Here is a 526205-nt window from a genome sequence, read left to right as displayed (position 1 = left end):
TAGAATATATGCAAAAAACAGGTGTGCATGCCCCTTTAAAGAAATATAAGTATATCCAATTCACCAGTGTCGCTAAATTCATGTGTCTCAAATAAATATGCCAAAAAAATGAACAATAATGGAAAAAATACGCAAATCAATAAATATATGTCCTGGAGGATATTGTGCTGTGTAATGGTGAGACATTGGCTGGCTTCTTCTGTGTTTTATTCTAATGGTAACACTATATGCGGCTGAGAGTGCCCATTCTGGATATTCCCTGTGATGGGCTAAAACACTTTCAGACCTCTTTGTCTTGAGATCTTGTGGATTGGTAAGTGGCCTTGCATGTGGGCTAGCACTGAGCACTTTTTATGCCTATTTGAGTGGCACTGAGAGCATTTTTCACAAGGCGGAATATTGCTGAAGAGGTGGGACTTTTAAGCAAGAAATAAATGAATTGTGGGCTGTTTTTTATACTTATTTATTTATATTTATTGATTTGTGTATTTGTTCCGTTATTGATGTATGTTTTGGCATATTTGAGACACATGAATTTTGTGACGCTGATGAAATTGATTCAGTTATGTATTTATTTAAAGTGGTATGTCCACCTGTTTTTTCATACATTCCTCATTGTACAACCATATTTAACCTTATTTGATATTTGTGTAGCCCCTGGCACACAGCTGCCCAATCTGCAGCACTGCCCTGCTTGTCAGTGCAGACCAGGGGCGGACTGACCATTTGGAAACTCAGGCACTGCCCGAGGGCCCGGGGTCAGTAGGGGGCCCCATGAGATGCCCCTGGTACCTTTTTCATAGGCTTTTTTGAGTTTGGGCAAGGACACAGGGGCCCCATGATCCCCTATTGCCCGGGGGCCCCATGAGTTGTGCAGACCATACTACTGCCATTACTGCTGCTCCCTTCCCCACATCTGCTCTCCCCCTGTCAAGAAGCTGGAGTGACTATGTGAAAGGAGAGGACAGAGAGAATACTACTTCTGCTGCATGCCTGCCGTTAGCCCAAAGAAGCTCACCCACCACCCAGGGAAAGCAGAGGAAGAAGAAACTGAACTGCTGTACATCCTGGGAACTACAGACCCTGCTAAGAAGGGCTATGACTTGTGGGGGATGTAGTCCCCAGAGAGACTGCATTAGATTGGCTGTGGAACTACAGATTTCAGATCCAACAGTTCCTGACTTGGGGGCAGTCACTGGGAGGACATTGTAGAGCACACATTACAGCAGGCTGTTGACAGGATGTTTTGCCACGTGGAACATAAACAGGCCACGTCGTCTACATCTCCTGGTCTATGGGAATGTCACTGTCAGATCTGGTGTCACCACCTGGTCATGGGGGGAATGTCACTGCAGCTGGCATTGCTGAGCCCCGGATGGAGAGTGGGAGGAGACACATTGTAACCCTAGGAGTCGGTAGGATGCCGCTGGCCATACTCTACTACACTCTATTTAAAGGAACAGTATTGCCCACTTGGGACACCATTTAGTCGTGTAAACCAGGATTCATACCGACTTACATTAGAGCACTTCAAAGTTAGATTTGGGTCCCAATGCACTGGCCAGTGGGAGAGGGATTTCAGGAGATTGTCAGGCCACTGACTAGCAGTGCCCCTTAGTCATAACCTCCCAAATGGAGGGGGGTCATGATATTAGTCCGTTGGTTATTTACTAAGTCACATTTTATTTGCAATTGTCTGTTTACTGTTGATGTGTTGTTTACTGCATTTCCATCTCTTCTAGGCCCTCTTCACATTTTGTGATTCTGCCCCCAATCCCACATTATGTGGCGATCGCTGGGGATAATGGCACCCCAAGCTCGATGTGATTCTGTTGCAGATTTCCCACGACAGGGTCATGTGGCAATTGCATCTGTCAAAATCGCGTGAAGCTTGTCGCCTGAAAAAGAGCAGGAGCTTCATTTCAGGCAACAAAGGTTTGTAGGGCCCTCTATTCAAAACAATGGGCTGGCCATATGTGGCATGCAAAATTGTGCTTCACTCCACAAAATGGCACAGCAGGAACACTTGTTCCTGCTACAAGAATGTGTGAATGCAGCCTTAGGGTGGTATGTTATCCTGTGTTATTACAATAAATATTCACTCTTCAGCCCAGGTGCGTCCGTGAATGTTGTGCTGCTCAGAGAGTTGTCGGCACTGGAAACAAGGGACCGAAGAAACAGGTGGTAAGCGCTACATTGTTCTAACACAAAAGTTCATTTTGTGAAAGTAGGTATACTTCAAGTGTAGTGAAGTCTTTTGATGAGCCTCTTTAATACTGTTGGTTATGCATTAAATATTGATTTACTTGGATTGACAGAGAGTTGTTTTATGGAATAAAGGGCAAAATGAAACCGTTCCCTATAACAAACAATTGCATTTCTTGTTTTAAAAAGATGAATTTAATTGGCTGATGTGCTTTGACATAGTGCTACCCCAGAGGAGCTGCTGAATTGTTTTGTGATTTCTCTGCACACCTGAAGATGACACGCCTCACTCACCCAGCACTTACTGACACTTAAGGTATTTCAAAGAGTTTATTAGGCCAAACAGCCGAAAACAAGAGAGGATTTGCAATGCACTTATACAATGGATAAGACAATAACATTTCTCTGAGAGATATGGTTAAACACCTGCAGTACAGTATTTTGAATAACAGTATTTGACAGAATAGGATTGCACTTACCTAAAGCTAACTTGTTATGATGGTCCCAGTGTTATCCCACTGGCCAGTGACTGATTAAATAAATTGTCTGGCACAGATGGGGCCCTTGAAAAAAGCACAACAGTTCCCACCAGAAAACAGATGAACTTGTACAAGGGTAATCTCTTCCCTCCAAGGTGTCTCTGGTTCAGTTCAAAGCATCAGAAAGGAAAGAGTTGCAGTGATTTCCCTCATTCATTCCTGCTGAGACAGTTCCTCATTTCCTTCCTTACAAGTGGTGATCACACACCCTCCCAAGGAGAAGGTTCCCAGCCTCTGAGGTAAGGTCCTGCATGACAAGCAGTCTCCTTGCTTGTCTCAGGTCCCACCTGATTGTGGTAAGCTATTGCAGGCTTCCATTCAGTTAGCATCTCAGTCTTTTTCTAACACCCTGCTAGCCTTTTTACTGCCCCCCCTTTCCTCTCAACAGCCTCCAGACCCACTATCCTTGCTTTATTGCACCAGCCAATTACCATCCTCTGGCATGTATACAGATCCAGATAAGATGGCTACCCCCTGCACTGGAGACACTCAAAGATGAGCATTGCAACATGGTATCTTTAAAAATGGCTGCTGCACTTCTGCTTTAATGAATATTTGGTTTAACCCTGTCCACACTGCAGAGGGATAATGCAGCAGTTCAACAAATCTATAGGCCCTTTATCTGCTTCCCACAGACCATCTTCATACACAACTCTGTGCAGATAATTTGCAGTCCCTTGCTGCTTTGTTCTCAAGTGGAGCCCTCCTGACTCCTGGCAGCAACCTCCTATGTCCGCTGGGGTGGAGTCCAGAACCATGGTGAGGTCACTACTAAAAGCCCAGCACAAAACTGACCAATTAGTATACTGGTGGTTTCAAAAACCTGGACCCAGGATAGAAAATTTCTTCCCCCAAGGTCACTTTGAAATATCCAGGTCCAAAAACGGACTTTACAAAAAAATTAGGAAACTGAAAAGCCAGTTTCCTCTACATCAAGCAAACCCCCTGGAGCCCCTCAACCTGCCAGGCTGAGAATCCTGGGTTATAATCTCTGTTTAGACCCTGGCAGGGTACCGCATTGCCATAAGATGAACAGTTTGAGATTTGACTAGTGATGGTCCAATTTCTGTCTTGGTAAGTTGGGAAATTCAGCTTGTGCTCCACTTTTTGAGGATCAATTGTTGTATAGTAACAACTGAGTTAAAACAGTATGACATCCAGAGAATAAATTCTGAACAAAATGTATTATAGTGCAGCTCACCAAATTTTAGATGCAGTGGCTGCATGCATTTTGTTTTATTAGCCTTTTTTGTTTATCCAGTCAGAAAATCGGTCAACTGCTTTTAAACAGGACAAGCTGTACAGTTAAAGCATTGAGACAGACTTTTTTTAAAACTGACAGGGGTGCTTACAATGGTCAGCTTTTATTCATTTGTATGTAAAACCCTTATCCCTAAAGAAAAAAAACTGTTGCTGGATCTTCTTAACCACTTCGCATCTGGCCCATGTATATAAACGGCCGGATGGGGGCAGCAAAGGGCATTTTGGACTGTGTGCGCTCCCTGGGAGTGCACAGCACTGCGATCTGGTGCCCGCTGTGTCCTCCAGACGCAGCGGAACACCGAACGCTGTGTGAGGTCCCAATCATGTGATCACTGATTGGCCAATCAGTGATCACATGAATAGTAGTAAGCAAGATGTCACTTCTGACATCATTGCTTACTACGTGTGAAATCTGTGAATGATCACAGAGGTCACATGGTACAGGGATATTCACAACAGCCTTGTACCATGTGACAAGCTGTGACCAATCACAGCTCACACAGTATTTCTCAATGGCTGCAAGAATGCAGCCAGGGAGAAGGAGAAATGATTGCTTTTACAGCCTTTATGGGTGTAAAAGCAATCAGTGTAAAAAAAAAAAAAAAATCTTCATCGCCCCCCACAAGTAGTACAGTGTCACTATGGTGAAACTGTACTGCTAGGGAGACAGTATGTTAAAAACAAACCATGAATAATAATATTAAAAAATAAAATAAAAATGTTAAACAAATTAGAAAAATTATAATTTTTGTTATAAACTAATGTGGGTTTTTTTTATTTTACTAAAAATATAACTGAATAAATTTTGGCCAAGATTTATGATGAAATATTATTTATTTGCAATTTCTCCAGACTGACAGTGCTACTATATTGTTGCTTTTCCATCCACAATGGAGACACCCTAAGACTGGCAGTGTTACTGAAAGTACCGTCAGGTGACAATAAAGGGAAAAAAAACTAAAATGAAAACAACGGAAGGCTGCAATATATAAAAATATTTGTTTTGGGATTTATTACCACTTTAGGATGTTCACTTTAATGCCAGCTGTGCTCATCTGAAATAATTCTGTGTACCCTATTTATATCTTAACAGCTAAAAAAAAAAAAGTTTGCCATAAATGTTTTATTATGAATTTAATAATGAACAGGAATTAAAGGGTGTTGCAAGTTTGTATATCTACAGCTGCAGCGAAGAGCATTGTGGCAGATGGTAGAGTTGCTTAGCAACCAGGAATGCTGGTACCCCGGCACTAGAACTAGAGCTTTAAGGTATAATGTTAACTCCTTTAAAGGCTTAACTTGTGATTTCATTGACATGGCATTTTCGTTGATCCTGCTTCTGTGTCCTGAGCAATATAATCTTTCAATACATTTCCTCCAAATTAAGCTGCAATTTCAGTTTTAATGTGGGTTGCAGAGAAATGCAAACTGAAAACACTATGCTGAAAACAAGGCATATTAGTTGAAATGGTAAAATAAATATAAAGAAAGTGAAAGCTATAGAATTAGGGGTATTTTTTGGGACCACTTTTTTTCTGAGATTATAATAGAGGCTGGCATTCTTCTTATTCTGCAAATGCTAGTTACCTGGCCATCATGCCGAGCTTCAGGCTTCAGTACGTTGGTTCACTAACCCAGAACCAGAAGGAAAATAATGAGTTTTAGGCCTCCTTCACAGGGACAAATTTCAGAGGCAAGAATCGGAGGATTAATGTGGCTGAAATGACAGGTTCATGCAAATAGTGGCGGCAGTTCAGGCTGTTCAAAGTAATGACAGGCTGACAGCTGGCATCACAGTTCACATGTAGTCGGTCTCTACCTGCATTCAGGGACAGATGTCTGAGCTTAAACATATCTGACTGCTTGAGGCTCAGACACCTGAAGGTAATCGCTTGGTGTGTGGCCACATGAAAATCCGCTGATTTCTGCCACTGGAATCCAGTGTGTGCAGCCATAATCCTACTCTCAGGCCTCGTTCACACACCATACGTGCAGAAAAACTGATGTGTAGATTTCACTTGCAGAGATGTCAGTTTCCATCAGTTTCCATGTGCACATGATACTAGTGTTGTGGTGTGAACAGGGCACATAGAGAACAATTGATTTTGTTGTGCCTTTGCAGAACAACTGACATCTCTGCACCATGGTGTGAATGAGTCCTTAGTTGGATGATCTGGATACTCATTCTTGCTAAGAGACTCTAAATATATAGAAGCCAGAGACTCAATATAACAGCTAGACAAAGAATGCCCCAAGGGGCCTCCTTGTTACATTCATTTTACACCTGGGAAGAAGGGGCTGCGAGGACATATACTGGACCCGATCTCCTCCATTTTCATCCTGTAGCCGCTAAAGGCCTGCTTGTCCTCCTCTCCTTCCCACTGACCTTCAGCAGCTGCAGGAAAATGAAGTGGGTCAGGCCCTACATATGCCGCCCCCAGAGCCTCTCATATCCAGGATTACTGCCTAATCCCCCTGTGTGCTTCCCTTTCTCCCCCACAGCACTGCTGGCTTTCCCATTTCCTCTCCCACTGGCTACTACCAGGGAGGTTTCAGGATTGAGAGGGGGAAGGGGCCAGTAAAAATTTAATTTATCAGCCTCTGACTTTTCCGAATGAACACAGTGAGTGATTGGTACTGATCACTCTGTGTCCATTGATAACTGAAGCATAGTAAACTGTGTTTACTGTGCTTTGGTTTGTGAATGAATGGGAAGCTCTGTACAGAGCTATTCCTGTCCATTCATACAGTGCGGCTGAGGCTGCAGAGATGGACATTGAGGGCTGTGTCCTCAATCTCTTTTCTTTGTCTCAGAAATGCAACATCAGGGGTCTGTTTGATATTTCAGCAAAGCCCCCTAAAAGGCTGCTAAAAAAACTGTAAACAATAATAAAAATAAAATTGTAAAAAATAAATTAAAAAAATAATAAAAAAATGAAATAACAAAAATATAAAAAAACTACTGACAACATCCACTGCTCTACTGACCCAGTCCTCTGCCCTACCGACAAAGTCCACTGCCCTTTTGATACCATCCACTGCTCTACTGACTGACACCATCCACTACCCTACTGGCACCAACCTCTGCCCTACTGACAAGTCCATTGCTTTATTGACACATCCACTGCCCTACTGATACCATCCACTATCATACAGACACTGTCCACTGCCCTACTGACACCATCCACTGCCCTACTGACATTGTCCACACACTCTGCACTGCCTCACTGACACTGTCCACTGCCTCACTGACACCGTCCACTGCCCTACTGACACTGTCCACTTTTAAGATAGTCTAAGTTTATATTTTTACATTTGTTTTATTATATTTTTCTAAGTTTTCCTTACTTTTAGTTAGGTCTTGCTAATCAATCTCTTTTTTAAAAAAAAGGGGGCCAAATTCCGGCCATACATGATCTCTTTCATGTTTTTCAGGTAGATCTCCACCTCTCAAAGGCTGCCTACCCCTGTTCCAGGGTATTCAAAAGAATTGGAAAGGCATATCAAAATGTGGACAGTTTCTCAAAAATCTTTTGAATTACCCTCTCAATATGTAAATAAAGATCTGAAATCTTTAGCCATTAGGAGTATCTTGGCATGCAGTGGAAGCGGTGGGTGTCAGTGGGGGGACCCCAGGTCAGCTTTTGCACTGGAGCCCACAAACCTCAAGCTATGCCTCTGTTGTCAGCTTTTTGGTTTCAGTAACCTATTGCTGCCTGAAATTGCCCATAATGAAGCATAAAAAGCACTGATGATATGTAAAGTGCCATCTTTTCCTCCCTCTCTTTGTGATGGCATTTCTCACACACACACGTACTGTAGACACCCCCACATCAGTCAATGAAAATCAATTCGGCTGGCTCTAAAAATGAAAGGGTATTTACAATTTTTTAAACCTTTCACTCTATGATACAGTCCATCATGACTATGATACAGTCCAAGGAAATGTTCTTTAAAAGGGATCCTCAGATTAATATTCATACCATCCAATTGCCTAAAGTATGGATCGTAATGATCGTTTAGCAGTTATTGATTTGTTTTTCTTTGTAATAAGCATAGCACAGTGATTTTTTTTAAAGGAGGTTGACAAAAAGGGTGAGACAAAATAGAAACATGGAATGTGCTTTTATTGCACATTTTGATATACAGCATAGACAAATAAAACAGTTTTTTTCAGTAACATTGGAATGTATAAAGGAGATACCCTGCTTTAAAGAAGAATATACCTGATTTCACAGTGTTAAAGTCCCCTATGTGAGAGATCTTATTGCTTCAGGGGTTACAGGCCGCATACTTGCAGCTGGGGGATATCATTATAACACCATGAAAGACAGCAGGGCAGCCCTGTAAGATAAAAGCCTGCCTTCTTTGTCCAGGAGCTGCAGCGACTTATGGGGGCTTAATCCCCAGGTAGAAGAGTGCCATGTATGCAGGGACTGTAGACTGTAAAGGACTAGAAGTCCCAGACAGAGAGTGCCCTGCTGATTGAGGAATAAAAGAACTGTGAAGGCATACATTGAGAGGAGTCTCACTTGGAGAGAGTAGCAGTGCTGTTGAGTCTTCTGCCACTGGTGTGAGAGGAGACAGGTAAAGCACCCTGAACTTCCAGGTGTTCTTGGGACTGAAGTCCTGCACCTGTCCAGGAACTGCTGATGTCTGAAGGTCTGCTGGGTGTGTACAGAGGATCATGCCTTGGAGCAGAGGGACCTAGTAGATATGTTAATATTCTATATTAAGGGCTCCACTAAAAGTCGGGGCCTAGGAGATATATACGTTGCACCTTGAGCTAGGTTTCGGGTACCTTGTGTCATTGGTTTTAATAATATCTTGTTTGCAAAGTTTGTTATTAGTGCAACAGTTATTTGCCTTTGTTTGCCATTGCTTGTATTATTCTTGATCTTATGTGCTCTGCTGGACATGTTATGCAAATAAGCAGCCTTTCCATAGCCTTGTGTGTCAGAGGGTGCAGTGCTACCTCAAGGGTAACTGTCACCCGGAACAAGAGAACCCATACATTAGTGGGCTCCTTCGAGGGTAAACACTACAAGTGGGGGCTTGTTCATGATCTTTCTGTTGCATGAATGAAGAATGACAGCTGCCAAATGCCCAAGAGCTATCATGGATTCCACTCAAGTGGTGATGGCCTTGTGTTGGACATCAAAGTGGATTGGGCCATCTCTCTCAGCTACACATTGCTAGTGTAGTGGAGGGCAATCCCAGCCTCTTTTCAAAGGGTTCGCCTATAATTGACCAACAACATTGAGGTTCAACTTGTTTATTCAAGAATGAAGGACACCAACCTAGAGAGCACAAGCCAGGAAGCCCAGACTGAGGGGCTTCTGTAACAGCACCTATGGCCATTATAGGACCTAAATCCTTTGCCTGGGAGAACCTGTGGCAAGGTGCTAGAATAGTAGTCCAATGCTCGAGTTGCTAAACACTGAGGACCTTTTTTAGAAATTAGCTGGGTATCTGCCTGCAAGGAAGGCTTTGAAGAGAAAAACAAGCTACCGTATTTAGTCCTTTTGCCTCCCCCTTAAAGCTGGTGTGGAAAAGAACAGATCCCTGAGGATGTGTCAATGGTGCTTACTGGAATCCAACAGCAGTCAGGAGAGAAGTGTTCCAGGTCATTGCAGTAGTCGACATTCAAGGTCCCTAAAGCAGGCCCCAGACAGTAAGTGGATCAGATCTGGTCGTGGGTGGACAGGTGCAGGTTATAGTCAGAACAGCATGGTAGTGCAGAAACCCTGACAGTCTCAATCCAGTGACCTGCAGTGAGAACTAGTGGCTCTTCAGATAGTACAGACTGCCCGTTACTTTCAGCATTAAAGTGATTCTAAACCCATGACCTTGCATTCACTATATCTGGTCTCGCACAGTACACACTACATGAAAATGCAATTATTGTAGTAAATATAAACTGCTAAATACCTTTTCTCATCAGCATTATAGAGCAACCTTGTGGCTTCTATCAGTGTCCAGTTGAGCACTGGTTAAAGCTTGTAAAAGGAGTTTTCATTCTGCTCTAACCGTCCTATGAGGCTGCATAACCCCTGACCCTCTGTCTGTACTGTGCTGATCACATGCACCCTCACAAAGAAAAAAAAAACTCTATCAATAGACACAAAACTGAGCATGTGCAGAGTGACTCCTAGAGGTCTGTATCATTTGCAATGGATTGGGGACAGTAAAAGAAGGGAAGGACCAGAGAAGACAGGATCAAAACAGCCTTTGTACACAGGGTGGAGAATTAACCCCTTAGGTTCCACAGTGAGTATAAAAAGCATGCTTTACTGCATAAACAGACTGATTTTACTGTTGTGGGTTTAGTGGCACTTTAAGACCACTAGCAGCTCTACTCACTCTCAGTAACAGCTCCTTTCTGGTTGGGATCTCCCAACTCCTCCCACTCTTTCCCAGGCTTTTTAATTTATATTCCCCCCGCCTTCCTCCAGGTACCCTGAGTATGGTAGTTCTCTTTCCAGCAATAGTAATAACACCACTTATGGCTCAAACTACATCACCCAGCATCCAGTGTTCTAAGTTTAGAGCTTAGTAATAGAACATATCCCCCATTGCCCTGTTGTGGAAGAAAAGAAGATCTACACTCAGGAATTTTAACCATAGTAAATTTAGGCTCTGAATAATTTGATAACAGTGGTTCTGGTTACATGATGTATAAGGCAGCTCTCACATCATGCAGATTTGGGACATGTATGTGACAATCTATGCAGCAGTACACAGTGTGCCCATGGTGTACGATGACAAGTCCTGGGGGTTTGCACTTCCTTGGCTTACAAGAAATGGATGATGCTGGGCAGCAATTAACCTTCAACTGGCTCAGTAAAGAGGACTAAAGGATACAGCATGGAGAATGTTGGTACTGTATTTACAACATATTTTTGTTTTAAAGGCAAAATTATTTAGTATATTGAAATAAAACAATAACTTTAACAAAGAGGTGGTTTCTAAACATGAAAGCAAACATTAGTGTGAGTCAGATATCTTAAATTTATGAAATGAGCCTTTTTCTTAACAACACAAGCTAAAGATCATTGATGTTCAGCAAGCCAAAGAACCAATAAGAAATAATTTTTCAGTAAGCAAACCAATAAAATATTATTTTTAACTGGCAGCTACAGATCCCTGGCATACTGTACTTTGCACTGTTCCAAGCACAGATGTCAAGAAAAGAGAGATCAGAGCAGGACATGCTGTATTTTTTTTCTTTCCCAAACATCTGCCCTTGTCCTCAGGCAATGAAGACTGATAATCCACTCTTTGAAGGAAATAGAAAATTACTCTGTTCAAAAGAATCAGTTGGCACTAATCAAGATACCTAAGATTAGGCTGGCCTTGGTTACGTGGTGCCCTTAGGCCTCAAGCACACTGGCCATCAAAACCACAGCTTTTAAGGGAGTTTGGTGTTATTTTCTGCCTCTAAAACACCCTTTATGTTAATAGAAATTGGGTGGGAGACCATTTCATTCGTGTTATAGTATATAGTTATAGTAGCACCAGCCCCATGAAAAAGTAAATGAAAAACAGTAATATCCGCAAATAACCTCACCTCCCCCATAAGGGAGGGAGGAAATCATGGGAAGATGGGGATTTGGAGGGTGCTCTCAAACACAAAATTAATACAATTTTATTTTATTCATACAAATTTTAAAAAGTTTATATAAAACAAACCCATTAATAAGAACATATGATACGGGCTACAATATAATGGACAAATACATATGCTTGAATCAGTTGGCGCTAGGCAAGATACCTAAGATTAGGCTGGCCTTGGTTTTGTGGTGCCCTTTAGATCTCATGCACACTGGACATTAAAAAACAACTGTTTTTAAGGGAGTTTTGGTTGGAGTATTGCTTCCCAAACTGAAAATGCAAGTAAATTTGTTGATTTTTTTCTTATGCCACATGTTACGTGACTTCCCTCGTATGTCAATGATACTTTAGATCTACTTAAACATATTGATGGTCTGTGCCCCCTGATGCCCTCTTTGTGACTATTGATGTGGAAGCCCTTTATTCTAGCATACCACATGATCAGGGAGTAGCAGTGGTGAGCTCCTTTTTGATGGAGCAAGATTGCACACAGTGGACGTTGTGTAACTTTGTTTTTGATTTATTGCACTATATTCTGATCCATAACTGGTTTACTTTTATGGGCTCCCATTACCTCCAGGTACAGGGAGTCGCCATGGGCACTTGTTGTGTCCCGGCGTATCCAGTCTCTATCTGGGGGGATGGGAGCATGCCCCTTGCTGGTTCAGGTATATTGACAATGTGTTTGTCATCTGGACCAGTACCTCAGACGTTTTGGAGGAATTTATGCAACTATTGAATAGGAATTCTTTTAATCTGATTTTTACTATGAACTGGCATGGGAACACCATTGCTTTCCTTGATTTACAAATCTTCAAAGACACTACCAACTGTCTGGCCACTAAACTGTTTGGCAAAGAAACAGCTGGAAATAGTATACTTCATGCAGATAGCTCCTATCCTCCCGCCTTGGTTAAAAGTATACTCTTTGCACAATGCATTCGCCTACAGCATAATTGTACGTACCTAGAGGACTTTATACATCAAGCTGGGCTTTTAAACAAGCAAAAGTACTGACCGCAAGAATAAGTGTTGGCCACCAGCGGTGGCTTAGATGTCCATGTGCTGTAGCCCCCCTTCCAGGGCTTACAGCATGGACATCCTCTCCCTCCTATTTATGTCTAAGAATGGCAATCACGCTGTTTAGCGCCCGCTGGTGGCCAACACTTATTCTTGCGGTCAGTACTTTTGCTTGTTTACTATATACATACTTGGAAATAAAGCTTTTTATGCAGTATCACGCTATGGGATGTCCCTTATTGCTCTCTATGAGCATTACCCTTCTAGTACCAAGCTTAAGGAAAGACTCCGGGAGGTATCAAGCTTAAGGAGGAACCCCAGATAAACCAAACCTTAGGAGGGACCCCAGAAGTGAACCAGGGAATCCGACCAGGAGGGATCTCTAGTGAGAGTGCAGCCTAACCTGAGACCAAAGGACCCCGACGCACCTGATGAAAAAAGGAATTTTCTTTTCATGTGTTTATTGAACGCACTTCTGGTAAGTGCGTATTTCACTCATTTCCTGTTCACCTGTGGATTGATTATCCTGAAAAAAGGAGATACGACAGAATTCGCATATCACACTCTTTGTGTGACTTTGGGACGTTTAATATATCCATAATATCTTTTGTATATTTTAGATATTGATTTGATATTAATATAGTAGTATTAGCATTATTAGCGCTGCACCTTTTTCTCTTTATACTATTTTGGAAGGTTATGTTGGTTACCTTTTTAGGTGTTCTAGCAGCTTAATCTTTTCATTGCAGTGGGTGCTCGCTATATAACCTATATCCACTTCATAAATTTAGGCCAAGATGTATTCTGCTACATGTCTTTGGTAAAAAATTTGGTAATAATAATAAATAAATTAGGATGTATTTTTTAGTCTGTAGGAAAGTTATAGAGTTCACAAACTATGGGATATATCTGAATATTGATCAATCCTGAAGTAATGACAGCCAATCTAATTTCTTGAGGTCCAAGAATGTCAGAACAGTACAGATATCCCCAAATTACCCCTTTTTTGCAAAGTAGACAGTCCGACGTACTTCATAAGAGGCATGGCAAGTTTTTTTGAGTATTTTTTTTGTCATACTTTTTTGGAAAATGAAAAAATTACAAAAATTATTTTCACTAATTTTTTTTTTACATACTGACACCAGTGCAGTACAGCATCATCATATAACTGGCATGGCCGTGATCAGGGACACTGACTGGTGACAGTATGAAAAATAAATATATATACTGTATATATATATATATTTTTTTATTATTTTTAATTTTTTATTACATTTTTTTTTCTTTTTTTAAGATTTTTTTTTCATATTTCACTATGACCAAAATAGTACAATGTTACCATAGTAAAATTGTACTACTTTGGGGAAGTGATCAGTATTTTTTTTTTTTTACACGATTTGCTTATAGCAAAGAATTACTTACTTTGCTATAAGCAAGCATTTACCTGAATGACATTGATTCATTCAGGGTTTTTTTTTTTTTTGTGCTTAGCTGTGATTTGGCCACAGCTAATCACATGACATGTGCATGTGACCTGCTGTGACCATTCACAGCTAGACACTAGTATACAATGGATGGCATGAATGAAGCCATCCATTGTATACAACTGTCATGTGACCTGCTGTGATTGGTCGCAGCAGGTCACATGGTACCAGCAACAGGGGCCGGTACTCAGATCTGTCATCGGCCGTGTCCATATGGCGTCCACCCGGAAATCTTATGCATTTTTCCGGCCGCCAAACGGCTATTGGCCAGGCGGCTTATGGTTAAAATCTAGTAATACACTGGGGGGGGATTTACTAGAAATGGATTGCTCAGAATCTGGTGCAGATGTGCATGGTAGCTAATCGGCTTGTAACTTGTTCAATTAACCTCCCTAGCGGTATTCCCGAGTGTAGCTCGGGGTAAAATTTCAGTACCAAAAGCGGTAACCCCCAGCTACACTCGGGCTTACCATGCGGTGCTGCATAGGGATTCCCTGCAGAGCTTACCTTGTCCTGCGCTCCCATGATGTGTCCCCTGCAGCGTCCCCGGCCATCTCCTCCGGCCGATGTTGGCATCCGGCTTCTGTGTTCCGGTCCCTGTGACGTCAGGACGTACAGGCGCTGCCGGCGGCGGGAAATTTGAAAATTTAAAAAAATTTCATTTTTTTCCAAACAAATTTTACATAGTAAAACATTGCTGTTTCAACCCATTTCACATACATTTTGTCCCTAGTGCTTTGTCCTGTGCCCTGCCTGCATTTTGATCTTCTGCCTGCAAAATAAGAAAAGTCCATGGCGTCCAAAAAGTGTCCCTTTAGGTCAAAAGCGGTTTTACACCAGCTAGAGAACAGCGATAGTAAATCAGAACCACTTGCAGAATTGAGTGATAATGATTTGTGGGGAAATTTGTCATCTGACACTAAAAACGATTTTGCGACTTTGCTCAGTGATGTGCGAACTTGGCGATCTATTTCAAATTTCAGTGTTTTTGGTTTGATTATATTATTGAATTAAATGTATTATTATTATATTATTATTTTTTATGATTATTTATTAAATTATAATTTATGATTTCGTGTTTCAAATTTTAGCATACCCGGGATGTTTAATAGACTCTTGTTCGGACAGATTTCAGTGAGTTATTCCTAAAAATTACAGGCCTACAATAAAAAAACTACATATTTCCATGCAAAACAATGGTACCGCTTTCAGCACCAAAAATCTGAAATAATCATACCGCCAGGGAGGTTAAGCTTTTGCAATCAAACCTGGAAGCTGATTGGTTTCTGTGCAGAACTGTACCAGATTTTACACTCTCCAGTTTTATTAAATAACCCCCACTGTCTCACCCTGCTCTACACATCCAATGTGCAGGCCATTCTGCTGACAGCCTAAAGGCTTACTGCTGCTCAGGGGTTCCGAGCTTCAGCACAATGGCAGCCTCCAGCAAGAAGAAACAGGAATAATGCTGGAAGCAACTTAGAGCACATACTAATTTTAGTAGCATAGTTATGGATGTACAATTTATGTTCCTTGCCAAAGAGCATGACTTTGTTGTTACAGGTAAAATTCCACTTTAAGATTTCAATGAGAGACAGCAAGCATGGAATCACTTTTGCTGTTTAGATAATCCAAATGAATCCCTTTTTCACATATTAAATGTGTATTAGAAATAAAGTGATTTTGTGAGTGTTTAAAGCTTATAAATATTAACATGAAACTAAAATAAAATTGAACTAAAACCATTACCGCTTTCCTTTAGGGTCCAATTACACGAACACACTATAGTTTGTGCCCCATACTACAACATGTTGCAATGTATGTAATTTTCTTTACTGCATTGTGCCATTATGAATGGCACTCAAACATGCTAAGGCAACACAGCTGCTTTGTAGAGCACCACACTGCGTGTCAACACATGGTGCCGTGTTGCGTAAAAAAAGACACATCCAACTTTTGGCATGATTTGGTACATTGGCAGCCCATTCACCCCAATTGGCAGCCCATTCACCCCAATAGCTCAACACACAATAACATGCAACATGTTTAAATAATCCTTCTCATCTTTTTAAAATACGAAAAGGTAGAGAACAAAAAAGTGTTCAGTGTTCTAAAGCTCCCTCTGTGACAAATAAAAAACCTAATATTTTTAGCCACTAAAAGGTGTTACTCTAACTGTATATTTATTCTGGCTATATCATACAAACTGCCACAAAAAACTCTACCTCCGTTAGAAAATAGTCTCCAAGGATGGCACAAATTAGTTTGATGATCTGAATCATTTAAGATTGACAAATATGCAAAAAAAAAAAAAAAATCAGGAAGGGGGCAAATACTTTTTTACAGCACTGTATACTAAAGGTACCTTTCTTAAAATGCTGCAGCCCTTGGCCCTAGCCTACAGCATGTAGAAATCATGACCCACAGAAGAATGAGATGGTTGCAATTCTACACAATAATAATTGAATCCTTAGTACAGAAACAATGGCCTCTTTCCATTGTCATGTGACAATCAATCTCAGACACTTCTAGATCTTCCAGGAGATGGTGATCGACCTACATACACATCAGTATACATTTTCTAAAATGTCATGTTAATCAAGAGGGCACCATTGACCAGTTTTTCATGTGCCACTAACCTTTTATCATTTGGGAAGAAAGAAAAGATTATTGAAGCAAGAATAGTATAAAACATTACATTTCAAATACTGCACATGATTATGTCTAACAAAGGAAATATCTTGTGTAAACAATAGTGGGCGGATACTTTGGACCAGCTTCCTGACATGATATTTCCCCTATTCTTGTATCTCCCTTGTGTTACCCAATCCTAATACTATGGGGTTGATTTACTAACGGCTCATAGACTGTTCACTTTGCAAGGGAAGTTGTATTTTGTGCCCCAGAGCTTACTGGATGAGGTGAAGCCCTGCTGAACTCCCTCATCCAATCATGTGTAAGTAAAAATGTGATTGGATGTTCTTTGCAAAGTAAAAATTCACAGTATTCACTAAGCTTTGGGACAACTTCCCTTGCAACTTGAAGAGTCTATTTGCCTTTAGTAAATCAACTAATTTGTCTCTATCGTTCACTCATGACTTCACCTGCAGGTCAGCTTTTGAATAACCGCTTATTTGTTCAAGTATAATAAGGCCTCAGTCTTTATTCTCTTCTACCCCCATTGTGGTCTCATAGACACTCTTTTGAATTCTGTTGGGCAGTGCATCGAAAAGTTTTTGTTCTTATATTTACATGTATTGATTTATGCTAGCAGCACAACACTTTCATTTGCTTTAATACATCCAAAGAGTCTGTGCTTGTGCTCATTTTGCATACCTGTCAGAGATTGGTGCCAGGCTCCTACTGATTCATGTACCTAAGTTGGAGTATCCATACTGGACACTCTTTCCTCAAATGGCTAACAGAGTTTTGTGAAGGGGGAAGCCTGAAGGAGATCTGAGAGGCCAGCTTCCCTTCAGGTCCGCCTTACTTTTGATTGACAGCACATAGCAGTGGGTGGATCCATGTCTGATATTGGGTTAGCACAGTTAGCACATCTGTCTGGCGGAACTAGAGTTGCCGGTTCAAATCCCACCCATGGCACTACCTGCCTGGAATTTGCATGTTCTCCCTGTGCCTGCATGGGTTTCCTCCGGGTACTCCGTTTTTCCCCCACACTCCAAAAACATGCTGGTAGGTTAATTGGATCCTGTCTAAATTGGTCCTAGTACGTGTATGTAGGAATGTGAGTTAGAGACCTTAGATTGTACGCTCCTTGAGGGTTAGGGACTGATGTGAATGTACAATATATATGTAAATTAATGACACAATATAAGTAACTGTAATAAATAATAAGTGAATATTAAGTCCAGCAGTGGCTTTCGAATCCACCCACTGCCATGAGCTGTCAATCAGAGGTAAGGAGGACCTGATGGGGAACTAGTCTCTCAGTTCCCCTTCAGGCTCTACCAACCCAGTGACATCACCACTATCCTGGCACCTTTGCTTATGTTTAGCTTTTGACTGGGGTATCTCCTGGCCGACAGCTGAATGGGGTCAGAGATACAGCACTGTGCTGGAAGCTGTCACATACACGACAGCTTCCTAGCACAGCCATGACCCACTCTGAGTACTCCTCCGTATTCTAGCTCAAAGCTGGCCTTAATTACTGCCAGTTTCCTCATCTGCAAACTGGCAATAATTCTGCAAGATTCAGTTGCTGTCATAGCCACAGGTTCTTTACGGGGCCGTAGTTAGGACTACCTGACTTTGCTGCCGATAGTGCTACTAAAACTAGAACAATTGCTTGCCAGAGTTAGGTACAGGTAGTTATAAAGAGAGAAAAAAAAACACAAAAATGTGTTTTAAGCACTTTGTTGAATTTCTTTGAAGGTGTTTTTGATAGGCTTCTGCCAACAACTAGATTTCTCTAGAAGCTTTAGAGAAATATTGGCATTAATGGTTCAGTGCTCGCTATTATACAGCATTTGGCATTTGTAGAGTGCTTGGAAGAGGAACCTCAGCTGGGAAGTCCTATAGAGTAAGGGAGCCCCAACACTTCATAACTGCTGCCATTAAAAGTAGCAGATACAACAGTACAATGGGCAGTTACAATGTAAATCAGTCAACAATTACAGTAGGCATATATAGTACAAGAAAAAGAACCTGCTAAACAGCAGTGGTGTAGGAGAAACAGCCTACTCCTAACTTACAACATATACAGTAAAAATCACACTAGTAAAATATTTCAACACCCTGCCTACACTCCTGCTAACCCAATGGATCCTTTTGGCTGGATGCTGCAACTCAATCGCTCATGCATGGGAAATCAAAAAGTGGTCTATTGTTAAACAGGAAATATGCTAACAAAAGAAGCTTTATGTAAGATGGCACCAGTGGCTGTGGATCAATGAGAGGAGCAAAATGCTTAATTGAGGAAAATGAACAAACCCAGAAGGTAAGTCTGTTATAATGTTGCATGTATTGCAAATTATTTCAGGTGCTTTCCCCCTCTCCACCATCTAGTTCTGCTTCTAATCACCCAACAACTGTTTGTACACAGAAAATGATCAAATATTAAAATGTTTAAGAATGAAACGCCAGGCATTTTTACAAAAATATATAATTTGTTTAGAGTGATGGTTTTGAAACTTATTTATTGCAGGAGATAGATTATAATGTAATCTTCATATATGCCGTATATTATTTTGCTACTTTAACACAAAATGGGCTTAATTCAAAAAGCTTTACACAAGAATAATCATTCTTTTAGTTACATGATTTTATATTTTAAATCTCATTGGACTTGAATGACAATTGCTTTTTTTTTTTTTTTAGAAAATGTATCCTTATCCTGGTGTGCTACAGTGCTAGCATTGTGAATTGAGACATATATCTGAGATGAGAGAATTTGTGTTGATGATGAATATAAATCTATTTAGATTACTTTACACAATACTTTACAAAGTACATTCAAAACTATTACATCAGTCCATTCCATCCAGCATGCTTACATGTCCTTATCATGGTCATGGAGTAGGTCAAGTTTTCATGGAAACCACTACCAATATAGCCGTCAGTATGTTTTATGGTCATGGAAGGAGAGGTGAACACCTGCTGAATTGTGGCATAAACACCTGGAGAAATACCAACTTAAAAGAAAAGTATGGCCAAATCTTTTTTGGCCATACTTCTCTTCTGGGTCGCATAAATGCACTTACTATTGCTCTCCTGTGATCCAGAATAAGCCAATAGCTGACTAAAGCCTGCTGTCAACTAACATCCAGAGCCACTCCAGGCTCTGAAAGGATCCCAACCAGGGGCAGACTGACAACTCATGGGGCCCCCGGGCAATAGGGGATCATGGGGCCCCTGTGTTCTTGCTCAAACTCAAAAAAGCCTATGAAAAAGGTACCAGGGGCATCTCATGGGGCCCCCTACTGACCCCGGGCCCTCGGGCAGTGCCCGAGTTTCCAAATGGTCAGTCCGCCCCTGACCTTAACCATATTGTCTGGATCCTCACAGATGCTTGTTCAACATCAGTGTGCCAATAGGAGTCGGAGCCAGCTGTGCCCACCCCCTTCCCAACCCAGAACTCCAGTGGGTGCTGAAAGGGCAGAGCAGAGAGTGGCGACTGACAGTCATCACTCTTAGCTCTGAGCAGACAGAGAACTGAGTGATCAGTGGTCATGTGATTGATCAGTTCCCTGGCTTAGAGCTGATAAAGGACAGCTGCAGCACAGAGTTGAATATGGATGTTTGTCGTTTTCTATTTCCATACTCCTATTTTAATGCAATTATTGTCCTTGGTTAAAATTGAACTCAGGGTGACGAGGCCACAGTGTTGTCCTAAGCTACAATAAATTCCTTTTGCTTGGATTTTTTTTTATAGAGATTATCTTTGTGTTAAATAACTTTTTGTTACATGTGTAACCTATATGCTAATAAGATTTGAGGTTACAATTCATTCTAGTGCTATCCAAAAAAAAAACAAACAAACTATGGAGTTGGGCTGTAAACTGCCATTTTACACACCTTCCTATTGGTATCTTGTATTTTTCACCTACATAAGATGTTTATTGAACGTGTAGCTTCATGCTGTCATTTGGTTGCCTCTCTGGACAGTCCATAGTAGAGTAAATCTTCACATTCCTTTGTCACCAATTTTTGTTTGTGTTGAAACACGAGGCATGTGGCATGGCACTACACACATTAATGCATGACCTCTGTCTTTAGTCTAAGACCTGACAGTTTCTGTAAAGAAACTACATATCCCACAACCCCTGGGTCTCTCCATCTAACCTTGGTGCAGGTGCAGTAATTACACTCACCGGCCACTTTATTAGGTACACCTTGCTAGTACCAGGTTCAAACTCTTTTTGCATTCAGAACTGCATTAATTCTTCAAGGAATAGATTCAACAAGTTGTTGGAAACATTCCTCAGAGATTTTGGTCCATACTGACATGAGTTGCTGTTGTCTTTCTATCATCTCGAACCAGTCTGCCCATTCTCCTTGGACCTCTGACATTAACAAGGCATTTTCGTCCACAAAACGGCTGCTCACTGGATATTTTCTATTTTTTGGAACATTCTCTGTAAACCCTAGAGATAGCTGAGCATGAGAATCCCAGTAGATCAGCAGTGTTTGAAATACTCAGACCAGCCCTTCTGGTACCAACAACCATGCCATGTTCAAAGTCACTTAAATCTCCTTTCTTCCCCATTCTGATGAGCAGTTTGAACATCAGCAAGTCATCTTCACCATGTCTAGACTTCTAAATGCATTGAGTTGCTACCATGTGACTGGCTGATTAGCAATTTGTGTTACCAAGCAATTGAACAGGTGTACCTAATAAAGTGGGTGAGTGTATATATGACACAGGCAAGTATGCTGAGCAATAAAGGGAAGAGATGTGTTTTCATCACTTTAGCACTCCCACATTTGAAAATGTTGAGAAATGGCGAGGCATTAATTGGATGCTGTGTAATCTAGAACAAGAAGTTGACTCCCTTTGTCAAATAGGGACAAGCTAGGTAAATGAATACATGGACATTGGGGAATCGATCAGGTATAACACTACAAACTGCAACCACAACATGTGAGCCCATCATTACAAGATAAGGAAAACAACATAGGGAATATAACTACATTAATGTATAGTTAAAACAAAAAATTTGAAAGTGTACAATGGATTTAAAATGGTTAAAAAGTATAACCACAATGGTGAGGGCAGGTGTGGTGCATGTGCGAGTCTTGGCTATGCAGCCTAACAAAAGTTCACGTGTATTGTAAACCCCTATGACAATTCATATTGCACAGTTGTATAAATTTAGTTGCCTCATAATACTTATAATATTTTTAGAAAGACTAGGTGTGATTTTCACTTCTGCCGAGACACACCAGACTCAAAACTGTACAAAATGTCTTTTTTCAGACACTTCACTGATTTGTATCCCAAGCCAGTTTTGGGTTGGAATAAGTATAGCTCTGCCCCAAATAATGCAGGAAACTGCACCAGTGCCTATTTGCATTGCTCACTGCTAGATTCCTCCCATCAATCCCGGATTGGGCGAGACTTTCCCGCATTGTCAGCTTTGTCCCATGGTCCCGGAGTACAGGGGCTTTGTTCCACACTACTCTTATCTATTCTTTATATGCTAACTTCCAGCCAAGCACAACCTGCAGCAGTGTGGACAGTGTGTACATCTAGCACAGCCAGGGATTGGCAGGCAAGCCAGCAGAGCTTACAGCCGCAAGGAGAGAGAGCATGCAGCTGTCAACTCCAACCTGTGATGTCGGGGATGGGCGGGGCTGATATGCGTTTCAGGGGCTCTGCCCCCTTTGTCAAGCAAGCACTGTATAGTCAAGCTGCCAGCATTTGTACATTGCCGGCCAGGGAAGATGGTGACAAGCAGCAGGACCAATTGGAACTATTGCATGTACACCTGCAGTGGTGTATAACAATCCTGATTTATACGCCGCTGCAGATGCAGTAGTTCCAATTGGTCCTGCCTCTTGTCACCTTTTTCCCGGTTGGCAATGTATAAATGCTAGCTGTTTCCCTATGGATGGATTGATTTTAAAAGGGGGCGGAGCCCCTGAAACTCATATTAGCCCTGCCCATCCCTGACATCACAGGTTGGACAACTGCACACTCACTCATTGCAGCCATACCCCTGCCAGCTTGTTTGCCAATCCCTGGCTGTGCTGGATGTTCACACTGCTCAGCTGCACTCATTTGTTATCCATCTGATGCCTGAATTCTTGGCTTGGCTTATGTATGCAGTTAATCAAGATTTTAGAATGTAAGTGTATATCTAATTGGTGTCTTTGTGGTTTAAGTAACTTCTGAACCTTCCACTCTGTACATATCGCATTCCTGAATCCTGAACTCTGTACGAAATGCACTTCTGAATCCTGCACTCTGTATATATCGCATTCCTGAATCCTAAACTCTGTACGAAACGCACTCCTGAATCCTGCACTCTGTACGAAACGCACTCCTGAATCCTGCACTCTGTACGAAATGCACTTCTGAATCCTGCACTCTGTACATATCGCATTCCTGAATCCTGCACTCTGTACGAAACACACTCCTGAATCCTGCACTCTGTACGAAACACACTCCTGAATCCTGCACTCTGTACTAAACGCACTCCTGAATCCTGCACTCTGTACGAAACGCACTCCTGAATCCTGCACTCTGTACGAAATGCACTCCTGAATCCTGCACTCTGTACGAAACGCACTCCTGAATCCTGCACTCTGTACGAAACGCACTCCTGAATCCTGCACTCTGCACGAAACACACTCCTGAATCCTGCACTCTGTACGAAACGCACTCCTGAATCCTGCACTCTGTACGAAACGCACTCCTGAATCCTGCACTCTGCACGAAACACACTCCTGAATCCTGCACTCTGTACGAAACGCACTCCTGAATTCTGCACTCTGTATAAAATGCACTCCTGAATCCTGCACTCTGTGCATAATGCATTCCTGAATCCTTCCACACTTTGTGTAATGCACTCTTTCACAGTTTGTGCAAAACCGTTTGTAATCAAAGCTTTTTTTAAAATGATTGTGCTGGGTAGTATGTCTGTGAGACTCTTGCTTCTGACACTGCAATCAAAACATATTTTATTCGTACAAGGTTTTGTTTAACCACACCCCCTAGCCCCCCCACCCCCACTGTTAAGCATTTGACCACACCCATTTTTATCATGGTGTGCTGTGCACCCCACAGGTCACTTCCTCCCTCAAGTATCCCTCATTCTGAAGTTCAAAAGTTGGGAGGTATGCTGTCAATATGGCATGATGGTTGAGGCTTTGTTTCAAATATTTATTGAGTTAATCTGTGTCAACTTCTGCTGTACATCTATTGAAATGCCAACTTTGTTAAGGTATGGCAAGTTTTACATGTATATCCCTGAAGGCTGATAATAGCTCTTTTATATACAAGGTGGCCCCAGGATACAACAATGTCTGAAGCAAAGAGCAATGGCATCCAACAGAGATACTAAGGAATTTGTGTAGGATTTGCTTGTGCTCACAAGCTAAACCAATTAGTGAAACCAAAATGAGAGCAGCACTAAGCTCATGATTACCAGCAGAGCTTACTACATGTGACCAAATTCCTTCATTTATGTTCATTGATAAACTATATGATCAAATCACTGTCTGAATCATGGAGGAAATTCATTACAGCCATCAGCTGTTGCCCAGGTAGAGGTAGGTACAGCATACACATTGTTAATAGCAGCGTATTGTATGTTTTTTGTGTGATAATCTGATCAGTTTGTGTACAGTTTAAGGGAAATCCATACTGGAATAATACCAAGATAAATGGAACTCTAGAAAACTTTTTCTAACTTTAAAATTAAACTTTTTAATTTTAGGTAGAGGAAGTGTTAGAAGTTTTGTTCCATACCCACACTGCCTTCCTTGCTTGGTCACCCAGGCTGCATGCCTGGTAGGGGTCTGAGTAGAATTTTAAGGGGAACACCATGCTATTTTCATCTCCCCCTCCCTTTTTTGGGGGGGGGTTACATTGAAACAGCAGTAGGTTAGATTGGGGTGCTACTGTATGTAATCGAAGCTCATTTTAAAAGAAGAAAATAAATTCCACAACCATTTTTGGACAAGAGTACGCTGTCACTGAGATTGCCCATGAAAATCTTACTGAACTGTAACACCATGTACAACTTTAAAGCTGTCCCCAACCATGTGTTTGAAAAGATTTGTGTGTTTTCAGTGTTACCCTCTAAGTGGCATGAAAAGACTTTCTCCCCACTGTATAGTAGTACAGTATTTTTAAAACCATTAAAGTATATGTAAACACTCACAGTTGTGTTCAAAATAATAGCAGTCAGACATCACTAACCTGATCAATCACTGTTTTTGGTAGAAATGATATTTCTACATGGCAAATAATTTACTAGCAGGTGTAGTGGAGTAATAGAAATCCAACAGACCCAACAGTCATGACATGCATGCTGCTGATTCTGTGTAATTAAATCACTAATTGAAAGGGGCATGTTCAAAATAATAGCAGTGTGGAGTTCTATTAGTGAGGTCATTCATTCTTTGAAAAACAGGTGGCAATTATTGCCCCTATTTAAGGAAGGAAGGCAGCAAATGTTGTACATGCTGGTTACAGTGCATTTCTCTCTGAAATTCTGAGGAAAATGGGTCGTTCCAGACATTGTTCAGAAGAACAGCGTACCTTGATTAAAAAGTTGATTGGAGAGGGGGAAACATATAAAGAAGTGCAGAAAATGATAGGCTGCTCAGCTAAAATGATCGCAAATGCTTTAAAATGGCAACCAAAACCTGAAAGATGTGGAAGAAACCAAAAAACTACCATTCGGGATGGATAGAAGAATAGCCAACATGGCAAGGACTCAGCCAACAATGAGCTCCAGGAAGATCAAAGAAGGTCTAAAGTTACCTGTGAGTACTGTTACAATTAGAAGACGCCTATGTGAAGCCAAGCTATCTGCAAGAAGCCCCCGCAAAGTCCCACTGTTGAAAAAAAGACATGCTGAAGAGGTTACAATTTGCCAAAGAGCACATTGACTGGCCTAAAGAGAAATGGCGTAACATTTTGTGGACTGATGAAAGTAAGATTGTTCTTTTTGGGTCTAGTGGCCGGAGACAGTTTGGCAGACGACCCCCAAACACTGAATTCAAGCCACAGTACACTGTGAAGACAGGGAAGCATGGTTGCGCAAGCATCATGATATGGGGATGTTTCTCATACTACGGTGTTGGGCCTATTTATCGCATACCAGGGATCATGGATCAGTTTGAATACATCAGAATACTTGAAGAGGTCATGCTGCCTTATGCTGAAGAGGAAATGGGTGTTCCAACAAGACAACGACCCCAAACACACCAGTAAATGTGCAACATCTTGGTTCCAGACCAACAAGATTGACATTATGGAGTGGCCAGCCCAATCCCCGGATATTAATCCAATAGAAACCTTGTGGGGTGACATCAAAAATGCAGTTTCTGAGGCAAAACCAAGAAATAGAGAAGAACTGTGGAATGTAGTCCAATCATCCTGGGCTGGAATACCTGTTCACAGGTGCCAGAAGTTGGTTGACTCCATGCAACACAGATGTACAGCAGTTCTCAGAAACAGTGCTTATACAACTAAATATTCATTAGGTGATTCAAAGGAAAGCAAAATCTTCAAACATTTTTCAGTTTATATAGTGAATGTTTGAGTTTGTAAAGAATACAAACACTGCTATTTTTTTGAACAGTCTAATATTCACTTTTCTTCCATTTTTTTAGAGGAACAACACAAATTTGATATATTTTTCTTCATGTTTTGATTTGGAAATAAAAGCTATTAGAAGGATTTTGAGCTTTATTCACTTTTTTGAACACACTGCTATTATTTTGAACACAACTGTATGTAAGACAATCCATTCAGTTTAAAGTAGAAATGACAGGGAAAACCTTTGTGTATAGATGTAAAAAAAACACTTTTTTCCCTATGTTTTATAGGTAAGCACATCCCTATGTAAGGCTCCATTCACATCTGAGCGTAGTGGTTTTTGTGTTATTTTTAACGCATATCTTACCACGATTTTTGTGCATTTTTTTCATACAGCATTTTTTAGCCATTTTTGAGTTTTAGCGTTTTTTATTAGCCAATAGAGAAAAATATAATTTGATGCATCAGTTGTAGCTGTTTTTCTGCTTTTTTAGCTTTTCCGTCAGCTTTTATTTCTTTTATTATTATTCTTTATTTATTTTTTTTGTTAGGGTAAGGAGTTAGAGCTAAGGTTAGGTTAGTGTTTATCGTTCGGGTTGGGATTAATATTTTATTATCTTATAATTTACTTATAATCATATTATTATTATTATATTTTTTTGTTCTGGTTTGGGTGTTTATTATTTTATAATTACTTTTATTATTATTAATTATTATTTATTAAATTTGTTTAGGGTTAGGGGGTGTGGTTATTTATTTATCATGATATTTTCTTTGTATATTTATTTTACATTTATTTATTTATTCGTATATTATTACATTTTTTTTAGATTTTTAATTTTAGCAAAGAATCACACGTGCAGAAAGACATGCAAGAGCGTGGAAAAATGCACCAATCACGCGTTTCTATTCATTTCTATGGGAATAAAAAGCCCAAAATGTGCAAATCTGCCCAATTTGAGCTACAAAAAAAAGCTCCAGAACTTGTTTCAGCTCCAGGCAACTTGGAGTGGAGATGTTAATCAACTTCATTGAGAATAATTGATATTTTCTCTTCAAGTGTTTTGTAGCTACAAGCATTGAACTATAAAACACTCACATTTGAATGGGACCTAAGACCTGGGGGGGGGGGGGGAGAGAAGCAGCAGTACACTGATCTTCCCTGTGAAAGGCTGCTGTGTGAGGGGGGGGGGGGTCAGGACAAGTCTGATCATTGTGGAAGAGCACTCTAAGTGTTCCCAGTATATCTAGAGAACTGACCATGGTGTGTTCTCCTGCTTAGTGTGGTCAGTTTTTTTTAAAAATAAGAAAGCAGGGGGACTGGCAGGAACACCAGGGATTTCACATTAAAGAAGAAATACAAAGAAAAAATTATACTTTCTCATACAAGTACTTGGTACAACAAGCACATACCAGGAATATGAAATGTTGGGTTTACATATTCTTTAACCTTGAAAATGGATTTGTCTCCCATAGACTTCAGTGGGGTTTGGGGTTCATGGACCTCTCATGAACTGGACCTGAGCAGATTCACTTATTTATGACATTATGAAAATGCCCTAGGACAGGACATGTGTTATAGGCAGGATCAATAAATGAAATTAAGTGGAAACAAGCTTAAAAAAAGAAAACTAATACAACCAAGAAATCTAAGTACTAACAAAGCTTCAAAATATTACACTTACATTACATTTTATTGTTTGATTGTTTAGCTATGCTTTACAATTTATGGAAAGTCCAAACATTTTTGTTGATATATTAGTAGGGAAGGGTTAAAACCCCTATTGAATTTTTTTTTTTTGCTTCATGTATGTTGCTAGGAAGAGTTCTCTGCACTCCAAAGTGAACAAAATTCCCTTCCAGGTGTCCCAGTTGGAGGATTTTCCCTCACCTCTTGCTCTAGTGACAAAAATGTTGGATTTTGCATCATTTCCTATCCTTGCAAAAGTGATCATCAAGACAAATAGAGGGCAAAATGGCAACACAGGCAGCAATAAAAGCCAGCCAGAGGCTCCAACTAATGACGGGCAAATGTGCTTGGGCTTCATTCACAGTTTTTTAAATTGGGAACTTCAATTTGAACCTCAAGCCAATGAGGAGCAAATCTTGAAAATGGATTCTAGCCATTTTCAAGGCTAAACACAGGGCACTAGGAGCTGGGAATGGCCTTAGGGAACATGTAGCAATGCAAAAATATCATTAATCGGTGGGAGCATTCTCCTTTTTATGGGACTTCAAGGGTGACATTAGTAAAACACCAATCCGTTCAATTACATACTAAGGAGATGCCTTTAAGATGTACAGTATGTGGTGATGCAGGACAGTACGATTCTCATTGACGTGTGACCAGGGGCAGACTGACAACTCATGGGGCCCCCGGGCAATAGAAAATCATGGGGCCCCTGTGTCCTTGCCCAGACTCAAAAAAGCCTATGAAAAAGGTACCAGGGGCATCTCATGGGGCCCCCTACTGACCCCGGGCCCTCGGGCAGTGCCCGAGTTTCAAAATGGTCAGTCCGCCCCTGCATGTGACACTGCATGTTGTCATTACATAATAATTCCACATGTAATACATGTACAATACACAATAATCTTGAAACTATTGCTTGGCTTTAATATACAGCAGCATTAGCAGAACCTCAATCTGATTTATTTTCATAAGTAGGAAAAAAAGCTTTTTCAGGTAGTTGTGAATGTGACACCTGATTTCTCTAACCAACTGTAATCCACCAGGGATTAACAGGCAACCACAACAGATATAAAAGCTATAGGAAATTGTACTCTTCAAAAAAATAATGCTTAAGCCCTCATTTTTGTACAAACTGGCCGTGACACAATGGTTTGATAACATAGTTGATATGCTTCTTTTTTTATCAGCATACCACACTGCATTCTCTTAAACATTTAATAAAAATGTCAAAAGTGATTGTACCAAAACACTTTAAAATCACAACCCTATATCCCCCCCCCCCCCCAACCCTCATATTCCAAAAGCATTCAAACTATGTACTTCAGGTTTGTGTTTGGTAGAATTTTACTAGCTTCAGTACTTGAATATTCAAAAAACTGAACTATTTCTGCAGTGTGGGTCTTTTTTAAAGTGGAACTTTAGATAGTACATAGAAAATGGACAAACTGTCAGGATTTATAATGCAGAAGAGACATGCTTTATCTCTTCTGCCTGTCCATTCCTGTACAATGAGCTGCGCACCTGTAGCTCACTGTACAAATTTGCCAATACTAAAGGCGACGGAACTCCCACCGACTCACGAGAGTGACGACATCCCGCCCAGCCAATGAGAGCATCTGGTGTTCAATACTTGGAAGCTGGCTGCTCAAAAATGTCATTGGCCGGTGGGGAGCTTCAGGACGTTGCATCAATAGAGCGGAGGCGAGTATAGTACCATTTTAGAGTATCGGCTTCCAGCATGCTACCATGCAACCATGCAGCATCTCAGCCGTGGTAAAAATGCCACATGCTTAAGCAACCACAGAACTATGCACCAAATAGTTGGGTGGGGGAAAAACACAAGATCTTGAATCAAAATAAGGACTCCAAAACTATGCCAAATAATGTCATAAAAGAAAAATCCTGTTAGCCCCTAGAAGACACCTTTTTGATGATGAAACGCATCGAGAGGAGCCTCCCTCTGACGTTATCACACTGTCGGCCATCTTGAAAATGGTTCTTTTGAATGCTTTACAGCACTCTATAGTTTGTAAGTAGGATTTTATTTTGTGCAAATAAAGGATTGTCAAACTTACTGCACTATGAGAGGCATGTTTTTTCTTTTATGACTGTCAGGGTCCTGTCAACGGCAAGAGTTCTGGAAGATCTAGCGTTTCTGCCAATACTCTACATGGCTGCAGAAGGACACATCAGCCTCAGTCTGGTGCCAGACGGTCTTTATAAGGAGGCTCATCACTTCCTCTGGTTGCTGGATGATCTCTAGCTCCCCGTGGTTTGTTCCTGTGACTTCCTGTTTCCGACCCGGCTTGTACTTGGACCTGCCTGCTCTACTGAACCCCTGATCTGACCTCGGCTTGGCTAAAGGATACTCTCTCTCGCTCCTCCGTGTATGACCTCGGCTATCTGTTCTGTTCCCCACCCGGTACCTGACCTTGGCTCGAACTAACTAACCAACAAACATCCAAATCCCGGAAGGCTTGCATACCACGCACAGGCGTCTCCGTGCACCAACTGTGCTTTTGAGTGGACCACCAACCAGCACTCCTACAGGCGACCTGTGCAACTTTGGGCCTGACTCCCGCTGTCCCACTCTCAGGGGAGTCTGTAACTTAGCCGCAAGGGAAGCCCTCTCTCCATTGGCCTCCAGCACCAGGTACGTGATAATGACATTATTTGGCATCGTTTTGTAGTCCTTATATTGATTCAAGAGGCTTAGGATATTCCTGATTTGGGCATGGCATGGAGAACTGGATGATGTCCTATATTGCAATGCTGGCTGAGACCCCCTATAGTTATGGGGTCTAGGTTTCTTGTAAGCCTCCATTCCTTTATTTGGTGCTGGTGCACATTTTGGTGAATATTTTGAGTATTAGAATCTACAACATCAATATTATATTCCCAGTGCTGAAATACGGCTTCACTATTGGTCATGAAACTTTATATCCATACGGACTGTATTGCACGTTCGTGTGGACTATAAGTCACTGTTTTGTTTTCTGCTGATTTGATCACATGTATGAGGGACTTCATAGAGTATATGTTTGACAAGTGAAGTTTATAATATTATAATGCATAGCACAATATTTCATTTAATAAGGTTTTTGAAGAGAGGATATCCTCTTTAATATTTTCAGCTTTGTATGATAGAGGTACTGGGAATTTGCGCAGATTGATCTGTCTACTTTATTATTTGTAGTTGTTCCTCATAACTGAGGTCCTCCAATTATGAATGAATGTATTGAGTGCTGCTCAACCTAACTGAGGAAACCAGGAGAAGTTGGGACTGGTCTGAGGCTGAGCAAAAATGTGAGAACTGCATACAGTCTGGAACTGTGGGAAACAGACAGGGTCACAAACCTTAACCACTTTAAGTCCGGACCGGACTGACAGCTCATGGGGTCCCCGGGCAATAGGGGATCATGGGGCCTCTGTGTCCTCGCCCATACTCAAACCACACCCAAAAAAAGCCTATGAAAGGCACCAGGGGCATCTCATTGGGCCCCCTATTGACCCCGGGCACTCGGGCTATGCCCGAGTTCCCAAATGGTCAGTCCGCCCCTCGTCTGGACACTTTCACCCCCTTCCTGTCCAGGCCGATTTTCAGCTTTGAGTGCTATCACACTTTGAATGACATGTGCGCAGTAATGCAACACTTTACCCATATGAATTTTTTTTCCTCCATATCTTTACTTAAAATTTAATAAATATCACTGACTTAGAAAAAGTAATTTAACCCCTTAGTGACTAAGGGTAATACAAATCTTATTGCTTGAACGTAATTTTGCAACTTTGACAAGTGTAAAATCGTACATATCATTGCAACTACTTTGTGCATCTAGGTGGATTATACCTTGTTATTTTGGTGGTAAATGGTAACAGATATCTCCTGATTTTTTTTTTTTTTATCAAAGGAAAACTGGCCCAAAATAGTAAAAAAATATATATATATTTTTTAAATTTAGCTGTTTATTTATTGCTACTACCATAACCTACCACCAAAGAACAACTCAAAATATATTTTCCTGCCCCTGATGATTGCAGCGATGCCACATATGTGTGTGTAATTTGCTGTTTGTACCCATAGTAAGGCCCAAAAACTATTCTGTTATCCTACCTAAGACATACTGACACTAATACTAATTTTAAAAATGATTTAAAAAAAAAAATCCTGCCCAAAATTTTCTGATCCTGACCTTTTGACCCTTATTTGATCCTAACACTAACCCTAGCACTGATCTAGCTCTAACCTTGATCCTATGTATTTTTTCTTTATTTTTTATTATTACTATCCTTTTTTTTTTTCTTTTTTTTTCTCTACACATTTGTGAAAAAAACCACAGAGGCAGGCTGTACAGTGACTGATCACTGTTATAGCCGATCAGAGGCTATCACAGCGATAAGTGACCTGTAACTCGGAGTCCTGGGTCCCGATCATTAGCATGGGATCCGGGGCTCCCGGGAACAGCCTGGCCTTTGTGCTGTGTGAAGCGCTCCCAGCATAAAGAAAGATATGCATATATGCAGCCCCACTTAAAAAGCCCAGTTCTATGGGGCCACATATATGTGTAAGGTCGTCATGAAGCGGTCAAAGTGTTTACCACTGTTACATGCAAACTTACTTAAAGGGCAACTCCACTTTCATGGAAAAAATATAGCTTATATACAACTAAGTCATTGTGTAATTATAGGCTTTTAAAATGGCATTTTCATTTCAATATGCAGTGTTGTAATTTTCTGTAAAATTCAATGCAATGTGGCAAACTGGAGGTGGTCTGAAGACTGTTACAGAATTTATCCAAAAATAACATTTCCTGCTTGTGTGTGAAGAGCTCTGTACTAAGATACAAATCAGGTTTTAGGCATCTGCTGCAACATAAATGTCATATTTAGTGAGATACACTCTAAGGGTTAACTACTTCTCCAGGGATGTAAAAACTGCAACTGTTCATCAGAACACTGAAAGTGCATCAGCTGATAATAATGAACCAGTCACTCCCATTCGGAATCACTCTACACCTGACATTGTCAAACTAAAAGCATTTCCTTCCGAGCAGAAATCGTTAGGAATCTGCAATAAAGTTTGTTAAACTGTACATTGATCACCCGGACGTTAGTAACTCTTTAACCCCTTGACGCCGGCGTCACACAAATATTTGGCCTCACAGAACTGTGCCTTTTTCTGTGGGGCTGCATATTTGCATATCTGTCTTTCTGCCGGGAGCATGCCTCACTGCGGACTTGCAGCGCAAAGACCGCGGTGTCACTGAGAGCCCTGTGTCCCGCTCTAACGATCGGGACCTGGGACTCCCGATTCCGGGTCATATGATCTCTGTGATAGCCTCTGATTGGCTATCACAGTGATCAGTCACTGTTCAGCCCGGCCCCCTTGTTTTTTTTCTCTCTCTATGAATGGAGAAGAGAGATACATTGTATCTCTCTAACTCCTGGCATAGAGAGAAAAAAAAATGCTTGTACAAAAAAAAAAAGATAAATAAATATTAAAAAATAAAAGAAAAAAATACCTAGATTAAGGTTTGATCTAGTTCAGTGCCAGGGTTATTGTTTGAGTCAAGGTCAGGGTCAAAGATCAAGGTAAAAAGTTCAGGGTCAAAGGTCAGGATTTTTTTTTAAAAAATTAGTGTTCGTGTCAGTGTCTTTTAGGTAAAAAAAAAAGACAAAAACAAAATGCGCACTATTGTTTCTGGGCTGTACTATGGGTGAAAACAACAAATAACATACACATATATGGTATCACTGGATCGTCAAGAGCTGGAGAATTTATTTTGGGTTGTTCTTTGCTGGTAGGTTATGGTGGTAACAAGAAACAAACAGCTAAATAAAAATATTTTTTTTTTACTATTTTGGGCCAGTTTTCCTTTGATAATAAAAAAAAATCAGGAGATGTCCATTACCATTTACCACCAAATGGAAGCCCAATTTGTCCTAAAAAAAATGCGGTATAAGTCACCTGGATGTACAAAATAGTTGTGATGATATGTACGGTTTTACTAACACATGTCAATGTTGTAAAATTGTGCTTAGGCATTTAGATATGTTTTGAAGGGGTTAAACTGCAATAGATCTGTGGGGTTTCTTGCCTGAACGTTCTTGTTTCAGATCTCTTCACCTTTTAATCAGCAAAGCAACCCCAAATCATAAGATTTCTACCACCATGCTTCACAGTTGGTATAATGTTTCTCTCTTGGAATGCTGTCTTCAGTGTGTGCCAAACATGTCTACTGTTACTGTGGACAAACAACTCTATCCTTGATTTTTCATGCCACAACGCAGTTTTAGAAGGCCTGGCCTTTGCCTATATGTCCAAATACAAACTGTAGTCTTGCTCCAATATTGCCAGTCAGGATAAATTGGTGCAACCTCTTTCAGATCACAGGTGCATGTATTTTGAAAACAACTGTTGCAAAAGTTACCTAAAAACCCCACAGTGATATTTTGGGGTTCTTGGAGACTTCTTTTTAAGATCAAACAATTAGCTCATGGGCTGAGTGTAGGCCTGCCAATCCTGGACACATTTTCCGATGTCTGAAATCTATTCCACGTATAGATTATTTTTCATACAGTGAAATGCTTGCTTTCAAGTTGTAGACTGTTTTCCTAATTTTGCAATTTTTTAAAATTCTTAGCCAGGCTTATAGACATCCACAACCTTCTTTCTGAGAACCTTAGAGAGTTTTTTGGCATGATGATGCTAGTGTGTCTAGTTGTGAATGGTCACAGCGATCACATGCACAGGCTGGACTATGCACAGCCCATCTGTGTCATGTGATTAGCCATGGCCAATCACAGCTCATCACAACAAAAAACCTGAATGAATCAATTTCATTCAGTTAAATGCTTGCTTATAGCAAAGAAATTATTTGCTAGAAACAAATTGTGTAAAAAAAAAAAAAATGCTGATCACTTCCCCAAAGTAGTACAGTGTTACTATGGTAACATTATACTACTTTGGTCATAGTGTAATATGAAAAAAATCATAAAAAAGAGAAACATTTAATAAAAAATAAAAATAATACAATTAAAAAAAATAATAATTATCCATTGTTTTTTTTTTTCATACTGTCACCAGTCAGTGTCCCTGATCACCACCACACCAGTTATATGATGACGCTGTACTGCACTGGTAACAGTATGTAAAAAAAAAATTGTGAAAATTGTTTTAATTTCTTCATTTTCCAAACAATTATGACAAAAAAATGACAACTTCAAAAAACTCGCCATGCCTCTTATGAAACGTACTGTCTACTTTGCAAAAAGTAGTCATTTAGGGGATATCTGTACTGTTCTGACATTTTTGGGCCTCAAGAAATTAGATTGGTTGTCAGTACTTCAGGATTGATCAATATTCAGATCTATACCATAGTTTGTGAACTCTATAACTTTCCTACAAACTAAATAATAAATACTGATTTGGGTTATTTTCACCAAAGACATGTAGCAGAATATATATTGGCCTAAATTTATTAAGAACAATTATTTATTTGCAAACTTTTATAACAGAAAAAAAGAAAAATGTGGGGGTTTTTTCCAAAAATTTCAGTCTTTTTTTTGTTTATTTAGCAAAAAATAAAAACCCCAGTGGTGATTAAATACCACCAAAAGAAAGCTCTATTTGTGTGAACAAAATGATAAAAATTTTAGTTTGGGTACAGTGTTGCATGACCGCGCAATTGTTATTCAAAGTGTGAGAGCGCTGAAACCTGAAAATTGGCCTGGGCAGGAAGGGGTAAAAGTGCCTAGTATGGAAGTGGTTAAACCAGGGGTAGGCAACCTGCTGCTCTCCAGCTGTTGCAGGACTACAAGTTCCATAATGCCTCTGCAAGTCATAGCTGTAACTGTCAGTTTTGTAATGTTGCAATGCCTCATGGGAAATGTAGTTCCACAACAGCTAGAGAGCCGCAGGTTGCCTACCCCTGGGTTAAACTGACACTAAGGGCTCGTTCACATTTGACTTTATATCTAACTCTTGCCAAATGCCCCTATAGCGTTAGACAGGCGTTAGACAGGAGTTCGGGAAGTGTTTTTAACGCTCCTCAAATGCTCTCCAAATGCCCTATGTGCGGTTTTGAGGCGATTGATAGGCATTTGCCAAGTGTTAAAACCGCACCACAAACGCTTATAATGAAATTAAATGGTATTAACACTCCGCAAACGCCTCGCAACTGGCTCAGAACTGCGTCGCAAACGCCTGTCAGACGTTTAAGGAGCGACACCATAGACTTGAATGGAAGGCTTCAACTCCTCCTGACTGGACAAAAGGCGCCAGTTTTGCTGCGACACGACGCTAATGCTTCAGTGTGAACAGCACTGTGTTCTGCCATGTGCAGAATTAAAAACACTTCCCAAACGCCTGTCTGATGCCTGCTGTCAAAGCTAGTATGAACTGAGCCTAACATAGTAGTGCTGAAGTGACACTGTAAAGGGAGGACGAATGAACTCAACAGGAAGAGCAATTAATGAGTTAGGTAAAATATTTTGTAAAAACCTGTAATACATCATCACCATCATCATAATATTGAACAACTGAGAAAGAAAAGCCAATTAACACAAATCAACCAACACTGAGCAAAGACAGAAAAACAAATCTGGTACTTTGTTTTTTTTTTGTTTTTTTTTTAATAGAGCCAATATAATATAATATTTTCTATGCAGAAACACTGCAGAACCCATTGTGAAAGCTCACCTGATTTCAGATGTTATTTGTAAACATAGAAGCCAGCAAAGTAAGTCTTCCATTATCCACATCCTGTGTTGTGATTTGCATTGCATGATCTCATCAATCAAAGCCTCAGAGGAATAGAGTAATGGAAGAATTCCTCTGCAGGCGTCTATGTTTTTAAGCAATGTCAGCAATTTGGTGAGCTGTCACAGCGGGTCCTTCCTGATTGAGTTATGGATGGAACCCGTGGTCTAAATTAGGTGTACGTTTAAGCTGAGAATTTTTTTTTCTCCATTCAGATCTCTCAGAGAAAAAACTTCTCTGCAGCCTGTTTATGAAGTGGAGAACTTCTGTTCTCAGAGGGAGAATAGAAGTCTTTCCTCTGAAAATGGCTGAGATCTGTGTAGAAAGGGGAGGACTGCCTGTGATCTCGAAAGATATAGTGAGATTACAGAGCAGCCTAGTTCAAAAAGTGAAACCAAAGTTAAAAAGACCATGTAATTACATAAAAATACTAATCATTAGGCACTAGGGCTTTTTGCTAACATGTATTTTGGCCAGGGGCGGACTGACCATTTGGAAACTCGGGCACTGCCTGAGGGCCCGGGGTCAGTAGGGGGCCCCATGAGATGCCCCTGGTACCTTTTTTCATAGGCTTTTTTGAGTTTGGGCAAGGACACAGGGGCCCCATGATCCCCTATTGCCCGGGGGCCCCATGAGTTGTCAGTCCGCCCCTGATTTTGGCTTTTTTTTTAATCACACATTGTGGTGCATTCTTTAAATACATATTTTGGTCCTTTTTAACCACTTGCCCTCCAAGGGATTTACCCCCTTTCCTGACCAGGCTATTTTTTGAAATACAGTGCTGCATTACTTTAAGTGACAATTGCATGGTCATGCAACGTTGCAATGAAATTTATGTCCTTTTTTCCCACAAATAGAACTTTCTTTTGGTGGTATTCGATCACTTCTGCGGATTTAATTTTTTTGCGCTATAAACAAAAAGACCAACAATTTTGAAAATAAGAACCAATATTTTTAACTTTTTGCTATAAAACATATCCAATAAAAAAATGTAAAAAATTAAATTGCATCATAAATATAGGCCAAAATGTATTCTGCTACATGTCTTTGTTAAAAAAAAATCCCAATATGTGTAAATTAATTGGTTTACGTGAAAGATATAGCTTCTACAAATGGTGGTATATATACCAGAATTATTTTTTTTTACACTAGTAATGGCGGCGATCCGCAACATATAGCAGGACTTTGGGACTGCGGTGGGCATTCTGACACTGGGTGGGAACTGACTGACTGCCACTGACATCCCCAGTGACACTAATATAGTGATTAGTGCTAATAAAAAGCACTGACACTGTACTAATGACGCTGGGGAGGAAGGGGTTAACATCTGGGGCGATCAAAAGGTTAACTGTGTGCTGTCTTACCTGATGTGCTGTGTGTTTTTACTAGCAAGACATGCTGCTTTGTATTTCTCTGCTGTGCAGAGAAATACAAAGCACCATGTCCTTGCTGACAGGAGAAAGACATTTGTTGTTTACACACAGGCCTCTCCCCTGTCAGCATTCCTTGACGATCGCTGAGTGCCACCCGAGAATAGTCGGCCAGCACGCGCCCCCTACCCGGAAATGCAAATCACGTGTGTGTGTATGTATATGTGTGTATATGTATATGTGTGTGTGTGTGTATATATGTGTGATTTTGTGCAGCCCTGCTGCCCTGTAGTACTTCTACTATAGGGCAGCGAGCAAGTGGTTAATGCACATTTTAGTGTGTTTTTTTGTTTGTTTTTTTTTGCACGCAATTTGGTGCAGGTTTTTTTATTCTGCGTTTTGTCACTCTGCAAGTGTGTGCTTCGGTGCTTAATATAACATATGTTTACGCACAGGTTTTTTCTCACGTATTTTGGTGTTTCTTTTAACACATTTTGGAGCTTTTTAATGCACATTTTGGCATTTTTTTAATGTGCATTTTGGCAAAACTTGCATCTGCTAGCCACGTTTGGTGTGTCATTAACAAATTGCACCGCACGTGTGACATGCATTTTGCATGTGTTTCTGAAATGCACACAAAAACACATGTTTCTGCAGATTCCTGGAATGCACAGGTGTGATTGGGGTGTTAACAAGATGAGCCAAAATGCATGTAAAAAACCCCAAGCCAAAATGCATAATTAATAAAAAAGCGCCAAAATGTACATTTTAAAAAATGCACCAAAGTATTCATTAAAAAAGCAACAAAATGCCAAAATGTACCTTTTCAGGCAGAGTTTTTTTAACGTGTTTTGGCACTTTATATAGCGCATTTTCACATGAAGTAACATTAACAATGAATGGCACCCAGAAGCGCGTTGCGCTTTTTGCCACAACGTCAGTACGGTCGGGAATCGCAGACAATCATGTAATAAGTATATATATAAAATTTATATTAATAATAAATATATATATATATATATATAAAATTTATATCAATTTTTAACCCTCTATTGCTGATATATAGGAAGAAAAGAGTCTTCTTCTTCCTCACATAGCACCAGCTTCTCTCCCAGACTCTCCACTTCTTAGTTGGAGAATCTGGGATTGCCTGAATTGGGGTTACATGAACCGATACACATGAGAGCTCAGCCACAATCCTCAGAATCACAGCTCTTCTCTCTTTCATAAACAGACACCTTAAATGCTTAGGGATGAATGCTGTGAGGGAAGTTGAACCCCCTCATAACCCTCTCGTATCTACATCGGAGCAGGACCCCCGACCCGTAATGTTAAAACATTGCACCTAGGGCAGCTGCCCCCCTCCTTGCAGCCCTGACCAAACCTGAGAGATCTGAAGTTTAAATAAAACCAGTTCCACCTACATACTCCCTAAGGAAATTGTCATCATTGGCACCTAACTTGGAACACCTTATTTTAATTTAAAGGATTTGACATGCTGGGAAATATGGGGGTATAGATACTTTTTTTGTGAAAAACTTTCACTTAGATTATTAGAATGAATACAATATGTTGATTTTTTTTGTCATTTATTTAGGTATATCACTTTTTTATCTGCAGGCATAGGTTGAATGAAGAGCGAATGTTTGCCTGTTCACATACGATGAAATAGCCAACAATTTCCATTGGGTAAACACATAGCAAGTGCAGCGCTAAAGCAAATTCTTAAATAGATTTTTCCATATAACGAAAAGTCCAATCCAGAGCTATATATATATATATATATATTTAATCAGCCAAGACCCAACAGATGTCCAATAGGTGCCCAGGAAACCACCGAAAGAAGAAATCCTTTACCAACACCAGATGAAGATTACATTTATTTTCCATACCATCTGGTAAGGGACAGGGGGGTTGGTGAAGGATTTCTCCTTTTGGTGGTTTCCTGGTCACCTGTTGGATATCTGTTGGGTCTTGGTTGATTAACTTTTTATCTTTTATATAAAAAAAGCTCTGGATTGGACTTTTCATTATATGAAAAAATCGATTTAATAATTTGTTTTAGTGCTGCACTTCCTATGTATTCATGTTTATGAATTGTAACCTGCAACATCCGTATTTAACAATTCTCCGTCCAGCCCATGTACATAAACAGCTGGAAGGGAGCAGTGCAGGAGCAGGTGGCTGTTTATAAACGGCCTCCGCATTCACTGCCTGTGCGCGCTCCCTGGGAGTGCCTGCTGTGGAACATCGATCGCTGTACGGGAACTCTGAGGTCCCAATCATGTGATCACTGATTGGCCAATCAGTGATCACATGAATAGCAGTAAACAAGATGTCACTTCTGACATTGCTTACTACGTGTGAAATCTGCAAATGATCATAGAGGTCACATGATACAAGGCTATTCACAACAGCCTTGTACGATGTGACAAGCTGTGACCAATCACAGCTCTCACAGTATTTTTCAATGGCTGCAAGAATGCAGCCAGAGAGGAGGAGAAATTATTGCTTTTACAGCCTTTATGGGTGTAAAAGCAATCTGTGTAAAAAAAAAATAAAAAAATCTTCATGGTGACAGTATATTAAAAAACATAAATAATAATATAAAAAAAAAAAGTAAGAACATTTTTTGAAAAATCAAAAAAAGTAATTTGGGTTATTTATTTATTTTTTTTTACTAAAAAGATAGCTGAATACATTTTTGGCCAAGATTTATGAAGAAAGATTATTTATTTGCAAAATTTTATAAGAAAAACACTTTTTTTCAAAATGTTTGGACTTTTTCATTTATATAGCAAAACAATTTAAAACCCAATGCTGAATAAATACCACCAAAATAAAGTTTTATCTGTCTCAAAAAATGCTAAACAATTCATATGGGTACAGTGTTGCATTACCGTGCAATTGTCATTCAAAGTGTGACAGCACTGAAAGCTGAAAATTGGCCTGGACAGGAAGGGGGTGAAAGTGCCGAGACTTGAAGTGGTTAAAGGTGTGCTGTTATAATTGCTTGAACACAGTTTTGCAATCTCGACTTGATTGCGCACCATGGAAAAGATGAGGATGCTTCTTCGGCTTGTGTGAATTTGCTATGAATGGCAAAGACAAAGTATTGTAATGAGAAAGGTCAGGATGCAGTTTGTGTTTTTCTTTATTGATAACAAGGGTTAATATTCAATCACAGTCGCATACACAATAAATTGCTTTGTGTATCACATTATGCCGCATTGCAAAAACTGCAGACATAATCAGATAGAGGATAGTACAAGTGGTGCAAGCTTGTTTCCAATGATACCTTGTGTTTCTACCAGCAGATATGAGTTGTTTGTGAGTGCACATCATTCAAGTGACATTGCTGGCAGCCAATCAGCAGGGCTAATTCAATGACAGAGACAGAACGATGTATCTGTATGCGGCTCCTGGTCACTATGGAGACTGAGACATTTGGAGTTTATGCAGCTACCATAGAACTGTATTTTGACCATTTAGTTACCATATAAACACAGACCTATGCGGCATGCTGGCACGGAGCTCTTCTCACCATTACCCACAGCCGTTTTTATGTTAACCTTGATGGAAGACTCAGCCGAAGACAAATTATCTTTTCATTTTATTCCACTATCAAGAGAGTATAATACATTTGCTAAGTTGCCATAGCTCTGTATTTGAATTTGTAGGGATTCACTAAATGTTTTTTTTTTTGTATAAAGTACAAAGACATGCTTGTATAGTAGATTGTGTTTACTGTGGTTGTTTGAATTTCTAATTCACTCATGGAGAGTGAGGGAATTTAAGTGACATGGACAACATTGTTATTGAACAAAGGAAAAAAAAAGAAACCTTGTGCTTGTGTTCTTTTTTCATATCAATTTAAAGCAGTTCTAAAAGAACGATATTAAAGGTTTTGGTTTAGAAAACAAAAAAAGAAAATAATAACATGTTATACTTACCTGCTCTGTGGTTTTTCACAGAGCAGCCCTGATCTTTCTCTTCTCGGGTCCTCCGCCAACACTCCTGGCCCCCTTCCCTCTGCTGAGTGCCCCCAGAGCAAACTGCTTGCTCTGGGGGCACTCATGTATGCTTGCTCCTGAGCCCCGCTCTGTGTGTTTATAGGAAACTCACTCCTCATTGGCTTGGATTGACAGCAGTGGAAGCCAATGGCTCCCTCTGCTGTGTCTCAGCCAATGAGGAGAGAGAGTCGTGCACAGCACTGGATTGATATCAGGCTCAGGTAAGTATTAGGGGGGCAGCACACTGAAGGTTTTTACCTCCATGCTTAGAATGCATGAAGGTAAAAAAACCTTCAGCCTTTACAACCACTTTAATGCATTCTATGCATTAAGGTAAAAAACCTTCTGCATTCAGCTCCCCTCCCCCAGCCCCCACTTATACTTACCTGAGCCCAATCTCGATCCAGCGATGTGCACGAGAGCAGTGGCTTTCTTGGCGCGCTCTCTCCTCATTGGAGAGGCAGCAGCAAGAGTCATAGGCTCCTGCTGCTGTCAAACACACCCAGTGAGGAGAGAAAGGGGGATGGGGCCAAACTGCACTTTTCCTGTCAATGGACACACAGAGCTGGCTCAGGAGTGAGCACACACGAATGCCCCCATACCAAGTGGCTATAACTTAAAATAGTTACTCCCTTTGACATTTTAACCTAACTCGAAAGTCTTAAAGTGACCTATTGACTCTCAAGCTCAACCTTAAAAATTAACTTTCCTTCTTTTCTCACACTAAACTTAACCCCCGATTAGAATCTTAATCTAACCCCTAACCTTCCATTCCCTTACATAATCCCCTTATTGATGTCAAATATACCATCCAACCCCCATGTTTGGCTGATATAGCACCCTAAAAAAGCAGTACTTCCAGGTATGGATCACATATGTACACCCCTCTTCCTCTTTGCAATGCAGCATTCAATGCCTGAACAGCCAGTGGTGCATGTGGGGGAGGCCTAGTGACATGCAAATTCTGGATTGGGGTAGCAGGTGACTGCTGAAAAGGCAGAAGTTTAAAGCATTATTAAACCCCAAACCAAAAATGTTAAATAATGCAGCTTGCCAGTCCTTAAATGTGATGGCTGCATTCGTTTTCTTTCTTAGTCTTTTTTCCCATTTTTCTTTTACCTGGTGTTTCAGTTATTGATGCACTTTCTCTCTGAGGGTGGCTCCTCCTATCTATGGAGGAGCAATGGAATCACGCTTGGACAGCAGCATTGTCTGGAGAAGGTAGATTTAAACTGACTAGTAGATTTAGATGGATTACAGTGATTCTAAAGGTTCTTTTTCTCATAACAAACCTACTATACTTACCTGCTGTGTGTAGTGGTTTTCCACACAGCAGCCTAGATCCTCTTCTTCTTGGGTCCTCCGCAGGCTCTCCTGGCTCCTCCTGTCTGTCAGTGCCCCCACAGCAAGCAGCATGCTATGGGGGCACCCACTGCTCTGTGTTCACACTCAGAGCTGTGGCTTAGCCCCGCCCCCCTCTCTCCTTATTGGCTGACTGACTGTGATTGACAGCAGCAGGAGCCAGTGGCTCCTGCTTGCTGTTTCAGCCAATGAGAAGGCAGAGACCTGAGACAGCCGAGGCTGTCATTCAGATCGCTGGATCACTGAAAGCTCAGGTAAGTATTGAGGGGGGGGGGTGATGCTGCACAAAGAAGGTTTTTTTACCTTCATGCATAGAATGCATGAAGGTAAAAAACCTTCAGCCTGTACAACCACTTTAAAAGACAAGTTCACATTTGGAACATGTTACATGTTCCAGCCATCTTTAAAGTGGAACATGTACCATGTTCCAGCTCCCGCAGCTCTCCCCCCTCACCGCTTCTGACCTCCTGACACCCACTATCACAATTCAAGAAATAACTTGTTCATGTTGGACTCTGCACACATGGCCACATCATTCATTCACAGTTTCCTGTCAATGAACACCTACAAGTACCGTCATTTGTTGCATCTGATGGCTTGTTGTTCTCAATGGACTGCGAGGGTGCTGGTGAGCTGCTGATTGCGGGTGCAATTCCTTACAGACTGTAATGTAAAAAAATATTAAATGCACAAAGATGCAAAAATGATTTGCATGTGCATAGAAGATGTGCATTTATTATTTTTTGTAAAACGTGAACTTACCCTTTAAGTCACAATGTAAAGCTGAACTCCAGCTAAAAATGTTTAAGCAGTTAGTTTTTTAAATTTTGGCATCTAGTTTTTACTTAAAAGAATATAAGCTGATCATTGTGAGCACCCTTGTCAGTGTTAAATGGTTTGTCTCAACCCTCTAAGGGCCCAGGTACACTGCAGTTAGTAAACTCGCGTTTAGGAGCTGTTCAGCGTTTTTTTGCAGTAGCCCCTGAACGCATCCTAATGTTTTCCTATGTGACCATGTACACATCTTCGTTTACAGTAGTTTACAAGCAGTTAAGTTTACAGTCGTTTTTTGAATGCAACAAACTTGCGTTCAGACGTCGATTCTATCAGCGTTTCAAATGCAAAATGCGTCTAAACGCGTCTAATTGCGTTTTATAAGTGTTTGAATTTTTTTTTATCTCTTCCAGTTCCTGATGCTGTCCAGAACCTTTTTACATCATGAAAAATGCATGCAAAGCGTTTTCAAGGTGCTCAGATGGACAAAACACTGAAAACAGGATGTTCCAAGCTTGTCACACATTGTAATGACCAATTCACACCTCAGACCTCTCCCACCCTTGGAAACAAAAGATATGTTAATGCCCATTCACACCTCAAATTCCTCATGAAGACCCCCTGCCAGGTGACCTTAATGACTACATGAGACACCTTCCCACCCTTGGAAACAAAAGAAATGTTAATGAGCAACTCACACCTAATTATGTCAATACATACTGCTGTCTCTGCTTCTTCTGTGTGTATTTATTTGAAACAGTCTGAAATAGTTAATCATTTACCACTTTTCGGTGCATTCTGGGCATTTGGGAGGTTCTCCTGTGCTTATCTTTAAAAAATGATTCTGAACGCAAACACGGCTAAAAGCGGTATGCAAAAGCGGCAAAATTAATGTTTTTTTAACCTGCGTTTTTCTGCTGTCAATTTCCAGCATTCAGACGTGTTTTCCAAATGTCCCGTGTATGTGAGCCCTAACTGCTCTTTTTGCTTGACAGAATGTTGTCTCAACCCTCTAACTGCCCTTTTTGCTTGACAGAATGTTGTCTCAAGCCTCTAACTGCCCTTTTGCTTGACAGAATGTTGTCTCAACCCTTCACTTTTGCTGATTAAAAACTAAAAGTAGCAGCAGGATCAACAGGTAGTTACAGACTACTTTTTAATGCTAGTGACAGACTGCATCATATGTCAGTTTGATTTTGTCTTTATTACCACTTAAATGTTACCTTCTCTTTGGTTACTTCCTCCTAAATACAGAGTCACTTTAACCTTTGCTAAAATAGTGAAAGGTGGATTCTGCTGGTTAGAAGTAACACGTTCATTCCTTCATCTTTTACATTGGAAGTCACAGATCTCTTCCGGAAAAATCAGGCCAAATTGCCAAGTATGCTATTTTTGGCATGCTAACTACATATAAAAATGTAATAATTATAATACATGCAATAGATTCCAAACTCAGAAATGACCAGGATTCCTGTCATTCAAAAACAGATGGCACACTTGTGTTTCTGTACTACGCAACACAATTAGGGGGAAACAGATTAAAGCAAAATTGTCAATTAAGTGAATTCTTCTGTATCGCTTTGCATTTAACTATTACATAACCTTCCATTCCTATTCATCATCTATTCCTTTAAGGGAAAACTCCTCCTGTTCTGCTTTAATAGACACAGAAAAGTCCCTCCTTTTGAAGGATATGTTCAAGAACTGCCCTCTTTCTATTTCTCTGGCTCCTTAAGATTGCAGTCTCCAGTGTCTGTCTCCACATACACACATTATTCTAGTGTGTGCTGCCTGCCCTACAGTTACCGCAAGTAGCATCTGAGAGGGAGTCACAGCTAACTGCAGCCCTCTCCTCTGTCATTGCTCACTTTCACATTCATCTAAAGAGCTGCCTCTGGCTTTCTCTCTGCCAGGTGTTCACGTTCTAGGCTCGCTGTCTCCATTTGTTGAATCTGGAAATCTCACGCAGGGTCGTAGCACCAAGGAACTGGACAAGATGGCTCAGGTGTGCACTGGCACCGATGTGGAGCAACCTTTTGTCAAGCCTCTCTTCTGTCGCAAAGGAGCCCTAAGGCAAAAACTAGTGCATGAGGTCAAGAGTCACAAGTTTACGGCCAGATTCTTCAAGCAGCCGACCTTCTGCAGCCACTGCACAGATTTCATTTGGTAAGTCCCCCCCTTTTTGTCAACTTTTAAAGCTGGCCATAGGCTGTGCGATTTTTTTCTAGTGGTGTATTGTGATGCTTTGTGAGAATGCGTAAATTGACGGCACTATATAAGTACCTGTGATAAATAAATAAATGTTCTAGCTTTCAGTCGAAAGGGTTGATGGATGAAAAGTCTGCCATAAGAAAAATTTCTTGTCGCCCGTGGCAACCAGTCAGCTTCCAACTCTTTTTGATGCAGTCCAGGTCTCCGTATGAAACAAGGATTCTGGTTGGAATGAGCAGCATAGAATGTTCCCCTCAGCACAGTTTTCATACATCAGACCCCGAGTAAAGGAATCAAAAGAGCATTAATGATCAATAAGACCCTGAGTAAAGGAATGAAAAGAGCATTAATGATCAATCAGACCCTGAGTAAAGGAATGAAAAGAGCATTAATGATCAATAAGACCCTGAGTAAAGGAATAAAAAGAGCATTCATGATCAATAAGACCCTGAGTAAAGGAACAAAAAGAGCATTAATGATCAATAAGACCCTGAGTAAAGGAACGAAAAAAGCAACAATGATCAATCAGACCCTGAGTAAAGGAACAAAAAAAGCAACAATGATCAATCAGACCCTGAGTAAAGGAATGAAAAGAGCAATAATGATCAATCAGACCCTGAGTAAAGGAATGAAAAGAGCAATAATGATCAATCAGACCCTGAGTAAAGGAATGAAAAGAGCAATAATGATCAATCGGACTCTGAGTAAATGAACGAAAAGAGCTATAATGATCAATCGGACCCTGAGTAAAGGAACGAAAAGAGCAATAATGATCAATCAGACCCTGAGTAAAGGAACCAAAAGAGCAATAATGATCAATCAGACCCTGAGTAAAGGAACCAAAAGATCAATAATGATCAATCGGACCCTGAGTAAAGGAACCAAAAGATCAATAATGATCAATCGGACCCTGAGTAAAGGAACAAAAAGATCAATAATGATCAATACGTTTCTGTTTACCGAAGTTCCTTTAAATATGAATTCTTGTTGGCTGCCATAGGTTAGCACACTTTGTTGCTCAAGACCAGTGGTGGCACCGCATTGCATGGATCAGTGCTGTATAATTCAGTTACTAATCTGAATTCCAGATGCCTTCATGCTGTGTTTAAATCAATTTATATAGACATCTAAAAGCTGAAGTGAACCACCCTGAGCAGGAAGAATTGAAATGTACAGTTAAGGATCTGCACAGGAACACAATCTATGGAGAGTTGTCTCTCATCTGTACATTTGGAGAATTTAGAATCAGTTCAAGAGACTATGTCATGAAGTTAAATTCCTGTCTAAGAAGCATTTGATGGAAGCTGCCATCTTCTCCCAGGTTGCTTACTAGTCACCTCAGTTGTAATGATGCCCTACAGGTGTTGCACTGCCCCATATCTATCATGCAGTTTCTGAGCTGGAGACTGCTAGCTTCTTCTAAAGGCTTCTCGGACAGGTGCTTACTTTGATGGCAAGCCCTCTTGAAAGTAGTACGATAGTTAAGTTCCATATAAGCAACATGTTATGTCCCTTGCATGATCTGCACCAGCTTATCTGACGGATAAATGATCCCCTCTTTTATTTGAATTAATGATCCTTTCCTGCGTAGATATCAATATTTCTCTTTCACCTATATACACAGATTATTAGGATTAACATAAGTAGTCCAATCTCAGATCACCTTACATTGTTTTCACAGCACTGAACGAATAAAAGGCGATATCCTGCTATAGTTTATTGTAATTGAATGATCATCATTGCTCCTTGCATTGCATTGTACAGCATGTAAGCTCAATAGACATGTTTCTCAGGATTTAAAAGATAAATTTTACAGCACAGTTGTACAATAATCCCACTGCTGGCATTCTCTGACAGTGCAGTATAGCTGCCGCAAAGTAAAATAAACACGAAGCGTATGCATTATAAATGAGAACTATATGCAAAGCTGAATTGGTATTTACACAGTAGTGATCACTGTGTTTCCGCTTGTATAGCTTTCTTTTATATTAAAGCATTCTGTTTTTTATACAGCTCAAACAGGTTTCCATTTACAAAAGTGGAATTATTCATGCTATGTCAATAGCTTTATTCTGGGTGATGATCCGATCATATATCCAAATGATAACAAAGCACACTAGGTCTGGTCATGCACAGCTTGATATTTGAAAGCAATGCAATTTGTGTATCACCTGCATATAATGGACAGTGCATTAAAGAGATGTTGAACTCAAAATGTAGCTCCATTTAATATAGAATGGGAGCTTGTGCACGTTTATACACTTTCTCATTAGAGATAGTTGACACACGAGGGAGGTGTATTGTAGATCCACACTAATATTTTTATTTATATTCCTGAAATAGGGGATATAAAATCAGTGTGTCAGCAGCTACATTAAGAGCACCCATTTTTCATAGTGCAGTAATATCATAAAATAATGGGAGCATGGTTACAGGTAATGCAGCTTACCTGTTCACCATAACATGCAGATCCTGTGGTTTGAAAGCCATAGCATTTAAAGTTTAATTAAAGTGATTCTGCAGTCATTTTTTTTTTAATAACAGACATGTCATACTTACCTGTTCTGTGCAATGGTATTGCATAGAGCAGCCTTGATCCTCCTCTATTTGGGTCCCCCTACGGTGCTCCTGGCTCCTCCCCCCCACTTAGTGCCCTCATAGCATTCCTCTTGCTATGGGGGCACACGTGCGTGGTCGCTTCCAAACTGGCTCTAGGTGTCCATTGACATACGTTTGGCCCCACCCCCTGCTCCCTCATCACTGGTTGTGATTGACAGCAGCAGGAGCCAATGGCTTCTGCTGCTTTCTGAGTCAATGAGGAGGGTAAGAGCTGAGAAAGGCGCTGCTCTTGTGCACATTGCTGGATTGAGATCAGGCTAAGGTAAACTAGGGGGGAACTGTACGCGGAAGGTTTTTTACCTTAATGCATAGAATGCATTAAGGGAACACAAAATTCTGCCTTTAGAAACAACTTTAATTCACATGACCCTGAATTGGAGTGTCATGGGATCTTCTTTTTGTTTTTAACTTGTAGATTTCAGGCTAATTCCATTATCTCCCCCCCACCCCCACTCTGCTCTAATTTCTTCCTAATTGTTTAAACAAATACTAAACTTTAAGTTTAGCACTGATTTAATTACAAAGTTAAAAAAGCACACCTACAGTAACAGGACAGGTTTGACCAGCAGCCATGGCAAGGATGATGAACTACCTCCTCCCAGCTGTTAGTAGGTGCAGAATGGTAAACCTATTCTACATTATGCATTATCTGCTCCCTATCTGTGGCTGTCCAGGGTTGCCATGGAGTATGCACTGCATGTGCATAGCCAATCAGTTGCTTTTCTAGCAGCTAGAAGGTCGTTGTGCATACACAGTATGTTTTTCGTGTGCTGTGGGCGGATGGGAGAGTGGGCATGTTGGAACATGGTATGACAGCAGTAGCTATCAGAGCAGACATGAAGCCACAAGCTGCTGGTTGCCAGCCATTGATCTATAGTGTGTATTGAGTGGGCACCACCACCCACCACTGCACCCAGGGCAGCTGCCCTCCTGCATACCCCTTGTCAGTCCTCCACCTCAGTTAAGCTGCCCATACACTGGACACAAATTTTGGATGGGTCCTGATGAACTGGCTGAAATTTGCTCAGTAAGTGGCCCGGCTGGCCACCACCCACCCAATATCTTTTGTTTGAAAAATTGAGTGGGGTAGAAATTTTTTGGTCGAACAACAGCTGCATTCGATCAGATAAAAGTACTGTTCAATAATTTTGACAGCTGGCAAACTGGCTGGCAAAATACAATAGCGGCAGCAGGGGATTTGTCCAATTGCTTTGTAGAAAGTGGATGGAGGAATCTGTTGGTTTTTAATGTGTATGGACAACTTTACTAATTATTATCTTCCTTCAAAAAATGTCACACTTGTAAAATATCTATGAAATCCTTTTCCTTTGTACTGTAGAAAATGGAACCATCTCATCCTAGCCCATGTTCCATACAAACTTCAGCTAAAGTAAATTCCAAAGTCACAAAGGGTCCCAGCATTGGTGTTATCCTAGCAGTGACACCATTGAGTTTCTTGAGCCTATAGAACTTGACTCCATTTAATCTACTGAAAGCATCTCTACCAGTAATGATATAATTTAGAGGTTAGGAGAGGAATGCTTAGATAAGAAGAAAAACTGCTGAAATGTCACATAAAATTTCCTATGCAATATCTTCCATGTTTCTTATTCCCCATAGAGATTGATCATCAAGTATGTTTGAAACACAGTTAAGGAGGAAGACTGAAAGCAGGATCTAGTACTTGCATTCATTATAGTGTGAGACATATTTCACGTTTCTTGAAATACCCAAAAGAATTACTGAAAGGTAATTGCCTAGCAGGGGGCAGTGTAAAAGGATTTGATGCACAGGTGATTCTTCATTTCATCACCAATAACTGCCCTTGGTCTCCTGCAACTAATCATGGGTTTTGTAATTAACAGTTATTTCGATCACTATGTGGGTTGCAGAAGTGCAGGTCAGTTGTAGCCGAGTGGTCATTAACATCCATTATGGGTCACTACACTACAGTAGTTGGATTAAATTAATTAGTTTGGAAACTTGTGGTTAATTACAGGGGTCATGGATAACTCTTGATGCAATAGCACAATAAGGAACCAAGTGCATATCAAAGACCAGGTGATGAGTATGCTAATGTACAGATGTTATGAGCAAAATAGAATGCCTTTAGTTTTCAAACACACACTTCTGCATACCACCAGTGCCCCAGATGTGAGGTGATGCTGAAAAAATACAAATCATCTAGCAGTGAAAAAATGCCAATGAATGTAATCATTGTTTGTTAGAATTAGGTTTAACATTCCCAGCTCTGATTCACAATAAACCCAGCAAGGTAGGCTTTCTGCCCATGCAACGTCTGCTTGACATAACCAGGCAATGTTATAAATCTAGGCATTTTCCATTATTGATTTTCCAAGGCTGGAACTCCCCACCAGAGCATTAGATGTATGAATGCCAAGGCATATCGCTCCACAGTCTTCTATTGTGAATAAACAATACAAGTCTATGTGCCTCATAGTTTCAAGGCAGGTATTCAGGGCATGACATTTACGATATAATGAAAGGGTCGGAAATATTAATTAAGTGATGGCCAAGTGTATACTGGAATTTGCTAGAATTAAGTAAAGTTTGCATGTTTTAATGGCATTTTGGGTGTTTTTTTTAATATGTTCTATGAAAGAACATGCTTTGTACTATAAGTTTCAGTTTTTTAAAGTTTCCTTAAACAATTCCACAGTAAAAAGCAATGTGTTGATTGTTGTTAACATGGCAGGATTTAGTAGGGTGCTGGAGTGGGCCATGCCCCCCAAATTTTAGTTGTTTACCCCCAAAGTCAACTGCCCCCCCTCTACCCGTCCGCAGAACCACACTGCAGACAGCTGCACTTTCCCTGTCCTTGCAGCCATATAAATTTACTGCCCAGCTAAATCGGGTCAGCAGCGGACCCAATGAGGCGGGGGAGACTCTCTATAATACTCCACTGTTGTCTAATTAGCTTAAATGCGGATCTTCAATATCTCCCGAGGCAGCCAGAGGTGGTGGGTGGGGCTGAGGCTGCCTTCTCTATTCCTCCCCCAGGCTCCTTCACTCTGGCTGAAGAAGAGGAAAGGGGATGAGTAGACAAAGCAGCCTGGGGAGTTTTCTATCACCATTCATGGGGTAACACCTTGACACTACATAGTGCCCTAAATTTACACTATACCTACCTAATTTGATACTGTACCATCCTAATCCTGATACTATACTGCCCTAATCTGTCACTATACTATCCTAATATGACACTGTACTGCCTTAATTACTATACTGCCCTAATATGAAACTATATTGCCATAATATGTCACTATACTGTTTTAGGATTACACTATACTGCCCTAGAATGACACTATGCTGTACTTCTCTAGCCTGACACTATACTGCTCTAATCTGAGACTATACTGCCCTAATATGACACAATACTGCCCTAGCCTGACACTATACTGTCTTTGCCACAATACTGATCTCAGCTATGCATTGCATTGTGTGGAGAGGTGGAGCTCTTCTGCCTGTTCCCTGTCTGTGTGCAGTGTAGGAAAGGGAGAAGGAGCTCTGCTGAGCGCCTTTCCACCAGTGACCCCTGTCCTCTGCTAAATGCCCAGCCAGAAGTAACCCCTGTCCTCTGTCATGCCAGAAGTGACCCCTGTCCTCTGCCCTGCCAGATTTGCCCCGTCTTTTGCCCTGCTAGAAGTGACCCCTGTCCTCTGCCATGCCAGAAGTTACCCCTGTCCTCTGCCATGCCAGACGTGACCCCTGTCCTTTGCCATGCCAGACGTGACCCCTGTCCTTTGCCATGCCAGACGTGACCCCTGTCCTCTGCCATGCCAGACGTGACCCCTGTCCTCTGCCATGCCAGACGTGACCCCTGTCCTCTGCCATGCCAGACGTGACCCCTGTCCTCTGCCATGCCAGACGTGACCCCTGTCCTCTGCCATGCCAGACGTGACCCCTGTCCTCTGCCATGCCAGACGTGACCCCTGTCCTCTGCCATGCCAGACGTGACCCCTGTCCTCTGCCATGCCAGACGTGACCCCTGTCATCAGCTCTGCCATCCCCTATCCTCAGCTCGGCTGACCCCTGTACACTGCCCCACTTACCCCTGTACTCTGCATTGTTGATTCCTGTACACTGCCCTACAAACTACTGATCCTAACCTCTGCCCTGCTGCCCCATTGTACACTGCCCTGCTGATCTCCCATTGTCTGCTCCCCTGAAACTTTGTACTGAACCCCCACATCAGACAGGCTAGATTCTGCCATGGTTGTTAATAGAGATAAGCTAAAATAGAAAAAATCTGGTTTAATGTAAGCTAAAATATTAGCAGTCTGTGTCCAAGTTAATGTGGTATTGAACCCGAAAAAAAAATATAATATATTTCAGCTTATCAATCCTTAAATGCAGTGGTTGAATTAATTCTCTTGTTTTAGTCTTTTCCACCTTTATTTTCACCTGGTGATCCAGCCAGTAACACACTTCCTGCCATGGTGTGTCCACTCTGGATGGAGGAGTACTGTAGATACCTTTTGGACAGAAGCATTGTCAGTGTGGGGGAGGGTAGTGTTAGATGCAGTAGCAGTTTTAGGTGTATTTTGACTTAAAGTTAAATAAAAGTTAGACTCTAACTCCAGCTATTTTTTTTTATGGGGGGGGGGGGTTAAGATTTCACATAAATGATGCAAAGCTGACCATTGTTAGTTTCTGATTTGTCTCAACCTGCTAAATGCTACTGCTTGGTCTGGTAAAGGAAGTTGAAAATTACCAGACTTACTGGCTTGTTTACCAAGTGAAAATAAAGGAAAAAATGCCTAGCCTCAGATACAAATCTGCTTCATCAAAATATACATAGGAGGCATATCTATAATATTTATCTGAACATACAACATTAATATCGTAATGCAGTACATACTTCAATTAAAAATGCAATTTATGTCACATCATGTAAAGAAATTTGGCATTGTTCACTCCCTTTCCCCAGGTTTTCATAAATATAAAAGATAAACATCAGATTAGTAGAACAATCTACTGACCGATCATATAGATGCATTGCACCTGGTACTGCTCAAACATATCAGACAATTCTTTTTTTCATTAACATTGTAGAACAAAGAAGCATACCTAAATGCTCACAAAGGCAAAATGATGTACACTCTATTGCTGAAAGTATTGGGTCACCCCTACAAATTATTGGATTCAGGTGTACCAATCACCTCCATGGCCATAGGTGTATAAAATCAAGCACCTAGGCATGCAGACTGCTTCTACAAATATTTGTGAAAGAATGGTTTGCTCTCAAAAGTTCAGTGAATTCAAGCATGGTACCATGATAGTTTGTTACCTGTGCAATACGTCCATAGCGAAATTTCCTTGTTACTGAATATTCCACAGTCAACTGTTAGTGGTATTATAACAAAGTGGAAACAACTAGGAACAACAGCAACTCAGCCACAAAGTGGTAGGCCACGTAAAATGACAGAGCGGGATCAGTGCATGCTGAAGCACACAGTGCACAGAAATTGCCAACTGTCTGCAAAGTCAATAGCTAAAGACCTCTAAACTTCATATGGACTTCAGATTAGTACAACAGTGCATAGAGAGCTTCATGGAATGGGTTTCCATGGCCAAGCAACTGCATCCAAGCCTTACATCACCAGGTGCAATTCAAAGCGTCGGATGCAGTGGTGTAAAGCACGCCGCCTATGGACTCTAGAGCACTGGAGACGTGTTCTCTGGAGTGACAAATCACGCTTCTCTGCCTGGTAATCCAATGGATGTGTCTGGGTTTGGTGGTTGCCAGGTGAACGGTACTTGCCTGACTACTTTGTGCCAAGTGTAAAGTTCGTTGGAGGGGGGATTATGGAGTTGTTTTTTAGGGGTTTGGCTGGGCCCCTTAGTTTCAGTGAAAGGAACTCTTAAGGTGTCAGCATACCAACATATTTTGGACAATTTCATGCTCCCAACTTTGTGGGAACAGTTTGGGGATGGCCCCTTTCTGTTCCAACATGACTGCGCACCAGTGCACAAAGAAAGGTCCATAAAGACATGGATGACCTGGTTTGGGGTGGAGGATCTTGAATGGCCTGCACAGAGTCCTGAACTCAACCTGATAGAACACCTTTGGGATGAATTAGATCGGAGACGGTGAGCCATGCCTTCTCATCTGATATCATTGCGTGACCTCACAAATGCGCTTCTGGAAGAATGGTCAAACATTCCCATAGACACACTCCTAAACCTTGTGGACAGCCTGCACAGAAGAGTTGAAGCTGTTATAGCTGCAAAGGGTGGGCCAACTCAATATTGAACCCTGCGGACTAAGAATAGGATTCCATTAAAGTGCATGTGTGTGTGTAAAGACATGCGTCCCAATACTTTTGGCAATATAGTGTATATTAAGTTCAAGGTAAGTATTTGAGCAATGGATCAAAAATGCATCCAGTAGAAGCCCTCATGAACAAATAGTTCATAAATATAATTTTGAGCTGGAAACAATGTTTGAGATGCTCATATACAAAATATAGAGTTATATTTAACCATGTCAATATTGGGCACTTTTTCTCCCTTCCTGCCCTGGCCAATTTGCAGCTTTCAGAGCGCTTGCACTTTGAATGACTATTGCGCAGTCATAGAACACTGTACCCAAACAAAATTTTTATCATTGTGTTCACACAAATAGCTCTTTCTTTTGGTGGTATTTTTTTTAATCCAAACAACCTTTAGTGTCATAAAAGTGCAAGCATTACATGTAGAATAAACAATACGCTGTGCAATACAATGGCAATATGTGGGTACGCAGAGCCATGGATAAAAGAGAACATCATCCAATGGATACAGTTTTATACATGGCATGTAAAACATCCACTGCCTAGCAATTAATTTTCTAGCTAGATACAACAATCTGTAAGCCATAATATAAACTCCAGTTTGAAACAATTCCTGGTCTAGAGCACCCAGTAAGCAGATTAAGGGGTCCTGATGTGTAGACTATTGTGTTGCCAAATAAATAGTTGTAAGACCTCAGTTCAATATCTATTTAATTTTGGGCAGCACCAGATCATATGGATAAAGTGCACAACACACCTTGGGCAGTTAGGGGAGTCTCTTCTTCCCTATTGATGTAGTTTTTCAGGGGTCCTACTGACGTGATGGAGAATGAACTGGAAAATTGGGGGAGTTTGTGAGAGGCTGAGAGAGAGATCACTGGTACAGACTCCAAAGCAGTGTCCCAGATATCATCAGTAATTTCAACAATATCCTGTGCACAAAGGGTTCTACTGCACAAATTAGCATGGTTTTGTACTGTAGCTAATAATTGCAAATAGATGCGGGAGATCATCACCTTTTTATGCGTAGCCTGGGTGATAACTTTAAGAAGTATGGAATCTGTTAGTGTAAGATTAGACTGATAAAATTGCCTATAAGCAAATGCATTGTATTGCGAGTACAATTGAGCAATAAATTTCATGCCTTTCCTTTTCCAATCTTGGAATCCCTCTAGCTTAGCCAGCTCAATGTAATTGCCTAGTTCCCCACTAAGGTACAGCACCAAATACCCTGACACATGAAGAAATGTTTTTAAGGTATGCAATAATCGCTTTAGGAGATCCGCAGTGAGAGATTGGGAAGGAAGGGCCAGTAAGGCCATTTCCAAATGGGAGAGAGCAGAAAGATCATGGTCTGGAAGAGATATTAAACCAGCGACAGGGCTCCTATTGTTCAGTATATCCCACTCTGCTAGCTTCTGAAATTGGGTCGCTAAGAAGTGCATCCTAGGGTCAGGAACTGCTAAGCTCCCAGAGTCCTTGCCATGCTGTAAAGTGGATAGGCCAATCCTGGCTGATCATTTTATCCAGATTAGGGCTCTAAATTGAGTTTCTATACGTTGGAACCATTTTTTAGGGATCCATATGGGGGAGTTGTGAAAAATGTAGAGGAGTTGTGGGGCTCACACCATTTTAATTAAATTCACTCTCCCCACAACCGAGAGGGGGAACTTGTACCAGCTGTTGCATTTCAATTTATGCTTTAGAAGCAGAGGTAAAAGATTTAGTTGTAGTTATTGTCCCTGGTCAGTTGTAACCACCCCCCCCCCCCAAGTATTTAAAAGAGGTAACCATTTGTATCTGCTGAGCACAAGCAGTCAAGGGGTGTTCTACTGGGTCCAAAAGCATCAGGACTGATTTATTCCAGTTAATATTGGAACCCAAGAAAACACCAAATTGGTCAATAGGGGACATAACAGCACTCCGTGGCCTGGAGGTGTCACCTAGGTGCAGGAGGATGTCGTCTGCATATAAGGATATTTTTTCAACTAGGGTTACACTAATGAATCCCACAATCTCAGGGGATCTGCAGACGAGTATTACAAGGGGCTCCACTGCCAGGGTGAATAGAAGGGGTGACAAAGGACACCCCTGCTGTGTCCTTCTTTGCAATTGAAATGGGAACAAAAGATCACCTCCATTGATACACAGTTTGGTTCTGGGGGCAGCATATAAGGTACGCACCCAGTTGATAAATGAGGTCCCAGCCCAAATCTAGACAGCACCTCCCAGAGGTATGCCCACTCCAAGCTGTCAAATACTTTAGAAATGTTTTGTGAAACAATAGCCCTACCCCCAGGATTGTCCATTGGGATTTGTAGACTCAAAAAAGTCTACAGCTATTATTAGCTGATTTTGAGGGGATAAATCCCGATTGGTCTTTATGTATAAGTCTGACAATTACCTTGGCCAATCTAGAGGCAAAAACACAAGCTAGCAGCTTAGTGTATGTGTTTAGAAGAGAGATTGGACAATAAGAGTCTGGGAGTTGCTTATCTTTCCCTGGCTTCAGTAACACTGTGATTATAGCCTCATTCATTGTAGGAGGCAATCTAGCTATGTCTGCTGCATCATCTAATGTTTTAAGTAAGGCTGGGAGGATAATTTCTCCATACGTATTATAGATGGGCAGGCCATCAGAACCCAGGGATTTATTATTGGGAGCCACAGCCAATGCCTCTGATATCTCCTCTATGGCAATGGGGGATCTAGCATTGTTCGGTTCACCTCCAAGATCCTGGCAAAGGGGCATGTATCTATAAATTGCATTAGTTCGGAGGGGGTGGCATTTGTTTTAGGAAAATGGAGGTCCTCATAGAATTGGTGGATAGTATGTATAATATCAGCATGTACCGTGTGAACCACACCATTAGCGCCGCTAATACTGTCTATAGTAGACACCTCTTGCTGCGCTTTCGCCACTAGGGTTAAAAGATGCCCCGTATTCTCCCCCTCTTCAAAATATTTCTGTTGCAGGAAATACCTTTTATTTTCAGCAGTTTGCATAACCACAAAGTTATACAGTGCTTGAGCTTTCAGCCAACATTTATGGTAGGTGGGGCTCGGAACCGCAACCAATCTAATTTCTGTTGGACATCTAATCGTACTAAGTCCTCCCATTCCTTAGGTCTATGCTTAACAGCTGATATTTCCCTAATAATCAGACCTCTTTAAAGTACCCCAGATTACCGCAGTTGGGACAATGCCCTGGTTCTGGTGCAGAAAGTCTGACAATGCCTCTGGAATCAAATCTTTTTCCGTTAAAAAATGCCAGCCCAGGGGCGGACTGACAACTCACGGGGCCCCTGGGGCAATAGGGGATGGGGCCTCTGTGTCCTTGCTCAAACTCAAAAAAGCCTATGAAAAAGGTACCAGGGGCATCTCATGGGGCCCCCTACTGACCCTGGGCCCTCGGGCAGCGCCCGAGTTTCCAAATCGTCAGTCTGCCCCTGTTCCCACCAAAAGGGATTGACCACAAGGCTTTGTGTTTTCAGTGTAACCCGAAAAGGGGCATGACCAGACAAAGTTCTAGGTTCATAGGCAAAGTCTAACACAAACGGCATAATGGCAGAGTTACAGAGTTCCATATCTATACACGATAGCCCATCATGGATGGCAGAGTAGCAGGAGTAACATTTAGTAGTCGGATATTTTTCCCTCCACACATCATGGAGACCTAGTTCAATTTAGCAAGTTAGCAAAGATGGTGGGCAGGGAGGGCAGTGGTCTACCCCTGTTACCTAGAGGTAATGAATCCATTGAGGGGAGTAAATAATTGTTGTAATCCCCCAACGCTAAAAGAGGAGTGTCGGGATATAATGGCATAAATTGTGGGCGTTTGAGGACATCCTCCATCAGAAGGGTGGAGGGATGTATATCGCAGCCACAATGCAATGGAACCCATTCAATTTACACAAAGGAAAACACATATCTGCCCTCCTTGTCTATCTGCTCCTGAATGCAAATAAATTGTATGGTTTTGGAGATAAGGATACTCTTGTTTCAGCTTTTGAAGCAGCCCACAGAACCGGTTTCTGTGTTATTTGATGTGCTGTATGGTTGGGATTGGCCGCTTTTATAAGTAAGTGCAATTACTTTGTTTTAAGCAATAAAGTGCTTTTATGTGGTTTTAAACTGTGGGTCGACATTGTGTTACTTTTTGAGAGCCATTGAGGAGTTCTATTGGATATAAGGATTGCAGCACAGATGATCTTTTGGCAGGAGGGTGGCCAGAACAATCCTAAAGGTGCATGCAGACCATTTGCTTTTTAGCATAGGTCTATATCATCTGGTAAGAGGCTGACCTTTTTTGCACACAGTTGGTGGCACTGGGTGTTTTCGTGAAAAGTTCCATAGCACTGCACGTCTTTTGGAGGACTTTCTGGAGAATGTTTGATTCATTTGGACTCACTTTGACTTCTATTTTTCTAAAGAATGCACAGTAATAAGTTATCTTTATTGTGTATATTAGATGCTAGTCATTATTCACTTACATTATAGCTTGTATTTTTATTAACGCCACACTATTACTTTTTTATACTGTTTGTTTGGGCTTAGTATCACAAGTCTTTTCAGTGTTGGCAGCTGTATTTTGGGTTAGGGATTTTATCCTTGAGCACAGAAATTTCTTTTTACATTATTATTATTTAGGGTTTATATAGTGCCAACAATTAGCACAATGCTATTCAATATAAAGGGGGACAGTATAATTACAATACAGTTCAATACAGAATGGATAGAAGGGTCCTGCTCAATGAACGTACAATCTAAAGGAAGGGGGAGGTGATACAAATGGGTAATATCTGTAGGGGATGATCTGACTGGTTACCCAAATACAGATTGAGGTGGAGGTGGGGTAGGTTTTCCTGAATAAATTCGTTTTCAAGGATTGCCTAAAGGCTGACTGGGTAGGAGCTAACCAGACATACCGAGGTAGGGAGTTCCAGAGGATGGGAGAAGTTCTGAAGGTGAGCATGGGAGGAGGTAACAAGGGAACCAGAGTGCAAGATGTCTTGGGAGGAGCGGAGTTGACAACTTGGGAGATATCTTGAGATGAGGTTGGTGATATAGCTGGGGGCAGTGTTGTGGTTGGCTTTGTATGTTGAGGTTAATATTTGGAATTTTATACTATGGGCTAGTGGGAGCCAGTGAAGGGATTGGCAGGAGAGACAGCAGTCACAGTTTGGTTAATAAGTTGTTCAAGTCTGGTAGCAGCATTCATAATAGACTGAAGGGGGGATAGCCTGTGTAAAGGTAGGTCAGTGAGGATGTAATTGCAGTAGTCAAGGCAGGGTATAACCAAGGAGTGAGTAAGTTGTTTGAGGTATCATTAGTTAGGAAGGGGTGAATTCTGGAAATGTTGCGGAGGTTAAGGTGATAAGATTCAGCCAGGAATTTGGATCTGGGGACCAAAGGAGAAGTCGGGGTCTAAGATTACATCTAGCACCCTTGCATGTAAAGAGGGAACAATAATTGTGCTATTTATCTTAATGGAAAAGTCGTGGGGGGGGGGGGGGTTCAAGGAGGAGGAAATATTACAAGTTTAGCTTTAGAATGATTGACCTTGAAGTGCTGTGACATCCGTACTGATATGTCACTCAGTAAATTTGAGACACGTGAGGAGATCAAGGGGGTGAGCTAAGGAGTAGAGACAGATATGGGTGTAGAGGTGTAGAGGTTGCATTGGAAGCTGTGGCAGGTTGTCAACTCACCAGGGAAGAGATGCAGAGAGAGAATAGGAGGGGCCCAAGGTTGGAGCCTTATAGTACCTTTAATAGAAAGAGGAAGAGGAGTTGAGGAGAGAGTGTTGTAGGTGACACTGAAGGTGCACTGAGATAGATAAGTGGAGAAACAGGAAAGAGCAGAGTCGGGGAGGCCAAGAGAGTGGAATGTATTGAGGAGGAGCTGGTGGTCAACTTTTGTCAAAGGCAGTGGAAAAGTCTAAGAGTATGAGTATTGAGTAATGGCCATTGGTTTTAGTTACCAAGGGTACAGGCTGTGTGTAGAGAGGGTACAATACCAGCAGCACATCATAGAATTTCCTGATCCGCTTAAATGATCTTGCTGCACAATGGTGTCCATTGACAAACAGGTGGTGTGAAAGATGCCCTCCCATAGACCATGCCCACCTGATGGGTTGGAATATCGCCCACATCACTGGCCAGAGGAGAGAAACACCACACACAATTGAGAGGGAAGAGTGTTCCCACACAGCCACGGGGGACAGGAATAAAACATTGTGCCAAAGCAGGAAGAACATGAAGCACACATCTAGATGAAACGAGGCCAGAGGGACCCTAGACGACACACACTCATAAGCCACAAAGACAGCGTGACCAGCAGCAGAAGTGAATGGCCACAATCTAACTGAGCTGTGTGATAGAGGGTTCCCTGTAGTGGCACTAAGTAACTCACAGCAGTACTGAGAACACAGAGTATTCGGAAGAGCAGGGGAAGCGGAGGAGACCATGGTGAAGAGGAAAAACAGAGAGGGACCCCACAAACTGAGCGAGTTTGACAGCCCAGCAGAATTGCCGATAAAGCAAGATGGTGACCGGTCCTCCTCACAAGTGCCACACAGCAGGCTGCATACTCTGAAGAGGGGGAGAAACACAATGATGAGCTGCACACATATAACTGTATGGCTTCACAGTCCAAAATTAACAGCCCTCTTAAACAGAAAGGGAGGATAACAACGGCCAATGAAGCCCAAGTAAGTGACACAGTACATGTGTTTCATGGGTTGATGGAAAGCAATGCATATGAAGATAAACATAATGCATTGCTCACATCAGGTCACCCTATAAGGGATTCAACATTAAAAGAGATGTTGCTGTCACTGGGAGGAGCGCTGCAAAAGGATATGTTTATGTTTATACAGCAATCTAAAATGGAAATAGATGCCTTGGGAGAAAGGGTGGAATATATTGAAAACAAAATGAGTGATTTTTACAGAGACCCATTATGACCTAGTGGACACCCACTTTGATTTGGAAGATGAAATCAAAAACCTCAAGCTTAAAGTGGCAGACCTTGAGGACAGGTCGAGGCACAACAATGTGAAATTCAGGGGAATTCCTGAAAATGTTAAAGTGGCTGACCTGAAACAATTTCTCAGACACATGGTATCAGAAATCCTCTCTATGATTCCGCAACATGAATTAGTGATTGATAGGGCACATAGACAGCCTAAATCCACACATATTCCTGAGAAATTGCCCAGAGATGTGATTGCAAGAATACATTTCTTCCATGTAAAAGATCCATTGATGCAATATGCACGCCATCACTCACAGCTCCCAGATCCTTATGCGGGCATAATTTTCTACTCTGATCTTCCACAGGCAAACATACTGGCCTGGAAGAACTCCACAACTAAAATCCTCCGAAATCACAATATCATTTACAAATGGGGCTTTCCTATCCAGCTATTAGTGGAAAGAAATGACACCACCTATACAATTACCAACTTGGAAGCTGGCCTAAAAATCCTGAGATCTTGGGGTTTGATACCTAATAACGATGACAACCTCTTGGGAAAAAATGCGCCTGGGAAAATCCCCCAACAGTGGCAATCAAGCCATGGATGATCCCTCCACCCCTTCAAGAATGACCTTACTTTACAGGAAAGGACTTTCCTTATGTTTCTTGAATTGTTCTGACAGTAAATTGAGCATTTTTTTAATATATATTTGTGCTATCTCAGGAACTATAATAATCTCAGGGAATCCCAAGTGGGAATATTTGTTTACTACTTAGTTTCCCAGGTTTACAAGTACATAGTTAAATGTACACGAGAATTGCCTTGCTACTCTATTTTTTTTTTTTTTACTTTTTCTTGCTTTTATATTATACTAGTGTGATGGTTACACTTCTTTTTGGCAATCCTTACAAGGATTACTATGCTCCACTACTTCATATAATCTATTTGTATATCAATAATCTCATTAGTTTTTCATGGCTGACAAATTGGAAGGCGATTTCTGAGCATCTGGCTTCTACACTTTTATGGGACTTAAATTTGTCTTTGAATGTTAACACCTTCCCGCCTGGCCTATAGCAGATTGACTGCTGGGCGGGACACTCCTCGCTGTGACTGGCGGTCAATATGACATCCTGTCAAAAGGAGCGGCTCACATGCCCGCGCGCCGCACAGCGGTGCAATCTGTCACCGTCTGTGTCCACGGGACACAGTTGATGACACATCACTACACTGACCCACTGCCAGTTGTCATGTGACCACTGTGACCAATCACAGCAGATCACATGTCAATTGTATACAATGGATGGCTTCCTGTCATGCCATCCATTGTATACAATTGTGTTAGCTGTGATTGGTTAAAGCAGTCACATGGTACAGACAGGGCCAATCACAGCCCATATGTATCATGTGATGAACTTTGCCCAATCACAGCTAATCACAACAAAAGACTGATTGAATCAGTTTCATTCAGTAGCAATGATTGCAAATATCAATGAAATACATTGGTATTAATAATCATAATGTGTAAAATGGTAACACTGTATTGCTTTGGTCACAGTGTGTTGAAAAAAAAGAAAAAACAATATAATAAAAAGTAGAAAAATTTGAAAAAATTAAATTATTATTTTTTTTTTTTACATACTGTCACCAGTCAGTGTCCCGATCACCACCACACCAGTTATATAATAACGCTGTACTAGAATGGAGACAATATGTACAAAAAAAATAAAAAATTGTGATTTTTTTTTTCTACATTTTTCAAAAAATTACAACCTCCAAAAAACTTTGGACTGTCTATTTTCCAAAAATGGGTAACTTGGGGGGTATTTGTACTATCCTAGCATTTTCGGGCCTCAAGAAATGAGATGGGCCGTCAGTGCATCAGGATTGATCGATTGTCAGATACACATACCATGGTTTGTGGACTCTATAACTTTCCTTCAGACTAAATAATATACTCTAATTTGGGGTATTTTCACCAAAGAGATGTAGCAGAATACATTTTGACCTAAATTTATGAAGAAATGTTATTTATTTGCAAAATTTTATAACAGAAACAAAGAAAAATTTTTTATTTTTCCAAAGTCTCAGTTTTTTTTTGTTTATTTAGCAAAAAATAAAAAACTCACTGGTGATTAAGTACCACAAAAAGAAAGCTCTATTTGTGTGAAAAAAATGCCTGGGCAGGAAGGGTGAAAAGTGCCCAGGATTGAAGTGGTTACAAAAGAAAGGCTTTATGGTCAGATGTTTTGAAGTTCGGTAGTGAGATAGTTTGTATCCAAGAATTCCACTTTGCAGAAAATAAGATGCCCAAATTTACTCACACAAAATTTCCCTTCATTTACTTATCTAACAACATAAAGAAGAGAGAAGTAATCGTAGCTACAAAAGACTCTGTTCCCTTTCAGCTTCTAAATCTGCTGACAGATACGTGGAGAAGATACATAATATTGGTGGCAACTATTGATAACACAACCTATACAATAGTAAATGTACATGCTCCCAATAAGAACCCTCACCAATTTGTGCAGAAGGTAATTAGGAAAATGAAGAATTTACAAATAGGACACCTTGTCATCTGCAGAAACTTCAATGCCCCTATGGACCCTATCATGGACACCACCAAAAAATCTAGTACTAATAGAGTTGGTTAAAAAAAATGTCTTTGCTCAGGAAGATTTACACGACCCATGGAGATATATTAATTCTACAGAAAGAGACTACACATTATTCTCTAATGTTCATAAAACCTATTCAATGATTGATTATTTTATCACAGATAAATTTCTTTTACAAAAAGTAGCAGTTGCCAAAATTCATAATATATCGTGGTCCGACCATGCACCCATTACGATTGAAATAGAAACAGGACAAAAGCGTACTAATACATTGTGGAGGAATAATACATACATATTTTCTAAGGACAAATATTTGTCTGTGATAAAAACAATCTAAAAGATTTTTTTAAGTTTAATGCAGTTAATTGTACCAATTTATGGTGTGCACATAAAGCCTATATTAGGGGTATACTCATCCAATTATCCTCTAGGGAGAAAAAAAAAGAAATATCACCTTGAATAACCTAATGAAAGATATATCCAATATGGAAGAAAAACATTAAAAGGCACCACATGCTTAGTTCTACTGCAGCAACTTAGTAGAAATGAACTACGGGCACTACTGATAGAGATTCATGATAGATATCTTAACAAAATTCAAATTCAATTATTATTCACAAAATAACAAGGCGGGTAAATTGCTGGCCTTTCAGTTATGCACTCATAAACATAGAATTCAAAAGTTAACTCATCATAGATCTGGAAAGATTCTTTATAATGCCAAGAAAATAGCGGATACATGTTTGGAATACTATGAATCTTTATACAACCTTAAAGATGATACAGATACCATTCAACCTTCACTAAATAATACTACTGAATTTTTAAATAAAATGAATCTCCCAAAAATTGACCCTGCCACTCTGGAAAGACTTAATAGGCCAATATTGCCAGAAGAGTTAACTAAAGTAATTAAATCCTTACCAAACAATAAAGCTCCTGGGATCAATGGACTCTCAGGAGAGCAGTATAAAGCTTATGGAGATAATAGTAACATATCTAACTAATTTATTCAACTATGTTGCTAATAATAATGATTTCCCCAAAGAAATGCTAGAAGCCATTATAATTACCATACCCAAACAAGGTAAGGATCCTACATCCCCACATGGAAGAAAAATATATTTGAAATATATTTTCAAAATATTCTTCCCAAATATATTGACATATATTTGAAATGCTACAATTTTGGCCATATTAAATATATATGTGTGTGTATATGCATATATATATGTGTGTATATATATATATATATATATGTGTATATATATATATATATATATATATATATGTATATATATGTGTGTGTGTGTATATATATATATATATATATATATATATATATATATATATACTGCATGTTGCAATGTGTTTTTTTTTATTACAAAATATATGAAACGTATTTTTAAAAATACATTTCAAATATACTCTGTCTTTAAAATTACAAATCTACATTTGTAATGCATTTACAAATGTATGTAAAATTATGACGACATTTTTTTTATATGTTAAAAAAAAAATCTGAATAATATATTTAAAAATATATATATTATTAAAATATATATTTTTAAAAAATTTTCTTCAGATTTGACAAAAAAATTACAACTTCAAAAAACTCGCCATGCCTCTTATGAAATACGTCAGCCTGTCTACTTTGCAAAAAGGGGTCATTTGGGGGATATCTGTACTGTTCTGACATTCTTGGGCCTCAAGAAATTAGATTGGCTGTCAGTACTTCAGGACTGATCAATTTTCAGATCTATCCCATAGTTTGTGAACTCTATAACTTTCCTACAGACTAAATAATAAATACTAATTTGGGTTATTTTCACCAAAGACATGTAGCAGAATACATCTTGGCCTAAATTTATGAAGAACAATTATTTATTTGCAAACTTTTATAACAGAAACAAAGCAAAACTTGTTTTTTTTTCCCCAAAATTTTCAGTATTTTTTTGTTAATTTAGAAAAAAATAAAAACCCCAGCGGTGATTAAATACCACCAAAAGAAAGCTCTAGCTGTGTGAACAAAATTATAAAATTTTAGTTTCGGTACAGTGTTGCATGACCATGCAATTGTCATTCAAATTACGAGAGCGCTGAAACCTGAAAATTGGCCTGGGCAGGAAGGGGGTAAAAGTGCCCGATATTGAATTGGTTAACATCAAAAAATACCCTTCCCAAAATAATCTTACCTAACTTATTAACTATCAGATCCACCCTAATAGCCTGGAAACATATTATATCCAAGACTAAAGAAGCAATTAAGGTATCCAAAATTCCTATTCCTTTAAGAACTGTGGAATATTGTAAAACCCACATTTCAGTAACTGAACGGATCTCTCACAGTTATCAATACTGTAACTGCCTACCTAAGAAACATAAGAACAAAATATCTTAAAATAAACAAAACTACACGCAGAAAAGGGTTTAATCCTGATAATAATATATAAATTCCTGAAGAATAGTGGAAATATATCACTTCCTATACTAAGCATAAGAAAAAAAGGTATTTCTTTTTTTTTTTTAATAAATGACTTTCCTCCTACCCCATAGATCAAAAAAGCCCCAATATGTGTAAATGGGCATCAGATCTGTCACAGACCTTCTTCTGGATTCAATGGCAAAAAGCTATGTCTGCCACGGAGAATGCATACATGCAGATGCAAATGTGATATACTTTGTGTAAAACATCTGTTTTTGGGACTGATCATGCTGCAATTGATGGGAGTGTCTTTCCTCTTCTGAGATCATGAGTGCCCTAATTTAAGTGCATTATGCACAGTCAACACTCCTATTGTAGGTGGAGCGCGTCCAGAGTTGCAACTATTCTGCCCCTCTAGAATTGTGCTACTGTCTGGAGTCCCTCCAATCCTGCTCCATCTAGGTGTGCAAGCCTGATTGTTCAATGTTCTATCAGTGTATTTAATCCTCCCCTGACTCCGTGGCCAAGTGGGAACAGCTTTTCGTCTCCGTTGGTGGCTTATTTCTCCACACAGGTGGGCAGTGCTGTAGGTTGTTTCTTCTCCTGTGAACTAGGTGGGTATGATCAAAGTCAGCACTCAATGTGCATTCGTTTTTGGGCATCCATGCTGTTCATGAAATCACACACCACCTTTTTGGCAATAATGCCATTGCTCAGAGAGGGCCATTTAAGGGGATCAGCAGATCCCATGATGTGTTGGAGGATAGTACTGTCCCCTCTACAGCGACCTTGACACAGCCTGATACACTTGGTAATTATATGGCTTTTAAGTATAGCTCTATATATTTGTGTATATATACAGGGTGGGCTAAACATAGATATACCTTACTTCTACAGTATTCATTATTACTCATTATTGTACATTATAATGTATATTTTACCAAGCCTCATTTAGCTTTGTCAGTATGGTGTGGGTAACTTCCCACTGTGCAAGACCAGGTGACCTGACACCTATGGACTTCTTTTTGGGGCATAGTAAAGGACAGGGTCTTTGAGAGGAAGCCTCACACAGTGGATGCATTGAAGGAGTTCATCTTACAAGCATTTATGGACATTGATGCTAACCTGAATTTGTGTGCTACTGTGTGTCAGTGTTGGGTACCAGATCCAGGAATGTTGCAACGTTGACGGGGGACATTCAAGCGCCTTATGTCTAAGAAAAAGTCACACTGTCAGGAACAGGTTCTAGGGATGTTGCACCAAAGATACTAACCTTGCTATGGCCATTGTTTTTCTATACTTGTAAGGTAGAATAAATAATTGAAAAACTAACCCTCCCCCCCCCCACCCTAATGTTCCTTTAAAATGTTCTGAATGCCCAGAGAGTGGAAAGCTTCAGTGGTCATGTGAAATTTTGATTGGAAGTCACAGTGGTCAGATTGGGAGTCGTTCCTGCTGGCTACTGATCTTTGGTCAAGACCAAGAGCTGTCTTTGACAGCTCAGTCTCTGTGATGGGAGCATACAGGGACACACATGTGCTGTGTGTGGGTGTTAAAGCCCATCCTTTTTTCACATCACATATTTGTTATGCAGGCATTAACAGATTAAAATAAAATGCCATGATATGATCATTAATGTATACCTACTTTGTCCCACTCTGTGTGTTTGTCTATATATAATATATTTATATGGTACATCTTGTTTCCAGCTCACAATCATATTAATGCACCATTTGTTTATGCAGGCCCATGCATGCTGGCTTAAAACAATGCCAGTGTTCTTGGCAGAAAAAAAATGCTTATTTTGTATGTTTTATGTACTAGCCTTTATGAATGTATAGCTTTTTTTCTGCTAGAAAATCGCTCTCAAAAATCCAAAACAGAAGGGTTTTTTTCTGCCTCTAAACACTGAGCTTAAAATATGCCTCTAAATGACCAAATGTGCATGGACACATATGATAACATTAGTTGCTTCTACAGGCAAAATGCTAAACTCCTCTGGGAGCAGCGTTTTTTTTTAAGTCAGTGCTTGGAGCCTTTAAGTAGCAATTCCATTCCTTACTGTGGCTAGTTCATATCTAAAAAAGTAGGACATGTAGCCCTTTTGTATGGTTATATGCATATAACAGGCTCATTGATTGAAGAATAAATGTACAAGCACACATATTAATTTTCAACACATCTGCATCATGAACAACCTCTGTTTTGAACACAATTTTGTATTTTAAAAGACACAAATAACTTTTAACCATGTGAACTTAAACTGCACAAAACCAGACATACACCCAAGTTCTAACACATTTTCATTAGGCGGCAAAAACTTTAACAGCGTTTCTCTATTGCAGGTAAAAATTTAAGGGTACATCCCAACCCACACTGATTACAATAAGTGGCTCATTCATTGCATGGTGACTGCAACTTGACCTCAGCCTTGGAAATGTATTTGCGGGGAAGCATTATATCTCCTTCTCCATGCAGGCGACAACAGTATTGGGTCATTGTGCTTTTTTTTTTTAAGGGGGGGGGGGCTGTTTTCTTTATTTTTAACAATATATGTGTACACACATCTTGTGGTCCATATTATAAAAAAAAAAAGTTATTGTTGAGGCTGAATGGCTGAATCTAGTGATAAAGTAAAATGGAAAAAATGCCATCAACTTTTCAAAACTGTGTCTCTTTACTGACCAACATTACATTACTCCAAATCAGAACTATTCACATTGAGAACACCTAGCTGATCTCTTAGTTAAACACTTATGGAGTCTTTACTGACATTAGATAGCAGACTTCCCTTTGTGACCTATAGCAGGAGGCAGTTTAGGAGTGAGCAAAGTCCCTTTAGCAGTAATAGTAGTTACAGGGCCGAGCTCCTCAGATATAAGTCTGTTACGACAGATTGTGACAGCCCAAAGGTAATGTATCTAAGCAAAGTCCTTTGCAGTATTAGCACTTGAACAATCTTTTCGGAACACTGGCCAGTGCTCCCTTTTTCCAGACCTATGCTGACTATCAAAACCCAGGGGAGGTAGCAAGCACACATCGTCCCCAAGTTCTTCAATGTCAGTATTCACAAGGCTCAAGGATAGAGTGAATGCTTCCTTCCAATCTTCCAAGTGAAACCCTCCAGTGATACCAGAGTCTTAGCAGACCACTTCCCTTTAGTCAGCTTCCTGCAAAAGCAGGGTCTCTCTATTTAGCTGTAGACCCTCAGGTTGACCCATATGAGGCCACATGGCAGCATGTGCCAGGTGAGGCAGCCTGCCTCCAGCCTGGCTGGTGCAATCCACTCCCGGCAAAGACACTGAACCCATGTGCTCCTAGAACAAAAATACCACTCCCAGCATGCAATGGGACTGCTTTCCCCTGCAATTGGCCAGGGCTGCATCCATATTCATGCTGTTCATTTGCCCAGCCCCTTCTCATGTTCTGGAAGGCTCTCATAGCTTCCTGAAGGTGGGCAGAACTCAGACAGACTCCAATAGTACTAGAGCAGCATGAGCAGACCTAACCAATCAATCACAGCACTCTGTTAAGCAACATACCACACTGAATTTACCTGACAGCCTCTCTGGTAAGCAGAGAAACACAGTTAAGCCTAAGAGAAGTCTCACAGCGTCATATTCCCAAATCAATATGTATTCATGCTCCTAAAATTAATCCACCGTCATAGAGACATTCTTTAAATCTGTGTGAACCTCAAAAAGGAAATTCAATATAGTGCATTATCCCAAAAAACATTGGGAGATCTAATCACCCAGTGCTAATAAAGTGTCACAACACTTAGTGTTCACTTTTAAATGGCTGTATTAAACACCCTTACCCTATCAAAACTTATAAAATGACTTCCAATCTCGTACTAATCCACAAAAACTGGTGCTCCAATCTGTCCTTTCCTCTCTTCAATATTACCTCCGAAAAAACATATGATAGTGCAATATCCTTTGGGATACCAAAAAGTGCTCCCCTTATGTATATTCACGGTATAAGTGTAATGTGAATCCACTCCCCGTCACCTTACACTCCATGCACCTTACCGGACTAAACACTTCCACAAGCATAAATGGCTCTCCTCATCCGATCATCCCAGCTCTGTTCAATCTCCATATGGCAGCATGATATGGGTCAAAACAAAGTAATTAAACAAATGTTAAAATGCATTTATCCTTCATTATGGGGAACATGAATTCTCAGAAAATGTCTATCGGTGAATAAAACCTCAATCAAGATGGCCACTCCGCAACTTCCGGTTTTATGTCTACATCCGACGTCACGTCCTTGACGCGTTTCGTCACTTCCGACTTCTTCACAAAGGGTCTCTATGAAGGTGGATTAATTTTAGGAACAACAATACCTATTGATTTGGGGATATCACAGACTCCGAGAAATTGTTATCTTGACTTTGGACTTTCGGGGGAGAAAGTGGAACTTTTTGCATCTAGGGAGACAAAGTATTATTTTTGATTGTTATTTAGGCTGGGTTAACCGCATTTTTGTGACAGCTAAGCTTAACCTTACTATACACATCCTAGCACCAAACTAGGAGGGTGCTACAAATACTTTGTTGCATCTGTTCTTTTAAACTTCTGAATTTGCTGTATATCAGCTTCTTACAGTCCCTATACAGCAGAGTTTAGAATGGAGAAAGAAGAAGTAACAGAGTCATTCAGTTGCACTGTGGTGCAACATACAGTACATGCTACTAGGAAGTGAGAGCACAATAACAAAAAGATAAACTCATCAGTGTGCTGCTTCTCCTTTCACTATCCAGTTATAGAATGTGGCAGAGCTGTGTAAATCTCAAGACTGGATGGATAAAAATACAAATTCTTTGGCAGGTAAAAGAGCTTCCTTATATGTATTCTGTTTATGCAGCAGTTCAGCTTTCATGTTTTTATGGGCCACATCTCTATTTTAACTGTAGCTTTCATAAATCGGTCACCTTTTCCTCCTTTTTTGTACTTCTGGCCTTGTTCACTATCTTTTCTTTAGGTTTTCCTTGTCATGTGTTGTCCTGTTCTGTTCCTACAATGATATCCATATTAAGTGCTAGTAGTAAATGCCATAATACACATGAAAATGTGCTCATAGATTTCATCTCTTGCCTTCTGCAGGTTTATCAGAGATTACAATTACTGGAAAGCCATTCTTTTATTTCTCTGTTGAAGTTCAAAAATGTACTATGACTAATCCCAGACAGAGGTGATTAGATCTAGTCCAGGGTTTTGGTGAGGAGAGTTAGCAATTTATTTTGTATCATTTCTATAAGGCTGAGCATAACGCTTAACATTAGGATTGGGTGGCAGATAATGGCTGTACAGCCTGGATAGATCTTACAGTAGATGACACCATATAAGTTTCTGCTACACTTTCTAAATGGAAGTTAGAGCCACTGTTAATTTTTATGCCAAGTTTCGATTTATAGTCCTTTGACTAAAATTCCATATTAGTTTTAGTCATATTTAAGTCATCTGAATTGTTTTAATATTTTAGTCCACTAAAATCTCCAGTACATTTTAGTTGACTAAAATCTCCAGTACCCACCTGTCTGTTAAAGACCCAGCCCACTGACTCTATCGGCAAGCTGTATTGGCTGAGAAATGCAGCTCCCTCTGAATGTTTCCCCTCTCAGCAAGGTAGCAATGGTTAGCACTATGTAAAATAACAGCCTCCCCAGACCATCCAGTTCTCTGCCCTGTGCATTCCCTCACTCCCATTTACTTCCCCATCCCCACGTACAGCATGGCATTACAGGCAATAGGGTTTACAGTTTTTTTTTTTTTTTTAATGTTTTAGTTGCACTTCTGTTTGTCAAAAAGCAATATTTATGTTCATTTATTAACCGCTTGCCCTCCTGAGGATTTAACCCCCTTTCTGACCAGGCCATTTTTTGCTGTTTGGCACTAAGCTATTTCAACTGGCAATTGTGCGGTCTTGCAATGCTTTACCCAAACAAAATGTATGTCCTTTTTTTCACACAAATAGAGCTTTCTTTAGGTGGTATTTGATCACCTCTGTGGTTTTTATTTTTTACGCTATAAACAAAAAAAGGCTGGAAATTTTGAAAAAAAAACTATATTTTTCACTTTTGGTTATAAAATATATCAAATAAACTCAGTTAGTCATAAATTTAGGCTAAATGTATTCTGATACATGTCTTTGGTAAAAAAAAAAAAAAAAAATCTCAATACGTGTATGTAATTGGTTTGTGTGAAAGTTATAGCGTCTACAAACTATGGTATGTATGTATGTATGTGTGTGTGTGTATGTGTATGTGTATATATATATATATATATATATATATATATATATATATATATATATAGTGAAAGAAATAATTACTTGATCCCCTGCTCATTTTGAATGTTTGCCCACTCAGAAAGAAATGATCAGTCCAAAAATCGAATGGTAGGTGTATTGTAACACGGAGAGACAGAATAGCAACAAAACATTCAAAAGAAACGCATGGCTAACAAATTATGCACTGATTTGCATGTTCATGAGGGAAATACTTATTTGATCCCCTATCATTCAGCAGGATTTCTGGCTACCATGTGTCTTTCATACAGGTAACAAGCTGAGATTCGAAGCAGTCTCTTAAAGTTAGTGCTGCTAATCTCATTTTCTTACCTGTATAAAAGACACCTGTCCACAGGAGCAATCAAACAATCAGATTCCAAACTCTCCACCATGGCAAAGACCGAAGAGCTGTCCAAGGATGTCAGGGACAAGATTGTAGACCTACACAAGGCTGGACTGGGCTACCAAACTATCACCAAGCAGCTTGGTGACAAGGTGACAACAGTTGGTGCAATCATTCGCACAAGGAAGAAACACAAAACAACTGTCAGTCTCCCTAGGACTGGTGCACCATGCAAGACCTCGTGGAGTGTCAATGATCATGAGAACAGTGAGGAATTATCCCAGAACTACACGTGAGGATCTTGTCAATGATCTCCAGGCAGCTGGGACCACAGTCACCAAGAAATCAATTGGTAACACACTACGCTGACAAGGATTGAAATCCTGCAGTGCCCACAAGGTCCCTCTGCTCAAGAAAGCACATGTCCAGGCCCGTCTGAAGTTTGCCACTGAACATCTGAATGATGCTGAGGACGACTGGTGAAAGTGTTATGGTCAGATGAGACCAAAATCAAGCTCTTTGGCATCAACTCAACTCTCCATGTTTGGAGGAGGAGGAATGCTGCATATGATCCCAAGAACACCATCCCAACTGTCAAACATGGTGGTGGAAACACTCTGCTTTGGGGGTGTTTTTCTGCTAAGGGGACAGGACAACTGCATCACATCAAAGGGACAATAGACAGTAATGTACCATCAAATCTTGGGTGAGAACCTTTTTCCCTCAGCGAGGGCATTGAAAATGGGTTGTGGATGGGTGTTCTAGCATGACAATGACCCAAAACACACGGCCAAGACAACAAAGGGGTAGCTCAAGAAGAAGCACAGTAAGGTCCTGGAGTGGCCTAGCCAGATTCCAGACCTTAATCCGATTGAAAATCTGTGGAGGGAGCTGAAAGTTCGAGTTGTCAAACATCAGCCACCAAACCTTAAGGACTTGGAGAAAATCTGCCAAGAGGAGTGGGCCAAAATCCCTCCTGAGATGTGTGCAAACCTGGTGGCCAACTACCGGAAAAGTCTGACCTCTGTGATTGCCAACAAGGGATTTGCCACCAAGTACTAAGTCATGTTTTGTGAAGGGGATCAAAAACTTATTTCCCTCATGAACATGCAAATCAGTGCATAATTTGTTAGACATGCATTTATTTTGAATTTTTTGTTGCTATTCTGTCCCTCAGTGTTACAATACACATACCATTCGATTTTTAGACTGATCAAACATTCAAAATCAGCAGGGGATCAAATACTTATTTCCTTCACTGTGTGTGTGTGTGTGTGTATATATATAATGTGTATATATAATGTGTATATATAATGTGTATATATATGTATGTGTGTGTATGTATGTATGTATGTGTGTGTGTATATATATATATTAGAATTTACGTAGCTTTTACATTCTCACTGCCTATCACATTTCTTGAGGTGCTAAAATGCCAGGGCAGTACAATCCCCCCCCCCCAAATGACCCCTTTTTGGAAAGTAGATACCCCAAGGATTTTGCAGAGAGGCATGTTGAGTCCATTTTATTTTTAGCCACACATTTTTTGAATATGACAAGTTTTTTTTTTTTTTTTTACACAGAGTTATCAATTTAATTATATATTGCTCATGCATGCCATGGGTATATGTGGAATAACACCCCAAAACACATTCTTCTACTTCTCCCGAGTATGGGGATACCACATGTGAGAGACTTTTTGGCAGCCTAGCTACAATCTGGGGTCTATCAGACTCTAGATATCTCCTCTGCCCTTACATTATCTAATCTCACCAAGATCGCTGTGATCAGATGCTGTCCCAATTTACAAATGGTGCTTTTTATATCATACAAAACTGATGTGATGAAATGCTCGTAGCTTCCGATTTCTTAGTCTATAGAGATGATTGGAGCCATTCTGGTCTATGACCATCTCTATGGTCAGCCAGCGGAACTGCCGGCTGCATTCTCAGATTCCCCTGTGGGACAGGAGAGCCCAAGAAAACTGTGGAAGGCAGCAGGAGGGGGGATGTCCCTTCCCGCTGCTCACAAAAACAATTCAGCAGCTAATTGGCCACTAGGATTGTTTTTACATGAAAGCCGACCACCAGCTGAAAAAAATTATACCTGTACCTGCAGGCATCATCCCGGTATAACCACTCAAAGTCCAGCGACGTACCAGTACATTGCTGGTCCATGTTGGGCATATATGTAACAGGCATACGATGAATTGGCTCTGTGGATCAATATGACCACAATTTATTCTTTTCTGTAATGCCCATGTTGAGGGTTAGGCCCAAAAGAGTTTTAAATTCAGAAACCGGGATAGGTTTCCATGTGAATTGTCTGGCATGAGCTGAATTTGGGTGGATGGCCATGTATTGTTGTGCATATAAATTGCCTTGGACCACAATCAATTGATACAAATTTTCCATGAAAAACAGCAGAGGGGCTGGCAGCGAACGGGGCCGATGCTGCTAACTCTGCATTTTGTGGACACTATACAAAGGAGGCACTAGTTTAGTTCTGTTCATGATCAATATATTGATCCATACAAACACTAAACTAGTAATGGCAGCGATCAGCCTATAGAGTGAGTGAGATAGTGTGCAGGCAATCTAACGCTAGCTGACCATGGCTGGGAGGGGATCTTACAGACCCTGACACTATCTGATGTAGCTAGTGGCAGGAATACAGTGATAAGTGAAAAATTCTATATACTGACACTGTACTAATGGCACTGACTGAGTGACAGGGTGATCAAAGGGTCAATAGTGGCAATCAAAGGGTTAAATGTGCTAATCTAACGCATGTAAAGTGTAGTGGTGCTTTTTCTCGGTGCCGTGTTCTCTCTTCTCTCCCTGGAGCGACAGGTGGGGGGGGAGGGGGGTGCAGGTGCATTCACACACTCCAAAATAGGAAGTGACGCATGATTACGTCACTTTGCCAAAAGCTGCTGCTCGCCTGCAGAATGCAGGTAAGCGGTTGGCAAGTAGTTAAAAAAAAAAAAAAAACCTAAATTATTTTTTTAAAATTCTCAATGTTATTTTTTTACAATTTTTTATTATTTGTTTTTTAATACTTTTAACAGAATAGTACAATGTTGCCATAGTAACATTGTACTACTGTGTGTGTGTGTGTGTGGGGGGGTGATCAGGGATTTTCTTTTGTTTTTTTACACTCTGCTTTGCAGGAGAAATAAAGATCATTTCTCCTGCAATGCAAAGCTTGCTGTCAGAACCAAGCTCATTGAACTGTCATGAATGAGTTAAGTTTTGACAGCTCAGGATAGTGCTTTGTGGGGCAGCAGTCACAGGGGGGTGGAGTTTGGGCCCAGCCAGAGTGACGAACGGGTACGTCCCTTTGCCTGTAGCTGCCGCTCGGCCGCAGTACATTGCGGGCAGGCGAGAAGTGGTTAAACTTGGTTTTATTTATAAAGATGTTCTATATCACAACGGCTAAATCTGTGTCTGTAGTGCATATTCAAAACTTAATACCATAAATAGTAACATGTTATTAGATTTTTACTCCAGCATTATATGAGCTTGGAAATTCTAGAGAAATGCTGAATTAATGCATTACAATTTAACTAAACCCATTAGATTTTAGACAACTAAAATGTACTGGATATTTTAGACGACTAAATGAAAATTGGAATTGATTTTCCTCATAGTTTTCGTCAATTGACTTAATTCTAATTTTATTTTCATTTAGTTTTTGTTACTGAAAACAGGCAGCCGACAAAAACTATGATGAAAATATTTTTGGCGACGTCATTTACACTGGTAAGAGCTTGGGAAATGTGATTATGCAGATCGAATTCAAAAGTAGGTTGTTTAAAATGAATAAATGTTGAAATACAAACACTTATGACTTTTTTTTTGTTATTTTCTCCCATGAGAGAACAGCTAATATGCAGCAGAGGTCTACATCAGCCTTTCTCAACCAGGGTGCCTAGGGGTGCCTTGAGGTTTCTTCAGGGGTGTCTTGGCAAAATGTCTAAAAATTGCCCAAAACTTGTATACAAGCCAGCGGATAAAACAAGCCTGCCTTTTAGTTACAAAAAAGTCACAGGTTTTCATTGTACACCATTAGGACCTTCTAGTAACTGGCGTCCTGACAACCAATGACATCATCAGTTAAGGAGGATGTCAGCTGTCTGTATCAGTGCTGGGGTCACATTAGCTCAGTGATGGAGAAAAACTGAGGGAGAAGAGAAACATTGGAATACTAGTCAGTACCAGTGTGAAAGCGTGTATTTACTTTGGAAGAATAAATCTCCTCTAATGTTGGGTGTCCTACATATATGGATGTTGCTGCGTTATATAAAACTATTAGAATAGTTATTCACATTTTAAAATGGGGTGCCTCAACACTGTCCATAATTTTAAAGGGTGCCTAGGGACTGTCCATACTTTTAAAGGGTGCCTTGACTGGAAAAAGGTTGAGAAACACTGGTCTAGACAAACATCTTCACATGATTTGTGTTCTCCACCTCCAACAAATGTGCTGATTGATGGATAATCTTGCACATAAGTGTATAGATGTTTTTGTTGCAGGGGTTGACTGACCATTTGGAAACACGGGCACTGCCCGAGGGCCTGGGGTCAGTAGGGGGCCCCATGAGATGCCCCTGGTACCTTTTCATAGGCTTTTTTGAGTTTGGGCAAGGACACAGGGGCCCCATGATCCCCTATTGCCCGGGGGCCCCATGAGTTGTCAGTCTGCCCCTGTTCTGTTGCATCATGTTGTCTGGGCATTTCTTTCTTGGGTCAAATATATTCAATGTTGATATGCTGAGGAGGTGGAGTAGCCACAAACAGGGGCTATAATTTAAAGTCCTTCATCTTCAGTTAGCAGCCAGAGGCTTGTTAAAAAAAATAAAAATAGGCTTGTTCTAGTAGAGTTTCAAATTTCAAGAAATAGTAATGTTATGTTGTGCGCACATTTAGATATAAATTGTTTGTAGCATCCTCCTAGTTAGTTACTATAGGAGTAGGGACATTTTGTGTATTTTTGGGCTTCATTGCATTCAGTGGAGTTGAGAGTTTGATTGCTACAGGCTGTTCTGGGTTCTGCAGCTGCAGGCTCATCTGCTTCACCCTGTTTTTCCAGAATGTGCTGGAACATAGTGGGTGGAGGGGGTAAAGCCTGAGCTGATTATTCATACAGCCTCAGCCAATCCCTGGCTGGGAGAGTGACCAGCAAGGGGTTGGGGGTATAAATGGTCTGGAGTCTAGAACAGCAGGGTCTTTTGCCTGCTGGAGAGTGGCCCAGCCTGGAAGTGCTGTTAAACCTTCCAAGGTCTTTGAAAAGCTGCAGGAAAATTCTGGGGAGTTCTGGCTCAGAGAGGAGCTGAAGAACTCACTATAAGCTGCAGGAACAGTTGGAGCAAAGTCTAAGAAGGATTTGGCCAGGAGGCTCACAGTACAGTGTTGGCTGATCCTGGAAGGAAGTGTCCATATAAGCAGTGGCACAGTGAGTAGATACCTGAGAGAAATCCTTTGCAGAGACTGTTGCTATTGTGCTGTTTCCAGTGTGGGATCCCCCTATTATGAATTGTTCACATTTTCTACATTTAAAGCCTTTTCTGCAGAAATTTACTGTTTGAAAGGAAATGCCCTCAACCGGGTTTGCATTAATTCTGGGTATCCCAGGGCTCACCCTAATCGCTATTGCAGTTCTACAAACAATAAAAACCCACAAAAGAGACACTATCTGCTCACTCACTGTGTCAAAGACTGAAGGAAACACCGTGTGTCTGACTAGAAAATACCTTGTGCCTGGCTTTCTTGCACCTACTAGGGAATTGAGCCTGGGACAAACAGCGGGACCAGTCTGAGGTCTGCTCTACATGTCCTTTGTACCATTCTAAGAACTTCAGAAGAAGCATGTTTGTTTAGACTTGGTGCTCATGAATGGTGCGGCCTTAAACATATGGTGTATCAATCTTTTGGCCATTCTCTGCACAATTTTCAGTAAAATATGAATACATATTCATTGGAAACATATATAAAAGGGATTGCGAAGCAGCTCATTTTCTGGAGGTCATTGTGAAGCACTGTGTGTCCATTGGTTGCTCATGTCCACTTGTGCACACTGCTACTTATTCGGTGATTTTCAAGAGCTTACAAAGTGACTTACCATTGATTACTAGCTATTGTCTAAGGATTTTTACAGAATCTGGGATACTTTCTAATCACTTACTACTAGCTTACCAAACACCTGAAAATGCCAAAGGCATTTGGTAAGTGGCTATACAACCATCTATGAGTGCCTAGCTCTGCTTTATGGGCAATATTACAATTTATACTCTTTAGCCCTTGCACACCAGCTGAATTCTAATATTTGGATTACTCTTACGGTAGTGAGATCTTCCTTAGTGGCAGCTAAAGCAACACCGTTTTACAACTGCTGGTATTGGGTGATAAACATGTTTCAGGAGGCTAATTGTTTTTTCAGACAAGACTAAATTCACTGAAAAATTAAACGTTTTGCAAGTAAGCAGTCTATTATTGTTTTTTGAGATCTTTTTAAGACAAAGGACAATTAATTAAAAAAAAGAAATACCAAATTAAAAATCAAACTCATTAATTTTTGTAAAAAGCTGTACTGCCTTTTTATAAACTGTATTTTTTATTCTGTGTGCACAGAGGTTTTCTCACACAGAAATAAATACATTGATGGCTGGTTTTGGAGAGGTTTGTGTACTGCAGACTCCCGGTTGTTTAGATACTAACACTTTAGCCATTATGGGAAAAGTGATAGCACCATCCAAAAGCCTATACCAGGGGTCTCCAAACTTTCTAAATAAAAAGCCAGTTTATTGTCCTTTAGACTATAGGGGGGAAAGACTGTGGCCAGTGGTAGTAGAAAATGCTCTGGCATCAGTGGAAGCAACAATGCCACAGGCTTGGAAGTAAGAAAATTACATAGCAGTAGTCACTAGGAGGAGAAATAGCATCCCATCATTGATATTAGCTGAAGGAATAGCGCCCTATTGATGGTGTCTGTTGTAGGAATAGTGTCCCATAATTGGTGATAAATTGGAGGAGTAGTGCCCCATTGTTGGTGTCAATGGGAGGAATATTGCTTCATCATTGGTATCAGTGAGGGGAATTGTACCCCATCATTGGTGTCAATGGGAGAAATGTTGGTGTCAGTGGAAGTGGGAGGAATTATGTGCCACTGCTTGTGTCAGTGGAAGGAATGGTGCCTCATTGTTGGTGTCAGTAGGAGAAATAGTGCCATGTATCATTGAGAGGAATTGTTCCCCAAGGACTGGATAAAGGCAAGCAAAGGCCTGCATCTGGCTCATGGGCCACAGCTTGGAGACCACTGGCCTACACCTGCAGAAAGATACACTTCCCAATCTGTGCTCCATGGCTACCTCTCTGCTACTTCAGAGCTGTGATGAAACAGGGCTTCCAGATGTGGGGGAGCCTGTAACCTCTCACATGTGACAATGTCGGGGCCTGACTTGCCTGAACACAGTCATGTACAATGCTCAGCATAAATTAGTACACCCATTTTGAAAAGTAAGATTTTAATCAATATCGCAATGAATACAAGAATAATTTCCAAAATTTTGACTAAACTGCGTTTTATAGAAAATGTGTTTAGCTCATTACATGAAAGTAAGTTAAATAATATAACTTAGATTACAAAGTCTTCAGTTTTACTCAAATTAGCTGATGCAAAAATGAATACACCCCACAACAAAAACTACTACATCTAGTATTTTGTATGACCTCTATAATTTGTAAGGACATCACCAAGTCTTCTAGGCATGGAATGAACAAGTTAGCGACATATTGCAACATCTATCTTTTCCATTCTTCAAGAATGACCTCTTTCAGAACTTGGATGCTGGATGGAGAGTGATGCTCAACTTGTCTCTTCAGAATTCCCTAGCTCATATCAGGGGACATACTTGGCCACTGAATCACTGTTCTTCTTCAGAAATGCAACAGTGGCCTTAAATGTCTGTTTTGGATCATTGTCTGTTGGAAAAGTGCACCACTAGCAAGGGCATGGAGTGATGGTAGCATCTTCTCTTTCAATATAGAGCAGTACATCTGTGAATTCATAATACCATCAATGAAATGCAGCTCCGCGACATCAGCAGCACTAATGTAGCCCCACAAAAGGACACTGTCACCACCATGTTTTACTAAAAGCACCATGCATTAATCCTCACCTTTGCAAAGCCATACAGTTTTGAAGCCATCAGTTCTAAAAACATTTATCTTGGTCTCATCACTCCAGAGTACAGAGTCCCAGTAGTCTTCTTCTTTTTCAGTATGGGCCCTTTTTTGTGCATGGGCTTTAGGAGAGGCTTCCTTCGTTAAAGACATGCCATTCCTCTGCAGTGTATGCTGTATTATGATATGGTAACAAAATCACCCCAGTGTGGCTTTCTACCTCTTTAGCTAACTGCAATGACCGTTCATGGTGATTTTCTTCGACCCTTCTCATCAGAAGACGCTCGTGTCGAGGTGTTAACTTCCATAAACAGCCTGGACGTCTCTGTGAGATGGTTGCAGTTCCAACTTTGTTACATTTTTGTATCACTTTTGCTACAGTATTCTGATTGATAAGTAAAGCTTTGCTGATCTTCTTGTAGCCTTCACCTTTCTTGTGTAAAGAAATTATTTTCTTTCTCAGGCCATATCTCTTCCATGTAATGCCATTGCTGACAGCATGAACTGGGAAGGGGTTTTCTTTGTTACGTAACACCCTTTTATAATGAACTGTCTGCTGGACACCTGTTTAATGAACAATTAAGCTGGCCATACACGTACAGATTTTTCTTCAGGAATTTTAATTTCAAGAATATTTGTTTGATTTTCTAATTGTTAGTGAGGTCAAATCAATGTTTGTTTTCGACCGCAGTGACAGGGAAATTCGAAGGGGAAGGAAGGAAAACTATCCACGATCAAATAATTTTCGGCCGGTGTATGTGGTGATCATTCAGAAATTACATTCATTTTAAAGTCGAATGTTAAAAGCAAAAGACAATTTTCAGACATTCGCCCATTCACAAAATGTCCAAAGAATTTACGTACGACTTTCCATACGAATATTCTCGTCAGAAAATCTACACGTGTATGGCCAGTTTTAGACTCACCTGTAGTTGAAATCTTGTTACTTAGAAGTTTGTTGTCTAAAATTTAGCTTTGCTCCTAAGACTTTCATTGGGGCGTATTCATTTTTGCAACTTGGTCTTGAATGAATTTGTTAGGAAAAATACTTTTTTGTCTTAGCAAATTAATAAATCTTGTTTGCAATCAATGGCCTGCATTTGTGGGAGTATTTTGCAGTATAGTGTCCCATAGAAAATGTTAACTCTGAAAGAAAAGTAAAGGTTTTCTGACAAATGTGTTTGGGTGTTTGCTGAGCACTGTATGTGGGGAAGGGAGCAGTGGCATCATCCACCATTCTATGATCTGACACCATCCAATATCAGAGCTAACTCATGGTGGAATGTAGCAGGGAGGCAGTGGAGGGTTTTTAGTCTGAGTATACCTTGATGGTAGGGATGGTGGTAATGTATTTAAAAAAACTGTCACTTGTCCATTTAGGGCAGAGTGACAGTTTCTCCTTAAAGACTAACACTTTGCAAATAGAAAATTCTCCTTTAGCAAATCAACCACTTTGGATCTTAGCCACTCCCATCTGCAACCAGCATATCACCTGGTTCTGTTCCCAATCACCTTGCACTTCACAGCACAGTGGGGTGTTTCCACTTTTGCTTAGCATTTTCTCAAATATAAATCCACAACCTAATCCATTCATAATTAATGAACTGACTCAATTATTGAAACTGAAGAAAGAAATACCTATCAAATCAAGATGTTCCAGCTATATTTGCTCAAAAATAAAGGACAGAGCAGAGTTTTAAGAGCTTTTAAAGCCAACACAAAAATGTGATGTATTGCAAAAGTAAATATATATTTCAGGCTTTTTTACATTTATTTTCATCTGGTGTTCCAGCTAGTAACGCGCTTCCTGTGTCAGGGCCAGTTCACACCAGGAATGGGCTGTACGTTCCTGCGATTCACACTGCATGCAAAACACACTTCATTTGCGATCTGCAGCAGGTGTCAATAATAAGTTAATGACACCCCAAAGGCAGGTTGCAAACTCAGTGCGTTTGCTGCCCTGGACTGCATCGGATCACATGGCATAAAAGCACCATGCAATTCAGTTGCAGTGTGTTTCTAAAAGTAATGCATACACTACTTTTGGTGCAGTGCGGTCAGATTTTAGCCATTCAAAATTAATGGGCTGAAATTGCACTACAAAGAACCACCTGTGAATCACACAGGAATGCACAGCATGTTCCTGTGCGATTCCTGTGCTGGCATGGTGTGAACCAGCCCTTAGAGTATCTCCGCTCTGGATGGTGGAGCTACAGAGACAAGTCTGAGGAGAACATAACTTTAGGTGAGCTAGTAGATTTAGATGGGCTTGAAAAATTATAGCGGAGCGCTAACACTCTTTAAGCATTTACAAGTTTTCTTTTCTTTTGGATTAAAGATTTTATATATATATTAAAGATTTTTATATAAAAGTTGATCATTTTAAGCACCCCTGTCAGTGTTAAATGGTTTTATCTTAGCCCTCTAACTGCCACTTTTGCTGGACAGTTTGTTCTGTTAAAGAAAGTTGAAAAATAACAGACTTGCTGGCCAGATCTCCAGTTGAAAATAAAAGAACAAAGCCCCCCAAAAAGTAAACTAATACAGCTACCACATCTAAGACCTAGTAAGCTGCAATATATGACATCTTTGGTTTTGGTTTTAAAGTGGTAGTAAACTCTTGTTTTAAAAGAAAAAAAAAAGTTTATTTCTGCAAGGCAATATGATAATGTGATAGTATGCATTACATACTAGCAGATTATGAAAGACTTGCCTGAAAATGAAGCACTCCAGCGGCGAGCTGTCACCGCTGAAGAGGCTTCCATCTTCGCTGGGCCCTTCTTCCGGGTTTGCGGGCCGCTTGCCGCTTGAATGGCCAAGCCAGGATGATGTCACTCCCACACATGTGCGCAGGAATCTTGGCTGTGGCACACAGCTCTGTAGGAACGGCACAGGTATGCTGTTCCTTCAGAGTGCATGTGCTGGTTACGTCACCTGGCTGCCACCAGCTAGAGTATCTCCTAAAGAGCACATTTAGGAGATATTCATTTTACCTATATTATTATTATTATTATTATACAGGATTTATATAGCACCAACAGTTTGCTCAGTGCTTTACAATATAATGGGAGACAATACAGCAACAATACAGTTCAATACAAGAGAGTTAGGAGGGCATTGCTCCTTGGAGCTTACAATCTAAGAGGGAGGGGCTAGTGGTACAAAAGTTAATAACTGTGGGGGATGGACTGGTAGGAGGAATAGGGCAGGATAGGCTTCCCTGAAGAGATAGGTTTTCAGCGATCGCCTAAAATTGAGCAGAGTAGGCGATAGTCTGATAAATTGGGGTAGAGAGTTCCAGAGGATGGGGAAGCTCTGGAGAAGTCCTGGAGACAAGCATGGGAGGAGGAGTCAAGGGAGCTAGAGAGCAGGAGGTCGTGTGAGGAGCGGAGAGTACGGTTTGGGTGATATTTGGAGACAAGATTTGGTGATATAATTTGGGGCAGTTATAAATGGCTTTATATGTTATTGTTAATGTTTTGAATTTTATTTGTTGGGCAAAGGGAAGCTTTATTATAAGCTTACCTGTAGATAAAAATAAAAAAAGAGTTTACTACCATTTTAACTAACACATTTAAAGCTGTTCGCTATCTAGACATGGAAAGATCCTGAAACATGCTTGAATTAATATTGTGTAATCCAGAAATGTATCGGCTGTATGGAAAGCCTTTTCCTGAAATTCAGTCCAAACTGTAAATAATATTGTACAGTTTTGTTAGAAAGCTGACAAGTCTCTTGTTCACAATTATATCAACATGACAGAACAGTTCTTGTGATCATATCAATAAGGAAATAAGATAAAACAAGAGTACAAACCCAGTTAATAATGTGTATTTTATTTATAAAATTCCTGACAGCATGTAGAGAAGTTGAGGAAGGATCTCTCTAGGGGGGAGGCTTGACAGCAGAGCAGAGAGCGGAAAAGAAACCATGACAGTTGTTCTGCATTTCCAATCTGCTGCTATTCTGCACTTCTCCCATGGAAATTCAGAGGACTTCAGTTTGCTCTGCAGAATGCCGTATATCAAAGACTACTGATGCTGTCTTTATGTTAAAAGTAAAAGCTTTGTTCCTAGATACAAAAAAATTCAACAAATAATCAGAGCAGATGGTGCCAGACACTGACCAGAGTGGAGTCGGATATCTCTAAAGGGTGGGAGTCCTTACTATTGGAGAAATAATAGGAAATGCTATAAGAAGGATGTAGTGGAAAGGTGGGGGCTCTAATTCATTTTAGTGAGAAAAGACAGGATTTAGAATTGATTTTGAAAAGGCATTGCCTTCTATTGCCTCCCTATGACATAGGCTCTGTAAATCATGCCAATCAGTATTGTAATTCAGAAATATTGAATTTTTATAAATGAATAAAAAAAAACATTTGCTGTACCTCATAGAACAACATATTTCAAAGACACAGGTACAGTTGTTTTCAGAAAATCACAACATGTAGGAAACCCAGCAATTGTGAATTATAGGGGTTGATTTACTAAAGGCAAATAGACTGTGCACTTTGCAAGTACAGTTGTACTCTGCAAGTGAAGTTGCTCCAGATCTAAATAAATGAGGGGAAGCTCTGTTGACTTCCATCTTCCAATCATATGCAAGTAAAAATGCTGCTTTTTTAATTTTCTTTGCACAGTGAAGCTTGACCTCATAAGTGTATAGCTCCAGCAATAGACAATAAGAGCCCAGAAGCAGAATGGAAAAGTGAATGCATACCCCCCGGGCTGGGGGGTAGACTATTTTGCACCCTAGGCAAGACCAGCTACTTGAGCCCCCTTTCCCCCACACACATACAAAAAAAAAATTAAACAAAAAATTTTAAAAACAGTGGAGAATATTAAATCAACAAAACATGAAACTGCTAAATTTATTTTTATTTGCAAAAATAAGTACCATAAGATGCCACCAGCACCAATATTAAAGACAAAATCAGTGTCACGGGTGGACTGTATCTGTGGCTGGCAGTGGCAGGGTGACAGTTGCAGTGAGTGGAGGATGATGGATCACCACTCTGACACATCCAAGGCTGGAATTCCCCAGGCAATGGGGGAAAGATAAAATGCTGTGAAATCAGGCAGCTTAGCTCATACACACAGAGAACACCTGAACTGAGCGATCCCACACAGTAACAGATCTGACACAATGCACCACCACAAACACTGACACAGATCAGAAGGCCTAGCAGTCACTATAAGAGCAGGCTGTGGGATTGTGATGATGTCAGCACTCACTGACACATTGCAAGTGTGATGGATGGCCGGGTCACACTCACACAGACACTAGACATCAGAGTCAGACATTACCTTCCTCTGCTGATGAATAGAAGGGCTGGAACTCCACAGTGATCAGCATCTGCCAGCTGGCTTGCAGTAAGGGACTGAGTCTGAGAGGAACACTAGGAGGAGCTAAAGCTCAGCTGCTACACTGGCCCCAGACATCCAGCATCTTCCTCTGTCTTTTCTTCCTCTCCTCTGCCACCCCTCCTCTCAGTTGGAGGATCATTCACGATGTCGCAGCATCCTACACAGAGAGAGTTCTTTCCTGTGTTGCACCCAGGCACCCCCAGGTGGCAATGCGTCCTAGGCAGTCGCCTAGTTTGCCTAGTGGAGGCACCAGCTCTTCATACCCCGAGCTGCGCCATTGCAGCACTGTAGGGGATAGGAAGAGGACAGGCAATTCCAGTAGTCAAGATTTCTTGATTCAGGATTCGGATGCCTGCACAATGTAGGACATACTTCATTAGAGGTAAAATGATGTGACTAAAGCTGTAGGATGTTTTTAAACGGAAATTTCAGCTTTAGAAAAGTTACAGTTCAGTCCAGGTTTACTTAAGCCTCTGGATGCATAGCAATGGAGCACCAACACACTAAGGATGCCAGCTGTGGGTTTTGCTGTTCTTTCAGCAGGCTGTCTGTGTACTGTGTGGTGTAATAAGAGGCTAATCGTAGAATGGACTGAAGCATTATTCACATGTAAAAGTAATTGAGAGCGCACATAGACCAAGCAGCTAGCATAAAATGTAGACCTCTAAACCTCAAATGAGTAAGATCCCTGTGGTGGTCTCTATATATTTTTTGATATTTGTGTAATATGTTTGTAATTTTTGCTCTGTAATATATGTATTCAGTTACCAGTATGCTATTTATTCATTCATTTCACAAGATTAACTGGGACTTGTAGTTCATATCAGACACCTCAGTGTGCTGTAAGTTGTCTACGGTCACATGTAAGCTTCATATATCAGTGCAGCCTCATCAACGCACATCAGTGAAGGAGAAAAATTACCTGTTTGCAAAATTTTATAATAGAAACAAAACCTTTTTTTCAGATTTTTTGCACTTTTTTTCATTTACAGTGCAAAAAACCACCCAGTGGCAATTAAATACCACCAAAAAAAAGCTCTATTTTTGTGAAAAAAATTATAAAAATTTAATATGGGTACAGTGTTGCATGACCGCGCAATTGTCATTCAAAAGCTGAAAATTGGCCTAGGCAGGAAGGGGGTAAAAGTGCCTGGTAGGCAAGTGGTTAAAGAACAAATTCCGTTTTAAAAAAAAACTTGTAACCCCCACCTACCTAGCTCCCTAACCTGATCTAATCCAGAAACTTTCCGTGGGGTTTAGATACTGGCACTGTCTGCACAGAAACGCCCCATAGACTAGTGACTGCAGAGATATGGCCTCGACACAAATGGAAAAGATTTCAGGCCCGCCCAATGATGAACACAAGAGGAGGCTGGTGCTGTCAGAGAGAAGTAAGCACCTGGGTGGGGGTTCTAAGTTGGAATAGGTTGGGAGACCAAGAAGGTTTTTAATTAAAACAGAAATTGTCCTTGAATAATTTTAAAGAATATTTAACTGGATTCAGTTGTGTTGCTTTTTAGATACCTGTGGAAAGTGGACCTACGCTGCACCTGAGCTCCACAAACCAAAAACTCTATTTAAGTCATTTTTAATATTCAAAGCAAATTCCCTTTCCATCCATGACTCCATGCTTTATTTTGCTGAGAAGTCACTTTGAAAAACACCCCCTAGCATTTCTGGCCATGGTCATCTTGAGTAAGGGCAGATGATTCATGTAGCATTTACTTCCTGGAAATCATCTGCCCTTATCTCAGGTATGAGTCAGGAGGGTGTAATTAGCTGAGAAAACCCCTCCTTCCTTCCTGAAGACTCCTGGGATGCATGACATCATTGGCTTAGGCCTGGAAACCAGGAAGTAACTAAAGAAATTTAGAAAAAAAAAAAGTTTAAAACAAATAAATGATTATACTTTCCTATCTATTTACTAATATTTGCAGCATAGGATTAAAAAGTCAATTTTGATTGAGAGACTGCTTTAATCTGTTACTTTGGCTAATTAGGACAATGTGACAGATTATTTCACTAGTCGAACCCCCTTGCACTGTTACTTACCTTCACAATGCTCCTGCGCTACCCTATTCACTTGCTGCAGCCCTGAGTTTACCCTGATATAATCTCCAGATCTGTCACTATAGTTTACATAGGTTAAACAGTTTTTTTTTCAGATGACAGTTTTGTTGTTTGCAAAATATCTACAACCAACAATATTAGGGCTGATTTACTAAAGAAGTAGAGAATATTCACAGAAAAATATGATGAATATTCACTTCAGTTATCCAATCATGTCAAAAGTATTTGCTCATAAGGTGGATGTTCAAAGTGCATAAGAATTTGCTTTTCACATGACTGAATTATTGCAATGAATAGTCACACTTTTCTTTAGTAAAGACTGTCAAATTCTTTAGTAAATAAGCCCAACAGTGTCTACTCTAAATCTGCAACAAAAATGTACTGACCTTTCATAACAGCTCTGCAACAAAACAGGTTTGCTCCTATTATGCAGTAGATGATTCCCCTATCATATGCGGCAGTGGTCTTCAAACTGCTGCCTGGGGGCCAGATGCAGCCATTTGCTTGTGCCTTTAACAGTGGCGCATAGTTACTGCCACTGACACCAAAGATGGGGCACTTTTCCTCCTACTGACACCCAACGATGGGGCACTATTCCTCCCACTGACACCAACAATGGGGCGTTATTCCTCCCACTGACACCCAACGATGGGACACTATTCCTCTCATTCACATCTATGATGGGGTACTATTCCTTCCACTGACACAAATGAGGGAGCACTATTCCTCCCATTGACACCAACAAAGGGGCACCACTACTCCTCCCTAATAACAGTGATGGGGCATTGTTTACTCCCACTGATGCCAGGACATTTTCTTCTCCCACTGGCCATAGTCCAGCCCCCCTATAGTTTAAAGGATAGTAAACTGGCCCTTTGTTTGGAAAGTTTGGAGACCCCTGCTATAGGGTGATAGAAAAGGGGAAGCAGTAGAGTGACTTAGTGGTTAGCCCCTCTAGCTTGCAGCACTGAGGTCAGTGGTTTGATTCCCCACCACAACACTACCTGCATAGAGTTTGCATGTACTTCCTGTGCTTATGTAGGTTTCCTTCCACACTCCAAAGAAATTCTCATTAGTAAATTAGCTCTTATCTAAATTGGACCTAGTATGTGTATTCATGTGTGTGAGGTAGGGACTGTAATTTGTAAGTTCCTTGAGGGGAGCAACTGATTATTAGGTACACCTGTTTAACTGCTTGGTAACACAAAATTGCTAATCAGCCAATCACATGGCAGCAACTTAATGCATTGTAGGCATCTAGACATGGGGAAGATGACTTGCTGTTCAAATCGAGCATCAGAATGGAGAAAAAAAGGGGATTTAAGTGACTTTGAACATGGCATGGTGCCAGACGGACTGGTCTGAGTTTTTCAAAAACTGCTGATCTATTGGCATTTTCACCTTAACCATCTCTAGGGTTTACAGAGAATGGTCCAAAAAAGAGAAGATATACAGTGAGCTGCAGTTGTGTGGACGAAAATGCCTGGTTGATGTCAGAGGAGAAAGGGCAGACTAGTTTGAAATGATAGAAAGGCAACAGTAACTCAAATGACCATTCGTTACAACCAAGGTAGGCAGAATACCATCTTTAAACACAATACGTCGACCCTTGAAGCAGATGGGCTACAGCAGTAGAAGACCACACCAGGTGCCACTCCTGTCAGCTAAGAACAGGAAACGGAGGCTACAGTTCACACAGGCTCACCAAAATTAGACAATAGAATATTGTCTGGTGTGATGAGTCTGGATTTCAGCTACGACATTCAGATGGTAGGGTCAGAATTTGGCGTAAACAACATGAAATCGTGGATCCATCCTGCTATGTATCAATGAATCAGGCTGGTGGTGTAATGGTGTGTGGGATATTTTCTTGGCACACTTTGGGCCTCTTAGTTCCAATTGAGCATCGTTTAAACGCCACAGCTTACCTGAGTATTGTTGCTGACCATCTTCTGATGGCTACTTCCAACAGGATAATGCACCATATCACAAAGCTCAAATCATCTCAAACAGGTTTCTTGAACATGACAATAAGTTCACTGTACTCCAATGACCTCCACAGTCACCAGATCTCAACCCAATAGAGCACCTTTGGGATGTGGTGGAATGGGAGATTCGCAGCATGGATGTGCAGCTGACAAATCTGCAGCAACTGCTTGATACTCTCATGTCAATATAGACCAATATCTCTGTGGAATGTTTCCAATACCTTATTGAATCTATGTCATGAAGAATTAAGGCTGTTCTGAAGGCAAAAAGGGGTCCAACCCGGTACCAGCAAGGTATACCTAATAAAGTGGCTTGTGAGTGTATGTAAAGAACTGCGTAAAATGTCAGCACCATATTAAAGTATATTGGCAACTGTGTTTGTTGTACACTCTGACATAGTGAGAGAGGTAGGCAAATACAAAAAAGGGAGCCAGATCTCAAACTGCATATTATTGCTTTTCCAGTTTAACATATTAAAGTAAAAGTGATAATTGCCTGTATTAAACAATTTCAGCAGCTCCCTTTAAAAAAAAAAAAAGTATTTCTCATTGTGGAGTTATTTGCTAAGGCATTTAAAGGTCCACCGATATCACTCAGAAATATAATTCCAAGAATATTATAGTTAATAGGAGTTCATTAATTGAGACTGAGCAAATAATTAACCTATTTTGTAAGAAAAATGAATTCCGTAAAAAAAAAATCAGTGGGGACTTATTCATGATACAGTGCAGATGAGAGAGATGAACTAAATATAGAACAAATTCATGTGTCAGGGTAATTGTACAAAATACTTTACTATAATGTCACCAAAGCACTTCTTATAACAAGAACCACTGATTATACTAGAATAAGTCATAATAATGTTTAATTATAAATATTACTAATAATAAATTTAGTTGTAGTACTGATTTTAAGTCACATACTTTACAGCTCTTAGCAAACCCTGATATTGCTCCTTGCAGGTGGTTTTGTACTGTCTACTACGTACATTTCCAACATGTATGGACCCTAGCAGACATTGCTTGATTTATTTGCGTATTATCTGACCAAAAGTAAAAAGGAACACCTCCAAATTATTGAGCTAAGGTGTTTTCGGTAAAGGGAAATGTTAATTCAGCAGCATACAAAGACCTATAGATAATAATGTCCTTCCAAGTTTGTGGCTGCAGTTTGGGGAGGGCCCTCTTTGTTCCAGTATAACTTTGTACAAGCCCAGGTCCATAAAGGCTTTGTTTGACGAGGTTGTTGTAAAGGAACCAGAGTGGCCTGTATACAGTCTAAGCCACAACCTTACTGAACACGTTTGGGATGAATTGAGCCACAATCCACTCCAAAATCTTGTGGAAAACTTTCCTGAAGAGTCAAGGCCAGGGCTTCTTCTCTCAGAGGATAGGTACAAAACACAACCATATCCCCAACCAAAACAACCTCTCTCCCCCCACATGCACACACCTGCCAAGCTGCATCAAATAGTAGGTGTGACCAAATTTCACTAACAGTAGGACAGCCTTAACAGGGCATTAAATACCAGGAGCGCAAAGTTCAGGGGTGCATTACACAGGGTGCAAAGTTCAGGGCTGCATTACACACAGAGTGCAGAGTTTAGGGGTGCACTGAACCTCCTCCACAGCTGCTTACCACTGCATCCCCCATTTAAATGTGACATTCACCCCTCTTCAGCTCTGACCTCTGCACAGAACCAACCTCCACTGCCCTCATCTTTTCCACCACTCCTAAAAAGCTCTGCCATCTTTCATTTATCTTACTTTTGTTGCTGTATTAAGCTGAAGCACCCAGTCAGCTCTAGCACCTCCCTGCACTCTGTAGATGGCTCCTCCTCTCTTATTAACAGAGAGATCATCCAGTGGGGGCATCGGCATCTGTCACCAGGAGAAAAAAGGAGATCACAGAGGGTGCCGACTATCACACGACCAGTCTCGCCCATGACTGCACTGCACCCTGGGCACCTGCATCTCCCTTGTCCCTGTCCTGCACTTAGCGGGATCTGCTCAGGAGATCTGATCTTTGGGAGCTGCTGGGAGACAAGCTATCACTGGTAAACACAGAAGCTGGACTTTGTTTACAAGTGATAGTGGTGAGTGCCACCAAGTTCTAGCTGAAAAATTCCCTGGTCAATGCTATAAAAAGCTAATAATAGGGCAGGGTCAACTCTACATTAATACTCATTATTTATTTATTTTTTAATAAAAATAGATTCTATTGAAAACAGTCAAAGACAGGTACAGCAGACAAATGGTACAATAGTACGTCATGCAAGAAAGAAAAAAAAAAACAGTTGCAGGTGCCTAGGCCTCTTCATAGCCCCAGAGTCAAAGACAGTAATAATACCAGTACAAAGGGGGCACTAGACAAGGGATTCACTATAAAATAGCAATCAGTGGTCAAATATACATCAACCCAAAGGGCCTTAGCAGCAAATGCATCTGGACTAGATCCTGTGGTCCAGGGGTATCCAGCCATGGGGCACAAAGCTTGTTAAATTTACTTGGGCATCCTCTGTTGGTAAATTAATTTCTCCAATCTTAGAGTCTCCTATGGCCTGTATCCACGCCTGTACAGAAGGGGGTGTGGCCGACTTCCATTGGGTTAGAATTAACTTACGAGTCACAAACAGAGCTCTGGAAATAGCTTCTCGGGTGAAATCACATGAAATAACGTCACCCAATATTTTAAGCAGGCAGCATTTGGGATCCAAAGGCACAGAAGACTGAAAGACTAAGTTATTAATTTAAGTCACCCTCTTCCAATACAGGTGAAGCTTGGGACATCTACAAAGTAAGTGGAGATCACCATGATCACACAGGCATTTACCACAACAATCATTACGGCATGTAATGTACCTGATGCAGAATATATAATTGAGAAACTATTTGTGCCGCATTTAGCGAACAAGTAGTAACTGCTTCAAATGCTTCCTCCCATTGGTCGCCTTACAAAGGACCTAGAAACTTCTCCCAATGTGAAAGGACTTTCATAGGATATTGCATAAGGTATCTAGTAAGGGGCATAGAGTATCCCTGCGATATAAAACCTTTAGAAGTTTCAACAGAAGCAATTAAGTTAAAGAACAATGATGGGGATAAGCGCCGGTCACAAGAGTTCCTCTGGGCTTTGATAGCATGTTGTAATTGTAAACAATAATAATACATACAGTATCTCACAGAAGTAAGTACACCCCTCACATTTTTGTAAATATTTCATAAGACAACAGTGAAGAAATGACACTTTGCTACAATGTAAAGTAGTGAGTGTACAGCTTGTATAACAGTGTAAATTTGCTGTGCCCTCAAAATAACTCAACACACAGCCATTAATGTCTAAACCGCTGACAACAAAAGTGAGTACACTCCTAAATAAAAATGTCCAAATTGGGCCCAAAGTGTCAATATTTTGTGTGGCCACCATTGTTTTCCAGCACTACCTTAACCCTCTTGGGCATGGAGTTCACCATAGCTTCATAGGTTGCCGCTGGAGTCCTTTTACACTCCTCTATGACGACATCACGGAGCTGGTGGATGTTAAAGACCTTACACTCCTCTACCCTCCATTTGAGGATGCCCCACAGATGCTCAATAGGGTTTAGGTCTGGAGACATGCTTGGCCAGTCCATCACCTTTACCCTCAACTTCTTTAGCAAGGCAGTGGTCATCTTGGAGGTGTATTTGGGGTCGTTATCATGTTGGAATACTGAACTGCGGCCCAGTCTCCAAAGTGAGGGGATCATGCTCTGCTTCAGTATGTCACAGTACATGTTGTCATTCATGGTTCCCTCAATGAACTGTAGCTCCCCAGTGCCGGCAGCACTCATTAGGCCCCAGACCATGACACTCCCACCTCCATGCTTGGCTGTAGGCAAGACACACTTGTCTTTGTACTCCTCACCTGGTTGCTGCAACACATGCTTTATACCATCTGAACCAAATAAGTTATCTTGGTCTCGTCAAACCACAGGGCATGGTTCCAGTAATCCTTGTTCTTAGTCTGTTTGTCTTCAGCAAGCTGTTTACCTGCTTTCTTGTGCATCATCTTTAGAAGAGGCTTCCTTCTGGGACTAAAGCCATGCAGACCAATTTGATGCAGTGTGCAGCATATGGTCTGAGGACTGACAGGCTGACCCCCCACCCCTTCAACCTCTGCAGCAATCCTGGCAATACTCATATGTCTATTTCCCAAAGACAACCTCTGAATATGACGCTCAACTTCTTTGGTCGACCATGGCGATTCCTGTTCTGAGTGGAACCTGTCCTGTTAAACCGCTGTATGGTCTTGGTCACCATGCTGCATCTCAGTTTCAGGATCTTGGCAATCTTCTTATAGCCTAGGCCAGGGGTGTCCAAACTTTTTTCAAAGGGGGCCAGATTGGATGAAGTGAACATGGTGGAGGGCCGAACATTTTTCCGAACATTCTTTGAACCATTACAATTAAATGCAAATAAATTATTTTATGCCAAGTTAATTGCAAACCTCATACTTTTCATTTCATAACATTAAGATCAACTGACAGCTGAGTTTTCACAATGTATTGAAAATAAATTTTAAAAAAACTTACCTGCACTAATGTGAAGGGTGAAAAAGGTAGCTGGAGCTGAAGTCTCTGCTCGGCAGCCGGGAGGGGAAGAGAAACACACTTCACGCTGGAAGCCCGGCCCTGACGTCACCGCCCTCTGTCACTCCCAGCGCGGCGCAGTCACACATGCGCACTGCTCTCAAGCAGAAGACTGTCTGCCACAGAAGGGAGGGCCGTGCGACAGCCGCATTTACACAGACCAGGGAGAACGTGCCGCAGTCAGGCATGCGCACTGCCCTCAAGCAGAAGACTGTCTGCCATAGAAGGGAGGGCCACATTACACAGAGCAGGGAGGGCTGTTGGAGGGCCGTATTAAACCGACCCCCGGGCCGTAAATGGCCCGCGGGCCGGACTTTGGACATGCCTGGCCTAGGCCATCTTTATGTAGAGCAACAATTCTTTTTTTTCAGATCCTCAGAGAGTTCTTTGCCATGAGGTGCCATGTTGAACTTCCAGTGACCAGTATGTGAGAGTGATAACACCAAATTTAACCGGGGGAGGGAAAATGACTAATTGGACCAAATTTGGACATTTTCACTTAGGGGTGTACTCACTTTTGTCAGTGGTTTAGAAATTAATGGCTGTGTGTTGAGTTATTTTGAGGGGACAGCAAATTTACACTGTTATACAAGCTGTACACTCACTACTTTACATTTTGGCAAGGTGTCATTTCTTCAGTGTTGTCACATGAAAACATACAATAAAATATTTAAAAAATGTGAGGGGTGTACTCACTTCTGTGAGGTACTGTACAAGCAGGCAGAGCAAATAAAAAAAATTAAATCAGAGAAGAGTAGCAAAGAACCATCAAAGATTTGGAAGAGATGAGTAATTCCATAGTTCTTCCAGCGTGGGCCCTGTTGCAATTTATCCAGCTCAGCATATGAGGCATTGTGCCAAATCACACTATATGCAGTGAAAACATGAATGCCCTGTAGATACCGAGTTTTATTCCAAATATTTTGCAAGTTATATGTAGGGAAACATTCATTGGATTTACTAAATGCTTGAGATTCAAGCGCCTCAGGGATGGTTGCATTCTGCATGTATATTAGGGTAATTTGAGCAGAGGATTTTATTGCCACCAGGGTCATGTCTGTAATGGGTGGCAGGCAGTCTACTAGGTGTTGGGACTGTGCTGCAAAGTAGTAAAGCCAGGGATTGGGAAGAGCAAGACCTCCGTCATCCTTAGGATGCTGGAGCTGCTGCAAATGGATGCTAGGAGGGTGATCAGGGAGAGGAATAGAGCGTTTACGGGATGAAAAACTGAAAGAGGGAATATGACCGGGGAGTTATGGAGGAAATACAAAAGTTGGGGATAAGAACCATCTTTATTAAATTTACTGTACTAACAACAGACAGTTTTAGTTTTGTTCAGATCCTGATTTTATCCCAGAATCTAGTGAGGAGGGGGTGTATATTAAGAGAGCAGAAGTCAGGAATGACTGAGGAGATAGAAACCCCTAAATATTTAAACTGGGCAGTCAGAGGTATAGGGCAGGATAGGACCACTGGCTGACTCTCATGCCTGTCCAATAACATCAAAGCTGATTTCGTCCAAATGAGTATTAACCCTAAAAAAGTCCCAAAGTGGGTTATGGTATCCATAGCCACTTTCAAAGATAAGGACGTGTCACCTAGTAATAACAGCATGTCATCAGCATACAGAATAATCTTTTCATGAAGATATATACAGTATATAGTGGAAACCAGTAATTTCAGGGTTAGAGCGTATGATAGCAGCTAGTGGTTCTATGGCTAAGGTGAAGAGGAGAGGTGACAACCCTGCCTAGTCCCCCTGCTCCACTTGAAAGGAGTAGATATTCTGCCCGCTACTCGTATGGTGGCCTGAGGGTGACTGTACAGAAAACGAACCCAGGAGGTAAACACTTCCCCAAACCTAAACCTGTTCATCACTGCCCAAAGGTACTGTCAAATCGATGCTATCGAAGGCTTTGTTGGTATATAATAATAGCAGAGCTCTCTGTCCCTCATTATCTGCTGGGGTTTACATATTTATATATAACTGATGGAGATTAATGGCTGTAGATTTATGTGGCATGAAACCCTGCCTTATCTGAATTAATTATAGAGGATATAACCTTATTTAACCGAATGGCTAAGACTTTTGCTAACATTTTTATATCAGACTGTAAAAGAAAATGGGTCTATAGAAACTCGGATCCAGGGGATCTTTACCAGGTTTTAGCAGTAAAATAATTTTAGCCCTGGACATAGATGGAAGAAGGCATTTGGCAGTGCAGGCATTTTTAAATACTTCCAGCAGTTGGGGTAAAAGTTGTTCCTGATAGTGAGCATACACCTACATGGCTATACCATAATCCCCAAGTGCCTTGGAGGAGGGGAAGGAGATGCCCTGTAAAGCTCTTCTATAGTGAGGGGTGCCTCCAGTTTTCCCCTTGTTGTGTGGCAGAGAGGGAGGGCAGGGGTACATGCTGTAAATACCTAGTAAGGTCTGCAATTGAGTGTTCGGAGTGTGAACCGTACAGACCTTCAAAGAATCATATCAATTCACCAAGGACCAAGTCAGGAGTATTTACAAATGGCCTTGTTTAGTTCTGATGGCACCTATACTGGGAAAAGTCTAGTGGGAGTGTACCAGTTTACCTAAGAGTTGTCAAGTTTTCTCCCCCTCTTCAAAGAACACCAGTTTAGTTAAAAAAAAGGTTTGCATTCAGCCGTCGATGTCGTCAAGCGATCAAGGGCTGCTTGAGCCGACTCCAGGGTAGCATCAGATGAATTAGTAACATATTCCAATTCAAATTGTTGTACCTGATTTTCCCTCCGCTCATGTAATTCAGAGGTGGATTTCTTGATCCCATTGATTTGATATAAAATACTTTGTAGGTAAGTTTTGAATGCCTCCCACACCAGAAGGCTGTCCGAGTGATAAGCATGGTTACAGAAATAAGATATTAGTTGAGCAATATGGTCATGAAAGGGGAATAACTGAAGCATTCAATTTCCAGGGGGCTTTAGGCAGATCTGCCAGAGGCCTGGCTATGATCTAGACCACTTGCGGCAAATGATCAGATACTCCCCGGGGGCAATACTCAACTTTATATAGTAAGGGATCCATGGACAGAGTACCAACACAAAGATCGATCTGGGAAAGAGGATTGAGTTTTGGAGAAGCAGGAAAACTGCTTAGTTAAAGCAGAGGTCTAGTGGGAATTAAAAAATATAAAATTCAGCAGCTAAGAAAACTGTAGCTGCTGACTTTTAAAAAACACACTCACCTGTCCCTCGATCCCACGGTGTCCTCACACTAGCCATATTGACCGACCGAGCTGTGTCCTGGGCTTTGGCATTATCTGTGTGGGCACCCAGCTGTGACAGCTTACGGCTTCATAGCCAGGTGCCCCCTGTGCATGCACGAGTAGTGCTGTGCTTTAATGGTTCCGTGGTCCTCTGAGACCTGTCACATGTGTCAGAAGACTATGGGGGGGGGGCAACTTCCACTTCCGATCGCCTAGGTGATCGCAGCGGAAGTGGGAACGGGTACCTGTCAAACTTGGGTACCCCCCCCGCTCCCCAAAGGTGCCAATCCTTAACAGGTAGCAAGAGACAAAGCCTTAAAGTGGAACTTTCCCTTTTGGGCGGAGCTCCACTTTAAGGGGTGTCTATGTCTCCACAGATCTTGCCATCCCACTTCCCCTAGGAATCGTGGCAAAGTTGTGCTCCATTGGTGTATATTAGGTACTATTTGGGGGTGTCTGTCTAAGGTCGGATCAAGCCATTAAAATTCCCTACACTCAGAAGTGGGACAGCAGGTTTTCAATCAGGTACGACATAGGGAGTGCAGTACCGCCCCAGAAAAGGGAGATGGGATATATGCAGGCTAGTACTAGAGTTACAGCAACTAATCTACAATAAAAAAAATATATATACCGACCTTCCTGGTCAACCATGTGGTGGTACAACTGAAAATCGAATGCCCTGTGTACCAGGACACTCACCCCGTGAGAAAAGGAGGTGTGAGTCAAATGAAACTCACTGCCTACCCAAGAGAATCTAAGACTGCTACAGTACGAGTAGAGCTCGTGAGGTGAGGCTCCTGAAGACTAACAATTGCAGGGTGAAATTTGCAGATAAAAGCAGAAATCATAGTACGTTTCAGCTGATTGTGGACCCCCAGTTGCCAGTCGGAGCCAACCAGCAATATCAGTTACATACAAGAGGGAGGCCTAGAGTGAGTAAATCTGCCCAGAGTGTATGGGCATAAGGGCTACAGAGCCCATTTAGGCAGTGACCTTAAGTACATTACATAAAACAGTAAGGAGCTGTCCCAATCATGTCCGCTGGTACCTGCAAGGAAAAACAACAGAAGAAAAAGACACAACAGCATCTCTGCATTGAAACTGTGGGGGGAAAGCAAATCTATCATGGTGGATGCGAGGCAGACGCCCATCCACAGACACAGGGGGGTTTATTTACTAAAGCTGGAGAGTGCAAAATCAGACTCACTTCTGCATAGAAACCAATCAGCTTCCAGGTTTCATTGCCAAAGCTTCATTGAACAAGCTGAGGTTAGAAGCTGATTGGTTTCTATGCAGAAGGGAGTCTGATTTTGGACTCTCCAGCTTTAGTAAATAAACCCCAGACTGTCTGCCATACCCCAGGTCAAAACAACAGTGTTTGCCATGCTGGCGATAAAAGTGTTCCTATACTTCCAAAGAGGAAGTAAACAACACAAAGGAAGTTATGTCCAGGTGAAGAAATACCCAGAGGTACTGTTGCTAGGTGTGCAAAAAGTCAGCACAATAAGAGTAGGGAGAGTAGCTTGTATAACTAGCAATGAAGCATCCTCACGCTGGATCTTTCAAAGGTATCGGCCCTCCAGAACAGAATAGCATATGAAGGGCACATCAGGATGGCCTGGTAACATCTCAGGACTTTATGTGGAGAGTGGCACAATTAAAAAGAGTGGCACAAGTAAAAAGAGGGAGGAATCATGCAAAAGAACAAGCAATTTAATCATCCTCACCAGCCGCTGCCCTGCGTCACAGGTTATGTTCACTGGAGTCCAGCCACACAGAGGCATCCAAGGCAAAGTATTGAAGAAGTGGGCCTGCTCATTAGCAGTCACCCGCAGGTGAGCTGGGTATAGCATAGGTCAGTTGAAGGCATTGTAAGTGCCTCTTCACCTCTGAAAATTTTGTACGCTTCTTTAGAATTTGTGCAGAGAAGTTTGGATAGAAGGAGACTTTCACACCGTTGTAAAGAATATTGGGTTTAGTGGGGGCCAGGCAGTCCCTATAATTCCGAAGTTGGGCTAGGACAGGCTGAGTTGGTGAGCTAGGTGGTAGAGGCAGTGGTGGAGCTCGGTGGACCCTTTCTACCACAAATAAGGAAGTGAAGGAATCTTTGCCGAATAATTCCAGCAGCCATCACTCCACAAAGTTGGTGGGGTCCCTGTCCTCAGTGTGTTCCAGGAGGCCCACTATGTGAATATTATTGCGGTGGAGCCAGTTCTTTATATCATCCGCTTTAGTGGTATTAGCCATCACCATCTGGGAGATGGAGCGGAGGTCTCTGGTGAGAGCAGGGAGGTTATCCTCGATGTCACTGATGCCATAGTGCACTCCCTGATCTTTTGTGTATCTTGAAAGAGACCTCCTCCCGCAGGCTGCTAAAATACTCCCGCAACATATCAACTGAGGCGACACATTTATTAACCACTTCTAGAATTTCACTGAGTGTAGGTTGTTCCGTGTCCCCGTCATCCTGTTCCTCATCCCCCGATTCTGACACAATGGTGGCCGTCAGCTGTCCTGAATCAGACACGGCGCCCGGCTCAGCCACCGGTAGAGGCTCCAATGTGGAAGTGTACCTGTCTACGGATGCCGAGTCTAGTTGTCCCGCTAGTTTTTGGGCATAGTAAATCATATCCCGGGGTGCCTCTTTCTGTTGTACTTTAGAAGGTTTAGGCATTTTATTCACAACATCTGTACATTTATCAAAGCCGCATGGTGCACACTGAGGCAGCGGCGGGCAGGTGCCACTTTTTCCCAGCCCTTTGTGGTCATCAGTGAGGCGGCAATGTTGATGGTGAGAGGAACCGGAGGAATCTTGAGACTGAGAGAATTCTAATGGTGCCCTTATAGTTAACGAAGATCGTGAAGGGAAGGATTGCTGAAAGATAAGTAGAGGGTGAGTGAGACACGTCTGCTTACATGCTGATCCTGACCACGCTCCAATACTCATTATTTTTAAATGGGACATCCAACAAGCTTAAATATGTGTGATGGTCAGGTGCCCACAAACATTCAAACATGTAGAGGTTGAGGCAAATAAGTAAAAGGCAAATAAGTTCACTTCGCAAAGTGAATTTTTACTTTTTAAGGAAATTTTCAGTTAGCTTAGTGAATAAGCTGAAGTTCTGCTGACTTACATCATCCAGTCATGTGCAAGCTACATATATATATTTTTTTATTTTCCTTGCGCGTGATTGGGAATTCTTTGAATGAATTTACGCCACTTTTGTTAAGCAAAGTGAAAATAAACTTGCAAATGAAAACTGATTTTGCAAAGTGAACATGCTCTATAACTTTAATAAATCAACCCCTTATTGTCTGTTATATTTGAATGAGGAGTGCAAGCTGTAGACCTGTGGCCCTCTTTCATCTATCTGGACCAGGGGTGTCAAGCTGACGGCCCTCCAGCTGTTGCGAAACTACAAGTCCCAACATGCCTCTGCTGTGGGAGTCATGTTTGTGACTGTTAGTCTTGCAGTGCCTCATGGGACTTGTAGTTTCGCAACAGCTGGAGGACCACCAGTTTGACACCTGTGATCTAGACTCATCCATCTCTATGGACCAGTTAATAGACATGTGTGATTCATTTAGTTTTGATTAATTTTTGGACAAAAATGTTGTCTTCAGAGATTCAGATGTATCTGATTTTCCAAATGGACATAGAAAGGAATAGCAATGAATCCAGAAAAAAAAAGTTATAAAGAAAATAACAAATGTATTTGTTTCATTTGGATGAAATCAATTTTCAAATTTGTATGATACGCACAACCGCAGATCTGAATTAATTGTGAAAAATATTTGGTTGTAAAGGAAAGGCTGAATCCTTAACAGCCATGACTCATCTGCTGTCAGTGGGATTTCTAACTGCCAGCAGAATGTAAACAAACAAGTGCCAGGCTTAAGAAAAAAAAAACAGTGTAGGGCCCCCCCCACAATCCCTACCAAGTCCTTCGGGTCTGATATCGATTTTGAGGGGAACCCCATGCCATAATTAAAAATAAAAAGGCTGTAGGGTTTCCCCCCCATAAACCTTATCCAAGCATGCAACCTGGCAGGCTAGGAAAGGGGGGAAATGCGAGCGCTCCCCCCTCGAACCAAACCAGGCTACGTGCCGTTAACTTGGGGGGGTGCTTTGAGGGTGGGGGGCTCCTCCCCACAACCATAGGCAGTGGTTGTGTGGGTATGGGGGGGTGACCTCTCAGAATCTGGAAGCCCCCTTTAACAAGCCAGCCCTCCAGATCCTGCCCTACCATGTGAATGAGTAAGGGTACATATTACCCCTACTCATTCACCCCAAAACATATCAAAAGTAGATAAAAACAAAAACACAGATTTTGACAAGTGCTTTATTAAAAAATTAAACAAAAAATAAATGTCCCCTAAAGTATATCTAACATTAATCATTAAAACCCCCCAAAAACCTGCCACCTGCCAAATAAGATATGTCCCATAGAGTGAGACACTTAACAAAAAATGACATCATCGGGTGACCCTACCCCATGTTTTCCTGTCATTCAGCAAGTGTCTCTTGACGGAACACACTACTCGATGAATTACAGGTAAAAGTGGGGATGGGGTCATCTGGCTCCTTAACAACCAGCTATTCTTCACAATAAATTTGGATCAGATTTTAGGATATCAAATCTTTCTGATACCAACGAATACACAAAACAAATGCTGAAGATACAAAACAAATTCAAAAAAACAAATACAGTTGTGTTCAAAGTAATAGCAGTGTGTTGAAAAAAGTGAATAAAGCTCAAAATCCTTCTAAAAGCTTTTATTTCCATACACACAAATGCATTGGGAACACTACACATTCTATTCCAAATCAAAACATGAAGAAAAATATATCACATTTGGGTTGTTCCTCTAAATAATTTGAAGAAAAGTGAATATTAGACTGTTCAAAAATAGCAGTGTTTGTATTCTTCTATACAAACTCAAACATTCACTATATAAACTGAAAAATATTTGAAGATTTTGCTTTCCTTTGAATCACTTAATTAATATTTAGTTGTATAAGCACTGTTTCTGAGAACTACTGCACATCTGTCTTGCATGGAGTCAATCAACTTCTGGCACCTGTGAACATGTATTCCAGCCCAGGATGATTGGACTACATTCCACAGTTCTTCTCTATTTCTTGGTTTTGCCTCAGAAACTGCATTTTTGATGTCACCCCACAAGTTTTCTATTGGATTAAGATCCGGGGATTGGGCTGGCCACTCCATAACGTCAATCTTGTTGGTCTGGAACCAAGATGTTGCACATTTACTGGTGTGTTTGGGGTTGTTGTCTTGTTGGAACATCCATTTCAAGGGCATTTCCTCTTCAGCATAAGGCAGCATGACCTCTTCAAGTATTCTGATGTATTCAAACTGATCCATGATCCCTGATATGCGATAAATAGGCCCAACACCGTAGTATGAGACACATCCCCATATCATGATGCTTGCGCAACCATGCTTCCCTGTCTTCACAGTGTACTGTGGCTTGAATTCAGTGTTTGGGGGTCGTCTGACAAACTGTCTCCGGCCACTAGACCCAAAAAGAACAATCTTACTTTCATCAGTCCACAAAATGTTGCGCCATTTCTCTTTAGGCCAGTCAATGTGCTCTTTGGCAAATTGTAACCTCTGCAGCACATGTCTTTTTTTCAACAGTGGGACTTTGCGGGGGCTTCTTGCAGATAGCTTGGCTTCACATAGGCGTCTTCTAATTGTAACAGTACTCACAGGTAACTTTAGACCTGCTTTGATCTTCCTGGAGCTGATTGTTGGCTGAGTCCTTGCCATTTTGACTATTCTATCAATTTGAATGGTAGTTTTTTCGATTTATTCCACATCTTTCAGGTTTCGGTTGCCATTTTAAAGCATTTGCGATCATTTTAGCTGAGCAACCTGTCATTTTCTGCACTTCTTTATATGTTTTCCCCTCTCCAATCAACTTTTTAATCAAGGTAAGCTGTTTTTCTGAACAATGTCTGGAACGACCCATTTTCCTCAGAATTTCAGAGAGAAATGCACTGTAACCAGCATGTACAACATTTTCGGCCTTCCTTCCCTAAATAAGGGCAATAATTGCCACCTGTTTTTCAAAGAATTAATGACCTCACTAATAGAACTCCACACTGCTATTATTTTGAACATGCCCCTTTCAATTAGTGATTCAATTACACAGAATCAGCAGCATGCATGTCATGACTGTTGGGTCTGTTGGATTTCTATTACTCTACTACACCTGCTAGTAAATTATTTGCCATGTAGAAATATCATTTCTACCAAAAACAGTGATTGATCAGGTTAGTGATGTTTGACTGCTATTATTTTGAACACAACAGTATGTTCAACATAGTGAATATGACAAAACAAAATTCTTCATTTAACGAATGCATCCCAAACTAAATTAAGCAAAAATTTCTGGTGTGCATATGTCTACCAGTTAATGAGGTAATATGGCCAGTCCAGGGCCCACTAAGGCCCATTTAATACCACGGTCTGTCCAGGCCTTCACCAAGTGCCTAAAACCCTCAAAGCCCAGCTCCAGCCAATTTAACAATTCTTAAGTTTTGAACATAAATCAAACTATCAGCACCCTTCTTGGGTTTTTATTTTTCTCTCTCCGGTGTTAAACTTTTTTTTAACAAGTACATAACTAAACTAAACTAAACTTTTTTAGTTATGTGGGAAAGGATTAGAGCCCATGGTAATGGCTTCCATCATATCTCATCCTGCCACCACTGGATCAGGAAGTGAAGTGATGTCAACCCGAAAGGGTTGACAGCAGTAATCATATTGTTTACATTTCTCTACTCTCCAAAACTATCCAAAATTCTAAAGCTGGCCATAGATGGATGGAAATTTTTATGGTTCAGCAGGGAGTAGTCAAATTTTGATCAGTATGTGGCTGTCCCTGTTAGACAGAAGTTGATCATTTGATCAACGTATGCTGAAGGAGAATGTTGGAAAACTTTTCTCCATCAGCACCTGCAGACACTGAGTGGGAGTCGCTGTCAGAACACAAAGTCCCAATGTGTGAGTTTCCCCTATGCACCTCGTTTGTGAGCCAGATGAGAGATACAGTAAGATAATATAACGAAAAACTATATTCACACTCGTTCAGTATCAGCAGTGAGGTACGAAGGTACAAACCATTTTTGGCAGGTGAGAAAATAAAAGGAAAATTTGGACTGTTGTTATGATCAAAAGTGAATGTTCTCCCTTTTCTAGTTTTTGTATTTGTGTAATTTTCTTACATTACTGCATACCTAATTGTTTTTTTTTAATTATCCCTAATTATATATACATTCAGAAACATATCAGTTAAAGATGATAAAATCAACTTCATACCATGGCAGCTCTTTACCTAAATAGCATTTATTACAGCAGGAAGAAACTGTGACATGTGGAGCAGAAACTAGAATTGGGTTCTTGTGATTAATTAATTGCAGAAGAGAAGATCCCTAAGGAATTGTAGGTTCATAAGGAAATAGGTCACAATAAATTGTGGCTAACCAAGGGATGGCTAACCACTGTAACATATGCTTTTCAAATAAATATATATCACCATCTCACGTTGAACGTCTTAAAGTGATTCTAAAGGCTTATATTTATTATAGAAAAAAATAACAAAACATCTATACCTACCTGCTGTGTGCAGTGGTTTTGCACAGAGCAGTCCTATCCTCCTCTTCTCGGGTCCCCCACAGGCTCTCTTGGCCCCTCCTTCCTGTCGGGTGCCCCCAAAGCAAGCAGCTTGCTATGGGGGCACCCACTGCTCCGTGTGTCCATTCACACTTGGATCCGTGGCTTGGCCCCCCCCTCTTCTCATTGGCTCACTGGCTGTGATCGAAAGCTGTGGGAGCCCATGGCTTCTACTTCTGTCTCAGCCAGAAGTGGGTAGCTGAGACTCCAGTGAAAATTGCTGGATTGAGATGGGGATTAGGTGAGTATTAGGGAGGGCGGGGGGGCTGCAGGCACAGAGAAGGTTTTTTACCTTCATGCATAGAATTCATGAAGGTAAAAAACCTTGATCCTTTAGAAGCACTTTACGCTGACCTTATTGAAAGCTATAAAGCTGAGCTATCTGGTTAAAGTACTTCTGGGAGGTGGCTGCAAATACCCTTATGCAACTTCCTCTGCATCCCTTTATGAGTTGGCAAACCCACCCTCCTGAAAAGGGAACCACTCTCTTGGTTATAAAGGCTAGAGGATTGAACTGAGGGATGCATTAATAGAACAGGTAAAAGGGGAAGCTGTCCCGGGCCTACCAGTACAGGGGGGATCACCAGAGGCCCTACCTAAGAGCAAACACAAGACACAACACAACACACAATCCCTGCTATCTCCTTTTTTGGCAAATTATTTCTCTGTGGCCCTCGCTGGTTTAATTTTGCATTTTTACTGGGTCCCTATTTCATGCTTGAGATTCACTAACTGCCACCACTGTGTCCACTGGCCATTAGGGCAATCACATGGACTGTTAAATGGCAGATGACTGCTGATTAGTTTCTGTAGGTTAGATAACTTTGCTACTCTTTACCACTTGACCTCTATTGCTAAAGTAACACTGTGCTACTTTAACTAGCTAGTGCTCAGTCATGCAACACTGTACCCCAATGACATTTTTATAATTTTTCAACACAAATAGAGCTTTCTTTGGTAGTATTTAACCACTTGCAACCGTGCTATAGCCAAATGACGGCTACAATGCGGTTGTCGAGTCCTGGGAGGGTGTCCTATGACGTCCTCCCGGAACGTACCCTCTCGCGCACCCAGCAATCTCCATGATCGCTGTGTCCTACAGACACAGCTGATCACATGATGTGGTAAAAGACCAATCACAGTGGCCTTTCACCACATGACCAGCTGTGTCCAATGACACAGCAGATCACCGGGTAAATACAGCTGCCGATTATCAGCTGCACTTTCCTCACGCTGTCACAGTGTGAGGAAAGTACTGCCGATAACCAGCAATTGTCAGAGAACAGATTGGCACTGATCATCAGGGCACTGATGATCACTGTCCTGGTGATCAGTGCCACCCACCAGTGCCTAGCAGTGCCACCCATCACTGCTGCCCAGCAGTGCCGCCAATCAGTACCCAGCAGTGCCACCAGTCAGTGCCCATCAGTGATGCCTATCATTGCCGCCTATCAGTGCCCATCAGTGCTGCCTATCCATGCCACCTCATCAGTGCCTATTAGTGCCGCCTATCAGTGCAGCCTCATCAATGCACATCAGTGAAGGAGAAAAATTACCTGTTTGAAAGAAAAAACATTTTCTGCTTTTATTATAAAATTTTGCAAATTTTTTTTCTCGTTTTGTTTATAGCACAAAAAATAAAACACCCAGTGGCGATTAAATACCAGCAAAAGAAAGCTCTATTTTGTGTGAAAAAAAATGATAAAAATTTCATATGGGTACAGTGTTGCATGACCGCGCAATTGGTATTCAAAGTGTGACAGCGCTGAAAGCTGAAAATTGGCCTGGGCATGAAGGGGGTATAAGTGCCCGGTAGGCAAGTGGTTAATTACAACTGGGTTTTTTGTTTTATAAATGAAAAAATACCAAAAAAGTTTTAACCACCCCCACACACTTTCTTCGGTTTTTGTTATAAAAGTTTGCAAATAAATAATTTTTCTTCATAAATTTAGGCCAAAATGTATCCTGCTACATTTATTTGGTGAAAATAACTCAAATTAGTGTATATTATTTAGTCTGTGTTAAAGTACAGTCTACAAACTATGGTTTATACAGTATATTTGAAAATTGATCAGTTCTGATGTAATGATGGCCGATCTTATTGCACGAGGCCCTAAAATGCCAGGATAGTACATATACATCCTAAATAAATTCTTTTTCAATGCTCTGTGTGCCCCAGGGAGAGTGTCAGTGTGCATGTGATCAGCAACATATATACTGTATATTCATGTTGCTGAGTCTGGCCGTGCCTTTTATTGTAGACGGGTGACAAGTGGTTAAAGTGGCAACATTTAAAGTCTCTGTTCACCTACATAGTTGATCAGCCTTTCTCAACATTTTCAACACAGAGGAACCTTTTTACTTTCCAGTCACAAGGAACCCCTACTAATAATTACTATAGGTTGTAAGCTGTCAAATTCAGGGCACTTCTCACCCTCTGATTTCGTAGCTGTACTGTCCCCCTTTATTTTGTAGAACACTTTGCTGGTGCTATATAAATCCTGTATAATAATATTAATATAATAATAATAAAATAACAATACACATTTTGGGCTGATGACTGATGACATGACCTTTTTTGCAGGGATTAATTGCTGCTACAAATCACTAATGTCTGGAGATATACTACAGCATTGGGGTGTGCTCTGCTACAAATCACTGTCTTCCAGCAATTGGCATCTAAGCATAGAGATTGCTGCAACATTTTACAGGAAAGCATTCTGAACGATTCTCGCTAATTATTTATTACAGGTGCTTACTGTATATTATGCCATCAATTTACGGAGCGCTTTACATATACAGAATGTTGTACATTCACATCAGTCTCCAACCCTCAAGGGGTGTACAATCTAAGGTCTCTAACTTACATTCATACATACACATACTAGGGACAATTTAGACAGGATCCAATTCACCTACCAGCATGTCTTTGGAGCGTGGGAGGAAACCGGAGTATCTGGAGGAAACCCACACAGGCACAGGGAGAACATGCAAACTCCAGGCAGGTGGTGCCGTGGTTGGGATTCGAACCAACGACACTAGTACTGCCAGGCGGAAGTGCTAATCATTTAGTCACTGTGCTGCCCTACTAATGGTTTTGCCACCAGGCTGAAACGCTGACAAATCTCAACTGCTGAGCGACAGAGCGACTAATTGCTTAAAAAAATGTACTGTTAACGATTCCATAGAGTATCATCATGATTTTCTTTGGAACAAATAACTATAACAAAATGTTGGGGGGGGGGGAGTTAATCGCTACAAAAAATGACAGATCAACAAGCTGGAATTCCATGGCTAGCTATATGCGCTATATATTTACATAGTATCAAAACTAATAAAAAAGTTAAGAGTGCAGATGGGAAGAAAAAAACTTTGGAAGTAATAAATATTCTTCAGAGAATTTAGCTCCTGGCTGGAAGGGTGAGGGAGGGAAGGAATGTAAGTATTAGCTTTTGGGGAGTATGGATGATTTCAGACTTGTTCAGATCCTAGTCTGAACCCACCCTGAGCAGTCAGTTTTTTACAGTCAGTAAGCTCCCCAGCATGTTATCCTATGTGTCCATGCACACATAGACTGTAAGCAACATTTTTTGGCAGAGATGTTTTTTTGGCTGGAAAAAAAACCCAGGACTAGTGGGTTTCTAGAGGAGTTTTTTAGCTGTAAAAACGCTGAAAAACTTGGCAAAAAGCGGTAAAATGTGGTAAATATGGCAAACCAGTGTTTTTGGACTTTTTCTGACAGAAAAAAAAATTGGGGGGGGTAAAAAAAACCACCAAAAAATGCAAACGTGAAAAAACGTGGCAAAACGCTAATTTAAAAATGCTAAATAAAATGCTGAAATGGCCTGCAGAGCAGGGAATACCTCGGCCACTCAGGATTTGTTTTGTGCAGTGACAGCTTCCTGGTGGGATAAATCATCAGACCCTGCTTGGGAAGGGATTACAGCAAAATTGCTTGGTTACCCAGATTAAAATGTTTATTAAAATTATTTTCTCCTTTCTTTCAATTAACTTAATCTTTAAAAAAAAATTTGCATCCAACATTGCATTTACATTATATATAAGCATAAATGTTTAATGCCATTTATATTTTATACACTATTTTATATGCCTCGGTTTATTTCACACTCAGTGATGTAAGTACAAATATGCCACTTCTAGTGGACAGCTGGGACTCTTAGCTCTGACAGCTGCATATTGTATAATGTTCATAGCATTCCATATTCAACTAATGAATCCTGCTTGTTTTTTCCTCTCCACAGGGGGATTGGAAAACAAGGATTCCAGTGCCAGGGTAAGATATTTATTTTATGCTTTGCTTTGTTTGTGCTTTATCTCATCCTCACATTCTCTCCAGAGGATGCCCTCTGCTATTTTTTGCAGCTGTGCAGTAGAGAAGAAGTATTATTAATTTATTTAAATTTCCTTTTATATTGATGTAGGTAAAATTGGCCTGCTAATTCTCAGATGTCCAAAATTAAATGTAATTTCTCATTTTTTAAAAATTAAGATCAACTTCAGTGTAATTTAAACCATGTTGGATAATCTGGTATAATCCTTTTGTTATATTTTTTTAAATGCCATTGTGTGTATGCAGCTAACATGCACAGGAAACATATACACTACCATAATATAATAAATCAATGTGCAAAAAAGCTATAGTAACTGTCCAACAATCATTTTGGTGTAACCTGAACCACTTGAGATCACAAACATGTGAAGTCCTTATAGATAAAAGCAGTTTTACATTTTATCCATGGGTTTATTGTCAAAATAATACAGTTACCATTTTTGGACCTACAAGGCTTGGCAAGATTGTATTTTAAGGATTATTTTTGTGCAGTATATATTCTAAAGACTAACATCAGTAAGTGAAAAATTATTTTTGTCCATTTTGACCAGTGATATAACAGCTACTGTTATGGATAAAAAGTGCACATTTTATTCTGTGATTTGTCCCATTAGTTTAATGACACTAATCATGTTTATATTACAAAGGATGGCAAAGTTACAGAGAGCTGTACATTTACATGAATGACTAAAGCTGGGTAAAAATGTTTACACCAAATTCAGAGCTGATATTTCAGGCATACATCTTGTTTCCAAGGTTTGACTGCCCACCAGTATAGTTACAAACAAAAGCTTTGTGACCCATAAAGTATGACGTGGGTCAAGTCTTCCTTTAACAGGCAGTTCTCTCATCCCATATGGTTCTTAGTGAGAGACCTGAATGTCTACAGTCACGCTAACCCATTGAAAGGTGATGCCTGTGTGGTTGTTGTAAGTAGCTGCTTATCATTTATCTTTTGACTGTTTTACTGATTAAGAAACTAAGTGCGAATTATGCATGTCTAGAATGCCTGTATAATATAACCCTGTTATAATGTTGGAAAACACATTTTTTTATGGTTTTCCAACTCCTTTTACAACTACTCTAGGAAAACGTAGTCATATCTGAATGTCTGCTTGTCTATGATCACTCCTCAGTTTGTCGTGGTCACATAGTTTGATCCAGAAAAAAACTACACTCCTACATGTAATAGGACCATGCCTTGCTTTTCCGCCCATATAAGTTCTTCTCTTAGTCAACATTATCATGTGCTTTCATCTTTCCTTGATACCTTTGCCCCATTAAAAACTTGAACCATCTAATTCCCTGTCCAGCTTTGTGGTATAATTTCCACCTGCGATCAACGAAGGCTGAGATTTGAGCGTAGATAGCGCCGTTCTGGCCTGACTGTTCATTAGCAGGTTTGGAACTACTATTTGTGTGACTATAAGGGTTAAATTAAAACTGTTAGATCCAGCTATTTCTCACATTCCATTAAAAAAAAATCTTAGCAACTCTAGATAACTCTTCAGCACCATTAATAGATTATTAAAACCTAATTGTCCCTCCACATTACCAGCCTCAACACAACTCTGTAACACATTCTGGTTCTTCTCTCTCCCACTTCTGTTTACTTGACTCTGCATCTCTGATTAAATTAGTCTCTATTATGATATCCTCCATCTGCAAACTTGATCCAATTCCCACCTATTTATTTATTCTCAATATAAAAAATGACTCCCTTAGCACCTGTTTTCTACTAACAGTCCTCATAACTGCCGCTATCACCCCAATACCAAAAAACCCAACATGGCTCTAGACAATTTAAACAACTTTTGCCTCTAGACAATTTAAACAACTTTTGCCCCATTTCTAATTTACCCTTCCTTGCCAAGATCCTCGAGTGGGCTGTGATATCTCAGTTACATAACCACCTGACTTTAAATAACCTATTTGAATCCTTTTAATCTGCCTTGGTCAAAGCCACTAATGGCCTTCTGTTAGCTTATGATTCCAGCTCACTAACTATTCTTATTCTGCTACTTTTACTCTCTTGCCTTGAAACCATATTTGGAGTCTCAGAATTGGCTCTGAAATGGTTTGTCATATTTTATTGATCACTGTCACTGTTTGGTCAACTGCTCAGATCAATTTATCACTTCTATGCTTCTAGATTCTACTTTGGCTGCTTCTCTCCTATCTAACTGTATTTGTGATATAAGTAGGGATGGCCCACAATTTCCTTCAATTAAGCTGTAACTCAGTGGTTCTCAACCTTTCTAACGCCGCGACCTCTTAATACAGTTCCTCATGTTGTGGTGACCCCCAACCATAAAATTATTTTCGTTGCTACTTCAGAACTGTAATTTTGCAGTGGGAGGAATAGTGCCCCATCATTGGTATCAGTGGGAGGACTAGCGCCCCATCATTGGTATCAGTGGGAGGAATAGTGCCCCATCATTGGTATCAGTGGGAGGAATAGTGCCCCATCGTTGGTATCAGTGGGAGGAATAGTGTCCCATCGTTGGTATCAGAGGAAGGAATAGTGCCCCATCATTGGTATCAGTGGGAGGACTAGCGCCCCATCATTGGTATCAGTGGGAGGAATAATGCCCCATCATTGGTGTCAGTGGGAGGAATAGTGCCCCATCACTGATGTCAGTGGGAGGAATAGTGTCCCATCGTTGGTATCAGTGGGAGGAATAGTGCCCCATCATTGGTGTCAGTGGGAGGAATAGTGCCTATCATTGGTGTCAGTGGGAGGAATAGTGCCTATCATTGGTGTCAGTGGGAGGAATAGTGCCCCATCGTTGGTGTCAGTGGGGGGAGGAATAGTGCCTATCATTGGTGTCAGTGGGGGGAGGAATAGTGCCCCATCGTTGGTATCAGTGGGGGGAGGAATAGTGCCCCATCGTTGGTGTCAGTGGGGGGAGGAATAGTGCCCCATCGTTGGTGTCAGTGGGGGGAGGAATAGTGCCCCATCGTTGGTGTCAGTGGGGGGAGGAATAGTGCCCCATCGTTGGTGTCAGTGGGGGGAGGAATAGTGCCCCATCGTTGGTGTCAGTGGGGGGAGGAATAGTGCCCCATCGTTGGTGTCAGTGGGGGGAGGAATAGTGCCTATCATTGGTGTCAGTAGGGAGAGGAATAGTGCCTATCATTGGTGCCAGTGGGAGGAATAGTGCCCCATCGTTGGTGTCAGTGGGGGGAGGAATAGTGCCTATCATTGGTGTCAGTGGGGGGAGGAATAGTGCTCCATCGTTGGTGTCAGTGGGGGGAGGAATAGTGCCCCATCGTTGGTGTCAGTGGGGGGAGGAATAGTGCCCCATCGTTGGTGTCAGTGGGGGGAGGAATAGTGCCCCATCGTTGGTGTCAGCGGGGGGAGGAATAGTGCCCCATCGTTGGTGTCAGCGGGGGGAGGAATAGTGCCCCATCGTTGGTGTCAGCGGGGGGAGGAATAGTGCCCCATCGTTGGTGTCAGCGGGGGGAGGAATAGTGCCCCATCGTTGGTGTCAGCGGGGGGAGGAATAGTGCCCCATCGTTGGTGTCAGCGGGGGGAGGAATAGTGCCCCATCGTTGGTGTCGGGGGGAGGAATAGTGCCCCATCGTTGGTGTCAGTGGGAGGAATAGTGCCCCATCGTTGGTGTCAGTGGGAGGAATAGTGCCCCATCGTTGGTGTCAGTGGGGGGAGGAATAGTGCCTATCATTGGTGTCAGTGGGGGGAGGAATAGTGCCCCATCGTTGGTGTCAGTGGGGGGAGGAATAGTGCCCCATTGTTGGTATTAGTGACACAAATGATGGGGCACTATTCCTCCCACTGACACCAATGCTACTTACCTTGCTGACCCCTGCTCCAGCCTGGGCTCGCTCTCTCCCTCTCCCATCTACAGCCTGCAGAAGCAAAATTTGCACTTACCTGTCAGCTGTCTTCCTTCTCTGGCCTCTCTCCTCTTCACTCGGTCCTGCAGCTCCCTCGATCTTCTTCGATCTGCGCGCTCTGCCGCTCGGCTCCTCCTCTCCAAGCTCCACCTCCTCGCCGGTGATTGGCCGCCTGTGTGCCTCTCCTGAGCTACAGTTCCGTTGGCCAATCAGCCGCGAGGAGGCGGAGCTGTTGAGTGATCCCGGAGGTGTGGCCAGGTTACAGGGGCAGCATATCATCCCGCCCACAGATCGCGAGACAGAGCAGCGGTGTCTCGGTTCCTAAGACCATCGGAAATATGTTTTCCGATGGTCTTAGGCGACCCCTGGGAAATGGTCGTTCGACCCCCAAAGGGGTCGCGACCCCCAGGTTGAGAACCGCTGCTGTAACTAGACTGAAGTCATACTTATCCCCCCCCCCCGATCAATTATGTAAGGCCAGTCCTGGTAGCCTATCTATAAATGGCATTGTACTTGAGCTTCAGTCTAAATCCTAGATTGTAAGCTCTAACGAGCAGGGCCCTCTGTTTTCTCTTGTACCAAATTGTATTGTGGCTGTAATGTCTACCTTCATTTTGTAAAGCGCTGTGCAAACTGTTGACGCTATATAAATCCTGTATAATAATAATAAATCAGTGGTGTGTCATCCATGTGTGCAGTGAACATGGATCCTCAGGGAAAGAGGACCCACTGTGCCCTGACACACACAGGGCACACATGGAGTAAGTAAAATGAGTCCATAACATTTCCTTGGGCCCCATGATTTCACTCAGAGGGACCCAAGAGGTGAGAGCATTGATGTTGATGGACTTTTTTTATTTTTGGCTCACAGGCGGAGACAGCCAGGGCTGCATTTTCTGATGCTAGGACTATAGTCCTGACAGCTCAAAGACTACTGGGGGTGAAGCTTGGTAGCTGGCATGTGCTGTATACTCACATCTAGTCAGTGGTGTCACTGTTCATTGCTCCCAGGTGTCCCGGGAACATGTGTGATGACTAGACGCAGGAGAAGACGTCTTCCATCACAGGCTTTAACTGAGGTTTGGTTCTTTGTGACCTGTATCTGTCAGCTGCAAACTAGGTCTATGAAGGAAAACTTTCCCTGCTGTGCCCAGGCAGCTGCTGAATGGGGTTTGTGGAGATAAGGAGAGAATGTCTGTGTACAGTCTGCCAAGAACTTTACACAGACAGCAGGATAGGAGCCAATGAATGGAGGTGGAGAGTGAATATAACTGATCCATAGCTCCCTATTGGCTCCTCTGTGACTCAAACATCTTCTACCATCCATGTAGCAGGCTGTAAGGGGGAGTGGTAGGCTGATAAAAAAAAACAGACACTCAGAACAGAGGCTTTGTAACAGATAGGGATAGAGAGCCAGGAATGGAGTCTGCATTGGGGGTAATTAAGGGGGAGAGTGTACTGGGAATAGAGTGGGGGGGCATTATTTGTTGTATACTGGCCAGTGTGTTACTTACCTCTGAGCCTTCTATAGTGCACACTCCTGAGCACAGTGTGAAATGCACTCTTGAATCTTCTACTGCACGTACTATGTACTCCTGAGCCCTGTACAAAAATCAAACCTGAGCCCAACACCCTGTATGATATGCAGTCATTTGCTCTATGCAGTACCCACTCCTGAATCCTGTACTTTGTACGATACGTTCTTCTGTGCGTTGTGCAATACGCACTCCTGAGCCCTGTAGCTTGCGCAATGTACACTCTTAAGCCCTCCAAGGCAATCCAACGCTGATCCTCCTGACCCACTCTCCCTCTGGTCTCTGCCCAATAGTGGTGAGCATACTTCCATAACAGAGAGAAAGGTGAGCCCTGGTGATGGAGATCTAACAGCATGGGCAGCTCTTCTAATGGGCAAGTAAGTATTTTGCTACCCCTGAACAGTCAGCAGGCAGCATAGAGGAGTCAATACACTCTAATTGGACCCCAACTTAACAACCCCACTGCACACAAGCCCCCCCCCCCCAAAAAAAAAGTCCACTACATGGGGTCTCCCACCTCCTGAGGAGTATTCTACAAGCCCTGCTACAGGGGAATGGATTGGAGAACAACATTATTTTATTTCAAAGCCACAAATATGTGTGTATGTCAAATGGACTGTGGACAAGATATAATATAACTCAATTTATGAACAGTTTTAGAAGTAAATATCAGTGATTTCATAAAACTTTGTAGTGTCTCCAACAACTGCCCCTTTCCTCAGTTTTTATCACAGATCTTTCTTCTACAGCTATTCACAGTCTAATAGGCCCATTTTAGACCTCTGCTGTCTTATTAAAGAGAACCTGCCACCAAATATTCATCACGTTGGGGGCTTCTCATCCCTTATGTGATTTAGTTAAAAAAAAGTGTAACAATTTTAAGTTGCACACAAACACCTAAAATTTCCCCCAAAACATTTATGAGCCCACCTCCCCCACAAATACATGCACATATGTATTAAGGACAGACTGACCAGGTTGACCTGGGGCAGGAGCAGTCTGACCATTTGGAAACTCAGGCACTGCCCAAGGGCCCGGGGTCAGTAGGGGGCCCCATGAGATGCCCCTGGTACCTTTTTCATAGGCTTTTTTGAGTTTTGGCAAGGACACAGAGGCCCAATGATACCCTATTGCCTGGGGGCCCCATGAGTTGTCAGTCCGCCCCTGACCTGGGGTGAAAGGATTGTACTGAGGGACAGATTGACCTGGGGTTAAGGAATTGTACTGGGGGACAGACTGACCTGGGAGGATTGTATTGGGGGACAGACTGCCTTGGGAGGATTGTACTGGGGACAGACTGCTCTGGGAGGACTGTACTGGGGGAGAAACTGACCTTAGAGGTTTTTGCAGGGGGACAGACTGAGCTGTGGTGAAGGGATTGTACTGGGGACAGACTGACCTCGGTGGATTGCACTGGGGACAGAGTGACCTAGTCAGAATTGTACTGGGGACAGAGTGACCTGGTCAGGATTGTACTGGGGACAGAGTGACCTGGTCAGGATTGTACTGGGGACAGAGTGACCTGGCCAGAATTGTACTGGGGACAGAGTGACCCGGCCAGAATTGTACTGGGGACAGAGTGACCCGGCCAGAATTGTTCTGGGGACAGAGTGACCCGGCCAGGATTGTTCTAGGGACAGAGTGACCCGGCCAGGATTGAACTGTGGGAGGGGCTGACTTGGTTGACATTGTACTGGGGAGAGACTGACTTAGTCAGAATTGTACTGGGGAGAGACTGACCTGGGGGGAGGGATAGTAGTGAAGGAGAGACTGACCTGGGGGGGATTGCACTGGGTGAGAGATTCTTCGCTCCCTCTTGGAGGGAGGGAAAAACATTACTCTGTTGTGTCCAGGGGCAGACTGGTAACTCATGGGGCCTCCAGGCAATAGGGGATCATGGGGCCCCCGTGTCTTTGCCAACACTCAAACCTCACCCAAAAAGCCTATGAAAGGTACCAGGGGCATCTCATGGGGCCCCCTACTGATCCCAGGCCCTCGGGCAGTGCCCGAGTGCTGGAATGGTCAGTCCGCCCCTGGTTTTGTCCTATGCTATCATACACTGTAGCTGAAAAGCTGATCCATACATTTGTGTTCTCTCAATTTGACTACTGCAATGCTCTACTCACTGGTGTACCTAAAACCACAATTAATTGACTACAATATGTACAAAATCCTGCAGCCAAAATCCTGACTAGGTCTTTTACAAGTGACCATATTACCCCTATACTGGAGTCCTTGCACTGGCTACCTGTTAGGCTTTGTGTAGACTTTAAGATCCTCTTGCTCACATATAACGCTCTTCATGGCTTGACACCCCATTATCTGTCTGCAGTTTTATCAACTTACTCCCCCCTTGTAACCTCTGCTCCTCAGATTATGGCATTCTGTATGTCCTCCCTACTTACCTACATTGGATGGGAGACAGAGCTTTCTCCTGCTATACCCCAAAACTCTGGAATTTGCTTCCAAAGAACATCAGAGAGTCATCTTCTCTAAACTCATTTAAATCAAATCTAAAACCTTTTTCTTAAGATAAGCTTTCACATAATTGTCCCTTTTTCCTTTATATTACCTTGTGTCTTTCTTGTGTTTTTATAAAGCGCTTTGAGAAGCTACCAACGCTATATAAAATTTTTTTTTTTATTATTAATATTGTTATTTTTTATTCCTTTGCTGCATTCAATAACACTAGCTGAATCTGCTCTTCTGAAACTTCTAAATAGTAAATCATAGCTTATTTTGGTAGATCGGGTGGATGATGTCACGATCTCCACCTTAACCAAAGGAAGCCTTAAATTAATTTCTTAAAATTACTAAGCAGCATTCAGCCCAGCTCGATTTTGTTTCAGTAACAGGATGTTAAGTTTCCATATTGCTGCCAGAACCCAGCATTGTATACTGTATGTAGCTGATGCTAAATACAGTTTATACTTTAAAGAAAATAGATAATTTGGGCCAGCTTGCTCCAAACAAACTATTTAAAGTCATAGTATTCCTGGATTAACTCTTTAACAAAGCAAAAACAATTATTTTAATAAATACTGTACAGCAGACAAAGGATCCTTCTTTTCTTGTGTCTTTAAGATTGACATGGGAAAAATACCAATCTTTCATATTCCATGCTTGGGTGATGCTTTGTATGAGGTGTTACAGAACAGTACGATTTTCACAGATAACATCAGTGACAAGATATTTTGGTATGACATGTTTTAGATGTGTAACTGATTTTTTTTACTTTTACATTGAGCTTGGCTAAAATACAGCAGAACCCCAGTCTGATTGAACAGCAAATAGAAAGAGACAAGGCAGGTTTTATCTTGCTTCAAAAATTGGAGTGTATTAAAGACATAAATATTGAGCAATAGGCTCAATATTTGTCAGGGGCATGTAGCGCTCCTGCTCCATTAGCTGCTGGTCTCATTCCAGCCTCCTGGTTTCATTTGTGATACATTCTCCCTGTCTGTATGTCCACCTGCAAGGTGATTGATGTGGCAAGTCTCTGGGTGCAGACCAAACCTGATTTAAGCCAGCCAAGTCGGCAGTCTCATGCTTGTGATAGCACTGGTAACATGTGTTTAAGCTGCCTGTGTGTCTGTTCTGCTGTGCTGTCTGGATTCCCTTGTTGACGACCTCAGATCGAATGTTGACTATTCTTTAAACTCTGCCTGCCTTTTGACTATGAATTTGACCCTGACTACTTGCCTGCCTTGTGCCTGGACCGTCATTGAACTACTCTGCTTGTTTGCCAACCGCAAATACCTGTTTGCTGTGCTCAGTTTGCAACTGAGTACAGGTAAGCCTGCTTGCCTTATAGAAAATGGGGCTGCTTTTGGTGAAGAACACAGAAGCCAGCTATCGTGCCTAATCACTTGTGTTAGGGGTAAGCATGACAATATTGTTCAGTGGCTGGACAATACATAAGAAGTTTTATTAGGTCACGAGATAAGGGGGAGCTATGTGGCAGATTCTATTTTGAAAGAAACATTAGAATGTGTTATTTAAATCCCAAAACTGTCAGTCTCATCCCCACTTCATTCAAACTCTTTGTGTTGCAACTTCTTCCATTTAATCCAGTGAAATGTACTGGCCTGGGTTCCCCAAAGGGCAATTTCCAGCCACAATTTCTATTTTTTCTTGCTTTAACTTATGCAATTTTTAAATAATTATTGTTATATGTATTTATATTTTTTGTATTTTTTTTTTTTTTTTTTGCTTATGATGCAGTATTTGGGCTGCACATTGGCAAAAGGCACATCTGCAATTACTTTACCAACACAATCTTTCTGTTCCCAGGCACTCAGCAGCCATTTCTAAAATATATATTCATCACACTATAGTCAGGACAGTGGAAGCATAGTTACTGAGGTAAATAGGCTGCCCTCCCTTCAACAATGTAGAATGAACTGCAAGCAGTAGCAAATAGAGATGGGAAATTCTATGTTCAGGAGGAAGGGCAGGCAGCAGCACAAAATGAAAGGCAGGTGTAAAATGAATATCAGTCCACACATCAAAAAGGGTACACCAAGAGCCTCTATAGCCCATGCAGGGAAGGTTAATACATATAAATAATTCTGCATATATACAGTTGTGTTCAAAATAATAGCAGTGTGTTGAAAAAGGTGAATAAAGCTCAAAATCCTTCTAATAGCTTTTATTTCCATACACGCAAATGCATTGGGAACACTACACATTCTATTCAAAATCAAAACATGAAAAATATATCAAATTTGTGTTGTTCCTCTAACAAAAATTTAAGAAAAGTGAATATTAGACTGTTCAAAAAAAAATAGCAGTGTTTGTATTCTTCTTTACAAACTCAAACATTCACTATAAAAACTGAAAAATGTTTAAAGATTTTGCTTTCCTTTGAATCACTTAATTAATATTTAGTTGTATAAGCACTGTTTCTGAGAACTGCTGTATATCTGTGTTGCATGGAGTCAACCAACTTCTGGCACCTGTGAACAGGTATTCCAGCCCAGGATGATTGGAATACATTCCACAGTTCTTCTCTATTTCTTGGTTTTGCCTCAGAAACTGCATTTTTGATGTCACCCCACAAGTTTTCTATTGGATTAAGATCCGGGGATTAGGCTGGCCACTCCATAACGTCAATCTTGTTGGTCTGGAACCAAGATGTTGCACGTTTACTGGTGTGTTTGGGGTCGTTGTCTTGTTGGAACACCCATTTCAAGGGCATTTCCTCTTCAGAATAAGGCAGCATGACCTCTTCAAGTATTCTGATGTATTCAAACTGATCCATGATCCCTGGTATGCGATAAATAGGCTCAACACCGTAGTATGAGAAACATCCCCATATCATGATGCTTGCGCAACCATGCTTTACTGTCTTCACAGTGTACTGTGGCTTGAATTCAGTGTTTGGGGGTCGTCTGACAAACTGTCTGCAGCCACTAGACCCAAAAAGAACAATCTTACTTTCATCAGTCCACAAAATGTTGCGCCATTTCTCTTTAGGCCAGTCAATGTGCTCTTTGGCAAATTGTAACCTCTTCAGCACGTATTTTTTTCAACAGTGGGACTTTGTGGGGGTTTCTTGCAGATAGCTTGGCTTCACATAGGCGTCTTCTAATTGTAACAGTACTCACAGGTAACTTTAGACCTTCTTTGATCTTCCTGGAGCTGATTGTTGGCTGAGTCCTTGCCATTTTGGCTATTCTTCTATCTATTCGAATGGTAGTTTTTCGCTTTCTTCAACGTCTTTCAGGTCTTCCACCATCTTCTCTACCTCCTAGTTTTCTCTTTCCTCAAACCCCACAGTACCTCTGCCAGGATTTCCCATCTGCTACCATTGCTAGGCATAAGGATTATGCATCAGATGACATTTGGCTACCAGATCAACATAACCAGTAGCAGAAGTGGGCAGTAAAAAAGTTTTATCTACCAAGTGCTGGAGCTATACTGCCACAGTGCATTTATGGCTGCGATACCAGTCATAGACCGACTTGGTATACACTGTCCAAAAGAAAAGCAGGATGATAGTGGAGAGGACAGGGGAACAAAAGAGGGATTGCAGAATAATTGTTACAGGAGCGGCAGTCCTTTGAGATGTTCTTCTGCTGGTTATCGTATACAGTATAGGTGCAGTATAGGTATAGTATAGTTTTGGCACAGGGGCAAGGTAGATGTCATTCAGATGTGGTAAAGGTTTAGTATAATGCTGTATAACATTGGTATAGGTGCAGTCTAGGTTTGGAATAAGTGTGGTATAGGGTGCAGTATGGGTGCAGTATGAATGGGGTACACTTGGTGTCCTGCACTGAGTGGCTCAGTCCCTGCTAGCAGTATCAGCAATGGGCAAATAATCCTCTCACCAGTCCCCAAGATGCTGTAGTGACCTCTAACTGTAGAAGGGGCGGCGCCTTCAGTTTCTCCCTGAAATAATCTTGTGATCAGCAGTAGAAAGCAGAGGGTGAGTGGATGCTCCAGTCTCCCTGCAGCAGCAGTACAGGTGCTGTGATGTGGGCAGAACTGGGCTCCTCCCAGTCTCAGGCTTGGATCTCCACTGGTATGGTCTGTAGCTGGCAGGTGAATATTCAGACAGAGGTGCTCTAACTCTCTCAGTGCTAAGAGGAAGAACTTTCCTAGGCAGTTTAATAAAAATCCTCTCCTCCTACTGCACAATATATATTGGGAAATGTAGTGTAGCCAATAGGCTCCATGCACACTAGCATTTTTTATCAGCTCAAAAAATGCTAGAAAAAAATGCTGGATGAAAAACACTGATAATATCGTTACTGTGCCAGCTTGTGGTAGCATATTAACATTTTATTAGTGTTTTTATAGTACATGAAGAAAAAAAATGTTTGAAAAAGGCTCTTAGGAACATTATAGTATGGTTTAGGAGTGCTTAGAAGCGTTTAGAAGTGTTTAGGTGCGTCCAGCATTTTTTCTGCTTGGAAAACGCTCCCAGAAACTATACAAAAACAATTTTTTTTCTGCTTCTCAATGCTGAAGCTTGAAAAATGCTTCTAGCATAAAGTGTGCATGGGCACATAGGATAGCACTATTAGCTTCTAAGAGCAGGGAAAAATGCTCATAATAGCTTCAATGAGCTTAAAAAATTGCTAGTGTGCATGGAGCCCTATAGTGTAGACATTGTATGGCTGCCACTCAAAACTATAACTCCCAGGGTTCTTAGCACTCTGCATAGAAGTCTATGGGCTTGCTTGGCTTTAGCTCTCCTTCTGCTGGCCAGAGGGGGATGGTGCAGCATAACATCAGTATCTTTGTAGAGGGAAAAAAGAATAAAGGGCAATGTCTCCATCTCCCTATTGCTGCAGTCCATCACCTAGCTACAGTACAAGGGTAAAAACTCGTCTCTCCCCCAGCCACAAATTCTACAGAATACACAACATTTTGCTCCATAAAAAGGATGTTCATAAGGGTTTACATCTACTTTAAGAAACCAGTGCCTGCAAGTCCTACAACCATTTGTCCCTATGTACTTTATCAGCACTTTATCAGCACCATTTCCTATGCTTCCCCACCATACTGTAGCAAAGTACATATGACTGCTAGGAACCCAACCTTTTAAAGTGACGAGGCTTGCTTATCCAATATGCCCCCTTATTTGCCCTTCTAAGGCATCTGATCTACATTCAGATGCTAGGAAATACATTATAGTTAGTTGGTTGCTAAGGCAGTGAAATTGTTCATTAGTTCATGGATACAAACATACTGGGGACCTTAAACTCATGTTGGTCCCAAACATGAATCTCATCTTTAATGTTCAACCAAAGACAAAACTTTTTTTTTTCATTTTGGATAGAGTAAGGGAGAGTCATAACCCCTGTCAGTTTTTTGCCATCTGTGCCCATTGGGGAGATTTCTCTTCACTTCTTGTCTCATAGCCAAAACAGATAGTGAGAGGAAAGCCCTACAAAGTAAAAGAATCCTGGGGTGTCCCCAAGGTCACCAGAACTAATGTTCCCATTGGAAGGTTTCCCTCTATTAGCTTTGTGATATCAACTAAAATCTGGAGTTTTCTTTTACATTCACTTTTGAGGATAACAGTAAACAGGACAAATAGAGAGAGTGAATCTCCAAAATGGGGGCAGCAGTAAAAACCTGACAGTGTTCTACTCCCTCTCCACTCTATCCAAACCTAAAATATGGTTTGCCTTTAATTATACTGTAATCAAGAACATGCCAGCCTCTTGTTGGACAATGTAGAAGTAGCTGTATGCTGAAAGGGTCATTCTGGCACTTTCTTCTCTTGTAACCAAACTGATAGGGTTCTACAGTTGGTCCTCCCTCTTGCAGTCTGAGTGCTGCTGTACAGAGGATTACAGTCAGCTACTCACGCAACAGATTAATGCACTTTCATGAGCTGCACTTAAAATAAATGTATAGTTTTTTGTATTTGATACATAACTACATTAACTGTATTAGTTCAATCTGCCATGTGTTCAGTTATAAATTACAAAAAATGCTTGTGCACTAATCATACCGTACATGCTGTATCACTATTTTAAGGAAAGAATAGGTTTACTTGAATTGTATAGAATGAGAAAGCTGCTTATTAAAGTATGAGAAAACATACAGCAGTACCATATAATAAAACACAGGGGTGTCTAATATCACATATCAGCATTGGGTATCACAGACCAGTACAGTTTCTGATATTGCCATGTATTAATGTTTATCATTTGTAACCATTCCAGAAACAGCCAAGACCCAATTATGCCTCCTGCACCCCAGACAGTTATGTGTGTCTCATTCTAATGAACTGCAGAGTTCAGGAGGGCTAGTAAGAGAGGCTCGAGGAATAATAATGAGCATCTTTACATACCCACTAAATTGCAAATTTTGCTAGCAATTTTATGAAATATGTAAAGGCAACATTAGTATTAACATGCTTGTGCATCCGGCAAATTATAAGTAAATTATTTACTATGAGTTACTGTACTATGCACATTGAACTTTGTATTTCAATTAAAACTAGCAAAATTGTGCCCGTTTTAGAACAGAAAAGGTCAGGGATATAACTAAGAATGCTAAAATGACTTAGAAGGCAGGATAGGTAGGAGAGCAGTGCGGCGGGTATGACAGTGGGCAGTATGTGCAGGAGAGGAGTGCAGAGGGTATGATGGGAGGCAGTATGTGCAGGAGAAGAGGTAGGCGGGTATGACAGTGGGCAGAATATGCAGGAGAAGAGGGAGGCGAGTATGACAGCGGGCAGTATATGCAGGAGAAGAGGGAGGCGAGTATGACAGCGGGCAGTATATGCAGGAGAAGAGGGAGGCGGGTATGACAGAGGGCAGTATTTACAGGAAAAGAGGGAGGCGGGTATGACAGCGGGCAGTATATGCAGGAGAAGAGGGAGGTGGGTATGACAGAGGGCAGTATTTACAGGAAAAGAGGGAGGCGGGTATGACAGCGGGCAGTAGTTGCAGGAAAAGAGGGAGGCGAGTATGACAGAGGGCAGTATATGCAGGAGAAGAGGGAGGCGGGTATGACAGCGGGCAGAATATGCAGGAGAAGAGGGAGGCGGGTATGACAGCGGGCAGTATTTGCAGGAAAAGAGGGAGGCGGGTATGACAGCGGGCAGAATATGCAGGAGAAGAGGGAGGCGAGTATGACAGAGGGCAGTATATGCAGGAGAAGAGGGAGGCGGGTATGACAGCGGGCAGTATATGCAGGAGAAGAGGGAGGCGGGTATGACAGCGGGCAGTATATGCAGGAGAAGAGGGAGGCGGGTATGACAGCGGGCAGTATATGCAGGAGAAGAGGGAGGCGGGTATGACAGCGGGCAGAATATGCAGGAAAAGAGGGAGGCGGGTATGACAGCGGGCAGAATATGCAGGAGAAGAGGGAGGCGGGTATGACAGCGGGCAGAATATGCAGGAGAAGAGGGAGGCGGGTATGACAGCGGGCAGAATATGCAGGAGAAGAGGGAGGCGGGTATGACAGCGGGCAGTATATGCAGGAGAAGAGGGAGGCGGGTATGACAGCGGGCAGAATATGCAGGAAAAGAGGGAGGCGGGTATGACAGCGGGCAGAATATGCAGGAAACGAGGGAGGCGGGTATGACAGCGGGCAGAATATGCAGGAAAAGAGGGAGGCGGGTATGACAGCGGGCAGTATAGGCAGGAGAAGAAGGAGGCGGGTATGACAGCGGGCAGAATAGGCAGGAGAAGAGGGAGGCGGGTATGACAGCGGGCAGAATATGCAGGAGAAGAGGGAGGCGGGTATGACAGCGGGCAGTATATGCAGGAGAAGAGGGAGGCGGGTATGACAGCGGGCAGAATATGCAGGAAAAGAGGGAGGCGGGTATGACAGCGGGCAGAATATGCAGGAAAAGAGGGAGGCGGGTATGACAGCGGGCAGAATATGCAGGAAAAGAGGGAGGCGGGTATGACAGCAGGCAGTATAGGCAGGAGAAGAGGGAGGCGGGTATGACAGCGGGCAGAATAGGCAGGAGAAGAGGGAGATGGGTATGGCAGCGGGCAGAATAGGCAGGAGAAGAGGGAGGCGGGTATGACAGCGGGCAGTATATGCAGGAGAAGAGGGAGGCGGGTATGACAGCGGGCAGAATATGCAGGAAAAGAGGGAGGCGGGTATGACAGCGGGCAGAATATGCAGGAAAAGAGGGAGGCGGGTATGACAGCGGGCAGAATATGCAGGAAAAGAGGGAGGCGGGTATGACAGCGGGCAGTATAGGCAGGAGAAGAGGGAGGCGGGTATGACAGCGGGCAGAATAGGCAGGAGAAGAGGGAGACGGGTATGGCAGCGGGCAGAATAGGCAGGAGAAGAGGGAGACGGGGATGACAGTGGACAGTATATGCAGGAGAAGAGGGAGACGGGTATGACAGTGGACAGTATATGCAGGAGAAGAGGGAGGCGGGTAAGACAGTGGGCAGTATATGCAGGAGAAGAGGGAGGCTGGTAAGACAGTGGGCAGTATATGCAGGAGAAGAGGGAGGCGGGTAGGAACAGTAGGCAGAATATGCAGGAGAAGAGGGAGACGGGTATGACAGTGGGCAGAATATGCAGGAGAAGAGGAAGACGGGTATGACAGTGGGCAGTATATGCAGGAGAAGAGGGAGGCGGGTAGGAACAGTGGGCAGAATATGCAGGAGAAGAGGGAGGCGGGTAGGAACAGTGGGCAGAATATGCAGGAGAAGAGGGAGGCGGGTATGACAGTGGGCAGAATATGCAAAAGAAGAGGGGGGCGGGTATGACAGTGGGCAGTATATGCAAGAGTGGAGTGAGGAGGATATGGCAGCAGATAACACAGGTGAGGAGTGAGTAGGATATGACAGCAGGCAGTATGTGTAGAATAGTTGTGCAGAGTGTATGGCAGTGGGTAGTATGTACAAGAGAGGAATGTTGAAGCTACAAAAGAGGTTAGTATATGCAGGAGATAATTGTACAGTGTATGACAGGGGGCAGTATGTGCAGGAGAGGAGTATGGAGGGTACGACAGCGGTATGTGCAGGAGAGATTTATATAACCTATGACAGCAAGCAGTATGTATAGAATAGGACTGTAAAATGTATGATGAAAGACAATATGTGTAGGAGAGGAGTGCAGAGGGTATGCCAGGGGGCAATCTATGCAGAAGGGAATTATGCAGGATATGACTGGATTGTATGATGGGAACCAACATGTGCAGGAAGGGAGTACAGAGGGTATAACAGTAGGCAGTATGTGCAGTAGTGAGTTTAGAGGTATAATGGGGGCAATATGTGCGGGAAAGAACTGTGGAAAGACAGATTTATATGCAGGAGGAAAGTGTGGAGGATATTACAGTGGGAAGAACAGTTAATCTTATGACTCACAAATGGTTACCGATCTTTCCATTATTAGCAACAAAATCACTTAAGGGTATGGCCATAGTCATACAGGTGAATGACAGTGGAGGAGAAAAGTGCTCCATATTGCATTTGGCATCCATTTACAAAACATATTTATTTTTAAATATCAAGCAGAACCATTGAAGCTGAACTCTTTACACCAGCGGTTCTCAACCTGGGGGTCGCGACCCCTTTGGGGGTCGAACGACCATTTCCCAGGGGTCGCCTAAGACCATCGGAAAACACATATTTCCGATGGTCTTAGGAACCGAGACACCGCTCCTCTCTCCGGCGATGTGTGGGCGGGATGATACGCTGCTCCTGTCACCTGGCCACACCTCCGGGATCGCTCAGCAGCTCCGCCTCCTCGCCGCTGATTGGCCACCGGAACTGTAGCTCAGGAGAGGCACACAGGCGGCCAATCACCGGCGAGGAGGTGGAGCTTGGAGAGGAGGAGCCGAGCGGCAGCGCGCGTACATCAAAGAAGATCGAGGGAGCTGCCGGAGCGAGTGAAGAGGAGAGCGGCCAGAGAAGGAAGACAGCTGACAGGTAAGTGAGAGAGCGAGCCCAGGCTGTCACTAATACCAACGATGGGGCACTATTCCTCCCCCCACTGACACCAACGATGGGGCACTATTCCTCCCCCCACTGACACCAACGATGGGGCACTATTCCTCCCCCCACTGACACCAACGATGGGGCACTATTCCTCCCCCCACTGACACCAACGATGGGACACTATTCCTCCCCCCACTGACACCAACGATGGGACACTATTCCTCCCCCCACTGACACCAACGATGGGGCACTATTCCTCCCCCCACTGACACCAACGATGGGGCACTATTCCTCCCCCCACTGACACCAACGATGGGGCACTATTCCTCCCCCCACTGACACCAACGATGGGGCACTATTCCTCCCCCCACTGACACCAACGATGGGGCACTATTCCTCCCCCCACTGACACCAACGATGGGGCACTATTCCTCCCCCCACTGACACCAACGATGGGACACTATTTCCCCCCCCACTGACACCAACGATGGGACACTATTTCCCCCCCCCCTGACCCCAATGATGGGGCACTATTCTCCCCTCCACCACACTGACATCAATGATGGGGCACTATTCCTCCCACTGACACCAATGATGGGGCACTATTCCTCCCCCCACTGACACAAACGATGGGACACTATTTCCCCCCCCCCGACCCCAATGATGGGGCACTATTCTCCCCTCCACCACACTGACATCAATGATGGGGCACTATTCCTCCCACTGACACCAATGATGGGGCACTATTCCTCCCCCCACTGACACCAATGATGGGGCACTATTCCTCCCACTGACACCAATGATGGGGCACTATTCCTCCCACTGACACCAATGATGTGGCACTATTCCTCCCACTGACACCAGTGATGGGGCACTACTCCCACTGACACCAGTGATGGGGCACTACTCCCCCCACTGACACCAGTGATGGGGCACTACTCCCCCCACTGAAACCAGTGATGGAGCACTACTCCCCCCACTGACACCAATGATGGGGCACTACTCCCCCCACTGACACCAATGATGGGGCACTACTCCCCCCACTGACACCAATGATGGGGCACTACTCCCCCCACTGACACCAATGATGGGGCACTACTCCCCCCACTGACACCAATGATGGGGCACTACTCCCCCCACTGACACCAATGATGGGGCACTACTCCCCCCACTGACACCAATGATGGGGCACTACTCCCCCCACTGACACCAATGATGGGGCACTACTCCCCCCACTGACACCAATGATGGGGCACTACTCCCCCCACTGACACCAATGATGGGGCACTACTCCTCCCACCGACACCAATGATGGGGCACTACTCCCCCCACTGACACCAATGATGGGGCACTACTCCCCCCACTGACACCAATGATGGGGCACTATTCCTCCCACTGACACCAATGATGGGGCACTATTCCTCCCACTGACACCAATGATGGGGCACTATTCCTCCCACTGACACCAAGGATGGGGCACTATTCCTCCCACTGATACCAACGATGGGGCACTATTCCTCCCACTGATACCAACGATGGGGCACTATTCCTCCCACTGATACCAACGATGGGGCACTATTCCTCCCACTGATACCAACGATGGGGCACTATTCCTCCCACTGATACCAACGATGGGGCACTATTCCTCCCACTGACACCAGTGATGGGGCACTATTCCTCCCACTGACACCAGTGATGGGGCACTATTCCTCCCACTGACACCAGTGATGGGGCACTATTCCTCCCACTGACACCAGTGATGGGGCACTATTCCTCCCACTGACACCAGTGATGGGGCACTATTCCTCCCACTGACACCAGTGATGGGGCACTATTCCTCCCACTGATACCAACGATGGGGCACTATTCATCCCACTGACATCAGTGATGGGGCACTACTCCTTCCACTGACACCAATGATGTGGCACTACTCCTCCCACTGCAAAATTACAGTTATGAAGTAGCAACGAAAATAATTTTATGGTTGGGGGTCACCACAACATGAGGAACTGTATTAAGGGGTCGCGGCATTAGAAAGGTTGAGAACCACTGCTTTACACAAATGGTTTTGACAAAGGAATAATAGATGTTAAAATCAGCGTCTGGGAATCGGGGCTGCTAAAATTAAAGCAAGTTATACTGGGACAGTGGTTATTCAGAAACAGGTTATTAGCAGGGCCTGTTCCAGGGAGTCCAGGAATGGTGGAACTATTGCTGGGGACATGAAGGCTGAGGCAGGGCTTTCTTGCTGGGATTGTTTGAACAGTAAATGGGGTAGCAGAGTGACAATTCCCCTCGGATCAGAGTTATTGGAGATGAGACTAATATTTGACACGGTGCACTGATTAAATGTGAGGGATTATTGCAACATATGTTGAAGACTGGGTGCTGAGGGGTTTTACGCAGCTAAGGACTGGCTTCTCAGGGGTAAATGCACGTGTTAGGTATTATCAGCCAAGAGATTAATGCACAAAAGCAGAAACTGTACATAAGCAGAAGAACAGGCGCTAAGAGATTAAAGCACATATATTGGGTATATTACCTTCATGGGCTGGGTATGTGTTGATGAGAAGCTAGCATGCATGCCTGGGAACTGAGCACTGAGGAGATTATGCAAATAGGCTGAGGACTTTGCATGGAGGGGTTATCACATGTACTATATTGCCAAAAGTATTGGGACACCCCTCCAAATCATTGGATTCAGGTGTTCCAATGAGCTCCATGGCCACAGGTGTATAACCCCTTCACGCCTAAGGGTAAAACAAATCTAAATGCCTAAGCACAATTCTGCAACGTTGATGTGTTAGTAAAACCGTACATATCGTCACAACTACTTTGTACATCCAGGTGGATTATACCTTGTTTTTTTCAGGACAAATTGGGCTTTCATTTGGTGGTAAATGGTCATGGATAGCTCCTAATTTTTTTTATTATTAAAGGAAAACTGGGCCAAAATAGTAAAAAAAATCATTTTTTTTAAATTTAACTGTGTGTTTCTTGTTACGACCATAACCTACCACCAAAGAACAACCCAAAATACATTCTCCAGTTCTTGACGATCGCAGCGATACCATATATGTGTATGTTATTTGTTGTTTGTACCCGTAGTACAGTCCAGAAACAACAGTGCGCATTTTGTTTTTGTCTTTTTTTTTAATATAAAACACACTGTCACTGACATTGACATTAACACTAACTGACACTGATACCAATTTTTTTTTTTAAATCCTGACCTTTGACCCTGACCTTTGCCCTTGACCCTGACCTTTGACCCTGACCTTGACCCAAACACTAACCCTGGTACTGAACTAGATCAAACCTTGATCTAGGTATTTTTCTTTATTTTTTCTTTTATTTTTTAATATTTATTTATCTTTTTTTTTTTTTTTACAAACTTTTTTTTTATCTCTCTATGTCAGGAGTTCGAGAGATACAATGTATCTCTCTTCTCCATTCATAGAGAGAGAGAAAACAAGGGGGCCGGGCTGCACAGTGAGTGATCACTGTGATAGCCAATCAGAGGCTATCACAGCGATCACGTGACCCGGAATCGGGAGTCCCGGGTCCCGATCATTAGAACGGGACCCGGGGCTCTCAGTGACACCGCGGTCTTGGTGCTGGGAGCGCGCCGAGCGGCGCGCTCCCAGCACAAAGACAGGTACGCAAATATGCGGCCCCACGGAAAAAAGCCCAGGTCCGTGAGGCCGCATATTTGTGTTACGTCGGCGTCAAGGGGATAACATCAAACACCTAGGCATGCAGACTGCTTCTACAAACATTTGAGAGAGAATGAGTCGCTCTCAGGAGCTCAGTGAATTCAAACGTGGTACCGTGATAGGTTGCCACCTATGCAATAACTCCATCCATGAAATTTCCTTGCCACTAAATATTCCACAGTCAACTGTTACTGGTATTATAACAAAGGTAGAAGCAACTGGGAACAACAGCAACTCAGCCATGAAGTGGTAGGCCACGTAAAATAACAGAGTGGGGTAAGTGCATGCTGAAGCACACAGTGCGCAGAAGTAGCCAACTGTCTGCAGTTCTCTGGAGTGATGAATCACTCTTCTCTGTCTGGCAATCCGATGGACGTATCTGAGTTTGGTGGTTACCAGGAGAACGGTACTTGCCTGACTGCATTGTGCCAAGTATAAAGCTTGGTGGAGGGGGGATTATGGTGTGGGGTTGTTTTTCAAGGATTGGGCTTAGCCCCTTAGTTCCAGTGAAGGGAACTCTTAAGGTGTCAGCATACTAAGACATTTTGGACAATTTCATGCTCCCAACTTTGTGGGAACAGTATGGGGATGGCCCCTTCCTGTTCCAACATGACTGTGCACCAATGCACAAAGCAAGGTCCATAAAGACATGGATGAGCGAGTTTGGGGTGGAGGAACGTGACTGGCCTGTCAGTCAGTCAGCCATTTCTCTCAGCAACTTGTTCTGAAGAAGTCTGCAATGATCGGCAGACAAAACGCATCAACGTAATGATTTCATCACACCTGGAAGTAGCGCTCCACGAGGTCTGCACATCGGACATGTGAGGATAACTTCATGACACAAGGGCTGCAAAACTACAATAATACATCGGTTTACAAATTTAATTTGTTCTGCAGGACTTTTCGTATAGCGAAAAATTTGTAATAAAATACAGCATGAGTTATTTTATCAAGTCATGCGGTATATTATTAGTGACAACCATGTGTTAATGTTTCAGCTGTCGGTGGGGTTCCCCACTGACAGCTGAATGTAAAAGAATTGCTGGCAATTAAAAAAATAATTAAAACAATTTAAAAAATGGTGTGGGGTCCCCCCACCCATCCATACCAAGCCCTTCGGATCTGGTATGGATTTTTAGGGGAACTCTCACACCAACAATTTTAAAAAAATGGTGGTGGGGGTCCCCCCCAAAATCCATACCAGACCCTTATCTGAGCATGCAGCCCGGCAGGTCAGGAAAGGGGGGGGCAAGCGAGCATGAGCGCCCCCCCTCCTGAACCATACCAGGCCACATGCCCTCAACATGGGGGGGTGCTTTGGGGCAGGGGGTGCTCCCCCCCAAAGCACCTTGTCCCCATGTTGATTGGGACAAGGGCCTCTTCCCCACAACCCTGGCCGGTGGTTGTGGGTGTCTGCAGGCAGGGGGCTTATTGGAATCTGGAAACCCCCCCTTAGCAAGGGGGACCCCAGATCTCGGCCCCCCCCCATGCGAATTAGTATGGGGTACATGGTACCCCTACTCATTCACAAAAAATAAAAAGTGAAAAAAGACCGGACACGGTCTTTGAGAAGTCCTTTATTAAAAGAAGAAACTAAAATAATGTCCCCCGCAGTAGATCCAGCATCAATGACGATGCCCGCCATCACCGCCGACCTGAAAAAAAGAAGGGGACGAGGCTTTCCAGCTGTCTGCCTCTGAGGTGGCAATTCCTCTCTTAACATATGTGTGGTCTTCCTACTTGCTAAAATTGGCTCCAATCGCTATATCCATTACACACAGGACTGTATGGATTTCAATAGCTCTTATCATCACATAGATGCTCGCTTGGATATATATCTGACTTAGTCTGCATCACTCTGTCCTTATACCCTAACTTTGATGGACATGTACTTTGCTTCTCAATCACCTAGGATGTTCACTTCATAGTGGCCACATCATTAACCCACTCTCTACTTGTTTACCATGACTTACAGTCTAAAAATGTGCACCAACGAATAGAGACTTCATACTGTTTATCACCTGCCTAAGGAATTACCAGTATTGCCTAACTTTTGCTCCTAATCAGGAACACTGGTGTCCATTATTATACTGTATATCACCACTGTCCATATGGACACTGTATAATTCTTTGCGCTTTGCAATCCTGATAGCTTTTTGGTTTTAATAGTGTTTATGTGGTTGTGTATGATATTCACTGTCTGCAGATATCATTCCCCCTTTTTAATTGGGAAGTTAATAAAAATGTGTTTTTACATGTGAGCTAGCCTGAGTGTATTACTACCTACTTAGGTAGCTTGCTTCTTTCCCCAAGTTGTGACAGCCAGGTGCACAGCAACAGTCACTCTTTCTGGCTCAATAAACAGTCTAGGGGTGTCTATTGATTCTTTATTGTAAACTTGAACTTGGTTGGGGTGCAGGGGAATTGTGGGATACTCCAGCAACACCGGAAAGCAATAAGAGGACACTCTTCTCTTTACCAAAACCTCTCAATTCAGTCCCTGTAGTAGCCACCAAGGGAATGAGTAACATTGAGACCCCATAAGAACTGTTCCAATGTAAGCACACTCTGGCACTGATGCACAAGGCATAGAAGCAGCAAAAATTCACTAGGATCCTATACACAGGTCTGTACTTACAATGCCCTTGGATACTTTGATGCCTCCTTCAAATATCAGTCAGCCATTTCTCTCATGAACTCTCCAGATCCGATACTCGGTGAAATCCCTCAGTTAGCTCCATACATTCTCAGAAAAACGGACCCCCCCAGCTCTAGCATAGCTGGGATCTTGATGAGCACATGTAGACCCTCAGCTGGGCTAACTAGAAGCCCTTCAGGCTGGGAATGTTTCCTCCTAGACAAGAACAGGTCTGCCTCAGACCTGGCTATTTATGCACTCCCCAGCCACCTACTGGACACCCACTCCCAGGGATTGGCTGAGATGACAAATACCCAGGCTGCTGATCCGCCTCTACGAACCCACTACATTCTAGAACCCTCCAGAAAGCAGGAGGAAGGAGTCAAATCTGCGGTCAGCAAAGCCCAGAACATCCCAAAGCAATCACAAACTGTTCCACTGATCACAGGGGAGCCAAAGTTTGCCTAGCCTTTCTATCACCTTATCTAGGAGAGTGCTACACCCTTATTCATTAAGTAAGGTGCTCCCACTCGCTGAAAACATTATTGTATTGTTCATTGGGAATATATTGCTGCAGCTTACAATGACAAAACAGTCCCCACATCCAAGTCTGAATTTACTGCTAAATTTAGCCCGGCTAAAGCCTTCCTTCTGGGGTTTTCCTTCTAATTTGAACAAAAGACTTTGATTTAAGTTTTACGTGAGCTCATAAATTAAAACTTTATTGATTTGTTAAAGAGCGGAGATAAAGCAATGTGCATAATTAATCCTGTGTAATGATCAGCAGTGTTCACAGAATTAGAAGATATCCTTGTACCAAGCCTGCCATTTTAGTGACCTTTACCAAGTTAAAATTTAAACATTTAGACCTATAAATAAAGACTTGCATAGTTGCTATAGCAACCCAAAAACTCTGGCATAGTGTCCTGTTTCCTGGGACTGAGAAAATATTCCTTTAAATTATACAATATTTTAAACGGAAATAGCTACAAGGATCTGTTTGCAAATTCTCCACTACAAACATAGGGAAAATATTGTGCTGGCCAAAAGAGGTACATCTAGGATGGCAGGTATGTATCCCCCTCTTTCTTTTTGTGCAGCAGGTTCTGGGCTCTAAGGGCTTGTTCACACCTTTGACAGCCCTTGCTGCCTCTATGAAAAGTGTTTAGTAACACTGTAATGTCAAAGTGAAAACACATCTCTGCAAAGTGATTTAAATACACCTCTTTATTATGGTACACATAAATCTTTACTGGTACAGCCAGTTCTTTTCCCAGATCATGTAATAGTCACAGTAAATGGAGATCTCCTGTGTGTAGCCAAGAGGATTCAAGTGATTGCAGTATATATACATATGTATCTAGGAGGTCCAGCTTCTGATGGGTCAGTACTGAAGTGTGGCATAACCTACAACATGGAGACAAAAGAACCCACCAAACAACCCTTAGAAATGTGATTTGAAAAACACGAATTGAGATGGATAAAATAAATTGCCCAAGTAATTGAATATCTCTTAGAGTACAGTTAAATCAACCAATAAGAATTGGAAAAGTATGATGCAGCTGGGAAAATATTGGCTTGCACAAAGTAAAATATTTGGTTCAGTCTGCAAGAATCCTGAGCTCAGACTGAAGATTTGTCTACAGCTGGACATTTGGGTTGATTTACTAAAGGCAAATAGGCTGCTAATTGTTCAAGGGAAGTTGCACCTTGCAAGGGAATTTTCTCCAGAGCTTAGTGAATAAGGTGAAGCTCTGCTGGCTTCCATCATCAATTCATGTGCAAGCAAAAATGTTTTTTTGGGGTTTTTTTTAGCCTTTAGTAAATCAACCTCAATGACTCTAAACACAAAGCCAAGCCTACACAGGAATGGTTTGAAAACCAGGATGTTTCAATGAATATCCTAGAATGGCCAAGCTAAAGTCCAGATGCCAGTCCATTAGAGAAAATGCAACTGTACATGAAAAAATTTGTTTACTCACAATCTCTTCACAATTTGACAAAGCTGAAGCAGTTTTGCAAAGCCTTTGCAAAGCGTAATAGGTAAATATTACAATGTTCAATGTGAAAAGCTATAAAAGATTTTTCCACACCTAATAAAGGATTGAATTACTGCATAAGTGCACATACAATTGTATTTTGTTGTGTTTGACATTATAGACTATTTCTGTTCATCAGTGTAACATACATACATACATACATACATAAATAACAAAATTAAATTCACTGTGATTTAAAGCTCCATGGAAATAAAACCTTCAAACTTCCAAGGCAGGGAAGGTATTATATAATGGCACAGAGTATGTGAAGTAACACTAACTAGTCACTAGGTGAAGTATATATTGTATAGAAATGTAAATGGTTGTAAAGGCTCTCTCTTCTGTCACTCCTCTATGGCTTAGATGCAGGAGCCATTGGCTCCTATTGCTTTCAATCACAGTCAGTAAGGAGGGAGAGGGGTGGGGCCACGCCAGGGTCTATGTGTCTTATGGACGCACATGGATGGCCCAGGAGTGAGCATGTATTGGTGCCCCCATAGCAAGCTGCTTCCTGTGGGGGCACTCAGCGGGGAGAGGAGCCAGGAGTGTTAGTGGGGGACTCGAATAGGAGGATCAGGGCTGCTCTGTGCAAAACCACTGCACTGTTTGCTGTTTGTTATTTAAAAAAAAAAACAAACAAACATTTAGTATCACTTGAAAGTAGAACTATAGGCAAACCTTTGTTTCATTTTGGATAGATTTCACCTATATTGCATTTTTGGGGTCAACCCAAAATTTGGGATTTTCTTTTATTTTCACTTTCAATGATAATGGTAAACAGAACAAATAGAAAGGAGAATCTGCTTAGCGAGGGCACAGACAGCAATAAAAACCTGACAGGTGTTGTAATCCATCTTCACTCTATCCAAAACTAGAAAAATAAGTTTTGCCTTTAGTTAAACTTTAACACACCAGAGAAATTCAGAAATAAAAAGGGCTCTGAAGTCCCAACGTTAGGGTTAAACAGACCCTGTCACCATCTTCTACCCTGACCAATAAACACAAAATGGTAATCTATTACCTGCATTATGTGTGCTCACTTACAGAAGCATTGCCTGCTGCAGCAATTTCCTAAGCTCTAAGCAAAGATATAAACAAAGATAACATGACAACACTTCCTGGAGTGTCAGATTGAGAGGCTTCTGGATAACCGTGCATTGGTGAAAACAGGAAAAATATCATAAGGCTGGTATTTTTTTATTACAAATTGACAACCGGTTTTCTGGCAGCCAGCAGTACCCTGCTTTCGAACTCCTATGTCATCAGTGATTTTGCCAGAAGTACGAAAAACTCATAAAACTGGCACTGAAAGTAGACAGTGCACTTATTTTGCAGTGGCGTTTGGTAACAATCTTACTGGATTATTGTATTCCAACATGTTCTGATGTAGGGGTCTAGGGTAAAGGCCTGGAAGTCTGAAGATACAAAATTCTTACAAGTGTTGATTTACTGGCTGAATTATGGGGCTGCTCTCTTCGCTTAGAATTCTCAAAATGCTGCAGCAGGCAGCATTTGTACACCTAACATAGATTATTATCTTGCATTTAGTTGTAAGGTCAGAAGGTGGGGACAGAGTCTCTTTAAAGAATTAATTTATTTATTTCAGGTACTTGTATAGCATCAATTTACACAGTGCTTTACATATATATTGTACATTCACATCAGTCCCTAACACTCAGGGGGGTGTACAATCTAAGGTCCCTAACTTACATTCATACATACACATACTAGGGCCAATTTAGACAGGAACCAATTAACCTATCAGCATGTCTTTGAAGTGTGGGAGGAAACCATAGAGAACCTACACAGGCACAGGGAGAACATGCAAACTCCAGGCAGGTGGTGCCATGGCTGGGATTTGAACCAACAACCCTAGTACTTCCAGGCGGAAGTGCTAACCATTTAGCCACTGTGCTGCCATGCATTTTTATGTAAATAAGTAACATTTCTTCACCACTGGCCTCTGTACAAATGTCTATTTCCACTGACAGGGCTCCTCGGGGCTAGTCCAATGTTCACTAGATCTGATGTTCATAGTTCCTCTTAAAATACCACACTTGTCGCCACTGCCATCTGCAGTATTTTGCAGTACTTGTGTTCAGTAGAAAGGCCTATTCCCACTGGCAGGGCTACCCAGGGCCAGTCCAGTGTTTACTAGATTTGAGGTTTCCCATTAAAATGGAACTATAGGCAAAACATTTTTTCATTTTGAATAGAGTAAGGGAGGGTTATAACCCTTGTCAGTTTACTTTTTGACTTCTGTGTCCCATTGTGGAGACTTATAAATAATAAAAATTGTGAGCGTGTGCCTAATAATATCGTGCCTCCATCCCCTATTTTGCATAGACAAAAAACAAGAACAAGTTTGATGGGATTTTAAATGAGGTACAACATTTGCATAAAAAGATTTAGATGAAAATCTTTTTTACATAAAGCAATTTATAAAAAGGCGAACTGATTTGTAAACACTACTATATATCAGTGTTCAATCTGTTTGATATTCACATAATACATGTATAAATTCCATTTTTACAAGTATTTGACAAAACATAATAATGGATACATCCTTTTCCTCGACGCGTTTCCTTACAATACTCTCACTTGTTCAGGAGCAGATGCCCAATATAAAGTCTGTAATCCTAGAAAACCGTATCATAGAGTGTTCACAAAATCCCATAAAAACAGGGGGAGGGTAGAGATGGTGTAGTATTTATACATATAAATGCCCATGTCCAATGAACTAGTATCACAAATAAGCACACCATTGTTGGTACCCTCCCTCACCCTTTTCATGTTGTTTGCACTCTGCACACAGGCTATTCTGTTTCTGCATTTTAGGTCTTTTCTTTTGGTTCTGGTGAAAGATAGGTCTTTTAATCCCATGCATGTATTTCTTGGTGCTGCTCCTCGGTTTCCCCTTGGGGTGCCATGTTTTTCTTCCCACAACTCCCGGGCCAGACACCTGGTAGCAATTTCCATTTGGAGGTGTTATTAGACTGCTTATATAGCTAATTTGTAAGTATTGTTCCATCAATAGACATTTATATGTATAAATACTACACCATCTCTACCCAGCCCCTATTTTTATGGGATTTTGTGAACACATTCTATGATATTGTTTTCTGGGCTTACAGACTTTATATTGGGCATCTGAAGAAGTGAGATTATTGTCACGAAACGCATTGAGCTAAAGGATGTACCCATTATTATGTTTTGTGAAATATGTGGAAGAATTTAATTTATACATATATTATTATGTAAATATCACACAGATTGTATACTGATATATCGTAGTGTTTACAAATCATCTTGCAATTTTATAAATTGCTATAGTCATGTAAAAAGGTTTTCATCCATTTTGCAATAAATCTTTTTATGGAAATGTTGTACCTCATTTAAAGTCCCATCAAATATGTTCTTGTTCTTTGCCATTGGGGAGATTTACCTTCACTTCTTGTCCAAAAGCCAAAACAGGAAGTGGGAGATAATCCCTAATAAAGAGGTAGTTTCCGTAATAAAATTAAGAGAATTCCTTGATCAGGTCGCCAGAACTAGTGGCCCCACTGGCAAATTTCCAATCTATTTCTTTTCTGGGGACAACCCAAAATGTGGGGTCGTCTTTACTTTCACTTTCGGAGATAATGGAAAACAAGAGAGGGTGAACCTCCCGAAAGGAGGGTACAGACAGCAATAAAACCTAATAACTTAACAGATGTTGAAATCCTTCTCCACTCTGTACAAAAAAAAAACATTTTTGCCTTTAGTTAAACTTTAAGATCCCAAATGTGTGCAGATCTAATGATGGGAAAGATGGCATTAAGCTTATAAAGAGAAAAAGGCCAGATTTTGGGCATGGGTCCAATTCTAGGGAGCACTAAAAGTACCAGAGCAAATAAACATTGCTGTCATACCTGGCAACAGAATTGGACATTTCTTCAGATTGTAGGTACTGTGTTCTAATGTATTTAATGATACAAGGAAGAAGGGAGTAATATCCATAGGTCCATATATAATATACAATATATATCCACTTATCCTTAGAGTGTCATAACCCTTGAAAGTGTCCAGGCTATCCTGTTGTCTTTTTAAACACGAACGCCTTTTAAGAAGCTCAGTAAGATTTTTCATTTATTAATAAAAAATAGAAATCTTCTTGAAAACTAAAGAATTTGGTCAAATTTCAGTTCCAGCTTTTATTTTTGTAATATGCAGTTTTAACTTTTTCAGGCCATCGTACAAAAAAGAAATATGAGGCATGCTTAGTAGAATGCAGCAGTACATCAAATCGATTGGGAGTCAGCGCAGAAAGTTTAGTTAATGACCCAGCAGTGCTTGATTTATTGCTACATTTTCTTTCCTGATACATAAAGTGGCAAAAGCAATTTCTAACCTTTTTGGTCTAATGAAGGTTGTGTGGGCTTCTGCAGTATTCTTCTATATAGGACCAAGTTACTTTTTGGAGTTAAGGTTTCATTTAGGTAATATTATATATAAATATAAATATATAAATAAATATATATATATATATATATATAATATATATTACACAGTATATTTCCTTTTCTTTTTCTCCCTCTGACACCATTTTACACAATTTTATCAGCCAAGGCAAGAGTGCCCACTGAGCATAAGGATGAACAGCTACTTTACGTACAACATAGGCTTTGCATGAACCTCTTGCTTTGCCCTCATACCTGACTTTTGCCAAAAAGACCCCAAGCTCTCTGCCATGTAAAATGCTGGAGGGGGTTTCCTTGTCCCATGCAGATTCTGACTTTTCAGAAAGTTGGTGTTTGTCTAGGATTTTTGGGGGCTCCAAGATGCAGACAGTGTTGTAAAGGTAACAGCGGGCACATCATTCTGCAGGGCAGCAGTTACATTTTTTTATGGTGTAGTGTTTACAGTAAGGTGATTAGACTTTCATAATCATGTCTGAAGACATCCTATGGATCATGCCCACTTTTGTTGGGGGTGGATCAGGGGCGGAACAGTAGGCAGGGATAATAGTGGCATGTGAAGCACACTACACCAAATGCTGGGTGTGGCCAAACTGTGTTAACTGTGCACTAGGGGTTTTTAAAGAGGTATAGATTAATAACACCACAGTCTACTTTCCTCTGGGTCAAGAGTGCATAGCTTCCAGAGTGTAGAGGCCAAAAAGTAAGTAAAGCACAGCATGGCTCCAAAAAAATTCCTCCCTCTTCCCAATACAATCTTCCAGGGGTCTGTGTTATCAGATGGAGCAGGTCACTTCTCCAGCACCATGCCTCTCTGCATAGGTAATAACCAACACACTCACGTGACAGGTCTAGTTCCAGGTTGCATTTAGAGGTGGCTGACAGCCGAGGGCTCTCCAGTCACAATCTAGTTCTGTATAGTAATGTCACAAAGTGCCATTGATATATATTGCTACTGATATACTTAGAGTTGGAGTACAATGTTCATGTATTTGTACAACTACATGAGTATCAATATTCAGTAGAGATATATTCTTCAACCAGTAGATGGAAGTGTTTATAAGTCTGTAGCTACATCTATGATAAACTCTATGTCTTTTCTCTATAATAAAGTTTCCTGTTTGCAGTAAAGCAGCAGATAAACACGTGGACTGTGCACTGTCTGTTCTGTAGGTCTGTATACAGAATCTCTAACACTTAGCCACATACCCCCTCCCCTCCTACTTTAAAACACTGCGCACAGGGCTGCTACTCCTTCTGGATGCCCAACCAAGCCCTTGTCCTGGTCCTGTACCTTAGTGTAGTGTTGCCTTACTGTCTCCAGGCCCAGGTTGTGCTGCAGTTCACCATCACAAAGAGCAAGGCAGCAAATGATCCATAGTCTTATCGCCCGCAAAAGGTTCTACACAAGCCGAGAGGGGAGGGACCGAGTAAATCATGTGATATCAGCATGGGACATAATCTATAACCCTGGATACAGCTGGGAGCAGACATACTCCTTTCCTCCTGCTCCAAGCCAATTACAGAAATGCTGCTAAGATGGATTATGCAACAGTTGCCCAGGTCAGGGGCACATTATTAAAGCTGGACAGAAATCGGGGACACATTCTTTTAACCGGGAACAAAATCAGGGACACTTTTACCCAGGAATTGATCTCTGAAACAAGTGGCATCTGGTCACCCTAGTTGACAAGCCATTCTGAAGGTTATAAAATACAAAGATGGATACAGTATGTCAAAGTGTCAGAGCCAAATTAAAAAAAAAAAATATGCAGTACATTTCCGCAATATATACGCAATTCCTCATGCTGTGGAATGAAAGCACATGTCTTTTTGTTGACTGAAATTGCATGACTTGGTCTTAGCCCAGCAAAGATTTCTGTTAAACTACTGAATCTTGCATATTCTCAAAATCTTATCTTGCACTACAGAAAAATGAGTCTTTGTGCTGTGGAGAACAGGAAGACTCTATAGGATAACACAAGAAGTATGCACAGGACACATGAAATCTCTGGATTCTCCAATTTTATATTTAACAGACTAAATGGTAGCAAATAAGTTCATGGGTTTTCATACAAATCGACAATATAGGAGGTTAGTAAAGTGATTAGAGTTGAGTGGATTGACCTGGCTTAATAAAGTATACATATGCTATTGCACACATTTTTTTCATCAGCAGAAGCATTGTTTAAAAAGAGAAAGTCAAAGGGTAACTCTGCTCTTGTGGGGAAAAAAATATATATAAAAAGACAGCATATACAATTACTATACAAGCCATATTGCAATTTAGTGTTCCAAAAATGACCCTTCCTTTTCAATTTGCAGTGCTGTAATTTTCAGTCAAATTCAATGCAATTTGGCCACTTGGAGGCTTTCTGTATACTTTTGGTGTACGAAAATGTTTCCTGCTTGGCTCATTAATTTTGTCAAAAATATGCACGGAGATACAAATCAAATTTCAGGCACCCCCTGTAACATATACTTTAAGTTTTGGTGAGATACTCCCCAAGGGCTATTTACTTCTAAAGCAGTGGTTCTCAACCTTTCTAATGCCGCGACCCCTTAATACAGTTCCTCATGTTGTGGTGACCCCCAACCATAAAATTATTTTCATTGCTACTTCATAACTGTAATTTTGCAGTGGGAGGAGTAGTGCCATGTCATTGGTGTCAGTGGAAGGAGTAGTGCCCCATCACTGATGTCAGTGGGAGGAATAGTGCCCCATCGTTGGTATCAGTGGGAGGAATAGTGCCCCATCACTGATGTCAGTGGGATGAATAGTGCCCCATCATTGGTATCAGTGGGAGGAATAGTGCCCCATCACTGATGTCAGTGGGATGAATAGTGCCCCATCACTGGTGTCAGTGGGAGGAATAGTGCCCCATCACTGGTGTCAGTGGGAGGAATAGTGCCCCATCACTGATGTCAGTGGGATGCATAGTGCCCCATCGTTGGTATCTGTGGAAGGAATAGTGCCCCATCACTGATGTCAGTGGGATGAATAGTGCCCCATCACTGGTGTCAGTGGGAGGAATAGTGCCCCATCACTGGTGTCAGTGGGAGGAATAGTGCCCCATCGTTGGTGTCAGTGGGAGGAATAGTGCCCCATCGTTGGTGTCAGTGGGAGGAATAGTGCCCCATCGTTGGTGTCAGTGGGAGGAATAGTGCCCCATCGTTGGTGTCAGTGGGAGGAATAGTGTCCCATCGTTGGTGTCAGTGGGAGGAATAGTGCCCCATCGTTGGTATCAGTGGGAGGAATAGTGCCCCATCGTTGGTATCAGTGGGAGGAATAGTGCCCCATCGTTGGTGTCAGTGGGAGGAATAGTGCCCCATCGTTGGAGTCAGTGGGAGGAATAGTGCCCCATCATTGGTGTCAGTGGGAGGAGTAGTGCCCCATCATTGGTGTCAGTGGGGGGAGTAGTGCCTCATCACTGGTGTCAGTGGGGGGAGTAGTGCTCCATCACTGGTGTCAGTGGGGGGAGTAGTGCCCCATCACTGGTGTCAGTGGGAGGAGTAGTGCTCCATCACTGGTGTCAGTGGGAGGAATAGTGCCACATCATTGGTGTCAGTGGGAGGAATAGTGCCCCATCATTGGTGTCAGTGGGAGGAATAGTGCCCCATCATTGGTGTCAGTGGGGGGAGTAGTGCCCCATCATTGGTGTCAGTGGGGGGAGTAGTGCCCCATCATTGGTGTCAGTGGGAGGAATAGTGCCCCATCACTGGTGTCAGTGGGGGGAGTAGTGCCCCATCATTGGTGTCAGTGGGAGTAGTGCCCCATCACTGGTGTCAGTGGGAGTAGTGCCCCATCACTGGTGTCAGTGGGAGGAATAGTGCCACATCATTGGTGTCAGTGGGAGGAATAGTGCCCCATCATTGGTGTCAGTGGGAGGAATAGTGCCCCATCATTGATGTCAGTGTGGTGGAGGGGAGAATAGTGCCCCATCATTGGGGTCGGGGGGGGGGGGAAATAGTGTCCCATCGTTGGTGTCAGTGGGGGGAGGAATAGTGCCCCATCATTGGTGTCAGTGGGAGGAATAGTGCCCCATCATTGATGTCAGTGTGGTGGAGGGGAGAATAGTGCCCCATCATTGGGGTCAGGGGGGGGGGAAATAGTGCCCCATCGTTGGTGTCAGTGGGGGGGGGAATAGTGCCCCATCGTTGGTGTCAGTGGGGGGAGGAATAGTGCCCCATCGTTGGTGTCAGTGGGGGGAGGAATAGTGCCCCATCGTTGGTGTCAGTGGGGGGAGGAATACTGCCCCATCGTTGGTGTCAGTGGGGGGAGGAATAGTGCCCCATCGTTGGTGTCAGTGGGGGGAGGAATAGTGCCACATCGTTGGTGTCAGTGGGGGGAGGAATAGTGCCACATCGTTGGTGTCAGTGGGGGGAGGAATAGTGCCCCATCGTTGGTGTCAGTTGGGGGAGGAATAGTGTCCCATCGTTGGTGTCAGTGGGGGGAGGAATAGTGCCCCATCGTTGGTGTCAGTGGGGGGAGGAATAGTGCCCCATCGTTGGTATTAGTGACACAAATGATGGGGCACTATTCCTCCCACTGACACCAATGATACTTACTTTGCTGACCCCTGCTCCAGCCTGGGCTCGCTCTCTCACTTACCTGTCAGCTGTCTTCCTTCTCTGGCCGCTCTCCTCTTCACTCGCTCCGGCAGCTCCCTCGGTCTTCTTTGATGTACGCGCGCTGCCGCTCGGCTCCTCCTCTCCAAGCTCCACCTCCTCGCCGGTGATTGGCCGCCTGTGTGCCTCTCCTGAGCTACAGTTCCGGTGGCCAATCAGCGGCGAGGAGGCGGAGCTGCTGAGCGATCCCGGAGGTGTGGCCAGGTGACAGGAGCAGCGTATCATCCCGCCCACACATCGCCGGAGACAGCAGCGGTGTCTCGGTTCCTAAGACCATCGGAAATATGTGTTTTCCGATGGTCTTAGGCGACCCCTGGGAAATGGTCGTTCGACCCCCAAAGGGGTCGCGACCCCCAGGTTGAGAACCGCTGTTCTAAAGTGATGCAGGCCTTGCAGCTTTTCTCATCAGAACACAGTGCATCAAAACAGCATAAAAATAGGAATCTGCCATACAGTTTGTTGAAATCCTTGCAATGTACATTGATCACCCAGAGATTTTTTTTTCCCTTAACAAAAGTGGAGTTACTCTATAACCGCTTACCCGCCGCCATATAGCAGATATACTGCTCACCACGGCACGGGTGCGCAAAATCACACACACATATATATATATATACACACACACACACACGATTTTGCATGTCCGGGTAGGGGGCGCGCGTGGATGTCAATCACCAGCGCCTGGTGATTACCAACAATCACTGACGGGGAGGAAGACTGTTTTGTTTACAAACAGTCTTCCTCCCTGTCAGCTCCAGCACACTGCTCGGAATGGGTGTGCACAGTACACCCATCCTGATCAGTGTGCTTACAGTGAAGCAGACCCCCCTGCCCCCTAGTAAAACACACCCTACACACAGTTAACCCTTTGATTGCCCCTCACATTAACCCCTTCCTGCCTAGTGCCATTAGTACAGTGTCAGTGCTGTTTTTTAGCCCTGATCACTGTATTGGTGTCACTGGGGATGTCAGTGGCACCAAGTTAGTTCCCCTCAATGTCAGAATGTCTGCTGTAGTCCCGCAGTCCTGCTAAAAGTCGCTGATCACTGCTATTACTAACAGAAAAAAAAATCCTAGTATCTATACCGCAATTTGTAAATGCTATAATTTTCATGTAAACCAATTAATTTACACGTATTGGGATTTTTTTCAGCAAAGACATGTAGCAGCATACATTTTGCCCTAAATTTATGACAAAATTTGATTTTTTAAATTTTATTTACTGGACATGTTTAATGGCAAAAAGTCCAAAATATTGTCCTTTTCTCAAAATTGTCGGTCTTTTTTTTTATAGCGCAAAAAATAAAACACAGGTGACCAAATACCACCAAAAGAAAGCTCAGTTTGTGGGGAAAAAAGGACACATTTTATTTGGGTGCAGCATTGCATGACCGTGCAAATGTCAGTTAAAGTAATGCTGTGCTGTAAAGCAAAAAATGGCCTGTCCAGGAAGAGGGGTAAATCATCTGGAGGGCAAGTGGTTAAAAACCTCTACTATAGTATTGTATGTAGTCTTTGCATTCTTTCAACAACTTTTGATATTTCTTAATGCTGTCGTTACTGGTTTTCAACTATCATCTTTGTTTATTTAGGGAAAAATCACTTGTCCACACACTATAGGTTCCCATCTATCTATGCAGTGCGAGAGGCTTACAGCTTGCTGAGCTGGGAAGTGCAACAGTCTTAATGAGACTGCCTCCTGCTGGTGAGCGTGAAATAATCTTGACCTACTCTAAGTAAGTAGGCTCTGTTGGTGGTGCCATCAAAACATTATGGTGCAGTGCACTGCAGGTCCTTTGGGAAGGATAGATTATCATTTTAACAATGTATAATTTATGCATGGTTGCTTACTGTGAAAAGGCTGTAATCAGGCATTTTGTCAAATGACATTTACTTACCAGTCTTACCCCATACAGTAGTTGTCACTAAAGCAACATTTGTGACTGCAAGAATAGATGTTTGAAACATAAAACTGGGATAAAGTGTACAAATAAATAGACATCTATTTCATTTTTTATTAAACTCATATATTATTTGAATGTTGTTATTTTGTGGGTAATTCAATCCAGTTGTACTATTTGCTTCTTATAACTAATTTCATTGTTACACTGCATTCACACCTGAGTAGAGAATATTCCTGGTGAATTTGAAGTGTTTTTTGTGCTTTTTTTGTACATGTATCAAGCTTCAGGCATTTGTTTTCTGGGTCGGGTAAGGGGAAGAGTGCAGTTTTAGAGGAATGGTGGAGTAGTAGTGGATATTATATATTTACAGATGCTCCCATTAAAGTCTATAGTTTCCAAAACACCTCAATGCACTAAAGTAGAACTCCAGTTAAATCCTCTTTTTTCTACTTTTTGGATAAAGAAAGATTACAGCTGCTGTCATGTGTTTTTTATTTGTTTTTACGATGTCCCTGCTGGAGAGATTTACCCTTACCTTCCTTTTACTATTAGGATTTAAAGTTAGGAAAAATAGTAAAGTGCTATACAAATAGGTTAAAAAGCTCCAACTGAAAATTAATGTTCCCATAAAAATGATAAATTGTGGAATTTCCTTACTTTGGGAGATTTCTTTCCACTTCCTGCCATGTTTCTTAGACTATAATTAAGAGGATGTCTCCTCAATTGTATCATAGATCGCTTAAAAACCTAACAATGGTTGTAACCTTTCCTCATTTCAAAACTAGTAGAAACAATTCGCCTGAAGTTCGAGATTCAAATGGACCTGGCTTGGCCTAAAAATGTGCCTAAGGTAACCAAAGTGCAGGAACCTTGTGATAGCTTTAAGTACTTGCATTTATCTTTGGATCCATCCCGCTGTTGCTAGCACAATGCCTTTTAAGGTGTGACACACTGCACTAACACACTGCAGCCTAATGAGTTCATAAAATCACACGTAAACGAAGGGTTTTGTTTTTAAAAATCGATCCCTTGGCCTGAAGTTTGAGCCTGCTTGCTGTAAAGCTAGGTTCACACCTATGCAGTTTGCGTTTGATCCGTTTCTGCAGTGCTTTTTGCACATGCATTTTTTATGCGTTTTTGATGCATTTTGCATTTTTTCCCAGCTTTATGCTGAGCAGATTTAAACGCAAAATGCGTAAAAACCGCATCCAAAACACACAACATGCTTTTGTGCAGCATCTCCATTGAAGTCTATAGAACCAAAAATGCAATGTTTTGCGTTTTAAAAAAAAGTCCCTGACCCTTTCCAAAAAATGTACTGGGTGAAAATGTGGAGATGTGAACCTGTCTTATAGGAAATCATGTTACATGGACTGCTGTGCATTTCTGCAAAACTCAAGAGAAAACGCCTAGGTGTGAACCTAGACTAAAGTAATTAAGGAGTATTTAATCGGAGCAAGGACTGCTGCATATGTGTGCAGAGCCCTGCTTATCAGTGCAGCCCCAACAGTGCCCATCAGTGCTGCCTATCAATGCCATTCAGGGTTCATCAGTGCTGACAATCAGTGCCCAGCAGTGCTACCAATCAGTGCCACCTGTCAGTACCACCTATCAGTGCCTTTCAGTACTGCTTATTAGTGTCCATCATTGCTACCTATCAGTGCCCATCAGTGTCACATATCAGTGCAGCCTCACCAATGCCTCCACATCAATGACCACCAGTGCCGCCTCTTCAGTGCTAACTGTAAGTGCCACCTCATCAGTGCCCATCAGTACAACCTATCAGTGCCCATCAGTACAGCCTCATCTTTGCACATCAGTGAAGGAGAAAAATTACCTGTTTGCAAAATTTTATAATAGAAACTTTTTTTTTTTCAAACATTTTTCAAATCTTTTCTCATTTGTTTATCAAAAAATAAAAACACCCAGTGGTGATTAAATGCCACCAAAAGAAAGCTCTCTTTGTGTGAAAAAAATGATACAAATTTCATATGGGTACAGTGCTGCATGACCACGCAATTCTCATGGAAAGTGCAACAAAGCTTAAAGCTGAAAATTGGCCTGGGTACAAAGGGGGTAAAAGTTCATGTTAAGCAAGTGGGTAAAGTGGTACCATCAGAAGTTATCTGCACACAAGATGCCTAACATTACCTCATTTGATTAAACTTGGCTGCACAAATATCAAGGTGTAAGGCTGTTGGGAGTGGGAAGTACTGTCTTCTGGACCGAGCAGTGACGTGCAAAGTCTGCCCAGTCCAGGAGTACTAGAAGCCAAGGCTGTGTGGTGAAGTTGCCCTCTGACTGTTTAGGCACACATGAAGTGGATTGAATGGTGTTGGCCATCATTCAACCCAGAAGACTAGTCACACTGAATGAAAATGAATTCACCTCCATACTGAAGGTAAGTTCTGCAGCAAAAGCTGTTTTTTAAAAAACTGGAGTTCAGCTTTAAAACACACCTTTCTGTAAAAAGGTCATCCATTCTGTATATATGTGATGCAGGGGCGGACTGACCATTTGGAAACTCAGGCACTGCCCGAGGGTCCGAGGTCAGTAGGGGGCCCCATGAGATGCCCCTGGTACCTTTTTCATAGGCTTTTTTGAGTTTGGGCAAGGACACAGGGGCCCCATGATCCCCTATTGCCTGGGGGCCCCATGAGTTGTCAGTCCGCCCCTGATGTGATATCTATATGTTCCCTCTGTAGTAGATGAGGTGTTAGTACATTGTATCTTCTCGGGTCAAGCCTAAATTGACAGACCTGTGCAAGTAAACCAACACTTATTTTATAGCACCTCTTTTCACCATTTTTATCCAGGTTTGCCATGCAAACATAAACAGGTTAAAGCTACAATAAGAGATGAACAGTGGCAGTAAACCAGATGGATCGAATGGGTCACAAAGTCTTTGTCTCTTTACAGCTTTTACTGAAATGAGTTGGATGAGCAGAATGTAGATTTCCCATCTTAATTAGCAGAGACTGTACATTCAATTCACAAACCAATTTACAGGATGTTTAAATATAGCAGTTGTCAAGTTGTCTGAGTTAAGAACACATCCCCAGGGGCTGGCTTCTTTCCCAAGGATGCCTGTACATGACACCATTTTGCAACTGCTGAATGTTTCCTCTTTATTATCAATACATACACGTGTATGTATTATACACGATAAGCTGAGGCCAGTTATGGACCAACTCCCAAGGATGAGCTCTTGCCGGTGTCTGAAAAAGAACCTTAGCCACTTTCTTGGCTCAGCTAGACTGGAAGTTACGAGTGTAGACAGCTTGAAGCAAATTGAGGACAAGTATATCTCTCACTACCTTACTAGGGGACATGTCTGTGCAAGGCAGGCTTAAGAACTTGCACACATACATAGAGGATGCTTGTTCATGGTAACTCATTTTAAAAGTACACTAATTTATAGTAAATGTTTACCTTTCCGATGCTGGGCACAGTCATAGGTCCACTTATTAATGCCCCATGCCGATCAGCGCATATTTTAATTTGCTGTCCTTACCCAACAGCTGCTGGGAGAGAAGAAAAACTGTTGCATGTAAGCCAAGTCATAGTCAGAGCTCACACAGGGTTATGAACTTCCCCCACCCACATGTAACAACTATGGGCCAATTACCAGTACCATCATATGGAATGATTCACAAGCTCTGCGATACTTGAATGTACTGGATAGATTTCTCTTCTCTACTGGCAGATGAACAAAACAATAGATGGGTGAAATAAAGCTGGCAATATGCTGGTGAGGATAGGGGCATTAAAGCAAGCCTGGTATTTTTTGTGATACAACGTGCAAGCTTGCTTAAAGCAGAGCTCCAGTCAAAACCAAACAAAAACTACACCTGTCCCACCATCCAGCGGTATACTCACACCAGCCGGTTTTACCGGCCATCCTCCATCCCACAGCCAGCATCCTAAGTGTGGGCACCTGGCTGTGACAGCTTGTGGCTTCACAGCAGGGTGCCCACTGTGCATGCGCGAGTAGCGTTGAGCTTTGTGAATGGTCTTGTGGTTTTCTGGGACTTTTCCCAGAAGACTACAGGAAGGGTGGGAGGACAACTTCTGCTTCCAGTTGCCTATGCGTAGGAGTTGGTAACTGTCATAATCAGCTACCCCCTCCCCAAAAATGACAATTCCTCACAGGGAGCTGGGGACCAGTACATAAATCCGAACTTCCCTTTTGGATAGAGCTCAGCTTTAAGGATAGCTCAGCGCTGTGTATTATCACATTGCACATTAACAGCCAGCACTCTGGTTGCTGTATTTCAGTGCAAATTATTTAGAGTACTACTCCAACTCACACCTGTATCTAGACCAGTGGTCTCCAAACTGCAACCCGGGGGCCAAATGCAACCCTTTGCTTGCTTTTATCTGGCCCTTGGGAAACTATTTAATTCACTGACATCAATGAAAGGCATAATTCCTCCTAATGATACCAATGATGGGCAAATTCCTACCAATGAGATAAATGATTTTGCATAGTTCCCCCCCCCCCAATGACACCAACAGTGGAGCCCAATGACAGCAATGAAGGGGCAGAATACCTCCCAATGACACCAATGATGAGGCACAATTCCTCCCACTGTCACACAATGATAGGAGATTGTTTATTCCCACTGATGCTGGGACATTTGTATTTCCGTTGACTATAGTCCAGCCCTCCTAAAAAATAAACATAGTACAAAAAAATGTAGATGGTGCAAAAATTAAAAATATTAGTCCATATAGTAAATAACTAGCAACTTTCAATCTCCAAGTGAAATGACTCTTCAAAACAATCTTTCCACCATGGTGCTCATCCACCATCAGGCGTGCCTGCTCACCTCCTTTCCACCTACCGGTATATGTTATACAGGTCAAAAACAGCACTGTGTATGATATCCATGGTCACTCCAACTGTTACTTCATCCAGTAGAAATGCCAAAGGGTAGCTTCCAGAGGGTCTACTCAACTGTTTTGTGTCAAAGTTTCTCAAAGGATAAAAAGCAGAGAACTTCCCATATTGCAAACTTGTTTTAATGAAGTAAAATAGAAAATAAAATCACACAAGGATTGCGGGCTCACACAGCCCAGATACAGCATGTAAACACAGAGAGGTAAAATGGTGGCTTCCAGCAGCACACCGGACATAACTTCATCACACTTGCATCCAATGCGCAGCATGACAGGTCACGTGACTTCATCAGGGATAACAATCATTTTCTATTTTACTTCATTAAAACAAGTTTGCACTATGGAAAGTTCTCTACTTTTTATTCTATGAGCAACTTTGATACAAAACGGTTGAGTTGATCATCTGGAAGCTACCCTTTTGGCCTTTCTACTTGATGCTGCAGAAACAGTTGGAGTGACCGTGGATATCAAACACAGTGCTGTTTTTGACCTGTATAACATATCAAAGGTCAAAAAAAGGAGGTGAGCAAGCACGCTTGGTGGTGGACTGAAAATTGCTAGTCATTCACTCTATGGATAAATATTTTTCATTTTTGCACCATCTACTCATGTTTGTACTATGTTTATTTTTTATCTGGAATATGTTTGATTGTCAGCCAGGTGTTCGTTGTATTTTATATGCACATAGATTAGGGACTTTACCAGTAGGGCGGTAATTTTTTAAACATACTAGTACTACTTATGTTAGTTTATTCTATTTTATTTGATTTTGCCCTATTTGCCCTATAAGGGTTTGATGGTCAGCCGGATGTTTATTATTTATTTTTTACTCTTGTGTCTATTTAGTGTTTTCTATACAGCTGTAATTTGGTGCTCATGCACTATATTCTAAAATATATTTCTGAGTTTAAAGAGGATTGATTGATGCATGGGTTTGATGGTCAGTTTGATGTTATTTAGGCACCTATTAACAGCGCCACACTACACATCATTTTTTTTCATTATAAATACCCCTTTCCCCTTTTTATAAGTGATAACATACCCTCTGTTCTCATCTGCAGAGAGAGGTGGGGGTGGAGAAACAGCAGAACACTGGTCTTCTCTCTGAATGGCTGTGCAGGAAGGGGTGTCAGCACAAGACTGATCATTGGAGGAGAGCAGACTAAGTTTCCAGCAGAGCTAGAGAACTGACCACGCTGTGCCCTCCTGCCTAGTAAGGTCAGTTTTCCAAGTAACGTGCAGGAACACCAGGGTTTTCACACAAAGGAAACAATACAAAGAGAGCAGGATACTTTTTCCTACAAGTACATACCGTAGTACAGTAGGCACATACCAGGAATATGAAATGTTGGGTTCTTAATAGTTGTGAGCCTTAATGCATAACACATGCACAAGTGTGGAGGGGTCATTAAAGTTAAACTGTGGCCAATCTATAGGCATTCAGGTGTTTGTGTTCACAAGTAGTAAATGGACTTTAAAACCAGTCATCACCTACCTCTGTAGCTGCAGGCACTGTGGTGCATTCTCAAAGACCTCAGCAGAAGCTTCCTGAACACTTCAGTTCTCATACCATTGTTCCCCTTATGGCCTACATAAATTTTTACATCCCCACTATGGGCCTGTTTATTTTAGAATAACTTTGTCATTACTTAAGAAAACAAAGTAATACATTTTTTGTAACAAATTAGGCTTTCTTTTGGCAATATTGTCTTGCAAAAATGTATTTATTTTTTATAATAAAAAAATTATTTTTATTCTATTTTTGGCAGTGTTTTACTGTAAAATGAAAGTATGCATTTGGAAAGTTGAAAATGACACTAAAAATTATGTTTTTGGTACAAAGCAGGGCAGTTATTTGCAAATTTCTTTTTATGCAATACTGAAAAAAATAAGCAAAATAGTAGAAAATTAAAACAAACATTTAAAAAGAAGAAAAATTATATCTAAGAGGAGAAAGAAGAGTAAGGAGTTGATTAGGGCCGATTAGGGTTACCTAAGGGTTAATAACCATTTAGAATCCTCAGTTTAGTTTAAGCAGCTCAGCTTACCCTTCTTCCCCTCCCAGGAGCAGCTTCTGTTCTATGTTTCCATTGGAGATTAGTAAACTGGATGGCTGAAAAATCACTGCCAAGTGGAGGAGCTGAACTGTCAAGAGAATGACTATAGTGCTTCTGCTGTAAAGACCAAGGATGAATTGCACCACAGTGCCTACAATAACAGAGCTCAGTGAGGCTTCAATAAAGATTCAGTAATGATGACTTGAAAAGATCTATTGGAATGTCCAAAGCCTGGCATCAGTTGCACTTTTGAGATTAGAGCCATAGCCCAGAAATGTTGGGGTCCTGGGATTGATTCTCTTCAGGTGCACTACTGCATGATATTTGCATGTTCCCCATATGTTTGTGTTCATTTTGACCTTGGTTGTATGCGTTTATCCCAGGTGCTCTGGTTTCCTTTCACGATACACAACCATACCGGTAGAATTCATGGCTTCTACCCAGGGTTTTTCTAGCCATCCCATTAATACAAACTCTGTGGATTATCATCTCAGTTGGAATCTGATTTACAATAGGCATGACATTACCACCTACCCTCTCTGAAAACAGACAGATCAAGTGAAAATTCACTGTTGAGCAAACGGTTTTTATGATCGGAGAGTGCAAAATCTGGTGCAGCCCTGCATAGAATCCAATCAGCTTCCAGGTTTTATTGCTTAATTGAATAAGCTGAAGTTAGAATCTGATTGGCTACCAATAATAGCTGCACCAGATTCTGAGTACACCAGTTTTAGTAAATCTCCCCCACTATGTATCATCCACCAATTTGACTTCTATATGGCTTTCTAACAGTATTGGTGAGAAAAGATAAAATTTTCCTCTTGAAATACAGTAACTCCAAAGTAGAACACCATTGCACTTTACTGTGTAACAGGCCAATATGAGTATATGGAAATTGCAGTTCAGTGTGCTAAGCATACAGATTGGCTGATTTGTTGATCCGCTGAATAGTAACTGGACTTATAAAAGTGGCTGAAAGAGAACAGATTTTGAAATGGAGCTCTACGCAAAACAGTAGGGATATCCCATGGAGGCAAGTCTCACAGAACAGCTACTTTTGACTTTATGTCATCTTTTTTAAATTCTCATCCTACATGGCTTGAAAACAAGATTGGAACATTTCTAATGTAGAAATTGAATGTACTTGTATTTGTTTACTGGCTCACTAAATTAGATTGTTGACATCAATGATAGATTTGGCATTAGTCTGAGGCTGTTGTAGTCAATGTAATTTTGTTAATCAAAGTCACATTCAAAAGTGTTTTCCTCATCAGAGAAAATAGGCCAGCTTGGAAAGTCTTTTTCTATAGGCAGTTCTAGCCAATAGTTTTTTTCTGGATTGTGGAAAATTTGCCTTCCTAGAAGTAACTGAGATTTTTTTAGAGCAGAAATATACACTGCTCAAAAACAAATTAAAGGAACACGTTTTAATCAGAGTATAGCATCAAGTCATTTAAATTCCTGGGACATTGATCTGGTCAGTTAAGTAGCAGAGGGGATTGTTAATCAGTTTAAGCTGCTTTGGTGTTAATGAAATTAACCAGTGCACTAGAAGAGCAACAATGAGACGACCCCCAAAACAGGAATGGTTTTACAGGTGGAGTTCACTGAAATTTGTTTCCCTACTCCTCTTTTCTAACATCTTTTCACTAGTTTTGCATTTGGCTAGGGTCACTGTCATTACTGGTAGCATGAGGCAATACCTGGACCCTACAGAGGTTGCACAGGCAGTCCAACTCCTCCAGGATGGCACATCAATATATGTCATTGCCAGAAGGTTTGCTGTGTCTCCCAGCACAGTCTCAGGAGCATGGAGGAGATTCCAGGAGACAGGCAGTTTCTCTGGGAGAGTTGGACAGGGCCATAGAAGGTCCTTCACCCATCAGCAGGACCGGTATCTGCTCCTTTGTGCAAGGAGGAACAGGATGAGCACTGCCAGAGCCCTACAAAATTACCTCCAGCAGGCCACTGGTGTGAATGTCTCTGACCAAGCAATCAGAAACAGACTTCATGAGGGTGACCTGAGGGCCCGACGTCCTCTAGTGGGCCTTGTGCTCACTGCCCGACACCATAGCGCTCAATTGGCATTTGCCATTGAAAACCAGAACTGGCAGGTCCACCACTGGCGCCCTGTGCTTTTCACAGGTGAGAGCAGGTTCACCCTGAGCACGAGTGACAGACATGAAAGGGTCTGGATAAGCTGTGGAGAACATTATGCTGCCTGTAAGATCATTCAGCATGACCATTTTGGTGGTAGGTCAGTGATGGCCTGGGGAGGCATAATCATGGAGGGACGCACAGACCTCTACAGGTTAGGCAATGGCACCCTGACTACCATTAAGTATTGGGATAAAATACTTGGACGCATTGCCTGACCCTATGCTGGTGCAGTGGGTCCTGGGTTCCTTCTGGTGCACAACAATGACCAGCCTCATGTGGTATGAGTATGCAAGCAGTTCCTGGAGGATTAAGGAATTGATACCATTGAATGGCCTTGCTTGACCTAAATCCAATAGAACACCTCTGGGATATCATGTTTCGGTCCATCCAACGCCGCCAGATTGCACCTCAGGCTGTCCAGGAGCTCAGTGATGCCCTTGTCCAGATCTGGGAGGAAATAACCCAGGACACCATCCATTGTCTCATTAGGAGCATGCCCTGTCATTGTCAGGCATGCATACAAGCACAAGGGGGCCATATGAACTACTGAGTACCATTTTGAGTTGCTGCAATGAAATTTCAGCAAAATGGACTAGCCTGCTGCATTATTTTTCACTTTGATTTTCAGAGGGGGGGGGGGGGCTTTGAGTTCAGTCCTCTGTAGGTTGATCATTTTCATCAAACAATGGGGCATCCTTACATTCCTAATCCAGATCAGTATAAATATTTAGCATGATATTTTTCCCCATTGACATCTGATGTGTTTTCAAAGTGTTTTTGTGTTTAATTTTTGTGAGCAGTGTATTACAGTGATATTGTTTTCTGAAATCTATTGCCATAGAAAATTCCAAACAGGATTAGTAGTAATTGGTTTGGGTCAAGGAAAGAGGTGCTGCCAGAAGACTATCCACAGCAGAACTGTTCAGGATATATGCTATTTTCCAGGGTGGAGAGTACACCAATGCAGCTCCTTTAATCACCTGTGCTAAGTTTTGTGATCTCTGGTGTCTTATGGTCAAGCACCAGGAACGAATCAGAAATTGTTATCCATGGGAATCTGTCCTTAAACTAGAATACAATGTGGACATACAGTATACTAAAAACACATGAAATTAATTTCAGGTCATTTTTTCATGAAAAGATCTGCGTTTGACTTCAGAAGCAAGTTCTACCTGCTTAACCTGCTGTGTCAGAGGGGCTGAGGTTGTCTACAGAGTCAAGGTAAAGAACAGAGAACCCAAATTATGAAGTGGCTCGTCCAGGGGTAGCACTACAGTGAGAACAATGTAATTGATAATAATGTAGCAAAGACAGGGAGAAGAGTAAGTTATCAGTTCACTAGTTTTATGGCAGAATCAACAGGTACTTTTTACTTAAAGCGGAGCTCCACTCAAAAGGGGAATTTCTTCTTTAAAGACTGGTCCCCCGCTCCCCGTGAGGAATTGGCAGCTTTGGGGGGCAGGTATGTGATTTTGACAGGTACTTGCTCCCATTTCCGCTCCAACCATCTAGGCAATCGGAAGCGGAAGTTGTCCTCCCCCTCCCTGTAGTAGACCAAGAGACCATTCACAATGTGCAGTGCTACTCAAGCATGTGCAGTGGGCACCGGAAGCTGACAGCCACAAGCTGTCACAGCCAGGTGCCCACACTTAAAATACTGGCGCCGGGGAGAGAGGACGACTGGTGAACCCAGCTGCACTACATCAAAAAAATACTCAATACCTGTGAATCAAAAAATGTGAAAAATAAGAAATTAAATACGAAAACCAAAAACCACCCAAACAGGGAGGAGCGTACGGATGACGTCACGTTTCCATTCATCGGGACAGCGGTTGTAGTATTTGTGAAACCGCTCCAGGAACGGCACTTTAGCAGGCAATTGAATTTGCAGAGAAGGGCCCGTGCTTTGCCTTGAATTTCATTCTGTATGGTGATGCTTTTCCGAGCTCATACAGGACTCTGCTGTTCAGATGATACTGCCATCTTGTGCTTAATCAGTACATTGGATGTTCATCATAGGTGGTGCAGATATGCACCTCCAGAACGTGAGTTCATTTCCTATGTTTTATTGCCTAATAAAAGTTTAAAAGGATAAAGCAGTATGTTGAGTTCATTTTAGTGAGGAATACGGATGACACCAAGATGTTTATAAGGAGGAAGCATACTTTGGAGACCCCATTTAACAAGCTGATCTTCTGAGTCCAACTGGGACCAAAAGTGCAGTTAGACCGTAACATTGTACAATGTAAGGTCACACTGCACGAGGTGAGCAGATACTGTATATGGTGGAGGATGTTTTCTCACTGGAATTTGTGACAGCTGCAGATATTTTTGTTATCCACAGGAGGGTTTACAGAATAACACTATTTTGATTGGACTTGAGTTTATAATGACTTTTTTGGTTGATTCAATATTACTATTCTTTGTTTTGGTTTGGGTATTTTTGGTTTTTGTATTTAATTTCTTATTTTTCACATTTTTTGATTCACAGGTATTGAGTGTTTTTTTGATGTAGTGCAGTATTTTTTCTTCACTTTTATTCTTATCATTTGCCCCACTGAGACATGGGTTGTGTGCACTAGTGGCTACAGTATTTATATTTATATACAAGTGTATTTTTTGCTTCTTATTCACCATAGTAAGTGCTTGAGTTATTTAATCTATATTGGTGAACCCAGCTGATGTGAACACACCGCGGGATCGTTGGACAGATGAGTGGCTGTTTTTTAAAAGTCAGCAGCTACAGTTTTTGTAGCTGCTGACTTTTATTTTTTTTCAAGTGAGACTGGAACTCCACTTTAATGCACATGTATAACAATACACTTTCACTGGTAAATTTAACAGGCCAAAAGTTACCAAATAGGAGAAGATTGTGTGTGCTAAGAGAACATTAATTGTCAAGGTTTACATACACTTTAATATAAAAAAAATCTTTTAGGTAAAAGAAGTTCCAATAATAGCATGGAATGCAACATATACATGGCAAAGTGTTATGTACTGTATGTGTCATGTGTATGAATGTCTAATATAATAGGACAAAATCTGTAACTACATATTTGGAGTTCAACTCTTAGCTGGCCAAAAAATAAAAACTATGTCCCATGCCCACCCCCCATCCCCCAGCATATGCAAAATATGTTTTTTTGTCTTCCACAAGGGTCCCACAGGCTTCCTCCCACTTGGTTTTGATATTTACGATGAGACTTCCAAAGCCCCTCCTGTCTGGTTATGTTCCCATTCCTCAACATTATCATGTAAAACAGAACTTGGGGTCACTTCTGGTCCCGTGTTATACATGATGAATGTGAGGGCCATCCCACATACCTGGATGGGAGCAACAAAGACCTGAAAACTTGGACTGGAGGGTCAACTTCACTGGGCCAGGAAACTGATAATACAGAACCTAATGCATTAGATACTTAGGCATGTACATTATTAAGGTAAGTTGTTATTTTCAGCTTCTCTGCCATAAGAACGTATGTATGAACCGAATTAAGCTGCCTTAAAGGCCAAATGCTTTTTGTTTCCGTGGGCTCTACAAAGTTAAGATTAAACAGTATATTAACATAAGGGATAATGGAACCTTTGTGATAAAAAATAAAAATTAGCCATAGCTCCCTATAGAAAGCATGCTTTAAAAAAAGAGCTGTACATGAAGAACTGCTGCAGTGCTTTATAATGTTACGTGAAAGAATGCATCACCAGCAGACCTTTACATTTAAATCCTCCTCTGCTTATTCTATCCAGACAATGAACTAGTGTTAGAAACATGCACATCTAAAGCTATCTCAGGGAGGTTTTCTATGGCAAAAAGTCATATTGTAACTTAGTGTCAGTATGTTTCTTTTTGATGATATTTTTGAAGCATATATTTGAACTAACAAGATGTGTAAGATCCCCATTCCCAGCTCTCAAAGGACAGCAGTAAAAAGGGATTAAATGAAAGGTAATATTTGTGAACTTGTTTGATTGGTCTAAATATACTGAAAGAACTAAGCTTCTTTAGACCTGCACTTATTCCTCAAACTTCAGAGTGGTTGAAAATAGTGTATAACTAGTATACATTTAACTTAGAGTCCAATTAAGAAATACAAAGTATAACAATAGATATAAAAGATAACACAAAATATTTTTTACTGATGATCTAGCTTTAATGAATAAATAACTAACTCTGCTGTGCAGCTATCTTCTCTGACAAATGTGGAAGTGACATTTGTAACCTGGGACACAGGCCTCATGCACACCAGGCATTTAGGTGTGGGCAAAAGTCACAGGTGCCCCATCAACAGGTGCAGCGTATTAATCTCTGAGGCTGAAGGCTGGACAGGGCTGGACAGTCCACTAGGAGGTACTAACATTTAGACCCGGTTCACATATATGTGAATTGGATGCGTTTTGAACCGCATCCACCAAACTTTACACTTGGCACAATGCAGTCAGGCAAGTACTGTTCTCCTGGTAACCACCAAGGAAATTTCACAGATGGACTTATTGCACAGGTGGCAACCTATCACGGTACCACACTTGAATTCACTGAGTGACCCTTTATTTCACAAATGTTTGTAGAAACAGTCTTTATGCCTAGGTGTTTGATTTTATACACCTTTGGCCATGGAGGTGATTGGAACACTTGAATACAGTGATTTAAAGGTGTGTCCCAATACTTTTGGCAATATAGTGCATGTATAGAAGTATAGAAATGTTTTGAAGACCATATATATATATATATATATATATATATATGTGTGTGTATTATGAGTCAACGTTTACAGTATAATAATGTTCTTGCACAGTGAACATTTGTGAAACCTTGATAACACAACTCCTGAATCACACATCAAATGAGCCAGGCAAGGTCATACACATTGCAGTTGTGATTACAAGTTTGCTCATTACTAGGTTGCACCTTTCATAACAAGACTGAATCTGGGCTTATTTGAACTTCAGGTCATGTTTTCCTGAGGTCCAGCAGGACTAGCAGAGCACAGGTCATGGCTATAATGCATAATCCCTATTTTTCTCAATATATGATATATCATTAAGATGTATAACAACATTCTGTTACACTTCTGGTCTACTAAAACCTGTAGGCCTCATTCTCACAGGCATCTGCTAAACATCCCCATCCCCCCAACACAGAAATGTCACCCTTGGTGAATAGTTTAGCCCTGGTTCACACCGCGGCAATTTCAGGTGTGATTTGGGAATGGAAATCGTACCTGAAATCAGATCTAATGAATGTGAATGTCTTAACATACGCGATTTGCTGCAGCGTGATTTCAAAAGTAGTTTTTGTATTACTTTTTATGCAGTTTTTTTTGCGATTTCACATACATAGACTACAATAGAAATTGCACTGCAAAACGCAAACGAAAACGCAAGAAATCATTGGGAAATCTTCACAAGTTGCAAGCAAGTCATCAAAAAAACACGGTGAAACAAAACTTGTCATTTTAAATCACATCCAGTGTGAACCAGCCTTAAATAATGATTGGGAAGTGCTGAAAGCTGCAGAGGAAGCGGGCAAAATCATGCTGCAATAGTAATTCAGTACCATTGTCAGGAATGGACTTGCCAGTGGTGGTGGGACTCACCTGCCTTGTGGGCTGCAGTACCAGGGCTAGCCAGCAGATGCTCTCAGCAACCAGAGGCTCACTCCTGCAATGAGCCATCACCTGAAGCTGATTATAACAGGTGTATTTAAGGAATGGCCAGACCTGTGATCAGGGCCTTGGTGTATGTTTCCCATGGGCCCCTGTACCTGCATCCTGTCTGCTTCCTGCCTGATCCTGATCCTGCTTCGATCCCTGACTCTGCATGAACTCCGCCTGTCCTGACCTTGGCTATTCCTGACTACTCTTCCGCCTGCTCCTTGTGCCCTGCCTGCCCGTTTGCTACCGACCCGGCCTGCCTGACTATGCTTAGTATTGTTTCTATTGTTATCTGTTGGAGGTTTGGGTTGGTTTGTTTGCACTGTGTTGTTGTTTAGCCTTGCACTGCGTTGTTGTTTAGCCTTGCACTGCGTCTATGTTTTGTTTAGTCTTAATAAATTGTCTTATTCACACTATACCTGAAGTCTGCATTTCCCTGTGTCAGTCCACACATTTCTGGTCATACCCGGATCCCTAACAGAACACCAAAACAATACTAAGCGTAGTCAGGCAGGCCGGGTCGGTAGCAAACGGGCAGGCAGGGCAGGCGGAGTTCATGCAGAGTCAGGGATCGAGGCAGGAAGCAGACAGGATGCAGGTACAGGGGCCCATGGGAAACATACACCAAGGCCCTGATCACAGGCCTGGCCATTCCTTAAATACGCCTGTTGTAATCAGCTTCAGGTGATGGCTCATTGCAGGAGTGAGCCTCTGGTTGCTGAGAGCACCCACTGGCCAGCCCCGGTACTGCAGCCCACAAGGCAGGTGAGTCCCACCACCACTGGCAAGTCCATTCCTGACAACCATGGGGAAATTAATTAAATTTTCAAATTTGTCAGATCGTTCGGATTTGGATCTGAATTTTGTTCCGTTTGATAATTCGGATGCACATGATGCCAGTCGATATTGTTCAATCAGCTCATGCCATTTTTCTTGGTGGGTTGGACTAGCGTTCAAAAATACAGAATCCTTCTGATTTAAATTCATCCGATTCAATAATATATCGAATATATAACAATTTTTTGGATAAACTGCAAAATGTTTTGAATTCACCTGGACCAACAAATATACAAAACAAATGCGAAATATATGAAATTAATTCCGAAAACGAATTGGGTCTACATAACGAATATGAAGAAATGAAATTCTGAATGAACGCATCCAAAACTAAATGAAATTTTCAGAGTGCACTCTTCTAGTCAATACATGCACAATAAGAGATACTGGAAAATACACACGCAACCCAACAAAAATGACTGCATATATCAAAGCAGGTACCTGTCCACTGTAGGCCTCATTTACAAGCTGGGGGTGGGGGGGTGTTAAAACTATTGTTAATACACCTAAAAAGAATATTAGTACACATAGGTATGGTATTGACACAGCAAAAATCCTACCACCTGTCATGTTTTGTAGGCACTGCCACTAGTCAGGGTAGCAGAAGCCAAGATGTCTCCTTGTTCCCAATGCTATTCAGCTAATTTCCTTTGAAAACTGAGACTCCCATTTACTGGAATTGCAGTTCTTTTAGGAAGTCTCAGCTGTGCCTGAGTAACATGAGGATCAGAGCTATGGCTAAGAGGCTGTGAATAGTATCTGTATAAGTCCCAGTCAACACTGACTGCCTCTTTTTTTTTTTTGCTTTTCAGCAGTCAGCTCTCTCATCAGAAAGGTGTGTTTTGTAGGAAATGGCAGGATTTTGCAATAAAATAATATAATGCATAGTTTTATTTATTTTTTTTTTTTTTAATGTATGCAGGGATTAAATGGTTGATTCTATGCTAGCCTGGAAGTCATTCTTTAATCTCAGGAACTGCTCCCATGGTATGCTCACTCCACGTCAAGTCCTTCTATAACTAAAAGAAAGATAGGGGATTGTCATTATCTTATCCTTTTGTGAGCCTGCTGTAAGATCAACCTGTGAAACCTGGCATAATAAACAGTTCTTCTTCCTTATGGAGTATTCTTTCCAGTAAGTTATCCGTAAAACTTAAGTTTAGTAAAATAATGTTTTTTGTTTTTTTTTAAATCAGCAGCAGACAGTACTTAAAATGTTGGCGGCTGCAATGTCCATTGAAATCTTCATTCCTCTGCCCCCCAGATACCCCCAGGTAACCCTCAGGTGCTTTGAGGTTAACATGAACATCTGGACCTGTCACAGACACTTGTCAAAATGCCAGATATGTCTGCCCTTTTTGCTCCTGGGCTTCATTCATAAAAGCTGTACTATCACTTCTCACAGTGAAAAGTGTTTTATGAATGAAGGATGAAAGAAAGGTCCACCTTCTCCATTCATAGAGCACTTTTCATTGTGGGAAGCGATAGTACAGCTTTTATGAATGGAGAAGAGGGGCAGAAAGGGCAGACATAGCTCGTTTTAACCCCCACAGCACTGGAAGATCACCTCTGCAGTTGTATCAGGGGGGAATTTCAATGAACGTAGCAGCCACCAGCACAAGACACTTTATATTCATTGTAAGTACTGACCATGGTCCTGATTTAAAAAAATAAATAAATTTCCACTTTAATTCAAGAAGTCCTCTTATGCCCTTTTGCTCCATCAACTACAATGACCTAATGAAGACGGCACACTTAAAGGAGAAGTACAGCCAAAGCTCTTTTGGCTGTGCTTCTGTGGATCACAGGAGAGTAGTTCGATTCTGCACTCCTGTGACCTGTTTTCAGCTGACAGCATGCAGAAGCAAACTGTTGGCTGACATCACACAGTCGGTCCAGGCTGGGGAAAGATCCCGACTATAAAGGGATTTACCCCAGAGTCTGGAGCAGCACCTGGCTCAGCCTCTCGGCAAGCCTCTGAGAGCCTGAGCTAGCCGCTCCCTCCCCCTCCACAGCCCAGCGCTCAGTGAGTGCATGGGGTGGGGTGGGGTGGGGGGGCAGAACGGACAGCGGTGACTGTCAGTCCCGCTTTCTGCTCAGATTGGTGAGAACTCAGTGATCAATGGTCATCAGAATACTGATTTCTCACGCTTAGAGCCGCCGGGGGACAGGTGCAGCATTGGACTGATGCTGCATCCACTTAGATAAGTATAATTTGGGGAAAAAAAGTCCTACTTTCCTTTTGAAGTGTGTTGGGTTCTATTGCATGAGGAAATGAATGTTCTCTTTTTGCACTTGATGTGGCAGACAGTGTGGTGCTCCATTCTTCTTCTCTCTGACTCTCTCTGTGATATAGCAGACTCAAGCAGGATGGTTCTGGGGACAGATCTTCTCTAGATGGTAGATATGCAGTATGTGCTTTCTTTTTTTTTTTTTACACAGGGTAACAACATTACCCAAATAAAGGCTTTTATTAATACTGCTTTATTGGGCTCACTAAAGTGCAGTGTGACCTAATAACTGGCAATTTAGTCTTTTTCAGGTTCATATGAACAAATGGTTATATAGACCGAAAAAGGTAGGGGGTTGCTTTTTTTTGTTAAAAGTGGTAGTAAACATATAAATAAATGGAAATACCATAAACAGCGCTCTCAAATAACCCGTTAGATAATGTATAAACAAGTATAAATAAATATAAATGCTCAGAAGCAAAAATTTAAATAAAGACTGCCACCAAAAAAGTGCAAAAAAGTGAAAAAAAATAAATTTATAATATAAAAAAAGTTCATAATGTTAGTCCAAATATAATTTTCTTCAAAAGGTATTCGCCACAATCGTGATTTCCATTGTGCTCAACACCCCATCAAAGTGCTAACTCACCAAATGCTGGTGTTTAATCAGCATTTCAATTAGATATCAGTAGATGTGGAAGATACATCAAAAACCCGATTTAATTCAGAAAATACTATTCATTCATCAGATGGTCGATCCAACTTAGGCTCAATCATGGTAAGTATAATCCAATTCAGATGATGGGTGAGGGCAGTTCTGTACTGGAGTTGCCATTATTACTGTTACAGGTACTCACAGCTCGGCTTCACATAAGCGCCCCTTCAGCCTCACCAGTATCTTCCTACACAACGTGCATCATGTGGGGACAGAAAAGCAGAAGCGGCTCCGGGTGTCCTCATCTCACTACATCCAGCCAAAGTGTTGCAAGAGTATCATTTTTGGTAGTAAAGTCAGTATATGGAAATCCACTGACAGGCAGGGCTTTTACAACAGATGATACCCTGATCACTGTGCTACTTCACCTTTCACTGTCCAGTCACAGGCTGGGGGATCAAAGGAAGTGGGTTAACTAATGCTGGCCATTAATCTGAGCACATCCAACATCAGCAAAAGTGCTATAGGTGATATCTATTGAATAAATAAATAAGTGAAGAGCTAATAATGATAAAATATATTAGTCCATATATATATAGAAATATGCAAGATAAAATGATCCAAAAGTGACAGCCTGTGCAGTTCTAGGTGAAACTGAGCCACAATCAAGATTCAGTGTCGGTGCTCCAAAACAATGTGGTAGAAATACGCACTCACCAGATGCGTAATGTAAATACGTATTGAATAAAACATTAGAGGCCCCCCTTTAGGAGTCGGATATTATCCTGGCCAAGGATAATCCTCCCACTGAATAAAGGTGGTGCTGTCGGAGCTCACAGGTGGTAATGGATCCAGTCGCCCAGAGGTCATCCTTAAGGGATGGGTGGGTGTATAAGCCTGTATGTCAGGAACTCCTTTTTCTGGATACTGCAGTGGGCACATCTGAAGTTTAATCTTCTTTCCATCTAATTCTATGGTTCGGATTTTAAAATCAATACTGATGGTGGAGATGAAGGTGGTGTTGAAGGCGTCCTCGCTGAACCTGAAGAGCAGGCACGTCTTCCCCACCCCGCTGTCCCCGATCAGCAGCCGTTTGAACAGGTAGTCCAACCTGTAGGTACACCAGCTTCATTGATGAGGTTTTTATATCGGTTACCTTTAGTGCTATAGCTGCTACCTTTGGAGCGCTCACTTTTTAATTTTATTTTTATTAGGTGATATCTATTGACTGAAGATGAACATTGCAGCAAAAGCTAGAAAGTTATAATGGCTATGGCACTGTCTGTAACCCACAGAGACAAGTAGAGTTTGGTCATTAAATAGTAACCCTTGTTGAAGATGGATGCTGCTCCCCTTTAAACAGATCCTGAGGTCACCTTGCAGATATAAATGCAAGCAGAAGTAGGCGCCACCATCTAAGTGTAAGCTGTTTATGAAAATCAAAATTAAAATTAAATATTGCATTCAATGCATTAAGTATACAGATGCCTTCTCTATGCCTTCTCCATACTTAACCCCTTGGCGCCGGCGCCTCCCGGCCCTTTAAGGGTTTCAGAAGCCAGGAAGCGGGGCAGTGTTTTAAGGTCATGTGACCATCATGATTCGCTGTCACAGCGTTCACATGATCGGGAAAGGTCCCGATTGAAAGAGGAGATCGGGACCTTTCTGTGAGTATCAGACATGTGTGCTCTCAGCATATATGTTTTACTTAATTGCACGCAAATGTGCGGCCGCTCGGCATCAAGGCCCAGACGATGGGAGGACGCACATTTAAAGCAATGAGTGCAATATTATTTTTTATTTGCTTTTGAACTTGAAGCGGAGTTCCACCTGAAAAAAAAAAAAATAATAGTCAGCAGCTACAAAAACTGTAGCTGCTGACTTTTAAAATACAGACACTTACCAGTCCCTCGGTCCAGCGGTGTCCTCACAACTACTGGTTTCACCGGCCATCTTCTCTCCCTGGCACCAGCATCTTCAGTGTGAGCACCTGGCTGTGACAGCTTGTGTCTTCACAGCCGGGTGCCCACTGCACATGACCGAGAAGCGATGTCCCCTGCTCCCCAAAGGTGCCAATCCTTAATGGGGAGCGGGGACAAAGGCTTAAAGCGGAACTTCCCCTTTTGGGTGGAGCTCCACTTTAATAAACAGCTTATGATTAGATGGTGGTACCCTCTTCTGTTTACTTGTAATTGCAGCAATAGCTGATTATCTTATATTATCTTTTTGGAGTAATACCCTCTTAAGGGTTGCTTAGTTTTTTTTGGTTCCCTGTGAATCTGGACCTCTTGTTGAAAGCCCAACCTCTGCTGACATCACTGTGCTCTTGTGACCAAAATAAATCACAACTGTAAAATGGACACACACACAAGTTAGTATAAACCAATATGAAGTTGATATTGGACTTAAGAGTAACTTGGTCAAAAAGGACAAAATTACACTGATATATGCAGCAAATATAGCCACTCTTGGCAATTGTGCGCAAAAGTAACAACATTCATAGTAAAGCAACAATAACTGTTAGCAGGCTTGCTTTCAGAAGTAATACACTACCTCCAATCTGAGGGGACTGCTGAATCCCCAGTGAGCAGGAACAACTATCAAGAAACAGGTAAGCACACTGTAGGTCCTCAAAACTAGATGACAAGGATTAGATGTAAAATAAAAATAATTCTCATTTGAAATTGAGCAATGCTCCTTTAAGAGCACTAGAGTGTTTTCTGCACACTTATTGGGGCCCAGTTGGTATAAAGTTGAGTTGAGGTGTGGAATATAGCTCCTCAGGATGGCAACACGCATATAAATGAAGGAAATGGTGAGTTTTAACACTTTTCCTCTTGGTGGTAGCAAATTAGTGTGGGGTCCCATTTTTAAAGCACTAAACAAAGGGCAGGCTTGAAGTAATGATTAGCAACAATTGGCATAAGTGTCTATGGACAAACACAAAACAAATAAAATGGTGTTGCCCTAATATCAATAGTACTAAGGACACAATAATTCAAAGAGTGGAAAGACAGAAAAAAATAACCCCAAAACAGAGGTGATAATATAAAGGCCTGAATCTAGACCTAATTAGTTGCAATATGAACTGTGACAAAGACAACGTGAATAATAATCAGCAAGTGAACATAAATAATACATAAAAATGTAAAGGCCTGAATCCAGACCAAACTAAGTGCAATATAGATTGTGATGAAATACAACGTGAACAATAGTCAACAAGTGAACATAAATAATGTATTCAACATAATAGGACTAACACGTCCTAAATAAAAGTGCACAAAAAACACAGTGCAAAAAAAAAAAAAAAACTGTGCCAAAATCAAATGGCAAAAAATATGTGCAAAACTAACCATACAAGGTGCATGAAACTATAAATGCGTGAAACTATAAATGCATCATAAATAATACATAAAAATGTAAAGGCCTGAAACCAGACCAAACTAAGTGCAATATGGATTTGTGATGAAAACAATGTGCACAATAATCAATGAGTGAACATAAATGATGTATTCAACATAATAGGACTACCACAAACTAAATAAAAGGGCACAAAAAGCGCCGTGCAAAGAAAACTGTGACAATCAAAAAGCAAAAAAACATATGTGCAAAACTAATCATACAAGGTGCATGAAATTATAAATGCACCTTATAATTAGGATTGATGCCAGTAAAAAAAGCACTGTGGAAATAAACGTACATCAATAAGCACAAAAAATAATTAAAGCAACATGACATATAACAAATAATGAGTGACCATCAAAATAAACATAAGTGATCATCAAATCGGCATAAACTCCATGTAAATAGACCATCAACTCCAAATGACCAAAGCAACTGGGTGAAATGAATGATAGATCCGTCACAGGCTAAAATGCCTCCTCACCTCCACGCCAAGACCCCAAGGGGCCACACAGCTTTCAGGCCTCACACTCCCAGGGCTCTTAGTAGATATCCAAGATGATAGAATCACACTGATCACAGGAATATGACCTTCTTCACCGTATAACCGTAATGATTTCAGTAGTATTGAAACTGGTAATTCTTTTCACAGGAACATCAGCCAGCTCATACACACCCCAGAGGAAAAAGAGAGAGCACTCCCATAGTGTAGTAATTTTAAAGCAAAAACTTTAATGGAGAAATGCCAAATGAGCACTTGCATCACACCAGTTGAAATCAGGCCTCAAACACATGTACTAATATGGGTTCATACTTCCAGGGTGTACCAAAACGGCGGCGACCATCACCACACTCCGCTAACAGACCCATGCGTTACGTCACTGTTATGTGACTTCATCAGGGTCCTAACCCTGACTTCTTCCCCACAACCCTAGCCTGGTGGCTGTGGGGGTCTGCTGGCAAGGGGGCTCATTAGCATCAGGCCGTCCCTTTAAATAAGGGGACACCCTGATACTGCCCCCTCCCTTGTGAATGACTAAGGGGTACTTGTACCCCTACCCATTCACTAAAGGGTTAAATTCAGTAAAAAATAAAGAGTCCAGTCTTTTGAAAAATTCCTTTAATTGAACAAAAAACAAAACAGTTTTTTAATAAAAAAATTAAATAAAAAAAAAAAGGTTCCATTGTCAATCACAGCATCCAGCGTTGTCACGACCTGTCCGCACCCGCCGAGCACTCAACGCAATATGACAGGTCTGACATTTGCCAGTCAGATGTAAACAAATAGGCATGGCTCATGTCACCACAAGCTACGTCCAACTGTGCTGTGATTGGCCAAAGTAGTGCACCTAACCTGTGGTCAGGTGCATTGCTTGGGCCAATCATGGCTCTCACAATGCACTGTGAGAGCACAGTGCATTGTGGAGTGCTCAGCAGGAAAAACAGCCTTCCAAACGCCCTTACCATTTGTGTGTTCGGCAAACATTGAGCTCATCCCTAGTGGCTACGTTCCTACACACAGTGGGACCATGGAAAACTAATGTAGCCACTCTCTAACTTTAAGTCATATCACAGCAGCAAAATAAAAATAAATTTGGAGATTTGGAGGAGTCTGACAGTGATAGAATGTACTTTTTATAGTTAAAAGAGAATTTCACCTTTTAGGACAAAATAATATGTGCACATATTTTGTAGATCATGGGAGTAATGCCAGATTCCTGCAGGCAAGCCCTGCAGTTTTCAGCCTGTATCTTATTACAGGCTGACCGTTTGTAAGCTCCAGGCAGCACCATTGATCAGGGGGTATGTTAGTGCATTAACAGGAAAATAGTGACAGTGGAAGTGATAGTGAAAGTCCCCCGTTCGCTGTCACACGAAGAAGGGAGAGGGGTAGAGGCTGCAGTTGCTGTAACATGTTTAATGTTCAAAAAGGTGGACTTATCCTTTAAGAACACATAGTTGAATAGATTAAAAAAAAAACAGATTAGTTATATATAAATATACCATTGGAAGTGTTTTGTATTGTCTGCTCGATAAAAGCACAAAAATTACTGCTGATCACATCAGAAACATGATACTGTTTTTATCGTATGCATCCCTTCCTCTGTTCAGTACCATTCTATCCCAAACTAAATACATTTTGGCTTCATATGTTCCATCTCAAGGTAATGGGATAATTGGGTATTTTTTTTTTTTTGGTGGTGGGTTTGTTTTAACCTCTTGGTGACCACAAGGTCGCAATGTGGGCCTCAATGCCCACATGCTGCACATGTATGTCCATGGTGGCTGAAGTTACTCCCAGCACATTACCAAGCTGCCAGCCAGTTTATATTCTAGAGCAGGCAGAATGGGCTCCCGATCATATGACCATTGTGACAGCAGCTGTAGTGAACACGTTGGGAAGTCTGTCCTGACTTCCAGCGTTAAGACACAGTTAAAGAGACACCGGGAGGAGGTGGGGAAGGATGAAAATATCCTGGGTTTAATATTGACATTTTGGACTGTTTTATAACATGATACCACTCACTACATTATACATAAGGGGATACTATCTAGAGCTAGGCTGTGTGCATACTAAAAGTATTATTTTGTTTTAGCTCATGAGGAGGTGGACATTTCATAACACCTGCCTAGTTACCTTGTTCTACTTTATTAAAATGCGTTGAAACACTGCGTGGCCTCGTGTTGCTATGTAGACATGTATTATTAGTTTTGTGTGATGTATTTGAGATGTCTACACAATAGCTTAATGGAGTTGAGGCCTTACATTCAGTGGCTGCCATATGAAGATTTGTCAAGGTTATATTTAGCATCATTTCAGGGCTTTTTTGCCTAAGTTAAGTTATTTTAAACAGCTTTATAAATTATGTAAGCAGATCTGCTACACAGTCCTATCACCCACGTAGTGAATGCTGCACCTTCTGAGGTTTTAACTGCTTTATTGCTGGAGCAACACGTAAATAAAAAGCACAACTCTGTAATATGATGGTCCTACTGGTGATTTCATGTCAGTGCTTTATCTTGAAAAGAGTTGTATGTCGAATCTATTAGTGGTGTCAGTAGGAATAAACATATAGGGGAGTGTGCATAGAAGCCGCCTCTGCCCTGCTGGGTGATAACGCTACTCTATAGTGTCTCAGCACAGAGAGTGGGGTGGTGAGCCACACATTGCCCATTCACTTTTTGGTTAACTTTGGTAACTTTGGTAAACACAGTGGTCACATTATTGCTGCTTACCCTTGGCACTAGAGGAAACCTGCAGGGACTGACTTTTTCTGTACTGGTCTCTTAGTAGCCATCTTGAAGAAGTCTGTGTCTGATTGGACTTACAACTGTTCTGAAACTTTGGCAGCCATATTGAGAGGTTAAATCTAGCCCCTATTGTGTCATTCTGGGTGCCCTACCATGTGAAGAGTGTGAGATAAGGACATAAACCTTCAGGCAAGTGAAAAACAGGCTCAACAAAATGAGGAGGCACTGTAGAGGAGGGTGAGCTTACACTTGGCCTCTAACCTCCTGGAAATGTACTGGTTTGGGGAAGGAACCTTTCATCAGCCTGCATCTGGATTGGTGCATCATTTGCCCCTACTTTGCCACCACAGCACCCCATCCACACAGTGCAAGGGTCTATGGTGTTGAAGTAAGTGCCGGGTTTAGGAGTACATGACAGACAACAGGGTCAAGGAGTATGTAATATAATGCACAGCAGGAGTCAGAAGTACAAAAGAAAAAGTGCAGGAGTCAGAGGTGTGTAACACACAGTGTAGGGGTCAGAAGAAAATCCCCCCTGCAAGCAATACTCTCCCCCAGTTTACCCTTTTCAGCAAAAATCCCCACTCCCTCCCCTCTAAAACAAATCCAGTCCTAATTTGCATTTTTACCCCAAAAAATCCCGTCCCAACACAAATCTTCTTCCATTCCCAGCACAAATCCCCCTCAGCCCAAATCCCCTTCTGGTACAAATCCACTTCCCTTCTAAATCCCCCCCAGCACAAATCCTCTCCTTCCTGAATTCCTCCCTTCATGAACAAATCTTCTCCCCTCTTCTAGCAAAAAATTCCCACTACCAGAACAAATCGTCACCCCAACCCACCCCCCCATCCCCCACTAGCATATATATTCTTCTCCCAGCACAGATCTTTCTATACCCCCACCAAATTTCCTGCCTCAGCATCCCAGCACAAATTCCCCCCCCCCCACATTTCCTCTTTCCCTCCCAGCATATTCTGCTCTCCCCAATCCCCCCCCCCCAAGCACAAATCCTCTTCCCCCTCCTATCACAAATCCTCTATCACTCCCCAATCCCCCCCAACACAGCCCCCTAACCCAGCACAACTTCCTCCTCCATATTATTCCGACATAAATTCCTTCTAGTACAAAATCTTTCCCCCAATCCCCCCTCCTGACACAAATCCTCTCTCCTTTTAGCATAACTACCCTCACCGCAAATCCTCTCTCCCCCCAATCTCCCTTCTAGCACAAATCCCTCCCTCCGCAAATACCCTCCCCCCCTTCTAGAACAAATACCCCGACCCCTCTTCTAGGACAAACCCTCTCCCCTCCCAAAATGTCTCCCCAGAACATATCCTTATATTTCTACCCCAATCACTCCTCATGGCATAAATTCTCCACCCCAGCACAGATCTTTGTTACCTGTCCCCCTCTCCCCAGCGCCCATGTGCTGCCCCCCCCCCCAATGTTCTCCTTCTCTCCTAAACTTACATAGCATGATTTAATGCAATGGGACATCCAGGCTTGTCCACCTGTTCATGGTAACATCAGAGCCAAGGATAAGCTTAGCAGAAACTTCCATTGGATCTGATGTGTATTAAAGTGGCAGGCATCCAGCGGGGAGAGATGTTGGCTACCATAAAGTGGGTGATCACAAAGTCTGGGACCCCACAGGAGACACGTGTCCTGGGTATCCAGTGTTAATGTGCCTCTGCAAAGTGAATTAGTGGAACCAAGTGCCAGAGTTCATTCCAGGCACAGGGCTTTCAGGACTTAGTCTAGATTCATGGGACACCAGGATTTAGCTGAAATCCCAACACAGTTTCATGGCGTTCGGGATGGTTGGAAGGTATGCAGTTATACCCACCCACAAACATTGAATATGGTTGGTAGGCAGTGATTGCCAGGTTCATCAGACTGCCACCTGCTGACCTCACAGATTTAAAGTAAATTGTATTCTATAACATGTTCCCTTTAAAATGGTGTAACTTTGCTATGCTATGCCAGTTCAATTTGGTGTATCAGAATCTTAGTCACTAAAAATGCTTTACTTAGTCTGATGACTTCGACATAACTTCTGTAATGCCATGCATTGTACTAACATACAATAAAATCTTGTAACATGTTACTATTACTAATTATTCCTGTAAATCTACTTTGTATAATAACAGTGTCTGTAATAAGATTGGTAAAATGGATGCTAGAGCAAGTTTTTTAGTTTAGTAGCATATCTATTATTTCGACCTCCTAATCGTTCAGCCTTCATTCCACAGTCATTTCTTCAATTCTTTTTCATATACAGGCTTAAGCTTTTTTCCATGGCTTTCCCTTGAAAATAGTCTTGCATTGAAATTCTAATCTTCAAATTTGGCTTAGAAAATTTAATTTCCACTTCTCTTATGTAAAATGTAAATGATTGTGAAGCAGCTCATTGCTTTCGATCTTGCTCCTTTTATTGGTATTAATAGCCATCATGCTCAAAATGTTAAAGCTGAACTCCAGGCAGATATTCGAAAACACTAATGCATGCAGATAGGTATTTATATTAAAACAATAATAATTTTAAATGCAGTTAGTGTATAGAGGAATTTACCTTGAGTTTAGCCTCCTGTAATCCCCTGTACAGACTGGGAGGGGGATGTACAGTACTTTTGGCAAATCAGGTACTCTGCAGTGTACATGTACTGACAAGGAGCATGCTGATAGAAGGAAAGAACAGAATGTGTAGAGCATGCATGCATAAACGACAATGACACAACACATATTAGGTATCATCGTGCATGTCAGAGTGAGAGGAAAAATTCTAGGGCCATCGGTTGATAGTAAACTGGTGAACAGTTGAGGTTTTTAAAGCGACATCAATGGACAATTTTGGGTACCATATTTTTGGGGGGGGTTTTGCAGGGCTTGAAATATTTATTTATTTCAGATACTTATATAGCACTGTCAATTTACGCAGCACTTTACACATATATATATATATAGAACATTCACATCAGTCCCTAACCCTCAGGGGGTGTACAATATAAGGTCCCTAACTTACATTCAGAAATATTAGGGCCAATTTAGACAGGAGCCAATTAACTTACCAGCATGTCTTTGGAGTGTGGGAGGAAGCACCCAGAGGAAACCCATGCAAGCACAGGAAGAACATGCAAACTCCATTGAGGAGGCGCCATGGTCAGGAATCGAACCCATGACCCATTTACTGCAAGGCAGACGTGCTAACCACTAAGGCACTGTGCCGCCCATACTAAACCACTGTGCCACCCATAAATATTTGATATTTATTTACTAAACACGATCTAATTTGTTATGTTTTGCAAAAAAAGTTAGTAAAAAATAGTAGTTATATTATTTGTGTTAACTAAAATTAATTTAAACACATTTTTATGGAAAATATAGGTTTGATAAACAGTTGTGTAAATATCATGTGGCAGAAAATGTGTCAAATATTTTACTCTCTATTGCCTCTGCTTTCAGAAAATATTTTTTTGGGGGATCAGGTAATTTTCAGGCTACAAGTGTGAATTTTAACAAGTGCCAAAAATCAAGAAAAAATTATCCAGCAGCTAAAGGGTTAAGCCCAACATAGACTTTAACCTATACTCACTCCGAAACTAAAAAAAATAAACATTCAGCTTTAAATCATTAAATTGTATGTGTGACTCTCATTGAACTAGCGATTTAAAATAAAATATATAAATTAAATCAATTATATAAAATAAATATTTTATAGCTTGTCAGAAGTAGTCATGATTTTGAAGACATGATTTCTTCACAGGTATTTATGTAAATATTTTTGTTTTGGCAAGTTCCTTAATTATGGAGTATTTAGCAAGGTGTCTTTCAACCTTAAAAATAAACATCAGACCATGACAAAGGGAAATACATGAGAAAACAGACATCATGCTAGAGTAATTAGAAAATAAATGATGGGAAAACCATAACACAACATATAATTACATAATTAGAATGTGCTGTACTGTATAATTTGAATGTAAGCTTTCCTACCAATACTGTAGATTAGGGGAAATTGTATATACAAGACAAAACAAAAAGGTGATTTTTTTTTGTGTAAATATGGAGTAAGTGAAAGATTCTATAATGAAAGAAACAACACAATGGGGTTGATTTACTAAAACTGGAGAGTGCATACTCTTGTGAAGCTCTGCATAGAAACCAATCAGCTTCCATTTTTTTGCATAATTGAACAAGCTGAAGTTAGGAGCAGATTGGCTACCATGTACAGCTGCATCAGATTTTGCACTCTCCAGTTTTAGTAAATCACCCGCCCCCATTTTTATTTTTTCCTAAATTAATATTTTTAAACTTTTAAGAGGAGAAAGAAAGTAATGAAAATAGAACTGCTACTTTTGTAAAGTTACTAAAGGTATACTTTAGTCAAAATGTGTGGAAACACTTATTTAAGGCTTTAGGGTTTTATTCAGACATTACTGTAGTGCAGCGGTCTACCCCTTTCCCTTTGTAGAACACCCCCTATACATGACAAATTAAGATATAGTAAGCCTGATGTAAACAAATTGACAATACTATGACATTTTGTACAGTTGCTAATTAGATTAAAACCTGCTTTGGGAGTGAATGGTTATAAAGGAAGTAGAGAAAAGATAAGCTATTAGTCCTCATGCACACTTGATGTTTCCTCACACTGCTGATAACAGCCGTGTTAAAAACACTAGTTTTTCAGCGTTTTTTGCATAGCGTTTATCTGCATTATACTACTGATAAGGACTCGGTCACTTACAGACCATTTACCGTGATCTACCAGTGAGCCAAATTAATATGAGAATACGTGCACGTGGAAGTAAGACACTGACACTTCGCAGTTTGCCAACTTCCTAAAATTCTGTTTTATTGAGGAACTAACAGTATCATTTATAGGGCTTATGATGCAGGCAAAGCATATACATTGATTGGGTGAAAAGTCCACTGGGTTTCTGCGTGTTCTTCCATCCGTGTTGATATCTTCCAGTCATTTTCCCCAAAAAGACTCATTCCCTTTTATGGGGGTTGTTTACATTAAAAGATACTTTTCTCCTAATGATTCACCTAGGGTGAGACTCCGGATGAAGGCGCCATCTTAATTATCATCATTGTTCTGTCAACCTATATCTGATTGTTTACTTAAGAGAGTAAGGAATTTTAACCTCTTGCCAACCGCGCATAGCCGAATGACGGCTTCACCGCGGCCGGCCAGTTCTGGGTGGATGTCATATGACGTCCTCCCAGAACGCGCTCTCCTGCGCGCCCCAGGGGGCGCGCACCCGGCGATCTCCGTGATCACTGTGTTCTACGGACACAGCTGATCACGTGATGTGGTAAAAGGCCAATCACAGCGGCCTTTTACCACGTGATCAGCGGTGTCCAATGACACGCTGATCACAGGGAAATGCAAGTGCCGGTTCTCGGCTGCACTTTCCTCACGCTGTCAGATCGTGAGGAAAGTACTGCCGAGAACCGGCAGTTGTCAGAGCGGGGATCGGCACCGATCATCAGGGCACTGATGATCAGTGCCCTGATGATCGGTGCCCAGCAGTAACACCCGCAAGTTCCGCCCAGCAGTGCGCCCACTAGCTCCGCCCACCCGTGCCCAGCAGTGCACCCACCTGTGCCCAGCAGTGCCCCCACCTGTGCCCAGCAGTGCACCCACCTGTGCCACTCTGCAGTGCCACCTACCTGTGCCCAGAAGTGCCACCTACATGTGCCCAGCAGTGCCACCCACCTGTGCCCACCCACCTGTGCCCACCAGTGCCACCCACCTGTGCCCACCCACCAGTGCTGCCCACCAGTGCCACCCACCAGTGCAGCCCAGCAGTGCTGCCAGTCAGTGTCACCAGTCAGTGCCCAGGGGTTGTGCCAGTCAGTGCCACCAGTCAGTGCCCAGCAGTGATGCCAGTCAGTGCCGTCTATTAGTACCCATAATCAGTGTCACCTATCAGTGCTGCATATCAGTGCCGCCTATCCGTGACACCTCATTAGTGCTGTCTTTCAGTGCCGCCTATCCGTGCCACCTCATTAGTACTGTCTATCAGTGCCCTTTAGTGCTGCCTATCAGTGCCCATCAGTGCCGCCTATCAGTGCCCATCAGTGCTGCCTCATCAACGCACATCAGTGAAGGAGAAAAAATACCTGTTTGAAAAATTTTATAAAAGAAACAAATAAACCTTTTTTTTTTAGGACTGCAAAGGACAATGGGAAATGACTAGAAGCAAGCAGTATGTCAACAAAGCCAAACAAAGAGAACAAAGCCAATAGAGCTGCAAATAAACTTTGGTATGATCTGGTTACATGTTGGACATGTAGAAGCAAGAGCATCCCAAACAAAAACTGGAAAGGCAGTAATAACTTTCCTTTTCCATAAAATCTAATTTTAAAAAAAAATGTCACTTCCAAAATGCTAAAAACTTCCGTTTTCGTGGTTTACCGCATTTTTTGGCATTTCAGCATTTTTACAGCTGAAAAACTCCTCTAGAAACCCACTAGTTTTGTTTTTTTCCAGGCAAAAAACGTTGACTACAGCATATGTGTGCATAGACACATAGTATAACATGCTGGGGAGTTTATTGGCTGTAGAAAAAAACGTCAAATGCCAAAAACAGCCGCTGTAAAAATGTCAAGTGTGCATGAGGACTCAGGCATGAGGCCTAAGTATACTACAATGACCTATGACAATGTGCAGGTGCCTCTAGATGTCTACACTAATCTACTGAAAGCTTTCTTTATTTATCAAGTATGTTAGTATGAAGCATTGGACCTTTTAGTACAATTATAGCCCTGTTGGATATGTTATATTTATAGATATAAACCACAGATAGCTTTCTAAACTTATAGGAGCCCCAGATATACAGTCATGGCCGAAATTGTTGGCACCCTTGATATTTTTCCTGAAAATCAAGTATTTCACACAAAAAAGGTATTGCATTAACACATGTTTTGCTATACACATGTTTATTCCCTTTGTATGTATTGGAACAAATATAAAACAGAGGCAGAAAAGCAAATATGACATAATGTCACACAAAACCCCAAAAATGGGCTGGACAAAAGTATTGGCACCCTTAACTTAATATTTGGTTGCACACCCTTTGGAAAACATAACTGAAATCAGTCGCTTCCTATAACCATCAATAAGCTTCTGACACCTCTCACCCGGAATTTTGGACCACTCTTCCTTTGCAAACAGCTCCAGGTCTCTCTTATTGGAAGGACACCTTTTCCCAACAGCAATTTTAAGATCTCTCCACAGGTGTTCAATGGGATTTAGATCTGGGCTCATTGCTGGCCACTTCAGAACTCTCCAGCGCTTCTTTGCCATCCATTTCTGAGTGCTTTTTGACGTATGTTTGGGGTCATTGTCCTGCTGGAAGACCCAGGATCTTGGACGCAAACCCAGCTTTCTGACACTGGGCCCTACAGTGCGACCCAAAATCCTTTGGTAATCCTCAGATTTCATGATGCCTTGCACACAGTCAAGGCACCCAGTGCCAGAGGCAGCAAAACAACCCCAAAACATCATTGAACCTCCACCATATTTTACCGTAGGTACTGTGTTTTGTTCTTTGTAGGCCTCATTCCGTTTTCGGTAAACAGTAGAATGATGTGCTTTACCGAAAAGCTCTATCTTGGTCTCATCTGTCCACAAGACGTTTTCCCAGAAGGCTTTTGGCTTACTCAAGTACATTTTGGCAAACTGTAGTCTTGCTTTTTTATGTCTCTGTGTCAGCAGTGGGGTCCTCCTGGGTCTCCTGCCATAGCGTTTCATTTCATTTAAATGTCGACGGATAGTTCGCGCTGACACTGATGCTCCCTGAGCCTGCAGGACAGCTTGAATGTCTTTGGAACATGTTTGGGGCTGCTTATCCACCATCCGGACTATTCTGCGTTGCAATCTTTCATCAATTTTCCTCATCCGTCCACGACCAGGGAGATTAGCTACAGTGCCATGGGTTGCAAACTTCTTGATAATGTTGCGCACTGTGGACAAAGGCAAATCTAGTTCTCTGGAGATGGACTTGTAACCTTGAGATTGTTGATATTTTGCCACAATTTTGGTTCTCAGGTCCTCAGACAGTTCTCGTCTCCTCTTTCTGTTGTCCATGCTTAGTGTGGCACAGACAGACACACAATGCAAAGGTTAAGTGAACGTCTCTCCTTTTTATCTGCTTTCAGGTGTGATTTCTATATTGCCCACACCTGTTACTTGCCCCAGGTGAGTTTACAGGAGCATCACATGCTTGTAACATTCTTATTTATCCGCAGTTGTGAAAGGGTGCCAATACTTTTGTCCAGCCCATTTTTGGAGGTTTGTGTGACATTATGTCGAATTTGCTTTCTTTCCTCCCTTTTTTTGTTTTGTCCCAATACACACAAAGGGAATAAACATGTGTATAGCAAAACATGTGTTAATGCAATACGTTTCGTGAGAAATACATGATTTCCTGGAGAAATATCAAGGGTGCCAACAATTTCGGCCATGACTGTACATGAAAGAATAATGGATGAGAATGCCAATTCATTGTTGTGTGTCCATATTAATTTTACTATTCAATGCCTTCAAACTTCAGGAGTTCCAGAAGTCTCCTATAGAATGCAGTATGGTATACTTGTAAATAGTATTTTTAAGGAAAACATAAGCATGCTCTAAAATGAAATGTATTTAATTTAGAATGAATTAAATGTAGCCTCCCTGGCGATATTCCCGAGTGTAGCTCGGGGTAAAGTTTCAGTACCACAAGCGGTAACCCCGAGCTACACTCGGGCTTACCATGCAGTGCTGCTCCGGGATCTGCTCTTCTCTTACCTTGTCCTGCGCTCCCGCGATGTCCCTCCTGCAGTGTCCCCAGCAATGTCCTCCGGCGGATGCCGGCATCTGTCTTCTTTGTACCGTCCCCTGCGACGTCGAGACGTACGGGGGACGGAACGGCGGGAAATTTGAAAATGACAAAAAGTCACATTCACTAAATTCACTAAAATAACATAGTAAAACATTACTGTATCAAACCATTTCACATACATTTTCTCCCTAGTGCTTTCTTCTGTGCCCTGCCTACATTTTTACTGTTCTTTCTGCCTGGAAACTGAGAAATGTCCATAGCGTCCAAAAAGCGTCCCTTTAGGTCAAAAGCGGTTTTAGACCAGCTAGAAAACAGAGATAGTAAATTAGAACTACTTGCAGAATTGAGTGATAATGATTCGTGGGGAAATTCATCATCAGACACTGAAAACAATTCTGCGACTTTGCTCAGTGATGTGCGAACTTGGCGCTATATTTCAAATTTCAGTGTTTTTGGTTTGATTATATAATTGAATTAAATTTATTATTATATTATTATTTTTTATGATTATTTTTAAATTATAATTTATGATTTTGTGTTTCAAATTTTAACATACCCGGGATGTTTACTAGACACTTGTTCGGACAGATTTCAGTGAGTTATTCCTAAAAATTACAGCCTACAATAAAAAAAATACATATTTCTATGCAAAAAAATGTACAGCTTTGAGCACTGAAATATGGACATAATCAGACCGCTAGGGAGGTTAAAGTATATCTCTCTAAAGCCAATACTTTTTCAATTTTGGATACAGTAGGAATGGGTGTGTTCCTTTTTGTCATGTTTCTTTTTGCTATTTGTGGCCCGTTGGTGAGACCACCTTTGGAAGATTACCACTCTACTCTTTTTCCACAAAAATAACTTTAAGAAATTGGTCTTTCCCTCACTGTTAGCCCAGGTAGCCACCAGGACTGATAGAGGTGAGTCTCTTCAATGAGGACACCTGACAGATGTTAAAATCCTTCTCCACCTTATCCAAAATTAAAATAAAGATTTTGGCTTTAGGTACACTTTAACCACTTGCCCTCCAAAGGATTTACAGCACTGTGTTACTTTAACTGGCAATTGCGTGGTCATCCAACACTGTACATAAATGAAATTTACATCCTTTTTTACCACAAATAGAGATTTCTTTTGGTGGTATTTGATCACCTCTGCATTTTTTATTTTTTGTGCTATAAACAAAAAAAGACAGACAATTTTGAAAACAAAAATTTTTATTTTTGACATTTTGCTATAAAACATATCCAGTAAAAAAATTTAAAAAACCTAATTTCTTAATAAATTTAGGCCAAATTGTATTCTGCTCCATGTCTTTGCTAAAAAAAAATCCCAATACATGTAAATAATTTGTTTATGTGAAAGTAATAGCATCTACAAATGGCGGTATATATACTGGAATTTTTATTTTTATTTTGTTTTATACTAGTAATGGCAGTGATCAGCGACTTATAGTGGGACTGCAGGACTGAGGTGGGTATTCGGACACTGGGTGAGAACTAACCTCCACTGACATCCCAATGACACCGTGATCAGTGCTAATAAAAAGCACCAACACTGTACAAATGACACTGGGCAGGAAAGGGTTAACATCTGAGACATACACAGCAGCACATCCTTGCTGGCAAGAGAGAGACCTGTGTTGTTTAAACACAGGTCTCTCCCCCATCAGCTGTGCATGGCAATCGCCGGTTGCCGACGGATAATCTCTAGCCAGGACCTGGTGATTGACATCTCTAGCCACCAATGGTGGTGTGGGTAGGGTGGCATTCCCACCCCCTACCCAGAAGTGCAAATCATGTATATATGCGTGATTTAGCGCAGCTCTGCCGCCCTGTAGCAGTAGTTCTACTAGAGTGTGGCGGGAAAACAGTTAAGGGCTCAGGCATCAGTGGATATAACGTTAAAAAAATCAGAGAGAACTCCCTTTAAGTATCTCAGTGTCAGACATATATTGTACCTTTAAAAGTATCTTGGAAGCTCTCAATACCAGGATGCTCAATTTTAAATTCCAACGTTTCGAACAGTATTAACATCAGCTGTTCTCCACAGAATCTACTGCGCTAACCTAATGTCACACAACATTAATCAATATCTTTATTGGCCAATAGGAATATGTTGGAGTGGAGAGATCATAATAAGACCCTCTTAAGATTCAGGGCTCCTAGGGCTTAATAAGACGTATGAAAATTGTTTATTAGTGACAGATGTACTTTACATTTGGACATTCACGTCTCTTTCCACAATGTGGTCCTTCCACAACCATACAGCAAGGAAAAATTAGACCTCTTTCTACCCCCCACCTCCTAGTAATTATGATATCAAAATCCACAACAGAGACTTCTTTACCAATGTCTGCACCACAAACCCCCCTCTTCAGAATTCCAACATTTGGATCAGCCTAGCTCTCTAAGGAAACATCTGGCAGGTAGCAAATGGCTAATATTGTCCAAAACTCACAGGGTAATGCTGGAAACTGAGAGGCAAAAGCAGCATCTGGCTCTTTCATAGTTGAGAAAGCTTCTGTTGATTAAACAAAGTGCACCACAAAGTGTCCTCTAGTTCCACTGTGATACGTAGCCATGATGAAAGGTGGATGTTTCTTGAAGGACATAGTTTTATGTAACACACCTTAGAGCCACAAAGCAACTGGAAGAAGGCAGGTCTGAACAGTATGCAGATAACTTTAAAACACCAAGCATCTCTCACTGACTGTGGACCCAGAATGTGTGAGCGCTGTTAGAAGCCTAAAATGTATTATTTGTATTGGTTTTTGGGGAGTAAGGAAATGCGCCCCCCCTCCCCACCTAACAACCCAGTCCTTTCCTGAACACACTGATTTTTTCATACCTATTATTTGAGAAAGATTAAATAAAGATGTAAAAATGAGCTCTGTATACATACACAATACCACAATTACTATGTAAAAAAATTCAAATATGTAAAATTGTTTGAACACGAAAAAAATTCAAATATGCAAACCTAAAAGCAGTACAAGGATTTTTAGGGATGATAAACCCTTCCACTCATATCCTTGATCACAGTGAGGATACTGTTCTCATGAAAGATCAATATTTTTGTTATCCTGCAACCCAATGTGTTATTCATAGACATACAGACCTTCAATCATAAACTGACACTGCAAAGATACAGTATCATTTAAATAAAAAATTAAGACACAGTCGATTAGAAATGTCAATTTTAAATTATTCCCAAATACAACTCTATTGTAATAACTTATCTGGCTACATTATAACTGATCTAAAACCGAAAGCCAATGCTAACCCTGTATAATACAAAGGAAATTTCATTTCCACCTTCCAATCTCTTGTTAATTCTGAATTTAACAACGCGGCTAGCTTACTCTTGAGTAAGAGAAGTCTCATGAAAGATGAATAACTTGAGAATCCTTGAAAAATAATGAAAGCATCATAATAAAATGTGCAGATAATGAGGGACAAATGTTACAGTGAACAAAGAGAACTATATCAAGGAGCCCATACAATTCATAAAGACAAAACCTAAAGTATTGGTTTCGATAGTGATCCCACCATCTTTTGAAAAGATGAACTCTTTCTCCTCAGGAATATAGACCTTCTAATACAAAATGAAAGAGACCCAATTTTAACTAAAAATATATAGTCCTTTTTCAGAAACTTGGAATTTGAGTTTAGTGGTCATTTATCTAAAAAAGATGTGCAATTGTAGTACAAATCTTTGCATCAGGACTAGAAATCATAGGGTAGAACTGGAATTCTTTGACAGTTTTCTATTGGACTATATCTTCATGTCTATTGGGTAATATGCCACTCCTGATGACAGGTAATCATATAATACAATATTAGCTTGAGCATCACCCAGGTGTTGCTTGAAAAGACAGCAGCTTGCTGTCCTTTTATTGGTTGTTAATGTGACATAAAGAATAGAAGTCCAAAGGATTATCCTCACTAAATGAAAAATCAAAGTATTAAATCTAAAACAAAAGAACCCATATTCTGCCAGAAACAACACTGAATCTAGTGAAATGTATTTAATCAGATAAAGTATACAGAAAGTCAGAAAGAGATGTTAGTTAAACCAGTGCAGGTAGCAGATAGTACTATAATATATGTTATTATTCCCCTAAAATGCACAGTAGTGTTGAATGGAAGCTCATTTTTACTTTATTTTAATATTATACCATTAAAAGTTGACAACACACTTGGGAAGATTTACTAAAACTGGTGTTCACTTAAGCTTTGGTAATAAAATCTGGAAGCTGATCGGTTTTTATGCAGAGCTGCACCAGATTTTGCACTCTCCAGTATTAGTAAATAATCCCCATTATGTTGCTTTGTGTTGCACTGTCAGACTGCCAGAAAGGATTAATACACCTTTTTGCTGTCTTTTGGTGCATTTGTGACTAGCCTAGCATAGCGCATGGGAAACATAGCATAACAAGCGTTAATACATGTAGAAGGTTTTAAAGCAATATATCATTCCAATGCAATTACAATCCTTCTAAGTACATCTGTTAAAAGTACTAAAGAAGTCATATGTCTTATTATCATGCATAGTTTTATCCTTATTCTTTTATTTGTTACTAAAACAGAGCTGCTAGAATATTAAACAATCCTCAAAGTGACAGTATTACAGAATGTTGGCATGCAAAGTCCAAGTGTGTACTTATCCTGCCTGCATTTCCCCTAATGTGTAATCTGGGTGGTTGGGTGTAATGCATCTGTCATTGTACTATCCAATTAAAATGTGCAGCAGTAAATATCTACTGTGGAAGAGTACCAGCTGAACTTTAAAAATAAGGAATCCAGGTCAGGCTTTGGAGAGAGGAGTTTGATCTTACTGAGGAGTGGGGAACAAATAATGGCAGGCGCTAGTGATTTTTTTTCACAAAACATTTACTATATTGCTTTGGACTAATAAAAAGATAAAGTGAACCTGTGCTTCTCTGTAAAATTTAAAAACTAGAGCTAAAGTTTGGAAAATGCAAAGCACTTCATATTCCCTTTTTAGCCCTTTTTAGAAAACATTTTCTGTGCTTTTATTTCACTTTATTATTAGTACTTATATAGTGCTGTCAATTTATGCAGCGCGTTTTACATATATATTGTACATTCACTTCAGCCCCTAACCCTCAAGGAGTGTACAATCTAAACTCTCTAACTCACATTCATACATACACATACTAGGGCCAATTTAGACAGGATCAAATTAACCTACCAGCATGTCTTTGGAGTGTGGGAGGAAACCCATGCAGGCACAGGGGGAACATGCAAACTCCAGGCCGGTGGTACCATGGTTGGGATTTGAACCAACGACCCTATTTACTGCCAGGTGGAAGTACTAACCATTTAGCCACTGTGCTGCTCCTTTACTAAGCCTTGATGTTCTCTGGCTTTCATAGATAAGTGCTGCCAACTAACATTCCACTGTCTAATGAGATTGCTCAATGTCCAGTAGGGGGCACTGTCAGTGGACATGAGAATGGCAGTTGGGGCAAAATCATATTTCGTCTGGCTCACTTTTATGCCTTGGAAGCCATTGTGCCACTCTGGATCCTGTGCAGGTTTAGGATTCTTTATTTGTTTTTATCTTTTGGTTGAACTTGATAGACATGTATCTTTTTTCCAACTTGACTATGTAACATGCATTTCACAGGAGGCCCAGCATAAAATAACTTGCTGGCTCTATTTTGTTGGACATATGACTATTACTCACCCATGCATGCATCATTTAAAATGTTTGGTAAATTAGACCAATTGTTTTGGTTTTGTTATCTGGGATGCCGTTCTTATGACTATGAAATACCCCCCAAATACCATGTATTCAAGCAATATTCCTGGAAGGGCCACATTATTTCAGAGCAGCTGCAAATCTTGTTTTCCTCCAAATGAAATGATTTGACTAGGGTGTCCAAATAGGCTTCCCTAGCACTATTAACAACATTGTCTTCTCTAAAATGCATCTTTATGTAGAGTGTAGAAGCAGTTTAAACCTTCATTACTAGATGGCAGGTATAGCCATAGTTGACCTTTTGCTTGGACTGTTGTCTTGGTGAAACAATGCCCCTTTGTTAACTGTCCTTGGCGTTTGTCCTTAAATTCAAAGTTTCCCTAGAAGGCTAGCATAGTATGCTCCATTAATGGTCTGGCCTCTCACAAGATATTCTAACACCATCATTCCCCCCATATCCCAGATAACTAAATTATCACCTTTGTGGCAAGAACAATAGACTTTGGAGGACTGCGTCCACATCTTTCTAATTGTAAATATTTTTACATACATTTTTATTTCTGCTGTATACAGATCCCTATTACCTATGTAACTACAAAAAAAAATTAATATAACTTCCTTTGGAGTGGGTGAGCTAGCATGATTCTAAAAATGGCTGTTGTCATCAACAATGTCTCATTAATGTGTCTGACCACGAATTCCTCTGCGTGGTGGCCTTAGATGGTCTACCTGACCAAGCGTCCTCTCCAGCTGCTTTTTAGCACTGTATGAATGGGGGATCTTCCCCAAGTATAAAAACTATTTGGTGTAGCGCTGATGACATTAATATATACACAATAAATGGCATTAATATCAAATAGCAATATACACACAATAAATGGCACACAAACCAAGTGAAAGCAAATGAGTGGAAAAACATACAGATGACTCCCCCTTTTATAAAACCACAACTGGGGGAAATATAATAGTGAATACAACAGTGAATATAGTGGTTCCCTAGCTGAGAACACAATGCACAAACAGTGCTGATGTAACCCCACTCAATCAGGCAATAGGTGATAATGTTCATAAATAGTCCACTTCAAACAAACTGGTGTTAATATCTCTGCACACGTGAAAAAGTGCCACCGGTGTCAAAAAATTATTGGTGATAATCCTTAAGTGGTCTGAGTGCCCCCCCACCTCCTTGCACCGACCACAAGGGCCAGCTCACTTTTTGGATCAATCACGTTCCGCTGAGGAACCACCTGTCTTAGAGAGACCGCACTGGATACCACAGTAGAGCCACTATCATCCAGACCTCCTTCAACCAATGAATGCTCTGGTATTGCCCATCACACCAACAGGATCATGTTCAGAAACAAAAGAGATCCTCCATAGTGTAACTCAATTTTATTGCTATAAAGTAACATTAAAAATGCCCACTCACATGATAGCAGAATGTCACAAGCCTATATCTTCATATTATGGGTGTACATGGAGTTCCAATATGGCGCTCACGCCGGAAGTGACGTCACTGTGCACCGGAAGTCTTGTTACAGCGTAACGCGGGGCACTCAGACCACTTAAGGATTATCACCAATAATTTTTTGACACCAGTAGCACTTTTTCAGGTGTGCAGAGATATTAACACCAGCTTGTTTGAAGTGGACTATTTATGAACATTATCACCTATTGCCTGATTGAGTGGGGTTACACCAGCACTGTTTGTGCATTGTGTTCCCTGCTGGGGAACCACTATATTCACCATTGTATTCACTATTATATTTCCCCCAGTTGGGGTTTTATAAAAGGGGGAGTCATCTGTATGTTTTTCCACTCATTTGCTTTGGGCAATTATTCACTTGGTTTGTGTGCCATTTATTGTGTATATATTGCTATTTGATATTAATGCCATTTATTGTGTATATATTAATGTCATCAGTGCTACACCATATAGTTTTTATTATTGTCTATACTTTTTGGTAAAAAGGTGGGTGTTAGCAGCTTTTAATAGGAATATCCATTTAAGCGCAAGGGTTTTTTTCTTTATCATCTTCCCCAAGTGCTGCCACCATATCTCATTGGGCCTCAATTATTTTTTTTAAATAGATACTTTATTACAACTTTGAGCTCTCATCTTGTCTTATCCGAACAAATAGCAGGGCTTGCAAGTTAACAATGAACATTACTATGACTTGACAAGTTGTCTTTATTAATGTATTATTATGTCTTTAAAAAATAACAAACCTATTACTGCCCTTTGATAGTTGGGCTGAGACCAACCCCTGATAAAGAGCGAGCTAATAACATATTAACATTCAAAACAATAAATTTTCTTCTTTGTGATAACTAGACCATAAGTCTATTGTATGCAGATGTTGTTCTCAGCTATACTTTCTTCCTTTTAAATATCTAACAACTTTATCAACATTAGATATTATATCTATAAATGTTATAAAATACGATTTTTACATAAATTAACCACTTGCCCTCCAGAGGATTTACCCCCCTTCCTGACCTTCCTGTGTTACTTTAACTAACAATTGCGTGGTTATGCAACACTGTACATAAATTAAATTTATGTCCTTTTTTCCCCACAAATATAGCTTTCTTTTGGTGGTATATGATCACCTGTCACAACTGTGCATTTATTTTTTGCTCTATAAACAAATAAAGACCAACAATTTTGAAAAAAAAAAACGACTATATTTTTGACTTTTTAATATAAACCATATCCAGTCAAAAGATTACAAAAATCAAATTTTGTCATAAATGTAGGCCAAAATGTATTCTGCTACATGTCTTTGCTAACAAAAAAATCCCAATACATGTAAATTAATTGGTTTACGTGAAAGTTATAGCATATACAAATGGAGGTATATATTGGATTTTTTTTTTTAATACTAGTAATGGCAGATATCAGCAACTTAGAGTAGGACTGCAGCGGGCATTCTGACACTGGGGGGAACTGACTCACTGCTACGGACATCCCCAGTGACACCAATACAGTGATCAGTGCTAATAAAAAGCAGTGACACTGTACTAATGATACTGGGCAGGAAAGGATTAACATCTGGGGCAATCAAAGGGTTAACCGTGTGCTGTTTTACATGATGTATGGTGTGTGTTTTACTAGGGAAACATGTTGCAGTGTATTTCTCTGCTGTGCAGAGAAATACACAGAAGCAGTTCTTGCTGGCAGGAGAGAAACCTGTGTTGTTTACACACAGGCTCTCTCCTGTTAGTGTTACTCGAAGATCGCTAGTTGTCAATGGCGTCATGGGTAGGACATTGCGAGTGTGCACCTCCTACCTGGAAATGCAATCACGTATATATACATGTGATTTTGCACAGCCCTGCCATCCTGTAGCAGTAATTCTACTATAGGTCAGTGGAGAAGCAGTTAAGTTAATCAAAATGGAGGTACCATCCATGTTTTACTGCTGCCTTCTTTTTTATGCAAAGAGGTCTAAAAGATATAGAATAAGTATTGATGATGGCGACTTAAAACCTTTATTGCTCAGACTCAGATCTTATCAGAAGAAGATTTTTGTAATACATATGAATGATGCTCCCAAGTATCAATTAAATTCTATGTTGTCTAACTTTCTAATTAGGTTGTTCGAAAGAAGGTCTAATTAGGGTCCACAATATAAGGTTTGGTGGATTAGTGGTATTAGTCAGTTGGGCTTCCTGAGCTTAGGATCCCTATAAAGCAAAGGACCAGGGCAATAATGGCAGGAAAATGCATTAGGAAATATACCAAAGGGAGAAAAATGAGAAAAAAGAAAAAAAAGATGTGAAAAGGGCTGATATTGAGGACAAGAAAAGTTTTACCCACTTTTTCTCAGAGTATGCTACAAGTCCCATAACATTTAATTTTATGTGTCCATGGATGCCCCAGGTCTTCTGGGAAGGAATACATATGTGAAATCCTTCCAAAGGAATGTATTTTACATGTTTTTTTGTGTCAGGGTTAAAGCACCCTATTTAATAAACTGGCCCTACAGCCACTTTTCCTGAAGAATTGCATAATATGCAAAGTTAGATCCAAATGTTGGTAAAGCCACAGAGATATATGTTGTCAAAAACACCCTCATCACTTCACTAAAACTGCAATTTGAACCTAAACCTACTTTTAACAACACATGGGTCTGAAGGAGACCTTGATTATATTATTCACCTCTCTGATTTTCATGGACTTATGAGCCAGATCCTTTTGCTTATCATTTACTGTGCACAATACACATTTTTAGTAGTTTAGTGGTGAGGTCCTATTGTGGTATTTATTAGAACCTTCTCTACTTAGAGATGGTGTGGGCTGATATGACTGTTGTTTGAGCAAGAGACCATTAGCTTCAGTTAAGCAGGGCATAATAATGTGCCCCACTCAGGGCTGGTGATAGACTATTTTGCACCCTAGGTACCCCCCCCCCCAAAAAGAAAAAAAATGTTACCTGTAGTCCTACTTCACCCCCAGCACACATCCTCTATCCCCTAAAACTTCCCACCCTAGCACAAATCCTCTCCCCCAAATCCCCCCTAGTGCAAATCCCCCTAAATACCTCTTCCTAGCACAACTCTCTGCAAATTACCCTTCACAGCTCAAATCCTTCCTCTCCATCCAAATCCCCCCTCCTAGCACAACCCTTCCCAATCCCCTCTCCTAGCACAAATCCCCCCCCCAGTCCCTTCTCCTAACACAAATCCCCCCAATTCTCCTCTCCTAGTACAACCCCACACACAGACAATCCCCTCTCCTAGCACAAATTCCCCTCTCCTAGCACAACCCCCCCCCATTCCCCCCAGCACAAATCCCCTTTCATAGCAACAATCCTCTTCCTTCAATACCTCCACCTAGGAACAATTCCCCCAAATCCCTCCTCTAGCTAAAACCCTTCCAAATTACCCTTTCCACCATAAAATTCTCCCTCCTTACCCAAATCCTCCTCCCTTTTAACACAAATCACACTCAAACCTCCCTTCTACTTCTAGCACATATTACCCATTCCTTCTCCAAGCACATATTCCCCACCAACACCATCATCCCCATCACCTTTCCCAGCACAAATAATCCCCATCCCCCCTCCTGCACAAATGATTGTTACCACATCCCCCTTTTCATTGTGTACAGTTCCTCCAGCCTGTAAACTCCCCCCAAACTTACAGGTGGGAAACCAGGTACAGGTTATGCTGTGCTGTCGCTCCTGTCAGTGGAGCAATCCTCCATACAGATAACATAGGATCGCTCTTGGATAGGACTGTACACAGTTTTATTATCCCGACCCCTATCTCCTCCAATGACCACTCATCTCTTGGCAGCAGGGAGCAAGGGAATGAATCAAACACTGAACATGCTGATTTAAGAACAATCCTGTGTCATCTGCTTTATGGAGGATCGTTCCACTGACAGGAGATGAGAGCACAGCCCGCACCTCCTGGCTCTTTCTTGTCAGTTCTCCTTTGCAGGCTTCACTGCTCCAGGCTACTCTCCTCTTGTCCCAGCCATGAACGTGGGGATGGGGGGAAGGCACTCAGCTGCCAGGCACAGCATCCATAGAAAGACCAGCCTGGAGGTACAGCACCCCCCTAGATCCAGCCATGGCAGAAAGTAGGGAAACCAGTGGCCCCTGGCTGTGCCCTAGGTAGAAAGCGTCCTAGGCAGCTGCCTAATTCGCTTAGTGGTAGCGCAGGCCCAGGCATCTCTGTGCAGCAGGGACACAGACAGTGATATTACAAAAAAGGTTTTATGTCAAAATGCTGCTTTAATAATTTTGTACATAATACATAAACTCAGCCAGTTATATCAATTTTGTAAAACTGAACCAGAATAAATATATTTTTCAAAACCAACATGGATCCTAGTACTGCTATATAATATTTTTTCTGTAACACTTTGGTTAACAAAAAAAATGTTAGAGTAGTGAGAGTGTGTAGCTTTGGAAAATTCAAAAGCGTTTCCACATTTTGTAAATAAAGATGATTCATGGGAATTGTGTGATCAGATGGCTTTGAGACTGATTCCATTGGGTCATTACAAAAATAGTTCCCACTTTGCTTTGAGATTTTTTTCTTTCACGTAAAAGAGAATAGCTGAGCTGCATGTCTAGTTAGATGACAAATTGTTAAAGGTTCAGGCTCAGGGGAATCTGAGTACGGAAGGCAATCTATTTTCCTGGACAGGTGGAGGGATAATAAACCCTGAAAATAAACAGGCAAAGCACTGAACAAATTCTATCTATTGCTCATTGGAGTGGTATTCCAGAGAACTATAGTACTATCACATATATTATGCTTCCTGAAGATAACATTATGGACATTAAGTAAAAAGAGTAGCATTTGGTCAAAGTAAAAATTGTAGCTTTAAAAGTAAATTTAAGTCAAAAATAAGTATAAGTATATTTCTTAATCGTACAGTACAAGACACAGGCTTCCAACTTCATGTGAGAACAAACAATATTAAGAAATATTAAGAAACCTAAATAACTTTCCACTTTGCTTTATAACTTGATGTTGTATATATTAAGGGCTGCAAAATGATGCAAAATAAGCAACATTTTGTGTATCTGCAACATAATTATATTTAGGGGATATAAATGCCTTTCAGGATAGACAATTTTGAGGTTTTTTTACTGCTGTCTGTGTCTCTTAAGGTAATGTACCCCCACCTCTTATGCAGCTGAAAGGCTTCAGACATAGGACATTAGGGTTATCTTTCCAAAGACCAAAGGAAACATTTAAAACCTAACAATCGTTCTAACAGAGGTACTTTCCTACTCTGTCCAAACCTAAAAAAATGTTGGAAAATGAGGGCCAAAAGTAAAATCTGGATATAATATTTATAGATGTGCTTTTGCTTTAAATATTAAAATGTTATAGTTAATTAGACTCAATGTTTTCCAAATGTACATTTGGTAATTTATTCAACTAATATGTGTGTATATCCACATTGGTAAAACATTATATTAGCCTTGGTTTTTGATAGAACAGTAATATTTAGATTATAAAAAAATATAAATACAGTATTCCTGTTCGTTCAATAAAATAAGAAAGCTTATTGTAAAGGAACATTACATCCAACATTTGTTTTCTCCAGTTGGCTCCAATGTTTGACCCTTTTATTGGAAAGTGAGGTGGGGAAGGCCTCCTCTTTTTCATTTTTTTTTTGTCACTTTATTGTCTTTTAATGTTTACTTACATTTCATTATTTAAAGCAGCATATCAAGATGTGCAAGATAGTCCTACTTGTTACTCCTGGTTCCCCTATCCAAACATTGCAAACACTCTCTCACTATCCATCTGCTCATTGTAGCCAAGGCATGCATCCCTTATTCTGAAAACAGCCGACCCCACCTCCCATGGTGGTCTTGCTATTCAAAATATATGAAATTTGCACAATGGAAGTTATTCTAGCCTCTTCCAACCACAAAGAACAATCATTTCGCAAAACTTGGCTTTATTGGTTTGACTACACCTTCTCTGTGTCCTACTTTGTTGACCTCGCCAACTAATGTCACCCTTAGAGTTTGGACTTCCTTTTGGTCAATGGAGGGGCCCTATTAAAAAGGGCACTGTACACCTAGCGGGCCACAACACTCTGAACCACGACATGTAACAGTTCCCCCCCCCCCAATCCATGAACCCATTCCTTGTCCTTCCCCCTTACACCCTCATCCACCCTCTCTTTTCCAATGTTTTTTTTCCTGTAGAATGTTTCAACTCTTAAGTCCACAGGTGTGATGGAATGACAGTGTCTATATGGAGACATTTTTGTACAACATTTCCTAGATAAATATCATGACCGCTGTTTTTGCTGTACTGTTTCTTATTTGCTTATGTATGTTTATGTTGTATATGGCAACAACATTGGCTCGAATTCTGAATACAGGGGTCGAATTCCGAACACATTTTCTTTAAAAAATCATAACTAAGAATTTTTGTTCAAAATTCACACCATTAGTCGGCTGCTGCTGCTGCTGCTGATTTTCTTCCGGCGATGAAATTTGAGTGATCGGGTATGCTGGAAATGTTTTTAAAAATAAGCTAATTGCTGATCAATGATGGGTGAATTGTGTGAGAAATATAATCGAAAAAAGAATGGGCATGTGATGAGCCGTGACCTGGAAAGAAAAGAAGATTCCCAGCCATGAAAATTCTTTTATGTAGCAACAGGAGGTGAAACTGAAGGCTTTTGGAAAGCCATGGTGGCACCATCAGATTATAAAACACAAAATTTCCGATTTTCAAAAAAAAAATTTTACCCATGTATGGCCTGCATTATTGTTTTTTTTCCTACCCTGGGTTTTTCTATATTTTGAAAACCTTAAATAAAGAATAAAAAAAAAAATTAAAAAACCCCCAAAAAACACACAGCCACTGGGGAGGTCTCCCCTACTTACCTAGCTACTCATATTTCAAAGGACTTACCATTCCCTGTTTTTGTTGTACTGTTTCTTATTTGGTTATGAAGATTTATGTTACATGCCAACAACATTGGTTAATTGTTTTTTTTTTTTCTTGGTTTTTTCTTTATTTTGAAAAAAAAGTAAAGAACCCATAAAAAAGAACACAGCAAGGAATGTATTGGAAGAATGTATTAACTTTTCTGATACGTTTAATGGCTGTTCTGCACAGATAGCCCCTACTAGATTCCTGTGGGAAACCATTAGTATGTCTAGTGGCTATCACACATGCCATCAGGTTGCAGTCATCATCCATCATCTTCTAGGTGCAGGCAACAACTCATAAATCGTGATAATAGAGATTGAAGGTCACTTTGAACCCAAAAACAAATAAAACAGCTTAACAAACTGATGAACAGACTTGAACTTTGATCACACCAAGACCAAGCCGACCTGAATTATAAAAGTATAGACTTCAGGCTTCCAGTCTGTGCTTATACTAATCCTATCTTCCTTTTCTCAATTTTTTTGCATATTAAAGAAAGAAATCAACAAATAAAGAGTTAGGCTGTGTTCACATTTGTCCTTTTTCGTTTAAAAAAGCAGAAGAAAAACATGCAACCGTGTATTCCTATGGAACTCTTCACACTGATCTGTTGCAGGTTAGGTATGTTTTTTTTTAATCCTGCTTGCTTCATATTTGGTGCAGTAAAAAAAAAACACATACAAAACACACCTCCATATTGAAATCAATGAAAAATGCTGCAATAACACATTAAAAACGTGTTTTGAGTCACATGTCCTGTAAGAAAAAAAAACTGTAAAAATGCTGCAAAAACACAGTAAAAATGTGGTAAATTTGCATATGTGTTTTTGCTAGGACCAGTGTGAAATTAGCCTTTGGCCTCATACACACTGCAGCTCAAAGATGCTGCTCCTACAGGTGTTTGAACTGTTTTGATCGTTTACTTTTTTACGTTTGTTAACTTCCCTTTGTGTTATCCTATGTGTCAATGTACACTATAGACCAGTGGTTCTCAACCTTTCTAATGCCGCGACCCCTTAATACAGTTCCTCATGTTGTGGTGACCCCCAACCATAAAATTATTTTCGTTGCTACTTCATAACTGTAATTTTGCAGTGGGAGGACTAGTGCCACATCATTGGTGTCAGTGGAAGGAGTAGTGCCCCATCACTGATGTCAGTGGGATGAATAGTGCCCCATCGTTGGTGTCAGTGGGAGGAATAGTGCCCCATCGTTGGTGTCAGTGGGGGGAATAGTGCCCCATCGTTGGTGTTAGTGGGGGGAATAGTGCCCCATCGTTGGTGTCAGTGGGGGGAATAGTGCCCCATCGTTGGTGTCAGTGGGGGGAATAGTGCCCCATCGTTGGTGTCAGTGGGGGGAATAGTGCCCCATCGTTGGTGTCAGTGGGGGGAATAGTGCCCCATCGTTGGTGTCAGTGGGGGGAATAGTGCCCCATCGTTGGTGTCATTGGGAGGAATAGTGCCCCATCGTTGGTGTCATTGGGGGGAATAGTGCCCCATCGTTGGTGTCAGTGGGGGGAATAGTGCCCCATCGTTGGTGTCAGTGGGGGGAATAGTGCCCCAACATTGGTGTCAGTGGGGGGAATAGTGCCCCATCATTGGTGTCAGTGGGGGGAATAGTGCCCCATCATTGGTGTCAGTGGGGGAATAGTGCCCCATCATTGGTGTCAGTGGGGGGAATAGTGCCCCATCATTGGTGTCAGTGGGAGGAATAGTGCCCCATCATTGGTGTCAGTGGGAGGAATAGTGCCCCATCATTGGTGTCAGTGGGAGGAATAGTGCCCCATCATTGGTGTCAGTGGGAGGAATAGTGCCCCATCATTGGTGTCAGTGGGAGGAATAGTGCCCCATCATTGGTGTCAGTGGGGGGAATAGTGCCCCATCATTGGTGTCAGTGGGGGGAATAGTGCCCCATCATTGGTGTCAGTGGGGGAATAGTGCCCCATCATTGGTGTCAGTGGGGGGAATAGTGCCCCATCATTGGTGTCAGTGGGAGGAATAGTGCCCCATCATTGGTGTCAGTGGGAGGAATAGTGCCCCATCATTGGTGTCAGTGGGAGGAATAGTGCCCCATCATTGGTGTCAGTGGGAGGAATAGTGCCCCATCTTTGGTGTCAGTGGGAGGAATAGTGCCCCATCATTGGTGTCAGTGGGGGGAATAGTGCCCCATCATTGGTGTCAGTGGGGGGAATAGTGCCCCATCATTGGTGTCAGTGGGGGGAATAGTGCCCCATCATTGGTGTCAGTGGGGGGAATAGTGCCCCATCATTGGTGTCAGTGGGGGGAATAGTGCCCCATCATTGGTGTCAGTGGGGGGAATAGTGCCCCATCATTGGTGTCAGTGGGGGGAATAGTGCCCCATCATTGGTGTCAGTGGGGGGAATAGTGCCCCATCATTGGTGTCAGTGGGGGGAATAGTGCCCCATCATTGGTGTCAGTGGGGGGAATAGTGCCCCATCATTGGTGTCAGTGGGAGGAATAGTGCCCCATCATTGGTGTCAGTGGGGGGAATAGTGCCCCATCATTGGTGTCAGTGGGAGGAATAGTGCCCCATCATTGGTGTCAGTGGGAGGAATAGTGCCCCATCATTGATGTCAGTGTGGTGGAGGGGGAAATAGTGCCCCATCTTTGGGGTCAGGGGGGGGAATAGTGCCCCATCGTTGGTGTCGGTGGGGGGAGGAATAGTGCCCCATCATTGGTGTCAGTGGGGGGAATAGTGCCCCATCATTGGTGTCAGTGGGGGGAATAGTGCCCCATCATTGGTGTCAGTGGGGGGAATAGTGCCCCATCATTGGTGTCAGTGGGAGGAATAGTGCCCCATCATTGGTGTCAGTGGGAGGAATAGTGCCCCATCATTGATGTCAGTGTGGTGGAGGGGGAAATAATGCCCCATCTTTGGGGTCAGGGGGGGGAATAGTGCCCCATCGTTGGTGTCGGTGGGGGGAGGAATAGTGCCCCATTCTTGGTGTCAGTGGGGGGAGGAATAGTGCCCCATCGGTGTCAGTGGGGGGGAGGAATAGTGCCCCATCGTTGGTGTCAGTGGGGGGGAGGAATAGTGCCCCATCGTTGGTGTCAGTGGGGGGGAGGAATAGTGCCCCATCGTTGGTGTCAGTGGGGGGGAGGAATAGTGCCCCATCATTGGTGTCAGTGCGGGGGGGGAGGAAATAGTGCCCCATCATTGGTGTCAGTGGGAGAAATAGTGCCCCATTGTTGGTATTAGTCACACAAATGATGGGGCACTATTCCTCCCACTGACACCAATGATACTTACCTTGCTGACCCCTGCTCCAGCCTGGGCTCGCTCTCTCACTTACCTGTCAGCTGTCTTCCTTCTCTGGCCGCTTTCCTCTTCACTTACTCCGGCAGTTCCCTCGATCTTCTTAGATCTACGCGCGCTGCCGCTTGGCTCCTCCTCTCCAAGCTCCACCTCCTTGCCGGTGATTGGCCGCCTGTGTGCCTCTCCTGAGCTACAGTTCCGGTGGCCAATCAGCGGCGAGGAGGCGGAGTTGTTGAGGGATCCCGGAGGTGTGGCCAGGTGACAGGGCAGCGTGTCATCCCGCCCACACATCGACTGAGTCAGAGGAGCGGTGTCTCGGTTCCTAAGACCATCGGAAATATGTGTTTTCCGATGGTCTTAGGCGACCCCTGGGAAATGGTCGTTCGACCCCCAAAGGGGTCGCGACCCCCAGGTTGAGAACCGCTGCTATAGACGTTTTCAAGAGTTTACAGGTATGTGAGCTTACAGGCAGGAAAAAAAACCCCAGAGGGTTTGGATTTTTTTTCTCCCTGTAAGCTCACATGCCTGTAAACTCCTGAATATGCCTATAGTGTGCTTGGACACATATGCTAAGATGGAGGGGAGCTAGCAGGCAGAGAAAAGTAAAAGCTCAAAACAGCTCAAACACCTGTAGTGTGCATGAGGCCTTACTTAGCATGAAAAAGATGTGTGAATTTAACAATAAAAGAAAAACCTTACATCCTTGAAATCTTAAGGGCCAAGTTAAGTTGAGTACACATCATGAGCAGGGGCGGACTGACAACTCATGGGGCTCCCGGGCAATAGGGGATCATGGGGCCCCTGTGTCCTCGCCCACAATAAAACCACACCCAAAAAAGGTCAGTCCGCCCCTGATAATGAGTGTTTTTTTTTTTCATTCAACCAGTGGGTTGAACAAAAAAAACCCCCCAAAAAACCAAACCAAAACCCCCACAGATCCCTGCTTCCACAGAAGTGATGTGGATGTAGGAAACTCCCCTGCTGCTCTGTTGTATTCTTCCAGTGAGGACTCGCCCACTCCCCCCCCCTTCAGAGTACACTGTTCAGTGTTGCAGCCAGTGATCGATTGCTGGTTTTCCAGCAAGACTGTTCGATGACAAGCTTCTAGTGAACAGAGAGGGCTAAATACGGATTGAAATCTGTCTGGTTCCTGCTGAAGCAGATGACTTTTGATACGTACATACAAAGCTTTACCTTTAAAGTGGAAGAAAAGCCTAACTCCAGTTCTTACAAATTTTCTTCCCACCTCCTCCTATTTATCCTGCATCCCCTGTATAAAACAGATCTGTGTACTTACCTATTTTTAAATCTGTCCAGTCACATGATCCCACAGCTCCGGCTCCCCTGTGACAGTAAGTGGCTGCTGCAGGGGAGAGGAGGGCGCATTGACCATGGCTGGGCCATGGAAGCCTATGGGTGAACTCACAACTCCTAGAATTCACAGCCATTGCCAAACATTCCCTTATACAGGGGAGCCAGAGCTACGGGATGACATGATCAGACCTAATAGAATAGATAGGAGGAAGGAAAGGGAAAGACTAGTTATAGTTAGGCTTTACTAACACTAAAAGCATTCTGCTGCTGGGAGCAAATCCACACACATTAATGCTCATTACTGCATGTGCTGAGACATTATGTGATGAGACTAACAATGGGCTTACTTTGCACCACAACAGATGAAAAAAAGTGTTCTTTTATTTTAAATTTCAGCTTACCACCAGTGTGTTGGACACTACAGAATAAGACCTGGAGCTAAATGAACGGCATAGTCGGAAGGCCTGACATGACTAGGTTGGCAGGATAGGTGGAGTAACATAGGGTTAATAGAGGAGGGGTTTTTTCAAGAAGGGAAAAGTGTTAGCTGATTGGAGGGGATTCGGATGTGGCTTAAGGGGGGCCAGGTGGCTTGGGTGGAGAAAGTTGGGTGGTGCCAAAGTGGTTGGAGTCAGTCGGAGCTGGGACAGCATAGAACAAGTTTCTCCTTCCTCACTGTCCTGCTGACAAGGCCCAAAATGGGTGACCTAGAGAGCATGTGTTAACAAATTCGAGCTGTGGCTGTGGCTAATGGCCCCAGTGGTTACAGGCTCAGCTTTCTGGCATTCTGCAGGGGTCTGGGCAGGCACCTGTCTTGCTTGCCCCCGAGTGCCCATGTGCTAGGAGGTCTAGGCCTCGTGAGTGCTTTAGTCCAGATTTGGCCCCTAGGGTTAGCCGCCACACTGGGAGCCCCTCAAGGGACCCTTTGGCTCTAGTGGCAAAGAGGAAGCCCCCCTCTTCAGCTGTGAGGGTCGGGAGGAATCCTCATCAGAGGCAGGAGATTTTCCACTACCTTCAGCTCCCGTGCCCTATCTTCACCCCCTCTGGACCACACGGCCAGCTCTGTGGGCCCCCGCCCTTCTGTGAGTGTGACCTGGCGTGGGATTAGCTCAGTTACTGGTGCCGGCCAGCGGCCTGGAATGGTCAGGACTACCCAATGAAGAAGCCGAGGTGACTCTGTGACCCCCGCCGTGCTTACCTTGTCCAGGGACCAGAGGTCGCTGGCTGTTGCCTGTTCCCTGTGGTGGTGCACTCTGCATTCTCAGAGGAGTGGGAGTGTCCAAGGCTCTGGACTGGCTTCTGGTGATGTTGTCAGCAGACAGTGCCCAACGGTCACACCGGTGGAAGGAGCTGCTTCCTCGTTCGTGGATGGCGGCCTGGTAAGACTCGTCCTGTTATTTCTGTTGCTTCTCCTCCTGTCTGTGCAGGGTCTGTCCATTCTCCTTTACTTTCTTGGGTTGTTTCTGATGTATCTCTTGTGCTTGCTGTTAGTGTGGATGTACCCAGTGGGGTGGGGGGGTGCCAAGGGGGGGGGCTCATTTTGCACAAGTGGCTCTGTCTGCAGGTCAGAAGGGGTTGGTGTCCATGATTCAACTGCTGTGGTCTGGTTTTAGAGACACGTTGTCGTGATTTGAGCCTGGAGGTGCTGTGTCTGCTTCGGTGGGTTGCCCGATGAATGCGTGGTCAGCTGGGCCAAGTGGCCCTGTTCCTGTGGTCCCTTTGCTAATTTCCAGTCCTACCTCTGTTCAATTTGAGACCTTGTGGAGCTCCCCTCTGTCCTCATTGGTGCCTAAGGCGAGGGACATTGGGGTTTCTGCTGCTGTGGCTGCGGGATGTCAGCGGTTCCGGGGGGTTTGCCGCCAGTGGGGACTGGCAACATGGTGGACGTGGATAAAGCGGTTGTGCGGTTGTCTGATGTGTGTCAAAATGTGGGGTTTATGTCTGCTTTGAGGGTCCGCTAGGTGCGCACTTGAAACATGATGTCAGAGAAAAAATATGGAGAGGTGAGTATGTGGAGATTTATTTTGTTATTGCCGTTATAGAAGTTCAACCCCAATAGGGTTAAGCCGGACGAGGGCAAGAAGGAGGAAGAACAGCGACGCTATTGGTTGATCCCTAGGACATTTTCTAATTGACTAAAAGCCTTCAGCATTTTAGCCAGTGTGATTGAGGAAAATCGCCGGAGAATTGTTCCTCCTCTTTTGCTACCTGGATTCCATTAGCGAAGCCCAGTGGATATACGGCGGTACGGCGTAAATGCGCTACGACGAACAATTCCAGCAGCGCAAGGTGGTCAGACCTTCCCTGACATGGGACCGCAAGGATATTTGCCTGTGGATGAAACTTATGACTCAGGCAAAAGGTGCTAGTCCTCCCTTTCTGGGTAGGGTTGGGGGCATGTTCACCTCCACACCTTCGGCCACGAAACGCAAAGGGTACTGCTGGCAATTTAACGAGGGGGTCTGTTGATTTGGAGGTTCCTGCCGCTTTCGGCATGAGTGCTCAGGTTGTGGCAGAGCGCACCCATTGTCCAGGTGTTTCAAACAGGGTAGGGAAAGAGGTCCGGACTCTGTAAAAAGGGAAGACACAGGTGAGAGTGGAAAAATTGGCCCCGTTCCCTAGTAGGTATCCACACCATGAGGCTGCTAGGCTCTTGTTATTAGGGTTTTCTGAGGGTTTCCTGATTCCTAGTACTTTAACGGTCATCCCTCCTGCGGCTGATAACTTGCAGTCAGTCAAGTCTCATCTGAGCATGGTTTCAGCTAAACTGCTCAAGGAAGTTTCAATGGGCAAGATGGCAGACCCTTTTCCTTCTCCTCCTTTGGCTGATTTAGTTGTGTCTCCTTTAGGGGTGGTTCCCAAGAAGGAACCCAATCAGTTTCGGCTTATACACCATCTTTCTCACCCTGCTGGTGGCTCTGTCAATGATGCCATTGACCCTGCATTGTGCGCCATGTCCTATGCTTCTTGGGTGCGCAGGTTTGGACAGGGAGCTCTGGTGGCTAAGACAGATATTGAATCAGCTTTTTGTTTGCTGCCGGCGCACCAGACGAGTCTCCGTTTGCTTGGCTGCCATTGGGGTGGTGAATACTTTGTGGAATGTTGTTTACCCATGGGTTGCGCAATATCTTGTTCATTGTTTGAAGCTTTTACCGTATTTTTCGCCGTATAAGACGCACTTTTTCTTCCCCAAAACTGGGGGGGAAATGTCAGTGCGTCTTATAAGGCGAATATGGAGCGGCCGGTCCGGTATTTCCACCGCGGCCGTGTCAGAATACCGGGCCGGCCGCTCAGCTCTGCAGCGGGACCTTACCTGTTCCTCTATCCAGCGGCGTGCTGTCTTCCCGGCTTCTGTAGTGTGGGCACTGGGCATGACAGCCTGGTGCCCAGTGCGCATGCGCGAGAAGCGGTGCGCTTTGTGAATGGTAAGGTGGTACCTGGGACACATGACAGATCCCAGAAGCCGACAGACCAATCACAAAGCGCAAGTGCTTCTCGCTCATGCGCACTGGGCACCCGGCTGTCATGGCGAGCGCCATTACAGAAGCCGGGAAGACAGCGCGCGGCTGGATCGAGGAACAGGTAAGATCGGGTACCTGTCAAATTCAGGTACCCGCTCCCCACCTCCCCAAAGGTCAGCAGTCATCTGTGCTGTCCACAGTCTCTGGTCATCCCTGTGCTGTCCGCAGTCTCTGGTCATCCTTGTGCTGTCCACAGTCTCTGGTCATCCCTGTACTGTCCGCAGTCTCTGGTCATCTCCTGTACTGTCCGCAGTCTCTGGTCATCTCCTGTACTGTGTCCACAGTCTCTGGTCATCCCTGTACTGTGTCCGCAGTCTCTGGTCATCCCTGTGCTGTCCGCAGTCTCTGGTCATCCCTGTGCTGTCCGCAGTCTCTGGTCATCCCTGTGCTGTCCGCAGTCTCTGGTCATCCCTGTGCTGTCCGCAGTCTCTGGTCATCCCTGTACTGTCCGCAGTCTCTGGTCATCCCTGTGCTGTCCGCAGTTTCTGGTCATCTCCTGTACTGTGTCTGCAGTCCATTAGTTCAGAATTTTTTTTTCCTGTTTTCTGCCTCTAAAACCTAGGTGCGTCTTATGGGCAGGTGCGTCTTATACGGCGAAAAATATGGTAGTTCTTTTCTGGAATGGGTGGTGAAGGATGTTCCGGGTTTGGCTTCCGTTTTACATTATCTGGATGATTTTTTGGTGATCAGCCCGCCTGACAAGTTGATCTGCACAACGTTGTTGGCTACGTTGCAGCATGTTTTTTCCCAATTTAGGGTCCCGCTGGCTCATAACAAAATGGAGGGCCCTTGCACTGAATTGCGTTTTTTGGGCATTGTCATTGATACGGTGGCAATGGAATGTTGTTTTCCGGTAGACAAGCTGGAGGATTTGCGTGTGACAGTGGTTGCGGCCAAGTATTGCAAGAAACTCCAACTGCGCTCTTTGCAGTCTCTTGAACTTTGCCTGCCGCATAATGCCCATGGGGAGGGTTTTCTGCCGCTGTCTGGCTGCTGCCACAGCTGGATGTACAGCTCCTCATCATTACATCTGGTTGTCCAGGGCACATCATGATGATCTGTCAGTGTGGGAGATGTTTCTGGCATCTTACAATGATTGCCCTTTGTGGAAGGATGCCCCAGTGTCTAATTTTGATTTGGAGTTGTTTGCAGACGCAGCTGGTTCTGCGGTTTATGCAGTGTATTTTCGTGGTAGGTGGAGTTCAGGTAGTTGGCCGGATTCCTAGAGAGAGTGTCTGCTTTGCTGAGTAATATAGTGTTGCAGGAATTACTCCCCATTGTGTTGGCAGCGGAATTGTCGGGGCAGGAATTTCAGAATAAGCGAGTTAAATTTAATTGTGACAATATGGGAGTGGTGCAGGCCATCAACAGCATCTCTGATTCTTCCCCACCCATTATTAGACTGCTTCGGCATCTGGTGTTAGGATGTTTGCAACAGAATTCTTTTGTCTATGCTGTTCACGTGCCAGGCGTTGCCAACACTGTGGCTGATGGTTTGTCTCAATTCCAGTGGGACAAGTTCTGTCGGGTGGCACCGGACCTGCTGGGGATTCCTTGCAACGGGCATTTGTGGACCATCGTCTTTCCACCATAGTTGGATTGATGCACGACTGAGTTCTTCAACGTGGAATGCTTATGAGAAGGTTTGGCATGACTGGCATGGGTTGGTAAGTTCGAAATGGGAATGTTTTCGGGATGAAGAGAGGTTGCGCGTTTTGCTTTATTTTAATGGGCAGAAATTTGAGAAAGGGGTGTCTGTTACTTCAATGACTCGCCATATGGAGGGTTTGGCTTTTTTGTTTCAGTTGCCTGGTTTTTCTGATGTTGCTAAACTTTTTCTGGTTCAGAAGGCTATGCGGGATTTCCGGAAGGGTAGACTGGTTCCTGATTCTAGGCGCCCTGTCTTGTTCGAGTTGCTGGGGCGTATTTTGGACCAGTTGCCGCTAGTCTGTTCCTCTTCTTATGAGGTGGTGCTCTTTAAAACGCGTTTGTTCTGGCTTTCTTTGGTGCTTTGTGGATACGTGAGCTGGTTAGTGCCTCGAGAGGTGGTGTGGAGGGTTTGTTGTTTCATGATGTGATGGGGTTGGGGGATAAAATTCGCTTGTGGATCCATACATTGAAGACCGATCAGTTGGGGCAAGGGGCCAATGTCGATTTGGGTCGGGTACCTCATTCTTCGGCTTGTCCAGTAGTTACAGTGGGGGAGCGGTTACAGGTTTGGACTGCGGGATCGGGGCCATTCTTCAGGCATGAGGATGGCTCTGCTTTATCCAGATACCAGTTAATTTCCGTTTTTCGAAAATGCATATGGTCTGCTGGTTGCCCGACTACTGGTTATTCAACTGATTCCTTCAGGGCATTGGGAGTCCCAGCGTTTCCGGTTACATGTTCGTTCTCATCTGTTGTAGTGTTCTTGGTCGTGTGGATCGGGATTTATTTTTTCGTGCTGTTATCTGTTTGTCATTTTGTGTTTGGTGATTGTTGTAGTTTGGGGCAAGCCTAGTGTTTGGCAATCTTTACTCCTTTTCTCTTGCAGGTACATCGGACTGTTTGGTTTGGATCCTCGGCCACTCGTATCTTTTTTGGGGGACCAAGAGGGCAGCTGTTTGGCCTGATGGCCGGTAGTTGGGTTTTAGCCGTCAGGAGGTCAGGGTTTGTTGAGTGGGGATCCTGGGCATGTTATGGTCCAGGGTGCTGCCTGAGGTGCATCGGTATGCCAGGCTGGATAGACCCTCTGACATTTTATTGTTACATGTTGGAGGGAACGACTTGGGGTTGCGCTCTATGCATGACTTGATCAGGGAAATAAAGTGCAACTTTTTAAGACTGAGGTAATTTTTTCCCAACACCGTTCTAGTGTGGTCAGACATTGCGGCCAGGACCAGTTGGTGCCTGGTTCGTTCAGTGGTTGGTCTAAATAAGGCTAGGATAAAGGTAGCCAGGTTTTTTGTCAGAAATGGGAGACTGGCGGTTCAAAATTTGGAGTTGGGGAAAGATACCGATTTGTATTTGCTCGGTGATGGAGTTCACCTTAGTGCAGTTGGTATAGGTATGTGGTTCTTGGGTTTGCAGGAGGGCATACAATGGGCAATTAGGGTTTGGAGGGCCACCCAAGCATAAGGTTTCATGCTTGGGCGTTCATCGCAGGGGTCTCAAGGTCTTGGAAGGCAGTGACAGTTTTAAAATTTTGAAGAATGGTGGGTTGGGCCCATCACAGGTATGGGTGTACCTACCATAGCAAATTTATTGCAGTAATGGTTCAGGAGTAAGTTGTCTGTTTTCAAGGGTAATTTTTAGGAAATTGTACCAGAGTTGGTGTATTTGCGGCTGGGGGCCTTGAAATCTATGTTGGTGGTACATACAGCCGGTTGGTCAATATACAAGTTGCCTACTAAGACCCTAGACTTTAATGAGGTAATCCGGAATAACAGTAAGGTGATGAACGTTTGGTGAGTTATATAAAGAATTTGTATTTTGGTAACAAAGTTGTAATCTTGTTGTTTAATAAAAATGGCTGCTATGGCCTTTTAAACTGCAATGCGGATCAGTGTCGTTTTTGGTTTGGGGAGGTCAAAAGAGTAGGTGAGGGGTGTATAGGTTTAGGAGCAACCGTAATATCTGCAATATCTTAGTCATGTACTATGCATTGGAGAGCTATTCCCTCTTACTTCAGCCCTCATTTCTTGTAGTGTCTTTATAATGAGAGGAACTTTCTGATTGAACTTATTTTCTGCATTTTAAAAAAGTGGTCATATCCTTGAATACACTTGTTTCAATTAGGGTTCTTTCACACCTATGTTCCGATCAGGTCTGCCTGCACGTTTTTCAGGCGGACCCGACTGGAATCTCCATTTTTCTCTATGTGTCCGTTTACACCCACCGACATCTGATCCGATCCGCCAAAAAGGGACGGATGGGGATCCAATTCTCCTTCCGTCCGTCGGATCGGATTAGATGAAAACAGACAGGCGGACCGTTTTCATCCGACCGCCCACTGAGGAGAGCAAGCAGCTCTGTATCTGCTCTGCAGCAGCGGAACGGACACAGAGCTGTCATTCGCTTGCCCACTGGGGATCAGTGGAGAGATCTCCCACTGAGCAAGTGGGTCCGCTAAATGGGTCCGCTCTTTCCTCATATCTTAGGACCTCCATGCCCTTTATTAATTTAGCTGTTCTCAACACTCTTTTCACTTCCATTTTATCTTTAGTGCAAACTTTTTCCCCAAAACTGAAATGCATATTTAAAGTTTATGTAAAACCAAAAAATTTCTTAGGCCTCTTTACACGGGCCTTCTGTATGACAGTTTTTCATCTGTTCGTTTACGGAAGAAAAACGGACATTCATATATTTCTATGCCCCATCAGATATAAATGGATGATCATCCGTTTACATCCATTAATGTCCGTATCTGTTAACATCCGTTTTTTTGAATGGAAGAAAACCCTATTTTTCTTCTGTAAAAATAATGGAACAGACGAAAAACAGATGTAAGCGGATGTAAACGGATGAAAAATGGATGCAAATGGATGGAAAACGGATGAAAAAACTGATGTAAACTGATGAAAAAAACTGATGTAAACTGATGAGAAACTGGTGTAAACTGATCCATTTTTTCTTTGAAAAAATGTGACTGAACTGATGCAAAAATGGAATGCCCTTGTGAAAGGACCCCAATAATTGTGAATAAAGTCGGGAAGGGCAAAGTGTATGTCCAGCTAAAATGTTTTTTTTTTTTTTTTTTTTTTTTTTAGATAGAGTGGGGGAAGGATTAGAATCCCTGTCACAGGATTACTACTATCTATTTCTCTGTTAGATAGATTTAACCTAATAAACCTAAAGTGAGGGGATGTGATAGGGTTTCTAACTCTTCCTTCCTCTATCAAAAACTAGTTTTTTTAGCTTGAGATACACTTTAAGACCCCTGTCAGTTTTTCTTTTTGTCTTTGTTTCGATTGGGAGGTTTTCCAGAAACACAACAGAAAGCTGGAATAAATCTTTTCAAAGCTAGAGGAAATCCCCTCTTAGTCAGCTGCAACCTGAACAAGTGTTCCCACTGGAAGATTTCTCCTCACCCCTTGTTCCTGAAGCAAACGTAAAATTTTCTATTTCTCATCACTCTTTGTACCTGTGACAATGGTCATCAGGGCACATAGGGAAGAAAATCCCTCCCTCAGACCACAATTAAGACCTGACAATAAAACTTAGGTTCACACTAGTGCTGTTGCATTATCGTGTTTTTTTTTAACACATTTTTATGTATATTTTTGAAACTTTTTCTTATGATTCATGAGTTTTTTGTAGGAGGAGACTGGTTGTTAAACACAAAACCTTACCAAAAATGAACCAAAAAAAGTATGTACTGTACATGCATTTTGCATGCTCTTTTCATGCGCTTCCATGTCTATGAGGACAAAAAGGCACTATACTGCACCAAAAAGCACGTGCACCTTTTCAAAAATCACACTGCATCATGTTGCCTGGATGTGAATAGACACTATGGAGAATAATTTAAATTCCGTTGTGTATTGCAGCGTGATGGCAGATGCAAATATTGCACTAGCGTGAGCAGGCAGGAAAAGTTCTCTGGAAAGTATAAACAATTTTTATGCTTCCCTAATCACTTTTTCCTGCATTTAGAAATTTCTTCTCAGGTTTGACCATGTTTAGCCACATTTACTATTTACAGTATTTATAGTGGTCAAGTGTGGAGGGTCTGGGCTGGCCAGCAAAGGGCCCAGTAAAACGAATTAAAATGAGTTACTTACTAGATATCACTGGAATAATGGATAGGTAGCAGGCAGGTGCACTGTGTGTCACTGGAATGGTGTACAGTGCACCAGGCTCCCACCTACCATTATTCTGTACACTCCAGACCTATCCTTTAACCACTTCCCATCTGGCCCATGTACATAAACTGCCTCACGGGAGCAGCGCAGGAGTGGGTGGCCATCTATAAGCGTCCTCCCGCTTCCCTGCCTGTGTGCACTCCCTAGGAGTGTGCGGCACCGCAATCCAGTGCCCGCTGTGCCCTCTGGACACAGCGGAACACCGACCGCTGTACGGGACCTCTGTATGAGGTCCCGATCATGTGATCACTGATTGGCCAATCAGTGATCACATGAATAGTAGTAAGCAAGATGTCACTTCCTGACATCATTGGTTACTACTAGTGAAATCTGTGAATGATCACAGAGGTCACATGGTACAAGGCTATTCACAACAGCCTTGTACCATGTGACAAGCTGTGCCCAATCACAGCTCTAACAATATTTCTCAATGGCTGCAAGAATGCAGCCAGAGAGGAGAAATTATTGCTTTTACAGCCTTTATGGGTGGGGGGGGGCAAAAAATCAGAAGTTATGTTTTAATTAAATAGCATATACTATAAGCTCTTGGAGGCTTGTCCTGTAAATGATTTTATCTCAGCAGCTGTTCAGAATGGAAGCTGTGTGTCCTGGCATATAGCCACTAGAAACTCTTGACTCTGGAAACTCTAAACAGTGAAAAAAACTATTTTTAACTAAATGAGTGATTTTATGCAGAGATAACATACTGTATAATAGTTTACCTTGATATTTCAGGTGCTTGATTGCATTACATTGGACATGAACAGACCCTCCAATGAAAATGTGCTGCACTGGTTTCAGAGTAGACCTTCAGTAATGCAAGTAATATTAAATGCATACTAACAGCAAACTGAACATGTAAATTTCACAGAGCAAAGTGGTCATGGATTTAATTCTTCTCCTCCCCCATACTTGGCTCCTTCCAGCAATGCAGAAAAGCTGAGTATATTTGGGGATTCTGTTGTCATGGAGACTAGCATCGGATTCTGAAAGTGCTAAGAAATACATTACGTCTTTCTCTTTGTAGTTTTAGACGATGGGGTTATTTTTCTAACTCACTTTAACTGTTAGTTTTTTTCCTCTGTTGCATGCTCCTTGTATATAATTCTGAGGGGACCACAATATGTTTTAGGCACATATGAATAGTTTTACTTATCCTCGCCTTGTTCTGTTGCCACAAGGATTTTGCTTCTTTAGAAATGTGAGCGCTTCAGAATTTACTGTTTGGATTGTTATGAACTGTAAAAGTAAACCTGCCAGGACCTGGGCCATTGAATCCAATTCCTCTGTAGGTGGCGCTGTGTTGCTGACCGCTTTACAGACGGAATGGAGGGCGAGAGGAACTTTGTTCCTCTGAAGCCTTCATAGGTGTCACCAAGGGAGCAGTGGTCTGATTGGATGCTGCAACACTGGAGACTTCTGCGGCCATCTTTGTTGACTCTGGACTTTAAAGTTGGTGATAAGGATTGGCCATTGGTCTACTCAGTACCGCTTATACTTCAGTCCCTCCAAACAGCTGTCCCTCTTCAATCAGATGCTGTTCCAATAATGTAATCCTCATCAAGGTGACACTAAGTGCTGGGACTATTCCACGGTGCCAATCACATTGTTGGGAGTTTCTGTACCTGTGAAACCTGTTCCAGTGAGATGCTGTTACCAATTTGTATGAGACTGTTACCTTGCCACTATATCCATACTCACTGAGCAGCATAACATTCTGCAGATTCTGTCAACTATCTGTTACGAGCTACATGTAGCTTATCCATTGGATTGCTGCTATAATGTACCATGTTTGTATTTTCAATAAAACTTTATTGAAAATATTCTGCAGATCGTGGTCCCCCAGTCACATATTCTAGAGATCCACTAGGTAATGTATGTCGTTACTGGACATTTTGGGGTGGACCACACCAAGGTCCATGTCAGAAGGTACTTCTACTGCCCAGGACTTTTAAAATGAGTACAGCGAGCTTGTTGTAAATGCACCACCTGTACCATGCACAAACTACCCCCCATGACCATTACCGAGCATTTTGAGCTCCTTACCATGGACATCCTGACAGTGACAGCTTCCTTGTTGGACTTCTCCCTACACTCTAGTGTTTGTGGACCACTTCTCAAAATTTGTTGTCATGTTACCCACCAAAGATCAAATTGCCATGACCACCGCCAAGCAGTTCCTGCACCATCTTGTACAGCCTTATGGGTGCCCCAGATGCATTCTGTTGGTCCTAGGCCCTTACTTTGAGACCCAGGTGTTTTCTGAAATGTGTCATATGTGTGGAATCTGTAAGTCCCACATCACTCCTTACCACCCTCAGGGCAGTGAAGTCTGTGAGTGCTTTAATTATATGCTATTGAGCATGTTATGGACACTAGAGCAGGAACATTAGGACAGCTGGTACCAACATGTAGGGTGTGACGTGCAGATTTACAGTCACACAATGCACCTAGCAACTGGACATACCCCTTTCTTTCTGATGTTTGGGCATAGTGGGCGACTACCAGTGGACTTGCTCCTGGGCACCAAAGAGTTTAGTTCTCTCTCCTGCACGCCAAATAAATGGGTCCAAGAACAGTCAGAATAGCTGAAGAGGATGAAACAGGTCAATTGGACACTGCATCACTGAATGAGACAAGGACATGGCAGAAGAGGCCATCCTGGAAATGCTACCACTATGACTTGGTGACCAGGTGTTAAAAACCTTAAATTCAGAAGAGGCAACAAATATGGTGAGAAACTATTCTGTGTTGCATGGAGAAGAAATCATTCCCACCATTGCCTGTGTAGGATGTGGTGACTGAAGGTCCTGAACCCGTCTGGAGCCTTTTGAGGTCCTGTGTGATGAGCATCAGACCCATTACAGACTGGGCGGAATCGAGTGTCCAGGACATTCCACCCATCTAAGAAGTCCCTGTGGAATTGTACTTGCCTCTGGACCCTGGCTGCTGTGAAGGAGGACCTTGGTGAGGACATGTGTGAAGAAGATGAGTGTCCTGTTGAGCCCACAGACCTCTCTATGGACATTATTGCTGGCCCAGGTGAGGGTCTTATGCCTGTCCATGATAAGCCCCAAGAATATGAGGCCTGTAAGCAATCACCAGTAAGGGAAGGTTCTGATGTTAAGCCCAAGAATGACAGTGAGGTTTGTTGTCTTATCTGGTCTAACCATGGACAGTTACCTGTGAAATATTCTGATTATGTTGAGTGAAGTTACTTGTATTGTACTGTACTTTTTCCTATGAAAAATTATAGTTTGTTCTTTTGTGGCTTTCAATCCTGAGGAGAGCATATATCAAAGGTGGGGGATGAAGTGTAAGCAGGTGCAGTTTACCCTCCCCTCCGTAGGTGGTGCTGTGTTGCTGACTGCTGCACAGAGGGAATGGAAGCTGAGAGGAACTTTGTTCCTCTGAAGCTTCCATAGGTGTCACTAGGGGAGCGGTGGTCCGATTGGACACTGCAAAACTGGATGACTTCTGTTAATCTCTTTGGTGAGGGCAGTACTAATAAATAGCACTGCTATGCTGTAGTTGGCATGTGTTTGCAAAGTGGATAGTCAAGGGACAGGATCCATGATGTCTAGGGACAGAACATCTAGTACTAGGGAAAGGTTCCTGAGGAGGAGGGACAGAATAGGGACATCTTCGTTGGCCCAGTTACCTCTGGACTTTAGAATTGGTGATAAGGATCAGCCATCAGTCTGCCTAGTGCCGCTTATAATGTCACACTACCAAACAGCCACCCCTCTTCAACCAGATGCTGTTCCAGTCATAAATGTCTCATCAAGGTGACACTGTAAGTGCTGTGACTATTCCGCTGTGCCAATCACATTACTTAGAATTTCTGTATCTGTGATGCCTGTGTCAGTGACATGCTGTTACTAACTTGCTTGAGAATGTTAAGCAAATACTGTGCTTCCTGCTGCTATATGTTACTCCCACTTAAAGAAATCATGCCTGTGTCACTCTACTTGGACTCAGTGTGCTTTTTCTCCAACTTGGGTTCCAACCAAGTGGCCCCTTTCATACAATATGCATAAGCAGAAGTTACCTTTCCCGTAAAAGTCCATCTTGGCTATGTCCCTCTTGCTTCCAAAGCCTCCCTATTGGTCTTTCATTGGTAGACTTATTGACAAAAAAGAAGCTCGGAAATCAGGAGGACTGAGTCAGACCCTGAAGTCCCCCCAATAGTGAGTAGAGTTTGACAGGACCCCATCAAAGGTCTGCATGGAGACATATATTTTCTCCACAAGCACAAAATAGGTTACTGATTTACATTCTGGTTCTTTGTGTCCTAAATGAGTTACTGCCTTCAGAGGTGCAGGTGTACTCACACCAACCCAGATATATACTGAATGTAACAGATGTTGATTTGATATTGGGGAACAGCATCATTAAACATTATTGTGCTTTTGACATTTTGCAATAAAAGGTCCAACAGCTCTGGTAAGTTTTGCTTTATCATTAGGTGGTGGATTGCTGCTTCACCTGGGTGTATGGAAAAGAGAAGCTTGAAAGCCCACATGAAGACACAGAAGTTTTCATTATGTGCTGATTTCACATCCTTTTAGAATAATGCTCAGTTCACATCTCTGCATTCCTGAGGTCCGCATTTTGCGCGGGCACGAGAGCCCATTCATTTGAATGGACTCCCGTGCCCAGGGACACGCAGGGAAGAAGTCTCTGCACTTCTTCGGAAAACGCAGCCTGCATGGGAATCTCGGTTCCAAGTATGGTTGCAATTTCCAGTGCGGGCGGCGTGCCATTAGAATTAATGGCACCCACCCGTGGGTCCACATTCCTCTGTGCAGGTGGTGTGGCTGCACAAATTAGTGCGGATCCGCACCGGAACCGCCCGCACAGATGTAAACCAGGGGTTAGAGATTTTGTGAGAACTATATTTTGTTTCAGTTTATTTATTATGTGAAATGGTTGAAGTTCTGTTTATGTATTTACATTTGAGAATTTATTGTGATAATGCTGCTCTTTCCACAGGTTTATTTTTATATCGCATTGTCTTTTTCATTGCTTTTTGTTTGTTTTGGTTTGAAGACACTTGGATAGTGCAGTGTTTTTCAAATGTATAGTTTAATGGTACATACAGCTTCTCAGGGGGGTTCATTTACTGACACTGTATTGCAATATATACTACCACAAAAAAGGACAGTCAATGTTGAATATAGAGGATGGCAAAAGTTGATTTTCCACATTTTCTCATTACCTTTAGCCATTGAATGAACTAGGAAGATGATCGGAGTCGTTCCCAGCAGAAAGCTAACCACTGGGGATTGATATTTTTACATGTGCCTTTCTAATATAATTACATGGGCCATATATATACTATTTTGTGTGTTAAAATAAACGTCTTCTGTGGCAGGAAGATAGGATACAATATGCTGCAGGCAAAAGGAAAGTTTATACCAGACATTCTCAAATATGGTGTTGTGTAACCATAGGATTTCTTTAGAGGTTGCTAGGGGTTCCTTGAACTGTGGCTGATTCACTTTCCACCCTGTTGGTGCCTACATAGTTCTGGGGGCCATATTTACTTGACAGAGCCTGCAGCATGACAACAGTGATCTTTCTACTTTCTACAAATGAAGTGGTTCCCCAAGACCTAAAACAATATTTTAAGGATATCAGCCATTGGGAGGAACCATAGCAGGTAGCAAGTGAGGAATACATGCATCAGCTGTGGAGTGGAGAAAATGTAGATCTTTTAGATACAGGTCACTGAAGAGGTAAATGTATCCATGCTTGTTTTACAGATAAGCCATTGAGTAAAGGTACCCTGTGGTGACAGGTTCACTGTAACCTTAATTTGGATAGAAGTATAGGCCCCATGAACAGCCAGGGTCTGGGGCTCCAAAGGGATTGATTTGTATACTAAACACAATTACCTTAAAAGGGTCCACAAGGTACTTCTGCAATGGTGTTACTTAAGAGAAATTTCAGATCAGGTCTATTTTACTTTGGATGCTATATTTTTTGGTATTGCTTTCCCTTATAATACCAGACATCAGAGCAGAAGGTCAGTAGAAAAATGTAATTAGAAGTAGTTGTGTAGCACACTCCTTGGTAAGGATGCTAGCAAATGTAGTGTGGTTTGCTCTCTAGAGGAGCTGTGATCTGCTGTTTTGGTCTGTTCTGGCTCCATAGTCTGGTCATTTGATTGATTCCTCTTGAGCCGGTCAAGAACTTTCCAGAGCTCAGGGCAGGGAAATCCAAATCCAAATGCCCAGGTTGGGCTCTTACCTTGCCCCAGCCAATCCCTGGGGAGGTGTGCTCAGATGGTGGGTGGAAGGCAGGTAAATAACCAGCAGTCCAGGGAAATCTTTGTTTCCCCTGTAGAAAGGGGGGCTGTGTGCTTCTAGGGTCTGGCCTGCCCCAAAGCCTTTCTGCTTGGCTGGTGGACTACTACAAACCTTGGATCAAGCCCATGGCCTTCCTTGTACTAGAGCCCAATCTTCTGAGCTGCAGTTTATCTATGGTCCTCAGCTGTAGATCCAAATAAAACTTGCACTGTTGCTCTAAGCTGAGACAGAGATCTCTCCACCAGTTGAAGTGAAGGGAGCTGGCATCAGTGAACCAGAGGTGCGAGAGCATTATCAAAGAGAAGAAAAGGCGATGCCCACCAGCCTAGTGTATTAGTATGTAGATGAATGGAGGCCACATTCATCTACATACTAATGCAGGGGGTTGGTGAGAGGTGCCTTTTTTTCTTTTTGATAATCCTCAGATATGGATGTTACAGACTGCTCCAGTATGCCTAGTGTGCTATCCATCTTGTGGTCATCAGGTTCAAGAACTCAGACTGTTCTAGTTTACGCCTAATAACTGTCCAAACCTATCCTGTGGTCATCAGCTGCAGGAAGCAGACTATTATAGTTTACTTACATGTCCTACTCATGCTCTAATATCTCCTGGTCTACAGTTGAAGTGAACCAATGTCTTGTTACTGCCCAGTGGAGAGGTGCTTTCTAATTATGTGCCTAATATTCTCCTGGTCCACAGCAGGGAAAGAAAAACTGTGCTGCTATCAGCTCTGCAAAATGTGTGCTTTGACATTTTGGAGTATCCCAAACCCATTGTCCTCTCCAGTTACAAGTTTCTTCTTGCAATAAATATTCAAAAAGACTTGCCCTAGACTGATTATTAAGTTAGAGAGAGTGAACTTGTGCTCTGTGCCTAGCTGCCTCTTCACTGTGTGGGTAAAATACTATTAACTACAGAGGCTCCTACAATGGTAGCACTACAGTTGTGTTGAACAACATCTGCTGAAAGAAAGTATTTTCCAGCCTATTTCTTGTATATTCCCATCAGAATAAGGACTAGTAGGTGTCCTGCACACAGGGCCCATTGACTCTTTGTACTGTGGTATGGTAACGTGCATTACATTATAAAATGCATTCATTATGAATGGGCTGCAAACAAAAACACAAAAAAAATGCATGAGCCCTTTTCAACAATGCATGGACTCTACTGTACAATGTGCTGGGGTATCGTTCACAGTAAATGGCTGTGCAATGCACTGCACATGGAGTTGGGGCCATGTGTAAATGGCAGGCCAGAGAGTGGACAACAGAATTTAATTTAACAGCAGATGAAGCAGTGTGCAGGCACTTGTACAGTATATATTGGCATAATTTATATGTCTCAATCCTTGGTTGGAGGTGTCTCTCAGAAACGCCAATACAAGAAATTTATGCATAAAGAAAAACAATCTTCAGGGCAGTGGGGCAAGGAGTCAGAAGGATTATTCCGGCACTTGATATGCTTGGCCTCCCAGGATGATAAACACCCAGCTGACGTTTGCCATAACAAGCTCTGTGCAGAATACATAAAGTGGTACTGAGTACAGCAACAGGGGATGAACGCAGGGTAATGCGACTGCACTAAATGTAAAGGACTTCTATGCCAATATCACTCACACAGAGGGGTTTGTTTTGTTTGCAGTCTTACACGTGATTTGCCATACATTTTCAGACAAATCATTTGCTTGATTTGAAAAACATGCTCTAGCTGGTTCAAGGACACATTTACCTGATTCAAGCATTTGGATTTCTTATTTGTTTCATGATAAATGCTGATTTCTGTAAAAATCACTGAGTTTATACAGCAACATGTGTTACTTTCACTGACAAGGTTCATCAAAGCACTATTTACCACTCTAAACAAGCAATTTCCTAAGGATCCGTCTCAATTTCAAGTCTGTTATTCACAGCACGTTCATCTAATACATTTATTGCAGTTCACAGTCATCTCTATTATCACTAGCAAATATGTAATGAATTTAGATTAACTCAGGTAAGAAAATGAGCCAGGATTGCCCAGCCCTAATAAAACTCTATGTATATGAACAACTGCATTGTAGATTAAAAGCTTGTGTCATTAATTTAAAGGACCAGACCACCAAAAATTGATATTACTGTTTTGGATAGACTTGAATCACCAGTCTCTCCTGGGACCTTTGTTGGTGTTGGTGAGATCTCTGGGCTTTTTCCTGGTTTGTACAGGAAACAAGAGAGGCGTTCCCTCTCTGCTTGCTGGACTTTTTTTTTTTTTTATAAAATGCATATTACAGAGAATGCGACAGGAAGGGATGGAAGGGCACAAAGGTTGAGTCGAGATACCAAAAACTCTCAAGTAGACAGAAACAGGAGGTCAAGAATTATTGAAAGACAATTTCACTGTTGAAGTAGTGAAGACATACAGTACTAGAAGCCAGGGGTTGATCCAACTCACCAGATTCTTCCTATAGCTATAATATACATTTTGGGTGGATTGCTCTTTTATATAAGGTGCCATTGACATTTTAGGAAATAAAAAAAAACAAAAACAAAGTTGTTCTGAGGTCTCTGTACACTACTGATTAATAGAATCAATAATTATGTTATTATAGGGTGGTGTTTCCCAAAACTGCTTTCAAGTTTCACCAACTGCTCATGTTTTTTTTGCATGTCAATCAAAGCAGTCAACCCACATTGTTGAGACACTTATTACTGTAGCTGTGCACACGTGAGGGTGTGATCTGCAAACCAACTATCCCTGGCATTCATGAGCAGATTTGGCATAAGCTGTGAGTGCCAATGCATAACCATACATTTAAGTGACTCCCTCCCATCCCCATTCCCAAGATTCTCTCACCCCTTCATCAAAGACTTAAAAAAAAATAACAGACCTTAGATTGCCATTCATGCTGCCATGATATTTATGTTGCCACTTAATCCCTTTTACACAGGTTCTGTGGCTGATTGAGGTGGTAATTCAATTCAGCAGTGCCCTAGCTACATTTAATTAGTCATAGAGCTTGTTTAATTTATATGTATTCAGTTTTAAAGGGATGTAGTTTCAACTCTATATGGTATACCACTGGACAGGAACCATTAATGTTTTCCATTGTGTCAAGAACCTGTCACATATGCATGGGTCTCTTCAACAGGAAATGGGTAGCCTTTTCATTGGACAATTGTACTTTTAGTACACTTATATTTTTTAGGGTCAGGTATCCTCCCCAACACCCTCTTAAAGTGTTATACTTGAGTGTTATAGTTGGGCAATGAAACCCTCTCTATACCAATGAATAGAGATTGCTGCAAACATGAACTGGAGAGGCAAACTCTGCTTTGAAGAATTTTAAAGAAGAATGCACAGTGAAAATCTTGCTGGAGTGGGACAAATAGGTATAACATTTGAAAGGTGTGTTGGGGGTGGGTACCTGATCCTAAAAAAGATACATTTACAAATACCTAAAAGTTTGTTGTTTTAACTCTTTGGAATACACCCACAAGTGCCACAATGAACAGGCTAAAAGTGCTGTGGCAGCTGTAATCACCCCATGACTGGGGTCTGGCTGTAGCCTGAATAGCCAGATATCTTAATCTAAGCTCTGTTATTCTATTTAAGCAATTATTGAGGGGGCCTGGGTAGAGCCATTGCTGTTTCACTGGAATTGCCCAGTTAGGTTTCTCAATGCATTGCATGTACCTTAAGGTTTTAGCTTTTCAGGCCTCCACCTCTTGGAGCCCATGGAGCCTGCAGAACTCCCTATCAAAATATTGACATTCTCAAAATTGCATGGGCATGGTGCTCATCATACCCTTTGTGACAGTGCTTAGACCTGTAGACAAGTCATGCCTACATACTTATACTAATGATGGGCCAAACAACACCCTGTTTGGTTCGTGGTTGAAAATTCTAACCTAACGAAAGTTCCACCATGAACTTCTAACACAATGCAAGTCTATTGGCCTTCAACTTATGAATTCAAAAGTGCCTATATGTAAGTTATTGGCCATAAAAGGGGTATGGGGACTCGGGTACTGCCCTGAGGGACATGAATCAGTGAAAAACATTTTTCAAAATGTAACGTTTTTAAAGGGACAATCATTTTTCATTGCTTAATGTAAAAAAAAAACAAAAAAAAAGAAAAGAAAAAATTTCTTTAACCACCTCGCGCCCGCCATATAGTCCAATGACGGGCACAAGGTGATTCTCGATTCTCTCGTTCGGATAGGCCGTCTTTTGATGGCCTTCCATTCTCACTGCGCATGCATGACACAGGGAGTGCGCAGCATGGCGATCGGCGGTGCTCTGTGTCCCTCGGACACAGCGGATCACCGATCACATGTAAACAGAGAAATGCCGGTTATCGGCATTTCTCTCCTCTCGAGCTGTCACGCTGACAGCTCGAGAGGAGAGGAGAGCCGGTAATCGGCATTCCACCGAGGGGACATGTACACTGATCATCAGGGCACTGATGATCAGTGTACCCTGATGATCAGTGTGGCCCCAGAAGTGCCACCTGTCAGTGCTGAACAGTGCCATGTGCCAGTGCCCATCAGTGCCACATCAATGCCACATATCAGTGCCTACCAGTGCACATCAATGACACATATCAGTGCCCATCTGAGCTGCCCTTCAGTGTCACCCATCAGTGCCAGTCAGTGCCACCTATCAGTGCTGCCAATCAGTGCCACCTATCAGTGCTGCCAATCAGTGCCACCTATCAGTGCCAGTCAGTGTCACCTATCAGTGCCAGTCAGTGCCGCCTATCAGTGCGCATCAGTGCTGCCTATCAGTGCCAGTAAGTGCCGCCTATCAGTGCTAGTCAGTGCCACCTAACAGTGCCAGTCAGTGCCACCTAACAGTGCCAGTCAGTGCCACCTAACAGTGCCAGTCAGTGCCGCCTATCAGTGCCATATATCAGTGCCATATATCAGTGCTGCCTTTCAGTGCCCATCAGTGATGCCTGTCAATGCCCATCAGTGCCACCTACCAGTGCCTCCTCATCAGTGCCACCTATCAGTGTCCATCAGTGCATTTTATCAGTGCCCATCACTACAGCCTCATTAGCGCACATCAGTGAAGGAGAAAAATCACTTATTTACAAAATTTTCTAACAAAAACTAAGAAAAAAAAATTTTTTTTTCAAAATTTTCTGTGGTTTTTGGTTTGTTTAAGAAAAAATGAAAAACCCAGAGGTGATTAAATACCACCAAAATAAAGCTCTATCTGTCACAAAAAAATAATAAAAATTTCATATGGGTACAGTGTTGCATGACCGCACAATTGTCATTCAAAGTATGACAGCGCTGAGAGCTGGAAATTGGCCTGGGCAGGAAGGGGGTATAAGTGCCCTGTAGGTAAGTGGTTAAATATCATGCCTGGGGGGGGTCTCCTTAAACTACCTGCAAAGTTGCTCCTCTATACAATGTACAGAACCTGCTGCAGCAGGACTGACATTTAAAAAAAAAATAATAAAAAAATAGCATGAGGTCCCCTGCCTAATCAATATCAGACCCCTTAGGTCTGGTAGGAAGGTTAGTAGGGACCCCACAGTAAAAATGTTTTTTTTTTTAAAGTGCGTGGGATTCCCTTTAAAAGCTATACCAGGCCCTTTAGGACTTTTTAGGGGAACCCCACCTCACAAAAATGGAGGGGGGGGGGAGTGCATGGGGCTCCCCTTAAAAGCCAAAGCAGGCCCTTGATCTGAGCACAGGGAAAGGTTGGGGATGAACGAGCACCCCCCCCACACTCCTGAACCGTACCAGGCCAAATGCTGCCAACATGGGGGTGGGGGTGCTTTGTTGATGGAGAACAAGCGCCTCTTCCCCACAATCCTGTGCTGTGGTTATGGGGGTCTGTGGAGGGTGACTTATCAAAATCTGGAAGCCCCCCTTAAACAAGGGGGCCCCAGATCCCACCCCCCTTGTGAATGAGTATGGGGTACTTGACTCAACATAAAGCCCATCACTAACCTATACCTGAAACAAGTAAGGGTTTTTCTGCAGGATCTAGTGGCACTGAGAGAAGGATGACTGCAAATCTAAAGGTCTATTCTGGCACCTTATATTGCCTGCAATAGAGAGGGACCTTAACTGGGTAGTTTTAAAGAAAAACTAAAAACTAAAGTTTCTTAAAAGCTTAAGCCCAAAATAAAAAAACCCAAAAACTAATATTTACAGTTGACACCTCCCATCATTTCCCTGCACTGGAAGGGTTAAATGCTTGTTTGATTCTAGGGATAAAGGGCTAAACTATAACATCTACCTTGTTCCTGGCTCTCCTCTCTCCTCTCTGATGCCCTGGGTTGTGGGTGACCTCCTCATGTTCAGTGTAGGACTGATAATCCTTTGAGCAAGATGATGTCAAAGTGCAACCAATGGCCAGAGTGTTGAAGACGAAAGGCTTCAGGGGACCGTCCACACAGCCTGCCAAAAGTCTACCAGAGTAAGGAATAAGATGAGCATCACAGCTCAATCTTCTACTGCTAGATTTAACAAGCATTTAAACCATTGCATTACAGGGAAGCCCCATTGCAAGGACATTATTTAATGCTGCCCTAAGTAGTATTACATTTCTGTGTCCCCATTAGATTTCCCCTCAGTTCTTGTCCTAGAGGCACCATTCAACAGGACAGAAAGTGTGAAAAAAAAATCTTCCCAATTGGCTTAGGCTCCAATAAAAAAGAAATAACAAAGGTTCTCGCAGAGTGAATTTATCGTTGCTAGGCAATTTTTAAGGCCTTGTCTGTGTGGACTTTCTTGATAAAAAGTGACAGAAACAATTGAGTACTGACCTGATATTTTTTTATTTGCACTAACATATAATTTCGAGGACAAGCTTTCGGGGTATATCCCCTTCTTCAAGGTCCAGGCAGTACTACTACACAAAAGTTTTAGCAGAATGTTACCTCTTAATCACCTCTTGATAAAAAGTGAAAATTCAAACACAGCACTTCTCAAATGTATGCTTTTGAATTCAAAGCACAGCAAAATCCTGCTTTGCCTGCAATGCAAACAAAAGGGCCTGCAATGTGAACAAAAGGGCCTGCTGTGTGCAAAAAAAACCAAAAAAAAAACCACAAAGCAAGTCAAACACAACCTAACCATGGTCAATTCATTCTCTCAAGCAGCCCTGCTCTCCTTGGTTCCTCTAGAGCACATGCTTTGTGTTTGCATTGGGGATTACGAGGCTAGTAGGCTGTGAGCACAGTTAGCTGAATGGCCTGAGACAACTGCGTGAACAACTTTAGAGGTTTGGCTGTGAACTTTAAGGATGAACTTCTCCAGAGTACCTACCGATGAAGTCATTGAGGATTCATTATAACCACTTTCATACAAGGCACTTTTACCCCCTTCCTGCCCAGGCCAATTTTCAGCTTTTAGTGCTGTCACTCTTTGAATGACAATTGCGTGGTCATACAACATTGTACTCATAAGAAATGTTTATCATTTTTTTCACACAAATTGAGCTTTCCTTTAATCACCCCTGGGTTTTCATTTTTAGCACTATAAGTGAAAAAAGACCGAAAAGTTAAAAAACAAAAATAAGGTTTTCTTTGTTTCTGTTATACAATTTTGCAAATTAGTAATTTGTCTTCATAAATTTAGGCAAAAATGTATACTGCTACAAAACGTTGGTGGAAAAAAAAAACAAATCAGTGTATATTATTTAGTCTGTGTGAAAGTCTACAAGCTATGACACCAATTATTGCAAATTGATCACACCTGAAGCACTGATGGCCTATTTCATTTCTTGAGCCCCTAACATGCTAGGAAAGTACAAATAGCCCCCAAATGACCCCTTTTTGGAAAATAGTCCAAAGTATTTGGTAAAAGACATGGTGAGTTTTTTGAAGTTGTAATTTTTTCCCACAATTCTTTGGAAAATGAACACTTTTTTTTCCCTCACATATAATTGTCAAAAGAACAAGTTATTTCTCACAACTGGCATAGACATACTGCAATTGCATCCCAAAACACATTCTGCTACACCTCCTGAGTATTGTGATACCACATGTGTGAGACATTTCCACAACCTGGCTACATACAGAGACCCAAAGTCCAAGTAGCACCTTCACGCGTTGTAGGAGCATAAAAGGGGCATAAATTATGCATCTAATTTCCTGACTACGTATCACAGTTTTGAAGGCCTTGGAGCACCAGGACGATAGAAACATTCACAAAATGACCCCATTTTGGAAAGCAAACATCCCAAGGTATATTTTATCAGGCATAATGAGTCTTTTGAACATGTTATTTTTTCCAAAAGTTTTTAGAAAATGTGGAAAGAAAAATAAAAACTTTTTTTTTTTCACACAAAGTTGTCAATTTATAAGATATTTCTAACACACAGCATGTACATACCAAGAATTATGCCCCAAAATACATTCTGCTACTCCTTCTGAGTTTGGTGATACTACATGTGTGAGACTTTTCCACAGCTTGGCCACATACAGAGACCCAACATCCAAGTAGCACCTTCACGCATTGTAGAGCATAAATTACACATCTAATTTCCTGACTACCTATGACAGTTTTGAAGGCCCTGCAGCGCCGGGACGGTGCAAACACCCACAAAATGACCCCATTTTGGAAAACAAACATTGTAAGGTATATTTTATCAGGCATAATGAGTCTTTTGAACATGTTATTTTTTTCCACAAGTTTTTGGAAAATGTGGAAAGAAAATAAAATTTTTTTTTTTTTTTACACAAAGTTGTCAATTTATACGACATTTCTTCTATACTCAAAAATACATTTTGCTACTCCTCCTGAACATTACAATACCACATGTGAGACTTTTTCACAGCCTAGCTAAAGAAAGGATAAGCAAAAGATTACCTGTGGTTTTAGGAGAGCATTGGACCAGGAAGCAGTCAACAGCCACAGGATTTGCCCAGGCAGCAGGCAGGAATATGATGGAAAAACAAGCCAGGGTCAGAACAGGCAGCAGGGTGAGATCCAGTCAGAAGGCAGAAACATGGTCCATAAAAAGTCCTGGGTCAGTACAGGCAGCAGGCAGAGATATGGTCAGCACAGCCAAAGTATTGGTCCAGACAGCAGACAGGAGCATGATCTGAAAAAGTCTTGGTTCAGTACAGGTAGCTAATGAAGATATGGTCAGCACAGCCAGAGTATTGGTTCAGGCAACAGGCAGGAACATGATCCATAAAATGTCCTAGGTCAGTACAGGCAGCAAGCAGAGATCTGATTAGCACAGCCAAAGTATTGGTCCAGGTAGCAGACAGGAACCTGGTCTGAAAAAGTCTTGGGTCAGTACAGGTAGCAAGAGGAGATATGGTCAGCACAGCCAAAGTATTGGTCCAGGCAACAGGCAAGAACATGGTCCATAAAAAGTCCTGGGTCAATGCAAGCAGAGATATGATCATCACAAAGTATTGGTCCAGGCAGCAGGCAGGAACATCAGGCTTAGGGCCTTGGTCAGGTAGGACCGCGGCACAGGGGTAAAGGCAAACAGACCCTGTTCCAGGAATTACAAAACCCGGAGAAAACCAAAAACAGTTTTTTCTCCATTCTGAAGCCCCTCACATATGTGAGACCCCTGCGTTATCTTGAATCCCACTACTGCAGTAGCAGGGCAAAAGATCAATCCAAGCAGCAGGCAAAAAACATTGTCAATTTAACAGGCCGAGGTCAGTCCAGGAAGAAGGCATAAACGTGGTTGATAATCCAGACGGCAGGCAGAAGCATAGTCAATAAACAGGCCATGGTCAGTTGCGGTGAAAGGCAGAAATGTGGTTTAGAAGTAATTCAGACAGCAAGCAGAGGCATTGTCGGTAAACAGACCAGGGTCAGTTAAGCTGGAAGGCAGAGGCATGGTCAATCAAGGCAGCAGGCAAAAGATCAGCACAGATAATAAAAATGGGGAAATTGCAGGCTGTTAAAAATATGGGGAACTAATATCTTACTAACGTGTGAGAACGTCTGAAGCAGTCTCTGATGCATAGGCCTGGTTGGGAGGGACATCGGGGACAATGAAAACTGGTGTCTCTCCTAACTCCCCCTCTGTTGCATACCTTACATTTTTTTGTCGTCTTCTTCCTGTTTTTGATGGTGGAATACTCTCAGGGAAATGGCATTCATGAATTCTGCTGACGCAATTGGAGCAAATGCTTTGTGGTGGAGATCCTTGCTGATAGATTAGGGCAGTGATGACATCTTCTATAAATTTGAGGAAGGTGGTAGGTCTTTCCATTGATTTTTGATAGGCGATGTATGCATTAAAAATGGCCACGTGGAAAAAGTATATTGCAACTTTTTTGTACCAGTGAGGGACTTCCTTGTTGATAAATAGGGCTGCAGCATCTGATCATTTAAATCCACCCTCCTCATGAATTGATTATAATTGTGGATACACTCTGGCTTTTGAATGGGACCTTGTCTTCTATGAATTTCCACCATGGTGTCATTATGGATAGTGGACAGGGCATAAATATCTCTTCTCTTCCTCCACTTCACGGCCAACACTTCCTCGTTCCTCAGACTTGCAAATTCCCCTCTTTGTAGAATTGTGTTCACTAAATTTTGTGGGAAGCCCTTCCCGTTTCTTCGGGTGGTACCGCAGGCCATCGCTTTCTCAAGGTACAGGTGGTAGAAAAGAGGCAGGCTTGTGTAATAATTGTCTAGGTAGATGCAATACCCCTTTTTTGGGAAAGTGGAAAGGCCAGGTCCCAGACAATTTTTCCACTTGTGCCAATGTAGGTTGGGCACCCTGGGGGCTGGAGCTGGGAGTCTTTGCCTTCATACACGTGAAAAGCATGCACATATCCCGTGGCACTTTCACAGAGCTTGTTGAGCTTCAGTCCATACCTGGCCCTTTTACTGGGAATATATTGCTTGAATCCCAGCTGGCCAGTAAAGTGGAAAAGAGATTCATCTACACAAATATTTTGGTCAGGGACATAAAGTTAAAAAAATATTTTAGAAAAAAAATTAATTAGCGGGTGAATTTTATACAGTTTGTCATAGCTAGGCTGATCTCGGGGAGGGCACTGGGAATTATCACTGAAATGCAGGAAGCACATTATCATGTCATAACATGACCTGGACATTACAGATGAAAAGATGGGAATGTGATGGATAGAATGGGTGGACCAATATGAATGGAATTCATTTGTTTTGTAAGCCCCATGTTGATCGTAAGGCCCAAAAACAATTTAAACTCCTCTATTGTTAGCAGTCTCCACTTGAATGGACGGGCATAGCATGAATTGGGGTTGTCTGCAATATATTGTTGGGCAAATAGGTTAGTCTGATCTACAATTAATTGAAGGAAATTATCAGGGAAAAATAAGTTTAAAAAATCAATTGGGGAAACATTTTCTGTGTTGGGCTGCACACCTGGTTGTGTGGTAAAAGGGTGGATTGTAGTTGATCCTGAGTTGGAAGGCAGCCACAAAGGGTTTGCCAGAGTGTCTGGGAGGTATGTTTGGGCCCTGACTCTTGGGGTCTGTCATGATATTCCAGTGCTGGTACTTTCATCCTGGGGTCTAGTTCCATTGGCGTTTGCTGATTGACCATTTGGGTGTAATGGCATTGGTACATTGGTGCTGCTCGAGGTTGCCTGGTCTTCAGAGTGTCTTACTCTTTTAGGAGGGACTGCTTCCTCTTCTGATTCGGTCACCAATCCACTGCTTTCTATTGGCTCGTATTCCGAATCAGAATTGAACGGTGAGAGCTCCCCACTGCTCTCATCTGTCATGCTGAGGATTTGGAAAGCCTCCTCACTAGAGTAATATTTTTTTTACATCTTGGCTGTATAACAGACAACTGTGATCAATACACTGCTGACGGGCGGCAGTGATGGTGGCTTTGTTATAAGTACTCTGATTAGGCTGCACTGATGACAGGTACACTGACAGGCTGCACAGGTGTATGCTATGACAGGTACACTGATAGGCTTCCCTTATGGTTGTACTGACAGGTACACTGATGGGCTGTACTGAAAGGTATGGTGATGGGCTGCAAGAAAGGTACACTTATGGGCTGTGCTGACGGGTATGCTGATGGGCTCTGCTGACAGGTACGCTGATGGGCTCTGCTGACAGGCTGCACGACAGGCACACCGATGGGCTGTGCTAGCAGGTATGTGATGGGCTGTGATGACAAGTATGCTGATGGGATGTACTGACAGGTACACTGATGGGCTGTGCTGACAGGTACGTGATGGGCTGTATGACAGGTACCAGGAATGCTGATGGACTGGCGACAGGTACGCTGATGGGCAGCTGTGACAGGTACGCTGATGGGCAGCTGTGACAGGTACACTGATGGGCAGCTGTGACAGGTACACTGATGGGCAGCTGTGACAGGCACACTGATGGGCAGCTGTGACAGGCAATCAGGGCAGTGTGGTGCACAGTACTGAATGCTGTAACTCACTGTTCCCCTTCTCCTCCTCACACAGGATCCGTGTGTGAGGAGGAGAAGCGGTAACAGCAAGTTACCGCTGTTTGTTTATACTTGTGGTTGGCTGTGATAGGACACAGCCAATCACAGGGTAAACAGCCAATTTTATTGGCTGTTTACCCGCATCAGTGAAGCGCTGTGTCCATGGGACACAGCCGACAAGAGATCAGCGTGCTGCGCGCTGCCGGGGGCACGCTCTAGGGGCGTGACCAGGAGGACGCCATATGGTGACCTCCCGGAGGGACGAGCTAATCGCCCAGCCGCCTTTGTGCCATAGGCCGGGCGGGAACCGGTTAAAGGTCAATTATTGAATGTTCGTTGCATGGTCACCATGTCATGGTCACAGGTTCACATTAATAGCTGCAATATGACATACATAAAGGGGCAATTATTCCTAACTCCTGTTCAATAAATACATCATAGTTATATCTGCCCCAGGATTTGTGTGACTGCAAATGGTGAATGGAAAAAAAGTTTATGCTCTCCGTATTGAAACAGACCATGTTTGAAGCCTGTATTGCTGATAAGGTTGCAGAACTTGTAATTTGTATTTCCTACAGAGGAAACTACTTACAATTTATTTGTCTCATTATGTTGAAAGACTTGGCTAGGTATCTATAAATAGGTACATTCTGTGCAAAACAAATCAAGTATATGTACTGGTGATTTTGCATGATGTCTGCGACTGTGAGTATTTCTCACCTTTTCCTCTCCTGTTTTTGTTCTTAATTCTCTGTTTGCCACCTTCACGATCCCTTTATATAGCAGTTTTCTCTCTGCTGATATCCAGTTTGTACAAAGGTGACAGTCCTCTAATGCCACTTTTGGAATCTGCTATTGGTTTCCATAGCGACAAGGAATCTAAATATGTTCTTTCCAAGCAAAACCCCCCAGTTTGTCTTCTTTCCCAAAGACTAATAAAAGGTGGAGGAAGGGATAAGAAGAAATTTTGAAAAAAATGCAATTAAATGCATGTCCCGAGGTTAACTTTAGGCAGATTAGTGCAGTGTTCCAAATGTCTTTGTTGTTACCTTATTAAATATGTATAGAAACATTTTTTGGAATAATGTATTGTTTTCCTTCCATCTGAGACTTCATGTCTCAGTGAGCTGTTTTCGGGGTACCAAATTGGTTTTCTTTTTTTTGTATTGGGCCAAAAAAATGTAAAACACTTCAAAGACAAGGCTACATTAGTCTGAGGACACCCAGACTGGATGATTATCTGAAATCCCGGGTCAATGGTTGTCCAAGTAGATATACATACATTAGAAATGTTTTATGTTATATTAAACAGCTTCATGACCACATTCCATGATGGGTGTTAGGTCACTCATTGGTGTGCATTGTCTAATTCAGCCCATTCATTGTGAATGTGATGTAAATTGTGCTATGTCACAGCTGAATTGCTTTAGTGTGTTGGGTGCCATTAAAAATACACTACATTTCCAAAAGTATTGGGACAACCCTCCAAATCATTAAATTCAGGTGTTCCAATCACCTCCATGGCCACAGGTGTACAAAATCAAGCGCCTAGGCATGCAGACTGCTTCTACAAACATTTGTGAAAGAATAGGTCGCTCTCAGGAGCTCAGTGAATTCATGTGTGGTACCGTGATATGTTGCTACTAGAGATGAGCGAATTTCTCAAAAATTCGATTCGGCTGATTCGGCGAATTCCAGTGTGAAATTCGATTCGATGCGAATTTCTTCGCTACGAAGATGACTTATAAAAAGGGTTTCTAGGCTTCAGAGAGCCTTTAAATTAGTGCAGAACACTGTACCTTTAATTTAAATGCCCTTGGAGATGAGGAAAGAGAAGGAGAAGGAGAAGGAGAAGGATGAGAAGAAGGAGAAGAAGGAGGATGAGAAGAAGGAGAAGGAGAAGGATGAGAAGAAGGAGAAGGAGAAGGATGAGAAGAAGGAGAAGGAGAAGGATGAGAAGAAGGAGAAGGATGAGAAGAAGGAGAAGGATGAGGAGAAGGAGAAGGATGAGAAGAAGGAGAAGGATGAGAAGAAGGAGAAGGAGAAGGATGAGAAGAAGGAGAAGGATGAGAAGAAGGAGAAGGAGAAGGATGAGAAGATGGAGAAGGAGAAGGATGAGAAGAAGGAGAAGGAGAAGGATGAGAAGAAGGAGAAGGAGAAGGATGAGAAGATGGAGAAGGAGAAGGATGAGAAGAAGGAGAAGGAGAAGGATGAGAAGAAGGAGAAGGAGAAGGATGAGAAGAAGGAGAAGGAGAAGGATGAGAAGAAGGAGAAGGATGAGAAGAAGGAGAAGGAGAAGGATGAGAAGAAGGAGAAGGAGAAGGATGAGAAGAAGGAGAAGGAGAAGGATGAGAAGAAGGAGAAGGATGAGAAGAAGGAGAAGGAGAAGGATGAGAAGAAGGAGAAGGATGAGAAGAAGAAGGAGAAGGATGAGAAGAAGGATGAGAAGAAGGATGAGAAGAAGGATGAGAAGAAGGAGAAGGATGAGAAGAAGGACAGTTCTGTGACAGTTTCTGTCTATTTCTGACAGTTCTGGGACATTCACTCCATACAGCTGTTTCAACCGCTGTATGGAGGGAATGTCATGGAACTGTCAGAGTCCCAGAACTGTCATTAATAGTCTATTTCTGACAGTTCCATGACATTCCCTCCATACAGCGGTTGAAACAGCTGTATGGAGTGATTGTCCCAGAACTGTCAGAAATAGTCTATTTCTGACAGTTCTGGGACATTCACTCCATACAGCTGTTTCAACCGCTGTATGGAGGGAATGTCATGGAACTGTCAGAGTCCCAGAACTGTCATTAATAGTCTATTTCTGACAGTTCCATGACATTCCCTCCATACAGCGGTTGAAACAGCTGTATGGAGTGAATGTCCCAGAACTGTCAGAAATAGACTATTTATGACAGTTCTGGGACATTCACTCCATACAGCGGTTGAAACATTGTATCTATTTTTTTCCATAAATGACATTCTGCAGATACACTTAGAGGAGCGCTGCAGATACACTTTTTGCCGGCTTGGAATTATTCTTATTTTCATCCTACTTCTTCTTTTTCTTCTTATGAGGATGAGGATGAAGAAGAAGAAGTAGGATGAAAATAAGATTAATTCCAAGCCGGCAAAAAGTGTATCTGCAGCGCTCCTCTAAGTGTATTTGCAGAATGTCATTTATGGAAAAAAATAGATACAATGTTTCAACCGCTGTATGGAAGGACAGTCCCAGAACTGTCAGAAATAGTCTATTTCTGACAGTTCTGGGACATTCACTCCATACAGCTGTTTCAACCGCTGTATGGAGGGAATGTCATAGAACTGTCAGAAATAGACTATTAATGACAGTTCTGGGACTGTCCTTCCATACAGCGGTTGAAACATTGTATCTATTTGTTTCCATAAATGGATCCATTTATGGAAACAAATAGATACAATGTTTCAACCGCTGTATGGAAGGACAGTCCCAGAACTGTCATTAATAGTCTATTTCTGACAGTTCTATGACATTCCCTCCATACAGCGGTTGAAACAGCTGTATAGAGTGAATGTCCCAGAACTGTCAGAAATAGACTATTTCTGACAGTTCTGGGACTGTCCTTCCATACAGCGGTTGAAACATTGTATCTATTTTTTTCAATAAATGACATTCTGCAAATACACTTAGAGGAGCGCTGCAGATACACTTTTTGCCGGCTTGGAATTAATCTTATTTTCATCCTACTTCTTCTTCTTCATCCTCATCCTCATAAGAAGAAAAAGAAGAAGTAGGATGAAAATAAGAATAATTCCAAGCCGGCAAAAAGTGTATCTGCAGCGCTCCTCTAAGTGTATCTGCAGAATGTCATTTATGGAAAAAAATAGATACAATGTTTCAACCGCTGTATGGAGTGAATGTCCCAGAACTGTCAGAAATAGTCTATTTCTGACAGTTCTGGGACATTCACTCCATACAGCTGTTTCAACCGCTGTATGGAGGGAATGTCATAGAACTGTCAGAAATAGACTATTAATGACAGTTCTGGGACTGTCCTTCCATACAGCGGTTGAAACATTGTATGTATTTGTTTCCATAAATGGATCCATTTATGGAAACAAATACATACAATGTTTCAACCGCTGTATGGAAGGACAGTCCCAGAACTGTCATTAATAGTCTATTTCTGACAGTTCCATGACATTCCCTCCATACAGCGGTTGAAACAGCTGTATGGAGTGAATGTCCCAGAACTGTCAGAAATAGACTATTTCTGACAGTTCTGGGACAATCACTCCATACAGCTGTTTCAACCGCTGTATGGAGGGAATGTCATGGAACTGTCAGAAATAGACTATTAATGACAGTTCTGGGACTGTCCTTCCATACAGCGGTTGAAACATTGTATGTATTTGTTTCCATAAATGGATCCATTTATGGAAACAAATACATACAATGTTTCAACCGCTGTATGGAAGGACAGTCCCAGAACTGTCATAAATAGTCTATTTCTGACAGTTCTGGGACATTCACTCCATACAGCTGTTTCAACCGCTGTATGGAGGGAATGTCATAGAACTGTCAGAAATAGACTATTAATGACAGTTCTGGGACTGTCCTTCCATACAGCGGTTGAAACATTGTATCTATTTGTTTCCATAAATGGATCCATTTATGGAAACAAATAGATACAATGTTTCAACCGCTGTATGGAAGGACAGTCCCAGAACTGTCATTAATAGTCTATTTCTGACAGTTCTATGACATTCCCTCCATACAGCGGTTGAAACAGCTGTATAGAGTGAATGTCCCAGAACTGTCAGAAATAGACTATTTATGACAGTTCTGGGACTGTCCTTCCATACAGCGGTTGAAACATTGTATCTATTTTTTTCCATAAATGACATTCTGCAAATACACTTAGAGGAGCGCTGCAGATACACTTTTTGCCGGCTTGGAATTAATCTTATTTTCATCCTACTTCTTCTTCTTCATCCTCATCCTCATAAGAAGAAAAAGCAGAAGTAGGATGAAAATAAGAATAATTCCAAGCCGGCAAAAAGTGTATCTGCAGCGCTCCTCTAAGTGTATCTGCAGAATGTCATTTATGGAAAAAAATAGATACAATGTTTCAACCGCTGTATGGAGTGAATGTCCCAGAACTGTCATAAATAGTCTATTTCTGACAGTTCTGGGACATTCACTCCATACAGCTGTTTCAACCGCTGTATGGAGGGAATGTCATAGAACTGTCAGAAATAGACTATTAATGACAGTTCTGGGACTGTCCTTCCATACAGCGGTTGAAACATTGTATCTATTTGTTTCCATAAATGGATCCATTTATGGAAACAAATAGATACAATGTTTCAACCGCTGTATGGAAGGACAGTCCCAGAACTGTCATTAATAGTCTATTTCTGACAGTTCTATGACATTCCCTCCATACAGCGGTTGAAACAGCTGTATAGAGTGAATGTCCCAGAACTGTCAGAAATAGACTATTTCTGACAGTTCTGGGACTGTCCTTCCATACAGCGGTTGAAACATTGTATCTATTTTTTTCAATAAATGACATTCTGCAAATACACTTAGAGGAGCGCTGCAGATACACTTTTTGCCGGCTTGGAATTAATCTTATTTTCATCCTACTTCTTCTTCTTCATCCTCATCCTCATAAGAAGAAAAAGAAGAAGTAGGATGAAAATAAGAATAATTCCAAGCCGGCAAAAAGTGTATCTGCAGCGCTCCTCTAAGTGTATCTGCAGAATGTCATTTATGGAAAAAAATAGATACAATGTTTCAACCGCTGTATGGAGTGAATGTCCCAGAACTGTCAGAAATAGTCTATTTCTGACAGTTCTGGGACATTCACTCCATACAGCTGTTTCAACCGCTGTATGGAGGGAATGTCATAGAACTGTCAGAAATAGACTATTAATGACAGTTCTGGGACTGTCCTTCCATACAGCGGTTGAAACATTGTATCTATTTGTTTCCATAAATGGATCCATTTATGGAAACAAATAGATACAATGTTTCAACCGCTGTATGGAAGGACAGTCCCAGAACTGTCATTAATAGTCTATTTCTGACAGTTCTATGACATTCCCTCCATACAGCGGTTGAAACAGCTGTATGGAGTGAATGTCCCAGAACTGTCAGAAATAGACTATTTCTGACAGTTCTGGGACATTCCCTCCATACAGCGGTTTCCGGCAAAAAGTGTATGTGCAGAGTTCCTCTATTCTGCAGATACACTTAGAGGAGCTCTGCAGATACACTTAGAGGAGCTCTGCACATACACTTTTTGCCGGCTTGGAATTATTCTTATTTTCATCCTACTTCTTCTTCTTCTTCTTCTTCTTCTTCTTCATCCTCATCCTCATCCTCTTCTTCTTCTTCTGAGGATGAGGATGAGGATGAAGAAGAAGAAGAAGAAGAAGAAGTAGGATGAAAATAAGATTAATTCCAAGCCGGCAAAAAGTGTATGTGCAGAGCTCCTCTAAGTGTATCTGCAGAATAGAGGAACTCTGCACATACACTTTTTGCCGGCTTGCAATTATTCTTATTTTCATCCTACTTCTTCTTCTTCTTCTTCTTCTTCTTCATCCTCTTCTTCTTCTTCTGAGGATGAGGATAAAGAAGAAGAAGAAGAAGAAGAAGAAGTAGGATGAAAATAAGATTAATTCCAAACAGGCAAAAAGTGTATGTGCAGAGCTCCTCTAAGTGTATCTGCAGAATAGAGGAACTCTGCACATACACTTTTTGCCGGCTTGGAATTATTCTTATTTTCATCCTACTGCTTCTTCTTCTTCTTCATCCTCATCCTCATCCTCAGAAGAAGAGGATGAGGATGAGGATGAAGAAGAAGAAGAAGAAGAAGAAGTAGGATGAAAAGAAGAATAATTCCAAGCCGGCAAAAAGTGTATGTGCAGAGTTCCTCTATTTCTGACAGTTCTCTCACAGCTTCTTCACATGAACAGTGGTTGAAACATCTGTATCCTAAATATAAACTAATAGATACAATGTTTCAACCGCTAAACATGTGTTCCTTCTGTCAGAGAACTGTCAGAAATAGCGGAGCTCACTGCAGGGACACTTTTGCCGGCTGATCGGGAAATGTTCGATTCGCGCACCCGAAGTAGGCAAAATTTCGGTTTCGCCGCGAATCGAATATTTCCTGAAATTCGACTCGAATTCCGGTTCGCCTGGTTCGATTCGCTCATCTCTAGTTGCTACCTGTGCAATAAGTCCATCTGTGAAAAATCCTTGCTACTAAGTATTCCATGGTCAACTGTTAGTGTATTATAACAAAGTGGAATCAACTGGGAACAACAGCAACTCAGTAATGAAGTGGTAGGCCACGTAAAATGACAGAGCGGGGTCAGCGCATGCTGAGTCGCATAGTGCACAGAAGTTGCCAACTGTCTGCAGAGTCAATAGCTAAAGGCATCCAAACTTTGTGTGGCCTTCAGATTAGCACAACAACAGTGCATAGAGAGCTTCATGGAATGGGTTTCCAAGGCCTTGCAGCTGCATCCAAGCCTTATATCACCAAGTGCATTGCAAGGCAGCAGATGCAGTGGTGTAAAGCACACCGCCACTGGACTCTAGAGCAGTTGAGACGTGTTCTCTGGGGAGACAAATCACGCTTCTCTGTCTGGCGATCCTTGTCTAGGTTTGATGCTTGCCAGCAGAGCGGTACTTGCATGACTGCATTGTGCCAAGTGTAAAGTTTGGTGGAGGGTGGATTATGGTGTGGGGTTGTTTGTCAGGGGATAGGCTTCATGGAAACAATTTGAGGATGGCCCTTTCCTGTTCCAACATGACTGCGCAACAGTACACAAAGCAAGGTCCATAAAGACATGGATGAGCGAGTTTGGGGTGGAGGAACTTGACTGGCCTACACAGAGTCTTGAACTCAACTCAAAAGAACATTTTTGGGATGAATTAGAGCGGAGACTGCGAGCCAGGCTTTCTTGTCCGACATCAGTGCCTGACCTCACAAATGCGCTTCTGGAAGAATGGTCAAATATTCCCATAGACACATTCCTAAACCTTGTGGACAGCCATCCCACAAGAGCTGAAGCTACTATAGCTGCAAAGGGTGGGCCAACTCAATATTGAACCCTACGGACTAAGACTGGGATGCAATTAAAGTTCATATGTGTATAAAGGCAAGTGTCCCAATACTTTTGGCAATATAGTGTAAGTGGCACCTCGGCACACCAATGCACGCAACATGCATTACCACAATGCAATAGTATGAACGGGTCCTAACGGCCTGTCTATCATCTACAGGGTTATTTAACAAATGAAGCAATACGCAAAGCACAGCAGCCCATATCATTATAATCTATCTATTGGTGATCTGCAGTGATAAACACTCCAGTGGCTAAACTTGAATTTGACCGAGATTGGGCAGGTTTGCATGTACCTAGATATTCATGAATCTAGCCAGACTCTCTGAGCACATCCATGTACTCACTATTTGATTTCAAGTCAGTGTTTGTAAAGCGGAAGAAATGTCCCATTGACAGATAAGAGAATTAAGGGAATTCCCTGGTTGATTGTGATTCACAATCATGTTGGTAACAAGCAATAAGTTTTAACTGCACTGCCTTCTATTTTGTTCATTATAGAGTACAGAATCACCATAATTCCCTAAAGTAAATCATATTCATTTCTTTAGGGGATTTCCATTATAGTAGTGAGCAAGAATTCCTAGCTATGGAAGCCCACATTCCAACTTTTGCTAATTCATTTCATGGTGGTTGTTGGGGATTTTTTTTTACATACGGTTTTAACATTTTGAAGAAAATAAACAAAAAACTGGTCAATATCCAATATGGCCAGACAACTGGTATAATTCAATTAATCTGGTTACAGTATAATGAAATCTTATTTGGCTGCTACTGTTTCTGATGAGTAGACAGGCTAAGCAGTGAACTGGCCAAATGATACTAAAATTTTCATTGGAATATAAGGAGAAAACTGCTCAGGCATGGAATCCACACTGCCAGATATATTACAGCCTTGACAGATTTGTAAATTCTTGGACCTTTGGAATCAGGTAATGAGCTAATAAAATAATAATGCTAATGGTATTATTATTTTATTATTAGAATTATAGGTGTATTATTTTATATGGTAATAAATATAACAATTTAGTTCTCTTGTGAGTTGATTAATCATTACACCATGAAAGCGGGGAGGAGGTAAAATAAACATAATTTACATATGAAAAATACTCTCCTTAATTGCCACTAATTACTATGTAAATTTTCTGATTGGTGCCCAGCAATATCACTCTGTGGTGTTTTACTAAGATTGTGGAATAATGTTTCTTAAGTAAGAATGTTGTTGATGATATTTATAGCTGAACCTTGGGCATTTGAAAAAAAAAAATTTAATGCAGTTATGTTCTCATTATTAATAATTATTCTATGTATATTTAAGTGTCAAACAATTACTTGAATATGTTTTGATATCAGCTTTAGGTACAGTATTTCCCTGTATAGCAGTAGTCAGACTGGGAGAGGGACAGGGCAGGTTTTCCTGCATCAACATGTGCTGATGGTAAAGGCAGCGCAAAGTAATGAGTTTGCTGCTTCTGTCTCTGCTTTAGCCCTGGTTCACACTGATGCAGTGCTGAATTCGCAGCATTTACTATGCAACTTGAATCGCACCCCGTTCATGGGAACCGCTGCGGGTGTGTATGTTAAGTTAACAACACCCCAAAAGTTGTCCACAAAACTCAGTGCAATGTGCAGAATTGGATCGCATAGGTGTGAATACCCATGCAATCCGATTCTGGTGCGGACCAAAAAAAGGGTCCAATCGCACCGCACACAAATCGCATGTGATTTGCACAAGAATGCAGTTCCTGTGCAAATCACATGCGATATACCGCACCGCATATATGTGAACCCAGGCTCACTGTCCAATCATCAAGCTGCAACTCTGAATTAATTGTTCTTGGACACTACACCAAGTTGTTATTTTAGTTGATTTGGATTATTCTTCACAGGATGAGCATTTCTCTCAACTGCTAGCACAATAGGAGGCCATTGCCTGTGGCATACTTTCCTTGTTTGATCAGGGTGGATTGATCCTTGGGGTATGCATGAAGACAAACTCTATATATATATATGCAAGCACAGAAAATATATGCTTATTGCCCATTCAGAGATTTGACATGATGGTACCATTTTTCCACATTGGAGGATAAGTTTGGCTATAAATGTTAACCAAGGAAACATTTTTCCATTACTGACAACATTGGATACAACTTTGAATGACTTGCAAGGACATGCAGTTGGAGTTTTTCATCAGTGTATCTCCTCATTCCCCAATTAGGGTTGGATGAGGGTTGGAAAAGTTTTGAAATATGGGCAGTTGCCCATGAATGCTGCCAGAGACACAGTTTGAAGTAAAGTTTATGAAAATACATAGATGAGGCTACATATAGTGCTCTAGTATATGTTCATGTACATTACAGTGTCAAAAAATTCAGAATGTTGTCCTCTCTCAGTAGACATTCACATATAAAGGCATTTATTTTAATGTACTATGGTAATTGGTAATAATGTTTATAATAATAAAACAGGAGTTCCAATGGGGTAGAGCTCCAGAGGTTGTTCTTTATCTCTCCTGAGTAAAAACAATAATTATAAAAAGTGAATTAGCCAGATTGACCAAACTGTTTGAATATCCAGGTGCACACTGCAATTGCCACTCATTCCTGTAGGATCTAAGGCTGGCCATAAACTACAATTTTCTGTCCAGTTTTTGCCCAGTTTCCTTTAGATTTTCCTTCAACTATGTAGTGCAAGGACCTGCCTAATTGGATACAATTGAAAGTGTTGTTTAGGTTTGACCTCATATTATATGGTGTTTGGTAAATCTAAAGCAAAATTCTGTAGAAAATTGTATAATGTATGGCCAGCTTTAGTTTGCCTGATGCAAGTTGGCGTCCTACCTTTCTTGAGAAAGCAATAGATTGATGGCACTGTAAAGCCTAATAATCCACATGTACATGTTCAGTGTTTGAAAAGATCTAGTTATCAATCACTTTTCAGTTTACCCAGGTGCCACTGAATTTTTGTTTACAGCAAGTGTCATCCTAACTGGGAATTTTGGTGTTCTGTCACTTTGCAGTGCCTTGTGTGTGACGCATGATGTCCCTTCCTCATGAAACATGTGTATCAAAGCACTGGCATTTAAGTGCTTGCGGATCAAAGTACTTGGCAGCGGATATAAGCATCCCGTTGCATTGCTCGAGCTGGTACAAACAGTGAGACATTGGCAACATACACTTAGCATCTTCCCCCGCAGAGATGGGTTGTTTTCTTGATGTGCCAATTAATGAGGGCTGGGAAAAGCTGCAGGGGGGGACTGGAGCTGGGCTTATGAAAATATAAATGGTATATGAGCCAAAAATGACCCTTGTTTAACCACTGTACCTTGCCACTTGCAAGGCCAACTAAATGTTTGTCTTTTTTGCTACTTTTCTGATCAGTTTGAACCTGTTACTGGTAAATTAATGCCATAAAATGGCACATGACCAAATGGGAAAAGATAACATTTGTTCAGTATTCCTAGTAGAAATGATTTAATGGAAAAGAGGAAAAGGTTGTGCTAGGCTTTTAATGGAAACTCCTTTTTTGTCTCTCACAAATCAACGACTAGAACATGTTTTTTACTCTTCTTCACCTATTTTATAGTATATTTCCAGTCAAATTTCAGACAACCTCGCTATATGTGTGTTCAAATTCACACAGCATACCTAAAAAAGAAAAAAAAAAGCATAAAAAAATACTTCTTACCTTTTTGCCTAACTACCTTTTTGGATGTGTTCTAGGAGAAGGTGTCATGGCAGACTGGAAGCAATTCTGAAAAATACTGTCAGAGTACATCTGTCCCAATAGAAGGGCTAAGGCTGGCCATACATTATTATTATTATTTTACAGGATTTATATAGCGCCGACAGTTTGCTCAGCGCTTTACATTATGGTGGGAGACAGTACACGAAACAGTACAGTAACAATATGATTCAATACACGAGGGGTTCGAGGGCCCTGCTCCTTGGAGCTTACAATCTAGGAGGGAGGGGATAGTGGTACAGCAGGAAATAACTGTGGGGGATGGAGTGGTAGGAAGAGTGGAGGAGTTCAGTAATTAGCTGAGGGTGGGGTAGGCTTCCCTGAAGAGATAGGTTTTCAGAGTGCGCCTAAAGGTGAGCAGAGTAGGTGATAGTCTGATGGATTGGGGTAGTCAGTTCCAGAGGATGGGGGAAGCCCTGGAGAAGTCCTGGAGCTGAGCATGGGATAAGGAGACCAGGGAACTAGAGAGTAGGAGGTCTTGTAAGGAGTGGAGAGTACGTTTTGGGTGGTATTTGGAGAAAAGATCGGTGATGTAGTTTGGGGCAGTATTATGAACAGCTTTATACATCAGTGTTAGCGTTTTAAATTTTATCCGTTGGGAAATCGGGAGTTAGTGGAGGGATTGGCAGAGGGGGGTGGGAGGGTGGATGAGTCTGGCCGTAGCATTCAAGATAGACTGAAGCAGGGATAGCCTGCGATGAGGTAGGCCAATGAGGAGGGAGTTAGAGTAGTCAAGGCGTGATATAATAAGGGAGTGAATGAGTTACTTAGTGGTTTCCGGGGTTAGGAACAGTCGTATTTTGGAGATGTTGTGGAGGTGAAGTCTACACGAGTTTGTCAGCGATTGGACCTGGGGCTGGAAGGACAGATTGGAGTCTAGGATGACATCTAGTACTCTGGCTTGAGGGGTGGGACTGATGATAGTGTTGTTGGTCTTGATGGAGAAGTCGGGCTGGGGGGAAAACTAGGAGCTCAGTTTTGGAAAGATTTAGTTTGAGGAAGTGGATTGACATCCAATCCGATATGTCGCTCAGTAGGCTTGTGATACAGGCGGAGACTGAAGGGGTGAGGTGAGGGGTAGAGAGATAGATTTGCGTGTCGACGGCATAGAAATGGTAATTGAAGCCGTGAGAATGTATCAATTGGCCAAGGGAGGAAGTGTAGATGGAGAAGGGGCCCAAGGACAGAACCTTGAGGGACCCCAACCAAGAGGGGGAGTGAAGAGGAGGTGGTAGCGTTATAGGTAACACTGAAGGAGCGCTGTGATAGATAGGAAGAGAGCCAGGAGAGAGCAGAGTCTCTGAGGCCAAGAGAGTTTAGTTTTTTGAGGAGGAGGGGGTGGTCAACCGTGTCGAAAGCCGCAGAGAGGTCGAGGAGTAGGAGCACTGAATAGTGGCCATTAGTTTTGGTGGTTAGCAGGTCGTTGGTGAGTTTGAGTAGAGCAGTTTTGGTGGAGTGTAGGGGGCAGAAGCCAGACTGTAGGGGATCAAGGAGGTTGTTGTCGGTGAGGTGGGAACTCAGGCGATTATAAACTAAGCGCTCTAGGAGTTTGGATGTAAATGGCAGCAGGGAGATGGGTCTTAGGTTGTTTAGGTCGGTGGGATCTAGGGAGGGTTTTCTTAAGTATGGGAGTGATGTGCGCGTGCTTTAGAGGGGAGGGGAATATGCCAGTAGAGAGGGAAAGATTAAAGATGTGAGTGAGGGAGCGTAGGATGGAGGAAGAGGGTGATCTTAGGAGTTGTGAGGGGACAGGGTCAAGGGGGCAGGTGGTGAGGTGGGCTTCTGAGAAGACCTTAGTGACCTGTTCAGTAGTAGCGAGGTCGAAGGAGTGGAGTGTAGAGAGGGTTTTAGTGTGAGGAATGCTAGGTGGGGTGGAAGTCTGAGCAGTGGCGAGGTCGAAGGAGTGTAGTGTCGAGGGGGTTTTAGTGTGAGGAATGCTAGGTGGAGTGGAAGTCTGAGCAGTGGCGATGTCCCCACGAATTGCGTCAATCTTGTTTTTAAAGTGGTTGGCAATCTCGTGAGCAGTAAGTGAGGTACTGGGTGGAGGTGGGGGCGGGGAGAGTAGGGAGTTAAAAGTAGAGAAGAGCCGGCGAGGACTGGAGGAGAAGGTATTAATGAGGGTAACAAAGTAGGCTTGCTTGGCAGCGTGAAGGGAGGAAGTGTAGGTTAGGAAGGCAGATTTATATCGGGTGATGTATCTGTGGATATTATACAATTTTCTTGAGATTTGTGGTTTAGATTTACCAAAAACCATATAATAGGAGGTCAAACCTAACAACATTTTCAATTGTATCCAAGTAGGCAGGATCTTGCACTACATAGTTGAATGTAAATCTAAAGGAAATTGAGCAGAAAATGGACAGAAAACTGTATAGTGTATGGCCAGTCTTAGGATGGGTTCTGCTTATTAACACAGAATGGAGAAGCCCAGCTTCTAAATCTTTAACCCTTTTGTTAGGGCAGTGTTTAAATCCTGTTTACAACAGGGAGATCTGCAAGCACTGTAAAAAAAAGGGTTAATTGTGGCAAACACAGCTCCCAGCCTCCTCATATACAAAGAGAATTTTTTTAGTTACCCTATGTGAATGAGAACATGCAAAAATATAAAGTAGATGTTATCCCAATTTATAAAAAGGAAATATACTTTACATGATCGTACTGGCGTCCATTTGAATTGAAACATGTAAAAAAGATCAGCTTGATGTACACAATCTTGATGAATGTTAGGCCTCTTTCACACAAACTGTTTGATCAGGTCCACCTGTCAGTTTTTCTGGCGGAACCGATCGGACCCTCCATTCTCCTCTATGGACAGTCGGATGTAAACGGACGTGTGTCCGTTTACACCCTGCTACCTCCAATCTGGCAAAAACAAATGGAATGGGATCCATTTCCCTCCGTCTGGTTACAGGTGAAACTCAAAAAATTTGAATATTGTGCAAAAGTTCATTTATTTCAATAATGCAACTTAAAAGGTGAAATGAATATATGAGATAGACTCATTACATGCAAAGCAAGATAGTTCAAGCCGTGATTTGTCATAATTGTGATGATTATGGCTTACAGCTCATGAAAACCCCAAATCCACAATCTCAGAAAATTAGAATATTACATGCAATCAATAAAACAAGCATTGTACATAGAACAATATCGGACCTCTGAAAAGTATAAGCATGCATATGTACTCAGTACTTGGTTTGGGCCCCTTTTGCAGCAATTACTGCCTCAATGCGGCGTGGCATGGTACTTATCAGCCTGTGGCACTGCTGAGGTGTTATGGAAGACCAGGATGCTTCAATAGCAGCCTTCAGCTCTTCTGCATTGTTCGATCTCATGTCTCTCATCTTTCTCTTGGCAATGCCCCATAGATTCTCTATGGGGTTCAGGTCAGGCGAGTTTGCTGGCCAATCAAGCACAGTAATCCCACGGTCATTGAACCAGGTTTTGGTGCTTTTGGCAGTGTGGGCAGGTGCCAAGTCCTGCTGGAAAAGGAAGTCAGCATCCCCATAAAGCTCGTCTGCGGAAGGAAGCATGAAGTGCGCCAAAATCTCCTGGTAGACGGCTGCGTTGACCCTGGACTTAATGAAGCACAGTGGACCAACAGCAGCAGATGGCATGGCTCCCCAAATCAACACAGACTGTGGAAACTTTACACTGGACTTCAAGCATCTTGCAGTGTGTGCCTCTCCATTCTTCATCCATACTCTGGGTCCTTGGTTTCCAAATGAGATGCAAAAGTTGCTCTCCTCAGAAAAGAGGACTTTGGACCACTGAGCAACAGACCAGGTCTGTTTTTCTTTAGCCCAGGTAAGACGCTTCCAGGAGATTTTGGAGCACTTCATGCTTCCTTCCGCAGACGAGCAGACGCTAATCACGAGTAGTTCAGCTAGGCTTCATGGGTGGCAGAAAAGCCTACATATACAGTGAGGAACAGAAGTATTTGAATACCCTGCGATTTTGCAAGTTTTCCCACTTAGAAATCATGGAGGGGTCTGAAATTCACATTGTAGGTGCATTCCCACTCTGAGAGATAGAATTTAAAAAAAAATTCAGGAAATCACATTGTATTCAAATACATCTGTTCCTCACTGTATGTATTTCCATTACACAATACTTTACAAACTGCACAGTGGGCTTTAAAGTAGTTGTAAATCCTTACATATACCCAGTGAAGTGGCTGACCTCATGTAACACACAGAGAATAAAGAAATTCTCCTTCTTACGTTGTACCTGTCTATCTGCAGCCATCTTTTCTCTACAACCATTCAAAGTCCAGAATTTATACAGCTTGCCTGAGCTGTTAGAAAAAAAGAGGCAGTGATCTGAAATTACACTCTGCAGAGCTCAGTGAGGAGATCTCTGAGAGTTGATTGGAGGGAAGGGACACATGCTCCCTCACACAGCTCACAGGAACAGAGCTGAGGCTGTCAATGTGCTGGATGTCGATCCCCTGTCACCAGTTTTCTTTTCATTCCTCTGCTTTTATTGATTCTTGCTGATAGCAGAGGAACGAAGAAGCAGGTACTTAGTGCTCTTAAATGAGACAAATACACCATATAGAGGGACATGCTTTGTTCATATTTCATGTTTGAGGTTTACAACTTTAAACTACTGGGGACCTTTGTCTGCATGGATCAGTTTATGTAAAAGGTGAACTAGGCCTTTAAATTTGTTTGCTTGCAAATTTGTATGCAAATTAAAGCTACAAGCTTTGGAATAGTAGTGAAAACACAACACATTAATGTGTCAAAACTGCTTCATGTGACATTTTAAAATTAATAATTGAATAATTAAAGTATTTTTAGCTTTGGGGTAAAGATTTAGAACTTTTGCTTAGACCTGTCATACAAATTATATTTCTGACAGCATGATTACAAGCCAGAACCAGCACAAGCTCAGCATGGTCATTTAAACTTTCTTGCCTTTTATAAAGTTGTTGGCTAGGAGAAAGTGATAATCTATATTCTATGGAGATCATCCTGAATTTAATATAACCAATCATATGTATATGGATATAACATTTGTAGGCCAAACAAATGCTGCAAATTGTCTTTATTGACACAGCTGCACATTGTCACAATTGTACTTACTGTACAGTGCGATAGTGTACTCTACAGTAGTACAGTGCTCAATCAGAGCCCAGAATGCCCAGAAGCAAGAGGAAAAGCAGTGGTGATGTGGAGGGGACTGATAGGAAGTGCAAAGTAATAACCATGGAAACAAAAGTGAAAATAATTGAGAAATTGGACCGAGGCAAAAAAGATGGTAGATGTCGCTCGTTTCTATAACATGAATCGTTCAACCATTGGCACAATTCTAACAAGGACAAGATCATGGAACATGTGAAGTCTGCTGTGCCTATGAAGTCAACAATAACATCCAAAAAGCATGGTAAAGTGATAGAGGAGATGGAGAAGTGCAAAGTAATAACCATGGAAACAAAAGTGAAAATAATTGAGAAATTGGACCGAGGCGAAAAGATGGTAGATCAAAAAAAACAAAAGATAAGTGAGCGCTTATGTGAATATATGATGAACAGCAGCTGTACACCAAAAAAGGCACCGTATCAGACCTTCAATAACATAAATGTGAAAGAGGAGGTGCAGCGCTATATAACTAGACACAATAATAAATAAACCACTAATGGTACACAATAGTGATAAACAGTGACTGAAATTAATAACGCCACTAAATGGTGGCCGTAAAGTGAGGAGAGTGAAACAGTCCAATGAAGGAGTGCTCTTGAGATCCGGGATGATCTTCAAACGTCCTATATGAAGGACCAACAGGTGATAAAATATGAAGACTGCACACTCACCAGATACGCAATCTTTATGCGCATTTGTGTAAAATATCACCGGACCTCCTGTATCCTCATCCTGGTCTGGTCAGATCTGGTCAGCATATCCCTCAAGGCCTGGTATCCAAATAGATGTAGCTTTTCCGTAGATTTGGCCGTTTTTCACCAATGCTCAAATAAATAGAAAGGGCCACATAGTGTAATATCCTCAGGTATCTTTATTAGAGGTACAGGATAGCAGGAAAACTGACATGCAAAAGTATACTGACCAAATGAAAATCAAAGATGGCCGCCGGGGCCCCTCGTGGCGCCGGCGGTGAGGCGTCCGACCTGCTGTAGCTTTCCCTGTACCTGAAAAGATGGTAGATGTCACTCGTTCCTATAACATGAATCGTTCAACCATTGGCACAATTCTAACAAGAACAAGGACAAGATTATGGAACATGTGAAGTCTGCTGTGCCTATGAAGTCAACAATAATATCCGAAAAGCGTGGTAAGGTGATAGAGGAGATGGAGAAACGTCTCAGTGTGTGGATGCAGGATCAGCATCAGCATAGAGCATTAGGCAGCTTAATGCTTATTCAAGAAAAAGCTAAAAGCTTGTTTAAAGACTTGAAGAAAAAACAGGGTGAACAGTGTGCATATTTTACTGCCAGCCATGGATGGTTTAACAGATTCAAGGCTAGAGCCAACCTTCACAACGTAAAAGTAAGTGGTGAGGCTGTGAGTGCAGATACCATAGCTGCCCAAGAATTTCCAGCAAGACTTAGAGAAATTATTGATGAAGGTGCTTATTTACCCCAACAGATGTTTATTGTCGATCAGACAGGACTGTACTGGATGAGGATGCCAGAACGAAGTTACATCAGTAAAGAGGTAAAGATGATGCCAGGCTTCAAAGCAGCAAAGGACAGACTTACTCTGTTGTTTGGTGGCAAAGCATCCGGTGATATGAACCTAAAGCCTATCTTAGTTTACCATTCAGAGAACCCAAGAGCCCTCAAAAACATAGCCAAGGGCTCTCTACCTGTTGTGTGGAAGAGTAACTCAAAAGTATGGGTTACATAGGCCATTTTCCAGGACTGGTTTTTCCACCACTTTATCCCAGAGATAGAGAAATATTGTTTGGAGAAAGATATCCCATTCAACATTCTTTTGCTGTTTGAAAATGCACCAGGTCACCCCCAATTCATGGATGACTTTCATCCCAACATCATAGTAGTGCATCTGCCACTGAACACTACGACGCTCATCCAACCTATGGACCAATGAGCTATTGCGATTTTCAAGAAATATTATTTACGTCACACTTTTTGTCAGGCAGTGAAGGCTATTGATGAAACAGGAACAACCATGCGACAATTTTGGAAGGACTATAACATCAACAAGGCCATAAAAAACATCAGCTTTGCTTGGTGTGAGGTTTCGGTTGTCACCATGAATGGGGTTTGGAAGAATCTTTGCCTGCAGTTTGTCCATGAAGTTCATGAATTTGAGAAGATGGGTAAGGAGTACAAAAAGGTATTCAACAGCTTAGTGACCCTTAGTACAAAGCTGGAGCTAGATCTGCAAGAGGACAGCTTCATTGAACTCCTTGCTGTGCAACGTGAGGAGCTTACTAATAATGGAATAATGGATAATGAGGACCTGATGGAATTAGAGGCCCAGCGAAAAGACGAAGAGAGACATGAGGAAGATGTAACTGAAGAACCAAACACAGATTAACAACACAGGAAATGGCAAAGGGATTTTCTGTACTTGAAGAGGCACTGTTAGTTTTTGAGGCACAGGATCTCAACGTAGCATGATACACAAAGGTTGCAGCAGCCGTTCAGAATGCCATCCAGTGCTACAGAATCATCTATGATGAGAAAAAAAGAGCTGCTACTCAGACACCACTGGATCATTTTTTCCAAGGGGCAGATAGAATTGAATCCATCAAAAAACCTATGACATCAACATCAGCTGTGAGTGAAATTCCATCTTGCCCTCCATCTCCTATTGCTGATGATCCTTCAGCTCCAACAACATCAGGTGTAGGCCAAATTCCATCTTGCCCTCCATCTCCTATTACCGATGATCCTTCAGCTCCGTCAACATCAAGTGTGGGCCAAATATCATCTTGCCCTCCATTTCCTATTGCTGATGATCCTTCAGATCCGTCAACATCAGGTGTGGGCCAAATTCCATCTTACCCTTCATCTCCTATTGCTGATGATCCTTCAGCTCCATCAACATCAGGTGTGGGCCAAATTTCATCTTGCCCTCCATCTCCAATTGCTGATGATCCTTCATCTTCAACAACATCAGGTGTGGACCAAATTCCATCTTTCCCTCCAACTCTTGTTGCTGATGATCCTTCACCTCTGTCAACATCAGGTGTGGGCCAAATTCTATCTTGCCCTCCATCTCCTATTGCTGATGATCCTTCAGCTCCACCATCTCCCACCTACCCTCCATCCTCCAGTTAGTAACTCTCTTCCACTATATGCCAGTTGAAGTACTGTACTGTACCACAATTTTAAGGTAACTGTTAAAGTAAAAAATATTTTATTTACAGTTGTACTGTACCACCATTTTAACTGCTTCCCCATCGCCCTATAGCAGATATACTGCTACAGGGCGACAGGGGTGTGCAAAATCATGTATATATGTGATTTTGCATCTCCGGGTAGGGGGCACGCATGAGTCGAGCGCGTATCCTACCCGCGCTGCCATTTGTGGCTGTCAATCACCGGGTCCCGGCCAGTGATTACCCACCGGCGCTTGGTGATTATCAAGGATCTCTAATGGGGAGGAGGGCTGCTTTGTTTACTAACAGTCCTCCTCTCTGTCGGCTCAGGTACACTACTTTGGACGGCTGTGCACAGCACAACCATCCAGAGCAGTGTGCTTACAGTGAAGCACCAACACACTACCCCCTAGTAAAACACTCCTAGCACACAGTTAACCCTTTGATCACCTCTCATATAAACCCCTTCCTGCCCAGTGCCATTAGTACAGTGTCAGTGCTTTTTTTTTTAGCACTGATTGCTGTATTGGTGTGACTGGGGTTGTCAGTGACACCAAATCAGTTCCCCCCAGTTTCAGAATGCCTGCTGCAGTCCCGCTATAAGTCGCTGATCGTCACCAATATTAGTGAAAAAGAAATAATTCCAGTATCTATATCATTTGTAAACGCTATAACTTTCACGTAAACCAATTAATTTACACGTATTGGGATTTTTTTTAGCAAAGACATGTAGCAGAATACATTTTGGCCTAAATTTATGACAAAATTAGATTTTTAAAAATTTTTTACTGGATATGTTTAATAGCAAAAAGTCAAAAATATTGTTTTTTTCTCAAAATTGTCAGTCTTTTTTTATAGTGCAAAAATAAAAACCGCATAGGTGATCAAATACCACTAAAATAAAGTTTAATTTGTGGGGAAAAAGGATGTAAATTTAATTTGGGTGCAGCATTGCATGACCGTGCAATTGTCAGTTAAAGTAACGCAGCGCCGTAACGCAAAAAATGGCCTAGTCAGGAAGGGGGGTAAATCCTCAGGAGGGTAAGTGGTTACGGTAACTGTAAAAATAAAAATAGTTTATTTACAGTATTTTTGTGTGTGTGTTTTTTTTTTAATGTTTTACATTGTATATTTGTGTCAAAAGTGTATAACTCACTTTGTCGGACTTACGAACAAATCCAATTTAAGAACATTCTCCTGGAAAGGATCTCAATCGTAAGTCAAGGACTTTTTGTATTGCAATTGTACCTTCTCCCTTTATATTGTTGCCGCTATATAAATCTAGTTAATAATGATAGTAATAATAAAGCAGGGTATTGTAAAAGAAAGCCTGACAATTTTGAAAAATAAAAACAATATTTTTAACTATTTTCTATGCAGAGCAATACAAAGCAGCATGCTGGTGCTGACGGGAGAGATCTGTATTGTTTACATACAGATCTCTACCCTGTCAGTGTTCCTCAGTGATCGCTGGGTGCCAGCAGGGAATCTATTTCTGAGACCTGGTGATGGACAGCTGTAGCCGCCAATGGTGTGCGCCCCCTACCCAGAAATGCAAAATTATATATATATATACGTGATTTTGCGCAGCCCTGCTGCACTGTAGCGGTAGTTCTGCTATAGAGCAGTCGGGAAGCGGTTAAAGGATTTTTGTATTTTTATAGTTATCCTTAAAGTTGCCTGAAAAGATTCACCCCCCATCGTATGGCCCTTTTTTACAATTTTTTTGCTTTGTTGCATATTCCTCACGACAGTGCCCAGCTTCTTGTGCCTTTTTTTGATAGTAGATTGCCTTTAGCTCTAGCCCAGAATTTATTCATTGTAATATGGGCCATCATAGATATTAATAGCATTTGCCACTAAATTGGGGATTGCCAAATTTCAAACCGGATTCGCCAAAACCTTGGTGAATCTAACCCGGGTATATTTGCTCAACTCTATTGGTAACAACTGGAAGAAAAACTGACAGTAATTAGAAAAGGTTATATTGTCAACACAACAGAAGGTGAGGGGTGGGGACACCCGTTCTGGTGATAACTAGAAAGAGTCAGAGGGGATTTCCTCTTTTCACAGAGATCATTTCTCACTTCTTGTTTTATTCTTCTGTAACCTAGAGTCAAGGGAATTCTCGTTATTAAGTAACAGGTAGCAAAAAAGAAAACCGATAGGAGGTTTGAACATTTCTTATTGTATTAAAAAAAAAAGTAAAGAAAAGAAAGAAAAAAAAAGATTTCAGCTAGAGCTGATCCGTAACAGAAGCTGTAATTTCATACTGTATGTGGTGATGTAATCTGTGGTGACATCACTTAATTTTAATACCATCATTACACAAAGCATGGTGATGTCATCACACCCTAGGAAGCTGCAACTCATTATTGCTTTATGGTCCTGAAAGCCTTGTTATGTCTCTGTAAAATGGTATTTCAATATCTTCTCCTAATTATTTTTTTGCTGTCTTAACTCTTCTGAAGAATTTATTTTATTTTTCTTTTCAGTTTGCAGCTTTGTAGTTCATAAAAGATGCCATGAATTTGTCACCTTTGAATGCCCTGGTGCCGGTAAAGGACCACAAGCAGATGTGAGTATTGTGTGAATTCACTGACGCTATCCCCTTTACTGTAAATGCAAGCCTTCTTCTAAAGAATATGTCTATATATTATTATGCATGCAATTATAATCTGATGTGAGCATGACTGATAAAAGCTATGGTAAAATGATAATCATCTGATATTAACTAGTCACTTAAAAGTAAAACCAGGTTTATTTTTGGAATACTGAATATGCATTAACAATTTGTGTGCCAAAGAGGTCAGTAAGGCACTCAAAACCATCTGGTGCACAGGAATACATTAAAGCGATAGTAAACCTAAAAATAGAAAAAGAAGATTTTCCCCTGAAAGGTAATGTCATAATGTGCTAGTATGTATCGCATACTAGCGTATTTTAAAAGACTTACCTTATAATGAAGCCTTCCAGCGGTGCACTGTCACCACTGCAGAGGCTTCCACCTTCACCTGGTCTTCCTTATGGGTTCCCGGGTTGCGGTCACTTGAATGGCTGAAGACGCGATGGTGTCACAGCTGCGCATGTGCACGGGAGCTACGGTCACAGCACACAGCTCTTAAGGAACTGCACAGGTATGTTGTTCCTTCAGAGCGAATGCGCCGGTGATGTCACTGGCTGCCAATCACTAGAATATCTCTTAAACGGTGCACGATTAGGAGTTATTCATTTTACAGGTATGTTTTATTATAAGCTAACCTGTAGGTAAAAGTATAAAGAATGACTTTGCTACCATTTTAATAGAAATGCAGACAAACAGAAAATAGCCATTCCAGATAAAAAATTCAACTATATAAATAAAGCATGGCCTATTGTGTGAGTCTATGAATGAGAGCAAGAAAAATCAAAACCAGCATTCTAAAATAGAATGAAATAAACTACTAACCTTTGTCACAATGTCTGAGTCATAAACCTGAAAAAAATATTCAAGATAATATGCTGCGCCTTTAAAACACTTCACAGTAACAAACTTGCTCTGGAGCTTAGCACACTCTTTGGAATGGTCTGCTTTACCCTATTATGTTAGCCTCCATCTTGAAGTTTTTACAGATTATCAGAAAATAAAAAAATATATAATTCACCAATGCGTCACAGACTTTAATACATGGTTGACAATAGCTTAACACTAAACCTGGGGTTCAAGCCTGGGTTCATTACAAATACACTGTGTTAACAGTAGGTCAGGTATGGTTTTGGTTGCACTGGGATGTGTTGGGCAGCCTTTTTGTTTTTAATCAGACAGCCTTAATGTAACACACGTTAACACTAGGGATGAGCTAACTTGACTGAGTTTGGTTCAAGTTGGGTTTGGAAAAGCCAATGTAAATTCCATAAACCTTGAACTTCTCGCCGGACACCACTAAAGTCTAAAGGAGCTGAATATTGGGGTTTTTTGGCAATTTTCAAGGCTAATGTGAAAACTATTGTTGAAAAAGAGCATGGAAAGCTGGGCACTGTCATGGGGGACATGAACCAATGCAAAAAAGATTTTTACAATACAGGTTAGTGGGGAGAGGGTCTTTTCAGGTGGGCAACATTGAATTGTCAGGGTCCGGGTCTGAACCTGAAACCTCTGTTGTGTCTGGAAATGTCTCTTCTTGCTGAGCTACCTGATGTGGTGGACTGCAATCTGTTGGATTCATTGGACAATCCTGCCTTGTAACTTGCTTAACTCCTTGTTCCTTCAATGAAATTCCTACTAAAGCCATGTCTTTGCACTTCCTATTTGGCAGATTATTGTGTTCTCTCCAGCCAATATCTCACTCTTGTCACTTCTTCTGCCATCTGTGTTTTTGCTGCCACTCATTACTGACCTTTGGCTTGTTCCTTGCTGACTACACTTCTGCTTAATCCCAACCTGTGACCATGTGTTAACTACCTTTGGTTTGTTTACTGACTACACTTTTGCTTGACCCCTTCCTGCTATATCTGCTACTAGACCCCGGCATGCTCAGCTCCTGGTGAGGTGTTCCAGAGAACCGCTGCCTGTTACTAACAAGCAGCAAAAGCCCATCTCCACCATCAGGAACTTTGGTGAACACCAGTTTGTGCTGCTGACCTTGGGTAAGCCCATGTCATCCACCAGGTTGACCTGCTGCTGCATGTATTCAGCTGGTTGGTGGGAGCCTCTCTACTGCTATAGCTACTGGCCTCTGAACCTGACCCCTGACTGTGACAGAATACACAAATCCTTAAAATGCTTGAGGAATGCCTTAAAGTGCTTATAAAGCCTAAACATTTTTTACCTTAATGTATTCCTTTCATTAAGGTAAAAGTTTTTTAGGTATCAATACCCCTCCTCCTCCCTCCCCCCTTTTACTTTCCTGAGCCCTGATTTGATCCAGAGCTGTGCCAGTCTTCAGGTGTTCTCTTCTCTTACTTCCTTTGATGAGGCAGTGGGATCCATTAGTTCCTGCTGGTGTCAATCAAAGCCAGTAGAAAGCTGGGGAGGAGCCAGGGGTGCGAGCAGGCGACACAAGAAGAGATGTTTAGGGGCCACTCTGTGCACAGAACAGATAAGTATAAACCTGTTTGTTATTTAAAAAATACATTTGCAACCACTTTAAAGCAGCATTTGGTGTTACAGAAAAGTAAATGTTGTCCTTTAAAAGTGACAATACATATTTGGTCAATGACTTTACCTGGGGTTGTTGGTGCTGTGTTTACATTACAACAGTGCCAGGGATCTGTCATTTAGTGACAACAGTGTGGTGAGTAAGCATTGTCAGGTCTTCATGATTGATGATGGATTTATTGGATCATTGGACCTCGTGATTGATAAGGATTTACATTATACTGGATGACGTGATTGATTTGAACAACATGAATAATAAAAATAGATCTTGCATAAGGTGCTATACCAGTGTTTTTCTATACTTGAAAATGGCATGACAAGGGGAACCACATGGAAGGCGACAACTCTATATTGCTATATATATAGGGTTCAGCTTTTCTAAGACTTTTCTAATTTTAAGCTTTAAAATGCATTAGCCCCATGCTGTGATTCTGAAATCACATTGGAGTATACAACACCATCAATTTCATTTGTTACTATAATTATTGCTGCATGTGTTCCACTGAAACATTTAAAACAAAGCTTTGGGGATGAGGTTAACAGCAGTAGCATGCACAGGATCTTTTGGGGGGAGGTCCTGCCTTGTTTGTTAAACCTAAACTTAAGAAAATTATTTAAAACACCAGTCCATACATTTGTGTATAAAAAACAAGTTGAATAATATTTTAAATTCAATTAACACAAGTAGCTGAATCTGGTTAATATTATTACCCTGAAATTCTCAACATAGAAGCATTTGGATTGGGAAAGGAGGGTCAGAACTCTCAGCCTGTCAAAGCTATATTTCTTTGCACAGTGATTGTCAGCCTAACATTAAATGCACTTTCATAAAAAAAAGTAGAGGAATGCCAATTTCAATTCATACCTCCCAATTGCCTGAGATGAGAAACAGGCATGCCTAAATGTTGCATGGTTAAAATTGATTGTAGCTTAATGGGTGTAGATTTAGATAAATGGACATGGTTTACTAGATGTCTGTTAAAAGATAGTGTGAGAACACAGGTTTTGATCAGAAAAGTGTTAAATCAATTTTCCATTAACACAATACCTGAATAGCCCAAGCCTACATTCAACTTGCTTTTGAAAGAGAATTTTGTAGACTGCTTATATGTTTCATGTGCTTAATTGCACTGTATAACTGGTTAACAATTTATACATTATTATGAAGGTGTCCATTTTTTCAAGATTCAAAAGCATTAGAATGCCAAACCAAGAAAGAACTATGCTTCACAGTGTGGCAGAGCGAGGCCCTGCCACTGTAAAAATGGTTTTAGAAAGGACACAGGGTTCGCAGGTATGCAGAGTACAGGATTCTGGAGTATTGGTTATGAATGGATAACACAGTTTTTGCAGCTTTCCCCAGATCCCCTCTATATTTTGGAGATTAAATGTTTTGTGAGGGAAGAAATCTTCAAATCCATTGTCCAGGTCCCACTTAAGACCTGCAGAGTGCGTGGCCAGTTTTGAACAGCCCTTTTAATGATAGATGTGGGTATAGCTCAGGGCTCTGATTAGGTAACAGGTGTGCTCCTACCAAGAGGCAGCACTCCATGCTGGAGGAGAGATTCCCTGTCCATCAGGCTGAGAGGATTGAGGAGGCTCAGCGAGTCTGGGAGACTGGGAGAGCCAGGACAACTAGGTGAATCCCTCTGAGGAAGTGTTATTTACACAAAACGCGTTAGGGAGGTGCCCCTGACCTGTGTACTCATACCACAAGGCTATCCTGACTGACACCCTGGTGGCCAGATCTTATTCTGGATGTAAGTTTATCCATTATCTGTACATGCTGTAAGTTTTGCTTATTAAAGATATACTACACTGTTAGAAGCTTCTCTGGGTCTCATCTATTGCATGGGAGCCCGCTTTTGAAGGTTCCTGCTGGTTTGGAGTGATGTGTGATTACCCCCTCCCCTGCTGATGATTTTTCTGGTGGATGACTTATGAATATACCTGGATTGATGACATCTGGTGGCCAACCTGCAGATGACATCCTCCTAATATCACAAGTCCAGAGCACCAGGAGCGGGTCTTAATTGCTCCATGCGCATTTTATGCGCTATCTGGTTAGTGCATTATTTGTACAATTACGAGATCACAAGAGTCACGATTATCTCTGACCATGCATTACTTGGACAATTGCACCTATCACTTTATCTCACCATGCAATATGGACTGAGTTTTTTTACTTATGTTATTGTGCAATTCATGTTCTGATTTTCCATTTGTTCTTATTAGCTTTATTAGCGCTGCATATCTTGTTTTACATCTCCTCCCATTCCTGTGTCTTCAGTTATTCCAAAAATATTTAAAATATAGACTTTAGGTATGTGTTTGGTAGGGATTGGCTAGCTTCAAAACAGTGCACAAGCACTTGAATAGGTAGAAAAACAATAGAGCTCTGCGGAGTGAGCCCTAAGTTTTACTGTATCTGCTGCCAAAAGCACCATTGTGGTCTACTGCCCCTGCCTGCAACTTAACGTGGTAAAAGTAGGAGCAGTTGACTGACACATACTTGAGGAACACATAGTTATGCACCTAAAGCTTGGTGGAAGCAGCACCTCCATGAGACAGAAGATGGCATGCAGTCTCCCTCAAGGGCACATAGCAGCCACTTTGCTGCATTTCTTGATGGTTGCTGGATCCCCCACACAGGAGGCATATCTGCAGGGGGAAAACTTATGGCCATAGGATGGTCACCCCTCCACCCTTTAGTTTGACACTTATTATCGACTCAAGTAAAATGCCTATTTGTGCCGTAAAGTTATGTGTACCAAAGTACCACTTAAAGAGACAGTCAGGCCTAAAGAGAAAGGCAGAGGTTCTGCACACTGGGGTAGAATTGTTTTCTTTTTAAACATCATTTTGTCTTTAAAGATTTAAGTTTATAATTAATATCTTTTTAATTGTTTTAATTTTATTTTAATTTTTTCCTTGTAAGACCATCCCTGCCCTGCTAAAAAATAAGCACATCTTAAACATCACTTTTAAACAGAAATTAAACAATGGGTTCATAGAAAGATAAGGCCACCAAATCAGACACTGGTCTTGCAGAGGTGATGATGCAAACCAGAAATCCTCTTGACACATGGTTTTCTTTCCTATCCTGTAGGCGATGTCTATACCTCCCAGTTATAGAAAAAAGCTTGCTTTAGAAATTAAGGAGGGGGACATTGCTAACAGAACCACAGGTAGCAGCAGATCTGCTTTACTGCTGATCTGTTACACAAAAAAAAGCTATTAAAGGGAGGGTCATAAGTTCTTTAACCACTCGCCTACCAGGCACGTATACCCCCTTCCTGCCTAGGCCAATTTTCAGCTTTCAGCACTAACACTTTGAATGACAATTGCGTGGTCATGCAACACTGTATCTATATGAAATTTTTATAATTTTTTTGAGACAGATAGAGCTTTTTTTTGGTGGTATTTAGTCACCTCTAGGTTTTTTATTTTTTGCTAAACAAACCAAAAACCACTGAAAATTTGGAAAAAAAATTTTTTCTCTTAGTTTTTGTTATAAAATTTTGTAAATAAGTGATTTTTTTCCTTCACTGATGTGTGCTAATTAGGCTGCAGTGATGGGCACTGATAGGCTGCACTGATGAACACTGATAGGTGGCACTGATGAGAAGGCACTGGTAGGTGGCACTGATGGGCATTGATAGGCATCACTGATGGGCACTGAAAGGCAACACTCATATATGGCAATAATAGACGGCACTGACTGGCACTGATAGGTGGCACTGTTAGATGACACTGACTGGCATTGTTGGGTGGCACTGACTGGCACTGTTAGGCGGCACTGACGGGTACTTATAGGCAGCACTGACTGGCACTGATTGGCAGCACTGATGGGTAGCACTGACTGGCATGATAGGTGGCACTGACTGGCACTGGTACGTAACACTGAAAGGCAGCTCAGATGGGTACTGATATGTGGCATTGATGTGCACTGGTAGGCACTGATAGTTGGCATTGATGTGGCACTGATGGGCACTGGCAGGTGGCATTGATAGGCACTGACAGCTGGCACTGATGGACACTGACAAGTGGAACTGCTGGGGCTACGCAGATCATCAGGACACACTGATCATCAGTGCCCTGATGATCAATGTAGATGTCCCCTCTGAGTAAAGCCGATTACAGGCTCTCCTCTCGAGCTGTCAGCTTGACAACTCATGAGGAGAGAAATGCCGATAACGGGCATTTCCGTATTTACATGTGATCAGCTGTGATTGGACACAGCTGATCACATGACTGAGCCGACATCTTCGGTTCTTTCCGTTGATCGGAGATCCGCTGTGTCCGAGGGACACAGTGCACCACCGATCGCCGCGCTGCGCGCTCCCAGAGCCATGCATGCACGGTTAGAATGGGAAGACATCATATGAAGTCCTCCCAGAACAAGAGAACCGCCTTGCACCCGTCACTACCTTATATGGTGGGCGGGAGGCAGTTAAACAAGAAAGAAAGGGCAGAAGCCTGAGCTTTGATAGTGCTGAAAGACAATCTTCACTACTAATTTTAAGTTTAAATTTCGTTTCCTTATTTTTTTTAGATACTTTTTTTTAATATTTTCAGATATTATTTGATTATTTTTTTATTGCTTTGTAGGCCTGTTTGTTGTAGTAATACAGTGGGCTTTCAAGCCATTATATTTCCTTAATTTAAGGCAGGACAGGACTGCCTTTCTCTGCTGCACAGACGTGCATACTGATAGAGTGATCCTGCTATGTCTCTGTATCGCTTGCAGAGATATTTCACTCAAACCACATGTGACTGCAGATCTGTAGATGCCAAAGCAAAAGGTCTTCTGTCCATCTTATTTTTCTACATGTAGGCAAAGTATATGAAAGCTCAGAGACATTTTCTGATTGCCAAAGCAGACATAATTTCTTTGTTTGGCAAACAGTTTGATAGGAATGCACAAAATGACTTTGCTTAAAAGGTAACTCCACGTCTGTGGGGAAAAAATAGCAAACTAAGCAAAAAAATTAATATAGTGTATACAATTGATACACAACTCATACTGTAATGAATTGTTATTAAAAAATCTGCAGCACTGTAATTTTCTATAAAATACAATGTCTACCTGGAGGTGTTTTGTACACAGACGGTGTACAGAACACCACCCCGAAAATGTCATTTCTTGCCTGTGTGATTGGCTTATTGATTTTCTGCACTAAGACACTAAGTTACAAGTCAGATTTTTAACATCACCCGCAACATAAATGTAATTTTTGGTGAGATACTTCCAAAGGAAAATCATGTCTAATGGGATTCAGACCCTGCCACTTTCTTCATTAGAACCCTGCAAGTGTTGCAGCTGAGTGATAATTATACAATCACTCTAATAAATATTCACTCTGCACATAGACACAGACAAACAAACAGCAATTTCTTCAGAATAGCAGAAGGTAAGAATCTGCAACACAATTTGTAAAGGTCCTTGCAAAGTACATTGATCACCCAGAGGAGAGTTACTCTTAAACAATCATCCATTTTACTGTGAAAAATTAAAGAAAAGCATTTCTATCTGTTTATGCAGCTCTATTGTGCAAAGCCAAATTGGGTTTAGACTGCTGAAGAAGAATGTAGTGTTCTGTGCCTTGTTTCTGTTTCCTGGCTATTTTTATGTACCTAGTAGTAATGGCATAAAAGTTTCTAAATTAAATAAAAAATAAAAAATAAAATTGCATATAAAAAATAAAGGGCAAAGACCCCATTCAATACGAAAAGTAGGTCAGGTGTTGACAATTGAAGAGATAGCTATCAATCAGGTGTTGCTGACAGATAGAGATGTTTGAGCGTACAGATCTGGGTGGGAAACATAAGAAAGTGTACTCCAGGACTGCAATTGAAACATTTCAAGCATTGTTTGTTAAAGTAGTTGTAAACACAACCACTAAAATCAGGGCCATCTTCAATATTGATTGGTCCCGGGCAAACATTTCCTTGCCCCCCCCCCAGCAATTTAGCTCACCAGATTAACATCCCAAAAAATAAACACACACACACATAGACTTATCTCAAAAAACATTATATAATATAATATAAATATAAAGTACTTGTCCACACTCAATGATTGGTTCAGGCTCACTGACTGATTGCTATAGGTTACTGCACATCCTTACTGCTCACTGCTTGGTTGCTAGAGATTACTGCACATCCTTACAACTCACTGATTGGTTTCTGGAGGGTACTGCACATTATTACTGCTCACTGATTGGTTGTTAGAGTGAGTGAGCAGGCACATGACAAGAGATGTCAGGGAGTTCGTAATATTTTGTCTATGCACTGATCAGTAAAAAGTTGCCAGTGTCAGGTGTGTGTGCTGCTGGCAGTGGGGAGAAGGACCTACCTGGCCATCTGCTGTCAGAGGTCCAAGGCTCTCAGCACTCCCACTTCGATCTCAGCTCCTACTGCAGCTGCTCCCTTCCGAGCATACAGGCATGGGGTAGGGTCAGAGCGTCAGTGGAGCTCCCGGCCCCTCCCTGCTGGCTGTGGAATACAGTGATGCCTCCTGTGTACACAGTGCACTCCACAGTGCCATCATGGATCTCCAATTTGCGGGCAGCATGAGCTTAATGGCAGCTGCCCCTTTTGCCCTGCATTAAAGACAGCCCTGACTAAAATATCAGATAAGTTTTAACAACTGGCGAAACTGATATAAAGATCTTCATTCAGGCACTTTGTGTTATTGGGTGACACAATTCCACAATGTCCTGCCTGCAAATCACTCAATGTCACATACCTTCCCAAAGAAGAAAAACAAAAAAAATCTTTTGTGCTAATGCATATTGCTCTGGACTATTACACTGGTTAAAAAAAAAGATGACATTTAAAAAGAAAATTGCAATAATTAGGAAATTCACCCAGTGAAAATACACATGTAGCAGCCTAGCTGTGAAGTGCATGTGGACAAGCTGTGAAAATAAAATTGCAACCACCCAAAAAATAAAACATATGGCACACATGCAGTCTGTTATGGCTGTAGACAATTGGGTAGGGGAGTGGTGTATTAACTTATAATACTGTTGGCGAGTATCATCCCTTGTGAAATGCTAACCAGCATGTAGTGCTGTAGCAAATGGGACTTTAAATATACATTATATTGCCAAAGGTATTGGGATGCCTGCCTTCACACACATGAACTTTAATGGCATCCCAGTCTTAGTCCGTAGGGCCCACCCTTTGCAGCTATAACAGCTTCAACTCTTCTGGGAAGGCTGTCCACAAGGATTAGGAGTGTGTCTATGGGAATGTTTGACCATTCTTCCAGGAGCGCATTTGTGAGGTCAGACACTGATGTAAGACAAGAAGGCCGAGGTTGCAGTGTCTGCTGTACTTCATCCCAATGGAGTTCTATCTATTGAGTTGATTTGCCCAGCTATGACAGAAACATTCTAAGGATCTCCTCCCACTGATCCTCCAGAAAGTTTCCCACTGCTTGTTCTCACCTATGTTTACTCTGTTGAGGAAATATTGGGGTAGAGTTAATTCTCATAAATCAAAAGTCTGTCCTGAGCATGCAGGGCATATTGGAGCTGAAGGTATTGATAAAATGATTTATTAAAAAGTTCAAACTCTATTTTAAGTTGCTGAAACTAGTTCAAAACACCATCTTTATACAATCCAGACACTTTGTCAATATTTGTTTGTAGCCTAAATAATACAGAAATGGATTAATTAAGCCATATTAAAGTATATCTAGGGAGGTCCCTAATGCCCAACAGGAACTTAGGTACATTCTATACTCTCCCCAATCGGTGTAAAGTAGAGCAACTGGCATATGCTTTGGTATAACTATGGTTTCCAGTTGGAGCAAGGGATTCTGCAAATAATAAGAGACTATATGGTAAGATGCAGAACATCTATTGACCCCCTCCTGCCAAATGCTGCAGTTGGGAAGTAAGGATGCAAATCCACAGGTTAGGAGCAGAAAGGCACTCTGCAATATTTCCTGAGATGCAAGAAGATGCAAGTTTCTGGGATAATTTGGATCACTTCTTCAGGCTTTATACATTACAGAACAATGGTTCTGAAGCCCTCATATTGTACACAGAGTTACAAGGAGGTGAAATGAAATATACACATTTTTAAAAATACAGCATGTTTTTCTTGACACACTTTACCAATGAAAGGTATCATAAGAGATACAATATCATCATCTAGAAGTGTTACTGGGTAAACTGACTCAGTGATAAGGATTCCAGGCACAATTCTCACCTCAATAAACAGTCCATTTGAAATGTCCATACAAGCAAATGAAATATAACTATTGTCACCTCAAACCTGTCACTTTATTGAGTTCTTTTGAATTGACCATTATTTTGGTAAAAGGCATACAGAAAACAGTCTTTTATTGTCAGAGGTAAGAAAATTAATTAAAATCATACTGGCATATGAGATTCCCTGTTTCATTGCTTCTCATTGTAACTCTGTGTATAAATATGTGGGTTTCAGAATCATTTTTCAGAAATATATAAAGCCTGACAAAGGGGTCTAAGGTACAGCTGTGCTCAAAAGCTTGCATCTGTATTAGTTAGAAAATAAAGGGTATGATTTGAACTCCCAACATTCTGAATTAATCAATGGACAACATAATTCAACACTCTATTACTTTCATTGGGAAGAGAAATATGTAAATCAGTGAACAGCAAAGTACCATCTGCATATAATGCAAATGTATCTCTGACAAATTCCACCACTTGAGGGGGCCGTCTTATTAAAAGACCCACCTGTTAAAAAATGTGAAAGTCTATGCAGTCGCATGCAGGCAGGGTACGGACTGTTTGTAATATGCTGAGACAAAAGTTTCACATTGTACTGTAGTAGCTACTGAACCTTTTGCTCGTATAGGCTTGCTGAAGGACAGAAAAAGTAATTAATCTTGTGGTATCTAGTATTTATTAGGTGGAAAAGTGCCAAAATAATGTACCGAAATCTGAGGTAACGGGCCAAGCATTCAGACAGAAAAGATGAAAGCCTTAAAAATAGGTATAAGTGAGCGCTAAAGGTAACAAAGCTGCTGAACACAAAAGGTACCAAAAAACCTCCAAAAACTCACATATAAAAAAGGTGCAGCGCTTATACATTAAAACATGCAAGATATCAAAAATGCAAGAGTATATCCCTGCAAAACGCAGGCAGGGTATAGTTATTATACTGCCCCTTATAGTCTCAAATAACACACAGATATATAGTTCACAATCTCCCAGTGGGTAGGGTGAGGTGAAAGATCAGATGGATCTCTATTGACACACGGTGATAGCCAAAAAGGTGATGTATGGTGATATCCAAAACTGGTAAAAGATTGTGCACTCACCAGATGCACAACCAATATGCGCATGTAAGAGATAACCCCTCTCAAGGTATGGTTCCAGGACTCATCAAAGGCAAGATCTGGTCAAACTTTACGATGTGGACCCTCAGCTGTCATGCATGGCTCTGTCCCCTATAGCTCTTTACTCTGCAGGTAGTTGGAAGCTCACCTGTACGTCTTGCAGTCCATAAGAAATATGGCGGAAGGCTTGAGCATACAGCTGGTTCTATGATCCGTCAAGACACTCCAGGGGGCTCTTTCTGTAAGGTTGGTGCCAGTCCCTCAGCGCTGGTCCCCTCACATCAGCTGATGTGAGGGGACCAGGAGGCTGATGTGAGGGGACCAGCGCTGAGGGACTGGCACCAACCTGACAGAAAGAGCCCCCTGGAGTGTCTTGACGGATCATAGAACCAGCTGTATGCTCAAGCCTTCCGCCATATTTCTTATGGACTGCAAGACGTACAGGTGAGCTTCCAACTACCTGCAGAGTAAAGAGCTATAGGGGACAGAGCCATGCATGACAGCTGAGGGTCCACATCGTAAAGTTTGACCAGATCTTGCCTTTGATGAGTCCTGGAACCATACCTTGAGAGGGGTTATCTCTTACATGCGCATATTGGTTGTGCATCTGGTGAGTGCACAATCTTTTACCAGTTTTGGATATCACCATACCTCACCTTTTTGGCTATCACCGTGTGTCAATAGAGATCCATCTGATCTTTCACCTCACCCTACCCACTGGGAGATTGTGAACTATATATCTGTGTGTTATTTGAGACTATAAGGGGCAGTATAATAACTATACCCTGCCTGCGTTTTGCAGGGATATACTCTTGCATTTTTGATATCTTGCATGTTTTAATGTATAAGCGCTGCACCTTTTTTATATGAAAGATGAAAGCCTGGAGAGCAGAAGGAAGTCCCATAGAAGAGCACTGAATCGATCAAAGGTGGATGGAGATATTAATAAAAGGAGGAAATCAATTGTACAATCATAGTAGACCAGCAAATGAGATAGCATTCCAGCATGGTACACAGCCACCGGATAGCCATCTCACCAGACATGAGAGAGATGGTAGCTTCCAGATATTGATCGTACAAACAAAAAAAGCCTACAAGACAAAAAGAACTTTGTGGTATCTGTCCATCCATTCAGAGATTGCTAAAAGGGAGTAAGAAAAAATGAAATTCTCTATTGGCACTCATATGAGGTCTGGCAGGGTAAAGGATGGAGTACTGAAGGTTTAGCTTTTGGAGTCTCTTTTTAAACTTTGCCAAGTTTTTTTGAACTTCTTAAGAAAAATAAGGGAAAAACATTATTTTGGATCCATTCAGTTTATTATTGAGTTCCTTTACATTAAAGTGTTACTAAAGGTGATTTTTATATCAAAATAACAAACATGTTACACTCACCTGCTCTGTGCAGTGGTATTGCATAGAGTGGCCCGATCTTCCTCTTCTCGTGTCCCCCGCCAATCGTAGCTCCTTCTCTTCTTTGTGTGTCCCCATAGCAAGCCATTTGCTATGGAGGCACACAGTGCGTGCTCGCTCCTGAGCTCTGTGTATATGGAACTGCGCTCCATAGACACACACACAGCGGGGCTTAGCCCCACTCCCACTTCCTCCGCATTATATTTGATTGACAGCCAATGGCTCCTGCTGCTGCTGCTCGAGTGCCTGTGTGAAGAGGAAGACAGGAGAAGAAATGCAGCCATGCATAGCACTGGATCTCTTCTCCCCTTTCTTCCTCTTCACACAGGGAAGGGGGAGCACAGAAAAATATGCCAAGACAGATATGACTGAATTGTTCAGTGACAGGCAATTTTTGACCTTTAGCATGATTGAATATTTTTGTCAGAAGCACTTAGTGGCTAGGTGCACTTTTATCTGTGAATTTAAGAAGATGTCTGGTAATAAGGCCAATGTGCTGTTGCCCCTTTATTGTCCAGTCATTACACTGAGGGACGACTAAGAAAATAGAATTAAAAACTAAAAGGAAGCATCACACACAGTTTAGTCTGCTATCAAAGTAGTTTCCAGTGCATTATCATTTCCATGTTTGTACAGACGCACATTCCATTGAGAGGAAAGAAAAGCTTCTACAGAAATTATAAACAGGAAATCAAGCTCCATACACACACTGTATTGCCAAATGTATTGGGACACCCCTCCAAATCATTGGATTCAGGTGTTCCACTCACCTCCATGGCCACAGGTGTATAAAATCAAGCACCTAGGCATGCAGACTGCTTCTACAAACGTTTGTGAAAGAATGGGTCACTCTCAGGAGCTCAGTGAATTCAAGCGTGGTACCATGATAGGTTGCCACCTGTGCAATAAGTCCATCCATGAAATTTCCTTGCTACTTAATATTCCACAGTCAACTGTTATGCAGGCCATAGATGGGGAGAAAAACTGCAGATTTTTCTTTTAAAAAACGAAAAATCGGTTGTTAAGTGGCCGACGTTACCATCAATGGTAAAAAAAAATCGGACGATTTTCTACCCGTCTAGAGCCGGCAAAAAGTGTCCCTGCAGAGAGCTCTGCTATTTCTTTGACAGTTCTCTGACAGTTCCTTGACATTTATAGAAGTTGCAACAATGTATCTATTTGTTTCCATTTAGGATACAGATGTTTTTATTCGGAAACAAATAGATACAATGTTTCAACCGCTGTAAATGTCAAGGAACTGTCAGAGAACTGTCAGAAATAGCGGAGCTCTCTGCAGAGACACTTTTTGCTGGACTGGAATTCTTCTTATTTTCATCCTACTTCTTCTTCTTCATCCTCATCCTCTTCTTCTTCTTCTTCATCCTCATCCTCATCCTCTTCTTCTTCTTCTTCTTCTTCATCCTCATCCTCTTCTTCTTCTTCTTCTTCATCCTCATCCTCTTCTTCATCCTCATCCTCTTCTTCTTCTTCTTCATCATCCTCATCCTCTTCTTCTTCTTCTTCATCCTCATCCTCATCCTCTTCTTCTTCATCATCATCATCATCCTCGTCCTCTTCTTCATCATCATCATCATCCTCATCCTCTTCTTCTTCTTCTTCTTCATCATCCTCATCCTCTTCTTCTTCTTCATCATCCTCATCCTCTTCTTCATCCTCATCCTCTTCTTCATCATCCTCATCCTCTTCTTCTTCTTCTTCTTCTTCTTCTTCTTCATCATCCTCATCCTCTTCTTCTTCTGCATCCTCATCCTATTCTTCTTCTTCATCATCATCCTCATCCTCTTCTTCTTCATCATCATCCTCATCTTCTTCTTCTTCTTCATCCTCATCCTCTTCTTCATCCTCATCCTCTTCTTCTTCTTCATCATCATCCTCATCCTCTTCTTCTTCTTCATCCTCATCCTCTTCTTCATCTTCTTCTTCTTCATCCTCATCCTCTTCTTCTTCCTCATCCTCTTCTTCTTCCTCATCCTCTTCTTCTTCTTCTTCTTCTTCTTCTTCATCATCCTCATCCTCTTCTTCATCATCATCCTCATCCTCTTCTTCTTCTTCATCCTCATCCTCTTCTTCTTCTTCATCCTCTTCTTCTTCATCCTCTTCTTCTTCCTCTTCTTCTTCTTCATCCTCTTCTTCATCGTCTTCCTCTTCTTCTTTTTCTTCTTTTTGTCTTCCTCTTGCAGGTCACTGCTCATGCGCAGATTTTTTATCGGTAAAAAATCGGCCGATTTGCCCACTAATTGCCGCGAAAATCGGCCGATCGGCAAAATCGGCCGATTTTTTTCCAACTTTACCGAAAAAAAAATGGCCAAAATACCGAAAAACGGCCGAGCAAATCGCCCACTAACGATCCGAAAATCGGCCGATTTTACTTTCGGCCGAAAAATCGGCCGATTTTCGACCCATCTATGGCCTGCATTAGTGGTTTTATAACAAAGTGGAAGCAACTGGGAACAACAGCAACTCAGCCACGAAGTGATAGACCATGTAAAATAACAGAGCGGTGTCAATGCATGCTCAAGCTCACATTGCACAGAAGTTGCCAACTGTCTGCAGAGTCAATAGCTAAAGACCTCCAAACTTCATGTGGTCTTCAGATTAGCACAACAACAGTGTGTAGAAAGCTTTATGGATTGGGTTTCCATGACCGAGCAGCTGCATCAAAGCCTTACATCACCAAATTCAATGCAAAGTGTCAGATGCAGTGGTGTAAAGCACACCGCCATTGGACTCTAGAACAGTATAGATGTGTTCTTTGGAATGATGAATCACACTTCTCTGTCTGTCAATCTGATGGATGTGTCTGGATTTAGCAGTTGCCAGGAGAACGGTACTTGCCTGACCGCATTGTGCCAAGTGTAAAGTTTGGTGGTAGGGGTATTATGGTGTGGGGTTGTTTTTCAGGGGTTAGGCTTGGCCCCTTAGGTTTCCAAGCCTTCAGCACCTCTGCAGCTGGGGTGGAGATGTGAGAAGAAGGGTGGGCCTGGTCAGGTAGGTTGTATGTAAGGGGGGGTTGGTGGAAGGGCCCCAGTCAGGTATGCGGTACGGGGCCCCATGATTTCTAATAGTGGCCCTGGTTGTGAGACACCTAATGTTACTTTGTATTTTAACACATTTCATACAATCTTAAGCTTTCACACTATAAAAATTAATATTTTCATAATTTGAAGTCATCGGTGGTAAAGACCTAACTACTTTCTGAGCTCATGGTTGATGATAACTGGTACTATCTAGACAGCTGGAGGAGAATAAAGGATAAGTTCATCTTTGGGAACATGTTACATGTTCCACCCGTTCTCAAGGTGGAACATGTTCTTACTCCTGCAGCCTCTTGCGGATCCCCCGCTGCACCCGCTGTCACAATTTGAAAAAACCTTGGTCTCCGCCCACATGACCAAGTCATTCATTCACAGAGATCTGTGAATGAATGAACTACAAGCACCAACATCCTTTGCAGGTGATGGCTTGTAGTTCTCAATGAACTACCAGGGCGCTAGTGAGTAGGTAGATCTAGGTAGTTCATTGAGTCTTCCTGTCATTTTGTAACTGCCTGCATGTACAAGGTACGAGCAGACAGCTTACACTTACACACTGCAGGAGCCCTGTTTCCAGGCTCCTGCAAAAGAAAAACAGTAAATGCACATTTTTTTGCTTGCATAAAAATGTCCATTTATAATTTTTTTTTTAGAAAGATGAACTTATCCTTTAAAACTATTAGTGCTTTTTAAGGTATGTTGTGTGTTGTTCTATTGTACTGTAACTGTATATGTTTGTGGTTTACATTCATAAAACTCTATAAAAATAATTTTTATAAAACCGTCAGTGAACATTCTTGTATTTTCTTTCACGCTATTCTGATGGCAGCTTTGACATATAACTGTTTTTGAGTGTTTGTTAGCAGCAATGAGCTCAGGCAGCCTAGCACCTCTGCTCTGACAGGGAGAGAATACAAGCAAACAGTGAAAATCAAGTAATCCCTGAAAGACAAGGCTGCACTATTAAAAAAAATCAAGTGCAGATTTATAATGGCGCCAGTGCCTCCTGGCATTTAAGGGGTTTTTGATGCTATGAGGCAGGGTTTAGGATCATGTGACCACCGTGATTGGCTGTCACAGCGGTCACAGCCAATCACGCAAGTAGTGATGAGGATCTTTCCGTGAAGAGCCGGTAAATGTGCCCGGATCGCTCTTGGCACATATTTTGTTTACACTGAGTATGTGCGGCCCCTCGGCACCAAGGCCCAGCCACTGAGAGGCTGCATATTTGCGTACGCTCAGCGCTAAGGAGTTAAGCTCTGAAACTAGTTCTTAAAAACTATAATTTGGAAATGTTTAGTAAACATGTTTATAATTTTTATATAAAAAAGTAATAGTCACTTAATTTCTCCTTCCCTCAATTTATACTCCTTTGCTCCTTTGTCCTTCACTCCACAATAAGCAAAGAGGAACACCTGCTAGTTCTGGGACATGAGGCTCACTTTTTTTTCTATCATGGGATAGCTAAGGTGCTTTGTGATTGGTCCAGAGATGTCATATGAGGTGGGGCTAGAGTCCACAGCCCTTTATGAACTCTAACATATCAATTTGGAGGTTATTCTGTGTTGTCTTTCCCCTGCAACTGAAATAAAGACAAGATGAGTATTGGCTTTGTTATTTTGCTCATGCATGGTCATTTTAAGGGTAATGCCATGTTCGCTCTTAGTCTACAATTTAGTACTACAAATAATCTGGTGTATGTATGTAAAAAACCCAGACTTGACAGCTAAAATAATGACAGGTTTCATGTTGCTTACCAAGAGTCAAATCTCAGGTTATTTGGGGCCAAACAAAACATCCAAACTTACATTAGTGTATGCTAGCACAATTGATCCTAGAGTAGTTAAGTCAGTGTTCCATAAACTCATATTCTTGAATACTGTCAAATCATTTTCTACACAATGCTTATATAAATAGACTTAATTGCCTTGTAAATCCCCACTGAGACATATTCCAGCACTTGAATCAATAGACTGAAATATATATATATATATATATATATATATATTTCAATTATTTTTAACCCCTAGTCTTACCCATCAGAACTACAAATTATTATGTTACCTGTTTTCCAGGTGTGTTTCATCCATGAAGAAATAAACAAGTTAATTTTGTTTACACTTGAAGTGGACCCTCACTCAAAAGTGAGAGTACCGCTCATCCTCCTCGCCCTGGCCCCTAGTACTTTTGAGTTTTTATTTGAATTACAGGGCAGTGGGCACCTTTTTTGAAAGGAACTCACTCTCACTTACTCAGTTCTCGCCTAAGTGAGAATGACATTGCTCATCCTGCCTCCCCCACACCTGAATTGAAATTGCCTACTTTGATTTCACTGTACACTTTGAACTTTTCATGTAATGCATTAGATTCTGCAGCAAAACAGAACCTACCTCATTTTCTGGCTGGAGGAACCCAGCATCGTCTTGCTGTTTTCTTTAGCCCACCCATGCATGGGCCACCCCTATCATTGGATTGAATGTTTCAATCATGTTGGATCAACATCACATGTTAATATCAAAACTAGATAGTGCTAGACCATTTTTTTGGCCCAGCAGTTTGTTTACCAGTAAAAGTGATCACTTTTACAGCGCTCAGAAGGGGGTCACCTCCTGCTACCTGCTGTAGTTCACATGATCTACTGTTCCACCTGGCAGCCAGGACTGCTGTAAGCAGTTGGGTTGGCTGCCCACAGAGGAGATGGAGGAACATCTGTTCCCCCATCTCCTCTGTGATGGATGAAGGCAGAAGCATTGAGGATTTCATCACTTCCAGTTTCAGAGATGTTTTTCCTTGGCTGTTACAGCCAGGGAAGCATCTGATCAAACACAGTCCTGTTTAGTCAGATGCTTTTAAGAGCATAAAAAGTTAATAAATAAATAAAAATCATTAAAATAAAATTAAAGCACTACCATCCTCCACTCACAATGCAAACGTGCACATACAGGTGCATTGCAATAAATTAGAATATCATCAAAAAGTTTATTTATTTCACTAATTCAATTCAAAAAGTGAAACTCATATAGATTCATTACACACAGAATGATATATTTCAAGCATTTCTTTCTTTTAATGTTGATGAGTATGGCTTACAGCTAGAGAAAACCTAAAATTCAGTATCTCAAAAAATTAAAATATTACATAAGACCAATAAAAAAAAGAATTTTTAATACAGAAATGTTGGCTTACAGAAAATAATGTACAATATAGTGTGCACTCAATACTTGGTCGGGGCTCCTTTTGCATGAATTACTGCATCAATGCTGGGTGGCATGGAGGCGATCAGCCTGTGGCACTGCTGAGGTGTTATGGAAGCCCAGATTGCTTTGATAGTGGCCTTCAGCTTGTCTGCATTGTTGGGTTTGGTGTCTCTCATCTTCCTCTTGGCAATACCCCGCAGATTCTCTATGGGGTTTAGGTCAGACGAGTTTGCTGGCCATTCAAGCACACCGCGATACCATGATCACTAAACTAGAAATTGGTACTTTGGCAGTGTGGCCATCTCCATAGAGCTGGTCAGCAGAGGGAAGCATGAAGTGCTCTAGAATTTCCTGGTAGAGGGCTACGCTGACTTTGGACTTGATAAAACAAAGTGGACCAACACCAGCAGGTGATATGGCTCCTCAAATTATCACTGATTGTGGAAACTTCACACTGGACCTCATGCAACTTGGATTTTGTGTCTCTCCACTCTTCCTCCACACTCTGGGACCTTGATTTCCAAATGAAATTCAAAATTTACTTTGGACCACTGAGCAGCAGTCCAGTCCTTTTTCTTCTTAGCCCAAGTAAGACGTTTCTGACATTGTCTTTGGTGGCTCTGGTGGCTTGATACAAGGAATGCGACAGTTGTAGTTGTCACCCCATAACAGGAGGTAAATAAGATAAATCAAATTAGAGCTGCTCGGTACTTATCCATAAATAATAAATGTTATAAATACCTTTAATTTACCAAAAATACAATAATATGTACAATAGTGTCATTAATGTGATTACAAATACCTAAATGATATGTAATAGTACTGCTGCTGCTTTGGTGTTTGCGTATTACACTGTTCAACAGGTAAAAAGTTTTGGGCATAAAATTAGCTAATCTTACATAATTTTGGGGTGCTGAAAACGAAAATGACCCTAAAAAATGTTGATTGGCTCTAGTTTCCATGATATATTCACCCATCTAATGACGTAAGCCATTCAAAATTATGATGCAACTTCAGCTGCATATTGCGCAATTGATACTGGTGACCAATAGAAAATTGCATGTATACTGAGATGATGCAATATTAGCCTTTAATTGCATCACTTCACTGCATAAAAGCTGCAGTATCTGTAGCTGATTGTAGTTCGACAGCGTCTTTACATTTCGTTTTATGCTTATATAGGCTACTTAGTAATGCCTCGAACTTGTGTGAATAAAGCAAATATTTTCTGCTATATCTGCGGTGAAATAACTTTTATCTCACAAAAAAGGAGGATAACAGGAATGATTAAGTTAGCCTACAACTTGTATTTTGGCTGCAAGATAGGAGACCAGGACAAGAGCTGGGCACCACATATATGCTGCAATTCTTGTGGGATGGCACTGGAGCAATGGTTGAATGGAAAAAAGGCATCTATGCCTTTCGCTGTGCCAATGATTTGGAGAGAGCCAACAGATCATGTTAGTAATTGTTACTTTTGTATGGTGCCTCCAATTGTAAAAGGGCTAAATAAGAAGAAAAAGTTATCTGTGCACTATCCAAATATTCCATCGGCAATACGTCCAGTTCCTCATGGAGAGGGGCTACCAATTCCTAAAGCACCAGAATCCTTCGTGGTTGAGTCAAGTGAGGAAGAACCTGAAGCGTGTAGTCACGTGCAGTTGTAAGAGATAGCCCTTTCCTCGAATACAAGAGAAAAGCCAAGAGAAGCAAAACCGACACAAACTGAAGACAAAACTAGTGAGAATCCTAAGTATTAAAATGATTCAACTTAGCTTATGGCTATAATTTTTCTTGGTAATCCTATGCAATATATTATGCCATTTAGGCTTTGTTATGTAGTCAATATCACTTGCTTTATATTTGTGGAAAGACATCTATCTATATAATTATTGTGCATTATGTAGTCATTACGCCTATAGTAGAAAACTTTCCGTTTACAGAAAAACTAGAGCCAATTGACAAATTTCATTGTTATATTTGAACTCAGAATGTGAAATTCATTAAGAAATGGATCCTTTTGTTTCCAAAACTGGTAAAAAATAAAAATTTGTTGAACAGTGTTATTTATATTTGTGAGTAAATCTGTCCCTCGTGTTATATGGCCCTTTAAGTTTAAGATTGGGTGGTAGATAGTGTGAATTGGATAACGTGTAGCCCTTTTTAATACATACGGTGGAAATCATTGGGATGATACAGTATATGTACTGTATATATTTAGAGAGTATGGCCCTTGAAATCTGTTATTCCTTTTTGTTGGATGGGGTATGTTTTGTTTCATATTTGTGAATTATAGATTTTATTAATTTTGGGGCCTTATGCCCTTTTTATTAGGAGTATGGTACATGATTTTTTTGATCCATATATATTTAATACAGTTTTCGTAAATGTATATTTACTAGCATTATATTATAATTTTTATGGCTAACGTGCATCCTCATTTTTTATGAGTGTGAAAGTACACATGGTTGGTTGATTATATATATTTACATGGCTTGATTATTTTTCACACAATATGGTAATTCTCATATTAAGGTATGAGAGAGAAGGGGTTGTCATTAATATTACTGCATAGCACTAATTTATTGTATCTCATTTACTATTTGCACTTGTAGGAACACAGAAAGTGTGAGCAGCAGTACTAATACTATTGTATATCGTTTACCGTAGGTATTTTTAATCACATTGATGACACTATTGTACATATTATTGGATTTTTGGTGAATTGATGGCATTTTAACATTTATTATATATGGATAAGTACTGTGTCACTAACAGGGGTGGACTGACAACTCATGGGGCCCCCGGGCAATAGGGGATCATGGGGCCACTGTGTCCTTGCCCAAACTCAAAAAAGCCTATGAAAAAGGTACTTGGGGCATCTCATGGGGCCCCCTACTGACCCCGGGCCCTCGGGCAGTGCCCAAGTTTCCAAATGGTCAGTCTGCCCCTGGTCACTAATCTGATTTACTGTTTGCACTTGTGGGAACACATCACTGTTAAGAAGCATAGGCATAAAGACACTTTCGCTTAACCAATAATCTTGCACCTTCATAACAAATAACACACAGAAACTGATGTTGAATTGGAAGGGCAAGGCCACAGTTTTATTTATCAATATTAACTCCAACATTAACATAAGGTTCCAGCCAGGGCTGGTGTGGTGCTAGACTATTTTGCGCCCTAGGTAGATCAGCTACTTGCGCCCCCGCTCAAAAAAAAAAATTTGGAAAAACAGTAGAAAATATTAAATCAACAAAATATGAAACAGCAAATGTTCTTTTAATCCTCAAAAATATGTGCCATAAGATGCCACCAGCACCAATATTAACCGCTTGCCGACCCGCCGCAGTGTTTTTACTGCTGCAGGGCGGCACCTGTGCGCACAGCGCCGTCTTTTAATGGTGCTCTGAAAAACAGGTAGGGGGCGGGAGCGAGGCACGTGCCCGCCCTACCCGTCCCGCAGATCACGACAGCAGGAGTCCATCACCGGATCCCGGCGGGTCATTAGCCGTCGGGTGCCGGCGATTACCGGTAATCACTGACAGATAGCATGGCTGCAGTGTTTACATTGCAGCTCTGCTATCTGTCAGTTCAGAGCAGGTTGAACCTGAGAGAAGACTTTATCTCTCGGGATCAGCATGTTCCCGTGAAGTGCACCCCCCCCCACCCACTAGTAAAACACTCCCCTCACACAGTTAACCCTTTCATTTAATAAAAAAGTTAACCCCTTCCTCCCCAGTGCCATTAGTACAGTACAGTGTCAGTGTTTTTTTTTTGCACTGATCACTGTATTGGTGTCACTGTGGATGCCAGTGACCCCAATCAGTTCCCCCCCAGTGTCAAAATGTCCCCCGCAGTCCTGTCATAAGTCGCTGATCGCCGCCATTATTAGTATAATAAAAAAAAGTTTCTTTCCCGCCATTTGTAGATCCTATAACTTTCACGTAAACCAATTAATTTACACGTATTGGGATTTTTTTAAGCAAAGACATGTCGCAGAATACATTTTGGCAGAAATTTATGACTAAATTTGATTTTTAAATTTTTTTTACTGGACAAGTTTTATAGCAAAAAGTCCAAAATATTGTTTTTTTTTTCAAAATTGTCAGCCTTTTTTTTTATAGCTCAAAAAATAAAAACCGCACAGGTGATCAAATACCACCGGAAGAAAGCACAATTTGTGGGAAAAAAAGGATGTAAATTTCATTTATGTACCATATTGCAATTACGGCACAATTGTCCGTTAAACTAGCGCAGCGCTGTATAGCAAAAAAATGGCGTAAATTCCATCATCTATACCATAGTTTGTAGACGCTATATCTTTCACACAAAGCAATCAATATACACTTATTGGGATTTTTTTTACCAAAAACATGTAGCAGAATACATTTTGGCCTAAATTTATAACTAACTTTGAGTTTACTATATATTTTTTATAGCTGAAAGTAAAAAATATTGTTTTTCTTCAAAATTTTTGGTATTTTTTTGTTTATAGCGTAAAAAATAAAAAGCGCACAGGTGATCAAATACCACCGAAAGAAAGCTCTATTTGTGTTAAAAAAAGGACGTAAATTTTGTTTGGGTGCAGCATTGCATGACCGCGCAATTATCAGTTGAATTAGTGCAACGCCGAGTAGCGAAAAGAGGCCTGGTCAGGAAGGGGGGTAAATCCTCAGGAGGGCAAGTGGTTAAAGACAAAATCAGTGTCACGGTCGGACTGTATCTGTGGCTGATAGTGGCAGATTGACAGTTACAGTGAGTAGAGGATGATGGATCTACACTCTGACAGATTCCAGGCTGGAATTTACCAAGGAAATGGGGGGAGATAAAGCTCTTTGACAGCAGGCAGCCCAGCCAACACACACACACAGAACATTTGAACTGAGCGATTCCACGCAGTGACAGATCTGACACAGCACAACACCACCAACATTGACACAGATGAGCAGGCCCAGCAGGCACTAGAAGAGCAGGCTGTGTCATCATTTACTGACACATTGTACATGTGATGGATGGCTGGCTGCGTCACACTCACACAGACACGAGACATCAGAGTCAGACATTAACTTTCTCCGCAGGTGCAGCTCTGCCTCCGCTGATCAATGGGAAGAGAAGGGCTGGTACTCCACAGTGATCAGCAGCCACCAGCCAGCTTGCAGTAAGGGACTGCTTCTGAGAGGAACACTGGAAGGAGCGGCAGCTCAGCTGCTACACTGGCCCCAGAAACCCGGCATCTTCCTTTGTCCTTTCTTCCTCCCCTCTGCCGCCCCTCCCCTCAGCTGAAGGATCATACATGACGTGGCAGTATCCCACACTGAGAGAGTGCTGGTCTGTGCTGCGCTCAGGTGCTCTTAGGTGGCAGCTGAGTTTGCCTAGTGGAAGCACCAGCCCTGGTTCCAGCAAATCAACATGCCAGTCACAGCGAAGCTGTGAGCACCCAATACTTTAACATAGCCTAGATGCCTGTCCTAACCATCAGTCCAGGACAGACACTATCTTCACACCAACCACTGAGGTTATTAGCCAGATCATTTGTAGCTGGCAAGGTAAGACTCCAATAAGTAGCTAAAGAGTTCTTAAAGCTGTGACAGAAAATATGAGAGAGGTTATTATTTTTTTTTTAATTTTATTACACTATCAACTATGTAGGGTGGGAACCTCTCATGCGGGAGCCGAAGTCCAAAAAGGATGTGCTCCCACCCACAGGTGCTCATATACCCCCCACACTTAGCCCACCCACCTAAGACCTTAACAGGGAAAAAACCCCAACTAGACCTGCCATGCTTCTAGCCAGTCAAGAGCTCCTCACCTTAGTGTGCAGGGGCTCCTTCTGGAAGTATGAGCTGCAATACTAATACTCTTTTATATCATTAAGGTTTTTTCTATGATTTGATATCACATTTATAACACTATTGAACAGTAGACATTATTGGATTTTTGGTGAATTGAAGGTTTGTTGAATATTTTATATCAATACTCTCCCGGATTGTGATTGCACTTAGGTTTCTTTGATTTATTTTTTGACTCCCACAACAGGAGGTGCCTGAGCAAGGACCTTTATGGCTGTATAATGATATAGGTGTTGGTTTAATGAAATCTGAAGAAATGTGATATTTGATTTATGAAGAAACATACCTGTATATGAAATGTTAGTGAATAGGTTTACGTATACTTTAAGGCATTCATATTGCCTGTTCCTGACAGTACACTGGGAATAGAGTGGAAAAGAAACAAAACAGAAGCATGGGTGGAAAGGTATTATAATGGTTACCTGTGTTTTTTGCTTAGCTAGTGTTTTGTTTGGAGTTCTGTTCTTTCGCTGGATCTTCAATGATTTGCTGCAATAAATTAGATACTATACAATTGTGCTCTCATATTTGCAGTGATTGTTCCCTGAGGTCCACTGCCCCACTTCTAGGATCCATTATTAATGCTCACAAAGGCTGTTGGGTCTGCGGTATGCACAGGTTCTCTGCCCTAATTTCATTGTGTCCTTGGCCTTATTATTAGAGAAGGCAAGTGGTTTGAAAAAAAAAACACTAAAGAGATTTAATACCATATCCAAAAGGAATTCCTTGTTTGTGTGGTATATTAGTTGCATAGTTCATTCAGACAGATTAATCTTGTTAACACTCTGGGACTTATAAAGCACAAAGAATGCCAGCAGTCCCTCTTAAATAAAAGGGCCATTTTTTGCCTCTTCAGCAAAAGCCAGCAACATGTGTCTCTGCTCATTCATTTTGAGCTAAATAAACTCTGTGCCCATTCACAGTTGCTGCACGCTAAAATAAATTTTTATAATAATGCTGTGGCTATATATCTTTCACAATAAACAAAGTTATGTGGTTAAGCATATTGAGTAGGGATGCATCGATACCCTTTCTTTGATTGGCGAGTACAAGTACCGATACTTTCAGTCAAGTACTTGCCCATACCGAGTACCGATACATTGCAGTGCGATTTGTATCAAAACAAAATGTATGGATGCAAATTGCACCATGAAGAATAGCATGCATTTTGAACAGGATTATGATTCCTGTCTAAATTGCATGCAGTTTCCCCACTGCTCCTGTGTGAACCACACAGGATCGGTGCGGTAACTCTCCTTGCACTGATCCCATGCTGAGCGGAGAGTGGGAGAAAAGGGCATGTGGGGATGTATACCTTGGTGTCGTCTATCACGCGTGAATGGAGGCAGATTAAGCATCAATGCTCTGGGTTATCAGATGTAGAATTTGTTCCGCGATTTTGCGCTGTTTTTCCCCCCTCCCACTTGTTGCATTGTGGTTGCAAGAAGAGGAGAGAAAGCTGCAGGGATTTCAGAATTTCTCTCCTCTCCAACAGCTGAGAATCCGGAGCATTGCCACTTAATCTGCCTCCATCCTCCTCCTGATGGCTGACACCAAGGTATACATCCCCACACGCCCTTCTCTCCCACTCTCCACTCAGCATGAGATTGGAACAGGTAGGTTTTCCGCACAACTTCCGTTTGAACTCAGCTATGACAAGCCTGGGTTCACACAGGAGCAGTGCGGAAATCGCAGTCAATTTGGACAGAAATCGCATTCCTGTTCAAATTGCATGCTAATTTTTGCAGTGCAATTTGCGGCCATAAATTTTGTGTTGACACAAATTGCACCGCAAATTGTCAGTTTTGGGTATCGGGAGCATTTTCACAAGTACGAGAGTGAAAATACTTTGGTATCGGCACCAACACCGGTATCGGTGCATCCCTAGTCTTGAGGATTTTTTTATTCAAGTGTAGTGTACGGTGCCATATTCACCCCTCTTTGTCATGCTGCTCCCTATAGCAAGGGTCTCCAAATTTTCCAAACAAAGGGACAGTTTACTGTCTTTCATGCTTTAGGGGGGCCAGATTGTGGCCAGTGGGAGTAGAAAATGCCCAAACATAGATGAGAGTAAACAATGGCCCATTATTGGTTTTATGGGGAGTAATAGTGCCCCATCATTAGTGTCAGTGGGAGAAATGGTGAAGGATCATTTGTGTCAGTAAAAGGAATAGTGCCCCATGGACCGGATTAAGGTAGGCAAAGGGCCAAATCTGGCCTATGGGCCGCAGTTTGGAGACCAGTGTCCTATGGTATCCTTTCTTATGTAGCCACCCTGTCTTAAACATAGATGTGTATTTAAATTTAGACTGCTTGGCGATAATCAGTCAAAGCAAATTCTTAGCATGGCCTTGGCTCAGTCTTCCTAAAACAGCCTGAATGCCAATTTTCCCTACTGCCCATAGGTGTCACTGGTACCTATGGCATTAGTGTGAGAATACACAGTTGGCTTGTGTTATGAATATTTCTGTCTTTTTTCAGCCAACCACTAGGAGTTTCATTGCCAGTGGAGCATTATGGGAAAAGTATAAATGCTCGGGGTGACCTGAAGCTGGGACTATACCTACTGCCCGGAGATGTCTATGTGACTAGGCCTCACATTTTGATCTGCAGCTGGTCCTGCCTGTATGAAGGAAATTTGGATGCAGCTGGTTGACTCATCCTAGAGGAAAAGATTATAGCCATCCATGTGTACTGCTGGTGGTCGTTAGGTCCAGGAGTGTCAGTCCCAGGCTCTTTTTGTGAAACAGAGTGTAGAGTCCTGGAGATCTGCATGAGGTTCTGGAGCATCTGAAGCCCACTCTCTCTGTCCTGTAATACAGTAAGCTATTCAAGGAAGTGACTTGTGCCCAATCTTTACAAACCTCCTAACACACATCAATGCCTCTGGGGGTTAGGGGGGGTGCTACACTTAGTTATTTTGTTGTGTGTTACTCTTCTTAACCAGTTCCCACCAGCCGTACACATATATGTGGCTTCTTGGCGGGTGGGCTTTAACACCAAGAGGTTGCCTATATGCCTCTCTATGTAAACATTTTCCTGTTCTGAAAGTGCGCACCCTGTGCACTCCCAGGACAGATACTGGCAGGTACCTGAAAGCTCCCTATGCATACTTTTTGAGCTTTCCGATTATGTGAGCGCTGTGACTGCCAATCGCAACGATCACATGAACAAAATGCCCGCCTCCACATTCCGGCATTTAGAATCTCTTAAAGGACTGTGAGGCGACAGCAGGAAGGGGTTAAGTTACTGCCTGTATGATGGACCTTTTTTACTTGATACAGTCTTAGGTTTGAGTTATTTAGGAGTATATACAGTACACCCTAACAATGAACTTCTCTTACATGGTCCGTAGTTCATTATATCTGTTTGATAGAAAAAGACACTTGATGGTTTTGCCAGAAACCTTTTGATTTTCTTTGCTCTCCACTTCTAATGACTGTGATTATTTACATTGTTCTCAACTATCTCTGAAACTAAAGAACCAACCCTTATGTTATGAAGAAGAGGAGTGGGGCATGACAGAATACAATCCAAAGACAAACAAACAAAACCAGCGCTCAAATCTTCATGCAAACTAGATGAAATTCGGAATGCCAACCGAGGAGGTGCAGCCCTTCAAAGATCAGGAAATCTGAATACTGATAAACAAAAGCAAACAAGGGCACACTCTCATCATGCATTACTGTGGTAAACCAAAGGTAAATAAAAAGAGCTCTGAAGAAGGGGGTTCGTCTCCCGAAACGCGGCAGCTTATCCCTAATTAGGGCACAGCATTGTATGGACTGCCATTGTGGATTACATATTCTGCTTTTTATTTACCTTTGGTTTGTGAGTATATATCTTTTTGTTTACACAATAAATATGTGGTTTACCACGGTAATGCACGATGAGAGTGCGCCCTTGTTTGCTTTTGTTTATCATGACAGAATGCAGTGCGTGGGCATTGTCATATTAGGACTGGAAGAGTGTTACTGGTGGGATCACCAGGAAAAAAAGGTTTTGAAAAAGAAGCAAAAAACAAATGCAGCCTTCAAATTTACAACAACCATAAACTTTTCCTGAGAGTGACGGGGAGGGAGTAATTTTCCCAAGTTCAAGCAACTTATTTCTGCACTTGGAAAGACTACAGTTCTTAGTGATACCTTTTGCAATACTTCATTTACCATGCTTCACAGGTTACTGAAGGACAGGGATCAACTTACTGGGTGATAGATGCACATATTGCTCTCCACTAGCTCAGAAGTCTCCGATTGCCACAAATGGTACTCATACTATTATCAGGTGGATTAATGCCAACTTCATACAGAAATTTACCTAACTGATTGAACTCTAAAATGAGTGTGTACTTCTGTTTATGAAATTTTTGATGATTAGTAAGTAGATTGAATTTATCAGACTAACAGATCTACTTAAAATAGAAAATGCGGGGGGGGCGCATGCATGGCCGGCTCCTGGATGGACATGCGATAAGCACCGCTCCGTCCACCCGCCAGAGATAGCACGCCGCACACCCAAACCGAGGGACACAGCGACTACAGGGAGGGAGATAAGAGGTGTACAGACCTCACCAGCCATGCGCCGCCGCCGAAAAACCCCTGGACCACCAGGGAAACTCACTCACTTCTTCTCCCCTGTCACCGCCAAAATCCAAGATGGCGCCGCCGGCAGCACAGGAGAATACAGCAGACACGAGGGAGAACACACAGCTCAGCCCACAGATGCCAGGCTACGATATTCTCTATACCCAGGGACCCTGGTGAGTCTTCTCCCCCTCTGTCCCCCACACCACGCAATCCAGCCAAATCCAAGCCTCGCCTGGATATAGACCCCGCAGCTGACTGTCAGGCCCTCAACCAGCCACTTCCTCAATTTAACGCTGATATGCCAGTGATAGAATCATTCCCTGCATCAGACCAACCTATCACAGAATTATGCATTAAAAAAACATGCTACTATCGCTTAGACAATCCCTACATAGCGATATACATTGGTCACTAGTTCAGATTACGTCAGTAGTCAAAAAACAGGAGCGCAGATTACACCATATTGAATCCAGAATGGAAGAGATTATCACAGCGCATAGCGACCTGATTGGCGCACATACTGACCACACATCGGACATCGAACAAATAAATCTGAAACTAGCGGATCTAGAAGATAGATCACGACGCAATAACATCAAATTCAGAGGTATACCTGAAACTGTCCCTAATGAAACGCTACTATCCTATATACAACAGTATATAAAATACCTCATCCCATCTCCCTCAGACTTGGAAATAGCCATAGACAGGGCTCACCGACTACCTAAACCGTCATTTCTCTCAGCGTCAGTCCCAAGAGACGTCCTGGCATGGATACACTTTTACCACATCAAAGAAAAAATTATGTCGGTAGCCAGAAATCCACCCTCACTCCCGCCATCGCACGCAAATATTCGGCTGTTTGCTGACCTATCAAAGGCCGCGCTCCTAAACCGCAAAAAAATGATTACTATCACTAAAGCTTTATGTAACCACGGCATAAGCTATCAATGGGGATTCCCAACCAAAATTACCATTAAACAGCACGGTAAAATTTTCACAATCAAAAACCTTGAAGCAGGCTTGGAGCTACTAAAGGCGTGGAATATACTGCCTGCAGATACTCCACATTCCAATACTACCAATACCCAGCAAATGGAGGCAGAATGACTGTGTCCTAATACTCCTTCTATATACTTCTAACACTTCACCTCGGGAAATACACCTTACTCTACTAATTTCTTCCGATCGGCCATGTTCTTAAAGAAAAAATGTTTTTATTACCAAAAAATGTTTGGCATGACCTTTTCTACAGTCAAAGCCTTTTCAAACCCCCCAAGTTTGAAGTAGCTCCTCTTGCTACTCAAGTCACTTGCGTTTTCTGCAAGTTGTTTTTATCCCTTTTTTCCCACCTCCCTCCCTCTTCCACCAACCTCACCAGTCGATCAACTGCACCACTTCTTGACCGGAAACCTACAAAACATCATGGAAAACTCACTCTAATTCATCATCAAGCCAAGACCTCACCTCCCTGACATCAGAATCTGCCTCTCCACAATTTCAATTATCCGCACACGCTCACCCCAAACAACATCTCGACCACTTGATATACACCATGATTAATATTACATCACTCTTAAACTCGCCCTTCAAGAGATCTATGCTGCAAAAAGAAACTCGAATGTTTCAAGCCGACATTCTCTTTTTACAAGAAACGCATTTCGCAACAACCAAGACCCCTAAATGGCAACTACACCGATTCTCACACGTCTTTATGGCTACCAACCCCAAGAAAAAAAACGGTGTCATCACAGCTATAAAGGACTCTGCTCAGTTCCGATACATATCTGATATAGCTGACCCGCAAGGACGTTATCATATTTGAATATGCCTATATAAATGACGTCCTCTACACTCTAGTGAATGTTTATGGCCCCAACAAAAATCAGTTGCAATTCTTCCACAAACTCTACACCACTATCTCTGCTCAAAAACAAGGCAGACTTCTCATTGGTGGGGACTTCAACGTAATTGGCAACCCTCTTCTAGACTCGTCTTCCAGCAAGAGATCTCACAAACAAAATTTCAACCGTTTCCTCAACGACAATGACCTTTACGATATCTGGAGATGCCAACACAGTGATGAGAAAGATTACACCTACTTCTCCCCTTCTCAACTGTCCTATTCCAGGATCGACTTTTTCACCACAGATAAATGGACACTACAACATGTACTATCATCAAAAATTGGAATCATAACCTGGTCAGACCACGTTCCAATCAACATAATCCTGGATGACAATCAACGCTCTACAATCCCACCCATCTAGAGACTGAATTCTACAGTCCTAAAGAACCCAGAAAACCAAAAACACCTACTAGAAGCCCACAATCTTTTCGATTGTAATGACACACCGGACATTTCTATAACCACTCTATGGCCTGCTTACAAAGCTTACATGAGAGGTATCCTTATACAACTAAAATCCCGAATAAATAAACAAGAATCCCAACAAATTGACCAACTCCTAAACTCCTTAAAAATAAACAAGGAAATTAACAAAAAAAAACCAAATGCTTCTACTTCTAAATCCCTAACAGCAGACAGAAACAAACTATGATTACTACTACTCTACAAATATGACCTTAACCTTCAAAAGTAGAAAATGCAGAGGTAGTGTGCATCCATTATGTAGTTCATTTTGTTTTGTTGATATCAAAGAGATGGATAGGGTAAATGCCTAAGCTTTGTAAATGTAAGGACTGTTTCACATAGGTGGCTAGGGGGTGGTAAAAATGGCAGTTTGAGCTGTAGATTTACACCCTCCGACCGCTTACCCAAATGCTAATATTACAGTCTGACAGGGCTGTCACATGCGGCAGCCACGGCATTTTTAACTCAGCCTGCGGAGTTTGACAGACTGCACCTCCTGACAAACTTGCCTATTGAGGTCAGTGGGAGCGCACTGCAACTGCAAGCCAAGTGTTCAGCTCGCAACTGTGTTGCAATTATCTGCTACAAAATTCCCCCCCAGGACTAAAAAAAAAACAGACGTTCAGGAGGCAGCAGGATCGCCAACTGCTGCCATACCACTGTCTGAAAAGTGATCCACCGCTTTTCAGAGGGAGGTAAACATTGCCGCCAATGTGAAAGTAGCCTAAATGTTACTGACATAAATACATGTTTGAATACATTTGCCTTTAACATTTAGTTTGTGCCAATCTGCAGAGTACTATATGGTGTGTAATGGGTTTGAGAAGCCAGATGGAGGTTCCTCCGAGCTGGAGGAAGAAGAATGAAAAGGATGCTTGGGAAGAAAAAGCTGCAGACTTATGTTTGCAAGAAGTTAAAGTACCTTATAAATTGTAGCTCTAAACCTGATTTAACAATCTGAGTCACACATTGCTTAGAGGCCTCCAGAGAAAAAGCTGTATTATGCTACTACAGTATGTGCTGTGAAAGTAAAGCGTGTATCTTTGCTCACATGAGCTTCTGAACCTCCCTGGCAGATAGAACAACACTGATGGGATTATGTAGCGGAGTGTCAGAATACATCGGGATGTTTTCTGTGCTGTACTATCATGCAACCGCTGTTACTTTATTGTTCTAGCTTTTTATAGTTCTTAACATTTCAAAGCAGAGCTGGATATATTCCTAACTGGATAGTGTACGGCTAAATTCCTGCCTCTAGACCCTGCCAAGCTGCCTCTACTTCTGGCACATCTTGTTAACATTCAGCGATGGTGGATTAGTACTACTAATTTTTAACGCAGGGGACCCAGTACAAAAAGCAAAGCAATGCCCTGTGTTATAAACACAGCAGGCATCATGACTGGGGATGGTCCCTAGTCTGTAGGGTAATAAAGGGGTTAAGTGATGGCAGAGAAACAGGATGGGGAAGGGGAATGATTTGGATTGTGGTGGCAGATTATTGGAAGGAGGAAGAAAAAGGACTGGACTCTGGCATCACGTTGAGTCCCGTGACATACTGGTCACTCAGTTGGCGCCCTTCCACGAAGAAAGAAGTCCCCATCCTTCCTCCGCAAGTTTTTGTTCCTGGAGTTTGTTGTTATTGCTTTGCTTATGAATTTTATAACAAAATAAGAAAATTAATATATTAATAAATAATTTTTTTAAAAAAGGAAGAAAATACACACATAAATAATAAAAAAAAAAAGACGTGCAGTTTTTTCTTGCAGGATAATGAATAAATAACTACAAAGTGATTAATTCAGTGACACCTTGGTATTATTGGTTCCAGTCCAGTATATTAGTTGTCACGTGATATTTTTGTCACAGCTGGCATTTATATCTTTTGTGGACTGAGGTGGCAGGTGGCTGGTAGAGGCGGTGGAATTGGTAGCAGGAGGCCCAAGTAAGCCCCTGAGCCTAACCTGGACGGCTGGGGGCTGAATCGGCTCATGCTAAGGGAAAAAATGTGGAGATACACCATTCAGCACTGCTAAAAGGGATTTGGTATTAGATATGTTTTATTGGTTGATTGTTCATTATTTATAGATATCAAACTGCGGATGATACTTAAATAATAAAGTATCAACGCAGTTGAAAGTATCTTTGTTGTCAGTGTGGTTATTTTAGTCAAGCTAAGGGAGAAGTGAACAGTGTACCAGTCATGCCTTACACGAGCTCCACTTCACACTAACTATCCCTGAAACCCACCAATTCTGCTATTTAAAGTGTTACTAAACCCAGGACCCTGCATTCACTATATCCAGTCTCCCACAGTACATAGAGCATGGAAATGCAATTATTTTAGTAAATATAAACTGCTAAATACCTTTTCCCATCAGCAGTTAGAGCAATCTTGTGGCTTCTATCAGTGTCCAGCACAGCACTAGCTAAAGCTATAGGAGGAGTTTTCTTTCTGCTCTAGGAGGATGGAAATCCCCTGACCTCGCTCTGGACAATGCTGATTGGCCTTTTGCTGATCACATGCACTCTTCCAAGAAAAAAAAAACCTCTCTAGCAATATTCACCAAACTGAGCATGTGCATGCTTACGGTTCAGTCTGGAGATAAGAGGTGGTCGCTTGAAAAAGGGGAGGAACAGACAAGAGAAGATCAAATGGCCTTTTTACACAATGCAGAGGATTAACCCCTTAGGTTCCACAGTGAGTATAACAAGCATGCTTTACTGCATATACAGACTGATTTTACTGTTGTGGGTTTAGTAACACTTTAACGTAAAGTGGATCTAGTATGGATTATATTTTGTCATGTTACCTGCATGTATAATAAGTAATGTGTAGGTGTAAAACATTTCCCCAGAAGAGCAGCACTATCTTTGTTCAGACATTGTCCAGGCTCAGCATTTACTTCCTGGACTGGGGTACTGAGATGACAAAACGCATACAGATCCTTGTGCCTGTGCAGTTTTTGGCTGTGTTCACAAATGTCAGTCCATGTTGTAGCCTCGTGCTATGTGAGAATGTTAAAATATAACAGTGTGATTACTGGGGGAGAGAAAATGCCTAAATGTATCATTTAGGGCTAGTTCACACTGGCATTGAAAGCAGGCATTTGAGAGGTGTTTTTAACGCTCCTCAAGTGCCTATGCAATTGATACTATGGACAGCACATAGTGCTGTTCACATTATAAAAACAGGAAGTGTTAGTGTCACATCACTTCAAAATTGAAGTCTCATGTTGAGTCTGGAGGAGTTTGAAGCCTTTCAACGCCTCCCATTCAAGTCTATGGTGACGCTCCGCAAACGCACCAGCAGGCATTTGCAGAGCGTTTGCAGTGCAGTTTTAACACTTGTAAAATGCTTATATAATACTTCAAAACTGCGCATAAGGTGTTTGGGAGTTTTTAACGCTTGGAAAATGCCTAACGCCCGTACTAAAGCTCGCTAAAGCCTGTCTAACGCCCATAGTAAGCTCTCTAAAGCCTGTCTAACGCCCATATTAAGCTCATTAACACCTGTCTAATGCCCATACTAAAGCTTATTAACGCCTGTCTAATGCCCATACTAAAGATCACTAACGCCTGTCTAACGCCCATACTAAAGATCATTAACGCCTGTCTAGCGCCCATACTAAAACTTATTAGCGCCTGTCTAATGCCCATACTAAAGATCACTAACGCCTGTCTAACGCCCATACTAAAGATCATTAATGCCTGTCTAACGCCCATACTAAAGCTCACTAAAGCCTGTCTAACGCCCATAGTAAGCTCACTAAAGCCTGTCTAACGCCCATATTAAGCTCATTAACGCCTGCCTAATGCCCATACTAAAGCTTATTAACGCCTGTCTAATGCCCATACTAAAGATCATTAACGCCTGTCTAACGCCCATACTAAAACTTATTAGCGCCTGTCTAATGCCCATACTAAATCTTATTAACGCCTGTCTAACACCCATACTAAAGCTTATGAATGCCTGTCTAACGCCCATACTAAAGATCACTAACGCCTGTCTAACACCCATACTAAAGATCACTAACGCCTGTCTAACGCCCATACTAAAGATCATTAATGCCTGTCTAACGCCCATACTAAAGATCACTAACGCCTGTCTAACGCCCATACTAAAGATCATTAACGCCTGTCTAACGCCCATACTAAAACTTATTAGCGCCTGTCTAACGCCCATACTAAAGATCACTAACGCCTGTCTAACGCCCATACTAAAGATCACTAACGCCTGTCTAACGCCCATACTAAAGATCACTAACGCCTGTCTATCGCCCATACTAAAGATCACTAACGCCTGTCTAACGCCCATACTAAAGATCGTTAACGCCTGTCTAACGCCCATACTAAAGATCATTAACGCCTGTCTAACGCCCATACTAAAGCTCGTTAACGCCTGTCTAACGCCCATACTAAAGATCATTAACGCCTGTCTAACAATAATGGTGTGACCCTCCTGCGCTCCAAATGTGTGTTAAAATAATAAAAAATATATAATAAAAGAACCCCAAACAGCTGCTAGCATTAAATCATATACCAATGATCAAGTGAATATAAACCATAAAAATGCTGCGCTACATTCAAACTAATTAAAGTAAATGTGGAATTCAATATCTCAAGAGAAATATTAACAATAATAATAAATATAATTGTAAATGTGCTTAGTGATAACACAAAAAAAAGTGATGGCAAAAGCACAAAACTTAAATCAATACGCATGTGCAAAAAAATGCACATACATATATTACATCACACGTGCAAAAATGTGAAGTGAAATATATCTAAATAATACACGCAAACTCAAAGTCCAATGAATATTAAAGGTGAAAAAAAGTTCCAATAATGGAATATTAAAGGTGAAAAAAATATATTTTTTGGTTAACTGTGTTTCCAATATACTGTAAAGTGACCACAGGTGAAACAAAACGTGCAGGTATCTGGGTGTAGATAGAGCTTGTGAATCCAACCACCTTCTGGATTAGCCTCTCACCTCATCACTTCGACCCTTGCGGGTCAAAGAGCAGTAATGGATCCCTCTCACAGATCCTCCAGGCACCAAAGCACTCCAAAACCACTTCTCAGAATATAATATTCCCACTCAGCTCTTCTCCAGGTATAGATGAAATATCACTTTCCCAGAACAAAACAGAGGGATCCTCCCATAGTGTAGTATGTTTATTATAGGAACATCAAATCTTTAGTGAAAATACACTTACGTAGCAGCCAGTCCACATTAGACCCTCATGCTCTCAAATGAGGATATATGTATGTAAGTTGGGTGTACAGCTGAATCCACAGGTGTACCAAGATGGCCGCCACGCCGGAAATACGTCACCGCGCTACGCCGACGCGTTACGTCACAATATCACGTGACTTCATCAGGGCCCTGATGAAGTCACGTGATATTGTGACGTAACGCGTCGGCGTAGCGCGGTGACGTATTTCCGGCGTGGCGGCCATCTTGGTACACCTGTGGATTCAGCTGTACACCCAACTTACATACATATATCCTCATTTGAGAGCATGAGGGTCTAATGTGGACTGGCTGCTACGTAAGTGTATTTTCACTAAAGATTTGATGTTCCTATAATAAACATACTACACTATGGGAGGATCCCTCTGTTTTGTTCTGGGAAAGTGATATTTCATCTATACCTGGAGAAGAGCTGAGTGGGAATATTATATTCTGAGAAGTGGTTTTGGAGTGCTTTGGTGCCTGGAGGATCTGTGAGAGGGATCCATTACTGCTCTTTGACCCGCAAGGGTCGAAGTGATGAGGTGAGAGGCTAATCCAGAAGGTGGTTGGATTCACAAGCTCTATCTACACCCAGATACCTGCACGTTTTGTTTCACCTGTGGTCACTTTACAGTATATTGGAAACACAGTTAACCAAAAAATATATTTTTTTCACCTTTAATATTCCATTATTGGAACTTTTTTTCACCTTTAATATTCATTGGACTTTGAGTTTGCGTGTATTATTTAGATATATTTCACTTCACATTTTTGCACGTGTGATGTAATATATGTATGTGCATTTTTTTGCACATGCGTATTGATTTAAGTTTTGTGCTTTTGCCATCACTTTTTTTTGTGTTATCACTAAGCACATTTACAATTATATTTATTATTATTGTTAATATTTCTCTTGAGATATTGAATTCCACATTTACTTTAATTAGTTTGAATGTAGCGCAGCATTTTTATGGTTTATAACGCCTGTCTAACGCCCATACTACAGATCATTAACGCCTGTCTAAAGCCCATACTAAAGATCATTAACGCCTGTCTAACGCCCATACTAAAGATCATTAACGCCTGTCTAACGCCCATACTAAAGATCATTAACGCCTGTCTAACGCCCATACTAAAGATCATTAACGCCTGTCTAACACCCATACTAAAGCTTATGAATGCCTGTCTAACGCCCATACTAAAGATCATCAACGCCCGTCTAACGCCCATACTAAAGATCATTAACGCCTGTCTAACGCCCATACTAAAGCTCGTTAACGCCTGTCTAACGCCCATACTAAAGATCATTAATGCCTGTCTAACGCCCATACTAAAGATCATTAACGCCTGTCTAAAGCCCATACTAAAGATCATTAACGCCTGTCTAACGCCCATACTAAAGATCATTAACGCCTGTCTAACGCCCATACTAAAGATCATTAACGCCTGTCTAACGCCCATACTAAAGATCATTAACGCCTGTCTAACACCCATACTAAAGCTTATGAATGCCTGTCTAACGCCCATACTAAAGATCATCAACGCCCGTCTAACGCCCATACTAAAGATCATTAACGCCTGTCTAACGCCCATACTAAAGCTTATGAATGCCTGTCTAACGCCCATACTAAAGCTATAGGAGCCTTTGGTAAGCGTTAGAAATTTAGTCAAATGTGAACAAGCCCTTAAAGGATAAGTTTACCTTTTCCAAAAAATTGAGCTGTCAGTTTACACGCAGCTGGTGCAGCAGAATTTGAATACCTGCTCTTTTCCCTCTTCTTTCCATGGCTTCCAGGATGGATCAGAGAAATTCTGATTGGTCAGCTTTGGCACAGGGAATCACTCTGATCCAACCAGCAAGAAGAAGGAGAAGAGTGGGGATATTATAGCAATTCACACTGTTGTTGGCCACTGTAGGTGTTTTTTGCTATTTTTTGTTTGTTTTGTATAAACTTTATGTAAAGTGTACATACACTTGATTCAAGACAATGTACAGCAGCATGATGAGCTGATCTGCCTTGCATTGCCATATTATTCAACACACTGCAGTGCAGCCATACGCTGCCTTTCAGTGCGAACAGGACACTTAGAAAACAATTGTTGTTCAATTTTTCTGAAAAGCTGAACTAACCCTTTTAGCTTAGGCAAAGTCACTGACTAGAGCTCAAAGCCTTTTTTTTCATGTTATGCTACAACATGCCGTTTTTCATTTTTTAATAATATACATTACTGTATTGCAGCATAGTGTGCAGAATTGTAAAATTATATCCAACACACATCCTCACCCTAGGTTCACACCTAAGCGTATTTCTGCAGGATTTTGCAGAAAACCTAAACAGTCCATTTAACATGATTTCCTATGGGACACGTTCACATCTTCACGTTTTCACCCAGTGTATTTTTTGGAAAGGATCAGAGACTTTTTTGAAAGCAAAAAGTTGCGTTTTTTGGTTCAATAGACTTCAATGGACTTTATATTGACATTGTGTAATAGATATGAATATATAATTTTTTTTTATCCTGGATACTCCGACTCACAGTAAATTTGTTGTAAGGCCATGGCACGTAGGTTTTTTTGGAGGAGACCTGTAAAATTTGTGAGACCTTCTTTTCATTTTCACCTCTCCAATGGTATCCTCCACACTCCTGATACCCATAATGCAGCCCACTGTGTGCAGTCCACAAGCTACTGGGCACCAGTTAGGTAGCAGAGTGGCAGGCACTGCAACAATCCCTGTGTTCCAGCACCTGGCACTGAAAGAAAGACTGTATTGTGCAGCAAAGGTATCTCCTCCCATAGTAAAGTCCTGATCTTGGGAAAGAGAGATCGGCAGGGGAGCATTTGATCATGCAAGTGATCTTCAATGCGGGGGGGTTACCTTTTGCTTCCATTGAGGGTGGGGGTGGGGGGGGATGGGAGGTTAACATTCACTGTCATGACCACTAATGCAGGAGGGAGATGGGGGCGTGGTTAACTTCCACTGTCATGAGCACCAATGCAGTGGAAGATTGGGGAGTTATTAGTACTGACACTGTCGGGGGGCTATGACTGCGGCCACTGACACCAACGCTGGGGATTATTATTGCTTCCATTGATGCCAATGTTGGGGATTATTATTATGTCCACTGAAATCAATGTTGAGGTTTATTATTGCATTCATTGACACCAATATTGGGACGATCGGATACATCATAATCCATGTATTTTGAATGGGCTGCCCAACTTGACACAATGCACTCCAATGTACAGTACAAAGATGTGCCTGTGTGGAACTCTAGAAGTGTTGTGGGCTGCCCTTTAGACCATCTATAATTTGCAAATCTTAGAGTCAGAATCACATGTAGTTGAGGACAGAAATTAAATCTGAGATTGCAAGCACTGGTTTCATAATTTTGGAGAGGTTTAAGTTTGTGTAGACATTTCTAATAATAATGTGCACTATTTCTATTCTGTGATATGGCCTCCCTTATTCATCAACATTATCTCTTTGGCAACTAAGTACTCAGTTGATTTTTGTGTCCTGATTGAGGTGGGGCATCTAATATGCCCTCTGACTTCTTTTAAATCAAAAAGCTTTTGGCACCTTTCAGAGTATGCCGTGATGTATTATTTTTATTGTAAAATATCACGTTAAACATGCAATGTCTGTTTGTTTGCCTTTAATAATTTTGTCCCTACCTCACTAGACAGCTAGGTGATACTCTGTGTAGTTAAGACTTCATTTGCCACATGTAATGTATTCTGCTGGCGCTAGAGACACTATGATTTTTTTTACCTATTTGATGTTCATCTATTATGATCTGTATACGTTTTGGATTAAAGCCTTCTATGATCTGCAAGGTGTCATTTGGATTGGGTCACTGTCTGCCAAGCTACTGGGACTGTAAATTAAGCTATCTCACCACATAATTGGATAAGTTATAGGGACCACCTTTTCAATGCTTAGATTGTAGAAACAGAACAGACAGTAACATGTTTTATTGTTAGCCAGTCAGCTTTGATCTTTATTATATTATGCTTATCCATTTTAATATCCTTGCTGTCTTAGTCAACTACAGGATCTGTACGCTGTGGTCACATATGTTGTTCAGGCTCCATTTGAACCTTGTTGTATCTTTCTCCCAGTAGGGAGGCAAACCATTGCAGTGACTTTGGTGAACACTTAAATGTTCATTGAGGTGTTTGGCTCTGTACATTCTTTAATACTGAGCATGCCATTTTGCCAGCTGTGTGTATATCATTTTAATCACTGGAATAAAATGTACAATAAAGTGAACCTGTGGTAGTTGTGAAATTGATAATACAATATTGCTTGTAACACCTGGAGCCTTCCTGGAGCAGTAGGCAAATGATGGTTGTCTTTTGATCACTATTTGTATAGCCACTAACAGGTGCCCCTGCCCACCCACATGTCAAACCTCATGTCTGATGATTGATTAATTAAAGTGCACCCCCCTGTAGCTCTTTTCTTGCTCAGGCCAGAGTGTTATCTACTATGCTGAAGCCTCACACATTTCCGTTTGGCCTGCGCCAAGAGGTTAAGTACTGGGAGGCTATTTTTGTAGCTGCAAACAGTCTCCCCATACTACTCTATGTGTAGTATAGCTCTGAATAGGGACAATTATAGTGTCTCTTTAATCTGAATTCAATGGACTCCAGTTTAAAAGGATCTATTTATTGGGCTCTTTGGAGTGTACTTCCTAAAACTTTTGCTGTGTACCTCTCTATCTCTTCTCCTTTATGACCAATAACATTCACATTTTCAAGGCAGATTTAAATATGACTGGTGATGTGACAAACTGGCACTTTTTAATATCCATTCTCTGTATATGAGAGTGCAAATATGAAAATAGTTAACAAGTAGAGTCTCCCAGTTTCCCGACAGAAGAGAATGGGGTGTACTAATGCAATGCCTGGATAAAAAGACTGAGACTGAGCTACTGTGCTATGCTACCTATGTACATTTCAAAGCTTAATGTTCAATATTGAATAGCGCATACTTTTAAATAAAAGAGCAGACAGTCCTTTGTAATATATTTCAGTGTTTTCATTATATTTCTATTTGTATCTTTCTGTTTGATGTCCCGTCTTCCCTTTTCCACACAAGTTTTAGTTCTATCCTACCTTTCCCTCTTTGAGAAGCTTTCCTTTGAAGCAGATAACCTGTAAGAAAGAAGTGAATCTCTGGAGAGGTACTTAACAATTACTGTTGATAATTATTCATATCCCTTTCCAGAGAACCCCAGAGCTTCTCTATTAAGTTGTTCTATATTCTGAAGACTGGAAAGGGGACATTCTCCCTTGCCCCGGGGATATCTGTTGTATGAAAACACAAATGGATTCCTGCATTTCATCCGCAGGTTTCTCACCGGAATTTACAGTAATTTCAATTAATAAATGTACAAGAACAAAATAAATGCTTTGCCAAAGTCAAAGCCCAGAGGTAATAAGTCTGATTATTTCTTTTAATGTGCCTTGTAATTATCACAATAAATGATGTCTGTAGAAGGTGAAAGATTGCTGGGAAATATTAAGATGTTTCTAAAAACTACCCTGGACTGCAATCTTCTGATATTATTAAAGCATGGTTACATTGTTCTGTGGATTACATGTGTATGGTTACTAGCAAGAGGTATAGTAAATAAGAATATCAACATTAATGTACAGAACAGGATTGGTGCTTCTATCAGTCTACCACTTTCTATTGGTTAAAAAATGAAAGTTACTTATTTTAAAAGAGAAGCTGTCTTTCATCGCCTTACAAAGGTTGAGATGTCATTAGTCTACTGCAAGAAGGTAGAAGCATCTACCCAAGCCTCTTCTCCTACTGATCACTTAGACTGTACATTGTATCTTTGTAGCAAGTCACAAGTATAGGCTGTGACAAGGGCTTAATTAGCATATATCCACTAAAGCTGGCCATACATGGATTGAAATTCATCAATTGCCATTCCTATTCATGAGAAACTGATCTATCTATCGACTTATCATAAACAGTCCTGCAGGAAGATTTCCACTCAGTCAGCCTTTGCAGCCAAATGGCTGCAATGCTTAACAGTGTATTCTACCTACAGGGGAGTCCCACTGTCAGAATACAATGAAACAGCGGGGAGGATTTCCCATCCACTTCTAATATGGCCAGCCCGCTGAATAACAAAAAAAGTGAGCCATGTATGGCTAGCTTTAATGTGAAAATATTATATTCTAGGCCCCTTATGAAAAAAAACCCTCTCCCTCAGGGGTGGACTGACAACCCGGGCAATAGGGGATCATGGAGCCCCTGTGTCCTTGCCCAAACTCAAAAAAGCCTATGAAAAAGGTACCAGGAGCATTTCATGGGGCCCCCTACTGACCTCGGACAGTGCCCGAGTTTCCAAATGGTCAGTCCACCCCTGCTCTCCCTGCACCCACTGTCATTTAACCTCTTCCATACAGGGCACTTTCACTCCCTTCCTGCCCAGGCCAGTTTTTAGGTTTCAGCACTCTCACACTTTGAATGACAATTGTGCGGTCATACAACATTGTACCAAAACTAAAATTGTATCATTTTCTTCACACAACTAGATATTTCTTTTGCTGGTATTTATTCACCACTGGGGTTTTTATTTTTTGCTAAATTAACAAAAAATCAAAAATTGTGAAAAAAAACATTTTTCTTTGTTTCTTTTATAAAAGTTTGCAGGTAAATAATTGTTCTTCATAAATTTAGGCCAAGATGTATTCTGCTACATGTCTTTGGTGACAATACCTCAAATTAGGATGTATTATTTAGTCTGTAGGAAAGTTATAGAGTTCACAAACTATGGGATATATCTGAAAATTGATCAGTCCTGAAGTACTGACAGCCAATCTAATTTCTTGAGGTCCAAGAATGTCAGAACAGTACAGATATCCCCCAAATGACCCCTTTTTGCAAAGTAGACAGTCCAACGTACTTCATAAGAGGCATGGCAAGTTTTTTGAAGTTGTAATTTTTTTGTCATAATTTTTCGGAAATTAAAAAAATGACTTTCACTATTTTTTTTTTTTTTTTACATACTGTCGCCAGTGCAGTACAGAGTCATCATATAACTGGCATGGCGGTGATCAGGGACACTGACTGGTGACAGTATGAAAAAAAATGGATAATTTTTTTTATGTTTTTATTATTTTTTATTACATTTTTTTTTCATATTTCACTATGACCAAAGTAGTATAATGTTACCATAGTAACATTGTACTACTTTGGGGAAGTGATCAGTATATTTTTTTTTACACAATTTGCTTATAGCAAATAATTTCTTTGCTATAAACAAGCATTTACCTGAATGAAATCGATTCATTCAGGGGTTTTTTTTTTGTGCTTAGCTGTGATTTTGCCATGGCTAATCACATGACACAGCTGGGCTGTGATTGGCCCAGCTTGTGCATGTGATTGCTGTAACCATTCACAGCTAGATACACTTGTATACAATGGTTGGCATGAAAGGAAGCCATCCATTGTATACAACTGTCATGTGACCTGCTGTGGTTGGTCACAGCAGGTCACATGGTACTGGCAAAGGGGCGGTACACAGATCTGTCATCGGTCGTGTCTGAAGTATACGGCCAGTGACAGATCGCGCCGCTGCACGGCCCTGCGGGCAGGCGCAATGCACATGCCTGAAAGGACACCATATGGCATCCACCCACAGGGATAAGCTGTTCACCTGGCTATAGGCCGGGCGGCAACAGTGCAGCTGTGCAGGGCTCAACACACACATCCGCGTCATTAATTCACAGCTTTCTTCACCGCAGACAGCTTGTAGTTCTCAATGCACTGCAAGGGTGCTGGTGAGCCATCTCTTAATTGTTAATTGATTCTTTCTGCATTTTAGTAAATGTTTGCCTGTACGGGAGTTACAACCAGAAAGCTGTACTGACGGTATGCAGGAGCTTGACATTGCACCCGCAATCTACTGAAAAAAATAATAAATGCACACACTTTTATTTGCAAAAAAAGTGCATTTATATTTTTTTTAAATTGAACTTATCCTTTAATTGAATAGTTATATTGGTCTAGCTTTTACCAATGTAAGTATGAATATCTCTTACCTGAGGGTCCATTATGGAAGTTGGCCATCACTGTAATTGTCGGCGCTACTACAATGATTTGAACTTTTTTCCAGGTGAGGTCAAGCAGCTGCCCCACTGCATAAAGACCATAGAGTAGCTTGCTCATCACTGCTACCAGTTATAGAACACCTTGTATTAGTGTTCTCTGATTGAACATGGTGGAGATCAAGATATCACTGCCCCTAATCTCTACTACGCGCAATCAGAGAATGCCTTGTATTCAGTGAAAAAAAAATACAAACTGTTCTGTCAGTGGCGGTGGTGCTACGCAGGCATCTCTCTGTGGTCAGCATGCAGTGAGGCAGCTGAAATCTTCTGACCAGGGCCTGGAAAATTACAGTAGTCACTATAGTAGTGCCGACTACTACAGTGATTTCCAGCTTCTACAGCAGTCCTTCAGGTATGGAATATGCTTACTTAAGCTCCATGCACACTCAGCATTTTGATAATGCTGGTAACGTTAGCTGTGTAAATTCACGCTTTTTTTAGCATTTTTGCATTAGCGTTTATTGGTCTTTTGCCGCGTTTAGCTGCGTTTTCCCACGTTTGCGGTTTTTAGCTTTTTTTTTAAAAACAAATACTTTTTTTCGTAAAACGTAAAAAACCCCATCCATTTTACCGCGTTTTTCAGCGTTGGAACATTTTTAATACTAAAAAGCTCTTCTAGAAACCCACTAGTCCTGGGTTTTTTCCAGCCAAAAATCGTTCCTGCCAAAAAATGTTGATTACAGTCTATGTGTGCATGGACACATAGGATAATATGCTGGGGAGTTTACTGGCTATAGAAAAAAACATCAGAAGCCGAAAACAGCAGCTGTAAAAACGTCTAGTGTGCATGAGGACTTACATTGGTCATACCTGGAGTTCAGCTTTAAAATATTTAATGTACACCCCCACCATTGAGAGCTATGACAAGGCGGATTGACCTTATAAAGCTCCTATTTTATTTATTTAATTGGTTGGTTCAGTGCAGGGGCGGACTGACAACTCATGGGGCCCCTGGGCAATAGGGGATCATGGGGCCCCTGTGTCCTTGCCCAAACTCAAAAAAGCCTATGAAAAATTTACCAGGGGCATCTCATGGGGCCCCCTACTGACCCCGGGCCCTCGGGCAGTGCCCGAGTTTCCAAATGGTCAGTCCGCCCCTGGTTCAGTGTATGTATGGGAACCATAAACAGTAATGCTGATCGTACAGTTTTGTGGTGTGTAGTTGCTAGAAGCACTCTTTGCTACTTTAACAATTTACAGATTAAATCTGTATTTTCTTTTTCTTTTTTTTGCTCACAATAAGCATGGTGTTATATAATATGGCAAGTTTTGTTTAGTCTTCATTTTTATTCTAATAATCCAGTGATTTTGTGGTAATGTTTTAAAAGCCTTCTTCTATATAGTTACATACACAGGCTGTCCTTTTGGCTTGCAGTGGTTTACAATGGTTGTGTTTTACTGTTCCTTGTCACAATGCATGTCTGAGTCATCTGACCGAATAAAACCAATATGCTCTCCCAGTGGCAGATCTTTGATCACAATAGAGTGTGTTTAAAGTATATAGCAAGGGTACACACTAAATGGCATCTTTGTAGTGCATTAATAGTGCTATCCAGATATACAATAGTGAATTTATGTTTCTCTTTCTTGTGGCAATGTGCCTGTTTAGCCTCCTACTCAACCTACATGCAACCAGAGCTGTGGGCATTTAATTGAGGCATATGTGAAAAAATAAAAAATTCCTCCTGCGCTTATAGGAAGTAGTGCCTATATGTTAAAGCTGCCGACACTCTAAACTGATAACTTAACAATGATGAACAACTACTAATAAATTAGTGCAGCGCTAAACAATAAATAAATCATATAAGATCCAAAAACATGCAATAAACAATACCACAATTAATAAGTGACAAAAATTATATATATATATAGTGCATGAAGTGCTCAAAAAATGTGTAAACTGAGGTCATAAACATGGCCTCTAATAAGTGCAATCAATCACACTATAAAATGTGAAATACCTCTGATGATAAAACATAAATAAATAATAAAAAATACTCATAATAAAAAACAGGAAGTCACGTGGTATAGTGACACAACGCGTAGGTACGCCGTGACGCAGCTTCCAGTGCGCTGTGACGCACATCCAGCATGGACGCCATCTTGGAACACCCAGTTATCCCTACCCCATGCAGTACACCCAGGCATGAGGTTCTAATGTGATTACACCAGCTTTTAAAGTGAGTGGGCATTTTTTATGAATAAAGGAGATTTATATATTTAATTACTACACTATGGAGGATCTCTTTCTTTCTCACCATGGCTTATGGTGAGGAGCAAATTTAGCAGATATACCTATCCTGAGAGGCCTGGAGTATCTTATTTCCAACCTGAGAGAGGGACTACAGGTGGAGTACTACCAGCCATTATTGGAGTAGGATCTAGGAGTGATCCTGAAAATGAAGTGGCCCATTGGGTCGCCTAAAGGAGGTGAGGGGGCAATTTAGACACTGAGGATAAGTGTGCTGACACTTTCATGGATATCATCACTATTGTCACTCTGCATGAAATGTTGTTTGAAACACCAGTTTGAATATTTATGGACTGTTAGAGACTTTATGTTTTATAATTGTTTGTATTTTGGTTTGGTTACTTCCCCAAAGCACAGGGGATCTATATCATATGATTAGGGTTTTTTTTATTATTATTTATGTTTTATCATCAGAGGTATTTCACATTTTATAGTGTGATTGATTGCACTTATTAGAGGCCACGTTTATGACCTCAGTTTACACATTGTTTGAGCACTTCATGCACTATTAATATATAATTTTTCTCACTTATTAATTGTGGTATTGTTTATTGCATGTTTTTGGATCTTATATGATATATTTATTGTTTAGCTCTGCACTAATTTATTAGTAATTGAGGCATATGGATGCCACTGCCCAGCAGCATTAAGGACTGAAAGTTGGGGACGAGCACATCAGCAGTCATTATTGGTGCCTCCCAAGGTAGGAGGAAGCTTTGGTATGTCTATGCAATTTTATGGGATGGAGGGGAGATGCTACAGGCAGAGGGTGGCACCCCTGCAGACATTTCAACAGCTTTATGGCAGCATTGTCATCCCTCCCACATAAATGATGAGAATTCTGTAATAATGGCAGGATTAACTGGTAGGAACTGCTGGAATGAAAGAGAGCAGGCTTTTGGCATCTAAAGGAAAGTAACCATGCACAATGTAGTGTACGAGGTGGCATCAAAATGTTTTGAGACTAGTTTTGTAACATGCCATCAGATGGCAGCACAAGGCTTTATGCACAGTCACAGGGAGCACAGACCTTCTAAAGTTAGTGTGCCAAAAGACGTCGTCCTGTGTATATCGGAAGCTGTGCAACTGGTGATATTCTGACCATGTGCGTTACCTCGTCTGCTATTTCATCATGGACATCAAGTTAGAACAAAGAGCAAACGGGAAATTCTGTGTGAAACTGGGCAAATCTGACACAGATAAAAATGATGTTACCAATACAGTGGCACCTATTTGTAACGATCGCGTCGTCAGACCACAGCCCTTCTCACCAAACTCGTGACCGAAGGACTAGCCAATCTAAAATCGCGATGTCACGTGCGTACCAATGCCACGCCCAGCTGCACCCTGCACAAAGATTTTCCAGCTCACTGGACCACAATCGATGTACCGGCAGCCTGGGAGCGATTGTTACTGGGTCAGGTTAATTACGCAATTAATCCTTCACACTGCCACCACCTCCTTTATGTACAGAGAAAGAGGAAACTCAGCAATATCGGCAATAACACTATGATGGTTGAAATAATCATCTGTATGCCACTGTCACCGCAGGCAGGTTATACAGAGGGTTAAACACACACAGTAGCGCTCTTCCGCGGCAGGAATTCGTAATTTGCATTAAAAAGCTTTAGAAACAGTTCAACACTTTCAGAAAGTAAGATTTATTACTAAAAGGTCAAAAGGGTGCAATAAAAATATTTACAGAAACAGATGTAGCCAATATATATCTAAATATACAGAGAATAACAGCACAGCAAAGAGATAACAGAAAGGAATTTAGAGGGTTAAAGTACTTGCCAGTCAGCCTTGGTTTAGGCAGCTTCAAGTTTCATAAGCCAAATGGATTTTTCTTGTCTCTCACAGTCAGTTTCGATGTTAAAAGAGGAGACCTTCTTTTTTCTCCCTTAACTCAGCTTAGCTTTTCTAGTATCTCCACTGGGTGCCTCCCTGGAACAGTAAACCAATCATCTTCTTTTGGGGAGGGAGGTGTAGGTGGAGCCCTAAGTTATGACTAGAAACTCTCATAGCTGCTATTATGATTCATAACTCATTCTCGGGGCATTTAGCAGCCTGGGCACTAGTATATTAATACTCAGCAGCATCTGCGGAATGGTTAGAGATGAAACATGTCATATACACTTGAATGGTGCAGGAGATATACTTTCCTGCCCTCCTATATATTCCAGCTAGGAAATGTAATATACCAAACGATTTGTATTAACTTAACCAATCTGACAATATGCCTGGTTTTTATGTAAGTCTCTCATATTCCAAGATATGAAATCATAGGGGGAAATGGATGTTGAATGTGGTGTCTTGTTTTATGCCTTCTCTGGAATGTCTTTGAACTCCCGTGAAGGACTTGGTTTACACTTTTACGATATCCCAGATTGCACAGCTACCAGACAGGGGGGCACCTAGCTGATGAGGTTTTATAGCCAGGACACTCTCCCACTGGGTTTCGATGCCTTTTTGAACTCTGCATCAAACAGACCACATGTCACTCAACAGACAGGGAGGGGGATGAGGAAAGAGGGAGAGAGAGAGATAATTGTACAAGATGAATGGTCCTTTGCCAAAATGGAGGTTCGTATCCATCTCTGTGTGCACGCTTGCTACACTATTCAATGCAAAAAAGCAGTTATACAAATGAAAACAAAATAAATTCAGATTTCAAATTATGCAGCTGCCCCTTTAAGTGTGGAACAGCAGTGATACAATATGCTGACACAAAGATAGATTGCTAGATTCCTAATAATACTTTAAAAATACATAAATAAAAAATGAGAAATAAAAGTAAAAGTCTACCAGAGTGTATAACCCAACACCACACAATGATGTAAGTCCTTCAATGGATGTGGGATCAACCTAGTATTACCAACTCTTCACCACTTGTGTCCAAAAAAAATGTGCATTCATTAGATGGTTTTGACTCCTTTTTACAGATAGGCCAAACAGCGTATGATCTCCCAAGGGTGCTTTAGGTCAAAGAGTGGATTCCATGTGCTTCTTCAAACGATCAGCTTAATATGGCATACTCAGTAAAAAAGTAAAAAAGCACTCGCATTATAAGGTGCTTATATTACCACCACCAGTGTATACAGCCCATAATGGATGTTAGTCACTGCGCTGCCTCTGTTGGCCAGCATGTGTTCCAAGCCTCCGTTCCATGGGCTAGACGTGACGACATATGGGACTCGGTAGTGATGGTCCCAGAGCTTCTACTTACGTTTCACCAGAGCGGCGTCTTCAGGAAGTACAGGTATTTATGTATTTTTGATGTATTATTAAGAATCTAGCAAGTGCCTATCTTTATTTCAGCATATTAAATCTGCCACAGAGACATTTGACATGATCTGGCAAGTTTACGGCGATGGAATAAGTTGTTCAAGGTGTTTTAAGTGACACGAACTTCAAGAAGACCTTCAACGAGCTCAATCCCTGAAAATGTTGAACTATCGAAACTATTCGACAACTTGTGCATGATGATTGGCAGAGAACAATCCACAAAATTGCTGCCATTGTCGTTGTGTCATATGAAACAGTTCAGGCAAACTTCATGTGTGATTTGAACATGCGCTGTGTTGCTGCCAAGTTCATCTCCAGTCTGCAATGATCTCACTTCCTCACCCACCCTACTTGCCAGGTTTGGCTCCTGTGGAATTCACCCTCTTCTGGAAGATGAAGATCCAGCTCAAAGGTCACCATTTTGACAACACTGCAGAGATCCAATGTGAATAGCAAAAGGTGCTTGACAGGCTTCGAAAAGAAGACTTCCAGGAATGCTGGAGGCACTGTATTGCTGTGTAAGGGAACTATTTAGAAGATGATAGTGTGTAAACATATATACAGTAAATAAAGTACTTTCTTGTAAACAGAGCTAGTCTCTAAACTTTTTGATACCACCTTGTATAGTGAAATAATGTTTTGCTTAAATATAATTCGTTTTGAAGCTTTAAACGTTTTTAAACTGGTTATTTAAATATATGTTTTTACTTATTTGTGTAGCGCCCTTCTAGTTAGGCTGCTAGTGTTTTCGGTCAATTTAGTTTTTGACTTCCCTATAGCATGGGAGCAGTGATCATCTGCTTTTTGCTGGTCTGGGCTCTGCTACTACAGGTTCGCATACTTTCCCCTGCATTCTACTGAATTCTAGGATATAATGGGTGGGAGAGACTCACCCTGGCCTGCATAATCATGCACTCTCAACAAATCACTGGTCAGAAGAGTGACCAGCAGGGGTTTAGAGGGGTATAAATACAGCATTGAAGAAATCATTGTATGGTCCCAGCTCCAGTTAGAGCTTGGAGACCTCCATCCAGATTATCCTGAAGCACTGCAGAAAGCTCTACAGGGGATCCAGGCAGCAGGCATCAAGTACAGAGACTGGATGGTAGTATGGGAGGCATTACAATACCCAGGGCACAGTGAGTACTAGAAATAAGTATTCTAGAAACTTTCTTTGCCACTTTTGGGAGATCAATACACTTTACTCAGACTTTACTCTTGTTGGGGAGTTCCTGCATAAACCTTCAAATTCCAGAGTGTGGTTCCACCCTCAAGGAGCAGATCAGCTTTAGTGTCCTTTGTCATATTTCTGCTAGCTCCTTTTGGAGTATCCCAAGGCTCACCCTCATCACATCCAAGTTAACCTCCTACCCTTTAAGAGGTTTCAGAAGCTAAGATGTCATTTGTTTGGTGGTCATGATTGAGAGCTTTCCGTTACCTACTTGTAACTGTACCGGGAGTGCGCAGGGCACATGCTCTTGGCACAGAATTGTTTACATTTTTGTGCGCATATATGCAGCCCCTAGGCATAAAGGCCTACCTGCCAAGGGACTGCATATAAGTATATGGCCGTTGGGAAGAGGTTAAACCATCACATAAACTGCAAAAAGACATGCAAGGCCATGCAGGCTCATATGTATATAGGTCTTAAAGTGTACCTAAACTCAAAAACAAAAATTGATAGCATTGAAATATCAGAAAGTGGTGTCACACCAAGGCAGATTAGAATTCTCTCCCCCGTGCCAGTGGCTCTGGCAATATTTCTCAGAATCATATGGAGTTTCCACTTATAGTACCACATTTGTAGTGGGAGGAATTAATATATTATCATTTCCCAATCTGTTTGAAGATTTTTGAGGGTTCCCTTCCTATAAGTAGAAATAACACACACAATGGTACTACCACTTCTTGAAGTCCTAATAAACATTAGGCTATTCGTCCTCGCCTTAGTGCATGGGTATGCGCATCCCCGTTTTGTCTTTATTGCATGGTAATGCCATATAAAGGGAAATTTTTTTGTGAGAATTTGTAGGGTTTTGTTTGAGTACCTACCTGAAACCTCCCTCCAGCAAAGGCTTTATGCTGTATAACCCCGCTGTCTCAAAGAGAGAACTTTATGTCTAATTAGACACAGGCTCTCTCACAAAGGTGTCTGAAGTCCATGGCAATGGACACACTAGCTCCATACCTGGCCCTCCTTCCCCCCCCTTGATAAAACAGAAGAGAAGCACTTCCCTTGCAAAATTATTTCTATGAAGGAACTAAAGAAAGGTGAAGGCATATAGTGGTGAAAAGTGAGAATTAGGACTCATTGATGTGGGCGTACCGATCTGTATACCTGTATGAAGGGGTCATCTTAGGACGCACAGATGTTCCATGCAAAGCACCTGTTCAAATCAATTACAGGCAGTCTGTTCATCAAACCTGCATGGTTTTCACATGCATCCAGGAAGGTACATCTGCATGGGTCTGATACATAGTTTAGAAAGCAGTCTGTCTGTGTCCTGATCTGTGTATCAGATCAGCACAAACGTACACTCTTGGATGCACATGGAGATCCACACAAATCAATGCAACTGGATGACTGTCATTGATCTGAACAGGCTGCCTGCACACATCTGCATGGAACATAGGGAAAAGACACCCCCTTTGCACAGGCATACAGATCGGTATTTCCATGTGATCAAGCCCTTACACCTTACATACAAAATCTCAGTAGAGGATAAACAAGGGGAACTAACACCCCTTTAAAAATGTATAGCTAAAAATGTTTTTCTTTTGGTATAGAGTAGAGAAAGATTGCAATCCCTGCCAAGTTTTTTATTGCTGTTTGTGTCCCTGCTAGATACTTTCACCCTCATTTGTTCTGGTGGCCCTTGTCATCAGGATAGAAAATGATTATAAGTTCAAATTTCACAGTTGTCACAGAACAAAATGTGAAGAAATATGTTCCAACGAGGGCAACTGTTATGGTGACAACTGTCGAAGTAGGGAATTCCCTTTACTTTGCAGGCATTTTTTTCAGGAAGTGGAGGGAAATCTCCCAAACCGAACCATGCTCCACTCTATCCAAAACTAAAATAAAATGTTTTAATTAATATGGGTATAACAACATAATAACATACAGTATGTATTGTTACAAAAATGTTTCACATTCCCTTCAAAGAACATTTTTATTTTCAGTAGTGAGGTCCCTTTTCTTAGACACAACTGTGTTATTGTGATTCATCTCAGATCTGGTAGCTTGTAGCACTTACACATCTCAGCTTTTTTTGACTCAGGCTTTCTATTGCAGAGAATGTGCTATCTTGTGATTAGCTGAAAAAATGTCTACAAACTTGGTGGTTAAATAAATGGGTTCAGAAAACTACTAACCACTGTAGATAGGATGCCACAGATACGCTCCTGAGCTGATATAGTGTTGCAAAAAATTTGCACATGACTTAGGCTGGCCATACATTATACAATTTTTGTTTTCAATCTCCTTTAGATTTACCTGTTGTGCAAGGGCCTGCCTGACTGCATACAAATTGAAAGTGTTTAAGTTTGACCTCGGATTATATGGTTTTGGTAAATCTAAAGGGAAATTATAAAAAAAACTTGTATACTGTTTGGCCAGCCTTATGTAAATTTCAGTACGATCACTGATAACCTACCTCCCTTGATGTGCAGTAAAAGATGTGAGAATAATTAGATCTCCATTACTGAGTCAATTTGTGACAACTGGGGATTTTGATGACCGGGTGTCAACATGACTTGTCAAGCTTGTGTATCTAAACCAAAGAATAAATATGTAATATATTGCAGTTTACTACCTCTTAGATGTCATGGTTGCATTTGTTTCCATTTTTCAGGCTTTTTTTATTTTCACATTATGATCCCCTCAGTAAAACACTGTCCTAGACTAGAGTAACAACACTCACTCGCTGTACTGTATCTACAGAGGAGCAGTGGTATGACCCTGGGACTTCAGAACCCCTCAGACTTCTCTCAACTCCATAATATATAGATAGTAAAAGGAAAGGTGCTCTATAGATCTCAACGAGAACTCTGGGAGCAGTGCCAACATAACAATTACAGAAAGCATAGGCAGTTATTAGGTCCCTTGGGTTTTGGTTGGATCTGCATTTTTTGCATTTATTGAGGTAGATATACATTGTATATTTAACAAACCAGAATGCAGCAGATTAGAGAGGATCACTGTTAGAGTTTATATTACATGAAACTATAATTAGTATTTGGCACAATGAGTGCATATAAAAACGAATAAAATACCTAGTTGACATAAATATATAATAGGGAATGGATCACCAAAATGGATGGAGGAACTAACATTCCCATTACATGATAGATTTAAATAATATCTCCACTTGGAGAATCTGGATTGCTTTCATGCACTCTATTTGATTTAAAAGCCTTCAAAAATGCATATCCCTATCCTATGGATTGGGACTGGGGTCTGCTTCCCCTCCCAGTGGATACCGTCCCCCCTTCTCATTTCCTCTGCCTTTCCTCCACCATATTACCCTTCTGTCCTTTGCTTCGCACTCTACTTTTCCTCCTGGAAAACAGGTTGACTTGCATATTCAATTAATCTTTTACTTAACTTAATTACCCTAACAGCTGTATTCTTGTAGGGATTGAGAATTTACTGAAATTCTTGTATCCCACTGTGCACTCAAATTTCCTGTGCTTTCTCTGTATATTGTTTTGTACTGAAAACACATATAGTGCCTTGAAAAAAGTATTCATACCCCTTGAAAGTTTCCGCATTTTGTCATATTACAACTAAAAACATAAATGTATTTTATTGGGATTTTATATGATAGACCAGCACAAAGTGGCACATAATTGTAAAGTGGAAGAAAAATGATAAATGTTTTTCACAATTTGTTTACAAATAAATATCTGAAAAGTGTGGTGTGCATTTGGATTCAGTCCCCTTCAGAAGTCACCGAATTAGTAAATAGAGTCCACCTGTGTGTAATTTAATCTCAGTATAAATATAGCTGTTCTGTGAAGCCCTCAGAGGTTTGTTAGAGAACACAACAGCATCATGAAGGCCAAGAAACACACCAGACAGGTCACGGATAAAGTTGTGGAGACACATACAAGGGAGGTGTGAAGGAGAATACTATAGCATGTCACTTGAGTGATAGCTCTGAGCCTGCTGACATCACATCTAAGATGGTGCCCAGTAGCAGTTTCAGCACTTTTGGATGTCTACACAAGGGAGGCTTCTACAGCGAAATGACATCCCTAAAAAACATTAAATGCCCATATAATCCTATTGGAAGATTGTTGTTGAAATGATCAGTCTGGCAACAGATTCAGTGCGGAAAATGTGTGTGGATCACAATACTAACTGTATGAGCATAAAATGCCTTTGCCAGGTAAAACATACAGCTTGTCAATATGCATGTAGTGCTTACCCCTGAAGAAGTTGCTTAGTATATTGGGTTCTCTGTTCTGAGGCCTCAACTTATTCTTGTCCCCTCTGACACTCCTGGTTAAGCAAACAGTTGCTGCAAATACTTATCAAAGTGCAAATATAAACATCCTGCATACTACTATGAAATAGTTTAGTAAAATAAATGCCAGACGGTGTGGTTACTAGGTTATACAGCTTTTTTTTTCCCCATAAAGAGTTTATTGGTATAAGATAAAGTACAATCAGACTGGAATATGGTCTAACAGAGTCTGCATACAGAGCACTTGATAAAAAGATACTTGGTACATTATAACATGAACAGAGGAGAACACGATAACATATAACCTTCAATAGGAACACGGTACTATAAAAGCAGTAGCTGGAGAAGGTAATCCAGAACAGACAAACAAAAATTGATATCTCGTCAGGACCTTGCAAAAACAGCGGCTAATGCAGGGGCATATCTCTGGGCTGCTGGCGGGACTAGTTCCAGAAAACATGAAAATAGAGTAGAAGAAAGAAGAGAAGGGGAATAGAAAAAAAAGGGGGTGGGGAGGGAAGTGGAGAAAGGGGAAGGGGGAGAAAAGAGAAAAAAAAAGGGGGGGATGAGAGTATGGAAGCAATAGATTAGAGTTAGGGATAGAAGTTGTGGCTGTAGATAGAACCTATAGGTGCAAGCATTCTCCTATCCCCTGCGGATATGTGCATATTTGTCTGACAGGAAAGAGTGTATCTGAGGAGAACTCAGGGAGCCAAGGCAACATAGGAGGTTTAAGGCATGTTTACAGTGAATGCTTTACTTTTTGTGGGTAGAGGTCTAGGTAGCCCAATGTCGTCTTGAAGTGGGTCCAACCGTACCAGGTGGCGGAAAACTTTCTCTAGATATTGCTAGATATTGCTATGAGTTCATCCATCTCCTCCATTTTGTAAAGTCTCCAGAACCATCCCTCCAATGACGGTGTTTTGGTAGAGTGTTAGTGACAAGGAATACATTGTCTCACTGCCAGGATCATATACATGGTCAGAGAATGATTGTATGATGTCATAGAATGAGGCATGTGGTGTAAAAGAGATTGCGCTGGAGAGAACCCCAACATCGAGCCCGTAACCGTAGTTATCAGCTGGTGGACTTTTTCCCAAAAGGGTTTCAACCTGGAGCACGAGCACTACACATAAAGCAATGTCCCTTCTTCTAGTCCACAACGACAGCAAAGATTAAAAACAGTGGGAAAATACTTGTGGAGGAGAGAGGGGATCCTGTACCAATGCGTGTATATCTTGTATCCACATTCCTGTACAGCCACATTTGTGGTGCCTTTGTGTATGAGATACAGACCGACTCCCAGTGTCAGGGCTCCCAGGTATGACCAGAGGTGTGTGACTGAAGCAGGGAAACGCAGACCTCAGATATGTTATAAACAATATAATTTATTAACACTAACAGTACAAACATAAACGCAGTGCAATACTAAAACATAATACGGTGCAAACAAACCAAACCAAACCACCCACAGATAACAGTATATACAAGCAAGCATCGTCAGGCAGGCCGGGTCAATATCAATTGGGCAGGTAGGTACAGGGGGAGCAAGCGGAGAATGGTCGGGGTCACAGGCCAGGTTCAGCAGGTAGCAAGCAGCATAGTACAGAGGGTCAGACAGAGGGATGGTCCGGGTCACAAGCCAGGGATCAGAACAGGTAGCAAGCAGCGTAGTACAGAGGGTCAGACAGAGGGATGGTCAGGGTCACAAGCCAGGATCAGAGCAGGAGAAGTCAGCAAAGGAACAGAAACAGGATGCAGGACAGATACAGGGCCCAGGACAAACACAACACCAAGGCAGAGTCTGCAAGTCTGGCCATCCCTTAAATACACCAGTATCATCAGTTCCAGGTGTTAGCTGGCTGAAAGGTTGAGTCTCTGATTGCTGGGAGCACCCGCTGGCCAGCCCTGGTACTGCAGATCAAAAGGCAGGTGAGTCCCACCATTGCTGGCCAGTCCATTCCTAACAGTACCCCCCCCTCAAGGAGCGGCCTCAGGACGCTCCAAACAGTCCTAGCTGGGCAAAATGTTCCACCGCCCGGGTCTGGCAACTGGCGGGATATCAAAGACTGGCACACCGGGCAGGACTCCGGGCAGCGGCACACCGGGCTGGACTCTGGGCAGAGGCACATCGAGCAGAGGCACACCGTGCAGAGGCACACCGGGCAGAGGCACATCGGGCAGGACTCCGGGCAGAGGCACATCGGGCAGAGGCACATCGGGCAGGACTCCGGGCAGAGGCACATCGGGCAGGACTCCGGGCAGAGGCACACCAGGCAGAGGCACATCAGGCAGGACTCCAGGCAGAGGCACATCGGGCAGGACTCCGGGCAGAGGCACATCGGGCAGGACTCCGGGCAGAGGCACATCGGGCAGGATTCCGGGCAGAGGCACATCGGGCAGGACTCCGGGCAGAGGCACATCGGGCAGGACTCCGAGCAGAGGCACATCGGATTACCAGGCGAAGCAGCAGGCAGCGGGCCACCAGGCGGAGCAGCAGGCACCGGGCCCCCGGGCGGATCAGCAGGCACCGGGCCCCCGGGCGGATCAGCAGGCACCGGGCCCCCGGGCGGAGCAGCAGGCACCGGGCCCCCAGGCGGGGCGACAGGCACCGGGCCCCCAGGCGGGGCGACAGGCACCGGGCCCCCAGGCGGGGCGACAGGCATCGTGCCCCTAGGCGGGGCGACAGGCATCGTGCCCCCAGGCGGAGCGGCGGGCGCCGGACCCCCAGGCGGAGCGACAGGTCTCGGGCCCTCAGGCGGAGTGGCGGGCGCCGGACCCCCAGGTGGAGCGACAGGTCTCGGGCCCTCAGGCGGAGCGGCAGGCGCCGGACCCCCAGGAGGAGCGACAGGTCTCGGGCCCTCAGGCGGAGCGGCGGGCGCCGGACCCCCAGGCGGACCGACAGGTCTCGGGCCCTCAGGCGGAGCGGCAGGCGCCGGACCCCCAGGTGGAGCGACAGGTCTCGGGCCCTCAGGCGGAGCGGCGGGCGCCGGACCCCCAGGAGGAGCGACAGGTCTCGGGCCCTCAGGCGGAGCGGCGGGCGCCGGACCCCCAGGAGGAGCGACAGGTCTCGGGCCCTCAGGCGGAGCGGCAGGCGCCGGACCCCCAGGCGGAGCGACAGGTCTCGGGCCCTCAGGCGGAGCGGCGGGCGCCGGACCCCCAGGAGGAGCGACAGGTCTCGGGCTCTCAGGCGGAGCGGCGGGCGCCGGACCCCCAGATGGAGCGACAGGTCTCGGGCCCTCAGGCGGAGCGGCGGGCGCCGGACCCCCAGGTGGAGCGACAGGTCTCGGGCCCTCAGGCGGAGCGGCGGGCGCCGGACCCCCAGGAGGAGCGACAGGTCTCGGGCCCTCAAGCGGAGTGGCAGGTGCCGGACCCCCAGGCGGAGCGACAGGTCTCGGGCCCTCAGGCGGAGCGACAGGTCTCAGGCCCCCAGGCGGGGCGGCGGGCGCCGGATCCCCAGGCGGAGCGGCGGGCGCTGGACCCCCAAGCGGAGCAACAGGTCTCGGGCCCCCAGGCGGAGCGGCGGGCACCGAGACACCAGGCACGACAGTGGGCTCCGAGTCAACTGGTATGACCGCAGGCACTGGGTCAGACATTGGATGGTCTGGCTGGACAGCGGGCATCGGGTCACCAGGCATCAGGTCATTTGGCTCGACAGCGGGCACCGCGTCATCTGGCAAGGCAGTGGGCTCCGAGTCAACTGGCATGACCGCGGGCACCGGGGCAGACATTGAATCGTCTGGCTGGACAGCGGGCATCGGGTCACCAGGCATCAGGTCATTTGGCTCGACCGCGGGCACCGCGTCATCTGGCAAGACAGTGGGCTCCGAGTCAACTGGTATGACCGCGGGCACTGGGTTAGACATTGGATCGTCTGACTGGACAGCGGGCATCGGGTCACCAGGCATCAAGTCATTTGGCTCGACAGCGAACACCGCGTCATCTGGCAAGGCAGTGGGCTCCGAGTCAACTGGCATGACCGCGGGCACCGGGGCAGACATTGAATCGTCTGGCTGGACAGCGGGCATCGGGTCACCAGGCATCAGGTCATTTGGCTCGACAGCGGGCACCGCGTCATCTGGCAAGGCAGTGGTCTCCGAGTCAACAGGCACGACAGTGGGCACCGGGTCATCAGGTACCGGATTGTCTGGCTCGACAGCGGGCATCGGGTCATCAGGTATGACAGCGGACACTAGGTCACCAGGCATCAGGTCATTTGGCTTGCCAGCGGGCACCGCGTCATCTGGCAAGGCAGTGGGCACCGAGTCACCAGGTACGACAGCGGGCTCTGAGTCAATTGGCACGACAGCGGGCACCGGATCAGGTACCGGATCATCTGGATCAACAGCGGGCATCGAGTCAACTGGCCTAATAGGATCGTCAGGCTGGATCAGTTCATCATGCTGGGTAGAGGCATTAGGCCGAGTAGAGGCTTCAGGCCGAGTAGAGGCATCAGGCCGAGTAGAGGCATCAGGCCGAGTAGAGGCATCAGGCCGAGTAGAGGCTTCAGGCTGAAGAGAGGCATCAGGCCGAGTACAGGCATCAGGCCGAGTACAGGCATCAGGCCGAGTAGAGGCTTCAGGCCGAGTAGAGGCTTCAGGCTAAGGAGAGGCTTCAGGCCGCGTAGAGGCTTCAGGCCGAGTAGAGGCATCAGGCCGAGTACAGGCATCAGGCCGAGTAGAGGCTTCAGGCCGAGTAGAGGCTTCAGGCCGAGTAGAGGCTTCAGGCTGAGGAGAGGCTTCAGGCCGCGTAGAGGCTTCAGGCCGAGTAGAGGCTTCAGGCCGAGTAGAGGCATCAGGCTGCGTACAGGCATCAGTCTGAACCACGGAAGGCAGGCTCACCGGTTTGGATACTGGCAGGATGGTATTGGTTGGAAAGAATTTTCGCTTTTTTATGGTTTTAACTACTGGAGCACTGCAAGTAAACGCAGGTCTGCAAACGAATGGAGCAGCTGGAGACAGAGAAGAACTGGAGGATGGAACAGGAGAGGGAGCAGTTGCTACAGAGGGCTTTTTTACAGGGTTAAAGGCAGGATAGGTGCAGCGAGTGGGAACAGGGTACTGACATGCGGTAGATAGCCAAGTATACTGGGCTGTAACTGGAGGAGCTGGTGGGAATACAGGAGAAGAGTTAGAAGCAGGACTGGGTCTTTGTAAGCTGACTGAGGCTGGGTGCAACAAATCTGTCCATGTCTGCAGTAGGGGTTGAACAAAGCTGAGCTTACACAAAGTCTGTCTGGTCAATGACTGCACTGCGTTTATACAATCTCTTAGTGTCTGTGGTGAACATGTGGAATAACGCTCCAGAAAGTAACCCACATCATCCTCTAATAACCACACCAGGGACTCTACCTGGTCTGCACTAAATGGTGGCAAAAATTCATCCCTGCATTCGGGGGAACCAGATGAAACCAACTCAGCACAAACCTCAATCAATGGCTGCACCTCAGAGAACACTGTGCCCTGATCTACTAGAACATGAGCGAGCCGTATACATTCTAGCAATTCATCCCGGGTATACTCCTTCAGAGTTTGATAAGCATACTCCCTGTCATCAAACACTAGCAGATATAAATACTCAACCTCCTCAAGATCCATCCTTCCCATCAACAAGCCAAGATGGCTTCCCTGTGCAGCCACTTCTGGTCAGGATTGGCCTTGGTGTAATGTCAGGGCTCCCAGGTATGACCAGAGGTGTGTGACTGAAGCAGGGAAACGCAGACCTCAGATATGTTATAAACAATATAATTTATTAACACTAACAGTACAAACATAAACGCAGTGCAATACTAAAACATAATACGGTGCAAACAAACCAAACCAAACCACCCACAGATAACAGTATATACAAGCAAGCGTCGTCAGGCAGGCCGGGTCAATATCAATTGGGCAGGTAGGTACAGGGGGAGCAAGCGGAGAATGGTCGGGGTCACAGGCCAGGTTCAGCAGGTAGCAAGCAGCATAGTACAGAGGGTCAGACAGAGGGATGGTCCGGGTCACAAGCCAGGGATCAGAACAGGTAGCAAGCAGCGTAGTACAGAGGGTCAGACAGAGGGATGGTCAGGGTCACAAGCCAGGATCAGAGCAGGAGAAGTCAGCAAAGGAACAGAAACAGGATGCAGGACAGATACAGGGCCCAGGACAAACACAACACCAAGGCAGAGTCTGCAAGTCTGGCCATCCCTTAAATACACCAGTATCATCAGTTCCAGGTGTTAGCTGGCTGAAAGGTTGAGTCTCTGATTGCTGGGAGCACCCGCTGGCCAGCCCTGGTACTGCAGATCAAAAGGCAGGTGAGTCCCACCATTGCTGGCCAGTCCATTCCTAACACCCAGTCTTCAGGAGAGAGAGAAGTACCTAAGCCTCATTCCCAAACGATGCACGATTTGTTTCGGTGTGCAGTTATATTACCAAAAAGGAAGGAATAGAGGGTAGAAATCACGTCTCTGTGGATGTTTTTTGTTGCAAAGTGTCTCTAAGGGTTTGAGAGGCCTAGACCAAATAGTGCTCGGTCCTTGAGAGAGTAGAAAGTGTTGTATTTGTGCATAGATCCAAACGATAAGGCATAAGGGGCGAGAGAACTATTTAGCGTGTGAAGGGGAGAGGTGAAAGAACTGCAACGCCCGAATATCGCAATGTGGCCAGGACTTTTGCAGAGAAGCCGAAGACATTCCCAGGATGAAGGCCGGGTTGAGGTGCAAGGGTGTCATACGGCCTACAGTAACAGAGCTAGAATGGGTCTCATGGGTCAAGAGGCAGGCTTCGAATGTGGGGCCAATGAAAGTGTGCAATTTGGATTCTGTTGACAGGTGTTTGCGATGAAGCCATGGACTGTTGCATAGCGGTTGTGGGGTCTGGGCTTGCTCTAGGTGGACCCATCCTTTGATCGTGTCATGAATGTGCCAGTCTACTACACGAGAGAGTAGGCAAGCCCAATGGCATTGGCAGATATCAGGCAGGCCTATGCCACCTCTATTTTTAGGTAGAGCGAGTCGAGAGTAGCGAATTCTAGGGGGTTTGCCCTGCCAAATAAAGGTAGAGCAAATATGTCTGAAGGTGCTAAAAAAGGTAGGAGGAAGATAGATGGGAATAGTTTGCATAAGGTAAAGGTAACCAGGTATAGTTTGCACAAGGTAATCATTTTTATGAGAACAGCTCTTCCAAACCAGGATATTCGCAAGTTCGCCCAGGACCCAAGGTCCTTACGCATGTGATCCAAAGCTGTTAGAAAGTTCCGGGGGTATAGGTCTGTCAAGTGTACTGGGATTTGGAAGCCCAAGTAGGTATTCGCATCGGTCGCCCAGGTAAAAGGGAAATTGGATCTGCAGATGGCAGCTATGGAATCAGGAAGGGTTATATTAAGGTCCAAGGATTTTGTATAGTCTATCTTCAAATTAGAGATATGGTGAAACTGCTCTAGGTCCCGCAGAAGGTTGGGAATAGAAATGAGAGAGTCAAATAGGTAAAGAAGTATGTCATCTGCAAACGCATAAAGTTTGTAGATGCGATCCTTGACCTTGATGCCCTTTATGTCCAGGTTGTGACGGAGTCTATTTAAGAAGGGTTCCAGGGTCAGGACAAAAAAGCAATGGAGAGATGGGACAACCCTGCCATGTACCGTTGCAGAGTTCGAAGGTGCTTGACAAGTGGTCGTTGACTCTCACCCTAGCTACGGGGCAGCGGCTGTTTAGAAAGTAGAATAGATACGCCCTTTGTTTTGGACACCGCATTGGAGGAATGGTAGACTAGGGGGTAAAAGCCATCCTGCAACTTAGGGATAGCTCCAGTTTTAAACTTTGTCTCTTGTAGCAAAGCAACATGTGCTGTGAGACGAATGGACTCTCTAAGGATTAGGTTATACAACTTGTTCTAGAGCCCCACACCACAAAAACAAAATTAACCCAGCAACAATTAGTAGACTGTAAGAGCAATGATAATTGTTACCACAGTAACTTCTCTGCAGCTAGTAGTCCATAACTCCTTAAGAGTGCATTTTATATGGTATATATACATATATTACTGTGCAAAAGCTTTAGGCAGTCTTGAAGAAATGCTGTGAAGGTGCTAATGATCATCAATTTCATATGTAGGTTGAAACACAGTCATTAATTGAAACAGAAAAATCTGTGTAGAAGGCTTTAAACTGGGTGACGAACTGCCACTAAGGTGAGATTGTGGAAAACAGTTTTGTGTCACAAGTCATACACTATGGCAAGACTGAGCACAGCATCAAGACACAAGTTAGCTATACTGCAGTGGTCTTCATGGAAGAATTGAAGCCAAAAAGCCATTAGTCAGCCGTGCAAAGAAGGCTAGGTGACTCAACTATTCACAAAATGGGGTGCAGAAAAATGGCAGCAGGTGCTGTGGTCTGATGAGTCAAAAATTTAAATATTTGACTGTAGTAGGAGGCAGTTTGTTCGCCAAAGTGCTGGAAAGTGGTATAGTAATGAGTGTCTGCAAGCAATGTGAAGAATGGTGAAGGTTTCTTGCAAGTTTGGGGTTTTATTTATTCAAATTAAGTTGGAGATATGGTGAGGAGCAATGTTGTCCTTAATGTTGAGAAATATTGTACAAGCAGATACTTATCCATCAAGCCATACCATCAGGGAGGTGTGTGATTGGCCCCAAATTTATTCTGCAGCAGGACAATGACCCCAAACATACAGTCAATGTCACTAAGAACTATCTTCAGTGTAAAGAAGAACAAGGAGTCCTGGAAGTGACAGTTTGGCCCCCACAGAGCACTGATCTCAACAACATCAAGTCTGTCTGGGATGACATGAAGAGACAGAAGGATTTGATGCAGCCTATATCTACAGTATAGAAGATCTGCGGTTAGTTCTCCAAGATGTTTGGCACACCCTTCCTGCCAAGTTCCTTTAAAAATTTAGTACTGTGAGCTATGTGAGCATAGTTATGCACATTTTCAGGCAAAGGTACCAGACCAGAGAGGTAGTGACAAACAGTGCTGTGTTTGTTGGTGCTATTTACAAATCTATTCAGAGGTGCTGTATAGTATTCCACAAAAGAACTTCAAAACAAATTCCTAGCCCTGTTCCAGCACTCACTACACAAATACAAGTTCTGACTATCAGGCTGAGCAAGCTTAATGCTTCTCAGTCTCCACAGATGCAGTTTTTCAGCTTACACGGGGCAAGTGAAACTCCCTGTCAGTGCTATGTATCACTACGTAGTCCAGATAGGCCCCTGCATACTGTCGATGAGGTCCTAAAGTCCTGTCCATGGCCCTCTGAAATGTCACAGGGGCATTTTGTAACCCAAAAGGCATCTTTTTATATTGAAGCAAACCTTCAGGGGTCACAAATGCAGTCTTTCCTTTCAGTCAGGGGGATATGCCAATATTCTTTTGTCAAGTCCAGAGTGATCAGATAATGGGCCTTTTCAAGTCTGTCATAGGGTAGGTGTCAAGTTTTGTCTCTGATTTAAGCTTTCTGAAGTCATTATAAAACTTCCACATACTGTCTGGTTTTGGAACTAAAATGATGGGACTAGACCATTCACTATTGGACTCCTCAATGATGTCTAGTTCCAGCACCCTCTTAACTTCGTCATTGATGTATTTTATCCTAGGTTCAGAAATTTGGTATGGTTTGAGTTTGACACTGACCCCAGGCTCAGTAACAATATCATGCCGAACCACTGATGTCATGCCAGGTCACTCTGAAAATATTTCTCTGCTCCCTACCAGGAACTCTCTAGTGTGTTTGGAATTGTAACCTTAGGGACCAGAGTACACTCAGGCATTTTAGGGGCAGATTCCACAGTTAGTGCCATCCTATCCTTCCAGGGCTTTAACATGTTAACATGGTATAACTGCTTAGGCTTTCTTTTACCCAGTTGATGCACTTTGTAATTCACCTCCCCGACTATTTCAACCACTTCGAAGGGACCCTGCCACTTAGCTAGGAACTTGCTTCCAACAGTAGGAACCAATACCAGGATACTGTCACCAGGTGAGAAATCAAGGAGTCAGACAGCTCACCAGTCCCAACAATGCAGCAAACCCCAATCCAGGCACTCAGCTGTCAGCAACTCCACTGGCTCTGCACCCCAGGTAACTTCAGTCCTCAGGACACAGTTTATCAGAGCTATGGTTTCTGTCTCTGGCTGCATTTTGTAGCTGGAAAATGTGCACCCAGGAACTGTGATGCTCACCCTCTGGTCTTCTCACAGCAAGAAAGCATTCTGTATATCCCAAGGCTAGGAAATTCTCCTTGTCTCTTCTTCCCTTCATGGGCATTGTAGTTTGCAGCCTCATCTGCTTCCACAGCAACGAACTCTGCATAAACTATAGCCCCCATGATCCAGCGTGGCTGCATCATAGTCCTTTCAGTTTCTCATGTCCTGCCGGCTCCCCCTGGTGAGCGGAGGCTAAATAACACTGAAGCCAGCATAAGAATCCTGTTTTGGCACATAAGGCAGCTGCAGCACAGTGTCTTGCTCTCTCTGTTGTCTAAGCACCTGGCTACATGTAGTTTTCCTGGAGTTGTGCCTTAAAACTGTACACTGAACCTAGTGAATATATAGAATCTGCATTGTGAAAAAGTAACCTAAGTTATGTAAATCTGAAGCGTAGGGTGCGAGTTGATGATGGATGAAGACAGGGTAATTCCAAGAAAGACTCATATACAGTATAATGAGAGTGTAAATATCTACAGTACTTGCTGGATTATTTTATATCATTAAAGAACTTTCTTTCAAAGGCCAAGAAAATGACGCTAACTACAGAATAATTACTATGGAGATGTGAAGACAGGGAAATTATCTGAGATGAAGTAGGGGGAGAAGAACAAGTGGTTGTCACAGTATAAATGTTACATTAGATGTTTTAGGAATGGGAGATGAAGGAGCTTTTATTAACTCTCTTGTTTGTAACAGGAACTGTACACTGTGTAGAGGAGTTAAACCTGTTACCAACAGTGTTCATACAGTATATTACATAGTCCTTCATATAGAAGATACAAAAACACATAGCCACCATACTATGAAAAGCACAGCACAAAAATGGAGTCAATGCAATGAATGGGGTATTAATGATCACTTAAAATCATTTTTTTTTCCAACATCTCACCACTAATAACCCATTCACCTGCCCCAGTCCCCAAGAGCTGACTTGCAATAACCATTCTGTTACAGACCAAATTGTTTACTTTTTTTTCCAGTGACAAGGCATGAGGAATTTAGACATTAACTGGATTTTTGGTGATCTGTTTCAATGGACCAATGATTGGTAGGAGATATGACCATGGGTACAAAGCTATAGAAATATAAATAGTTTGTCCGTTTAGATCCTGGGTAGTTGTAAATAATTCCAAGATACCTTGGAAGGCTAGAATTTCACTTTTTAGGGGTAAAAGGAAACTGTGTGCTAGTCATTTTAGAGGTTTATTTAGCAAAATAAATTCAGCAGAAAGGGTTTTGGCACAGAATACCCAAAACAGGGAAAAAAGAAAATGACTGTAGATCATTTGCTCTGTAATAGCAGTCAAACGGAACCCATACCCGTGATCAATCACAAATACTTTATAGAATGAGCAGTAAGAATTTTTGCAATGTGCACCAGCAGCAGGTAATACCCAGATCTCCAAGGCACTATTCAGCAGCCAACTCCCTGCTCTGCTCCCTCTGAATGTACCCTCTAGAAAAACAGCAAAATGTTATTCAGCCCCTGACACAGGCAAACTGGTTTTTAGGCCCAGGCTCAGGTCCTTCTCTTTGCAATACTTTCCTCAGGTAGCAGACCTCCATTCCTCTTTCGTTGGCATTCCATGTAACCCAAGCCTGAAAGGCCTTCCTAAAATTCACTAATGATGTACTTGCTGTAGCACTCTGTTAATTTAGCTAGGGGGAGCTATATCCTAATGGTTAGTCAGGAGCTGGTTAGCAGCTCAGGTGAGATAGCCAGAGGGGTCAAATTCTGGTCAGGACTGAGAGACTCTGCAGGCCAGCTCCTCTGGAATTCCCCCCTGCTCTGAAGCTTTTGAAGGAGGGGCTTGGAGGCAGTGGGCAGATCTGAGGAGTGGCTGGCTGCAGTCTTGAGGAACCTCAGCCAATCCCCAACAGAAGGCTTGGCATGGGGCTGGGACTTTCTTAAAAGGGTGAGAGCCTGCTCAGCAGCTGGATTGTGGAGAGAGACATGTACAGAGTTGGAGAAAGATGTGAGGCTGGAGGAAGGAGGCTGCCAGGAGGCCTAGTGGGATAAGGCCTGCCTGCAAGCCTGGAGCTGGAAAGGAGGAAAACTCAGGACTCACTGGCCCCCTGAGCGAGGACCACCTGTATGGCAGGGAAGGAGCAGCCCAGCTGATAGGACTGGTAGCAGCAGCCATCCCAGAAGTGGTACAAGAGGGGATCTGAGTGAGTACACCTGCATCCCCTGGGCGGATAGGGAAAGGAGCACTTTGGTGGAAAACCAGATTAGCCCCTACTAGTGACTGTGCACCTCATTTAAGGCACATGAGCCAGATCCTCTGATCAGAAAGAGAAGTCTCCAGCTTGCTGAGTGAAGAGGAGTTCATCTAGGGTCTCAACTAGAGACTGTGTTGCTGGAGAAGAGGAGCTTGTAAATAGTTAAGAAAGTTGTCCTCAGATTTCAGTTCCCATGGGTATCCTATACCCTCCTTACCCTATCCTCAATAAATAACAAAAACAGTGCTCAAGGCCTGATTTCTGACTCCAAATACAAGCTGGTGTGGAAAATGCTGAATGACTGGCTCTGCAGGACTATAGGGGGACCCAAATTCATCAGCAATCCCTAAGGGGGTAGTGCTACATTGCTTAAAGAGGGAATTGGTTCTGTGTTGTGGAAAGTTGGCAAGATAGTCCCATCGAGGTCTAATTTAAAGAATTGATGGATAAGCAGGAAATCATGGTGGACTGGTAATTTTTTTTATCTTTTTAGGAAAATCAAAAGAAGGGAGGGATTGGTGAAGGGGTGTGAGTTAACTAAGGTGGATAAGACAATTCCTTTTAGGATAAAGAAGATTTTTAGGATCACTCCAATGAGTGGGGTGTTTTAAATGCTTAAAGCTAAATGCCAGGAATTATGATAGTGTTAAAACGTACTACGTATAGTAAACTATGTACTCTTCAGCAGTGTCAGGACCAATTTTCTTTTGCTGTTGGGAATATAAAAGAGTTGCTTGTACAGCACCTTGAAACATTCAGGAAGAGCTTTTTATTTTTATAGAAAAAAGGCATTCTCTGATTGGGCAAACTGGAGATCTTGATGTAATTTGCCCCACCTCTTCATCTCAGTCAATCAGAGAACACCATGTATTCATAAATAAAAATACAAGACACTTCCTAAATGGCCAGAGGTTTCACGCATATGACTCTCTAATGTTTTTGGCAGCAGAGCACAAAGCTTACTGTACATAGTGAATACTGCTACAGTGTATTGTGACATTCCCAGTGGCTGTATTAATATGGGAAGAATCTGTTTTTACCACATTAGCACACAGTAATTTTTAACACTGCCATCATTCCTGGAGTTCAGCTTTAAAGAAGAACTCTAGTTTGCTGCAATCTATATTTTCACACTTCAACAATGATTGCTGTGCAGCTTTCCTCCTTATTTTCAACATTTATCTGAGTGTAGCACTACCCCTTAGGAGTTGCAATAGATTTGGGTCCCCCTATAGTCCTGCACAGCCAGGCAACACACATTTTCCATTCAGACTTGCATCAGGAGACAGTAACCAGTCCTTGAGCTTTGTTTGGAAGTTTTATTAGGGGATTTAGAACTTGGATGGGTTAAGGGGTGTTTGAGATGCCCAAAGGTAATGGCAACAGCAAAATTTATCTTCTGGAGAGCTAGCCAGCCTCTCCTGTAGTATCACTCCAGACCCAAGATGACTCCTCTCCTCATTCAGCTGTGTAACAAACGTATACCCAGAGACTGACGCAGCCTCCATTTTAAGAATCTTCATATTTCTCCCTCATTCTTCCCCCCCTCCCTATCAGAGAGGCCCAGCGACATTTGGCCAGATGTGTGTGAGTTAGGAATGTCACAGGAGGGTCATAGGAGCTATAAAGTCCCCCAAGGGAGCTGGGGCCTCCCTGTCCAAAGAACTTGCAAATTGTAACACCTCGGAAGAGATAAGGCAAGCTTTCCCAGGAGTTGAAAGAGATTCCAACCTAATAAACCTAACTCAGCGTAGCTGACAGAATCAGATAACCTTTGTTAAAATCCATCTTTCCCCTATGTCTCATATCTTGGAATATGAGAAACTTACATAAAAACAATGAGCAGGCGAACAGTTTGATGGGTCACTCGCCTTGTCTCGGACACATAGGAAAGCAGAAAAACAGATCTCGTGAACCGTTCAGTGTATAATTTCATAATTCATATCTAATCAATCCTCAGACTTGTCTGCATAATAATCTACCCACGGGTGGAATGTCACTTGTGCAGATGGAAAGTTATGGGCCAAAATATGAGTTATGGGAGATTTTGGCTCTAGTTGAGGTATCCACCCATACCTCCACGCCCTAAGCGGAGTATTGGTCCTTGACTTCAGAGACACCACCTGCTGGGGAATACAAACTAGGCTGTCAGGCCTAAGAGTGTGAGTTGAAAACGTCTCCCATTTTAACATCAATACCACCTGGGGAGACCCGTGCCCTTTTGCTCTGAAACTTGGATCTGCTAACCCAGGACTTTGGCAAGTACCTTAACCCTTTCACCTCTCTCTGATATCTCTTTGCTGTGCTGTTGGTCTCTGTATGTTTATATATATATCTTAGTTACCTCTTTTCTGTAAATATTTTTATTGCACCGTTTGACCTTTTAGTAATAAATCTTTCCTTCTGAAAGTGTTGAACTGTTTCTATAGCGCTTTATTGCAATTTACGAATTCCTGCCTCTAAAGAGAACGCTACTCTGTTTGTTTAACCCTCTGTATAACCGTGTTATGCAGACGATTACCTCAACCATTATAGTGTTATTGCTGAGATTGACGAGTTTCCTCTTTCTCTGTACAAAAAGGAGGTGGTGGCAGTGTGAAGGGTTAATTGCATAATTAACCTGACCCAGTAACAATCGCTCAGGCTGCCGGTACATCGATTGTGGTCCAATTAGCTGGAAAATCGTTGTGCAGGGTGCAGCTGGGTGTGGCATTGTTACGCACGTGACATCGCGGTTTTAGATCGGCTAGTCCTTCGGTCACGAGTTGGGTGAGAAGGTTTGGGGTCTGACGCCACGATCGTGATATATTGGTGGCAGCGATCGTGGGATCATGACAAGCTGTACTGGGTGAATCCCAGGGCAGGGGATCCAGTGCCAGCCACTGCAGTGAGAAACAGTCCCGGGTAGGATAGCAAATCCAGTTTCCCACTAAAGTGCTCCTTTCCCTTTACTAGCACAGGGTGGGCAGGTTTACTCACTTGGTCCCTCTCTTGTGCTGTTGGTGGGTTAGTGGCTGCTACCAGGCCTTTAAGCTGGGCCGCTCCTTCCCTGCCACACAGGTGGTCCTCTCTGGGGGCCGGCGAAGTCCCCAGTTTTCAGCCTTCCAATGTCCTCTGCCTGCTGGTGAGCCCCTCTCCATCTGGGCCCCTTTACAGGCTCCTGCCTTCAGCCTCACATCTTACTTTCTCACTTCCACCTGAGCTCTCCTACTGCTGAGCAGGTTTAGCTACTTCTAAAGGTTGTCCTGGCCCCTTGCCAAGCCTCTTATTGGGGATTGGCCAGGATCCCTTAAGAGTACAAACCATCCACTCTTCAGATCCTGTTATGGAGTTATTACACAAATACAGTGACTCTATTTGTTTATGCCAACATTGCATTGCTTATACTTCCTGCTTCCTGTTGTCTCTCTTACCTTTGACCTGGATCTGGTTATGCAGTTTAACATGATTCCTCAGACTAACAGCTCATAGTGTCTTCATTTTCATACATGAAACATGGTGTCAGAAGTGACTAGAATCGGGATCAAGCCTCTTGTTTGGAATGCAGCAACTGTTAGGTGTGTTATGGCTTGAGACGGCTTGTCGTGTTTTGTCTGCTATTTGAGTACTCAGAGACTTAACGACTATATGGCTGCCATATAAAAGGGGTTTGGTAACCACCGGGTGGCCCTATGGTCACTCTGACAAGTAAAAGGTGCCACGTCCCAAAATTAAAGTCAAAGGGTTGTTGAGGTATGTTGAACATGGACTTTAAAGGCACAAAACCACAGTATTAGCATGAATAAAAGTACATATATATTGACAAAAATAGTTAAAATTAACAAAACAAAATGTGATACAGTCAACAAAATTACAGTGTAATCACTCCACTTGGATATAATAGCTGGCACTGGACATTAGATGTAAATATAGATAGTCCACTTATCCAACTGCAGGGGGTTGCACTGTTTACAGTCTGCCCAACATGTTTGGCAACTAAAGTCGTTTCCTCAGGGGCTTTAAGTGCATCTAAAAGATAAACAAATGTATGCATAACAACCAAAAAGCATTGAAGTGAATATACAATACCATACCAAATAATAAGGCACTTACTAAAATCAATATGTAATATATTGTATCGTCTACAAGTATCATCAAGGCAGTAAGTAGAACATCCATGAATCACAGGCATATGAAGCCCAAGGGATATGTGGGGACACAGCTCCACACAGCTGAAGGAAAGAAAGCCATCATGAAAAAACCAGTATACTCAATGGATAAGATAAATTGTTATCATAGAAGGGAAGACCACTTACTATGATACCAAATTAGGGCATAGCGTCTTCCAGACATACACAGTCTTAATGGGCTATAGTAGCGTACAATGACGAGGGTCTAAAATATCTAAAAAACAGCACCATAAATATGTACTGAAGCAAACAGTTATTAACATGGTCATAGAAAGGGTAATGGAGTAACGAGTAGATCCACTACATAGTCTTCAATGGTACAATTGTAAAGCCACAAGTATGTAACTCCATGTCTCCACTCTCCAATAATGTACTGTTGGAGACAAGCTAGTTTAGGCTGAAAAATAGTCAATAAACACTTGTTATACTGTCATGCTATCCCATATATAACCCCTAGGGGTAAAAGCCTAGTTATTCATATCAAACTGCTGGAATACATACCTACTGGTCAAAATTCTAAGGAGTGCGCCACTTCACTACAAGGGTTTTCCTGAGTTGTCTGACTCAAATACCAAAGCAAGACAGTCTTGTGCTTCGGTATGCTACTCCACAGCAGAAGCTATTGTAGGCTGGCCCTCCACCGCTGTTTATATGTGTCCTGACTCAGACACCAATGCCGGTGTATGATGACACCCGGCCCAACCAGGGTTACTTCACATGTGTTGTCCCCCGGCGCATGCGCCTGATGATGGTGATTGGCCATATTGGTCACAGTCAACACAGGGGATGTCATAGCAACATGACGCCAGGGTGCACAAAGGCGCAGCAACTAAGAGACCGGCGGAGTGTCCGCTGTGTCTCAATATCCACAGGCATGTATGCACAAAGACCAGCTCACCACTTAGTGCTCAGAGTTTGTGTTCCAGTGTGTGTGCCCTGGAACCAAAGGACGATGCTCATAGGTTGGTAGAGGCAGAGACAAGGAGTGACTCGCAAGAGGGGAGTTACTACACCTATTCTCTGGGAAAAAAGTCTTGCATATGCCGTACAGCGGAGCTCACTGAGAGACGTCTGAAAGTTATGGAACAGTACAGACAACAGACCGACAGCATAAATATTGCAATGCAGATACACCACATGAGCAAACAGCAGAAACTTCACGGCCCATCCAACACAAATGTTGCCAACCCTTCAGCATGCAAATATTGTGGGACTGTGCATCAAAGAAATAAAGATCAGTTCCCAGTTTATGGGAAATCTTGTAGGTCTTTTGGAAGAGTAAATCATTTTGCTAACGTTTTTTGTCAAGTAAGAAACAATAGGAAAGTTACACACCATGGAGGATACCTCTGAATATGAGGAAGAGTCACACACCGCTGAAGTGATATACAGCAGTGAATTGATCAGTGCTGTGCAATCCAGAGAAAAGAAATGGTTTGTCACTTTAAATTTAAATAATACGTTTCAATCTTGCCAACTTGATTCTGGAGCAACATGTAATTTAATGTGCTTGAGAGACAAAATGATGTTAGCACCTGAAGCACATCTAATGTCAAGTGACACCAAACCAAAGTTATACTCAGGTAAAATTATGAAATCTTTAGGACTCTTCAGGAATGAATGTGTCATTCATGGACTCACTCACAAGATGGAGTTTGAAATTGTGGATGCCTGCCAACAGCCATTATTATCTGGCTCAAGCTCTAAGCGACTAGGTGTGATGAATTTCTCCATCCCTGCAGAGCTCAATACGATGGAAAAACAATTCAAAGGGCCTCTGACAAAACGACAGCTATTACAGGAATTTAGTGATGTTTTTACTGGGCTTGTAGAATCTTTTCCAGGGGTAGTTCATTTTGACCTTGACGCGAGTGTTCCTCCAGTCCAATGTGCACCGTGCACTGTACTAGTGGCCTTAAACAGGTGGTCAAGGCACAGCTTGACCAATATGAGGCTTATGGACATTTAGTGCCAGTCACTGAACCAACTGATTGGATAAGTAACTTGTGATTGTAAAGAAGCCTGATAAACTAAGGATATGCATAGATCCCAAATTCTTGAATCAGGCACTGAGGTGATCTCATTATATCATGCCAACCCTAGAGGATGTTTTGTACAAGCTGCCAAAGGCACAACTGTTCATGCATTGTTACAATGCAAGCTGGATACTGCAAGTAGCTACATGACAACTTTCTGGACTCCCTGGGGCAGGAAAAGGTGGCTCAAGCTGCCCTTTGGAGTATCAGTTGCATCAGAGGTGCATCGGCATACACAACATGGACTATTGGCTGGACTCATTTGTATTGAACCAATTGCTGATGACATACTTGTGGTCGGCTGTGGGGATATAGACAGAGAAACAGAGCAAGATCATGATGGCAAACTGCTGGAATTGATGAATCATTGTAGGCAGGTGAAACAAAGATTTGTCATGAAAAAATTCAGCTCAAGGTCAAAGAGGTCTGTTTCCATGGACATATACTATATTCAGAGATTTTGAAGGCTGACCAAGAGAAAATCAGGGCTATATTGGATATGGCACAATCCCTGCAGTGCTTCATAGGATTGGTTACCTATTTAGCAAAATTCCTACCGTGTCTCTCAGAGGTTTGTGAGCCGTTGAGAAGGCTTCGGGACAAGGATGCGGTTTGGCATTGGCTTCCTAAGCATGATAATGCTGTACAAGAAATCAAACATTTGGTTACAGATACATTTGTCCTAAAGTACTGTAGCACTCCCCCCTTAAGGGTTGCTGATGAATTTGGTCCCCCTATAGTCTTGCACAGCCAGGGATTCAGCATTTTCCACACAAGTTTGCATCAGAGTCAGAAGCCAGTCCTTGAGCTTTTGTTTTGTTGTTTATTAGGGGGGATTTAGAAGTGGGATAGGGTAATGGGGGTATAGGATGCCCAAGGGAACCAATAACTGAGGAAAAACTTCCTGAAACTATACACAAGCTTCTCTTCTGCAACACAGTCTCTGTTGGAGAGCTACCCAGCATCTCCTTGATGTATCACCCCAGACCCTAGATGAAATTCTCCTCTTCACCCAGCAATCTGGTGGTTTTCCTGAGCAAGGGATCTGGCTTCTGTTCCTTTAAATAGGTGAACAGTCACTAGTAGGGGGCTAATCTGGTTTCTCATCAGAGTGCTCCTTCCCCTATCCTCCCAAGGAGTGCAGGTGTACTCACTCGAATTCTCTCCTGCACCGCTTGTGGGTTGACTGCTGCTACTAGGACTATCAGCTGGGCTGCTTCTTCCCAGCTATACAGATGGTCCTCACTCAGGGAGCCAGTGAGTTCCGAGTTTTCCTCTTTTCCAGGTCCAGGCTCAAAGGTAGGCTCCATACCACCAGGCCTCCTGGCAGCTTTCCTCCTCCAGCCTCACATCTTCCCCTCAACACCCCTCTCCTTCTTCTACCCCACTCCTCTCCCACAATGCCCTACTGAGCAGGCTTTTACCCTTTTAAGAAAGTTCCAGCCTCTTGCCAAGCCTTCTGTTGGAGATTGGCTGAGGTCCCTCAAGCGTGAAGCCAGTCACTCCTCATATCCACCCACTACCTCCAAGATCCTTCTCCGAAAGCCTCTGTCATGATCAGGGGTCAGGGTCGAAGACCAGTTGCTATAGTAGTGGAAAGGCTCACACTGAAACCAGCAGGATAGGTACACAGGCAGGTCACCGTGGCAAAGGAGTGTACTCACCTGAGGTGCAGAGTCTAAGTACTAACCAGTGTTCACCAGAGCTGCTGATGGTGGAGATGGATTTTGCTGCGTGTTAGCACCAGGTCACGGTCCTCAGGATCACCCCACCAGGAGGTGAGCAAGGGGAGGTCCAGTAGTGTATTAAGCAGTTAAGGATCAAACAGAAGCGTGGTCAGTAAACAAGCCAAGGTTGGTAAGAGCAGTCGCAGGTTGGGATCAGGCAGAAGCATAGTCAAGAACAAGCCAAGGTCGGTAATGAGCAGTCACAGGTTGGGATCAGGCAGAAGCGTAGTTGACAACAAGCCAAAGGTCAGTAACGAGTGGTAGCAAAATATGGATGACAGCAGAGAAGGCAAGGAGCAAGATACTGGCTGGAGAACACAATCATTTGGCAAACAGGAAGTGCAGAGACATGGCTTACCATATATCAGGAAGTTCATGGGAGGAGCAAGGGGTTCAAGGTTCATGACAAACAAGGTCCAGGGAGGATCATCCAAATAATTGACAAGGGAGCTGTCCAGCATTCCAGGTGGCTCAGCAAGAAGAAACATTGCCACCCACTTCAGAAGGCCTGAGTTCGGACCCAGGCTCTGAAAGCCTCAGAGAAGGGGGAAATTCCAGAGTGACTGACCTGCAGAGCCTCTCAGCCCTGACCACAATTTGACCCCACTGGCTATTACACCTGAGCTGCTAACAGTTCCTGCCTAACCATTAGGATCTAGTTCCCCCTAGCCAAGCTAGGAAGGTGCTACAAAACCTGTAGCTATTCAAAGTGATGTGAGCAAAAGTGGACTCGCATGTTGCCTACTGCAAGCTGGCCAGCCTATCACATTTGCTTCAGGGGTACTGACTCCTACTGAGCAAAACTATGCACAAATCGAAAAGGAATGTCTGAGTATTATGTTTGCCTGCAAGTGCTTTCATCACTACCTTTATGGTCGTGTCGAGATCACAGCAGAAACTGAAAATAAGCCTCTATCTAGCATCTATTTTCAAGAAACCACTATTGTGTGCATCCAAATGCCTACAGAGCATGGTGCTCACATTACAAAATTATTAGTGACACTCTTAGCAGAGCTACAGCAGCAGGTGGCACACCTAAATGTGCACAGTTTGCAGTGTTCAACAGGACCTGGATGTCATGTCACAGATCAATCATTCAGATTATCTTAATATCACAGACCAGTGTTTGCTTCGGCTAAAACAGCACACAGAAATTGATGAAAGTCTGCAAGCTCTTGAATCTGTAGTTCTGAATGGTTGGACAGATTCAAAGGCAGAAGTGACATTACTTGTGAAAGAATATTGGACTCTCAGAGGTGAAAACGATATTCAGGATGGCATACTTTACAAGGGGCCAAGAGTCATCATTCCTAAAGATCAAAGATGTTGATACACATTAATGCCAGTGGAGAAGCATACTATAGGCAGGCACGAGAAAATTAGATTAGAGACTTTGTAAGCAATTGCTCGGCATGCAATGAAAACGCACAGATAAATCAGAAAGAACCCATGATGTCACATGTGCTGCCCACTCGGCTTTGGCAAATTGTAAGCATGGATTTACTGAATTATGCTGAATTATGCTGGACAAAATTTTCTACTGATTGTGGATCACTATTCTGACTTTTGGGAGATTGAGCACCTTTCTGACCTATCTGCTGAAACTACAATCAAGCGTTGGAAAGTATAGTTTGCATGTTATGGCCTGCTGAACAGAGTAATCTCAGATAATGGGCCTCAATTTGCATGTGAGCATTTTAGATGGTTCTCTACAGATTGGGGGTTTGAGCATCTTGCTTTATCCCCGTGGCACCCACAGGCTAATGGCAAAGCAGAAGCAGCTGTGAAGATAGCAAAGAATCTTTGCAAGAAGTCCCATTATGATGGTAATGACCCTTGGAAAGCCTTTCTACATTGGAGGAACAGCCCAACCAAAGGCATAGACAGTAATCCTGCACAGCGCTTCATGTCAAGGAGACTGAAGGTTTAATTTCCTGTGATGAACAAGTTGCTTGAGCCATGTGTGATTACAGGTGTACTGGAGAAACTGTGACGTAGCAAACAGATCTCCAAACTGATATATGATATGTCTGCCAAGGACTTACCAGAACTAAGCATTGGGGAGCCAATCCATATGAAGCTGTTGCCTGGTGACAGGACTGGTCACTGGATATTGAGCACCTGTGTTCAGAGAGCTGCTCCTCACTCATATTTTGTGGATATGGAAGGCAGTCTCTACCTGCGAGTGACAGAAAGACACACAGCACAAGCCTATGTGCATCCTGAATACGATCCTCCTGAGGTGCTCAATGCCCTTAGTCCTACAGGATCACGTAAGCAAGGCAGAGACAATACTGTCATTTCTGAAGGATACCATGAGATGAGAATGGCATAATGAAGCCACATATACCAGTAAGTTCCTCTGTGCCTTGTGCAGTGGTTGAGTTTCAAGATCGCCAAATAGACTCACTCTGTAGTGCATCTACCAGTAACACAGTATGTTATGTTTAAGACTGTTCATGATTTGTTTTAGGGTGTCTACTCATTTTTGGATTGAATGTAAAAAAGGGGAGATGTTATGGAGTTATTACTCAAATACAGAGACTCTGTTCATGGTAATATTTCATTGCTTGTACTTCCTGTTTCCTGTTGTCTCTCTTACCTTTGACATAGGTGTAGTTATGCAGTTCAACATGACAATCAAATACCACTGAAAGAAAGCTCTATTTGTGAGAAAAAAGCACATAAATTTAATTTGGGTGCAGCATTGCATGACTGCACAATTGTAAGTTAAAATAATGCAACGCCATATCGCAAAAAATGGCCTGGTCAGGAAGGGGGGTAAATCCTCTGGATGGCAAGTGGTTAAGCTAAAAACAAAACCTTGGTCATAGTAAATTTTCTGTGTGCTGCTTGAAGAATATATATCCCCACAAGTTCTAAAAGGGGCAAAATGCCAATAGACGTAGTGTGGGGGCGTCAGTGATAGGCAGAGGGAGTGAGGCTGGGCAATAGACTTATTTTTCGTACTGCAGAGTTCTCTGTACCCACTGTAATTATAAGTAGAGATGAGCGAATTATTCAAAAATTCGATTCGGCTGATTCGCCGAATTTGCGGGAGAAATTCGATTCGATGCGAATTTATTCGCTGCAAATTTAACTTATTAAAAGGGTTTCTAGGCTTCAGAGAGCCTTTATATTAGTGCAGAACACTGTACCTTTAATTTAAATGCCCTTGGAGTCTGCTGGGGAAGAGAAATAATACTGTCAGTCAGTATGACATGCAGATGAGTGCCGTCGATTTTAGAATCACCGCACACTTCACTCATTTGGGCAGTCACGGGGCACGACGAAGAAGAAGAAGGAAAAGAAGAATGAAAAGAAGAAGAAGAAGAATGAAAAGAAGAAGAAGAAGAAGAATGAAAAGAAGAAGGAAAAGAAGAAGAAGAAGAAGAATGAAAAGAAGAATGAGAAGAAGAATGAAAAGAAGAATGAGAAGAAGAATGAAAAGAAGAATGAAAAGAAGAATGAGAAGAATGAAAAGAAGAATGAAAAGAAGAAGAAGAAGAATGAAAAGAAGAAGAAGAAGAATGAAAAGAAGAATGAGAAGAAGAATGAAAAGAAGAATGAAAAGAAGAATGAAAAGAAGAATGAAAAGAAGAAGAAGAAGAATGAAAAAAAGAAGAAGAAGAATGAAAAGAAGAAGAAGAAGAATGAAAAGAAGAATGAAAAGAAGAAGAAGAAGAAGAATGAAAAGAAGAAGAAGAAGAAGAATGAAAAGAAGAAGAAGAAGAATGAAAAGAAGAAGAAGAAGAATGAAAAGAAGAATGAAAAGAAGAAGAAGAAGAATGAAAAGAAGAATGAGAAGAATGAAAAGAAGAATGAGAAGAAGAATAAAAAGAAGAATGAAAAGAATGAGAAGAATGAAAAGAAGAATGAAAAGAAGAAGAAGAAGAATGAAAAGAAGAAGAAGAAGAATGAAAAGAAGAATGAAAAGAAGAAGAAGAAGAAGAATGAAAAGAAGAAGAAGAAGAAGAATGAAAAGAAGAAGAAGAAGAAGAATGAAAAGAAGAAGAAGAAGAAGAATGAAAAGAAGAAGAAGAAGAATGAAAAGAAGAATGAAAAGAAGAAGAAGAAGAATGAAAAGAAGAATGAAAAGAAGAAGAAGAAGAATGAAAAGAAGAAGAAGAATGAAAAGAAGAATGAGAAGAAGAATGAAAAGAAGAATGAAAAGAAGAATGAGAAGAATGAAAAGAAGAATGAAAAGAAGAAGAAGAAGAATGAAAAGAAGAAGAAGAAGAATGAAAAGAAGAATGAAAAGAAGAAGAAGAAGAATGAAAAGAAGAAGAAGAATGAAAAGAAGAAGAAGAAGAATGAAAAGAAGAAGAGGAATGAAAAGAAGAAGAAGAAGAAGAATGAAAAGAAGAAGAAGAATGAAAAGAAGAAGAATTCCAGTACAGCAAAAAGTGTATCTGCAGAGAGCTCCGCTATTTCTGACAGTTCTCTGACAGTTCCTTCACATTTACAGCGGTTGAAACATTGTATCTATTTGTTTCCGAATAAAAACATCTGTATCCTAAATGGAAACAAATAGATACAATGTTTCAACCGCTGTAAATGTGAAGGAACTGTCAGAGAACTGTCAGAAATAGCGGAGCTCTCTGCAGTGACACTTTTTGCCGGCTGATCGGGGAAAATTCGATTCGTGCATCCGAAGTTTGCTAAAATTCGGATTCGGTGCGAATCGAATTTTTCCTAATATTCAAAACGAATTCCACTTCGCCAAGTCCGATTCGCTCATCTCTAATTATAAGGTTGAAATGCAGAACATCACTTTATTTACTTCAGTAGTTTCATAAAATCACTCCAAACTATTTGTGTTCCAGTTCAATGATCGTACAGAAGGAAAAGGCTCCAAATTATTTTCGGCTAGTTTGATTTCTAATTAAAGCTGTAGCTTGCTAAAATTCTCTCTTGTGATGTGTTTGTTCAAAAATAAATAAAAAATATAAAGAAAAAAAAATGATCAGGAACTTAGCTGAATTTCACATATGTAAATACTGTATATACAGTATAAAAGTCTCTTTTATTTGACGCAGTAATACAGAAATTACATCCACTCATCTCTGCACCACTGCAATGGCACGCTCTAGAGGTCAGCTTTAATATGTGCTGATTGGTGGCATGAGGTCAGGCGGGTGTTTTTATAAATAAAACTCACTTCTGTTCTCCTATTTCTAAAGTTTAAAGTAAAGTAAAGAAGTTACGTTGCAATTTCAGGGAAAAGTAATAGGTTCTCTTTATAGCCCACATCCTCCGGTGGGCTCTTGTAAACAGGCTGGTTGAGCCCATTCAGCATAATTGCCAGCATATTTCTTTTGCCCAGGGAGCCCAGGTGCAGCATACAGCCTGCCATTAATGTGAATGGCTGTGCACTGCTGTACTTGTGTACATGGTGGCGCTATTGTAAACTAAAGTACAGCGTATGGGTGTATACAAGAAATAGAATGTTTTCTGTCCTTTGCATACAATGTACACTGTATTTGTTTTTATGATGAGCTGCCACGTACATTACCAGGGGACTACAGATGGCTTGATCCAGTCCCCCCCTCAACCAATACCTACCCCCCTTTTAAATAAGTAACCACACAGAAAACAGGAACTGGAGTTAATGGCCCAAAGTGGTCTTTTATTACAACCATTAATAAATACATTTAAACAACAAAAACACAGTATAACATACGTTTTCCAAGGTCCCAATAGGCATCAAGAAAAGGAATACCTGCGTCCTGCTTAACTAGGCCTCCAGCTGTGACACCACCGACTCGGAGACATGACCGCAGATACCCCCACCAGAACAACTGGAAGCCGTACCTCAGACGGGTTCCTACAAAGTGCCTTTCTTGTGCCCACATTAACCAACGAGGACCTTAAACCCCGCCGGTTGTCCCCCAGCACCAACTGGCACAGCCACCACCAAAGCAAACCATGAAACAAACGGGCGGGAAGTTTGCCTTGTGAAAACTCTCTTCTGACTGAAGACCCCCTGCCACATTTGTCAGACCACCCCTTGTGGCTCCACCCGCTCTCTCCTTAAAACCATTTAGACTCCCCCCTTAGCTAATGGGACTCTCCTCTTCCAACCCCCTTTATCCTGTCATGCCGGCCCTTCGTTCAGGTCTTCTTTCTTTCTTCTACTCTGGGCCTCCTTTGAGTACATGAGCTCACAGCCATTAATGTCAATGACAGTCTGTACACTGCACCTGGGCTCCCTGGGTGGAGGAAATACTCCAGCAGTTACACTGAACAGGCTCAAATTGCCTGTGTGCAAGAACCCTGATACTTTCCTAACGCTACCTTGCAGACTTGTTCACCAGCCATAAGCCTGGGTTCACACTTGTGCAGTGCGGCATATCACATGTGATTCGCACAGGAACTGCACAACATTCCTGTGCAAATCACATGCAAATTCTGTGTGGTGTGATTTGAGTTATACATTTTGTATGGCTCAAATTGCACCACATCTTCACCAAAAAGGTGCAGGACCCTTTTTTTGGTCCACGGGTATCCACACCTATGCAATCCGATTCTACACATCGCACTGCATTTTGTGAACCTATTTTGGGGTGTCGTTAACTTAACATACACACCCACAGCGGTTTGCATGAATGGGGTGCAATTGTGATGCAGTGCAGAATTCGCACAGAAACTTCTTCGAATTCCGCACTGCATCAGTGTGAACCAAGGGTAAACCCTAAAAATGCCTAATTTTCCAGGTTTGAGGGTACATTTGACCTTCTACTCTTCCTCCCACTGTGCACTATATGGTGCCTGAATGGTCAGTAAAGGTGGGCTATACAGTGAGCCTGTTACTTTGTCCTAAATAGCGAAAGTGGCAGATTCACTTTTAGGGCCAATGTCGATGGGAAAATGCAGTGTGTTCTCAATTTGAGCCACTTTTGAGTTCATTCAGAATTTACTGAAGATGCATTTGACTTGCTTTAGTACCTTTTTACTTCCTACAGCTTGTATGGAGAGAGAAGCGATTCTGAAGTAAACAAAGCCCGTTGATACTAGTCCAAAAGGGGATTTCAAGTTGACTTGGGATTCATTCCTGAAGCATCACAGAAGGTCCACAATACCCACAGGAGCTTTGTAAACAATATAGGATTCATTAACGAAATTTTTTCAAAATAGTTTTTAATGAACTAATGTTTGACTACTTGTGGAGAACCATTGGCATAAAGACACAGTGGGGATTGATTTACTAGAGGTAAATAGAATGTGCACTTTGCAAGTGCAGCTACATTCTGTGAGGGAATTTGCTCCAGAGCTTAGTAAATGAGGTGAAGCTTCACTTTGCAATAAATAACCAATCACATGCAAGGAAAACAAAACAGTATTTTATTGAGTGGATTATGGAAGCCAGCAGAGTTTCCTTTACTAAACTCAGGAGCAAATTCTCTACCAGAGTGAAACTGCACTTGCAAGGTGCACAGTCTATTTGCCTTTGGTAAATCAATCCCCATTGTGTCTTTATGCATGTGTAGCACTAACCCCTTAGGAATTTTGGGCCCCCCTATAGTACCGCACAGCCATGCAACACGCATTTTCACATCCAATTCCATTCAGGAGTCAGTGACCAGTCCTTGAGCTTGTTTTGATATTTTATCAGGGGATTTAGAATTTGGATGGGGTAAGGGGTGCCCAAAAGAACTGAGAAACCGAGTACAACTTCCTGAACTATGTACAAGTCTTTACACAAAAATCCTCTTCGTGGAGAGCTAGCCAGCATCACCTGTAGTACCACCCCAGACCCCAGATACTCCAGTATCTGGCTGTCTGGAGGAATCCCTGAGCAGGAGATCCAGTGCCTGTCACTTTTACAGTGTAGCTTGGGGTAAAGTTTCAGCATCACAAGCGGTAACCCCGAGCTACTCTTGGGAATACCCTGCAGCATTGCTCTGGGATCCCTCGATCACTTACCTTGTCCTGCAATTCCGCGATGTCCCCCCTGCAGCGTCCCCGGCAATGTCCTCCGGCCGATTCCTGCATCTGTCTTCTGGGTTTCGTTCCCTGCGACCTCAGGACGTACGGGGATGGAACTGGCGGGAAATTTAAAAATGTCAAAGAGTGACATTCACTAAATACACTAAAATCACATAGTAAAACATTACTGTATCAAACCATTTCACATACATTTTGTCCCTAGTGCTTTGTCCTGTGCCCTGCCTGCATTTTTGTTGTTCTTTCTGCCTGGAAACTGAGAAATGTCCATGGCGTCCAAGAAGCGTTCCTTTAGGTCAAAAGCGGTTTTAGCCCAGCTAGAGAACAGCGATAGTAAATTAGAACTACTTGCAGAATTGAGTGATAATGATTCGTGGGGAAATTCGTCATCAGACACTGAAAATTATTTTGCGACTTTGCTCAGTGATGTGCGAACTTGGCGCTATATTTCAAATTTTAGTGTTTTTGGTTTGATTATATTATTGAATTAAATGTATTATTATTATTATATATTATTATTTTTTATGATTATTTATTAAATTATAATTTATGATTTTGTGTTTCAAATTTTAACATAAACGGGATGTTTACTAGACTCTTGTTTGGACAGATTTCAGTGAGTTATTCTTAAAAATTACAGGCCTACAATAAAAAAATGACATATTTGCAAAAAAATGTACTGCTTTGAGCACAGAAATACTGACATAATCAGACCACTGGGGAGGCTACGAAATAAGATAGTCCCGGGGGGTGGCTAATCTGGGTTCCCACCATAGTGCTCCTTACCCTAGCTGGCCCAGGGGGTCTACTCACTCAGTCCTTCTCCTGTGTTGCTGGTGGGTTGGTTGCTGCCACCAGGCCTTTTAGCTGGGCCACTCCTTCCCTGCCTCATAGGTGTTTCTCTGGCTGGTGAAGTCCTGAGCTTTCCTCCTTCCAAGGTCCTCTGCCTGTAGGTGAGTCCCTCTCCATCTGGGCCCCCTCACAGGCTCCTGCCTCCAGCCTCACATCCTCTCTATCCTCCAACTGAACTATCCTGCAGCTGAGCAGGCCCAGTTACTCTTAAAGGCTGTCCTGGCCCCTTGCCAAGCCTTCTGTTGAGGATTGGCCAGGATCCTCTAAGAGTACAGACCTCAAATCCGCCCACTGCTTCTAAATCTTTCTCCAAAGTTTTAGAACAGGGGAAATTCCAGGAGGCTGTTCTGCAGTGCCTCTCAGCTCGGACCACAAGTTGACCCTGCTAGCTATTATACCCAGGCCCTCCTAACTAACAATTGAACTAGAGCTTCCCCTAGCTAACTAGGAGGGTGCTACACATGTATCACAAAATCAGGTTTCATTAGCAGATCCAGGAAAGAATATTATTTGTGATATACACTAATTACTCTATCAACAGGTCAGTTATAATAACCTATTAGTACCTGATAACGGAAAGGAACAGACCCCCCCCCCCCCCCCCCTTATGCATGATCTGCCATTAAAGAGATGGAGGAAGAAGGGTAAAATGCCTGGAATATCCCTTAGCTCCCTGAACTACTGGAAGTACTGTTGATGTCACACAGAAACCATCAGCATTTTTATGGCAACCTAAATGCAGGTTTCCAGATTGGGGCCTTTGATTGCATGGTCACCGTGGTAACACTCCTGCGGCACACTGCGATAACAGCTATTAATAACAGCTAGTATCATAGCTCTTACTCTGCATACCAAAACGCATGCTCTCAGGAAGCAGCTTACAAGGACTGTACTTCTACCACATCCTAGCACATACAGTCATCACTGTTGGAGGATGCCAGGGGGATAAACAATACTTCCCGGCAACAAATGAAATGACTGAGCAAGTTTCAGCTGCCTTTCAGGACACATTCACACTGTGCTGCAATCAGTGCTCACTCACTGCCCCCTAAATTCATCTGCTGCAGAAGTTAGATAGAAGCCAGTGTAAAAATCCTAGATCTGCATAGCATACTTATTCCAGATCAGTGACACAGAAAGTGCGAACACCATGACAGCTGGAGAATGAGCATTTTTAGAAAAGAAGGCCATTAATGGCTTCTGCATATTACTGCGAGTGCTGGGTTCCCTGTAATGATCACACAAAACCCCTTGTTTAACAATGTGAAATGTTAGACGGGCTAATTTGGTTAGTTGCAGGCTGGCTGGTAAGTGAGCTGGGAATATTTGTATGTTGTTTTTTTGACATCAGTCACCCTTCCATGTCCTCCCTGCTGCATAGGCCAGTTACAGATTAGGGTGGTTGCCATTTGTTTGTAATTTTGGTTTCCCTGAAATGTGCAAACGAAACCCCTTGTGTAACAATGTGAAATGTTAGACGGGCTAATTTGGTTTGTTTCAGGCTGGCTGGTAAGTGAGCTGGGAATATTTGTATGTTGTTTTTTTTACATCAGTCACCCTTCCATGTACTCCTTGCTGCATAGGCCAGTTACAGATTGGGGTGGTTGCCATTTGTTTGTAATGTTGGTTTCCCTGAAAGCCTCATACACACATGTATTGTTTACTCTTAAAGTGTTACTAAACCCACATCAGTAAAATCAGTCTGTATATGCAGTAAAGCATGCTTGTTATACTCACTGTGGAACCTGAGGGGTTAATCATCTGCAGTGTGTAAAAAGAATGTTTGATCCTGTCTTCTCTGATCCCCTGCTTTTTTTTCTTGGGAGCGTGCATGAGATCAGCACAGGGCCAATGAGTGCTATTCAGACAGATCAGGAGTCCTGCATCCTCCTACAGGAGAATGCAAACTCCTCCTACAAGCTTTAACCAGTGCTCTGCTGGACACAGATAGAAGTCACAAGACTGCTCTAACTGCTGATGAAAAAAGGTATTTAGCAGTTTATATTTACTAAAATAATTGCATTTCCATGCTCTGTGTACTGTGGGAGACCAGATATAGTTACTGCCGGGTGTTGAGTTTATTAGCACTTTAACCATTAGCCGCCCGGCCAATGGCCGTTTGGCGGCTTCAAAAGTGTCTCTGCACTCCGGGTGCACGCCATTTGGCGTGCTCCCGCACATGCGCCGTTTGCGCTAATGCAGAGCGGCGCAGCAGTGCGATCTGTCATCGGCCGTGCACCTCGGACACGGCCGATGACAGATCCAAGTACCGGCTCCCGTTGCTGGTACCATGTGACCTGCTGTGACCAATCACAGCAGGTCACATGACAGTTGTATACAATGGATGGCTTCATTCATGATGCCATCCATTGTATACTAGTGCCTAGCTGTGAATGGTCACAGCTAATCACATGCACATGTCATGTGATTAGCTGTGACCAAATCACAGCTAAGCACAAAAAAAAAAAAAGCTGAATGAATCAATTTCATTCAGGTAAATGCTTGCTTATAGCAAAGTAATTCTTTGCTATAAGCAAATTGTGTAAAAAAAAAAAAAAAAAAAAATACTGATCACTTCCCCAAAGTAGTACAATGTTACTATGGTAACATTGTACTATTTTGGTCATAGTAAAATATGAAAAAAAATCTTAAAAAAAATAAAAAAAATGTAATAAAAAATTAAATATAATAAAAAAAAAAAAAAATATATATACTGTATATATATATTTTTTTTCATACTGTCACCAGTCAGTGTCGCTGTTCACCGCCATGCCAGTTATATGATGACGCTGTACTGCACTGGTGACAGTATGTAAAAAAAAAAATAGTGAAAATAATTTTTTTCATTTTTTCATTTTCCGAAAAATTATGACAAAAAAATACAACTTCAAAAAACTCGCCATGCCTCTTATGAAGTACGTCGGACTGTCTACTCTGCAAAAAGGGGTCATTTGGGGATATCTGTACTATTCTGACATTCTTGGACCTCAAGAAATTAGATTGGCCGTCAGTACTTCAGGATTGATCAATATTCAGATCTATACCATAGTTTGTGAACTCTATAACTTTCCTAAAAACTAAAAAATACATCCTAATTTGGGTTATTTTCACCAAAGACATGTAGCAGAATACATCTCGGCCTAAATTTATGAAGAACAATTATTTATTTGTAAACTTTTATAACAGAAACAAAGAAAAATGTGTTTTTTTTTCAAAAATTTTGGTCTTTTTTTGTTAATTTAGCAAAAAATAAAAACCCCAGTGGTGATTAAATACCACCAAAAGAAAGCTCTAGTTGTGTGAAGAAAATGATAAAATTTTAGTTTGGGTACAATGTTGTATAACCTCGCAATTGTCATTCAAAGTGTGAGAGCGCTGAAACCTGAAAAATGGCCTGGGCAGGAAGGTGTAAAATTGCACGGTATTGAAACGGTTAAATGCTTGTCTGAACAGTATCATACATAGTGAGTATTTACAGAGCATTTGATCATCTTTCCTGAAGCCCTGAAAGTAATTTCCAACTCCAGTTTGGGTACCAAATATAGATCAAAATGGCAGTATTTGTTCTAGCTTTTAATAAAACGTTTACAAGGCTTTGGAAGGCTTTAGTAAGCTCTTCAGGCTGTTATACACATCTTCATACATTCTCATGTGCAAACTTTTCATCCTAATCATGTAAGGGGGCCTCCATCTCTGTCATACACTACCTGTCTTATCTTCTTTTAGTAGGGAGGGCTCAGAAACTTTGAACAGTACATAGGGCCTTAAAGGAGAAGTAGGTCCAAAGCTTTTGGACCTATTTCCCCTGTGGGTCATAGGAGTGCACTTACTTCTGCACTCCTGTGACCCATATTCAGCCAACCGTGGGATAAAGTCTGCTGTTGGTTGATCCCACAATGTCAGGATCCACCCAGATGCTTGGACCAGCAGCTGGCTCAGTAAGCTGCTGAGAGCCTGAGCCAGCCACTTCTGCCCCCTCCACAGCCCAACACTCCAGAGTGTACTGGAGGGGCAGAGCAGAGAGCCGGTGACTGACACTCACCGGCTCTCCGCTCACTGGAGAACAAGAACTGAGTGATCAGTAGTCTTTGATCACTTCATTCTTGGTCTTAGAGGTGGTGGAGGACAGATGCAGCATCAAACCTGTGCGAGTATGTAATTTTGTTTTTCTTTCAATTCCTAACTTCTCTTTTAAGGGCTTTTCCAGATACTGGGAGTCTAAGCCCTCCCAGATCAGTTCCAGCTGTCCACTCTTCTGCTGGCACAGGGGAAACCATTTCATCCCCAACATTAATTCCCAGAAACAGAGGAGTTTAGTTTCCCATGTAATTTTTTCAGATAACAATTGTTCCAAGTCACACACAGCCTTCTAGTAAGTGTGTAAACCAGCACCAATAAGCTGTACTGAACAGACACTAGGAAGGGCCAGAGACTAACCTCTCAAGTCTTTACCCTACCAAATCTTTGTAGTCATGTCCCACTTACCCTAGTATGATGAAAATGTTCTAATCTCAACGTCAGCCCTTCTAATGTCACACTCATTTGCTGAATCGAAAAGCTTTACTTTGTAAACTCCTCTTCAACATAACGAAGATGTACATCTATATTGCAGCATTCTAATAATACTTCCAGGGGCGGAATGACTATTCGAGCACTCGGGCACTTCCCGAGGGCCCAGGGTCAGTAGGGGGCCCCATGAAATGCCCCTGGTACTTTTTTTATAGGCTTTTTTGAGTGTGGGCAAGGACACAGAGGCCCCATGATCCCCTATTGCCCGGGGGCCCCATGAGTTGTCAGTCCGCCCCTGAATACTTCATTAATGGAGACAGGTGCCTGACAGGCTCTGTATATATCACCATGTTCTAAACTGGCAAAGGATAGTGGCTTCTACTCCTCCACCCCCTACCTGCCCAGCCAGCAGCAGCCCCATTCCTATGAATCACGAAATTCATATTTGCACTTAATTGCTAGCAAAGAAGAGAAAACTTATTCTATCGATTTAGTAGTTAGTTCTTGGTGTAGAGAAGGGAAAGTAATTCTATTAGCCCTTCCACCTCAATCCTGACTTTGAATTCTGATCTTGCTTTGTAGGTTCCATTCATACCTAAGTGCTTTGTAGCTTGAAGCTCCAAGATGCTCAACAAGCAAAATCCCATTTATTTCAATGGCCCCTGTTCACATCTGAACATTTTGTGGCCTGTAGCAAAATGTCTGTTGCTAAAAAAAAGTACGATCTTCTTTTTGGCAGATTGGAGCATTTTTGGTCCCATAAACTTTAATAGGAACACCTAAATATAAGCAACATGTGTGTTTTATGCACATTTTCTGACCAAACAGCAGCTCTCCACTCCTAATTTCTTCCCCCTAGTGCTTTCCTTTGGCTAAAACAAAAAGACCTAATGCTTGCACACTGTTTTGGACATTAATACAGAAATTCTATAGATACGCACCTCCTATCCTCATATTGATTAGTGGTTCCAAATTAATAATACCTACTGCAGTAGGGAATAGACACAAAAAGATACACTCAGCATCTTTACAAATATTTGTTCTGTTTATTTGGCGCATGTGAAGTTTTTTTCATACACCTGATTACGTAGGTGGCACATTAATATTACAATTATACTTTTATGGTAACAAGGGGCGTTACATAGGCAGGCTGATTTCTAATCAGGACTTGAAGGAATGCAAATGTAATGAAAGCATTATTATTCTGTTTGCGCAATGAGTGCAGTGTGCAATACATAGGCAAACCATACAAAATAGAATACAATTTTATACAGAATTTACAAGTTTCCTTTACAAAAACACAACTAAAATGCTAGTACTACAGTACTAAAATGCTTGTATAGGCTCGCAAAACTCTCATAAAAAAACTCCTGTAAATCGCTCAGGTCAGCTGTGAATGCCTAAGGACTGAGAATAAATACTTCTCTGTGTAATGGGAAGGCAGCATAAGACAATATTCCATATCCCCAGTATCTGTGCATGCTGTCAGATCTGCACTCTCTACAAACAGCTAATTCCTTGGTCTCCTTGTATCCCCACAATGCACAGTCCACTTCATATTACCTATGCCACCAGTTGCAGTATACACAGTCTTATTCCCCTTACCCTTCATAAACCAATATGATCCTGCTATATATTGCAGGAACAGAAAACAAGATGATGTTGCTTCCCCTTCTGCTATTACACATCCTGATAGAATCCTGGAACTGTGTTACTTCTTGTCCACATGATAATAAGATACTCCCAACAACACATCCTACAGTATACCTCCACTCATTTTACTACTATGATGTGGGCTGTTTTTGGCCTGGCAGATTACTACTGTGATTTGCTGGGATAGGGAATCCTTCCCGCGGAGCTACTGTGTTCTCCCAGCAGAGGGGATGCGGGGAGCCACCCTGCCGAGAGTGATTATTGCTAGCGGCTATACCTGCTTGCAATAATTGCATGCAAAAATGCTGACATGCTGGTTGTACCCAAGTCAATTGATGGATCGACTTGAATACAACCAGCGTGCCCATAGATGGATCAAATCTCAGCTTGTCCCTGCTGGACCCAGTATGTGCTGCTTACAGCTCTATATTACCAACAGTGACAATAGGGTAAGCACAGAACCAAGAGATGTTGTGGCGCCAGTCAGAAGCTGAGTGTGGGAGAAATCGCCTCCCAATACAGGGGAGCAGTGTGCAAGTGTCAGTCCAGTTGCTTACATAGGAAAAGAAGAAGAGACACCGCTCTCATCACCTGTGTAGTCCAATGTGTAGAGGATGGCCTCAGTCGTAATGCCAGCCACACCCTCTGACGTGTTTCGTCCCACCCACTGGGGCTTAGAGCTCCTGTGGATGGGGCGAAACATGTCAGTTCACTTTGCAATAGGGTGTTCCCCAGAGCTTAGATAATGTGGTGAAATCTCACTTTGCAAAGAATATCCAATAACCTGCAAAGAAAATCAGCATTTTTCTTGCTCATGATTGAATGATGGAAGTCAGCAGAGCTTCACCTCATTCTTTAGGTTCAGGGGGAATTTCCCCAGAGAAGTGCAGCTTTCCTTGCAAGGAGAACAGTCTTATTCACCTTTGATAAATCAACCCCCCAGTGCCTCTCATCTCTCCATAAATGCAGCGGCTTACACCTCTTTATTACATGTAGTTTTTTATGCCTGTACCACATACAGTATGCCTTATTCTAGGCAGTGATATAATAAACTGCACAACCCACAATCTCCTTAAGATTCAAAAGCAATTATATTGTGTGAACGCCTACTTAAACAAGTCATAGAATTCATTGTACAGAGCCTAGCACTACCTAGTTGGCTAGCTTTATATCTGAGTAACTGTAGCACAAAATGTTCTTATTCAATCAAGGTTTCTTACAACTTCCTTAAAATGTTAGGAATTCATTAAATCCTATCCAACATACCTTTAGATCACTTTAATATTCGGTTTAACTAAATGAATATGTAAGTCTTTTTATTAGCATCTGTCTAACTCCCAAAACAAAAATGTAATATATAACAACTTATCAGGCTTTAGAGGAGGTGGCTGCATTACTTTTCATTGTTCAGCCTTTTTTTTTTGTGTATTTTCATCTGGAACAATTCTGTGAGAAAAATAAAAAAGGAGAGAGAAATCAGCACTACCAATTAAGCATAGCATTTAATGAACAAAAGTTATTAAAAAATGCACTTGCATATTGTATAATGATGAAGCAGCATGTGATCAAACATTCAGCAAGTGGCAGCCTTCCCTCTATTAGCCAGTGTGGATGGATAACATAGCCTTTCAGTCCAAGGGATAGAAAGGTGTTGTAGACCACAAAATGCATCCAGATTGGGCCTAATACCCATGATGACATCATACACTAAAAGGGGGCATGGCAACAAATTCCGGGGTAGAAAAGGCTCCTCTTTATTTTTTTCTGGTGGTTCGGTTTTTCAACAGAACAAGGTATCTTCCAGATTTTCACCCAGAGTGATGAGACACAACATTTACCATCAGCGTTTATTTATTTATGTACAATTTATACCAAAAGAAAAAAAAACTTTGCTGTAACTGCTTTAAAGTGTGAACTGGAGTTTGGCATCAATGTGTTAGTGTATTTAAATCTGCTAGTACATCTAACACTTCCCTCCCCTCAGACTGACAATGCTGCTCTCCAAATGTGACCCCTGTGCTCCTTCATCCAGAATGGGGGCACTTTATTACAAGAGGTGTGTTACTGGCTGGACCACCAGGTGAAAACGGAGAGGAAAAAGCCTAAAACAGAAAACTAATGTAGCCACTACATCTATGGATTGGTAAGCTGCAATATATTACATTGTTGGTCGTGGGTTTAATACTGCTTTACATTTCTGGCAAGATTAATGGGTATTTTTTGTGCTTTCTGAAACTGCTTTTAGATTGAACAAATAAAAAAGGAATCCAGCCATCACATCTAAAGACTGGTAAGCTGCTGGATATGAACTCTTGTATTTGGTTTTAGATATGCCTCACACATTAATAAACAATATAGCTAAAGCACTAGATTTCCAGTTTAAGGAAGAACTGTGTTTTAGGGCTAGCTACATTTTGCAGGAGGTGATAGAATTTTCTTGAAGCGGAAGAAAGTAATGTCACCCTGCTAAGCTAATCAGTATTATTTTTCTGTAAACTGAATTCTGACTGTTTACAGCCCAATGCCTGGTCTAAAGAGCCTTTTTACACACGTTAACATTGGTTTTTTCCCACATACATCAATTAGGCAGCCTAACATTTATAAACAAATGGAAACCACCATTATATCCATAAGTATGGTCCTTCTAATCCATGAGGAGATGTATATTGCACCATGGATAGATTGTAAGCTCCAAGGAGCAGGGCCCTCCTATCCCTCTTGTATTGAACTGTATTGTTGCTGCATCGTCTCCCGTTATATTGTAAAGCGCTGAGCAAACTGTTGGTGCTATATAAACCCTGTACAATAATAATAATAATAATAATGTATAGGAATCCGTACACGGACAGCAAAGCTCTCCAGCATGTTCCCAGCCCAACTTAAAGCCCAAACGAACTTTCATTTTAAATCAACTAAATATATTTCTGGTGCAATAATGTAAATGGTGTTCAAAGTCTTACATTTTCATTGGAAAGCAGGCACATCCTAAGATGAAAATCCTGACCCCTGGCAGAATGCTGTATTGAAGGACTCTTGCTCTCTGTGGTCACAGGAGAAGGTCCGGTATGCCCCCCTACTGAGCAAGGGATGTGTCATAACTCTACAGAGAGATCACTTCTACAAATCCTTCTCTACATATCAACAATTAAAACAAACAGTCGGGGGCGGACTGACAACTCATGGGGCCCCCAGGCAATAGGGGATCATGGGGCCCCTGTGTCCTTGCCCTAAACTCAAAAAAGCCTATGAAAAAGGTACCAGGGGCATCTCATGGGGCCCCCTACTGACCCCAGGCCCTCAGGCAGTGCCCGAGTTTCCAAATGGTCAGTCTGCCCCTGCGAACAGTGCAACCTTGAACACCGTGTGTTTGATGCACCTTCAATATATCTTAGTAAATAAGTGTAGTAAGTAACTGTAGTAAGTGTGGAGCCTGCCATTGTTTAATCCTCTTTCTAAAAACCCTAGGTCCCTGGCTGTAGTGCTGCTCCAGCTCCAGCTTCAGTGCATCCCAGGCACGGACCTACAAGAATCCTGATTTCAGTCTACATGCGTGTTCCAGATTATAAATCAGAAAGTGCCAAAGTACTAAGAACAGGTTTCCTTGAGGCCTCGTTCACATGGTCATATCAATCCATACACACGTGCAAAGGGCTGTCCTAAACCTTACAGGGTGTACGGGTGTTCTCTGCAGCCCCAGAGTATACATCTGTGTGGGTTTGTGCTTTGGTTCTGCATGGATGTACAATTTGAGATCTGCTTGGAGATCCATGCAGGAACACATGAAGATGACCCTTCGCATGGGTGTACAGATCGGTACACCCATGTGAATGAGGCTGTAAGGTAAAATCACTAGATTTTTTTGGAAAGAGTTGGACAGGGTTAGGATTTCTGCAAACAGAGAGAGTGATGAGAACCACCAGGGGCGGACTGACAACTGATGGGGCCCCCGGGCAGTAGGGGATCATGGGGCCTCTGTGTCCTTGCCCAAACTCAAAAAAGCCTATGAAAAAGGTACCAGGGGCATCTCATGGGGCCCCCTACTGACCCCGGGCCCTCAGGCAGTGCCCGAGTTTCCAAATGGTCAGTCCGCCCCTGAGAACTACCCAATGGGGACACAAGCAGCAATAAAAACCTTTTGGCTGGAACTCTACTTGTACAGCAACAAAACCAGGCTAGGACTGATTTGCGATGACTGCACATCAAGTTATTTAAAGTGAAGCTATAGTTACATAGTTAGTCTGGCTGAAAAAAAGACAAAAGTCCATCCAGTTGGCCAAAAATAAAGTTATAATCCTACACCCACAGTTGATCCAGAGGAAGGCAAAACAAACAGCAAAGCATGATCCAATTTGCTCCTAAATTCCTTCCTGATATTCCCTAGATCAACTTTACCTATAAATGTTAGTATCCAGTTATATTCTGTGTATCTAGGAAAGAATCCAGGCCTTTTTTAAAGCAATCCAATGGCCAGAACCAACTCTTGAGGGAATCTATTCCACATTTTCACAGCTCTTACTGTGAAGAAACCTTTCCATATTTGAAGATTAAATCTTCCTCCAGATGTAAATTGTGCCCCCTTGTACTCTGTGATAGTGGTTTTGTTCATATTTTCTTTGTTTATTATTGTAGGGCCTTGCCAATCTTTTAGTCATGTAAATATGATCTATTGCATGTTATACAGTATTTTATTCAGACAGCAGATGGAGTGCTAGCCTTCTTTTTACATAAATAACACATTTCAGCTGTGCTGACAGAAGCCATTTTTATTTTTTACAAAACTCCAATGAGTCATCAGAGCAGTGAATCCTCCCTAAACAAATGCCTGAGTCTGAGGACTTAATCAGAAAAGGTAAAGCTGCAGAGAAAGCTTCATCTGTTGTTTTGCCCCCTAGGATAACACATAATGCCTTTGGAACCCTTTGGCTTAGTTCACTCTAGCTTTGAAGGCAGGTGTCTGAGGGGCGTTTTTAACACTCCTCAAATGCCTGTGGAAATTATACTATAGGCAGCACACAGTGCTGTTCACATTAGCAAAACATGAAGCGTTAGCGTCGCGTCGCTTCAAAAGTGAAGCCTAATGTCAAGTCAGGCGGAGTTTCAAGTCTATGGTGATGCACCTCAAACGCTTGGCAGGCGTTTGCAGGGCTTTAATACCATTAGAGTTTATTATAGGCGTTTGTAGTTCGGTTTTAATGCTTGTAAAATGCCTGTAAAATGTCTATAAAATGCCTCAAAACCACGCTTAGGGCATTTGGGGAGCATTTTTAACGCTCGTAGAACACCCATACTAAAGCTCAACGCCTGTCTAACGCTATAGGGGCGTTTTTGTAGAGTTAGAAATTTAGTCAAGTGTGAACAAGCCCTAAGTCTTCTACTAGATGTTTATTTGTAACCATGGTTGTGTAGTGATGGTGAGAAAACAGATATAGAACAACCAAATAAAAACACCTAAACCTAAAAGAGTAAAAATACATTTCACTCACATCCATTATAATTTCTCATTAAAATGAAAAACTTGTACGCAGAAATTTATAGATGTTTTCTCTTTTGTTAGAAGTTGGCATTTGTTCATATTCAGTTTTCATTGGCTCTAGATTATAATGCTGGCCATACACATTACAATCTGATTGTACAATCTTTAGATTTAAAACCAGGCCTAAGTAAGGTGGTTGTAAAACCTTACATATACCCAGTGAAGTGACAAGCCTAATGTGATACACAGAGATGAAACAAATCCTCCTTTATAAGTTGTATCTGTTTATCTGTAGCCCTCTCTTAATTACATCCATTCAAAGTGCAGAATGTATACATTTTGCTTTCAGAAAGCAGGGGGCAGAGAGCTGAAGTTTTTCTTTTGTACTAGTACTGGCGGCGATCAACAACTTCTAGCAGGACTGTGATAGTACAGCTGGCATTCTGACACTGACATCTAGTGGGAACTGATTAACTGCCACTGACATCTCCAATGACACTAATGCAGTGATCAGTGCTAATAAAAAGGATTGTCACTGTACTAATGACACTGGGTAGGCAGTGGTTAATATCTAGGGCAATCAAAGGATTAACTGTGTGCCAGGGAGTGTTTTTACTGTTTACTGTGATGTGTATTACTTAAGGAATGTGCTGGTTTTTATCTCCCTGCTTTGCAGCAGTACATCCCCACTGACAGGAAAGAGATCTGTGTTACATAGTTTTTCTGGTTGAAAAAAGAAACAAAAAGACATCTAGTTCAATCATTCACATATCTCTCTCAAGTCAGTTGCTCTGCTGATCACCGTGTCCTAGCTATGAATCATTGGCTAGGACCCGGTGACTGGCATGTACAGGAGCCACTGACAGCGTGGGCAGACATGTGCGTACGCCCCCTACCCATAAGAGCAGAATTACACACACACAGACACATATATACATATATTTACAGCACACAGGAATAGGGCTGAGGCTGTCATTCACAGGCTTAAAAAGAAAAGAGAGTGCAGCGCTAAAGTATTGCAAATTAATATTTCCAGTCCATAAACCAGCTAAACATATGATAAAAGTTAAAATCACAGTATGTAAAATAAATGTGTAAAATGGTGACAATCTGTGGTAGGTGATGGTAACGGGAGATATAAGTGACTTCAATGTTCCAGGTGGCGAGGTGATAAAATAGCTAAAATACGCACTCACCAGATGCGTATCCTATATACGCATATAATCAATAACCAGAGGTCCCCCTCAGGGATGGGATGGATGAGCTGAACCGCTTATAACGGACTCTCCCTCTTGGTATTGGTCTGGTCAGTAGTCGTCTCTTTTGGGGAATCACTGAGTACCACCGTGGAAGCCTCTCAGATATAGAGCTGGGTGGGTCACCCTGGATCTGGCATTCTCCTCAGGTGGTGGTAGGTTGGTGTCAGCAATATAGGGATATCTCCTGTGCAAAGGGGTGTGGGCTCTAGGAATGAATTGTTGGCTCTCGGGGGAGTCAACAAAAATAATAGCCCAAAGTGTAGTATTTTGATAAAAGTCATTTATTAATCCACGTGGGTAAATGGTATACTCAAGGTATGTAAATAAATAAAAGTAAAAGTACACTGACCGTACAATATATTAAAGGGGGACCACCGGATCTATAACAGGAGCCTGGTGGCAGGACGTCACGGCGTTATGGCTCCTTGGACACGTTTCATGCAATTGCACTTCCTCAGCAAGATCATTCAAGGTATGTCATTCACAGGCTGTGTGCTAGAGCTCCCTCCTCTGTTCCCTTTTTACCTCTTGGTGTTAGGAAACTTTGTCAGAAGTGACTTAGGCAGCAGAAAGAAATGTCACTCAAAGTGTAACTAAACCCACAACAGTAAAATCAATCTGCATATGCAGTAAACCATGCCTGTTATACTCTCTGTGGAACCTAAGGGGTTAATCATCTACATTGTGTAAAAAGGATGTTTGATCCTGTCTTCTCTGATCCTTCCCTTCTTCCACAGTTCCCTATCCATCTGCTGATAGAATAGAACCTTGGGGGCAAGCTGCACATGCTCAGTTTGGTGTGTATTGCTAGAGAGTTTTTATTTTTTTTCTTGGGAGAGTGCATGTGATCAGCCCAGGGCCAATGAGCGCAGTCCTGACAGAAGATCAGGGGTTATGCAGCCTCATAGGACAATAAGGGGAGAATGAAAACTCCTCCTACAAGCTTTAACCAGTGATCTGCTGGACACTGATAGAAGTCACAAGACTGCGCTAACTGCTGATATGAAAAGGTATTTAGCAGTTTAGAAAGAGAAGGAGATGCTGCTCAAGGGAGGCTCACCACTCCCATACTCCACAATCCTTTAGCGTGTGTGCTGTCCCAGTTCGCACACCTGTGCTGTAGATCAAAGGAAAGTGCGGGTGGCCACACTAAAGCGCATATCAACTTTATTGTATAGAAAAGCAGTGTAAAAACACTATAACACCAAAAGGTTAATGCGTATTGCGCTAACCTCAGTGCTTAATCATAGCCCACAACAGGAATGAGGCAAAAGTCTGTACATAGGGAAGTATAGCCCAATTATCAGTAGTAGCTGTTGCCATATTAACTATTGCGGCCACCACCCGTAGATTAATTCATCACCCTGTCTAAAAACGATACAATCCACTAGACTATTTGTTTATGTACTGAAATAATTGCATTGCCATGTTCTGTGTACTGTGGGAGACCAGATACAGTGAATGCCGGGTCCAGGGTTTAGTATCACTTTAATGCTCTGGACAAGTATACACTATAGAGGGATATGCTTTGTTCATGTTTCAAGTCAGAGGTTTACAATCACTTTAAATAGACCATTCAATTTATACATCTTACATAGTTTTCTAAATGCAAAAGCTTTTAACATTAAACAGATTAAAGTGGAGCTATTTCTCTAGGATGGTGATTTTGTAATAATATTTCAAAGCATCCACCAACCATGCTGGGAGAACATCACATTAGATGTTTCTCATTAAACACCAAAGGTGACTTGGTGTCTTATGTGGCTCTAGCAGCAGTAGGGAAGAGGCAAGCTTTGTGCTTCTGTTGTGTGGCTTTTATTATTTCCGGAACCGTTCTCATATTTTGTCTAACAAAAAAAAAACACAACAGGTAGTTTTAAAAACACTGTATTCATGTTATGGAAGATCCCATTTTGCCACAGTGTTGGAGATGCTTCAAGAGCAACAATGAACATGTATTTTAACATTTTGTTTCTCATTGGTGTGGATAGTTTTGTCACCAACAAGTTGCAATTGATTCAGAAAGGCATATTAAGAAAAGTGGTGGCTTTGAGACTATAAGCACTTTTTGAAAGTATACAGAAGCCTGCGAATATACTGGAGAAAAATTTCATGACAGATTGACACGACCAGTGATTGTAAAGTTACCCTTGGTTCACATTAGTGTGTGCTGTGCGGCCCACATTTGTGTGGGCATTTAAATAAATTGGCTGCTGTGCCCGCATTTTACGTTAGGAAAAGGTCCATGCACCTTTTCCAAAACGCATCCGCAGCAAAACTGCATCTGCATGTATTCTTTGACCATGCAGTTTCCATGCAGTTCCAGTACTCACGGTCGCAATGCGGGATGAGATGCGTGGGGGTGCCATTCAGAATGAATGGCAACCCCACGCATCTCGCAAGAGAAATGTGATGCGACTGCGTCTGGTTGCGGGTGCAGAAATCACATCAATTCCCACACCTGTAGCCAGCCCGCAGTGTGGTGGCTTGTGTGAGCCTAGCCTTCATTTTGTTTTAAATAACAAACATGTCATACTTATAGCGGATAAAAAAAGTCTACTCACCCCTGTTAAAATGTCAGGTTTTGTGATGTACAAAAATGAGACAAAGATAAACCATTTCAGAACTTTTTCCACCTTTAATGTAACCTCACTGCTGTGTCTTAGCCAATGAGGAGGGAGAGACCCAGGAGAGCTCATGGCTGGATCCGGATCTGGATGCACACTGCAGTTTTTTATCTTCATGCATAAAATGCATGTAGATAACAAACCTTCATCCATTAGAACAACTTTAAGTAGTTATAATTGTAGATATTAGTTGTACTAAAACACTGATGGCAGCATTGGATTGAAAGCAGAAGTGAAGTTAAAAAATGTCTAGAAGGTGTTTTCTTATAACCACTTCTTGATCGTGCTACAGTGCTGCCGTCCAGTTCTGAGAGGGCCACATATGAAGTCTTCCCAGAACGCGCCCCCTGTGTCCTTTGGACACAGCTGATCACATGGCATGGTAAAGGACCAATCACAGCGGTCTTTTTACCTAGTGATCAGCTGTGTCCAGTCACAGCTGATCACCATGTAAATACACCTGCTGGTTTTCAGCAGTACTTTTCTCATTCTGTCACAGCCTGAGGAAAATACTGCCGATATCTGGCGCCTGTGAAAGGAGACATCTACACTGATAATCAAGGCACTAACAATTAGCGACCTGATTATCAGTGCAACCCTAAAAGTGTTCATCAGTGTCCAACAGTGCTGACAATCTGTGCCCATCAGTGCTGACAATCTGTGCCCATCATTTCCACCTATCAGTGCCCATCAGCGCCCATCAGTGCCACAGCAGTGGCTCCTCATTAATGCCCACCAGTGTCACCTCATCAGTGCAGCCAATCAGTGCCCATCAGTGCTGCCTATCAGTTCCCATCAGTGCAGCCATATCAATGTACATCAGTGATGGAGAAAAATTACCTGTTTGCTAAATTTTTTAATAGAAAGAAAGAAAACCTTTTTTTTTCAACATTTTTGGTCTTTTTTTTTGTTTACAATGCAAAAAATAAAAAACCCAGTGATGATTAAATATCACCAAAAGAAAGCTCTATTTGTGTGCAAAACATTATAAAAATTTCATATGGGTACAGTGCTGCATGACCATGCAATTGTCATTCAAAGTGCAACAGCACTGAAAGCTGAAAATTGGTCTGGGCAGGAAGGGGGTAAAAGTACCCGGTAGGCAAGTGCTTAAAAAGACTTTGGGGGAGATTTACTAAATGGGAGACTTAAAAATCACCAGTGACATTAATACAGTGATCAGTGATAACACTGTACACTGTCACTGTACTGACGACACTGGCTGGGAAACTGACAGACTGCTCCCTGTGTAAAGAGCTCTATGTTGAAAGTCAACACAGAGCTCTGGGCTGTGACTGTACACAGCTGATCAGCAGGTCCTGGCCATGAATCATTGGCCAGGACTTGCTGACAGGCTCCCGCTGTGTGCAATCACAGCGGGTGCTTGCGGAGGGGGTTCGGGCCGCGCAGCCCAAACCCGGAAGTAGGCAGAGACGTACCCGTATGTCACTTTGCCTACAGTAGTGGTACCTATTGGAGATACTTCTATTAAGGCAATTAGCAACAACCAGTAAAAAGATCTTGTCATGTCAGAGTGCCTTTGCTTTTTACTGTGCAGTAACAAGTCACTAATCATTAATCACAAGGCTTGCTTTCACTTCAGTCTTTGCCCTAAGGTTTGGCATAATCCAGAACAAGAGACAAGGCACCAAGGTAAAAGTATGCTACTTTTCAGCACTGGGAGCCATGCAGCAGCCTATCTGCTGCTTTTTGGTCAAAAACATGTGAATCTCTCCTTACAGAACCTTGCATAGAGAAAGTCTTCAACTGGCAAAATAACTTGGCACTTGTATTCCAGCACTTTGCTACAGCAGGCTACTGCAAGCTGGAAATAGCAGGGCGGTCTCATGGTTTTAAAGAAGAAGCATGGCCAAAGCCCCTATTTCTCCTGTGGGTCACAAGAGTGCACTTAGTTCTGCACTCCTGTAACCCAGATTCAGCCGACAGCTGGCTAAAGTCTGCTGTTGGTCGAAGTCACAGAGCTGGTCCAGGCTCTGTGGAGATCCCCCCAGATGCCTGATTGGCAGCTGGCTAATCCTCTTAGCGCACCACTGAGAGCCGGAACTAGTCGCTTCTATCCTCTGCACAGCCTGGCACCCAGTGAGCACTAGAGACGCGGAACACAGATCAGTGAGTGACAGTCACCACGTTGTGTTCACAGTGACTGAGATACCTTGTGATCGCTATTTGATCACATGTCACCAAGTAAACCATCCAGTGGAATCCATTCATAATATCATTGTATACTACTGTGTGTGATTTGTGACCAGTGATAACTTACATTCGACTCGAACATTAAGCCCAACACTAGTAATGATGCTGTTGCGCAGCAAAGAAATACTAAACAGGAGCATTGAGACACTTATGAATTGTTATTGAGAATTGACAGGCACTCTCATCAGCAATTAGTTACTGCAGTCTGTAATGTAATCAGTTGTTGACAAGCGTGCTTGTCAATTCTTACAGTGCCTTGAAAAAGTATTCATCCCCCTTGACATTTTCCATATTTGGCATGTTACAACCAAAAACGTAAAATAATTTTATTGGGCTTTTATGTAATAGACCAACACAAAGTGGCACATAATTGTGAAGTGGAAGGAAAATGATAAATGGTTTTCAAAATGTTTTACAAAAAAATATATGTGAAAAGTGTGGTGTGCATTTGTATTCAGCCCTCTTTGCTCTGATACTCCTAACTAACATCTAGTGGAACCAATTGCCTTCCGAAGTCACCTAATTAGTAAATAGAGTCCACCTGTGTGTAATTTAATCTCAGTATAAATACAGCTGTTCTGTAAAGCCCTCAGAGGTTTGTTAGGGAACATTAATGAACAAACAGCATCATGAAGGTAAATAATAAATGCCTCCTTTCACTGTAGTTACAGCTGCAAGTATTTTTAGGGATGTCTCTACCAGCTTTGCACATCTAGAGAGTGAAATTTTTGCCCATTTTTCTTTGCAAAATAGCTCAAACTCTGTCAGATATGATGGAGAGTGTCTGTGAACAGCAATTTTTAGGTTTTGCCACAGATTCTCAATTGGATTTAGGTCTGGACTGACTGGGCCATTCTAATACATGAATATGCTTTGATCTAAACCATTCCATTGTAGTTCTGGTTCCACTAGATGTTAGTTAGGAGTATCAGAGCAAAGAGGGCTGAATACAAATGCACACCACACTTTTCACATATATTTTTTTGTAAAACATTTTGAAAACCATTTATCATTTTCCTTCCACTTCACAATTATGTGCCACTTTGTGTTGGTCTATCACATAAAAGCCCAATAAAATACAGTTATGTTTTTGGTTGTAACATGACAAAATGTGGAAAATTTCAAGGGGTATGAATACTTTTCAAGGCACCATATACACAAGTTTAAAATTCTCTATTTATCGGCTAAGTAATCAGCTCTCATGAAATACTTCAGAGTCGATGGCTTGATTGTCTAAATAATTATATCAGAAATCAATACTTGTAAATAAAAAGATAGCAGCATGGTAAATTGGGGCAGACTGTGGGAGTTTGGTTTCCCTTTTGTATGTGTCCCTGGAACATTGGGCTTGAAATCTCATTTCCTGCTTGCCTGCTGTGCCATAGGAAACTGCTACTATCTTTGTACAATTTTTTTGTATGTCATTTTGCTGTATGCATTTATGCACATGTATGTGTACCTATATTGTGCTCTCTGTTTTTCCATATGAGTTGAAAGTGTTACTAAACCCACAACAGCAAAAACAGTCTATATATGCAGTAATGCATGCTTGTTATACTGTGAAACCTAAGGATTCTGTCTTCTCTGATCCTCCCCTTCTTCTACTGTCCCCAATCCATCAGCTGATAGAATAGAGCCTTGGGGGCAAGGTGCACATGCTCAGATTGCTGTGTATTGCTAGAGAGTATTTTGTTTTTCTTGGAAGAGTGCATGTGGTTAACACAGGGCCAATCAGCAATGTCCAGACAGAGGGTCTGGGGTTATGCATGCTCATAGGACAATCAGGGGAGAATAATAACTCCTCCTACAAGCTTTAACAAGTTCCAGTCTGGACACTGATAGAAGTCACAAGACTGCTCTAACTGCTGATAGGAAAAGGTATTTAGCTGTTGATATTTACTAAAATCTTTGCATTTCCATGTTTTGTGTACTGTGGGAGACCAGATATAGTGAATGCAGGGTCCTGGGTTTAGTAACACTTTAACTTTCTCTGTCAGATAGATAATATCTGTTAGAGATTCTGTATATAGCTGTATATAGCTCTACAGAACAGACAGTGCACAGTCCACTTGTGTTTATCTGCTGAAAATAGGAAACAGGAACATTTTTATAGAGAAAAGACATAGAGTTTAACCATTACCCATAGTTGCAGCTACAAACTTATAAACACTGCCATCTACTGGTAGCAGTATATATCTCTACTGAACACTGACAGGGATGTAGTTGTACAAAAATACATGGACGCTGTATTCCAACATTATCTTTTTTTTGTTAGAATGTGCTTTGAATGTATTAGTTATTCTAATTCTCTGGATATTACTTCAGTGATTTTAGGGGTGATATGATAGCACCTTCTTTTGAACTTTAGCACCCTCTTTGCTTGTATGCTATGTTTGGTGTGCAAGGGAAAACCTAATCATTGGTATGGTGAGTTTACAGTAGATCTGTATTAATTTAAATTGTGTGTAATGGCATTTAAGGTGCTAAAAGACTTACAGAAAGAGGTCATTGTGTGAGAAAAGCTTCACTACCAGATATGTGTCTAAAACTGTATGGAGCTTTATTTTTAACTTTCCTAAGTATTTATTATGAACATTTTTTGGTTTGCCTGAAAAAACTGTTATAGACTGAATCATAAACCTAAAAAAGAGTACAAAGGCCTTTCTTGTGATAAATCAGCTTGTCATATGAAGCAGCTGTAAGTACAGCAATATGCCTTGCATAGTTATTGTCCAATGTGGGGATCCCGAATATAAGATGGTGTGCTTCCTCTCATAGACTACATTTTGACCTTTCTCGTACTGTCATTATGTATACTCTATCATTTCTAAATTTGTGTGGCTATAATCATCTTCATGCCTGTGGGTGGCACTTTTTTCCAAAATGGGACCTGAAATGTGAAATGACCACCAAGTTACACAAATCATCTCTACAGAAGTATCTGGAAATTTGTTTTGTAAAACCATGAAATGTTTCAATGTTTCTTTACAGCAAATAGAATAGCCATTTATTAAATATGTCTTTAATCAGTCCTCAGATTTCAGCTTTCAGATTATTGTCCCTTTAGTTCCAGAAGAAATTGGGGTTATTTAATTAGTATACAAATGTCCTTGTAATTCATGAATCCAGATTAGCATGAAGCTGTTTCCTTCTATTTCCACAAATGTCTTTTAGGCAGTAATCCTCACCCTTAAAGTGTAACTAAAGGCAAAACTTTTTTGTAGTTTTCTACAGAATGGAGAGGGATTAGAACACCTGTCAGGTTTTTATTGTTGTCTGTGTCCCAAATAGGGCAATTTACCCTCTCTATTTGTCATGTTCTCCATTATCATTGAATGTGATTAAAAGTAAATCCTAAATTTTGGGTTGTCCCCAGAAAAGTAATATAGGGGAAATTTCCCAATGGGAAATAGTGAGGACGCTAGTTCTGGTGACCTGGGGGTTCCCAAGGAATTCACTTAATCCCTTAATTTGCAGGGGTTATCTCTCACTTCCTGTTTTGTCTATGGGACAGGAAGTGGAGGTACATCTTCCCAATGGGACACAGATGGAAAAAAAAATATATGATGTGGTTATAACCTTCCCTTACTCTATCCAAAATGAAAACAAATTGCCTATAGTTCAACACAACCAGCCTGCCTGATTTCACATGCAATTATTGCTAGAGGCTGTTACAGCTGCTATCAATAATCACTGTTTTCTCTGGCAGGGACAGATTTCCCTGGTGGGAGAACACAGTGGCTCCACGGGAGGGATTCCCTTGTGTTGATGGGGGAATTGTGCCATTTTCTTTCCTGTAAACATGGGTAAATTGATCTGTCTATGGCTAGCCTAAGTGTGCAAAAATCTGATAGTCTTAAGTATATTCACAAAATGGAAAACACATCAACAAAACTTTTCTGTTATTTTTTTATTTCTTAAGATATTATAATCATACAGCATGCTTAGGAAGAATTAATATGTAGGCAGGAGGTCAGCAGTCAGGATAAACTGGGCAAGAATCATAAGCCAAAGGCAAGCATTGGCTACATTTGAGGACAGGACCAGAGGACTGTATACAAAGGCCCAAGACACAGGTTCAGATAACAGGTCTGGAGGCACTGAGCAAGCTACAATTTCTGAAGAGCTAAGCCATTCTAATATATGGTCAGTTTTTCATATGATCGTAATGATAACAATCAAATATACTTGTCGAAGTTTATTTGGTGTAATTGTAACATGCAGGGCTTGACAAATTTGCATTGAATCTAGGAGCCAGCTAAAAAAGTTAGAAGCCAGTTTTTTTTAGCTAGCGTGGGTTGTCAGTAATTTGCACCCGATAACATCTCCATATTTTCAGCAAAGAGACAGTCCCAAATATCCAGCAAAAAGACATCCCCAAATATTCAGCAAAGAGACATTCCCATATATTCAGCAAAGAGACATTCCTATATATTCACCATAGACATATTCCCAAATATCCAGCAGAGACATTCCCAAATATTCAGCAGAGACTTCCCCAAATATCCAGCAAAGAGACAGCCCCATTCAGCAAACATTTCAGCAAGCACTTAACAGTCAGGAGGCTGTGGAGGAGGACAGGCTAGCTATCAAAAGGATCGATTATCCACAGGATGCACCTCGCTCTTACACAGAGAGTTTACTGGCACCAAAACAAGCTTCCTGTCGGTCTGGAGGGAGAGGTGGAGCAGAGTGCAGATCACTCTGCCTTCTAGTCTCTCAAGCTGCAGCCGTATGATCACTCTCCGTGGCCACCGTGCTTAGTTAGCAGCCTATACAGAGAGAGTACACAAAAGACCAGATGCCAGGATGCAATTTCTAGTCACCAAGATGACCTGGCACCTGGGATTTGTCAAGCCCTGGTTAAATATATATAGAGTTTACAAAATAATTCCCTAGTTGAACAAGTACAAAAGTTTTTAAAGAATGCAACATCAACAGGAAGGAGTCCTGTCAAGGAGCTGCAACAATTCTTGAGATTTTTATAATTAAACTGCTCTGATCATATTTTTATGTATCTGTAGGGACTGAAATGATGAAACCCTAACTGGATTAGTAAGATTCTATCTCTAGCACTTTTCTGAGTAATAATCCATTGTTATGAATAGCATTATATAAGTGGTTCATTCAAATGCTAAAAATGTTACTATTTCTTGTAATATTACTTACTGTAAGGGCACCTGTATTGGCCTTCAGTTGCACTTTTTGGTGTACTGTTGGTGAGATGTTCACTAATCCAGGATATCATCAATTTTGGTGATCCTGCTCATAGTACAGTCCTTACTCTATAATTTGAGAGTTTCCAAGTTGGAGCATAAATAGCATAAATTGAGGGCAGAGATGCCTGGAGAGAGCCTACTCCTCCTTAACCCCTTGCCCTCCTGAGGATTTACCACCCTTCCTGACCAGGCCATTTTTTTTGCGTTATGGCACTGCTTTAGCGAGAGGCAGGTGGATGTTCATTAGATTCTGCATGCATAATTTGATAGAAATCTTTCCTGCACACCCAGGTGTTTGTATACGGTTAGGGTTGCCACCTCATCCCTTTAAACCCGAACACATATTAATTACACAGGTTCTGAGGCTAATTTATTGCCGATAAGGCACTAAGTGAGTTTAATTGCCACCTTAATCAGCCACAGAGCCTGTGCAATTAATATGTGTTCGGGTTTAAAGGGATGAGGTGGCAACCCTATAAACGGCATATACAAGTGGCTCAGTATTTCAGTAAGGAAATCTATCATGTAAAGAAAATGTTATTCCTGAATTTCTAGTTTTCCCACCATTTTAAATAAAAGTGAGACTGTAAGTTAACCTGCTTGCAGCTCATCTGTACTGAACATGAAGTGACCTTCTCTAACAGGGGCCATTTATCAATTCTGCCACACACCATGGCAATGCTAAACATGTGTAGGGAGACACTATAAAAGAGTTCAATTTGATAAAAAAAATGTCTCCCTTTGCTGTTCTAAAGTATGACCACTTCATAACTCTGCTTCTGTTTGAAGTATAAATATGCCTACTCTTCAGTGATGAATCTGTCTCAGACATTTGCAATAAATTTTTAATAATAGCCAGACTGATCTGCGTCCAATTTTGTTGCTAATTTGCTTGGTAAATGTTCAGATTCTACATGAAATCTATGATGATTCAATCTTCATCCCTCAGTTCACAAAGCTCTATTAAACATTAGGTTAGGTTCCTACTGTGCTATTTAACCACTTGCTTTCCAGAAGATTTACCCCCCTTCCTGACCAGGCCATTTTGTGCATTACGGCGCTGCGTTACTTTAACTGACAATTGCGCAGTCATGCAGTGCTGCACCCAAATGAAATGTATGTCCTTTTTTTCCCACGAAGTGATCTTTCTTTCAGTGGTATTTGATTGCCTGTGTGGTTTTTATTTTTTGCGCTATAAAAATTAAAAGACTGGCAATTTTGAGAAAAAAATTTTTTTTTTTACTTTTTGCTAATAACAGGTTCCCGCCCTGCCTATAGCCATATGGCTGCCTGCAAAACCCCTTGTCCCTCGGGTGGATGCCATATGGCGTCCTTTTGGGCATGCGCGGTTTGCATGCCCGCAGAGCCACGCAGCGGCGCGATCTGTCACAGCCGTGTACCTCGGACATGGCCGATGACAGATCTGAGTACCGGCCCTGCTGCCGGTACCATGTGACCTGCTTTGACCAATCACAGCAGGTCACATGACAGTTGTATACAATGGATGGCTTCGTTCATTTACTAATTTGTCTAGCTGTGAATGGTCACAGTGATCACACGCACAAGCTGAGCCAATCACAGCCCAGCTGTGTCATGTGATTAGCCGTGGCCAAATCACAGCTAAGCACAAAAAAAAAAAAATCCCCTGAATGAATCAATGTCATTCAGGTAAATGCTTGCTTATAGCAAAGTAATTCTTTGCTATAAGCAAATTGTGTAAAAAAAAAAAAATACTGATCACTTCCCCAAAGTAGTACAATGTTACTATGGTAACATTGTACTACTTTGGTCATAGTGAAATATAAAACAAAATCTTAAAAAAAATAAAAAAATTTAATAAAAAATTAAAAATAATAAAAAAGTAAAAATAAAAATAAAAATTATAGTTTTTTTTTTTCATACTGTCACCAGTCAGTGCCCCTGATCACCGGCATGCCAGTTATATGATGATGCTGTACTGCACTGGTGACAGTATGTAAAAAAAAAAAAATAGTGAATATTATTATTTTCATTTTTTCATTTTTCGAAAAATTATGACAAAAAAAAACTTCAAAAAACTTGCCATGCCTCTTATGAAGTACATCAGACTGTCTACTTTGCAAAAAGGGGTCATTTGGGGGATATCTGTACTGTTCTGACATTCTTGGCCCTCAAGAAATTAGATTGTCTGTCAGTACTTCAGGATTGATCAATATTCAGATATATCTCATAGTTTGTGAACTCTATAATTTTCCTACAAACTAAAAAATACATCATAATTTGGGTTATTTTCACCAAAGACATGTAGCAGAATACATCTTGGCCTAAATTTATGAAGAACAATTACCGTATTTGCCGGCGTATAAGACGACTTTTTGACCCTTGAAAATCTACTCAAAAGTCGGGGGTCGTCTTATACGCCGGTATACGGCATACTGACACTTTTTAGGGGGGCGGCGCAGTGCCGCCGCCGCCCCCCCCCCTTCCAACAGAAGGGACACTAAGTACAGGGGTGGGCAGGGGCTGGTGTTTCCTACCTGGCTCCGGTCCCACGACGATCCGGTCCAGGAAGCGTGGCTGCTCCTTCGGTTCGGCCACTGGATGTTCGCGCGGCTGCTCGGCTCCGCCTCCTCACCGGTGATTGGCCGCCAGAACTGTAGCTCAGGAAAGGCTCACAGGCGGCCAATCACCAGCGAGGGGGCGGAGCCGAGCGGCCCCATGAAAATCGAGTGCAGGAGCAGCAGGTAAGTGTGCCGTGTAGAGGTGCTGCTGCAACCACATATGCTGGCTGCAGCAGCACCATACTAGAACAGGGTCAGCAAGTGTCATTTGTGTCAGTGGGAGGAACAGTGCCCCATCACTGATACCAATGATGGAGCACTATTCCTCTCACTGACACCAATGATGGGGCACTATTCCTCCCAATGACACCAACGATGGGGCACTATTCCTCCCCCCCACTGACACCAACGATGGGGCACTATTCTACCCCCCCCCACTGACACCAATGATGGGACACCATTCCTCCCACTGACACCAATGTTGGGACACTATTCCTCCCACTGACACCAATGATGGGGCACTATTCCTCCCACTGACACCAATGTTGGGACACTATTCCTCCCACAGACACCAATGATGGGGCACTATTCCCCCCACTGATACTAATGATGGGGCACTATTCCTGCCACTGATACCAATGATGGGGCACTATTCCTCCCACTGACACCAATGATGGGGCACTATTCCTCCCACTGACACCAATGATGGGGCACTATTCCTCCCACTGATACCAATGATGGGGCACTATTCCTCCCACTGATACCAATGATGGGGAACTATTCCTCCCACTGATACCAATGATGGGGCACCTATTCCCCCCACTGACACCAATGATGGGGCACTATTCCTGCCACTAATACCAATGATGGGGCACTATTCCTCCCACTGATACCAATGATGGGGCACCTATTCCCCCCACTGATACTAATGATGGGGCACTATTCCTGCCACTAATACCAATGATGGGGCACTATTCCTCCCACTGACACCGATGATGGGGCACTATTCCTCCCACTGATACCAATGATGGGGCACTATTCATCCCACTGACACCGATGATGGGGCACTATTCCTCCCACTGACACCGATGATGGGGCACTATTCCTCCCACTGACACCGATGATGGGGCACTATTCCTCCCACTGACACCAATGATGGGGCACTATTGCTCCCCTGGTGTGCATTGGAAGAGGGGTAGTCTTATACGGCGAGTATAGCCCAAACACTACATTTTAGCAGGAAAAGTAGGGGGTCGTCTTATACGCCCAGTCGTCTTATACACCGGCAAATACGGTATTTATTTGCAAACTTTTATAACAGAAACAAAGACAAATGTGGTTTTTTTTTCAAAATTGTTGGTCTTTTTTTGTTAATTTAGCAAAAAATAAAAAACCCCAGTGGTGATTAAATACCACAAAAGAAAGCTCTAGTTGTGTGAAGAAAATGCTAAAATTTTAGTTTGGGTACAATGTTGTATGACTGCGCAATTGTCATTCAAAGTGTGAGAGCGCTGAAACCTGAAAAATGGCCTGGGCAGGAAGGGGGTAAAAGTACCCTGTATGGAAGAGGTTAAACATGTCCAGTACAAAAATGTTAAAAATCTAATTTCATCGTAAATTTAGGCCAAAATGTATTCTGCTACATCTTTGCTAAAAAAAATCCAAATACATGTAAATTAATTGGTTTACATGAAAGTTATAGCGTTTAAAAATGGCGGCATAGATACTGTAATTTTTTTTTATTTTTACTAGTTATGGCGGCGATTAGTGACATAGAGCAGGACTGCGGGACTGCAGCAGACATTTTGACACTGGGAGGAACTGGCTTGGTGTCACTGACATCCCCAGTGACACCAATACAGTGATCAGTGCTACAAAAAAACACTGACACTGTACTAATGGCACTGGGAAAGGAGTGGTCAACTTGAGGGGCGATCAAAGGGTTGACTGTGTGCTGGGAGTGTTTTGTGTTGGTGCTTCACTGTAAGGACACTGCTTTGGATGGCTGTCCTGTGCACAGCCATCCAGAGCAGTGTGCCCTAGCCGACAGGGAGGAAGACTGTTAGTAAACAAAGCAGCCCTACTCCCCGTCGTAGATTCTCAAAACCATCGGGTGCCGGTGGGCAATTACTGGCCAGGACCCAATGATTGACAGCTGCGGCAACGAATGGCGGTGCGGGTAGGGCGCACGCACGGCCTGTGTACGCCCCCTACCCAGAAATGCGAAATCACGTATATATATATATATATATATATATATATGTGTGTGTGTGTGATTTTGCACACCCCTGCCGCCCTGTAGCAGTATATCCGCTATAGGGTGGCAGGGATGTGGTTGAATGCTCAGGGATACACTAGAAGCCCAGCAAGAGCACAATGGTCGCTGATGGCATCCAATGTGTTGTTGGATTTGGCATGGGGACACATTGGCGAGGCAGTGTGGCTTCACATATATTTGCAGATGTGCGTAACTAAACCCTTGGTTTTAAATGTGCATTGTTACACAAGGACACTTTTTTTTGCAGGCTAACTGGTAAATGTGAAGCCAAAAGTGTGCTGTCCCTATAAATGATGTATATACCCCTACCAAACAATTGAATCACACGTGGAGATCAAATCCCATAATGCATACAGAATAAATAAACATCAATGCAAACACAAATAAATATACATACATACATAAATAAATAAATAAAAAGTTCACAAATTAATCGTGAAAAAAGTGCTCCATGCTGGAAAAACTTCTTATAAAATTCTCCTGTGCCTCAAAATGCTACTTACAAAAAAGCAGGTCTCTTACCGATCTGAAATTATTTCAGGCTATAGAGATCAAACAGGCAAGTGCGTTCAAACTCCAGCTGGGAAATGTGCTGGGAAATGTTTTGCTTGTTTGGAAGCTAAGATGTGACCCTGTGAATGTTAGGCTGCAAACTGAACCTGCGGCATGAACTGACCCTTTTTACTTTTCCCTTTTTAAGCCTCCTAACAAAAAGAGAATTCAGCAAATTGTGGCGATTATGTACTTTTATTAAGATTAAAACATTTAATAGGAATTTAATATTTACAGTCTGGAGGAAAGAAGGGGGTGATAAGGTTCAGGGGCGCAGTATTTTCAATAGTAATTTCAAGAAAACCATGCAACATGGTAAGTAACCTCACAACCAATGTTTGTAAATGTTTGTCTCTTGCTTGCTGATGAGGTGGCTATTGTGGGTGGTCAGGGGATGCCTTTTTTTCCTGTTGGTCTCCCCGCGCATGCGCCGGGTGACGCCGTGCTGCCTTTCGGTTCCGCTAGCTCTATTGCTTTGGGCCATCGGATAGTGCGCATGCATCACCCTTGCGCATGAGTGATATGTTCCACCTGGGCCGGGTGACGTCAAATGCCGGCTTCCGCACTTGTGCGCCCCACTCGGGGCTATATCAGGATGGCTGGGTGGTGGCACCATTACACTTCACTCCAGACATTACCCTGGTCAGGCAGCACAGGACACGCGACGATTACACTCATTTCAGGTATGCAGAAATTCCACAAACTATAGACGTTTGAGATGTATTGACATTCTGGTTGCTGACACTATTAGTGAGAACAATATTATCCTCTCTTTTCATCTATTGAAAGCTATTTTTTGGCTGTCATTAAGGGCCTCATTCCAAGCGGTCTTTAATTTTGGGGTATGCTCCACCCATGCTTCCTTCCTAGCTTGGATTCACATTATACAACTTATTAGCCTCTATTTTGGGCAATCATTCTTCTCCAGGTAAACAATATATACACTATATTGCCAAATGTATTGGGACACCCCTCCAAATCATTGGATTCAGGTGTTCCAATCACCTCCATGGCCACAGGTGTATAAAATCAAGCACCTAAGCACGTAGACTGCTTCTACAAACATTTGTGAAAGAATGGGTTGCTCTCAGGAACTCAGTGAATTCAAGCGAGGGACCGTAATAGGTTGCCACCTGTGGAATAAGTCCATCCATGAAATATCCTTGCTACTAACTATTCCACGGTCAACTGTTAGTGGTATTACAACAAAGTGGAAACAAATGGGAACAATAGCAGCTCAGTCACGAAGTGGTAGTCACGAAGCTCTCTATGCACTGTTAGCACAACAAAAGTGCGTAGAGAGCTAGATGGAATGGGTTTCCATGGCCAAGCAGCTGCATCCAAGCCTTACATTACCAAGTGCAATGCAAAGCATTGGATGCAGTGGTGTAAGGCACGCCACCACTGGACTCTAGAGCAGTGGAGACAGTTTCTCTGGAGTGAAGAATAGCACTTCTCTGTCTGGCAATCTGATGGATGTGTCTGGATTTGGTGGTTGCTAGGAGAAAGGTACTTGCCTGGCTGCATTGTGTCAAGTATAAAGTTTGGTGGAAGGGAGATTATGGTGTGGGGTTGTCTTTCAGGGGTTGGGCTTGGCCTCTTAGTTCCAGTGAAGGGAACTCTTAAGGTGTCAGCATACCATTTTAGACAATTTAATTATCTCAACTTTGTGGAACAGTTTGGGGATGGCCCCTTCCTGTTCCAACATGGTTGCGCACCAGTGCACAAAGCATGGTCCATAAAGACATGGATGAGCGAGTTTAGGGTGGAGGAACTCGAATAGCCTGTACCTCAACCCAATAGAACACCTTTGGGATGAATTGGAGCGGAAACTGTGAGCCAAGCCTCGTCTGACATCGGTGCCTGACCTCACAAATGCGCTTCTGGAAGAATGGTCAAACATTCCCATGGGATGCCATTAAAGTTCATGTGTGTGTAAAGGCAGCCGTCTGTATACTTTTGGCAATAAAGTGTATACAGTATATCTATACATTTTAACATTATATAGAAAATCCTTATATGTTGGCTCATCTTTTACTTCTATGGCGCCCCTTGCAGCCTCCAGATAATCTCCATATTCCAATATCTCAGCCTGGTGATTCCAATTTCTTCTGTCTGCTGTTGCTTTTATTCGATTGTATTAGGTATCTATACAATTGTAAGTAGTACCAATTTTTTGTATCCTGGTCTCTATTGGCTGACAGTCTTTATGTCTTAAAGATCAAAGTTATATGTTTTTCTTACCAGATGCACTCAACTAGCTCCTGAGGAAGTGACTTGTCGTGAAACATGTTGTGCAACTAATCCTTTGGAATTAGGGTTATTCCCCAATGAGATCTATTATCCCTTCCACACTGGTAGCCCTATGTGGCATATACAATTCAATGTCTTTCTTAAATATGGTTGTAACTTGTTCCAATGCAATCTGATTTCATTATGATCTGGTGTTTACTGTGATTTATAATGATGAGCTATTTAACGTTATGCATAATTGTATATATCTTTTGGTTTTAGTCATTTGATTGCAATAAAAATATTATTTTTACAAGCATTGGTTGTGGGGTTACATGCCTATAAAGTCCATGTTGCTCATTTTCTTGAAATTCGTTGATTCCAGAACATGGCACATATTGTAGTTTCTTGGTTTACATAGTATTGCCCTATGGTAACTTCATCTTTTATTTGGCCATTTTCAATTGAAAGTCAAGAACACAGGGACATGACTTCAAAATTCTTTTTTTAAAATGAGGCAGACTTGATGGACTGCTTTGTCTTTTTTCTGCCATCCCTCCTCTATGTTTCTGTGTTTCTATTAATCACCTTTAAAATAATCATTTTAGGGCTTCTTCTATAATACATTGAATAGATCCATATCTGCAAGTGACAGAAGTCTATATTGTCATTTGTTGCTGTTATTTTGGTTAATTACAAACCAAAAAAATTACTGTTTTTATTCTTTATTTTCTTCTATCAGGTCATTATAAAGTGTAGAGTCTATTGTTTTCTGCCAGGCAGGCCCTTGCTGGTAAACTGGTAAAGAGTCTGCATATATCATAAGCATATGTGACTGCTGACTTTATTTGTAGATTTACACAATATGAATAGAAACCAGATTTTACATATGGTACATTCAGCTGACCTACTTCACCTATAAATTTAAAAAAGGCACCCACAGGTAACCATCAGCACCTTATATTACCCTTTGTAATACTTGGACTAAGGTGGATTTTCATGTCAAACTGTACTGTGGGCAGAGATCATCATAAAAAAATGCACACAGATTACACATCTGTTATAAACAGCATGAGGTGAAATACATGTAACTTGTTTATATATACAATTAGAAAGCAGCACTATAAATAAATATATTGAAGTATCACTCCACTGTGATGAATATAAATAAACTAAGTGTATGGACCTTTACCTAATGGATATAGTAAAAACTGTGATTGTATGCAAACAAAGGAATAATAAAATGTACCCAAATTAAAAGAGATGAAGCTAAAACTGAAGCATAATACTTGGTGCGTCACACTTCATACAGGGAGAATGTCACCAGCACACAGAGGATCACCAATATGGTCCCAAAAGTTTTAATAAACAATCACATAGTTACAGAAAGGCAACGTTTCGGAGTCTCGCAGGACCCCTTCATCAGGCATGTGAAGGGGTCCTTTGAGACTCCGAAACATTGCCTTGCTGTAACTATGTGATCATTTATTAAAACTTTTGGGCCCATATTGGTGATCCTCTGTGTGCTGGTGACATTCTCCCTTGCTGATTCTGTTCGGTTCCAGCCGATAGCCACTGCAGCACCCACTTATACACAAAGCCATTTTTAACACAGGAACGTGTGCGTTTGGATTGCACACTCACACTTCATAAACCCACATAATATGTGCCTATTGTGCAGTGCAACCAGTGTCACTCAGTAAATTAATTACTGAAAATAACACAAAAAACACAATATAGTGGCCCTGGTTGCCCTGCACTTTAATAAGGTTGTATGAATATGACACCTCAAGTATTATGCTTCAATTTTAGCTTCATACTGTATCTCTTTTAATTTTGGTACATTTTTATTTTTAATTTGTTTGCATTAAATCATAGTTTTTAGTATGTTTTATTGGTAAAGGGCCATGCACTTTATATTTGTCACAATGACAACATTTCGCTATATTTATTGATAGGGTTGTTTTTTAATTTTATATATATATCTTGGTAGTAATGTACAGGAGGTACATTTAGAAGCAGCAGCTGGGATTACTTATCATTAATATAATCAGGGGCGGACTGACAACTCATGGGGCCCCCGGGCAATAGGGGATCATGGGGCCAATGTGTCCTTGCCCAAACTCAAAAATGCCTATGAAAAAGGTACTAGGGGCATCTCATGGGGCCCCGTACTGACCCTGGGCCCTCGGGCTGTGCCTGAGTTTCCAAATGGTCAGTCCACCCCGGAATATAATAACAGAAAGTGTGAGTGTTTTTCCATGCCTTTTGTATGTAACGTGTTTATTTTTTAGAACTTTAATGTAGAACTATATTCAAAACTTTTTTTTTTCATTTTGGATAGAGCAAGGGAGGGTAATAACCCCGTCAGATTTTTTTTTTTACCATCTATTTCCCATTACGGAGATTTCCCTTCGGTTCCTGTCCTATAGCCAAACAGAAAGTGAGAGGAAATCTCTGCAAATTAAAGGAATTCCTTGGGGACCTTCAAGTCACCAGAACTATCAGTTATCCAGGACTTTATTGAAGCAAAGACTTGTTGAACTTCTATTTTGATAGCACTATTGTTTCTGGGCTGTAGTACAGGTACGAACAACAAATAACATACACATATATGGTATTGCTGTGATTGTCAATAGCTGGAAAATTTATTTTGGGTTGTTCTTTGGTGGTAGGTTATGGTAGGAACAAGAAACACACAGCTAAATTAAAAAAAATGATTTTTTTACTGTTTTGGGCCAGTTTTCCTTTGATAAAAAAAAATCAGATGTCCATTACCATTTACCACCAAATGAAAGCCCAATTTGTCCTTAAAAAACAAGGTATAATTCACCTGGATGTACAAAGTAGTGATGATATGTATGGTTTTACTAACACTAGTCAAAATTGTAAAATTTTACTTAGGCTTTAAGATTTGTTTTACCCTTAGGCGTGAACGGATTAATGTACACCAACTAGGGCCCCATCAAGTGCACATAAAATTTGTCACTATTCTTTAATGAGATAAAAAAAGGGACACTACTGCTTATAACACAAGTATTCATCTCAAGAGTTAAACCCAGTTACTAGCAACTGAGAACCCAAAAGTTAGTTAGCCTGACATCTTGATAGTTCATTTCAGCTTACTTGGGGAGATGTATCTCAGAAGCTGGAATTAATGTTTTTTGCCCTGTAGGACATTTGGGTTTGCGTAAAGTGATACTGTGCCTAATTACCTTGTTGAACCTTTTAGAGTGTTTAATATTTTTTCTTCTATGCACATGAACTGTCATTCTTGTTGGGCTCGCACTCTGACCTCAATACAATTAAAATATTTGCTCACCTAAAACAGGGTGTTTGTTTATTTTATGGTTCCAAGACAGGGAGTCCTCCTCGTCAAGGTTTCACTATGGCATCAGCAGGGGCTGTAATTCCAAAGCAAGCCCAAACACACAGGGAACCCAAAAAGGCACAGTGGCTCTTAAGGGGGTAGCGCTACACGTGGTTGTCCATATAGTCAAGGTGAAAACTTGCCCTTCCTGGAAAGCCAGGTTAATTTTTCTTTTAATTTAGAGATTCTGATGTTTCGGGCCATTCTTAAGTTTCAGACTGTATTCTAATAGAAGGACCATAGTGTAAATTTGGGCTACATTCTAAAAATTCCATTGAATGACAAGAGTTCTTTCCTCAGATTCTCAGTGCTGTGGATATTATTATTATTATTATACAGGATTTTTATAGTGCCAAAAGTTTGCCCAGCTCTTTACAATATAAAGGGAGACAATACAGCAATGACACAGTTCAATACAAAAGGTTTTCAGAGATTGCCTAAAAGTGGGCAGAGTAGGCGATAGTCAGATAGATTGGAATAGAGAGTTCCAGAGGGTGGGGAGGCTCTGGAGAAGTCCTGGAGATGAGCATGAGAGGAGGAGACAAGGGAGCTAGAGAGCAGGAGGTTGTGGGAGGAGCGGAGAAGACGGTTTGGGTGATATTTGGAGACAAGATTAATGATGTAATTTGGAGTTATAAATGGCTTTATATGTTATTGTTAATGTTTTGAATTTTATTTGTTGGGCAATGGGAAGCCAGTGGAGGGATTGGCAGAGAGGGATGGCAGACATGGAACAGCTAGTAAGGTGGATGAGTCTGGCAGCAGTATTCATGATTGACTGAAGAGGGGATAGCCTGCAATTGAGGTAGGCCAATGAGGAGGGAGTTACAATAGTCAAGGCGAGAGATAACAAGGGAGTGAATAAGTTGCTTAGTGGTTTCCGAGGTTAACCCCTTGATGCCGCCGCCTCCCGGCCCTTTAAGAGATTCTGACGCCGGGAGGCGGAGCGGTGGGGGCGTGGTTTAGGAATCGTGACCGCCGTGATGAGCGGTCACATGATCGGGAAAGGTCCCGTTCAAAAGAGCGGAGCGGGACCTTTCCGTGAGTACTACACATGTGTGCTGGGAGCGTGCAGGGCGCGCGCTCTCAGCACATATGTATTTAGTTCCATGGATGCAAATGTGCGGCCGCTCGGGCGTCTAGGCCCAGACGCCGGGAGGCCGCACATTTGCGTGCGGCCGGCGCAAAGGGGTTAAGGATGGACGTATCTTGGAAATGTTGCGGAGGTGAAGTCTACAAGATTTTGACAGTGGTAGGATTTGGGGCAGAAAGGACAGATGGGAGTCTAGGATTACATCTACTACTGTCTTATCTCTTTCTTTAACCTATAGTGCTCTAGAAAAAAACCATAGCACAGTACATTGTAGCTAACATATGGAATTTTATCTAACAATATGAAAAACCCTACGTATATGCCAACAATAAACATCCCTAATTGTTAAAGGATAAGTTCACCTTTCTACAAAAAGTAATACATGCACATTTTTTTGCAGGACCCTCTAAAGCATTGCACCAGGTTCAGCAGATCGCTGATGCCATGCAGGTCTCCTGCAGACCGTCAATGTATCTGCTTGCTCGCACATCCCATACAAGTAATCTGTTACTTTTGAAAGGAAGAATCAATGAACTACCACAGCACTCACAGCACTGTTTTTGAAAAGTGAGAGCAAGTACGGGGGAACGTCTCCTTGAACTTCTGTGACAGGGAGGGGGGGGGGGTAAGGTGGGTGGTGGCTGCAGGATTGGGAACATGTTACATGTTCCACCCTAAAAATGGGTGGAACATGCAACATATTCCCGAAGGTGAACGTATCCTTTAAAAACAGTTTTCAAACTGTACTTTAAATGCTTAAAATTGTTGTATCCGAATTTCTAATTTAATGATCATGTTTGTCCAAACATATTATTAGTGATACTAAAGAATATAAATAAATTCTGATCTTTCCTTTTAGCTTGCGTGTGCAATAAACATTCTCATCGCTGTCGCTTTAACAGATGGGAGTCTTAGGGCCTGTCAGAAATAGCCAACCCCACATCATTTTGGGACATCTGATGTCCTGGTCCATTCATAAACTCCAGACTGTAATCTGGTTGTATGCACACAGTATAAAGCTGGCCATACATTATACAATTTTCTTTAAAACAATTCTAAAGGGGTTTTTTTGGGAAAATAACAAACATGCTATACTTACCTGCTGTGTGCAATGGTTTTGCACAGAGCAGCCTGGATCCTACTCTTCTCGGTTCCCCTGCAGGCTCTCCTGGCCATTACCTTCTGTCGGGTGCCCCCACAGCAAGCAGTTTGCTATGGGGGCACCCGCTGCTCCATGTGTCCATTCACACATGGAGCCGTGGCTTGCCCCCCCCCTCATTGGCTGACTGGCTGTGATTGACAGTAGTGGGAGCCAATTGCTCCCTCTTGCTGTCTCAGCCAATGAGGAGGCCGAGACTCAGGACGGCCAAGGCTGTCGTTCACATCGCTGGATCATGATAAGGCTCAGGTAAGCACTAAGCAGGGCTGAGGGGGCACTGCTGCACACAGAAAGTTTTTTACCTTCATGCATAGGTTACATGAAGGTAAAAAACTTTGAGCATTTACAAGCACTTTAAAACACCTTCAACTACTGTATGTAGTGCAAGGGCCTGCCTGATTGTATACAAATTGAAAGTGTTTAGGTTTGACCTCATCTTATATGGTTTTGGTAAATCTAATGGAAAATTGTACAAGAAGTATCAGTTGGGAGCTAATGCCTTGATTTGGGAATCTAATAAGAGGGATCCAATTGGTGTCTATCTACACTCAATATTTGGAGTTTACCGTATCCTCCCAGAGTCAACAGTGACGGAGTTCATCATCCTAATTTGATATCCGCACTATGCTTTTCTTGACCGGCACTTGATTGTGTGGTCACTCAAGTCTGGTAAGAGGCAGTATTCTTTGAGGTGCTGGTGACGGTGGATTCCCAAGGCATCTTTTTGTACTATTTGAGTCTTTATTTGTCACGAGAGACTTTAAATTTTTTTTATTTTTCTTCTTTTTTTTCTGAACATTATTGGACATTTTAATTTATCATTTTCATTTATTATTTATTTTATGTCTAGTTGTAGTTTTGTAATTATAGCACTGTACCTTTTTTTTGTAAGTTTTGTATTGATACCTGCGATACTGTGCTGGCTGCTTCTTTTGACATTTTGAATGACATTTGAACATATATAGCATGGAAGTGTTAAATTGTCAGCTTAAAGTGTTACTAAACCCAGGACCCTGCATTCACAGAACACAGAAATGAAATTATTTTAGTAAATATAAACTGCTAAATGCCTTTTCTCATCAGCAGTATATAGCAGACTTGTGACTTCTATCAGTGTCCAGCCAAGCACTGGTTAAAGCTTGTAGGAGGAGTTTTCATTCTCCTCTGACTGTCCCATGAGGCTGCATGACCCTGACACTCTGTCTGGATAGTGCTGATTGGTTTTAACCACATCTAGTCCACATGCCATGTGAAATAACATTGCGTCCTATGGTGCGTGTTTACATATGTCTTGTCTACTGGTGGTGCAGATTCAGTGCGGTTTGTAAAAGGGTCCTGTATGATTTCTGAGCAGTGTGGCCCGGTTAAGGTGCAGATAACAGGCTATTGACTTCTATGGAAACCGTTTCTAAACCGCACATGTGTGAACAGGATAAAATTCTGACCTAATCCCGTTCTGAACTTGATGTAAACCTGACCTGAACCGCTGAACGACTACTGTGTCAATTAGCTGTGAAACCTGAGCTTCAATCCACACCACACATGTGTGAATTGGCTGTTATTGCAGTTTATGATAACTAAATGCAGTTTTTGTGTTTACGCTTTCCCAATAGCTTCCTATCGATGTCCCTTTTTATGCAGTTCATGCTAAAAATGTGCACTCCATTAAAATTTTCCTATTGCTGCCCATACATATGCATCTGATGTTTTGACTTTCAGATGTCTGAAATGTATAAATGCAGAAGCCGTGGCTAACTTTGATCACATGTATAAATAATGTTAGCACAACTGTTCTCTTAAGCACAGCGGTGGCACATTTACATGTCCTCAGGCTTCTAAAGTATCTGGAGGGGGAGGGGTGACAGTGCCATCTGTGATCGTTTAGTGTTGCGCTTTTCTGACAATTTGAAAAGCTATTACTCTGCATCTTTATACGCAAATAACTACTCTGGGCCAGACTAACCTATTGCTAAATCAGTGGCCCAGAGGGAAAGACAGATGTTTGTTGCCTGTCTGCCTGTTAAAGCTGAGCTCCAGCCCTACTTTTAGTCTTGCACAGTTGCTTTTTTCTGCTTTAATTGTACACTTAGAGCTTCTTGCAATGTACATTGGAAGCTGCAGCAAGTTTGAAAAAGCTCACCTCCTTTCCTGGCTTAAGAACATCCAGCATCATCCAAGGCCCTCCTGCCCAGCCTTGGATGATGCTGGTCCACCCTTTTCATTTATTAGATCTCCATTATTTCCATTATTTCAATCATGGAGGCTCAGCATCACATGTGGGAGTTACCTAGGGCGGTCTGCCTAAGGGTACCCACTCCTTCAGACTGACATCCACCATGAAGGCATTTTTTTTTCAGTAAAAGTACTTATTACATTTTCCAACAAGGTACAGGGTGAAGTATAGTAGAATACATCCACAAAGCACAAGAAACGAGGAACACATAGACATGGGAAACCATTGACAATAAACATAGCCAAGATAATATAATGGATACACACCATCTGATTATGTGAATACCACCCAAGGGGGGAGGGATGGGAGGATGGGAGAAGGGGTGGAAGAGCATAGGGAGGGAGGAAGGATGGCATCTGCATAGCCCAGGAGTAGAGTGTTAAATTGATAGGTAAGTGGCTTGCTATGGGGGCACTCAGCAAGGGGGAGGAGTCAGAAGCGCCAGTCGGGGACCTGAAAAGAAGAGGTTTTGGCCTGCTCTGTGCAAAACGACTACACAGAGTAGGTAAGTATACCATGTTTGTTATTTAAAAACAAAATTACCTTTAGTATCACTTTTATTGAGATTTGTGAACCAGCGCACTGAGTCCCCTAGTGTAAGAGCAGTAAGTGGCATTGTAATAGTGGCCAAACCATGCTTTTTTAAGAGCTAAAATTTTCCTGCCCAACAAACGGGTTTCCTGGAGAATACACATCTGTGGGTAATGCGTCATTAAAAAATAGAAAACTAGGGAGCGTTTATTGAGTGAGTTCAACCCCCTGACATTGCAGGAGATACTTGTTAGTGCACACATCAGATTAGTAAAAAGGAATCATTTATCCAGGAGTGTACTTAAGCTAGGATCTGGGCTGGGAAGACCCACAAGAAGGCATTTTAATATCTGTATAACTTCTACCAAGAGCCAGCCGACTGCTTGAGAAGAGTTGCTATGATGTTTTCTTGAAACTACATTATTTTGCCAAAAGTATTGGGACACACCTCCAAATCATTGGATTCAGGTTTTCCAATCACTTCCATGGCCACAGGTGTATAAATTCAAGCACCTAGGCATGCAGGCTGCTTCTACAAACATTTGTAAAAGAATGGATCGCTCTCAGGAGCTCAGTGAATTAAAACATGGTATCATGATAGGTTTCCACCTATGCAATAAGTCCAGCTGGGAAATTTCCTTGCTACAAAATATTCCATGGTCAACCGTTAGTGGTATTATAACAAACAGGAAGCAACTGGAAACAACAGCAACTCAGCCATGAAGCGGTAGAACAGTAGAGTCAGCGCATGCTGAAGCGCACAGTGCGCAAAATTCGCCAACTGTCTGCAGAGTTAATAGCTAAAGACCTCCAAACGTCATATGGCCTTCAGATTCGCACAACAGCATTGCATAGAGATCTACATGGAATGGGTTCATTTCACCAAGTATGGAATGCAAAGCATCAGATGCAGTGGTGTAAACCATGCCGCCACTGGACTCTAGAGCAGTGGAGACATGTTCTTTGGAGTGATGAATCACACTTCTCTGTTTGGCAATCTGATGGATGTGTCTGGGTTTGGGGGTTGCCAGGAGAATGGTACTTGCCTGACTGCATTGTGTCAAGTGTAAAGTTTGGTGGAGGGGGGATTATGGTGTGGAGTTTTTTTTTTCAGGGGTTGGGGTTGGGCTTGGCCCCTTAGTTCCAGTGAAGGGAACTCTTAAGGCGTCAGCACACCAAGACATTTTGGACAATTTCATGCTCCCAACTTTGTGAGAACAGTTTGGGGATAGCCCCTTCCTATTCTAACATGACTGTGCACCAGTGCACAAAGCAAGGTCCATAAAGACATGGATGAGCAAGTTTGGGGGGGGGAACTTGACTGGCCCGCACAGAGTCCTGACCTCAATCCGAGAAAAAACCTTTGGATGAAGAGTGTGCCTGACCTCACAAGTGCACTTCTGGAAGCATGGTCAAACATTCCCATAGATACATTCCTAAACCTTGTATATAGCCTTCCCAGAAGAGATGAAGTTGTTATAGCTGCAAAGGGTGGGCCAACTCAATAGTGAACCCTACGGACCAAGACTGGGATGCCATTAAAGTTCATGTGCGTGTAAAGGAAGGCATTCCAATACTTTTGGCCATACAGTGTGTGTATATATACAGTATATATATATATATATATATATATATATATACATACATAGAAGTGAGTACATCCCTCACTGTTTTGTAAATATTTTATTACATCTTTTCATGCGCCAACACTAAGAAATGACACTTTGCTACAATGTAAAGTAGTGAGTGTACAGCTTGTATAACAGTGTAAATTTTCTGTCCCCTCAAAATAACTCAACACACAGCCATTAATGTCTAAACCGCTGGCAACAAAAGTGAGTACACCTCTAAGTAAAAATGTCCAAATTGGGCCAAAAGTGTCAATATTTTGTGTGGCCACCATTATTTTCCAGCACTGCCTTTTTTTTATATACATTGCCCTTTTTTCCCATGAAAGTGGAGTTACCCTTTAACTGCTAAATGTGACCAGATTGTGTTTCCCTATGCAGAACAAGATTGGTGTGTGTGCGTTACATGTTAAAATAAGGCTGTAACAAGAAGTATAACGAGAAAGCACAAGGTGAAAGGAATGAAATAAAATATAATTACATATTCAGAATCACTGTGGTTAAATATTCATTGTCAAACCATAAGAGATTTTGAATTGATCACCTTTTAATCATGGTCCATTATGGTGAGACAATGTTTAGGCAGTGACATGCAAGATGTTCTTAATAGGTAACTACAGTGCAAATTCTAGATTTCTCTAAAGCTAATTCCTCACCTTTCTGTGAGCACAGGCAACTAAAAAAAATCATTTGGAATCAAAAGTCATAGGTTTAGAGAGAAACTTTAGCCATATACCCAAAGGCACAGTTATAAAAGCAAAAGCATATACTATTTTTAACTGCCTACCTCTGATATACTACAGGCTGTATAGCAGAAAGACTACTTTTCAATTCTTACATGTCTTCAGGCTCCGGGGTTGGTTTACTAAAACTGGAGAGTGCAAAATCTGGTGCAGCTGTGCATGGTAGCTGATCAGCTTTTAACTTCAGCTTGTTCAATGAAGCTTGCAGAGCTGCACCAGATTTTTAGTAATTTAGTAAATCCCCCCATCTGTGACACTGCCCTACTCCTGTGACCCGTATTCAGCTGACAGCGGGTTGAAGCCCGCTGTCGACTGATGTCACTCAGCCGACCCAGGCTGGGGAAGGATCCTGGACATTAACCCCCAACAGTTAAAGGAGAACAGATTCATGAAGTATTTTTCCCAATCATGCAATATAGGTGTAGCACTATCCCTGAAGGGCCCTCTAATAGTGCTTGTTCCCGATGGTTGCCCTGACTTTGCAAGCCTCCCAACACCTCAGACATATTCCAACAGTATGAAATAATAATGCAAGCGATACAATTCTTTAGTAACACTTTTATATTACGCTCCTTCAAAAGAGTAGACCACAGATTGAAGGTTTAGGAGGTACATACCCAGTTAATGCATAAATCAAAACACTGATAAAATGGAAATAACCAAATAGTAACGGTTAACAAATTATACAGTCACAAATGGTACGTTGTAACTTTGTAACTGCAGCGTCAGCAGCAAGAAGGGGAAGAATAGGCTTGTTGACCTATCAGCTCCCACTGGGCCACAGGCATCACAATGGGGAATGCAAAGAATTTTATATATATATAAATATATATATATATATATAGTGACAGTATGAACGGCGAGGTGATCGATGGACGCTATGGGGTTTATTTACTAAAGCTGGAGAGTGCAAAATCAGACTCACTTCTGCATAGAAACCAATCAGCTTCCAGGTTTCATTGCCAAAGCTTCATTGAACAAGCTGAGGTTAGAAGCTGATTGGTTTCTATGCAGAAGGGAGTCTGATTTTGGACTCTCCAGCTTTAGTAAATAAACCCCTATGTGTCACCTCGCATTCGGTCATACTTGGAAGTTTAAGGTGAAATCCACTCCTGGTTTTCTGGGCCACTATGGCAAAGGTGGTTCCGGACCTGATTTTGTGGTCCACTGATGACCACCAGCAGGTGCTATAAATAAGGCAGAGCTGGAGCAAGGAGCTGCTCGTGGCCTGGGATTCAGAGAGACATTTCTGAGAGAGCTGTGCATGAAAGTGATTGTTATGCAAACAAGAAAAAAGGTTTGCTTATTGTTTTGGTTGGTGACAGAGAGAAGCCCTTCACCAGTGAGATAGGAAAAACTTCCATGTTTAGTTAGTGCCTGGAGGGCAAGGATTTATCTTGTGTTTCGTTTGGTTTTAATATTTTGCAACCTTTAATAAAACTGACGACCAGCCAGATTTTAAAGAAAGCCTGCTGTGCGGTCTACCTTTTTCCCAGGGAAGGTGATCCCCCACCTGAGCTACCCTCACAATATATATATATATATATATATATATATATATGAAGGAAATAAGTATTTGATCCCTTGCTGATTTTGAATGCTTGCCCACTCACAAAGAAATGATCAGTCTAAAAATCGAATGGTAGGTGTATTGTTACACTGTGAGACAGAATAGCAACAAAAAATTCAAAAGCAATGCATGTTTAACAAATTATGCACTGATTTGCATGTTTATGAGGGAAATAAGAATTTGATCCCCTATCATTCAGCAGGATTTCTGGCTTCCAGGTGTCTTTCATACAGGTAACAAGCTGATATTAGAAGCAGTCTCTTAAAGGGAGTGCTGCTAATCTCATTTTGCTACCTGTATAAAAGGTACCTGTCTACAGGAGCAATCAATCAGATTCCAAACTCTCCACCATGGTAAAGACCAAAGAGCTGTCCAAGGACGTCAAGGACAAGATAGTAGACCTACACAAGGCTGGACTGGGCTACCAAACTATCACCAAGCAACTTAGTGAGAAGGTGACAACAGTTGGTGCAATCATTCGCAAATGGAAGAAACACAAAACAACTGTCAGTCTCCCTAGGTCTGGTGCACCGTGCAACATCTCACCTCGTGGAGTGTCAATGGTAATGAGAACAGTGAGGAATCATCCCAGAACTACACGTGAGGATCTTGTCAACGATTTCCAGGCAGCTGGGACCACAGTCAACAAGAAAACAATTGGTAACACACTATGCCAACAAGGATTGAAATCCTGAAGTGCCCGCAAGGTCCCTCTGCTCACGAAAAGCCCGTCTGAAGTTGAACATCTGAATGATGCAGAGGAGGACTGCTTGAAAGTGTTGTGGTCAGATGAGACCAAAATCAAGCTCTTTGGCATCAACTCAACCTGCCGTGTTTGGAGGAGGAAGAATGCTGGCTATGACCCCAAGAACACCATCCCAACTGTCAAGCATGGTGGTGGAAACATTCTGCTTTGGTGGTGTTTTTCTGCTAAGGGGACAGGACAACTACACCACATCAAAGGGACAATGGACATGGCAATGGGTGAGAACCTTCTTCCCTCAGCCAGGGCATTGAAAATGGGGCATTGAAAATGGGTCTTGGATTTCGAGTTGCCAAATGTCAGCCACCAAACCTTAATGACTTGGAGAGGATCTGCCAAGAGGAGTGGGACAAAATCCCTCCTGAGATGTGTGCAAACCTGGTGGCTAACTACAGCAATCTGCCTCTGGAGGAGAACAGCAGTCTCCCTGTGCTCAGCTCTGAATCCTTCACCAAGAGGCCCACCCATTTCCTTGCTGTAGAATATAGCTGCTCTCCCAGTAACCTCCTGGATCCCCAGCTCTCTGGTAGTTGTAATTCAAACAGCACTAAGAAATGAGGTATGTATTTGCTATAGGTCTACAGGTCCCATGATCCTCTACTGTCAGAAGAACAGGATCCACTCTGCTAACAAGAAGTGATGTAGCAGTCCCAGTATGGAGCATGAGGGGGAAAGAGAATTACCCATAGTCTCATCTGTAAATGTCCCTAAATGACATAATGTCAGCACCTGGCTACATCGGTATGGTCAAAAAGAGAACAAAAAAGTCTTCTAGGTGGCTAAAGAGAATAGAAAAAAAGAAACAGAGTGGCAAGGGAAAAATATATGAAAGAGGACTAAAATGTGCATAGGAAAGTTTAGAGGGAGAGAACCATAGGGAGCCTTGTCTGTATGCACCAGACTCATCTCAGTCAAAAGGTGGACAGCATTATACAAAACACAATATCTGGAGGCACCAAATAGCAATATCACATCAAAAATAATGAGATAAGGTAACCAGAAATCTATAGGAACTTTATAAACATAAATGCATAATCAGACACAAGGCTTGTCACATGCAAACAGGTGAAATGACCTATAAAGTTGCACTAGGAATCACCAGGAAAGACTTTGGGGAAAACTAAAGTCCAGGTATGTAGAGAAGGCAAATATCTATTGCAGGGGTAATCGGACACAAGGCATTGTGCTGATAGAGATCAGGTATCCGGATCACTTTGAGGTGTAGATTTTGGTCTCTTCTTCTTGCTCTGGCATTGCCACTGAGGAGCTACAGGGAGGCCAGGAGTGGTAGGAGCAACAGGAGAGAGAGACTTGAGGCAGTTCAAAAGTCCCAGGGAAATTTGGAAGATCACCGAAGGTGCGAAACACAGTAGGCTTTCCTTGGTGGTGGAGTAGTTAAAAGGGGAAACCCCAGGAGTACTTGATATAGCGATCCTGTAGTAGTTGAGTGACAGGTTTCAATGCTCATCTCATGGTAAGCTTTTGGCGGGAGAGGTCAAAAAGAGCTTGACCGGTGTGTCATTAAACAGAATGGTCATTAAACAGAATGGTATCCTGTGTTCTGGAAAGTTGGATAATTTCCTCCCTAGCCTTGTAGAAATGAACCCTACACAAGGTGTCTCTCACAAAGGAAGGATCAGGGTTCTGTGGGCCGGAGGTGCGATGAACCCAGTCTAATTCAATGTGTGCATCTTTAGGTTTATGAAGTTGATTGAAGATGGATATTATTGCAGATGCAAGATCTTTAGTCTCCACAGACTCGGGTACACCCCGGATTCTAATATTATTATGGCCTTTTCTATTCTCAGTGTCATCCTGCTGGTACATTATTTGTTGATTAAAATTTTGTGGTTATTCAATGTCTCCTCCTGGGATTGCAAAGCCCCATAAAGGCCATTTTCAATGTCCTACATCTGCACCCCCAGGTCTTTCTTTAGCTTAGAAAGCTCCTTCTTCTAGGTATGCTCCATTTATTTCACATATTGCTCAAGGTCCATGTTAATGGGCAGAGCTTTTATGTAGGATTTTATGTCCCATCCATCCCTAGAGCAGACGGATGCCTGGGACAAACTACTGGAGCAGGTAGATATCCTATATCAGACCCACCAGGAGATGGTGTGCGGCCATTGGAGCTCATCTGCAGGGGTGTCTGAGGCTGCCACTGGGAAGGAGAAGAAGATGTCTGAGCCATCTTGGAGCTGTGCAGATGGGAGGCTGCAGCTGAAGATCAGGTAAAAAAACAGTCGATGGTGGCGGTAGAGAGGCCAAAACCAGGCTGCCATGTCTCCATGTTCTGATGTTTGCCCATAGGAGCAGTGAAGTGAGGTCTGCACCGAGTTGCTGATGCTAGATAAGCTGAGAGAACCAGGAACCACTGGAAAACACATCTCACTGCTCCATGTGCCAAGTCAGCCCCCCCCCCCACATGGTATTTAATAGTGAGGATATAGATTAGGGGTGTGCAATCTACAGCCCACAGGCCTAAGATGGCTATGAATGCAGCCCAACACAAAATTGTAAACTTATTTTAAAATGTTGATTTTTGGGGGGAATTTTTTGTAAATTTGCATTTACACTTGGTAAACACATACGGCCAAATTAAAATGTGACAGTGTCTTTTTAAAAGATTTTCTCCTTCGAAAGAAAAATATCCTACTTTTCCCAATCATGCCTTAGTCATATCATCAGTTTTCGGCAGAACCTATATTTGTGAGCAACTATTTTCAAATATCTAATGAGCACCTTGAGAAACAGTGTCATATCGCTCTAGTTTTATGTTGCCCTCTTTTACTTTTTTTTTATAAAAAATATTCCAAAAAACGAACTTTTATTACTCAGGTACATTATCTATATCAGTGATTGTTAGCATCTGCCTGACTTTTTCTGCTCATCAGCTATCCTTATTGCTAGTGTATTTTATGTGTGGCCCAAGACAATTCCTCTGAACTTCCAATGTGGCCTTGGAAAGTCAAAAGGTTGGACACTCCTGGTATAGAGCTAAGTGATTAAATTCTGAAACCACATACATGAACAACACAGTGGCTTAGTGGTTATCACCTTTGCCCTGAAGCACTGGTGTCCCCAGTTGCATGTTCTTCCTGGGCTTGCGTGAAAAGTGGGTACTCTTGTGTCCTCTCACACTCCAAAGCCATGCTGGTAGGATAATTGGCTCCTATACACGTGTAATTGGTACCTTAGATTGTAAGCACTTGAGGGCAGAGAAAGATGTGAATTTAAAGTGCTGTGTAAATTGTTGTCTCTATATAAATGGCATCTAACCATGTTTTTCTTTCCAATAAAAAGGCATCACTTTTATTCCAGTTTTATTTCTTTTTTTCTTTTACACAAATCAGTCACAATTTGTCTATCAGTACTTATGTTTTCTGTTCATTGGTGCTTAAGTCTTCTGTTCTATATATAGATATGTTTACTGCTTACAGGCTTTCAGGTTCAGTTTAATGTTGGGAAAATTCTGATCAAAGGCAAGAACAAACAGGTGTAGTAAACAATGATGTTATAAGAAATACCAGTACAAATGTGTTGTTGTAATGGGGAAAGCAGTATGAGACATATGAAAAAAGATATCTAATTCTGTAGCGGACTGAAAATAATTTAGAGATTCCGTAATATAAATAGAAATAGAAAATAGTCATCCAGTAAAAGGCTAGAGCTACATGGGGATTTTAGCAGCTAAATCATGCTACTTAAATCCCTATGCTAAGAACAAAGATCAATTGCTAATCGGATGGAACAAATGGTGCCCTATTGTGTAAATTGCACTAGTAACATGTAATAGAAATTCGTTTTGCGTGATTTCACAATGCTGGAAATATGTGCAATTATTTGCAAATACGTGTTACATGTGTAGCTGCCACCATAGGTGGCCATTTGTTCCATCTGCTTAGCAATCGATCGTTACTATTAAAGCCCAACAGCAAGCAAAATATTTTATTGCATTTTCAATGAGTAAAAAAGTATTAGAATCTCTGTCAAATTTTATTGCTGCCTGTGTCCCTGTGTCACTTTTTGAAGATTTCCCCTCAATTCTTTTCAGGATAGGAAGCGATGGGAAATATATCCAAAACAACAGAAAAAGTTTTTACTTAGGGTAGGAGCGAATGTGCAACTTGAGCCAGAGGGGTGCGAAAAAATTAAAAAGGAGAGGTAAGGGAAATAATAATAAGAAAATACTGGATGGAATAAGAAAGGGGAAACCAGTGTATACACATTTTTGCTTTGCTGTTACGCACAGGGGCGTATTTACCACAAGGTATGCTGCCCCCCAAAAGATGGGATGGGAGAAGGGACACACGCAGCATGGGAACCTGAGAGAGGCTGCGGGATGCTTGATGGTGTATGCAGAGCCTGACTCTTGTTCCCAGGGATGTCCGGAGCTGTGAAGGTGAGTGTCTTCTCTCTCGCAAAGTCGGGGGGGGGGTTGCCAGTATATGGGGGAAGGTGGTAGTGGAAGGCTCTTTTGGGTGCGGGTGAGGCCTGGGGTGTTGTTGGTCAATGTACATAGTCAGGCTCTCTTCATGGGGGCGGGGGTGCTGGTCGGTGTCAGGGTCTCTCCATTGGGGGGGCAATTTTTGTGTTGCCTAGGTCAGCACGAAACCTAAATACACCACTGGTTATGCACATTGGTGAGATGCATTGCTAATCATTTTGGATGGCACTCCAATACATATGCAATGTAACACAATAGTGCATTGCTACTGTATGTGCACAATTATGAAAAAAGGTCATATCTGATTTTGGACATAAAAACACACACAGGCACAACATATTGCGATATGTAATATTTGCATATGCAATTTTAAGCTCTTGCTACTAAGAGATATAAAGCATATCTATGGTCAAAATGTAAAATCATATATTAAATTCCACATTGTATTTCAATTATTTCTAGCCTACCCCTATTACCCTGAACAATCTTGAAATTTGTTTGCTTACTTTGTGAAATTCCCTCCACATTTGAGTTCTGTGACACGTAATCTCTATGCCCTGTGAGTGGACACCGATGTGTCACACATTTCACAGAGCCTGCCTTCTGCACTACAGAGCAGCCGAGAGGAGGAGTTTCAGGAGGCAGAGTCAGTACAGGAATCACTGCCTGGAGGCAGCAAGGCACAATGGGATAGTTATTAGAGTCATAGTTGTTATTAGAAATCAAAAGTGGACAGCAGAGGAGAAGCTACAAAGCATGCAGGGAATCCAGAAAATTGTGGCATGAGATGGCCAACAGACAGGCAGAACGTACAACATGAAAGATAGGTTTATCAAGTAAGCTTGAATTGGAATGTCAAAAATAACTATTTTTGTATTGTATTGTGTAGTGGCAACAGTTTGCTCAGAGCTTTACAATAAAAGGGAGACAATACAGCAACTATACAGTTCAATACAAGAGGGCTAGGAGGACCCTGTTCCTTGGAGCTTACAATCTAAGAGGGAGGTCATGCTGTAACCATAAAATTCCATTAATTATTTTCTGGTAGTCACTTGAGCAGGGAGCTGTGATATTTTCAGATAGCTATTTACAACAGTTAATAAAAGATAGATTTAGAGGTTCAAATATAAATTACTGTATCACCCAATATATGGCTTCCATCCAGTAGCCAAAAAATATGCAGACCAAAAAGAGATTTGTGAAAAGAGATTCACAAGAAAGCGGCTACATTATGGACAGAATGCGATACTCAGAAAAAATTTCCAAAAATTATGCTTTATTACACATTAATGATTGACACTCGAGCAATCGCCCTGGTTTACCATCACCTCAGTATGAGACAATACACACAGACCTATTAGGCGGAAGACCTATTGGGCCTCATCTAATTTCAAATATTAAAGTGGTTTGCAGTCCACATGTTGTGGTGAAGAAACCATATAAAGCAGGCCTCTGCTATTTGCATCCATCTCTCCATCAAGACACCGACAGGGACTCTTTCATATATAAGAATTTTTGCAATTATTTACGTATATTACAGATAGATGGGCCCCAACCACATGTGCCTCAACAGGGCTGAACTGCATAAATCCATCATCATATTATTGGGGTTCATCCCCCCCTTTTTTCATTCAATTTTCTACCCATATTGCCTTTATAGGCTTAGGGTTATGCTTCTCTCCAGGTGGTAACTGTATTTGCCTTTATGCTTGCATGTGATATTACAGTGATCCCTCGCCACTTCGCGCTTCATGTTTTGCGGCTTCAGTTCTTCGCGGGTCAGCAGCCACATTGTGTTGATGCGCGAGAGAGAAGGATCCCTGCATGAAGGAGCCCTTATAATGCCGCCTAAGCGCTGTGCACCTGCGAAAGCTTCCTCCGGGGCGCCCAAGAGGAAGAAGATGATGACCATCAGCGATAAAGTGAAACTTTTAGATATGATCAAAGAGGGCAGAAGTTATGCATCTGTGGCACGCCATTACGGGGTGAATGAATCTACAGTGCGGTACATCAAGAAAGCGGAGGCAAACATCCGCAAAACTGCTTCAATAACCTTCAACAAAGAAGCAAAACGTGTGATAACTCCACGTAATAACAGAATTGTGAAAATGGAAGGTGCACTGGCATTGTGGATTGCTGATTGCAGGAAAAAGACAGTGAGTGTGGACACTAATATGATCAGGACAAAGGCCAAAGCTCTCTACGACCAAATCTTGCCTGATGACGACAATGAAGAGGCTGAAGAAGGTGCTGAACCTCAAGCCAGTACTAGCGCTGCCAGGAGTGATTCGCCTCCTCACGGACGAGGCTTTTCAGCCAGCAAAGGTTGGTTTGAAAAATTTCAAAAAAGATACGGCCTCAGAAATGTGCTTCTGTATGGTGAGGCTTCCTCTGCTGACAACGATGCTGCTTGTCGTTACGTGGAGGAAAAGTTTCCTAACCTCATTAGTGAGGGAGGCTACCTTCCTGAACAAGTTTTTAACATGGATGAAACAGGCCTTTTTTGGAAGAGGATGCCTTCACGTACATTCCTCTTCAAGGACGAAGTGAAGAGGCCAGGCTTCAAGGCTCACAAAGACCGTGTGACTGTCATCATGACTGGCAATGCTGCAGGTTTTATGCTTAAGCCAGGCCTTATTTATAAAGCCAAAAAACCACGGGCATTAAAAAACAAAAATATGGCCCTGTTGCCCGTGTTCTGGATGCATAACTCCAAGGCCTGGATAACGAAAGCTCTGACCCTTGAATGGTTCCTCCATTGCTTCATTCCCCAGGTGAAGCTGTATCTGGCTGAAAAGGGCCTCCCCTTTAAGGTCCTTCTCCTGATGGACTGTGCAGGAGGCCATGCAACGGACCTGCAATATGACGGTGTGCAGATAGAGTTTCTGCCCCCGAACACTACATCTCTAATTCAGCCGATGGATCAAGGTGTCATTCGTGCCTTTAAGGCACTCTACACTCGCTCCACGATGTAGAGCCTCATCTCAGCAGTTGACGATGCCAATGATGAATTCACCTTGAAAGCATACTGGCGCAGTTACGACATTGCCTCATGTTTGTCTAATATTCAGCAAGCATTAAAGGACATGAAGAATGAGACCATAAAATCTAGCTGGAAGAAATTATGGCCGAACGTGGTGCACGACTATCCAGGCTTCACTCCTGAAGAAGTTCATCACTCAGCGGTGGAGAAGGCGGTGAGGCTGGCTCACATCATAAGGAATGAAGGATTTGTCGACATGACAGAAGAAGACATCAGCGCCCTTATCGATTGCCACTCGGACCCACTGAGCGATGAAGACCTCCTTGAGATGACAAAGTCTGCAAGTGAGGAAGAAAACGAAGAGGAAGACGAAGAAGAAACTGAAAAGTGTGGCCTTACCCTGGAGAATCTGCAACAATTGTGCAACATGGCAAGAGCGATGCAACAATTTGCACAAGACATTGATGACAATATGGTTCGAGCTGTCGAGTTCAGCAATCGCGTTGACGGGGTTATGTCCTTGTACAGGGGAATTTTGAAGGAAAAGAAAAAACAAAGACAACAACTACCCATCACCATGTTTCTCTCCAAAATAAAGCCCCCGGCTCTACCGTCAGCGCCTCCAGCAGAAGAGTCTCCGAGTCAAGTGAGAGCCTCTCCTCCGCCACCAACACAAGACTCTTCGCCTCTCTCAGAAAGCAATGTTGATTAATGTTTATTACTGTATAAGGTTTTGTAATTACAGTAACCCTATTGTAATTAGCACTGACACGTTTAAGTAAATACGTATACTGTACATTACTGTTGTCATTTTTGTCTTAAATTCCTAGGGGCAAATACTACTTCGCGGTTTTTCAGCTTTTGCGGTAGGTTCTGGTCCCCATTAACCGCGAAAAATGAGGGATCACTGTATATACCTATGGTACAATTTTTTGAAAACACCTCCTTTAGGGAGTGTAAACCTATGTGGTAACTTTATGTGCTTATATGCATAACATGTGATATTATATACCCATGGTATAATTTTTGAAGATACCTCCTACTGGGAGTGTAACCAATGTGCGGTGCTGCAAATGCTTTAGACTATGGTGGTCATAGCCTTTGCAGCACATATATATCCAGACCGGTCTTGGTGTTATTTTAATGGTTTTAGGTCTGTGTGTATTGTCTCATACTGAGGTGATGGTAAACCAGGGCGATTGCCCGAGTGTCAATCATTAATGTGTAATAAAGCATAATTTTTGGAAATTTTTTCTGAGTATCGCATTCTGTCCATAATGTAGCTATTTACAACACCCTGCTGGCCAATCCTGCAAGGCATGATCTGCTTGCATTGCATCAAGAAGCATAGAGACCCAGTGATGATGTCACTGGGTCTAAAATATGGCTGGAAAGAAAAATTGGTTTTATTTAAAAATATTGACATTTTGATGAGGGAGGAAGGAGAAGCCATGAAATACAAAATATAATTCATCTAGAGTTCCCAAAGTGTGTAATTTGAAAAACTGTGTTTCCTTTTTAATTTAAGATTTTGGATTTCAAATAACAAAAGCATATTTTTAGCTGCCCTTTCTGTAGCTGTGTGAAAAGCAGTGTGCAGCTTTTCTCCTTATTTTACTGCTTGAAAACTAGATAAAATGTATTTACAGGCATTCCTGTCAATTGCAGTTTTTGAAACTAAAAATTCCAGTCAAAACATGAGGCTTAAAATGTCAAATCAATGAATTTGCATCATGAACCTTGAATACTAGCTGTTTCATACAGTGGAATGGCAGCCCTGAGATTTTACACACAAATCATCAGGCATATTACTTCTATTCAAAACCATTTTAATATCTGAAAGACGATGAGCATAATGACTCTAATGAAACTGACTTTGCCACAAAATTACTAGTTTTGTCATCGGTAAAGAAGAAGCTGTTAATTTTGCTCATTGAACTGATTTGGCAAATTAGATTGAAATCTTTTTTGGGGGGTATGTTTTTCTTTTTTTTTGGTGGGGGGTTTATTTAGGATAGCTTATTTCATTTAATGTTCTTTGTATTTGTGTTTTTTTCCCTTTTTGTACGTCTGTTCTGTCACTTCTATTTTCCTGTGAAAAGAACATAATGAGGCCCTTTTGGCAATAAAGGGCCCTTTTGGCAAAAAAAAAAAAAAAAAATGACCCAGAACAGTTGAAAGGGGCTTCTGCTTCCCTGGGAACTATTTAACATAACTGCACATCTAAAAACGTTAATTTCACATTCTCAACTGACTGCAACACAATTCACCAAAATGGCAACATTTTAACAAAAGCTTTAGATTTTTACCAAAATTTTAAGGGCAATGAAGACTTTAAATATAATTCATCCCTACTTTAAAGATTGTTCTTTTCATGCAGAATACACTGGGCAGTTTGAGACAAGCAATTTTCCTAACAATGTGTGATAGTGACCCGCTTTTTTATGCTTAATAAGCATAGACTAGAAGATATTGTTCTAAATAGTTTATCCTATTAAATCATTGTTTTATTCTGTGCACATCCAGGTGGCAACATAATTGTGTCTGGGTATGTGTAACTTCATACAAGAAGTATTAAGTACATTGGATGCAGACAATGGCAGATTGGAAGAGTAAATTAAAGAGAGAAAATGTGTCAGGAGCCCTTTTTTATGATATAAGAAGGTTTCAGTGCCCTTCATAGAGGTGAATATTTAAGGTGTTTGGGGTTAGGGTGAGTACCATGATGCTCATCTGCTGTGCAGCGCCTGCATAAAAAATAAAAAATAACTATGGATATGTACTTTTAATATGAGCACCGCATGATGTATATAAATTAATGTGGTGATAAACATATACTTCTCCATAAACAAGTCTAGAAACATGCATAGTTTGGTCTGCATTCAGGACTATGTGTTTGTATATATCTGCTCTGTAGAAAATACGGACACCTTTCTAACTGTTTTGGTGGTCACCACACAGTGAGTATACCTGCAAGGAGTTGCACAAATGGATAAATGAGCATTCCATGCTATGGCAACATAGTTACTGAAAACATTTGTGATAAGTATAGGGCGATAATCTTTTTTTACCCTTCTGCTGCACAGAAGTACGTTATTTTGCCTAATAACAAGTCCACTTGATTGTTGGGAAACCATAATTAAAACCCATAGGGGACAGCTCACTGAAGTGTTCACATTCCATGCTAGCTCAGCAATTCACATCCTTTTATAACACCCCATCAGGCTAATAGCAAATTTAAAAATAGAAAATTGACCTCACTGTACATTATAAACCAACACAGATCAGCTGAGCTAGGGGAAAACATATGCATCTTCATAATGTTTGGATCAGTGGATTTTGGCAATGACATCTGAATGCACATTGATCTATGAGCAGAGGCTGGGTTTTTTGAAGAAGAGGATTAAGTGTCTGGGGTTATGTCATTGTTATGGTTAGGGTCAGGGAGTTAGAGGCTAGATTATGATTAAGGTTAGGGTCAGGAGTTGGGTAAGGGTTAAAACCTAAAGCCATTTTTTTTTTAGTTTTAGGTAGAGTTGATTAAAGTGTCTATTCACAAAAATAAAAACCCCATTTAAACTGGTATCCACAAAGAGTATTTGCCCTTTATACCTGTTCTGGTGGCAACTGTAACATTTTGGCTTTACCATCATTTTCTGCATCCCTGACAATTGTCAGAAAGAGAGGGTAAATCTCACTATAAGGAATAGAGACAGCAAAAAGAACCTGACAGGGCTTTGAAGATGTACTTACTCTGTCAAATGTCAAATAAAAATGTCGGCTTTAGATATGCTTTAAGTTTAGTATTAGGATTAAAGAAATTTTGTGAGAGAGGCGGGCTGGTGATGTCACAACCTCTGAGTCAGCCAATCAAAGGAAGCTTTGTATTCATTGATAGAACACATTGCTTACTGTAAATGGCTGAGCACCACTGTGATAGACCCTGTCTGAGACTGGAAGTCTCTGCTCAAACCCGGAGCACAGTCCTGTATGCTGTAAGTAGCCACAGCTACATACAGTTTATATGGCACATCCAGCGACCTCAGAGGTTAGTGGGGGACATAGTTTGTTTGGGTCAAGCCGGAGTAGTATAGTGTACGGTAGAGATTAGCTTTAAGCTTAGCCATAAACATTCTCCTATACCATTATTTAGCAAATACCGTATATACTCGAGTATAAGCCGAGTTTTTCAGCACATTTTTTGTGCTGAAAAACGGCCCCCTCGGCTTATACTCGAGTCAACGTCTGCAGACGACATGCCGTCCCTGTCATCTGGACACACCCCCGGGATCAATCCTCGCCGGTGATTGGCCACCGGAACTGTAGCTCAGGAGAGGCACACAGGCGCCCAATCACCGGCGAGGAGGTGGAGCTTGGAGAGGAGGAGCCGAGCGGCACCGCGAAGATCGAGCGAGTGAAGAGGAGGAGAGCGGCCGGAGAAGGAAGACATCTGACCGGTAAGTGTGTACCATGGGAGAGGGAGGGAGCGAGTGAGCCCAGGCTGGAGCAGGGGTCACCAACGATGGGGCACTATTCCTCCCCCCACTGACACCAACGATGGGGCACTATTCCTCCCCCCACTGACACCAACGATGGGGCACTATTCCTCCCACACTGACACCAATGATGGGGCACTATTCCTCCCCCCACTGACACCAACGATGGGGCACTATTCCTCCCCCCACTGACACCAATGATGGGGCACTATTCCTCCCACTGACACCAATGATGGGGCACTACTCCTCCCACTGACACCAATGATGGGGCACTATTCCTCCCCCCTCGGCTTATACTCGAGTCAATAGTTTTTCCCAGTTTTTTGTGGTAAAATTAGGTACCTCGGCTTATATTCGGGTCGGCTTATACTCGAGTATATACAGTAAATGATATACCTCTATTTGCAAACCATAAATAATGGAATGATCTAGCAATAAATTTGTAACAGAACATTCTTATAAGTCCATCGAGAGGATGCATGCCAGCCCTCTCCAACCTATTAACCAATATGCAATTCATTCTGGGTGTCTTTGTTAATCTGTCAAACTCTTAAACTTGAGTTATTAGAATCTTAACAGATATCTATCCTGGTCTCAAACCCCTTAGCAGTCATAAATAGCTCAGCTGGTGGACAATCCACATTCCTGTCTGACTAGTTAGTAGCAAATAAACAAAAACCACAGTGTACTTCATAACACAAGAGATAATAACAGTACAGCCAGAATAAAGACATGTTTACTCACAATATATCAACTAATTAGCATTGATTTAAGCCCCAAAACGCCAACATTAGAAGGCTTAGGAAGTTAACGGGGCACATTACCCCTCATGGGTAAGGTAGACATCTGACTCCCCTCATATTTATCCAATCAAAAGGTAATTCCACACTGGACCATAACATGCAAGTTAGCAGACTGTACCGTGTAGATATTAATACCTATAGAAAACTGCATCTGTGGCATGATCAGAAACATAGGGGTTTATTTACTAAAGATGGAGAGTCCAAAATCAGACTCCCTTCTGCATAGAAACCAATCAGCTTCTAACCTCAGCTTGTTCAATGAAGCTTTGGCAATGAAACCTGGAAGCTGATTGGTTTCTATGCAGAAGGGAGTCTGATTCTGGACTCTCCAGCTTTAGTAAATAAACCCCATAGTGACATCCCATCAGCCACTCCTCAACCTCTTGATTGGTCAGATAATTTGTGGCAACACCATCCTTATGGACAAGAAAAGAGCGGCTGCACCTGCAGTTGACAGCTCTCCTCTACCATCAAAACAAGGAAGAGCCACTCTACCATCTTGCTTGTTGATTGGACTCTGGTGAACCAATATTTTTCATTCTTCAACCCAATTGTTTTGCTGTTGCATTGTTTTCTCTTTGTTACTTTTTTTGGTAAATATTTCATCTGCACCATTTTTTTTACCTTTTCATTACTTTTGAAAAATGTTAAAATTGTCTCTAAGAGCTAACGCATGACTTAAATAATCCCTCTCTCCTGAAGAGTGCTACTGTAGTGTAAATCTCTGGATATACTGTACCTGTTGGTGACAGTGTGTGTTACAGACATTTATTCTAAGTGTTATTACTAATATTGTGAACAGTTGGTGGCAATGTAAAAAGTTAATTGCTTAAAGTGTTACTAAACCCACAACAGTAAAATCAGTCTGTATATGCAGTAAAGCATGCTCGTTCTACTCACTGTGGAACCTAAGGGGTTAATCATCCGCATTGTGTAAAAAGGATGTTTGATTCTGACTTCTCTTATCCTTCCCTTCTTCCAGTGTCTCCCTCTTATCTCCTGATAAGACATATCATGTAAAGTCACTCTACACATGCTCAGTTTGGTGTGTATTGCTAGAGAGGGTTTTTTTTTTCTTGGGAGAGTGCATGTGATCAGCACAGGGCGAATCAGCACTGCCCAAACAGAGGTCAGGGGTTCTTCATTTTCCTACAGCAGAATGAAAACTCCTACAAGCTTTAACATGTGCTCTGCTGGACACTGAGAGAAATCACAAGACAGCTCTAACTGCTGATGAGAAAAGGTATTTAGCAGTTTATATTTACTAATTGCATTTCCATGTTCTGTGTACTGTGAGAGACCAGATAGAGTGAATGCAGGGTCCGGGGTTTAGTAACACTTTAATTAACTAAACCTGGTGACAATCATTCTCAGTTTATTGGTGCTTAAATTGTGCTCCCGCAATCTAGAAAATCTTTGTTCATAGTGAGGCTGAGAGTTATATTGTTGCATATCAGTGACAGCTCAGTGTGAGTTGACCAGCCATTTGTTACAAGTGGGTGAAGAGGGAGTGGTTTGACACCATGTTTCTCACAGTTAAGTGTTAGGTTTTAGGGTTAAAGCAGTATTAAACAAAAAAGCAAATATTTATTGAAGCTTACTAATTCTTAGAAGTGATGACTGCATTTATTTTTTTAGGCTTTCTTCCTTTTATTTTCAATTCTGTTGTTTTTCAACAGAACAAGCTATCCTGCGGATGTAGCATTTAGAGAATTGAGATAAACCATTTAGCAATGACAGGGGTGCCTACAATGGCCAGCTTTTATTTATTCATGTAAAATCTTTGTCCCAAAATGAAAGAAAAACTGTACTTGCTTATAAAGTGTTAGCTGGCATTCAGCTCCAATTTTTTAGTGGGGCTGAATGCCAGCTAATTAAAATGCTAGATTAAAATGCTGCTGTCCAAAGGTGTCTCTGTTGCTCCTTCATCCATCTGGCAGTAGCCAAATCGGGAATACATATATAAAATAGAGAGAGGAGCCTCTCATAGTGCAACCAACTTTTATTCCATAAATACATAAATCACAAAATCGCACTCTCATAGAAATCCAGGGCTAAGAACCCTCTTAAGGCATAACACATTTGATAAACAAAGATGGTGGCGATCATCGCCGCACCGGAAATCACATCACCACGCTTCCGTCCGACACGTTGGGTCACTTATCACATGACTTCTTCAGGGATCCCTGAAGATCAGACATAAGGCCATCTTTGAAACGTTTACACCATTCAAATGTCTTACTGTGGCTGAGTGTCTCATCACCGTACTGTGCTTGAAATCTTATGTTGATATCCAGGGGTTTTAAGCCTTCAATGAAGAAACTTTATCATCACACACTGTTCCATGCGACACTAACACTGTTGTCTACTATCTTGATTAAAGGTCTCTGGACTGGCCTGTGACATGTGCGCCGCCTATCAGTAATAGGACACACTTGCTACTTAATACTGTATGTGGTGCTACTACATGAGCGTCCCTTTTTATACCTGTAAAATTAAAAGTCAAGTTTGACTTGAACGCCCCTCGTAGTTAATGATAGATATCTATCAGTCTGAAAATTTATTTTATAAGGTACTTATATATTGTACATTCACATCACATCAGATGTTGTGTGTTGCCTGTCTTCTTGTACTATTTGAACTGCTCCTCCACAGTAGTTACGTAACCAGCTGCTTCCCGCTGCTTCTTAAGTAGAAGTCCAGTCAAATACTATCTAAGCTTAAACCTGCTCCCAACCACATTCTAAACTCTATAGCAGTGGTCTCCAAACTGTGGCCCGAGGGCCAGATGCGACCCTTTGCAGGCCTATAACCGACCCTTGGGGCAGTATACCTCCAACAGATATGAGGCACTGTTTCTCTCACTGACACCAACAGTGGGGCATAATTCCTTCCACTGTCTCCCATAATGGGGCACTGTTCCTCCTCCTACTGACCATAGGCGCTATATAACTGACCACCAACTCTGAGGCAGTTTTCAGTGATGCTAGGCCTGGGACATTTTCTACCCCACTGGCCACAGTCTGGCTCCCCTAAAGTCTCAAGGACAGTAAACTTGCCCTTTGTTTGAAACGTTTGGAGACCCCTGCTCTATAGTAACTACCCTGTTACTATGATGTCTATACTCACCTATTCTGATAGTGCTCCGGTCCTGTCACATGATTGTCTCTCAGTCCCAGCTTCAGTGTAGAAGAGGGACAGTCAACAACAGAGCCCCATAGTAAGCCTACGGATGATGTCACCACATAAGCATTGCAGCTGTTGTCAGTGATCTCTCCTCTCCTGAAGCCTGGCACTGGAGAGATCACATGACCGGACCAGAGCACCTTCAGATTGGGTAAGTATAGACATCTTTCCTTTACAGGGTAGTTAGTATAGGCCCTAGAATGGTGGGAGCAGGTTTAAGTTTAGATAGTATTTGACTGGTCTTCTACTTTAAGACTACATTCACACAGGTGTCTACATTTCAGAGTTTATTTGTGTTTAGAAGACTAATCTCTTATCAGCATCACTGTATCCAGTAGTATCCCAATCTCTCTGATGCAGGTAGGGGAATGGAGCTGTTCTCTTGGGGCTCTATTCAGCAGCACAACACATTTAGCTTCCTGCACATAACACAGCACAGTAGCGTGGCTCTCCTCTCCTAATCATGGCAGCCAGCAGCTCCGCAGAGCTTCTGGTCTCCTAGCAGTTATGCCCACAACTGCCCTGGGGCCTTTCCCCACGCTCTCTGTTATGATTGTGGGTGGAACCATACTTTTGTTGTGACAGCAGCCAATAGCAATTCTCCCTGCCTCAGGCTGCTAGGGGCGGACTAAGTCCCAGACTGCACTGGGAAGATTTCCTGCACCAGCAACACAAGAGGAAGTGAAAGAAAATCTCCAAAAAAGGAGTGGAATTCCCTTTCTAGACAACTCACTGGAACAGGTATCCCCAATGGATGATATGCTCTCATCTCTTGATCTGGTGACAACTGTAACATTTTCAATTTCCCAAAAATGTTCAGTGATAATGGCAACCAGAAATATAAAGTTGGTGAATTTTGTAAATGGGGGGGGGGGCATAAAAACACTTCACTAATCCATCCAAAAGCTTAACAGAAAGGTTTACACTTTAGATACACTTAAAATTTGCTGGTAAATTTATCCTGACTGACATTTTCCTCTATAGCTCACCAGGACTGGTATGTGGGTTGAAGCACCTAATGGCCTCTTATAATTCCCATGGACTCACCCCTGAAGTTCACAGTTCGGAAGCCCCACCCCTTTTCTTGAACTAAGCTACATTTTTTATTCCATAAAATAAAATAAAAAACATCCTACAGTGAGAATGGAACCATATCTGAGAGGGGCCAAAAAAATGGTATAAGCTGAGGATTCAGGGGGAGAGATTTAGTCTCCAGAAGCTCAAATATGTATATTTAATGCTGGTGAGTGAGATATAAGCCATTGGTATCACCAATTTAAAATTTAAAATTTCAGTTGTGGATGTTCTGAGCCTTGAAAATACATTTGAAAGGGAGCACTTCTGTATTTTATGACACCTGTCTGACTCTGCTTTGCTGGGTATATGCAAGGCACCCTTCTAAGTCAACAAGTTGCTAACGTTACATTATTTGTGTTTTGCTTGCAGGATCCACGTAGCCGACACAAGTTCAAAGTTCACAGCTATAGCAGCCCCACTTTCTGTGATCATTGTGGTTCTCTTCTTTATGGGCTGGTTCACCAGGGAATGAAATGTGCTTGTAAGTAATTTGCTTGTATGGAAAACATGAGATATTGAGTGTTTGCTTAGCTGTATAAAATGTGGTTCATGTAAATTCAATGTTCATAACAGTTACAGACCTATTTTAAAACATGTAAGGTATATTTCTAGGCAAACCTTGTTCTGAATTTTATATGGTTTGGAAAGGTTAGATACTGTCTGTATCCCCACTGTGGAGACTCAATCCCCTATTTGTACTGGCCCGCATGGAAGAAAAATATATTTGAAATATATTTTAAAAATATTCCTGACAAATATATTGACATATATTTGAAATACTACAATTTTGGCCGTATTCAATATATTTAAAAAAAAAAAGATATATATTATTTAAAATTTAACGTACCGGTATTATATTTGTTATTTGTGTTGATACGTGCAAAAAAGCCATTGGGTGTTTCAGAAATTCAGAGGTCCTTTGCAAACTTTGTCAAGTCTAACACAACTCTGTGTTGTCTTAACCTCCCAGTTCTTGGTACTAATACTAGGGACTACAACTCAATTTGTGCCAATATCTTAAGATGAACACAGCATATTGCAAAGTTTTATTGCATATGTATTTTTTCTTTTTTTAATTTTGCCTTGACATATGCTTTTAGGCTTCTTCACAACAGCCAGGGGCAGACTGACCATTTGGAACCTCGGGCACTGCCTGAGGGCCTGGGGTCAGTAGGGGGCCCCATGAGATGCCCCTGGTACCTTTTTCATAGACTTTTTTGAGTTTGGGCAAGGACACAGGGACCCCATGATCCCCTATTGTCCAGGGGCCCCATGAGTTGTCAGTCCGCCCCTTACAACAGCCTTGTTGCCCAATGCAGTCCCAATACATAGGCAAGACAATTTGCTTTATGTTCTGATGCCTGAGTTCACACCAACACGCTGCATTGCTGTGTTCTGAAAAAAGTAGGTTTCACTTTTCCGCAACAAGGACTCATGTACACGGGGCGTTTGGAAAACTCTTCTGAACAATGGAAACTGACTCCTGGAAAATGTAGGTTAAACAAATGTTAGTATAGCCATGTTTGCATACCGCATTTATGCGCGTTTATGTGCGTTTGCGTTTAGAAGCGTTTTTAAAAGATAACCTCAGGAGACCTTCCCAAATGCCCAGAATGCACTGAAAAACAGTCAAAAATTAACGATTTCAGACATTTTGAGAGAAATTGAGAGAACAGAAGCAGAGAGAGCAGTATGTGTTGAGATTAGCTGTCTTTTCTGGTTGTATTCACTATGGATCCCATCATGAGCATAATGCAGCACGTTCTACCATTTTTTCTTTCACGCGAAACGTGAAACTGACTGCAATGGTGTACCGGGTCCATTTGAGTATCTGGAAAACGCTTTGCATTTCTGATGATGAAAAAAGGCTCTGGACAGCATCTGGACATAGAACAGTTAAAAAACACTTCTAGACGCAAACACTTATAAACACAATTAACCGCTTTTACACGCGTTTACAAGCATTTGGCGTTTGAAGCGCTGGTAAAATCTACTCCTGAACGCAAGCTTGGTGCGTTCAAAAAAAAAATTGTAAACTCAACTGCCTGTAAACGACTGTAAACGACATAGTGTACATGGACACATAGGAAAAAATTAGGGAGAGTTCAGGGGCTGCTGAAAAAAAATGCAAAAAAGCTCCTGAACATCAGTTTATCAGATGCAGTGTACATGAGCCCTAAGTTGTGATGCATTGCAGCTCATCCAGGTGTGCTGCGGTGCACAGAGCTGAATGAATTGTCATGTTGTGACACTTTAATAAATAAAAAAAATGGAAAAAAAAAAGTAAATAGCGTGATGCACTTTAACCACGCATGCCCCTACACATTGCACAGTAGTTGGTGTATATTATACAGAGCATAATGCTTGCCTGCTGGTGGGAATAGGACCTTAATCTGCCAAGAAATACAAACAATATTTGAACACAGATCTCTGTTTTTTGCAAGGTGAATGTGGATGCTGAGATCAACCTTATTTTATTATATTGTGAAGCTAGTAGCTTTGCTGTTATAATAATACTAATAATAATACAGCATACTTGATGGATTTAGTTAAAAATAAATAAATTAACTTGAACAAAAGAATAATTACACAGTTTCGATATGTCATTGGATCCAGTCTGAGCTTACGTGCTGAAAGATTATTCAAATGACCCAGTAAAACTCATTCTTTTTTTTGTTAAATGCTTCAATTCAGTGTGGTTATTATTGCTTCATTCCAGGCTGTGAGATGAATGTACACAAACGCTGTGTCCAGAGCGTGCCAAGTTTATGTGGGGTGGACCATACTGAGCGCCGAGGTCGTATGCTTATAAGGGTGGAATCAATTAACGATGAAGAGTTTCAGGTAACAGGTATGTGACGATACCCCTTTCTGGTACAAAAGTATTATAATCTGTTCCCATATTAAAGTGGCACTAAACTCTCTAAAACAACATTAACTATTTGTAATCCTTATGATGCTATCCTTAGTAAATAAATAGGAAAGTATACTTTTTTTTACATTTCTTCAATTGCTTCCTGGTATCTGTATCTAGGCCAAAATGATTTCATGCATCCCAAAAGTCTTTATGGGTTTTTTTTTCTTTCATCTGGAAGTGGCGAGGATGGGTTTTCTCAGCTAAGCACTTCATACTGCCTGACCTAAGGGTAGAAAAATTCTAGGAAGTAAATGCTACATGAATCATCTGCCCTTGCTCAAGATGGACATGATTAATAATGCTAGGGGAATGTTTAAAAAAAAAAAGAAGAAAAAATAAAGCATTGAAACATGAATGGATGGGTGAGTTTGCTGTGACTATTAAAATTAATTAAATAGCATTTTTGTTTTTTGGTACTCATATACTGGTTACTGCTACTTTACTCTTTTTATAATCAAACATCTTGAGCTTTGGTTTGATTTGTTTTTTATTCTACAATGCTAAATGCAGTCCCTTTGCATCTCCTGCATTATTGTAGTGAACATCTGAAGGCATAGTTTTATAACAAAGCATGACTTAGTAATGTCTGCTTTGTTAGGCTGTGATTAAACATTGGAGACTAGCTAGTGCTGATACTTGTAAATTGAATGTGACAAACTAGGGAGTTAGATTTGTCAGTTACGATATTCTGTGGTATATACCACAGTAACCTGTTTATGATCAATAGTCTTTTAGGGTTCCAGGTTTTTGTTACAACAGCCTGTGCCTCCCTACATCAGTTTTCTCAACTAGGGTTCCTTCAAAGGTTGCTAAGGGTTCCAGTTTCTGCCTCTCGAATAAGTTCCAACTGAGAACAATAATCTTTTTAGCTATCTGTAAGGGAAAATTCTTCCCAATTATCACAACTGTAAGAAGCATTCTTCCCACTGACTATTACACTAATTTATCATGAATGGTAGATATTACACATATGCGATCCGTTTCATTATGAATCGAAATCTGGGCAAAATTTTCGTTATTTTGAGAGTCGAATGTATCCGAATTTCCAAATCACAATAGTAATGAATTTCAACGAATCCAAAATAAATTATAGTAAAACAAAGTATTAGAATTTGAATTTGAAAATGAATTTGAATTTGAAAATAAAATTCAATTTGAAATGGAAAGGTGTTGAAATAAATACAGTAATTTATAAAAGTGAAATAAGATGATGATTCCTATTCTGGCTGCTTTATACAATAATATAAAATAAAATAAAACAAAATAGAATAGAATAGAATAGAAACTAAAGGAATAGAATTTAAAAAAGAATCAAATAGTTTAGAATAAAGCAGAATAGAATGGAATAGAAAAATAGAATAGAGTAAAATAAAACGGAATAGAACAGAAAATAAAATAATAGAATAGAGTAGAAAAAATAGAATACAATAGAATAAAATAGAACAATATAGCTGTCTTCTGAAATTCAAATCGATTTGAAAATAACAACTATACAAAATTATCCCAAATTATTCATAAAAAATAATAATATACTCAAACCAAAAACACTGAAATTTGAAATATAGCGCCAAGTTCGCATATCACTGAGCAAAGTCGCAAAATTGTTTTCAGTGTCTGATGATGAATTTCCCCACGAATCATTATCACTCAATTCTGCAAGTGGTTCTGATTTACTATCGCTGTTCTCTAGCTGGTCTAAAACCGATTTTGACCTAAAGGGACGCTTTTTGGACGCCATGGACGTTTCTCAGTTTCCAGGCAGAAAGAACAGTAAAAATGCAGGCAGGGCACAGGACAAAGCACTAGGGACAAAATGTATGCGCAATGGTTTGATACAGTAATGTTTTACTATGTGATTTTAGTGAATGTCACTTTTTGTCATTTTTTTAAATTTCCCGCCGTTCCATCCCCCGTACGTCCCGACGCTCGCAGGGGACGGAATCCAGAAGACAGATGCCGGCATCCACCGGATTACATTGCTGAGGACACTGCAGGAGGGACATCGCGGGAGCGCAGGACAAGGTAAGTGATCGAGGGATCGTGGAGAAGCGCCGCATGGTATTCCCGAGTGTAGCTCGGGGTTACCGCTTGTGGTACTGAAACTTTACCCCAAGCTACACTCGGGAATACTGCCAGGGAGGTTAACAAACACCATTGTGCTAGCTAGTCATTACCAAGTTTTTAGTGATCAACAATTGGGAACTTGTATTTTGGTACCCCAAACTCTTCAGCATAACCTCAGATACCAGTTATAGCTGATATTGGCTGTAGTTTCATTGTGTGTTTTATGTATTGTTTTCCATTCATGCAAATGCAGACACCAAATGTACTTGGGGCTGCTAATAGCTGTTTCCACAATACACATGTAAAGTCAGCATAACAGTGTACATATATTGTACTATGTGCTTTACTGGGCATTACCGTGTGTTCCCGAAAATAAGACAGTGTCTTATATTTTTTTTGGCTCAAAAAAACACACTAGGTCTTATTTTCGGGGTATGTCTTATTTTTTAAATGTCCAGGTATGGACAGGGGGTGCAGAGGTGAGCTGCAGGCAGTTCTGGATGAGGGTTACTATGGAGAGGGCCGGCTGATGACAGTTGTGAGCTGCAGTCAGGTGTTGCAGGGGAGACTTGACAGGTGAGTTTCAGACAGGGTGCAGATTTGAGCCACAGACAGGGGGATGCAGAGGTGAGCAGTGGCTGGGGGGTGCAGAGCTGAGCTGTGGCTGGGGGGTGCAAAGGTGGGTTGCAACTCAGCTCACCTCTGCACCCCCCCAGCCGCAGCTCACCTATGCACCCTGTCTGCAACTCACCTGACTCAATTTACCTGTGCAACACTTGAATGCAGCTCACCTTTGCACATTCCCCTCTACTGCCCTCATATGGTTAGCTAGCTTTGCAAAACACAGCTGTAGGCAGCAGGCCCCTCTCTATAGTAACTCCCGTTTTGGGTTCTATCTTCCCACACAGTGCACCAAGCGCACTTACTCACTGCTCCGCCTCTTCCCCACTGGCCGGTGATCACCCCTGGGGCATCGGGTTCCATGCATTAGGCTGCAGGAGGAGATGCCCCACCCCTAAACACACTGCATACTGCACCCCCAGATATCTGTTCCTTCCCTGTCCCACGGTGAGTACAGAGGTAGGGAGGTTCTGTGGGAGCGGATGGTGCTGTCACTTCAGCCGTGCTTCTGTGTTTATAACAGTAGATATGGATGTGCGCAGGGCCAGTGGTGGAATGGTGTTCAGTCATGTTCCAGCTGAAAAAAAGCCCTGATCACAACTAGGTCTTATTTTCGGGGTAGGTCTTATACTTTAGCAATTCCCAAAAATAGCACTAGGTCTTATTTTCGGGGAAACAGGGTAGTGCCTTTTAGAGGTAAAACCACAGAAGTAGACACTACAGCTTGAACCACTCCATTAGGTATAAAATATTCTCCTTTCTCTGATTAAAAATCACCTGGGCTTGGTCACTCAACTTTCCTGTATCAAGTCAACAGAAATAAGGTAAGGAGTGTAGCACTACCCCCTTAGGGATTGCTGATTAATGTGGGTCCGTCCCCCTATAGTCCTTCACAGCCAGTCAGTTTGCATTTTTCCATACAAGTTTTCGTTTGTAAACAGAAATCAGTCCTTGAGCATTTGTTTTGCTATTTTAAACTTGGATAGGGTATAGGGGTGCATAGGATGCCCAAGGGAACCAAAATCTGAGGACAACTTCCTGAATTATTTACAGCTTCTCTTCTCTGGCACAGTCTCTGTTGGTGTGCTAGCCAGCAGCTCTGGTTGTACTACCCCAGACCCTAGATGAACTCATCTTCACCCAACAATCTAGAAACTTTCTTTCTGAGCAGGGGATATGGCTCCTGCTCCTTTAAATGGTGAACAGTCACTAGCAGGGGGCTAATCTGGTTTCCTACCTTCTCCTATTCACCCAGGGGGTGCAGATGTACTCACTCAGATCCTCTCCTGTACCACTTGCAAAATGGCTGCTGCTACCAGGCCTATCAGCTGGGCTGCTCATTTCCTGCCATACAGGTGGTCCTCTCTCAGGGGGCCAGTGAGCCCTGAGTTTTCCTCCTTTCCACTTCCAGCTCGAAGGCAAGCCCCATCCCACCAGGCCTCCTGAAAGCCTTCCACCTCCAGCCCCTTACCACAGCACAGCCATGCAAAGCAGAGTGCTTACAGTGAAACACACAGACATAGCCCCATAGTAAAACACACCCAGCACACAGTTAACCCTTTGATCACCCCAGATTATTATTATATAGGATTTATATAGCGCCAACAGTTTGCTCCTTGCTTTACAATATAACGAGAGACAATACAGCAACAATACAGTTCAATACAAGAGGGATAGTAGGGCCCTGCTCCTTTGAGCTTACAATCTAGGAGGGAGGGGCTAGTGGTACAAAAGGTAGTAACTGTGGGGGATGGACTGGTTGGAAGAGTAGAAGATTCCATTATTAGCTGAGGGCAGGATAGGCTTCCCTGAAGAGAGAGGTTTTCAGAGATCGCCTAAAAGTGAGCAGAGTAGGCGATACTCTGATAAATTGGGGTAGAGAGTTCCAGAGGATAGGGGAAGCTCTGGAGAAGTCCTGGAGATGAGCATGGGAGGAGGAGACAAGGGAGCTAGAGAGTAGTAGGTCTTGTGAGGAGCAGAGAGTATGGTTTGGGTGATATTTAGAGACAAGATCGGTGATGTAATTTGGGGCAGTGTTATAAATGGCTTTATACGTTATTGTCAATGTTTTTAATTGTATCCGTTGGGCAATGGGAAGCCAGTGGAGGGATTGGCAGAGAGGGGTGGCAGATACAGAACGGTTAGTAAGGTGGATGAGTCTGGCAGCAGCATTCATGATAGACTGAAGAGGGGATAGCTTGCGATTAGGTAGGCCAATGAGGAGGGAGTTACAATAGTCAAGGTGAGATATAACAAGGGATTAGTGAATAAGTTGCTTAGTGGTTTCTGAGGTTAGGAACGGCCATATCTTGGAGATGTTGCGGAGGTGAAGTCTACAAGATTTGGACAATGAATGGATTTGGGACTGAAAGGACAGATGGGAGTCTAGGATTACACCTAGTACCCTGGCATGAGGGGAGGGACTGATGATTGTGTTATTGATCTTGATGGAGAAGTCAGGGGAGGGGCCTGGGCTGGGGGGAATACTAAGAGCTTAGTTTTGGAAACATTGAGTTTGAGGAATTGGAGTATCATCCATGCCGATATGTCACTTAGTAGTTTAGTAATGCGAGAGGAGACTGAAGGGGTGAGGTGAGGGGTAGAAAGATAGATTTGTGTGTCATCAGCATAGAGATGGTACTTAAAGCCATGGGAGTTTATCAAGTGACCAAGGGAGGAGGTGTAGATGGAGAAGAGAAGAGAAGGGGTCCAAGGACAGAACCTTGAGGGACCCCTACAGAAAGAGGGAGTAAAGAGGAGGAGGCAGCGTTATGGGTAAATCTGAAGGAGCGCTGCAATATGTAGGAGGAGAACCAGGAGAGAGTAGAGTCTCTGAGCCCAAGAGAGTGGAGTTTTTTGAGGCGGAGGGGATGGTCAACCGTATCAAAAGCCGCAGAGAGGTCAAGTAGTAAGAGTACGGAGTAGTGGCCATTGGTTTTAGCTGTTAGTAGATCATTAATGAGTTTTATTAGGGCAGTTTCAGTGGAGTGTAGTGAGCGAAAGCCAGACTGTAAAGGGTCAAGAAGGTTGTTGTCAGTGAAGTAGGAGCTCAGGCGATTGTAGACTAAGCGTTCTAGGAGTTTAGAGGTACATGGCAGCAGGGAGATGGGTCTTAAGTTGTTCAGGTTGGTGGGGTCCAGGGAGTGCTTTTTAAGTATGGGAGTGATGTGTGCATGCTTTAGAGGGGGGGGCGGAGGCACCAGTAGAGAGGGAAAGATTGAAGATGTGAGTGAGGGAGCATAGGATGGAAGAAGAGGGTGACCGTAGTAGTTGTGAGGGGACAGGATCCAGGGGGCAGGTAGTGAGACGAGCTTCTGAGAAAACCTTAGTGACCTCTTCGGTAGTAGCAAGGTCAAAAGAGGAAAGTGTTGAGGGAGGTTTAGTATAAGGTATGCTAAGTGGGATGGATGTCTGTGCAGTGGTGATGCCCCTACGAATTGTGTCAATCTTGTTTTTGAAATGATTTGCAATCTCGTGAGCAGTGAGTGAGGTACTGGGTGGAGGTGGAGAAAGTGGAGAGTTAAAAGTAGAGAAGAGACGACGAGGACTGGATGACAAGGTATTAATAAGAGTGACAAAGTAGGCTTGTTTGGCAGCATGAAGGGGGGAATTGTATGTTAAGAAAGCAGATTTATATAGGGTGAATGCTTGTTGAGATTTGGTTTTACGCCACAATCACTCCAGCTCACGACTATGTCGCACGACTCCAGCGCACTCCTTCTAGTATTGTCAGTCTGCCAAGGTTGTAATGGTCGGGGCCTGATGCTTCGTGTTGTTAGAGGAGCAAGTGAGTCTAATGTGGATGAAAGCGAACTGTTGTAGACAGCAGTGGCCAGGTAAGGGCAGGACAGGGGAGAGATTCTGTCGTAGAGTTGGTCAGTTGCAGAGTGGAAAGGAGCAGGGTTCAAGTTGTGAAGGTTTCTGCAGGTAATTGTTTGCTGCTTGGTGGGGTAGGTGTTTGAAGACGAGGACACTGTGAAGCTGATGAGATTGTGATCAGAGAGAGGAAAGGGGGTGTTTGTGAAGTTGTAGGGAGTGCAAAGATGGGAGAAAACAAGGTCTAATGTATTCCGATCAGAGTGAGTGGAGGACTGTATACATTCTGCTAATCCAAAAGATGAGGTTAAGTTGAAGAGTTGGGATGTAGCTGGGTTGTTGACATTAATAGGGATGTTAAAATCTCCAAATATGATAGTGGGTAGTTCAGAGGAGAGAAAGTAGGGTAGCCAGGCAGAGAAATCATCAAGAAAGCCGGACACCGGTCCAGGAGGTCGATAGATCACTGCAATCCTTAAAGAAATGGGAGAAAACAGCCAGATGCAGTGAGTCACGAAAGAAGAGAAGGATAGAGAGGGAGGGTTAGGGAGGACTTGAAAGGTGCTCAGTGGGGATAGAAGCAAACCAACTCCACCACCTTTCTGACCACTGGGTCTGGGTGAGTGGGTCCAGAGGAGGCCTCCATAGGAAAGTGCTGAAGGAGAAGAAGAATCTGCTGCTTGAAGCCAGGTTTCTGTAATTGCTAGTGGGTTAAGGGAGAGGGAGACAAAAAGGTCATGGACAGAGGTGAGCTTTTTACAGACAGAACGGGCATTCCAGAGAGCACATGAAAAAGGGAGGGTGGTTTTTGGGAGCACGGGGACTCATATTAAATTGAGGGGATTGCGGCTATTCCCGGAAGAAAGAGGATGCCTGGTGTGGGGGTGAGATACTGGAGGACCAGGGTTTTGGGAGATATCCCCAGAGGTTAGGAGAAGAAGAAGGGTGAGGAAAGTAAGATGGGAGCGGGATGTACACGGGTGTACATGTCTTCCAGTCCTGGTGTTTGGGTCAGCAGGAGAATTAAGTATCAGCAGGAGGTGATGAGAGCAGTAGTAGGGAGATGGCAGCAGTGAGGGTGAGATGTACAAGTTTTGGGGTGGAACAGAGTGGTAAAGAAGTGAGATTTTGGGAACGTAGGATAGTAATATGAAAAGGAGGAGTGGAGGGGACATATTAAAAGGTACATGAAGTGGGACTCAGACTTGTAAGAGATGTTTCCCAGGGTGTTTGGTTGCAGTCTGTCCAGCATGCAGTAGAGATTCTTGCTGTTGTTGTATCTTCCTGCTGCTTGAGTTATCCTGCTTTAGTCAAACTGCTGTGTTCAACTGCTTCTTAGCACTCCATCAAAAACAGCACCCCATCTGTGACTATGTCCCCCCCCCCGATCTGTGACCACCCCCCTTGAGCTGATCTAAATTTATAGGGAGATGTTCAAATGAGCACTCTTCTCCGCCCCAATTAGGAACTGATAAGGATCACATGAATAGGGGGGATGTTTCTCAAACACAAACCAGACACAGGCCACAGTCATAAAAAGTGTGCAACGCAACAGGAGGTGAGAACTGACAAAAATATATATAAACACTATTTGATCTGAAATTAACAGGAGTCTATGCGGTGTTGGAGTTTAGAGTGGAGAGAGCAGATAGCAGCAATTTACCTGTGAAAAGCAGGGAAGCCATGATTAGCCATGATTAGACTGCTGTGTTCAACTGCTTCTATTATTCAGATGTTACCTCTTCCTGCTCAGTGCCATTAGTACAGTGTCAGTGCTTTTTAGCACTGATCACTGTATTGGTGTCACTGGGGATGTCAGTGACACCAAGTCACTTCCCCCCAGTGTCAGAATGCCACCGCAGTCCCACTCTAAGTCGCTAATTGCCGCCATTACTAGTAAAAATTAAAATTAAAAAATCCCAGTATACATACCACCATTTGTAAATGCAATAACTTTCACGTAAACCAATTAATTTGCACGTATTGGGATTTTTTTTAGCAAAGACATGTAGCAGAATACATTTTGGCCTAAATTTATGACGAAATTTGATTTTTAAAATTTTTTTACTGGACATGTTTAATAGCAAAAAGTCAAAAACATTGTTTTTTTTCTCAAAATTGTCCGTCTTATTTTATAGTGCAAAAAAAAAAGGCACAGGCGATCAAATACCTCTGAAAGAAAGCTCAACTCATGGGAAAAAAAGGACATAAATTTAATTTGGGTGCAGTGTTGCATGAACACGCAATTGTCAGTTAAAGTAACGCAGCGCAGTAATGCAAAAAATGGCCTGGTCAGGAAGGGGGGTAAATCCTCTGGAAGGCAAGTGGTTAAATAGCACAGTAGGAACCTAACGTAATGTTTAATAGAACTTTGTGCACTGAGGGATGAAGATTGAATCATCATAGATTTCATGTAGAATCTGAACATTTACCAAGCAAATTAGCAACAAAATTGGACGCAGATCAGTCTGGCTATTATTAACAATTTATTGCAAATGTCTGAGACATATTCATCACTGAAGAGTAGGCATATTTTTACTTCAAACAGAAGCAGAGTTATGAAGTGGTCATACTTTAGAACAGCAAAGGGAGACATTTTTTTAATCAAATTTAACTCTTTTTTTTTTTAGTGTCTCCCTACACATGTTTAGCATTGCCATGGTGTGTGGCAGAATTGATAAATGGCCCCTGTTAGAGAAGGTCACTTCATGTTCAGTACATATGAGCTGCAAGCAGGTTAACTTACAGTCTCACTTTTATTTAAAATTGGGGGAAAACTAGAAATTCAGGAATAACATTTTCTTTACATGATAGATTTCCTTACTGAAATACTGAGCCACTTGTATATGCCGTTCATAGGGTTGCCACCTCATCCCTTTAAACTCGAACACATATTAATTGCACAGGCTCTGTGGCTGATTAAGGTGGCAATGAAACTCACTTAGTGCCTTATCAGCAATAAATTAGCCTCAGAACCTCTGTAATTAATATGTGTTCGGGTTTAAAGGGATGAGGAGGCAACCCTAACCGTATACAAACACCTGTGTGTGCAGGAAAGATTTCTATCAAATTATGCATGCAGAATCTAATGAACATCCACCTGCCTCTCACTGTTGTCATAAGAAAAATATGGAGTACAATGCCTTATGTCGGGGAGAAAACACAAAATTTAGGTCACTACATATAATTGATCTGCATTAGAGATGGCATAATGGATTAAGCCCTATAACCTTCCCTGCAGCCATCCCTCTAGTTGTGAGACACATGCCATACCATCAAAATTAATGATAAGACATGTTGGACAGATTTAAAAATATAGAGACTGACAAGCCAGTTGTGTAAGCCTAGTGTTCGCTCTTGGCAAACAATTTTAAATTACATATTGTGACTATCATTAACAAGTCTTGGAAACCTGACCAGCTCCTTCAATTGGATAGGAAGTCACTAACATGCACCTTTATTTTTCTGTTCCCAAGGGGTTTATTGTACTTTATTTATTTGTTAAAATGTTTCTTTTAAATTTTCACAAGTACAAAAAGAAAACAGGTACAGTGACCACAGGAATAGAAAAAGGTAAAAGTAGTTCATCTCTTCGTACATACAAGGACACATAATACAATGCTCATGTAGAGATAATCTGAAGGTAACATATTAAGAAACATAAGTGTTCCATTGTACAAGATCACAAGAATGTAGTCTGTAGTCTACTAACTGAATAAACATACAGGTGAAACTCAAAAAATTTGAATATCGTGCAAAAGTTCATTTATTTCAGTAATGCAACTTAAAAGGTGAAACTAATATATGAGATAGACTCATTACATGCAAAGCAAAATAGTTCAAACCGTGATTTGTCATAATTGTGATGATTATGGCTTACAGCTTATGAAAACCCCAAATCCACAATCTCAGAAAAGTAGAATATTGTGAAAAGGTGCCATATTCTAGGCTCAAAGTGTCCCACTCTAATCAGCTAATTAAGCCATAACAGCCGCAAAGGGTTCCTGAGCCTTTAAATGGTCTCTCAGTCTGGTTCAGTAGGAATCACAATCATGGGGAAGACTGCTGACCTGACAATTGTGCAGAAAACCATCACTGACTCGCTCCATAAAGAGGGAAAGCCCAAAAGGTAATTGCAAAAGAAGTTGGATGTTCCCAAAGTGCTGTATCAAAGCACATTAATAGAAAGTTATGTGGAAGAAAAAGGTGCACAAGGAGCAGGGATGACCGCAGCCTGGAGAGGATTGTCAGGAAAAGGCCATTCAAAAGTGTTGAGGACTTTCACAAGGAGTGGACTGAGGCTGGAGTCAGTGCATCAAGAGCCACCACACACAGAAGGATCCCTGACATGGGCTTCAAATGTCTTATTCCTCTTGTCAAGCTGCTTCTGAACAAAAAACAACGTCAGAAGCATCTTACCTGGGCTAAAGAAAAACAGACCTGGTCTTTTGCTCAGTGGTCCAAAGTCCTCTTTTCTGATGAGAGCAACTTTTGCATCTCATTTGAAAACCAAGGACCCAGAGTATGGAGGAAGAATGGAGAGGCACACACTGCAAGATGCTTGAAGTCCATTGTGAAGTTTCCACAGTCTGTGTTGATTTGGGGAGCCATGTCATCTGCTGGTGTTAGTCCACTGTGCTTCATTAAGTCCATGGTCAACGCAGCCGTCTACCAGGAGATTTTGGAGCACTTCATGCTTCCTTCCGCTGACGAGCTTTATGGGGATGGTGACTTCATTTTCCAGCAGGACTTGGCACCTGCCCACACTGCCAAAAGCACCAAAACCTGGTTCAATGACCGTGGGATTACTGTGCTTGATTGGCCAGCAAACTCGCCTGACCTGAACCCCATAGAGAATCTATGGGGCATTGCCAAAAGAAAGATGAGAGACATGAGACCGAACAATGCAGAAGAGCTGAAGGCCGCTATTGAAGCATCCTGGTCTTCCATAACACCTCAGCAGTGCCACAGGCTGATAGCTTTCATGCCACACCGCATTGAGGCAGTAATTGCTGCAAAAGGGGCCCAAACCAAGTACTGAGTACATATGCATGCTTCTACTTTTCAGAGGTCCGATATTGTTCTATGTACAATCCTTGCTTTATTGATTGCATGTAATATTCTAATTTTCTGAGATTGTGGGTTTGGGGTTTTCATGAGCTGTAAGCCATAATCATAAAAATTATGACAAATCACGGCTTGAACTATCTTGCTTTGCATGTAATGAGTCTATCTCATATATTAGTTTCACCTTTTAAGTTGCATTACTGAAATAAATGAACTTTTGCACGATATTCTAATTTTTCGAGTTTCACTTGTATATTTAAGACTACTCTTTAAGAGAGAAATCCGCTATTAAATATAGAGAGAGAGAAAAAGGAAGAATAAATAGTAAAGAACGAAAAAATGGTGTAGGGGGGTAATAAATAAATAAGGTGAGGTGAGTAAAGAACTAGGTCCAGACCAGTGGCAGAGCTAGCACATCTGGCACCCAAGGCTGATTATTTTTTTGCACCCCCCAAAAAAAGGTATGTGTTATTACAGAGGCATGCTTTGTGCCAAAAACTGTGGGTGTTGTAAGATCTCTTTTCTAGTCCAGGGCCTCCACACTCCCCCCCAGGACTTCCAGACACCCACTGTCTTATTCCAGGGCTTCCAGACACCCCCTTTTCTAGTCTGGGACCTCCAGGAACCCCCTTTGGTGTTGATATAATCTGGTAAGGTAATGTCGTAGCTGAGAATATTCCAACCAGGCCAGTAATATCTGTAATGTAAGATCTGATGTAACAAAGATCTATCAGTTCTCGTCCATGACTAAAAAATTAGTCTTATGTAAGACTGGTGGAAATGTAAGTCTGTCAAACAACATCATGATGGGGCTAGACCTGGAAAAGAAGAGACCTTTTTGCACGTAAGAATCCCAAGTACTAAATGTAGCTAACACTAAGAGAGGCAAAGAATCACAAGAGGGTCTATGACTAGGGGTCTGCCACAGTAATGATGTAAGATCTGGTATAATTAAGTCATCTTCCAAGTTATTCTACAATTTAGTGGATCTCTTATGGTATCAGTCCAGAATTGGTATTAATGAGGAGGCAAATAAATAGAGAGGCATGTCCGGGAGCACCACCCTGTCTCTGCTTTTGGGCAATGATAATGTGGAACTCTTAACCCTGAGTTTAGTATGGAGTGAAAGCCAGATAAAAAGTCTGAGATAAGTTTAATTCTTAGTAGAAAAAAAATAAAGGTACAGTGTTAACCAAAAAGTAAATAAAATAAATAATAAAATAATAAAATTTAAAGGGCCCCCGTGCTTCTGTGCAAAGGCGACCGCATGCACCAGTCCCTCACACATGTGTAAGCAGCAGTCGCAACATACATGTGAGGTGTCACCATTATCACCAGTGTCAACGTTAGAGTGAGAGCAATAATTCTAGCATCAGACCTCCTGCACTTTAAACCTGTAAGGCTTTTAAAGCATTGCCTATGGAGATTTTTTAGGTACCTGTAGTTTGGTGCTATCCAACAGACATACGCAGTTTTAAAGCATGACATGTTAGGTATCTACTTAACATCATCTTTCTTTTTTCTTCAAAAATTGGGTATTTTATTGTGTGTGTGTTCACTAAAACTCATTAAAGTGTATTTTTCCTTAAAATTTGTGTTTGATAAACTGCTGTGCAACATTAAAAATTGCAACAACAACCATTTTATTCTCCAGGATATCTGCTTAAAAAATCAGAACATGTGATTGACCTCATACCCCTTTGACCTAGAGATAGGATACTTGTTCAAAATCTCAAGTGTAAGCAGGGCAGTATATTGGAGCCCTGATGGTAACCTAATTTATAATGTATTGAAAAACACTTTCCAGATCAAACTATATATGATATTGCTTCAAAAGAAAGGGAAGGGCTTTGCAAATACTTCCATGGGAATTTGCTGCAACCTTGTATCTTTGATGTGGACTCACTTCTATTGCCCTCCATGACCCTTGGTGGTTCCAGTGTAAGAGACGTGCCCCCAATCTTAAGGACGCAGTATTCTTCTACTTCTTCCCTACTCCCAGAGCATCGGATATTCCTGCTGACAATATTCCACCTTCAGATGGTGATGTGGATGGTGGGATCCGCTTCCCTGCAAGGGCCCCCAGACTACTTATGTGCACCAATTATTCAATTTTTATGAATTGTTGTTATGCTAGTTTTTTTTTCATACTGTGTAAGAATATCTGTTATGCCCGGGATTGCCTCCCTTAAGATAGGAGGCTCTAGGCAGGTGGTGGGCTGCAGTATGTCGACTGACCTGAAGGTGGCACTGTGCTATTCCTTCAGGCTAGCAGGAGACCATAGAGAACTATTCTGTCCCCTTTATGTGCTCCAGGTGGTCATTTTGAGCAGGTCGGCATCCCCTATGGATGCTGAAACCCTGCAAGATTTTGGTGTACATCTTAGAACTGCCTAAATAGTAGGCTCTGCATTATACAGGGATGCAGTGTGTCATGATAAAACTATAACCTCTCCATGGGAGGTGCTCATCTGGCACTCTGTGTTCAGTAAATCTATTCTAAAACATATCTGGAAAAGCGCCTTGCTGATGGACATTACTTTCTCTGCCTGAAGAACTGTATGATCTGCAACACATGTAATACCCATAGGCGTGTGCAGGGGGAGTGCCGGATGTGCCTGGGCACACCTTAATCACATCCTGTGCCCAGGGGTTTTTTTCTGCCGAATGTGCTGGACCTGAGTTCTGCCATCTTCGATGCTAGCCTCCTGCCCTCCTTGCTACTGTCAGTTGCACACACAGAATCTGGCTTGTGTGTGTACCAGTGACAGGCTCCTCTCCCAGCAGTGCTTGCTCTGCACTGTCCTTATGAGAGCATAGGAGGGAGGGGTCGGAGCAGGGGTGTATTTACCACAAGGCAAACAAAGCACTTGCCTAGGGCAGCATTTTTCAGGGGGGCAGCACCTCCCCCCAGAAGAAGGGATGAAAGAAGGGACATGCAAGCCATGGGAGACAGGTGGGATCTGAGAAGGGCTGCTTGATGGTGTATGTAGAGCCTGACTCTCGTTCTCAGGGGTGTCTGGAGCTGTGAAAATGAGTGTCTTTCTCTCTATCGCCGGGATGGGGGGGAAGGTAGTGGAAGGCTCTCCCAGGTGGGGGGAAGGGGTGTTGATCAGTGTCCATGGGGGTAGATGATTTTTGTGTTGCCTAGGGCGGCACAAAACCTAAATACACCACTGGGTCGGAGATGTGCAAAGCTCTAGTGCAGGCTTCATTAAATGGCAGACTGACCTACAGCCTGGTCCGAACCATCAGCCCACCATTCTGTGGCACTGAATCCTCACTAAGCTTCAGTCATTGGTTGCTAGGGCTGCCGATGTCATAGCAACCAATGACATCACATATGTGCCCTCCCCCTGCAGCACAGTTCTCTTCCCAGCTCCCACCCCCTAACTGCCTGGCTCTAATGGAGTCTACAGAGCTAAAGTTAAACTCTGATGGGGGAATCTGATATAAGGACAGCTCTATTGGGGAAATATAATGTAAGGGGGGCTCTAATGGGAGCATCTGATGTAAGAGGGTGGGCTCTAATGTGGGGGGCAGGGTCTGATGGGGGACTCTGATATAAGGAGGCCGCTGATGGGGGAATCTGATGTAAGGGGGGCTCTGATGGGGCAACAAAAGTAAGGGGGGACTCTGATGTAAGGGGGACACTGATGTAAGGGGGGCTCTGATGGGGGAATGTGATGCAAGGGGGGCTCTGATAGGTGAAATTGTTGTAAGAGGGTCTTTGATGGGGGAATTTGAAGTAAAGAGGGGACTTTAATGGGAAATCTGATGTAAGAGGGCTCTGATGAGGGAATTTGATGTAAGGAGGGCTCTGATGGGGGAATCTGATGTAAGGGGTGGGGCTTTGATGGGGGAATCTGAAGTAAGGGGGGCACTCTGATGGGGTAATCTGATGTAAGGGGCTTCTGATGGGGAAATCTGATGTAAAGGGGGGCTCTGATGAAGGACTCTGATGTAATGGGGATTCTGATAGGGAATCTGATGTAAGGGGGGCTTTGATGGGGTACTCTAATATAAGGAGGTTCTGATGGGGGAATTTGATGTGAGGGAGACTCTGATGGGGGATTTTGATGTAAGGGGGAACTCTGATGGGGGAAGTTGATGTTTAGGGGCACTCTGATGGGGGCAGCTGACATAAAGGAGTATTCTGATGAGGGCAACTGATATATGAGGGTATTCTGATTGGTGTTCCTGACCTACGGGGTTACTCTGATGGGGGCACCTGATGTAATGAGATACTCTGATAGCAGCACCTGATGTAAGGGGCACTCCGATGGGGACCTCTTATGTAAGGGAGTACATCGATGGGAACACACCTATGGTAATACCATTGCTATAACTGTCTCGTTTTGACCCTTTTTATTTTCTACAATATAAAAAATGTTCAAATAACGTGTGGTTATTCTTCACAATTTTCAGGTACACTGATTAGGCCCCACCTACAAGTATCTGAAGAACAAAGGAAGAAGGTGGGAGGCTAGTTCAGAGAGTGTAAAGCACCAGACACCTCTGGTCAATCTATCTTGAGAGGTTTTCTGATTTGATTTGAAAAATTGAGTTCTGCAATATTTTGACGAATACTGGTCAAAGTGTTGTTTTTTATTATGAGTTTGATGATGTAACAGCGAAGGGGGTGCCATGTGTTGGGCTGAATGATCACCACATGTACTCTTTAACCAATCTATGCCAGGGCATGGGAGTAGTTCCTCTAAGCAAACTGAAATCCTTTGGGCACAGGGCTTCATGGGGAACCTGGGGACTTTGACTTGTGCTATGGCTCACCCCTCTGCAAGAGCTCATCCTTTTAGAGACACTGGGCCTGGCCTGACCAGTATTCTTCAGCTCTGTTTCTACATACCTATTACAGGCCTTACAGCAAAGAGTCCCATAGCAGTCCAGCACTGACAAAAGCCTTTTACCTGGTGACATTCCCAATAGACGTTAGGAGAATAAGAAGCCCTGAAACAGAAAACTATTTCAATGCTTTACTTGATCAATCAGTTCCACATTTCCATGTTTCAGTTAACTAGGGCCCAGGTGCACAAGCATTTGTACAAAGAATCATTATATATTGGAATAGATAGAGTAATTTGAGGAGTAGCTCATTCTTTTACATGAGTTTTGCATTCCTAGAGAGGGGGTGCAAGTAATACAGAAAGCCCTAAATGTTGCTACTGGCTCTCCCTTCCTCCCCAAGGGGAAGACCAGTGGATAAACTGCAGGTCCTACGTATTGGTGCAGCATGATCCCAGTTACAACTTTCCATAGGCAACCTCTCTTTGTGGTTTCCCATCAAAACTATTTATATTCTAGCCCTCTGCCCAAGGTGTCCCACTGCTGGCAGGCATAGCAGTGGCATTAACGCCAAGTGACCCTTACACTCAAATGAATCTTATACAGTATCCCACAGAAATGTGTACACCCCTCACATTTTTGTAAATATTTTATTGTATCTTTTTATGTGACAACACTGAAGAAATGACACTTTGCTACAATGTACTGTAAAGTAGTGAGTGTACAGTTTGTATAACAGTGTAAATTTGCTGTCCCCTCCAAATAATTCAACACAGCCATTAATGTCTAAACAAAAGTGAGTACACCCCTAAGTGAAAATGTCCAAATTGGGCCCAAATAGTTATTTTCCCTCCCCGGTGTCATGTGACTCATTCGTGTTACAAGGTCTCAGGTGTAAATGAGGAGCAGGTGTGTTAAACTTGTGTTATCGCTCTCACTCTCTCATACTGGTCACTGGAAGTTCAACATGGCACCTCATGGCAAAGAACTCTCTGAGGATCTGAAAAAAAGAATTGTTGCTCTACATAAAGATGGCCTAGGCTATAAGAATATTTCCAAGACCCTGAAACTGAGCTGCGGCACAGTGGCCAAGACCATACAGCGGTTTAACAGGACAGGTTCCACTCAGAACAAGCCTCACCACGGTCCACCAAAGAAGTTGAGTGCATGTGCTCAGCATCATATCCAGAGGCTATCTTTGGGAAATAGACATACTGTATGAGTGCTGCCAGCATTGCTGCAGAGGTTGAAGGGGTGGGGGGTCAGCCTGTCGGTGCTCAGACCATACACCGCACACTGCATCAAATTGGTCTGCATGGCTGTCGTCCCAGAAGGAAGGCTTTTCTAAAGATGATGCACAAGAAAGCAAACAGTTTGCTGAAGACAAGCAGACTAAGGACATGGATTACTGGAACCATGTCCTGTGGTCTGATGAGTCCAAGATAAACTTATCTTGGTTCAGATGGTGTCAAGCGTGTGTGGTGGCAACCAGGTGAGGAGTACAAAGACAAGTGTGTCTTGCCTACAGTCAAGCATGGTGGTGGGAGTGTCATGGTCTGGGGCTGCATGAGTGCTGCCACCACTGGGGAGCTACAGTTCATTGAGGGAACCTTGAATGCCAACATGTACTGTGACATACTGAAGCAGAGCATGATCCCCTCCCTTCAGAGACTGGGTTGCAGGGCAGTATTCCAACATGATAACGACCCCAAATACATCTCCAAGACCACCACTGCCTTGCTAAAGAAGCTGCGGGTAAAGGTGATGGACTGGCCAAGCATGTCTCCAGACCTAAACCCTATTGAGCATCTGTGGGGCATCCTCAAACGGAAGGTGGAGGAGAGCAAGGTCTCTAACTTCCACCAGCTCTGTGATGTCGTCATGGAGGAGTGAAAGAGGACTCCAGTGGTAACCCGTGAAGCTCTGGTGAACTCCATGCCCAGGATGGTTAAGGCAGTGCTGGAAAATAATGGTGGCCACACAAAATATTGACACTTTGGGCCCAATTTGGACATTTTCACTTAGGGGTGTACTCACTTTTGTTGCCAGTGGCTTAGACATTAATGGCTGTATGTTCAGTTATTTTGAGGGGACAGCAAATTTACACTGTTATACAAGCTGTACACTCACTGCTTTACATTGTAGCAAAGTGTCATTTCTTCAGTGTTGTCACATGAAAAGATATCATAAAATATTTACAAAAATGTGAGGGGTGTACTCACTTCTGTGAGATACTGTATATGGGGACCTCTAGTGGCTCCTACAGCACCTACACTGCCATTCAAACCAAGGGGTCCTCCGGTGCCATCTTGTGGCCAGAAGGAGAACTACATCAAGCACATTAGTGCCCATACCCTGTCTACAGCTATTATAAATACATGTTTTTATTTGGAGAGAGTGAATAGATGAAAATGTGTGCACACATGCATGAAAGAAGTATGTGGCCATAAGGGAAACTAAATCTATACCAGATGAGGGTGCATGTCCCTACGCACCAATTGGCCAATTGATGAATCTAAAATATAACCTTTATTCAGATTTATATAAAATGTGTATACTAAACTGTAATTAAATCAAGACCTTTTGGACTGGAATATACTACGTTCAATCATATATAAAAGTATACAATTGCAGTTATTTGTCAGTAGGCACATCCTTTACATCCAAATGGTTAACAACCCTAAGCCAAGTCAGATCACATACCGTTTTGGATGAAGTTGCAGCAGAAGGGAAACTACACTGGGCATGTGAGTGCCCATACCCCCACACCAGGTGTGCTCAACTTGTGGCCCAAGTGCAGCGCATCAGTGTTAAAGCAGCCTTATAGGGGGCTCAGGGCAGCAGGGCTCATTTACATTTGTGGTTTGGGGGGGGGGGGGGCAGTAAAACTATATAGTTGGGATGTGTTTTTGCCACACACTCCCAACAACTGATGTAGCACCAAGGGTCACAAAGGCACCCCTACCCCATGCTCCAGGGGCCTGTGTGGCCTCCCTGTCACATTTTCCTCCTGCAACTGCTGTAAGATGGCTTCTCCTCCTCTTCCTCCCGCCAACATTTAGTGGCAGCAAGAGGAAAATGTTCATTATGCTATTCAAAATAAAGAATGGGAACTTCTGAACCATTTCATTTCAGCCCATGGCTGGTTACTAAGTCACTTAAAAGGCCCCCGCTCTTCAAAAGGTTGAGCACCCTTGCCCTACCCCTGTAAGACATTAACTCCAAGTGACCCCTACAATTAACCTCCTCCCGCCCGCCATATAGTCCAATGACGGGCGCAAGGTGGTTCTCTCATTCTGGGAGGACGTCATATGACATCCTCCCATTCTCACCGCACATGCGCGGCTCAGGGAGCGCACAGCGCGGCGATTGGCGGTGCGCTGTGTCCCTCGGGCACAGTGGATCACCGATCACGGAAAGAGCCGAAGGTGTCGGCTCGGTCATGTGATCAGCTGATCACATGTAAACAGGGAAATGCCGGTTATCGGCATTTCTCTCCTTTTGAGCTGTCACGCTGACAGAGGAGAGGAGAGCCGGTAATCGGCTTTCCGCGGAGGGGACATATACACTGATCATCAGGGCACTGATGATCAGTGTGCCCTGATGATCAGTGTAGACCCAGCAGCGCCACCTGTCAGTGTCCATCAGTGCCAGCTCTCAGTGCTCATCAGTGCCTTGTGCCAGTGCCCATCAGTGCCACATCAATGCCACATATCAGTGTCTACCAGTGCACATCAATGCTACATATCAGTGCCCATATGAGCTGCCTTTCAGTGTCACCCATCAGTGCCAGTCAGTGCCATCTATCAATGCCAATCAGTGCCACCTATCAGTGCTGCCAATCAGTGCCAGTCAGTGCCGCCTATCAGTGCGCGTCAGTGCTGCCTATCCGTGCCTGTCAGTGCCGCCTATCAGTGCCAGTCAGTGCCGCCTATCAGTGCTGCCTATCAGTGCTGCCTATCAGTGCCATGTATCAGTGCTGCCTTTCAGTGCCCATCAGTGATGCCTGTCAATGCCTATCAGTGCCACCTCATCAGTGCTCATCAGTGCCACCTATCAGTGTCCATCAGTGCAGCCTATCAGTGCCCACCACTGCAGCCTCATTAACGAAGGAGAAAAATCACTTATTTACAAAATTGTATAACAAAAACTAAGAAAAAACATTTTTTTTTTAAATTTTCAGTGGTTTTTGGTTTGTTTAAGAAAAAATAAAAAAACCCCAAGGTGATTAAATACCACCAAAAGAAAGCTCTATCTGTCACAAATGTGAGAGTAGTGAAAGCTGGAAATTGGCCTGGGCAAGAAGGGGGTAGAAGTGCCCGGTATGGAAGAGGTTAAAATACTTTTATATGGGGACCTCTAGTGGCTGCTACAGCATGTACATTGCCTTTCAATCCAAGGGGTCCTCTAGTGCCACCTTGTGGCCAGAAAGAGAACTACACTGAGCACATCAGTGCCAATACCCTGCCTACAGCTACTGTATAAGAAATACATGTTTTTATTTGAAGCCGGTGAATAGATGAAGATGTGTGCACACATGCATGAAAGAAGTATGTGCAGGTATATCTGACTGGCCTCCAACATCCATGGACTCTTTTCGATACACCTATTATGGAATTTTATTCTCTGCTTGTTTATTCCATCCGATTAAATGACCAATCAATCTGGAGTTTATTATACAGATCAGGTGACAGAAAAATAGCAAAACAGTATGTATATAATCGCATACTTACAATGGTGTATTAAAAAACTCTAAAATATTTTTTTTAATTATCCTATACTGTTGTAATCTCCAAAGGAAAACCTTAAAGCCAATATAAAGAACAACACTCTACAACTGGGTTTCAGTGTTATACAGACAATTGTCAGTATTTAAAAAGCAGTTTTATTTGCATAGACAAGAATGTTCTGATCTCCAAAATGCTGATGCCTTGCCTGGAAATTAATGAGATTTGGCAGCTATGTTACAGCTTGAGATGCATGGCTAACTGTTTAATTGTTTTAGACCCATTCCGTTCAGCTTCAGATAGGCTTTAATGTGCACTTATTTGTCTCTGTTGCCACCCAGTGGAGAATGTGGATCATCGAACTTCAATCTAACACCTAACAGAAGTGATACCCCTTAGCAACAAGCCATAGTTAAAAATAACCTTTATGCTAAACTTGGATTTCTCTCTCCTGATGTGTGCACGCATAAAAACAGTATTCAAGCTGTCTTCTGAGCTGAGCAATGCAACCGTGCTATTGCATGAATGTAGATTATTCTGCATTCTTCATTCTGTAGATCAATATATAAAGTGTAAAAGTAGACAGAGAGAGCTTGCGCTTCTGCTCATAAAATCTGGCGATATTCCTATTAAAAAAACAAATCACTATGCATAAATGGCACTAAACTTAAATCCATATTTGTATTTTTTATCTTTGCTGTGTGGCCTTTGATAGGATTATCACTTAAAGCAGAACTTCGGGCAAAAACATCTTTACATGTCCTTGTTGCTGATTTCTTACCTTCACTGAATATGTCATCCATCTTCTGGTTCACTCAGTAGTTGCTCTGAAATAGCCTATTCGTTGTCAAATCAAACAGTCAATTCTCTTTGGTTTCCTGTTTGTAAGACCAGTGATTGTTATGCCTCCTATTCCCCCAGCCACTGGTTTTGGCACATCCCTTCTGTAGTTCTTCCTCTAGGAAGCAGTGATGTAATTTAACCCCACTTGCAGGGGTGGGTGGATCGAGACTCTTAGATACATTCAACATGTACAGGCCTAGTGTACCTACATTCACTGTAGCAAAAATATATCCCCCACCAGCAACAATAGACCTCTCCAGCAACAAATGATTCTCAAGTTACAAAAGATCCCGCAGTAGCCAGCATCAATAAACCCTCCAGCACCCCATTCAGTGCTATGGTCTATCGGCTATGTTCAATGGGAACTATAGTTTCCTTTTTCTGCAGAGAGAGCAGAGGATATGATGTAATCCATACTGTTACACCTCCTCCTTGGCAGAGCAGATGCTGTTATCTTTTGAATTACAGAGATGAGGTCATGAAAATTCAATTAAACTTTTCTCCTAAATGGTAAGGATTTAAAAAATCGTATTAACTGTTTAGTGTTTTGTGTAGGGGGTGGGGGTTCTTTCCAGCAGGAACATGGGGAACACAGTTCCCCCACCTCCAGCACTGAATGGGGTGCTGGAGGGTATATTGATGCTGGCTATTGGGGGATCTTTTGTAACTTGGGAATCATTTGTTACTAGAGAGGTCTATTGTTGCTGGTGGGGAATATATTTTTGCAGGAGAAATCTTATGTTGCTAGGGGTCAATAGTTGCTGGGAGGGATCTACTATTGAGGGTCTATTGTAGCTGGCTGCTAGGAGATCTATTGTATTGTTACATAGGGGGGCTAGTGCTGCTTGGGGGATCTATTGGTACTGAGGGGCTATTTTTGCTAGGGTGATCTATTATTTCTGGGGGTCTTTTGATGCTGGTGGAGATCTATTGTTGCTGGTGGGTCTATTATTGCTGGCTGCAAAGGATCTTGCTTGAAGATGGATAGGGGATGGAGATAAGGGTTTACTCGGAAGGTGGGAGTACCTGCACCTATCCTTTGAGAAAAAAAGCCCTAGTAGGGGGTGTACTAATGAGTGATTTTTACCTATCCCAGAGTTCTTTTATAAGGCGCAATTCACAAAGCACTTCTATTTTAACCACATGAATGTAATTTGCAATTTCTGTTGGCCTCAGATGAAAATAACTTTCACTTTTTTGAAAATAAGTATCTTATCCTATTGTGTTAACTTTGTACATTGAACTTCTACTCAAGACTCAAAGCTACAAAAGTAACTGATTTGCTTGTGTTGGTCTAAGTGTGGCTGTACCCATGGGCTATGCAAAGTAGGTTCTTTACCCTTTTCTGAGGAACACAGTGAAGGATTTTATTTGTATATACTGTATAAGCAGAGAGATGGTACATTATATCAATTAATTTAAAACGCAACACAGCACAGTTGAGACTTTTTTAATCAGATAAAAAAAACTGAATTTCCATGTTAGCACTCATCCCCCCAGCAATCTCCTACCCTAAAACTCTAACACCTTTCACTCTAACACCCTTTAGGGTCATGTGACCTCCGTGATTCGCTGTCACAGCGGTCACATGATCGGGAAAGGTCCCGATCGCAAGAGGAGATCGGGAACTTTCCATGAGTAACGAACGTGTGTGCTGGGAGCGCGCAGGGCGCGCGCTCATATGTGTTTTTTTAATAGAATGCAAATGTGCGGCCGCTCGGCGTCTAGGACCAGACGCCAGGAGGTCGCACATTTGCGTTTGGCCGGGGTCAAGAGGTTAAAATCCTAGATCAAGGTTAGATCAAGGTTTGATCTAGGTCAGTGCCAGGGTTATTGTTTGGGTCATGGTCAGGGTCAAAGGTCAGGTTCAGTATTTTTTTTTGGGCAGGATTAAAAAAATCATTAGGAGCAGGAGAATTTATGTTGAGTTTTTCTTTGGTGGTAGGTTATGGTAGTAACAATATTACGACTCACCGCATGTATACCAGTCCCACACCTGGATTAAGGTTTCCATTCAGAGTACAGGAAAAACCACAGTAGCTCAGTAAAATAGGTATCAGTTGCCAGACAGTCCACATTTTCTCCTAGTTGTAAACTACTCCACTCACCTTACAGACGGGTGCTGACTCCTTCCTGCCCATTTTCAAGCCTCCCCTGTAGGTGGGTTAACTCTTTGAGGACCAAAATCCTAGTAAACAGAGTTTGGGGGCTCTTTACTACCCAAAGTCTCTCTGATACTCCGAATTCCAGGTCCAAAATGAGGACTCAGCAATCCAGAGAGTACTGAAAATCAGTCCCCTCCTACCAGACTACCCCAGAACCCCTTACCCTGCATGGGTGAGAACCCCTGAATAATCAAAACATCTCTTAATGTCCCCCTTAAAGAAACCACAACCTTAATAATGTGGAAATATACCTGCAATCCAGGACACATTCCTTGTGTCCTGTACAAATAACATTAAATTACAATATGGCTTCTTTAGCAATTGTATAAGCAATATTATTTTTTCTATTTTTTTGTGAAAGTGGAGTCACCCTTTGACTTAATTCTTATCCCTTAAATGAACCACCATCTCCCTAACAAATGCTTAAAATAAAACTTTGCAACATCTCCTAACTCTGACACCTAACCTTTTGTAATCTTAAAGCTAAAATCAATTACACCTGGCCCAAAAATAGGGCTATAACTGGAGGTTTCAAGCTGATACTTTGAGTCAGATCCAGCAAAGACAGTGAGCACCAGGCACAATATGAATAGAATACATTCAAGACTTGGTACTTGTAGGTACTGTACATGTTGATGTGGTCACTCAGTGACATTCTGAGTATGAACCCTAAGTGAATTTATCATTTCTTTTTTACACATTTTTAGACCAACATCAAAATATATATTGAACAATGGCCAGCATATAGAACTAGAATTTTCTACGTAATGCTGAATCTCCTGTCCCAGTTACTGTAGGGTTAAAACGATGAAGGGAGGAATGTCAGAGAAAAGAACAGTATGATGTGTTGCACAATAAGCCTTTGACTGTATTCTCCCTATTTTATCAAAGAGATTAAAAGGTGCAAATGTCTCCAAGCTGTAATGCAGACCATTGAATGATCAGACACTATTAAGTTTTTTTTTTTACTTTTTTCTAATCTGATGTTCATACACTATTTAGAGAAGGTTCTGCTTGCTGCTGATCTAATCATTACCAAACACAGGAGGGAAGCTACATTTCTTTACAGTGCAAAATGTGAACATTGATATCATTGTTATTAAAATAAAACTTTCATAGGCACAAGTGCTTCACAATACAATAAACCTGATAGCAAGAGCAATTCTTCTAGTTGGTAGAACATCATATTCCAATATTTAAAATGGATACAGAACACCATAAATTGGCTACTTCTGAAGCATTGACTTGAGGGGAAGAAAAGCTCATCATATAGGAACTCAACCTTTTTTTTATTGTCTAGTTGCTATTGATCTAAGTAAAAAAACTTCCCTGCCTCATAGTGCAGGCTTAAAGTGCAAAAAAGGCTCAGTTTGGATACCATCAGAGTAAAGGCTTCGTTATTACAGTCTAAATTGGTACCAAATCCAGTTACTATATACTGCACAAGTCTCATAGAGTAGGTAAATCTTCCTTTACTGAGCCAAGTCCTTCATTTGTGTGTAACATGTTCTCCCTCCCAGACACTGCAGCTCACTGTGGGAGGGATTTAGCAGCAAAGGCAGTGCTCTCAATCCAGAAAACAGTGGCCAGGGCTGGTACTGATTGACAGGCCTATATGAGAGTGGAAATTCTCTTCTGAATACAGGAGCAGTACAGCATATTCATCACATCCTCACAGGAAGCTGCATAAGGTGGACTTTACTGATAAGCTCAACAGGTATTTGTGGGACATTGCAGGAGAACTGAGAAATAACAGTAAGTACAGATGCCTGTATAATTAGGTGCTTCAGAATCTACGTGAGGCCAAAGTTCTACTTTAATGTGCAGCAATAGGCACAACCGAGTCATTTTTTTTGTCCACCAGGTCACCTGTATAATTAAGTGCTGCAGAATCCACGCAAGGCCATAGTTTTATTTTCACATGCAGCAATAGGCACAACTGAGAAATTTTACTGGTCTACCGGGTCACCTGATTCATCTCCATTTTAACATATGTAGTATAGCAAGTCAGTGTTCACTTCAAACAAGCAGTTGGGTTACAAGTAATGCTGTGCTTTCTCTTTTCTCCTTGGACTTTATAGCTATGATAAAATAGCATAATTATAATTTAGAAGGAGGCCTCCACTAGTACCCTCAATGCTGGTTTGATTGAGAGCTTGGCAATACCTCCCTTGGTGTAACTTCAGTTGGCATCAACAAGCCAGCTTACGTTAATCCTTTAAATATTTCTCAGAACATGAAGAACAAAATAGCATACAAACTCCAGGTTATTCTTTTTACCCGATCTTAGCATAAGTCATAGCCAGGACTTACTGTAGGCTGAGATTGACCTAAACATGTAAGCTGGATTTTTTGTGGTTTTTGTACTTCAGTTGATTATTTATTTAAACAAATTGCAGAACTTGAAGGACTTGTTTTTGAGTGCTGGCATTTGATGATAATTCTATTATAATTTTGGAAATACTACAACAGAATCCATGAAAAAGCCCTATGATGCTTTCCCGCATTTGCCAGCTTGTGAAAGTTCCTGTTTCCCAGTTACTATTCACTTCAGTACCTAGGATTGATTTAGTCTGTATGGTGTGTGACAAACAGGAAAATACTATTGAAGTGCTCTGAAAAAGTATTTGCCCCATTTTTTTTCCGTAGAATTCACACTTAAATGATTCGGACCATCAAACAAATTTTAATGTTACACAAAGACAACCCAAGTAAATTCAAAATGAAGTTTTTAGATGATTATTTAATTGATTAAGGGAATTGCTCCCTAAACCCCCTGCTACATAACCCAAGTGTGCTTAATCTTGAGGTCACAAACTGAAGGCCAGATATTCTCCTTCAGGATTTTCTGGTAGAGCCCTAATGCATTGTTCAATCAATTATGGCAAGTCATCCACATTCTGCAAAGTAGCCCCAAACCATCACACTACCACAACCATGTTTGACTGTTGGTATGACCTTTTTATAAAATACTGTGTTAAGTTTACGCCAGATGTAATGGAATGCACACCTCCTAAAAAGTTCAACTTTTGTCTCATCAGTCCACAGAATATTAGCCCAGAAGTCTTGGGGATGTTTTTTCGCAAAAGTGAGAAGAGCCTTTTTGGACAGCAGTGGCTTTGCCTTGGAACTCTCCCATGAATACCATTTTTGCTCAATCTTTAATTGTTGAATCATTAACATTGATCTTAACTGAGGCAAGTGAGGCCTGCAGTTCTTTAGATGTTGTTGTGAGTTCTTTTATGACCTCCTGGATGAATCGTCTTTGTGCTCTTGGAGTAATTTTGGTAGACCGGCCACTCCTGGAAAGGTTTACCATTGTTCCAAGTTTTCTCCATATGTGGATGATGGCTCTCACCATGGTTCACTGGAGTCTTAAAGCCTTAGAAATGGCTTTGTAATCTTTTCCAGACTGATACATATCAATTACTTTGTTTCTCATCTGTTCTTAAATTTCTTTAGCTCGAAGCATGATGTATTGTTTTTTGAGATCTTTAGCATGCTTCACATTATCAGACAGCTTCTATTTAAGTGATTTCCACATTCAACAGGTCTAGCAGTAATCAGGCCTGGGTGTGGCAAGTGAAATTTTGCTCAGCTTTCCACAAAATTCATGCATGATTCATCAAGATTCATGATTTAGCAAGATGGGGGGGGGGGGGCAATAATGTTTCACATATGGCCAGGCAGTTTGGACCGCTTTTTTACCTCAATAAATGAAATCATAATTTAAAAACTGTGACAAACATGCAAAAAAAAAAATCAGGAAGAGGGCAAATACTTTTTACAGCACTGTACACCAGAAACTGTCAGGAAATAACTTATAAACATGTAAGATTTTTTGGGTCATATGTAGACATGTAATGGCATAGTAGATAGGAGCATGGGAAAAAAAATCTCTGATAATGTCAGCTTTTAGAGCTTGTGCCATGTGAAATGTGTGCTTTCTGTATGATTTAGTACAGGAGTGGACACACACATTTATAGGGCTTCAATAATGAGCTACAAAGGATCTGGAAAGTGGGTAGCACAAGTTAATTTGTTCTATTAGGTGGCTTCAATATTTTTTTAGTTGTTTTGTAACCTCTACTCTCTCACTTTTTAGATAAAAAAATAATTCAGTAGAAAGAATAAAGCAAATAGCTATGGAAGCACACTGCATTTTGAAAATCTCTGTTAATACTTAATCCTTATCCAAATGATTTGTCTTGGATGGGGTTGTCCTTTAGTTCTTTTTCTAAATTAAATTGAATCTGTTAATTGAAACGTTCAGAAAACATGAACATGTGCAATTATTTTCTTTCCTTTTTATTTGATATCTCAAGTTTGTGAAGCTCGGAATCTTATTCCTATGGATCCCAATGGGTTGTCAGACCCATATGTGAAGCTAAAGCTCATACCAGACCCAAAGAACCTGAGTAAACAGAAAACCAGGACTGTCAAGTCTACGCTTAACCCAATATGGAATGAAGCCTTTATATTGTAAGTAAGCTGTTCTTCTCTTTTAACATTAAAGGGGATGATACTCCTTTTAACGCTTTTAGTATATATTAAAGCAATCAACTGAATACCAATACTCTCATTCATGTTTGATAATTTCTTAAAAAGGTTGTTGCTAATTTGTAAATATATTTGTACATGGAATGCAGACATACAATATTTGTAAATTTTATGGTTTATGTAAACTTTTCTTCCTGCTAAGTTTGATTTTGCCTTGTTGATCATCTTCCCTCACTGCACACCTGTCAGACAGGGCCTATTTGATTGGAAAAAAAACAGACTCTCTCAAGTCTCTAATTAATTGAAATATCCACAGTGCTCCTGGTAGCCAAAATGCATGTAATATTTTTCTTAAAGTGTTACTAAACCCAGGACCCTGCATCCACTATATACAGTCTCCCACAGTACACAGAACATGGAAGTGCAATCATTTTAGTAAATATAAACTGCTAAATATAAACCATATAAATGCTGCGCTACATTCAAACTTATTTAAGTGAATGTGGAATCCAATAACTCAAATCAAAAATAGTGACAATAATAATGAAAATAAATAATATGTGCTTAATGATAACAAAATTACCAAATAAACCACCCAAACTAATGAAAAAGCACAAACTTAAATCTATACGTATGTGCATGAGAAATACACATACATATATTACATCACACGTGCACAATGTGAAGTGAAATGATGACTAAATAATAAACGCAAACTCAAAGTCCAATAATGAAATGTTGAAGGTGAACAAAACTGTAAACGGTGTTTCCAATAATACTGTAAGGTGACCACAAGTGAAACAAATCTTGCAGATATCTGGGTGTAGATAGAGCTTATGAATCCAACCACCTTCTGGATTAGCCTCTCACCTCATCACTTCGACCCTTGCGGGTCAAAGAGCAGTAATGGATCCCTCTCACAGATCCTCCAGGCACCACAGCACTCCAAAACCACTTTTCAGGATTTAGTATTCCCACTCAAGCTCTTCTCCAAGTATAGTATGTTACCAGGACATAGAAGGTGAATCTCCCCAGGTGGTGGAACGATGTCGGCAAGTGAAGGGCGAGGGGACGGACATGAAGTATCAGATGATGGGTGCAGTGAGCAGCAGGCGCTGTCAGTACTTCATCCAGAAGACAGGTAGGTGGGTGAGGATGGGAGCAAAGGGGTCCTCATGTTACCAGGACATAGAAGGTGAATCTCCCCAGGGGAAACACAGATCGCAATAACAATTTCATAGGGAATCTAACCCATGGGAAACACCGTTTACAGTTTTGTTCACCTTCAACATTTCATTATTGGACTGAGTTTGCGTTTATTATTTAGTCATCATTTCACTTCACATTGTGCACGTGTGATGTAATATATGTATGTGTATTTCTCATGCACATACGTATAGATTTAAGTTTGTGCTTTTTCATTAGTTTGGGTGGTTTATTTGGTAATTTTGTTATCATTAAGCACATATTATTTATTTTCATTATTATTGTCACTATTTTTGATTTGAGTTATTGGATTCCACATTCACTTAAATAAGTTTGAATGTAGCGCAGCATTTATATGGTTTATATTTACTTGATCACTGGTATATGATTTAATGCTAGCAGCTGTTTGGGGTTCATATATTAATTTAGTTTGTTTTAAACACACATTTGGAGCGCAGGAGGGTCACACCACTATATAAACTGCTAAATGCCTTTTCTCATCAGCAGTTAGAGCAGTCTTGTGACTTCTATCAGTGTTCAGCAGAGCACTGTTTACAGCTTGTAGGAGGAGTTTTCTTTCTGCTCTAGGAGGATGCAAAACCACTGACCTCTGTCTGGACCGTGCTGATTGGCCCTGTGCTGATCACATGCACGCTCCCAAAAAAAAACAAAAAACCTCTCTAGCAATACACACTAAACTGAGCATGTGAAGTATGGGTACAGTTCAGTCTGTCTTATCAGGAGATAAGACATGGACATTTGAACAAGTGGAGGAGCAGAGAAGACCATATCAAATGGCCTTTATACACAGTGCAGAGGATTAACCCCTTAGGTTCCACAGTGAGCATAACAAGCATGTTTTACTGCATATACAGACTGATTTTACTCTTGTGGGTTTAGTAACACTTTAAGCTTTAGGTGACATCAAGGGGTTTAGGAATATACATCTTTATTCATAGCAAAAAAGATGTATTTGTGTTCTCAAAAAGATACACAATACATGGTCGACTTATGTAAAGTGTGAATTATAATGGTAGATCTATTGTAGTTAAGCATGAGCTGGCACACAGGAGCAAATGAGCTTTGAGACCAAATTATGAAAACTTCAGAAATGAAAGTCATTCCTTAAAGAAAATGGTTGTATTCTAAGATCTATTTTCCTAGGAGAGGTTAGTGAGAGAAAGAAAGCTACATTTTATTTATTGGCAACAGCACATACAAAATTAACTGAAAATCATTGACTGGCTACAGTCTGACTTGTTTTGACCTGTTCAGCAAATTTTGAGAGTCAGCTTTAATGCCTTTCACTCCTTCCTTTTCAACCTGCTATTGGTACAAGGCTTCTTTATTGTGCAGGGATTAATGATTAAACTCTTTGTATGTCTCTCCATCTCTTTTCCAACACATAAGAGAGATGGTGAAGAGCAATAAAGGTGGGAGTAGAACATTTAAGTGTACAGACTATAATAGGCTCATTTAATTTGGAGTTGTGAAGAGCAATGAGGTTGTGCAAGGTCAGTAAAGAAACTTATAGAGACCAGTTTAATTTTAGTTTGTACACATATGAGCTACACAGCCACTTGGGTTGACCATTCAATTAAATGTTCTGCTGTGTCTGGGCATACAGTACAGTATCAGTGCAGTACAATACAGTATCAGTGTTCTAGTAATTCTTTTAGGAAAAAATATGAAAGTGGATAGCATTTCTAAATTGTTATAAGAAATCCTACTTATTATATAGTGTGATACAATTCTCATGTGAGGACAACACTAAAGCTTGGCTATGCCCTGCTTTTTTTATAGTTCTGCAGGCACAGTGGCTTTGTGCTTTCATTGACAATCAGTATACTGTTATAAGCAGCTAGAGCACATATATTGTATGTTAATGTCATGAGGAATTGCTGAGTATCAGAGATGTACAGGGGCGGACTGACCATTTGGAAACTTGGGCACTGCCCAAGGGCCCGGGGTCAGTAGGGGGCCCCATGAGATGCCCCAGGTACCTTTTTCATAGGCTTTTTTGAGTTTGGGCAAGGACACAGGGGCCCCATGATCCCCTATTGCCTGGGGGCCCCATGAGTTGTCAGTCCGCCCCTGGAGATGTACATACGAGTTAGGGCTGATAAACTCACGTTTAGGAGCTGTTCAGCGGTTTTTTCCAGCAGCCCCTGAACTCACCCTAATATTCTCCTATGTGTCCATGTACACATCTTCGTTTACAGTCAATTACAGGCATTTGAGTTTACAGTCGTTTTTTGAACGCAGAAAACTTGCGTTCAGTAGTCGATTTTATCCGTGTTTCAAACACAAAACGCTTGTAAATGCGGCTAAACGCGGCAAATCGCGTGCATAAGCGTTTGCAACTGAAATCTTTTTTTTTAACTCTTCTAGTTCCCGATGCTGTCTAGAGCCTTTTTTCATCATGAAAAATGCATGCACAGCTTTTTCAAGGTACTCAGATGGACAAAACACTGAAAACAGGATGTTCCTACCAAGCTTGTCACACATTGTAATGACCAATTCACACCTCAGACCTCTCCCACCCTTGGAAACAAAAGATATGTTAATGACCATTCATACCTCCAACATCTCATGAAGACCCCCTGCCAGGTGACCCTAATGACTCACTCCACCAGACACCCTTCCCACCCTTGGAAACAAAAGAAATGTTAATGAGCAACTCACACCTAAGCTAACTTCAACACATACTGCTCTCTCTGCTTCCAATCTCTGTATTTCTCTGAAACAGTCTGAAATAATTAATAATCTACCACTTTTCAGTGAATTCTGGGCATTTGGGATATTCTCCTCTGCTTATCTTTAAAAAACGCTTCTAAACACAAATGTGCATAAACACGCATATGCAAACACGGCTAAACAGACGTTTTTTAACCTACGTTTTCCAGCAGTCAGTTTCCATCATTCAGAAGTGTCCCGTGTACATGGGGCCTTATACTCCAAAAAGCCCAAATGTTATTCCACTTGAGATCCTATACTCAGTGGTGCCCACTGGAATTATTACCATCTCACCAGAAAAGCAACAAAGGCCACATAGGTATAGCAAGCAAAAGTGGAGTAAGACAGCCATACTTCAACATAGGTTAAAAACGTACACACATAGGCCAGCTTTGCCAACTCTTTTTATCAGAAACTCCCAATTACAAGCAAGATCTACAAAGTCAGGTTTAGGAGTACCTCCCCCAAAATTAACAGTTGTGTGATTTTTATTACAGAAACTTGGCTTGCACTTCATTATCAGGGTGGGTATCATGATAGCAAGCTGCTATTTAAACTCGCAGAAAGGACTTGGAGTTTGGAGGAGTCTGTATAAATTGTGATATGGGAACTCAGGATCAGCTACAGCCACTTGTGAAAGTGTCAGTCTTTACTGAACTTGCACAAAACCAGTAAAAAACAACTTTCTTTGTCAAACAAATGCAAAGTAGTCTATAGCTCTGGTATAATGAAAAACAAGAGAATGGCTCAGTGCCACTATACCAGTCCCACAATAGAGTTTGGAATTTCGGGTCTGCTTTAGGGGTATCACATAGACTGTCTTATGCAGGCCATACATGGGTCGAATTCCAAACAAATTTTCTTTAGAAAATCAGAAATTTCATGTGTTTTGTAATCCGATGGTGCCACCATTGATTTTGAAATTCGACCAACCAAACCTTTCATTTCACCTCATGTTGTTACAGAAAAAATTTTTCCATGCGAAGAAATTTCTTTTCTTTCCAGGTCACAGCTCATGCTCACTTCTTTTTTCAATTACATTTCTTGCACGATTCTTCCATCATTGATTAGAAATTTGTTCATTTTCAAAAAATTTCCAACATGCCTGATCACTCAAATTCAATGGATACTCGAAAATCAGCCCTTGCTTTGGCTCACTAATGGTGCGAAATGCGAACAAAAATTCTTAGAAAAGATTTTTGAAAGAAAATTCTTTCAGAATTCGACCCGTGCATGGCCGGCTTTAGTCTCCAGAGAGTTAACTTTCTCACAGCTATGAACCACTCCACACTCCCTCACAGACAGGAGGTTCTTCTTGGAGGTTCTTTCCAACCCCAAGGGTCTCTCCAAACCTCTGAATTCCGGGTCCCTATATATAGGGAAATATACCTGTAGTCTAGGACCCATCGCCAACATCCTGTACAATTTACAAACAATGACTGGTACACAGCCACTGATATTTTTGAGACACATTGCTTGCTGGATTTGGGCTACATAATAGTGAAATAAACACTTATTTTTATAATGTGGGAGTATACTACAATCATAATCACTGCTGTGTCTATACCCCACATGTAAATGCCAAGCTGACTCTGGAGAAATCACATGATGATATTAACATCCAGCTGAATGCGTATCCAGAGGGGGTTGAGATTGTGACCGAAGATTTTAATTACATAGAATGGAAGACAGTGTTTCCTAAATTCTATATGAGGTGATTGTAGCCATATTAGTGCACTTGAGACAGAAATATTTGCACTAACTTGCAATTTTTCAAGACAAGCTTTTGCAGTGTACCTCCTTCTTCAAAACCAGGCAGTACTAATGCAAAGTTTTAACAGAGTGTTAATAAGACACTTCATTACTTTTAACACATTTGCATTATTTGCATGGGCAATTGTTTATATTTAATAGGTGTTCAATATTGGTGCATATGTATGTGTTTGTGGATATGTATATGCATGTATTTGCTGCTGTTGTCAGAGGTGTTACCATGTACAATTTTCTTGTATTGAATACAATAATAATAAAGTATCTAATCTAAGTTCCTACTGAAATGAATTAAATTCTAGTCGTGGGTGGCCCTGTCAGCAGCACCTCGCTCAACAAAACTTGACTAAGAATCAACCCAGGTGGAAAAGTGTTGGCCAAAAAGTGACGTTATTCAATCAGATGCAGTCACTGGTATTCAAGTAGGTGGGGATACTGCTGCTGCTTGAATGCAGTAGCCAACAGTACAGATTCTTTGATCAATGCTGTTTTGAGTGGATGGAATAATCTACTGATATTCTTTCGATCATCCCATGGGTTGAAGGAGAAAATTCTTGGCATGTATAATAGCTTTAGTCTGTGTATCATCTTAGAAATTGATTGCAGAAGGGGTTACATCTGTCTAGCGTATTAGGGATGCAAAGGGGAGTGTAACTTTTCTAAAAGTGAAAATACCCTTTCAATTTCTTTTTTAGCTAACATTGTTACTGTTTAGTAGAGTGATAATTTTGTTTGTAATTTTGTCCTCCTAAGCTCTCTAAAGTCAGGGGATGAAGACAGACGTCTCTCTGTGGAAGTCTGGGACTGGGACCGTACATCGCGGAATGACTTCATGGGCTCCATGTCCTTTGGTGTCTCAGAAATTATGAAGAATGCTGTAGATGGCTGGTAATTGTCTGTATTCTTTTGCACTGTAGCAGACTCAATGAACAATATTGTGTCTCTGTGGAGCTTATTGGTGATTGTGTTGGCTGAAGTTGTAATGTAGGTTATCCGTGAATCGTCAAGCTGTAATATAAACAAAGCAATGCAGATATATGGAACATCAATCACAAATGCAATTTTCTACCAATACCTACCTTACTTTCCTTTCTTTTTTTTTTCCTTATCTTTCTTTCTCTGTTTTATATTTGTTCATTCTGTGTTTATCTAATTTTATTTGCCCTCATTTTCTGAATTATTTACTTGATTTTATAATTTTCTCATATTTGATTTGGACTTTTTAAAATGTTTTTAATATATTTCCACAAAATCACACACAATGCTATTTATGTGGTTTCAATTATTTTAACATCCCTCATCCATGGATTTCTGATCAACTCAAACCTCCCACACCATTTCTTTGCTCTGCCACCTTCTCACTGTGTTACCCCCTTTTTTGGTCCTGGTTGTCTGTCTGCCGCATGTCTCTCTCAGGTACAAGCTATTGAACCAAGAAGAAGGCGAGTATTACAATGTGCCCATAGCTGATGACCCAGATGACTTTGGACTTCGGCAAAAGTTTGAGGTACAGGCTTTGCCCATGCACACCATAGGGCAGAAGCTTAGGTGGTGCCAGTACCTTGTTTATATAATTATTTCTAGGAGCATAACATTCCTTTTTTACAAATCTACAGATATAACAGTTTTTACACTTACCTAAAATGTTTGCAAGTTGTAAAATGTAGGGTTGTATAACTAAAGGATGATGGTGTGTGCTGGGTGTTGATTACCATCACCTCTTTAAATCAGATCCAGAAATGTGCTGTTTCATAGTAACACTTCTCTTGTATTGTGCTCAGCAAGCATTTCACACTTTCCATTGGGCCTTAAGAACCTGGAGGGGAAACTTAATTTTTCAACATGTGATTGAAGCAAATGTATGTCCAGGGGCAAGTAGCCACGTGCTCAGACCCCTTTGAAATATAAAGTGAATGCAAAGCCATTTTTTGAGGGGGGGGGGGGCATAGCATATGGATTGGTTAGGATCCCTGTCAGTGCTTTTTTTTTTTTTTTTGGTGTCTGTGTACCATTGGGGAGGTTTCACTTTACTTCCTGTGATAGATACCTCAGGACGTAAAAGGAAATCTCTCTAAAAGGAAGGGATGTTAAGTAGTAGTCGCCACAGCATATTTCTTCATTTACAGATTTTCTCTCAGCTCCTGTTCCTGTGACAACTCAAAAAGTTTTGATTCCCATTACTATCTCTAATGGAGGCAGTGATCAACAGAAATGGTACATTGGGCAAATTTCTCTAGCAGGAATGTAGACAGCAATATACACAACAGTACTAATTCTTCCACATTATATTCAAAATTAAGATATTCTGGTTATACATACACTATAAAACACACATAATAACATATTAATTTCTTTGGATACTATTGGGCAACCCAGCAAAGACAACTTATGCTGAGTTGGCCTGTTTTTTCTTTGGCAAACCCACATAAGTCAACAGAAAAATCTCAGACAGTAGTGGATATCTTAGATAGCTCCTGGGGTCCCAGGTTTGTAATTACAGATCTTGGGATTTGGGCACAGGTGCAGGTGTAATTTACCCCTATATTTTACCTTTACTCACATCTACAGATCCATGCAGAATGTGATATTACAATAGGTCCATGTAATTTCAGGATGAACAGTATCTTTTGGTCTTCATGCTCAGATTTGTGTACTGAATCAGAGTAAATGTACTCATGTTTGTAGTTATACATTATTCTCTTCAGTGATCTATAAATGTAAAGTATATAACTATGGAGAATTAAACATTTCTTCTAGACCTGATAAATAAAGGACAGTGTAAAATGCAGCCAAAAGGGACACATAACCCCATTTCTATAGTTAAGCTATAGGTATATTATTTTAGAACAAAGGAGACTGTTACCTTTACAAATCCAAAAGAAGATTTCACTCTTATCCTAAAGAAATGTGGATGGAGGTTAGTAGATAGTTCCCTTGCGCCATGTAGCTATTTGCACATCTGAGACAAATGGTTTGTTGCACAGATATAGGTTTATATAACAAGTTATAGTTCTTTTTAGCTGATTTAAGCATACTGAAGCTCAACATGGTAAGATATCTACAGTGGAAATTGCAATATTAAATGAAATGGGTCTTATATAATATCATGTATCTAAATGACTACCAGTATCCAATAAAATATATGTAAATACTCACCTGTAAAATAACACATTGAGTTTAAAATAGAAATAAAAGGCAAAAAAAAATTGTGTATACATATAAAAACATTATAAATCCCATTTCCCCCTTTTTTTATTATAATTGATCACATGGCCTCTATTCTCAGCTGCCTAAGGAGTTAGGGGAAGAGAAGCACCAGCACACTGATCGTCCCACTGAATGGTTTGCAGGGGGTGCATGTCAGCACAAGCCTGATCATTCAATTAGCTCCCAAAACAGCCAGAAAACTGACCACACTGTGCACTCATGCCTAGTGTGGACAGTGTTTTTTTGTATACAGTTGGTGCAACCTCTGAAAGTGGGTACATAGTAAGCAATGCAAAAAAAACATGTACATTGCATCCTATCATGCCCCGTATCAGCAGCATTTCCAGTTACACCGGATGGACTTTATGGGATACAGACAGAAGCTCAGCTAAGGGTTAATCTACATAGCAATCTGGAAAGGACATGTTTCCATGAAACACACATTCACAAGACTCACAAATCAGAATGAGACCTCCCTTACACATACTAAAATATAGCCAAGTTAGGTTTACTCAGAATGGGGCTGTAACCAAAGAAATACAGGCAAAGACGAAAAAAGGGGGGGCACAGGAAAGGAAGCCAGCAAGGGAAGACAGGGACAGAAGAAGGGAACTGTGCGATTTCCAATTGACTGTGTAATAGAGGTCTAGTTTTAAATACCCTCAGTGGGTTGGAAAGAGGCACAATGGGAAGTGATCCTAGGAACCCATGAGGTCTCTATACTCAGAGGAGCATGTGAACTCCATCCAGTAATACCATGTTTTATTACAGTGTCCTTTCCTATTATTGGCTGTGACCTTCAAAGTCCCCATTTGGTGAGTCTCGTTAATCTTGGTGAATCACAGGTGGATTCATGGGGCAGTTGGGTGCTTCCAACACAACGGGATGCAAGACTGCATTTAACAAATGACGTAAAAGGGAGTGTTTATAGTGCTTCAGAGACAAATTCAAACAGAAGAAAAGGAGCCGCTCACCAACCCAGTGGCCAAACCTCTGTGACCAAGCCCTGGTTAGTGGGGAAAAACATGTCAGGGGTGCGTGGCTGGAGCAGCGCTGGCCACATTCTTCTACGTACTAATGCACTGGGTAAGTGAGCGGCACCTTTTCTTCTCTTTGATACTGCTCTTACACCTCTGAATTGTGCACTGACGCCAGCTCCCTACATTGCAACCAGTAGGGAGATCTCAGCTTAGAGTGGCACTGCATGTTTCATTTGGCTTCAGAGACATAGGTGGTAAATGTAATAGGAAGGCTGCCACTTTCATTGGCATTTTAACGTCCGTTAATTTGAAGATCCAATGGCGAGCCTGGCCCCAAAAGGCCATGAGCCCGGGGCAAGACCAGAAGATATGAAACATTGCGCCCTTCTCTTCTTGGCATCACCAACACAATGGTGAACTCTGTGGGAACAACCTCTGTAAGGTTAATAGGACTTGGTACCATCTAGTGAGGATCTTATAGCCCATCCCCTGAGTTTTATACGAAAGCGAGGTCTTCTGTGTCATTTAAATAATTATTTTTTTGTTGCTGGTTGTAAAAGTAGTGTGTAAATCTTGTTGCCACCTAGCTATATATGTGGTAGGCCGTGTGTCACTAGGTCCTCTGCTAAACAGAAACTCTCAAAATTTATGGGAGTGGCAAGGTACCTCATGTTACCCCAGTTATGAGTTGTTCCCACCTAGCTATATATGTGGGAGATTGGGAGGATGAGTCGATATATGGTAGGCCTGTAAAAGGCCGTGTGTCACTAGGTCCTCTGCTAAACAGAAACTCTCAAAATTTGTGGGAGTGGCAAGGTACCTCATGTTACCCCAGTTATGATATATAAACTATCTCCACTGCATCTTTTTCCACAAGGGGAGCAAACTTATTTTGGCCTCCTGGCCAGAAGTGTTGTACACAAAATGTCTGTTCCCTAAGAGAGGTAGGAAAGGATCCAAATGACAGATGGGATATTATTGTACTAACATGTGATGGACTCAAGGCCTGAGTGCATACAATTTCTGTTCTCTAAGAGAGGTAAGAAAGGACCCATCTGTAACTCCCAGGTCAAATGATGGACATGATATTATTAGAGTCATATGTGACGGACTCGAGACCACCAAAACAGAACCGTGAAGGACTTGAAGGGTAGCCTCAATCATTGAGTGGGTGAAGAGAGCTTGTGGGGTATCTTGAGACAACCAGGGAAAACCTCCTAATAAGCATGTAAAAAAAGATTGCTCAATGAGTCTGGTTGGCACCGATTTATTATATGACTGTACCTGTAGTATTTAATGACATCCTGTAATACAATGCCACCTAATTCCTTAAGCCTATTGAACCAGGAAGGGTGACATTTAAAGCCTTCAACTTCAAGAAGTTGACTTGGAAATTGGAGACCCCACTGAAGGTCCAGAGTTCCCTCATGAAATTAGGCAAAGGAGTCAGGGACTGAGTTATGAATAACAGTAAGTCGTCACCATATGTTGCTACCTTATGTTTACCAGGTTTTGTTGCAATGACTGTAATATTGGGGTTGTACCTGATCCTGCAAAGAAATGGCTCCAGGGTCAAGATGAATCTGAATGGGGAGAGAGAGCAGCCCTGCCTCATACCATTACAGTGGTTAAACAAGGCCAACTATGTCCCATTGGCCCTAACCATCGCCGTTTGGTGGGACTAGATTGACGATATCCATTTCTGAGAATTATCACCCACCCCCAGGAAAGACAGCACCAAAGTAACATCATAGGAACAGATTTTGAGTGTGCCCAATAAATTGTGTTGATGGCTCTCATAGTGTTGTCTTTAGTTTCCTGCAGCGGAACAAAGCCAACCTGATCCCAGTGGACAATTTGTGAGATTAATGGTAGTAATCTATTTGCTAAGGTCTTTGTGAAAAGTTTTAGATCAAGATTCAGTAGTGAAATGGGCTGGAAATTACCGATCTGTGTGAGGTTCTTGCCTTATTTTTGAAGTACAGAAACGTTGGCCCTTAGGGTATCTTTTGGAGAGGTTTTTCCATCTAGGGGGAATTGAAGCCCTGAGTAAATGGTCATGCTAAGATTCTGGAAAATACCCTGTAATATGTCAAGGGAAAACCATCTGGGCCAGGGGCCTTTTGTGGTTTAGTGTTTTTAAGGGCCCAGCCCCATTCTTCTGTCGAAATAAGGTCTTCGAGTTACCCTGAGTTATCATAGTAATCCTGTACTCTATTAGCTATTGCCATTGAAATATGAACCAGGCCTTCCTTCCCGAAGTCTTTGTTTGGAACGCATGAGTGCATCCTTGCATCCCCAAGTGCATGTGCCAGTATCCTACAAAGTTTGTTTCCCCACTCATAGAATTTCTACCACATTTTAGAATAGGTCACTTACTGTATAATGTTATGCAGGAGAATTTTGTTTAGCAGTTCCCAAATTACCTGGAGATCCATGAAAATTGCGCTGACCAAAAATTGTTTATGGGTAGTTTCCAAGCTCTAAATACGTAGAATGAGAGACTCCCCTGAATGACGCATATGTGTGTTTCCCAAATCACCATTTGTTGAAGAAGTATTACCATGAGCTTGGAAAAAGTACTGAAGTTTGGACTCCATCTGAGTTCTCATCTGTACATTTTGCAGAAGGGAATTTGTGGTAAGTTTTTAATAGGAAAACAGAGGGACTGGCAGGAACACCAGATATTTCACACAAAGAAAGCAATACAAAGAGAACAGGCTACTTTTTCATACAAATATGTGGTACAGCAGACACATATCATGAATATGAAATGTTGAGTTTTATATATTCTTTAAAGTTGACCTATACTCCAATGCTAACTTTAAAGCTGAAGTTTAGGTATACATACTATTGCACAGTTGCATTGGTTCAGCTTGGACCATTGTAAGTATGCACATCTCATACCTGAGCGATCCCTTTCTTCTGGGTCCAGTGGTGAGCAGCTGCCCTACTACACTGTAACCATAGGAGGTTGTTTGCTCGTCACTGCCACCATTGACAGAATCCCTTGTAATGTTTCAATGAATATAAGGCATTCTCTGATTGGATGAGGTGGACATTGTAAAATCACCACCTTTCCATCTTGTATTCACTAAAAAAAAAATACAAAAGTGTTGGTGAATGGTGTCAAAGCTGAATGAGTGACCTTCTGTGGAAACTATGCAGAAATCCAGCTGTTCAACACTGTACACAAAAGACTGCCACTATCACTTTAGCATGAGGGACTACTATGGTGTTTTGCAGCTTCAACAGGAATTGCTCAATTATGAAATATGCATGCTTACATAGGCCCATATAACTATGCAGTAAACGTCACATGCAGGTGGCCCTAGCATCTAAATGCAAGGTATTGACATTTAGCAGAGCTCCACCATGTAAAAATACTAGAGAAAAAGAAAAAAAAAAGACAGGGTAAAAATAAAGTTGCCAACCAATACCTCAGTTTCAGGTGTCCTCAACTAGGTGCCATTGTGCTTCGGTTGTGTCACTTCACCTTTTGATAGGATCCTGGGAAAACAAAGTATCCCAAATCATACAAGAATGTGCTCCTGCACTGTACATTTTTACATGGGAGTCTGGCTTTCCTAAATAGTGGTATCTTGCATGTTGATTCAAGGCCGCTTTGCTTAAATGGCTAAATAAAGAATAAAATAAGGCCTGAATCACTTGCCTTTCTTGGGAACAAGGGTATAGTAAGGTACTAACTACTTGATCACTGCAGGAGGTGACAATCAGTCAGTCTGAACTTGAATCATTCCTTTCAGCACAAATCACATGACCTTGTGCATAGGTTTTGATTTTGTTCGCAGCACTACAGGAAACTTGCAGCAACATTTTCACCAGGAAAGGTAATTCAGATCTTATTTTTTTTATTTATCCTTCCTATTAAGACTGCTAACAGAGCTTAATGCTAAAATTTGAGTGGCACAAAAATACAAGAGAAATCCTTACAGCACAAGCAGGAGATTTACACAGATTTGTGGCAGCAGCTGCACTGAAACACAATATTCCTCCAACAGGTAACACATTAAAATGCTAATATGGCGCTAACCCACGCTGAGAATATAGCCAGATTTCCCAATATAGTATAGAGGCTGCCAGGCACAGTCCTACACACACCCACAATTCAGGCTCAGTCTAGGAGATGTCTTTTTAGTATTTATTGCTAAAGAATCTCAACAGGAGAGAGGTTTAGGATCACATGATACTGCAAAACAATGATAGCAATCAATGGGAGGAAAATCTTTTCACTAATCTTCTCTATGGCCAGCTTTCCTGGAGGTAATAGGGGATGGCCATTACATCTAGGAACCTATAGTAGCAGCCCCTTACTATATAGAAGTTTTTGACACTTAGTTCCCTTCTAACACTTGCATAACTAATAGTCCAAAGCAGGGTCTTTATTCGCAGTGTCCCAGGAGCTGTCTGCCACCCAGCATCCACAGGTAGATCCTCAGTAAGGGAGACACGAAGATCCTTCTCCAGACCAGGACTTCAAGAAAGTAACTTCCAGCAAATATAATCCTTTGGCAATCTTCTCCAATCCCTCAGCCCAGCAGCTGCTGAGGTGCAAACTGCAATTTCTTGCCTCAGCAAAGCTGCTTCCAGGGGCAGCAGTCCCAAGAGACATAGAACCCTCCCTAGAGAGGAAATAATGCTCTTCTCCCATACAATTTTCACCTCCCCAGACATCTTCTGGATGCCTCCCTGCAGGGATTGGCTGGGACATGAGAAAACTTCACACTGCCTACTTGAATCTATCTGCCCTATGTTCTGGAAGCTTCTTCCAGAAACAGGTGAGAGAAGTCAAACACCCAACTTGAGAAACTCTGAACAGACAGAAAAAAAAAATCAATCACTGCTCCCTTCACTATAGTGAAGCCAAACACTAAATTTAACCTAGCAGCCTAACTAGAGGAGGGTGCTACACCAACAATTCAGAAAGCACTTGCCATGTAACACATCATGCTCATTTAACACTTAAGGCCCCATTTACACTTGACAGCTGTGGGAGCTTTCAGCCTCCCACTGCTTTCAATAGGGTTACCTCCCACAGCTAATCTCTGGGAACCCCAGCTGGGGTTCCTGCATATGATTGCACACTGCCCCATTTACAAGTATGAATGGGACCTTATCCTAGTACAAGTACCATCTCCTTGCTTACATTTCTAACACATTGTATCAAAAATCACGGAGTAATGTCTGCACAAGCGATAAGAAATGGGATTCCACTTAATATGAAGGCTCCAATGCAGTTATGTACTAGCAGTTACGCACTGGTAAGTCTCCTGGACTTGATAGTCCTGCATTCATGTTTGAGTGCATATAAAAAGTAAAGGAATAGGCTGGTCAGGGAGAAAAAAACACAATGCTGCATTCACCAGGGTCACGGCTGTTGACTCACTGGTACAGTGTGGTATGCACATAGATTGTGCCACTAAAGCAAAAGGTAAAAAAAAACCTGCTCCCCTCACCTGGGGACATCACCACTGGGCCCTAATTCCAACACTATGCCACCTCTCCAGAATTCTAAAGGAACAGTCACTAGTTGGAAGAATGTTGCAAAATCAGAGTTCCTCACGAAACAAATCTTGGAGGTGCAGCCCTCCTAAGTCAAGGGAATCCAAACATGAACTGAAAAAGAACACCCGGGGGGGTTCAAATGCCTAGCATATTACCTAAGATTTATTGAGAGAAACTAAAAGCCAATAACATACTAACAGACAACAAATGGAATAGTGCATATAAAAAACACAGATAAACATCCAACATGGTAGCAGGGATCCAACTGTTGGTGATGTCGGCACACTGACGCGTTTTCGGGGACATGTCCCCTTCCTCAGAGCTAGAGCAGACAACCTGCCCATATCCTAATATATGTGTGCAATGGGCATCACATGACTACTACAAACCCCTCCTCTCAATGTGGAGCCAATAAAGGACAAAAACACTCAATGGGGGGGAGGGGATAACTGTTACCAAATCCCCTATTATTTGTGTTATGATCCAGAGTGCACTCTGCACAAATGGTATTTATCTCAAATCCAAGGGAAAGTACTAATCCAAAGCACAAAACAATTATACAGAAACAAAACACACTACAAAAATCCAATATGCTAAAATTCAAAGCAACATCCAGTTCTGAAGAAAAATGCAAAGAGACATTACCAAGTGTACCCTAAATATCATATACAGTATATATAGAGTAGTAAAATCTTACCCCTCCGTCTTGATCTAATGATCCACTGAGAATGGATATAATCACTAAAGATGGAGAACAATACATGGGCCACTGCTGTAACCAAAAGACTGAAAGCCAAACTGGCTATTCTATGCATGAAGGTAAAAATACCTTCTCTGTGCAGCATCCCCCCAGCCCCCCTAATACTCATCTAAGCCCCCACTTGATCCAGCGAAGTGCACTGGAGTCTTGGCTATACCTGATACTCCCTCTCCTCATTGGCTGATACAGAAGCAGGTGTTATTGACTCCCACTGCTGTCAATCACAGCCAGTGAGCCAATGAGAAGAGAGAGGGGGTGGGATCGAGCCATGGCTCCGGGTCTGAATGGACACACAGAGCAGAGGGTGCCCCCCTAGCAAGCTGCTTGCTGTAGGGGCACCCGACAAGAAGGAGGGTCCAGGAGAGCCTGCGGGGGACCTGAGAAGGGGAAAATCCAGGCTGCTCTGTGCAAAACCACTGCACACAGCAGGTAAGTATAGACATGTTTGTTTTTTGTTTGTTTGTAAAATGATTGATCCTGTCCATGCCCACCTGTTGAGTGCAAAATTGCAATAAGCGATTCCTGTGGTGTGCACTGACATACTTCAGTGATTATGATGACCGAAAAGAAGTACAATTTAACCTATTAGTGCAGCAGATATATTAAAAACAATGGATTAGCGCCATAAACACTGCGTTTTGCTAATTATATTAAGCTGACATGCAATATATATATATATTGTTGACCTTTTAAAAAAAGGTAAAAAAAATGTGCATTTATTATTTTTTTTCTAAGCAGCCTGCAGAGCATTGCACCTGTGGGTGCAATCTCAAGCTCCTGCAGACTCTTAGGCTCAGGATAGCCATCTGCCTGTATCCCATAGGGGGGCAGGCAATTACTTGAGAGCAGGAAGAATGAATGAACTACCAGAACGATCACCAACGTCCTCATAGTTCATTGAGAACTACAAGCCGTCATTCGCAATGACTTAAGGTACTTGTCGGCTGTGAATGAATTATGCGGCTATGTGGCTGCGCTGTTTTTAAATTGTGACAGTAGGTCCACCCGCTGTCACAAGGAGGGAGGTATCAGGGGTGCAGATGCTGGAACATGTTGCATGTTCCACCCTAAAAATAGGAGGAACATATAACATGTTTGAAACGTTTAAATCACTGACAGATTGTCTGATTCATTGACAAGCTGCACTTTGCACTGATTTAACATATATTTATTAAAGGAATGTATCATCAAGTGGAAGTGACATTGACTTTATCAAGAATGCCTTATGTGTCTAATTAGATTATACAAAAAGAAGACAGATGGATAAGCACAACAAAAAAATCAGGAATCAATTTCCTGTTAGAATTTCCTGTTAGAGAGCACAGAATGTATAATGTATTACAGCAGATATGACAGACAAATCTTCATTTTGATATTAATAATAGCCTTGTGTTATATGTATGCTTCTTGAAAGGTAGTGCATGGTAAAAGAAAACTGCTTATGACTGCAGGAAGGGTGGTTACAACTAATGGAAAGCACAGGAAAGAATTAAAGAGCTAGAGTGGGGTTTGGGTAAAATAGGCTGGGTTTAGATGGCTCTAGATGTTGGTGTAGGAAAAGCACAGGAGTGCTAAGGAAGATTTAAAGTAAAAGAGGTGCCAGGTTGAATTTAGGTGGCTCTGCTGTTTGGGGGGGGAGTACAGGACAAGGTAAAATCACAGGAGAGCTAGAGTTCAGCTCTACAGTAGATGAAGGGTTAGAAAAAGCGGCAAGGGTCTGTTAAAGAAAAATAAATTGGGATAAATTTAGGTAACAGAGGATTAGGTTGGGTTTAGGTCAGGGGTAGGCAACCTGTGGCTCTCTAGCTGTTGTGGAACTACATTTCCCATGAGGCATTGCAACATTACAAAACTGACAGTTACAGCTATGACTTGCAGAGGCATGATGGAACTTGTAGTCCTGCAACAGCTGGAGAGCCGCAGGTTGCCTACCCCTGGTTTAGGTGGTTCTATATGCAAGAGTAAGAAAAAGAGAAAAAGGAAAAGGAAGGAAATTCTGATGGGTTAAGGTAAAAAAGTCCTAGGTCGGCCTACATGTATCTATATGCAGGGGTAGAACAGCGCTGGAAAGATTGGGATGGGTTTAGGTGTCTCTATATGGGAATTGTGTGTGTGTGTGTGGGGGGGGGGGGGGGGGGGTTTAGGAAAAGGGGCAGGCATAGGTTAAAATAAAAAAAGATCTCAAGTTGTGTTTAGGTAGCTCTATTTTTAGGGTTAGGGAAGCACAGGAGAGATGGAGATGGCGATAGTTCCAAAGAAAGGTGGCAGAGATACTATAGTTGTAATTGCCACTTTGTTGTGAGTAAATCAAGATAAAAACTGGGGCTGATCCTTCTTCATATAACATATATTACTGTGTATTTTTTGTTAGGTCTGGGGTCAATCTTTACAGGATAATTTGACAGGTATATTTGAGTCATAGAAGATATATGAACTGAATATTTTTTCTAATGCTGATACTTGGAATTGTTTAAAGTAAAAATATGCCCATGCTACAATAAGCAAAATCATAAATGGAAATAGTATACAGTGGACACTTGAATGGCCAACAGACTTAAAGAATGTGCTAGACACTTTTTATTACTACTTAATTAGTGACAGAGACCCTTACCATGACTGAACTGCTATTTTTAAAAACCTTTGTCTATCTGATGTTTGCACCATGTATTTGGTTGCCATGGTGCAGGAGGGACAGTCACCAGTAACATAACAAGCAAAGATGCTCTAGTCCAGGGACATGACTCGCGGCATAATTTTTTGCTATGGTGCTGGAGGTTGGCTGGCTGGCCCCATGGCAACGTATGATGCTGATTTGGAATAGGCAGCATGCATCAGTACCCTAGAATTCAGGAGAGGACAGAAGTGCACCTCTGTTCAGACCTGCTTCCTTTCCTGCCCTCTGCCATGTTGATGGAGCTGTAAGGTAGGGCTTTGATGGGGATACTGATATGAAGAGGGGATTCTGATGTGATGGGGGAGCTCTCATGTATAGGGGGGAATCTAATGGGCTATGGAGACCTTGTTGGAATACACTGATTACTTTTTCATAACACTAGGACTTTTTGATATGAATGCATATTTGTATTAGACGATTATGGGAAGCTTATTTATTAAGAGAGATTACTGTATATATAGAATTTAAGTAGATTTCTGTTATAGCGCTGCACTCATTCTTCCATGATCATTTACAGCATGCCTTTAATGTAATTGTTTTGGGAAATAGTTAAATCTATGAGTTTAATTCCTCTTTAAGCAGAGGAATGCTGAAAAATACCACAGGCTGCAAAATTCAGGTCATTGTATGGAGAAACCCTGGGGAGTATAATGGAGTCCAGATTGCAGTATTCACTCTCCATTATAAATAAGCCCCTTAGTCTTTCTGGAAAATTGGACACACACAAATAATATGCAACTTTCTTCACATTCACACAGTGTGAAAAGACACAGATGTGTAGCAGCATCATAAATAATGTTATGCTACCTTTCTACCATGTACATACATGCCACTATCAGCTACCTAAGGTAACAATGCTGATTTTCAAAGGGGACACTAGCATTTTAACAGTTTTGTGTATTTACAGTGTTCCGTAATTCTTTTATTCCAAGCCTGTACTGTGGCTTTGGATTCATAGAGGAGAACTTACTAAGACTGGAGCATCCAGAATCAGGTGTAATTGTGCATGGCAACCAATCAGCTTCTGGCTTTCATTTTCAAGGCTTAATGTTACAAGCTGAAAGTAATAGCTGATTGGTTCCTATGTCCAGCTGCTCCAGAATCTATCTGCTCCCGTTTTGTTAAATTCCCCATACTCCTGTTTTAACAATCTTGAGGTACCAGGTTGATAAATCCAATATTATTCCTTCTTCTCTTCCCTGTTTATATCAGCCTGTTTTGCTTCCTGAATTTCCCATTTAATATCTCTTTCATCCCCAAACATTTCATTTTCCTCTTTATTTCAGGCATGCAATTTCCCACTTGAACTTTATGAGGTAATTTGTATGTTATTTGTTGTGAATAAAAAGAGCGTCTTGTGTGTCAGTCTTGTTAATTGTTGCGGCAGTGGCAGATTCATATTGTCTTTTGGGTGTTTACATCTTTAGACGTGGTTTTAAAAAACATGGACATATGTTAACAACAGGACAGTGTATCTTTCTTCTTCTTTATTTACTATTTTGCATCGCATCTGCCCAACAATGGCATTTAAGTCTTGTTATAAAATATTTTGGTGCTTTTTTTTTAACGGAACACTAAAGTGCAGGTGAGTGACTTTCCGACATCCTTAAAAATGAAAATGGATTTGTTGGGTTATTCATTCAAAATGTAAAGCCATACTCCAGTAAATATAAAAAAGCACCAATGAATGTAGCCATATATGCATAAAAAAAATGTAAAGTGTATGACAGAACAAAATAAAAAAAACACATATATAATACATATTTGCACACATTTCCCCTTATTTCATCCACTTACAAATTCAGAAAATATCTGTTGATCAGCCTGCAATGGATTATGCTTCAACTTCCTGTATGAGCTGATAATGCTGCCTCTGCTGCACTGAAATCCAAAGCAGTGCTATCATTTATGTCTAGGTTCATCTACGCTGGACTACTGAACACCTCCTCTCAGCATCTTCATAATGTTCAGGGGAGGTATTCTGTAGTCAAGCAGGAGAGAACTGGGCAGAGCTACTAGAAGTCCCTGAGATTTCAGTGGAATAGATGCAGCACTATTGGCTCAAAAATGAAGTTAGGAGCTGGAAGCTTCTGTAAAGATCATAAAGTAGTCATATACAATCTGTTATACTGCCATCCATAGAAGGTTGGGACCCTGGCAAACAGAAAAATTATGAGCCAACCCCATAACCTCTCGTCTACCCACCATGACTTAGGTTTTTGCTAAAGTCCTAGAAGACTGGGCACATTTTCTTCAGTTCTGCTGAAAAAGTCTATTTTTTTTCCTGACTTTTTTTGGTTTATACATTTCTTTCCTTTAACTTCAGTCAGGATTCCTTGCAGACACCGTTGCTTCAGCTGGTCTTTATAAATCAGCTGTCTGGAATGGTGTTTCCCCAGCCTAGCTTTGAAGACATTACGAGCACTGCACTAAACTAAACATGTGGAGCTAGCCTGCAATGTGACCTTGGGACCATGGACTCTGCATTGTGGTGCTTTCCAGACCAGATTCATTCATTCATTAAGTTAATTCATTTTTAAAAATGATCATCCAGCAGGAGAGGGTATTTTGAGTCATCTGAAAGGACAACATTGTAAATAACCAAATCCTTCAAATAACACGTGGCAGTGCCCTGAAGTTGTATGTGATTTTACAGAACATTACCATTCTCAGGGACAGTATCAGTGACTCCATATACTGGCATCACATAAATGACATGTAATAAAGAGGTAATTCTGGTGTACAGAGATGAAGTTATATATGAAAACAATAAATATATATAAACTGATGCAGGAGATGGCAATGACATAAAACACTGTGGAATAAAGGTATAATGTTCATAAGTACACAAGGAGTCTATTAAAAGTCTCTTGGGCAATCAGCCTAAAGGTCAGCACTAATTAGTGGCAGCCATCCTCTGAGCAAAGCCAGCTCTACAGTATCTCACAGAAGTGAGTACACCCCTCACATTTTTGTAAATATTTTATATCTTTTCATGTGACAACACTGAAGAAATGACACTTTGCTACAATGTGACGTAGTGAGTGTACAGCTTGAATAACAGTGTAAATTTTCTGTCCCCTAAAAATAACGCAACACACAGCCATTAATGTCTAAACTGCTGGCAACAAAAATGAGTATACCCCTAAGTGAAAATGTCCAAATTGGGCCCAATTAGCTATTTTCCCTCCCTGGTGTCATGTGACTCATTAGTGTTACAAGGTCTCAGGTGTAAATGGGGAGCAGGTGTGTTAAATTTGGTGTTATCGCTCTCACTCTCTCATACTGGTCACTGGAAGTTCAACATGGCACCTCATGGCAAAGAACTCTCTGAGGATCTGAAAAAAAGAATTGTTGCTCTACATAAAGATGGCCTAGGCTATAAGAAGATTGCCAAGACCCTGAAACAGAGCTGCAGCACAGTGGCCAAGACCATACAGCGGTTTAACAGGACAGGTTCTGTCATGTTTCACATGACTGTCATATGCCTTTAAGTGTTTTTTGTATTTTGTCTCTGCTCCTCCCTTTCCTTGGGTTTAGTTCATGCTGTATAGATAGCTCCACCCTTTTGTTATTTTTCCCAGTAACGCACCTCAGCTTTAAGCCTCATGTCTTATGGAGTAGATAACATTATGATCTTTTGACTTATCTGATGTTCATTGTTGTAAGATTCTCTCAGTTTATGGAATAACCTTCACAAGATCTACAAGGTGTCGTCTGGATCGAGTCGCTGCCTGTGTTATTCAACTAAGATTGGAGTTATAGCTATCTCATCAGAACTGTAAGTTACAGAGATCACACTTTCAATGCTTAGGTTGGAGAGACAGAACAGGTTCCACTCAGAACAGGCTTCTCCATGGTTGACCAAAGAAGTTGAGTGCACGTGATCAGTGTCATATCTAGAGGTTGTCTTTGGGAAATAGACGTATGAGTGCTGCCAGCATTGCTTCAGAGGTTGAAGGGGTGGGGGGTCAGCCTGTCAGTGCTCAGACCATACGCCGCGCATTGCATCAAATCGGTCTACATGGCTGTCGTCCCAGAAGGAAGCCTCTTCTAAAGATGATGCACAAGAAAACCCGCAAACAATTTGCTAAAGATGAGCAGACTAAGGATTACTGGAACCATGTCCTGTGGTCTGATGAGACCAAGATAAACTTATTTGGTTCAGATGATGTCAAGCATGTGTGGCAGCAAACAGGTGAGGAGTACAAAGATAAGTGTGTCTTGCCTACAGTCAAGCATGGTGGTGGGAGTGTCATGGTCTGAGGCTGCATGAGTGCTGCCGACACTGCAGAGCTACAGTTCATTAAGGGAACCATGAATGCCAACATGTACTGTGACATACTGAAGCAGAGCATGATCCCCTCCCTTCGGAGACTGGGCTGCAGTATTCTAACATGATAACGACCCCAAACACACCTCCAAGACGACCACTGCCTTGCTAAAGAAGCTAAGGGTAAAGGTGATGGACTGGCCAAGCATGCCTCCAGACCTAAACCCTATTGAGTATCTGTGGGGCATCCTCAAATGGAAGGTGGAGGAGCGCAAGGTCTCTAACATCCACCAGCTCAGTGATGTCATGGAGGAGTGGAAGAGGACTCCAGTGGCTACCTGTGAAGCGCTGGTGAACTCCATGTCCAATAGGGTTAAAGCAGGCCACACAAAATATTGACACTTTGGGCCCAATTTGGACATTTTCACTTAGGGGTGTACTCACTTTTGTTGCCAGCGGTTTAGACATTAATTGCTGTGTGTTGAGTTATTTTGAAGAGACAGCAAATTTATATTGTTATACAAGCTGTACACTCACTACTTTAAGTTGTAGCAAAGTGTCATTTCTTCAGTGTTGTCACATGAAAAGATATAAAATATTTACAAAAATGTCAGGGGTGTACTCATTTCTGTGAGATACTGTATATGCAAATACAAAAGAAAGGAAACAGAAGGCGCCCATCAAAGTGCAGCAGATAAAACTGTATTTAATGGCAAAGGATTGAAACATTCGCAAGAGTAATAAGAAAACAAGCTCATTTGTGTATTTAGGGTGACCTGCAGGCACCACCAGTGGCATAGGGGATGTATGCTGGGCTGATGGAGTAATAAGAAGGCACAGTAAGAGTCAATCCTGCAGTGTGATGGTATTTTGTGGCCAGTGCACACTGGCACACTGGCAGAAGGTCAGTTGAATCAGAAGATATAGACATGGGACAAGCAGGTAACACGCTCAAAGCCTCTAGCTCCTTCTATTGGCCAGTGATGTAATTTCCGCTGGTGTGCTCCAGGCTGGTTCCACGGTCCCTTCCTGTACAGACGCCACTGGATCGGCCACACAACACAATCACACTGCAGAATTGACTCATACTGTGTCTTCTTACTACTCCATCAGCCCAGCACACATCCCTCATGCCACCAGTGGTGCCTGCAGGATGTTGAACGGTTACCCCATATACACAGATGAGCTTGTTTTCTTATTACTCTTGTGAGTGTTTTTTATCCTTTGCGCCTTCTGTTTCCTTTCTTTCATCTTTGCATATAGAGCTGCCATAAATTACATGTAATGATATTGTTTACATTATTCCTTAGGTTATGTACAGCAGTGGCAATCCAATATGATTCATTTTCCCTTCATGTTTTTTGTTAGTTTCTTTTTGCAAAGACAAATGATAATTTTTATGTAGCAGCAATTTAGCTGTGGAAATAGCAGACACAATATAGCTAAAATCTAATAGAAGAATACTTTGAAAAAAATAAATAAATAAGGCTGAAGCAATCAACTTCGTACACATTGGCAAGCAGTGGCAATATAGGTTTTGCACCATATCTTGTTATATTCTTTTAACTACCACACTGTGGTCTAAAATGTTATAAAAAGTTCAACACAGAGTGCATACAAATGCCTCAAAATCAAGACAAATTCTAGAGCTGATGCAGTTTGTATGCCAAAATAAATAAATTAAGTGTCACATTTCAAAAATAATAGCCAAATAGTTTGGAGAGTATATAAGCAGCTTGAATAGGCATTGGGCAGCAATGTAAGGGTGAGATGTGAGTAATATTTTTTTCAAGAAATGTTACTGTAGCAGCCAGAAATTGTAAAGAATTGCTTAGTATGTAAGCATTTCATTTTATTATGTCAAAGTCAAGAGCCATAAATCTTGCACTGTACACTACCACAGTAGAAAAGGAAGAGACTAAGCAGGTTTTATCAATCAATTAAAAATCACAATGTATTTTTTCTGACACTGAAGACAGAAAAATTGTACTTCTTTTTTGCTATGATTCAATTTGAGAAGGAAAGAGCAGGTGGAGTTATTCTGGAAATAAAAAAAAATTACCTATTTTCTTGTGGCTTAAGAGAACATAATTGTGAGATTTGCAGTACAGCTGAGTCTCCTTTAAATAGGCAGCTTGGCGCCAATGCGGGATTGCCTACATGTCAGTGTACGCTTGATATTAGCCTGGGCTTGTCTATATGCTGGTACACATGAACGAGCATTAGGTGCATGAGAGTTAGCATTAGCTGCACGGGAATTGGCACTAGCTGAAGAAGAATTAGCATTAGCTGCACTAGTTACCTGACAATGCCAGCCCAATGGGCAGCCTCCAGATGCCCACTCTGGCCATCTTTTCTGGGAACCTGTTGGCAAAGTCTTGGAGTAATTCAGGGGCATGAATATTTTCTTCTGGCTCCCAGGTATTCTCTTCAGGGGGGTAACCCTTCCATTTTATGAGATACTGAGTTTGACCTCCTCGCCTTCTACAGTTCAAGATGGATTCAACTTCAAACTCCAATTCACCACCTGCAGTTACAGGTGGAGGTGGTGGCACACTTCTCCCAGGAAAGTGATCAGGTACAGCTGGCTTCAGCGGCGAGACATGAAACACTGGGTGGATCTTGTAAGTACTGGGTAACACCAGCTCATAGGCCACAGGATTGATTTTCCTTTTTACCTCAAATGGCTCAATATATCTTGGACCCAACTTCCGTGTAGGGCATGCAAGCTTCAGCTTAGCTGTGGATAGCCAGATTTTGTCTTTTTCTTGTAGAACTAACTAACTCCCCTCTCCGTTTTTTGTCATAGTATCTTTTGCTGTCTTCTTGAGCTTTGTACATGACTTCTTGGAGTAGCTGAGAGTTAGATTGATGAAAAGCTAGCTTATCTTGGACCACGGGCAACTTTGTTTCTGGCATGATATCTGGTAGGAAGGTGGGGTGGAACCCGTTGTTAGCCCAAAAGGGAGCCTGATTTGTGGAAGAATAGACTGCATTGTTATATGCAAATTCTGCAAGGGACAGCAGAGCAGCCCAATCATCCTGTGAAAAGGAAGAGTAACATCTGAGATACTGCTCCAGGGTTTGATTAGTATGCTCTGTCTGGCCATTGTTGGTATGCAGAGGATAAGCAGATCTCGATTCTCAGGGCCTTGCAGACCGATTTCCAAAATCTAGAAGTGAATTGTACACCTCTGTCAGACACAATGTTCCTTGGTACCCCGTGTAACCACACTACTTCTTTAATGAAGACATGTGAAGCTGTAGGAGTCCCAATCATAGGAATAAAGTGGGCCATCTTGGATAAACGGTCTATGACCACAAAGATAGAAGGAAACACTTCAGAATGAGGAAGGTCCACGATCAAGTCCATGGAAATCAATTCCCACGGGCGTTTGGGAACAGGCAATGGTCTTATTAGGCCCCATGATTTAGATCGATCGCCCTTGTTGCATGAGTTCCTACAGTCCTTACAGTCTTGGTTAAGGTTTGGTCACCAGAAGGAACATTGGATCAGTTTTAATGTCTTATACTATATGCTCCAAAGTGTCCTACCAGTGGGTGGTCATGGAAAGTGCTGAGTACCCATGGACGAATTTCCGATTCCACATACCCTCTCATTTCTGACAAATGGTGCTGTCAGGTTCAGGGCAGACTGCCGAAGCTTGTTTAATAGAAGATATCAGGTCAGCATGTATCAACAAATAGTTCTGGGATGACAAGATGGTGTCTGATGAAGATGATTCAGAGGTATCTGGAAGCATGAAAGATAAGGCGTCTGCCTTGCCATTCTTGGATTCTGGATGATACGTGATGTGGAAAGAAAATCTTGAAAAGAAAAGAGCCCACCTGGCTCGTCGAGGCCTCAACCATTTAGCGGACCTAAGGTACTCAAGGTTTTTGTGGTTCGTGAAGATTAGCACAGTAGGTATCTCCACTCTCTTCTAGTGCTGATTTGATTGCCAGCAATTCCCTGTCACCCACATCATAATTCCTCTCTGATTGGCTCAACCTCTGAGAGAAAAAGGCCGCAGGATGCAGTATAACTTTAGGACCTGCGTCAACTTTAAGCACATACGGCAGAGCTGGATCAGGATGCTGGAGAACAGGTGCTGAGGTAAAGAGGCCCTTTAGTTTGTCAAAGGCCACTGGTCCACTGGAACCGTGTGTGTTGGCAGGTAAGTTGTGTGATGGGAGTAATGATGACAGAGAAGCTTTTTATAAATTTGCGACAAAAATTAGCAAATCCCACAAATCTCTGAACTCCCTTCTTGTCTTTGGGTGCTGGCCATTCAAGGATGGAGGAAACCTTTTGAGGGTCCATAGCAATTCCTTCTGTAGAGATCACCAACCCCAGAAATTGAATAGATTGTCTTTCAAACTCACCTTTTTCTGCTTTTGCATACAGTCCATGCACTTTCAAGACAGTCAAAACTTTCTTTACATGAATGCGATACAATTCCAGAGAGGAAGAGAAGATCAGGATGTCGTCCAGGTAATAGACTAGGAAGAGATCTAGGTAACCAGTGGAAGGGGCATTACACAAGCCAAAAGGCATCACCAGGTATTCGAAATGCCCAGAGAGTTCAAAATGCTATCTTCCACTTGTCCCCTTCTCTGATGTGTACTAAGTTATAGTCAAGTTTAGTGAATGTCGAAAACATCAACAAGTCATGATATACTGGTGGTATTAGCAGGCAAAGATTAGAGTCCAGTTGGCTGCTGAGGCCCAGTGTAGGGTTAACAGGGTTTGTGCTAAGGCAGTTCTGCTGGCAATAGGAAGACTGAGTTGATGAGAGGGCTTCCCTTGCGGCCCTGGTCAGAGCACCCTGAATATGGTGACAGAGGTACAAGGCTCAAAGAAGCAAAGGTGCCAATAGCTTGATAGCAAGTGATTGCCACAGTCAGGGATGTAGTCAAGATGAGCCAGGGCCATACACCGTAAGATAGCAGCGTGGTCAAGAGGCAGGTCGGTGTCAATACCAGTTTAGCAAGCAGAGCGAGGTCCTGTAGCAAGCCAAGGTCAGCACCAGGAGACCAGGTAGGGAATAGTAAGAGGTAAGCCAAGGTCAGCACCAGGAGATCAGACAGAGAGTAGTCTAAGGCAAGCCGAGGTCAGAATCTGGAATCCACAGTACAAGCAGGAACACGGGTCACAGGAAGCTGAAGAACATCAGTACACAGAGCTGAGTCTCCTTTAAATAGGCAGTTTGGCGCCAATGCGGGTTCGCCTTTGTGTCAGTGCACGCTGGATATTAGCCTGGGCTTGTCTATGTGCTGGTACACGTGAACAAGCATTAGCTGCACGGGAATAAGCATTAGCTGCACGAGAATAAGCGGTAGCTGCACGGGAATTAGCATTAGTTGCACGGGAAATAGCATTAGTTTCACTAGTTTCCTGACAACTGATTAAAGCTTGTAGAAGGAGTTTCTAATTTGCTCTAGGAGGATGCAGAACCCCTGACCTCTATCTGGACAGTGCTGATTGGCCGTGTGTTGATCACATGCACTCCCCTAAGAAAAAAAAAACCTCTCTAGCAATACACAACAAACTGAGTATGTTCAGAGTGACTCCACATGATCTGTCTTATCAGGAGATAGGAGGGAGACACTGGAAGAAGGGGAGGATCAGAGAAGTCAAGATCAAACAGCGTTTTTACACAATGCAGAGGATTAACCCCTTATGTTCCACAGTGAGTATAACAAGCATGCTTTACTGCATATAGAGACAGATTTTACTGTTGTGGGTTTAGTAACACTTTTAGCTTCTGTGGACAAGCTGCTATGTCTAAGGGAGAGAGCAAGAAGGTTGTATCTTGCAATAAAAAAAATTGTTTTTTTTTCACAGACTAAAAATGTAAACGTTTTACAGATTTACAACACAGATCTTAATTCTTGTTGGACAGGCTGACATTTTTGTGAGCAAATCAATTGCACAGTGTTACAGATTTGCGCCACAGCTATTTAGCTTTTTTGCCCAGGCCACACTTTATGAGGAGATGAGCATGCATTTTGCACCTGGAACTGACACATCTGTGTCTGTTTCAACTAGAAAACAAAAAAATTCACACATCTACAGCACAGCTTTTAAGCCTGTTTGGAGAGGCTGCAATTTCTAGGAGAGAAAGTAAGCAGACTGCATCTTGCAATAAAAGATTATATATATATATATATATATATATATATATATATATATATACACAGATCTGCAGCAAAGACTTTCAATCTTTTTAATAGGCTGCTATTTCGGAGAAAGATTTGCAGCACAGCTTTAAGCCTTTTTTTTGCTATTTCGTGTGTTCTTTTTTTTACAGACCGAAGACATGCATTTATTTACAGCTTTGCAAAACAGATTTTATTTCTATGTGAACATGACATAATTTTTTTTTGTTTGAAGACTGAAAATTAAAAATGTTATAGATTTGCACCAAAGCTATTAGGCCTTTTGCCCAGGCCACAATTTTTGAGGGACAGAGCAGGAATATTACATCTGGAACTGAAACATTTGTGCCTCTTTATTTGAATTTGGAAACAAAAAAAATTCACATATGCAGCACATCTGTTAAGCCTGTTTTGACAGGCTGCTATTTTTGAGGGAAAGAGTAATTATACTGCATACTGCAAAAAAAAATTTGGGTTGTTCTTCCCAGACTAAATTCAGAAAAAAGTTTTCAAATTTGCCATACAGCTTTTAAGCCATTTTGGACTAACAGCAAATTTTGAGGGACAAAGCAAGCAAATTGCATCTGAAAAATTTATTTTATTTTTATTCTAAATTTTAACAGAAATATGTTACCAACTTCAAGCACACCTTGTAAAATATTTTGGATAGGTTGAAATTTCTGAGGGTGAGATCAGGCAGACTGCATCTGATAATTTTCTACTTTTTTAGATAATAGACAAATGTTACAGAATTGCACCACATCTTTTAAACCTATTTTGATATACATTTCATTCAGAATGTTTTACTTAGGCTATAATTTTTTCTGAGATTGATTTTAAAAATTACACAGATTTCCTGCACAGAATCTAACTTTTTTTTAATAGGAGGCAGTTACAGAAGAAGAGAGTAGGCATGTTTCAGCCAGTAATATTAAATTCCACTGTATTCTTTCTGAGACACTATATAAAATTGTACAGATTTGCTACACAAAATATCATCCTTTTAAATAGAAGACATCTTCAGAGAGAGAAAGCAGACAGACTCCATCCATTATTTTAAAACTTACATTGTATTTGGGATGTGCATGTGCGTTGTTCTTCACAACAGGTGTGCTTTAATAGAGCTCTGCACCACCTAGATAACAAGGCAGCAATTTTCTAATCTCAATGGCAGTCCTTGCGACCAAACCTTCTTTCACTGTCAGTGAATGCCCAAGCTGCTCATCATGGTACATAGAAACTCCTGTCTCAAAGTAAAAACACAAATGATCAAGGAAGCAATGGCCCATGCCTCTGTCAAAATGTCATCCAGAGCCTATGCTTCATCTCACCCTCTCCCATGTCCTTCCATTCACAGTCACTGTAGTGAAGACAAGGAAGAAGTCAGCTTCCCTGCAGAGGAATCTAAGTTACTCACTACAGACCCTGTCCTCCCAACAAGATCTCCTAGTACAGCTTGCAGCAATGTCACAGAAAGCAGTGCACAATACTTCCAAACAGCACACAGCTGGCCTGAAGACCTACTGTAGGTGGATGCCCTCATAGCAAGAATTTACAAACTATATCAGAAGTCTACAAAATTTTCAATACAAATGCCACATTGTAGATTTTCCATCTATTTGTATGCCAAAAAAATCTGTTAGCTTTTATGGTAGTATTTACCAGTGCTCCCATTACCCCCGGACCTGGGGCAAACAATTTATAGAACTAATTTGGTAATGCTGTCTTGTTTTGATTCTTTTTCCATACCAATTATTTTTACTGCTTTTACAGACAACTGGGACACTTTACAAGAGCTCTGGTATCACTGACTCCAAGGGATTTACGCTTTCATAGACCCGGTACCACTTTGGCTACCAGCCTTTATTTTCTCAAAATGTATTTTGCTTCTGCAGAGCTCTTTTTTTTAATGCTTTTTTAAATATGTTCTCATAGCCATCTCATAGTAGTTACTATATATTACCCCTATGGTTTTGGTTAATGTCTCAACAGCTTACATTTTTATGTTTTTTTTCTGCTAACACATTAGTCCCACTGGGTGACATGGGCATACAGTTACCGGAACTCTTGAAGCACTTTCTAGAGATAAAGCCTACCTTACCAAGATCACATACCATTTACATCTGTGTGACACCCAAGTAGTGATTTCAGCCCTCATATTATCTATGCACTCTGCAAGTTTCCTTTCTTATCTATAATGTTTTTCTTACTTTTTTGATTGCTGCTGCCTACTTCATTGAGGTTGGACACTGTATCACCCCATTCCATAACTATTACAGTGTGCCTTCTCCAACCCAGCCAAAAAATGAAAGTATATACAAATATTTTATATTATAGTTAATCTTCTGTGTGTCTGTTTTCCACCCCTTGTTCTTCTGCCTAACCCATTACTCTCCTTATTTCGTCTTCCTACCTTTTCTCCCTGGGGTGTATTTGGCACATGGTGCAATTCTGTCCCCTTACTGTCTAAACATATGACTCCATTAACCATGTTATCAGTTAAAGGAAAGTAAATCAGTCCCCTAATAAAAAGCATTCTGATCATTTTCTGCCCTACATGCAGATATGGCCTGCCTCCATGAGACCCACTTCTCTGCAAATCTGTCTGTGCAGCATCTTAATTCTTAGGACCATCCTACCACCACATTTACCTCTCCTGCACAAAAGTGAAGCAAATGAGTGTCCTGATTGGCCTCAGACATTCTGCCTTCTTCAGCTTAAAAACTGAAATTAAAGACCCAGGTGGTAGATATCTAATTCTAGTGGGTGTACTTCAAGACACCAAGACAACACTGGTCTCACACTACACTCCAAATATCACTCAGACCCTATTCTTCTGACAGTAGTTGACTCACATAAAAGAGAGACCCTCATAATATGAGGAGACTCTAATCTAAGTCATTTATCCATTTTAAAATAAATCACTATATTTCCAGGATCCCTCTAGCTTTTATAATACTTTCAAATCTGGCCTTATGCATTATTCTCTCATTGACACTTTGGAGGGAGCAATTGTGATGCAATTATATTTTAATTTTCCACTCACATAATACTTTTTCCAGGATTAACCACATATTTATGCCACATGATTCTATCCCACTACTTCTGGAAGCCCACATTAAGACAGATCTTTTTCCTAGGTCCTGCAGAGTCCTAAGCTTTGTTCTTTTTGGTGTGTCTTTGCACCAATCTGTGGTTGCAGTATACCTTCATGACTCCATACCCTTGAAGGTTACCTCTTGTGCACCCTACTCTTGTTTTTAGTCAGGTTGACTTCATGATTGGTATCTTTGAGTCCTCTAACAGTCACAGGAGTCACTTATCTATCCTTATGAAATATTACACTATGAGGATTCTCAGATTCTTTGAATAGCTTGTTATGAGATTGGTTGCATGGCCAGGCAACCTCATTTTTTTCTTGGAACATTCCTTTCTTGCATCCTAATGGTTGGGAATGTAAGTGGACCTGCACAAGTAGACTGATTGGTATTCTCTTTTGGACCATTTTTTTTTCAAAGGTCCCTCTGAGGCCTGTCCTCCAGGAGACTTGTCCCAGTTATTTTTTTTGTGTTATCTATTTCATCTTTTTTTACTCTGTCTTTTCTTTATCACGTAGTTTTGTGGTTTTTCCTGTTTTGGAGGATTTTTGGTTTTATGGCCTCCTGCTGGCTCAGGCTCAGTATTCCTTTGGGTGGAGTCATTCCCCCTAGAAGTGATCTCTTGTGTCCTGGCCTTTAGTTTCAAGTTGATCCTCTGTGGCCTTCCTTGGTTTTTGGCAGCTCCTCCTCCTCTTGCAGTGTACATCACTACATCAGGTTCAGATTTGGGTGTTGGGCTTTCAGGTAGTCCTGAGCTGCAGACAGTTCCCAGTTCCTGTGTCCCTCAATGGATGAGAAAGAAAATAGGATTTTTGCAAGTACTGTACATTTTATTTCTAGAGTCCATTGAGGGCCACAGATCCCATCCTTCTGTGTTTTTTGCTTTACCCTGCTACTGCCTTCTACAAATTAGAAGCATACTGAATAAAGGAAGGTTTATACAGGGAATAGCTAAAAAATGTTCTGTTGCTTTTGTCCCAAACTCCTGTAGGTGACAGTATAAGCTGACTGTTCCTGAATTTCTCTGTCCCTCAGAGGACTCCAGAAAATAGATTTTACAGTGCAGCATTTCATAGAGGCAAAATAAGAGAAAATGTGCATTTCTCACAAATACAATATTTCCTGAGTATGTGTTTTTAATTTGCCCAGGCATACACTTTATAAATCTATTTTAAAAGCAACTAATGCACCTGAATTTTCTTCAGTTCTTTATTAGCTTTTGGAAATCCCTTAAAAATCAGAACCAGATAGTAGAGGAGCAGCACTAGGAGCCAATCAGGCTCTGCTGTCTTGTGCATGTGTTGACTGGGAACAGGCTAACAAGAGGAAAGGGTTAAATGAGCAGATGATCAAGCTCATCACTGTGCTCCTGCTACTACATTGGCCAGTTGGCAGATTAGAATGTGGTGTTGACCAAGCTGTCCTGTCTTTGCTACAATGCATATTTGAGGACTTGGCTATGCGATCTGGTGGGTACCTGGAACACTGAGACTAAATGAACAAACCTATAGTCCTCTTGCAGGTCAATTGTTCATGTAGATTTATTTCCTTGGTGTATTTGGCTGCTTTAATGGAGTTTAGTTTAATAGAAAAAGAAAAACATTTTGCATAGACTAGACTATGTGGCATTATGGCTGCTTATATTTTTCATCCATAATATTTTACAAGCAACTTATTAATATGAGATATGCAGCACAGCACTCTGTAGCCCTTTCAGTGCACCACAGGTAACACTGGTTGATAGGGTAATGTTATATCTCATGCTATACACTTCTGCCAAGTTTTCATCTGTGGAAAGGTGGTTCTTGATTTATTCAGAGGTAGTATCGCTCTCTCAGGTGATATTTCTTTGCTCATCAAATAACTGCAGGGGACACTGAAAGCATAGTTAACAGTCAGAGTTTGTGTCTGCAGTTCTGTGTCCACAGGGTACTAGCTGTAAATAAGTTTTAAAGTAATATTATGACTTTGAATAGTTCAATAGTAAAGCCAACCAAAAAATCACAACTGATGAGGAACAAGGGAGAGGGATTTTTTCCCAAAATAAGGACAGTCCCTCCAAACCAGACCCAAAATTTTGTTTGTCTCAAGATTCAAAGCTTAACAAAATAGTCATCTTGAACATTTTCATTACAGGGATTGTATAGATCAGCCATTCACAACCAGGGTTCTTTGGAACCTTAGAGTACCTCCAGAAGTTACTATGGGTTCATTGAGCTGTGGCTAATTGATATCCCACCTAATGGTGCCAGCAGGGCCTTGGAAAAGGGGGTACCACCAGTCTTCATGTACGGGGCCCAGGCCTGCAGGGGGGGCCCAGGCAGCTGGGTGAATTGGATGTGGGCAGGAAGGATGAAAGGGGCAATTACTGCAACCAATCCCCTGTATGGCTCTCCCTGCAGCAGCTGAAAGCTGTGTTCTTCCCCTCCCCTCTGGATGGCTTTCAGCTACTGCAGAGAGAAGCATACAGGGGATCGGTTCCAGTAATTTACCAGCCCCTTTCATTCCTGATCAAACATGGTACCAATCACTCACTGTGTTTATTCTTAACTGAAGCGTAGTAAACTGTGTTTTTTTTGTGGGGATGGGGGGGGGCCTTGTTAGGTTGGCTGTATGGGGCCCTGTGGTTTGGAGGGGCCCTGTCAGGTTGGCTGTAAGGGGCCCTGTGGTTTATAACAGCAGCCCTGGGTGCCAGAATAATTCTAGGTGCAAGGCACTTGGCAGATCCTGCATCAGGAAACCAGTGATTTTTGCAGCTTTCTTTTAAGGTGGTATTCTGACAAGAGGCTTTCTAAGATCTTAAAATTATTTCAAGAATTCCTCTGGGGCAAAAATACTGGGATAAATACTGGTATTGATTTTAGAACCATGTAGTTGACATGGAGCTCACTGAATTGAGTGTATTCTTTTAGCAAAACACCTTGAAAATATTTAATCTCACACTTGGATATGTAGTTCTTTATTGTTTCCACTAGATGGCAAGGGTGTTCTTTCATTAATGTGTTTCGCAAACACTAGTCATAAAATTCTCTTTTGTTTTGTTTTTTTTTACATCAGAATCTGCTTTATTGACAAAGTACTGTATGTACAGGCATATAAAGAATTTGGCTACAGTTTAAAGGTCTAAAATATCTTTCAGTGTACTTTGCACATAGATATCCATTCATGTACATGCATGTACACATATAGTACACAAACACATTGAAACAATTACACAATGCGCAAATCTTAGGCAGCCCATACTTTATTCATTTTTTTAGTTCAGCCAGTGGCTTGGACACAAAATAAATAACCCAATTCCCTCATCTACCCCTTGCAAGGTAGATGGGGGAACCCTTCCCACTGAGTTAATGTATTTTGACAGCCAGGAGACTACCCCGCCATCAGGATACACAGATCAGTGCTGCCAACTACAATCAATAGGACCGGTTGGGAAAAACCGGACAGGGTGGTTATTCAGAAGTCGATCGGTAGATCGACATCTGTACAACTAACCTGCCCATACATGGATCGAAATTCAGCTGGTCCCTGCTGAAATGGCCAAATTGTGATCAATGTATGGCTAGCTTAAAGTGGTTGTAAACCCATACATAAACTCAGTGATGTGACTGGCATTGGGTGATACAGTGAGATGAAACAAATCCTTCTACATATGTTGTACCTGTTTATCTGTGATATTCTTTTCTCTACATCCCTTCAAAGTGCTGAATTTATAACACTTATCTGAGAATTCAAAAAAGGGGATTAGAGAGCTGAAATTCAACTCTGCAGAGCTCAGTGAGGAGAGCTTTGAAAGCTTGTTAGAGGGAAGAGACACACCTCCTTCACACAGCTCAGAAGAACAGAGCTGAGACTGACAATCTGGTGGAGGTCCTTCCCCTGTCACCATTTTTCTCTTGGTGTCAGAAAAACTTGTCAGCCGTGACTCATGCTGATAGCAGAGGAGTGAAGCAACAGACAGAAACAACAGTAGTACACATTATAGAGGGATATGCTTTGTTCATATTTCATGCCTGAGGTTTACAATCACTTTAAATTACACATACAATTACTATATACACTGCCTTGAAAAAAGATCATCTAGAGAGTGACATTTTTGCCTATTCTGCTTTGCAAAATAGCTCAAGCTCTGTCAGATTGGATGGAGAGCGTCTGTGAACAGCAATTTTCAAGACTTGCCACAGATTCTCGATTGGGTTTAGGTCTGGACTTTGACTGGGCCATTCTAACACATGAATATGCTTTGATCTAAACCATTCCATTGTAGCTCTGGCTGTACGTTTAGGGTGGTTGTCCTGCTGGGAGGTGATCCTCTACCCCAGCCTCAAGTCTTTTGCAGACTCTAACAGGGTTTCGTCCATAATTGCCCTGTATTTGGCTCCATCCATCTTCCCATCAACTCTGACGAGCTTCCCTGTCCCTGCTGAAGAAAAGCATCCCCACAACATGATGCTGCCACAACCATGTTTCACGGTGGGGATGGTCCGTTCAGGGTGATGTGCAGTGTTAGTTTTCTGCCACACATACCGTTTTGCTTTTAGGCCAGAAAGTCCAATTTTGTTCTCATCTGACCAGAACACCTTCTTCCACATGTTTGCTTTGTCCCCCACATGGCTTCTTGGAAGCTGCAAACAGGATTTCTTATGGCTTTTTTTTTTTCACAAATGGCTTTCTTCTTGCCACTCTTCCATAAAGGCAAGATTTGTGGAGTGCACAACTAATAGTTGTCACATGGAGAGATTCTCCCACCTGAGCTGGCTGTGGATCTCTGCAGCTTTTTTATGGGCCTCTTCTCTGATTAATGCTCTCCTTGCCTAGACTATCAGTTTAGGTGGACGGCCATGTCTTGGTAGGTTTGCAGTCGTGCCATACTCTTTCCATTTTCAGATGATGGATTTAACAGTGCTCTGTGACATGTTCAAAGCTTGGGATATTTTTTAATAACCTAACCCTGCTTTAAACTTCTCCACAACTTTATCTCTGACTTGTCTGGTGTGTTCCTTGGCCTTCATGATGCTGTTTGTTCACTAGTGTTCTCTAACAAACCTCTGAGGGCTTCACAGAACAGCTGTATTTATACTAAGATTAAATAACACACTCTATTTACTAATTAGGTGACTTCTGAAGGCAATTGGTTCCACTAGATTTTAGTTAGGAGTATCAGAGCAAAGGGGACTGAATACAAATGCACGCCACACTTTTCAGATATTTATTTGTAAAAAAATTTAAAACTATTTATAATTTTCCTCCCACTTCACAAATATGTGCCACTTTTATTATTATTATTATTATTACATCGAGTTTATATAGCGCCAAAGGGTTTGCTCAGCACTGTACAATGGGGGGGGGGGGGACAATACATGACACAGTACAACAATAACAAACAATGTACGAGGGGTAAGAGGGCCTTACTCTTTCGAGCTTACAATATACACTTTGTGTTGGTCTATCAAATAAAATCCCAATAAAATACATTACGTTTTTGGTTGTGACATGACAAAATGTGGAAAACTTCAAGGAGGATGAATACTTTTTCAAGGCACTGTACATATGTTAACACAAAATAAACAATGACTAACTGTGAGATCTATAAACATGCAAATGCCGAAGCAGTACAAACAGTACAAAGTGGTAGTTGTGCAAGTGAGGATTGAAGTTGTTGAGTGTTATAGCTTGTGGAAAAAAGTTGTTCTTAAGTCTGTTTGTCCTGGTGTGCAGTGATCTCTAACGTGTACCAGAGGGAAACAGTTGAAAATGATACTGTCCAGGATGTGACAGGTCTGCAGTGAACCTCGCTGCCTACTCCCTAATCCGGGAGTCATATAAATCCCGGATTGTGAGGAGGTTGTCCTGGCTGTGGTCTGTCCCTTTCTTGTTTGGAGGCTAAACAAAGCCAAACAGTGAAGGAAATGCAGAGAACAGACTTGATTGCTGCAGTATAACATTGTATCATCAGATCTTGAGGCAGGTTGAACAAATACAGTTAATCCATGTTGACATCTGGCATTTTGGGATCTCGGGCAGAATCACCGTAATTCTGCCTGTGTTCCCAAATCGCACTGCAATAGCAGCAAAAGGCACCACATGTGTTCGGGTACCATTCATTTTCAATGGCATCTAAACGTGGTGCGGTTTTGCTGTGATTGCCACGCAATAATTCATACAGCAATTGTAACAAACAGCATTTTGCGAAGCTTGAAGCCCAAAATAAGCTTCTGTTCCTTTTTGGGCAACAGGCTTTGTGTGATGCAATTAGCAGTGTAATTTATCGCGGGACAGTCATAGCAAAACCACACCGCGTTTAGATGCCATTGAAAATGAATGGCGGGGGGACGGACTTGTTAAAAAGTGTCAATGTGTTAATTTACTGTTTACCCCTTACACTCATTCACATAGGTGGACCAGTATCTGGAGGTCCCCTTATTGTTAAAGGGGGTTTCTGTATTCTGATAAACCCCCTGTCTTCAGACCCTTCAACTCTAGCCTGGTGTCCTTAAGAGGATCCTGTCCATATTAACATAGGGGCAAGGTACCTCCCCAACTCTGAGAGCATGTTGCCACGTATGGAGGGAGGAGGTTGCTGCACTCACACATCGCCCCACTTCATGACTATTTAGGCTGCATGCTTGGATAGGGGTCTAGTGTGGATTTTGGGGGGGACCCTAAGTTTTTTTCCTGTATGTTGCATGAGGTCCCCCTTAAAACTCAGGGCTGGTATGGATACTATGGGGGGGGGGGGGGTTAATTGTCCTTCCTTTTGTTTATACTCTGCTGTCAGTCAGGAATCCCCATCTAGCATCTGAATGGGCTAGGCGGGGATGAGTCATAGTCGCTGAGATGCAGGAGACCGCTGGAGAGAAGCTGTCACATTTAGTAGCTGTAGTAATACTGATTCCAAAATGTTTCACTTCCCACTGATGTCAGAGCTCCGACTTTGTCAAACACCAGTTTAGCTTTTCCTGTTGCTAAATCTCTGAACAGCAAAGTTCAGTTTGAACCTAGGTTCTGCATGAACTGGCACCTAATCCCTATTAATGATAGTTCATTTACAAAATGGTCACAAATTGTGTCCCTATGTTCAACCATTCTTGCAGAGTCTTAAACATTTCAATACATTTATATTCCCACATTTTTCTCTTCTGTTCACATGTGAAATTTCCTTTTAGAAAAAGCATTTTCATATGTTCTTTGTGGTGGCCTGGCATACCGATTCCCCACAGAAATGTCACAATGATTTTAAATGATTTTAAAATTGGTTTAAAAGTGATTTAGTATTGTGGTGCAGTCTTGGTTTCATTTCTCAAAAGTAGATCCCTCTGGAGGGACATTTCATGCGCAATATGATGTCCACATTGGATAGTGCAGAACGTATCCAAGATGTGTTAGTACTGTTGTGAGGTCAGTATCGGAATATGCATGCATGTCTCACAACTTTTATTCTCACTTGGGAATGTTCTTATTACAGTTGATCAGTTCAAAGCATCTCTCACTAGCTGTTTTTCTAGACTGGGAGGCGGTAGGAGAGCAGAGGGATATCTAGGAATCATTAGATGACTGTCTTAATAAAGTATGGGTTGCATTTCTTTTGATATTTTACTTATGGTATTTAGCTGGGGATTGTAGGTGGCAACAATTGAGATTCTGTTGAAACTGTGCACAAGACTAAACCACTGGCACATTTCTGTGGACAGTACTTCTGTATATCGAGCTAATGCATCTGGCAGTCAATATCCCAGTCTTTCAATGACACAATGACTGCTTATATGCTGTATCTCTTTCCATGGAAGAGATTCCTTGGGGGCTAGTAAGTTGCTCATATTTGGCACCCATGGGTATCTCACTTTTCTCCTTTTAAGCCTGTTTATCCCTTTTATAAACAGGTACAGTCTTACCCAAAATTGTTGTTTTCCTGTTTGCAGGAATTATCAGCCTGGAGGACAGACCCCAGAGATAGTCCTTGGTTTCAGTATGTTACTCCATAAAGGACACCAGCTCATTCACACTCTTGGGGTTCTGTACGGCTATCCCTTAGCATAAAACACAACCTCTGTAAATCAGGGTGTTCCCTAACAGGGTCCCCAAAACAAACAAGCAATTCTTGTACTTTTTTGAGTGTTTTTCAGCAGTCAGCTTGTTACACAGCAGCGAAAGTGATTGAGAGTGTCCGGAGCATCATTCTTCTCACATATAAAGGTAGACCTAGGAGTGAAAGCTTTAACCTGCCCAAAGCTCTGTAAAGTCTCCAGGCTCCAAGACCTAAAACAGGACTTTTTAAGACTCTGAAAAAACAAAAAGTCTGTTTTCTCCACATCAGCAACAAATCCTGGAGCCCCCTCACCATATGTAGGTGAGAAATCTAGGTGACACACACTGTTCACCTAGATCCTGCCAGTCAGTGCCTCATAATATATTATTTATTTCAGGTACTTATAATTTGTCTTTCATAATACCAGAAGAAGGGGCTTTATATGTCAGAATACTTTGTAATATTTTTAGCCACTAAAAGTTTTTACTTTGACAATTTTTTGTTTTCTCTACCTATGTCTGTACATCCAGGCCAAAATCTTCTTCATTGCTAGCTGTGCCTATGTAGGGATCCCTACTGTAAAGTTCAGGGGTATAGAATCTTGAGATCATGTGCAAAGCCGATTGTGTTAAACTATGTAGAAGCTGTTGTATTTATTTTTTTCTTTAAAGCAAATAAAAACAGAGCTTCCATCAGCAAACAAGACTGACTTGATATCATCAACACAACACAAAAAGTCCACTTTTCTTGAGCACAAATGAAATATAAGACATGCAAAGTTCATGTAAAGGATTTACCCCAAAGTTAGAAAAGTCCAGCTTTAGTTGTATGCAGGTTCCAGCATGCATGCTGCACTTGGACAGGTGTTCTCTCCCAAACTCCTACTACTCTACACCCAGCACTAGGAGCATCCTGTCTTAAGTGCTGCTTCCTGGAAGCTGCCTAACCCCCTCGTAATCAGCGGTGGAGGTTCTTTCTTACCCAAATATCACTCTGAACCTCCAAAATTCCAAATAGGCAATTATCAACACAGTCCTGAATAGGCAATTATCAACACAGTCCTGAATAGGCAATTATCAACACAGTCCCGAATAGGCAATTATCAACACAGTCCCGAATAGGCAACTATCAACGCAGAGAGAACTGCAAATCAGTCCTCTCCTTTATACTTGACTGTCCTGAAACCTCTCACTCTGCATGGATGAGACCCTTGAGTACACCAACCATTTCTCTTAAAGGGACCATAACCCAAATACAGGTAACACATAGCATGTGTCCAGGACTCATCCGCAGCATCCTGTATACTACGTTGGAGTGATTCCTTCACTTGGAATATGGTCCTATTCTAGTCTATGGGGGCTCACTGCATAGGTGTGGTTAGTGCTAAAGATTTCTATGCCCTATGCTGAGATAAATAAAAAGCTGTTAGGGTGTTTCTTTGTTAGTTTAAATTAGGGGGCTAGGGAGTGTGGACTAATGTGGATTTTATTGAAAATAAACTTGTTCATTGCAGAGAGCTTCAAACATGTGCATTGTTTATGAACAGTCTATAGGTTTCTGGTTGGTTGGTATTCCTGACTAGACAAGTGTCCACAAATGCCTCATGGCAAATGCAACTCTGCTTGTCCTATTAATATTTTTTCACATAGGGATCTATCAGAAAGCTAGAAACTGCATGTTAATCTACAATAGTTTTAATAGTTTTACCATGTAGCTTCACTACATAATCCCCAGTGTGCCTTTTTGACTTGCTAAGTTTTTTTCGTTCTTCTGTATTATTTTAGTGTCTCTGGTTCCCTCAAATCAGGCCTTTAAAATTCTTTCTAAAGAACAACAGTTGTGGCAAGGCAGACAACCGTGGACAAAACAAGCGATCAATTTATTTTTTTCTCTCCCTGTAAATAGGGCCGGTGCTAAACTATTTTGTGCCCTAGGCAAGACCAGCTACTTGCGTACCCCCCCCCCCCCAAAAAAAATATATTTTTTTAAAAACAGTAAAATATTAAATCAGCCAATCACGAAACTGCTAAATTTCTTTTAATTTGCAAAAATAAGTGCCATAAGATGCCACCAGCATCAATGTTAAAGACAAAATCAGTGTCATGGACAGACTGTATCTGTGGCTGGCAGTAGCAGGGTGACAATTGCAGTGACTGGAGGATGATGGATCCACAGGCTGGAACTCCCCAGGCAATGGGGGGGAGATAAAAGGCTGTGACAGCAGGCAGCTGAACTGAGCGATCCCACACAGTGACAGATCCAACATAACACACCACCACCAACAATGACACAGATCAGCAGGTCCAGCAGGCAATGGAAGAGCAGGCTGTGGGATTGTGATGATGTCATCACTCACCAACACATTACACATGTGATGGATGTTTGGGACACACTCACACAGACACAAAACCTCAGAGTCAGACATTACCTACCTCCATAGGCACAGCTAGACCTCCGCTGATGAATGGGAAGAGAAGGGCTGGAACTCCACAGTGATCAGCAGTCACCAGTCGGCTTGCAGTAAGGGACTGAGTCTAAGAGAAACACTGGAAGTAGCGACAGCTCAGCTGCTACACTGGCCCCAGACACCTCTGTCCTTTCTTCCTCCCTTCTGAAGTCCCTCCCTTCAGCTAAATATTCAGTTATGACATGGCGGCGTCGCACACAGAGAGAGTGCCACCCTATGCACTGCCCAGGCACCCCTAGGTGCCAGGATGCCCTAGTTTGCCTAGCGGAAGCACCAGCCCTGCATGTAAGGCTTCATGCACACAAGACTGCCAAAATGAAAAGCTGCAGTGTATTTTATGCAGTCAGAATGTAAATATTTGGCAGGTGTTGGAAAAGAAAATAGCTAAAACCTTAATAAACAAGCCTACCTAAGCACCCAGGCACTAGGTCAAAATGTCTTCTTGCAACATTGTGTGAGTGCTCTAGATTTCATTTTTTTTGTGTACATATACTGTACAATGATCGGGTTCTCTGTGAGGTTTTTAATTAAGATAATATCTTAAACCACTGGACCACTGTCTCCTCTGCTCCATTCAGTTCAGATTTTCCACGAAGCCTGGTAACAGAACACAGGTTATTTATGATAATCTTACAATCTAAGTCTGGAAGATAGAAGTTTGTGAGTACCGGGGGTTAAACAATGACATTATGGACCTGCAAATCAATTTAACAAATGTATTTGCATTTAGAGACATATCTGCTGAGAGCTAATGACAGCATAACTATGTATAATGACTCTAGAGGTGCAACTAATGGAACAAGACGATGGTGTTTGTGGTTGGATAAATCCACTTCGGTACTTGATTACCTTGTTAAAAAAACAGGAATTATTAATTGATGACGAAACAGGGGATCACAGAGAAGGGAGCTGTATGACTTCTGAAGGTCAGCAGAAGCCCTATATTGAAAGGTAGGTATGAGACTGGAAGCATGGTATGATTGTTGATGGTGGGCGGCATTTGTCCATGGAAGAGCTTTCTTCACAAATAAGTAAGTTTGACTCTTTCTAGTAATACAATTTCAAAAAAATGATTGTGTAAAATTTGGTATATGAATCTCATGATTTCTTCTAAAGGTGACTGTGAAAGTAAAATATATGGTACCCAACAAAACTGTATAATATTAATATATCTCTGGATAAAAGATTTTGTAGAAAAGAACCACTGCAGTTTTGGAACGGTGTGATGGTGCTCTGCTTATAATGGGTAAGATTTCTAGGACTCAAACATAACAACATGCTAGCATCACTGTCTGTCATAAATGTTGTCATGTTCAAAATGTCTATTCTTTGTTCACATGGTCCAGGTGAAATGAGCTTAAAGGGAACAAAATATTCTGTTGATGTCAAGAACAAAAGCAACCTTAGCTCTTGCCTAACAAATTATGTAGCAGTACCATAAGCTAAATGAGGAAATTTTTAGTTTTGAATATAAACACAAATACAAAGCAAGATTACCCATTCAAGTGGAATGGAGTGGAGCCCACTTGGCCACTGGGGTGGCCACTATAGCAGTACTGCTTTACTTATGGTCCAAGACATTACAAAGACAGCTTGGTTTTAGATATGATCCATCCATCAATCTGTTCCTAACTTAAAACATGTAGTATAGTTAGATTGTGGATAGATCAACAGCAGGCACAACACGTACAGTACATCTGCCTGCCTTGGACCCTAAGTAAAGGGTACTACCATTGTCACAAGATAACACTTTCTGAGAAATTTGACTATTGTTTTTTTTGCCGTGGTATAGTGATTTTGCAAATTCTAGAAAAATACAATATATGCAGTGTGTGTTTATATATGTATGCGGTATATACAGTATATACAATATATATATAAAATTTCCCTTTAAGCTCAGAACATTTAATTTCTTCCAAAGATGAATCATTGTTATCTCTGCACTTTGTTGTTTTCATGCAGAAAGTTAGAAGAGGCCCAGCCCCTAGTCCAAGCCCCACAGACTCTAAGCGTGTGAGCTTTTTTGGAACAAGTCGCTTCCACATCTCTGATTTCAATTTTCTCATGGTACTTGGCAAAGGAAGTTTTGGAAAGGTGAGTAGAAGTTCTATTTGCTGCTGGCTGTCAGTTATTTTATTTATACCAATCAAAACAGTTGCATTGGCCATTTTAAGGCTGTTTGTAGATAGCAATGAAATAGGTTGCATCTCTAGATAACATGTTTTTTCTTTACTCCAATTTATCATCTTTCCTAGAAATAAAAAATGAATATACATGTGTACCCAAATAAGAATGACAAAACCATGTGACATATATAATGCTTATTTCAGTGGAAATAACAGTTTGTGATGTGCCCAGCTTGTACATGAGCATAGACTTTACCCTTCTCAGTATATTCTTCAGAGTTCAGGCTCTATGTGTATTATTGACATCAAACAAGATAGCTTTCATTAGTGCCAAAAATGTAATTGCGCTAGTGAGAAGCACAAAATTCCTAAGCTGCTAGCTTGCTATGAGATATTTATCACAAAAAACAGTATCCAAGAGTTCAGTGCTGCACTTCAAAATGATATTATAAACAAAAAAAAGCTTCCAAAAGTCTAAATCGATAAATAAGTGTTTCCAAGGGAAGAACTCAGTCTTTGGTGCAATAACCAGTTTGTGTGAACCACCACCACCTAGAAGACTTTAAAGGATAAGAACGGGTGGAACATGTAACATGTTCCCAAAGATGAACTTATCCTTTAAGCTGCTTACCAGAAAAATATGCTCCCTAAAATTAAAAAGTGAAATAGAAAATTAGAGTTATATACAATTCCAAGATTCCATCCTCTTCAGATCTCACTCTGTCAAGGAATCTCTCCTGTTAGGGGTTTACCATCTCAAAGCTGTTTCTTTTAACTTGCTTGTAAGTGCATTTTTAAATTTTATATTAAAAGCCAGTTAGTTTTTACACTATGGGGAGCTTATGATTTCTCCCATATTGGTATCTACCTGCACACATAGATTCCTGACTGGGAGCTGAGAGCCGTGACAACATCTCCCCAAAACACCTCTATAGAAAGAGAAACATGGAGGCCAGGAATGTGGATGTATTTATGTTCACAGTGAGCTTTCTGACTCTTTACTTTCAAGGAGTCGTATTATTCTGGTAAGCAGATTTGTGTCATCTTTGCAGTGGTGGTCCTCACTAAGCATGGTCATATTAAAGATTGATTTTCACTGTTAGAGACACTCATCTTGGGGTTTTTGTAGCAGTTAGTAGTTTTCACACTTTGTTGAGCTTGTGATTCTCTTTTTGCTGGCATTATCTGAACACATGGATCCCTGATTGTGAGGTGGGGACTGTGTTGGCATACCTCTAACTGCAGGAATTCCTTGACAGAGTGAGATCTGAAGAGGCTGGCATCTTGGAATCCTATATAACTCTAATGCACTATTTGACTCTTTAATTATAGGGAGTTATATTGCTCTGGTAAGCAGATTAAAGTCTTCTATTTGGTGGTGGTTCACACCAACTGGTTATTGCATTGTATATTTAGTTCTCTTGGAAACGTGTATTTAAGGATTTGGACTTTTGAATGTTTTTGTTTATATTATAATTTTATAGCACAGCACTGAACTCTAAGATAGCTTCCATGTCACTCATCTGGCAGTAGTACACTTTCTTCTACTAGAATTGATAGGCAAGCTTCTACATTTTTAAGGAAAATATAATATTGTTGATTAAAATATAGACACAGTATGCTAAAAATGTTTCACTTTTGAACTGAAGTTATATCAGTAGCATTCACTACATATCTTTTAAAATGAAAATGTGGTTACTAGTACACTTCAGCAAAGGATTCATACCCCCTAATTTACTTAGTAGTCAAAACAGATTGTAGCTTTCTCTTTGGCCCATAGCTAATGCTATAGATTACTTAATACCCTATTTGGGGCCAAATTTATACTTTCTGCCCCCTAAGCCATCTGTATCTTGCAGCCCCTTCTTCCTTAAGTCAAATAGCTAGCCTTAGTACCATGCTAACAAGATCAATGTATAGCCACACAAGGCAAAAGAGATAGTTTGCCTGTTCTGCATCAGTACACTTAGACTTTATGATGAGAAGAGTAGTTTGGACTATCGCCTTACTGTGCTAGCAATTCAGTTTTAGGGGTATAGAGCCAGAGGATGAACTGTAAAGAGTCCACAGGACACTGTTCCACCAATTAAACAACTATGCAGGGAGAGGAATGACGAGGATTCAGTCAAAAGAAAGAAAATTAAACTTGTTACTATAACGGTTTCAACAGTGTTAGCTGAAATTCGACTTTAAATTGTCTGTTTCTTACCTAGCCCATTTAAAACTAAATTTGCATCTAGGACTAATCTGACCACAGGGTGATAACACTGCTGTGCAATTTCTTTGCACAACAAACAGTGTTGTCACCCTATTTCAGAAAGTGGAAAAATAACTGACCTACTGGCAGGATTAACTGGTATAAAAATTATGTTACAGGGGAACTCCCAAAATACATCACATAATTCAACTTTTATTTTATTATACTAAAGTGATTAGTCAAATTTAAATAGTTCTACAGCTTTGATAGGTATAAACATGAAAATATAAATGTCTTATGTTTCACCAAAATTGAGTCCTAAGTAATGACTGCATTTTTTGCCACAAAAGGAATCTACTCTCTACATGCTTTACTGTTAAGAATATGACCAAGAGAAAAAAAGCAACTAATTTATTATGCAAATGGTATGGTGTGAGATTCAGAGAGAAACTGAAATATTACAGGGGAGGAAAGAGAGGAAATGAAAAGGAAACATGTTAAGTTATTGTATAAAATTACAGGGTTCTAAAGATACTTTATAATTATGGGTACTAGAGGGGGATGTTCAGTATCATTGTGTCAGGTAGTTAGCCTATGTAACTTACCCAGAAAACAATAGAAGCTTCAAAAAAATAGGTTTTAAATCAAAGTTGTTTTTGGCAATTTTTATCTGTTGTTAGAAGTGTGAGTAGAAACTGGAAGACATTATTGCCAGTTTGACAGATAATATTTTAACTTTCCTTTTAAAGCAATGCGCTGTGCTGATTTCTTTCCTTTTAAATCTTTGCATTGCCTTAGCCAAAACCTCTTCTCAGGACTTTGGAGTAAATCCCTAAGCTCCTCTTGCAGCATTGAAAACAGACCATTCTCAGTAACCTAGAGGCCCATTACTGTGGATTCCCATCTGTTATGTAGAACCATAAGATTTTAGTGCTTTGAAAAAACTAAAGATTATACATGTTTGTCTTGTTTCCAGTATTCTCTAGTTTTAAAGTTTTCCTACAGTTAAATAGCTCAGAAGATTTTGTGAGCTCTTGGTCTATTAATGGGTATGAACAAAAAGTGAAATTAGCCCAGTTTTTCTTTTGTGTAAATTTGTTGTCATGAGAGGAAAATAAATACACAATGATTAATATGAAAATGTTATTGCCCTAGCAAGAATGGATCAATCTAAACAAAACCAGTATTTGAGGCATAATCTGACATTATTCTGATTATCGTTGGGAGAACTACAAAAAGAGATGTTGATGCTTGAAAAACAAATGTAGCTGAAATAAGGGCTTATGTTGATAAGTAAATGAACTGTTCAGTTAAGATCAGTTTGAGATGCTTCTGATGTTACTCAGAATTCATTATAGGGGCTGATGACCTGCTTCAGCTGCTTTTGCACAAGTCCATAGACTTGTATGAGAGGAGAGGCAGTTGTTAAGTGAACAAGAATCCACTGATACAGGCCCTTAAAGTAGTTCTGTGTAGTGAAAATGGCCAGAATTCACCCACAGCTGTGTAAGACCCCGATCATCAGCTACAAATAAGAATTAGTTGCAGCAACTGCAGCTTTAAATTGTACAACCAGCCATTGAAACAAGGTGTTTAGTTATGTTTTTACTGCACTTTAATTATTTTTTCATAACAAATAATTGGGAACTATTTGGAAGTATTTTTTTTCTTTTCTCTTTTTTTGGTGAACTATACATTAGAGAATCCTAGTTGACTGGTTATTGTGACAGTTTAACGGGTTCAATACTTTCTGAGTCACTGATGTAGAGCAAGTATACAGAGCGAGTAGATCTATGCAATTCTTTTCATTACGAATTGAAATTCAGATTAAATGTTTGTTGTTCGGAGATTCGGATGTATCCGCATCCCCAAATCACAATAGTAATGAATTTCAACGAGTCCGTAATAAATTATAACAAAAACAACAATTTTATTCGTATTCATTTGTTTGTGACTTCAGAGGGTTTTATACATTCTACAATGTGTCACACTCTATATTGTTATGATTGGCCAAAGCCAAAGTAGCAAAATATCAAAGTTGCAAGTAAGTTGTATCTAAGTCACAAGCAAGTTGCATCGAAGTCAAAAGCAAGTGGCCGAAATAACATGACAAACTAATGAATGAATCAGAATCTTCCGAAATAACTTCCGAAAATATGAATCAATTTTGAACAACGAATATAAAAAACAAATTCAAATATATGAAATGAATTCTGAAAATAAATCATTCTAACAACAAATATGACAAAATGAAATGACTAACTTAACAAATGAATCCGAAATGAAACTAATTTTTTCATCATGCATATTTCTAAGAGCAAGATTTCTGACTTTTTCACATGTTTCTAGCCAGTGACTCAAATAGAACTGAAGAACAACATACTTAAAGGACGCTGGGAACGTTTAGACTTGCAAATGTAATCAGATTATGGAAAATTTCAAATAAGCCGATTAGTTCTGGTGAGACAGCTCCCACACAACAAGGCTTTCCTCAATGGGCACCCAACAGTAGCTCAGACCATAGAAATGCAAAGAAGAGCTCCAGACCAAAACCAGATTTAAAAAAGTCCACAATAATTGTAACCGTTGGCAACAAAGCCATATAAAAACAGGCAATACATTTTGGAGGCAACACCACTCCCCCTTCATTAGGGCTACAAGAGTAAGCATAATAATGCTGTCTATATCTGCATATGAGTATATACCACAAAATCTGGTGCATCACATAATAACAACAAACTTGCCAGATGAACTACATTTTTCTCAACTGAATTAGAGAATATTGAAAGGTACAAATGATATACACAGTAAAACATGCAATAAGGGAAGTGGATATACAGGGTGCGGCAACATAACTTCCTTTTTTCAAAACGCAATAAAACCCATTTTATGAATCAGAATTGTTTTTATTGTTTTTAATAATGTAGGTACATATCTAAAGTTCTGTTTTACACAGTTTTGAAAATCATATCAGGTAGGTGACGCCCCCCATTGTCCATACACTGAATAAGCCGATTTCTGGCGTTTTTCATGACCCTTACCAGCATAGCAGTGGGTATGTTGGCAATTTCTGCGCGGATGATGGCCTTCAGGTCTTGTAGGGTCCTTGGACGGTTTACATAAACGCGGGATTTCAAAAAACCCCACAAAAAAAAGTCGCAAGGGGCCAAATTGGGGGAGCGGGCTGGCCACTCCAAATCACCCCTTATTGAGATGAGGCGCTCCGGGAAGTGTTCCCTTAAAACAGCCATTGATGCTCTTGAAGTGTGAGCCGTTGCTCCGTCCTGTTGTAACCAAATGTCCCCTAAGTCCAATTCATCAAGTCGTGGAAAAACAAATTCCTCCAACATGTTCACATACCGGTCTGAATTCACTGTCACTGTAACCTCATTTTCTTCAAAGAACCAGGGACCAATAATCCCAGCTGAGGCAATTGCACACCACACTGTGACTTTAGATGAATGCAAAGGCCTTTGATGCAATTCTCGAGGATTGGTGTCGGCCCAGTAGCGCATGTTCTGTTTGTTGACGCATCCAGTCAAGTGAAAATGGGCTTCATCACTGTAAAAAACAATTGCGTCCTCAGGGACATTTTCGAGTACTGCCTCACATGCGTTCCTCCGAGAATTGAAGTCGCGTTCGGAGAGTTCCTGCACAATCGCCAACTTGTACGGATGGTAATGAAGGTCATTGTGAAGAATTCGCCTCACTGAACGATCCGAAAGTCCAAGGGCAGATGCATGTTTGCGCGCAGAACGCTGCGGGGATCGCAAGATTGAAGCTCTCACTGCTTCGATGTTCTCAGGTGATCTGATGGATCGAGGGACTCCAGCTCTTCGTCTTGTCGTACTCGCGGTTTGTCTGAATGTAGTGACCCACGTAACAATTGATTTCCGGTCCGGGACACGGCCCAACGGGGCTACATTGAAGCGATGTCGGAAGGTGCGTTGGGTTGCGATCACAGAAAATCTGTTCGAAAAGTAGGCCTCTACGGCAAATGCACGCTGCTCACTGTTCCAACGCATGATGATGACTGACCTGGAAGAGAACAAAAACTTTAGAACTACGCCTGTCGCCTGAGACCACTCCCGCCCCGCTATGGCCGCTACAGCCTGAATTGCATGCATTTCAAAAAAGGAGTTATGTTGCAGCACCCTGTATAATGTAAACATGTATAAAATTGCATAAATAAGAAAATGTGCAAAAAATACAGAAAAATCAGGCTATAATAGAAATAAATGGCTACTAGAACAAGTACTAAAAAAGTAAGTATTAAAACATTGAAAGACCAAGCTGCTGAAATAAAATTAATTAACTCCTAAAATTAGTATCAAGAAACTGAGAATAAGCTACTGAAATAAAACGAATTACAGCAGCTCCTAAAATTTGTACAAAATGCTAAAATGAATACTAAAAACATAAGAGACCAAACTGCTTTTATTTTAGCAGGTCTTTTTAATTTAATTTTGCTTTCTACCAGGCATCAGCAGACAAATCAGTGTCCAGATTACCCTGATAAATGGTTTCCATTGGGCTTTCATTTATCTTCATCTTCTACTTGTGTTCCTAATTTTTCAGGTCATGTTGGCTGAGAGACGTGGATCTGATGAACTCTATGCTATCAAAATTCTGAAGAAGGATGTCATTATACAGGATGATGATGTGGAGTGCACCATGGTGGAGAAACGTGTCTTAGCCTTGTCTGATAGGCCTCATTTCCTGACACAACTTCATTCTACATTTCAAACTGTGGTATGCTTTATCTATAATGCTCCTTAATATTTTGGCTTCGAAGGAGAGCACCAGTGGTGACTCTAGGAACAATATATGGGGGGGCACATAAGATACCACAGTCATAACTGGGGGGAGGGCACTAATAATTTTCACCTCTAAATCATACCACTGGAAACAACTAAATAAGTATATATAAATAAGATGACAAAAAACGAGAGTAATGCAGTATGCAATAATACTTTTTTATTGTACTAACCTAAAACTTAAAAGAAAAGCTTTCAAGAGTTTTCCTTTCTTTTTCCTTTCTTCCTCAGGTATTGCTTCAGACCCGAGAAAGTGAGGAAAACTCTCAAAAGCTTTTCTTTATAGTTCAAAGCAATTTCAGCAAACATCAGGCCTGTGTAAATAATCCCCTATGTTAAATATGTCACTAATGAAGACCAGTGAATATTATAATTAGATTATGACCAGCTGGATTTTGTGCATAGATTAGATGTGGCCTGGGAAGTTAACATTATTAATTTTCTCTTCTCAGCATGAGTAAATAGCTTCTCCTAAGAAAAAGCACATGACGGTCAGAGGTGTAACTGGGAACTTCAGGGCCCCTCTTCAAGAATCCATGAATGGTCAGAGGTCGCAGACATACAACAGGAGATGGTCAGAGACTACAGACATACTACAGGAGATGGTCAGAGACTGCAGACATACTACAAGAGATGGTCAGAGACTGCAGGCATACTACAGGAGATGGTCAGAGACTGCAGGCATACTACAGGAGATGGTCAGAGACTGCAGACATACTACAGGAGATGGTCAGAGACTGCAGACATACTACAGGAGATGGTCAGAGACTGCAGATATACTACAGGAGATGCTCAGAGACTGCAGCCATACTACAGGAGATGGTCAGACACTGCAGACATACTACAGGAGATGGTCAGAGACTGCAGACATACTATAGGAGATGTTAGAGACTGCAGACATACTACAGGAGATGGTCAGAGACTGCAGACATACTATAGGAGATGGTCAGAGACTGCAGATATACTACAGAAGATCTTCAGAGACTGCAGACATACTATAGGAGATGGTCAGAGACTGCAGACATACTACAGGAGATGGTCAGGAACTGAAAACACAATACAGGAGAAGGCTATGCAGCGTAAACGCTGCTAGGCGACTGGCGGGGGGGGCTCAGCTGTCTACAATAGTGCTTGCCGTCCCATGCATGAGCCTATTAGCACTATAACGTAACCAGCACTGGGTCCTAATGCACTGCCTCTGAAGACAGAAACGCCGGACCAGAGCTATTAGAAGCAGGAGCAGGACCACAAGAGGAGGCTGGAAATCCCCACAGTAGTGGAATGCCAGGACCTGGCCTCAAGTGCGACCCTAGTAGTTTCATCACTGTCTCAGTGGGAGGATTCCCCCATCCACCTTGAATGTGTAGATGGGGGGAATTGGATCATATTTTTTTCCGTTCAACCCAATGGTTGAATGAAAAAAAGTGATCACTGTATGGGCTGCCTAAGTGTTACCTGGAAGTGAGCAAGTTTGTGAAGCTCTTGGAAGAACATAGAGGAGAAGAGAGGCAGATGGGGAGAGAAGGAAGGGAGATGGGAACAGATTGGTGATCACAGTGTGTTGCAGTGCTCAGTGTTCACTCGCTCCAGGGCAAAGATTGTTATTGGATGACTCAGGCAGCGGCATCATTTACATTTTCCACCCACACATTTCCTTTCTGTCAGATACAGCTGCACGTCTGGGATAGGAGAGTGGGCCAGGCAGACACAGAAGGAATAGGGGCGGGGGAGGAGGAGGAGCAGGTTGTATTCTTCTCTCCACTCCTGTCCATGAGGGGAGGGGGAGTGTGCTCACTTGGCTGAGTTTGTGTCTGTGAGAGTGTAGACACTCGGCTCAGCTGCAGCCACTGGTCCCTACATTTTTTCAAACTGTCCCTACAGTAATAGACTGTTCACAACACTGCTTGGACCCCCCCCCCCTTCATAGAGGCAGAACAACAGGGCCCGGTCACAAGTGCGACCCTGGTAGTTCTGCCACTGGTGGGGAAGCACACGGGTGGGCGGGGGGCAAGGCCACTGGAGAGCACAGTATAACAAGTCAAACCACCATACACGTTAGCATATTATATAAAATTCACCAAGACTTATCACTAGACTATTTCGATTGCCTTGAAGATTCTCTGTAAGAATATCATTGTGCATTCTTCTGCGTCCACTATATTTAGATCACCTGTGCACTAAATGATTGTGATTCTATCTCTAGGATCGCCTTTATTTTGTTATGGAATATGTGAATGGCGGGGACCTGATGTATCACATCCAACAGGTTGGCAAGTTTAAGGAGCCCCATGCCATGTAAGTATCCTGGCAACTTGGCTTTTCTTGCAGTTTTATGTAACATAAAATGGTCTGAGTATCACACGATCAAAGGTAGATAGACAAATCATCAAGAAGATATTGCTAGACGTTGTAGAGGTTTAAAGAATCAGTTTCACAAAGAAATACATCTTATGGCAAACAATTAGTGGACATCTGACCATCACACCTACAACTATATGGCCAGATGTATGTGGACACCTATCCAGATTACGTTCAGGAGTGCAGCAGAATACAAAGACATGTCAGACAGTCGTACACTTCCAACCTTGTGGCAAAGGTTTGGGGCAAAAACTGTTCCACCATGACAGTGCGCCTGTGCACACAGCAAACTTCAAAAAGACAAATGCAAAGAACTGAAATGAACTGGAATGAGGATTGTGAGTCAAGTCTTCTCATCCAACATCGGTACATTAACATACAAATATTCTTTTGGCTGAATAAGAACAAATTCTTACAGACACTTTCTTCTTGGAGAAAGCCTTCCCATAAAGGTGGAGGCTGTTGTACCTGGGGTGGGGTTAGAATCGGATTCATATTATATTTATGTTATCACTATTCATATGTTTTTTATATAGGTTTTACGCTGCTGAGATTGCCATTGGTCTCTTTTTCCTCCACAACAAGGGAATCATCTACAGGTATAGCATGCACATGTTTTTTTCTGTCATTTGTGTGGTAGTATAAAATATATATTATATATAATATTAGTAATTAGACTGCCCTGATATTTATATTAGCGATATCGAACATGAAAAAACCTATATAAGGATATTTAGACTTTTAAAATGTAGCTAAAATTAAAATATTACTTTGAAGGAATTGATTTTGGAATTGGGGAGAAATATCCGCCATGCCGGTCATATATTACTTTTAAATATTTTTAAAAAGTGTATGTCTAGTCTTAGTCTGTGTTTTCTGCTTTATATGCATTCCTGTGTATAGTTTTTCTATATTGGGTATCTCTAATACGAGTTTGAGGGGAGTCTAATTGGTAATATATTTTAATGTGAAAGTAAACCAAACGGAGAGTGTTGTTTTTTTTTTTTTTTTTTTCAGTTGACCATTTGGTTGTCCACATCTGAGCTTCTCATTTTCTATCAAAATATTGGGATACTGTCTTTTCCAATGCATATATAGACATTTTTGATAAGTGCAAGGAGTAAATTGTAGTAGTCCATAGCAACTAAATAGCATCTATCTATTTCTTCTCTGGCTTCAGTGAGCTTAATTTAAATTGATTTTGCTCCATATATTGTTATTGAACATGACTCAAAGCCACTAGATTCTTATCAATAAATATTAGCCCAGAGTAGATAGCTTGTATTAGCTGATTTAAGGTACACTTAAAGTGTCTTGCATAATCCAGTGCCTCCAGCATATACAGGTACCACTGGGTTGCTACCTATATGTAATATTTTTTTTTTTCAGTTTAAAGTGGTTGTAAACCCCTGAAATGAAACATGAACAAAGCATATCCTTCTATAGTGTGTAAGTTCCTCTATCCAAAGCATCAAGTGTGTTTTTTGTAATTTCTGCTCTGTCTGAATAATCTTTAAGAGTCTATGACAGCACTAAGCCATCCCGGAAGACATCCCTGCCCTCATCCAGCACACAGTAGATGATTGACAGCCTCAGTTGTGCATGTTTCCCTAAGAAACTGTGTGTGGGGATGACCTCTCCCTCCACTCAGGTCTCAGATTACATTCAGCTCTGTGCCCTATGCTGTACAGTGTGTGACATCAGATCCCTACCCTCTGCCTCTGGAAGCTCAGAAATGCTGTATAAAATGTGTTCTTTAGAGGCCTGTACAGGAGAGAAGGCTCTAGATAAACAGGTATAACTTAGGAAGGGGGATTTTTTTTTATCTCTATGTATCACCTGAGGCTAGTCACTACTGTTAGTATACATAAGAGTTTATGACCCCTTTAAGCATTGTGGTACGAAGAATGTGTTCTGTTATGCATATATTTCCTGTGTCATTTGGGTTGTGTGCCTTCCCCTGCCCCCCCTGCCTTTTTATTGGACCATTATTGTGATGCACATTTTTGCTATAGAGCACAGCAGTGGTGGAGCCCCTCAACAGTCTAGTCTAAAACAGCATCTAATAGGGATGTATACTATTTCCCTATTTATTGATGTGATAAATGGCAGGAATCCTTTCTTCACAAACCAGGGGTAAAGTGTTAGGTGGTCTTTTTGCCCGCTTTACCAGATCACCAGATTTTGACTTGAGTGAATGGACTTATTTATTCCTAATGTGGAGTATTTGTGTTTGAATTTTAAGAGGTTCATAATTTGATTGCATACATTACAGGTAAACTCAAAAATCTATTTGAAATGAGCATTTGGTAAACTGCTTTTCAGTTTATAGTAAGTGCAATTCATGGAGCTGATTTATTAAAAGCGGAGAGTGCAAAATCTGGTGCAGCTGGGCATGGTAGCCAATCAGCTTCTAACTTCAGCTTGTTCAATTAGGCTTTGACAGTAAAACCTGGAAGCTGATTGGTTTCTGTGCAGAACTGCACCAGATTTTGCACTCTCCACTTTTAGTAAATCAACCCTCATATGTATGTGTTTTGTTTCTAGTGAAGTGATTCACTGTACTCTGATGGTGATGGGTATATATTCAATTTCTTGTAAATATAAACAGGGTGCTATGTGTTTTCCTAGAGATCCATGACACTGATTCTCTGTGTTCTATTAGTAGAGTAGCAGTATGCCATTCCTCTGTTCTTTCTGTACACAGGGACCTAAAGCTGGACAATGTTATGCTGGATGCTGAGGGACACATTAAAATCACTGACTTTGGAATGTGTAAAGAGAACATTTTCAGTGGAGCTACTACTCGCACCTTCTGTGGAACTCCAGACTACATCGCTCCAGAGGTAGTGCCTCTATTCTCCACCATACATACACCTGTAACAAGACCTTCTTTGCAACTTAAATAAGTATCTAAGTATCTGCTGTGATTTTAACAAGAATAAATAATGATTTTATATTTACTTTGTTAATGTTTATTATGTTAAGGAGTATAATATGAACATTTTGAAAACCTTTTTGCCTATTTCTAATAAGGTAACTTTAAAATATTGCACATGAATATTTTATACTTACATTTCCAGTCAGTATGTAGAGCTCCAGACTGCTTTTCACTTGTTTATCTGTCTATTATTTGTTGCTAAATAAGCTTGTGATTTACAGAGCTCAATATCTTAAGCTTAAAACTCACTTGGACCAATGTAAGTATGCATGTGCCATACCTGTGGCATCCCTGTGTAATCTGGAAATCACTGTAGTAAGCACTACTGCTACCAAGATTTCCACAATTTTCTGGATCCTGTGCTGAGTAGCTCTCCTGCTGCATTGTGAACAGAAGTTCGCTCACTTGGCATGGTTGCCATTCAGGGAATATTTAGCATTTTCTCAATGAATGCAAGGCATTCTGTGATTGGGTGAGACAAGGAGGTGGAGCAATGACATCAGATATCCACCTCGTCTAATCAGAGATCATTTTGCTTTCACTGAGCAAATGTAAAGTGTTCACTGAGTGGCATCCATGTCAAGTGAGGGACCTGTGTTCAGTAAACAGCCGGGTGACACAGGACTTGGAAGCTAGTGGCAATCACTGTAGTAACAATGCCTACTACAGTGATTTCCACAGGGATAACACAGGTATGACAAATACAAACTTATAGATTCTGCTATGCTCTTTATAAAAAAAAAACATAATCTTTTGTTAAAAAGTGTCATGGATGCTCTTTGTGGTAAATATTTATTTGTTAATATGAGATTAAAAACGTACTACCTAAAGCTTGGTTGAACACTCTTCTTTTAAAGCAGACATAACCTGAGTAGAGAAGCCTGTTCCCTGCCATCATGCTGTGGACTGGAACCCTTCCCTGTATGGAAGCAGTGGTCTGACACACTCCCTGCCAAGTCAGAGTTATCCAGTCAGCAAGGAACATGAGCTTCACCATTTGCAAAGCTTTAGGTCTTATACAGTAATGGATGTGCTAGACCTCTGCAGAGAGACCACTGATTTCCCACAGAGAGCAAGGGTCTGACTTTGCAGATGCTGGCAGTGGACAGGCTTGTTGACTCAAGTTATAGCTGCTTTTGAAAGAAAATTAATGGTTTGATATTATAAACCATTTGTTTTAATGCACATGGATTGTATTTCGAAGATCTAAGGGGTATCTATGGTCAAAATTTAAAATCCTATTTTCATTTCTACCTTCTGATTAAATTGCTTCTAGCCTGCCCCTATTAATCTGAACAATCTAGAGGTTTGTAAACTTACTTTGTAAAGAATTCCACATATTTACTTTGAATTTTGTGACGCATAGTCACTATGCCCTATGAGTAGGTACTGCTGTGTCAAAAATTTCACAGAGCCTGCTTTCTGAACCACAGAGGTGCTGAGAGGAGGAGTTTCAGGAGGCGGAATCAGTACAGAAACAACATTTTTCTGGCAGCAAGATACCATGGGATATGTAGTCCTTAGAAATGGAAAGTAAACAGCAGAGTAGAAGCTGCAAAACATGCAGGGAATCCAGAAAGTTGTGGAAAGAGATTGTCAGCAGACAGGCAGTGCTCACTACGTGAAAATAGAATTTTCAAGTATGCTTGTATTGAATTGTCGATTATAACTACTGTTTGTGTTTTAAAAGAAAATTGACCTAAAATCATCATGATTTTCTTTCTTAAATTATTTGAGCTTTTTATTTATAATCCCACACACACCTACCTTTCCTTGTTGTGAAATAGGTGCTCAGTGAGATCTGGCAAGATTGCCAAATAATCCTTCTTGTTTTTATAGTCAGCAGTGTAAAGGTTTAATTCATGTGCTTGTTTTTCATGCTAACTTCCTCTTCTCTGAAAATGCCTTGAAAATAGGATAGACAAACGATTTAATTTAAACCTGCCCTGACATTTGACAGGGGGAGAATAAAAATTGAAATTAGGTTGATTGGTAAGACGCAATGCAGGCAGTTATCATTGTATCCACAGTTTGAGTGGTCTGAAGCTCCTTGGTTGGTATAGAACAATGCCAGGAGTTCTTGTTTTAACCACATAACTTGACAGACCCAAAGCTCATTGGTTGGTATGGGACAATACAGGCAGTATTTATTTTAGTCATAACTTGAGCAACCTGAAGCTTAGACATGCTTACTTTTCTTGGGGGTAAAAAGAGGTAAATGGTTACTTGGTAGAGAAGAAAATCCTTTACCCTCCCTTAAACTTACTTGAGTCTTATCTTGATCCAGCAGTGTGCCTGTCTGCAGTGGTGCTGGTCTCTCTCTCTCCTCGCAGGACAGAGAAGCAGCAGAGGGAGCCATTGGTTTCCTGCTGCTATCAATCAAATCCTGCAAGCAGAGAGAGAGGGCAGCAGGGCCAAGCCGCATTGTGTGTGTTTATAGATCCACACAGTTTGGCTCAGGAGCAAGCCCACAGGGGTGCCCCATATTTTTTAAACAATGAGCCTTTACAAATGCTTTAAAACACATGCACCAGGAAGATTTACCTGCATTGAATATTCTGCTTTATAAATATGATCCTTAAAGCCAGAAATTGATTTAGGTCCTGCTGTTTCTCCCGTCCTACACCCAAGAAAAGATGGAGCTCTCTAAAGAACAGGTACATCAGTGGCGTAACTAGAACCTTCAGGGCCTTGGTGCAAGAAACCACGAAGAGCGCCCCTGACCCCCTTCTGAATCCAGTGGCGGAACGCCAGGGCTCTGTCGCAAATGTAACCTTTGTGACCCTGGTATTTCCACCACTGGCGTCAGTAGTTTTTAAATTTTTTTTTTAAATATTATTTTTTACAATTTTCTTAAGGGGGGCTTAGGTGAGATATCAGGTGTCTAAAAAGAAAGGAAGGAAGGAAAAGGAAAATAAAAGGAAAAGAAAAGGACAAAGTCCCTTATATATTAGAGTACTCACTGGGAGGCAGGAGAAAAAAGGGAGGAGGGGGATTTCACTCACAGTGAATCGGCCGGCTGCACCTTTTCTCTTCTGCCTGGACTTCAAACTTCCTTCCCACTCAGTGTGGGTGGGGCAGACACAGGAGCAGAGGAAGGGGTGGGAGAAGGAGGAGGAGCAAAAGCAGCAATCTCTCCTTTCCTGTCTATTCAGGGGAGAACTGTCAGTGCTAGCTCTCTCAGCTCAGATACAGCCGAAAGAAGCTGGATAGGAGGAGTGGGGGGGGGGGGGGGGGGGGCGGCTGCAGATAGAGGAATCCATCTCTATGTTCCTGCTGAAGCCACTGAATGCCTGTTTCTCCTGCTCTCCCGCAGGCATTCTGTAGCTGCAAGAGGAACACAGAGAGATTGGTTCCTCTATATGCAGTCGCCCCGTGCTCCTCCAATCTAGGCATACAGGTGGCTACACGGGCCGACTGCAGCATGGGCCCGGTTTGCAATTGCGACCCCTGTGACCCCTGTAGCTACGCCCCTGAGGTACATTTTCAGGGCTGTAACTTATTTATTTCCTAGTGACATCATCGAAAAGTAGTGTGAATTTTGTCTTGATCTCTAATAACAACAATCACTTAAAATGTTTGTAGATCTTAACAATTAACTTATCTTATGTGCTCCTTTTTGGTCTGTTAAAAATACACATTAAATATTTTGTTATATGTAAAATAAATGCAAAAAGTACATGTTGGCTATGTCAGAAATTTAAAGCTCTCCTATATCCTATTCACATTCCCATGTTATCTTAAGGAGCCTGATTAGACATTCTAGTTCTTATCTTCGACTACAGAACAATTAGCCCTGGTTCACACTAGTGCGGCTTTGAAACCCCGCTACTTTGGCATGACTTCAAAGCCGCAAATCAGTGCGATTTGCACCTTTGATTTCATTGCGGCTTGCGACTTCGTTTAACAGAAGTCTATGCAAGTCACAATGAAATCAGACAAAAGTAGTGCAGGAACCTTTTTCAAAGTCACTGAGACATGAGCCGAGCCAATTTTAATTGTTCCATTGCTGCGATGGGGTACAACTTGTCATGCGATTTAGAACAGTTAAAACACACAACAGATTGCATTGGTGTGAATGAGAGCTTAGTGCTCATGTTGTGGATGTGGGAAGAAGGGGTGTGATTCAATAGTTAAGCAAAACAAATCTGGATAGGGCTGACACCACCCAGACCAAGTAAATACATTTCTGGTGCAGAAATGTACTTGCAGGGATAAAACACAGGAAATGTACATGTATTGCACATATGTACTATGTTTTTTAATCCCTTCCTGCCCAGTATTATTAGTACAGTGCCAGTGTTTTTTATTATCACTGATCACTGTATTAGTGTGTTATTAGTTATTGGGATGTCAGTGGCAGTTAGTCAGTTCCCCCCAGTGTCAGAATGCCCTCCGCAGTCCCGCTATATTTAATCTTAGTCGCTGATTGCCGCCATTACTGGTATTAAAAAAAAAATTCCAGTATATATACCACCATTTGTAGACGCTATAACTTTCATGTAAATCAATTAATTTACACGTATTGGGATTTTTTTTAGCAAAGACATGTAGCAGAATACATTTTAGCCTAAATTTATAACGAAATTAGATTTTTTTACTGTATATGTTTTATAGCAAAAAGTAAAAAATTTTTTTTTATTCAAAACTGTCGACCTTTTTTTGTTTATAGCGCAAAAAATAAAAAACACAGAGGTGACCAAAGAAAAACCAAAAGAAAGCTCTATTTGTGGGAAAAAAAGGATTTAAATTTCATTTGGGTGCAGCATTACATGACCACGCAATTGTCAATTAAAGTAATGCAGCAACGTATCACAAACAATGGCCTGGTCAGGAAGGGGGTAAATCCTCTGGAGGGCAAGTGATTAATGTATGTGGTTGTTTTGATATATTTGGACATTTCTTTCTTATTACGTATTTATTCCTTTCAGATTATTGCATATCAGCCTTATGGAAAATCTGTTGACTGGTGGTCCTATGGAGTCTTACTGTATGAAATGCTTGCAGGACAGGTAAATCTTTTGTTTCATCAAGTTGTAAAAGTGCAAATGACATGCTGAAATGGAGCATGATAACATTAGTTGATAGACCATTTTAGCATGCCTTACACCCAGGGGCGGACTGACCATTTGGAAACTCAGGCACTGCCTGAGGGCCCGGGGTCAGTAGGGGGCCCCATGAGATGCCCCCGGTACCTTTTTCATAGGCTTTTTTGAGTTTGGGCAAGGACACAGGGGCCCCATGATCCCCTATTGCCCAGGGGCCCCATGAGTTGTCAGTCCGCCCCTGCTTACACCTCGGTCACATTGGGTGCGACTTGGCATGCAATTTTCATGCCATGCGACTTGAAAATTGTATGTCAAGTCACACCCTATTGTCCGCTATTAGAGTGGTCATATCGGTGCGGTTCCGACTTGGTCAGAGCCGCACCGATTTCTAAAGTAGTGCATCCACTACTTTTGGTGCAATTTGCATAGACATCTGTGTCAGATGTCTTGCAAATCGCACCTGAAATAGGGGGGTTGAAGCTGAACTCAAGACAGATTAAAAAAAGGCACAGATCGGTGTAGCTGTGTAATTATTCATGCATTGTCTTACTTTAAATACAGTTTATATTATATTATTAGTATTATACAGGATTTATATAGCGCCGACAGCAGCGCTTTACAATATAAAGGGAGACAGTACAATTACAATACATTTCAGTGTAAAAAGGCACGAGTTTCCCGCAAAGCAGTAATAAACACCTCTAGGACACTTGTACCTACTGAACAGGTAAGCCTATAATAAAACTTACCTGTAGGTACAAAGAATACCTCCTAAACATGCACTGTTTAGGAGATATTCACTGTTTTTGCAACACAGGAGAAGAATGTCACCAGCACACGGAGGACTTCCAGTATGGGTCCAAAGCATTAATAAGCTTTTGGTTGTAACATGACAAAATGTGGAAAATTTCAAGGGGTATGAATACTTTTTCAAGGCACTGTAGTTACAGCAAGTGCAACGTTTCAAAGTCTCACAGGACCTCTTCATCAGGCATGTGAAGGGGTCACATGGCTGATGAAGGGGTCCTGCGAGAGTCCAAAACATTGCTCTTGCTGTAACTACATTGCCTTGAAAAAGTATTCATACCCCTTGAAATTCTCCACATTTTGTCATGTTACAACCAAAAATGTAAATGTATTTTATTTTGATTTTATGTGATACACCAACACAAAGTGGCACATAATTGTGAAGTGGAAGGAAAATGATAAATGGTTTTCTAAACTTTTTTACAAATAAATATCTGAAAATTGTGGCGTGCATTTGTAAATGGGGCTGAATACAAATGCTCACCACACTTTTCAGATATTTATTTGTAAAATATTTTGGAAACCATTTATCATCACAATTATGTGCCACATTAACATAAAATCCCAATAAAATACATTTACATTTTTGGTTGTAACTTAATTAAATGTGGAAATTTCAAGGGTTATGAATACTTTTGCAAGGCACTTTATGTGATCGCTTATTAAAGTCTTGGACCCATGCTGGAGATCCTTGGTGTGCTGGTGACATTCTTCTCCTTTGATTCTTATTGTTTTCAGCTGATGGTCGCTGCTGCAGCAGCTGCTTATACACACAGCCATTTTTTAACACAGGAACATGTGCGTTGGGATCATGCATTTTTGTTTTTGAAACGCCACACATGCACTCTGAAGGGACGACATACTCATGCTGTCCCTTCAGAGCTGTGTGCAGCAACCGTGATTCCTGTGCACATGAGTGGGAGGGATGTCATCAGCACTCAGCCATTCAAGCGCCCTGAGCCCTCGAACCCAGAAGGAAGACCGGGTGAACACGGAAGCCCTATCAGTGGTGGCAAGACTTTGATTTAAGATAACTCTTTCATAATGTACTAGCATGTGATGCATACTAGCACATTATGTCTTTATCTTGCAGGGAGGAAGGGTTTTTTTTTCGTTTTTGCCCAACTTCACTATCGCTTTAAGTAAGACTCTTGCTGTATACTGTGAACCAGGGTTCAGGCTGAGAGAGTGCAAGGAAATCATTCTGTTTGTAGCCCATATTGTCCTTGATTATTTTCCCACCAGGCCTGGGAGAAATAATGCTCCAGACACCAAAGTGTGCAAGCTAAATCTCTAAAAGTTTAATGCAAGACAAGAACTGTTATACAGAACTCAGTAGGCATTCTTTAATCTTAGGATGACCAATGAAACATTCCATTCTTATCAATATAGTTATGTGAAGAACAGAAACTAAGGGATACCATATAAGGTGGTTCCGTTTACAGTGAAATGAAACCATTCTCAGAAAACGAGAGAGAAGTTACAAGCGAAACTAACTGTTTACACATCTAGAGGCTTTATACAAAATGGATGCCAGTTAATAAGACATATTTCCTTACAGGGAGGGAGCATCAGCAAGAGTTCACTCAGGTGTGCTGTAATGCAAGGGGCATGTTCATAGTAGAAGAGAGCACAATGACAAGAGAAGAGCTGGTTTGTGTACTGGTTATCCTCTCCATGTCCAGTCGCAGAGTGGTGGTGAAGAGGACTTTGAGTGAAAGTGAAAGTGAAACTGCATCAGGGAAAAAGCTGAACCAGGGAAACCCTTCTCTACTGCTAGACAGAGCTATTCTGTGTGGCACAGCTATGTAAATGAGCTGAAACAACTCTCTTGTATGTATTTCATCTGTGTATTTAGCCTGACATTTGTTTGTAAAGAATATCTAAATCCAAGAACAAGTATGTATTATAGCAGCTTACTAGCCCTTAAAGGAGGTCAGACTTGAATATCATTTCTAGAATTTTACAGTTTAGGGCAGTAAGTAAAGGCTTAGTTAGTACACAAAATTCTTTGTCAGGATATAAATGAATACACAAATGAACATTCTCTTCTCTATCTAGTTATCAGGTTAGAATATACATGTTAAATCATAGCCTCTATGTATTTTTCCAGTTGTGCTAATAACACTGAATATCATGTTAAAGCACACACAAAATCTTCTGGGTGGAGCAGTGACAAAGAGACCTTAACTTTAATTATTACCATGACCAGAAACTCAGAAGAAATTTGTAGATTACCTGAAAAGAGTAAAGATACTAAACCAGTTCTATCAGTAAGCCCCCTGTCAACCCTATGGATTGCAGGGAAGTTTGCTAAGCCCTATTAGTATTGTTGTGGGCCTGATTTCAAGTTCAGCAAAGATAGATCCTGCCTGCAGGACAATGCAATGCACAGATGATATGCATCTAATGCAGATGTGGTACAGCACACTGTAGACGTGCTTTGGGATGCAGTTGACTATGCATTGAAATACACAGTACATAAAAATCACCAACCAAGTGCAATTTGCGTTATGTTTTCAAAATATGTTTACAAATCCATCTTTCTGTCCCCTGTGTCTCAACAGCCTCCATTTGATGGTGAAGATGAAGATGAACTTTTCCAGTCCATTATGGAGCAGACTGTATCTTATCCAAAATCTATGTCCAGAGAGGCTGTCTCCATATGCAAAGGGGTAACAAAGCTAATACTGTCTTGAACTGTATGTACATGATGTATGCAGTAGAGCCGTGGAGGTACCCAGAACATGCATGTGGCTCTCCAGCAGTGCAATTGAGGCTGTCCTAAGAACCTCTGCATTGTGCATATCATGGATATACTTTACATGGCTCTCACTCTTTATTGGCCTAATGCTGAGTGATCAGGGATGGAAGACATCTAAAAAAAAGGAGATGATATGAAATATTTTTTGGGGTGTTTGCTGACTTTCAGACCTTCTGTCTGTAGCTAGTACCATGTGTGATAATGTAGACTGGGCACCCCAGAAAGCTTTGTGAGAGGACAAAGGGCAGCCATGTTGTTCAGAATTGACAAGTTTACCATGACATTTTATTAGAATAGGAGACAGAGCAACTGTGACACCCCTTTCAGCTACAGTCCCAGGAGTGCATCTCCATAGCCTTTTAACTTGAGTCAACATTTCTACAAGGGTCTAGAAACATCAAAAGGACTGCCATCTCAACTCAGTAATGGCTATATAACCCATTCTATTATACCATTACCTATCAAATAACTAATAAACAGGGATTTGCTAAAGCTGTAAATAATTAATTCAAAGCATTTAGCAGGGGATTTAGAATGGAACACTGCAGTATGTTAGGTGTTGCTTATCTTAACTCTGTAAACATCTACCTCGAGGTGATTGTAGCCGTATTAGTGCACTTGTGATAGTAACTGGCTGTTATACTTTTTTTTATTTGCACTAACATTTTTTCAGGACAAGCTCTTGGGATATGTCCCCTTCTTCAAAGTCCAAGCAGTATTAGTACTGCTTGGACCTACTATTGGTTGTATATTTATATGTGGAAGAAAATACTAAACAGATAAAGACCACACTTGACTAGGTTATCATTTACAGTTATATACTTGTTAGACACACAGTTGACCCCTTGATGTTAACCCCTTCCCAGCCAGTGTCATTATATGTAATCACTGTATTAGTGCCACTATTGATGTCAGTGTCAGTCAGTTAGTTTACCTCCCAGCCAGCGTCAGCTGTGGCCAGATTGTCTGCCACGCTATAACAGTCTCACTATAAGTCACTGCTCACCACCATTACAAGTATAGTTGCTGCGTAAATTCCAATATATATACCTCTCACAACCTGGTTCACCTGTTGGTGGTGCTGTGGATTTCTGGGCAGAAAGCTGTAGTTTTTAGTGTCCACCAGCAGGTGTCTCCCAGCAGCCAGCAGGTTCCAGCAATCAGCTCCACCTGGCCACACATGCAGGGAGGGTACTTAAGTTCCACCTCTGCTGTTGCTCCTTGCATCTTTTTCACTGTAGATAAATCTTACATTAAAGATATATTTATATGGTCTTTGGTCCCAGTTTTCCTTGTGTAGCTACACAGATCTGGTCATCCCCTGTGATGACTCCTGACAATACCATTGTTTGTGAATGCTTTAACTTTCATACAAACCAATTAATGTATAACTATTGTGATTTTTTTAACCAAAGACATGTAGCGGAATAAATTTTGGCCAAAATGTATGAAATTATTTATTTTTTTAAATTTATTGGAAATGTTTTATAACATAGAAAATATATTTTTTTCCCAAAATTTTTTGTTTATTTCCATTTATATAATAAAAAATAAACAACCCAGTGGTGATCAAATACCAGCAAAAGAAAGCTGTATTTTTGTGAAAAATAAAATTATGTATATTTTGTTTGTGTACAGTGTTGCATGACTGAGCAATTACTAGTTAAAGTAGTGCAGAGCTAAAAAACAAAATATGCCCTGGTCAAGAAGGGGGTAATACCTTCCAGAGGTCAAGTGGTTAAAACATCCTATAGAGAGGAACAGAAGTATTTGAACACCGTGCGATTTTGCAAGTTCTCCCACTTAGAAATCATGGAGGGGTCTGAAATTCACATTGCAGGTGCATTCCCACTCTGAGAGACAGAATTTTTTTAAAAAATTCAGGAAATCACATTGTTTGATTTTTAAAGAATATATTTGTCTTGCACTGCTGAACATAAGTATTTTAACACCTGAGAAACAGCAAGAATTCTGGATCCCAAAGACCTGTTAATGTGCCTTTAAAAAGTCCACCTCTACTCCACTCATTAATCTAACTTAATATACAAATGGTATGCAGCGCTAAATAGTATATCAACCATCAATGTATAGATGGATGAGACAATAAATTAACAGTCAAAATATGAATAATTCCATGTAAATAAAGATAAAATATATAAATGTTCAAATCCAATCCGACTTGTGGATAAATCCAGTAAATGATTGCGCTTACCACAAAAACATACAAACAGAGCGTTGTATGTATAAGATGGACATCAGGGCCTGGTCAGCAACTAGAACAGCATCCGGTCACCATATGAGACTTCCAGGAATGGTGGAAACCCCCCCACGGTCATCTCCGGTTTCACCAGCAGGTCCAACGAAGTCCTCTCCACGCACTGCTCATCTGGATCACACCACCTTGGTAGCGCTCATGAATAATGAGCCAGAGCAAAATGGGCAATGATAGTGAAGTATGTTTTAATGGGTGAACAGTAAAATATATAGTAAAGAACTCACATAATCGGAAAAACACAGCCCAGGTCAAACGAAAAGGTTCCCTGGTGATCTGTGGTTCCCTGGTAATCTAATGGCGTCTGTTGGGTGGATCCCCTAACATGTTTCGAGCCACGCTCGTTGTCAAAGGGGATCCACCCAACAGACGCCATTAGATTACCAGGGAACCACAGATCACCAGGGAACCTTTTTGTTTGACCTGGGCTGTGTTTTTCCGATTATGTGAGTTCTTTACTATATATTTTACTGTTCACCCATTAAAACATACTTCACTATCATTGCCCATTTTGCTCTGGCTCATTATTCATGAGCGCTACCAAGGTGGTGTGATCCAGATGAGCAGTGCGTGGAGAGGACTTCGTTGGACCTGCTGGTGAAACCGGAGATGACCGTGGGGGGGTTTCCACCATTCCTGGAAGTCTCATATGGTGACCGGATGCTGTTCTAGTTGCTGACCAGGCCCTGATGTCCATCTTATACATACAACGCTCTGTTTGTATGTTTTTGTGGTAAGCGCAATCATTTACTGGATTTATCCACAAGTCGGATTGGATTTGAACATTTATATATTTTATCTTTATTTACATGGAATTATTCATATTTTGACTGTTAATTTATTGTCTCATCCATCTATACATTGATGGTTGATATACTATTTAGCGCTGCATACCATTTGTATATTTTGTTTTTTTGGTGTTGAGGATTGCCTTGTGTGCTAGCTGCTGTCGTGTGATTTGCGCTCACTCACCCTTTTTCAATTAATCTAACTTAGTAGCACCTGTCTGAGCTCTTTAAAGACACCTGTCCACCCCACAGTCAGTCAGATGCCAACTACTACCATGGGCAAGACCAAAGAGCTGTCAAAAGACACCAGAGACAAAATTGTGGACCTCCACAAGGCTGGAAAGGGCTACGGGGCAATTGCCAAGCAGCTTGGTGAAAATAGATCAACTGTTGGAGCAATTGTTAGAAAATGGAAGAGGCTAAAGACGACTGTCAATCTCCCTTGGACTGGGGCTCCATGCAAGATCTCACCTCGTGGGGTATCACTGATGATAAGAAAGGTGAGGAATCAACCCAGAACTACAAGGGAGGAGCTGGTCAATAACATGAAGAGAGCTGGGACCACAATTTTAAAGGTCACTGTCGGTAGAACACTACGCCGTCATGGTTTCAAATCATGCATTGCACAGAAGGTTCCCCTGCTCAAGTCATCACATGTCCAGGCCCGTCTGAAGTTTTCCAATGACCATCTGGATGATCCAGAGGAGGCATGGGAGAAAGTCATGTGGTCAGATGAGACCAAAGTTGAACTTTTTGGTCTAAACTTCACTCGTCGTGTTTGGAGGAAAAAGAAGGATGAGTTGCATCCCAAGGACACCATCCCTACTGTGAAGCATAGGGGGGGTAACATCATGTTTTGGGGGTGCTTTTCTGGGAAGGGGACAGGACAACTGCACTGTATTAAGGAGAGGATGAATGGGGCCATTTATTGTGAGATTTTGAGCAACAACCTCCTTCCCTCAGTCAGAGCATTGAAGATGGGTCGTGGCTGGGTCTTCCAACATGACAACGACCTGAAGCACACAGCCAGGATAACCAAGGAGTGGCTCTGCAAGAAGCATATCAAGGTTCTGGAGTGGCCTAGCCAGTCTCCAGGCCTAAATCCAATAGAACATCTTTGGAGGGAGCTGAAACTTCGTGTTGCTCAGTGACAGCCTCGAAACCTGACATATCTAGAGGAGATCTGTGTGGAGGAGTGGGCCAAAATCCCTGTTGCAGTGTGTGCAAACCTGGTCAAGAACTACAGGAAACGTTTGACCTCTGTAATTGCAAACAAAGGCTTCTGTACCAAATATTAACACTGATTTTCTGAGGTGTTAAAATACTTATGTTCAGCAGTGCAAGACAAATAAATTCTTTAAAAATCATACAATGTGATTTCCTGATTAGTTTTTTTAAATTCTGTCTGGGAATGCACCTACAATGTGAATTTCAGACCCCTCCATGATTTCTAAGTGGGAGAACTTGCAAAATCGCAGGGTGTTCAAATACTTCTGTTTCTCACTGTAGCTGATGTTCAAGTCTTTAATTTGTTTGTCACTTACTTAGGCCATTGAAAATACATCGAACTAAGACTACCCAGTACCACAGGGTGACAATACTGCTGTAATTTCCCTAGAGCATGAACAGTATAACTGGCTTTTGTACTATTCATTCTTCTCCAGCTGCTTACGAAACATCCACTAAAACGCCTTGGATCTGGCTGTGATGGAGAACGTGATATACGAGACCATGCCTTTTTCCGCTGGATAGACTGGGAGCGTTTAGAACGTCTGGAAATTCAACCACCTTTCAAGCCTCGTCCTGTGAGTGTTCATATTTGTGGTACAAGGTGGAAGGTTTACTAATTCAGTTTAGTTCAAATTTATTTTTAAAGTAACCACCATTAAATGTATAGGTGATGACTAAACTTTTTTTTTATCCTACCTTCCTATTAGATTTTCTTGCACATTTTCACTTTTAAGCTAGGCTAATTACACTTTAAACACTGATTTGGTCTATATAGTTTATTCATAGAGGGCTTTACTGTACCTAAGTTAAAGGATAAATTCACCTTTGGAACTTGTTATATGCTTCACACGTTTTTAGGGTAAAAAAAAATCCTGACCCCCATTTCCCATGATAGTGGGTACCTCCCTGTACCTGCTGTCACAATTTGTAAACTATATAGCTGTGCAGGTCTCTGTCTACATGGCTGCGTTATTCATTCACATTTTTCTGTGAATGAATTAGATTAGATTACAAGTACTATCAGCCATTCCAGTTTACAGATTGTAGTTCTCAATGAACTATGGGGGCGCTGGTGAGTGCTCTCGCATTCCATTGATCTTCCTGCTCCCAGGTAATTACAAAAAAAGGAGCATTTCTTTTTTTTTCAAAAGGTGAACTTGGACTTAGTCATTCTTAACCCCTGGTTCACATATATGCGGCCTTGCGGGCCGCATTTTGCGTGGGCACGGGAGCCCATTCATTTGACACGCAGGGAAAACGTCACTGCACTCCTGAAAACGCAGCCCGCAAGGGAACCTCGGTTTCCAGTTTGGTTGCGTTTTCCAGTGCGGGTGGCGTGCCATTAGAACTAATGGTACCCGCCAGCGGGTCCGCATTCCTCTGTGCGGGTGGTGCGGCTGCACAGATTTCCGTGCGGATCTGCAGCGGCACCACCTGCACATACGTGAACCAAGCCTTAAGGATTGTCATGCATGAATAAGACTGAACAGAGACTTGAAAAGATCTTAATAGCTACTTGAAAACCTAATAAGTTGATTATTACAAAATATAGTAGTAATGAAAAGGTCAGTATTAGGACACAGCATCGAGCAGGGTCTAAGCCAGTGGTCTCCAAACTGTGGCCCGGGGGCTAGATGTGGCCCTTTGCCTGTCTTTATCTGGCCCCTGGGACACTCTTCCCTCTGATGAGAAGCACTGTTCTGCCCACTGACATCAACGGTGGACCATTATTCTTCCCACTAACAGCAATGATAGGGCACTATTCCTCCTACTGATAGCAACAATGAGGCACTAGTTCTCCCACTGACACCAGTGATGGGGCACTAGTCCTCCCACTGACACCAATGATGGGGGACTAGTCCTCCCACTGACACCAATGATGGGGCACTAGTCCTCCCACTGACACCAATGATGGGGCACTAGTCCTCCCACTGACAGCAATGATGGGGGACTAGTCCTCCCACTGACAGCAATGATGGGGCACTAGTCCTCCCACTGACACCAATGATGGGGCACTAGTCCTCCCACTGATACCAATGATTGGGCACTATTCCTCCTTTAAGTTAAATCATTATTTCTGTATTGTCCATTGAGAGACATAGCTTGTTAGTAAGAAAACGTTTGGTTACATTGCCACCTTAAGGAAAAGATGGACACTAGGCACATGGAAATCTGAAGGCCTGCCCCATTTAAGGCTATAATCTCCCACCCCCACATTGTACCTGCTCATTTTCTCTTAGGCCTGTTTCACACAGGTTTTAGCTTGTGTAAGAGCAGCTGTGAACAGCAAGCTTTCAGAAAGCATGTATAGAGCTTTCAGTAGGCTTTCTTGCAGGGCTTTCAGTAGGCTTTCTTGAACCTTTTAAAGTACCATTCAGCTCTAATTTGTAAATACTGAACACAGATCCTAATGGGAGTGCTAATTGCCACTTTAAGCAAGCTGCTAGCAGGCTTCAGCAGCCTTTCAACAAGCTTCAAGAAGTTCTGGAGCTTGTTAGTTGCTTCCTTAAAGTGGCAATCAGCACTTCCATGAGGATCTGTGTACAGCATTTACAAACCGGAAATAAATATTACTTTAAAAGCTTCAACAAATCTTGCTGAAAGCTCTGCAAATGCATTGTCAAAGCTTGCTGTTCACACTGTTCTTATACAAGCCAAAGCCTGTGTGAAACAGGCCTTAGTGTCCTCAGAAGAGTGGATGTGTTTTCTTTAAATGTGCTGTTTTTCTGCTTGTTTGGAAGAGTTTCTATTATTAACTGTTGGTGGTAGATTCAGGCTGGACACTGAAATTTTGGAAACCTTCCCAGTCAGCATGTGAGCACAGGTTGTTCCGGTTTACTTCGTATATTGGAAGGATGAGAGCCCCACAAAGTTTAGTCAAGTCAGTAAGAATGTTATTCATCCAGACGTAACTAAAATCAGCTGTCGTTTGGCAATCCAGTTCTTGGTGCGATTCTATTAATGATGGACAACTGTCCAGTGCAGACTTAAACTCACTGCCAGCATACAAGCCCTATTGAAGGAAAGTTTTGAGCCCCTAAAGCACGTAGGCTTTTTATTTACGTGTCTTCACAAATAACAGTTTTTCGGGACTCGTCCAAACATAGTGGCACTTTGACTCTTTAAGTATTCTATAGACAACTCAAGAGATTCTTATAAATACCCTGGTTGACAAAAAGATACCTCAAAACAAGCAAGATTCCAACCTCTGTTTTTCGTCCACTTTAGTGTCCAGCACTCCACCAATACATGATCCTAAGTTCTTGGAAGTTTTCACCAGTCAGCCAAGATGCAGATATTTACCAGTTAATTTAATTATATGTTGTTATCACTGCAACGATTTTGCAATCATCAGTGACTACCCATTTATGTCCATTTTGCTCAAAACTCTGCTTTCAGGTTGGGCTAGTGTTCCTGTCTCTGAAGACTCACTTCTGTGGTTTCCTAGCTAGCTTATGATGTGTTGAGGGCTTCACTTCTCTGGTAGAGAGAATGCATGTGGTATTGTTCGTGTATAGCCTCAGCTGGAGATTCATCCATATGTTTATGGCCAGCTTTATACTTTAATGTTATTTGCAAGCAGCCTGAGTGGAACCCTCCTCATTATTTACAACTTGGTCTCTACTTTTTCTGAGATTGTCAGCTGGGCAACTGTTTATGCCCAACCTATATTATGGCAGTGGCAGATTTTCCTGCAGTTTTCTCACAGAGCCTGCATTCAGGGAACAATACCTCTACATCTTTCTCTGCACTAATATAAAACCTTTTACAGTGGGTGCATGCATTTGTTTCTTACAGCATTGCCTGAAGTGGGTAGTGCTCCAAAGTGATTGCTCCTGCTTTAATCCCTGGTGCACCACTGGGATCAGGCCGTGAGTATGCCTGGGGGATTTGGGTAATTAATTTTTCTTACAGGTATACACCCTTTTGGTCATAGGTGTAGAGCTACCTGCAGAGGAGCCGCTGGTAATTTTGAGTTCCCTGTTCTGCACCTAAACTCCAAGAACAACCTTAGCCCCTCTGACAAACCTGGTTGAATGAAAGTCACTACAAGCATGTATAAGGACAGGAGTATAGATAACTGTGACCTGGATGTGAGTTACTACCAGAAAATAGACACAAAACTGTTTAGTGGTAGATGAACTCAACATACAGTGTTAATACGGATTATAACAAATGTCAGGCTGAAAATAAATGAGCACACAGCAAGTGGCCAAGGCTGGTGATTCTCTTGCCTCACCTCAAACATTTTTGGCTCCCAAGTCACCTTTATGCCATGCCCTACACATGCATACTTTTGTGAGTGCATTTTTATTTTTCATTTAAAGATTTTTTAATGCTATATTATGGGTGCAGGAGTTAGTATCTATAGGTTACAAAATATAATTTCACTATTGCCCTCTGCCTTAATTCATCCCTTCACATCTCCCAGTATCTTAGCAATATTGGATGGAACTCCTTTTAATCACACAGGAATTGTTGACCAAGTGGGTCAATTGTCCCCCTAACAAAATGGTTTCAAGGTTTTGATTCAAACCTGTTTACAGTTCTGAAACCCATAAGAGACTCTTATCCTATTTTGTTTTTAAGGCCTCCAATCCTTTTGTAAGTCCCTAAACATTTTGGATTATTCAGTCAGTTACTGTCTTTGTTCACATAGAAGACTTCTTGGTTTCCATCAGCAATTTCAAATGACAACCATTATCAGTTTGTTGCTCTTTCCTTTGACTTGATATTGCCTGAGCGATTTTCAGAAAGGTCCCCACACGTTTTCTTGTCCCTCCACAGAGATGATCTGTGCCTTCCTGACCCTGAACTTTTATGTGTCAATCACTCTTTGGACTTTGTACAGATCCTGGGTTTTGATAATTTTATCTCTGCTTCCATCACAGTGCTTGGGGTACTTGAGCTTCATCCTGGATACTCTTTAGGTCAATATCTTCCTTTCCTGTGACAAGTTGACAAACAGTACCTTGAAAAAGTATTCATACACCTTGAAATTTTCCACATTTTGTCATGTTATAACCAAAAACGTAAATGTATTTTATTGGGATTTTATGTGATACAGCAACACAAATTGGCACATAATTGTGAAGTGGAAGGTACATGATAAATGGTTTTAAATTTTTTTCATAAATAAATATCTGAAAAGTGTGGCTTGCATCTGTATTCAGCCCCCCCCAGTCAATACTTTGTAGAACAACCTTTCGCTGCAATTACAATTGAAAATCTTTTTGGGGATGGCTCTACCAACTCTGCACATCTATAGAGTGACATTTGTGCCCATTCTTCTTTGCAAAATAGCTCATACTTTCTCAGATTGGATGGAGAGTGTGAACAGTAACTTTCAAGTTTTGCCACAGATTCTCAATTGGATTTAGGTCTGGACTTTGACTGGGCCATTCTAAAACATGACTATGCTTTGATCTAAACCATTCAATTGTAGCTTTGGCTGTATGTTTAGGGTCGTTGTCCTCCTGGAAGGTGAACCTCCGCCTCAGTCTCAAGATTCTAACAGGTTTTCTTCTAAGATTGTCTTGTATTTGGCTCCATCCATCTTTCCACAAACTCTGACCAGCTTCTCTGTCTCTTCTGAAGAAAGGCATCCCTACATCATGCTGCTGCCAGCTCCATGTTTCACTGTAGGGATGGTGTGTTCAGAGTGATGTGCAGTTTTTTCCACCACACATAGTGTTTTGCTTTTAGGCCAAAAAGTTACATTTTGGTCTCATCTAACCAGAGCACCTTCTTTCACATGTTTGCTGTTCCCCCCACATGGCTTCTCGAAAACTGGACTTCTTATGGCTTTCTTTCAACAATGGCTTTCTTCTTGCCGTTCTTCCATAAAGGCCAGATTTGTGGAGTGCATGACTAATAGTTGTCCTGTGGACAGATTCTCCCACCTGAGTTGTGGATCTCTGCAGCTCCACCAGAGTTACCATGGGCCTCCTGGCTACTTCTCTGATTAATGCTCTCCTTGCCTGGCCTGTCAGTTTAGGTGGATGGTCATGTCTTGGTAGGTTTGCAGTTGTGCCATACTCTTTCCTTTTTCAAATGATGGATTGAACAGTGCTCTGTGAGATGTTCAAAGCTTGGGATCTTTTTTTTATAACATAACCCTACTTTAAACTTCTCCAAAAACCTTATCCCTGACCTGTCTGGTGTGTTTCTTGGCCTTCTTGATGCTGTTTGTTCACTAATGTTCTCTAACATACCTCTGAGGGCTTCACAGAACAGCTGTATTCATATTGAGATAAAATTACACACAGGTCTCAGCTGACTCGTCCCAAACTCAGCGGGGGCATTGGGCTCCCTGACCTGCACCGCTATTACTGGGCGTGTCATCTTTCCCGCATAGTCGATTGGCACATTCATTCTGCTTCCAAAGACTGGGTCCTTTTGGAGAAGGCTTTTTCGCCCACTCCCCTACCATCGATCCCTTGGCTATTGCCGAAACACACACCTCAAGTTCTCCTCTCCCATCCTTTGATAGGTCCCACGTTAGAAGTTTTCCGTAAGGCCTGTAAAACGTCTTCCGTTTCGGACTCTCCTAGTCCCTTGACGTCGATCCGCCTGAATCCAGATTTTCCCCCAGGGTTGCACAAGGATTTTTTATCAAATTACTGGCCATACGCTCAGATTTTAGTAAAACATTTTCTTCACTCCGGCAAGGTGAAAACATTACAGGAGCTGAAGGTTAGCTTGAATATCCGCGAATTCCCTCTCTGGGCCTTTCTTCAGATTAGACACTTCCTGCTTTTCCATAAATCCCGCCATAATTGGACTCGCCCTGTTACTCCATTTGAATCCTTATGCTCTCAATCCGAACCGCGGAAGCATTTGATCTCTGAGATTTATCCTCTCCTAGGGGACAGCAGGACTTGCACTTCTTTCCCCTCTTGCCGTGCGTGGAACAGAGACCTAAAGACGGATTTATCAGAGTCGGATTGGGACCGCATTTTTATGTACTCCCACTCCTGCTCGAGTAATGTTTCGACGCAGGAAAATGGCTTCAAATTAGCCACTAGATGGTATCGTACTCCCTCCAGAATTCATCGGTTTAACTCTTCTGTCCCTGACGTGTGTTGGAGATGTGGGACACCTGATGGCTCTTTCTTGCATATTTGGTGGTCCTGTCCACTTATTCAACCATTCTGGCAGGAGGTCCACCGGTTGGTGACTTCAGTGACCACTCTGCCCATAGTTTTCTCTGCTGCTCAGCTATTGCTTCATCATACCCCCATTCCTAGGAGTCAATATTTCAAGTCCCTAGCGATGCATATGATCAACGCAGCCAGACTCTGTCTTCCTGTGCTATGGGGCTCCACTCACCCCCCAACTATACGCGATTGGCTCAATCGAGTAGGCAAAGTGGCGGAAATGGAGGAACTGATTGCGACTGCACTTGATCTGCCAACTAAATACTCACATGTTTGGGCCTGCTGGACCCACTTTGTAACTACCCCTGAATTCGGATCTCTCATGGGTCGGGATACCTGATTGAGCTCAGCCCTACCTCTGGTTATGCCCTTGGTTCTCTCATAATCTGTGTGGTTATGACCTCTTTTCCGGTAATTTATATTTGCCTGCTTAGCTTTGGTGAGTGTTTAAATTCTTGACACTCTCATTTATGATCTCCAATAACAATGCTGACACGAACGTCGCAGCCCGGACCCTTCGCTTCCCTTGCTTCCCCCCCTTTTTTTTTTTTTTTTTTTTTTTTGCCTCTTATTCCCCCTTCTCCCTCTCCCCTTACTCTACCCCCCCACCCCCTTTTTTTTTTTTTTTTCTCTCCCCCTCTTTCTCTTCTCTCTCTCTACTATGACTCCCATTCTTTTCCTTTTCTTATCCTTTTCTTTCTTTCTATTCCCCTTTTTTCTTTTCTTTCTCGACAACCTCTTAGTCTTCGATCAGGCTTAATCTTCATTTTATCCAGGATTACTTGGTATATGGTTAGCTTCTCTCCTCTTGGATAGTCAATGGTACTCACGACGTCTTCTCTTATACTACAATGCTCACTTAGCCTCATGATAGTGTACTGCTTTTGGTTTAGGCTCTGAAGGTTCATTTCCTCCATGCTTAGGCCAGTACGCCAATATTCACTTGGTGGAAGTAAGCTGTTATCACCTTCTATATTGTACATTTTTGAATCTTGAGTACTACAGGCATATCTCTGCCGTAATTTGCCATGCTTATGTTATCCATAGTGTCGCACTCTACCATGTTGTTTCTTCCTGTATTTTGGTTTAAGCTGTGTCTATGACCTGATTGATGCTGCGTGTGCATTTCTTTATATTTTCCTGTAACATGTTGTCACTTCTAAATAAACTTTTATGGAATAAAAAAAATTACACACAGGTGGACTCTAATTACTAATTAGGTGACTTCTGAAGGCAATTGGTTCCTGGGTTCTGAAAAACAAGGGCATATTGGATTCAGTAATCCCAACCATACTCATATTTCATAAATCTTCATCTCACATGGTAGATTTTTTTCACATGTGTGAATCTTTGGAATCTTTCCCATGTGCCTTCTCAGTCGATTGTGTTCATCCTTCAATTGGAAATTAGAGGAAACCTTGTCCCTAGTATCTTCTGGGGTCTGCACCCTGTCAGTTTATTTTTCTTGAGCCATCTCTTCAGTTAATATGATTTCTAATTATCAACATTATTCTGTGGGGACTTCATTTGAATTTGCAAAAAGACAAGGTTTTCTTGAGACCAATGACCTCCTTTTTGCACAAAGTGGTCTCTGCTTTTCACCATACAGAGGATCTTGTGTTACCTTCCCTGTGTCATACACAGGTTCATTCCAAGGAAATCTCTTTCTAAAATCTGGATGAGGTGAGGGCCGTCTGGTTTTAACTTTCGACCAGTATGTACTTTAGATGAATGGATTCCCTGTTTGTTAATCCAAATGTCCTAATATAGGTTTTATGGCTACCTGATCCACTCTTTTTAAGTGGATTTGACAGGTTTTTGTGTTGGCCTATGAGTTACGGGCGATGAGTGCCTCTTGGGTATGTCATCATCAGGCCTCTGTGTCTCAAAACTGTAAGTCTGTGATTTTTCTGTATCCACAGATGCTATCGGTCAAAAGATTTGGTGAGTGGCTATTAATGCCCTTGGTTTCCTTTTTTGATCCTTTCTTGTTGGGTTGGTCACCTATGTTCTTGGGTGTGCCTGCCCCTCAGTTTGCACTGCTTTTGGATGTCCTTAGGTTTCTAATATCAAACTGTGTCCCTCAATGGACGTTACAGAAAATAAACATTTTGTAGTCTGAAATCCTTTACTCGAAAGGAAGGCCTCCCATTTTCTATATGCCTAGGGTCCACTTTTCTTGCATGTAACAGTATAAACCTAGGTTTCCTACTTTCAAGTCCCTCAATATACTTCAAGAATAGATTATATGGTGAGTACAAATATCTAAAGACAAAATCTCAAAACCATAGAGTCACCAAAATAGGTGTTTCAGTTGAAGAATTCCCCTTACCATGAGAAACAAAACATGTAGGATTTCCTTGCACTTTGTGACTAGGGTTTCTAGGACATAAATGAATGTGACTCTCTCCAGTGGGGCCACAGACAGCAATTAAAATCTGACAGGTGGTTTAACTCTTTCATATCCTATCCCACACTAAAACATTTTTGGCTTAAGATACACTTTAAGTTAGGGCAACAGTGCTATTGAACCTGTAATGTGTTTAATACTAGGGCCTGTCCACAAATATATAACTAAGATTGTCTGTGTCAATTACCTGGGTCATGCGTCCAGGACCGATCATCAACAGGTAACACTGGGCAACAAAGATTTTGTTTCCTGAACACTTTTGGGTGTATCTTATAGATTATTATTATTATATTTATTGTTACAGTTACCAATATAGCGCCATCAATTTACGCAGGCCTTTTACATATATTGTACATTCACATCAGTCCCTAACCCTCAAGAAGTGTACAATCTAAGGTCTCTAAGTCACATTCCTACATACACAAGCTAGGGCCAATTTAGACAGGAGCCAATTAGCCTACTAGCATGTCTTTGGAATGTGGGAGGAAATCAGAGCAACCGGAGGAAACCCGCACAGGGAGAACATGCAAACTCCTGGCAGGTAGTGTCTTGGTTGGGATTCGATCCAATGTCCCTAGTGCTCCTAGGTGGACGCGCTAACCATTTATAACTGTGCTGATTTTTGGCTGCTAATCATGCAAATAACCTGTAATTTAGCCAATCACATTCCATTTTATGGAAATTTTCTGTTTTTGCAATTTCTTCTTCTATACTATATTTTAGGTTTACCAAGTTTTGCTTGCAATATAAGATGTTTTATGTAGCTCCTGCATGGCCAGGTATACACCCAAGGAATAAACCTTGTGGAACCGGTACAGTTTGGTCATTCCTAGGTATGCTTAGGCTGGATGGGTGCTGCTTGCAAAGGCTATAAAAACAAATCCCACGCACAGATGCTACTCATTTTGTTGATATCAGTTTCAGTGTATTTTGATATGCTTGTTTCTTATCAAAATGTTTTCACAGCATTGCCTATGTACAGTATATACTGTACATACATACACACTATATTGCAAAAAGTACTGGGACACCTTCCATTGCATGCACATGAATTTTATTGGCATCTCAGTCTTAGTCCGTAGGGTTCATTATTGAGGTGGCCCACCCTTTGCAGCTATAACATCTTCAACTCTTCTGGGAAGGTTGTCCACAAGATTTAGGAGTGTTATCTGTATGAAAGACACCTGGTAGCCAGAAATCCTGCTGAATGATAGGGGATCAAATACTTATTTCCCTCATGAACATGCAAATCAGTGCATAATTTGTTAGACATGCATTTCTTTTGAACTTTTTGTTGCTATTCTGTCTCTCAGTGTTACAATACACCTACCATTCGACTCAAAAAGAGCTAGGAGAGACTTTTTGTGAACCATAAAAAGAGAAGCAATGCCATCTAAGTGCAGTAATAAAGGCAAATAATTTATTGCCACAAAACTGACAACTCACAATAGTAGTAGTCAAATGAGCACTTGTCAAACTGGTGCAATTCCTGCCCGGTCCCGCTGCAGGCAGTTCTCCAATGCACTGTCCTTGGCAGTGCTGGTGGTTTCCAGTATTTCCTGGTCAGTGTGGAACCACAGGCAGAGTGCTGTCAAATGCAGATACAGCAGCAGTAGGGGTGGCACATGTTTGGCACATGCATGCTCCTTCATTGGGCCAATGATGGAAATAAATTTGCCTTTACACCACGGTTACATCAAAGCTGATTTTGAAATTGTGCGACTTTCAGTGAAGTTGCATGATTTCAAAATTGGGTGACCTGCCGATTTCATTGTGATTTGCAAGACATCTGACACAGATGTCTATGCAAATCCAACAAACGCAGTGCATGCACTACTTTAGAAATCGGTGCAGCTCCGACCAAGTCGGAACCGCACCGATATGACCGCTCTAACAGCGGACAATAGGGTGCGACTTGGCATATAATTGCAAGTTACCTGGCATGCAAATCGATGTGACAGGGGGCTTATTGCTGCACTTAGATGGTGCTGCGTCTCTCTTTTTGGTTCTCCTATCCTCTGAAACTCCCTACCCCAACTTATGCAACTATCTCTTATTCAGTCTGCCTTTAGGTGATCCCTGAAAACTCATTTCTTCAGAAAAGCCTATCCTACTTTACCTGAAAACTGCATTTTACTTTCTCAAACAACTCATACCCACATAATACCTTTTGTATCACTTGCCCTTTCTCTAAATTGTAAGCTCTCACAAGCAAGCCCTCTTAACCCTCTTGTTTTGAATTGTATTGTAACTGTACTGTTTCCCTTTATTTTGTAAAGTGCTGACCAAACTGTTGGCATCATTTAAATCCTGTATAATAAAAATAATATTAAACATCTGGTATACAGTATTTTCTTCTGACTGGATTTAGTTTTAAGTCTGCAGGGGTAAGAGAATAATAGTTGCAGCTTTAGGCAAATACCAGAAAGCAGAATTATCTTTAGCTTGGTAACTTCAGTACTGAGACCCTTTAGTTTCATGTTGTGGCCAGTAAAGGATCATCACCCTACTGGATATTATTTATTTTCTGACATGGAGTATCTAAGATGCATATGTTAGAAAGCTTTGGATAAGTCATCCTAGCATTGCATATCCACAGCTATCAGTTTTGGATGGACTTACACATTAAATGTGCAGTATGATATTTACTTGTAAAATAACAATTGACTTGTTTCCTTTTTTATTGCAGTGTGGGAAAAGTGGAGAAAACTTTGACAAATTCTTCACCCGAGCTGCTCCAGTCCTGACACCTCCTGATCAACTTGTTTTAGCTGGCATTGACCAGAGTGAATTTGCTGGGTTCACCTTCATCAATCCAGAATTCGTTCACAGCAATCCACATAGCCCTGTGCCCATATCCCTGGTGTGACCTCTCCACGCATACCATCCTTTGGCCAGCATGGTATACTCCTTGATTATGGCTTTCTTGGCAATATATGCCCATCTTCTTTCCTCCTTCCCTCCCTGCATCTTGGAAAAGCACTCCGTGTTGTAATGTGCTGTGTGAGGGGCAAGGATGCAATAGTGAATCCATTCCTTCTGGGACCTCACACTGATCTGGCATTTCACTCTGTTCAGACCATGTGAAACGCTGATGAAGTTTTATTGTGTGTAATTTTCCTCTGGGTTATTCAGCATCTCGAGATATTGTGATACAGAATCAAGCTTTTGTTGTGTATTGAAGTCAGAATTCAGAGTCACATGCAGGAACCTGGAGAATCCATGCACCCATTGGTAACGTTGGACCCTGAACATGGATGTTGAGTCTACGTAATGATTGCCTAGGATTTTACTTTGTCAATGTGCATCATACTTGAATTAAAACTCAAACAGACATTAAGAATCTAATGTAATTTTTGCAAACCGCCCTCCACTCCCTGGAATGGACTACACACTGCCTGCACCCCCGCCCCAAATCGCATCTAGCACTGGCATGCATGGCCCTTTAATATACCTGTATGTGTACAATATATCTAGATGTTATCCTGTACAAGTAGACACAGGCATCCCCTTCCTCTTTGGGACATATGTCCCCCAGTTGAACATACCTGTATTATATGCCTTGATTATTTGCTTTTATGCATGGGCTGTACGAGAGCATACTATGTATACACACTCACTAGTTTGATCAATTTCTCTGAGTCTTTCTGGACTTGGTCTACAAACAGTGGATCAGGATGTCTAAGGCAGGATAACTGGTTAGGGCTTCCATGGTTGTATTTTGATATATAACTTCAGTGTTTTCTGAACATTTTATTGTAGTGTTTATAGTAGTTTGAGTTAGTTTGTATAAAAAAATAATTATTAGGCTGAATCCAGAACAAAATGGAAAGACTTTTCTGTTTTCTATAGTGTATAGCAACTGATTCACAACCAATTTTTATATAGGTTTTGAGTCAAGGGAACCGATGGAAACAATAACATGGGGTGGATCTAAGCAGACCACATCAGAGCATCTGTAGAATTGTATGTGATATCATGTTCTTCCGCTACAAGGTAGCAGACATTAAGGAATATGAAAGTAGTCATTAAAAGAAAACAATGGTGTTCATAATGTTGTAGTGAGCCAATACAAATAGCTTATCATTTTTTAATCATGTCTGATCAGCTTCTTGTTTATGCTTTTCCTTCAAAACATAAGAGAAAAAAGGTAATGTCACTAGAATGATTAACATACCGGTAGTTAACTAAAATAGGGGAGAAGAAAAAAAACTGGTTATTCAATGAGCTAATTTTCACTTTCAAAAGTTGCACTCTTAACCACAGGAGAATGAAAAGCAGGATCTTTTGAAGATCTCCAGTGAATAAGTTCATTGACACAAGGTACATTATAGATGATGCGGTATATGTTACAGCAAGAAAAGTCTAATGTTGGTCATTATTTATAACGTATAAAGAGACTGTCAGATGCTTTAAATTTTGAAATGCAGATGTCTGCTAGACACCACAAGACTACATAAAACAATTATCTGTGTGCCTCTTTCAAGCCAATTTTACTTTGATGCTGAGTCTTGACTTCAAATCCCTAACAACTGCCATTTTCCTGTCCATTTTTGTCTCCTTTTCAGATGGTAGGGTTTTGCCTTGAAGTCTGGAAAGTCTGGCCCCAGTAATAAATTTAAGCTAATTTCAGAGAGGCACACATAGGAAGGTTTTCTGAGTAGCCAGGAAGGTGTTGCCTGTTGTTAGGCAGGACTTATACTGGTAAAGCTTAAAACAGCTGATGGGCTCAGTTTAAAGAAGAATTCCACCCAAAACTTTTCAATAGTTTTCAGTAATAGGTAATAAGGGCACCAAGTATTTACAGCAAATGCAGCCTAGCTTTGATCACTCCCTGCTGTAAAGTTTCTTTATCAATCACTGCCCTTTGCTGTTCATTGTATCCTTTTCTCTACAGATTTATGTTGGTTGCACTGACTTCAGGGGCAAATTGGCAATCTACATTGACATTACCAGGCATGGTAGCAATAGAAAATAATATTTCATAGCAGTAATTATTATACTAGACCGTGTAGCCTTTTAGTAGATTTTTTTACAGGTGCATATAATTTCACATCCTAAGAGCTTTAATTTTGCTCCTACCAAAATGAAAACAGTAGATGTGGTTGGAGTTCTGATTTTGCATTTACTCATGCTAACACATGTGCTTTTTGCCAAAACAACTATTATTAGCTCCTATTGACTGCCATTGCTGAAAATAACAATCACTATGGCAGATAACAAGCATTATAGTTAGGTGAATTAACTCAACAGAAAGACTCTAAATTAGGTCTCAATAAAGAAATCTAGGCTTCACTTGCAGGCCTTCTGAACAAAATAGTGTAAGGAGCAAAGTGCATCAAGTGAGAGTCCATTATGTACTACTCAGGTAAAGTGAATTTTGCTTGGTTGCTCTGGGTTATATTACTTTGCATCCAGTGTTTTGTTTCTTTCATTGTTGTTAAATAACGCTACGCTTTTGTGAAGTTCGATTTGAAAGTAGAGCCAAGCAGGGAAGGTGTGTTGCAGTGAGGTCCCTGCTGGTTGCTTTCAGTGCTTTGAGTTATCTGGGTTATCTTCTAAATCAAAAGGCTACACTAGGAGAAGTAACTGGAGAAAAACTAGAAAATCTATAGAAAATCCACAGAAAAAAGATTTTTACAACAGAACTCCATTGCCAACTATAGCTTCTAAAAAAAGGTACGAGAAAAGAAAATTTAGGACTTAAACAGTGTCTACATAAACATAGCTATGAATACAGCTTTAAATGAATACATACATATTAAATCAACATTCTATTTTTGCAACATTCTATACCAACAAAATCCTTCTATATTGATTAAAAATAGCTAGTGCATGCTGTGCATAAAAACATTCAAAGTGGCATGACATCACAAGGGTAGAAGTGTCCAACAAGTGTCCAGGCTCCCCAGAACCTTGGACATCATACTGGACTTCTTTAGTCTTGCTCTCACACTTTTGTGGATTCAAATAGAACAAATTGACTTTGTCCTTAAAACATGTAAGGGTATGACAATGATCCATATTCCCTAGCAGCACATGACTTGAAGACTGAGCCATGTAGCCAATATCATCTAAATCAGGGATCCCCAACTCTTCAGGTCAATCTGAAACTTCATGATATAGAGTACTGGATTAACTTTTGTCTTTTTTCAGCCAGACTAACTAGGTAACAGTATATACACAATTTGAAGGCACTGTCAGTGAAAGTCTTCTCACAAAATGGGCACTACTGTGGAGCTCTATAAACACCTCAAATATGTAACATAAAAATAGTGCAGCGCTGAAAATAATGACAAAATGACAAAAAGGTAGTCCACTAAAAGTCTATGACATATAAACGTATCCAGTGTCTGATGTGGATTCAGAATAGGTGATCCGTGTGGAAATGGCTGGAAAACGCACTCACCAGAAGTAAGACACATAAACGCAGTGTGTATATAAAACTCAAGGATCTTCAATCCAGAGGGAAGTAAAGCTGATCCGGTTACAGGAATGGTGAATCCCTCCTCCGCAGATGCAGCAACCGATCTTCCTTAACACGATTAGATGTAGAATTCCAAGACCCAGGTTCTGCAAGCAAAAGCTCCTCAAGGGAGTTTTAGGGAAGGACACCCATAGTGAAGTAGGTAATAAAAGGCAGCTTTATTCACAATAATGATATCCAATTCAAAGCAGGCAGGTATCATACAGATGTGTCAGCAAGACAACTAACCCTGATACTTTGAATAGTGGCCGCCGGGCCTCCACGTGGCACCGGCGGCGTAGCGTCTCGACGTCCAGGCTCCTCCTTACGCGTTACGTGCGCACGCACATCTTCAGAGGTATGGAACCTGAATGGTTCCATACCTCTGAAGATGTGCGTGCGCACGTAACGCGTAAGGAGGAGCCTGGACGTCGAGACGCTACGCCGCCGGTGCCACGTGGAGGCCCGGCGGCCACTATTCAAAGTATCAGGGTTAGTTGTCTTGCTGACACATCTGTATGATACCTGCCTGCTTTGAATTGGATATCATTATTGTGAATAAAGCTGCCTTTTATTACCTACTTCACTATGGGTGTCCTTCCCTAAAACTCCCTTGAGGAGCTTTTGCTTGCAGAACCTGGGTCTTGGAATTCTACATCTAATCGTGTTAAGGAAGATCGGTTGCTGCATCTGCGGAGGAGGGATTCACCATTCCTGTAACCGGATCAGCTTTACTTCCCTCTGGATTGAAGATCCTTGAGTTTTATATACACACTGCGTTTATGTGTCTTACTTCTGGTGAGTGCGTTTTCCAGCCATTTCCACACGGATCACCTATTCTGAATCCACATCAGACACTGGATACGTTTATATGTCATAGACTTTTAGTGGACTACCTTTTTGTCATTTTGTCATTATTTTCAGCGCTGCACTATTTTTATGTTATTGCTTTTAAGTGTTATTGGTTGCTTAGAGTGCCTAGCCGCTTTCAGGATTAGCGCTCACTGCTGTTTCTTCTTATTCATTGCTTATTACCTCAAATATGTATTGATGCCACTATTTATAGAACAGTTATTGATCCCTTAAAGTTTACTGACTTTTTGACTCTTGGGGCAATATTGACCACTTTGGGAATCCCTGATGTATCCTATTAAGAACATGTCCTTTTTGGACACCTTGAATGATCCACTACACGTTGGGCTGAATTTGGGAAATATATATAAAGTCCCTATATCATCTTTTTTTTTATATGGATAGGCTTTAGAAGACAATATCCTCAGAAGTTTTCAGAGTAACATATTTATAACACAGTAATATGTTTGTATATAAAATAACTCCGGAGCTGATCATTAAGACTCAGGGGGGAATGATTTACTGACGCAAATAAATTAGCAGCCCTTTGCTTGCCTCTATCTGGTCCTTGAGGCACTATTTCTCCCACTGATACAAGACACTCTTCCTCGCACTGACACCAATGATGGGGCACTTTTCCTCCCACTGACACCAATGATGGGGCACTATTTACCCCACTGACACCAATGACTATTCATCTCACCAATACCAATTGGTCATTGATTACTTCCACTGACACTGGGGCATTTTCTACTCCCGCTGGCAACAATCTGCCCTGCCTAAAGTCTGAGGAACAGTAAATTGGCCCATTGTTTCGAAAGACTGGAGACCTCCAGTCTAGTACATAGCATACATTTGGATGCTGAATCATACATCTCATAGTAAACCATACTTGTGCAAATGTAGCCTGTGCACACATAGTGCTGGCATATAGTAATCATAAGGGTATGTTTTGATTGTCTACACATGACTGATGCACTGGCATATGTGCATATGCTTGAGTACATCAGCTGTAGGATGTTAGCTCTTTGTGCTTGGAACAAGTGTGTATTCTGCAGCCTTATTAATTGTTCCATTGTTGTAAACTGCTCCCAATACTTAACCCTCCTTCTGAATGAACCTTATTAATTACCCCTAGCACCAAATGTTTAACCTATGCCTAAACATTTAATTTGACCCCAATACTTGCCCTCTCCTCTAACATACCTTTAATTTCCACTTAGCCCTCCCAAACCTTGATCCGTTATCTCTCCATAATCAAACCATATTTTCAAACACCTAACATCTGAACAAAACAGTTCCTAAATTGAGCTCTAAAATTACATTTTTGTCTGTATACTCAGTTTATCTCACCCCAGGCATCTCTGCACTGAATCTTGACAATTGGGCAATCAGCTCTGCACCAAAAGACATTGGCACCAACCGGACCATGAAGGTACAGCAAAAATTCCTGCACACAAACTAAGTCTCAACAACTTATTAATCTTCCAGCAGACTCTGTAATTTAGCTGTATGGTGGAAAATTTAATAAATTGTCATGACTCAAGCTGTGTGCAGGAATTTTTTCTCTACCTTTGGATGTCTTGTTTGTACATGCTATTCATTCAAACGTAAAGTGGCAGGAACTTGTCCAACAAAGATTAGTCCATGCTATCGGTTTATCTTTATATGCTGTGAATTTATGTGGATAACATATGGTATATCAGATGTGTGACATATGTAAACAGGCAGATTTCTAATGTATATATCCTAAATCACTGCAGTTATGTATTGCTAGGTGGATACAAGGAGGTTCTCCCTCTTGCTGTAACCCTTGGCACCCATCACTGATGTATTTTTAATGTGATTTAATAATAATGTTAATACATGTATATTTTATACTACTAGAGGCTGTTTCATTTACTTATTTATGCACAGCATGGGCTAAGTTATTTTTTTAAATTAATAGGGTCTCTTTCACATGCTTGTATCCCTGTTTGCCCGCATGGGATGCACAATTGATCTTTGCAGCTGCGTGTAGGCAGCCCTATTCATGTCTATTGGGATGCAGCGGCTGCACAAACACAGCCGCTGGTCCCAATTTGATAGCCGTGCAGGTGTAGGTGTGCTCCCACACAACTGTCAAATTGGGACCAGTGGCTGTATCAGTGCAGCTGCTGCGTCTCAACAGACATGAATGGGACTGCCTGCAAAGATGAATGGGAACACCTGTGCACCCCATGCGGGCAAACACACATGGATGTATGCTTAAATACACCCATATCAACTAGGTCTATACATTGTTTAAGCCCACACTTAGTTTTCTATTTTCATTTTACAATTTGGGATGTTTGTTTTTGTCATTAGAAATTGTTGTGTGTAGCTCCAGTTGCGTATTTTCAAAATAGGTGCCCTTGTGACCTTCCATGAAAAACTAAATTCATTTTGGAGCAGAGATCTCATTTAATCTCCACACATATAAAATAGTTGGATTTATTCTGTGAAAGTTAAAATACCTCTGAAATGCAATGTGAACACAAGCAGAGTGCATGCTTGCCATTATGATTACTTATGTTATATTATTACTGTATAGTAATGTCTTTGAACTCAGAGCTTGCAATATTAATAATATAAAAGCATAAATATGATGTCTTTAGTTGAACAATGACTGAACATTTAGAAGGTTTCAATTTAGAGATGATTATATGAAAATAAATAAGTAAAAATGTTTATTTTTTCTTGCCACATTTTTTCCTTCTTTGCTGTTTCATTTTCAGTAGTGGCAGCCATCCTCACTGACTGCAGACATCCACCTGAGATGTTGTGAGACTTAAAGAAAAACTATAGTCAAAACGTTTTTTGTCATTTTGGATAGAACAAGGGAGGGATATAACCCCTGTCAGATTTTTGTTCACCATCTGTGTCCCATTGCAGCAATTTCCCTTCACTTTCGGTCTCATACCCAAACAGGAAGTGAGAGGAAATCCCTCTCAATTAAGGGAATTCCTTGGGGATCCCCAGGTCACCAGAATTACAGTTGTGACCAAAATTATTCAACCCCCAATGCTGTAAAGGGGTTTAGGGACTATAGTGTACATTTGGAATTGTATTCAGAATCAAATCCTACAAGGACGTTGTAACTACCCAAATGCAACTAAAATGACATCAATTGTTTATGTAATACAGTAGTAAATGGTTCTTATGTGGTTTCTTCATTGCCACAATTATTCAACCCCTTAAAGACTACCACTCTGAAGAACAGAGGTTCATACAGGTGCTTTCCATCAGGTATTGAAAACACCTGTGGATGTCACCGAGCAGCAATCAAGCATAATAAGCACCAATTAGGCAGCTTTAAAATGACTGTGATACTCAGCTCCTTCTAGACATTTACTGGTGTGGTTACAAACATGGTGAAGGCAAGAGAATGGTCCAGGAAGACAAGAGAAGAGGTGATTTCTCTTCACAGGAAGGGCAATGGCTATAAGAAGATTGCAAAGATGTTAAACATACCAAGAGACACCTTAGGAAGCATCATTCGCAAATTCAAGGCAAAGGGCACTGTTGAAACGCTACCTGGTCGTGGCAGAAAGAAGATGCTGACTTCGACTGCTGTGCGCTACCTGAAGCGTAGAGTGGAGAGAAGTCCCCGTGTGACTGCTGAGGAACTGAGAAAAGATTTGTCAGATGTGGGTACAGAAGTTTCAGCCCAGACAATAAGACGCACACTGCGTAATGAAGGCCTCCGTGCCAGAACTCCCAGGCGTACCCCCTTGCTGTCTCCAAAGAATAAGAAGAGTCGACTGCAGTATGCCAAAAGCCATGTGGACAAACCACAAAAGTTGTGGGATAGTGTTCTGTGGACTGATGAAACAAAATTAGAACTGTTTGGGCCCATGGATCAACGCTATGTTTGGAGGAGGAAGAACAAGGCCTATGATGAAAAGAACACCTTGCCTACTGTGAAGCATGGTGGAGGGTCAATCATGCTTTGGGGCTGTTTTGCTTCTGCAGGTACAGGGAAGCTTCAGCGTGTGCAAGGTACCATGAATTCTCTTCAGTACCAGGAGATATTGGATGGAAACGTGATGCAGTCCGTCACACACCTGAGGCTTGGGAGACGTTGGACCTTTCAACAGGACAATGATCCCAAGCATACCTCCAAGTCCACTAGAGCATGGTTGCAGAGGAAAGGCTGGAACATTTTGGAGTGGCCATCGCAGTCACCAGACTTAAATCCGATTGAGAACCTCTGGTGGGACTTAAAGAAAGCAGTTGCAGTGCGCAAGCCTAAGAATGTGACTGAACTGGAGGCCTTTGCCCATGAAGAATGGGCGAAGATACCCGTAGATCGCTGCAAGACACTTGTGTCAAGCTATGCTTCACGTTTAAAAGCTGTTATAACTGTAAAAGGATGCTGTACTAAGTACTAAGATTGAATGTCACTTGGGGGTTGAATAAAACTGATAATGCTGTGAGCACAGAAAAGACATTTGTGGTTATTTCATTATAACTGTTATGTTATATTTGTCTGACCTACAAGTGCCTCTTTAATGTAAATGTAAGCAAGATGACTGAATGATCAAAAGCAATGTCAAACTGGCCAAAACACTCAATTTCAGTGGGGGTTGAATAATTTTGGTCACAACTGTAGTGTCCCCATTGGAAGTTGTCCCCTTTATTAATTTTCTGGAGACAACCCAAAACTTTGGGATTGTCGTTTTACTTTCAGTTTAACTGATAATGTTAATCAGGACAAATAGAGAGAGTGAATCTCCCTAAGGGGGCTACAGACAGCAATAGAGACTGACAAGTGTTCTAATCCCTCTGCACTCCAAAACTAAAAAAAAAATGTTGCCTTTAGTTATACTTTATTTGTAGTGCATTGTATTTGATAAGTGCTGACATCAACAGTATGTTCAATCACTGAAGACTCTGCTAATGTCAGCATCCCAGGTTACTGCAGATCAATCACATGACACAGTTTTGGAAAACCAATGGACCTCCTTTTTCCAGCAGGTAGGTGAGTTTTTGTTACTTTTCACCTCTACCTCTCTAATTTCTGTCTCTATAGTTAAAGCAAACATAAGGTCGGCTTGAACCATTTGATATCCTTAACTTTTTAAAATGTCCTAGACTTCAAGTGGTTCAAGCAAGCTCATGGTTACAACTGCAGCCATGAGCTCGGTATAATTGTTTTAGCCACAGATTGGTTGTTTAGTAAAAGTGATCTGGCCTGCTCTACAGCCACCTGATCACTTTTACAAAAGTGAAAATGGCAGCTCCTCCTCCACACCTCATGGTGATTCCCAGGCTTTCCTGTTACTCTGCAGAGCCCTAGATCGCTGGAAAATGCCCCATCCATTAAGCAGGAGGAGATCAAGGAATTATCCATTCTCCAATTACCCCTAAGTAATGAACCGAGAAGTGATAATGGTTTTGTCACTTCCAGTGCTTGATTAGCTGCAGTGGATGGTAGGGAAGACATTTGGGGGTTTAACAGACCCCTATTGTCTCCATAAAGGGAATAAAAAACAGAAATAAAATCACACTAGTGTCACAAAAAAAATAACACAGAAAAATAGCTGATAACCCATTATATATAGATATTCATCATAGATACAAATATAAAGAAAAAAGTGCTGCTCTTTATATATATATATATATATAGATATTTATATGTATATATATATATGTATTTAAATATTTTTTTACATTTTCAAGATTCAAAACAAACCATAGACAAATAAACACATAAAACAACCACAGTTTTGATTATCAAATATCTAATTGATATCAAAAAATCCTTAACATTTCCCCTCCCCTCCCCCCCTTACCCCCCAACCACATACCCCCCCTCCCTCCAACCCCCCAAAACCTCCGCTCTGCATCTTTCTCACTCCCTCTGGAGATCCCAATTCAAAAATATATCCACATTATTTCTCTATTACACTCTCATATACTATAGGATTCATTCTGACTCCTTAAAATCCTCCCACCTTTTCCACTTGTCATGAAAACTCTCCATCTTATCTTCACTCAGATGGTAAAGTTCTTCTAATCTTTATATCTGGTCCATCCTATTTATCCAATCCTTTATTTTTGGTACCTCCTGTTTCTTCCAAAACTTGGGTATCAATCCCTTCGCTGCATTAAGATAATACAATAAACCATATTTTTTAAATTTCTTAACCGATAGCTTAGTACCATGAAATAGACAAGTCTCTGGGTCTTTTGGAATATCAACTTCCGTTATTTTCTGGATCATATCTACTATTTGCCCCCAATACTCTTGAATTTTAGGACACTCCCACCAAATGTGATACATTGTACCTCTATCCCCACATCCACGCCAACATAAAGGTGAATTATCTCCATTCAATCTATGTGCTACACTCAGTGTAATATACCATCTTGCCAAACATTTATAATTCATCTCTACCTCCTTCATGTTTACATTATCGTGTATTAAACTATATATTTTCTTTTGCTTTTCCATATCCATCATTACTCCTAAATCCCTTTCCCACTTCTCTATAAATGTTGGGCTTGTATCTGTGATTATTCCAGTGAGAATCTTATATATTTTTGATATCCCATGTCTCCCATCTCCCCTTGTGTCAAATAAGTGCTCAAAAGGGTTCCAATCCTCTCTTGTTCTCAATGGCCTTGGAAGCTTCCCTACAAACTGTTTCTACTGAAAATAACACCACTCGTCAATTCTCGTAAATAATTTCGTCTTTTTTTCCAAATCCTTAAATGAGCCTATTTCATCCCCCACCATTACATCTCTCAACTATACATCTTCCTTCTTTATCCACTTCCCAGGAACACTCTCTTTACCCGGAAGAAAATAATCTGTGGACCATAAGGGCATTAAAAGTGAATTATATTCCCACCCTTTTTGTTTATGTAAACCATCCCATACCCTTAACACATTCAATGTGAAAAAACTTGTGCTATCTGCTAATCCTCGGAAATGTGAGGGTACCCATACAATTCTACTAAGGGTTGTGTTACTTAGTGTGTTTCCTATTTTCACCCAACTTTTCCCATGTGAATTATGTGTCCAATCGAAAATTCATGTCAGTATTACTGAGTTATAGTACCTTTTTAAGTCTGGAACTCCCAGTCCACCTTTCTCTTTATTTCTAATTAAGATAACTTATTCTAGGTTTTTTTTTCCTCCAAATAAATCTTGTTAACATTTTTTTAATTATTCTAAAATATGCTTCTGGTATTTTGATTGGTATCTATGTAGAATTTTTGGAATAATTACCATTTTTATCATATTTATATGACCTATCCATGACAGAGTTCCCCCACCTAGTTTTCTTAGTCCGTCCTTAATCTCATTTAATAATGGGATATAATTTGATCTATATAAATTCTTAGAAGATACAGTTAATTTTATACCTAGATATTTTTTTTTCTCTCCATACAAAGAGAAATTCCTCCTGTAATATATTTTTCTCGCTGTTTAAAAGATTTATCTTTCAAATCTCCATTTTAGTTGGGTTAATTGTTAAGTTTGACATCTCTCCATATTCCCTCAATGATTTCATTAAGTTTGGTAATGTTATCCTTGGGTTTCCCACGTAGAACAACATATTATCTTCATAAGCTGACACCTTATGCTCTATCTGTCCTATCCTGATCCCTTTTATATCTATATTATTCCTTATTGTAGCCAGCAAAGATTCCAGAGATAACAAACAACAGTGGAGACAAAGGACATCCCTATCTAGTTCCATTCCGCATTCCAAAGCTCTCCGACAATTCTCCATTAACCATGACTGCTGCAGAGGGTTGACTATATAATTTCCTTATCCATTCTCTTATTCTGGGTCCCATCCCCAATATTTCCAGCGTATTCAACATATTACCCCAATCCACTCTATCAAATGCCTTTTCTGCATCTATCGAGAGGACTACTGCCGGGAGTTTCTCTCTCCTACTTTTTTGTATGAGAAACAAAGAACCTAATCCATAGTCTCTACCCTCTCTTCCTGGAACGAAACCTACCTGATCCATATATATCCATTCTGGCATCAAGTCTTTTAACCTATTGGCCAGAACTTTTGCATATAGCTTGGTATCTGTGTTCAACAAGGAATTTGGTCTATAGCTTGCACATTGAGTGTCATCCTTACCTTCCTTATGTATAAGAACTACATAGTGCGAAGTAAAACAACAAGAAGCGCACCAACCTTGTGCATTACCTCAGTAATGAAAATTTATTAAATGAAGGAAAGGTACTCACAAACAGCGAATAAAAATAGGCATGTAAGTCCACCCAGGGACTTCAAAGGTAAGAGGCCAGCGCGAATCCCATCATGGGTATAGGTACTCAGTCCAGCTGACGCGTTTCGAAGGTCATGCCTTCTTCCTCAGAGCTGACTGGACTGAGAGTGTATGCTCCCATTTATGCCCACAGACTAAAATAGGACCCTCCCAAATGGGTTGGGCTGTCTGGGGCTGGGGGGAGGGGCCCGGGTGTCAACAAAGTGCAATAATTAGTCAATGGTCATCCAGATAAATACAACCATAAAATTAATAACATTAAACTAGATAAATATAAAATGTATATAGATGGTAGATAATACATAATACCTTAAAAAGTGCAGCTTATAAATACAATAGTAGAGACAATTTTAAAATTGGT

General features: G+C 41.7%; 1 protein-coding gene across 2 annotated transcripts; it reads left to right on the top strand.

The window, feature by feature from the left end:
* Positions 1-46040: 46040 nt before the first annotated feature.
* Positions 46041-516495, top strand: PRKCG (protein kinase C gamma). 2 transcript variants are annotated; one of them, XM_089690976.1, is made up of 18 exons: positions 46042-46493; positions 111561-111592; positions 252272-252354; positions 399287-399398; positions 401637-401768; positions 430266-430422; positions 436906-437040; positions 437569-437659; positions 450586-450615; positions 475288-475419; positions 482227-482400; positions 484669-484760; positions 485360-485422; positions 487531-487669; positions 492696-492776; positions 496187-496294; positions 501108-501248; positions 512933-516495. In XM_089690976.1, exons 1-18 carry the CDS (start codon positions 46324-46326, stop codon positions 513110-513112), a joined length of 2052 nt encoding a protein of 683 aa, XP_089547102.1. In that variant the 5' UTR covers positions 46042-46323; the 3' UTR covers positions 513113-516495. The 2 variants fall into 2 exon arrangements, with proteins under 2 accessions (XP_089547103.1, XP_089547102.1); XM_089690977.1 differs by lacking the exon at positions 450586-450615 and having other exon boundaries at positions 46041-46493.
* The last annotated feature ends 9710 nt before the right edge of the window (positions 516496-526205 follow it).

The sequence above is a fragment of the Staurois parvus genome, unplaced genomic scaffold (assembly GCF_062004578.1).
Source record: "Staurois parvus isolate SC_StPar_1 unplaced genomic scaffold, SC_StPar_1.0 ptg000548l, whole genome shotgun sequence".
In the NCBI taxonomy this organism is placed as follows: Eukaryota; Metazoa; Chordata; class Amphibia; order Anura; family Ranidae; genus Staurois; species Staurois parvus.
This window is presented reverse-complemented; position numbering and strand designations above follow the sequence as displayed.

What these genes read in the sequence shown, in the direction of transcription:
- PRKCG (XM_089690976.1), top strand. Translation starts at nt 46,324, where the DNA reads ATGGCTCAGGTGTGCACTGGCACCGATGTGGAGCAACCTTTTGTCAAG. An exon ending in GCAAAGGAAGTTTTGGAAAG is followed by an intron (nt 475,420 to 482,226) that starts GTGAGTAGAAGT and finishes CTAATTTTTCAG; the next exon opens with GTCATGTTGGCTGAGAGACG. An exon ending in ATTCTACATTTCAAACTGTG is followed by an intron (nt 482,401 to 484,668) that starts GTATGCTTTATC and finishes TTCTATCTCTAG; the next exon opens with GATCGCCTTTATTTTGTTAT.